We start from the raw sequence: 576,716 nt of genomic DNA, 5'->3' as shown, positions 1-576,716 counted from the left end.
AAAAAGAGAAGACCCATCAGTGTGCTGTATTCAAGAGACCCATCTCACATGCATAAACACACATAGGCTCAAAATAAAGGGATGGAGGAAAATTTACCAAGCAAATGGAAAGCAGAAAAAAGCAGGAGTTGCAGTCCTAGTTTCTGAGAAAATAGACTAAACAAACAAAGATCAAAAAAGACAAAGAAGGGCATTACATAATGGTAAAGTGTTCAATTCAACAAGAAGAGCCAACTATCCTGAATATATATGCACCCAATACATGGAACACCCAGTTTCACAAAACAAGTTCTTAGAGAACTACCACATCATAATAGTGGGAGAATTTCACACCCCATTGTCAGTATTTGACAGATCATTGAGACAAAAAGTTAACAAAAATATTTAGGACTTGAACTCAGCTCTGAATTAAGTGGACCTGATAGATATCTACAGAACTCTCCACCAAAGCACAACAGAATATACATTCTTATTGGCACCACATGGCACTTACTCTAAAATTGATCACATAATTGGAAGTAATACACTCCTCAGCAAATGCAAAAGAACTGAAATAATAAGAAACAGTCTCTCAGACCACAGTGTAATCGAATTTGAACTCAAGATTAAGAAACTCACTCAAAACCACATAACTACATGGAAATTGAAAAACCTGCTCCTGAATGACTCCTAGGGAAATAATGAAATAAGGGCAAAAATCAAGAAGTTCTTTGAAACCAGTGAGAACAAAGAGACAAAGTACCAGAATCTCTGTGATGCAGCTAAAGCAGTGTTCAGAGGGAAATTTATAGTACTAAGTACCCACATCAAAAAGATAGAAAGATCTCAAATTGACATCCTAACATCACAACTAAAAGAACTAGCGATCCAAGAGCAAACAAACCCCAAAGCTAGCAGAAGACAAGAAATAAGCAGGATCAGAGTGTAACTGAAGGAGATATAGACGCAAAAAAACCCTTCTAAAAATAAATGAATCCAGGGGCTGATTTTTTGAAAAAAAAATAACAGATGGACCACTAGCTAGACTAATAAGAGAGAAGAATAAAATAGAAACAATAAAAAATGATAAATGGGATATCACCACTGATCCCACAGAAATATAAATGACCATCAGAGAATACTATAACCACCTCTGTGCAAATAAACTAGAAAATCTAGAATAAATGGACAAATTTTTGGACACATACATCCTCCCAAGACTGAACCGAGAAGAAGTTGAATCACTGAATAGACCAATAATGCGTTCTGAAATTGAGGCAGTAATAAATAGCCAACCAACCAATAAAAGAAGCCCAGGGCCAGATGGATTTAAAGTTGAGTTCTACCAGAGGTACAAAGAGGAGCTGGTACCATTTATTCTGAAACTATTTCAAACAATTGAAAAGGAGGGACTCCTCCCTAAATCATTTTGGTATCATCCTGATACAAAAACCTGGCAGAGATATAACAAAAAATGAAAACTTCAAACCACTGATGAATATTGTAAAAATGAAAACTTCATCGCTGATGAATATTAATGCAAAAATCCTCAGTAAAATACTGGCAGATGAAATCCAGCAGCACATCAAAAAGCTTATCACTCACAATCAAGTTGGCTTCATCCCCAAGATGCAAGGTTAGTTCAACAAACCACAGATCGATAAATATAATTCATCACATATTGAGAACTAAGGACAAAAACCACATGATTATCTCAATAGACCCAGAAAAGGCCTTTGATAATATTCAACATCCCTTAATGTTAAAAACTCTCAATAAACTAGGTATTGAAGGAACATACGATAATATTCAACATCCCTTCGTGTTAAAAACTCTCAATAAACTAGGTATTGAAGGAAAATACCACAAAATAATAAGAGTCATCTATGACAAACCTACAGCAATATCATACTGAATGGGCAAAAACTGGAAGCATTTCACTTGGAAACTGGCACAAGACAAGAATGCCCTCCTTCATCACTCCTATTCAACATAGTAATGGAAGTTCTGGCCAGGGCAGTCAGGCAAGATAAATAAATAAAGGGTATCCAAATTGGAAGAGAGGAAGTCAAATTGTGTATGTTTCAGATGACATGATCCTGTATCTAGAAAACTCCATTATCTCAGTCCAAAAGCTTCTTAAGCTGATAAAAAACTTCCGCAAAGTCTCAGGATACAAAATCAATGTGCAAAAATTTCTAGCCTTCCTATACACCACCAATAGACTAGCAGAGAGCCAAATCATGAATGAACTCCCATTCACAATTGCTACAAAGAGAATAAAATACCTAGGAATACAGATAACAAGGGAGGTGAAGGACCTCTCTAAGGAAAATTACAAACCACTACTCAAAGAAGTCAGAGAGGACACAAACAAATCAAAAAACATTCCATGCTCATGGATAGGAAGATTCAATATCATGAAAATGGCCATACTGCCCAATGCAATTTATAGATTCAATTCTATTCCCCTTAAACTACCATTGACATTATTCACAGAATTAGAAAAAAACTATTCACATGGAACTAAAATTCACATGGAACTAAAAAGGAGCCCATATAGCCAAGACAATCCTAAGCAAAAAGAACAAAACTGGAGGAATCACTCTACCTGACTTTATACTGCAAGGCTACAGTAACCAAAGCAGCATGGTACTAGTACAAAAACAGACATATGACCAATGGAACAGAACAGAGAACTCAGATATAATACTACACATCTACAACCATCTGATCTTTGACAAATCTGACAAAAACAAGCAATGGGGAAAGGGCTCCCTATTTAATAAATGGTGCTGGGAGGACTGCCTAGTCATATGCAGAAAAGTGAATCTGGATTCCTTCATTACATCTTCTATAAAAATTAACTCAAGATGGATTACAGACTTAAACATAAGACCTAAAACCATAAAAACCCTAGACGAAAACCTAGGCAATACCATTCAGGACATAGGCATGGGCAGACTTCATGACTAAAACACCAAAAACAATTGCAACAAAAGCCAAAATTGACAGCTGGGATCTAAACTAAAGAGCTTAAATGTAAAATCCCAAACTATAAAAACTCTAGAAGAAAAATATAGGCAATACCATTCTGGACATAGGCATGGGCAAAGATTTCTTGACAAAAACAGCAAAGCAATTGCAATAAAAGCAAAAATTGACAAACTGGATCTAATTAAACTAAAGAGCTTCTGCACAGCAAAAGAAACTATCATTAGAACAAACAAACAACCTACAGAATAAGAGAAAATTTTTGCAATCTATCCATCTGACAAAGTTCTAATATCCAGAGTTTACAAGGAACTTAAAGTTACAAGAAAAAACAAACAATCTTATTAAAAAGTGGGCAAAGAACATGAACAAATACTCCTCAAAAGAAGACATTTATGCAGCCAACAAACATGAAAAACGGTATCACTGATCATTGGAGAAATGCAAATCAAAACCACAATGAGATACCATCTCATGCCAGTCAGAATGGAGATTATTTAAAAAGTCAAGAAACAACAGATACTCACAAGGCTGTAGAGAGATAGTAACACTTTTACACTGTTGGGAATGTAAATTAGTTCAACTATTGTGGAAGACAATGTGGCAATTCCTCAAAGACCTAGAACCAGAAATACCATTTGACCCAGCAGTCTCATTACTGGGTATATACACAACAGAGTAGAAATCATTCTATTATAAAGATACATGCACACATTTTTATTTCAGCACTATTCACAGTAGCAAAGACATGGAATCAACCCAAATGCCCATCAATGATAGACTGGATAAAGACAATGTGGTACATATACACCATGGAATACTATGCAGCCATAAAAAGGAATGAAATAATGTCCTTTCCAGGAACATGGATGGGACTGGACGCCATTATCCTCAGCAAACTAATGCAGGAACAGACAGCCAAACACTGCGTGTTCTCACTTATAAGTGGTAGCTGAACAAATGAGAACACATGGACACGGGGAGGGAAACAACACACACTGGAGCCTGTTGGGTGGTGGGGAGTGGGAGGAAAGCATCAGGAAGAATAGTTAATGCATGCTGGGCTTAATACTTAGGTGATGGGTTGATAGGTGCGGTAAACCATCATGGCACACGTTTTCCTATGTAACAAACCTTCACATCCTGCACATGTACCCTGGAACTTAAAATAAAATTAAATTTTTAAAAACCCCACACCTCTGGGTGGAGAATTAAAATGCTAATGAGACATGCAATGTACGTACTAGCATGTACAGCAGTAGCGCATGTGCATCCAGGAGACCACCCACAACATACTTAACAGCAATGCTCATTCCCATCCCTTCATGAATAATTATGTAAGACTCTCATAAAGAGAGTTTCCCCATGTCAGTGCTCTTTCACTTTTGAGAAGCCCGCTTAGATAAGCTGTCAGAGTGTACTTTCACTTTGTGATAAACTTCTTTACCTACTTTCACTTTGGACCCGCTCTCAAATACTTTTATGCAGCCGTCAAGAACCTGAACTGCCCCACTGACAACAAACTAAATTTGTTGTGAGGAATAATGAAAAAAATATATTCAAAGCATATAGCACAAGGCTTCATTCAAGGTAAGAACTCAACTGTTATTGGCCAGTCAGCCAAGAGAATTATAAATACTTTTAAAAATAGTAATTTGTCTAAGGTCTTAATATGTTTTTCAGATATACTTAAAATATTTAATTATTAATTTATAGATATTTTATTCTAAATTGATGCATTTGATAAATAAGCATTTGTATAGAAGTCCTTAATAGAAAAACACGAGTGAAGCACCAGGGTCTGAAGTAAGATATGTCAGAGAAACTAAATGTTTCAGATTTTAGGATATCAGAAACTTTATTATAAGTTTCAGTTGAAGTGCTATTAATTGGTCCAGCACAGTGGCTCACTTCTGTAATCACAGCACTTTGCAAGACTGAGGCAGGCAGATCACTTGAGAACAGTAGTTCAAGGCAAGCCTGGCAAACATGGCAAAACCCCATCTCTACTAAAAATATAAAAATTAGCCAGGTGTGGTGGCATGCACCTGCAGTCCCAGCTACTCAGGAAGCAGAGGCATGAGAATCGCTTGATCCTTGGAGGCGGAGGTTGCAGTGAGCTGAGATCACGTCACTGCCCTCCAGCCTGAGTGAGAGAGCTAGACCCTGTCTCAGAAAAAAAAAAAAAAAAGAGAAAAAAGAAAAAAAAAGAAAAGAAATGCTACTAATTAACATACTTAGAATACATTATAAGATAGAAAAAATTAAAAATAAATACAAGTAAAAGAGTATAACTTTCTTCTGTCACACAGATTCTTAAATATTTAACATAAATATACACTAAATTAACTACATTTCACATTATTTCAAATTCTAAGATGCATAAATACTACTCATAGAAGAAATCTCATGCACATGGAATATTATTTTTCTCAATTTTAGTTTTGAAAGATTTCTGTTAGTAAAGAGAGACCACTGAAGAATTGCCATGAACTCAATATAGATGCTTAGAAGACTGTTCTGACTCAAAATGTGTGTATCTTTCTTATTTTCAAAGGTGTAGCCTTTCCAGTACCAGTTTCACTGACTAAGGTCCAATGGAATATTTTTCTCAGAAAGAATTAGATATTTTAATGTCCTACAGATTGAGGTATCTTATGTACCAAATACTTTGGCCCCTATACTTTGTTTAGTCAATTTCTACTTCTGTGCTTTCACAATCCTGAGTAATAATTCTCTAAAATTATTTAGCTATGTTTAATGTTGATAGCAGTACGTTATTCTGTTAAACTAAATTTGGCCTGAGGATGCCTTCATATTGTGAGTTCTTATGTAAAAACTGCAACCTAACTTAGTACATAAACTAACTGAAAGCGTACTTTAGGACTACACTTTTGTAACAAATAGCTGAGCCTCAGCCAATCACAGTAGTTAAGCTTAGGTCAAGCACAGGTGGCCAACTGATCAGACCATGTTCAAATTAGGCAAACGTGGAGCTGTAACTAACCAAATTGTTTCTCTACCTCATGTTTTGTTTTCTGTTCATGAATGCTGCCAGCCCATGTTGTGGAGCAGAATTCTCTGAACCTCTTCCGGTTCTGAGGACTGCCTGATTGACAAATTGTTCTTTGCTCAATTAAACTCTTAAATTTAATTCATCTAAAGTTTTTCTTTTAATGATTTCCTATGTATTAACACAATAAAGATCAACTGGTTTGGGATTCAATATTTGTTATTTGGTTAAATAGGGTTTTAAATGATAAAGTAAAATAAGCATATGTAAGAACAATAAGGTATGAAAAGGAAAGTAAATCATTCTTTTCTTCCAGATTTCTAACTGCTTTCTCACGGAGGTAGCCATTAATGTCTACGTATCTTTTCAAAATAATTATAATTACTTAAGGTCTATAAATATTCTCTTCTCCACATAATTCAAATAGTGTTATTTATGTCATGATGCAGTCTTATGCATATATTAGACATTTAATTAAAAATGAAGATTGATTTTTGTCTCATAATCTTGCCTGATTTTTTCCAAAAACACATGGAATATATATTTTTTAACTTACTCTCCTTAGATAACATACACAGTCTGTCTTTGAGATTTTAGAGCAAAAGTAAATACACTTTTTTAAAGCTAAGAAAATAATGACAAATTACTTCACTACTTTGATTGATTTCCAGAGTTTTTATGTAACGTCTTGCTTGGACCATTTTTCTTAAAGCAATCACAGCTTTGTGTGCTGCTGTGCTTGCGACAATCCACCGCTGGCACATCTTTAAGGAAAACACTATCCATTACAGAGCCGAGATTAAATGTAAGAATGTGTAATTGGTTTTCTAGCAGACCAAGATCATTAATGTGAAACACACTTGAATAAGCATTACTGGAAAGGTTTCGGACTACTGGACATTGATCAAAAGCAAAATGATCACTGGAAATGGTAGAATGAGTGTGAAGGAAAGTGGAAAATGGCTAAAGTTGTTTGAGTATGCTAAGCGATTAACTTAAGAAACTTTTGTTATAAAGATGTCTTCACTATCAGCTATAGAATTGACTAACTTATCTTTGTGCCCTTTGGTTAAACAAACAAACAAAAATATTTTCATTACCCAGATATTTTACACCTCAGCACAAAAGTAACTATATAGCTAAAATCTACATGAACACATTTATTAACATTTTTATTTGCTAGAGATTATTGGCCAGGAGATGAAGGTAATGACCATGTAATTTCCATGAAATTCAAATATTAGAGTGAAAAATAATTTCAGTGAAATTATATTTGGAGTTCATAATGTGACAGTCATGTACAAATTTAGTTATTTTTAAATAAATTTACATGATTAAATACATTAATTGGCATTAAGAAAAGCTGGTACTATACAAAGAAGTGAAAGATTTCATAATGTTATTATATTGTGATTTTACCAAAAGCTATAATTAATAAAATGGTCACAATTTAAATGCAGATAGTGCTAGATGACATTCATGTCTTGCACTTCAGGTTAAGAAAAATTAGGACACAGAAAGAATAAAATAAAATTCATAGGAAAGCAAAACTTCTCATTACAATAGCCTTAAAATATATTTTAAAAAATGATTATTCCTGTCTTTCAAGGAAAAGCAGTTTATTATAGCATAGTCAATTTAGTATGGGATTACAACCAATTAAGGAAGATTCTTCCTGATGCTGATGGTAGTTCTATACTATAATTTTATAAAATGTTCCTAGTTATATAACTCTTCCGGATATAGTTTCTCATTTCATCTCCAATACATTGGTGTCCTAACATCCCAAGATGAAAGATTGATAAGAAACTGGGACACACTTCACTCAATTTTCTAAATTTTCAAAATAAATAATGTAATATTTTACTTACTTTTTAATCAAGCTAACTTAGATATTCTAACTTATCTACAATCTGAATTAAGTCTGCAAAAAAAATTGAAAACAAAATTAAATTTTCATGGCATGGACATTCTAAATATATTTGCAAATTCTTTGGCCCTTCACTTGTACATAATTGAAGTTTTAGTCCTCTTTCCTAGAATAAGAACTGATCTTATTGACTCACTACTGATGAATAGAATGTTATTAAACAATAGAGCTTCTAGGAATCATAAGGTGGTTGTCTCCCAGCAGTCTCACCATGAACCCAAGAGAATAGTCAGTATGGCTTTTGTTTAATGAAACAGATTAAAAATAGGTACATCAGAAGCCAATACTTTTGTTTTAAGCATTGATATCATTTTGTACTGAAAGAGTGAGCAAATACACAATGAAAACAGACAATTATACCAGCAAACGTCCATGGGTAGAGACAGGCTGGAAAGTCTACAGTATGGAAAACATGGCATATGTTTTATAGAACAGGAAGAATGACTCAGAAGGGGAAATCAATGCTCAACCAATATTTATTGAGCATCTATCATGGAAGTAGCCTCAAATTTGAGCATGAAAAGATTTATAGTTCATGCATTTTAAATCCTAACTATAGCAATCCTTTATATGTCTTATACTGTCTCATTTTATGTGTCCTAAGACTACTGTAATACAATTTCTGCATGATAAATTTCAAATTATTTTCTCTTTATGAGAAAGTCTAAGAAACAGAAGCCATTGCAATAAAATGTAGTTTATAAGATTACTTAGAAAACTGTTTCTGGAAATTCAGCTCCGAAATGCATTCATGTACATTGACCATAGAGTTCATTGATAATATATGTGTATTAATCTTCCAGAAAAACCCTTAGAATACAGTTGAAAAGCACTTTTAATTCAATGAGAATGAAAATGTTTTAGAAGATCTTCAAGAGGAGAAGCTGAGTAACTCTGGGTCCCTCAAAAGTGTTTTCCATTGCCCACAAGCTGTTAGAAAAACTTAATATGCAAAATAAATTCAAAGACCAAGAATGCAGCTTAGGAAGAAGCTCTGTGTAATAAGACTCCCTATTATTACATCCCAATGCTTAGTTCCACATTAAGAGTACTGAGACAAAAGAAGTAAATACATAAAAATCAAACCTCAATGGAAATAAGCCTAAATACTGATCCTTATGACTGTCAAATGACAGGAACGTTCTATACATACCAACTCACCCATACTCACCCTCCTACACTTCCTCCAAGATTAAATGCATAATAATAGGACAGCAAAGTAAGAGTTTCAGAAATATAAAGAGGACTTGACTGGACAAGGTCTCCTATTGCCCACAGTGTCTATTCTGGCACTACAAAAATAGTTGGGATCCATGACCAAAGGAACTTGCTCTCACAGGTACAAAATAGATGATATATTTTTTTTCACTAGCACACATTTTAAAAATAAATGTATATATTTGTGGAATACAATGTGATGTTTTGATATATTTGTATACAGGGTGGTATGATTAATCAAACAAATTAACATACCCATCACTTTGTATGCTTTTCATTTTTTTGTGGTGAGAACATTTAAAAGATATTCTTCTAGCAAAATACACAATACATTTTTATTAAGTATAATCACCATGCTGTGCAATAGACCTCAATAATTTATTTTTCCTGTCTATCTGAAATTTTGTACCATTTGGTCAATATTTCCCCAACCTTTGATAACTACTATTCTACTCTCCAGTTCTATAAGTTTGACTTTTTTCAATTACACACATAAGTGGGATAAACCATACAGTTGGTAAAGGGTTAATATCCAAACTAAGGAACTCATACAACTCAATAGCAAGGAAAATAATCCAATTAAGAAATTAGCAAAGGTTTAAATAGACATTCCTCAAAAGAAAACATACAGCTGGGTGCGGTGGCTCACACCTGTAATCCCAGCACTTTGGGAGGCCAAGGCGGGTGGTCAGGAGTTCGAGACCAGCCTCACCAACGTGGAGAAACTCTGTCCCTACTAAAAATAGAAAATTAGCCAGGCATGGTGGCACATGCCTGTAATCCCAGCTACTCAGGAGGCTGAGGCAGGAGAATCACCTGAACCAAGGAGGTGGAGGTTGCAGTGAGCCAAGATGGCACCATTGCACTCCAGCCTGGGCAATAAGAGCAAAACTCCATCTCCAAAAAAAAAAGGCAACATACAAGTGACCAAAGTTTATTAAAAAATGCTTACCATCACTAATCACCAGGGACAAGCAAATTAAAGTTGCAAAACAAGGTATCACTTCACACCTGTTAGAATGGCTCCTAGCAAAAAGATGAAAGTTAACAAGTGTTGGTGAGGATGTGAAGAAAAGGGAACCCTGATACACTGTTGGTGAGAATGCAACTGTAAAATTGTTATGGTGAACATTGTGCAGGTTTCTCAAAAAACTAAAAATACAATTAGCCAGTAATCTAGCAGTACCACTTCTGGATATTTATCTAAAAGAATTAAAATCAGTATGTCAAAGAGATACCTGCACTCCCATGTTCATTGTGGCATTATTCACATTAGCCAAGATACGGAAACAAACTAAGGGCTTATCAGTCAATGAATGCATAAAGAGAATGTGGTATGTGTATATAATTTACGATTCAGTCTTGATAAAGAAGGAAATTCTGTCACTTGCAACCACATGAATGAACTTGGAGAACACTATGCTAAGTGAAATAAGTCAGGCACAGATATACATGTACATTTTCTTGTCCTTTCTTATCATACTCATTATTCTTTTTTCTCTGGCAGGACCCGTTCTCTTGTCAGTTACCCACTTCTATTCCAAAGTTCCACACTTGCATACAATTGAGCACGTTAGTACACATCAGCGACAGTCTTTCTTACTATAAATGGTATTTTTCAGAAAGGCTTCCAACAATATGTAGGAAAAACCTGTGAGTTCCATACACTCCCAATTTAAAGCAATTTAAAGTGATTTAAAGGCATAGGAAGAGAACTGTAATTTCCTGTATGTTTTATTCTATTAGTCACAGAAGTCAAAAATCAGTAGGAAGAAGCTTGTAGAGTAAGTAGATTAAATGAATTTAATTTAATTGTCTCAACAAAATAACTTGATCCTGGAACTCCATACACCCAGTTAATATTTGTATGAATCACTTCAGAGAGAAAAAATTTTAGAATGAAATATAGAGAAAGAATATTTTCAAAACTGTTAAATATATGATGTTAAACACAAATGAGCGCTTCCCGTAGAAAGCTAGCTTCCACAAACAAAGCAAAACGGGGCTATGTCAAACATGTATAATCATTCCTCCTGAGATTACAAATGAGAAGTTTCTCCTGCTCTCTTGGAGAAAAGTGGTTCAGAAAGTTGAGAGAAGACATGGGTGTTGTCCTAATCAATGTTCTTCCATGTAAATATATGAATAGACAAGAAGGATGGTTTCCCCAGCTGTTTGCAATTAAGTGTGCCTTTATAGCATTAGTTGTGAAATTGTAAAGAAAAGAAAAGGAAATAAATTAAGAAGTGTTGTATGGCTACCTGGTTCAAGCAAGAAAATGATAAGAGTAGAGGTATGTTTTGGGAAGATGAATTTGTCACTGGTAAAAAAAAATGTAAAATTAATAGAATTTGAGAAGGTTAAGGATGATATGAGGATGAGAAACAATCAGTCAAGAGACTGCTTCACTGTCCATTCTAGTAGTATATCTCAGGTAACTGGTGACACTGTAGAAGCAGTGACTATAGTCAAAACAAAATCTGACTTCAGACTTCAAAAATTATCATTAAAAAGTCCAAATGTGGCAGGACTCTACTTGGGTCTGCCTAAGGGTAATATGTAAAATAATGAAACAAGATGCAGTAGTCAAAAATGAACATATATAAAATGTTATCATTGAGGAAATCAGAGTGAAGAACACATGAGAATTTGTGGCCTCTTGAGTATAAATTTACTTCAAAATAAAATATTTTAAAATGAGCACATTGAAATAAGAATATGTAGTAAAAAGAGATCCTACAAAACTTCTGTATCTGCAGTGGAAGGAAGGAGAAATACCCAAAAATGGAGACAGAGAACAGAGGATCAGAGAGGTAGCTGAAAGCTTAGCTGAAGCCATTACTTTGTGCCCATTGATATCTCTATAATACATTTAATATATTTACTCACGCTTATTTTCTTCACCCTGCTATTTCTTTCCCCTTTTTTGATACTAACCCTCATTCATGCATTTATGATCTTTGACCATTAATATTTGTTTCATAAAATTATGTCGGAACAGAAAGCATAGGGGAAAAATTGTTTCTGGGAAATAGTATTCCTATGTCTTATTTCTTGCTCTGAGACTAGACGGTGTGTGTCTCGATCCCTGACTGATTTGTGAGACCTTTTCTTGTCCTCTAGAAAGAACAGTGGAGAGATCGTAAGACCCCAAAGAAGAAAGGCAGAGAAGGTCTCAGCTCCTGGAATTTACCCCACACTACCATGTCAATTTACCCCACTCTACCATGTCCTGCCACATCACAGTGACGCTTGTGAGACTAAGAGTGAAGAGATATAGAAAAGAGAATTGTATGAACTAAAATAAATTTGCACAATGAACTGAAGTAACATTCTGCAAACATATGACAGCAGCATGTTACTCTCATGTGTTTGCAGCAAGTTACTTCAGTTCATTGAAGTTACACACACACACACACACACACATTCACTTACTGGCTCTTAAAATTTCCATGTGAAAGTGACCCATGCCAATTCATCTTATATGTCCTTGGCCAAAACAAGTCACCAGTGCATGTCCAAATTTAAAAGAGATATATAAGTGCAACCCTACTATTTACCTGAAAGGTAAAGAGCCAGAAATAAAGAATAAATACAAGTGAAAGGGGTGAGATGAGCTTAAAAGTCATGGATGTTTGATTACAGAATGAAGTACTCTTGTTTCTTTTATCACCATTTTTAGCCTTTTGGAGTTAACTTATTCTAAAAGTCATGGATGTTTGATTACAGAATGAAGTACTCTTGTTTCTTTTATCACCATTTTTAGCCTTTTGGAGTTAACTTATTCTAAAGAGAGTTACTAGAAATTGCAGGGAGAACCAAGTAATCTCACTTGTATTCAAACAAATTTTAAGAGTTAGCATGCAAATTTTTTAACTAAAGAAAGAAATACTTAATCTCAAGTCAATGCTCCCCTGTATCTTCACTCCTCAACTCTGTGCTCCCTCAGCACACCCTTGTGAAAACTTCTTATTCTCAGTCTTACATGTACTTAAGGGAGATAGGCTACAATTCTCATGAAAAATTTTAACGCGTCCTTCAGCGAGTTTCTTGGACTAGACGCCCACTACAACAGCATGTGCAAAACATCTGATCTAGTAAGAGTGCAAATCTCTCACAGACTATTCTCACTCGTATCTAACATGGTCTAAATTCATATTCAGGAAACAAATTTTACTGTTTAGAGGTGCTTGCTCTTACCTTTTAAGTAACATTTGTACTGTCTTAAATTTGATCCTTTATATTTTTGCCAAAGTTTCCAATATGGCATTAAAAAAGGAACTTAATTTAATTTAATGCTTTGTTTGTTCCACAGGAAATAGTTTTGGTCTTCAATAACTACTTTGAAAAGTTTTGGCTTTTAATGATGAGAGGTGGATTTTACAATGTATATAAAATGTAATATGCATTCAATGCTCCTCTCAAAGGTGCTTGTAATACAGCACATTTTGCAAAAATTATGTGAAAAAGTTATTTGTCACCTTCTATTGTGAGTGAATAAAATAATCTCTAAAATAAATTTCCTCTTCCTAGATATATTTCTTTTTTATCAATAAACACATTAAATTTTATATATATGAATATGCATTGTTTATGAAATATATACAGTCTACATTATATTTCAAATCCTTCTGTAATGTTCTATGTCAGGATAATGTCTTCAGAGCTGCCATTATACACATCCTAATTAAGAGACAGACATTTTATTTCAGAAGAGTATGCAATACAAGGCATTATTAGATGTATTTATAGAAGAATGAAGATTAGATTAAGAATATTAATGTGTTTTCTAAGCAATATTTATCTGTGTTTATCAAATTGTAGGTAATTGCAAAAATAAATCTATTCTGCTTATTCGATCTCAAGAAACAGCACACATTTTTTTTGCGATGTAAATAATCACCATTGTGATTGTCTGGAAGACTCCATTAGAAAATTTTCACTGCTTTTGACACCTTCTTATATGTTATTCACAGCAGAGGAAACTTAGGGGACTCTTCATTGGCAGGCATCTAACATCAGACCAAAAGAGAACAGTTTCTCTTATCCTGCATTTGCAACATGAGAGTTGATCATAACTTATGAAAATGTGTCTGACAAAGGTCTCTATATTTAGTACTGAAGAGTAGGGAAAAGGAAAAGAAAGAACCTTTTCATATTAAAATATATGTTTAAAAGCCTTAACCCAATGGATGCTGATATGGCTTATCCTTATGCAGATTAGAAAGATTGAGACCCTTTCATTTAGTGACTTGAATCTTGAAACTTGTCTGGGGCGTCTTTCTAAAATGGCCTTATTTATATTTTAACATTAATTTTGGCACACAAACATCTCATTAAAGTAATGTTGGAATGATTTAGACTGGGAATTACTCCAGGACTTAATTTTGATTTTCCCCTTACATGTGTTATTAACTGTATATTGGATGCTAACAGCCCCTGCATTGGCAATGTATAGTAGGCCCCCTTATCAATAAGGATATGTTCCAAGACCCTCAGTGGATGCCTGAAACTGCAGATAGTACCAAACACTATATGTACTATGTTTTCTCCTATACATACCTTCCTATGATGAAGTTACATTTATAAATTAGGCACAGTAAGAGATTAAGTACTATAAGCAATAATAAAACAATTATAACAATATATTGTAATAAAAGTTATGTAAATGTGGTCTCTCTCCCCTCTCAAAATATCTTATTGTACTGTACTCACTCTTCTTTTTGTGATAATGTAAGATGACACAAATGCCTACTTGGTGAAATGAAGTGAGGTGAATGATGTAGGCATTGTGGTGTCACATTAAGTTATTATTGACCTTCCGATGCTATTTCAGGAAGATCATCTGCTTTGGGTGATCCTGGATCATCAAGCCATGACAATGTTGATGGCTGGATATCAGCAGAAGACAATATCGATAATTAGGAATCCTGTTTAAGGGAATTTTTGCAGATAGCTTTAGGAGAAACGTTGTAATTTGACGTTGATGTCTGTTTCTTATCAATTCGTCGGAGTGTTGCTGCAGAGGTTGTAATCCTTCTCTGACCATATGGGTGAATTTAATGCCATGCTGCATCCAAGAATCATATTCCATAATTTTCCCTTTAATCTAGCAATTCAAGACAGTTGGACCAATTTTAGAAATGTCTGCATTCACGATTCTACTTTAGTTCTTTCTTTATCATTTTTCTCTTTCTCTGTAGATGACTCAACAAGCTCTTCCAATTTGTCCCCTGTTAATACTACTAGATGGTGTTCAATATGTTCTCCCACTTCTGCATCAAGCATGTTGGCAAATTCTTCTTACCAACTTTTATTGCCACATGAATGATTCTTCTAATTTTCGTCAACTCTGGGAAACTTTGTTTTGTTTTGTTTTGTTTGTTTGTTTCTGTTTTTGAGATGGAGTCTCGCTCTGTCGTCCAGGCTGGAGTGCAGTGGCGCGATCTTGGCTCACGGCAACCTCCACCTCCTGGCTTCAAGCTATTCTCCTGCCTCAGCCTCCTGAGTAGCTGGGATTACAGGTGCATGCCACCACGCCTGGCTAATTTTTGTATTTTTAGTAGAGACGGGGTTTCACCATACTGGCCAGGCTGGTCTCAAACTCCTGACATCGTGATCCCCCCGCCTCAGCCTCCCAAAGTGCTGGGATTACAGGCGTGAGCCACCGCGCCTGGCCGGGAAACTTTTAAAATTATTCATGACTTCACTCTGTAAGTGCATCCAGCAGGCATTTACAGTTTCTGGTTTAATTCATCCATTGCAGTTTTGATGAATGTTACTGCCTCAGCAGTAGTGAGTGATTTCCAGTACTGCACTATGTATAGATTAAGGTCTGTTTCAATTGCTGATCTAACGCAATCACATACCAGGCAGGTGTATATGTAGCCTTGGCAAACCAAATGACTCCTTGGTCAAGGGGCTGAATAAATGGGGTTGTATTTGAAGGTAAAAATGCAACTTCAACATTTTCATTTTGGTAGAAAACAGATTCAGGCTGGCCAGGTGCATTGTTTATTAGTAAAAGGATTTTAAATTCTAATTATCCTTCCTTCAAGTATTTTTTCACACCTGGAATGAAACATTGGTGAAATTATTCCATAAACTAGATGTCTGTTTCAGATTATGTTGCCAGAACATGCACAGATAATTTTTTACAGTGTGTAAATTTTTTGCTTTCTACACTATGCTTGTCATTATCATATGCCCTGCACTGTTGCCACATAGTTCATCTGTCCTTCCATGTTTTATGACCTGGTGCCTACTTTGCACCTTGATGAATTTAGGTTCTGTGGGCATCTTCTTCCAGAAGAGCGTAATTTTATCACAATTGAATATTTGCTTTGGTTGATATTGTTTCCCCTTAATCTTCGCCTCAGCCAGAAATGTGGCACAGCTTCTTCATTGGCAGACATAGCCTCTCCAGTAAATTTTATATTTTTCAGTCTAAACCTATTTCTGAATTTGTGGTACAATTCCATTACTTGCAGTAGATGGCATAGTGTCACTCCATTTCAGGGGATTCCTTGCTAGTCTTCACAAAGGCTCAAAGCTTTCTGATAGAACATGTTGCTGTAATGGATAGGAATAGGAACACATTTTCTGTTTTTATGTCTTCCACCCACAAATTTAATACCTTTTCCATTTTAACCAAGCTCTTGTCATGCATTGTGACTATAACTGTTGCAGTTTGAAGTGTGACAGCAAAACTAACATGAATTTCTTTTCCCCTTTTTCAAGATTTCATGGATAGAAGATTCATTCTTACCATAGATCTTAGCAACCTCAGCATATAATTTTTTCATTCTTTACTCAATAAAAAACTTTCATCTTTTCACTTAATGCAAGCACTTCATGGTGTCTCTTTAGCATCTCTTAATTGCCCACATAACTACTCTGGATTTGGGGACCATTATTAAATAAAATAAAGATTACTTGAACAAAAGTTTTCCTATAAGTCAACAGTTGATCTGATAGCTAAGAAACCTATGAAGTGACTAAAGGGCAGGTAGCTTATACAGCATGAACAATGCTGGAAAAAGGGACGATTCGTATCACAGGCTGGATGGAGCAGGATGGCATGAGATTTAATCATTTCTTCACACTACTCAGAACTCATGCAATTTAAAATATATTGTTTATTAGTGCAAATTTTCATTTAATATTTTCAGATGAAGATTGACATAGGTAACTGAAATTATGAAAAGTGAAACCTTCAATAATAGAGGACTAATGCATTGTCCCTAAAGAATTAGTGAACTTCATACAGTACCAGAAGGAACGTACCTGGCAAATGTTAACTGAGTAAAAAGTTTCTTGTTTGAATTTTTTAATGAAATATAGGTATTTTACTTCAAAATGGCCATATATCTCAGGTCATTTCTAAAAAATTTGTCTAAGGAACATGAGAATAATTGGGTTTCTGCAGCTAAAATGGTTGTAAACATATATATATATATTTTATATATATATACACATATATATATATATATATCTGTGTGTGTACGTGTATATACAATTGACCTATGAGCAATAGGGGTTTGAACTTCAGGGATCCACTTATATATGTATTTTTAAAATTATATTGAAAAAAAAGTTAGAGATTTGTGACAATTTGAAAAAAACCTCACAGATGAATGAAACATATAGCATAGAAATATCAGGAAAACAATTTTAAAGTTAGATATGTCATGAATGGATAAAATATATGTAGGTACTAGTCTATTTTATCATTTACTATATACTGTAATACTGTAATAATTTTGTAGCCACCTCCTGTTGCTATTGTGGTGAGCTTAAGTATTGCAAGTATCTCTTAAAATATAGCTTGCTTCTCCAGTAACTTGTGTTTTGCATTAAAAAGTGATCTCTTGCAGTTCTGGTATATTTTTCATTTTGTTTATTCAATATTGTAAACCTTGAAGAACACCATAGGACACATATGAAGTGCCACTAGTGATACTGGAGGTGCTCCCTGGATGCAGAGAAAAGTCATGACATACCAGAATATAGGTTAAATTGCTTGATATGTACCGTAAATCCAGGTATCTGTAGCTGTGCTTTCTTGTCATTTCAAAATAAATGAATCTAATGTAAGGACCATAGTTAAAAAAATAAAAAGAAATTTGTAAAAGTTGTTGCTGCAGCTATGCCAGCAGGAGTGAAAACCCTGGGTTTTTTTTTTTTTCTCCCAAAATAACCTAAAGCAGAAGGAAGGTGAAGGATATAACGATGGAATATTTAGTGCCAATAAAAGACAGTTTGATAATTTTAGAAAGAGGTTTGGCTTCTAAAATGTCAAGATAAAAAGAGAAGCAGCTTCTGCTGACCAATAGGCAGCAGACAAGTTCCCAGACATCATAAAGAAAATCATTGAGGAGAAAGGATATAGGTCTGAATAGGTTTTTAGTGCAAATGAAAGTGCCCTATTCTAAAAAAAAAAAAAAAATGCAGGGAATCAAGCACCAGGACTTAAGGCAGGAAGAGATAGGCTATTTCTGTTGTTTCATGCAAATGTAGTCAGGTTTTATTTTGATGACTGCCCTTATTTATAAAGCTGTTAACCCTCTAACCTTGAAGGGAAAAGATAATCACCAGCTGCCAATCTTCGGTTCTACAACAAGAAGGCCTGTACAAGGAGAACTCTTTTTCTGGATTGGATCCATCCATTTTTTGCCCCTAAAGTCAGGAACTGCCTTGCCAGTAAGGGACTGACTTGTAAAGTTCTTCTGATATTGGACAATGCCCCTGTCCACGAAGAACCCCAGGAGTTCAACACCAACGGTATCAAAGTGTCTACTTTCTCCCAAACACATCATCTCTAATTCAGCCTTTAGAAATCGGGAAATCATAGGAACCTTTAAGGCTCATTACACGCGGTACTCTACAGAAAGAATTGTCAATGGAAGAGAAATCTGATAGAGAAAACATCATGAGAATCTGCAAGGATTACACCATTGAAGATACCATTCTTGTTACAGAAAAAGTCATGAAAGCCATCAAACCTTCAAGAAGAAATTCCTGCTGGAGGAAACTGTGTCCAGATGTTGTGCATGGCTTCACAGGATTTACAACAGAGCTAACCAAGAAAGTCATGAAAGAGATTGTGGATATGGCAAAAAAATTTAAAAAAAAAAGGTGTTGTGGGGTAAAGGGTTTCAAGATATGGATATTAGAGAGATTCAAGAGTTAATGGACACCACACCAGAGGAATTAACAGAAGAGGGCCTGATGAAGATGAGTTCTGAACCAGTGCCAGATGATGAGGAAGAAGACAGAAGCGAAGCAGTGCCAGAAACAACAGCAACACTAGACAATCTGGCAGAAAGGCTTAGATTATTCAGGATTACATTTGATTTCTTTTATGACATAGACCCTTCTATGACATGGGCACTGAGATTAAAATGAATATTGGAAAAAGGATCAGTACTCTATAGAAATATTTTTGGAGAAATGAAAAAGGAAAGAAGTCAGAAATGATGATATATTTTCATAAAGTTACACCAATTGTGCCCGCCTTGTCTGCTTCTCCTTCTTCCTCTGCCTCTTCTGCCTCTGCCACTCCTAACACACAAGACCCACCATTACTCTTCCTCTTATTCTCAGTGTACTCAACATAAAGATGATGAGGAAGAAGACCTTTATGATGATCCAGTTCCACTGAAGGAATAGTAAATACATTTTTCCTTTCTTGTGATTTTCTTAATAATATTTTCTTTTCTCTAGCTTGCTTTATTGTAAGAATACAACATATAATACATATAACACAAAAAAGTTTTTGTTGAGGTTATCAGTTTAGATTATCAGTAAGGTTTCCACTCAACAGTATCCTATTAGTAGTTACGTTTTGGGGGAGTTCCCAGTTATATGTTGTTATACCTAGATTTTTGACTACACAGGAGTTTGGTACCTCTCAGCTCCATGTTGTTCAAAGGTTAACTGTGTGTCTGTGTGTGCATGTGTATAAATAAATATATATACAAAAATATAAGTGTATGTATGTGTATATAAGTATACATAATAAATATAAGTGTATGTATGTATATATGTATAGATGTGTGTATAAGAGAGAGAACGAAATATTGAAATATCACATGCTAACAGTTAATGTCTTGATGGGACTACAGTGAACTTTTTGTTTTGTTTTGATATTTATTTTTCCCTAACTTTTCTAAAATGAACACATATGCATGTGATAACTGTCAAAAGTAATATTACTCTAATTCTTAGAATTCAAGATGTCATGATTAGGAAGAAATAATAAAATCCATCAAGTAAGTTTTGACTGCAAAGAACTTTAACATGCATCCTATTTTGAAGATATTAAAATGTGAAAAACATGCATCTTTTAATTTGTGAAAAAGGTATTTAAAACTTTGAAATGTCTATATATCTTTATATTTTTATTAGGTATACTCTGTGTTATTTATTGTAGATATATGTGTCTATCATTATTTACATATTTAGTTTTATAATGGTCAGTATATTTTTGCAGTAAAAAGCTCATGTTTACATGAACCTCTCTTCTGCTTACTTCTATCTATAGAGATACTTTCTTCAACCATTAAATAAGCATGTACTAGTATGTAGGATAATTAATAGTTTTAATATAAGAAATATTACATAATACTTATGTAATTTTCATGTAGTTATTTTAATAAATAAAAAATTTTGTGGAGGAAACAAAACCTCTGCAATGGCAGACTGAAGACCTTGCTAAATGAATTTCATAAAAGCAGCCAAAATAGTAGCAACAATATAAAATTCAGAACTCTTGAAATTAACAAGAGGAACATAAGAAACTGAAAATCATTTATTTCAGAAAAGCTATGAACCTGGGTTGGTGTTTTCACCTGGGGCTGCTTTCTCCCCTCACCCCTGTACACATATCCAGCTGAGTAAAGCAGTAGCCATGAAAAGTCAGCAGCATTGTAGCCAACAAAGGAACCTTACTTCTTTTGGAATTCAATTAAAGCACATCCCCAGAGCAATCTAAATATTTTTTTATCAGTGCAGTAGAAGCTCAGTGAAAATTCACATTCCTAGAGTGTTGTCATTATTTTTTTTCTATCTGAATTCAACACTGTGGAGAAAGCCATGTCCTTGGGGCACTATCAAAAACAATAGTAATTAAATAAAATTGTTAGTTATTGTAGCTGCCTAAAACTGTGTTTTTATTTGGCAAAAATGAAAATAGCCTGCTTAATTAAAACTTGAAAGAAAGACCTGGTAAACAGATAATCATACTGGAGTTCCAGAAAGGTGTTTGCTTAAAGAGAGCTATGTGTATGCCCAGGCAAGATATAGAACATTTACTGACTTGAGGCCTTTAACAATTGATAACTGGCTAAGCACTGAACTATGGTGACACAGGGGATACTTATATAAAGTGACTTTTTTCAAAAGTTGAAAGAAAAAGAAAATGAATAGATGTGATCAGAGAACTCACTAGTTGTATGCTACAAGAAATACAGAATCTGAAGAGTTACCCAAGAAAGGCTGCTAAACAAATAAACAGATACACAGGAGCAAAAGAAACAAAAAAAAAATCTCTGGAGGGGGCAGATTTTGATTCCAGCATGGCTAAAATATATTATTTAAAATATCTAGTTTTCAACAACAAAAATATATAAGACATACAAACAAACAAAAAAGTATGGACCATACACAAAAAAGATGCAGCCAATGAAATTATTTCCTTATGGAGGCCAGATGTTGGACTTTAGAGAAAAAATTTAAATCATTTATTAAAATATCTTCAAAGTACTAAATGCTAGTATCTTTAAAGAAGTAAAGGAAAGTATGACAATTATGACTCACTAAATAATCAACAAAATCATATAAATAAAACATAAAACAATTCTGGATTTGAAAAGTAAAAAAGTACTGTGAAAAATTCATTAGATGGTATCAAAACCAGATTTAAGCTAAAAGAGGAAAGAATCAGGGAACTTGAAAATAAATCAATAGCGTTTATCCATTCAGGAATCACAAGAAGAATGAATGAGGATAAAATGAACAGAGCTTCAAAGACACGTGGAACACAAAGAAGCATACTCACAAACACGTAATGGGGGTCCCATAAGAACAGAAGATAAAGAGATGGAAAAACTATTTGCAAATATAGTAGCCAAAAACTTCCCAAATAAGTTGAAAAAGATTACGTATCAAAGAAGCTGAACTAATTTAGAAGTATGCACTCAAAGAGATTCACACCATAGTCAAACTGTTGAAAGCCAAACCAAAGAGAAAAGTTTAAAAGGAGAAAGAGGAAAATAACTCATCACATACCAGGAAATATAAAAAAGATTAGTAGCTGATTTTTTCATCAGAATCTATGGTGTCTGGAAGGCAGTGAGATGACATGTTCACTATATGTCAGACTTGCCAAACAAATATAAGATCCTAGGCCCCCAGCCAACTGAACAGAGCCCTTCTCTGCCAATGGGACTCCAGAGCTCATAAGACTCACACAAAAGACTTTGTGGCAATAAGATACCAAATTCCAACGTGACCCTGCATAGCATCACATGACAGATAGCTGATTTTTAAAGGAAATCAAAATATGTTAGCCCAAAATATATTTCTTTGAAATATTTTGAAATGGCCCTGCAAAGCTGTCTTTTGTAAAATAATTTTGCAGCTGTGGAGAATCTCCATTAATGCAGCCAGGCTTTTCCTTTCTAGGCTGTGTTAGGTTGTTCTTTCATTGCCATAAAGAAATATCTGAGACTGGGTGATTTATAGAGGAAAGAGGTTTACTTGGCTAACTGATCTTCTGGCTAAATAGGAAGCATGGTGACGGCATCTGCTCAGCTTCTGAGGAGGCCTCAGGGAGATTTACCTCATGGTGGAAGGTGAAGCAGAGCAGGCATGTCACATGATGAGACCAAGAGCAAAAGAGAGAATGGGAAAGAAGGTGTCATATATTTTTAAGTGACCAGATCTCACAAGAACTCACTCTCTATCATAAGGACAGCACCACGCCATGAGGAATCTGCTCCCACGACAAAAACACCTCCCACTAGGCTTTACCTCCAACACTGGGGATCAGGTTTCAACGTGAGATTTGAGTGAGGGCAAGTATCCAAACTATATCATAGTTCTTTCCCAAATCTAGAAGAGATTAAATGAGAGTCTGACACCTTTAAACTTTGAAAAGAGGTATTTACCATCTATTTTCTCTGAAGGCTGCTACCTAGGAGGCTTCATCTACATAATAAGAACCTTGGCCTCCATAATCCCCCTTATCTCCATTTAAGCATGTCTTTCTTTTACTGACTTCAAGCCTTTAGACAAAGTCTAACTCTTTCAACCAATTGCCAGTCAGAAAATGTTTGAATCCACCTATGATCTGTAAGCTCTGACTTCCAGATATCCTTGCTCTTTAGGCTGAATGAATGTACACCTTCCAAGTATTGATTAATGATTTGACTCAAGTTCATGTGTCTCTAAAATGTGTAACACCAAACTGTAACCCGACTCTTGGCACACTTTCTGAGGTCCTCTTGAGACTGTTCTCCTGACCATGAGACATATATTTCCTTGTATGTGATGAGTTATTTTCCTCTTTCTCCTTTTAAACTTTTCTCTTTGATTTGGCTTTCAACAGTTTGACTATGGTGTGAATCTCTTTGAGTGCATACTTCTAAATTAGTTGAGCTTCTTTGATATGTAGATATGAATGACCTGATCACTCATATTCGTTCAGAATAAACCTCTTTAAATATTTTACACTTTGGTTTTGTTTTCCATCAACATACTAAAAGAGTAAGACTATCAGACAAGAATTTGCTATCCAGGAAAACTATTATTTAAACATTAAAAAAATATATTTTTAGATAAACAAAATGGAGTTCAACAGCATCCCTGCCTACAACAAATAATAAAGTGAGTCTTTCAGTCTGAAAGATGATATCTTGGATCCACAAGATGAAATAAAAAGCACTAAGGAAGGCAATAAAGTAGGTAAATATAAAAAAACTTTACAAATAAATGTATATATATTTAAAACATTTCTTCATCTAAATGATTTAAAAGAGAACTGTAGAACACAAATTTTAAAAATTGTGTTATTTATATAATAGAGAGCCATAATTAGAAAGACAATAATAACACAAAGAAGGGGATGACAAGGAAACTATATTAGAATAAAGCTTCTATATATAACATGAATTAAGTTATTAATTTGAGGTAGATTGTTTTAAGATGCATATTGTAAACATTACAACAATCTCTAAAATGAAGCTAAATATATTGTGGAAATGAATGTACATAGTACACTGGAAAATATATATTCAGCTCAAAAGAAGGGAATAGGAATAAAAGAACGAAGAAAGATGACATATAGAAAAGAAATAGTTAAATAACAAATTTAAGTCCTACCATATCAATATGTTCATTAAATGCAAGTGGAATCAAAACACAGAGGCTGTCAGATTTGATTTAAAATAAAAACAGGATCCAACAAGTCTAAATAAATTAATAATAATTGAAACCATCTGAAGTATATTGTCCAATTCAAACAGAATTAAGTTGAAACTGAACAACAGAAGGAATTTTGGAAACTTCTCAAATGTTTCTATATTTAAATAACATTTATTTGTTTACTCACCAATCTGATAGAAAGCAATAAATATCATTTCTAAATAACAAGTGGATCAAGAAGAAATTACAAGGAAATTTAGAGATTATTTTGAACTAAACAAAAATGATGATACAAAATCTCAAAAAATATGGGATGAAGCTAAAGCAGTTCTTAGGGAGAAATATGAAGCTTCAAATGCTTATATTAGAACATAATAAAGATTTTTTTTTGAGATGGTATTTCACTCTTGTTGCCCAGACTGGAGTGCAGTGGTGTGGTCTCAGCTCACTGCAACCTCTGCCTCCCAGATTCAAGCGATTCTCCTGCCTCAGCCTCCCGAGTAGCTGGGACTGCAGATGCATGCCACCACGCCAGGCTAATTTTTGTATTTTTGGTAGAGACAGGGTTTCACCATGTTGGCCAGGCTGGTCTCAAACTCCTCACCCCAGGTGATCACCTACCTCAGCCTCCCAAAGTGCTGGGATTAAAGGCTTGAGCCACCACTGAGCCCGGCCCATAATAAAGATTCCAAATCAATAATATAAACTTTTGCCTCAAGAAACTTGAGAAGTAAGAGCAAATTATGCCCTAGGCACACAGAAGAAAGGAAATAATAAAGATTAGAGTAAAAAAATCAATGAAATAGAAAAGAGTTAAAAAATAGAAGAAAATAAGTAAAATAAAAGTTGTTTCTTTGAAAAGTTCAACTATAATATTGTCATATAATTAATTTATATTTTTTCTCTGACCCTGGTTCCTGATACACAATTTCTAAAATCTCTGGACTTTCTTAATCAATGAGTATATTTTTCTGTGCTAATGAGATGAATGATAGCTAGGGTTTATATATAGCCTCATGATGGTGGTCGATGAAGGGGTGGTGGAGACAGAGAACGGAGGTTTGGCTGGGGGGCACTTGTTGCCAGAAGAATGAACTATGTCATTAAAACTTTCAGTCCCACCCCACCTTCTGGGAGAAGTGAGGCTGAAGGTTGAGTTGATGCCTATACAATTAAGCCTCCGTAAAAATCTGAAAGGATAGGGTTTCAAGAGCTTTCTGGTTGCAAAATACATGGAGGTACCTGGAGGGTTGTGCACCGAGAAAAGAATGGAAATTTTGCACTTCTTTCCACATATCTTACCCTATTCATCTCTTCCATTTGGCTGTTCATTTGTATCATTTGTAATACATGAATAACCATAAGCATTTCCCTGAGCTCTGTGAGCTGTTCTAGCAAACTAATCAAACTTAAGAAGGGGGTCATAGGAACCCCAATGTATATCCAGTTAGTCAGAAGTATAGGTGACAAGCTAGCGCTTGCAACTGGTATCTGAAGTAGGGGGCAGTCTTGTGGGATGGAGCCCTTTATCTGCTGTATCTGACATTGTCTCCAGGTAGATAGAATTCAGCATTAAATTGAATTATAGAGCACCCAGTTGTTGCCTGCTAGAGAATTGCTAATGTGTAGGGAAACACTCACACACATTTTTGTGATCAGAGATAAGTACTGTGTATTGTAAGAGCACAAAAAATGTATCTTTTACATCAACAAAAGTGACAACTTTTGCCTCTATTGACCAAGAAATAAAGCACAAATCGCTAAAATTAGAAATAAAAGATATTACCAGTAACCCTTCAGTAATTAAATGAATTACAAGGAAATACTGTGAACCACTTTACGCCAACACATTTGACCCCTGAGATGAAATGGAAACATATCTATAAAACTACATATTTCTACAATACATTTGAGAAGAAATAGAAATTCTAAATATACCTATAACAAATAACAAAATCTAATTCATCTTGTGAAATCTTCCCACAAAGAAACTCCAGTCCTAGATGACTTCACTGGAGTGAAGTTAGAAAAGACTTATTCACGATGATCAAGTTGAATTTATCCCAACAATGCAATGTTGATTGAAAATCAATGTAATATACCATATCAATAGAATAAAGGGAAAAACACATGCTCATCTCAATAAACACAGAATAAGAATTGATAAAATCAAAGACCATTTTATAGTAAAATTTTGAAAGTACTTGGAATGAAAAGGATACTCCTCAACTTGATAAAAGCATCTACAAAAAAACCTATAAGAACACCATTCTTAATTGTGAAATGATGAAGGGCTTCCCCCTAAGAAAGTGAACAAGGTAAGATTGATGACTCTCGTTACTTCTTTAAATATTGTACAGGAGATTTTAGTCAGTGCATTCAGGCAAGAAAAACCAAGAGAGGAGCATTCAAATTGGAAAGGAAAATGTATAACTCTTTATTTGCAGAGGACACAATTTTGTATGTGGAAAATCTATGAAATTCTCAAAAAATTGTAACAAGAACAAATACATCAAACAAATATATCAGAACTATAGAAGTCAAGATCAATTGCATTTCTACATACAAGGAATAATTTAAAAAGAATCAAGAATGAAGTCTTTACATAGCAGTTTCAAAAGGAATAAAATACTTAGAAAAAAATTAGCAAAAGAAGTATAAGACTTGTGCACTGAAAAATTATAAAACTTTGCTGAAATTAAAGATCTAATTAAATAGAATGATGTCACATTTCATGCATTGAAAGACGGTATTTTTAAGATGATAGTTTCCCCAAAATTGATGTATAGATTCAGTATGCTCCCTACATGACAAGATCATTATAAAATTTATGTTGATTTTATAAAAGTCAAAACAATTTTGAAAGTGAGATGACTTTCACTTTCTCATTTCAAAATTTACTATAAAGCTACAGTTATCAAGATGGTATGCTACTTACATAGGATAGTTTTATAATCAATGAAATGGAATTATCAGTCTTGAAATAAACCCTTATATTTACAGCCAAATGATGATCAACCAAAGTGAAAAGGAAATACACTGAAGAAAGAATAACCTTTTTAAAAACCACTGCTGGGTGAATAAAAGTAGATCTACATATAAAGAGATTAACTTGGACCATTGCCTCACACTATGCACAGGAATTACATCAAAATATGTTGTCAATTTTTATATATGCATGAAAGTAGTAAAATTTTTAGAAGATAACATGAGAGAAAAACTTCAAGATTTTGATTGAGGCAAATATTTCACAGATAAAACACCAAAAGCGTGACACACACACACACAAACACACACACACACACGAGATAGATTGGATCTCATCAAAATGCAGAATTTTTGCCCTTCAAGATAACACATTTAAACAAATTTTAAAAAAATCATGCAACAGACTGGTAACAAAGTTTTGCAAAATATGTGTCCAACATTACAAAAGATCTCTTATACCTCAATAATAAGGCAAACAATCCAATTTTTTTTTTTTTTTTTTGAGACGGCATCTCATTCTGTTGCCCAGGCTGGAGTGCAGTGGCATGATCTCAGCTCACTGCAACCTCCGCCTCCCGGGTTAAAGCAATTGTCTGCCTCAGCCTCCCAAGTAGCTGGGATTACAGGCACACACCACCACACCCAGCTAATCTTTGTATTTTTAGTAGAGATGGGGTTTCACCATCTTGGCCAGGCTGATCTTGAACCCCTGATCTCGTGATCCCCCCATCTAGACCTCCCAAAGTGCTGGGATTACAGGCATGAGCCATCACGCCCGGCCTCCAATTTTAAAAAATAGGCAATGTTAAGGGTTGAATTTCCCCTCCAAAACTCATATTGAAATTTACTTGCCATTGTAACAGTTATTAAGGGGTGGGACCTTTAAGAAGAGATTAGGCCATTAGGGCTCCACCCTCATGGGTGGGATTAGTTCCCTTATAAAAGGACAAATTCATTCCCCTCCTGGTCTCTTCTCTTTAGCCTTTTGCCATGGGATGACACAGTAAAAAAGACCTGTACCATATATTATCCCCGCAATCTTGGACTTCCCAGCTCTAAAACTATGAGGAAATCAATTTCTGTTCTGTATAAGTTACCCATTCTGTGGAGCAGTATGCCGTCTGTATTCACTAGTTCCACATCAACAGGTTCAAATAACCATGGATGGACAATAACAGTGTTCATGGGATGTGGAGCCTGCAAATAAGGAGGGCAGACATTTTGTATCCACAGGTTCTTAAAAGTACAACTTTGGGACTTGAGTATCCTAGGATTTTGGTATCTGAGGGGATCCTGGAATAAATCCCCTGAAGTTACAGAGGGCTAACTGTATTCTGTGAAAACAGCACACAATGGACTAAGACAGGCAATATATTCAAATATTGCCCCACAGAAGTCGGATAGATGAGTAAGTTTAATACTCACACCATGAGATTTTCTGGTAAGAACAGTGTAGGATCCCAAGCTGTGTGAAAATGGCTTGAAAGAGTAGAGAAAAGAAACTTGCTTGACTTTCATGAAGATAAGGGTACAGGGGTCCTATGTAAAGACAAGGCTTGTGTGGTTTAGACTTCCCCAGGCAGGGATCAGTGAGCTCTTTCATCTATTTGTCCAGATGTGGGGCAGAAGAGGATCAGGATGATAGGGCTTGCATGAAAGCTATGAGCAGTGAAAAGCAGCCAAACATTAAAAATGGAGTCAGAGTCTTTATTTAATTTACCCTTGATATTTGCCTAATGAACAAAATACGGCATGTTTCACTTAATTGAATTTGACCTTATTTAATTAAGCCAATATGACCCTTTAAAGAAGGCATATAGCCTAAGGTCAGAAAGGGAGGTGAAAGTTCTATTGATTGCATTGTTCAAGAACTAGAATTGTGTAAATTGTATATTTTGAGAGGAGAAATAAGTATCTTGGTAACTATCAATAATAGTCTGGAACTTTAAGGGGAATAAGAAACATAGTAATGAGATCTAGTACTGTGGCTTTTGTGTCCTTGATTTATATTTCTGTATTTGTGAAGCAACAAATTTCTCTACAATTCTTTACCCTAAACGTGCAACTTTCGGTAAGGAATTGTTGCAGTCATCAATCAGGATAGAGCAACAGACCATAACCCAAGAATCTGTAAAATTGTATAGATGGGGACAACTATTGGCCAGGACACACAGTACTAAGATGACTGCTTAAAACTCACTAAATTGTACTAACCTGTAGATCCTATCTTTGATAAAAGATGTCCTGATTAAGGGCTGAAAAACAACCATTACATCTTTTTTGGATTCTGTAGGCAAGATATTCTGGATTTATTTAAGTTCAATTATACTGTTGCTCACAAACAGGCCCACCTTGAATGGTGCCACCTACAATAAAAGGCAAGCTCCATTATGTGTGATGGGGGTGGCACCATCTGTAAAGTATACAAACTCTCTTTTCTGTTCACTTGGTTGATCCCAAATGCCTTGCCAGGTAGCCAAGTGGTCTGGAGGTGGATAATCATCCCTATCACTCTTGCATCTGACAAGAGAATGAGGACAAGAGGGGGTTATGCCAGAAAACCCAAGTGTGGCTCTATCCTGAGAGTACCATTTGTCTTAAGCTTATGAGATTGGACAACTTATAGTCCTCATGAGTGGTCCAGAGACTCTAGGAAGCCTCAGCAGTAATGGATTCTCTGCAGGCCGCTAATGAGAGTGCCTGTTCTGTTGCAATTTGGACAGATTTCAGAGCCTTTTCTTGCAGGGGGAACCATTCAAGATGGGCCTATTTGTGAGTAACAGTATAACTGAACTTAAATAAATGCAGAATATGTTGCCTGCAGAATTCAAAAAGACCTAAAATTATTGAACTTATTTTAACTTACAGGTAATGAGAAGGCCAATAGAAGTTTCTGGACATTGCCAGAGATGAAATGACTCTCCGCTTATCAAATAACTTTCATCTATTTAAATGAGGTGGCAGGGTCTATGACTACATGTGGGGAAATGGCCCATTTCCTTTTCATGAGTTCTTTTTTGAATGTTTATATGTCTTGAATGAGTGAGTCCAGTGAATCTTCTCAGAGGAGAATATGAACAATGTAATGTTATACTTGTATTACTGGAGAAATTTGGATGTGGTTAAGATCTAGTCTGCCAAAATCATTAGCAAAGTAAGGCTGTTGAGGTACCCAGTGGATAAACAGATAAAGGGCTGTTGAAATAGGCACTGAACAGAACATATTAACCAATCTATGACTGCAAATAATTTACCAGTTGTTGATTTGATGGAATTAGTAATTTTAGTTATATTGTACATGGGGGCCTTAACAAATGAGACCACAGCATCAACATGGTAAAATCGACCACAAGACACCACTCATTCTTTCCAAATTAGGAACAGGTTAGCCAGAAGTCTCAGCTACTCAGGAGGCGGACACATGGGAATCCCTTGAGTCCAGGAGTTTGAGTCCAGCCTGGGCAACATAGCAAGACTTCATCTCTAAAACAAACAAATAAAAACAACAAAAACAGGCCAAATTAGTATGTTAAATTGAGCAGTATGGGATAATTACCAGTTCTCTAGTGAGTTATAGGTGATTTATTGTTCTCTGGTGATTTAGATCTTTTATAATAGGTTTCAGTCCTTTAAGGCACTGTTTTAATTCACATTGTGAAGAACTATTTTAGCCAAACAAGTATGCCATGGGGTCCCATTCTGCAAGCCAATTATATGTGCCAAAGATTTAATTTATTACTAATTAAGAATGTCCATGTTCACTATAAGATATTTTAGGACAATGGGTGATATGACTATGGAGAATTTAGGTGATGGATCTGACGGTTAACTTGAAGCTTAGTTGTTTGTTTTCTATTTTATACCCAGTATAAGTTATATATATAGGACACCTTGTTTAAGTTTATTTGCAACCCCCTGTAAAATATAATTGGATCCCTTCGATTAAGGTAATGAAAATTTGCCAGTTAGTGTATTTCAAAATGTGTTAAAGTTAATTCAGAACCTGTGCCACAGAGGCACAAATCCAATCAATTTACTTTTGTTGTATAGATTTTAAAGTAAATTTTGAAATTTTTTTTTCTAATTGTGGACCTCTGCTTTTGTTTTTTGTTTTTGTTTGTTTCCCTCCTTATATGTAGGTTTTGTTTTGTTTTTATTTTTAACTTTTAGTAGTTACTTGCTATACTTCAGAGAGGTGTTCTTCTCTGGCTCATAAATTTCTTCCTCCAGAAATTCTAAAATCAGTATCATCAGGGCCTTTCTAAATGACAGTCGTGTTTCATGGGGCTTAAGGACCCAATCTCAAGTAAGGTTTTAACTAAAGTAAGAAACAAATCCCTGATGGTGGTAGTGTTCGTCATCCTGCTGGCTGTGCCATTGTTGGAGTTACTCTAGAGTGGATAAACCCCAGATATTGTTTGGGTGTTGAGACTGATAAACGGCACATGCATCAAAAGGCTATCAAAAATATGTTACTCACATAATGAGACTTTCTTAGGGAGAACAATGTGACCTCCCAAGCTGATCTGAAAGTGGCTTGAGATAACAGGAAAGGAGAATGGCTTGGTTTTTATAGTGGTTGAGGTGGCGAGCATGGCAAGGATTCCCATACACAGGCAAAGAATTGTATGGTTTGAACTTCCCATTGGTACCAAAGAAGGGCTTTCTTATCAGCTTTCTCAGATGTGAGACAGAAAGGGAAGGGGTAGTGCTAGGACTTGAAAGCTGTTAGCAGGCAAACATCACACAAGGATCCAGACTCTAGTAGATGAAAAGGATTAAATTCTGTAAAATATTTGAAAAGATTTATTCTGAACCAAATATGAGTGACCATGGCCCATAAGGCAGCCCTCAGGAGATACTGACAACATGTGCCCAAGGTGGTCAGGGTGCAGCTTGGTTTTATACATTTTAGGCAGGCATGAGACTTTAATCAAATACGTTAAGGAAATACATTGGTTTGGTCCAGAAAGGTGGGACAACTCAAAGCAGGGGCTTCCAGCTTACAGATAGATTTTTAAATGTTCTGGTTGACAATTGGTTGAATTTATCTGAAGTCTAGGATCAATAGAAAGGAATGTCTGGGTTATGATAAAGGACTGTGAAGACCAAAGTTCTTATTTGCAGAGTAAGCCTTCAGGTAGTAGGCTTTAGAGAGAATAGGTTGTAAAATGTTATTTATCAGACTTAAAGTTTGTGTTGATGTTAATGCCCAAAATGTATAATGGGGCATGTCCAACCCCGACTTTCCGTCACGGCCTGAATCAGTCTTTCATGTTAAATTTTAGGAGTGCCCTGGATAAGGAGGAAGCCCATTCAGATGGCTGGGGATGGAGAGGGGGTGGGTTGCTTAGAATTTTATTTCTGGTTTACACTCTTTATTGCAACATTTCACCAAGGAAGATATTTAAACGGCTAGTAAGAATATGAACAATGTCCAACATTACTAATCATTAAGGAAATACAAATCAAAATAATTAGATACTTTTTTTACACATACTAGAATATCAATAACAATAAAAGGAACTCAATAACTAAGGTCAGTGAGGAAGTGAAGAAATGGGAATCCTTATACATTGCTATTGGAGATGTAAAATGGTACAGCCTCTTCGGAAAATAGTTTGGCAGTTTCTTCAATAGTTAAACATAAATTCACAATATGACCCAGTGGTATTAGACCGTTTTTCACGCTGTTAATAAAGACATACCCAAAACTGGGCAATTCATAAAAGAAAGAGGTTTATTGGACTTATAGTTCCACATGATTAGGGAGGCCTCACAAACATGGCGGATGGGAAAAAGATCAAGTCACATCTTACGTGGAGGGCAGCAGGCAAAGAGAGAGCTTGTGAAGAGAAACTTCCATTTTTAAAACCATCAGATCTTGTGAGACTCGTTCACTATCAGGAGAACAGCACGGGCTAAGCACGGGAAAGAACCGCCCCCAGGATTCAATCATCTCCCACAGGGTCTCTCCCACAACACATGGGAATTATGGGAGCTACAAGATGAGATTTGGGTGGGGACACAGAGCCATACCATAACTCCCAGCAATCCCACTCTTATGTGTCTACATAAGATAAATGAAAACCTATATCCATACAGACTTATATATGAATATTCTTATGAGCAGTATTCATAATAGCCAAAAATTAGAAACAATCCAGATGTGCATAACTAGTTAATAGTAGACAAAATATGATATATCCATACAATAGAATATTATCCAGCAAGAAAAAGGAATGGACTACTGACACATGCTAGAACAAGAATGAAACTCAAAAACGTGCTACATGAAAGAAGCCAGACATGAGAGTACTGTTATATGATTTTATGTATTTGAAATATCCAGAAAAGGCAAAGCTATAAAGACAGAAAATGAATTAGTGATTACCTGAGGTGAGGGGCAGAGGTAGAACCAGGATTCACAGCAAATGGACATGAAGGACATAATGGGTAATGCAAATATTCTAAAACTGATTTACAGTAGCTTCACAATTAGTAAAGTTTATTTTAAAACATCCTTGAATTGTACTAAATAGGTGAATTATATGATGTATAAATTATGTCTTAATAAAGTTATTTTTCAAATCTTTCATTTGTTTGAGTGTATATCCATATTACAGGCAGCATAGAACTCAGCTAAGTAAAAAGTTTAGGCATCACAAGAGACAGCCATTTTGAAAATTATATTAGCAGTAATGTTAGCTAGAGAAAGAGTTCAACTGGCTGCACAGAGAATACAAATAATTGCCTCTGGGCTGTTTTAACATGATTAATCTTTCATCTGATATAAAATTATATTGTAACCATTCTTTCTGATGAGACTGGGATGTTCTAAACTAACTTTTTATTTCTTTAGTTATCAAACACTTTATTTAATGTAAAATACACATGGAAGCCTAATATTTAAAACAGAAATAAACTCCTTGAAAGCATCTGGAACAGTATTAAGCCTCTTCTCTTTAGTCATGAATATTTTGTGGGGTTAGGTGGAAAAGTATTGAACTTTACCTATTCAGTTATGAATAGTGAAAAAATTAAATGTTCTACCAGTCATTATATATGCAGTTACTATTGGTAAAATTGAATTTTTATGAATGTCAGTGAAAATTATCCTTATGTTTAAGACATTTCCTAACTATTCGTACATCTGTTGCTTTTTGTGAAATGGAGATTTTGAAATTAAAATAAATAAAAATGTTTTATCTGATCAATTATGAATAACTAGAAAAACGTGAGTTACTGCTTATTTAATGTGTTACTGCTTATTAATGTGAATAGGGAAAGATAATTTTGAGGAAATCATTGACACATACACATTGTGTGGAAAAAACACAGCAATAATAATGATGGCCGTGAATAATCTCATTTTAATGGTTGGAATGGCAATTAGTACGCAAAAATACTGTGCACATGAGAGAAAGGAGAAAAAGCATTCCAAAGTTTAGTCAAAGTATAACAAGGAAAATTAATGTGAAATAAAGGACTAGTTTATTTGTATTTGTATTGGAAATGAGTCCTTTACTTCACATGAAACACATAATAAACCTATTTTTAATGAAGTCTTTAATATCAGACACCACTCTGCCTCGGATCAACATTACATTTGATCCTTGGGGCAAACTTTGAGGTAGTCACTAATATTATCTTCTTTGCATTTTAAAATAAAGACGCAAAGTAAAGTTGCCAATATCATACAGCTACGAAGGTCTCAGCTGGGATATGAATCCCACTCTATAATGCAAATCTTATCCTCCTCAAAAGTTATGTTCCGGTCGCCCTCTCTGTGCAGGGCCTAGGGTGTCCGTGGTGCGCCTGTTTTCAGTAATGGCGGTTCCGGCTCTGAGCTGAGGTAGAAAATTCTGAGGACTCTTAAGTTTGTGTTAATGCTTCCTCCAGCCTTTCTCGAATGGCAAGAGTTGTTCCTGGGCCCCCAGTAGGCTTAGATAATGTTGTGGTGGCCCTGGTGTGCCAAGGACTCCCTTCGTGGGTCTTCAGGCAAGCCCCCTAAGCTTCTGGGTCCTCAAGGGAACTTGTTCACGCCTTCCGAAGGGTCAGTCAGGCTGACCTGCGCTTCAGTTTTCACAGTAATAGTTCTAGGCTTTGAGCTGAGGTAGAAAATTGTGAAGACACTTGGACAGGCGGTAATGCTTTCTCCAATCTTTCCAGGACGGCAAGAGCGGTTCCAGGACTCTGGTTCGCTGAGTGGACTTAGAGTAATTTTAGGTACCGATGGAGGGCCGAGGACGCTCTCGTGAGCCTTACGGGCCAGCATGAGTTTGCTGGGCCTCCGAGGGAACTTGTGCATCTTTCTCAAGGCTCAGGCAGCCAATGGCGTTGTCCCCGGCTAGCCTTTCCTGTCACTGGAGGAGGCAGGCGGGACTTGGAATATTTCAGGAGGCTCACTGCAGGACGAGAAGGGACCCAGGGTACAGTGGGGGGACCTGGAGCCTCCCTGTGTATGTAAGTATTTTGGGGAACTCTGTATTGGTCTCCAAGAAGTTAAAAAATTGACTGAACAGGAAAAATCAATTTGATGTTGTATAGCAGCCATCACAAAAGTAATCCAGTAATAGGGTGCATAATACTGAAGATCATAATGAGTAACAAAAAGTTATACTGCATCGCCAGCTTATATTTAAACAAATTTGGGTGATCTTTGGACTTCACCACCTATGATAGACTGAAGAAATGCAATAGTATTCTTTTTTTAATCCTTCAGTCAAGAGATTGAATTCCTCCCCATCTGAACCTGAAATGAGCCTGACAGAAATGGTCTTGGTTATATTCTAGGGTCTAAACCTCAAGACGAATTTTAGCTTCCATTCTCATGTTCTTGCAATAGTCATGCCACCTTGCAATAGTCTTCCACCAAGAGTGCAGGAAGAATATTGAATGATGACAGACCAAGTGGAAAGTGAGGCCCAGGTGACAGCCAACACAAAGTTCTAAATATGTGAATGAGGTCAAGAATAGTGGTAAAACAAAGACAGTTTTCTTTTTTTTCAAAGAGTAAAAAAGTTGGAAACTACGAAAATTCTATAAAGGTAATTAGAAGGGTGTTTGTTCTTCAGATCATGAAAATAATCTTACATGGAAGCATCGAGATGCAGAAAGGATGAACAATAATAAGAATACATAAATGGGCAAAATCTAAATATTATTCTATTAAAAAATGAGAGGTAGTGCGTTGCATGAAACATTAATAAAATATGTTGAATATAAGTAGATAACCAAAGTAACGAGTTAATCATAATAAGCAAAAATGGAGGTAGTGTTTGAAGGCCATTGCGTTTTCTGTGAGAAAGGAAAGTAATTGTGTGTTGAGACATTAAGGGTTCAAGTGGAAATCATTTTCTTCATAGATAACATATTAGACTTGATAATGTAAAGATTCATGTTGTCATCTCTAGGATAGTCACATTTGGAAGAAGCTGTAAAAGGTCTGTAACATCCAACAGAAGGAAATATTCAATACTTAAAATTCCTAACTTCAAAACAGGATAAGGGAAAAGATTAGTGAGGAGTAGGGGTTGAAATAAGTAGAAAACTAACTATTAATTTGTTAGATTTAATCACATATACAATGGTGAACAAGTGAAAAGGATCTATAGGGTTCAATGAAACGTGAACATATCAGATTTACTATAAGTAAACCCAAATTTGTGCTACTTACAATAGTCATTCGAAATCTGGTAATACAAAAAAAAGCAAGTAAAATTTGAAGATGGCTCTACAATGCATATCTTAAAGCTGTTGTTTTTATTAATATCAGACAAGTATGCTATGAAGTAAAAAGCATTACTGGAAGTAAAGACGCAATAATAAAAAGTTAAAAAAGAACAGGAAGATATGACCATTGTAAGTATGCATGGAAAAGCGTAGACTCAAGATACATGAAGCAAACACTGCGAGAATTAAAAAGAAACATAATCCATAGTCCTGATGGGAAATTTTTTAAAAGCACGAATTTTTCTTTTTAACTTAGAAAACAAACAAAAATATAGTAGAGATATGTAAAATTGAATAATAAGATTTGCAAAATTAACCTATTTGAAGTATATAGAGTAAAGCATCCAATAACTACAGAATACATGGTCTTTTAAGGTGCTAGTGAAATTCTTTGAAATGACCCTATTTTTTTACCCCAAACTGATCCCATAAAATTTCAAGGGATTAAAACCGGATTGAATATATTCTCTGACTATGATTCCTAAGTTAAGAGATCAGTTACAAAAATAAATCTAGAAAATGTAATATTTGGAAATTATGAAAACTATTTAAAATAATCCATTGGATAAAAGCAAGATCACAATGGATGTTAGAAAATATTTTATCAATGTGAATATGCAATAAAATATAGAAGGCAACTAGAGCCATGCTTCAATGGTAATGTGTACCCTTAAATGCATGTATTTGAAAACAAGGAAACATATCAACAGATTTTTTTAATATTCAAATTAGGGCCGGGTGTGGTGGCTCACGCCCGTAATCCCAGCACTTTGGGAGGCCGAGTCAGGTGGATCACGAGGTCAGGAGATCAAGACTATCTTGGCTAATGCGATGAAACCCCATCTCTACTAAAAATACAAAAAATTAGCCTGGCATGGTGCTGGGCACCTGTAGTCCCAGTTACTCGAGAGGCTGAAGCAGGTTGAACCTGGGAGGTGGAGGTTGCAGTGAGCCAAGATTGTGCCACTGCATTCCAGCCTGGGCGACAGAGCGAGACTCCGTATCAAAAAAAAAAAAAAGTATTTTAATAAAACACAAGGAAAGAAAACTATGGGTCAATATCTCTGATAAACATTAATGCAAAAATCTTCAATAAAATATTTGCAAACCGAATTCAACAACATATGAAGAAAATTACACATCATGACCAAGTGGGATTGATCCCTGACATACAAGTCTGCTTTCATATATGCAAATCAATTAAAGTGATATATAACATTAACAGAATGAAAGATGAAAACCATATGATTATCTCAGTTGATGCAGAAGAAACATTTGACAAGGTTCAGCATACCTTCTTGATAAAAAATGCTTTTAATGGTTTAACTGTAGAGGGAAAGTTTCCCAGCATAATAAGAGCCATTTACAAAAATGACACAACTAACATTATGATCGATGGGAAACAACTAAAAACTTTTCTACTAAGGTCTGGTACAAGGCAAGGATGCCCACTCTCACTACTTATATTCAACATAGTACTGAAAGTGCTAGCAAGAGCAATCATAAAACAAATAAATAAAATAAGCATCCAAATTGGAAAGGAAGAAGTAAAATTATCTCTATTACAGATAGCACGATCCTATATGTAGAAAACCTCAAAGATTCTATTAAAAATTTTTTAGAACAAATGACCAGTAAAGTTGCAGAATACAAAATCAACATACACAAATCTGTAGCATTTTTATACAAAAATAACAATGGATCTGAAAAAGCAGTTAAGGGAGTGGTCCCATTTGTGATAGTATCAAAAAGTAATGTAGGAATAAATTTAACCAAAGAGGTGAGATATTTGTACACTGAAAACTATAAGGCAGTGATGAAAGGAATTGAAGAAGACACAAAAATGAAATGAAATTCCTTGTTCATAGACCAGTAGGATACATATTGTTAAAATGTCCATACTAAGGAAAGGAATATGCAGTTTTAATGCAGTTCCTACCAAACTTCCAATGGTATTCCTCACAGAAGCAGGAAAAACAATGCAGAGATTTATATGGAACCACTAAAAACCCTGAATAACAATAGCAATACTGAGAAAGAAAAGTTGGAGGCATCACAATTCCTGATTTAAAATTATATGCTATATTTCATTAATCAAAATACTATCATACTGGCCTAAAAACAAAAACACAAACCAATGAAACAAAATAGCCCAGAAATAAATCCAAGAGTATATCATCAGCTAATCTTCCACAAGGTCATCAAGAAGACACATGAAGAAAAGAATGTCTCTTCAATAAATGGTGCCAGGAAAACTGGATTTCCACATGCAAAAGAATTAAACTGGACCCTTATGTTATACAATACAAAAAAAAAACTCAATATAGATAAAAGATTTAAGATGTGTAACCATAAAACTCCTGGGGGAGAACACAGGGGAAAGCTCCCTCACATTGGCCTTGGCAATGATTTTTTTTTTAATTTCACAGCAAAAGCCTAGGCTACAAAAGCAAAATTAAATAAATGATTCCACATGAGACTGAAAAAATTCTGGACAGCAAAGGAAATGATCAGCAAATAAAAGGGTAAACTATGGACTGGAAAAAATTGTAAACTACATATCTGATATAGGGTTAATATCTAAAACTTATAAAGAACTCATACCACTTAATAGCAGAAAAAGAACCTGGTTTAAAAAAGAGCAAAGGCCCTGGATAGACATTTCTTCAATGAAAAATACAACAATGGCCAGCAAATGTATGAAAAGGTGCTCAACATCACTAATCAGCAGGAAAATGAAAATTAAAACTATTATGAGACATTATTTCACGCTTATTATGATGACTTTTATCTAATAGACAAGAGATAAATATTGGTGAGGTTATGGATAAAAGAGAACCTTAGCACACTGTTGGTGGGAATGCAGATAGGTACATCCATAATGTAAAACAGTATGGCAGTTCCTTAACAAATTAAAAATAGAATTACCACACAGCTCAGCAATTCCTCTTCTGGGTATATACCCAAAGGAGGTGTAATCACCACCTCCTAAAAATATGTTCATTGCAGCATTATTCATGGTAGCCAAACATGGAAAACAACCTAAATGTCTACACAGACAAATGAATAAAGTGTGAGATATAGATATATATAGTGGAATATTATTCAGTCATTAAAAAGAATAAAATCCTGCCATTTGCCACAACATGGATGAACCTGTAGGACATTACACTAAGCGAAATAAACCACAGAAAGAAAAACATTGCATTTTCTCACATATTTGTGGAATCCAAAACAAAGTCAATTAAACAAAGATGGAAAATAAAACCATGCTTACTATGGGCTAGAGGTGGAGAAGAAAATGGGAAGATGTAAGACAAAGAATAAAAGTGGCAAACGTAGGATGAACAAGTCTGTATATCTAATGTACAACATGAGGACTATAGTTAATAACATTGGTCTGTATTAGGGATTTGCTCTTGTTACAAAAAGGAACTATGTGAGTGAGATGATCTGCTTCAGTATAGTAACCATTTTAATATCTATATGTATCCCATAGCATCATGTGGTAAACTTCGAATCTATACAATAAAATTTATTTTTTAAAGTAAATTTTCAGGAAAAAATTCAAGAAATTGTTTGCAGGATTTTCTCTCTTTAAAATAAGAATTTTGTCCCCCTCAAAATGAGCTAGTACTTTTAACATTTATTATATGCTAAGGAGTTAATATAAATTAGCTTAATCAATCTTCAAAATAGTTGCAGTAAGTAGGAACTTTTGTACATTTGGAAATATGAAATTAAGTTTTTAAAGATAGCAAATTCTATTGTTATTAAAAGTTGTTAAGAGGGGCCTTGAATCAATGCTGTTGTCTCTAAAACCCACACACTTAGTGTTATTTTATGTTTTTCCATTTTCAACTATTTAACAGTAAAAGTATGTAGTTGTTTAATCATCTAATATCTGTACTGTACTGTATTACCAGCATTATGAGAGAAGAGCACATTTGTTTCTTGTTCACAAATATAATCCCAGTACCGAAAACACTGTGCCAAATACTTGAATTTAGATGAATATTGAATAACTTGGTCTTTGAAAGATTAAACATGTAAGAGCTGCTCAATGATTCCAGACAATATTACAAAAACCATGGGTTCACAAGTCACCAAATACTTGATATGTGTTCACCCAATTATATATTTTTCAAATTCTGTTTTTCTAATTAATCAAAATATATAGTGTATTATGATTGTATGACTTACTTAAAATTGATTATGACTCCATAATTTCAATGAGTGTATTATTACCTCTATTAATAATTACAGATTGTATCATGTTTATTGTGTAAGCCTAGGAAGAAAAGGGCAGAGCAGAATTAAATTATATAAATTCAACATTTGTTCAAAGTGAAAACTAAAGGTAAAAGTGCTTATACTGCAAAAGGAATTTTCACATTAATTGTAGTAGAGAAAAATGATGTAAAGTATTTAGCTACCATAAGGATCTCATAAGTTACATATTTTAAATTCAAAACTATTGGTACCACATTCATTCATATCAAATTCATATTTAATGTGCTCATTAGGAAAGAAACATCAATGGTAACATTAAAAAAGTGTTGTTAATTTTAATTGTATTAATTTCTTAGTTTACAATTTATTATAAACTACTGTCTCTATAATCTCTAAAGATATAAACAAAATTAGTTAAAATAACTTTATCCAGTAAATATTTTCCAGAGTCCACCTGTAACTTTTTAAGAAATACTTATCTAAAATGCAATAATTTGGAAGTCAAATGACATATTTGCCAAACAAAATTGATTTTTCACTTCAAACTTTCCCACCTTCCTCCCTTCAACCTCCAGAATCACCCAAAGCTCCTAGATTGTAATGACAGTCTGAGCTGTTGGAATCAGGAAGAGGAGCCCCGTGACACATCAGTCCTGCTGGACCATTTGTGAGGCTGGCTGTGGCCCTGGTGACCTATGCCTCCAGGGACAGTCCACATCCCAGTTGTCTCCAACACAGGCTGGACAGGGTTGAGGTAGCTTCCTTTTGCTTCCTGGGCAATCCTTCTTAATGCCAGTGCATTCCAGCCTGGGCTACAGAGGGAGACTGTCTCAAAACAACAAAAACCAACCAAACAAAAAAAACTTCAGATTAAACTCAATGAAAATATAGGAAAGAATTAAGAAAATAAGGAATTAATGTAGAGGACAAAAATACAAGAAACAAGATCAGCAAAGTTATGAGTTGATTCAAAAGAATCAAAAGTCTGATAAAATTGAAAAATTGCAAAATGAGAGACAGAGAGAATGCAGGTGTCCATACCTACAGTCAATACCAAGACTGAAAAAGAGGACATCATAGTGGAGACCCACAGAAATAAAAAAATTTGTGAAAGGCTATTATGAACCATGTTGTGACAAATAAACCTAAAAATCCAAAATTGATAATTTTGTATTTATATGTGTATTTGTCATAACATGGTAATTTGAATAACATTGTCATTTGAATTTTGATATTTTGAATTAATTTTAAATTTCCTGAAAAATAAACTTATCAAACTTGATTTAAAAATAAATAAAAAAATCTGAAGAATTTGTAATAAAGAAATTGATCACAACCTCAAACAAAAATTAACACCATTACTGAAATAAATAAAACATGGAAATAAATAATGGCATCACAATGGTTGTCATATAATCATTATTTAGGAACACCACTTGCTGTTTCTACTATCACTGGATCAGCAGAAAAAGGCCCCATTTCACAGAGGTATTGGGATAAGTATATATCGTTTGTGAATATCTGCAATCCAGATAGCCAAACTATTTCCAACATTAGTAGGCTATGTAAATCTTATTTGTGATCTAATTGAATTCTAGCTGTGATTCCTTACTGTAATGTATTGTTAACTTTGACAGAGAATATGCACAAATCAAAACTGGTAATTTTTTTTTACCTCTGATTTTCAAATTCGTATCTCTCTTCTGAGATAATAAACACCAAATGGCCAATTCTTTCCGAGGGGAGGAGAGAGAATGAATTACTAGCTAATGACAAAAGTATCCTCTCCTATAGGTAGGTTTTCAAGATGTAACTAAGAGAGGAAAACAAGTACCAAATAATGCTTGTGAATGGTAACAAAGAGAAGTCCTCTACGTTAGGGGTCCCCAGCCCCGGGGCCACAGACCGTACTGGTCTCTGACCCTTTAGGAAACAGGCCGCACAGCAGGACCCGTGGTGGGCAAGCGAGCAAAGCTTCGTCTGCCTTTACAGCCACTCCCATCACTTGCATTGCCGCCTCTTGTGAGATCAGATTCTCATAAGGGCACAAACCGCACATGCAAGGATCTAGATTGAGCTCCGTATGAGAATTTAATGCCTGATGATCTGTTACCGTCTTCCATCACCCCCAGATAGGACCATCTAGTTGAGGGAAAATAAGCTCAGGGATCCCACTGATTCTACGTTATGGTGAGTTGTAAAATTATTTCATTATATATTACAATGTAATAATAACAGAAATAACGTGCACATTAAGTGTAGACCATTCCCCTTCCCACCCCAGTCTGTGGAAAAATTGTCTTCCACGAAAATGGTCCCTGATGCCAATAAGTTTGGGAACCACTGATCTACGCTATTAAACCAAATAGAAGACATATGCCAAATTATTCATATTAAGAATTAGCAAAACCACAAACGACAATGAATCACACATAGTCTAGCATAATAAGAGAAAAATGAAACGAAGCATATAAGCTGCAAAATAACAGCCTGGAAATAAAATCTATGGAGGATAAATTCATTGCCTCACAATATAGAAAAGGTAATAAAAAACAAAAGTTCAATAAAATAATGGTTTAAATAGGTTATAACTGAGGAATTCAATAAAAATTGATGTGCATTGTAATATTGCAATGTTGTTATGTTAAGGAACCAATATTGGAACTAGTAAATAATGTAAGTTACAGAATTAATTATAAACAGTTAAAAATTGAATTATTGACATTAAAATAGATGTTGAGGTGAATTGCAATCCATTCAGAGAAAAATAGACATAAGATAAAAGATAATTACAGATTTCAGAAGTCAATATATAATGACTTATGAGAAAATTGGCACCCTCATATTCTCATATATTATTGGTGGACCATATTTTGGTACACTTTCTTTGGAGGGTAATTTGGTAATACTTATCAGATAAGAATTATTATATTCTTTGATAAAGACATTTACACTACTAAGACTTTAGCCAACCTATGCAAAAATATATTTATACAAATATATTTATTGTGACATAAAGAACTGGTTAAACAAAACGTAGAATCCCTATACAGTACTATAAAATACTACATAGTAATTTTAAAAAGGTATGTAGGCATACTTTTACTTACTGACATGGAATAATCAGATAAATATTAAGTGAAAACATATATTGCCATATATGTAAAAATAGGTATGTATATGTGTCTGTTGTTGTTTCATAAGTACAAAAATAGAAAATATTTGGAAATATACCAAAGAACTTGCTGTCATTTTTTTTTCTTTTTCGGAGAAAATCTGACGGTCAAAACAGTTTCAGAAGGAAAATGGCTTGTCACTGTAATCTTTTTGTTACTTTGGGGATATATTTTTCTTTTTCAAGTGAGGTTTTTTCCTACCTTATTACTAGTTTTGGAAGGTGTTTCAAATTATTTTAATGAAATTGAATATCCAATTAATAGAACTGAAAAAATATTTTGAAATATTTAACAGAAAAATATTTCTCTGAATTAAGGAAAACTTTAAGATGCAGATTAGCCTGACATTCTGTACTGGGGAAAACTTTATATTGAATGACTTATTTAACTTGGTTATATTACTGAATTCCAATATCATGGAGTGCTTCAGGCATCCAAGCAAAAAGTGGAAATTACAAACCGGAGGTCATAACCCAGCCTGCCATTAGATTTAATGATAAAATTCGAAGTCTAGCCAAATCAAATTCATTAAAGATTTAACTCAAAGCTGCCAGGCAAGAAAGCTTTATTTGTGATAACAAAATTAGAGCTCTAAAACTTCTTTAAATTCTCATAATATACCTATTTGGTAGAGCATTATTTCTATCTTACTTTCAGTACTTTAAAGCAGAGTTCATACTGGCTTCAGATTTGTATATTATGTGATTTGTAGCATCTAGTAGTCAAGTATATTTTAAATAAATTTATGAGCCATCTTAATTTCTTACAACTTTTTATTTGGAATTGCTAATCTAACAGCGAAAACCTTGTGGATTTAAATGTGATCTTCAGCTGTTTATTTTAGCAACAATTTTTAATGCAAAGTTGGATGCCCTAAGAAGAGATGAGGTCTTTTACTGATAGAAAACATTTTCTTTTTAAGAAATTCACACACTTGAATCTTCCTACTAATTTATAGTTCTGTGACTTGGAAAATTTTGGCTATATTTGTTAATTATACATATGGAAGAGAGCAATGAGTATACGTACAGTAGTTGCAAACAATAGAGGAAAATGAGATAATTATAGTTTGTTATGCAGCTTTCGAAATCTTTTTGTACTAATCAAGCCATAAAATTATTGCATCTTCTACAAAAGTCTGCTCAGGAAAGAAGCTACATTATATAAAATAGATTCCATTAGATGTACAAATAGGAGGAAAAAGCTAAAATTAAGACTTTGAGCTTTTAAAAATCCTAGTGTAATAATTCACAATATGTTAAAAAATATGAAATTTAGTATTTTGGCATGTGTTTAGTTTCATTCAAATGGACTGAAATACCATGACCACTTTATTTGCATATGCACATTGTACTTACCAAAAATATAGCCCTATAGTATCAAAAAGATTACAGTGACAAGTCATTTTCCTTCTGAAATTGTTTTGACTTTCAGATTTTCTCTGAAAAAGAAAAAAAAATGTGCCTTTTCCCCTCTATGGTGAAAAACAGCATAAATCCGAATCCATATTTAGTTCTGAATGACATACTTGAGGTTCTAAAGTCTAGTTGTGGTTCTCAACCTTTCCCTTTTTGTACTTTTCATAAAAGATTGTAAATTTCATAATTTTAGTGAAGTTTATCCTGTAATTTTCAGAAAAAAAAATGTCAGTCTTAATCAATGACTTAAGGAATAGCTTTAATAGTATTTTGGAATTGTATAATCCCCATATATGATTGGCTGTTTTTTCTAACCACTGGACATCTATTCACCAAGAATCTCAGGCTTTGTCAAATATTTTTTATTAGTATAAATAGACTTCAGGTTTTGAATCCTAAAAATTTTATCTTATGGAGCCAATATTGTAGAAGGTAGAGTTTTCTAAATATGTTCCAGAAAGGGAAACATTTTTATTTAGTAATTTGTATAGCCACATTTATTCAGTAGGAAATAGAAGGCTTTGCTTTCATTTATTACATTTCTGACTCATTATTGCTTTGTGCAGGTCCGAGGCTCTGACCTATGCTATCTTTGTACTGACCAAAGAGCTTCCTTTAACATTTCTTATAGGGTAACTGGGTTTGGCAATAAATTCCTTCTCAGTTATTGTTTGCCTGAGAAACTCTATATTTTTGTTGTTGTTGTTTTGAGACGGAGTTTCACCTGCTGGAATGCAAAGGCATGGTCTCGGCTCACTGAAACCTCCCCCTCCTCGGTTCAAGCAATTCTCCAGCCTCAGCCTCCCAGTAGCTGGGACTACAGGCACCTGCCACCACGCCTGGCTAATTTTTTTAATTTTTTTTTTATTTTTAGTAGAGATGGCGTTTTGCCATGTTGGCCAGGCTGGTCTCCAACTCCTGACCTTGGGTGATCCACCCACCTCAGCCTCCCAAAGTTCTGGGATTACAGGCGTGAGCCATCGCACCTGGCTTTTTTCCTCTTTTGAAGGATTTTTTTGCTGTGTCTAACATTCCAACTTTTTTTTCATTATCTTCATTATTTTATGGCTTATGTTGTTTCTGATGAAAAGTCTGCTGTAATTCTTATTATTTTGCCTCTGTCTGCACACTACCACCACGATCCCCGAGCTGCCTTCAAGATTTTTTCTTCGTTTTTGATTTTGCACATGCTGTTTTTAGAGACTGGGATTTGTTATTTTTCTTGTTTGATATTCTCTGAGATTCTTGGACTTGCCTGTACCATGTAGGCCTCAGTGTTCTTCTCCCTAGAGATTACACTCTTTATTCTACAAGGGAGATAGAGGATGTAAGCAGATTTCAGTAGTGGTTGATGTTTTCCTGAAGCCAGCACAATGTCTCTGATCCTCTCCAGGAAAACCTGATGGATTTCCCAGAGGAAAAGCCTGAAAATGAGTAGGAATCCAAATATCAATGTTCCTCTGTAGACATCCTACTTTCATGGTAGTCTACATTCATCCTCCAACAATGCATTAAAATTTCCAGTTTCATTTATCTGTTGGCTTCTATAAGTTCTGGTGGCATCTTCCCCAGGAAAATAAATGCTTGGAATCTGGTTTAATCTGCAGGTATGGGACTCTCTGTTTCACGTTTTCAGGTTGGTTGCTTGCCTTATGACCTCAATTCTTTTATGGAGTCAAGAAAATGTGTTACCTTGGAATATACTCACCAATTTTTTTGCTGGCTGGGAGATAATGTTAGCCAGATATCTGCGTTTCTAAGCTGAAATAAGTAGTTCAAAGATAAATACTTTAATAAGTGCAGAGATCAATCAACAATAAAAATGCTAACATTCATTGGAAAATAAAAATACAAACAAAAGCATAGTATAATGTAATCTAAGATAAGGTCCTCTAAATTCACGTGTATGTGCTGTGATTGGAGCTTGTCAAACCTGCGGTTCTGTGAATTGAATATTGTCACTGCAGTTTGTCAGGTGTATGTTCAGTAATAGAAGAGAAGAGGACAGTATCCTTTTTGAAGTGTAAGCTTGGGAAACAATGGCAAAGTGTGAAGAATGTAGTCATTAGGGTCAAGGTAGGAAGAAAGAACAATAACAAGATGCTTTGTAGAGGACAGTTTGACAGTTTGAAAGGGTTCGAGAAGCCTATCCATCTAGCAGAGAACCCTGAAGAAAAGGTGAGAGATTTCATACAGATTTTATACACTTCTCTCTCCTTACCATTTCACAAAATTGATTTTTTATTTAGAGAAAGCTTTCATCTGATCAGGAATATTTTGGTTGTAGTTGGTATGATATAGTATTACTATGTATTTCTCCTTATGATACTTCTTATTGGACTTGCTAATGTGATTAAATATGGCACTGCAAGGTTTTTATGTGCCAACCAGGCTATTGTGGCATTGAATGACATTGGATTAATAACCTTGGTTACCTTAAACATTTTTAGGTAGAAGTATTTCTACTTTCAGTCGTGTTTCCTTAGAGTAAAAAGAAGGGGAAAAAATAACATTTCCATCAGTTCCATCATGTCTTGGCCAGAATACTTCTTGGACTAGTCTTTGACCTACTGAAGAATCCTAACTATTCTGCTGGACACATGTCCATTTTAGGAAGTATTGATTAGCTGCAAAGATAGGAATTAAGAAATTAAGAATAAAACCATAATGACTTGAAATCTTGTGTGGGAAGGAAAGGAGTGCATTAGATGGTTATAAGTAAATTCTAGTTTTTTGTTTTTTTGTTTTTTTTTTTGCTTTTTGCTTTTTGAGATCATCTCACTCACTGTGTTACCCAGGCTGGAGCAAAGTTGTACTGCCATACCTGACTGCAGCCTTGTCCTCCTGGGCTCAAGCAATCCTCTGGCCTCAGCCTCCTTGGTAGCTAGCACTACAGGTGTGTCACCATGCCTGGCTAATTAAAAAAAAAATCGTAGCAACAGTGTCTCACTACGTTGCCAAGACTAGTCTCAAACTTCTGGCCCCAAGTAATCCTCCTGCCTCAGCCTTCCAAAGCTCTGGGATTACAGGGGTGAGCTACTGCCCCCAGTCTGTAGTTTCAGTGTTTAAGTAGACTAATCCTGCTGTTGTTACTAAATTAAAACTAAAACCCCAACCTATGCATTAAATCTGCAGAGGAGCTTTACTTTCTTCTCTGCCTTTGTGATACATCTGGGGTATCCATATAGTAGATCAATAGTTCTGGAAAGAACAAGATTTCAAATAAAAAGTTTCATCAGTTTCAGATAACATTGCTTGGGAAAAATAAGGGAGTGGGGAGAGGTTTATGTTCAGATAATTTCCAGCAACTCTATAATCATACTTAAGAAGTGTTTTTTCTTTGGGGATTATCAGGGCTTTTAAAATATGGATGGTCGTAGTCAAGGTTAAATGTAAGAAATATTAAACATTAAATATAAGAAGCTATATGTTTCGGCCAGGCGTTGTGGTTCACACCTGTAATCCCAGAACTTTGGGAGGCTAAGGTGGGTGGATCACTTGAGGTCAGGGGTTCAAGACCAGCCTGGCCAACATGGTGAAACCCCGTCTCTACTAAAAATACAAAAATTAGCTGGGTGTGGTGGCACAGACCTGTAGTCCCAGCTACTCGGGAGGCTGAGGCAGGAGAATCGCTTGAACCCAGGAAGCAAAGGTTGCAGTGAGCCAAGATTGAGTCATTGCACTCCAGCCTGGGTGTCGCAGCGAGACTCCATCTCAAAAAAAAAAAAAATAAATAAAATAAAAAGCTATATCTTTCATGAGCAAAATATGTTTTTCTCTTAACTACCTTTGGCTATTTAAAGGTCGTTTACAGATATAGAAATCAACGCTTTAATGCACCCGTAAAATACCTTGTTTCTCATTTCCTTCCTTATACTAATAATGACCTAAGGTAATGTGTTCTGCATAAATATAGAGAAAAAAAAAAGATGTGGATTTAATTCTGTACAACATACTGATAGTATATTTTGAGATATTGGCTATTGAAAATTATGGGATTTTTCTGCTTCATACTCCAGAATAATTGAGGATTTTATTATCTGGAGAAGATCTTCTTATTTAAATCTGGAGAAAATTGATTTTTTGCATTAGATGTCAAACTGTATTAGTGTTAAAAAAAAATACCCGATCATTTGTTACTACCCATTTCTAGAAGATAAAATTTTTATAAGGGATGATCTTTTGCTCCCTCTCTGTTTGTAGTTACGAGTAGTCCAGCATAGATTGTGGGCTGTGATTCTGGAAAGCAAAGGACACAATTTGAAGCATCTCAGGATAGTTCTCACAGTGTTGGAGTGATTGCGGCTGGTATAATAAGAGTCATGTGCCCTGACAAAAATTATCTCAGAGATGGAGAGGGGTCTAGTGTCATTACTGAGAGGTGGTCATCTTTGGTATCTGTCCCCCGTAATGGTTTAAGTAGAGAATATCAAATGGGGTGAAAGGGATACTCTTCGACAAAAGTGGAGTATGGGTGGCACTGGGCAAGGAAAATATTCATAATGTAATAAAGCAACTTTGATAAAACATGAAAACTTAATGAGAAAAACATAGAAAACATTTGGAAATTTTAATTGTACGTAATACCTGTTTGAACTTTTATCTATTTGATTCTTTTCTCTTGTGTTTTAAGAAATGTTTTCTGAGTGGAAGTTGAAAATTCAACAGACAGGATTTTAATGAGAAATCAAAATATACCTGTTGTTGCATTCCTCAGCAAATTATTAAATGAGTTAAATTCAATGTTAGTATCTTCCTTTCTTGAGGACCTCATTGCTTTACTTAGCATTGCTGAAAAAAACTCTAGCAATTTGATGTATTTTTCCTTGGAAATTTATAATATCAAAGTTATATCATAATTTAATATTACAATAAATTGTTATCTTCGCTTTTCCAAGTATATGCTACAATATTGGTACATCAAACTCAAATAACTTTGTAGATTCACTGTTGATAGATACTTAGAGAACAGCATCTAATAATTTTTACTGTTTTAACATACAAAATGCTAACAAGAAAGGGGCAAGAATATTCTGCCTGAAATATCTGCCTTTTTATACCTGAGCAATTACTATACACCAAATTTGAAAATAATTTTACCAATGTAGAGCTTATATTCAGAAAGTCAGATATTATACTTTTTAAAAATCTATTAAAGCTAATATATGCTTCACTGATATTCAACGTTAACTGGTTATATTTTGGATAAATAATTTTGACAAACATATTAATTGGTATTTAAGTTCAGTAGTTTGATTTTTTAATACTATTCCACAATTGAGTTATATGCATTCACAAATAATTAAGCTACATCTAAATTTCTTCCTCAATATTTTCCATTATGTTACTTTGTAGTCTGTAAATACTATGATAAATGTTGTAAAGAAAACAGTCAATAATGAAGTTGAGCATTAGAATGAACCTTGGCTCTTCCACATAATTACGTGTACTTTTCACATATTCACCTGGGTTCCTCGGATGTAGTTTTCTATTTAAAATTTAAGTAATATCTATCTCAAAATGACTTCAGAAGATTAACTTAAATAATGTATTTTAAGCACCAAAAAAAAGAGTTTGGTACATAGGCACAAAAAATTTTATTTTCTTTCCTTCAAATTTATTATTGAATATTAAACTATAATCCTAAGAGACATTGTCTATTTTTGCCTTCATATTCCCATTTACCTTTCACTCCTTCATTTATTTATTCCACAATTTTTTAACACTATATGAAGCTCTGGGCATAGAATAACGAATGATAAATACAAATGTAAGCCTTTGGCAGGTCAGCTTGTGATTAAAAAATAAGGACAAAACAACCCAGCTGTGAAGGGGATAGCTGGGGGAGAGAAGGAAGGCAGTAAACAAATGCCAAGGATTTGAGGCAGTAAAATCAATTGGAGATGCCAAGAGTGCTAGCATAGCTAGAGTGAATGAGTGGAAAGAGTGTCTAATAGGAAAGCAGGTATTTGGGGCTGTGTCATCTAAGGCCCATAATCATTTACTCAACAAATTCTTACTTGGTACATAATGCTGTATTTGTTAGACGTTGAATTAGGGGCTTTGAAAACATTTGTGTTCTCATTAGGTGTAAAATTATGACATGGAAACTCATAATTATAGAAAACATAAGTGTTTTGATAGAGGAATTAAAGAATTCAAGGGAAGTTATATATATATATATGAAGGAATTGGAAGAATATTTCATGAATCGAAAGAGCAAATTCAGTTGAGACTCAAAGAAACAATGGGTGTTCTGCTGGTGACTTGACTGAAAGAAGGGCTGTAGAAAGGGTCAAAGTTAGTAAAAAGGAACCCCATTTATGAAATCAAGCTCCTATTGAACTGAAAAAATTATTTCTACTTGAGCACAGAGGTCATTTTCAGGCACGTTTTTACTTAATGATGCAATCTACAATGCTTTCATAAATAAATATTTGGAAATCATTTGTTCCTACTATCCTTTTTACAGTATGAAGTTCTTTTCTTCAGAGATTCTGTCACCTTGATACTTAATGTCAGGTTTATTTCATGGTACTTTGATGAACTTACTGTCTGGTCATAAATGCTTAGATACGTAAGCTGCTGTCTGCCGAGTTTTGATACGGGAGATGTGTATATAATTTCAGGTTGCAGCCTTTTCCCTGAATATAAAACTGATTTATGTCTTAGAGGCAGGCTTTGATCAGGTTTGCTATCCTTACTGAAAGTCAGTCTTTAAGGACATTAGCAAGAAATGTTCTACTGCTCTATATGTCATATGGCCGGACACTTTTATGAAGGGATTTTTTCTCTGCACATCTCATATTCACATGATACCAAAACAATTATTTGACACTCCTAAATAACCCTAGAGGATGTATTCCCTCAGCACACAGATTATGACACCAGGATCCCTAAGCAGCCACCAAATGGGACAGATGACACAATAGAGAAATGTGTAAGATGTAATTTCTTTTGGCATGAACTTTGACCAGTGGGAAATAGAAGCCAGGAGGAAACTAGGAAGATTAATTTTTTCTCCTTCCTCTGTGCTTATTCCTTCTTCTTCCCTATTTATCCTTCTCTTTTATCTCAATCTGACCAGACTGGCTTACGGTTGCATTTGTCACCCATTATTGTATATCCAGAACTTCAAATATTGTTTAATAAACAAATGTTGAATAAATAAATGAGTGAAAGATGGATGGGAATATGCAGGCAAAAAGATAAGAGATTTATCTTATGAGTATACTTTAATATGTAGTAATATATTTGAGGAAAATAAAATATGTCTATGGGCCGGGCGCGGTGGCTCATGCCTGTAATCCCAGCATTTTGGGAGTCCAGGGTGGGCGGATCACCAGGTCAGGAGATCGAGACCATCCTGACTAGCATGGTGAAACCCCGTCTCTACTAAAAATAACAAAAAAAAAAATTAGCCAGTCATGGTGGCGGGTGCCTGTAGTCCCAGCTACTTGGGAGGCTGAGGCAGGAGAATGGCATGAACCCAGGAGGCGGAGCTTGCAGTGAGCCGAGATCGCGACACTGTACTCCAGCCTGGGCGACAGAGTGAGACTCCATCTCAAAAAAAAAAAAAAAAAAAAAAAAAAAAAAAAGTCTGCGTACATAGGATTTAGATGGAGAAATCATGGACCCTAGAATAGATTCTCCATGCAGTCTATTCCAAAATTTCCTTTATGGCTGAGTAGTTAAACCAGTCAAGCAACTTCCTGTGTTTTCTTGTGGCTCATTGTGAAACACAGTAATCTATCCCAGGTATTTTGTGAGGTATCATTTCCTGTCTTACGTGCTTATTCACTCACTCTCACTGCTCTCAGGTTGTACTTCTTATAATGAGAATCAACAATTAATTCTCATCTCAGGCTTTTTATTTTTGGTAACTCAGGCTATGAACATTTGTAGTACAGGTGGTCCTCAAAAGAAAACATTCAGGATATAATTTTTTACTTTTACTTTCCAGCTGTCTGAATATAATAGATGCCCCATCATTAGTATGCTATAGCATTACAAATTAAGCTTTCCCTTGTGGCTAATTTTGATGAGGTATATATGGAAGAAAGGGTATTAGGAGATTAAATAACTTCAGCAATGAAGTGTTATGAAAGCAGTATAACTTTAAGGAAGCTGTAAAAGAAAAGAATAGACTCAGAGCTTTTGGCTGACTCTCAAAACCAGAATACCTTTATTGTACATTTAGGGAAGAACTTTATTTTCCTCGCTATGAAGCTGTGCCTATGATCTAATTTCAAGGTGGCAGAGATATAAAGGACACTAACTTACCAACTTTGTCAACTCTCTCAAGTAAAAGTCAAGGACCGTGTCGCCTATATAAAAGTTAGGGATAAGTGGACCTTGGACCCACAGGAGAGGAGCATTGGCTAGAGCCTGAAAGTCTCGAACACTCTAATTCGCCTGCATCCTACTATCTGGTAGAAACATTATAGTAAGAGGATTCAATCTGTGGTGTTGGCCAATCATGGTGTTTTTAGGGTAAAGCAAGTAACCTCTTATTTGCTAAAAGAACCCCCCTCCCAATCTGTGGATACCATGTAATATCCTCATATGGGGAAGTACCTCACAAAGTGATGCTTGTTTTCCTCAAAAATCACCCACATAACACCAGCTTGATAACAGAATAGGCAAGTACAATGTGGAAGTACAAGTGCTGATCTGGAAAACAATAGTCTACATGTCAGAGAAACTGTAAGACTTGGCTAATATATACTGGTAAAATTTGGAAATACGCAGATTTATATATTTCAATGAATTAGGCTAAAGTGATGTAAGGCTGGAAGAGGAAAGTTGATAGACATGAAGTTATGTTCTTTATGACAAGATTCAATGTTTTGGCAAGTACTATTAAAGTTGGCCTTAATAATCTTTCAGTGTTAGAAAAAAAATTTATTGGAAGGCCGTTAAGGTGAGATGGCTCCTGGGTGTTACATTTCTACATAAGCAAACTGAAGCAAAATGTAAAGAGTAAGATGAACCTAGAGATTTTACCAATTAGAAACCAAAAACACTACTTTAACTAGGGCCTTTCTCCTGTAACCAATTGAATATATTTTCTTTTTATAAGGTGTTCCGCAAACACCTTATAAAAGTTTCTGTCTCACATGAACCCTTCACCCAAATGGAGCACTGAACTGGTATTGCCTAATTCATGAGTCACTGTCCGCTAAAATAAACTTTAAAAATGTTAATGTGACTAAGTTTATTTTTTAATACCACAATAGTTCCTTGACATCTAGATTCAGAGATGATGTACATAATGAAGCAAGTATCCTGGAACTTCCTTGGCATAGTCTTTTAAAGGTTGATGGAAATACTGGGGTGGATTTTTACTACCTGGCTATTTTTCTTAGAGGTGAGCCCAGAGGACACTTTCTATTTTAGGGCAATAAGAAATCCTGCATTGAGATTTGGATTGATTTTACGGGATGCTTCCATAGAAATGGATGCCAAATATCAATGTGAATAATATGGATTATTTGATCACAGAATAGTAGGAGAAATGTGGCAGAATTTTATTTTCAAAAGCATACTGGACATTATTACAATAGGCAGAAAAGCTGGATTGGCTTTCAAGATTCCATTATTTGCAGGAATTTTTGGTGTTGGCTAATCGTGGTGTTTTTAGGGTAAAGCAAGTAACCAGTCACCTAGGATATTTCTTAACTTTCTAAAATAAGAAAATATCAACATCAGTGAGAAAAGGCCTGATAGCAGCTTCCATTGTGCAGAATCATTGCCCCTCATCTAAATTTGCAAATCTAAACTAGTTTGCTAATCCAGAGTACATTGAAGAGGAAGCTGGGACACCTTAAGGAAAGATCTTGAAATGTCACCACACATATATGCAGTAAGTATTTTAAACTGTTCCCAAGGAGACACATAGTCCTTCAGATGGATAAATATGGACTTACAAGGAGAATTACATAGAACTGACACATTTTCCAGAACACAAAATGCTACTGTAGTTCTCTGTCTTATTCAGAATTTACAGAAGCCAGGTGGTAAATATAGTTTTTATTTGAGTTCATTTTATAGTGCATCCAGTGCATCTGGAGACTTTACCCTATGTTTTTTTTTTCTGTTTCCAAATGTACAATTAGGATAAATATCATTAGCAGTTGATATAAAACCACATTTATTCTTGACCTGAATAGAGCCATTATAGCAAGAGGATTCAAGTGCAGGCTCCTTAAACTGTGCCTCTGCCCCTATATAATCAAGCGAGCAAATAAGGAAAAATACCGACATCGTGAAAATAAATTCTGGGATTAACACCCTCAGTCAAAGTGTTTGAAAATTCAGGGATAATAGTGCTATCCACATTTCTATTCAGTTCAGCTCCCCAGCTTCTGCAAAAAAAAAATGTGGATCATAGTAGGAAATGGTGGACTACCATAAAATTATCAGGTGGTGATATCAGTCACAATTGCTTTACTAGATATACGGTTGACCTTTGAACAACACAGGTTTGAACTGTGCTTCACTTAAATATGGATTTTTGCAGTAAATATATTGGAAAAGTTTTGGAAATGTGAGGTAGCTCAAAAAATCTTGCAGATAATCCATGTAGCATAGACATATTGAAACAATTAAGAAAAAGTTATGTCATAAATATGTAAAATACATGTAGGTAATATTTTATCATTTACTATCATAAAACTTACATATCTTATTATAAAAAGTTACAGTTTATCAAAACTTTTGCACCCAAATGCCCTACATGGTGTCATTCACAACTGAGATAAATGTAAACAAATGTAAAGATACAGTATTAAATCATGACTGAATGTACCTACTGTAGTACATACTGTACTATAATCATTTTGTAGCCACATCCTGTAGCTATTGTGATGAGCTCCTGTTGGGAATATCTGCTTAAAACACCATGTGACTCTTAAGTATCTCCCTGTTAGCAGTTCATCTTTCCAGTAAATTGCTCATCATAGTAAAAAGTGATTTCTTGAGATTCTCAAGTATTTTTATCGTGTTTGGTGCAATACAGTAAAGCTTGCCGAACACGGTGGGACCTATATGAAATGCCACTAGGTGATGCTGGAAGTGCTCCCAAGAAACAGAGAAAAGTCATGACATTACAAGAAAAAATTGAATTGCTTGATATGTATCATAGATTGATGTGTCTGCAGCTGTAGTTGCCTGCCATTTCAGACAGATGATTCATCTTGAAACAGACAATGTAAACATATGGTATTGATAAATATAGTACAGTACTGTAAGTGTATTTTCACTTTCTTATAATTTTTATAATATCACTTTGTTTAGCTTAAAACGGTAGTTGATTTTCTGTTCATGTGTGAATTTACTTAGGATAATGGCCTCAGGCTGCATCCATGTTGTTGCAAAGGACATGATTTCATTCATTTTTATGTCTATGTAGTATTCTGTGGTGTGTATGTACCACATTTCTTTTATCCAGTCTGCTGTCAGTGGGCACCTAGGTTGATTCCATGTCATTACTATTGTGAATAGTGCTGAAGTGAACATATGAGTGCATGTGCCTTTTTGGCAGAATGATTTATTTTTCTTTGGGTATATAACAGTAATGGGATTGCTGGGTCAAATGATAGTTTTTTATTAAGTTCTTTTAGAAATCTCCAAACTGTTTTTCACAGTGGCTGAACTAATTTGTATTCCCACCACTGGTTTGTAAGCTTTCCCTTTTCTCTGCAGCCTTGACTTTTTAATAATAGCCATTCTGACTGGTGTGAAATTAGCATCTCATTGTGGTTTTGATTTTCATTTCCCTGATGATTAGTATGATGAACATTTTTTCATGTTTGCTGGCTGTTTATATGCCTTCTTTTGATAAGTGTCTGTTCATGTCCTTTGCCCATTTTTAATGGGGTTGTTTTTGCTTATTGATTTGTTTAAATTCCCTGTAGATTGTTTATCAGACCTTTATTGGATGCATCATTTGTGATTATTTCTCCCATTCTGTAGGTTGTCTGTTTACCCTATTGATGGTTTCTTTAGCTGTGCCAAAGCTCCTTAGTTTAATGAGATCTCACTTGTCAATTTTTTATTTTTGTTACATTTGCTTTTTGGGACTTAGCCAAAAATTTCTTGCAAAGGCTGATGTTGAGAAGGTTATATGCTATGTTTCTTTCTAGAATTTTTATAGTTTGATGTCTTACTTTTAAATCCTAAACCATCTTGAGTTAACATTTCTATATAGTGAAAGACAGGGGTCGAGCTTCAGTCTTCTGCACATGACTAGCCAGTTGTCCTAGCACCGTTTATTGAATAGGGAGTCCTTTTCTCATTGCTTATTTTCATCTGCTTTGTCAAAGATCAGATAGCTGTAGGTGTGCAGCTTTATTTCTGTGTTCTTTAATGTATTCTATTGGTCTATGTTTTTGTTTTTGTACCAGTACCATGCTGTTTTGGTTACTATAGCCTTGTAGTATACTTTAAAGACAGGTAGTGTGATGCCTCCACTGTTGTTCTTTTTGCTTAGGATTGCTTTGGTTATTTGGGCTCCTTTTTGGTTCCATATGAATTTTAGGAAAGTTTTTTTTCTAATTCTGTTTAGAATGATATAAGTATTTTGACAGGAATAGTGTTGAATATGCAAATTGCTTTGGGCAGTATGGCCATTTCAACAATATTGATTCTTTCAATCCATGAGCTTACAGTTTTTCACTTTATTTATGCCATCTCCGATTTCTTTTCGCAGTGCTTTGTAGTTTCCTTTGTCAATATTTTTCACATCCATGATTTGCTATATTCCTAGATATTTTATTTCACAAGGCTATTAAAAATGAGATTGTGTTATTCATTTGACTCTTAGCTTGAACATTATTGGTGTATAGAAGTGCAACTGGATTGTGTACATTTATTTTGTATCCTGATACTTTACTGAAGTCATTTGTCAATTCTAGAAGCCTTTTAGAAGAGTCTTTGGGGTTTTCTATGTACAGAATCATATTGCCAGTGAAGAGAGATAGTTTGACTTCTTCTTTTCCTGTTTTATTTATTTTTCTTAGCTGATTGATCTGGCTAGGACTTCCAGAACTATGTTGAATAGGACTGGTCAGAGTGGCAAACTTTGTTTTGTTCTAGTTCTTAAGGGGAATGGTTCGAACTTTTGCCCTTTCAGTATGATATTGGCTGTAGGTTTATCATAATGGCTTTTATTATTTTGATGTATGTTCCTTCAATGCCTAGTCTACTGAGGGTTTTTATCTTGAAAGGACGATGGATTTTAATGAAGGGTTTTTCTTCATCTATTTAGATGATCATCTGGTTTTTGCTTTTAATTCTGTTTATGTGATGAATCACAACTTACTGATTTGTGCATATTGAACCAGTCTTGCATCACAGGAATAAAGCCTACTTGATCATGATGTATTAACTTTTTGATATGATGACAAATTCATTTGGCTGAGGATTTTTGCATCTATGTTTGTCAGAGATATTGGCCTTAAGCTGTCTTTTCTCATTGTGTCTGTGCCAGATTTTGGTATCAGGCTGATGCTGGCTTGGCAGAATGAGTTAAGAAGAAGCACCTCTTCCTCAATTTTTTTCAATAGTTTTGGTAAGATTGGTACCACTTCTTCTTTATACTTCTGGTAGAGTTCAGCTGTGAATCGATTTGCTCATGGCTTTTTTTGGTTATTAGGTTTTTATTACTAATTCGTTTTCAGAGCTTGTTATTCATCTATCTGTTCAGGTTTTTACTTTCTTCCTGGTTCAATCTGGGAGGTTGTGGGTTTTCAGGAATTTATCCATTTCCTATAGACTTTCTAATTTGTGTACATAGTGTTCATAATAGTCTCTGAGGACCTTTTATATTTTTGTGAGATTAGTTGTAATGTCATTTTCGTCATTTGTGAATGTTGTTCTTTGTATCTTCTTTTTATTCCTTTGTTAATCTAGCCAGTGTTCTGTTTATCTTGTTTATTCTTTCAAATAAGCAGTTCTTGGTTTCATTCATTGTTGGTAGGGATCTTCATGTCTCAATAACATTCAGTTTTCAAATTTTAGTTATTTCTTTCCTTGGGTTTGGGTTGATTTGTTCCTTTTTTCTTTGTTCCTCTAGGTGCAATGTTCAACTGCTAATTTGTGATGTAACTTCTTGATGAAAGTGTGTAGGGCTATAAATATTCTTCTTAATGCTGCTTTAGCTGCATCCCAATGATTTTTGTTAAATTGTGTCCTTTCATTCACTTCAAAGAATCTGCCTTAATAGGTCCCTGTTCACCCAGGTGTTATTCAGGAACAAGTTGTTTAATTTTCATGTTTTGTGTAATTTTGAGAGATTTTCTGGATATCAATTTCTGTTTTTACACAGTATGGTCCAAGATCGTGCTTGGTATGATTTTGATTTTTTTATTTTATTGATACTTGCTTCATTACTGAGCATGTGGTCCATCATAGAATATGTTTGTATATTCTGTGAATATACAATGAATGAATATGCATGAATATGATGCATATTCTATGCATCGTAGAATCTATCTATTTGCAAATGAGAAGAATGTGTATTCAGTTTGGTGGGGTATTCTGTAGATGCCTATTAGGTCGAGTTAGTCAAGTGTGGAGTTTAAGTGCAGAGTTTCTTTGTTAGTTTTCTCCCTCAATGATCTGTCTAATGCTGTTAATGGGATACTCAAGTTTCCCACATTATTGTGTGGCCATCTAATTCTTTTGTAGGTCAAGGTGGATTTGTTTAGTGAATGTGGGTGCTCCAGTGTCAGATGTGCATATATTTAGCTGAGTCTTTGTGTTGAATTGAAGAGTTTATCAATGTAATGACCTTATTTGTCCTTTTACATTTTTGAAAGTCTGTTTTATCTAATAGAAAAATAGAGCCTTCTACTCTTTTTTTGTTTGCCATTTGCCTAATAGATCTTTATTCATTCATTTACTTTGAACCTGTGGGTGCTTGTACATGTCTAATGGTCTCCTGAAAATAGTAGACAATTGTGTCTTGTGTTGTTATTCAGCTTGCCACTGTATGCCTTTTAAGTTATGTGTTTAGGTCATTTATGTTTAGGGTTCTTATTGATATGTATGGTTTTGATCCTATTGTCTTGTTTTTGCCTGGTTGTTTTGTGGACATCATTGTGTAGTTGCTTTGCAGTGTCTGTGGGATATTTTAAAGTGGGTTTTTGTGGTTAGTAGGTATTGTTCTTTGGTTTTCTCGGTTAACATTCCCTTAAGGACCTCTTGTAAGGCTGGTCGAGTTGTAATGCATTCCCTCAGTGTTTGTTTGTCTGAGAAGGATTTTATTTCTCCTTCATTTATTAAGTTTAGTTTGGTGGGATATGAAGTAATTTGTTGAGGATTCATTATTTTAAGGGTACTGAAAGTAGGACCCAATTTTTCTGGGCTTGTCAAACTTCTGCTGAGAGGTCTGCTACTAGCCTGATATGGTTCCCATGTTTGTGACATGCCCTTCTGTCTAGCTGCCTTTTATGACTTTTGGTTTCAGTTGGACTTTGGTGAATCTGATGACTATGTGCCTTGGAGATGTTTGTTTTATATAGTAGCTCACTGGGGTTTCTAGTATTTCTTGAATTTTCATGTCAACCTCTCTAGCAAAATTGGGGAAATTTTTATGGGCTATATCCTTAAATGTGTTTACCACATTGCTTACACTGTCTTTCTCAGGGATGCCAATAAGTCATAAGTTTGATTGCTTAAAAAATCCCATATTTTTTGGAGGTTTTGTTCATTATTTTTCTCTTTTTGTATTACTGAGTTGATTCAAAATCTGGTCTTCAGACTTTGAGATTCTTTCCTCAGCTTGGTCTGTTCTTCTGTTAATACTTCTGGAAACTGAAATGCCAGGGGTTAGGTCTAGGTCCTGCTGCTCATCACACACAAAACCAATTACTGAGATAAGTATTGTCAAAGACGAAGACTTTAATCAGGTGATGCAGCCGAGGGTGATCAATCTCAAATCTGTCTCCCCAAATGAGTAAAATTAGGGTTTTACACAGCAGGGAAGAAATGTGACTGTGTGTGGGAAAACAAGAATTAGAGAGGGGTAAGGAAGAGGATTTAGTCAACAGTAAGCATATGGGTGGTTAGGTAGTCTTGACAGGTGAGAGATCTGGCATCTCATTGTCCAGATGCAGTGATACAGAAAGTTTCATTTCTTTGATTCTGTCTGAGAGGCCTGATGGTTTGTTTCCTGAGGAAAAAAACTCAGGTAAGACAAATGGGATTTTCTTAAATTTTAAGACTAGGAGAGTCCATTTCTACGTTTATTCAAAAGAAAGTAGAAAAATCAGTTCTAAAGGACAATTCAGCCACAATTAGTGCCCCTCTTTCTGTTTATTAATTCCTCAATCATAGAGAATCTGATCATCTTTCTGACTGCTTCATGTTGAGGAGGTGTGTTGTTGGCAGCTCTATATCATGGGTGACTCTGTGGCCATCCAGGAATCAAAGGCTAATCTAATATCATAGTTTTCTTCTGAAATACAATATTTCTCTCTCCAGTTCCCAACTTTTACCAAAAGCAAGTCATAGCAAGACAAATCTATCTGCAAAATACGCTCATTCCCACTATATTTGGCCTGATTACCCACACAAAGTTTAGCAAGAATCATTGTCCATATAGGCCCTCCTATATTGGCTTTGCTGGAACCTCTCACAAGGAATCTGTCTTTACCTTCAAAGGCCTCTCAAGCCCAGCCAAGGATTCACCTACGACTGCAGATACCTGCATGAAATGGGTAAACCCTTCTCTTCTTGAGGACCTCAAAAAAGTTGAGGTTCCTGGGCCTGTAAGAAAGTGACACTCTATCACCACAGGCCAGGCATCCTGAAGAGGAACTACAGGAACTTCATAGACAAGGCACAAGACCAGTTTTTATCAAGAGCTCTGCTGGGCTCTATAAAGTCAATCTCAAATTCTCAAAGCAGTCTGCTTATATGTGAAAACATGCCATTTTAGTCAAACCTCTGAGAAAATAACCAGCTACTCTAACTGTATCCCATTATAAAAGAAAACTGATTCTTATTGAACTTATGTAAACAATCACATTGCCATGAATTAAGAATACTCACAAAGAGTTTCTGAATTAAGTGGAAACCAGGCAGATACACACACACACACACACACACACACACACACACACACACAGAGGTGTGTCTCATATTCTGTTTTCAAGAGTATGCTCTACTTACTTGTTAAAGGCTATACATAGCTCAAAAGAAAATGTTCTCTATACCCTAAGAAACAGCAAAAAGAATCAGTAATGTTTCCAACATAAAATACCATAACAATTATTTCTGTCTTTGTATTAGTTCAGTCAATGTAGTCAACTCCTGCTCTGCTTCAATGGTATTCATTCACAAATATTGCTAACCCAATTAGCCCAATTTAATTAGATTTCTGGAAGTTTTCTTTCTCAGTCAATGGCACAATTTTCAAATTATAAGAAAACTGCATTCAAGAGTTCTTTTCCTGAACTTTCTCAAAGAAGCAGTCCCTAGACTATAGCAGATTATAGGGTATTTTTTTAGAAGAATCTAAGAAAACAACCATTGTGGATGATAAAAGTCTTAGGATACCCATAGTTAAAGACACAGTTGAAAAAGAAATTTGGTTATTTCTCTGGCGTAGAACAATTTAACATAATAATCACAACAATTACTGACAACACATTTTAAGACAAAGGAGAATTTCAAGATCTCATACAGTCTTAGAATACATAGTAATAACACATTTATATAAATATAATCTACAGAAAGTTAAACACCATCTTACATTTGACAATTGTTCTTGTATAATTTCAACATACCAAATAAGCCTAATATGTCTCTTTTGGACTTCAGAAACTAACCAAGTTAAAAAAAGCTTAGTTTGAGGTGAAAAAGACCAAACTTAGAACTTGAAATTTGCTTTTGGAAAGTTTGTCAAATATCAAAGTTTTAAGACAGTTGAGATCACAAAATAGGATCACAGGTCATTATAAAGTAGTGATTCATTTAGTCAAAACAATAATTGGGAGACTTCAAAAAAAGCAAAAAGCTTTACTCTTTGATACAGGAAACTCAGTTTCCCAGAAATAAGAAAACATGACATCAACTAAATCTGTCTCTCCCCTCCTTTTTTCCCTTGCAGTTTACTCAAAGGGTAAACAAAAATCTTTTATTTTCTCTTATTAATATTACACAAAATTTTTCTCAAAATAGAAAACCAAATTTTACCTTTGCATTTTGTATTGTTAATGTTAAAAGTAATTTTATGAAAACTTATAAATAAATCTAATTTAAATCATATTGATCATAGGGTAACATTTCCATAAACCTTTTATAGCCTTTTATGAGTTTATAGTAAAGAACAATTCAGTGCTCAAAAAATATCCTGTTATTCCAACACATGGACCCAGATTCTAGCCTTACATCATTATGCTTTTGATATTGTTTGATTTATAGAAAAACTGAATTAATTTTGTCCCCCAGAATCAATTCTGATTCTGATTGTAATCTCACATGCCCATCTCTTCTGCAATAATCTCTGGGCATAGAATAATTTAATAGTTTCATTTTCTTGCCCTATGTCTCACAAAAGCAGTTTGTTTGTTTTTTTCTTTCGAGCTTTTAGATTAAAGGGATACATGTGCAGATTTGTTACTTGGGTAAATTGCATGTCATGGGGGTTTGGTGTACAGATAATTTTGTCACCTATGTAATTTGCATAAGACTTGATAAGTAGTTTTTCAACGCTTGCCCTTCTGTCACCCTCTACCCTCAAGTATGCCCCAGTGTCTATTGTTCTCTTCATTGTGACCATGTGTACTCAATATTTTGTTCCCCTTTATAAGTGACCATATGGCATTTTGTTTTCTGTTCCTGTGGTAATTGGCTTAGGGCGATGGCCTTCACCGCTATTTGTGTTGCTGCAAAGTACATGATTTTATTATTTTTTATAGCTGCCTAGTATTCCATGGTGTATATGTACCACATTTTCTTCATCAAGTCCTCTATTAACAGACATCTAGGTTGATTCCATGTATTTTCTAGTGTGAATACTGCTGCAATGAACATATGTATGTATAGTCTTTATGGTAGAACAATTTATATTCCTTTGGATATATACCCAGTAATGGGATTGCTGGGTCAAATGGTAGCTTTATTTTAAGTTAAGAAATCTCCAGACTGCTTCCCACAGTGGCTGAACTCATTTACATTTCCACCAGCAGCATATAGCTTTCCCTTTAATCAACAACCTGGCAAACTTCAGTTATTTTTTTTACTTTTTAATAATAGCCACTCTTACTGGTATGAGATATCTCAATCATGATTAAATTTTTATTCTCTAACAATTAATGATATTGAGCATTTTTTATAAACTTAATGTTCATGTCATTTGCCCATTTTGGAAGGGTTGCTTGTTTTGTTGCTTGTTGGTTCGTTTCAGTTCCTTGTTGATTCTGGATATTAGACCTTTATCTGATGCAAAATATACAAATATTTTCTCCCAGTCTATAGGTTCTCCATTTACTCTGTCGATAGTTCCTTTTCCTGTGCAGAAGCTCCTTAGTTTACTTAGGTCCCACTTGTCTATTTGTTTTTGTTACAACTGCTTTTGGAGTCTTTGTCATGAAGTCTTTGCTGTGGATTATGTCAAAATGGTATATTCTAGGTTTTCTTCTAAGGTTTTCATAGTTTTAGGTTTTGCATGTATGTTTTTAATCCATCTTGAGTTGATTTTTATGTATGGTGAAAGGAGGGAATCCAGCTTTAGTCTTCCATATATGGCTAGGAAGTTAGCACCATTTTTTGAATAGAGAGCCCTTTTCTCATTACTTTTCAGTGCCAGATTTTAAAAAAATCAGGTGGTTGTAGTGTGGCCTTATCTTCTTATCTTCTGACCTGCTTCATTGGTCTCTGTGTCAGTTCTTGTACCAATACCATGCTGTTTTATTTACTGGAGCCTTATAGTATAGTTTAAAGTTAGGTAGTGTGATGCCTCCAGCTTTGTTCTTTTTGCTTAGGATTGCATTGGCTATTCAGGCTCTCGTTTGGTTCTAAATGAATTTTAGAAACTTTTTTTTTTCTAATGCTGTAAACAATGTAATTGGTACATTGATAGGCATAGCATACAATCTGTAAAATGCCTTGGGCAGTGTGGTCTTTTTAACCATCTTAATTTTTCCTATCCATGAGCACAGAATTTTTTTTATTTGATTATTCCATCTCTGATTTCTTTGAGCAGTGTTTTGTTAATCTTGTAGAGATCTTTCTCCTGGCTGGTTAGCTGTATCCCTAGGTATTTTATTCTTCATGTGGCTACTGTGAATGGGACTGGATTCTTGATTTGGCTCTTGCCTTGTAGGTTATTGATGTATAGGAATGCTACTAATTTTTGCACCATGATTTCATATCCTGAAACATTGCTGAAGTTGTTGATCAGATCAGTGAGCTTTTGGGCAGAGATGATGATATTTTCCAGGTATAGAATCATATCATCTGCAAGCAGGGATAGTTTGACGTCCTCTCTTTCTATTTGGATGTGTTTTGTTTCTTTCACTTGCCTGATTGCTCTGGCTAGGACTTCCAGTACTATGATGAATAGGAGTGGTGAGAGTGGGCATCCTTGTCTTGTTCCAATTCTCAAGGGGAATGCCTCCAGATTCTTCCCATGCAGCTGATGTTGGCTTTGATTTTGTCATAAATGGCTCTCATTATTTTGAGGTATATTCATTTGATGCCTAGTCTGTTGAGGGTTTTTAACATGAGAAGATGATGAATCTTATTGATAGCCTTTTACATGTCTATTGAGATGATTATGTGGTTTTTGTTTTTAGTTCTGTTTATGTGATGAAACACATTTATGGATTAGTATATGTTGAACCAACTTTACATGCCAGGGATAAAGCCTACTTCGTCATGGTGGATTAGCTTTTTGATGTCCTGCTAAACTTGGTTTACTGATATTTTGTTGAGGATTTTTGCATCTATGTTCAGGGGTTATTGCGTTCTAAGTAAACACTGTCATTTCTGATTGTGTTTATTGAAATCTTCTCTCCTTTTTTCTTTATTAGTCTAGCCAGTGGTCTATCTATGTTATTAATTATTTTGGTGAATCAGTTCCTGGATTCATTGATTTTTGTATGCTTTTTTGTGTGTCAATTTCCTTCAGTTCTGATTTTGGTTATTTTTTATCTTCTGCTTGCTTTCAGGTTAGTTTGCTCTTGTTTCTCTAACTCCTCTAATTGTGATGTTAGGTCATTAATTTGAGAACTTTCTAACTTTTTGATGTGGTGTTTAGTGCTGTAACTTCCCTCTTGACATTGCTTTAGCTGTGTCCCACAGATTCTGGTATGTTGTATCTTTGTTCTCAATAGTTTCAATTCTTGCTTTCTGCTGTAATTTCATTATTTAATCAAAAGTCCATCAGGAGCAAGTCTTAAAATTTCTGTGTAACTCTGTAGTTTTGTGCCATTTTTTAGTAGTGATTTCGATTTTTATTGTGCTGTTTCCCAAGAGTGTGGTTGCTATGATTTTGGGTTTTTTGAATATTTTGAGGATTGCTCTATGTCTGATTGTGTGGTTCGTTTTAGCACACGTGGCATGTGCAGGTGAGAAGAATGTATATTCTGTTATTTTGGGGTGTACTGTTCTGTAGATGTACTACAGATCCATTTGGTCAAAAGTTGAGTTCAGGTTCCTGAATATCTTTGTGAGTTTTCTGCCTCAATGATTTGTCTAATATTAATACTGTCTATGGAATGTTGAAGTCTCCTACTATTATGTGGTTATCTATGTCTCTTCATAAGTCTCTAAGAACTTACTTTATTAATCTCAGTGCTCCTATGTAGGGTGCATATATATTTAGGATAGTTACCTCTTGTTGAATTGAGCACTTTGCCATTATGTAATGCCTTCCTTTGTTTCTGTTTGTTCGTTTGTTTGTTTTTGTCTCGCTCTGTCACCCAGGCTGGAGTGCAGTGGCGCTATCTCAGCTCACTGCAAGCTCCACCTCCCAGGTTCATGCCATTCTCCTGCCTCAGCATCCTGAGTAGCCAGGACTACAGGCACCCGCCACCACGCCCAGCTAATTTTTTTTTTTTTGTATTTTTAGTAGAGATAGGGTTTCACCATGTTAGCCAGGATGGTCTCGACCTCCTGACCTCGTGATCTGCCTGTCTCGGCCTCCCAAAGTGCTGGGATTACAGGAATGAGCCACTGCACCCAGCTATGTGTGTGTTTTTTAATTTTTGTTGATTTAAAGTCTGTTTTGTCTGAAATTAGAATTGAAACCCCTGCTTTTTTCTGTTTTCTATTTGCTTGGTAGATTTTTCTCCACCCCTTTACTGTGAGCATATGGGTGTCATTGCATGTGAAATGGGTCTCTTGAAAAACAGTATACTATTAAATCTTGCTTCTTTATTCAACTCGCCACTCTGTGTCTTTTGATTGGGGCATTTAGTCCATTTACACTTCGGGTTAGTATTTCCATGTGTGGATTTGATCCTGTCATTGTGTTGTTAGCTCATTATTATGCAGACATGTTGACATGTTTGTGTGGTTGCCTTATAGTGTCAATGGTCTATGTACTTGTTTGTTATTGGTATATAGAAATGCTACTGGTTTTTTATGTTTTTTTTATCTAGACTTTATTGAATTTGTTTATCAATTTCAAGAGTTTTTGATTGGAGTCTTCAGGTTTTTCCATATATAAGATTATATCATCTTCAGAGAGGGACAGTTTGACTTACTCTTTTCTAATTAGGATGCCTGTCATTTCTTTCTCTTGTCTGATTGTTCTGGCTGGGATTTCTAATACTATGCTGAATAAGATTGGTGAAAGTGGACATCTTTGTCTTGCTCCAGTTATTGGAGGAAAGGTATTCAATTTTTCTGCTGTTCAGCATGTTGTTAAGTATGAGTTTGTCAAATGTGGCCTTTACTATGTTGAGTTATGTTCCTTCTATGCATAATTTGTTGAGAGGTTTTTTTTTTATCTTGAAGAGATGTGGAATTTTATAAAATGCTTTTTCTGTGTTTCCTGACATGAACTTTTTTTTTTCTTGATTCAGTTAATCTGATGTTTTGCATTTATTGATTTGTGTATGTTGAAGCATCTTTGCATCACTGGGATAAATCTAACTTGATTTTGGTGCATTATCTTTTAGATGTGATGTTGAATTTGATTTGCTAGTATTTTGTTGAATATTTCTACCTCTATGTCCATCATGGATATTGGCCTGTAGTTTTCTTGTTGTTGTGTCCCTGTCTAGTTTTGGTGTCAGGCTAATGATGGCCATATAAAATGAATTAGAAAGAATTTCATCCTCATTAATCTTTTTGAGTCATTTGAGAAAAATTGGTGATAGTTCTTTTTTATAAGCTTGTTAGAATTAAGTAGTAAAATCATCTGGCCCTCAGCTTTTCTTTATTGGAAGACTTTTATTACTAATTCAATCTTGTTACTCCTTATTGGTTTGTTCAAGATTTCTATTTTTTCCTCAGTCAGTCTTGGAAGATTTCATGCGTCCAGGAATTTATCTATTTCCCCTAGGTTTTCCAACTTTTAAGTACATAGTTGTTAATAATAGTTTCTGATGATCCTTTGCGTCTTGGCTTCCCCAGCTGTAGTATCTCCTTTTCCATTTCTGATTTTACTCATTTGGGCCCTCTCTTGTTTTTCTTGGTTAGTCTAGCTTAGCAGTTTTATCAATTTTGTTATCGAATCATAAAAGTCAGCTTTTTGCTTTGTTGATCATTTGTATTTTTTTAGTCTCTATTTCATTTACTTCTCTGATATTTATTATTTTTTTCTTTCTACTAATTTTGGCTTTGGTTTTCTCTTGCTTTTATACTTCCTTGAGTTGCATATTTAGGTTTTATTTGAAGTATTTCTACTTTTTTGATGTTGGTGTTTATTGCTATAAACAGCCCTCTCTGCACTAATTTTCTTCTATCTCATTGGTTTTGGTTCTCATGTCTCAAGAAATTTTTTAATTTCCTTCTTAATTTCTTCATTGACTCATAGTCATTTAGGAGCACGTTGTTTAAATTTCAGGTTACTTGTATAGTTTCTGAAGTCCTCTTGTTATTTATTTCTAGATTTATTCCACTGTGGGCTGAGAAGAGACTTGATATAATTTAGAATTTTTAAAATGTGTTGAGACTTTTTTTGTGGCCTAATGTATAGTTTATTTCCATGTGCTGATGACAAGTACTCTGCAGCTTTTAGATTAAATGTTCTGCAAATGTCTGCTAGGTCCATTTGGTCTGTACTTCAGGCTGTGTTTGTTGTTGTTTTGGTGATTTTCAGCCTAATCTGTTTAATGCTGAAAGTGGGCTGTTGAGGCCTTCAACTATTATTGTATTGGGGTCTATTATTTCTTTTTAGCTCTAATAGTATTTTATTTATGTATCTGGGTGTTCCAGTGTTGGGTACACATATATTTACCTTTGTTTTATTCTCTTGCTGAACCGATCCCTTTATCTTTATGTAATGATTTTGTCTCTTTTTATTTTTTGACTTAAAGTCTATTTTTTCTTGTACAAGTATAGATATTCCTGCACACTTTTTAATCATATCTTTATTTTCAGCCTATGTGTGCCTTTATAAGTGAAACAAATTTCTTATAGGAAGCATGTAATTGGGTCTTTTAAAAATTCATTCATCTCATCTATGCCTTTTAATTGGAAAATGTATTTATTTATTTATTGTTTAAAAACATTAAATTATTATTTTTTTAACTTTTATTTTAGGTTCAGGGGTACATGTGTAGGTAAATGGCATGTCACGGGGGCTTGGCGTACAGACCGTTTTATCACCCAGATAATAAGCATATTACCTAATAGGTAGTTTTTCAATTCTCATCCTCCTCTCAGCCTCTACCCTCAAGTAGGCCCTGGTGTCTTTTGTTCCCTTCTTTTTGTCCATGTGTACTCCGTGTTTAGTTCTCACTTATAGATGATAACATGCCATGCTTTATTTTATGTTTCTCTGTTAGTTGACTTAGGATTATGTTCTCTAGATCTTAACAGAAGAATTTAAACCACTTACATTCAAGGTTGTTATTGATAAATGACCTCTTACTCTTGTCATTTTGTGATTTATTTTCTGATTGTTTGTATATCCTTTGTTCCTTTCTTCTTTTCTATTGTTTACTTTTATAATTTGATGGTTTTTTAAATAGTGATGTCTTTTGACATCTCTTCTCATTTGTGTACCTACTCTACTAGTGAGTTGTATACTTTCATGTGTTTTCCTGATGGTAGATATCATCCTTTTACTTCCAGATATTCGAATCTCTTTGCATTTCTTGGACGGCTGATCTACTGGTGATGAATTCTCTCAGTTTTTGCTTGTATGGGAAATACTTTATTTCTCCTTCATTACTGAAGTTAGTTTTTCTGAGTGAAGTAGTTTTGAATGGCAGTTTTTTTTTTTCTCTCAGTACTTTGAAGACTTCAACACATTGTTTCATGGCCTATAAGGTTTCTGTAGAAATGCACTGTTAGTCTAATGGGGATTCCCTTATATGTGACTTAACATTTTTCACTTGATGTGTTTAAAGCTCTCTTTGTCTTTGGCTATAATGTGCCTTAGAGTAAACCCTTTTTGTTTGAATATTTTTGGGTTGACTGTATTTAATTATCTTGTATCTGTAAGTCTGTATCTCTTGCAAGACTTGGGAAGTTTTCAGCTATTATTTCATGACATATGTTTTTTATGCCTTCCCCTATCTCTTCATATATCTATAAATCCCAAAATTTGAATATTTTGAATATTTTGTCATCTTATGGTATCCTATTTGTCATGTAGGCTTTCTTTATTGCCTCTTATTCTTTGTTTTTGCCTGACTGGGTTGTTTTAAAAGGTCTGTCTTCACCTTTATAAATTCTTTCTTCTGCTTTATCTAGTTTATTGTTAAAGCTCTCAATTATATTTTTTATTTCATTCATTGAAATTTTCAGCTTCAGGACTTCTGTTTGCCTTTTTGTATGATATCAGTCTCTTCGTTGAACTTCTCATTCATATTGTGTATTGCTTTTCTGATTTTCTTGATTTTTTGTGTGTGTTCTCTTGTATCTCACTGAACTTCCTTTATAAGATTGTTTTGAATGATTTCCAGTCATTTTTATAGATTTCTTTTTCTTTAAAATCTGTTACTGGAGAATTATTGTTTTCGTTTGGTGGTGTCATGTTTTCTTGTTTTTTCATGTTTCTTGTGTCCTTACCTTGATAATCTGTGCATCTGATTTAACAGTGTCTTCTTTGAATTTTATAGATTTGCTTTCATAGAGAAAGACTTTCCCTATAAATGTAACTATGATGAAGATTTGGTAGCATGCTTTTGCTTTGATTCCAGGTGGGTAAAGTAGTATATTCTCTTCCTTATTTCTTTGGGTATAATCAGTATCAGTGGTGTCTGTGTTCAGTTACTTGGGCTGCGGTTGTTAGTAGAGGCTCTGGTGAGGGTTTTCTGGGGATGGGGATGCCAGGTAGTTTGGTCCTCAGGCACCAGTGGTGGCCAAAATGGGCCAAGTGTGCCTGTTTTGGGGCCTCTGGGTGACATACATGAGTCCAACATGGTGGACCCAGGCAGGCTGGTCCTCGGGCCACTAGGTGGCATCCTTGGCTTCAGTGGTGGCAGTAGGTGCTCGTGGGTACCAGTGATAGTGGTGGTGGCCTGGTTGGCACAGTCCCAAGGCCCTTGGGTGGCAAGCGTGGCTGGGCATTGCTGGCACTTTCTGCTATTGAAGAGCCTCAAGATCAACTGGAGGTGAGAAATTATGTCCTTCTCAGGTTTTTCTTGACCATGCCCTCAGCCCCACACGTGTGTGGTCTTTTACATTCCCAGGAGTTTTTTAGCTTTTCTAAGTTCTAATGGACATGTTCCTATATTTTTCTTTAAATATTTTGCTTCTGCTTTTGCTTTCTTCAGCTGTTATCCATTTTCTTAGGCAGCTGTGAAGTCAAGAAATTTCCTTCAAGTTGTTTTCAACCAACATTTCCAGGGAAGAGACTTTTTCAGCTTAGGAGACCCAAGTCAGGTCAAAATAAAGACAGCCTCATAAGAGGGATCTTCCAGGATCCACCAGGTAGTTCAAATAATGTCAGTTATTTAAGAATAAGGTGTAAGAGCACTGTTCCAACCACATTATGTCCCCTCTAATGGCTATCAGGCTGCTGGTTTTACCTTTTATTCTTTCTTTCTTTCTTTCTTTCTTTCTTAAGACTGCTGAAGAGTTAGAGAGGGGGAGATGGGAATTGGGCAAGTTAAAATAATGCAAAACTTGTTATTCTGGCCTGGATTCAGCCAGCATTATGGGAACAACTGTTCCAGGTTGCTGCAAGCCTTCAGTTAATATCTACATTTCTGAAACATTTATTTTGACAATATGTATCATTTTTGTCAGCTTATTGAGAAGCAGAGAATTTTCAGTTACCTTACCCTGCCATATTTGTGGATATCACTCCACTGTTCACTTTTGAAATCCTGAAAAATTTTGATATCTACTCTGCTGCTTATCTCTGAAGCTGTTTTTAGTTATGTAATTTATTAACAACATTTTAAATAAAATGATCTGGTCTCAGTCCTTACCTCCTTTTTTCTTCTCAGACAACATTTGACAAATAAATCATTACCTTTTCTTTGAAAAAAAATTTTTTTTACTAGAGTCCTAGGATACTCCTAATGCATTTTATTCTACCTGTTGACCAATTCATTCTAAATACTTTGCTTTTTATGCCTGCCTTAAAGATCTCATTCATAATCATGGATTCAAATACCACCTATCAGTGACAACTTTATATTCATCATATTTCTTCAAGTTTCTGTATATTTGATTTTTAGTGTCTCCCCTGCATACATATGCTAGATACATCTTGCTCTGGACAACCTGATAGTACCAGATTCATTTTAGCTTCCTGCCTCCTTCTTCATTCCTCCTACTTGAGAATAGTCCTTCTCCTGACGGTGAACTTTTCAAAAACAGACCAAGCAATCCAAGTCTACACTCCCACCTACTTCACTTATTGAGATTTCATGCTTCAGGTCACTAAAAATCTGCCCTAATCACCCCAGGCCCAAGTGCCAGACAACCAGGCACAGCCCCTATGCTCCAGAGCCTGTTGAAGTTTCTCAAAACACCCAATTATAAGACCGTTTACCCTGCTTCACCTGTTTCTTTCAGTGGAAACCAAAATAAAGGCTCTTGTCCACAGTTCTTTCTTCCCTCTCTGCCTCATGACTGACACCAGTGCTTTCCCGTGTAGTGCCTCACGGTGCGACGTGTTTTCTCTCTCGGGGACTTGGAGTATCATAAACTATCTTTTTAAGGGCAGTAATTTCCTGGTCTGCTAGCCTTATCATACCTAAGTAATAATAAAGCTGATTCAAACGGATGCTCAAATGTATACTGACAACCTGGGCCTTTTATCTGAGCTTCATATTTTTATGTATGCTGATTCAATATGCCCAATTTTAATCACCATTACTACTTAAGGATATCCATAAACAAATTCCTATTTCCCTCAAATCCACTATATTTCTTTGATTTTTTTACTCAAAAAATGGCAACTCCATTCTAGTTTCATAGGCCAAATACCTTGAATTTGTTATTGATTCTTGTTTCTTTCACTCTTCTGAGCCAATCACTCAGTAAATTCTGTTGGTAGTACCTTCAAATTATATTTAGAATTCAGGCAGGGCACAGTGGCTCATGCCTGTAATCCCAGCAATTTGGGAGGCCGAAGTGGACGGATCACCTGAGGTCAGGAGTTCAAGACCATCCTGGCCAACATGGTGAAACCCCGTCTCTACTAAAAATACAAAAATTAGCTGGGCTTGGTGGTGGGCGCCTGTAATCCCAGTTACTTGGGGCTGAAGCAGGAGAATTGCTTGAACCCAAAAGGTGGAGGCTGCAGTGAGCTGAGATCATGCCACTGCACTCCAGCCTGGGCAACAGAGCGAGACTCCATCTCAAAAACAAAAAATAATAATAATAATAATTCAAGCATTTTTTACCACTTACATTTCTACTAGCCTGGTCCAAACCCCTTTTATCTCTGAGTGGCTTATTGTCTATTATTTGTTATTTCTGTTTTTGTCCTTTTTCTCTATAGTTTACACTCAACTGATAAATTCAAGTGATTCTTGTGAGACGTGTCAAACTATGTCGCTATTTTGCTGTAAAACCTCCATTGAATTCCTATCTTATTCATAATTAGAACTAAGGACCTTATATGATTTGTGTCCCCCTCCTATATCTGCCTCCTTTCTCCTACATATTTACCTGTTCTTCATTTTTCTGTAACCAGTTACCTCTTTTCTGTTTTTCAGAAATAGAAGCCTACTCTCATCTCAGAGTATTGTACTTGCTCTTTCCTCATTCTAGAGTTCTTTTTCTGGGTAAAATTACTGGAAATTATCTTAACTCTTTCAGATTTTGCTCAAAACCTCTTTCTTAGGGAATCTTTCTCTGGTTACTCTAATGAAAATTGCAGCCCACATCCCAACTCAAAACTTTCTCTGGCTTATATATTTTTTCATTAGGATTTGTAACAATCCAACTTTTATATATTTTATTTTATTTTTGTGTTGTTTTTTGTTCTCTTTTCCTACTAGAATATAAGCCTCTTTAAGGCAAGTAATTTTGTCTGTTTATTCACTGTTTTGTCTAAGCTTTGATCAGTGTCTAGCATAAAAAAGCTGAAAGTAGTTGTTGAGTAAACAAAATTTTTGAGGCCCATAATGAAATGATTAGATAGTGATAATATGTCTCACTTGAAAAATTATTTCTATAGTTTTTAAATCTAGAAACTTCGGGTCAAATCTCTGTTTTTCCAACTACTATTGAATTGGATATCACTCCACTGTTCACTTTTGAAATCCTGAAAACAAACAAGTGTTTTCACCAGTAAAAGAAGTCAAGCATTCTCAGTAATGTTCAAATAATTATAAATAATCAGCATATGGTACCTATCATACTGTGTAAGAATAGATCTTAAATTCTTGGCAGCCAGTAATAATTTTACTTTTACTGTAATTTCTACAAAGTTTTTTTTCTTGTTTAATTTATGAAGTTTCTCCATTATTGATGAGTCTGTCATCCACCGGATTAGTATAATTTAACAATTACAAAAACTTGGCAGATAATGAAAGATGTGGTTAGTTTTATAATGATTTTGTTTGCAAATGATTTTATAACAGTTATTTTTATGATGAATCATTGCCTACCATAGCCTTATTTCTTCTAGACTGTCATGCAGCTGTCGCCAGTATATCATTATGTAAAACAGGCTTTGTTCTTTACTTGCTTAAAGATACACATTTTTAATTTTTCTCCTGAGAATGCACAAGTCAATATAAGCTTATCTCATTTATATCATAGATGAATAGTTATTACAAACATCTAAACTCATGAAATTTAAGTCATGTTTCAGAGCCCTGCCAATATAATTTCCTTTCTTTCCCCTTGAATTTTAAACATTGATGTAATCCTCTTTTCACTGTCAGAAATTTAAGATCAGATAATTAAATGAGTAGTCTCTTTTCAGGTTTTAATTTAATGACATGTTTGGGAGTGCCGTTTAATTTTATCCACTGACAGGTTTAAAATGTTACTGAAAACAAGATGTGTGATAGAAATATTTTTAAATGTCACACTATGCACATTGAGTACTTGACCTCATTTGTATTTGTTTTTCATCTAACAGAGATAAAGAACATCTGGCATTTGGTATTTTGCATATAAAAATCTTACATAATCTTGTCATAGCCAAGTATATCCATCAACCTCTGATGTTCAACCATAAAATCTCTTAATATTAGGAAAAGTTTAACAATTTAAGATATTTGTACTTAATTTCAACCCCCTTTGACATGTAAATACTAGAGGAATTTTTGAATGCATATAGAAAGAAAAAAGTATTATTTAAAAATTACTGAGCTAGAGTTATAATATCCAACATATTTGTTGTTCTTTACTTTCTTAATTAGAATTATACCTTGGTGTTTCCATATCAGGTGCAGTCCATAGAACTAAGTATGCATAGAGCAATATTTAATTGAAGAACTTATTGGGCATTTTGTTGTAGTAACTTTTTATAAAATATCACTATATGTAGGGGTCATACGATACATGTTTCATATAGAGTTTCAAATAACAAATAATATTATTAAGTAAAAAAATAGCTTTTTTGGTACTCATATTACTATTTCTCATCCAAAGGCTTCAAAATTCTATTGCTTTTTTTTCCCTTTGAAGTAGCAGCCCGGATTACTAAAGGAGACCCCGGGAAATGTACTCACAATTAATTGATGAGAGAGACATTTTTCTCATAAAATGTAAAAAAACTGGCTAAAAGCATGCTAATTTTCAGTGTAAATAGTCTCATTTTTTTGCAAATGTTCCACACATAAGTTCCAATATGATTACCTCACTCCCCCCTCTGTCCATCCCAACTATAACAATATGGAAATGAATAATTGAAATATATATGTAGCTTCATGAGAAGAAAAATAGTCTGAATTAAGAGACGATAACCCCCAAAGAACAGGGATATGATTTTTTAAATTATCATAGCCAAGTGAAGCTGCCTTGAATTTATTTTGGTAGAGAGGAGATTGTAAATTGCAAATTGAAAAGAGGTAACATGAATAAGGGATGGAAGGCACTAATGAACAATTAATTCCCTTTGAATTCTGTGAAAATTAGACTATAACTCTAACCTTAAGCAAACAACTATTTTGTATGCTGTTTTTGACACCACGTAACTGCATGTCTGCATAATATTGGAGATATTTATAATTAACTGCCTATATTAGAAAAGAAGAAAGATCTCATGTCAATAACCTAAGTGTCGACATTAAGAAACAAGAAAAGAATAACAAACTAAACCCAAAGCAAACAGAAATAAATAAAAATAATTACTAGAGGTGAAATCGATAAAACAGAAAAACTATAGAAAAACCCAAACAAAAAAAGCTTCTTTTAAAAGTTTACAAAAAGTGTGCATAAACAAATTATATATGAAATAGCTATATGAAATAGAAAAATTCTAAAAGGATATGAGTTGCTAAAATTGACTTAAGGAAAAATGGAAAATCTAACAAGAAATTGAATTAGTTTTTAAAAATGTTTCCACAAAGAAAATCCTAGTACCATAATTCTGTGAAACATTTAGAAAAATAATAAGACCAAATTTTCACAAGTATTTCTAGAAATGGTGAGGGGGGAATATCTTTTTTGAATAAGTGGATTTATGTGATATATGCCAGGAAGACTTAATATCCAAAAATGAATTAATGAAATACATCATAATATAAATTAAATGACAGAGCAATACATTATCATCTCAACAGACAGATGCAGAAAAATCATTTGACAAAATCCAACACCCATTAGTGATTAGAAAAAATATGCTCAACATTTTTGGAATAGAAGTGCATTTCCTCAGTGTGATAAAAGGTATTTAAATAAAACAATCCTATGAATAACTTAAAAGAGTGAATACTTCTTTAGATCAGAAACAGTGCAGAGATATCCATTTTCATCACATACATTCAATTTTGTATTAAAAGTTTTGTAGTGTAATCAGGCAAGAAAGTGAAATGCAGTTATTCAGATTCAAAAGGAATAAGTAAAACTCTATTGACTCATTAAATAATACTGAATGCAGAAAATCTGAAGAGAGTCACACACAAAAGCAACAACTACTAGAACTAATAAAGTCACACTTCATATAACTTGTGATTTCATTTTTGGATTGTTTATACTATACAGAGATACAACTAATTTTTGTACATCGGTCTTTTATTCTGCAAAGTTAACCAATGTACAAAAATTAGTTGTATCTCTGTATAGTAAAAACAATCCAAAAATGAAACTAAGACAGTTCCATTCACAGTAGCATCAAAAATAATGAAATATTTAAGGATGATTTTACAAAAGTCTCATAAAGTTTGCACATTGAAAACTTAAAAAAGAAGCTGAAACAAATGAAAGAGGGTTTAAATAAAAGAGATAATATATTTTTACAGATTGGAAAACTCCATATTATGATGAAGGTTATCATCCCCAAACTGATTGACAGATTCAATGAAAACCCTATCAAAACTGCAGCAGGTTTTTCTTCGCCATTGTTGCCACCTCCTCTCCCTTCTCATCGTCCTCCTTTTCTTCTTTCTTCTTTCTCCTTCTCCTTCTCTCCTTCCCCCTCCCCTCCCCCTCCCACTCCTCCCTTCTCCCTACTCATTTCTCCCTCCTCTTCCCTCCCCTCTCCCTTCTCCCTCCTCCCTCCCCTCTCCCTTCTCCCTCCTCCTCCCTCCCCTCTCCCTTCTCCCTCCTCCCTCCCCTCTCCCTTCTCCCTCCTCCTCCCTCCCCTCTCCCTTCTCCCTCCTCCTCCTCTTCTCCTCCTTCCTCTCCTCCTCCTTCTTCTTCTTCCGCTTCTTCTTCCTCTTTTCTTCTTCTATTTCTTCTTTCCCTTCCCCTTCCCCTTCTCCTTCTTTCTCTTTCTTCTCCCTCTTGCATAAATTGACCAACTATTTTTAAAATTTCTATGAAAATGTGAAATACTGCTAATAGCCAAGCAATCTTAACATTTAAAGAAAGTGGAAGACCTAAACTTTAAGAATTTAAATGCTACTACAAATCTGATTTATAGATTCAATGGAAACCCTATCAAAATTTCAGCAGGTTTTCTTCAACACTGTTGCCACTCAGTAATCAAGACATTGTGGTACTGGTACAAGTTATAGACATATAGACCAATGAGATAGAGTTGAAAATAAAAATAAAGAAATGAACCCTTTCATTTATGGCAGTTTGATTTTCAACAATAACACCAAGGCAATTTATTTGCAAAAGAAGAGTCCTACCAACAAATTGTTTAGAGACTATTTGATTCCACGTGCAAAAAGATGAATTTAGACTCAAAACTTCTCATCTTACATAAAAGTCAACTTGAAATGGATCATAGACCTACGTAGACATATAAGATTAAAACAAGCAATACATAGAAACTACGTAAAACAGATAAGTTAATATTTTACAGCAGACAACACATATACATCCAAGTAATTTAATATTAAAGGTCAATGAAATGAAAATAAATAATATAATGACATTCATTTAATTCCCATTTCAAGGTTAAAAATTAAAATTTTAATAGAGGAAGTGTAGAATAGAATGAGAATCAATGCGATATCATACAGAATCAATGGGTGGGAATATAATTTGATGTAACCACTCTGGAAAACAATTAGACATTGAAGTGTAAGACACAATATTCACATACAGTATGATATAATCATACTACTGCTAGGACTTGGTGATAGTTTGGATTAGTTTTCAAAATTTTCACTTTCCTGTCTCTCCAATTGTAGGCAGGATATCCTTCCTCATTCTAATGATGTCAACTTTAGGTTTGGGTAAACCTATGTTAATGGATATAACATGATTGAAGGATTGAAATGTACTTGCACAATGGAGCTTCCACTATCATCATAAAAATACAATCTGCATAACTTTCTTTCCTAGGATAATTAGACACAAGTGGTATGACACTACCCTTGTATGGTCCCCCTAAGGGGACCATAGAGAAAGAACTGTAATCCTGATAATGAAGGCCTAGTTTCCTGTGCCATTGAGTTTTGACATTCATTCATGACACAGCAGTGGGCTGATATCATAGATACCTAAGAGAAACTTAGCACATGCATACAAGGAGATAATACTTTTATAGTACCATAGGTCATAATAGCAACATCTGGAGGAAAATAATTGAAAATTCATGTGCAGGAGAAGGGATACAATAAAAGTTGATAATACTGAATTAAAAAGAAGCCCAGAATGTTATATAAAAGTTGTTGTTGTTGTTGTTGTTGTTGTTGTTGTTGTTGTTTTGAGATGTAGTCTCACTGTCACCAGACTGGAGTGTAGTGGCACAATCTCGGCTCACTGCAACCTCCGCCTCCCGCATTCAAGCGATTCTCCTGCCTCAGCCTCCCGAGTAGCTGGGACTACATTGCGTCCCACCACATCCAGCTAATTTTTTTATTTTTAATAGAGATGGGGTTTCACCATCTTGGCCAGGGTGGTTTCGATCTCCTGACCTCGTGATCCACCTGCCGCAGCCTCTCAAAGTGCTGGGATTACAGGTGTGAGCCACCACGCACGGCCACATACAAGTTTTAATGTTGCTTACCTTAATGAAAATAATCAATAATCTCATATATGTTTTTTAAAAGTTCAATAATAAAATACTAAACCAATTTATTGTTTAGAGATGAATGCATATGTTACTAAACTTTGAAAATGGGAAGAGAAATATTAAACACAAATTCTTTACAGGACAATTCCTGTGAGAGAATTGGAGTTGTAATATGAAAGAGACACAATGAAAGATGCCAGTCGTTTATGAAGTAATAGTTCTCAAATTGGGGATTAGATTAATTGTAACTTTAATAAATTAAGTGATATAAATAAAGATAATTCATGAGCCAGTGACATAGTATTTCATGTACCATGATTATGAGTTAAAAAATAAAGTAAACTGAATACAGCAGATAAATTCCTGCAATAAATGTAGGATCAGAATGATATTTTAACAGAGAAAGAAGAAAATACCCAGTGGTGCTTAAGGTCATAACGTCTTGCTGGTTAATGAATAGATTAATATTCCCTTGACAAATATATACACAATAATCAATAAATTCTGTTTAGTTTTTGTCACATTAATGCAATCAATTATGAAATGTAGGTAGAGAACTTACTGGTGTTGACATAATATTATAAGGGTCTGATTATTATGGAGTAATTTTTTTATATTAATGCACATACAAGGATTCATCTGTTTATTACAAAATGTATACAGTCTATGCATCAGAAACACACACATTTGATTACTATGTCAATAAAATGGTCATTTCATAAATACAAATATGAGTATTATATATTGAAATGGTTTGGATTTGTGTCCCCAACCAAATCTCATGTCTAATTGGAAGAGGGGCCTGGTGGGAGGTGATTTGGTCATGGATGGATTTCCCCTTCACTGTTCTCATGATAGTGAGTGAGTTCTAATGAGATCTGATCATTTAAAAGTGTGTGGCACTCCCTCAATCTCCCCATCCATTGGCTCCACCATGGTAAGACATGCTTGCTTCCCCTTCACCTTCCACCATGATTGTAAGTTTCCTGAGGCCTCACTGTCATGCTTCCTGTTAAGCCTGTGGAACTCTTTGTCAAACTTCTTTTCTTAATAAATTACCCAGTCTCAGGTAGTTCTTTGTAGCCGTGTGAGAACGACTAATACATATACATATATACATATGCATTCAAGATGTATAATGTTACTTATTCTCATTTTGTAGGCATGCATTTCTGTGTGTTTTAAAAATCCTATATTAGACAAACTGGGTGGAAAAAAAGGCTCACATTTATGATCAGTCAAAATTGTCACAGAAATTTAAAAATGAAGTGAAATTAATGTATGGAATATTGTATCTGATTTATTTTTAGAATGCATAGGTGAAAATGATGACATAAAAGTAATTCATTTTTCTTGAGTATATGAGAGATTTTAATGTAAATTACTTCCTTGGAATAATAGAACAGGGTGAAAAATTCTAAATCGAGTTTCATAAAATTTACGTTTATGACAAATCTGGATTAATCTAGTCAAATTCAGATGATCAAGTCAATAGTTCCTGTTTCCTACTCTTAGGGACAATAGTTCAAATAGATTCTGAGTCAGTTTCCTACAGATGTCAGATTTTTCCTATACATGAAACTCCCCAGTAATCTAGTCTCTGTAGAACCAGCTTACTGTCCCTGACGGTTATAACATTTAATTTGCTGATATAATTTCTTTTTTACAAAATAAATTTTATTTTGCATAGTTGAGGTTTACAACATGATGTTATGAGACACATATAGTAGTAAAATGATTAATGTAGTGAGGTAAATTATAATGTATCTCATCTCACATAGTTACCTTTATGAAAGAAGCAGCTAAAATCTTATTTAACAATAATCCTAATACAATCTGATTTTATTAACTCTAGTGTTCATGTGTGCATGAGAGTTCTAGACTTGTTCATTTTACATATTTACTACTTTGTTTTTTTTAAGAAAAATTGCGTGGGTACATAGTACGTGTATCATACCTGCTATTTTGTCTAATTTGACCTACATCTCACCATTTCCTTTCCCGTAACTCCGCCCTGGTAACCACTGTTTTATTCTCTATCTCTATGTGTGTGAACTTTTATTTTCTTTAGATTCTATATGCAAGTGAGATCATTCAATATTTTTCTCTCCGTGTCTGGCTTATTTCACTTTGTGTAATATCCTCCAGTTCCATCCGTGTAGTGGCAAATGGCAGGATCTCATTCTTTAATTAGGCTGAATAATATTCCTAATATTCCTTCTATACTTAAAACTGTTACTTTTTGTTAAGAAAGGAAATGCAACTTTGTCAAATGCCTTTTATGTGTCAATTGAGATGATCATGTGGATTTTATATTTCATTGTGTTAATGTGATGGATCACATTGATTAATTTGCCTGTCAAAACAGCTTTGCATGCCAGGGATAAATCCCATCTGGTCATGATGTACAATATTTTTAATGTTTTGTTGAATTTAGTTTGCCAATATTTTACTCAGGATTTTAAAATTGATGTTTATTAGAGATATTTGTCCTATAGTTTTCTTTTTTTTTCCAGCATCATTGTCAGACATAAACATCAAGGTGATGCTGGCCTTGTAAAAAGTGTTTGGAAATACTTCTCAGTCTGTTTTTTGGAAGAGATTGTGAAGTATTAGTAATAATTTCTCTTTGAATATTTGAAGAATTCAGCCATGAAGCTGTCTAATCCTTGGCTTTTCTTTGTTGGCAGGTTTTTAATTACTGCTTCAATCTCTTTGTTATTGGAATGTTTAAACTTTCTTTTTCTTCTTGATCCTATCATGGTAGGTTATTTTTCTCTATGATTTATCCATTTCCTCTAGGTTATTCAATTTGTTGGAATAAAATTGCTCATAACGTTCCCTTATAATCCTTTAATTTGGAAGACATCTGTTGTAATGTCTCCACTTTCATTTCTGATTTTATTTACTAAGTCTTCTTTTTTTCTAACTAGGGATTTGTCACTTTGCTTATTTTTTTCAAAGAGCCAATTTTGGTTTTATTGATTGTTTTTCAATGGCTGATTTGGTCACCATTTGATTTATTTCAGTTCTGATCTTTATCATTTCCTTTTTTGCTAACATTAGGTTTAATTTGTTCTTTAGCTCATTGAAGCATAAGGTTAAGCTGTTCGTTAGGAATTTTTCTTCTTTTTTAATGTAGGCACTTAAACTTCCCTCTTGGAACTTGTTCTGCATTCCATAGGTTTTGATATGTTGTGTCAAAACCTATATGATTGGCATTATTTTGAAGATATTTGGAAATTTCCCTTTGATTTCTGCTTTGACCCTTGGTCATTCAGGAGCATGTTGTTTAATATCCACATATTTGTGAATATTCCAAGATTCCTCCTGGTACTCATTTCTGGTTTTATACTATTGTGGTCAGTCAGTACTAAATATTATTTCAGTCTTCTTGAATTTGTTAAGATTAGCTTTGTGGCCTATCATATGGTCGATCCTGGAGAGTGTTCTATTAGGTTGGTGCAAAAGTAATTGTTACATTTGCCATTACTTTAAATGGCAAGAACCACAGTTACTTTTGCAACAGCCTAATATGTACGCTAGAGAAGAGTATAAATTCTGCTGCTGTTGGATGGAAAATTCTATATATGTTTGTTAGGTCCATTTGTTCTAAAGTGCAGATCAAGCCCAATATTTCCTTATTAAATTTTTGTGCAATATATTCATTCTTTCAAACAGGGTACTAACATCCTCTAATATTATTATATTGCTATCTCTTTCTCCTTTAATGTCCATTAATATTTGGTTTTTATATTTAGGTGCTCTGATGTTCGGTCCATATATATTAGCAATTGCTGTGTCCTTTTGATGAATTGACCCATTTGTCATTAAGTAATGACCTTTTTTGTCTCTTATGAGAGTGTTTGACTTGAATTCTATTTTATCTGATGTAAGTATAGCCACCATGCTCTCTTTTGGTTGCTATTTGCTCAGAATAGCGTTTCTTCCATTTCTTCACTTTCAGCCCATACGGGTCCTTAAAGCTTAAATAGGGTGTCTTGTAGGCAACATATTGTTGGATTCCATTTATTTTATCCATTAAGCCACTTTACATCTTTTGGAAAATTTAATCCATTATATGCAAGATTATTATTTATAGGTAAGGACTTACTCCTGACATTTTCTTAATTGTTTTCTGGCTGTTTACTAGATCCTTTGTTCCTTCCTCTCTTGTTGCCTACCTTTGTGGTTTGGTGTTTTTCTGTACTGCTAAGCTTTGATTCCTTTTTCTTTCTCGTTTGTGTATCCTCTGTAACTTTTTGCTTTGTGGTTTCCATGAGGCTTACGTAAAACATTTTATAGTTATAATTGACTATATTAAACTGACAAAAATTTAATATCAGTCACATAAATATACTTCAGACTTTTATCCTCTCTCCACAATTTATATTTTTATCATTGTCTCTTTTTATATAGCATGCTTCTTAACAACTTATTATAACTATATTTTTGACCATTTTAACTTTTAGTGGTCATACCAGAGATTTTAAAAGTTTACACACTGTCATTGCAGTAATACCATATTCTTAATTTGACTATGTATTTACCTCTGCCAGTGTGTTTTATACTTTCATGTGTTTTCATGATACTGATTATCATCTTTCTGTTTCTGGTTGAGCTGCTATAAGCATTTCTTTTAAGGCAGGTCTAGGGATGATGAATTCCCTCAGCTTCTGCTTGTATGGGATAAAATGGCTGGCAGTTTTTTTTTCTTTTAGGATTCTGAGTATGTTATCCCATTTTTCTCCTGACCTATAAGATTTCTTCTGAGGTTAGCGCTGACAATTTCATGAGGCTTCTCTTGTATATTATTTGATCCATTTTTCTTGCTTTTTAAAAAATTCCTTGTCTTTTTTTTTTAGATGGAATCTCACTCTGTCACCCAGGCTGGATTGCAGTGGCACAGTCTTGGCTCACTGCAACCTCCACCTCCTGGGTTCAACTGACTCTCTTGCCTCAGCCTCCTGAGTAGCTGGGACTACAGGCAAGCATCACCAAGCTCAGCTAATCTTTTGTATTTTTTTTAGTAGAGATGGGGGTGGTTCATAATGTTGGTTAGGCTGGTCTGGAACTCCTGACCTCAGATGATCCACCTGCCTCAGCCTCCCAAAGTGCTGGGATTACAGGCATGAGCCTGACTGTCTTTTGATATCTTCTTTAATTTCCACAGTGTGAATATATGTTCACTTAACAGTATCCCTTAAGTCCTGTATGCTTTCTTCACTCTTTTCATTATTTTCTTTTTTCCTCTGACTAGGCTATTTCAAAAGATACGTTTCCAATTTTATGGATTATGTCTTCTGCTGGATCCAGTGTGCTGCTAAAGGTCTCTATTGTCTTTTTTTACATTATTCATTGAATTATTCAGCTCCCATGATTTCTGTTTTGTTCTTTTTTATGATATCTATTTCTTTCTTGATTTTCTCACTAACATCATGAATTGTTTCTTGATTTTATTGAATTATCAATCTGTATTCTCCAGTATATCACTGAGTTTTCTGAATAACATTATTTTGGATTCATTTTCAGACAGTTCATAAATTTCTCTTTCTTTGGGATTAGTTACTGGAGAATTTCTGTCTTTTGTTTGTTTGCTTGTTTTTTTCTTCTGGTAATATCAAGTTTTCTTGCTTTTTCCTATTTCTTGTATCCTTTCACTGAAGCCTGCGCATCTGGTGGAACTGTTACTTTTTCCTAAATTTATAAAGTGCCTTTTGGAGGAAAAGACTTCCACATGCAGGTGGGTCTTAGAGTGTTGGTGGAGTGTTGGCTCTGGTTCTGAGTGGGTACAGTAGCATAGTCTCCATGTAGCTTCTTCAGCGGTGGTCAAATTTAGTGATAACTGCAGGAACTTTAGTGGCCTAGGCCATAAAAGTTTGTGGCAATGGTGGTGGCAGCATAAGTTGTTATGAGTCTTGGTGGAAAGGGCTTTAGGGTTCCTGTTCTCATTTCCCTCACAGCAGGGTCTTAGTTGGGGAGATTCCCTCTTGGTATTGGGTCTGACACAGCCCACATGCAGCCACAGAAGCCCTGTGTTCTAGGGCACAAGTGTTCAAAATGGCTGTGGAGCTGGGTCCTGGGCTCCCTTTTCTGGTAAACTGTGACTACTGTGATGTGGGTTCAGTTTCACTCTCAGAAATGAGTGGATACAGCTCTTCTACAAAGCTTAGGATTCTGACTCTGAGGCACAGGCCATGAGCTCAACCCTGAGAGGTGGAATGTAGCATGACTCTGATTTTGAGGGCACAGCATGGGCACCAGTCCAAGGAAGAAGTGGTGTTTCAGAAGCTCAGATGCAATTCAGGACCTGAGGCCAACAGGGCACAGAGACAATGTGGGCACCAGGAGAGGAGGTTCCATGTAGTGGATATTCTGGACCCTGAGGTAGTGGGACATAGCAGTGGTCCAGCCTCTGTGTCGTTGGGTACAGTGGCAGCTAGGACCCTAGTATTATGGGGCACAGCTATTGTTTTGGCACCAGGGGCCATGGTGCAGCACAATGATGACTCCACTCTTCAGAGAGATGGAACACCTTAGTAGCTGAAACCCTGGAGGATTAGTCTAGATCCATGAAAGCAGAGCACATTGGGATTGTTCAGCCTAGAGGATAGGGTGGCAGAGCTTATCTAAGGCTGTCTGTATCTGTGGGGCCAGACTGCATCAGCTTGAGCAACTGAGGGCAAAAGTGTTCTGTTGGACTTGATCCCCTTTTCCCCAGGGGGATGGGACACCAGTTAGCTCAAGCTTCAGGGGCTATGGCTGCTATTGTGTTTCAGGACTCTTGGACCCTGAATGATGGTGAACATGTAAGTTCAAAGTTGGATGGCACAGCTGCTTCTCTGGGATGGCACTCCTAGTCTCCCAAGAGGCAATGTGCAGATCTTCTCAGGATCCAAAGGGTACAGCTACACTTCTGGGCTGCTATGCCCTGGTCTACAGGGGTCAGGGCACTACATGGGCTTGGGTCCCAAATAGGCAGTTGCTCTGCTGGACTGGGGCTCTGATTTCGAGGGGGCTAGGCACTGAGCTGGTTCAGGCAGGAATGGGGAAGCAGAGTCCATGTTCCACTGGTACTAGGCTCTAAGCAGCTGGGGTTAGGGGACTGCCACAACTGCGTTAGTGGAGATGAAGTGCATGTAAGGCAGTTTAGCACCAGGACGTAGGAAGCTGTAGCTATTCTGCTGGGGAATAGCACACTCCAGTGTGTGAGCAAGGTGCAATGATAGCAGAACCTCAGGGATGAAGGGATGCAGTGGTTACTGGCTCCCAAAGCAGGATACATTGTAGCCGTGGCTCTGATTTCAAAATAACTTGTGCAGTAGCAGGTTGGGGTATGAGAAGTGGGGAACAATGTGGGCCCCACATTGCAGAGGTAATGGGAGCCCTTGGGAGACTCCTGCCTTTTTTTTTTTTTTTTTGACGGAGTTTCGCTCTGTCACCCAGGCTGGAGTGCAGTGGTGTGATCTCGGCTCACTGCAACCTCTGCCTCCCAGGTTCAAGTGATTCTTCTGCCTCAGCCGCCTGAGTGACTCCCGCTTACCTTCCCCTATAGGGAGTAGTCCCTCCTGGTTCAGAGATGACCCCAGCTGGGGGATATGGTGGAAAAGGCAAGGTGTTTCCCCGCCATCTCTGTGCAGCCATCTTGAGTGTGCTCCAGAAGGTCTCTGCTTCTCCCTTGCTGTCCTCCAGCATTTCATTTGGAGACAGGAAGGGTAATAGGTAGAGTAGATGTGTGTAGAAATAGAAATGAAAATGCCCTAGACATAGGGAAATGATATCAGATGATATTTGGATCCAGCCAATGGAATGAAGAGCCTTAGAAAAGTAAACATGACAGTAAATATTAAAGTCTTTTTAAAACGTTTTTAATTACTTTAAAAGACAAAGCAAAGTGGCACATTAAAACAAATTCAAGTGTACAATTTGATGAGTTTTGACAAATGTCTGCAATCACGTAACAACCATCCCTATTCAGATGTTGAGCATTTCTGTTGTCTCCAAAATTTTCTCTGTCCTCAACTTTACCTTCTTTGGTTCCAGTAAATCTCTGGTTTGCTTTTTTATCATTATGTCTCCAGAATTGGTGGGTTCTTGGTCTCACTGACTTCAAGAATGAAGCTGCGGACCCTCGTGGTGAGTGTTACAGTTCTTAAAGGTGGCGTGTCCAGAGTTTGTTCCTTCTGATGTTCGGGTGTGTTCAGAGTTTCTTCCTTCTGGTGGTTTTGTGGTCTTGCTGGCTTCAGGAGTGAAGCTGCAGACCTTCACGGTGAGTGTTACCATTCTTAAGGCGGCACATCTGGAGTTGTTCATTCCTCCGGGTGGTTTCGTGGTCTCGCTGGCCTCATGAGAGAAGCTGCAGACCTTTGCAGTGAGTGTTACAGCTCATAAAGACAGTGTGGACCCAAAGAGTGAGCAGCAGCAAGATTTATTGCAAAGAGTGAAAGAACAAACCTTCCACACTGTGGAAGGGGACCTGAGTGGGTTGCCACTGCTGGCTCACGCAGCCTGCTTTTATTCCCTTATCTGGCCCCACCCACATCCTGCTGATTGGTCCATTTTACAGAGAGCTGATTGGTCCGTTTTGACAGGGTGCTGATTGGTGCATTTACAATCCCTGAGCTAGACACAAAAGTTCTCCATGTCCCCACTAGATTAGCTAGACACAGAGCACTGATTGGTGCATTCACAAACCCTGAGCTAGACACAGGGTGCTGATTGGTACATTTACAAACCCTGAGCTAGACACAGAGTGCTGATTGGTGCATTCACAGTCCCTTAGCTAGACGTAAAGGTTCTCCAAGTCCCCACCAGATCAGCTAGACACAGAGCACTGATTGGTGCATTTACAAACCTTGAGCTAGACACAGGGTGCTGATTGGTGTGTTTATCAACCTTGAGCTAGACACAGAGTGCTGATTGGTGCATCCACAATCCCTTAGCTAGACATAAAGATTCTCCAAGTCCCCACTAGACTCAGGAGCCCAGCAGGCTTCACCTAATGGATCCCGCACCTGGGCTGCAGGCAGAGCTGCCCGCCAGTCCCACGCCCTACGCCTGCACTCCTCAGCCCTTGGGCGGTCAATGGGACAGGGCACCGCGGAGCAGGGGGCAGCACTCACTGGGGAGGCTCTGGCCATGAAGGAGCCCACAGTGGTGGAGGGGGAGGCTGAGGCATGGCAGGCTGCAGGTCCTGAGCCCTGCACCATGGGGAGGCAGCTGACGCCTGGTGAGAATTCCAGTGCAGTGCCAGCGGGCCGGCACTGCCGGAGGACCCGGTGCACCCTCCGCAGCTGCTGACCCTGGTGCTAAGCCCCTCACTGCCTGGGACCACTGGCGCCAGCCGGCTGCTCCAGGTGCGGGGCGCACCAAGCCCACGCCCACCTGGAACTCGCGCCAGCCCTCAAGCGCCACATGCAGCCCTGGTTCCCACCCGCACCTCTCCCTCCACACCTCCCCGCAAGCTGAGGGAGCTGGCTCCGGCCTCGGCCAGCCCAGAAAGGGGCTCCCACAGTGCAGCGGCAGGCTGAAGGGCTCCTCAAGCGTGGCCAGAGTGGGTGCCTAGGCTGAGGAGGCCCCGAGAGCTAGTGAGGGCTGCCAGCACGCTGTCACCTCTCAATTAGATGTTAGATTTTCATTTTTTAGTTTTCTTACAGGTGGAATAATTCAGAATAAAATCTGCAGAATCTGTTTTTCCATACTCAGCATAATTATTTCATGATTCATCCATGTTGTTATGTGCCGCTTTTTAGTTTTTGCTTATGAATAATTTACTTCATAAATATGTAAAACCTGTCTAACCAAACCATTCACTTGCTGATAGAAAGTGTTATTAGTAAGTCAGACTTTTTTTTTTAAATGAAGTTGTGGTTAATCAACATGCTTGGACATTTCTACTTCTGGCAAAGATAAAATAAAAGGAACAGGATTTACCCTCCCACCTGAATTAAGCAGAATTCAGCAAAATGTATCAAACAATGGTTTAAAAGACACTGTACATAAGGCTACAAAGGATAATGTTCTCCAAGAGGCAGGAAACAGGTGAGCTGAGCCCTCTGATTGCTTATGCTTCAGCATTTATCAGTTAGAAATCCAGGCTATTAATCCTGCAAAGAATTGGTTTTAAAAAGTTGATTTTTTTCCCAGTAGAAGTTCAAGGAGGCTTGCCAGGGCTGATAGGCAGCTTTATGAATTCATTGTGGATTTCACCTCTTTCTAGGTCATTTCTTTACTGTGTAGTCTTAGTCCCCCTGATCCAGGATGGCTCCTTGAGTTTCAGATACATTGTTTGCATTTCAGGCTGCATGAGGGACAAAATTTCAAAGAAAGCCAAGCCTCTTCTTTATAAATGATGTGATAAAATTGTCATATTACATTTTAAATCTCATCAGTTCCTGTTACATCCTAATTGTCAGAATTTATTTTTATGGCTACAATAGGATGCATGGGAATCTGGAAAAAAGGAATTTTTAGTCATGTAGCTATATTCATTGTAAAGATATGAGTGTTAATAATAAGAGATATAGCAGCCTTTTTGCCAAGACCCAATTGGCCTACTGTACAGAAACTGTTTATTAACTATGGTAATTAGTATGCTATGGGATAGCCTTACCTTTTGTGCTTATTATTTCTAATCTTAAAGCTTCAGTGGAGTAGGATTAGTTTCTAATGTTCTATGATTCTTTTTGCATTTTAGCATATCAACTAAGAGAATGACAACATAGAGGATTTGCTTTTGTATGCTCTTATAGTATTAAAACTAAAATATGAATAATGTGACTAGCAAATGAACATTCAAAGACAAATTTATATATCATTATGCAAATGTATTTACTTATCCTTTTTCAACCAAAGACATATTACAAGTAGTAGAGAAAAGCAATAGGATAAAATTGTTTAGATATAAAGGTAGGTTAAATGCATAAATTATATACTTTTAAAGAATTTATGTTAGAACAAACATCAATTTATTTATATATGTTATGTTATTAATGTATGTATCTGAATTCTCTGAGACATTTATTCTTATTTATAGCATAAACTTTTAAATTAATTTAAATTTGGTCTGAAGCTGACTCTGTATTTTGAATCTTTATAGAGCAAACAGCAACGTAACTTAAGAGAATCTTCTTGTAAATAAGTAGTTGAGTCCCAAACAATCCCAGCAGCCAAATTTCCACCAATCAAAGGCTGCCAAGTGATCATTCTATATTCGTATAAGGCAAATGCCTCATCACACCATGCCCAAATATGGCTAACACCTGGCTGTAATCAATCAAGCTGTTTACTTATGTCAGTTATTTTTTTCTGTATGTAAATACTTCCTGTTTACATTGCTGGTTGGAGCTCTCAACCTTTCCTGGCACTGAGTGCTACCCAATTCATAAATTTTTTTTTTGTTCAAATAAACTCTGTTAAATTTAATTTGTCTAAAGTTTTTAGTTTAAAAAATGGAATCCCAAGGATTCAGCCTATTTCAACAAATTGAAATTATTTTGTTAGATGTTAGCAATACTTTAACATATCTGAATTTTCTTTACTTGCATGTGTTGAAACTTTAGATTTTTGTAATATTGATACTATCTAATGAAATAATTCCAGTTGGTTAAAATAAGCTTAACGGGAAATGAGACATTAGCCAGATCATATATAGATGCAGATTCAAGAAAATTCTCTTTCATGTCTATTATATTGTAGAAGTTTGAATTGATTTTTTAAAGCAAAACACAAAATTCCTACCTAATACTGCATAAACAAATTGAGATATATTTTTCTCATACAAAAAATCTGGTTTGTTTTTAATCAAAACAAATGCAACATCAATATTCAGAGAATGTGAAGCAAACAACAAAGTAAAAATAAAAATATTTCTGAAAGACTAAGTGAAAGTCTTTTGCTTTTATTCCCTAGACTTTTTAAAAGAAAATTCAACCTTGAATTTATTTAAAACATGTGATATTGTGGTACCAAAAGTACTAGAAAAATTAGCTACTTTAAGAAATTATTTAGAAAAGTAATAGTTTCTGCATTTGTATGAAGTTTTCACTTTTCTTTGAGATCCTTTTTTTAACCTTTTCTCCCCTATTAAGAAGAATGGAAATTATATTATTTGTCTGAAATGTACAAAGAGTATAAACTTATTATTAAAAGTTACTAAAAATTAAAAGATACTAAAAATCAATGTGCTAATCTTTTAAATACATTTATTGAGAAACAATTCATGTATCACACAATTTAGCTACTTGAAGTATAAAAACCAATTATTTGAGGTATATACATAGAGCCGTGCAACTGTTACCACAGTCTAATTTTTAGAATATTTCTTCATCCTAAAAAGAAGACTTTCACACATTAAATTGTCATTCTCCATTGACCACCTCCTCATCCCCATCATGTTAGGTAATCACTAATCTACTTTTTGTCTCTATAAATTTGCCAATTTTATACATTACATTTGGATTCTTGTGGCTTCATTTACTTAGCTACTTGTTATAAGTCTATTCTGATTTTCTATTTCTTTTTGCATCAGTTTCAGTAGTTTATATCTAAGAATTTATTCATTTTGTCTAGATTAATAATGCTGTCATACATCTTTTCATATTTTTTGTAATTCTCTTTTTTTTCAGCAAGGTTGATAGTAGCATCCTCCCTTTCATTCTTGCTTTCTTTATGCTATTACTGTCAAATATGTTACACTGCCACATGTTATAGGCCTAACAATGCAATTATATACATAGCTTTATTCAAATGCTTTTTAAATTACATAATAGAAAAAGGGAGAAATATCTAATTATGCTGTCTATTGCAGTGTCTTAAATAAGTACTTTTCTAGTACTCATTTTTGTGTGCGTATTTGAATTATCCTCTGGTAACCCCTGATATCATCAAGAAGACCTTTCTTTCTTATTTTTTGTAAGGTGGTGTGATAGCAATATTTTTTTTTAGTTTGTGCTTTTTGGGTGATGTCTCCATTTTTTACTTCATTTTTGAAAGAATTTTGCTGAATCTAAGTTTCTTCTTTGACTACTTTTTTTTCTCTCAGAACTTTGAATATGTCATCTCTCTGCTTTCTGACCTCTATTATTTCTCATGAGAAGTCAGCTATTTATCTTATTGAACTTCCTTGTACTTTATGGATCATTTTTCTCTGGTTGCTTTCATGATTTTCTCTTTATTTTTCAATATGCTTTTCCTGATTTGTCTGGGCTTTAATTCTTTTCTTTTTCTATTTATTATACTTATGCTTTATTGAGTTTCTTAGATGTGTTAAATTAATATTTTTCATCAAATTTGAGAAGTATTTAACCCACTTTAAAAATATTTTTATCTGTTATTTTTTCTCCTGTCTTTTGGTACTCCCATTGTATGTGTGTTGGTGTGCTTAAAGGTATCCCATATTTCTTTGTGCCTGTGTTCATTTTTCTTCATTCTGTTTTCTCTCCCTACTTCATATTACATAATCTATCTTCTTATCTTCAAATTTCCTGATCTTATTTTTTTGCTCAAGTGTTTTACTGAGGCCCTCTCATGATTTTTAAAAAATTTTACTAATTATATGTTTCGTGTCCAAAATTTTTATTGATTTTGTATAAATTCTGTTTATTAATATTATTTTTACTTTTGAGCTCATCATCATACCTACCTTTAATTCTTAATTATTTCTTTTAGTTCTTTGAACATACTTATAATAGCTGCTTTGAGAAATGTGTCTGTTAAATCCAACCTTTGAGCCCTTTCAAGGACAGAGTCATTTGTGTATTTGTTCATTTTGTTTTGTTGTGGGTGGGTGTGTATGCTTCTGTGGGGGAGCTGTCATCCTTTCCAAAATTTTCATATCTCCTAAATTGTGTTAAAATTTGATATTTTAAGTAATATATTGTAGCAACTTGTTATAAATCTCCCACCCCAACTTAGAGTTGCTGCTGTGTGCTTGCTTATTTATTTGCTTAGTGACTCAGCTGGGCTAGTTCTGTGAAATTTATTTTCCCTACGTTGTGCACCCTCTAATGTCACCCCAAGAGTGCGCAGCTCTGAGCATATGCACAGTAACCTTGATCCTCCTCACCAAGGGATGGATGATGGGTTTAATTAAGGTCATTTTGACTCTTTCATTCTCTGTACTCCTTTTTGTTTCTAGCTGGTCTACCTGCATCAGAATTACACCCAGCTGCTAACCTTCACTAACTGCTGGCTGATTACTCCATTGTTTTGACATTTCCCTTGGGCATAAATTGCTCCACAGTATGATGTAATTAAAGTTAGACTCCTTTGAGAGGGTTGTCTTTGAAATCAATATTTCAGAGTTTTCCCAATCCCAGGAGTATTTTTATCTCTGTTTCCCTGTTTTTCTTTGTTAACTTTTAGCTGCTCTACACTTTTGCTTTTTCCTACATTGAAGCCATTAGCCCCTTCTTAATTGCTCACCACAAAAATATCCATTGTTTTAGACATTTTCCTTAGATTTGAACTTCCGCAATCTCTGTTCTAAACGAAACCAGTCACCTTAGAGAGATCCATGGAGCTCTCTGGTCTTATGGTCTGTTTCACCTGCTGGAATGATCCCTAGAGAAGTTATTTCTGGGTACCTGAGGCAAGGACAGCTGACCACTTATTTTGAAATGAGACTCCAGCTATGTAAGTAGGGAGCTGTGTGGAAGTGATAGCTTCTAGGTTTGCCTCGCTAAACATGGAACTACTGAACTGTGAGCAAGTTGGAGTGGAAGCAATCATGGCCCAATATTCTCAGCTTGCCCAGGGTTAGAGTTTCTGCCTTGGGAATGGCGGCCTGGGTGGAGAAAGAGAGGCCAGACCTTTTAGCCATACTTGCCTGGAGCTGATGCAAGACAGGTGGGAAGGATGAGAAATGCTGAAAGATGGCCCCTTCTGGAGAAAAAATCATTGCCTTAAACTGGGAGCTGATGGGTGAGAGAGCCTTGTAGTCCGGCCACACCTGCTTAGAGTGTTATAGCTTCCATCAGCCTGAGCTGAGGAGAGAAAGGGAAGGAACCAAGTTGCAACTCAAATACCATAGACCTCACTCTTCTTACTAGGACAGAGCAGATTTTTTTGAATAAATATTTCCCAATTTGCTGTATGTCCACTGACCTATTTCCAGGAAGAGTTAGTTTTCTTGTCATTTTCACTAGTTGTTATTTCAGCGCGGACAGACTGTACAAGGCTCCTCATACTACTGTTCTGGAAGTGCCTCTAATTCTGATTTATTTTTAAGTATAATCGAATCATGTAATGGTGTTTTAATATTACAGTTGAAACATCATGTACAAATATGCACATTCAATTATAAATAAATATGTAAATATAATTTGTAAAAGTATAAAATGGTCTATAAAAAAGGAGATAAACATTGTAGTAATATATTTCTCAACAGGAATACTATTCTACATTTTATTTCAGTAAAACTAATATTTATTTCTAATATCCCGAGGGGAGATTTTCTGATAGAATGATCAGAACCATCACCATAAACAAGTTTATTTTCTATTTCTTTTCTTTTTTTTTAGTCACTCTTAATTAGTTATCAATGCTAAGGAAGAAAGTGGACATTATAAACTATCAGTGAACCATCATAGATTTTTTATTTTTTTGAAACAGGGTCTCACTCTGTGGCCCAGACTGGAGTGCAGTGGCGCGATCTCAGCTAACTGCAACCTCCACCTCCCAGGCCCAAGCGATTCTCCTGCCTCATCCTCCCATGTAGCTGGGATTACAGGCATGCGCCACTACCACCTGGCTAATTTTTTTGTACTTTTAGTACAGACGGAGTTTCACCATGTTGTCCAGGCTGGTCTTGAACTCCTGACCTCAAATGATTCAATGCCTCAGCCTCCCGAAGTACTGAAATTACAGGTGGGAACCAGCATGCCCAGCCCATCATGGACATTTGAAATGAACTATTACCATTTTTCTTTTCATTATTATATTTTAGTTTTCTTATTGAGAAAAAAATACAATTTAATGTGAAGATATCTAGTTCAATAAAATTTACACGGATTAAAATATAAAATCAATCAATTACACGGATTAAAATATGAAATATAAAATCAGTGTATTGAAAACTAAATTAATTCCTTCTATTATGAAATTATGCACTGTGAACTCTTATTCTTTCCAGACTCTTATTTTAATGCTGTTTTAGCTATCTTTGAATGGGAATACAAATAAGTTATATAGTCATTTCAGATGTGGGTTTAAAAAGGCTATATGGCATTAAATAAAAATCAATTATTCTGAATTATTAATACACAAAACTGGCTGATATCAGTACATGTCAATTACTCTATAGTAGTCATTTGTGTTTAATTTGGAAATATGTCAAAAATTGGGTTTCAAAATAACACGATAACATAAAGAAAAAGGTGCAAATGTTTTCCTACGTAAATTTAAAGACAATAAGTTGCTGTGTTAGGATTTAGTAACTTACCGTTTTATTAAATGGGCTCAAAATTTCTGTTTGTGTGTGAAAAATATAACTTCAAATTCTTAGCCAAAACTTATGCAACACATTTTTTAGGTCAACAAGGTTAATAATGCAATAGAAAATAGTGTTTTGAGCCAGCAGGCAACTTCGCTATTGTTCTTTTTTAGCTTTTGCAAAATCCTTAGGTCCTATTTGATCTCATTGGCTGGAAAAGATAAAATGTTATCTATTCTGAATAGACAATGAATAGTATTTCTTTGTAACATTAAATCATGTATTTCATACAACACAATTCAACTAAATTAAAAACAGTGATACTATTAGGAAAATGGGAAAATAAAAGAACAATCTTAGGCATGCCTACTGCATAAATAAGCATAATATTTTGAAGATAAGCTGAGGGCTATTTAGTATGCTATCAAGTTATTGTTTTGGTATTTTTACATTAGTAGATTTCTTTAACTGAAATCCAAAACATCTTTCTAGGCACGCCTCTCACTGTTATCCAAAATGGAAAATCAGTACACTTGTAAATTCTACATGTGCATTAGACTGTCTCCTTTGTTTATACTTTTTGGAATATCTTAATTTTTCTATCTCATCCCTTCTCTCTTTCTCTTTTACAATTTATTTGCCAAATTAAAATAATTAATAATGAAAATACTTCATGCATTTATCACTAATATAATGAGAATACAAGTTATATACTAATAATCACATTAATAAATACCTAGATTTTAGCCAGGCTCCTTGGAAACTTTTTAAAAAGTAATAATGTTAAAAACCTATATTTTCCAGTTTCTCCATGAACCCTAGATATGGATGTGGCAATGTTACTATTTTTGGCAATCAATAGATAAATGTAACGACTAGGTATAGTCTGATTAAGAGGGCTCAAAAGGAGCTAAAATAAACAAGTAGGAGCTCCTCTTCATCAGTCTTCCTTACTATAGCCTACAGCTGGGACTAAACACTGAACACTAAACACTGAGGATGATGGGACAGGAAGTTAGGAGGACCTAGAGCATTCGATGACACCATGATGCTGCCATCCCTGGATCATATCACTGAACTATTTTTAAATGAGAGAAAATCAACATCTGTTTTTTTTTTTAAAACCGCAGTAATTTTTTAATTTTCTGTTATATGTAGCAGAACTTAATAAGTGCGAATTGCTGTCACTCAAAAATAACAGCATATAAAAGATAAAAAGTGGCTGAAAAAGCATTAATGCATGCATCAATACAAGCATCAATAGTTTGATAAAAAACTGTTAAGATGGATTTGCTTATACAAAAGAGATGTTTATCACAATGAGGAAGAAAGACAGAAGGGTTATAAAATATTATACAACTATCAAAGTACATTCTGATCACTTTTATTTTTAAAAGGTTACATGGAAACTTCAGATGATAAAGAACATACGTGAAAGATGCATACATCTATATGATTAGTATTATTAAGACTGACATTCCAGTAGCTGGAAATTCATAAAGGTGTAAAAGGAAATTTGCATTGCAGCAAGGATATAAGAGACATGTTAAAGCTGATGCTGTAACAGGAATGGGTGGCAAACTGAGAATTGAGTCATTCAAGTCTCATGGGTATTTTTTTCTGTCAAGGGAAATCAGTGCAAACCCGAAGAATAAAAATTAGAAACAAAGCCATCTTTGGATATGTAAATAAAATAAAAATAACATGTAAAACTGAAACATAATATATGAGGATGAACTTGTACGTGAGTGAAGTTCAGTTAGAATTTTAGGAAAATAGGCAGAAAAAGTTAATAAAATGCAATAATCTACTGAGAAAGTGCACTGCACTGAAGAATAATTCAAAATTTCTATTTAAGACTATAACCTCTACGCCAACCCACTCTAGAACACACATATAAACACACACACACAATTAACAGGTCACTGACTGGAGATTTTTAAAACATTTAAAAACAGAAAGCATGCAATAAATAATGACATGGAAAACGTACTGATATATTTGTTACACAAATACTTTAAGTGGATTAATTTCTGAGAAAAAGAATTTAAATCTTTTCTCAAGACCAATTCCATACTGTATATGAAACAAAAAAATCAAGAAAGTTATTCAGAAAAACTTGAATAGAAAGAGGTGAACAAATTATGCCAGTGAAACCATACAAGCAAAGAGAAGGCAGAGGTTGTAATCTTAAACTCAGATCAATTGGATTCCAGAAAAAAATGATCAAATCTAGGAAGAAGGAAACTTTCCAATGCTAAATAGTGCAATTCTCAACAAAAATATTACAGTTTAAAAAGTTAAAACAAGATGATGGGATAGAAGGCTCTACTGTTTGTCCCCCACACAGAGACACCAATTTAACAACTACCTCCACACACAAAAGCACCTTCATAAGAACTAAAAATCAGGTGAGCACTCGCAGTACCTGGTTTTAACTTCATTTCCCTAAAAGAGGCACTGCAGAGGTAGAAAAAATAGTCTTGAATCCCTGACACCACCCATTCCCCACTCCCCAGCGGTACTGGCATGGTGCGCAGAGTATTTCAGCATGCGGGAGGACGGAGAATGCAGCAATTGTGAGGCATTGAACTCAGTGCTGTCCTGTTATAGCAGAGAGGAAAACTGGATCAAACTCACCTGGTGCCTCCCACGGAGGGAACATTTAAACTGACCCTAGCCAGAGGGGAATTGTCTATCCAGGTGATTCAAACTTGAGTTCTTGCAAGCCTCACCACCATGGGCTAAGTGCTCTGGGGCTCTAAATAAATTTGAAAGGCAGTCTAGGCCACAAGGACTGCAACATCAAGGAAATGCCTAATGCTGACCTGGGCCCAGAGCTAGTGGACAGGGGTCATACAACCTACTGAGACACCAGCTGGGGTGGGTAAGGGAGTGCTGACATCACCCCTCCCCTGACCCCAGGCTACACAATTCACAGCTCCAAAAGACACCCCTTCCTTCTGCTTGAGGAGAGAAGAGGGAAGAGTGGGGAGGACTTTGTCTTGCATCTTGGATACCAGCTCAGCCACAGCAAGATGGGAAACTGGTCAGTGTCCTGAGGCCTCCTTTTCAGACCCTTGCTCCCAGAAAAACACTACTAGACACACCTTACACCAGAAGGGAACCCACTGCCTTGAAGGAAAGGACCCAGCCCTAGCAGCATTTATCACCCGCTAACTGAACAGCCCTCAGGCCTTGAATAACCAGCAGTGGTACACAGGTATTATGTCAAAGGCTTTGGGTGAACCTTTAAGACATGATAGCTTCAGGTGAGGCTCAGCACATTCCCAGCTGTGGTGTTTATGAGGCAAGTCTACTTACACTTGAGAAAAGCAGAAGGAAAAGTAAAGTGGACATAGACTTGCCCTTAGGTAACAGCTCAACACACTTCACTTATAAAGACACACTTAGACTGAATACACCAAAAATACAGGGATGTAAAAAGATAGTCCATGCCAATGGAAACCAAAAACACGCAGGAGTAGCTATATTTAGACAAAATATATTTCAAAACCAAAACTACAAGAAGAAACAAAGAAGATCACTATGTAAGGGGTCAATTCTACAAGATGATCTCTTCTATAACAATTGTAAATATATATGCACCCATGCTGGAGCACCCAGATACATAAAGCAAATATTATTAGAGCTAAAAAGAGAGATACACTTCAGTACAATAATAGCTGGACACTTTAACACCCCACTTTCAGCATTCAACAAATCTTTGAGACAGAAAATAAACAAAGAAACATTGGACTTAATCTGCACTATAGACCAAATGGATCTGATAGATATTTAGAGAAGATTTCATCCAACAGTTGTAGCATACACATTATTTTCCTCAGCACATGAATCATTCTCAAGGATAAATCATATATTCTGTTACAAAACAAGTCTTAAAACAATCAAAAAGGTTGAAAAAATATCAAGCATCTTCTCTGACCACAATGGAATAAAATTAGAATTGAGTAACAAAAGGAATTTGGGAAACTCTAAAAACACATGGAAATTAAGCAATATGCTCTTCACTGACAAGTAGGTCAAGGAAGAAATTAAGAAGGAAATTGAAAAATATCTTGAAGCAAATGATAATGAAAATTCAAAAATACCAAAACCTATGAGATATAGCAAAAGCAGTATGAAGAGGAAAGTTTATAGCTATAAAAACCTACATCAAAAAAGTAGACAAACTTCAAATAAAAACCTAATAATACATCTTAAAGAATTAGAAAAGCAAGAGCAAACCAAATCCAAAATTAATAGAAGAAAATAAATAATGGGTCAAGGCAGAAGTAAATGAAATTGAAATGAAGAAAACAATGAAAAGATCCATAAAATAAAATGTTGATTTTTTTGTAAAGTTAAACAAAATAGACAAATCTTTAGCCAGACTAAGGAAAAAAGAGAGTAGATGCAAATAAATAAAATCAGAGATGAAAAAGGAGACATTACAAGTGATACTGAAGAAATTCAAATGATCATTAGTGACTACTATGAGCAACTGTTTGCCAATAAATTGGAAAATATAGAAGAAATGGACACATTCCTAGATACATACAACCTACCAAGATTGCACCAGGAAAAAAATCTAAGGCCTGAACAGACCAATAACAAGCAGTGAGATCAAAGTTGTAATAAAAAGTCTCTCAGTTAGAAAAGCCTGGGAACTGATTGTTTTAGTGCTGAATCCTACCAAATATTTTTAAAAGAATTAATACCAATTCTACTCTAAATACTCCGAAAAATAGAGGAGAGACTATTTCCAAACTCAGTATACAAGCCCAGTATTACCTGATACCAAAACCAGATAAAGACACATCAAAAAAAAGAGAACTACAGGGCAGTATCTCTGATGAATATTGATGCAAAAATCCTCAACAAATACTAACAAATTGAATTCAACAATACATGAAAATATTATACTTCATGACAAATAGGATTTATCCCTGGGATGCAAGGATGGTTTACCATATGCAAATCAATCAATGTAATGCATCACATCAACAGAATGAAGGGCAAAAATTGTTATTTCAATTGATGCTGAAAAAGCATTTGATAAAGTTCAGCATCCACTCAAGATAGAAAAAACCCTCAAAAATTGAGTATAGAAGAAACCTACCTCAACATCATGAAAGCCATACATGAGAGACCCACAGCTAGTATCATACTGACTGGGGAAAAACTGACATTCTTTCCTCTAAAATCTGGTACACCACAAGGATGCCCACTTTTACCACTGTTATTTAACGTAGTACTAGAAATCCTAGCTAGAGCAATCAGACAGGAGAAATAAAGGACATCGAAATTGGAAAGGAAGAAATCAAATTATCTGTGTTTGCAGATGATAAGATTTTATATTTGGAAAAACCTAAAGACTCCACAAAAACAACAGTTACAACTGCTAAACAAATTCAGTAAAGTTGCAACATACAAAATCAACATACACAAATAAGTAGCATTTCTATATGCCAACAGTTAACAATCTGAAAAAGAAATTTAAAAGGTAATCTCATTTACATAGCCACACATAAAATTAAATACTCAGGAATTAATGGAAGAAATGAAGGATCTCTATAATAAAAACTATAAAATAATGATGAAAGAAATTGAAGACACCAAAAAATAGAAAGATATTTCATGTTTATTGATCGGAGTTAATATTGTTAAAATGCTTATATTATCCAAAATAAACTACAGATACAATGCAATCCCTATCAATATCCCAATGACATCCTTCACAGAATTTGAGAAAACGATCCTAAAATTTATATGGAACCAGAAGAGATCCAGAAAATCAAAGCTATCTGAAGCAAAAATAACAAAACTGGAGGGATCACATTACCTGACTTCAAATTATACTACAGAGTTATAGGAACCAAAACAGCATGATCCTGGCATAAAAACAGACATGTAGACCAATGGAACACAGTAGAGAACCCAGTAACAAACCCACACACCTTGAGTGAGCTCATTTTTGACAAAAGTGCCAAGAACATACACTGGGGAAGACAGTCTCTTTAATAAACGGTGCTGAGGAAACTGGATATCCATATGCAGAATCTCTCACCATACATAAAAATCAAATAAAAATAGACTAAAGACATAAATTTAAGACCTCAAACTATCAAACTGTTACAAGAAAACATTTAGGAAAATCTCCAGGACATTGGTCTGGGCAAAGATTTCTTGAATAATACCTTGCAAGAACAGGCAACCAATGCAAAAATAGACAAATGGGATCACATTTAGTTAAAAACTTCTGCACAGCAAAGGAAACAATCAATGAAGTGAAGAGACAACCCAAAGAATTGAAGAAAATATTTGCAACCTGCCCATCTGAGAAGGGATTAATAACCAGAATATTTAAGGAGCTCAGACACCTCTATGGGAAATAATCTAATAATCCTATTTAAAAATGGGCAAACATTTCAGTAGACATTTCTGAAAAGAAGACATACAAATGACAGGCATATGAAAAGATGTTTTCAACATCATTGATTATCAGAGAAATGCAAATCAAAACTATAATGGGATATCGAGTCACTTCAGTTAAAATGGCTTATATGCAAAGGACAGGCAATAACATTTAAATTCTGGAGAAGATGTGGAGGAAAGGTTTACCTTTATACATTGTTGGTGGGGATGTAAATTAGTACAACCACTATGGAGAACAGTTTGGAGATTCCTCAAAAAACTAACAGTAGAGCTACTATGTGATCCAGCAATCCCACTGCTGGGCATATACACAAAAGAAAGGAAATCAGTATATTGAAGACATATCTGAACTCCTGTGTTAGTTGCAGCACTGTTCATAATAGCTAAGATTTGGAAACAACCTATGTGTTCATCAACAGATGAATGGATAAAGAAAATGTGTTATGTATACACAATAGAGTACTATTCAGCCATAAAAAAGAACGAGATCTTGTCAATTGCAAAACATGGATAGAATTGGAGATCATTATGTTAAGTGAAATAAGCCTGGCAAGAAAGACAAAGATCACTTGTTCTCACTTGTTGTAGGATCTAAAAATGAAAACAATTTAACTCATGATGATAGTAGAAGGATGGTTACCAGAGGCTGGGAAGAATAGTTGGGGGTGGAGGGATGATTAATGGGTACCAAAAAATATTTAGAATGAATAAGACCTACTACTTGATAGCACAACAAGGAGACTATAGTCAATGGTAATTTAACTGCACATTTAAAATAGCTGAAACAGTATAATTGTGTTTTTTTGTAATGCAAAGGATACATGCTTAAGGGGAATGGATACCCCATTATTCCTGATGTGATTATTGTGCATTGCATGCCTCTACCAAAACTCTTGTGTACCCCATAAATATATAGTACTGTGTTCTCACAAAAATTAAAAATTTAAAAATTTAAAAAAAGTCCATGATTGCAATAACATATTCCCAAATTTGTTAAGCAGTAATTACCAAAAGAAAATAGATAATAGATGAAAAAATGAAGTGTCTTTTATTTACCTTTTCAATTATGATAGACTTAAATGAACAACAAATAGTCTAATTAATAAGGTCTATCTTAATAAATATTACAGCCTTAGAATGTATACCTTCTTTTCAACAGTCCATAGGACATACATGATAATTGAACCTATAAGTAACAATGAAAACTTAAATGGGTTATATAAAGCAACAATATACAATAAACCATGTTCTGATTACAGTGCCACAACTCTAGGACTCACAATTATTATTATTAAAATTCTTTCCATTGGAGTATTTAAGCTGTCACTTAGAAAATGCTTGTGCCCAAGAACATGTGAAATGAGGTTTGATTCTCCCTAAGCTTCTGCATATTTAAAACTTGTCATATACTTATCTTTTTTATGAGAGCATTTAAAATGTACTGTACATTGTCACCTATTAAGATCCCTATCAAGGCGTTCAGTCAATAAATAAGGAAATAGGCTCCTTCTTCCTGGCCCAAGAACAAATATAAACTAAAACCAATTAAAAAAACTAAAATTTTGCACAGTATAATATCTTGGTTGCATCTAAGGTGATCCTCAAAAGAAAATTTGTAGTTTTAATATATTTATAAATAGCAAAGTCTAAACTAAATAGATTAGGCATTTTATAAAAATTATAGAATAAAAATTATAAGGCAGAAAATGTAAATGATAATGAAACCAGTGATGCAGGAAGAAGGAGCCTATTTCCTTATTTATTGACTGAACCCCTTGATAGGGACCTTGATAGGTGACAATGTACAGTATGTTTTAAATGCTCTCATAAAAAAGGATAAGTATATGACAAGTTTTAAATATGCAGAAGCTTAGGGAGAATCAAGGCTCATTTCACGTGTAAAGCACTAGAAAAACAACAGGACTCCGTATATTCATTTATGTGTAGGCAGAAAAAGGCATAGATTTCCTTGCAGCTTTTCCCTGAGTGGCAGAGATCTTCCATACCTCAGAAGATAATATGTCTGAATTCCTACTTTGCTTTGTGAAAACAGAAACAAAACTTATAGGCACTTGCAAAACAATCTTATTGTAAAAATTCTTTATTGCAGCTTATGATTATTTTCCCAAAGTTTTATAGGTATTTCACCCACACTTGTTCAACAGCAGTTATTTGCCACAATGTAATCTTCCAATGCACTCTATTTCAGTATAATAAAAACAAATGTCCCCATCTTATTGTACTTATATTCCATGGATTTATGTGGCATTAAATTAAATATGTAATTACAATAAAATACAACTAGCCTAGAAACATCTGAGGACAATCACGATGGACTCTGAGTAGTCAGGCTTCATGGAGCAGAATGTGCAAAAGTATTAAGGAGTAAGATACTTCCTCTAGAGTTCAGATCATGAGCAGATATTTGTATGTCTAACAGAGCAAATGAAAAAAAAAAGCTTTTAATTTGGCAAGATGATAAATAGAAATTCACTTGAGAATTTAAATCATTATAATACAGTGTAGTAGCTTCCTACCCCTTTAAGAGGCTGCTGAATTAATTTAGATAAAATAAGTATTTTGTTACTAGGAGTTATAATCCATACGTTAGCTTTCAAGATCATTACATACAGACCAGTAGATACAAACCAGTACATTGAAAGCTAAAGTATGGATTATAACTCCTAGTAAGAAATACTTATTTTACTCCTAGTAAGAAATACTTATTTACTCCTAGTAGGAAATACTTATTTTATCCACATATAAGTATGTATCAGTAGATGACAAGGTTGGTCATCTGAACAACAGAGACAGAAAATGATGTCAGATTTCTTCAATTTATCCAAGAATAGTACATAAATAGTCCAATCAAGGGGAACAGAACAAAAGTTAGTTCAAATATAATGGATACTTTAGGACATTATGGCTTAATTTTCTAGTGAAACTTGGTAGAGAAAGGAACTATTTAAATATCATACTCTCAGCTACTTTTTATCAACTCTTGGTAACATGAAGCATTGGAAGACTGTTCCATTTAGTGTATTGTTTAAGACAATTTTGTGAAGAACTTATGCCCTTTAAAGTGGAGCATATTGAACTAAATTTCAACAAAGTTTTGAACAGTATTTCAAACTAATATATTTACAAGGAGTCAAAAGAGATTATCAAAAACGTTATTGGATTTCTGATACAAATTTACATATACACTTACCTTGCTTTATTGTGCTTTGCTTTATTCTGCTTTATAGATCTAGTATTTGTTAAAAATTGAAGGTTTATAGCACTCTGCATCTATCCAGTCTATTGGCACCATTTTTCCAACAGCATGTGCTCATTTTGTGTCTCTGTGTCACATTTTGGTTATTCTCAACAATATTTTAATTTTCTGTTCATTATTAAGGTGTCTGATTTGGAGACCTGTGATCAGTGATCTTTGATGTTACTAGTGTAATTCTTTTAGGGTGCTAGGCACTGGTGCCCATAGAAATGGCAGACTTAAGCAAGAAATGTGTGTGTTCTAACTGCTCCACTGACAGGCAGTTCCCCTGTACTTCATCCTTTCCTAGACCTCTCTATTCCCTGAGACACAACAATATCGAAATTAGGCCAGTCACCCTACAATGGCCTCTATGTGTTCAGTGAAAGGAAAATTAGCACATCTCTTATTTTAATTTAAAATCTAGAAATGTAATCATTAATATTAAATGTAATCACTAAGCTTAATAGCTTAGTGAGAAAAATCATGTCAAAAGCTGAGATAGGCCAGAACCTAAGCCTCTTGCACCAGTTAGTCAAGTTGTGAATACAAAGGAAAATTCTTGAAGGAGATCAAAATTGTTACTGCAGTGAACATATGAATGATAAGAAGGCTAAAATGCCTTACTGCCGACATGGAGGAAGTTTTAGTAGTCTAGATGGAAGATAAAGCCAGCTATAACATTCCCCTGAACCAAGGCCTAATCCAGAGCAAGGTCCTTTCTCTCTTCAATTCTGTGAAGGCTGAGAGAGGAGAGAAAGCTGCAGAAGAAATGCTTGATGCAAACCGAGATTCAGTCATGCGGTTTAAAGAAAAAAGCTGTCTTTTTAACATAAAAGGTCAAGGTGATGCAGCAAATGCTGATGCAGAAGCTGCAACAAGTAATCCAAAAGATCTGAATAAAATAATTGATGAGAGTGATTACACAAAACAAAAGATTTTCGGTGTAGACAAAACAGCCTTCTATTGGAAAAAAATATCATCTAGGACTTTAATGGCCAGAGAGAAGTCAATACCCAGCCTCAAAACTTCTTCAAAGGACAGATGGACTCTCATGTTAGAGGCTAATGCAGGTGGTGATTTTAACTTGAAGCCAATGCTCATTTATCATTCTAAAGATCTTATGGCCCTTAAGAATTATGCTAAATCAACTTTGCCTGTTTTCTATAAATGCAACAAAAAACCTTGGATGACAGCACATTTATTATATTTACAGAATGGTTTACTGGATATTTTAAGCCCCATGTTGAGACCTACTGCTCAGACAGATATTCCTTTCAAAATATTACTGCCCATTGACAATGCACTTGGTCACCCAATGACTCTGATAGAGATATACAAGGAATTTATGTTGTTTTCATGCATTTGTTCATTCTGTAGCCCATGGATCAATTTTGATTTTCATTTCTTACTGTTCAGGAAATACATTTTGTAAGGTTATAGCTGTCATAGGTAATGATTTCTCCAGTGAATCTGGGCAAAGTAAATTAAAAGTCTTCTGGAAAGCCTTCACCATTCTAGATATCATTAAGAACCCTTGTTTTTTTGCTTTTTTTTTTTTTGGAGGAGCACAAAATATCAACATTAACAGCAGTTTAATAACAGGAGTATAAAGGAAGTTGATTTCAACCCTCATAAATGACTTTGAGGGGCCCAAGACTTCAGTGGAGGAAGTTTCCACAGTTGTGGTGGAAATAATAAAAGAACAAGAATTAGAAGTAGAGCCTGAAGATGCTTTGTTGCAATCTCATGATAAAACTTGAATGTATGAGGAGTTGCTTACTGATGAGTAAAAAAATTGGTTTCTGCAGATGGGACCTACTCCTGGTAAAGATGCTGCGAGGATTGTTGAAATTAGAAAAGCATTTAAAATAGTATAGAAACATAGTTGATAAAGCAGTGGCAGAGTCTGAGAGGATAAACTCCAGTTTTTAAAAAAGTTCTAATATGATTAAAATGCTATCAAACAGCATCACATGCTACAGAGAAAACTTTTATAAGAGGAAGAGTCAATTGATAAGATAAATTTCATTGTTGTCTTATTTTAAGAAGTTGCCACAGCCACCTCAACCTTTAGCGACACTACCATCCTGATCTCAGCAGCCATCCACATCAAGGCAGGACCTTCCACCAGCACAAAGATTACAAATCACTAAAGGCTTAGATAACTGTTAGCATTTTTTAGCAATAAGGCAATTTTAAATTTTTTTAATTAAGGTGTGTACTATTGAACACTTAACAAACTATAGTATAATATAAACATATTTTTTATATGCACTGGGAATTCAGAAATTTGTGTGACTTGCTTTATTGCGGTATCCACTTTATCGAGGTGATCTGGAGCCAAGCTCAAAATTTCTTTGCTTTATCCCTGTATTGTTTATTTCTAGTAAAACTATGATTTGCAGACAAATTAAGACATAAAAAACGGGGAATCATGGCTCCCTGGTATTATATTTGTAGCATGCACCCACACCTACACACCCACACCAACACCCACACCCCCTCACACACTGTGAAATATGTAGAGCATCTCTAATCTGAAATCTAAAATTCAAAATACTCCAAATTCCTAAATGTTTTGAGCACTGACATGACACCAGAAATAAATGAAGGTGCACAACTGTTTATTTAGTGTCTGCAAGGGAAAAAAGACCCTTCCTGCCTCCATCAGCTGCCACATATCTTTTCCGAGCATGCTCAGATTCCCCTACCCAATCATGCCTACAAGGTTAATAAAATGGCACAAGGGCAGGCTGGATGCACCAGTGGCAACTTTATGCAAAAGTAGTTGTATAAAATTACCTTGAGGTTATGTGTATGAGCTGTATATGAAACATAAGTGAAATTTGTGTTGACTTGAGTCCCATCCCCACGATGGGATAGATATATGCAGATATTCTAAAATCTGAAAACCTCCAAAATCCAAGCAATTTGGTTTCAGCTATTTGAGATAAGGTGAACTAAACCTGTATGAGTTAACTTAGAAACTAAACTGAAATCATTATCTGGGCAGGTGGCTCAAGTTTTATTAAACAAGGGACTGGGGCAAGGATGGGGTATATATATATATATATATTTTATAAACTTACAAGGTGATACTGATACTGCCTTTCCCCATCTTTCTTGAGATATCTGGAGATACTTGAAGCTATGTATTATAGGCGCTTTGTTCTCTGTTACAAAATACAGAAGGAACTATTTCAATATTACCATTATTATTTTAGATTTGATTACAAGGAAATACTTATTTTCAGAAATCTTTGCAAAAATCATGACTTCTTGTCTTTAGTTCTAAAGAAACTGTCACATTTTAGAATGTATTGGGATGTTAATATCCCTATTTTTCTTTCAGATATGTAATCAAATAGGCTACAAAACCATTTCTACAATAACACCTTTCTTGATGACATTCAACCTTAGAGTAACAGTGCATTTTAAAATTGGTATTCAATGTTAAGATAGTATCAAGCACGGGGTTTTCTTGGCATTAGCAGCACATTAATATACCATTTCATAGATTCACCTTTTTTGTACATTCTTTGGACACAGAAAATGCTCAAATTGAGTTTTCTTTAAATGATCATTGACTTCTTTTAGATATATCTTATATATTAGCAAATTCTACTATTATTAAAAATGTGAAATAAAATGTATTATTTGTTTATATTCTGATGTAAATGTTCCTATATATCAAATAATTATTATATCTCTGTCCAGAGATTTATGTCATCATTACATAGTGAATATTTATTATCTTGATGCTATTATATCTGCAGCAGAGATTACTTATCTTTATACTTATGATCTTATAATTTAATTAAAAATTCCGGAATATGGTTGTATACAATTCTGTAAAAGCCTAGCCACATTTTCCCACAAAATGTTAAACACTAAAAGAATTATCTGTGTTAGATATTAACAAATGACATCAGAAAAGAAAGTGGAGAGTGGCAGAATATGCCACCCCATAATAGGCCACTGAGTCCTAAGTATTATTTTGAGCTAAAGGAACTTGAAAAACAGCAAATGCAAGAAAGGCATTCTAATCTTCTTTTCTCCCTGAAAACAAGAGATAAAAAGGCCTCCGTGAAAGATGTCTGAGCTGTACCAGCTGAAAAGACACATTCTTCAATGGAGAGTCATAGCTGAGAGAATTATGTAAAAACAGACATTGGTAAAATAACTGTTATTTTCCTTCAGCCTCCCCATATAATTTATTTACTTTTCCACAATTGCCTCTCTTCGTTCAACCTAACGCAAAAAAAGATGAGTCTTGCCACTTCTTTGAGTCTTCATTTTCTTATGCGGGCTCCTGTGTCATCTAAAATTTACATTAAATTTGTATGCTTTTCTTCTGTTAATCTGTTTTATGTCTATGTAATTCTCAGGCCCATACAGGACCCTAAAAGAGTAGAGGTAAAGTTTCATCTCCCTTACACAAGCTTAACTGCTAAATTAGTGTTGCAGACAAGTCACTTCAGACACTTTTTGAATTGAATAAACAAATGTTAAATTGAAAGAACCAGAACTCAGTAATGAAGTAAGCTGGAAAGGCCACACAGATTAAGTAAAATTGTACTTGGATATTCAAGTCAGTATGAAATTCAAATAATCAAGAAAGAGGAGAAAATCATTCAGGAACAGGAAGGAGCAAGAATGAATTGTTTTTTCTTTTTTTTTTTTTTTCTTTAGAGGAGAAGGATGACCCCTGAGGTGACTTGTTGGAATTGTTTGTAAAGCACATTTGGAGCCAGGTTATATAGGTCTTTGATTTCCAGGCTGAGGAATTTGAAATCAATCCAGGAAACAATAAAATAAGAGATCATGAGTCACAATACCTGAAATTTGTTGAGTGTTTACTCAGTTTCTAGTAGTAAGTGCTTAATGTATGTCTATAAGGTTCTGTAATGAGAATATGCAGAAAAATAAGCAACTTTTTCCATATACGCCGCTAGTGTCACACCTGAGAACTGAGCGCAGTCAGGTTGACTTTACAGCCTGACTTCATGATAAAAGGCATTTTTTGTTGGAGAATATGTTAATTCTTATTGCTATATATTATTCTTATTGGGTTGAATAACACAAATTTGTTTCCTTAGAGTTCTGGAATTTAGAAGTCAGAAATTGGTTGCATGGCTAGAATGGAGGTTTAAGCAGGGCTGTGTTCCCTGAAGACACTTTAGGAGAACTTCATTTTCCTTTGAATTTTTAGCTTCCAGAGGACTACTGCATTCCTTGATTCAGGGTCTCTTCCTCCATCTCCAACGCCAACAATGTAATATAGTCAAACAATTTTGCCCCTCTTCCTTGCCCCATCTCTGCTTGCATCCTCACATCTCTTTCTCTGACTCTGATACTTTTGCCTAAGTCTTACAAGAACCTTTGTGAATACATTCAGCCCATGTGGATAATTCAGAATAGCCTTCTCATATCAGGAGTCTTAATCATAACTGCAAGTTCCCTTTTGCCATAAAAGGTAATACATTCACAGTATTCACAGGTTTTGGGGATTAGGATGAAAACATCTTTGGGGAGCCATTATTACACTCTAGAAGGCTCTGAGCCTACCTAGAGAAAACAAATAGAAAAGAGTTGGGTTAGTCCATCTTGCGTTGCTATAATAGAATACCTGAGGCTGGGCAATTTATAAAGAAAAAAGGCTTATTTAGCTCACGGTTCTGCAGTCTGGGAAATTTAAAGGGCACGGGATTGGCACCTGCTTGCCTTCTGGTAAGGGTCACATGCTAGGTCAAAACACAGGGAAGAAGGTCAAAGGGAAGGTGGACACGTGTGAAAAGGAACCAAACATGAGGAGGGACTTCACTTTGTAACAATCTGCTTTTCTGAGAACTGATCCATTTCCTTGAGAGCAAGAACTCACTAACTACTGAGAGAAGGGCACCAAGAGGCCCATAAGGGAAAAGTTGATATGACCTGAACTCTTCCCAGTAGGCCTCCTCCCTTAAGGTTCCACCACTCAACATGGTTACATTGACAATTAAATTTCAACATGAGTTTTGGTAGGGGGTGGTGCAAACCACATCGGAACCATAGTAGTAGCATTGAGAATTTTTTCTTTAAACACTTACATGGAGAAATGGATTAATGAATTTATTAATGGTGACTCAATTTTGATTCTGGAAATGTTATAAATATATTTTGAAATTATCGTTTAAAATTATTATTTTTATAACCAACATTAATAAAAAGTGGCCATTGATTTTCTTTCTTGGTTTTAGTATGAAAATTTATAAAGATTATGCTTTGAAATAATCCAAGTAGTCATTCCTTTTTTCTTATTGTCTGAAAGAAATTGTTTAAAGCTAAAGTCAGTGTTCTTTGAAGTCTTGTCAAACTTACACATAAAATTGACAAAGTTTGATATTTTTGGAAGAATATTCTAACTTCTTAGGAAGGGAATGGTTAAGCAACATTTCTACCATTTATTCTGTTTATAACAATATTCCCTGGATAATTCCGTTGATGAAGGAAGGAGAAAGTGGATAAAAAGAAGGAAAGTAAGGACAGAAGACTGGAAAGAAAAAGGAAGATAATGAGAAAATCCTATTCTAAAATGACACTTTGCTTTTTGCCTGAAAAAAACAATAACCAGAATTTGCTCTTGCATTTTACAGAACTAATGAAGGCAGATCTTTGGTGCCAGTCTACACTTCTTCCATAGGGTTTATAAAGCAGGATTAGAAAACCGGGTAAGGGAATGGATAACATGATTTCTTGTCCTATTCCACACCCACCTATCCATGACTCTAAGTGCCCATAAATAATTCTACTGCACTCAGGAATTTCCTCAAGTTAAAAATAAAATATGAAAATATGTTCATGCAGATCTCACCACCAGATACATCAATCCATGTTCAACAGTTAGAGTCATTTGAGTGTCTTGCAACAGAAGGAAATACAAAATGCCTTACACAGTTAAAGTGAGGATGAGATCAGAAATTGGAAAATTTTTTACAGATAGCATGAGTTCTGGGAAAGAGTACTGCTCTATATGCATGATAATTTTAGTTTTGGAAGGAAGTCTTTTTGGCTTCCCCTTAAGCAAACAAAATGGTAACTGGATCAAAAAAATTTGAAACTATTTTTTCCTTAATGCTTTTCTAATTATTTTAACTTTTATTTGAAAATAAACCTAGTCTTTACCATCATATCAATACTATGTATATACTATATAATATTTAATATATATACTATATATACACACATATATGTATATATGGGAGTGATGACTAATATATATTAATTATAAATGTATGATACTAATGCATTGATAAAAAATTACATAGTTGTATTTATTTGAAACCAAAGCCCAAAAGCCTCTTGAAAAAAAAACTCTAGAACCACTTTGCAGTCATTATTTGTTTGTACAGCTGTGTGAATTTTAAAGCCCACAAGACAAAAGATTTTTTACCCAGTGAAATTCCCCATAGAATGGAAAATGTTTGAGCTGCTTGATGTGTAAGTTAATTTAGACTAACTTCTGAACACTAATTAGATCTTAAAGCTATAAAGTAATATTGTCTTGCTTCCTATAATTAAATTTGCTAATGAGAATATCTGATGAAACACCTCCTACAATTGCAGATAAATTAAACCTTTGTGTGTTTTCCAACCTCTTTTTGACATTTTGATGTGATTAAGAGTATATTTAAAGTTCAACTCTAAATTATAAGATTAAATAGCTGTTGTGTAAGCTGTTTTGTATGCATATTTCTTATTTTAGCAAACATCAATTCCAGCTCCAAAGTTTGTCATCCAAGTATAACAAACTGCCTAATAGACTTGGAACACACGTAGTCCAAATTAGACTTATAAATCATAGATATCTGAGAATAATATATTTCAGATAAATGCATTAATGCTAACAAAAATATAGTAATGGAAGTAGATGAGCTTAGTATAAATCCATATGCTGTCTTTGTCAACACATGAAATAAGTACACTTAGAAACTAGAGAAAATAAGAAGTGTACAGGAAAGATATGACTCAAATTTGAACTGTCAGTACTTACAGCATTTAAGAAAGTGTAAAAAAAATAAGAGAGTCAACTTGACCTTGAGTTTTAGAACAATTTAATTTTAGCAGAGAGATTGATTGAAAGAATTATATTTTTTTCACAATAAGCAAATTTGAAAAAAAAGATGATTTTGCAGGTCAGGGTCACAGCAGGAAACAGATGGCTTACTCAATTTAGGATAATTCAAGGAGGGTTAATTAAAGGGCTGTTAACAAATGTGCGTCATCATTTAAGAAAACCACAAGGTTTACTGCAGTACTCTTAGCTAGTAGGAACAGAGAAGAGGTATTTACCAAGCCCTAAGAAAATAGGAAGAGCATTTTCAGAAACTTAGAAGGAGAGAGTAATATAGAGAGGGCTGCTCAGAAGGACATTATGAGCTTCGATGAAGGGACAAAGCCAGTAAGAGCCAGTACTTCATGAAGGGAGCCAAGGGTGGGGAATAATAATAAGTAATAATAAAAGCTTCCCTTTTTCTCTCAGATTTCCTGTTTAGAGTCTCAGTTGGCCAAATACATCTGAAATCTAAAGAGAGAGGGGGCTTCATGCTGCTGTCAAGAGATGTCAGACTCTCAAGGTAGAAAGCAGAGTAGAAAAAGGTGTAAAATAGATCCTTACAACTCTATATAAATGGGTAGATAAAAGTTATAGAGCATGTCAGAAAATAAGGTTTATAAAAATAGAAACAGTTTAATGTCCCAATCTTAGAATTAGCCTATGGGCAAGCACAGAAGGTTAATTATATAATAAAAGAGATTACACATTTTATAAACTTTGGATAAAGGCAAAAGTTGTATGTAAGAAGAAGACAATGATGAATTAGAAAAGCAAAAAATAGATTGGATAGGGAGAATAAGGCAAAAAGGAGTCACCATATGAACACTGGAGGAATAACAAGCATTTTTGTGCATGTGAGTTTATTTTTAAGAAAACATGCAGATGTGAGTTGTATAATCAGTTTCTCACACATTCTGTTAGGATGCTTTAGGATATCCAATTGTGATATAGAGTAAGCAATTGAACATTGAAGCATGGACCTCAAAAAATGCCAGTGTTGAGATAAACATTTATGATTCTGCACTTATAAATGATTACTAAAATCATGGAAGAGGCAAAGATCACTGAAGAAAATAAATCAGAAGGTAAAAAAAAGCCTTAGTAATCAAGCCCTTTTATTTCCACCAGGTGTATCTTTCTAGCATATCCTTTCCACACTGCCCAGTCCTTCTCATCTGTGCCCCAACCTCTCACACAAGTTTGACTGTGATTTAAGATGGCATGCATATTTTAGAATTTATCTTTGTGAATTGAAATGCCTAAAATGTTTAAAGGCATATAGCAGGTGATCTAAATAAATATTTAACAAATGCATAAATTACTGGTTTATTGATGCTATTGTCTATTGGGGACTACTGTATTGGAGAATAAGGAACTTAATTAGAAATTTAAGAATTTATTATATGTCAAGGATTGTTAAGACAAGCTGTTTTATCATTAGGAAAAACTTGGATACCAGTTATTGCCTCCCCTGTCTACCTTTACATTTTTGGTGTTAGCTCTTAGAGAATGTAATCAAAGCAGTAGAATGCAATAGTTACAAGTAGACTAACCCATTGTCTCAAAGCTACCATACCAAGAAAAGAGCTCTATTTTTTCCCAGTGCTATTTTTTTCCATTCAGCAAAGAATTCCAGTTATTTCAAGTGAAGGAGATGAGCAGAATAAACATTTAATTTATTTGTATTGACTGGTCAAGTCTGAAGGAGGTTTAATAGTTCTGAAGAACCCAAACATCCAGGCTCAGTAAACAGTCTCTTATTGCAAACTCAAGATCTTCCTTAATGTATATCCTATCAGATTCCTCCTAAGCTACTCCCCAGCCATTCCTCCAATATTGCTTTTCTAATTTTAATTTTGAATATTGAAAGTGATTGCACAGCCATGTGTTTCTGAAGTCAAATATGCATAGTTCAGCTTTTTCTTCTTGCTCCAGGCTCCCAAAGCATTCTTTGATTTTACACAGTCATAGAGGCAGACATGTAGGCTTGTTTTCCTTAGTTTTGACAGACATTCAGACTTTTTTCCTTATTTTATTAATGAAAACATACACATTGCAATTTTTAAATCCTGAAAGTATTTATACCCACAAAATCAAGTAAATCCTCTTTATAAAACCTCTTACCAAACGTAAATGTAACTCATTAAGCCTGTATGCATTTCGTTCGTGTATTATTCTAATACAATGGATTTTTAAAAATGTATCTTCCATGATGAATATATAATAGAGAGAAGCTGTGCATTCATTCCCTAATCATTCATTCATGTATTTCATAAATATTAACTGAATGCTTCCTGTATTCCAAGCGCTTTTCTTGACACTGACGCTACATCAATGAATGAAACATTAAAAAATATGCTTGCCCTTAATGATCTTACATCATTCAATGAAGGGAGAGATGAAATACACAACAAACATAATAAATCAAGCAGTTCTACAGTATGCTATCAGGTAACTAGTGCATTGATTTAAAAAGTAGAGCAGTATAAAGAGGATTAAGATTCTAGGGGTAACTGGAAGAGATAGGGATCACATTGCAATTTTAAATACAGTAGTCAGAGATTGCCTCATTGAGAAGATGACACATAAAGACTTGGGGGAGATGATGAAAGTAACCAGGTGGATGGGCATCACAGGGAAAAATGTTACAGGCAGAGTAACTGTGAAACAGAATACTAGCATGAGATTGAGGTGTTTGACAGACAAGTAGAAAGCCAATGACAATGGCATGGAGTGGGGAAACATAAGAGAGAAAGTCAAAGAAACAGTGAGAGTCTACATGATTCCGTAAGAATTTACTCTAGCCCACTGCTCCTGCTGAGTAGCTTAGCAGCATCCTCCAAGGTACCTTGTAAAGATGATATCTGACTTAAATATAGCCTGGTGAAAACACTCAGAAAAGAAGTCTGTTGACTGTACTCAATCTACAGTTCAGTTAAAGGAACACCCACAACAGAGATGAGAAAGAAACAATGCAAGAACTCCAGTAGCTGAAATGGCCAGAGTTTGTATGTCCTCCAAATTACCACACCAGTTCTCTCCAGCAAGGGTTCCTGACCAGACTGAACTGGCATAAATGACAGAAATAGCATTCAGTATATGGATAGGAATGAAGATCATCGAGATTTAGCAGGATGGCAAAACCCAATCCAAGGAAAGGAAGAATCCCGATAAAGCGATATAGGAGCTGAAGGATGAAATAGCTGGTATAAACAAAGACCCTAATGGGTCTGCCAGAGCTGAATAATACAAGCTTTTCACAATGCAATCACAAGTGTCAACAGCAGAATAAACCAAACCGAGAAAAGAATCTTAGAACTTGAAGACTGGTTTTCTGAAATAAGACAGACAAAAATAAAGAAAAAAGAATGAAAAGGAATGAACAAAACCTTTGAGAAGTATGCAATTATGTAAAGAGATCAAATCAACAAGTCACTGGCATCCCTGCAAGGGACAAGGAGAAAGTAAACAACTTGGAAGACATATTTTAAGATATCATTCACTAAAACTTCCCCAGCCTTGCTAGAGACGGTAACAATCAAATTCAGGAAATACAGACAACTCCCACAACATTCTACTCAAGATCATCCCCAAGACAGGTATGTAATCATCAGATTTTCCAGGGAAATTTTTGTGGACGATATCCTCAAATATATTTACCAGTTTGCTTGTTGTCTCTCCTTTGCTCTCAGGAATGCCAATGTGTCATAGATTTGGTCTCTTTACATAATCCCATATTTCTTGCAGGCTTTGTTCATTTTTCTAATCATTACTTTTTAAAAATTTCTGTCTGACTGTGTTGATTGAAAGAACTAGTCTTTGAGCCCTGTGATTCTTTCCTCAGCTTGGTCTGTTCTGCTGTTGATACTTCCAATTTTACTGTGACATTCTTCTAGAGAATTTTACAGCTTAAGAAGTTCAGTTTGGGTCTTTTTAAAAATGGCTATTTCTTCTTTCAGCTCTTGAATCATTTTACTGGATTGCTTGGCTTCCTTGGATTGAGTTTCAACTTTCTGCCTGGTCTCGGTGATCTTCCTTGGCATCCACATTCTTAATTCTGTATCTGTCATTTCAGACATTACAGACTGGTTAAGAACTATTGCTGGGGATCTGTGGACTCCTTTGGAAGTCACAGGACACACTGACTTCTTTTATTGCCAGAGTTCTTGCCCTGATTCTTTCTCATCTGGGTGGGTTTGTGTCCTTTTCACTGTGGTATAAATTGAGCATAGTCCATTGGCTTAATTTCTGGAAGTTTTCAGAGGACTAAGTCTCTGTACAGGGTCTTTGTTTTTGAATTCTCACTCCTGGTTTCACGATGGGAAGAATTAACGGTGGTTTTTGGTGCTGTAGTTTGGGATGCAAACAAGTCAATGGTGCTTGAGGGCAATTGGTGGTATACTGGCTCCTACTCAGCCATGTGGCTCCTTTGTGTATCCTCGAATTTGCAGCTGTGCTCTGAAGTGCAAAGGGGAGAGAAGGAACCCCTCACTTGGTCTGCTCCTTGGCCTTGGGGGAGCCATTTCTGATCACTGGCACTGTGCCCATGATTTTGTTATTGTTTTTGTTAGGTGTTTCAGGGCACGGGGCTCCCACAGGCAGAAGGTCCAGCAGGGACAACCCTGTGGAAGAGGCACACCTAGGTCCCATAGTAACTGGCGAAACTAAGACTCTCCCCTTTCAGTTTTGAGAGTGTGGGCTCCTTCCCCACTTGAATGGTGGGCACAGATCCCAGCTCAGGACTCCTGAGCACAGGCTGTGGCCTTGGGGCATGAGGATCTGCTCGCAGCACCCTCTTCCAGACCATAATGTTTGGTTTCCAGTTGCACTGGGGTCACAAGGGCCCCCAGGCTGCAGGGGTGCACTCAGATGGAGCAAAGCACACAGGCTTGGCAGGAGAGGCTGCACTATGCCCACATTCCTGTGGGTGCAGCCAAGCAGGAGCCTTGGACAGGCAGGTCTGCAGGATGGACTGTGTCCCAGTCCCATTGGAAGCCAGCCCTAGTGTCTCCTGCCCTGGCAGTTAGCTGGGGCTGTAACCTCTCAGTGAGATACAGGGAGCCCTGGGCGACTGGCACTTACAAGCAGCCAGGCTCCACCAGAGCTGTCCTGCACACAAAGGCCCCAGTTTCGTGCCTGCTGCAGCACAGTCTCCATTAAATCTCTGGGAAGATCCTCCTGCCGGGTTAAATGTCCATGGGAGGCTTACTGCAAGCTCCGCCTCCCAGGTTCATACCATTCTCCTGCCTCAGCCTCCTGAGTAGCTGGGACTACAGGCCCCCGCCACCACGCCCGGCTAATTTTTTGTATTTTTAGTGGAGACGGGGTTTCATCGTGTTTGTTAGGATGGTCTCTATCTCCTGACCTCGTGATCTGCCCGCCTCAGCCTCCCAAGGTGCTGGGACTAGAGGCCTGAGCCACTGTGCCCAGCCTGTATGGTTCTTATTTTAAAATGTTAGTATTTTATAGTTAACCATTCAAAGGTTTTATATTTTTTCACAGAAACCATGTATATTTACTCATAGTTTAACAATATGACTATAATATTAATAGTATTTTATACAAATAATATTTAAAATGCATACTTTCATTTTTTTGAGGAAAATATCCCAGAAGTAAACTTAATTGATAGATACTGCTCATTGCCTTGTTTCCTATAAAATACTACATTTGACTCTGTTAAGTTACTATAGTGGAATGCTTCAAGAGAATGAGAATCTAAATGCCATATAAATTAATACTTAGATAACTATATCATAATTTTTAATCTAATCACTGCCAAATTGGAAATATGCCTATATAATATCCATTTCAATAATTCAGGCTTAATTATATTTTGGGAATAATTGCTTTCTTATGTATAGGATAAGACATTTATTTCTTGATAGTTCCTCTAAAATATTTTTATTCTAATATTCATATCTATTAGAAACAATTAAAATTGAAGCTAATTTTCTGCAAAATACTCAAATAGTTTGGGCTCTGATAAAATTGGTTCTGATAACTCTAAGTTGCCTGTTTAGTCATGAATTTGATATACATTACTCAGATGTGAGCTTAACTTTGATAATTTAAGCAGAGTAACATCAAAAATATATGTAAGTTCATATTATTGTATATTATAGAGGATTCAATATCTCTGGACAGTTAGAATGCAAAATTATAAGGTATTAAAGCTGGAAGCGATCAAATAATTTTTTGTCAATCTTTCCTTTTATGAAAGCTCAAGACGGAAACTAGAGAAGAGTGAAGGAACACAGGGGTGATGAGTGTAAGATTCATTAGTACTGCAGAATATTGCTTCAAATGCATAACTTTTTGGGGAGTTAAATGACTTTCATCACTCTGAACGCAGAAAATTATACAGTTAAATATTTTATCTACTATATCTGTGAAAGTCTAAAGAAATCCTTTAAAGAAATCTCATGTAATTATGTGCGATACATAGTTCACGAAACTTGGCTTTCTATTAGAATATACATCGTATTTGGTACAAGTCTCTCATCATATCTGGCAGAGATACCAATTCTTATGGGGAATTTTTATCCTTACATAAAGTAATTGCATATTTTTTACTCTCACAATCTAATATTAATATGATGTATTTCCTCTGCTCTCTTATCAGATGACAAAACAGGAAACTTTTCTAAACTTTATTTTTTAGTCACCAATTTTAGTAACTAAACCTTATTACCAAATTCTTTTTATCTTTTAAATGTAAAAAATAGCATAACACAGAAATAAATTATGTAAGTGATAAAGGTGGTAGCTATTGTAAGTCAGACATGGTTGTTAGAAGTATAATTAATAATGGACATTTCAGACATAAGCATTGGACCATTCCTTTATCTTAGTAAGACTTAAGCAATCTTCTGGTATGAAGTTTGCCTTTAGTTGATAGCATGATTTCCCAGGGCTATGCAACTATTTAACTTTGAAAGAGGACAAACATTAAAGTAAAACCAATGTGAACAGTGACCAGCTCCTTTTATTTTATTTATGAATTCCTTTATGTTCCATATAACATTACCAACATATTTAGAAGCAAAGTGTTTATCTAGAAATTTTACTTCCAACTTTATCACTTGATTGTCAACCTTTTCTCAAGTTTTAATGAAATTACAAAAGTCAGTATTTTCCAAAGTGGTTGTACTAGTTTACATTCCTACCAACAGTGTAAAAGTGTTCCATTTTCACCACATTCACCACAACATCTATTATTTTTTTATTTTTTTTATTATGGCCATTCTTGTGGAAGTAAGATGGTATCTCATTGTGGTTTTGATTTGCATTTCCCCGATCATCAGTGATGTGGATCATTTTTGCATATGTTTGTTGGCTATTTGTATATCTTCTTTTGAGAATTGTCTATTCACATCCTTTGTCCACTTTTTGATGGATTTTTTTCTTGCTGGTTTGTTTGAGTTCCTTGTAGATTGTGGATATTAGCCCTTTGTCAGATGTGTAGATTATGAGGATTTTCAAACACTCTGTGTGTTACCTGTTTGCACCACTGATTATTTCTTTTGCTGTGTAGAAGCGTTTTAGTTTAATTAAGTTCTATCTATTTATCTTTGTTTTTGTTGTGTTTGCTTTGGGGTTCTTGGTCATGAAGTCATTGCCTAAGCCAATGTCTACAAGGGTTTTTCCAATGTTATCTTCCAGAATTTTTATGGTTTCTGGCTTTAGATTTAAGTCTTTGATCCATCTTGAGTTGATTTTTGTATAAGGTGAGAGATGAGGATCCAGTTTCATTCTTCTACATGTGGCTTACCAATTATCCCAGTACCATTTGTTGAATAAGGTGTCCTTTCCCCACTTTATGTTTTTGTTTGCTATGTCAAAGATCAGTTGACTGTTAGTATTTGGCTTTATTTCTGGGTTCCCTATTATGTTCCATTGTTCTATATGCCTATTTTTATACCAGTATCATTCTGTTTTGGTGACTGTGGCCTTATAGTATAGTTTGAAGTCGGGTAATGTAATGCCTCCAGTTTGTTCTTTTTGCTTAGCCTTGCTTTGGGCATGCAGCCTCTTTTTTGGTTCCATATGAATTTTAAAATTGCTTTTTCTAGTTCTGTGAAGAATGATGGTGGTATTTTGGTGGAAATTGCATTGAATTTGTCTGATTGCTTTTGGCAGTATTGTGTCATCTATGATTTTTTTCAGCAGCGTTTTGTAGTTTTCCTTGTAGAGGTCTTTCACCTCCTTGGTTAAATATAGTCCTAAATATTTTATTTTATTTTATTTATTCTTGCAGTATTTGTAAAAGGGGTTGAGTTCTCGATTTTATTCTCATCTTTGTTGCTGTTGGTGTATAGCAGGGCTACTGATTTTTGTGCATTCATTTTGTATCCTGAAACTTTGCTGAATTCATTTACTAGTTCTAGGAGATTTTTTTGATGAGTCTTTAAGGGTTTTCTAGGTATATGATCATATCATCAGCAAACAGTGATAGTTTGACTTCCTCTTTACCAATTTAGATGCCTTTTATTTTTTTCTCTTGCCTGATTGCTCTGGCTAGGACTTCCAATACTACGTTGAATAGAAGTCATGAAAGTGGGCATCTCTTACTTGCTCCAGTTCTCAGGGGGAATACTTTCAACCTTTTCCCGTTCAGTATAATGTTGGCTGTGGGTTTGTCAGAGATGGTTTTTATTACCACAAAGTATGTCCCTTCTATGCTGATTTTGCTGAAGGTTTTAATCATAAAGCAATGCTGGCTTTTGTCAAGTGCTTTTTCTGCAGCTATTGAGATGATCGTGTAATTTTTGTTTTTAAGTCTGTTTATGTGGTGTATCATATTTATTGACATGCATATGTTAAACCATCCCTGCATCCCTGGTATGAAACCCACTTGATCACGGTGGATTATCTTTTTGATATGCTGTTGGATTTGGTTAGCTAGTATTTTGTTGAAGATTTTTGCATCTATGCTCATCAGGGATATTGGTCTGTAGTTTTATTTTTCTTATGTCCTTTCCTGGTTTTGGTACTAGGGTGACACTGGCTTCGTAGAATGATTTAGGGAAGATTCCCTCTCTCTCTATCTTTTGGAAAAGTGCCAGTAGGATTGGTTCAGTTCTTCTTTGAATATCTGATGGAATTCATATGTGAATCCATCTGGTCCTGGACTTTTTTGTTGTCGGTAACTATGTAGTTACCATTTCAATCTCGCTGCTTATTATTAGTCTACTCAGAGTTTCTATTTCTTCCTGGTTTAATCTGGGAGGGTTGTATGTTTTCTGGAATTTATTCATCTCCTCTGGGTTTTCTAGTTTATACACATAAAGGTGTTCATAGTATCCTTGAATGATCTTTTGTATTTCTGTGGTATTGATTGTAGTATCTCCCTTTTCATTTCTAATTGAGCTTATTTGGATCTTCTCTCTTCTTTTCTTGGTTAATCTCACTAATGGTCTATCAATTTTATTCATCTTTTAAGAGACCCAGCTTTTTGTTCATTTATTTTTTGTATTTTTTCTGTTTCAATTTCATTTAGTTCTGCTCTGATGTTGGTTCTTTTCTTCTGCTGGGTTTGGGTTTGGCTTGTTCTTGTTTCTCTAGCTCCTTGAAGTGTGACCTTAGATTGTCTGTTTGTGCACCTTTTAGACTTTTTGATGTAGGCATTTAATGCTGTGAACTTTCCTCTTAGCACCACTTTTGCTGTATCCCAGAGGTTTTGATAGGTGTGTCACTCTTATTGTTCAGTTCGAAGAATTTTTTAATCTCCCATCTTGATTTTATTGTTGACCTAACAATCATTTAGGAGCAAGTTATTTAATTTCCATGTATTTGTATGGTTTTGAGATTTCCTTTTGGAGTTGATTTCCAATTTTATTCCACTGTGGTCTAAGAGAGCACTTGCTATAATTTTGATTTTCTTAAATTTGTTGAGACTTGTTTTGTGGCCTATCATATGTTCTATCTTGGAGAATGTTCCATGTGCTGATGAATAGGATGTATATTCTGTAGTTGTTGAGTATAATGTTCTATAAGTATCTGTTAAGTCCATTTGTTCTGGGGTATAGTTCAGGTCCGTTGTTTCTTTGTTGACTTTCTGTCTTGATGACCCGTCTGGTGCTGTCAGTGGAGTATTGAAGTCCCCCACTATTACTATATTGCTGTCTATCTCATTTCTTAGGTCTATTAGTAATTGTTTTATAAATTTGGGAACTCTAGTGTTAGGTACATATATATTTAGGATTCTGATATTTTCCTGTTGGGTAAATATCATTATATCATTATATAAAGTCCCTCTTTGTCTTTTTTAACTGCTGTTACTTTAAAGTTCATTTGTTCTGAGATAGGAATAGCTACTCCTGCTCGCTTTTGGTGTCCATTTGCATGGGATATCTTTTTCCACTCCTTTACCTAAAGTTTATGTGAGTCCTTATGCATCAAGTCAGTCTCTTGAGGACAGCAGATACTTGGTTGGTGAATTCTTACCCATTCTGCCATTTTGTATCTTTTACCTGGAGCATGTAGGCCATTTACATTCAATGTTAGTATTGAGACGTGAAGTACTATTCTTTTCATCATGTTATTTGTTGCCTGAATACCTTGGGTTTTTTTCATTGTGTTGTTGTTTTATAGGTCCTGTGAAATGTATGCTTTAAAGAGATTCTATTAGTATTTTGGTGTATTTTGAAGATTTGTTTCAAGATTTAGACATCCTTTTAGTTATTATAGTCCTGGCTTGGTAGTGGTGAATACTCTCAGCATTTTTTGTGTGTGTGTCTGAGAGAGACTGTATTTTTCCTTCATTGATGAAATGTAGTTTCACTGGATATGAAATTCTTGGCTAATAATTGTTTTGTTTAAGGAGGCTAAAGATAGGCCCCCAATCCCTTCTCACTTGTAGGGTTTCTACTGAGAAATATGCTGTTAAACTGATAGCTTTTCCTTTATAGGTTATCTGATGCTTTTGCCTTCAGCCCTTAAGATTTCTTCCTTTGTCTTGACTTTAGATAACCTGATGACTATGTGCCTAGGTGATCTTTTTGTGATGAATTTCCCAGTTGTTCTTTGAGCTTCTTATATTTGGATGTCTAGATCTCTACCAAGGCCAGGGAAGTTTTCCTTCATTATTTCCTCAAATATGTTTTCCAAATTTTTATATCTCTCTTCTTTCTTGGGCACACCAACTATTCTTAGGTTTGGTCATTTAACATAATTGCAAATTTTTTGGAGACTTTGTACATTTTTTTTAATTCTCTTTTGTTCATTTTTTAAAAATGTAATTCTATTTGTTCTCTAATTTAATTATCTTTGTTTTAATTTAATTCTTTGTTCATTTTTTTAAAATTCTCTTTTGTCTTTTTTCAGATTGAATTAATTCAACACCCTTGTCTTTAAACTCTGACATTCTTTCTTCTGTTGTTTGATTCTACTGCTGAGAATTTCCAGTGCATTTTGCAATTCTCTAAGTGTGTCCTTCATTTCCAGAAGTTGTAGGTTTTTTTAATTTATGCAATCTATTTCACTGGAGATTTTTCTATCTATATCCTGTATTTTTTATTTATTTATTTATTTATTTATTTAAGTTGGACTTCACCTTTCTCTGGTGTCCCTTGATTAGCTTTACAGCTGTCATGAATTCTTTTCCTGGCAATTCGAGATTTTTGTCTTGGTTTGGATCCATTTTTGGTAAAATAGTGTGATCTTTTGGGGGTGTTAAAGAACCGTGTTTTGCCGTATTACCAGAATTGTTTTTCTGAGCCCTTCTCATTTGGGTAGATTATGTTGGAAGGACAATTTGGGACTCAAGGGCTGCTATTTAGATTCTTTTGTCCAACAGAGTGATCCCTTGATATGGTGTTTTCCCCTTTCCACTAGGGATGGGGCTTCCTGAGAGCCAAGCTGCAGTGATTGTTATTTCTCTTCTGGAACTAGCCGCCCAGCAGAACTACTGGGCTCCAGGCTGGTACTGGGGAGTATATGCAAAGAGTATGTGATGTGATCCATCTTTAGGTCTCTCAGCCCATGGATACCAGCACCTGCTCTGTGGAGGTAGCAGGGGGTGGACTCTGTGTGGGTCCTTGGCTGAATGTTTGTTAAGTGCACTGCTTTTGTGTTGACTGGCCTCTAGCCAGGAGGTGGCGCTTTCAAGAGCACCTCAGCTGCGGTTGTTTAGGGAGGATACAAATTTGCCCTAGGGTCACCTTTGGATAAGTATTAAGGTTTCTCAGGCGGTGGGCAGGGCCATAGAGCTCCCAAGGGATTATGTCCTTTGTCTTAGGAGTTCCCCTGCTGTTCTGCTGTCCCACAGAACCAGTAGCAGCAATCCACCTCCTTCAAAAGGGTCTGTGGACTCTCTTACTTTTTCTGGTATGTTCCTGTGGTAGTTCTTGGAGCAAAAGTTCATAATGTGGGTCTCCACACACTGCTCTGTCTGAGTGAGAGCTGCAAGTTATTTTTGCCTCCTACCCACCATTTTCCCCCCAATCCTGGCATAATTTTTTTTTTTTTTTCGCTCTGTCGCCCAGACTGGAGTGCAGTGGCGCGATCTTGGCTCACTGCTGCAAACTTCACCTCCTGGGTTCAATGCCTCAGCCTCTTGAGTAGCTGGGATTACACATGCGTGCCACCACAGCTAGCTAATTTTTGTATTATTTTAGTGGAGATGGCGTTTTAGTGTAATGGCCAGGCTGCTCTTAAACTCCTGACCTCACTAAGGTGATCCACCCGCCTCAGCCTTCCAAAGCGCTGGGATTACAGGCATGAGCCACCCGGCCCGGCCAACTTTCTAAAAGCAACTTTACAAAAATTCTTAAGATTTAAATTACAAATGCCAGAGAGACAGCATTTACTTGCTGGTTTACAATATTTGTTTGTATAGCTTATAGAACGAGACCTCTGTACAAATTCCTCACAAATAAGGCCATAAAATACTTAGGTCTACAAAATAAAAAGGAGTTCTTGAGCTCTCTTTTCAACAATTCCTAACAAATTCCCGTAAAATTTCATGATTAAAGTAATTATATTCAAATAACAATATCAATGTGTTGCCTTAAGAGATTATTCTGTTTTTTAAGAAACAATTTCCAAGGAATATATTTGACAAATCTTAAAGATAATTCTTTTGCTTAGAGTTATTCTTTAGGGTCTTACATAATTTAATTTTATTAAAGAGAAAACTAAAGAATAAGCTGAGTAACAAATATATTGTGGACTGTATGGTTTTTAGAGTTTATTAGACCTCCAGTAGAATAAGTTTTTTCCTTAAAACCAAATTACATTGTATGAGATTAGTTCAACAGCCTAGGGTAATTGAATCATTTTCTAAGTTCAAATAAATGTTTTATTCAATGCCAGATATAAAATGTTGTCATATTGTGTTTGCAAATTCCTTTTGTCATAGCAAAGGCAATTATAGAAGCTAAAACAAAAAAAAGCCCATATGTAGAGAGCTTGTCAAAGGTTGAAGCATCATTTCTATTGTGTAGAAGACACTGAGCTGGTGCTAGGGATGCATTTTTGGTTTATTTTGTATTCTTATTACCAAAATGCCTGGGACTCAGCCTACATCCTGCTGCTTACTGTTGTCTCTCTCAACCAACTAAAATTTGGGGTTTACACAGTGGAGGAGGAATGTAGCTCCATGTAAGGAAACTGGAATTTGGGAGGAGTAAGGAAGCAATTATGTTGGATGAGGGCTTTGGTATCCCATTGTTGGGGTGCAGTAGTTTGGTGAGTTTCGGTTTCTTGCCTGAGGGTCAATTTCCTAAGGAAGGAACTCAGATAAGACAAATATAAGTTAAAAACTGTAAACATCAGTTCTATGAAACAGTGGGGGTGGTTTCATTGCCTTTTATCCATATGGACAATGATGCCTGCCCGGAGATACACCAAATTTAGTATGGGAGTCTATTTCCACTTGAATTTTTTGTAATGTTACTTAAAGTCACAGTGGTAGACTGAAAATAATTTTAGTTCATCGGCTTCTTCTTGTCTTAAATAGACATGGAACCATTGTAAAATATGTGGCCTTGCTTTTTAAACTGAGGCTCAAGTTCAGTTGTTTCTCTTTATTTCTTGTATTATTTAATATAGCTTTCCAGTTATTGCTGTATATTTGATAGTATTCCTTACATTTGATTTTTACTTTTCATTTTCACCAATATTCTATGTGTTAGTCTATTTTAATTCTAAACCTTTTATTATATAAAAACATGATATATAAACTTTTATTATATAAATGTTCAAACATATACAACATATAAAATTATATAGTGCAATGAATTTCTGTGTACCCTTCAGTTACCTTTAGTAATTATCAATACATAAGTAATATTGTCTTACTCTTGCCTCTCACTCATGGTTATTTTAAACAAATTTTAGACATTATTTCATTTCATCTCTATTTTCTAGTAAGTTTCTCTAGAAGTAGAACATTTATGTACTTTTATTCATATAGTTAAATTGCCATCCCAGATACCAAGAATGTCTCATCATTCCTTGATTACCATTCATTTTTCTTTCCACATAGCAAGCTTCTTTCACCAGCATTATTTCACAGTATTCTCCCCTGAAGGAAGGTAATTCTTCTTAGAGACTCTTTCAGATAATGAATTTCATTCATTTTTGTGCCTTTACATTATCATCTCTCAAAGTAGGATAATTTTCCCTCTCATCCATCAATTTATGTGGGACTGATATTGAGTGTTGCCAAAATGTCTTTTCCAGGTAGCTTTCCTCTCTAAACAGTCTTATTCCAATTATTAGTACCTAATTTGCAAGCCAGAGCTTCAAAATGGAAACCCATGGGCCAAATTCAACCCTCATATATGGTCTAGGAAAGCAGTGCTTTCCCTCAGGTAACTTGATTCTGTACTGTTGACTTTTCTTGATATGTCTAAATTATTCATCGGGATTGACTTTCAGATTATCTAAATGGTCTTCCCTTAAGGAGAAACAATCACACAACAGAGGGCCTTTCTTTGCCTTTTGGTAACTAGCCTAAGGAAGATATTTTACATTTTATCATAATAATTCTTGTGTCATCATTATTAGGTCATGATTATTAGGTTTCTGATTGCTTAGGAAAACTGAGATTTCAAAGGTTTTTACATCCATGTGACTTTCTATATTGCTTTTAAAGTCCTTGTGCTGTTACATCACAGGGCTTTGACTCCCGGATCTGAAGAAAGCATTGACTCCTGCCAAGTCTTGAATGTTGACATTAGTCAACACCTCTTTTTCAGACCTTGGAGATAGCAGCAATCGAAATGAACTGCTTTGCTAAAACACAGGGTCAGAAATTAAAACTTCTCAATCCCTCTAGGCCCAAGGACTATTGCAGAAGAGGTGGTGCATGAGATTGTAAAGGCCTGTTTTGAGGGATAAGAATGGTTCAGAGTTTTTCTATAAATTAAACATTAATATCAAAGGCACAGTGATGCGAGACCAGTGTCTGGGTGCGCTGATCTTTTCTTTAATAGAAAATAGTAAAAGGTCATAAAAGGAAATCTTACATTATGGTCAAATATTAAAATTAGATTTACTTATAAGGTTTTATAGGCTTGAACATTAACAATATACTATGCAAAGGTAAATTCTGGTTTTACCTTTTGAACAAAATTTTCATGTAACATTAATAAGAGATATAAAGATTATTGTTTACCTTTTGAGTAAACTTCAGGGGCATAAAGGAGGGGAGGGAGAGAGATTTAGTTAGGCACATGCTGTCTTTATAAGGTCTTATTGTTTGGGAAACTGAGTCTCTATCAAAGAATAAAGGTTTTTGCTTTTAAAAAAATCTTGGAATTATCATTTTGGCTAAGTGAATGACTATTTTATAATGACCTATAATCCTATTTTGTGATAGTAAGTGTTTTAATCCTTTGATATTTGACAAACTTTCCAATATCAAAGTTTCAAGTTCTAAATTTAGTCTTTTGGATGTTAAAATAACTTTTTAGATATTACATCCCCTGAAGTCCAAGAGAGGCATAGTAAGCTTATATGGTATGTTAAAATTATAAAGGAAGCATTTTCAAACATGAAATGGTGTTTAACTTTCTTTGGGGTTATATTTATGTAAGTATGTTATGAACATGTGTTCCAAATTTGTATGAGATTCCTAAAATTCTGATATGTCTTAAGTATATGTTATCAGCAATACTTATGATTATTATTGTTGTATGCCAAAAAAATAAGTGAATTTCCTTATCAATTGTGTCTTTAATTATGGCTAACCTAAGGCTTGTCTTTAACCAGAACTGTCCTAAGACCTTTATCATTCAAAATTATTGTTTTACTTTGATGCTTGTCAAAAAAGTGGCTTACAGTTAGCTACAGTTCCAAACTTCTTTCTTTAGGGAAATTCATGAAAAAAACTGTTGAATGCAAGTGTTTGATAACTTTGCAATGGCACAAAGAGACTAGAGAGATAACTTTCTCTCTCTAGAAATGTGCCATTGGACTAGAGAAAGAACTTTCAGGACTCTAATTAAAAGACTGATGTGTTCAGAAAGATTGTTAACCCAATGTGAAGCAGGACAAGAGTTAATTGCATAGACTGAACTAATAAAGGACCAAACTAATTTTGTATGGCTTTTTTATAATGAAACATTGGTGTTTTGTTTTATTTTTGAGGGTTGATAAAAGATTTTTTCTTTATTTTTAGATATTTATAGCCTTTAACAATTGAATATATTCTTGTAAACCAATTTAATGCATATTTTTCTTTCTCTACCTGATTTCTCCAGATTTTGGAAATCATCTATGAATATTCTTAATTCATGGCAATATGTTTATTTGCATATGTTCAATAAGAATTTGTTTTCTTTTGTAATAGGACACATTTGGAAACACTGGTTATTTTCCCAAAGCTTTGACTGGAATGATATATTCTCAGATATGAGCAGAATGCCTTCAGAGATTGAGGTTGATTTATGGAGCCGATAAAAGTTCCTTGGAAAGACTGGTCTAGTATTTTGTCTAACTGGTCCCTTTATAAGTTTCCTGATCTGTGATGAGTAAAGAATGTCACTTTCTGACAGGACCAGGAACCTTAAGTTATTTTGGGACCTTGAGAAGAGAGGAATTCACCCAGTTCATACAGACACCTGCTGGCAGAGATAAATCCTTGCCTGGGCTTGAGAGGCCTTTAATAGTCAAATCTGAGATTCCTTATAAAAAGTCCAGCAAAGCCCCAATATAAAAGATCCTATATGGACAATAATTCTTGAGGCACATTATGCAAATAACCAGGCCAAGTATGATAGATGGAAACTTATATTGCAAATAAATTGGTTCTACCACAATTTGTCTTTGGTTGAAATTGTTGACTAAAGAGAGAAAAATTTATGTTTCAGAAGAAAACTATAGTATGCCCTCTATTAGATTAGCTTTTGATTCCTTGGTGGAAACCTGGTCACCTATTGTGTAGAGTTGCAGTTGTGCTGCGTTCAGTTATTTAAGATAAAAGCTACCATGGAATTTAGAGATAGATTCTACTCCCAGGGAATTAGTTCACAGGATGCATAAGGAAATGCAAACGAATAAAGAAAAAGCAAAACATGCAATCCCTTGGTTTGTTATCTATAATAGCTAAAATGAAAGTAAGAGAATGCTGAGTTGGGTGTTGGGGCTGGACCAACTCAGATGTGGAACTTTCTGAGCTCAAATAAGTAGCCTCAAGACTACCCACAAAAGGAAAAATTATGCCAGAGCACCAGAAAGTACCTCTGAGACCTGCCTTTTCCAGAAGGTAGGCAAAGTGGGGGAAGGAAGGGGAACATCACACACTGGGGCCTATTGTGGGGTGGTAGGAGGGGGGAGGGATAGCATTTGGAGATATACCTAATGTTAAATGACGAGTTACTGGGTGCAACACACCAACATGGCACATGTATACATATGTAACTAACCTGCACGTTGTGCACATGTACCCTAAAACTTAAAGTATAATAAAATAAATAAATAAATGGAAAAAAAACAGAGGGTACAATGTAAAGAAATTGTTTCATTTTGTAGATTGGTATCATCAGCTTTTCTAAAACAGATTATGAGATTAACGAACCTGGGAGCACTGACTTTGGTTTTAAATGGTGTAGAATGGAAATGCATGTTTTGGTTGATGCAGGACCTACAGCTCACTGTTGAACAATCACAGATGGGTATATGTAATTCAGACACACAGGAGGTTATTTCCGAGAGAACAGCCAGCCTGGTGGATTGGATAAATGCCACCGTAAGATCTGTTTACCCCGAGAGGGAGAATTGCCAAACTTCACATATCAATGCCAAGTGAAACACCCCAGATGAAGCAGCTGATATGCTTCATATCCAAGTCACGGGAGACTGGCTTTAAGATGAAATATATTTACTACTCATACTCAGTTAAAACCAAGCCCTTTTTGATCCCTCCAGGGGAAACAGGTCATGGGCTTATGAACCCTCAGAGGGCCAAAGTTAGTATTCAAAGCCCAGCCAAAGAGCCTGGATAAGAAATCATAAAGGGACCATGTGCTTTTCAGGTTGTTGCTCTTCCTGAAACCATAGCTTTATGCATGCAGGATGTAATGCATCAGGAAAAGTTTTTGGTAGCATTAGAGTTACACTCTGGGATTCCCCAGGGGATCAGCTCCATATTCTCTGGTATTTTAAAATTTGGTTTTATTTTAAAATTTGGTTTATCTATGTTACTAAGCATCCTAGGCAATGTGGCTTACTATGTTGTTCTAAACCAAGATAAAACTATCTAGGTCATGGTGCTCCAACAAGCCAGATGCTGGTCAGGTGCTCATGAGTGCTTTCAATTACAGGAGTAAGGTTTGCATTCCTCAGCATTATCCCATAATAGCTCTCCTCAGCAAGAAGCAGCCAGAAAGATTGACAACCAGATTCCCCATGATGGAGGAATTGATAAATAGAAAGGGGATACTGATACCAGCCAAATTGTCCCATACAAAAAATATCTATAGGTTTTTAAAAATAGACATAGAAATTGACCCTCCCTTGTCTTAAAACTTGCAACTTACATTTATCTCATCTGAGTTCCCTCCTCAGGAAACCAACCCTCAGGTGAGGGACTGAAACTCACTAGATTACCACATCCGGATCAGACAAAAAGATGCAATAAACTTCATTCCTCATGATTGCTTCCTTACCTCTCCCTAATTCCTGTTTTCCTGCCTTCCCTGCTATATAAACACCCCATTTTTGCTATGTTAGAGAAACAGATTTAGAGACTGTATTACCTGTTATTCTTGGGTGCAGCACCCAAAGTAAAGCCTGGTTCCCTCATGTATTAGTCTGCTCTCACACTGCTGATAAAGACATACCCGAGACTAATTTCCAAAGAAAAAGAGGTTTAACGGGCTCACGGTTCCACATGACTGGGGAGGCCTCAGAATCATGGCGGAAGGTGAAAGGCACCTCTTAAACGGCAGCAGACAAGAGAGAATGAGAACCAAGCCAAAAGGGTTTCCCCTTATAAAACCATCAGGTCTTGTGAGACTTCTTCAGTACCACTAGAACAGTATAGGGGAAACTGCCACCATGACTCAGTTATGTCCCACCGGGTCCCTTCCACAATACATGGCAATTATGGGAGATACAATTCAAGATGACATTTGGGTGTGAACACAACCAAATCATATCACCTGGCAATCCTTGTTAACTCAGTGATTGGCTTTCTGTGCAGTGAGCAACAGGACGTAGACCTGTGATGTTTCAGTAACAATCTTATTTAATAATTAAAATAATATTTTAGTTTTATAGCTGAAGACACTGAGGCTTAGGGTGATGAAAACATGCAGATAGCATGACTATTAAGAATGTGATATTTTTATAGCATGATATATAAACCACTAAAATTTATAGGGGAACTTCAGTGTCATAATTCAGGCCTGACTCTTATCATTATACCATGCTACCTGCCGAACAAATCTTTGTAGAAAGTAGAATGCTTCTACGGGAAGGAAGCAAATGAAACAGAAAAAGAAAAAAGAGAGAGAGAAAATGTTCAAATGTGGGCATGATTGAGTATTAAAATACAATGAATGTTCATCATTTTCCAAGCATAGAACTTAGAGATTTCCCTTCCATACTTGACTGATTGTCAGGCTCAGATACCCTGTCTTTTAGTCTTAATGCAACATACAATACATTTAAACCAACAATATGAAAGAAGCCATAAAGATATATATTATATATTCTAAATATTGGGCATATGGGAAATTATTTCCTTGAAAAAATAAACATTTATGTTATTTTGAAAAATAATCAAAGAGATGTTTTTGTGGCAATGGTTACTTCCTACTCTTTTTACATTGGATCATTTATTGTTTGTAGAAAGATGTTTTGATTCAACATCTCACTTGCAGCAGTGAAAAAACTCAGACACTGAGAGGGAAAAGTCCTGTGACGTGTTCAAAAATATTTCTGTTTACTAATTCAGCTCATAAATCTATTCTCTGATACATACAAAAATAATATATTTAACTCTAGACAATATTATTTGTTTAGTTTTATGTGTTTATGTCTTAACGTAGCGATGTGTAGCCAAAGATATGGACATTCCCAAAACATCCACTGCTCTGGAAACATGCACTCTTTCAACTTCATTTTTAAAGTTTTACTTAAAATTTGTCTTGTATTTATATAATCTTCCCCTTTGGTTGTGGCAGATTTATCTGAAAACAGAGTAACCTATGTCAAGCTTTGAACGTGGGGGTCTGAGAAAACACTAGGGCCAATCACATGAGTTCTAAAAGAGTATGCTTTGTATCATGTGGAGAAGTGCATAAAAATGATTTGCCACAATAATGAAAAGTGAGGGCAACTTGGCAGCAGGTGGAGGGAAGAAAAAAAATAATAGAAGCAATAAAAGGAGAAAGATCAACTTAATATTTATTTTCTGTTTATAGATTTTCTTGAGGCTATTTTGTGAAATACACCAATATATTTCTAATAAATTAACCTTTTACCTTATGATATTTTTACCTGTTATAAAGATATTATTTTATTATTTATACAGCTTAAAATATTTGCTTTTTATATTTTAGCCTAAAGCAATTGAATTTAGAATTTACATATAAAATTGATGAGATGTTACTACAGTAATGTGAAGATCTGTACTAATTAGCATAAACTTAATACAGGACCCTTCCTGGCATACATTCCATGGAGACTGCTTATCACATATGCTTTACAGCTAATCTCTTAAAGATTTTTGGAGAATGTATAAACCACCAGAATTATTTTCTTTGGTATCTGTCAAATATATGTTAGAATCATAAAATTACTCAGAACCTTGAAAATGATATTTCCCTGGGAGACCAATTGTTAATTAATCCTGTTTTTGTTTTAGTGGATCAATATTTTAAGTTGATAACAGGGTCTCTGTTTCTGCTTTGTATTTTTTTTTTTTTTGGTTTATCAAAAATAGCTCCTCTAAAGGGGACAAAAATGGACATCATTTTCTGTTTTAAAAATACTGAAAATTTTCTTCAAATTGTAATACTTTAATACTCCAAGAGAGAACTAATAAATCAAATGAGAACTCATTGTCAATGGGCATGTAAGAACAATTCCTAATTTGTAGGCAGTTAGAAGAACAGTCTGTACAAAAAAATTAAGATAGGCTGAATGTATTCTATTGGCATTCATTTGCTGACATCTACTTTAGGTAAAGATTTAATTTAGATCATTTATTAGTGATATTTGCATAATAACACTTTCTAGGTAAGGCAAAATATCTAAATCATATTATTTTGACCTTGTTTCTCATGTATAGACATTACGTTATGGTCATTAATTAATGGATTAGAGGATGTATAAATGATTTTGGATAATGTCAACATACAAGTTTATTTTTGCTCCTATAAAATTATAAAGTGGATATCCAATGTATGCTCATGGAATACCATAGCATGTAGTTTGGGGTTACTTGTCTTTTAGTTTTCTCTGTCAATTTTTAAGGAAACAGAAGTTGGATACTTTGGTTACTGGTTGTAATTCAAATATCTGGTTATACATTGTTGATACTATACTTGTACTATTGTTAGACATGAAAATATGTAAACTGGGTCGTAGTATATTCACCTGCTTTTTGAGACACTATGCACCTTTTAATGTTTTTGCTGCCATTGCAGTATTTTAAATCATTTTAATAGAAGTTACTTATTGCTACAGGGACTTACTTTTGTTGCTTTCTACTGTGTTAGCTTTAAGTAATCTCTCTCTAAAATAAAAAGTAGCAATTTCCTTGATTTTAATCAATTACAATATCCAGTATCTTAATCAATGTTCTCAAATCTTTTGCCTTTTTCAATTCAGCCTCCAAATCTGGAATTATAAAAAAAAAAAAAAAAAAAAAAAGCTGTTGCAATGTCTTCTACATGTTAACCCTCTGGGGTTTCCCAGATAGATACTGACAACCAAAGAAGTTGGTTCACTGATTGTATTAGTTGGTTCTCGAACTCCTATAAAGAGATAACTGAGACTGAGTAATTTATAAAGAAACGAATTTGTATTGGCTCACGGTTCCACAAACTGTAAAGGAAGCATGTCTGGGGAGGCCTCAGGAAACTTACAATCATGGTGTAAGGTGCAGGGGAAGCAGAAACATCTTCACATGGCCAGAGCAGGAGTAAGATAGAGAGGGGTTGATGCCACACACTTTTAAACAAACAAATCTTGTGAGCACTCACTGACTATCATGAGAGTAGCATGAGATTTGGGCATGGACACAAATCCAAACCACATCATTCTTCCCTGTGTCCCTCCCAAATCTCATGTTCTCACATTTCAAAATACAATCATGCCTTCCTCACGGTCCCCAAAACTCTTAACTAATTCCAGCATTAACTCAAAAGGCCAAAGTTTAGTCTTATCTGAGACAAGGCTAGTCCCTTCTGCCTATGAGACTGTAAAATCAAAAACAAGTTAGTTGATCCCAAGATACAATGGGAGTACAGGAATTGGTTAGATACTCCCGTTCCAAAAGGGAGAAATCAGCCAAACTAAAGGGGCTAGAAGCCCCATGCAAATCCAAAACCCAGCAGAACAGTTATTAAATCTCAAACTCCAAAATAATCTTTTTTGACTCCATGTCTCACATCCAGGCCACACTGATGCAAAGGGTTGTCTCCCAAAGCCTTGGCCAGACCTACCCCTGTGGCTCTATAGGGCTAGTCCCCACAGCTGCTCTCATGGGCTAACATTGAATGCTTGCCACTTTTCTAGGTGCACGGTGCAAACTGTTGGTGTATCATTCTGGGGTCTGGAAGGTGGTGGCCCTCTTCTCACAGCTCCACTAGACAATGCACCAGTGGGGACTCTGTGTGGGGGCTCTTAACCCACATATTGTCTCTGCAGTGCCCTAGTAGAGGTTCTCCATGAGGGCTCTGCCTCTGCAGGAGTCTTCTACCTGGACATCCAGGATTTTCCGTACATCTTCTGAAATCTAGGCAGAGGGTCCCAAGCCTCAACAATTGCACTCTGCATAGCCACATGGAAGCTACCAAGGCTTATGACTTGCACCTTCTGAAGCAGGAGTTTGAGTACCTGGACCCCTTTAAGGGACAGCTGGAGAGCTGGAACAGCCAAGATCCAAGAAGCAGTGTCCTGAGGCTGCACAGGGCAGGGGGGGCCCTGGGTCTGGCCCATGAAACCATTGTTCCCTCCTATGTCTCCAGGCCTAGGATGGGAGGGGCCACCACAAAGTTCTCTGATATATACTCAGGACCTTTTCCCCATTGTCTTGGATATTACTACTTGCTTTCCTTTTAATTTTGAAAAATTCTGCAGCTGGCTTGAATTCCTCCCCTGAAAATTGTTTTTTTTTTCTACCACATGGCCAGGCTGCAAATTTTCCTAACATCTACGCTCTCCTTCTTTTGTAAATTTAAGTTTCAGTTTTGCATCATTTCTTTGCACATGAATATGAACATAGAAGGCTAGAAGCATCCAGGCTATATCTTGAACACTTTGCTACTTAGAAATTTCTTCCACCAGATACCCTAAATCACCATTCTCAAGTTCAAAGTCCCACAGATCCTTAGGGCAGGGGCACAATGCTCCCTCAATTTGCTAGTGCATAACAAAAGTGACCTTCACTCCAGTTCCCAGTAAGTTCTTCATCTCCATCTGAGACCTCGTCAACGTGGCCTTTGCTGTCTATATCACTATCAGCGTTTTGGTCACAATCATTCAACAAATCTCTAGGAAGTTCTAAACTTTCTATCATCTTCCTGTCTTCTTCTGAGTCCTCCAAACTCTTCCAACCTCTGCACATTACCCAGTTTCAAAGTCACTTCCACATTTTCAGCTATCTTCATAGCAATACCTGACTCCTAGTACCAGGTTTCTATAGTAGTTTTTTCTCACACTGCTATAAAGGAATAACTGAGACTGGGTAATTTATAATGAAAAGATGTTTCATTGGCTTATAATTCTGCAGGCTGTACAGGAAACATGGCTGGGCAGGCCTAAGGAAACTTACAATCATGGCAGAAGACAAAGGGGAAGAAGGCACATCTTCACATGGCCAGAGCAGGCACTGCGGGGAGGAGATGGGTTCAGGTAGCACACAGTTTTAAACAACCAAATCTGGATTCCTCACTCATTATCATGAGAACAGCACCAAGAAGGAAATCCAGCCCCATGATCCAATTACCTCCCATCAGGCCCCACCTCCAACATTATGGATTACAATTTGAGATGATATTTGGGCAGAGACACAAATCCAAACCATATCACTTACTTTATAATGTGAGGGTTACTAAAATATTTAGATGTGTTTTGTATTCTCTAAATTTTATGTAGTTCAGCCACTCTACAAGCTGACTAAAATAAATGTCTTTTGAAGTCCAGTTAGTGAATGGGGTGTTTCCATTCTTAAACAGATATTGTAGTAAGAACTGAATTGAGATATTTGAACTTTGCTAAACCCTGTTAAACCTTTTATTATCTTAGTGTTTATAAAACAAGATTATATATCAGTAGTACTCTTTCAAATTTAGAAAGTCATCTAAAGTCAATTGTTTACCTTAATTTTTCTTTTACCAAAGCTAAAGATTATGTAACTTGTCATGTACTACACTCATCAGGCCAATAATACCCAGTACTTTTAGGCTGGCTACATTACTACCCATGATTATTTTATTGTCTGCTTTCTGCCTCAATGCTTATTTGTTGTCCCCTTTTTAATGCTGTACTCTTAATTAATAACTCCTGAAACAATTGTGATATTGGAATGTTTTGTCAGACAAAAATACAAAAATATATTTCTTATGAATATAGAACAGGTATTAATTTTCTGTTTGGTCAATCAGAATAGAGTAAATGGACTCATAAGATTTCACACAAACTTGGTCTCTTTAGCAGCCAGATACTTAATTCCCCTAAGATGCTATCAATAATAAAAAAAATTGCTTGTTGCCATGGATTTCTGCTCTCATTTTTTTTTCTTTTCTCTGCCTTGCCTTTTATAAGAGTTAAAGCCAGTACAGCTGAGAAACAAGTGAGTTATTTTTCGTTCTTTGACGAGTGCTTCATGAACTCCTTCCTTTCTTTGGCCCAAGGCCAACTAGACTATCGTGGAGATTTTGTAAAACAGTATTTGTTTTACAAGTCATGTTAAAATATATATAACATAAAATGTGCCATTTTAACCATTTTTAAGTGTGAAGTTCAGTGACATTAAGTATATTTACATCGTACAACCATTGCCACTATTTGTCCTCAGAACTCTTCTCATCATCACAAACTAAACCTCTGTACCTAATAAGCAATAACTCTCTATTTCCTCTTCCCCCAATCCAGGCAACTACCATTTTACTTTCTGTCTGTATGAATTGTACTACCCTAGGTAACTTAAATGAGTGCTATCATATAGTATTTGTCCTTTTATGACTGGCTTATCGCTTAGCATAATATCTTTAAGGTTCATCCATGTTGTAGCATATGTCAGAATTTCCTTCCTTTTTAAGGCTAAATTATATGCCACTGTATGTATGTACCACATTTTGTCTACTCATTCATGAATGGACATTTGGGTTGCTTCCAATTTTGGCAATTCTGGATAATGCTGCTACTAATGTGAGTGTACAAATATATGTCCACGTCTCCATTCTTAATTATTTTGCCTGTAAACTCAGAAGTGAACTGTTGGATAATATAGTGATTCTATTTTTAACTTTTGAGGAACAAAATAATATTTTCCATAACAGCTGCACCATTTTACCATCCCATCAGCAGTTCATGAAGTTTCCAATTTCTCCATATCCCCTTCAAAAATTAATATTTGATTCCTGGGATACTAGGCATCCTAATGAGGGTAAAGTTGTATCTCACTGTGGTTTTGATTTATATTTTCCAAATGATTAGCGATATTCAGCATCTTTTAATGAGTTTTTCAAGATACAGATGACCATGGGTATATTTTCTTTGAAAAAAATGTCTGTTTTATTTAGTCCTTTCCCCATTTTTGAATCGGGTTGTTTGTTTATTGTTGTTGTTGTTGCTGTTGTTGAGTTTTATACATTCTCTATATATTCTGGATATTAATCCATTATCAGAATATGTGATTTGCAAATATTTTCTCTCTGGGTTTTTTTTAACTGTATTGATAATATCCTTTGATGAACAAAAGTTTTTCATTCTAATGAATTCCTATTTGCTTATTTATTCTTTTGTTGCCTGTACCTTAAATGTCATATTCAAAAAATCAATGCAAATTCTAATGTTATGAAGCTTTTCTCCTGTGTTTTCTTCTGAGTGTTGTATAGTCCTAGCTCTTGCGTTTAGGTCTTTGATCCATGTTGTGTATTGTTAGGTAAAGGTCCAATTTGATTCGTTGCATGTGACTATGCCATTTTCCCAGCACCATTTACTGAGAAGACCACCCTTTCCGCTTGAATAATCTTGGTTCGCTTGTCTAAAATCATTTGAACATATCTGCTGTTAAATAGTTCTCCACACTAAATTCATTTATCTTATTTTCTCTTCCTAGTATGCATACATGTTAAGACTATCTTGAGTCATCTTAACTAAAAATAATGTTCTTAATCTTTAGGACATATACTCAGGTTTACATGCTTTACAGATTTAAAAAAATAGAATCTCTTAAATGGGCAAGCTGAAGAAGCCAGCCATCTGATGCTGAAATTTTTTTTGACAATGGTTTATATGGAGATTAATTTTTTGAGGGAAGAATAAATAAATGAACGATTAAACATATGTGGTTATAGTGTTTTCAGTGTTTTCCTCAAGGGAATTTTTTTAACTTTTATATCAAAAATATTCAACTAATGATAGTGAAAAAATGAAAAGCCTTATTTTTCCTTAACCTCTTGAGTTCAAACTATAATCTTACTCTATTTATAAATACGGAAAACTTTTACCAATAATTTTCATGGAGGATTTTATGAAATAACCAAAATCTATTAAAAATGCTTATGCTGAAAAATATAAAATATTCAGTTTTCTATTAAAAAATTTAACTATCTTATGATAAAACTTTCCTAAGTACTTAAGTAATTGGTAAATCAGATAATATCATTTGTAAAATCATTTTAAAAACTTTGATAGTAAATAGTGCAGTTCTATCTCAACTAAATAACTACACACTTGTGATTATAACCTCAAGTGTAATCAGAAAATAATTTAAAATGCCAATTACTTCAAATGTTACAATGTACTCAAAATGTCAAAAGTGCTAAATTATTTCTTAACAGAAATTATGGGATTGATTTGTTATAATATTTCAATCTAGAATTTCTTGGCAATAAATGTATTTACCCCTAAGAAATATATTATACTATCTAAAAATTTGGATGTTTCCCTGCCCAAATGATTTCTTTGGTTTTGTTTTCTTAATCAGATGGCTGAAAAATCTAGCAATTGGAGCACAGACAGGTCTAGAATCAAGACCAACTTTTTGTCCACAAAACTTATGAAAACCATTTAGTTTTATATATAGCTCTGATAATAAGAACTTTATAACTTGAAGGAATTGGAACCATAATCCTAATTTAAAGGTATGAGGAAGTAACACCTTTAGAAATGTATCCTCTACCACGTCTGCAAACAACATTAAATTTGTGGTTGATACTTTAATGCTTTGTTTCATTTTTGTTTTTGCATTTCTTAAGATATTTAAATGACAGATAATTAGATTCTATTTTTCTCCACTGGACTTTTCTGAATCTGCTTGCATAATTTTCAGGGACATTTGATGTCTATGGTATTTGTGATAAATTCTAAGGGCAAAAAACACAAGTGGATTCAGATTGACAGCAAGTGATATCTTAATAAAGTAGTTAGAAACAGATAATGTAATGCCTTGTAAGGCAGCCAGATGGTTATCTAGAAGAGAGTACAGGGCAGAAGGAATGTCAAATGCAAGGGCCCCTGGACAAGAATGAAATTACATTGGTAATTACTAGAGTGATTTTAAATGATCAATACTGTTTCCTGCAATCTCTAGTTCCCTTGGCCTCTGCAAATTCACAACTTCATCTCCTCCAAGTCAAGGAGATTGTCAAGCTCCAGTTGGACTCTTCTTATATGGGCTGTTGGTGAGCTATTCCCTCAGGCAGTATGTGGGGGCAATTGCAGGGCTCCCCTCACATTTCTCCTTTCTCTTTCTCAGGTGCCCTTTCCTGCATTGCCTGTTATGCTGTCAAACCTCCCATTTGGGCAGGCCTGAGGAGAGACAGCTCACTCAGTATCAGCTTGGGCAGCTTGAAGACCAGACTGAGGTCATCTGAAGGCTCTCTATTAAATTTTTTTAATAGAGATAAAAATGTGAGTATCCCAGAAGGAAGCTTTTATGACAGCATAGAAAGTCACATAGCATCAATTCTGTTTTAGTCACAGACCCTCATAGACCCAAGATCCTTCAAAGAAAGAATGAGTGTTACATAAAAGATGATAATATTGGATGGGGTTGCAGTTTGCTTAGTCCCTAGCTTAGTTAGGTCCAAGTTCTTGTCAAACAACCAATAAGAATAAGGGACATGGACACCAGAGAATGAGTAGAATAGGATTTATTAAGCAAATTGAAAGCTCTTAGCAAAAAGAGGGGGCCTGAAAGCAAGTTGCCAGAAATGGGGCTGAGTTCTGTGTTTTTGATATGGCAGAAGTCAGGATGTTTTCTGTGGGTTTGTGACTTCATGTTTGTTATTACCCATGAATACCTAAGCAAAACCGAGGGAGGGCTAACACAACAATACTAATGCCATGTTAATGACATTATAATGAGCTGGGTTAAGTTAAGTACATTTAGGTTGATTTATTGTGCCTGTGCCTAAGTTGGAACAGTCCCTTTGGGCAACATCCTGGCACAAGGGGAAATTCTTAACCACGTTTCTTCCCATTAGCTGCAGAGGCAGTGTAGGTGCTGTGTTGAGGTTGTTCCTGTGAACATTGCCTTTCTCTGTCCTTCTCCCGAGACCCTCCCTCTTTGTCTGCCTATCCAGCCCCTAACCACCTCCTCCCTCAATGGAATGTGTTAATACCACCACCATAATTGTAAAATAAAATATTCCAGTGAAATAGAAGGTAGTTTCTCTTTTCTCTCTCTCTCATTGCTATTATAGTTAATTCTTTGTTGATGAGGTAACAGTTACACTAAACATTTGGATAAATTAAGATTCACATATAATCAGTGTCTTTAAAAATCACTGGAATATTGAAATACAAAAATGTGTTTAATTTGAGGGATTGGTTAAATGCATTGTAGGGGAGAAGTGCTCCAAACCGGAAAGGTTTAAAAACATTTATATTTTCATTTAACAAACATGTACTTATTCTTACAGACTGTACAAGACCCTAAGGAGGTCTTTATATTACTGAAGAGCTACACATGCCTATTTTTAAAAAAATAATATTTTCTTTCAAAATATCCTTTCTGAATTTGAAGTGAGTGGTTTCAATTTAATGTGGCTTTATTTGTTTGTGTACTGGTATGTTCACTGCAATTTCAAATCCTTCAAGAGGTGCTTCTCAGAATCCCTAACAATGGTAATTAAAATAACCAAAGTTCATTTGACTTTTCTTTCTTTAACTTCTTTTCCTCTTATTCACCTGTACATATAGCAGTGATTGGCCATAAGTTGATTTTGTAGAAAAAAAAAAAACCTGAATAGGAAAAATTCTTCTAAAATAATTTTAAAAACTCCTCTAATTTGTGCTGGTTTCCATCTCGATAGGATTGCTTGCTGTGTCAAAGAGAAGGGAACATGCTAGGCAATGCACTACCACATTAAAACTTTTGTTTACATTTTATTAGCTAAACCTTTCAACTGTCATTTAAAAGTCTCATTGGGCAGGGTGTGGTGGCTCAAACATATAATCCCAGAACTTTGGGAGGCCAAGGCAGGCAGATCACTTAAGGCTGGGAGTTCAAGACCAGCCTGGCCAACATGGAGAAACCCATCTCTACTAAAAAATACACACACAAAAAATTAGCCAGGCTTGGTGGCATGTGCCTGCAATCCCAGCTGCTTGGGAGGCTGAGGTATGAGAATCACTTGGACCAGGGAGGTGGAGTTTGCAGTGAGCCAAAGATCATGCCACTGTACTCCAGCCTGGGTGACAGAGTGAGACTCCATCTCAAAATAAGAAATAAAAAAAATGAAAGTCTCATTGGCCAGTCTGATTTGAAGGAAGAACCCAGAGATACAAGTCCTAGATACATTGATTAATGATACTAATTACTACCAGAGGATATCTCTTAAATGATTCAATTGTGCTACAGTTGAGCTTGGTTACAATCTAAAGAAGACAGTACTGGCCAAAGTAGATATAAGCCTGAGATTTTAAATTCATAGTTATTTTCCATTCAAATGACACACTGTTACAGGTTGGGTTCCGGGGGAAGCAGACTCTGAGATCATAGTTGGAATTTAGTGTGCAGGATGTTGATTAAAAGATGTTCTATTGCTGGGCATGGTGTTGTGCAGCTGAAACCCCAGCTCTGGGGAGGCTGAGGTCGCTTGCGTTCGGGAGTTCAAGACTGCAGTGAACTGATTGTGCCACTGCACTCCAGCCATAGTGAGTGTGAGACCCCATCTCTTAAAAAGAACAGAATTGCTCTTGGGCTCAACACCTGAAGATGAAAAAAAAGGAATCATGCCTTAGAAGCAAATCAAGCAACAGCAGTGGCTCAATGACTAATAGAGAAAACCCTCTGCTGACCACACCACAGTACATAAAACTATCTGCTGACCACAGTGCAAGAAGTAAGAAACTAGGGCAAGACCTTCCCTGATGCTATTATACACCTCTTTCTCGTGTTTTGCCTTTGACTAAGAAGGAAACGTAAAACAGTATGACTGTTTTCAGAGGAATCTACATATTTTGTGTGCTTGCATATAAATGTGCATAGCTTAGACCATTCTATAACAAAGTGTGATGATTTGAAGTAAATAGATATGTATCTTAGACTTATAATTTGTAAAGGAATTTAGAAGCAATTAGAATCTTCATTTTTAATAGGTAGAATAGTAAAGATCTTCAGATCACGTCTTTTTTCTCATCTTTGCATAAAATAATATATTCAAGTCAATCTAATTTAATAATATGTATTCTGTGAATACGTGTAATCTACTGATTGTGTCAGAGGTAGTAGCTCTTCTGGCAGGTCAGTTCACTCAGCTCTATGGGACTTATTCCTTACAGCCAGTCTAGAACCAACAAGCTATCCCCTTGCAACAACTGAGACAGTAAAGATGGGGCTCTGCTTCAGCTCACCCCACTGGAGCATTCTTTCATGCATTTCCAGTGATGACAAAACCCACACCATACCACGCTGCTAATAGTCCTTTTAATTAAAAAATTCCAGGAACTGGCCTTAGAGATAACAAAAGTTGGAGAATGTCCCACCTCAGGAAGGAATGCTGAACAGTTCATTTACAGCTTTGTTGCCACTGGCCAGACCATCAGGTCACCAGTTATGGCCAGTCAAGATAACTACGGCAGCCTGATAATGCTGACCTGCATACCCTACCCATCACTTGCTTTGCCCACCCCAGCTTATATACATACTTGACCCCTGATGTCAGTTACCTTGCTTTGACTAATAAAAAAAAGCCCTACCAACTCTCTGTGGAGAGTTGGGGAATTCTCTTTCTTGTACAGCCTCCTTTATGCATGGGTGTAAGCTCCAATGAAGCTTTGTGTGGGAAAACTCTTTTGGCCTCATGTCAATTTCTGTTGCATTGAAAGCCCAAGAATCCATGGTCAGTAAAACAACCATTTTAAGCATTAATTCCTGGTCTTTCCCATAGGAAACTCTCAGTCTACTGAAATCTCTTTTCTCAAACCTCTGCTGACTAAATACTCTGTCAACTCTGTCCAGCTCTTTCTTGTTTTCATGATTTTTCTTTCTTTCTTTCTTTCTTTCTTTCTTTCTTTCTTTTTTTTTTTTTTTTTTTTTGAGTTGATATCTCAGTCTATCTCCCAGGCTGGAATGCAGTGGTGGGATCTCGGCTCACTGCAACCTCTGCCTCCCAGGTTCAAGCAATTCTCCTGCCTCAGCCTCCTGAGTAGCTGGGATTATTGGTGCCTGCCACTGTGCCTGCCTAATTTTTTTATTTTTAGTAGAAACGGGGTTTCACCATCTTGGCCAGGCTGGTCTTGATCTCCTAACCTCATGAACCACCTGCCTTGGCCTTCCAAAGTGCTGGGATTACAAGCGTGAGCCACTTTGCCCAGCCGTTTTCATGATTTTTCTGTGCCCCAAAACCATTTCTTGGGGGAAAAAAATGCAGCTGATTGGTCTTTCACTGCATCTTGAAAGGAAACAAAAGATGGGACAACGTCTCACTATAAGGCAAGATTAGAAGTATCTATGCTGTAATCAGCCATAAAAATGGTTGTTTTTTCTTCAGTATACTTCATTCACTCAGTATTTTTAGCTAAAGGATTCACGCTAGGTTGGAGAACTGCTCATCTAGCCAATTAGTCTCCAAAATAAGACTTTCTGGCATATGACCTATTTTCAGCTGGTCACTTTGACTGCTTTCTGCAAGAAAAACATACATCTATGAAGGAAATCTCTATTTGTAAGGGTGTCTTTATCTCTACAAGCAGAATATGATGAGTACTAAATATTAGCAATGCTCTCAATGGAGAGCACATTGGCTTAAATCTACATAACAAGTCTTACCTTTGTTTAAGGTGCTTTGCTGGCTTAAATCTACATAACAAGTCTTACCTTTGTTTAAGGTGCTTTTCTTGGCGATCTTGTCTTAACTGGGCTTTTTCCTATACTCCTCTTTTTTGCAATAGGCAAATTATGATATTTAGCCTTGAAGTTACAGCTCTGTGCCTTTGAGATGTACATTTTCTACATGATCTTACCTAAGGGCTATTCCCTTTGGAAATGCAAATTTCGAGGTGATGACATAGAAGAAGAGAAAAGAGAGAACAAAATAAAAAAGCACTATTTGGAAACTGATGAATGAAAAATTCTAAGTCATTTTTTTTTCCTTTTCCTTTTTCTTTCTTTCACAAATGTAAGTGAAGCATTTTGACCATCTGGGCAAGGGGTCTTAATTCATCAGCCAGAAAGAAAAAACAATCTGGATACAGGTATTCTTTAATAAACTAGCGAGCTTTGTATTTTTGTACCTGTCCATATGTTTATGAATGATACATATATGTGATATTGATAGCAGCAGGAGGCAGAAAAATTCTAAGCAGACAGGGGCAGTTCCTGGTGAAACCTGATCTTCAAACCAAAGACAGTTTAAAACCTGAAAGCCAAACTACAAGTCTTGGATAAATCCATGGACCCGATTGAGAACGTCTCTTCCTTTTTGGCATGTTATCCCCAATTGATCTCCACTCTTCACCTATTTTACACATAGCTACCCTTCCCTAATTGTTTTTTAACACAGTATTGTCCATCTTTCAGTGGTGTCTTTGTTTTAGGCTTTTTTGCATACTCACAAGCCAGTCAACAGACATTCCTTCATTCTGAGCCCATAAAAGCCCTGGACCCAGCCACAGTGGGAGACAAACTACCTGACTTCTGGTGGGGACCACCCTCTTTTCCCCTCTCCACTGAGAGCTGTTTCATTGCTCAAAAAACTCTTTTCTGCCCTCTTCGCCCTCCAGTTGTCAGCATGATTTCATTCTTCTTTGATATGGGACAAGAATTTCAGACCCTGCCAAACACAGGTAGGAAGCAGGCAGTAGCACTGTAGCCTGCTGCCCTACATCATGGGAAGTAGAAGTGGGAAGTAGCAGTGGGGCTAGGCCAGCCCAAGAGCTGCAGGCCAGAGTGGAGCAATGGGACTGACAGAGCTGTTAACAAACCCATTTGGGTTGCCAGTGGTGGGACTAGAAGAGCTGTTAGCACACTGTAACATGCCCTCTGGAGCTTCAGGGTCACGGGCATTCCTATTTGGGTATCACCACATTCCCCTCGTCTGGATGCTGGAGTCCACCGAGGGAGTCACTTGCAACATGCTTGGTCCAGCCCAAGCCTCATACAGAGCCCACTCCAGTGCTGGCACTTGGAGTGGCCAGCTGGACCCCACTCGCTTGCTTACACATCCACTCCTGCTGGGATCTGAATATGGATCCCACAGCAAACATGGAATCTGGACTGGAGTGCAAGTGAGGCACAGCCCAGCAGGGTGAGTGGGCACGGCACCTCCTGTAGTGAGCCTGGGACTGACTGAGGCCTGGACAGGGGCATTGCCTGGCACAGAGGTCTCTGGCTGGCAAAGCTCAGCCAAAAAGAAAAAAAAAGCATCAATATTTTTCTATCTTCTTATGATATTGGCAGAATTAAATTGTAGAAGAGATTTATTTAACTAGTGTAAAGAAAAACAAACACATTTATAAACTAAATATTCTCTCAGGAAAATGAAAACTGTCCCCCAAACTTTCAAGTTTATGTGTCTTGAGTAATCTTTGGTAAATAAAAATTTTCTTGGTTTGATTAAGACAAGCACATCCTCAGTGTCCTCAGCTTTAAATATAATACAGATGTACAATTTCTTTTACCTAGGTTTCCTGATAAAAAGCTCATCTTAACACCATATTACAAAATTTGTCACCAAGAAAAGATGATGGCAAGCTATTTAATGTCTCATCTTTATGAATAATGTAAGCATAATTGTTTTAATAAGTTGAGTTAAATAGATGTAAGCAAAATAAAATTCCCATATGAAATATGTCCTCCCTGTAACAGAAGGTTTTAACATTCTTACCACCAAGAATGGAAAGTTGAGGCTGAGGGATAGCTATACAAACAATTGATTCTCATGCCTAGCCAAAAAAACCTAACACAGGTACGTTTTGCCTCATCTACAGTTTCTTATCAAAGATACTAATGTTTTGTGCCACACTGACAAATTGTAGTTTGGGAAACACATATTTCTTGAAATTACAATTCTTAGATTTGCTGATCTACAAATTGCTAGCAAGAAAGATGGTTTGAAATTCTTTGCTTCCTAGTGTTTACTGGAAACTAAGGTCACTAAGGGTTAAGAATTCTAATACTATGTGTAAATAAAACTGTTAGAAATAATAAGGGAAATAACTCTCTATGCGAGTATACAAGGAAGGTAAGATGTGTCTTTATATGCAAAAACTATAAGGTATGAGGATGTTTTGTTAAGGGAAGAAGAAAGTAATTTTTTTTCTAAAGAATGACTAGTTCTAAAATGAGAAGAGGGAAAGTATATGATAAAAACTGAATGGATAAGGAAGTCAGAAGGTTTGTGGAAGATGAATCTTGTGAAAGGAATTTTATGTGTGATTAAGCTAGATAAACTTAGAAAGGAATTATTTATAAGTTTTTCTAAAAATGGAGTATTAACACCAAAAGTACACTGATATGAAACTAGAATTTTGAGCCTTGTGTTAAACAACAGTTTTCTTGGAATTTTGGTCTGTTCTTAAAAGAAACCGTGAAGGGATTTTCTTTATCTCTCTTTTTTTTTTTTTTTTTTTTTTTTTGATGGAATCTCGCTTTGTCGCCAGGCTGGAGTGCAGTGGTGTGATCTCTCACTGCAACCTCTGCCTCCTGGGTTCAAACGATTCTCCTACCTCACCCTCCCGAGTAGCTGAGACTACAGGCATGCACCACCACACCCAGCTAATTTTTGTATTTTTAGTAGAGACAGGGTTTCACCATGTTGGCCAGGATGATCTCAATCTCTTGACTGCATGATCCGGCTGCCTGGGCTTCCCAAAGTACTGGCATTACAGGCGTGAGCAACCATGCCCAGCCTTCTTTATCTTTTAGTTAAATGGCCTAGGCGATAGAAAACAATGATTCTGCGTTTTACTAAGATAACTTCTTGCACTTCAGTGTTTACTAGGTTTTTGTTGGCTTAAGAAAACTGCCTTCTTTATTGAAAGAACTAAAATTTTTCTACAACAAACTTTCTGTATTTGCCTTGGAAGTCTTTAAATTATTACTTTGATTAAATTAACAATGATCATACACAGTAGCCTGTGATCCTATTTTGATCCAGTGTTTCACATCCTTCATATTTTTGACATACTTTCAGAAACCAAATTTAAATTAAGTCTTTTTTTTTAATCTCAAATTAACCTTGAGATTTTTCATGGGTGCTATTGGAAAAATCAAACAGGTATCTATCTTTGTGAAAAGAGAGATATTAAGTTAATTTGGCTTATTTGATATATTAAATTATGTGAAAGCATTGCCAAATAAGTAAGTCCAAACCTTCTTTGAATTATATTTGTGTAGATGTGTTATTATGTATTCCAGAAATTACATGCCTGTCTTAGAAATCTGATCATACTATTGTACCAGGTAAGTATTCCCAAAAACTCTAATGAAGAGACTGACTGATTCATAAAACTGCTAACCAAAAATCAAGTAGAATAAGAGTTAATTAAATACCAAGGAAATGCGTAGTCAGATTTTTATGCTAAGTCAGTCAGTACTGAAATTGTTATTATATGCAATTTGAATGAATTTCATAAGATAAATCCAAGTCAAATTACCTATAATAACTATTTAATAAACAGTGCTACATGCCTTACTTGGAGGGAAAAAAATCTAGTATTTAAAAATATGTAGATCTAATGTTAAGTGGAGACTTATGGAGGCTTTGATAGCTGCCTGATCTTTCCTGACTTTTTAAAGTTTTCATTATTAAAGACAACACTCTGACTCATTATGGAATAGATGAGATGATACAAATCATGAAAAGAAATGATGGGGTGACTATTCTAAAACTGCTGAAGTGGTTTATAACCATTGTTGGGGTTGTCAAACCCATAATTCTAGTAAGAAAATGACCTCAGTTGATACATTTTTGCCACTTACTGGATCACTTGAATATTTACAGAGGGATTTTACTCAATTGCCAACTTTGATGACTCTTTTCTGTTTGTATAAAATCTTTCCCATGCGAGAAGGCTGAATCTATAACATAAGCAAAAAAAAAAAAATTATTAGAAAATGTGTTTTGTTTATGGGGCATTCTTGGAGAAATCTTCAGCAATGAAGGTATTCATTTCACTAGAAAAATTATAAAAGTGTCAAATAAGGAATTGCAAACACAAAGCCATTAAGCAAAGCTAACTGAATCGAATGGGTTGCTTTGATCAAAGTTACTACTGATTGATGATCCACTAGAAAGTACAGACTGACCGCTTATGAAATAATTACTAGAAGGACCATGCCCCTAATAATTGGACTTCATGTATCTCACACTCATGAACTCTGAAATGACTCGATATTGCAAGACCTTAATGGATTATGCCAAAGTATATTTTTTCCACCGAAAAGAAGCCCTTTGTGAACCACCAGCAGATATCTGCTACACCATTAATGATCTAGAGTCTGGATGTTGAGTCTTTTGGAATGAACACCAGAAAAAGACTGCCCTTGGAACCCCTTGGAAGTACAACTTCGGTGCCTTGATTCTTGGATTCATGTCTCAACTTAAGAGAGCCATTCCAGACTCCTGGGATTGTACAGTCATTGGAGACCTCATGGTCAAACTGGCCAGGGAGGTTTCTTCAGAGAAGCAGATGACATCCTAGGTGTAGACAACCTTCCCAAGATCACAGGTGAAGTTACCTGCATGAAACTTTTGTCCTCCTGACTTTTTTCTCTGTGTTTCTTTTCTTTCTATACATGACAAGATAATGCAGTAATTAAGATGTCATATTTGATAGCATCCTCAGGTGTTGCGGGAAGTCAGGGACCCTGAATGGAGGGACCAGCTGAAGCCATGGCAGAAGAACATAAATTGTGAAGATTTCATGAACATTTATTAGTTCCCCAAAATTAATACTTTTATAATTTCTTATGCCTGTCTTTATTGCAATCTCTGAACATAAATTGTGAAGATTTCATGGACACTTATCACTTCCCCAGTCAATACCCTTGTGATTTCCTATGCCTGTCTTTACTCTAATTTCTTAATCCTGTCCTCTTCATAAGCTGAGGAGGATGTATGCCACCTCAGGACCCTGTGATGATTGCATTAACTGCACAAATTGCTTGTAGAGCACATGTGTTTGAACAATATGTGGGCACCTTGAAAAAAGAACAGGATAACAGCAATGTTCAGGGAACAAGAGAGATAACCTCTAACTCTGACCGCCGGTGAGCCAGGCAGAACACAGCCATATTTCTCTTCTTTCAAAAGCAAATGGGAGAAATATCACTGAATTCTTTTTCTCAGCAAGGAACATCCCTGAGAAAGAGAATGCGTCCCTGAGGGTAGGTCTCTAAAATGGCCGCTTCGGAGGGCAGCCATCTTTTATGGTCAAAGCTGTAGGGATGAAATAAGCCCCAGTCTCCCATAGCACTCCCAGGCTTATTAGGATGAGGAAATTCCCACCTAATAAATTTTGGTCAGACTGGTTGTCTGCTCTGAAACCCTGCCTCCTGATAAGATGTTATCAATGACAATGTGTGCCTGAAACTTCATTAGCAATTTTAATTTTGCCCCAGTCCTGTGGTCCTGTGATCTCACCCTGCCTCAATTTGCCTTGTGATATTCTATTACCTTGTGAAACACGTGATCTCTGTGACCCACACCCTATTTGTACACTCCCTCCCCTTTTGAAAATCACTAATAAAAACTTGCTGGTTTTGCGGCTCAGGGGCCATCATGGAACCTGCCGTCATGTGATGTCTTCCCCCGGACACCCAGCTTTAAAATTTCTCTCTTTTGTACTCTGTCCCTTTATATCTCAGACCGGCTGACACTTAGGGAAAATAGAAAAGAACGTACGTGAAGTATCAGGGCTGAATTTCGGCCGATATCTGGCTGAATTTCCCCCGATACTCAGGGAACTTAACTGAATTTTGGATATGTCATGTGAAACGTAAGTCCTTATATAATCTTAGCTTCTGGTTCACTCTGTAACTGGTATTTCAAATATGATTTCTGATACTTTCTAGACTTATGTATTCAGTTTTCTTGTTTAAATGTAACAATAGACAAAACTAAAGTGATGGTTTTGCAGTTAAACTCTGCCATAAGTTGAATAAGAAGACGAAAGGAAAAATAATTCAACAATTTGTACACAAATGTGTAACCTATTCCTTTAATTTTTGGAAGCATCAAAGCATTCAGTGATTCAGTAATGGAGCCTGGCATAAATGCTGCTAGTGTTTCCCTACTGATGACTGCTCACACACAAGGCATCCCACAGAGAGCTGTTTGTTGTGCCTTTCCAGGATGTATATTTATCTGTGAAGGATTTAACAATATTGTCATCATTTAACCATGTGCATGGCAACCCTATGTTTCAGTAAGTGGCTAATGAAGGACCAATGTAGATGAGTGATTTTAATGCTACCACTGTCACTCTATAACCAATTGAAAACTGATCATTGGGCCACACTTCTTAATTTGCACTATAGAATAAAGAGGAATTTGCTAGCAGACATAAATCCTTCCAAATAGGCATCTTTTTGAAGGGTGATTTTCCCTGGCTTCGCATTAATGTCATTTAAGTTATGATTATAGAAACCTATCTCAAATATTAGGTACCATATATAGCTGACTCTACTGCAAAGGTTACAGTTGCCCAAGGAAATTTCTTGAAACTTTCTTACTAATGTTGTCCTTAGATAACATGATTGCTTTGGACTATCTATTGATGGCCTAACAAGGGGGAGCATGTGTGATAGCTAACACTTCTGATGCCCTTGGATAAATACATCTGGTATGGAAGAAATTCAGCTGCAAGAAATCAACAAACAAGCTGAATGGCTAAAACAAATAGATTTCTCTTGTGGTTCATATTTTATATATTTGATTTTGATCAGTTTGCTTATTTGGGGCTCCTGTTAGAGTGTATTTCATTTTCTTAGTATTATCCTCCTGATAGCCATCATAATGGTTTCTCTGGTGCACCAGATTCTCTCAAGAGTCTTAAATGTTCTTATGCAGCCATCTGTCATATGCCAAGTGATCTTACTACAGTTTGAATAGTGAAAACCTAAAAAGAACAGAAGAAACATTCAACTAACCCAATTGTGAATTATAAATTCCATACTGAGACCAAACAAGATCATTGTGATGGTGACAGAATGATGTCAGTGCCCAAGGTTTTGGTCAATCTTTCCAAATTGAGAAGCCGACCAAATGGGGACATTTTAAATTAAAATAAATATGGCCTAAAACTCCCTCCATACTTTGAATTCCTTCATAACAGAGTTCAACCTAATGTTGTATTTAAAAAAAAAAAACTGCTACCTAACTTAAAAGTATATTCCTGCAACAAATGGCTGAGTCCTAGCCAATCACGGCAGCTGAGCTTCAGTTAATCACAGGGTGCCAGCTGATCAGACCATGTCCACATAAGGCATATGCCTTATGACATCATGCCCAAATAAGGCCAATGCCCAGCTGTAAACAATCAATGTGCTTCTATACACCAGTTACTATTTTTGTCTACAAATACTGAATGGCCATGTTGCCTAGTGGAGGTCTCTGAATCTCTCCTGGTTCTGAGTGCTACTAATTCATGAATGATTCTTTCTTCAAGTAAACTCTGCTAAATTTTATTTGTCTGAAGTTTTTGATTTAACAATAAAAATCATGTACAGACTGAGAACTACTGCTGCTGCCAAGGTAAAAGCTTTTACTGAGCCAATGCTGACATGAACAGCTATGAAATGGTTATCTCAGGTTTCTAGTCTGCCTCTAGCCGCCCCATTGGAAGACACTAATAGAGAGAGGACTGGCAAAGAAAAGCTGTTATTGTATAGGCACCCATCCTTCTTGTGACAAAGCAGATTGGAAAAGGGAAGGAGTTTTGAAATTGAGAGACAGCACATTAAAATTAAAATGCACATATATCATCCATGAGCCCGGCCTTTGCTCAGGAAACATGTGACTAATTTCATGAAAAATAAACCACTAAAATTACTTAAAATAATGAAAAGTATTAATATTCTAGTACTAACTTTTTCATTTAATGGCTACTATTTGTGATTATTAAATATAATAGATCTCTGGGATTTTCTTTCAATGATCTCTGACATACACAATAACATTTCTACTGCCAGGTCATTAAAAATTAACAGACGAAAAATTTCATTAGGAATTGGGTTTATTTTCTGAAATAGTAAATTTTTACTATTTTTTTCTTTTTTTTTTTCTTTTATTATTATACTTTAAGTTTTAGGGTACATGTGCAAATTGTGCAGGTTAGTTACATATGTATACATGTGCCACGCTGGTGCGCTGCACCCACTAACTCGTCATCTAGCATTAGGTATATCTCCCAATGCTATCCCTCCCCCCTCCCCCCACCCCACAACAGTCCCCAGAGTGTGATGTTCCCCTTCCTGTGTCCATGTGATCTCATTGTTCAATTCCCACCTATGAGTGAGAATATGCGGTGTTTGGTTTTTTGTTCTTGCGATAGTTTACTGAGAATGATGATTTCCAATTTCATCCATGTCCCTACAAAGGACATGAACTCTTCATTTTTTATGGCTGCATAGTATTCCATGGTGTATATGTGCCACATTTTCTTAATCCAGTCTATCATTGTTGGACATTTGGGTTGGTTCCAAGTCTTTCTATTGTGAATAGTGCTGCAATAAACATATGTGTGCATGTATCTTTATAGCAGCATGATTTATAGTCCTTTGGGTATATACCCAGTAATGGGATGGCTGGGTCAAATGGTATTTCTAGGTCTAGATCCCTGAGGAATCGCCACACTGACTTCCACAAGGGTTGAACTAGTTTACAGTCCCACCAACAGTGTAAAAGTGTTCCTATTTCTCCACATCCTCTCCAGCACCTGTTGTTTCCTGACTTTTTAATGATTGCCATTCTAACTGGTGTGAGATGGTATCTCATTGTGGTTTTGATTTGCATTTCTCTGATGGCCAGTGATGATGAGCATTTTTTCATGTGTTTTTTGGCTGCATAAATGTCTTCTTTTGAGAAGTGTCTGTTCATGTCCTTTGCCCACTTTTTGATGGGGTTGTTTGTTTTTTTCTTGTAAATTTGTTTGAGTTCATTGTAGATTCTGGATATTAGCCCTTTGTCAGATGAGTAGGCTGCAAAAATTTTCTCCCATTTTGTAGGTTGCCTGTTCACTCTGATGGTAGTTTCTTTTGCTGTGCAGAAGCTCTTTAGTTTAATTAGATCCCATTTGTCAATTTTGGCTTTTGTTGCCATTGCTTTTGGTGTTTTAGACATGAAGTCCTTGCCCATAGCTACGTCCTGAATGGTAATGCCTAGGTTTTCTTCTAGAGTTTTTATGGTTTTAGGTCTAACGTTTAAGTCTTTAATCCATCTTGAATTGATTTTTGTATAAGGTGTAAGGAAGGGATCCAGTTTCAGCTTTCTACATATGGCTAGCCAGGTTTCCCAGCACCATTTATTAAATAGGGAATCCTTTCCCCATTGCTTGTTTTTCTCAGGTTTGTCAAAGATCCGATAGTTGTAGATATGCGGCATTATTTCTGAGGGCTCTGTTCTGTTCCATTGATCTATATCTCTGTTTTGGTACCAGTACCATGCTGTTTTGGTTACTGTAGCCTTGTAGTGTAGTGTGAAGTCAGGTAATGTGATGCCTCCAGCTTTGTCCTTTTGGCTTAGGATTGACTTGGCGATGCAGGCTCTTTTTTGGTTCCATATGAACTTTAAAGTAGTTTTTTCCAATTCTGTGAAGAAAGGCATTGGTAGCTTGATGGGGATGGCATTGAATCTGTAAATTACCTTGGGCAGTATGGCCATTTTCACGATATTGATTCTTCCTACCCATGAGCATGGAATGTTCTTCCATTTGTTTGTATCCTCTTTTATTTCCTTGAGCAGTGGTTTGTAGTTCTCCTTGAAGAGGTCCTTCACATCCCTTGTAAGTTGGATTCCTAGGTATTTTATTCTCTTTGAAGCAATTGTGAATGGGAGTTCACTCATGATTTGGCTCTCTGTTTGTCTGTAGTTGGTGTAGAAGAATGCTTGTGATTTTTGTACATTGATTTTGTATCCTGAGACTTTGCTGAAGTTGCTTATCAGCTTAAGGAGATTTTGGGCTGAGACAATGGGGTTTTCTAGATATACAATCATGTCGTCTGCAAACAGGGACAATTTGACTTCCTCTTTTCCTAATTGAATACACTTTATTTCCTTCTCCTGCCTAATTGCCCTGGCCAGAACTTCCAACACTATGTTGAATAGGAGTGGTGAGAGAGGGTATCCCTGTCTTGTGCCGGTTTTCAAAGGGAATGCTTCCAGTTTTGTCCATTCAGTATGATATTGGCTGTGGGTTTGTCATAGATAGCTCTTATTATTTTGAAATACGTCCCATCAATACCTGATTTATTGAGAGTTTTTAGCATGAAGCGTTGTTGAATTTTGTCAAAGGCCTTTTCTGCATCTATTGAGATAATCATGTGGTTTTTGTCTTTGGCTCTGTTTATATGCTGGATTACATTTATTGATTTGCATATATTGAACCAGCCTTGCATCCCAGGGATGAAGCCCACTTGATCATGGTGGATAAGCTTTTTGCTGTGCTGCTGGATTCGTTTTGCCAGTATTTTATTGAGGATTTTTGCATCAATGTTCATCAAGGATATTGGTCTAAAATTCTCTTTTTTGGTTGTGTCTCTGCCAGGCTTTGGTATCAGAATGATGCTGGCCTCATAAAATGAGTTAGGGAGGATTCCCTCTTTTTCTATTGATTGGAATAGTTTCAGAGGGAATGGTACCAGTTCCTCCTTGTACCTCTGGTAGAATTCAGCTGTGAATCCATCTGGTCCTGGACTCTTTTTGGTTGGTAAGCTATTGATTATTGCCACAGTTTCAGATCCTGTTATTGGTCTATTCAGAGATTCAACTTCTTCCTGGTTTAGTCTTGGGAGAGTGTATGTGTCGAGGAATTTATCCATTTCTTCTAGATTTTCTAGTTTATTTGCGTAGAGGTGTTTGTAGTATTCTCTGATGGTAGTTTGTATTTCTGTGGGATCGGTGGTGATATCCCCTTTATCATTTTTTATTGCGTCTATTTGATTCTTCTCTCTTTTTTTCTTTATTAGTCTTGCTAGTGGTCTATCTGTTTTGTTGATCTTTCAAAACATCAGCTCCTGGATTCATTAATTTTTTGAAGGGTTTTTCGTGTCTCTATTTCCTTCAGTTCTGCTCTGATTTTAGTTATTTCTTGCCTTCTGCTACCTTTTGAGTGTGTTTGCTCTTGCTTTTCTAGTTCTTTTAATTGTGATGTTAGGATGTCAATTTTGGATCTTTCCTGCTTTCTCTTGTGGGCATTTAGTGCTATAAATTTCCCTCTACACACTCCTTTGAATGCGTCCCAGAGATTCTGGTATGTTGTGTCTTTGTTCTTGTTGGTTTCAAAGAACATCTTTATTTCTGCCTTCATTTCGTTATGTACCCAGTAGTCATTCAGGAGCAGGTTGTTCAGTTTCCATGTAGTTGAGCAGTTTTGAGTGAGATTCTGAATCCTGAGTTCTAGTTTGATTGCACTGTGGTCTGAGAGATAGTTTGTTATAATTTCTGTTCTTTTACATTTGCTGAGGAGAGCTTTACTTCCCAGTATGTGGTCAATTTTGGAATAGGTGGGGTGTGGTGCTGAAAAAAATGTATATTCTGTTGATTTGGGGTGGAGAGTTCTATAGATGTCTATTAGGTCCACTTGGTGCAGAGCTGAGTTCAATTCCTGGGTATCCTTGTTGACTTTCTGTCTCGTTGATCTGTCTAATGTTGACAGTGGGGTGTTAAAGTCTCCCATTATTAATGTGTGGGAGTCTAAGTCTCTTTGTAGGTCACTCAGGACTTGCTTTATGAATGTGGGTGCTCCTGTATTGGGTGCATATATATTTAGGATAGTTAGCTCTTCTTGTTGAATTGATCCCTTTACCATTATGTAATGGCCTTCTTTGTCTCTTTTGATCTTTATTGGTTTAGTCTGTTTTATCAGAGACTAGGGTTGCAACCCCTGCCTTTTTTTGTTTGATAGATCTTCCTCCATCCTTTTATTTTGAGCCTATGTGTGTCTCTGCACATGAGATGGGTTTCCTGAATACAGCACACTGATGGGTCTTGACTCTTTATCCAATTTGCCAGTCTGTGTCTTTTAATTGGAGCATTTAGTCCATTTACATTTAAAGTTAATATTGTTATGTGTGAATTTGATCCTGTCATGATGATGTTAGCTGGTTCTTTTGCTCATTAGTTGATGCAGTTTCTTCCTAGTCTCGATGGTCTTTACATTTTGGCATGATTTGGCAGCGGCTGGTACCGGTTGTTCCTTTCCATGTTTAGTGCTTCCTTCAGGAGCCCTTTTAGGGCAGGCCTGGTGGTGACAAAATCTCTCAGCATTTGCTTGTCTGTAAAGTATTTTATTTCTCCTTCACTTATGAAGCTTAGTTTGGCTGGATATGAAATTCTGGGTTGAAAATTCTTTTCTTTAAGAATGTTGAATATTGGCCCCCACTCTCTTCTGGCTTGTAGGGTTTCTGCCGAGAGATCCGCTGTTAGTCTGATGGGCTTCCCTTTGAGGGTAACCCGACCTTTCTCTCTGGCTGCCCTTAACATTTTTTCCTTCATTTCAACTTTGGTGAATCTGACAATTATGTGTCTTGGAGTTGCTCTTCTCGAGGAGTATCTTTGTGGTGTTCTCTCTATTTCCTGAATCTGAACGTTGGCCTGCCTTACTAGATTGGGGAAGTTCTCCTGGATGATATCCTGCCGAGTGTTTTCCAACTTGGTTCCATTCTCCCCGTCACTTTCAGGTACACCAATCAGACATAGATTTGGTCTTTTCACATAGTCCCATATTTCTTGGAGGCTTTGCTCATTTCTTTTTATTCTTTTTTCTCTAAACTTCCCTTCTCGCTTCATTTCATTCATTTCATCTTCCATCGCTGATACCCTTTCTTCCAGTTGATCGCATCGGCTCCTGAGGCTTCTGCATTTTTCACGTAGTTCTCGAGCCTTGGTTTTCAGCTCCATCGGTTCCTTTAAGCACTTCTCTGTATTGGTTATTCTAGTTATACATTCTTCTAAATTTTTTTCAAAGTTTTCAACTTCTTTGCCTTTGGTTTGAATGTCCTCCCGTAGCTCAGAGTAATTTGATCGTCTGAAGCCTTCTTTTCTCAGCTCGTCAAAGTCGTTCTCCGTCCAGCTTTGTTCCATTGCTGGGGAGGAACTGCGTTCCTTTGGAGGAGGAGAGGCACTCTGCTTTTTAGAGTTTCCAGTTTTTCTGTTCTGTTTTTTCCCCATCTTTGTGGTTTTATCTACTTTTGGTCTTTGATCATGGTGATGTACAGATGGGTTTTTGGTGTGGATGTCCTTTCTGTTAGTTTTCCTTCTAACAGACAGGACCCTCAGCTGCAGGTCTGATGGAGTACCCTGCTGTGTGAGGTGTCAGTGTGCCCCTGCTGGGGGGTGTCTCCCAGTTAGGCTGCTCGGGGGTCAGGGGTCAGGGACCCACTTGAGGAGGCAGTCTGCCCGTTCTCAGATCTCCAGCTGCGTACTGGGAGAACCACTGCTCTCTTCAAAGCTATCAGACAGGGACATTTAAGTCTGCAGAGGTTACTGCTGTCTTTTTGTTTGTCTGTGCCCTGCCCCCAGAGGTGGAGCTTACAGAGGCAGGCAGGCCTCCTTGAGCTGTGGTGGGCTCCACCCAGTTCAAGCTTCCTGGCTGCTTTGTTTACCTAAGCAAGCCTGGGCAATGGAGGGCGCCCCTCCCCCAGCCTCGCTGCCGCCTTGCAGTTTGATCTCAGACTGCTGTGCTTGCAATCAGCGAGACTCCGTGGGGTAGGACCCTCTGAGCCAGGTGCGGGATATAATCTCGTGGTGCGCCGTTTTTTAAGCCTGTCGGAAAAGCGCAGTATTCGGGTGGGAGTGACCCGATTTTCCAGGTGCTGTCCGTCACCCCTTTCTTTGACTAGGAAAGGGAACTCCCTGATCCCTTGCGCTTCCCGAGTGAGGCAATGCCTCACCCTGCTTCGGCTCGCGCAGGGTGCGTGCACCCACTGACCTGCGCCCACTGTCTGGCACTCCCTAGTGAGATGAACCCGGTACCTCAGATGGAAATGCAGAAATCACCCGTCTTTTGCGTCGCTCACGCTGGGAGCTGTAGACCGGAGCTGTTCCTATTCGGCCATCTTGGCTCCTCCTCAACAAAGTTCTGGAGGGCGGACCGGGAGGTGGTGCCGGGTCTCGGTCCCAGTGCTCTCCTAGCGTGGACTGGCGCGAGGCACACGCGTACTCTCACTGCCTCCGCTCTTGGAGTGGCAGCCCGGGGTGCAGCCTCAAGTTGCTACTGCTAACTGCTGCTGCTGCTGCCGCTGCTGCAGGAGGAGGTGGAAAGACACTGGGGGCAGTACTCGGTCTAGAGCATCCCCACACTGCAGCTTCTCCAGGAATCCCCTACTATTTTTTTCTGAAATAAAGTTTAAAGATTTTGCTCTTTGTTCATAATTGAAAGTTGAACATTTTGCATTTCTTTATTAGGTGAAGTTTGAACAGTTTGCTTTTCTATCTCAGGTGAAGTTTGAACAATTTGCACTTCTTTCTTAGATGATGTTTTTCTCTCTTTCTTTCTTTCTTTTCTTTCTTTCTTTCCTTTCTTTCTTTCCTTTCTTTCTTTCTTTGTTTCTTTCTTTCTTTTTCTTTTGTTGTGTGTATCACTGAAAGCAAAATTAACAAACAGTAAAACAAAAGAGAAAAAGGAATTAAAAAATTACTATCAAGAAAATCCTTTTGAACAACTCTTTCATCTTTTTGGGGTGGGCAGGGTATAGGTCACTATCAACACTACCTCCAGTGCCCTGTATCAGGCAATAAGTATTTTCCACCTTTGGTTGCAGTGGCACTAATGTTTATGGTTGCAGATTCCTCTCATATTGCGGGTCTTAGAAGAAGAAGTACTTTTCCAAAATGATAATGAACACACTTCCTGTCAATGTACGCTTGTTTTGGACCATACTCTGTGCTATTTTTCACTACACCAATATCAGTTATTGTCATCCCCAAATGAAAGTCAGTACTGTAGCTGGTAACACCACTGATGTGAGTTCAGTGCTCAGTAGTGTGATCTCTCAAATGGGTAATTTCTTTCACATTCTCACATTGAACTCTCCCACAAAAGATATCTGAGATATTATATCTTACATGTCCAGCCTCAGATACCACAGTGACCAAAATGGTAACCACAGGTATTAATTTCTCTGTAGCAACTCTGATTTGCACTGTTTGCTTCTTTGCCAAAAATTTGCCTACACTGTTCGTAGTTAATACATCCCTTTTCATAGCAATAGACACTGCCCATGCAATGGATCCTGTTGTGCACATTCATATCTGCTGGACAATATGTGAATTTCTATTGAAACACTATGAGATAACGCATTCATTGTTCTCTTCTCTGCACATATTGCCTGACAGCATGAATTAGCAGGCTTTGCATCAAAGCCCAAAAGCACAAGCAGCCCCAGATTTCAGAGTGTAGTTTGCCAAACAACATGGATATTTTGCACACAATCGTAAGGATCCACAGTCACACTTCTCTCCTTCTTCAACCACACCATTGCCACAGCACTTCTCTGCAATGATGTTCTCTGGATTTCAGTATACAAATAGTGCTTAGATAAAAGGCTGACCAATATAGAATAATTTCTGTGTCTGAATAGATGACTTGTCTTTGATATATATATATATTTTTTTTTTAAGACAGGCTCTCACTCTGTCTCAGGCTGGAATACAGTGGCACAATCACAGCTCATTGCCAGCCTCAATTTTCCTGGCTCAGTGGCTCAATGGATCTGCCCATCTCAGCCTCCTGAGTTGCTGGGACCACCACATCTGGATAATTTTTTATTTTTTGTGGAGACGATGTTTCACCTTGTTGCCCTTTATATTCTTGAAGACATCGTGCATGTTTCATGACCACAAGAACAATCTTTACCATCATTCTGCATACCAAACCTATGACCTAACTCGTGTACCAACAGCAATGCAAATGATATAAATTCAGTACCTTGGAACTGTATAACTCTATAATTAAAACCAATATTACAGGTTGAACCAATAATGGTATAGGATAATAATCTACCATATTTATCCTTTACTGCAAGTTCTACACCATCATCAGATATGTAGAAATTATAGCTATTTATTTCCATTTGCCAAAGTTATATAAGAACACATAGGTCACCTGCTGTAACTTGGTTTTCTTCATTCCAGATCTCAAGTACAGTTAAAATCACATTAAGTCCTATGGCACTATTAAACAACATTTAATTTGTTGGCAACAACTATTATTTCCTCCTGCCCAAGGGAGGTATTACTTTCCAAATAATGAATAGTCTACCACTATTGCCAGTTCAAGAAAAAATGCGTGGGTTCTCCCTCCAGCCCTCATAGCCACTTTGCATCAGAGTGGAATTATCACATTCTTGAAACTTTAATTCTCTTACTATATCTTCTGTTAATCCACGTTTCATGGTTGGGAATTTTGTCTCCTGACTACCCAGCTTTTTATACCAGATGCTCAGATGTGGCAGAAGGCCTTTTGGGTGTCATTTCATAATCAATGTAATTTATCTGTAGCGTTCCTTGAAAACCCCCAAAACAGTTGCTAATAGCAACCAGGGATTCTGGATCCCTTTCCACAAAACTATGATAGCAGCAGTCATTCCAGACAATAGGGTGATCTTCCAGGAGAGCATGTTGGTCTTTGTAGGTGAACACTGGGAGGTGTTTGGAAATCAAAAGCTTCTGATGTGGACAATATGTCTCTTTTTCCCAAATTACAAGCTACAGGAGAGCCAGCTTAGAAGATTCATACCACTACCAGTGCAAGTTACCCTCAGGGTTATCACCACTTCTGGGGGGCTGTGGTCTTGTGCCCAATATGGGCTCATCAAAAAAGGAAGAGAAATATCCTCAGTGAGAGCAGCAGGTGTGTGATCCTCATATGCAGCAGGGCCTCACCCGCAGCCTTTATGGAGCCACCATGATGGAGCTATGAGTGAGAGCAAAAGAGGGGAAGGCAGGAGGCAAGATTCGTCTGTCTTTCTCCCTTGGGTTGATTTTATGCAATGCTGACCCTTAGTGGTCTGTTTTCTGACAGTCAATCTATCAGAGCAGCCAAATTAAAAGACAAAATAAAAAGAAGGGAAGACACACAGGTGGTGTTATGAATAGGCCAGGGTGAAGAAGAAACAGGAATATATGGGTGAAAATGGATTAGTGTTTGGCTCAACACATGACTCAATATATAATACTACATTGGATTGGCTTTTCAACATTGGTGACGCAAACTCAGACTGTATACTAAAAAATGACAATTGCCTGCCAGTTGATAAATCCCGAACCCAGATAAAGAACACATGGATTCATTATGCTGTTATCAAAATATATGTATATGTGTGCACATTTTCACAAATATTTAAAAGGAAAGGCTCTTAAAAGCTGAACGTATATCTTGTTTTGATAAGGGAATCTTGATTTATACATATTGAATTGGAATAAATATCAATATTCTTCCTTTCAGTTTCAAGTGATACATTATTTAGTTACATTACTCTGGAGATATATATATATATATGAAATACTTTCATATCTTTTTTCATCTTTCTTAATATATACTTCCATGCAACAAATCATTACTTGTCCTATCTTCACTTCTTCCTGTCAAATTACAAAGCATCAGTTGCTCTTCAAAAATAGTAGTATTTACTGTAGTGGATACCTTTGTGGAATAACACAATAAAAAAATAGTGGAATTAAATGAGGTAGTACCATGTGTCCATAGATAGATATTACTCAAAGATGTATATATTTAGTTATACCCTTAATAAAAATAACTCTTTTCAAAGCCTTTGGCTATGAAAAATGAAAAGGAAATAAAACAAGCCAGGAAAGTAACGGTCAGAGATGTGAAAATGCTGAAGACAAAACAAACTGCCTTCAGAAATGAAAAGGAAATTAATGAACCCCAAAAAGGGGGAGGAAGGCTTTGGGGAAGGTAATATTATGCTGGAACAAAGGCATCAATGTCCCTTGCAGTTTTAAGACGATAAAGTCACCAGCTCCTGAGATTGACCTCCAAAAGTATTTATGTCATATATGAAAAAACATTTACATAGCTTATATAAAAATACAATAAAAAGTTTTACCTAATAGTACAAATTTATTACCACGTATTTGTGCAAATGAGAAATCTAGTATGGCTGGCAACACTGATTTGTTGCTTTGCTCTTCAATAACACATTAATTAAACCATGTAATATGTAGACACTAAGCTGCATACTTAGAAACAAAAATGAATGATACAGGCCAAAATAAGTTAATGATACGTAGCATAAATTCAGGCAGAGTGTTTGGGGCAAAGATACACTTTAGGAATTTGTAAAATTCCATTCCATATTTTACATAGAAAATGCCTAGTTTTATTTAGCTAGTGAGAGTATTCACAGTGATTATCAGGCTATTAATGATGAGATTATCAAAGTAATGAGATTAAGAACTACTGGCTTAATTGAAAAAAATCACAGGAGAAAGTGAAATCTGCTATGAGGAATCTAAAACACACCGATTAAATACCACTTTCAATGGTAGGTAATACAAAAATCAAAAATGCTAGTTTCAGCACCTGTCATCTTCTATACCTGGATTCTTTTCTACTTAATTATGTTTTATCTTGATGTTTGACCTCTTTTCTCTGGAATCATTTTCCTGTCACTTACAGAACCTTTCTTTCATGAAAAGCCACAATAATCTCTTCTCCACTCGTATCTCTTTATGGAGAGCTCATTATTGCTACTGAAGTTTACAAAACTTATATCTCAACGATGGGAAGCCCAGCAGAGAGGGAGTTTTCTATTCTCAGCATTCTCATATTCCCTATAAACCAGATGTTTGGCCATAATTTGCTTTGATTGCCAAAGGCCCTTACAAACCACTTAACTGGCAGCCATCTCATTATATTATTATCTACTTTTCTTCCTTACTATTACACCAACTTCCCAAATCAGTCCTGCACAAACCACAAATAAATGGGTGTCTGATACTACTTTCTTCTCTGCCAATCATCTTATCCAATTATGCCAATAATATTTACTGTGTTTGCCAAGCATGGAAAACCCATACAGCACCCAGTTTTTTGTTTGTTTGTTTGTTTGTTTGTTTGTTGTTACCTGTACATCTCATCTTCAATAAGCTTTTGCTGTTGACCTATGGCCATCACCTCTATGGTGTTACCATCCTTGACCATCCTAATTTGGATATATTAGTTAACCACAACTTGTATTCTTAATTGAAACTTACACATCAAATTCATAGAGGATTAAAATCACTTTCTTTTCTTTTTTCCCTCTTTCCAAATTCCCCTCCTGTGCCTTCCATCCCCATAGCCTAGCTCTGGACTTCTTCAGTTCAACCACTGTTGACCACAATCCTCAAGTGAATCTAGATTAATCCTTTGTCTGCTTTGGCCACTCCTACAGCTCACTGCCAACACTTCTGGAATAATAAATCGCAGAATATATTTAGGGGTGCTTAAAAAGGGGAAACATAAAATTAAGATCAAATGGCCTGACATTTCACCCTTAAATGATGAAATCATGGACAGATATTTTAAACACTCCTATGCTCTTAATAATTTTTATTTTGTTCACATTTTTTCTTAACTAGCTGTTTTTCTAAGTTTCCTCATTAATGCATAGGACCCTAAGTGAAAATCAACCTTGTCTTCATTTTTATGAGTTACTATTGTTATTGCGTATCAGTGATTTTAAGTTATAAAACCAAAAATTTTTCATTTCATGTTTGTTTAATATAGGATTAGATATTTAGTATTTGGTTTGTCATTGTACGTATGTAGCAGCGGATTTTTTGCAGGCTGAATATGTTATCCTTCTCACTAAAGTGAAAAGAGTGGCTTGATTGCTTGGGTAAAGTAATCAAGTGATATAAAAGGGAGGTTTACTTCACAAAATGCCAAGAGGCCACAAGAAGAAAGCCACATCAGTAGAAGAAATCTTTGAGGACAACATCTATACATTGTGAGTAAAATTTTGTTACGCTGATTTTCTCTCCATATCTCTCTTGATATATATTTGTTAATTTTTATGGAGTGTGGATTTTTGTTGTGATGGAAAAGGATTATTTTTCATTAATGTAGCCCCATTGAGAGTGAACTTAACCAGTATACATCTTTCAGAATTTGTTTATAAGAACTTATCTTGCAAGCAGTAGGAAACAAATTGAAAAAAATATTTGAGCCAGACTGCCTTTGCACTTATTACATTATCTTATACAATGACTCCAGAGACTACACCTCCTGAGAAAATATAATATTTTCATTAATAATGTGGTATAGTGCTATAATAGTAGAGACTTCAAAGTAGTTGGTCATACATTACCCTTTACAAAGTTTGGGTTTTTTGTCTCCACACTCATTGAATTCATCATTCTCTGTACCCTAATTACCACATCCCTCTCGCTCTCATTTATAGCCTAATTCACTGTTTATAAACTATGAGTAAAATTTTAAAAAAATCCTTAAAAACATGTTAAAGATTCTGAAGCAAGTAAGTAGACTACCAAATAATTGAGTGTAAATCCTCCTGAATATCTGAACACTTGGTAAAGAATTACATTGTGCGTGTATGTGTATCTGTGTGTATTCATGCATGCATAAGTACTGGTGCTTCTCTCTTCTAGAGCTAAACTTTTGAATGACTTACCAACAGATGAATTGTCAGCTCCAATTGTCAGATCTTATCTAATTGTAGCCCTATTCGTGGACTGGGATTGTTTATACACTCATCTTTGTGAATATTTTTATTTGAGGCCTCACATGATGAAGAGAATCATAAATTCTCTCCTTCAATTGTCTCTCATTTAAGTTTTAGATTAATTGCCTAGCAACAGGAGTCTCTCAGTTCTATAGAATATAGCAGTTGGGTAAGATTTATCCCTACTCTAGCTGCATTATCTCTACCAAATTTTATAATTACTCTTTAACATTAATAAATATAGTTTCTTTGTTCTCATTCTGTGTGCTCCAGTAACTCTTCAGTATTAAGAAATCTGATTTCCTTCCTCCGTTTATATACCTGATAAATAATCTCTTTACCTTCTGTACTTTAGCTCATACTATTACCTGGTCACAGATTATTTCCTCAAAATTGAACCATATAATGGAATACTTCAGGTATTTTAAATTCTAGAAAAAAATTCAACCTCATTTAAAACAATTTTTAAGGAATTCAACTATCAGTAATCATCTATATCTTTTTGTCTAAGGTCAATGAATAACTGAGAGACATTTCACATCTATACATACATATGCTTCATTTCTTATGGAGGGCTGTTGTCAGTAAGAAAAGACAAAACAAAATTTGAAGAAGAGAGCGATGAATAAAGTAATAGTGTGGGAATATATTTGATTTGGTAAGTTGGTTAGCTGGTGGATTTTAAGTACCAGTCTGAGAAGACTGCATTCCGCATGTTGGCTTAGGGAAATCACGGAAACAAGTTCAGTCTCTATTATGCTTGAGAGTTTACTTGTAGGGCAGAGGGGCTGGTAATATCTACAAGTGTGATATCTGCTAGTGCGTTTCCATTGCCCCTTCATCTTAGTAAGTTAAGCTCTATACCTTTTCCTTCACTGACCTTTTTACTTTTACTCTATATTTTATTGCAGTTATTTTTTAAAGGACCACAGTTACACATGGTGATTTTAATGTCTGTGTTAGTTTGCTAAGGCTTCCATAACCATGTAACATAAGATGCATGGCTTAAACAATAGTCATCAATTGTCTGACAATTCTGAAGACTAGAATCACAATATCACGGCATTGTCAGGGTCATACTGCCTCAGAAGGTGCTAGGGAAAGATCTCTTTCAGGCTTTTCTCGTACCTTCCGTTAGTTTCTTGGTTTCTGGCAGCGTAACTCCAAATTCATCTGCTGATTTCCTTGTATCTGTAATTCTCCTCTTCTACAGCGACACATACTTACATCAGACAATAAAAACATTAAGCCGGCCGGGCGCGGTGGCTCACGCCTGTAATCCCAGCACTTTGGGAGGCCCAGGCGGGCGGATCATGAGGTCAGGAGACCGCGACCAGCCTGGCTAACACGGTGAAACCCCGTCTTTACTAAAAAAAATACAAAAAGAAATTAGCTGGGCGTGGTGGCGGGCGCCTGTAGTCCCAGCTACTCCGGAGGCTGAGGCAGGAGAATGGCATGAACCCGGGAGGCGGAGCTTGCAGTGAGTGGAGATCGAGCCACTGCACTCCAGCCTGGGCGACAGAGCGAGACTCTGTCAAAAAAAAATAAAATAAAATAAAATTAAGCCAAATACTGTTACAGGAGACAAAGAAGGTCATTGTGTAATGATAGACAGGGTCAGTTCATCAGGAAGATGTATAACAATGATAAATATATATGCACCCATCATCAGAGCACCTAAATATGTGAAACAAACATTGACATAACTTAAGGGAATAATATGCAGCAGCACATTACTAGTAGGAGGCTTCAATACCTCACTTTCAATGATGGATAGAAATCCAGATAGAAAATCAGTAAGTAAACAGCTTTGAGTAACACTGTAGAACAAGTGTATTTAACAGATGTACGAAGAACAAGCCACCCAACAGCAACTGAATACATCTTCTTCTCAAGCACACACAGAACATCTTTGAGTATAGATCATATGTCACATCAAAAAAGAAATTTTAAATTTAAAAAGATTGAAATCATGCCTAATGTCTTTTTCAATGTTAAAGGAAGGAAACTAGAAATCAATAACAAAAGATAACTAGAACAATGTATAAATATGTGCAAATTAAACAATACAGTGAACAACCAATGGGTCAAAAAAGAAATTAAAAGGAAAATTTAAAATATTTTGAGACAAAAGGGAAAACAGAACATCTCACAACTTATGGGTTGCATCAAAAGCATTACCAAGAGGAAAGTTTATAGTGACAAATACCTATTATAAAACAGAAGAAGAATCCCCCCAAAACAACTTAACTTAGTATACCCGAAGGAACTAGAAAAAGAAAAAACAACTATGTCATAACTGAGCAGAAAAAGAAAATGACAAAAATTAGAGCAGTCATAAGTAGAAGAAAAAATCAACAGGAAAATAATTACTAGAGTTTGACATTTTTAAAAAATAACAAAAATGGTAATCCCTTAATGAAACTAACAAATAAAGGGAAAACTCAAATAAATAAAACCAGAAGTGAAAGAAAAAACATTATAACTGACATCATAAAAATAAAAAGGGACTAATATGAACAATTAGATGCCAACAAAGTGGAAAAACTAGAAGGAATACATAAATTCCTAGACACATATCACCTATGTACTATAGCTGAATCATAAAGCAGAAAATAGGTTTTTGAACATACTAAAACAGATAAGGAGATTTAATAAGCAATCAAAATCTTCACAACAAAGAAATACCCAGGACCAGATGGTTTTTCTAGTGAATTCTATCAAACATTTAAAGAATTAACACTAGTCATTCTCCAGCTCTTCCAAAACATTGAAGAAAATACTTTCTAACTCATTTAATAAGGCCAACATTAACCTTATACCAAAGCTAAATGAAGGCACTACAAAAAAAATAACTATAGGTCAATATCCGTGATGAACCTAGATACAAAAATCCTCAACAAAATATTAGTAAACTCCTGGGTGCAGTGGCTCATGCCTGTAACCCCAGCATTTTGGGAGGCAGAGGAAGGAGGACAGCATGAGCTCAGGAGTTCAAGTCCTGCCTGGGCAACATAGTGAGACCCCAATCTTCATGAAAGGGAAAAAAAGACAAAATACTGTAAAACCAAGTTCAATAGCACACTAAAAGGATCATACATCACGAACCAGCAGGAATTACCTCTGGAATGTAAGAATGGTTCAGTATATGCAAATCAATCAATGTGGTACATCACATTCACGGACTGAAGGATAAAAAATACATGATCGCCTCAACCTATACGGAAAAAGCATTTGACAGAATTCAACATTCTTTCATGACAAAATCTCTCAAGAAAGTATATATGGAAGGAATTTACCTCAACATAATAAGAACCATCTATGAAAAGTCCAAAGCTAATATACTCAATGATGAAAAACTGAACCTTTTCCTTTAAGAACAGGTACTAGACAAGGATGTTCACTCTTGTCAATTTCATTCCACATAGTAGTATAAGTTCTAGTCAGAGCAGATAAACAAAAGAAATAAAAGGCATCCATATCAGACAGGGATAAATATCTCTTTTTGCAGATGGCATGATCATATATGTAGAAAATCTGAAGACTCAAAACAACCAAACATTTTTAAAACTAATACATAAATTCAGTGATGTTACAAGATGGAAAATTAATATTCACATATCACTGATATTTGTCTATATTAACAAATAACTATCTGAAAATAATTAAGAAACATCCCATTTACGATGGTATGAAAATGAGTAAAGTACTTAGGAATAAATTTAATGAAGGAGATAAAAGTCTTCCGTACTGCTAATAGAAAACCTTGATAAAAGATATTAAAGAAGACACATAAATGGAAAGACATCTTGTGTTCATGTATTAGAAGATGTAGTGTTGTTAAAATGGCCATAATACCCAAAGCAATCTAGTGATTTCATGTGATCCTCATCAAAATCCCAGTGGCATTTTTACAGAAATAGAAAAAAAATCCAAGAAATCATAGGGACCTACAAAAGATTCCAAATAGCCAAAGTAATCTTGAGCAAGAACAACAAAGCCAGAGGCATTACATTTTCTGATTTCAAAATATAACACAAATTACAGCAATTAAGTCAATTTGGTAGTGGCATAAGATAGACATATTCACCAATGAAATAGAGTGGAGAGTCCAGAAATAAGCCCATACATGTACAGTCAACCGATCTTTGACAAGGGCACCAATACTACACAATGAGGAAAGCATTGGGGTTTTTCAACAAATGGTGTTATGAAAACTATATTTATATGCAAAAAGATGAATTTGGATCCTTTTCTTACACTATACACAAAATCAACTCAGTACAGATGAAAGACAAATGCCTAAGACCAGAAACTGTAAAACTTTTAGAACAAAACAGAGGGAAACCTTCTTGAAAGTGCTTGTTACAATGATTTCTTGGATATGACACAAAAAGCACAGGAAACAAATGCAAAAATAGGAAGAGAGACTACATCAACCTAAAAAGCTTCTGCACAGCAAAGGAAACAACAGAGTTTAAAGGCAGCCTAAGGAATAGGAATAAATATTTGCAAGCCACAGACCTGATAAAGGGTTAATATTTAAACCATACAAAGAAATCACAAAACTCAATAGAAAAGCAACCCAATTAAAAAATGCACAAAGGGATTCCATAGACATTTCTTCAAAAAAGACATACAGAAGGTCAACAGACACATGAAAAGATTTTAAACATCACAATTCATCAGGGAAAAGCAAATCAAAACCATAATGAAGTATCACTGCACATGGGTTAGGATGGCTATTATAAAATAAGACTATAATGATATAAATGTTGCCAAGGGTGTGGAGAAACTGGAATGCTTGTATAATGTTGTTGCAAATGTAAAATGGTGCAGCAACTATGGAAAATAGTATGGAGGTTATTCAGAACATTAAACATGCAACTATCATATGATCCAGCAATCTCACTTCTGGGTATTTGTTCAGAAGAATTGAAATCACGGTCTCAAAGAGATGTTAGCACTCTGTCACTGCAGCACTATTCACAATAACCAAGAAGGGGAATCAACAACCTAAATGTCGATTAATACATGAATGAATAAGTAAAATGTGTCATATACCTACAATGGAATATTATTCAGCCTTAAATTGGACATTCCATAATATGTAACAACATGGACAAAACGTGTGAACATTATGCTAAGCAAAATTAGCCAGTCTCAGAATGACAAATATTGCATGATATTTCAGTTATTTAAATTAGTCAAACTCAGACACAGAGGGTAGATTGGTAGTTGTTAGGAGGTAGGGGGAGAAGGAAATGGAGACTCACTGTTCATTGTTTCGGTTATGCAAGGTGAATAAGTTCCAGAGATTAGGTATACAACATTATGCCTATGGTAAATACTGTATTGTGCCCTTAACTCGTGAAGAGCATAGGTTGATCTCAGATTAAGTATTATCACAATAAGGAAAAAAAGAAAAAAAAATCCTTATGTGAATAAGATAACTAAATTTATTAGATGTTAAAGTGAAGAGAAAAACAAAATTTGAATCAGCTAGAATATCATGTTAATTTTATTTCTATATGTAGATAAAATGAGAGAGAGAGTGAGTGAATATAGTTTTATAATCCAGCTATTTAACAGGTACAATTTTTCCATTTATTATCTTGATCAGGAAGGTTGCATTAACTCGTAAAGTAAAATTACCTCTGAAATATTTTATTTTATGTTACTTAGAATAAGTAAACTTCCCATTAGTTATTTGCTTCTTATTTTATAATTCAGTAACAAAGGCCAGTAGCATTATGAAAGCTTAAGCAGCTTTCTCTGCTGGAGTTATAGGAGTAGCATAAAATATAACTGGAAGACTTTTCCTAGAAATCCTTGAGTTTCCTTTATTTAAATCTATAAATATAGGGCTTATAGTTTCTATAAGCCAGGCAAAACAGTTATCTTCCTGAAATTACAGGAAATCACATAGTTAAATGTATTAATTTACTCCAGAAATAGAAAAGTTATGCAAATACGTTTTTCAAAAAAATTAGCTTGTACTCCCCAAACAAAATTTTTAATTAACCTTGGGCAAGTTGTTATAAAGTAGCAAGCCTTAAAAGTGGAACAAAAAATATTGTTTTTTATTTAGAATATTGACTAAAGAACAAAATAACAGTATAATTAACACTACTGGATCCTTCAGTGGAGTGTTAGGAGTGTTACTGGTAAAATATGAAAGTTTATAAAAGTCCTTATGAATCCAGCAAGGATAGTTATTTTTCCAGTTGGCAGAGAACACAGTGAGAGGCTCCCAGCCAACGGACAGTAATAAGCCAGGACTGTCAGACATAAAGTTGCAAGAAAATGAATTGTTCTAAGACTGAATGAGCTTGGAAATGGATTCAATCTCAGTTGAGCCTCCAGATGAGAACACAGTCTGGCCAACCTCTTCATTACAGACTTGTGAGATCCCTGAGTAAAAGATCTAACTAAGCTGTGGTCAGATGCCTGATTCACTGAAATTCTGAGATAAATATGTGTTATTTTAAGTCACTAGATTTGGGATAATTTTTTAATACATCAATAACTATTGTCCATTTTAGAAAATAGGTTCCCTTTCTCTGCTTTCTGTAGTATTATTTAAAGAGGTTTGAAGAGATAATAGTGCTACCCAATAGTTGCTTTGCATGTTAATTTTTAAAAAAGCTGAACACCTTCTGCTGGAATTTTGTTTCTTCTGACACACAATTCAAAAGAATATCATTATAAGAGATTCAAAATTTCACATATGGGGACATTTTTATACAAACATCATCTTTGGTGTAGGAATTCCAATTCTGTGGATGTTGTTAACTATCTGGTGCCATAATTATTAAAGACAAAATGGGTGGATTTGAGAGGTATAAAGAAAACAACCATTTTGGGGATTAAAAAAATCATAGTTTCATGTAACACCAGACAAAGACAGATGGCTCTATAATTGGAAAGTGAATAAACTAATCAATTCTAAAACTTTGGATATCATTAAACTTTGGAATCCAACTAATAAAGTAAATAAGAAAAATCCAAATTTGTAGTCCTCTGCCACTTGAAAGAAAATAGACTGTCACCTAACAGAAATCTTTAAATGAATATACCATGAAATTAAAAACCAGAACACATGCTGATTAAGGAAGACATAATTATCAGTGTGTAAATCAAAATCAGACCAAAAATATTATTTTATAAGAAACACTTAGCACTTTTAGAAGGAATTAAGGATAATGAGCTAAATGCTTAAATGTTCTAGGAGTGTCAAGTATTTGTTTCAACAGCACCTTTTATTTTAAGTATCTCAGTGAAACCTCCTGATACATGTCAAAAATAACTCAAAGACATATATAATTGTCTAGTCAGAAACCGAGAGTATATTTTGGTGGAGCGAATCTTAGGGATATTTTGGCCAACAATCAAGGGAGTATACCTCCATGCTTAGACACAAAATAGCTTACAGAGTTGGGGATTTTTTGTTTGTTTATTTTTGTAACAGGAAGGTTCCAATCCCTAAGACATCACTATGAAGCAGAAGCATTTTCAACAAAGCTCTTTTCATTTTTTGTTAATACTCAGATAAAATTCATATTGATTACCTCCAAGATACGCCACAGAGGCTCCTTTTCTTGAAATGTTTATATATTAAAGTAGAACTGGAGACTTCTCTGTCTCTGGGTGGGTAAACAAAGAGAAGTTTGCCCAGAGGAAAGATTACTGAACAAAATATGTTACAGGTTACTTATTTTCCTATAAAAAATTAGTCTAACTTAGTGACTTATAACAAAATTTATGTTATGATTTCTCACAAATTTATAGGCCAGGAATTCCGGCAGAGTTTGGCTGGGCAAGTTTTTCATATGTGATGTCAACCAATGTTCATCTGGTGGTATTCAGCTGGTAGTTTGGCTGATGTTGAGGGTCTGAGGTACTTTTATTCAGTCTATGACTTGAGCAAGATGGCCAGAAGTCTGGGTTTGGTTGGGCCTGTGTATTAGAGAGGCTACATAATACCTCTGTAGCAGTTTCTCCTTACATTACCGTGTTCCAGGAGCAAACATTCTGGTTGGTCTAGCCAGACACTTGAAAGTCTTCTTATGATTTAGCTTCAGAAGTACCAGAATGTCAAATTTGCCAAGTTATATTACTCAAGCAAGGAGGAAAGCCAGGTCAGATCCAAGTGTGGTTGAGAAGGTGATGAAGAGGAGGAAGATATACTATTTCACATGAGAAAGTGGCATGTATGTTTGTATAAGGAATATATAGATAACATATGTCATAAACACAAACTACTTAAGTCCATACTCTGGCTTCAACAATTCAAATTTGGTGTTGAATTTTTTTAATAGACTATAATATTTGGAGCAGTTTTAGGTTCTCAGCACAATTGAGGGGAAGGTAGAGAGATAATCCAAATAGCTCCTTCTCACATACATGCACACATCTTATCAACATTTCTCTCCAAAGTGGTATATTTGTTACAATTGATGAATCTATATTGACACATTATCACCCCAAAATCATCATTTATATTAGGGTTCACTCTTGATGTACATTCTATGGGTTTGGACAAATACATAATGACATATATCCAACATTGTAGTATTACAGAAAGTCCTTTCGCAGCTCTAAAAATCCTCTGTGCTGTTCTGTTTATTCCTCCTTCCCCACCAACACCTGAAAACCACTGACCCTTTCAATGTCTCCATAGTTTTTTTCAATTTTAGCTGTTGTATTTGCATTAAAACAGTATGTGATCTTTTCAAAATTGGTTCCTTTACTTAGCAAAGGATTATGCATTTAAGTTTCATAAAAATCTTATGCATTTAAATTTCCTTCACGTATTTTTGTGTAGCTTGATATTTCATTCTTTTTTTTTTTTTTTTTTTGAGACGGAGTCTCGCTCTGTCGCCCAGGCTGGAGTGCAGTGGCGCGATCTCGGCTTACTGCAAGCTCCGCCTCCCGGATTCACGCCATTCTCCTGCCTCAGCCTCCCGAGTAGCTGGGATTACAGGCGCCCGCCACCACGCCCGGCTAATTTTTTGTATTTTTAGTAGAGGCGGGGTTTCACTGTGTTAGCCAGGATGGTCTCGATCTCCTGACCTCATGATCCGCCCGCCTCTGCCTCCCAAAGTGCTGGGATTACAGGCATGAGCCACCGCGCCAGGCCATATTTCATTCTTTTAATAGCTGAATAATACTACATTGTCTGGATATGCTACACCTTATTTAGCTGTTCACCTACTTAGGGACATCTTCTAAGTTTTGGCAATTATGAATAAAACTGATATAATATCCACATGCAGATGTTTGTTTGGACATAAGCTTTCACCTCCTTTGAATAAATTCTAAGGAGTGCACTTGCTGATCATATGGAAGAATAAGCTTACATTTTTAAGAAACTGACAAATGTATTGCAATAGTTTTTTAATATTATGAATTTAACCAAAAATCAATGAGAGTCTATCATGCTCTACACCATCACTAACATTTGATGTCATCAGCATTTCAGATTTCGGCCATCGTAATATGTAATATGGTATGTTACTGTTGTATTAATTTACGTTTCACTGATGATATAGTATGTGGAACATCTTTTCATACATGTTTGTTTGCCATCTGTATATCTTCTTCATCAGTTGTCTGCTAAAGTCTTTGGCATATTTTTAATCAATTGTTTTCTTATTTTTGAGTTTTAAGAGTTATTTCTCTATTTTTTAATAACGATACTTTGTCAGAAACATCTTTTGAAAATATTTTATCCCATTCTGTCTTCTCTTTTCATTCTCTTGACAGTGCATTTATAAAAGAAGAAATTTTTACTTTTAATGAAGTCCAGCTATCAATTCTTTCTTTCAAGAATTGTGTCCTTGCTGTTATATCTAAAAAGTTATAATCAAGCTCAAATTTATCTAGATTTTCTCCTACCTTATGTATTAGTTGTATAATTTTTTATTTTACATTTAGCTATATGATCAATTTTGAGTTTATTTCTGTGAAAAGTGTGTGGTCTACATCTAGATTCATTTTTGGCATGTATATATTTTTTTTCAGCACCATTTGTTGGAAAGGCTATCTTTTCTTCATTTTGTTGCCTGTAAGCCATGGCCTGAGCTCTACTTTCACCCCTTTTAGCCATGGCTGGAGCAGATGGGAAGCAGAGCACCAAATGCTTATACTGCAAACAGCAGAGGGACTCTAGGCCCAACCAATGATGCCATTTTTTTCTCTTAGTCCTCTGGGCCTGTGATGGGAGGGGCTGCTGTGTAGGTCTCTAACATGCCCTGGAGACATTTTTCTTGTTGTTTTGGTGATTAAGATTCAGCTCCTTGTTATGCAAATTTCTGCAGTCAGCTTAAATTTTTCCTCAGAAAATGGGATTTCCTTTTTTATCACATTGTCAGGGTGCAAACTCTCCAAACTTTTATGCTCTGCTTCCCTTTTAAAACTGAATGCCTGTAACAGCACCCAAGTCAGCTCTTGAACACTTTGCTGCTAAGAAATTTCTTCTGCTGGATACCCTAAATGATCTTTTCCAAGTTCAAAGTTCCACAATTCTGAAGGGTAGGAATAAAATGCCACCAGTCTCTTTGCTAAAACATAAAAAGGGTCACCTTTGCTCCAGTTCCCAACAAGTTCTTCATCTCCGTCTGAGACTGTCTCCGACTAGATTCTGCTGGAGCCATGTGGAGCCTATGCCATAATACCTCCCTGTTTTCATAGCCCTGGGCCTTAACCCAACCCCGCCAACTGACATCTCTGTGCAACCCCTGGAAATAGCTCCCATGTTCTCCCACAGGACCAGCATTGTCATGCCCCTCTGCACCTGGAACCACCACAAAACCCATAAAGTTGTTGCCCTCAAGCCTTTTTACAGGTTAAGGCTTTTTTCTGCTAAAGCTAGTCTGTAAAGTCTGGAAGAGGAGCCACCTTCTTCAGATGATCAAACACTAAGACAAGGCTACAAGGAACACAAAAAAGTATTCATACAATACCAAAGGAACACAAATTTCTGCTAATAAACCATAAAGAAATGGAGATCTGAGTTGCCAAAAATAATTCAAAATTATTGCTTTAAAGAAGCTCAGCAAGCTATAACACAAAAAGACAAATCAGCAATTTCAACACAACAACACATAAACAAAATTAGAGGTTTAAAAAAGAGTTAAAAATCATAAAAGAGCCCGTTTTTGGAGTTCATACAGTTAATAGCCTGGGAAACATAGTGAGACTCTGTCTCTACCAAATTTTTTAAAAAATTAGGTGGGCATGGCAGTGCATACCTGTGTTTCCAGCTACTCAGGAGGCTGAGGTTGGAGGATCGCTTGAATCCAGGAGGTCATGGCTGCAATGAGCCATGATTATACCACTGCATTCCAGCCTGGGTAACAGAGCAAGACCCTTTCTCAACACACACACACACACACACACACACACACACACACACACACACGTGCTGTAATAGAAAGTGCAATAAAGAGTTTCAACAGTAGACTCAGTCAAGCAGAAGAAAAAAATAGTGAACTAAAAGCAACGTCATTTGACATTATATAGTCAGAAGAGAAAAGAGAAGAAAAGAATGAAAAATAGTGAAGAAAGCCTATGGGATATATGTGCCATTATCAAGTGAAGCAATATATGCATAATAGAAGTTTCCCCAGAGAATAGAAAGGAGAAGGAAGTGGAGTTATGTGACATTATTAAGTGATGCAATATATGCATAATAGAAGTTTACCCAGAGAATACAAAGGGGCAGGAAGTTTATTAAAATAAATAATGACTGAAAACTTACCTAATCTGGAGAAGAAAACGGACATCTTAGAAGATCAAAGATCCAAGAAGCCCAAATGATTCCACATATGTTGAACATAAAAATGTTTACACCAAGACACATTACAATTAAGTTGGCAAAAGTCAAAAGCAGACAGAATTTTGAAAGTAGCAAGAGAAAAGCAATTTGTAATATGCAAACCTCTGTGAGATTATCAACTGATTTCTCAGGAGAAATCTTGCAGTTCAAGAGAGAGTGGGATAATCTATACAAAGTACTTAATGAAAAGAAACAAACTGCCAATCATAAACACTATACCCAGCAAAACAATCTTTTAAAATGAAGGAGAGGTAAAATCTTCTGCCAAACAAACACCGACAGAATCGTTACCAGACCTTCCTTACGAGAAAAACTTGAGAGTTTTTAAAATGGGAACAAAATTATGCTAATGATTTTGCATATAAAAGGGTATTTTACCAGTAAATGTAATATATAGACACACAGTAGTGACACTAATGTTGGTGCATAAATTAATGTTAACTCTAATATAAAAGTTAGACAAAAATATTAACTATAACAAAAAATTTATTAATGATATATAATATTAAAATAAGTAATTCTGACTTCAGTAATACAAGTATGTTTGGTGGTTGTTTAGGTTTTTTATTTTCTGAGTACTCCTTAGGATCAGTTTGTATCTCTAGAAACCTTGATGTGATTTTTGGCTGAGAAAACAATGAATCTGTAGATCATGTTGGGAAGAACTGACATTTTAACAATAGTGAATCTTATGATCAATGAATATGAACTATATCTCTATGTGCTTAGATATTTGATTTCAGTAATCAACATTTGGTTTATTTCTGCATATAGATTCTGAATATATTTATATTTTTAAGATTTCTACCTAAGTACTTTGGGTTTGGGGTGCTTTTAAAAATAGTATTATTCCTATTAAACTACTATTGACATTCTTCACAGAACTAGAGAAAACTATTTTAAAATTCATATAGAGCCAAAAATAAAAAGAGCCCGAATAGTCAAGGCAATCCTAAGCAAAAAGAACAAACCTGGAGGCATCACACTACCTGACCACAAACTATACTACAGTAACCTAAACACCATGAACTAGTATAAAAACAGACACATAGACCAATGGAACAGAATAGAGAACTCAGTAGTAAGACCATGCACTTACAACTATTTGATCTTTGGCAGGATTCCCTATTCAATAAATGGTGCTGGGAGAAACTGGCTAGCCATATGCAGAAGGTTGAAACTGGATCCCTTCCTTACACCATATACAAAAATTAACTTCAGATGGATTAAGTACGTAAATGTAAGACCCAAAACTATAAAAACCTCGGAAGACAGCTTAATCAATACCATTCAGCACATAGACACAGGCAAAGATTTCATGATGAAGATGCCAAAAGCAACTGCAACAAAAGTAAAAATTGACAAATGGAATCTAATTAAACTAAAGAGCTTCTGCACAGCAAAAAGAAAGTATCAACAGAACAAACAGACAGCCTACAGAATGTGAGAAATGTTTTGCAAACTATGCACCTGATGAAGGTCTGCTATACAGCACCTATAAGGAACTTAAATAAATTTACAAGAAAAAAACATAAAAAAGTGTGCAAAGGACATGAACAGACACTTCAAAAGATGACATACATGTGGCCAACAAGCATATGAAAAAAAGCTCAACGTCACTGATCATTACAGAAATACAAGTTAAAACCACAATGAGTCACCATCTCATGCCAGTCAGAATGGCTATTATTTGAAAGGTCAGAAAATAACGGATACTGACAAGGTTATGGAGGAAAAGGAATGCTTATACACTGTTGGTGGGAGTGTAAGTTAGTTCAGCTATTGTGGAAGGCAGTGTGGCGATTCTTGAAAGACCTAAAGACAGAAATACCATTTGACCCAGCAGTCCCGTTACTGGGTATATTCCCAAAGGAATATAATTATCCTATTACAAAGATACATGCACATGTATCCTCATTGCAGCAATATTCACAATAGCAAGACATGGAATCAACCCAAATGCCCATCAATGATAGATTGGATAAAGAAAATGCAGTGCATATGCATTATGGAATACTATGAAGCCATTAAAAAAAATGAGATCATGTCCTTTGCAGGGCCATGGTTGGAGCTGGAGGCCATTACCCTTTGCAACTAACACAGGAACAGAAAACCAAATACTGCATGTTCTCATTTATAAGTAGGAGCAAAATGATGAAAACACATGGACACAAGGAGGGGAACAACAGACACTGGGGACGACTTGAGGATGAAGGGAGGGAAGAGAGAGAAGATCAGGAAAAACAACTAATAGGTACTAGGCTTAATACCTGGGTGATGAAATAATCTGTACAACAAACCCCCGTAACACAAGTTTACCTGTGTAACAAATCTGCATTTTTGCCCTGGACATTAAAATAAAAGTTTTTAAAAATGATGCACATTTCTTTATTTTTGGAAAAATTCACTTACCTGAGACTGGCTAATTCTTTGTAATGCTCATTCTTTAGTGTCTTTAACGTTTATTGTTAATGTCGGCTAGTATCTTGGTTTGTTCAATAAACTTCTTTATCAAAATTGTCAAATTTATTTGCTAAATGTTGTTCCTTCCAAAAATTGTATAGGCTGTGTTATGGTGTTCTCTTTTCATTTCTGCTATTGTTTTAGCTCATGTTTTCATAAGTTTTTAAACTTTTATGTTTCAAAGTGTATTTGATTAAATTTTGCTTTCATTTATTTTCAATATTTTGCATTTGTTTCATATTTTGTTGTTTCTTCTCCTAGTTTTATTATGGCTATATTTCTAATTTTCTCAGACTTAATATGTTATTTTCCTGACTTCTCGACAAGAAAAGTTAAATCATTGGTATTTTTTCAGTATTTTTTTAAAGTATATATATGGCTATACATTTTCCTTAAACCACTGCTTTAGTTTAATCCTATGGTGTTTCCATATGTTGTGCATACTTATACCTTAGTTAAAAAATTATGGTTTCCATTCTGATTTCTTCTTTACCTATACATTAATTAGAAATGGAATCTGTCATTTCCAAGGAATTGGAAGCATTATCTTTAATGCTGTTGACTTACCACTTAATCTTATTGTAGATAGAAAAAACATTGTTCATCATTTCAAACTTACAAAACTTATTGAGACATATTTTGGCTAAATACATTGTTTATTGCATTAAACAGACCATATGAAGTTGAACTAAAGTGAGTTTTGTCAGTTTGGGGCACACTGATATATTACATATAATCAAGTTCACAACTGTGAACACACACACATGTTAAGGGTCTTCAAAAAGTTCATTAAAATGTGTATTTTGAAAAAACTACACATGGATTTCAAGATTTTTTGCACCAAAATACACTCATATTAACTTGTTAGAACATGCCTTAAGAGGATCTAGTTTCAAGCACTAAGACATCGGTATGAAAAGAGCCTCTATCAGAGCAACATGAATTCTGATAAAATTAAAGCAAGAACAAACTTCCAATTTATTGTGAAGCTTGAGTGTAAAAACGGTGAAATAATTGATGCTTTGTGAAAAGTTTATGGGGATGATGTCTCAAATAAATCAGCAGTTTACAAGTGGACAAATGTATTTTAAGAAGGGAAAAGATGATATTGCAGATGAAGCCCACAGCAGCAGACCATCCACATCAGTTTGCATGGAAAAAAAAAAAAAAAAAAAAAACTCATCTTGTCCATGCCCTAATTGAAAAGTACCAATGATTAACAGCAGAAAAAATGACGAGCACTATAGATGTCTCGTTTGGTGCACCTTATGCAAATCTGACTCAAACATTAAAACTGAGGAAATTTTACACTCCAGTCAATGGCTGCCAAAACCATTGCACCCAGATGAGCTGCAGACAAGAGCAGAAATTCCAATGGAAATTTTAAACAAAAGGAATGAAGAACCTGAAGCATTTTTTTGAAGAATTGTAACAGAAGATGAACAGTTTTACCAGTGTGATCCTGAAGACAAAGCACAAATCACTGGCTACCAAGAAGTGGAAGTGATCCTGTCAAAGCAAAAGCAGATTGGTCAAGAGCAAAGGCCATGGCAACAGTTTTTTTGGGTTACTCAAGTCATTTTCCTTGTTGACCTTCTGTAGGGCCAAAGAACAATAACATCTGCTTATTATGAGAGTGTTAGCCAAGACTTTAGCAGAAAACAACATCCAGAAGAACTTCACCAGAGAGTCCTTCTCCACCATGACAGTGCTTTTACTCATCTTATCAAACAAGAGCAATTTTCTGACAGTTTCAGTAAGAAAGTTAGGCATCTACCTTATAGTCCTGATATGACTTCTTCTGACTTGTTTTTGTTTCCTAATCTTAACAAAATATTTAAAGGACACCTATTTTTCCTTCAGTTAATAATGTAAAAAAGATTGCCTTGACATGGTTAAAATCTCAGGACCTTCTGTTCTTCAGGGATGGACTACATGGCTGCTATCATCACTTACAAAACTGTCTTGACCTTGATAGAGCTTATGTTGAGAAATAAAGTTTATACTTTTTATCTTTTTATTCCATTTTCCGTGAACATTTTGAAGTCTTTTTGTACTATACATATAAGATGATCAAGTTTACAATTATATATTGAAGATCTTCTCTTCTTAAGAGATTTTTCTCTGCTTCTTCAACCACTGTTGAGGAAGTGGGTTAATCTCTATGATTGTGAATTTGTCTATTTTCAAATTTTCCCCATATATGTTAAAGTTATGTTTGCAGATAAATACAGTAGACCCAGTTTATCCACATGGGATATGTTCCAAAAGCCCCAGTGGGTGCCTGAATTGGGGAAAGTATGGACCCCTGTATATACTATGTTTTTTCCCTGTATGTATGATTGTTTTAATTTATAAGTTATCACACTGACAGATTAACAATAACAACTAATAATAAAATAGAACATTTTAACAATATGCTGCAATAAAAATTATGTGACTGTGGTCTCTTTCCCTCTCTCTCACAAAATATCTTCTTACAATGTACTCATCTTTCTTCACTTGGTTAACGGTGGGTAACTGAAATCACAGAAAGCAAAACCACAGAAAGTGAAACTGGATGAGGGGGAATGATATGTTGCAACATATTTTCTTATTTCTATTCTTGCTTCTTTCCATAAATCCTTAATTATCTAATATTAGTAGAATTCCATCTTCTTATGGTTAAAATTTGCAAGGCATAAAAATTTTCACACACTTTCATGCTCTGTGTTGTTATTTTAAAATTACATGTCTTATAAGCAGCAAAATGCTAGCACACTTATTTCATTGTGAAATATCTCAAAATTGTTTGCTTTATTTAGTCTATTTTACATAGGTCTTATATCTACCAGTTATGTTTGCTTATTTTTACAAATGTCTTGTTTGCTTCCCTTCTTTCTTGCCTGTATTTATAGTCATCAAATATTTATTATAATTTTTCTGTGTCTTATATTTATATTTTTTATTATTTTAATGGTCCCACTAGAAATTGAATCATGCATCCTCACATTAATATAATATAATATAATATATATCATTAATTCACCATTTCTTATTACTACTGGAAACTTAGAACCTTTTGTGTACTTACATGCCTCCCAACTTTTGTGGTATTTTGCATTTTTGTTTTGCATATGTTTTAGAATCTATAAGATATTATTAATATTGATTTTTGCAGTTAATTTTTATTATATATACCCACAAATTTACTCTACCTTGTGTACTTCATTGCCATCTTCACATTCACATTTCCTGATGATGTCTTGCTCTTAAATATAACTGCTGACCTAGTTACTTACTCTACCTGAAGAACAAGTAACTAGGTCAATAGTTTATATTTATGGCATACAATTTTTATTCCGTTGTCTTCTGCACTTCATTTTTTGAGGCCACCCATCAATCTTATCATGCTGTCTTTTAAAATATAGGCCTTCTTTCTATGGCTGTTTATAAGATTTCTCGGTGTCTCTGGTTTTCAACAGTCTTACTATGACCAGGTGTGTTTTCTTTGTGTTTATCCTGTTGGAATTCAGTGAGCTGCTTGAATGGGATGATATCATTCCATACTTTTAGAAAATTCTCAGGCATTGTATGTTTTTACATAACTTTTATTCAATTCTCTTTGTTTTCCACAAATTGGTCCCTATTTTATGGGTTTTAGGCTTTTTAATATGGTGTAATTATTACTTATACTATTTTTTAAATGTTTTGTTCTGTCAGTTGAGATGTTTTTCATTATCTCTTCTTCTAGTTAACTAATCCAGTATTTTTAACTATGAGGCCTATAATTCAAATGATTTACTGATTTCTTTACATATTTTGTTATCAAATATATACATAGCAAGTGAAATCTATAGAATCAGATTTTCTGGTGAAATGAATCTATCTTCCCTCATGTAATTTGTTCATTTTTCTTTCATTTTCTCTAACAGTGGGATTTTTGTGTGTGTGTTATCACCTTTTTGACTCTATAGATCATCTCTTAGCTTCTGGCTTCTTTTTTCTATCTTTGTTGTTTTTTCTTTGTGTTATTGTCCATAACTTTTTGCTTTTGCTATGTGCAGTTTTTATTGTATGCTTTATGTTCTATTTAATAAAGCAGTAGAAGCTTTAGGTGGTATTGCTTTCGACTTAGGAAGTTTCCATCTTCTGTTTTGAAAAAGGGCTGAGTAACTGACAACTTCAGCACATTTTAAATTAAATTAGGCAAAAAAGTGTAGTTTTAGTAAGACTCAGATACTCTACAGAATTTCTCTCAAGAGCCAGAATAACTCTATTTTCTCAGCTTTGAAATACAGTAAATGATTGATTTCTGGTACTCAGAGCTTCAAATCTCAGTCCTCTAGCCTATGTCCCAAGCTTATTCAAAACCAGGTAAATGTTTTAAAGGGGAGGCAGCACATGTGCTTGAGACAAGCCTTCTTTCCATTCGATCTTTGTTTCCCAAGTACAACAGGATTATAGAAATTTCTGCCTTAAGAGCTTCACCCTGCCTCCTCAGCCTCCCTCAAAGGATGTAAACTCAACAAATGTGGCATAAGAAAAACTGATACTGAGTTTGATATCCCTTAATTTAAAATTTATCAATCTAATCTTTTCTAGGCACTAAGGGGTCTTCAGGTTTCTCTTTTCTCAATAGAGGAACTCTAACTGGGTTGGCCAAGACTGATATTTAACTTGTATTCAGAAACATCATATGTTCCAAGGAAAGAAAGTGCTGACAGTTCAGAATTGTTTTCCCTTCTCTGCAATTATGGCGCCTTCTGCTTTTCATTTAAATCCTCCTTCATCCATTTAAAATAATTTTTTAATTGATTTGGCATGGTATAGTTTTTCCCCTAGAAGAATCACTTGCTTTTCTAGAGTTACTACAGTCTACCTAAAATATAAGTACCTTATTTATTTATTTATGTATATCTTTCATTTTAGATTCAAGGGGTACACGTGCAGGTTTATGACTTGGCTACATTGCATGATGCTGAGATTTGGGATATGACTGATCCTGTCACACAGGTAGTGAGTATAATACCCAATAGGTAGTTTTTCAACTCCTGCCTTTCTTCCTCACTCCTTCCCCTTCTAGTCCCATGTCTTGTTCTCCATTTGTGTCTGTGTGTACCCAGTGTTTAGCTCCCACTTATAAGTGATAACATGCAGTATTTGGTTTTCTTTTTTTGTAAAAATTCACATAGAATAATGGCCTTCAACTGCATCCATGTGGCTGCAAATGACATGACCTCGTTATTTTATGTGGCTGCATATTATTCCATGGGGCATATTCAAAACATTTTCTTTATCCATTTGTGATGGTTAATACCAAGTGTCAACTTGATTAGATTGAAGGATACAAAGTATTGATCCTGGGTGTGTCTGTAAGACTGTTGCCAAAGGAGATTAACATTTGAATCAGGTTGGGAAAGGCAGAACCACCCTTAATCTGGGTGGGCACAATCTAATCAGTTGGCAGCATGGCTGGAATATAAGCAAGCAGAAAAATGTGAAAAGAGAGACTGGTTTAGCCTCCTAGCCTACATCTTTCTCCCATGCTGAATGCTTTCTGCCCTTGAACACTGGACTCCCAAGTTCTTCAGTTTTGGAATTCAGACTGGCTCTCTTTGTTCCTCAACCTCCAGACTGCCTATTGTGGGACCTTGTGAATGTACGCTTTAATACTTAATAAACTCCCATATACATGGGTTACATATGTATGAGATATATATAGAAATGTACATATACATATAAAGTGGAATATATATTCCATTAGTTCTGTTCCTCTAGAGAACCCTGACTAATATAGATTTTGGTACCAGAAGTGGTTCTAGAAGAACATAATATTAAGGATGGAGTTCTTTCATTGGTTTGGAGGTTTCTGGACTTGGCTGCTTAACACGATTAGACCCAAAAATGCTAAGGACTTTACGTCTAATAGTAGGGAGAACACTGATAGTTCTTGACATGAACTGTTTAGAGCGTTATGCAAAATAAATGCATGTGGCACTCCTGATTCATCACTCGTGAGAGGCAAGGAATTTAGTGACACAATAACTTTGACCATATGTGGAGAACCAAGGAAATAATGATGTTAGTTGGTTGCTCCTAAGTTCAGTGGACAAAGTGATGAAAGAAAATGATGAACTCAGAGATTCTATCTCCCAGCTTCAGTAGGGAAAGAGCTGCAATTATGGAATAACAGACACAAGTTCTTATCATGCAAGTGGCTGACCTGCAATGAAGGGTGCATGCATAGCCTCACCAGGTGTCTACTGTTAAAGTGAGGGCATTGATTAGAAAAGAATGGGACCTTGCAACTTGGAATAAGAACGTGTAGGAGGACCCTGTTGAAGCTGTGAACACTGAGTGTAAACTCTGATGAACCCTTTTTGTCATAAGAAACAGCTTCCCCATCCTCAGTAGTGGCAACATCCCCTCTCCAACCCGTGCTGGCATCAGCTTTTTCACCTTTGTCTGAGGAGATAAACCCTGTGCTGACTGAGGCAACAGTGGTGGCCTCCTCTGAGGCAGTTGCCAAGCAAGATAATGTTGATTCTCCTCAGGAGCCACTTCCAACACTCCTGTTTGCTTCTAGACCTATAACTAGACTAAAGTCCTGAAGGACCCCTAGAGGTGAGGTTAGAGTGTGACCCATGAGGAGGTGTGCTATACTCAAAAAGACCCACTTGAGTTCTCTAATTTATATAAACAGAAACCTGGAGAACAGGCATGGGAATGGATATTAAGGGTGTGAAATAATGTTGGAAGGAACATAGAGTTGGATCAGGCTGCATTTATTAATTTGGGCCCACTAAGTTAGGACTCCACATTTAATGTTGCAGCTTGGGGAGTTAAAAAAATTCTAATAGTTTATTTGCTTGGTTAGCTGAAATACGGATTAAAAGATCACCCACTGTGAGCAAGCTGGAAATGCCTGATCTGCCTTGGTTTAATATGCAGGAAGGGATCCAAAGGCTTAGGGAGATTGAGATGGTGGAGTGGATTAGTCACTTTAGATCTACTCATCCCAGCTGGCAGGATCCAGGAGATATACCCTTGACTGATGCCTTGTGAAATAGATTTGTGAGGACAGCACCTGCATCTTTGAAGTGCCCTGTAATTGCTCTTTTCTGTATGTCAGATCTAACAGTGGGAACTGCAGTCACTCAACTACAAAATTTAAATACAATGGGAATAAATGGATCCCGAGGTGCCAGGGGCCAAAAGGCAGCACTCAACCATCATAGCCAATGTGGGCATAGCTACCATAATAGACAGCAGAGACAAAACAGCAATCAGAATAGTCTGACTTGTGTAGAGCTCTAGCATTGGCTAATTAACAATGGTGTTCCTAGAAGTGAAATTGATAGGAAGCTTACTGCATTCCTACTTAATTTATATAAGCAAAAAACTTCTAGGTGGAAGGGATGAAAGAGTAATTTGAATTATAAAAACAGAGAATCATGGCCTCAATCAATTTCCAGACTTGGGGTTCCTGTTTACAGACCCAGAACCCCTTGAATGAAGGGGAGTCTGGGTCCCCTTGAGGAAAGATCCCACTACATTACTGACAATTATTGCAGTGAATCTTTCTCCAATCATTTCCCAAGGAGACCTTCAGCCCTTTACCAGGGTAACTGTGCATTGTAGAATGGAAAGAGTTCAGACATTTTGAGGACTACTGGACACTGGCTCTGAGTTGACGTTGATTCTAAGGGGTCCACAAACTTCACTGTGGTCCTCCAGTTAAAGTAAGTGCTCATGGAAGCCAGGTAATTAATAGAGTTTTAGCTCAGGTCCAACTTACAGTGGGTCCAGTGGGTCACCAGACTCATCCTGTGGTCATTTCCCCAGTGCCAGAATGCACAATTGACATAGACATACTTAGCAGCTGGCAGAGCCCCCACATTGACTCCCTGACTGGTAGGGTAAGTTCTATTATAGTTGGAAAGGCCAAATGGAAGGCTTTAGAGCTTCTACCTGGAAAAATAGTAAAACAAAAACAGTAACGCATCGCTGTAGGGATTGTGGAGATTAGTGCCACCATCAAGGACTTGAAAGTCGCAGGGGTGGTGATTCCCAACACATCCCCATTCAACTCTCCTATTTGTCCTGTACAGAAGACAGATGGATCTTGGAGAATGAGAGTGGATTATGGTAAGCTTAACCAAGTGGTGATTCCAACTGCAGCTGCTGTACCAAATGTGGTTTCATTGCTTGAGAAAATTAAAACATCTCCTTGCTGGGAACAAGCCCTAAGCCTGTCATAAGCAGGCCTTAAAGAAACTGGCCATAAACAGGATTTCTGCAGCAATGTGACAAGCTCGTGGTGGCTATCACACATACTGCTAGAAGTTGTTGGTTTACTGCAGCAGGGCAAGGAACACCTGGCCCGCCCGGAGCGGAAAACTGCTCAAACTACAAATAATGGCAGGAGCAGCCTGTACCTTAACAATATATTTTTGCTGCAGATAATCAGCCAGAGCCTGTTTCTCTACTCCTCACTAAGAAAGCTTTGTTTCCTGTAAGGAATACTTTTAGTTAATCTATAATCTATAGAAGCAATGCTTATCACTGTCTTGCTGTCAATAAATATGTGGGTCAAACTCTGTTCGTGGCTGTCAGCTCTGAAGGCTGTTAGCCCCGATTCTCACTTTGCACTCTATTTCTGTGTCTTTGGCTTCAATTCCTCTAGCACCACTGGGTTGGGGTCTCCACAACCGAGCTTGTCTCGGTAAGTGGCGTCCAACGTAGGGGCCTGAACCCGGGTTGAAGCATCGCCAGAGTGATGGTTGGAGAACGTGGAACTATGCTGGAGGACACCCAAGTACTCTTAAGCAATCTCCGTGGTAAGTAAGAAGAGGAACTCAGAAGCACCAGGGTAACAATGGGACAAGGGTTGAGCAGGCACAAGGCTTATTTGAGTCTGCTTTGGAAGCTCCTCAGAAAAGGGGGAGTGAAAGTTATCACTAGCTGACTTACACAGCTTTTTAGTGCAGTAGAGAAATATTGCCCCTGGTTTCTGGACTGAGGAACTATGAATGTAGAGGTCTGGGAAAATGTAGGCAGCACACTGAAAAAGGCATATAAGGATGGTGCTGAGGATATTCCTATAACTGTCTGGTCAGTATGGGCTCTGATTCGTTCAGCCTTGGAGCCTTTCCACACAGATGATGAGGAGAAGGAATCAGAGGAAGAAGGAGAGTATAATGAAGTACCAGAGCAGGTTTGCTTGCCAACTAAAGCGGTAAAGGAGGGAGAGGTTTGTCCCTACTCCTCTGCACACCCTCATTATTTTGAAGAAAAGGAGTGGCCTGACCCTCCAGATCTTTCTTTTCCAGAGGACACTGGGCAACAAGTAGTTGCCCTAGTGACTGTTCGAGCAGCGCCTCAAGCGACCACTCTCAGTTCTATTCAGGCAGGAATCCAGCAAGCTAGACGAGAGGGTGATATAGATGCTTGACAGTTCCCTGTTAGAATACATAGACCTGATCAACAGGGGAATATTATAGCTACATTTGAGCCTTTTCCTTTTAAAATACTTAAATAATTTAAACAAGCTATTAATCAATATGGACCAGGTTCTCCTTTTGTAATGAGACTGTTAAAGAATGTTGCTGTCTTCAGTCAGATGACTCCTACTGACTGGGGTGCTCTTACTTGAGCTTGTCTAACTCCTGCTCAGTTCTTACAATTTAAAACTTGGTGGGCAGAGGAAGGTTCCACTCAGGCTGCTCACAATGTCCAGGCCCAACCTCAAATTAATATAACTGCAGACCAACTTTTGGGGGTCAGCGGCTGGGCTGGTTTAGATGCACAAGTGGTCATGCAGGATGATGCCATAGAGCAGCTTAGAGCAGTGTGCATTAGAGCTTGGGAAAAAAATCACTTCAGGAGGAGAACAATACCCTTCCTCTAGTGCTGTCAAACAGGGACCAAAAGAACCGTATGCGGATTTTATAGCTCAGTTACAGGAGTCTCTTAAAAAGGTGATTGCAGATTCAGCTGCTCAGCATATAGTGTTGCGGTTATTAGCTTTCGACAATGCCAATCCTGAGTGCCAAGCCACTCTGCGACCTATTACAGCAAAAGCACATTTAGTTGACTATATTAAAGCTTGTGATGGTTTTGGAGGTAATCTGCATTAAGGCTACTCTGCTAGCCCAGGCAATGGCAGGACTGAGGGTGGGTAAAGGAAATACCCCATTTCCTGGAGCTTGTTTTAACTGTGGGAAGCATGGTCATACCAAAAAAGAATGTAGAAAAAATCAGCAAGTCAGGCCGCCAGTTGGGGGAAAAAAGAAAACTGCTGAGTCTGAAATATGTCCAAAATGTAGAAAAGGAAAACACTAGGCTAATCAGTGTCACTGTAAGTTTGATAAAGATGGGAACCCAATTTCAGGAAATGCCATGAGGGGCCTGTCCCAGGCCCCGGTTCAAACTGGGGCATTCCCAGCTCAGGCCATTCCCTCACCCCTGTACAATGCCTGTCCCCCACCACAACTGGTAGTGCTGCAGTAGATTTATGCTGTACAAAAGCTGTGAGCCTTCTGCCTGGGGAACCTCCTCAAAAAGTGCCAACAGGAGTCTGTGGACCCTTGCCAGCAGGGACAGTAGGATTACTTCTAAGCAGGTCTAGTTTAAATTTAAAAGGGGTACAAGTGCAAACAGGAGTCATTGATTCAGATTACAATGGGGAAATTCAAATTGTTATATCTACTTCTGTTCCCTGGAAAGCAGGGCCAGGAGAGCGCATATCACAGCTCCTGATTGTGCCATATGTGGAAATGGGGAAAAGTGAAACTAAACAAACAGGAGGATTTGGAAGCACTAATAAACAAGGCAAAGCAGCTTATTGGGTGAATCAAATTACTGATAAACGTCCTACCTGTGAAATAACTATTCAGGGAAAAAAATTAAAGCATTGGTAGATACAGGAGCAGACATTTCAATCATTTCTCTACAGCACTGGCCATCCATGTGGCCAATTCCACCCGTTCGATTTAACATAGTTGGAGTTGGTAAAGCCCCTGAAGTATATCAAAGCAGTTATATTTTGCATTGTGAAGGGCCCGATGGACAACCTGGAACTATTCAACCAATTATAACTTCTGTACCTATAAATTTATGGGGAAGAGATTTATTACAGCAATGGGGAGCACAAGCGTTAATTCCAGAACAACTATATAGCCCTCAAAGTCAACATATGATGCATGAAATGGGGTATGTCCCTGGTATGGGATTAGGAAAAAATTTACAAGGGTTAAAGAAACCACTTCAAGCAGAAGGACAGAATCCTCATCAAGGTGTAGGATATCATTTTTGATGGCAGCCATTGTTAAGCCTCCAGAACCTATATCTTTAAAATGGTTAACAGATAAGCCAATTTGGACAGAACAATGGCCGCTGAGTAAAGAGAAACTGGAGGCTTTAGAGGACTTAGTTACTGAACAATTAGAAAAAGGACACATAGCTCCAACATTTTCCCCCTGGGATTCTCCAGTCTTTGTTATTTAAAAAAAAAAAAATCAGGTAAATGGAGAATGTTGACAGATCTTAGAGCCATTAATTCAGTTATACAATCTATGGGCGCTTTGCAGCCAGGATTGCCTTCTCCTGCTATGATTCCAAAAAATTGGCCTTTAATAGTCATGGATTTAAAAGACTGTTTCTTTACTATCCCTTAGCTGAGCAAGACTATGAACGGTTTGCATTTACAATTCCTGCGGTAAACAACCTGCAATCTGATAAGCATTTTCATTGGAAAATGTTGCCACAAGGCATGTTAAACAGTCCAACAATTTGTCAGACTTATGTAGGACAAGCAATTGAACCTACTCATAAAAAATTTTCAAATTGTTACATTATTCGTTATATAGATAATATTCTTTGTGCTGCCCCCACTCGGGAAATATTACTCTAATGTTATGATCACTTGCAAAACTCGATTTCTCATGCCAATTTAATTATAGCTCTTGACAAAATTCAGACTACTACCCCTTACTCCTACTTGGGGACCTTAGTAAATGGCACTACCATTGTGCCACAGAAAGTAACCATACATAGGGATCAACTGAAAACATTAAATGACTTTCAAAAATTACTAGGGGACATTAATTGGATACAATCTGCTCTAGGCATTCCTACCTATGCCATAAGTAATCTATTTTCTATCCTTATAGGAGATCCTAGTCTCACTAGCCCTCAGCAATTAAAGGAGGCTCAGGCAGAGTTACAGCTGATTGAGAAGCAAGTGCATAAAGCTCAAATAAATAGAATAGATCCAGAAAAGACTTTAGACTTATTGATTTTTCCAACTCAGCATTCACCTACTGGTGTTATTGTTCAAGAGCAGGACTTGGTAGAATGGCGTTTTCATCCACATACTAATTCACAGACTCTAACTCCTTATTTGGATCAAATTGCTACTCTGATAGGAAATGGGAGAACTCAAATTGTTAAATTACATGAATATGACCATGGAAAAATTATTGTCCCTCTTACGAAGGCACAAATACAACAGGCCTTTATAAATAGTCTTACTTGGCAAGCCCATTTAGCTGATTTCATAGGTGTTCTTGATAATCACTTTCTGAAAACAAAATTATTTCCATATTTGAAATTAACTCATTGGATTCTCCCTAGAATAACTAAATTTAAACCAATTGAAGGTGCTGAAAATGTTTTTACAGATGAATCTAGTAATGGTAAAGCTTCTTATTCTGGATCAAAAAGCAAAGTTTTCCAGACATCCTATACTTCAGCTCAAAAAGCGGAGCTGGTAGCTGTAATTGAGGTGCTGACTGCTTTTGAGATGTCTGTTGATGTAATTTCTGATTCTTCATATGTGGTTCATTCTACACAGTTAGTTGAAAATGCTCAGCTACGATTCTACACAGATGAGCAACTGATGACTTTACTTACCCAATTGCAAACAGCAGTTAGGAGTACAATGTACCCTATTTACATCACTCACATTAGGGCTCATATATCTCTTCCAGGACCTTTGACTGCAGCGACTCAAATGGCTGATTGTCTAGTTGCTACTGCATTATCTAATGCTAAACACTTTCACAATTTAACCCATGTTAACACCTCTGGTCTCAAACACAGATACAGCATAACCCAGAAATGAGCTAAAGCTATTATCCAGTGATGCCCAACTTGCCAAATGGTGCATTCCTCATCTTTTACAAGAGGAATTAATCCTCGAGGATTGGAACTTAATTCTCTTTGGCAAATGGATATCACTTATGTTCCTTCCTTTGGTAAATTGGCTTATGTACATATATGTATAGATACATTTTCTCAGTTTGTTTGGGCTCCTGCCAAATGGGAATCTTCTGCCTATGTTAAATGGCATCTTCTGAAATGCTTCACAGTCATGGGCATTCCAGATTCAGTTAAAACGGACAATGCCTCAGGCTATACTAGCCAAGCTCTAGCTACATTTTTCTCTGTAAGGAATATTAAACACATTACTGGCATCCCATATAATTCACAAGGACAAGCCATTGTGGAAAGAATGAATCTCTCCCTAAAACAGTAGTTACAAAAACAAAAAGGGGGAAACAGTGAATATGGGACTCCACATATGCAATTGAATCTAGCATTATTGACTTTAAATTTTTTGAGCCTATCTAAAGGCCAGATGCTATCAGCAACTGAACAGCATCTACAGAAACCAGCAGCAAAGACAGAAGCAGAACAACCGGTTTGGTGGAGAGATCCAATAACAAAAAGTTGGGAAATAGGTAAAATAATATGGGGTAGAGGTTATGCTTGTGTTTCTCCAGGCCAAAACTAGCAGCCAATTTGGATACCATCAAGACACCTGAAACCTTATCATGAGCCAGATGCTGAGGAAGAGATTTGGGAGGCACCCCGAAGACTCCCCAGTTGCAACCATGTCGAGACTGATAATGAGGCCTCTTTCCTGCTTGTAGTGGGTGATTTAAAACTTGATCTCACTAATCATCATGTGACTTGTTAATAATGTATATTGTCTTCTTGTGTGAATTCTTCCTTGTATAATACTGATCATTCTATTTTAGCGGTAAGAGCCTGAGAAGGAGTATGGATACCTGTAAGAATTTCCCATCCTTTGGAAGTCTCTCCTTCTGTGCATATTATTACTGAAATTCTTCAAAAGATTTTGAGGCGCTCTTGGTGTTTCATTGCTACTTTAATTTTAATCATTATGTGATTGATTGCTGTCACAGCTACTGCCATGGTAGCTGGAGTTTCTTAGCATTCCACAGTACAAACAGCAGACTATGTAAATAATTGGCAGAAAAATTCTACTCTTCTGTGGAATTCCCGTCTGGGAAGTGAGGAGCGCCTCTTCCCAGCCGCCCTGTCTGGGAGGTGAGGAGCGCCTCTGCCTGGCTGCTGTGCAATCTTCCAAGTGTGAAGTGACAGCATTTCTGGAGGTGTACCCAACTGCTCCAAAAAGACAGCAACCATCGAGAACGGGCCATGATGACGATGGCAGTTTTGTCGAAAAGAAAAGGGGGAAATGTGGGGAAAAGAAAGAAAGATCAGATTGTTACTGTGTCTGTGTAGAAAGAAGTAGACATAGGAGACTCCATTTTGTTCTGTACTAAGAAAAATTCTTCTGCCTTGGGATGCTGTTAATCTATAACCTTACCCCCAACCCCGTGCTCTCTGAAACATGTGCTGTGTCAACTCAGGGTTAAATGGATTAAGGGCGGTGCAAGATGTGCTTTGTTAAACAGATGCTTGAAGGCAGCATGCTCGTTAAGAGTCATCACCACTCCCTAATCTCAAGTACCCAGGGACACAAACACTGCAGAAGGCCGCAGGGACCTCTGCCTAGGAAAACCAGAGACCTTTGTTCATGTGTTTATCTGCTGACCTTCTCTCCACTATTATCCTATGACCCTGCCACATCCCCCTCTCCGAGAAACACCCAAGAATGATCAATAAATACAAAAAAAAAAAATTTTTTTTTTTAAATTCTACTCTGCTGTGGAATTCCCAAACTAATATAGACCTGAAACTAGCTAATCAAATCAATGATCTCCGATAAATTGTAATGTGGCTAGGAGATCGAGTAAGTAGTTTAGAATATAGAATACAGTTACAATGTGACTGGAATACTTCTGATTTTTGCATTACTCCTCATTTGTATAATGAAACAGAGCATGAGTGGGAAATAATTAAGAGACATTTAAAGGGTCATACTGGAAATTTATCTTTGGATATTGCAAAACTGAAGGAACAAGTATTTCAAGCCTCTCAGGCACATCTGACGCTAATGCCAGGAACTGAAGTGTTTGAAGGAGCTGCAGATGGATTAGCAGCTATTAACTGGTTAAAACGGACCAAGACACTCGGAGGCTCTGTGATTTCAATGATGATTGTGCTTTTAATTGGTGTTGTCTTTGTGTAGTCTGCAGATGCGGATCCTAAATTCTGCAAGAAGTAGCCCACTGTGAAAAAGCTGCCTTTGCCTTTATTGCTTTGCAAAAACAGAAAGGCAGACATGCTGGGAACAATCCCTAAGCCTGTCACAAACGGGCCTTAAAGAAACTGGCCAGAAACAGGATTTCTGCAGCAATGTGACATGCTCTTGATGGCTATCACACACACTGCTAGAAGTTGTTGGTTTACTGGAGCAGGGCAAGGAACACCTGGCCCACCCGGAGTGGAAAACTGCTCAAACCACAAACAACAGCAGGAGTGGCCTGTACTTTAACAATATATTTTTGCTGCAGATAATCAGCCAAAGCTTATTTCTCTTCTCCTCACTAAGAAAGCTTTGTTTCCCGTAAGGAATGCTTTCAGTTAATCTATAATCTATAGAAGCAATGCTTATCACTGCCTTGCTATCAATAAATATGTGGGTCAAACTCTGTTCATGGCTGTCAGCTCTGAAGGCTGTTAGCCCCCTGATTCTCACTTTGCACTCTATTTCTGTGTCTTTGTCTTCAATTCCTCTAGCGCTGCTGGGCTGGGGTCTCCTCGGCTGAGCTGGTCTTGGTATCTCCTGGTACCTGATACACAGCCATTGAATTGGCAAATTTGTTTTCTCCATTCCTGTCCAAAGCCCCACCAGAAGAAATTTGCCTTCAGTTGGCAAGGCTCACAATATACCTTTACTATTCTACCTAAGGGGTATGTCAATTCTACAGCTTTGTGTCATAATCTTATTCAGAGATACCTTGATCACTTTTCACTTCCACAAGATATCACACTGGTCCATCACATTGGTGACATTATGCTGATTGGAGCCAGTGAGCAAGAAGTAGCAAACACACTGGACTTATTGGTGAGATATTTGCATGCCAGAGGATGGGAAATTAATCTGACTAAAATTCAGGAACCTTCTACCTCAGTAAAATTTCTAGGGGTCCAATGATGTTGGGACTGTCGAGATAATCCTTCCAGGATGAAGGATAGGTTGCTGCATTTGGCCCCTCCTACAATCAAAAAAGAGGCACCACACCTAGTGGGCCTATTTGGATTTTGGAGGCATCACATTCCTCAGTTGGGTGTGTTACTCCAGGCCATTTATCAAGTGACCCGAAAAGCTGCAAGTTTTGAGTGGGATCCAGAACAGGAGAAGGTTCTGCAAGAGATCCAAGCTGCTGTTCAAGCTGTTCTGCCACTTGGGCCATATGACCCCACAGATCCAGTGGTGCTTGAGGTGTCAGTGGCTGATAGGGATGCTGTTCGCAGCCTTTGGCAGGCCCCCATAGGTGAATCAGAGCAGAGGCCCCTAGGATTTTGGAACAAGGCCCTGCCATCTTCTGCAGATAACTACTCTCCTTTTGAGAGACAGCTCTTGGCCTGCTACTGGGCTTTGGTGGAAATTGAATGTTTGACTATGGGTCATCAAGTCACCATGTGACCTGAACTGCCTTTCATGAACTGGGTGCTTTCTGACCCATTTAGCCATAAATTAGGTCATGCACAGCAGCATTCCATTATCAATGGAAGTGGTATGTATGTGATCGGGCTCAAGCAGGTCCTGAAGGCGCAAGTAAGTTACAAGAGGAAGTGGCTCAAATGCCCATGGTCTCCACTCCTGCCACCCTGCCTTCTCTTCCCCAGCCTGCACCAATGGCCTCATGGGGAGTTATCTATGATCAGTTGACAGAGGAAGAGAAGACTAGGGCCTGATTCACAGATGGTTCTTCATGATATGCAGGCATCACCCGAAAGTGGACAGCTCTAGCACTGCAGACCCTTTCTAGGACATCTCTGAAGCATAGACCTGAAGGGAAGTATTCCCAGTGCACAGAACTTCAAGCAATGCACCTGGTTGTGCAATCTGCATAGAAGGAGGAATGGCCAGATGTGCAATTATATACTAATTCACGGGCTGTAGCCAATGGTTTGGCTGGATGGTCTGGGACTTGGGAGAAGCATGATTGAAAAGTCGGTGACAAAGAAATTTGGGAAGAGGTATGTGGATGGAACTCACTGAGTGGTCAAAAACTGTGAAGATATTTGTATTCCATGTGAGTGCACCAACAGGTGACCTCAGCAGATGAGGATTTTAATGATCAAGTGGATAAGATGACTCTTTCTGTGGACACCACCCAGCCTCTTTCCCCAGCCACCCCATCATCACCCAATGGGCCCATGAACAAAACGGCCATGGTGGTAGGGACAGAGGTTATGCATGGGCTCAGCAACATGGACTTCCACTCACCAAGGCTGATTTGGCTAAGGCCACAGCTGGGTGCCCAATTTGCCAGCAGCAGAGACCAAAACTGAGCCCTCTATTTGGCACCATTCTTCAGGGTAATCAGCTAGCTCCCTGGTGGCATGTTGATTATATTGGACCTCTTCCATCATGGGAAGAGTAGAGGTTTGCCCTCACTGGAATAGACACTCCGGATATGGATTTGCCTATCCTGCATGCAATGCTTCTGCCAGACTACCATCTGTGGACTCACAGAATGCCTTATCCACCATCGTGGTATTCCACACAGCATTGCCTCAGACCAAGGCACTTACTTTACAACTAAAGAAGTGTAGCAGTGGGCTCATGCTTCTGGAATTCACTGGTCTTACCGTGTTCCCCATCATCCTGAAGCAGCTGGATTGATAGAATGGTAGAATGGCCTTTTGAAGTCACAATTACAATGCCAACTAGGTGACTATACTTTTCATGACTGGGACAAAGTTCTCCACAAGGCTGTATGTGCTCTGAATCAGCATCCGATATATGGTACTGTTTCTCCTGTAGGCAGGATTCATGGCTCAAGGAATCAAGGGGTGGAAGTGACACCACTCACCATTACCCATAGTGATCCACTAGCAAAATTTTTGCTTCCTGTTTCCATGACATTACGTTCTGCTGGCCCAGAGGTCTTCGTTCCAGAGGGAGGAATGCTGCCACCAGGATACACAACAACGATTCCATTAAACTGGAAATGAAGATCGCCACCTGGACACTTTGGGCTCCTCCTACTTTAAGTCAACAGGCTAAGAAGGGAGTTACAGTGTTGGCTGGGGTGATTTACCCAGACTATTAAGAGGAAATCAGTCTATTACTCCACAATGGAGGTAAGGAAGAGTATGCATGGAAAACAGGAGATCCATTAGGGCGTCTCTTAGTATTACCATGCTCTGTGATTAAGGTAAATGGGAAACTACAACAGCCCAATCCAGGCAAGACTACAAATGACCAGACCCCACAGGAATGAAGGTTTGGGTCACTCCACCAGGGAAATTAAAAAAAAATAAAAGGGCCTGCTGAGGTGCTTGCCAAAGGCAAAGGGAATACAGAATGGGTAGTAGAAGGTAGTCATCAATACCAGCCATGACCACGTGACCAGCTGCAGAAATGAGGACTGAAATTGTCATGAGTATTTCCTCTTTCTTTTGTTGAAAACGTTTTTGTGCATGTATACACTTGTACTAAGAAAATATCTTCATTTTATTTCTTTTCTCATTTATCATGTGACAAGATTTATTGACTTCATATCAGCATTTAAGTATTGTTAATTTTATGTAATAGTATTTGGATTGGAGATTGGTGCGTTTCCAGTTGTACAAAGGATAGTTGTATTATTTTAGGCATAATTATGACTGTATTATTGTCTTTATTTGAAGATTATGCATGATCTCAAGAGATGTGTATGGGTTCAAGTTGACAAGGGGTGGACTTGCAATGGTTATTACTGTCAATTTGATTGGATTGAAGGATACAAAGTATTGATCCTGGGTGTGTCTGTGTGGGTGTTGCCAAAAGAGATTAACATTTGAGTCAGTGGGCTGGGAAAGGCAGACCCACCCTTAATCTGGGTTGCCACAATCTAATCAGCTGCCAGCACAGCTAGAATATATGCAGGCAGAAAAATGTGAAAAGAGAGACTGGCCTAGCCTCCCAGCCTACATCTTTCTCCTATGCTGGATGCTTCCTGCGTTCAAACATCAGACTCCAACTCCTTCAGTTTTGGAACTCGGATGGGCTTTCTTTGCTCCACAACCTGTAGATGGCCTATTGCGGAACCTTGTTATTGTGTGAGTTAATACTTAATAAACTCCCCTTTCTCTCTCTCTCTCTCTCTCTCTCTCTCTCTCTCTCTCTCTGTGTGTGTGTGTGTGTGTGTGTGTGTGTGTGTGTATTCCATGAGTTCTGTCCCTCTAGAGAACCCTAATACACCATTTCACCATTGATGGGCACCTAGGTTGAGTCCATGTCTTTGCTGCTGTGGATAGTGCTGTGCTTCATGGCATTTTATAACCAGAGGAACCCAGAAGTTGAAAGAGAACTGTTATTATTATCCCACCTTATTTTGAGGTAAACTGTCTATAAGTTTAAGTAATTTTCCAGAGACAGTGAAGGGCAATGATAAAAAAAAACCCTGAAAATTAAAAGTAAATTTTAAAAAATAAAGCATAAGATGCCTTCTCACTCCTGCTTCATCCTTATATCAAGATTAGTACTATAAAGAGCTTAGTCAGAAAAAGGGAAACCACATGAGTGATTTTGGAGGGACATAATTAAATATAAGTAATTGGGTAAACAGCAATTGAAGAACAGAACAAGTTAAGGTAGACACCACGCTACTAATTGGCTACTAAATATGAACTACTAATTGCAAAAAAATGATTCCATTCATGAAGCTAAGTAGCAAATGGAAAAGACTGGAGTTAGCTGAACCTGGAAGATGGTAGGACTGGCCCCATGGATCTCACACTCAGAATTCTAACAATAGGTATTGCTCAGCCAGTGCTGGAAGTTTGAGACATTTGCATAGAGCTCAAAGAACTGGAATCCAGAACCCTGAGTGTAACACAGCAGACAGCAGACAATGAAGTTTTTCTGGAGTGAGTTTTAAAAAGTAGGGGGAGATTAAAATCAAGTATTGTTACCAGTGTAAAACCTATTATTCAGGAAATACTGATAAACGAAGAAAACAGATCTCCCAGATTTCTAATTTCCTATTCTTTCTCCCTGTTGCAAAACTCTATAGGATGAGGTCTGGTTTAGCAGAGATACGGTTCCTATAAAGTAGAGTGAAAAAGAAGAAAGGATTTGGAAGCTGAAAGACAACAAGTTAAAAATTGGTATGCCACACATATGCCATGGCTTTTTTAGGAAATACAAAGTGTCAAGTTTTTCAGAAAAAATAAACGTTCAAATTATTTAAAACAATGAAGAGTAAGTAGAAACATACTAGGAATTATTTTTTTAATGTACCTTTTCTGGATACAGTTTTTGGAATTGGTACTGATTGCTTTTGTTTACCACTTTTACTCCGGTAAGGTGTCACATGAGGTTGACTCTGGGAGGGTGTCACCCGAGGTTGGCTCTGGGAGGGCGTCACAGGAGGTTGACTCTGGGAAGGCATCAACTGAGGTTGGCTCTAGGAGGGCGTCACAGGAGGTTGACTCTGGGAAGGCATCAACTGAGGTTGCCTCTGGGAGGGTGTCACAGGAGGTTGACTCTGGGAAGGCGTCAACTGAGGATGACTCTGGGAAGGCATCACAGGAGGTTGACTCTGAGAAGGCATCACCCGAGGTTGACTCTGGGAGGGTGTCACAGGAGGTTGACTCTGGGAAGGCATCACCTGAGGATGACTCTGGGAAGGCGTCACAGGAGGTTGACTCTGGGAAGGCATCACCCAAGGTTGACTCTGGGGAGGTAACTCATGAGGTCGACGCTGAATTTTTTCCTCTTCTTTTGCAGATGGAGTTTGAACATCTTGCTGCTTTTTTATTGGTTTACTTTTTTTACAAAGTCGATAAAGACAACATAATAAAATAAACAAAACAATAAGCAACAATATACACAGATAACAGAACTTCTTTTTCTTCTTTCTCTTAGGGGGTGGGCCACTGTCAACACTACCTCCATAGCCTTTTATCAGGCAGTTGGGAGGGTCCCACAGATAATTGCAATGGCAGTGATGTTTATTGTTGCAGATGCCCCTCTTGTTACAAAATGCAGGTGAGCAATTACTATTCAAGATGGTTATATGGACACAGTGCCTGTGGATGCATATATGATCTATCCCACACTCTGTTCCATCTTTCACTTCACCAATATCAGGTCCCTTCATCCCCAAATGGTAATCAGTACTCCAGCACATTATGTCATTGAAGCGAGCCCAATGCACAGTAGTATGATCACTCATATTGGGAATTTCTGTCACATTCTCACACTGAATTCTTCCACACTGGACATCTGAGATATTACACTTTATATATGTAGCATTTTTGATACCACAGTGACCAACACGGTCACCTAAGGTGTTCAATTCTTTGTAGCAAGTCTCACTTGCAGTATTTGCGCCTGCACCAAAAATCCTCCTACACTGTTCATTGCGGTCATGACAGCTCTTTTCATAGCAGTAGCCCCTCTCCTTACAGGGAATTCCATCTTCCACATAAAAGTCATCTGGGCACTTATGGGAAGTACCATTGCACCACTCTGGAAGATCACATTCATTGACCTCCTTTCTACACACTTTCCCTGATGGTAGGAACTTGCAGTCTTTGCAACAAAGCCCAAAAGCACAAGTAGAACCATCAGTCAGAGTGCAATTTGACAGACAGCAGGGATCTTTTGCACAATGCTTTAAAGGTCCACAGTCACACTCTTCTCCTTCTTCAACAACACCATTCCCACAGCGCTTCACATTAAAGATGTCCTTTGTGTGTACTGTTTCAAGCAAACACTTTGTCCTCTCTACAGTATATTCCCAAAAATCACCATAACTACAATTGCTAAATTTAGTTATTGGTGGGTTGCCTTCATGCATTATGCATCTAGGTTGTGAACAACGACATGTATCCTCATCATGGTTCATGCCCAAATTATGACCTAGATGATGAGCCACTGCAATTGAAAAAGTGCCCAAAGTTTTGTTCATGAAAGTAACAATTGCACAACTACGGTGTGGTGTACACATTCCTCTAAAAGCTCCTATGCCACTTAACCCTCTTAATCCTAGAGTTGTGAAAAGATGTGAGGTGTCATGTTGCATCCGGGGCGTAATGTTCTCCGACTTCCACTTGCAATACAGGTGCACAGATTTCCTTACATCATCTACTACAATGAGGTTTTTATTGGTCCAGATCTCCAAACCAAATAATAACACCTTAACACCAATGACATCCAAAATGGAATCCACTATATTAACAATAACATATAGATCCTCCAGCAACTTTGAGTCGTTCCTTTCATAACGAATGTACAGATAATTATCAATGACGACTACAATTTCAACAATCCTAAAATGGATCCACCAGCCCACATAAGAACTTTGCTTCTGAGTGGAATTATCAATTTCTTCAAATTCCATTCGGCATGTTATTTCATTTTGCATAAATCCGGATCTCATGGTTGAAAATTGTTTCTCCTCACTGTCCATCTTGTATACCAGATGTTCAAACGTGGTAGAAAATGCTAGGGGCTTGATTTCATAAGCAAAGTCATTTATCTGTAATATTCCTTGAAAACCCCCAAAACAGGTACTGAGGGAAACCAGGGATTCTGGGTCCCCTTCCACATAACCATGATAGTAGCAGTTATTCTGGACAAATGGCTGGTCCTCAAGGATAGCACCCTGGTCTGTGTAGGTGAACACAGGGAGGTGTTTGGAAAACAAAAGCTTCTTGACCTTTATGTGGATAATGTGTTTCTGGCCTCCAAAGGGCAGGATATAGGAGAGCCAGCCTGGAGGTGTCATGCCTCTGGTGGTGCCAGTTATCCTCACAGGAATCACCACATCCGGAGGGCTGTGATATTGGGGGTGCTCATCCTGGATGTGTCCAGAACAGGACAGAAACACCCCAAGGCAATGCAGCAGGAGTAACATCTTCATGTTCAAAAAGGCTTCAAATCACAGTGATTTTGAAGTCCCTGTTATGGAAACACTGGTCCAGAGCAGAAGTCAGGGCTGGAGTCACAGGTGGTGTGGCTCCTTCTTCTGAGTTGGTCAGTGTGTAGTGCTAATCATTAAAGATCCATCTTTTGGCAGAGTTGAACCATCAGAGCTGCAGCACTATAAGTAAAACAAAAAGCAGCATGTGGATGAGTGTACAGAAATTCTTCTTATAAGAGAATCCAGTGGGGAAGAGGAGAAAGAGAAAAAAACATGAGATAAAAGTGATTAGTGCTTTCATCAAGGAATGACTCAAAAAATTGCCTAGAATTTGCTCTGAAATATTGATAGGGAAAAGGGAATAGGGAGTGTACAGAAAATAAAACTTGGCCATACACAGATAGTTATTGAATATAAACGGTGGGAAATTGATTCACTATACAGTTCTTTAAATATGTAATTATTTGCAAATATTTCCACAATAATTGAAACAAAATTTTTTAAGGGTAAGCTGAACTTATATCTTCAATTTCTGAGACAGTTTCAATTTACACGTGTTAAATTGTCATAAGCATTAATAGATTTTCTATTCCATTTCAGATGATAAATTAGTTGAAAACATTATCTAAGAGACATTTTTAAAAACCATTCTTATGTTATTTTAAATTTTTGGTTCTTATCATATACCTTTCTATGGCACAATATTTATTTAATTTTCTGTTTCTTCGCTAACTTCCTCTTCTCACTAGCCTTGTCAGCAGGAAGATCCTCAAGAGCATCATTTGCATCTTTCACAAATATTAGTGTCTCATATAATGCCTGGTTTAATTCTTTATGTAATAAATAATGGTTGACTTGAAGCTGATTGTTCTTGGAGTGAAATAAGTATTACTCAAAATATGTTTACACTTTATTATGTTTTTAAAGAAGAACATTATTCAACATCTATGATAAATGCATGCTCTGGAACAAAGTTTTGTAGTTTCAGTTTTTCCTTATCCTTCGTTCTAAATACAATTTAATACTCTGAAACAAGTCAATGGACAACAACAAAAAGACTCTGAAAACTCATGGACATAGAGAATAGAAGGATGGTTAATAAAAAGAAAAATTCTGACTAGTGACCTTTGGACTTGAGGAAGGTCAGTTATCTGAGTTTCTTCTTATCTTTCATGTATATCCCAAACTGGGTGCTAGACAGATCTTTAACCCCAAACCTCCAACAGGCATAGACAAAAATAATAACAATAATAGCTAAAGAAAAGCTTTCACTTTCTGGCCAAATGACTAAGAATGGAAAAGCTCGGCAAAGACATGGGGAGTTGCTCCAGCCCCTTCTTTAGAGTCAGGGAGTCAGGACACATGTGTGTGTTGATTCACCCACAGTGGCCATTTCAGACTTGGCAGGCCCACCAAACACAGTCCACATTCAGTGCACTGGTGGGCTGTCCATTCCACCCATATTGGCAACATCACAGCACTGGATGACTAACCTAACCGTCATTCGATAACCAGGTAACTAGCTAACTGATCTGCCTTCAGAGGCATCAGTGAAGGCCTACCTAGCTGATACAACCCTGCTGTAGAATAAGGCCAGTGAAATGCAGCCTGAATGAGCCACAGAAGTATTATCCATCAAACTTGATATTTCCTAGCCCTCTATCAAATGACATAGGAAGACCAAAGCCTCGTTGTTTTTGTTCCTTCCATCTTCAGGCGTCAAAGTGGCCCAATGACTTGAATGGCCTAGAAAGGGCCTTCTGCCCCAGATGGCACCAGCAATGATTGAGCTGAAACCCCTTCAGAATTAAAAAAGCAAAGTAAAGTATAATAATATTGAAAGAGCTATCAAAATTAAACATTTTTGGAACTCAGCCCACAAAAGCACACCAGAATATAAATACTCTAAACATAGAAAGGCAACTATCTTCTAAAATAGAAAGTTTAAATAGGATCAAGCATCTCCTACAGAGTGACATCAGCAAAACGGCAGAGTGGGAAGTTCTGCACCGTCCTACTCCCCAGAACATATTTCAACAACAATTTGAACAAATTATCTTTGTAAGAAATTCTGAAGCTAATTGAATGACTACCACATCCTGGGAAAATGAAAAATCAGAGTTACCAAAGTTGGTAGGGAGATTCAGAACATCCTCTCAGTGGAGTCCCTGTCCCCAGTGTACTGCCATACAATCAGAAAGAGAACCCCTAGTTCCCAGCTTCACCCAGTCATTGGAAGAGATTGATTTGTGTCCAGTACTCCAAAATTTTTAAAGGGGCTTTATACACGAATTACGTCTGTCAGTTGGAGCTCTGACTGGTCTACCACAATCTAGCTTTCTGCAGAGGATGGAGATGGTGGTTTCATCTGGTGGATGCCACAGACCCTGCCCCCCCATAACCCAACTTCTTGGCATACAGTAAGCAGATAAGAAATCTCAGCTTTCAGCTTCCTGCTGTGGAGGAAGAGTGCTGATCTGTGTATCTGACACTCCAACTTTTCAATGGCTGCCTGAAGATCTAGCATCTATCTAACTAGTTTTAGAGCTCGAATGGGTCTGGCACAGTCTAGACACCTGTGGGAGAATGGAGATGGGGCTTGAGCTGGTAGACAGCATAGATCTTCCCTACTTCTCAGTACATAGAGAGCAGACAAAAAATTCCAGCTCTCAGCTTTCTCCTGGGATTGGGAAGGGTGTGGAAGACTTGACTGGTGCATCCAACACCCAAATTTCTCCAGGGCTCTCCAAAGAACTGGCATCTTACTGACCAGTCTTAGAGCTCTGAGAGGCCTATCACAGTCTAGCCACCAGGGAAGAAAATAGATGGAAGCTAGTGCTGGTGGACACCATAGATACTCCCTCCTGCTCAGCACAGAGCAAGCAGAAAAAATATCCCAAGTGTCAGCTTTCTTCTAGAGAAGAAAAGAATTGATCATGAGCCCAGCACCCAACCTCTCCAGGACTACACAAAGAACTGGTAAGAGACTTGCCACTCTTGGATCTCTGATGGGTCTGGTACAGTCTAGACACCTGGGATAAAAGATTAATAGAAATGGTAGTTTGGACTGGTTGATACAATAGTTTCCCACCCCAGGTCAGCACAGAGGAGTAGACAAAAATCACACCTGCTTCTTTTCATGGAGAGAGAGAGTTATTAGAAGGACTAGAATCTCTGGCTTTGCTGGTTGGTGGAGGTTTCCTCCTATACAAGGCTAGTCTGTAAAGACTGAGAGATGACCTTCTGTGTCTAATGTGCAAATATCAACACAGATAACTAAGGAAAACGTAGAAACAGGCAAAGATGTTCCAAACAAAGAAAGAAGAGATAAATCTTCAGAAACCAACCCTAATGAAACATCATTATATGATTTACTTCATTTAGAATGCAAAATATGATATAAAGATGTTTATGGAGGTCAAGAGAAAAATGCAGGAAAAAAGTTAGAATTTCAACAAAGCCATAGAAAATATTTTTAAAGTACCAAAACAGAAATCTTGAAGCTGAGGAACGCAATAACTGAATTAAATTATTTAATAGAGAGCTTCAGCAATGGACTAGGCGAAGCAGAAGAAACAATCAGTGAACTTGAAAACATATCATTGGAAATGATTCAGTCAGTAGAGTAAAAAGAACAAAAATGAGTGGAGAAAACTTAAGAAACTGATAGGACCTCTTCAAGGACACCAATATAAGCATTAAGGAAGTATCAGAGGAGAAGAGAGAAGGGGCCAGAAAGCCTATTTAAAGAAATAATGGCTGAACACTTCCCAAATCTGAGGAAGGCAATAGACATTCAGATCCATGAAGCCCAAAAGTTCCCAAATAAGATGAACTCAAACAAATCAACATTGAGACACATTGTAATCACATTGTAAAAAGTCAAAAACAAAGTGTATTTTGAGATAAAGAGAAAAGTAACTTGTCATATAAAAGAAAATGTCCATGAAACTATCTGAATTTTCAGCAGAAACCTTGCAGGCCAGAGGGAGTGGGATGATACATTCAAAGTTCTAAAAGAAAAGAAACTGCCAACCAAGAACACTATACCTGGCCTTTAATAGTGGAGGAGAGATTAAAAACTACTTAAAATAAACAAAATCTGAGAGAGATCATCACCAATAGTATATTACCTGTCTTAGAAAAAATGCTAAAAGGAGTTCTTCAAGTTGAAATGATGGGATACTAAACAGCAACACCATAGCATAAGAAAGTATGAAACTTGACAATAAAGGTAAGTATAGGGACAGATACAGATATTGCATTACTGCAATAGTGGTGTATAAATGACTATTATTTTTTATTCATTACAAATATGTTATTGTACATATTTAAGGTATGCAACATGATGTTTTCATATACATATACATAGTGAAATGATTACTACAGTAATAATGACTTTTAATTCTAGTATAAAAGTCAAAAGACAAAAGTATTAAAAAAAGAAATAAAATATGTTAAAAGAGACACAATATGAATGGATGTAAATTGCAGCAACAATAAAATAAAGTGTGGGGTAGGGTGTTAGAGCTCCTGTGTGTGACTGCAGAGATTATTCTAGAGTTTCTGTGTGCTATTGAACTTATCAGCTTAAAATAGACTATTAAGCAGTTTTTAAAATAAAGACAAACAAAATTCATAAATGTTAGCTAGATAAAGAAAAAAAGAAGACTCAATATCAGAAATGAAAGAGGCAACATTACTACAGATGCCACAGAAATAAAATGGATCGTAAGATAACACTATGAAAGGGATTTTCATGGAATGTTTTGGCAACAATATAGATTTTAATACTACCATAGCATGTTTATTTTTCTTTTAGCTTTTCTATTAGTTTCCTATGGCTGCTGTAAAAAATTACCACAATCTCAGTGTCTTAAAGCAACACAAATGTATTACCTTATAGTTCTGTAGTTCTGGAGGCTAAAATGAGTTTCATTGGCCAAAACGAAAGTGTCAGCAGGACTGAGTTTCTTTTTGGAGGTTAAAAGGGAAAAACCTGTTTCTCATTCCTTTCCAGCTTCTAGAAGCCACCCACATTAATGGCTCATAGACTTATTCCTTCAATTTTCAAGGGTGGTTTGAGGTAGCAGGTCAAATCATTCTCATATCACTTCATTTTGACTCTGCCTCTTCTGTTTCCCTCCTTCGCTTATAAGAACCTTTGGAATTGCATTGGACTCACGGTATAATACAGGGAAATCTCCCTATTTTAGGGTCATCTGATTCACAACCTTGATTCCATCTGCAACCTTAATTCACTTTACCATGTAAATTGGAATCTTTGTCGGTTTCAGGGATTAGGACAGGAACATTTCTGGGAGACAATTATTCCACCCACTTCATCCTCTTTATTGTATTCATCTTCTTAATAACTAATCCTATTGTCTTTTAATCTGTGTATATTCTCTTTCTGTGAATTTTTCTTCCAGGAATGTAGGGTCCATATTTTTTTTTCTTGTACCTATCAAGGTGTTGTAATATAAACATGGTGTCACTTAACAGTCAGTGAGGATGTGGAGACAGGTGCCTTCTAATACAGAATATAGAATGATAAATCAAGCCCCACACTGCAGAGAAAATGTGGCAATATGGTCAAGATCCAGAGTTTCCTTTTAAGAAATTATTCCAGAGTAATATTAAGTAATTTAATCAAATATTTATGGGAAAAATATCATAGCATTATTTATAATAGTAAAAATATGTAAAGATTCTCAACTTTGGGTAAATAAATTAATGATATTTCATTTTTATATGGAAAAGTAATTAGTATAAATTATATTTTCAAAGGATATTAACTGACACATCAAAATACTTGGTGTTTATTTTGAAATGTAAAAGCATGATAAAAATAACTAACCTAATTTTAACTTTAAAAAATTATGTTGGTATAGCATTCTTTTATGTATGTACATTACTATAAATATTCCTATATTTTTATTCATTTATTTTATATAGTTTACTGTGAAGTACACACAAATATTAACATTGGTTTTCCCTGGAATTGTGAGTTTAATTGTTACTTGTATTTTCTTTCTAAGGCCTTCCTCTAAAAATTTTTTTCAAATACATATAAATTCAATTTATAATCAGAAAAAAAGATATTTTTTAAGTGAAGACATTGAAAATAGGTTCAATTTTAATTCATTTTAGTAGTTAGGATTCTGACATCCTATGTAGAAGTTTTTTTTAATTTTTACTTTGTTTTTGGTTCTGTAATTTTATTTAAAATATATAATGGTATAAAGAAGACAATGATGATGGTGATGAAGAAAAATGAAGAGGATGAATTGCCACACTGTCTTCAACAATGTGCACATGTACCCTAGAACTTAAAGTATAATAATAAAAAAAATTTTAATAAATAAATAAAAGAAAAATGAAGAAGAAGATGATGTTAATTTTTCCAATACTGGAAAATAAGAGACTAAGTTTTCTAATGACAGATCTGACTATGTGATGGAAAGTCTTTGTGAACGTTGAATTTTCTAGGGTGAAGATCCTCTCATCTTTCTTTTTTTTTCTAGAACCAATCCCCTTATGCAAAAACACGAATAGCAACAATGATGTAGAGAGGATTTATGTGAGTTTAAATGTAGGAAATGAATTTCATAAAATTCAAGGTACTAATACTTGAAGACAATCTATGATAGTGGCAATTTTGTTTTCCTAATTGACTTACAGATATAAGACAAACACGATCTAAATTACATTAAGCTGTGTGTGTGTGTGTGTGTGTGTGTGTGTGTGTGTGGGCGGAAAGTGGCAAACTGATTTTAAAGTTTATATGAATGTTCAAAGTACCTAGGAATATCCACAATAATCTTTATAAAGAAGTACAAAGTTGATTATTTATGCTACTTATTTCCCTATTCACTGGATAGTCAGAATGTGCTGCAGAATAGAACATGACATGAATGTGGCCAAAGTTAAAAGCAGATAATTGCCACCCAGAGAAGAAACCAGCACATGATTCAAGATTGCTGAAAACAAAAAACATGCACACTAAGGTCAAGTCTAAAGTGCTTACGTACAAAAAGTGGAGAGAGACACTGTACACAAGATCCAGTCCTTTGCAATGCATTGGACCCCACGGCCAGAAGATCTGATCCACAGTTGGCATGGGCAGTGTGACTGCAGACATTTAACTTCCTGCTGCAGTGCTAGAGCCTTAATCCTTCCCCGATGTAGTCTGAAACACAGTAAGCTAGAGCTGTTCCAGAGGGCCACTGATGCACTTGCTTAAGTCCTCCTGCTTGATAGGTCTTTGGATTATAAAGGTGTGTGCAATTGTCAAATGACAGTGAATGCACACTTTGTCTAGTGTAATTCATTGTATGTATATTTTAACTCAAAAGAAAAAGCTAAACAAAATTCAGATCTAGCTCATGGTGTTCATGACGAAGTATTTAAAGGCAAGTGTACTGACACCTGCAATGTACTTAGAAAGAAACACGAAGGAAAAATCATGGTTTTATAGAGGAATTGACAAATAAATAATAAAGCGAGTATAATGAACAAAATAATTCAGTTTCTGTTAAGATTTTAGGTATTTGATAGCAAAATTATTCTGGGAAGAAATAATTTGTGAGTATTAAATCAGAAGAAAAGGCCATGAAACGAAGACATTCCAAGTAGTGGGTGTCTGTATTGGAGAAACCATATCTATACTGGAGAAAGCATATCAGTTTGTGCGATTGTTTTTGTCTTAACCACCCAACAATTCAGTGTTTGTTTATGAAAATCAATAAGCATTAAATGAGTCCAAGCGGTTTCATGACAGGACTTAATTCTAGAGAACTGCAGTACCTTCTTGGATGAGCCAAACTGTTTTAATACATAGGGATTGCAAATAAATTGCACTAGTTATTACCAAACTCAGGAAATATCCAGTGCTTTTCCTTTCATACCATTTCTTGCTATGTGCAGTGTTTCCCCTTTCATCATCAAATCCATTAAGGTGGGTCAAAAGCTTTTGAAGGAAATTAGCACATTTTGAAATATTACAGATTTTTAAAGGATGTGAATTAAATGAAGCAATATATGAGAGCCACTTTGTGAGCAACTTAACAAATTTTGGAAAATAGCAAAAGAGGGTAGACAGGATATAAATGAAGTATTCAGACACATTTCTTAGAAACTCCAAGTACCAAAGCTAATTCAGGTAACCACCACTACTGCTTTTATAGTAATAATAATAATAAAATGAAGAGATAATAAAAGAAAAATCTTGTTACCTCAATGATTGAGATGAACAAGTTTACATATACATTTAATTAGAATGTTGAGAGAATAAAATAAGAAAAATAAATTAACAGTTTGAAGCCCCTTTGATTCACTATTTCAAAACTTCAGAGGTGGGCTTCTGATTTAAAACAAACTCAAAAATGTTAGAAGTTCCATGGCTTTCTATTGAATTATCTTAGAAAGAGGTGAAGCTGCAATAAGTTTTAATAAGGGAGGCACTAGCAAACTCATACAAATGAAAGCTAGCACAATTAAATTTTCTATACAAGTATGTACACAAAGTGCTTAGATGGGCGATATATGCAGGAAAACGTACACACAGGATTATATGAGCAGGCACACTACCAGTTTGAACTGAAAGGGAAAGTGATGGGATGAAATGAAGGAAAGCTCTTGGATTTCTATTTTTAGGACTGAATTATTTTGCCATTCTGCTACAAATATATGCTATTCTTCAAGAGAATGGAAGAATTATCCCAAAGGCAATTCAGAGATCATTGGGGATGCCTCTTTGGTCTCAAAGAGTGAGGGACATGATCTTGACTAACCCAGGCCAGCTACCAGGCCCCACAAATCCTTGGGGGTACGGCCCATGACCAGCAGAGCCATGGAGGCAGAAGTGCTGCCCCAGTGGTTCTGAAAGGCAGAGCATCAAACCAGACAGGATTAACATGTTAATATTTAATGATATTTGCCTTGCTAGGTTTTGGACTACCTTGAGATAAATTATCCATTTCTTTCTTCAGATTTTTACCTTTGGAATAGGATGTCTATCCTACTCCTGTCCCATATCTGTATTTTGAAATTGCATACCTTATCTAGTTTCACAGTTTCATAGCTGGAGGGATATTTAGTTTCAGCATGGATTTTTGCTTGGAGTCTCACCCATATCTGATTTTAAAAATGCTTAGAAGAAGCTTTGAATTTTAGACTTCAGAGTTGATGCTGAAATGAATTAAGGCTCATGCGGCTGTTAAAATGGAATGAATATATAGTCAGCCTTCTGTATCTGTGGGTTCCACATCCATAGATTCAACCAACTGTGAATCAAACACATTTGAAAAAAAATTGCATCTGTACTGAACATGTGCAGATTCAGTTTTCTTGTCATTTACCCCCTAAACAATAGAGTATAGCAAATATTTACACAGCACTTACATTGTGTTAGGTATTATAAGTAATCTAGAGATGATTTAAAGTATATGAAAGGACATGCACAAGTTATATGCAAATATTACACCATTTTAGAAACTTGAACATCTGGGTTTTGGTATCTGCGAGAGGTCCTGGGACCAATCCTCCTTGGATATCAAGGGATGACTGTATTTTGCTTTTGAGAAAGACATGAATTTGTTGTACCAGGGCCCAATGCTGTGGACCAAATTGTGTACCCACTAATTCACATGTTGAAGCCCTAATCTTCAGCATAATGTTATTTGGAAGTGGAGCCTGTGGATGTTAATTAGGTTTAAATGAGATCATGAGAGCAAGGCCCCCATGATGAGATTCATGCCTTTATAAGAGGATGAGGACACCACGTCTCTCCTCCTCTGAAATACAGACACAGAAAGAAGGCAGTGGTAGGCAAACCATTTTTTTAAGAGCAAAAGAGGGCTCTCATCAGACATCAAATCTGCTGCTGCCTCTATCTTCGTATTTCAAGGCTCCATAATCACATGAGCCAATTTCTTATAATTAACCTCATGTTTCTTATAATCATATATAAGTACATAGGTAAGTAAATAGATGATAGATGATAGATAGATAGATAGATAGATAGATAGATAGATAGATGATAGATAGAGCTTGATGTGGTTTCTCCCCATGAAAACTCATGTTAAAATTTGATCCCTGATGTAGTAGTATTGGAAGTGAGGCCTGGTATGTGATGTTCAGATCATGGGGGTAGACCTCTTATGAATACATTAATGCATTTATTTGGGGGAGTGAGTTCTCACTGTTAAGAGAATGGGTTATTTCTCATGAGAGCTGGTTGTTCAAAAAGGGTCTGGCTTCCTTGGTTTCTCTCTCTCTTGCTTCCTCCCTTACCCTCTGATCTTTTTGCACCCTTCTGCTTTCTGCCACGGAGGAAGCAGCATGAGGGAGTCCCTCACAAGACCTAAAATCATAAGCCAAATAAACCTCTTTTCTTTATAAATTATCCAGCCTCAAGTATTCTGTTATAGCAACACTAAAAAGACTAATATATAAATAGTCCTCTTTTTCTCTGTGAAATGATAACTAAAGATTTTGGTAGTGTGAGTCAGTAACTAATAATTGCTGGAGCTGGCTCTAGAATCCAGTTCTCTTTGACTTCCATAAACCACCATCTCCTGTTCATTGATTTTCTGTGTTTTTTATTTTTTATTTTTTTTGCCTACTCACCTGGCCAAACACTTATGAACATATACATAAAGAATTTTGCAAACACAAGAAAGATTTCATAAATCATCTTTTAAAAAATAAGGTACCCATAATCTTGTGGTTAAATTCAACTTTCTATGTTAAGAGTTTTACTCAAGTTTATATTTAATTTTTAATTAAATTTCTTAATTTATCCGGCCACTGCATTCCATTAACTCAGTTTTAACAAGGTGCAATACTGTATTAATGCATTTAAAATTTGTCCTTGAGAATGTAAGATCTAGTCCAAAAAATATTAGTTACATAGTAAAATATTTTTAGTAAAATAGATAGATTATGGTCTCCTAAGAATCTGTACTAATTTCCTTCATGTTTCATATTTTCTTAATTATTTTGGGGTTTCTTATCTTTACACTTCTGCATTCTCTGCAATGCTGTATTAGTTTAGTAGGGCTGCCAAAACAAAAGTATAGTATCACAGACTGAGTGGCCTAAACAATTTATTTTCTGTTATGGTATCTAGAAGTCTGAGATCAAAGTGTTGGCAGGTTTGGTTTCTCTTGAAACCTTCCCACTTGGCTTGTAGATGGCTGTCTTCTGACTGGGGCCTTACATGGTTTTTTTTTCTGTACATACAATCTTTGATGCCTCTTGTGTGTACTAATTTTCTCTTCTTATAAGGACACTGGTCAAATTGGATTCGAGCCCACCCTAATTACTTCAGTTAATCTTAATCACCTCTTTATAGAAGCTATCTCCAAATGCAGTCACATTCTCAAGTACTGGGGGTTGGGCCTTCAAACCATACATAATTTATAGAAAAAAAATTTTATTATCCTAGATAATACTGTATTTAATCAACAAATGACCCATTAATTGAGTCACAAAAGATAGCTTAAGAGGAAGTATAAATAAGATCAAACTATGTTTAAATTAACATTTGCTAGGCCAGGCACAGTGGCTCATGCCTGTAATCCCAGCACTTTGGGAGGTTGAGGCAGGCAGATCACGAGGTCAGGAGTTCGAGACCAGCCTGGAAACCCCGTCTCTACTAAAAATGCAAAACTTAGCTGGGCACAGTGGTGGGCACCTGTAATCCCAGCTACTCGAAGGCTGAGGCAGGAGAATCGCTTGAACCCAGGAGGCAGAGGTTGCAGTGAGCCGAGATCGTGCCACTGCACTCCAGCCTGGGTGACAGAGCAAGATTCCATCTCAGAAAAAAAATAAAAAAACCTTTACTATTTGTCCTTCAAGTTTTTCATTCTGTTTCTGTCAGTGAAAATATTATACTATACAAAATTTTAATAAAACTTAAAATATATATTTAAAGTAGTGAGGAAAGTACAGTGAATCTCTTTATTTCCCAACTTATCAGGATTTTGCTATATGTGGTTTATATGCATCCCTTCATTCTTTTTTTTGCTAAGGCCTTTAAAGCAAATTCCACATGTCATTTTACCACTGAATCTCTGAACAGAGGACACAGTCTTACTTAATGGTAAAGCCAGTATTTTTCAAGAAAAATTATCAAGTGTTTCCTTTATATAAATTTACACATAATCAATAATCAAATTTGTCTGATATCATAAAAATTACACCGTGTGTTTATGTGAATCAGGATCCATAAAGACCACCTATTGCATTTATATTTGATGTGTCTCTTAACTTTCTTACAGTCCAGATTTGTCCCCCTCACCCTGTTAGCCATCCATTTGAATGTACCATATCCTAATGTGTCTGTCTATTTTTTAGTTGCATTTATATTTTTTTTCCTTATTATGTGTTTTCCCATGTACATGGAAGTTAATCTTAGAATTTTGATTAGATTCAGGCCAAGTATTTTAATGAGACTACCTCATAGATTGTCCCATGTACTTCATACTGAATTTCATCAGGAAGCACAAAACACTAATTGTCTTATTTTCTGAGATGCTAAAGTTTTTCAGTGGATTTGGGTGGTAACAGCTTCATTTTTGCATTGGTAGAGCATTCTAATAATTTTTCATGTTATTTTATTGATAATTCGTGCTTGACTCAATTATCAACACTAAATTGCTCTTCACTATACTAGGAAATCATGATTAATTAATACAAACAAATGTTGAATCAAGTAATTCAAAGTTTTTTTTTCTTTCAAATTTATTTTTTTCATTGACATATAAAACTGTATGTATTTACTGTGTACAGCATGATGTTTTGAAGTACATATACGTTGTGGGATGGTTAAATCTAGCTATTTAACAAATGTATAACCTAACACAGTTATCATTTTTGTGGTGAAAACACTTAAAATCCACTCTAGCATTTTCCAAGAATACAATATATTGTCATCAGTTACAGTCACTCTGATGCACAATGTCTTGAAAGTACTCCTACTCTGTAAATCTTTTTTTTTTTTTTTTTGTGACGGAGTCTCGCTCTGTCGCCCAGGCTGGAGTGCAGTGGCGCGATCTCGGCTCACTGCAAGCTCTGCTTCCCGGGTTCACGCCATTCTCCTGCCTCAGCCTCCCGAGTAGCTGGGACTACAGGCGCCCCCCACCACGCCCAGCTAATTTTTTTGTATTTTTAGTAGAGACGGGGTTTCACCGTGTTAGCCAGGATGGTCTTGATTTCCTGACCTCATGATCTGCCCGCCCCGGCCTCCCAAAGTACTGGGATTACAGGCATGAGCCACTGCACCAGGCCTCTAACTGTAAATCTTTTTAACATGATAGCTATAGAAAACATGAATTGATAATTTCAGATGCAAACTTTACATATGAAGTTAATAATCAGTATTTACTTTAAAAGTTTATGCAAATTTTACATATGAAGTTAATCAGTATTTACTTTAAAAGTTTACATATCAAATTATTATTTTTATTTTCTTTCCTTGTCTTTCTATTACAACATACATACTACTTGCTATGAATGTTTCTATAAAAATGGCACCACTTAAAATATAATAATTAATAGAAAGAAAAAATACAGAACACTATATAATTCTTAATTGGAGAAGGTCACCATAATTCTTAAAGACAGAAAGTGTCTGAAGGAAAGATGAAGAAGCCAGTGAAATCTTTATGGAGTTGGTAAGGTTTAAGCAAAGTGTGTGCTCTGACTGGATAGGCTGTATGGTAATACAGTAATCCCAAATTCATCATGATAATTAAAACAAGAAAGAATTGCTGTTAGCATATAACTTATCTGAAAGCCAGTGATAAAAAATGTTTTTCTAATTCTTGTTTTATTTCTTATTATGAAATGGTTTAGATCTTTTTTTCTTAGGTATGTTTGTTTTAAATTTGGAATGTATCTAATGTAGTAATAACGAGAAATGATTTTTAAATATTTCTTTTAAACTAAAACTTAGTTTTTAAATTTTTAGCTTGGTATGGAATCTTTCTCATTTGTACTAATGAGCACGAAATGATTACTAAAAGCATTAGAATCACAAGATAGTCATTGTAACTATGTGGGTCATTATAATTTTAGACTTACTTCTTACTTCCTTATAATGAGTCATTAACTAAACCTGCAGCATAAAGTTTCACTGTCTAAAGGTGAAATATAAGAGAACTCTCATATTTAATATTATCAATAATATATCAACTATATAATGAATAATATCTATTATAGATAAATATATCATAATATCAAATAAGATGAGCTTCAGAGTAAAATGTATTACTGTATGTAAAAAGGGATATTTTCTAGCAATATAATGAGAAGTTTATAAAAAATAACCATCATAAATGTGTCAAAAGACAATATTACAACAAATTTAACATAAAGATATAATTATTTTTTATTTTTAATTCTGGAATCAGGAAACACCTCATTTTATAAAATAGAATGAATATTCCACAGGCCATGCCAGAATGGTTGGTTTTTGTAAGGGAGGAGCAAGAAGGCAGAACAATTTTAGAAAGCAGATCAGTTAACGTAAAGTTACTACAGGTCACTTTTCTTGTAAGGTTGAAGCAAAGGAGACAGTTCTTATCACACTGACTCAGGTAGACTGGGCTCTTTTTGATTGGTTGCTATGAATCTCCTGTCTTCAGGGAAAACTGGTCTATTTGGGGATCTACCTACTTCCTTGCACATAGTATAAGTTACACCATTTTGGTTTGGCCTGGTTTGATGAGACCTAGTTCAGGAAGTTAGTGCAAAACAATGCCCTCCTGTAAACCTTGTTTAACAAATATGTTTACACTTAATAACAGAGCTTCAAAATGCACGAGAAAGATAGTGATAGAATCAAAGAGGCGTCCAAAACAGCAAGCGTGGAAATTTTAGCATGTCTCACAAAGCATTTGATAGAGCAATTAGAGAAAAAACTACTAAAGATGTAAATATTCTTAGGTCCCTTCTCATCCAGAATGATTTAATTGAGAATTGTAGAACAATATACCTAAAAAATACAGAAAACTCCCTGCAGATGATACATACACAAAGTCCACATAAAAAATCAAACAAATCTAAATACTTTTTAAAAAACTGAAATTATACAGTGAATATACTTTGATAATAATTAAATTTGTCATAAGTAATAATAAGATATGATACTTAAAATTTGGAGATTAAACAACTTCTAAATAATCCATAATGATAGGAAGAATCACAAAGAAAATTAGTAAATATTTCATACTAAAAAGTGATGAAAAAAATTAACAGACCAAAGTTTATTATTTCCAACACCAGGAAAATTGATAGTAGCCTAGGTATATTATTCGAGAAAACACTAAGTGAGCAAAAAATTATCAATATCAAGGATAGAAAGATTATCACTATAAATCACATAGACACTTGAATGTTAATAAGAAAATATTATAAACAACTTCATAACACCTTTATGAATACTTAGGTGAAATGATAAGTTTATTTTTAAAAACACATCATCAAACTCACAAAAGAATAAACAGAAAATGTGAGTAGTCTTTTATTGGATTCATTGTAAAAATCATTGTTACAAAGAAAACGCAGCCCCAGGTAGTTTTCACACTGAATTCTATAAAATCTCATAAGAAATGTATAAACTGAATCTTACACCAACTACTTCAGGACACATTGACATGGCTACATTAAGAAAAAGTAAAAAATAAAATGCAGAAAACTTTCTTAAAGTAACAGAAATGAATGTGTTTAATGAACTTATCAGTAGACTCAACACTATTAAGAAAATAATAAACGAAGCTAGCGGCAATCTTGAAGATAGAAATTTACCAATTGAAGTACAAAGAGAAGAAAAAAGATTTTAAAAACAAAATATTCAGGAACTGTGGAGAAATATTAAAAATTTATAAGAAAACACTAGAGAAAAAAAGTAAATGAGAACTAAAATGGCCATGAACTTTACAAAATTAATAACAGCCACTAATCCACAAACCAAGAAACTCAGAAAACACCAAGCAGGGTAAATATTTCATTCAGACACACACAAACACACAAACACACACACACACACACACACACACAGTCTTTCTCATACACACAAACCACAGTAGGAATATTTTATTTCAATTGCAGTAAAACAAACAAAAAAAAAGGTCTTGAAGGAAGCTGGTAAGGGGCACCTTACTTACAGAAGAATTAAGTTTAGAATTATAGCTGACTTCGCCCCTAAAATAATGAAAACAAGAAGATTATCAAATCTCTAATGTATTGAGGGAGAAAAAAAATCCCTGCCAACCTAGAATTCTACATCCACAAAAATCATTCTTCAAAAATAAAGGAGAAGTAATATTCTCAAACCAAAACTAATGACATTGACAGCAGAACTGTCATACAGGAAATGTTAAAAAAAGTTTTTCCGGAAGAAGAAAAATGATATAAGTCAGAATCTTGAATCTACATTTTTAAAAGGGCATCAGAAAAGGAATAAAGTGAAATATTTTATTTGTCTTGTATTTAACTGATCTAACAGTTAGTTATCTAAAGCAATACTAATAATACATTTAGGTAATTCAAGAATATAAGTAAGTAAAATAATGATGACAGCAACATCAGAAGCGACAGAAGGGAGAATGTGGAACACTGTGTTACAAGGTACCTATGCTACAAATAAAATATAGTGTTATTTGAAGCTGAACTAACTTTATTTAACAATGCATATTATAAAACCTAGTTCACCTACAGATATGTAAAAATGAAGTGTAACTACTGTGCCAAATAAAATGGAATAATATAAAATAATTAAAACAAAAAAAGTAGAACAAGAGGTAGAGACTAGTAACAAAGAACAAACGTAATGAAAGAAAAGTTACAAATATATTGCATTTTAACATAAATATATGAGTAATCACTTTAAATATGTCTAATGACATCGGTAAAATAGCAATAATTATTAGCCTAGATAAATTACAAGCCCCAGCTATATGCTGTCTGCAAGAAATTCATTTTAAATGTGAAGATTATGACAAATTAAAAGGATGGAGGAAGATAGTATACTATCACTAATCAAGAGAAAGCCAAAGTATATTTCAGACAAGAAGACATCAGGAAAGGGGAAATTGTCAGGGATAAGAAGGGTAACTACATAATGATAAAAAAGGTCAATTCTCCAAGAAGAACACAACCTTAACTGGTATGTACCTAACAACACAGTATCAAAATATTTGAGGGAAAACCTGATAGAACTGAAAAGAGAAAGACACAAATTTGCTATTATAGTTGGATAATTCCCCACCCCCCCATCAGTAATTGACATGGAGCAGGCAAAAAATCAACAAGGATATGGTTGAAATGAAGAGCAGTATTGATCCATTTTATCAAATTGACGTTTATAGAACACTCTATTTAAAAACAGCAAAACACATATTTAAGCTTATATAGAATATTTACTAAGGTAGATCACATCCTGGATCTAGCTTAACAAATTTAAAAGAATCTAAATCATACAAAATATTTTCTCAGACTACAATACAATTAAACTATAACAGAAAGATGACTAGAAAATCTCCAAATACTCAGAATACTGGCAAAGCTGTGATCCATGAGCAGTGAATCTTGTAAGATCAAAAGCTCATAAAATCAGATCCAGGCATCATCACCAAATGCCTTTTCAAAATATTATACAGAAACAAATATCGCACATTTTAAACCTTGTCAATTTAAATTCAGGTCAATTTAAATTCATTCTGATCTAATTATATTTTTAGAAAGATAGATTCATATTAATTATAATACACAGACTGAAAAATTCCAAAAATAACTCATAAGGAGTGTAAGAAAATAAGTGTTGTGGGTACCCAAACAGCCCTCTATCTATTAAAAATATTAATTGGCTGCTTGAATCTTCAGTGTAGGTATTTTCTTTTCTCTGAGTTTTAGTTTAGATAAAGCAGAGAGCAGACCCAGAGTAGGAACTTACTAGGATTTCTTTATTTCTTACTCCTAGATACACAGAAACTGGTGCAACAACTAAGTTATAAACAGTTTGTCCCTGAAATGGTAAGTTTTAGGGCAGAGGAACACCATATCTTAAAGCAGAAGGAGGAATCAATTTGGCCATTAAAATTTGGGGGATATTTTATCCAACTGGGTACAGGTCAGTGGGTGAAGAGATAAAATCTAAGGTACCCAGATAAGAGTAACAGGAGGCAGTGAAATAAAACAATATCATTTGCAATAATATAATCCTTAGCATTAAGCTCATTACAGAGTGAGTACTCAATAAATGTTGATTAACCTATATTTTGAAGGTATTCATAACACAAAAGAATACACAGAACTGAACTGAGGAAAGTTCTTTCATTGAACTGTTTGTCCAGATGTTGAGAGGGTCCATGGTTTTCCTATCGCATAAATGCAATTAATCAGGTGCTAATTTAGCTGTCATATATGAAGCAATTGTTGCCTGTGTGTTTCATTGTTATTGATTTATAAAAGAAAATGGCTTAAGTATTATTTGCATGTTTGGATGCACGCAAAGAAAGGTAAAAATAACTTCAGCCAACACTGAAAAGTGGATCAGTCTTTCATATTTGACTATGCTGATTTACAAAGCATCATGTTACATGTATGGAACATGACTTTTAGGAATCATATGGTTTATTTCCTGGAAAATTTGCTTATAGAAGCTTAACTAAGTAATTAATAAAATCATCTATTTATGGAGAGTGCATAGTGTGATAAGTATGTAATCTACAGCCTGATATCCTAGGCTAATTACCTAGGACCTGTATGCAGCAGGGTTTCCATCTGTGTTTACAGAGACGGTAGGAGAATTCAGAGTTAACACATGAAGCATGCTTAGTACAATGGCCAGAAAAAACAAGTGTTTTCTGTTGCCAAACTACTAATATTACCACCACAATGATTATATGCAAAGCACTGACTATACTGAGCACAAAGCCATGGTATAAAGGGAGTGATTCTATAGCTCTTATTCATTATTCTCTCTCTTTTTTTTCTCTCTCTCTCACAAACACACACACACAGACACACACACACACACACCTTTTTTTAAAACAGGAATTTGAAGATATAGATATGGACATTTTTCATAGTTAGGGCTTATATGCCACAGCTGCAATGAATAAAATTATCTCTAGAAATTTTGAATGAATATTTACTAAAAAATTAAACTGAAACACAAGTATATATACATTAAAGAAATTAAATTGATTATTGAATGGAATTTGTATAGATGTTGAGGAAGGAACAATCACTGTAGCTGCAAAGAATTTCATGGAATGGGAAAGGTATGTGCTTAAGTTGACAGACGGAACACATTTTAAGGAATGAGATACCAAATATCGATGAGGAGGAGATGGAAGAAAGCGTCTCAGTAAGAGATATGACTTCAAGTACCAAAGGGATAATGAAGAGAATGGTAAAGCTATTTTAGAGATAACTGGCCATATAGCATGAGGCTAGATTATTATGTGTCTTAAGACCTCGTCTAAAACATATAGTCTGTCCTGAGCACAATAGGAAAGAACATAATGTTTCTAAGTAGAGGGTATCATAATCAAAATGCATCTTACTGAAGTTCAGCTAGGCAATCATATCTAATTTCAATTGCAGATTTGAAAATTGAAGCAAGGAAACCAATAAAGATTATGGTAGAATAAACAATTCCTGAAGTCAAAGCTTCCTCCTTTTGGTAATTTCCAAGGAAATTGTATATGGAAAGGTAGAAAATAAAGGGTTAGTAAAGGCTTATAATGAACTAAGTTTAACCTTTAGCTTTTGCAACTTTGTACTTAATATACATATTTGATCTTTTTTCAAAAAGTACATGCAGAATAAAATTGATCTGGGATCTTAAGTGTAATTACAAATAGGACAGTTTACAATGCATAACAAATTTTGAGATCTTATACAGCTGAAATTTTGAGTATTTATTTTTCTGTTTAGCTTTATGTTTGCTTGTCTTTATTGCCCCTAATAATTTAAGAATGCTTAAACATCTCGATAAAGCAGAACAATTGTTTGTTGATAGCAATAATAAGCTGATGAAAGCTACAATATTGATCTCTCAAAATCCTCTTTCCAGCTATATAATAACTGTGTGTCAGAGTACCCTCTTATATTCAAATATTAAAAGAGTCTAGTGGTTTTTGTTTTTGTTAATTCATGTCTTCTTCTTCTTTTTTAAATCTTCCTAATACCACAGGATATGAATTATTCTAGGTCAGGAGTAGGGGTTGTTTTCTTCTCCTTTCCTGATCAGACAATTCATGATTCAATGAGCCAGATATTTGATACATTCAGCTCAAAAATATGTCATACGATTTCATACCTTGTTCTTGGATTCATGTTTATAACAGCAGTTGCTTGCCAGATAAGCAAGACAACCTAGCTCTGTTATTTAAGATATCTCTGATATTACATTTTGAAAAAAAATGCATTTAATACTATTACTAACATACATTTTATTAGTTTTATTTGCTGCTGTTTATTTTTTCATTTAAAATCTTTATGATATAAATCTAAAACATACATGAATGAAATAGAAAATGCATCTCTACTGTCATATATTAAGTGATTATAAAAATGACTTATTTTTACTTTAAAAGTTTTCAAATAAGAGGAAAATTTCAGAATATACTAGAAATAGAGCATTTAAAAATAAACAGACATAGGAGCAAAATGATTACATTTAATCCAAGCCCATTCATTCATTCATAAATATAAATATGTAACCTACCTGAGATGGATGATCATCTCAGTTTTTACAGCCACTACAGATCCAATCTTAATTACTTACCCTTCTGACTGCCTGAGATTGGGGATACTAAGCCTGGAACAGAGATGTGTGTAAAAAAGGCTAATGCAGTGACTCAGGTGTTAAATGAAAGGCAGAACAAGCTTGATAAAATAAAGGGAACATGAATCCTTACAATTTCAATAACCGTTTCAATATGAAGGCAAAAGGAATTGTAAATATGTATAAGCCCATGTTTCTGGCTTATGGATAATTAAACAGATTCGGTGGTCATTTGCTGGAATAGACTATTGAAAGATTGGAGAAATATTGAGAAAAAAATAAGAACGAATTTTAGCCTTAACGAGAATAAAGTATACCTGGAAAACTTCAGTGGAGAGAGACCACAGTGTTAAACATAAAATTATTGGATTCAAACATGTGTCTGGTTTGAAGATAAAAATTATTTGGCATCTTCAAAATATAAATGACAAAGATATGGGATTTGAGACAATACAGGAAATGAGAGGCAAAGGGACTGATTATAAGAATTTAGGGAATGGCAAGATCTAATATGAAATGAAGAAGCAATGATCATCTTAAGATCAATACAGAGGTATTTCAAATAATGCATTTAAGGGTAAATTGGGGGCATATTTTGAAATCCATTGTGAGGATTTTTATTTTAAGGTGGATTTTGAAAATGAGGGAAAGTTATATAATGGCAGAATGGAAATGACAGCTGAAATGACATGATATAATAAAGATGGGGGCCAGGCATGGCGGCTCACACCTGTAATCCCAACACTTTGGGAGGCCGAGGCAGGAGGATCATTGGAGGTCAGAAGTTCAAGTCTGGCCTGAAAACCGTGGTGAAACCCCATCTCTACTAAAAATACAATAAAATTAGCTGGGCATGGTGGTGCATGCCTATAGTCCCAGCTACTCAGGAGGCTGAGGGAGGAGAATAGCTTGAACTTGGGAGTGGAGGTTGCAGTCAGCCGAGATGGCATCATGGCACTCCAGCCTGGGCAACAGAGCAAGACCCCATCTCAGAAAAAAATAATAATAAAAAAAAGCATGGGTCATAATGTACCAATTTTTCCTGCAGATAAACTTTATTAAAATAAATGTTTGTATTGTGGGTTTTAAAATATATTCTAAGTAATCTTCCAAAACAATAATGTAGTAGGGGATAGGTCTAAAGTATTCTCCTTTGAATGCTGTATATCTGGGCCAGTTTTGTGTCTTCATATTATGTGAGTTTCATGCTGTGTGTTGTTAGAAAATCTTTTGAAATCTGTAGGATGTGAAAATTGAACAAATATCTGCTATTTTTGCTTATTTTATTCCAGGCCCTTTTGTTCAATGAACCCAGTGAGTATTAAAGAAAATAGTATACTTTAGTAAAGAATAATTTATTGAAAAATAAGTAAGAGTAAACATCTATTCACTAAGATATCAATTAACATAATTAGCATTCTTTTTTTTTGTTTTTAGACAGAGTCTTGCTCTGTTGCCCAGGCTAGAGTGCAGTGGCTCAATCTCAGCTCACTGCAAGCTCCGCCTCCTGGGTTCATGCCATTCTCCTGCCTCAGCCTCCCAAGTAGCTGGGACTACAGGCACCGGCCACCACGCCCGGCTAATTTTTTGTATTTTTAATAGAGACGGGGTTTCATCGTGTTAGCCAGGATGGTCTCGATCTCCTGACCTTGTGATCCACCTGCCTTGGCCTCCCAAAGTGCTAGGATTACAGGCGTGAGCCATCGCGCCCAGCCTAGCATTCTTAATGATAAAATTGTTCAGTTATTTTCAATTACTGTTACAAATTTAGCACTGAAACTAGTTTTCCCTCTCTAAAATAGCATTCAAGTGAAGTTTTTGAATCATATGTTTAACAGAACCAGAAAATGTTTGGCTTGTCACTCAGATTATATTAAGATTATATTAATATTTTGCCCCCGGGTACTATGCCCAGGGTAGTTGTCCTGACTCCATCTGCAGACAGTCTTTGCACACTGCTCCTTAGTTCTAATCTGAAGCTTTTATTTCCCATTCACACTAGAGGTGAACGACAGAATACCAGAAACACATGTACGGATACTCAGTTTACATATTCTCATCATTTTCATCTCATCTCCCACTTTTTTTCTCTCTCAAATTTTCTGAATCTCTGAGTGAAGTTAGTTTCCATCGCCCATTTAGACTATTCCTGTGGAAGATCTGGTTGTAATATAATTCTAAAGGTGTTCTTTAAAAAATATATTAACTGGATATCTGAAATCTTCTGGTCCTGACTAACAGTGCTGTTTCAAACATATTCTCATGTGTTAGTATGCACTGATATTCCCTTTACTTTTGGGAAGATCTCAGTCACCCATTTTAAACTGCTGTAATTAAGGTGTGTGTGTGTGTGTGTGTGTGTGTGTGTGGTTATTGCACTGTAATACTAAATTTTGACCTTCATGAGGGGAGAGACATGTGTGACTTGTGGATCATAACAGCCATCATCGCAGCAGCTAGGAATAGAGATAAAGTTATCCAGGAAGAATCCGCGGAGAGCCCTCATGTCAAATGTTGATTCCCTTGACATTCCAAAAAAAAAGTCAATAAGGTTGTTTTCTTTTTAATTAATACATTAAAATGCATATATTTTTGTTATACAATATGATGTTTTGATACATGTATATATCATGGAATGGCTAAATCAAGCTAATTAGCATATGCATTACCTCACATACTTATCATATTTGTGTGGTAAAAACACTTAAAATCTACTCTCTTGGGAATTTTCAAGTATACAATATATTGTTATTAATTATAGTCACCGTGATGCACAATAGATTTCTTGAACTAATTGCTCTTATCTATCTGAAATTTTGCATCCTTTAACCAACATCTCCCCAATCCCCTTGAAATAAAGGGGGCAAATATGGGATGAAATGAAGAAAGACTGTCAGACTTCTGGGATTCTATAAGCAGGGAAAAGGCTACTCAAAAGGCATGAACACCACTGAAACCACTGCTGATGGTTGAGAGCGCAGGGCCACTCAACAATATGATACTGTCTGTTTCAGAACCCCTCAGCTAATCATCCATTTTCTCTGCTCATTCAAAGCTTACTGTGTGCCAGGCATTATCCTGCATTCTTGATATATAAAGTAAATGACATTAACACATACTATTGAAGATAGATTTGAAACATAACTGCAAATACAATTTCATACCTAAATAGGAATAATGTACAACTCACCTCAAGTTGTGAAACATCATTTCAAACAAATAAACCATTATACAAAAGGCTTCCTAAGAAAGAACATATTTATTCTTTGTTTTGAAAGATACATAGGAATTTCCTAGTTAAATAATCAGAGAAGTTTATTTCTAAGGGAGAGATAACAAAATGCTCAAATGGAAAGAAGTGTGAAGTAATAATAAGTACCTTTAAAGAATAATAATCAACGCTATTTAGAACTGGCATATGTTTTGAAGCAAGGAATGGTAGGAGATACTGTCTATGAAATAGATGGGAGTCAGGTCAGCCCACGTGTTCATACAAAATGACTTGAGTGGAGACATTGGCCAGTGGATAGAAACATTTTGGGTATCAGGTATTTTTCAAAACTCTAAAGAAATCTATAAAGCATTTACCACCACAGGTACATATGTTTGTGTGTGGAGTATTGTATTACTCCATTTTCACACTACTATAAAGAACTACCTGAGACTGTGTAAATTATGAAGAAAAGTAGTTTAATCAACTCACAGTTCTTCAGGCTATAGAGGAAGCATGGCTGGGAGGCCTCAGGAAACTTACTTACAATCATGGTGGAAGGCAAAGGGGAAGCAAGCATGTTTTACCATGGGGGAGCAGGAGAGAGAGACAAAGAGAGAAAGAGAGAAGGGGAAAGTGCCACACACTTTCCAACAATCAGATCTCGTGAGAACTCTATCACATGAACAGAAGGGGGACGTCTGCCCCCATGATGTAATTACTCACTTCCCACCAGGCCCTTCCTTCAACACTGAAGATTGCAATTCAGCATCAGATTTGGGTGGGAACAGAGATAAACCACATCAAGTATGTATATATACACATGCATGTGTGTATGATTTATAATTCTAGAAGGACTTTTTATAGCTTATGAAATCTATGTTTATAGTCTTTTAAGTTATACACTTTAAATCATTACTTGTAAGCAATGTGTGTGGAAGTTTTTTCAGAAATTCACATTAGAAGTTACATATAGCAATAGTTAGGAGAATGGAAAAGAGAAAGGATAGTCAATATAGGGTAAAAATGAATTTACTTATGTCCAGTAGAGAAGTCAGAGAATTCAAAAGTTCCTAGGCTTATACTGGGAGACCAGGTTGTTAGTTATGCCACTAACAATATATAGGATTCCAGGTCTGAAGGGAACCTTGCCAGGGAGATGAAAAGATTAGTGTTGAATGCTTTAGTTGGAAGTCCTATGGGTTTATCATACTGGAGACTTCCACTAAGTTGTGAAACATTCTATTCTGGTGCTTACCTATAAAGAATGGGATTGAGAGACATGAACATATAAATGATATTTAAATCATGGGCATGGAGTGGGGAAATCAATGGAGGGATATGTAAAGAAAAGAAGAGGTTTGAAAAGAGAATCCTGGTAAAATCAATACTTTTACTTATTTTATTTGTTTGCTTATTTGTTACTTATTAAAGGCTATGGTCACAGAATGAGATACTGAAGTTTTTAAATTTTGAAGTTGAATAGATCCAAGATAGGTTATTGGTTAAGTCATCCACAGTTATTCTGTGTTTTTTTAAACTCTCAAGAAAAATTTGGGGTTTATATGTAGGAAATGTTAATAATCCATAGACAAGGATTTTAACAAATATGGGGAGTGATATAAAGGACTATAATAAAGATGAGAAATTGAGGGAAAAGGACAGGAAAGTGAGGGGGAAAGGATTAATAGCTTTAATTCAATTATTTTAAATGCGGATGGATGCATTTTTACAGGAGGTGCAAGAATAATGGTGGTTCAGAAACAGAAATAGGACGGGATTCAGGATGGCTGACTAGCTGCAGCCAGGAGGAACATCTCCCACCAAGAGACTGTGATACGGGGCAGACTGGCATCCTACAAGTAGATCTTCAGAGGGAAGGAATTGAGAGTGGACACAGGGAAGACACAAATGCTGGGCTGAATGGGGAGAAAGCTGAGAACCCTGCACAGGGTAGATAAGCACCAGGACTCATTCCTGGCCCCCAGTGACTCCTGGCGAAGGGGTAATTCACACAGGTGAGGAGTGACCTACACTTATCATGGACCTCTGGAATCCTAGCAGAAGAAGACCTCCTGACCCCCACAGACACTTGAGCTGGCAGAAAGATCTGCTTAGAGAAATGACACGGCAGGGCTCTAGCCTGTGTAGTTCAGAAGATTTGGCATGGGAATGGCTTCAGCGGAGCATGGCCAGTGATGCTCATCCCTCAAAGCTTGCCATGCTCCTCTAGGAACTCTAGGAGACTTTAGCCTCAGGGTGACTGTAGGACCTGGACAGAGCAGAGCAGTCACGCCCATGGGATGAGGGCATGACTGAGTGCCCCTCCATCTACTGGCATCTCCTGGGGCCCCAGCCTGACCACATCCACTTGCAGTGCAGCCTCGGTTACCCAACCAGGGCAGTTCCTGGGGGCTCACGTTATAGCTCCTTTGCCAGAAGACCATGCCTGACTGTTGGAAAGCTCCAGCAGACTAATCCTTACCAATGCACACCAGCCCACCCAGTTTCCCCTCGCTGAAGACTCCCCGTGCAGCTTTTCCAGCATGCACTCACTCACGGCCCCCTTACCACTTTGCCAGCACAAGCTCACCCAGCCACCCCTTCCTTGTGATGCTGCTTTGCCACCGCCGATGTGAACTCATACACAGATGCCAGGAAACTCACCCCCACAGTGCCATCACCACTGCTGGTACAAACTTGTGCACAGGTGCCAACAACCTCAGCTCTGCCAGTGCCCCCATCACCACTGCCACTATCAGCACAAGTGCTAGCAGAGAGGCTGACAACCCTACCCCCTCTAGATGCCCTTGCCCAGCCAACATGCATGCACCCCACCATGCTGCTGCAGCTGCTGGCACATGTGAGCAAGCACAGATCCCACTGCCTCTGTCCCAACAAAGCACTTTGGTTGGCAGCCCCTGGAAATTGGAGTGTTGTGGCTAGTGTACCAGGAAAACCTCAGCCCTTCCAGTGCACCAGGTTCATAACCTCAAGGGGCCAAAAAACAAGCTGGGGGGCTCAGTACCAGCTGATCAGAGTTAGAGCACTCATCCCAGGAGTGCCGAGCTGAGCTTTGGACTCCTAAAATCCTCCGGAAGTGAAGTCAGTGGACTGAACCCACCTTCTGCCACAATCAGACTCCCAAGAGCAACAAAGAAGATAAAAGCAAAATACCCCATCCAAAGGCCAGCAACTTCAAAGATGGGAGGATCATCAGCCCAGACAGATAAGAAAGAACCAGCATGAGAACTCTGTCAACTCAAAAAGCCAGATTGTCTTCTTACCTTCAGATGATTGCAGTAGTTTCCCAGCAATGGTTCTTAACCAAGCTGAAATGGCTGAAATGACAGATACAGAATTCAGAAGGTAGATGGATCATCAAGATTTAGGAAAGTGCAAGCCCAAGACAAGGAATCTAAGGAATACAAACAAACTATACAGGAGGTAAAAGATGAAATGTCCATCTTAAGATATAACTAAACTGATCTGATACACCTGGAACACTCACTTAAAGAATGTCATAATATGGTCATATGTATTAATAGCAAGATAGATAAACTGAGGAAAGAATCCCAGAGTTCAAAGACTAGTTCTCCAAATTAGCTCTGTCAGACAAAAATATGAAGAGACTTAGACAACTACACAATAACAGTGGGAAACTTCACCTCCAATTGACAGTATTAGACAGACCATAGAGGCAGAAAACTAACAAAGTTATTCAGGACATGATCTTGGCACATGACCAAATGGACCTAACAGACATCTAGAGAACTCTCTACCCAAGTACAACACAGTGTACATTATTCTTATCTGCACATGGCACACACTCTAATATTGACCATACAATCAGCCATAAAATAATTCTCAGAAAATTAAACAACTAAATCATACCAACTATACTCTCCTATCACAACACAATAAAAATAGAAATCAATAGTAAGAAGATTGCTCAAAACCATACAATTACGAGGGATTTAAACAACCTGTTTCTGAATGGCTTTTGGGTAAACAATGAAATTAAGGCAGAACTTAAGAAATTACTTGAAACTAATGAAAACTATGATACAACATACCAGAATCTCTGGACACAGCTAAAGCAGTGTTAAGGGAAAAGTTTTTAGTGCTAGATGCCCACACCTAAAAGTTAGATCTCAAATTGACAACCAACATGTTATCTAGAGGAACTAGGAAAATAATAGCAAACCAACCCCAAAGCTAGCAGAAGACAAGAAATAATAAAAATCAGAGCTGAACTGAGTGAAACTGACACATTCATGAAACCATAAAAAGATCAACAAATCCAGCAGGAGTTGGCTTTTTGAAAAAATAAATATGATTAATAGACTGCTAGATAGACTAATAAAAGAGAGAGAGAGAGAGATCCAAATAAGCCCAATGAGAAATGATGAAAAGGAAATTACCATTGGCCCCATAGAAATACAAAAAAACCCTCAGAGACTATTAAAAACATCTCTATGAACACAAGCTAGAAAACCTAGAAGAAATGGATAAACTGCTGAAAACATTCAATGTCACAAGACTGAACCAGGAAGAAATGGAATCCCTGAACAGACCAATAATGAGTTCCAAAATTGAATCAGTAATAAAAAGCCTACCAACCAGAAAAAGCTCAGGACCAGAAAGAATTACAGACAAATTCTACCAGATGTGTAATGAAGAGCTGGTACCATTTCTAATGAAACTATTCCAAAAACTTGAGGAGAGACTCCACCCTAACTCATTCTATGAGGCCAGCATCTTCCTGATACCAAAACCTGGAAGATATACCACAAAAAAAGAAAACTTCAGGCCAATATCCTTGATGAACATAGATGCAAAAATCCTCAATAAAATACTAAAAGCCATCTTTAAAATCCCATAGCCAATATCACAGTGAATGGGAAAAACCTGGAAGCATCCCCCTTGAAAATGAGAAAAAGACAAGGATACCCTCTCTCACCAATTTCATTCAACAAGGTACTGGAAGTCCTAGCTAGAGCAATCAGGCAAGTGAAAGAAATAAAGGGCATCTAAATAGGAAAAAGGAAGTGAAATTATCTCACTTTACAGACAATATAATTCTATAACTACAAAGCCTCATAGTCTCTGCCCCAAAGCTCCTAGATCTAATACAGTACTTAAGCAAAGTTTCAGGATACAAAACAGAGTACAAAAATCTATAGCATTTCTATACAACAACAATGTCCTAGCTGAGAGCCAAATCAAGAACATAATCCCATTCATAATAGCCAAAAAAGTATAAAGTATAAAATACCTAGTAATACAGCTAATGAGGGAGGTAAAAGATTTTGTCCATGAGAATTACATAACACTGCTGAAAGAAGTCAAAAATGACACAAACAGATGGAAAAACTTTCTGTGCTCATGGAGAGAAAGAATCGATATTCTTAAAATGGTCATACTACCCAAAGCAATGTTCAGATTCAGTGCTATTCCAATCAAACTACCAATGACATTCTTTACATAATTAGAAAAAAAGTTTTGAAAAATTCATATGGAATCAAAAAAGGCTCAAATAGTCAAGGCAATTCTAAGCAAAAAGAACAAAGCTGAGGCATCATATTACCTGACTTCCAAATATACTACAAGACTACAGTAACCAAAATGGCATGGTACTGGTGCAAAAACAGACACATAGATTAAAGAAATGGAACAGAGCACTCAGAAATAAAGCCACACATGTAGAACCATCTGATCTTCAACAAAGCTGGCAAAAACAAGCAATGGGTAAATGACTCCCTATTCAATAAATGGTGCTGGAATTCTGGCTAGTCACATGCATAATATTGAAACTGGTCCCCTTCCTTACACCATATACAAAAATCAACTCGAGATAAACTAATTACTTAAATGTAAAACCTAAAACTGTAAAAACCCTGGAAGATAACCTAGAAAACACAATTCTAGACATAAGAATGGACAAAGACTTCATGATGAAGATGCCAAAAGCAATTGCAACAAAAATTGACAATTGGGACCTATGTAAACAAAAGACTTCTGCACAGCACAAGAAACTATCAACAAAGTAAATTTTTAAGACAACCTACAGAAGGGGAGAAAATATTTGCAAACTATGCATCTGACAAAGGTCTAATATCCAGAATCTATATGGAAATTAAGCAGATTAGCAAGTAAAAACAAACAACCCATTTAAAAGTGTTCAAATGACATAAGCAGACACCCTTTCAAAAGAAAACATACATGTGGATAAACAAGCATATGAAACAGTTCAACAATACTAATTAGATAAATGCAAATCAAAACCACAATGAGATACTATGTTCAGTATGGGTATTATTAAAAAGTAAAATAATAATAATAACAGATGCTGGCAAGGTTGTGAAGAAAAGGGAATGCTTATACAGGTCTAATGGGATTGTAAATTAATTCTGGCATTGTGGAAAGCAGTTTTGCAAAACTACCACTTAATCCAGCAATCCTATTGGGTATATACTCATAGGAATATAAATTGTTCCACCATAAAAACACATGTACATGTATATTCATCACAGCACTGTTCACAATAGCAAAGAATCAACTCAAGTACCCATCAATGACAGACTAGATAAAGAAAATGTGGTACATATACACCATGGAATACTATGCAGCCATTAAAAAGAATGAGATTATGACCTTTGAGAACACATAGGCAGAGCTGGAGGCTATTATCCTTAGCAAACTAACACAGAAACAGAAAACCAAATACTGCATGTTGTCACTTATAAGTGGGAGCTAAACATCGAGTACACATGGACACAAAGGATAGAACAACAGACATGAGGGCTTACTTGAGGGTGGAAGGTGGGAGAAGGATAAGGATTGAAAAACTACCTATAAGGTACTATGCGTACTACCTGGGTGACAAAATAATCAGTACATCAAACCCCCATAACACACAGTTTGCCTATGCAACAAACTTACATGTGGATCCCTGAAGCTAAAGAAAAGTTTAATTAAAAAAAAATACAAATAAGGAGACTAGAATGCTGACATTTCCTAACCATGTTTTGAATATGAAATGAAAATAAAACAAAGAGAAAAATATAATATTCCACCCATGCATGGAAAGAAATGAAAGGACATCAACAGCTTGGGGAGTGAGATGGCAGAGTGCTGATTTTATTAGTTTACAAAAACAATTTAATTTTTTTAAACTATCTTTCCTTTCTTCCTACTCGGATTTTTGTTCTTAGTTTTTATTTCTTGAAATGAATGTGTTTACTTCTTGAGATGGGTGATTTCTTTTTTTTCTAATGTAGGCCATTATACACATTTCATTCTAAGTTCAACTTTAGCTGTATCTCATGATTTCTATGTGGTATTTTATATTTCAAAATCTTTCAAAGTTTTGCTATTACTTTTTGATTCCACATTATTTATAACTGTTAATTATAATTTTATATTTAACAACATATAATTTATAATTGTATTTATAATTATTTATAGACAATAAAACATTACTATATAACAGTGTTTCAGTGGTATACCTTTCAGTATAAGTAAAAGCACCTTCGTGTTCTTGTACAAAGATGGGGGCAATTATGGACAATAAATTGACATGCTTACTTTTAATGTAACCATTGAATAATTTCTCATAAAATGAGTGTGTATTATTATAATAAAACTATTAGGTTTTATAATCACTGAACGACTTCCTTTTTTTTTTTTCCTGTACATTTGTGGTAAGGCTCATGCTACAAGTCAAAGATCAGAAGTTGACTCTTCTGGAAGAAATATCAAAAGAATAACAAACCAATTCAGGACGAAAGAAGGTCCTTAATATGGTTTGACTCTTGTGTCCCCACCCAAACCTCATCTTGAATTGTAATCCCCATGTGTCAGGGGAGGGACCTGGTGGGAGGTGGTTGGATCATGGGGGTGGATTTCCCCCATACTGTTCTCATGATAGTGGATTCTCAGAGACCTGATGGTTGATGGAAAGCGATGATCCTCCCTTGCTCTCTCTCTTTCCTGCTGCTATATAAGATGTTACTTGCTTCCCCTTTGCCTTCCACCATAGTTGTCATTTTCCTGAAGCCTCCAAAGCTATGTGGAACTATAAATCAATTAAGCTTCTTTTTAAAAATAAATTACTCAGTCTCAGGTAGTTCTTTATAGCAGTGTGAAAATGGACCAATACAGAGAATTGCTACTGGAAGTGAGGTGCTGATATAAAGATACTTGAAAATGTGAAAGTGACTTTGGAACTGACTAATGGGGAGAGGTTAGAAGAGTTTGGAGGGCTTAGAAAAAGACAGGAAGATGTGGGAAAGTTTGGAACTTCCAAAATACTTGCTGAATGCGTTTGATCAACATGCTAATAGTGGTATGGACAATGAAGTCTCAGCTGAGGTGGTTTCAGGTGGAGGTGAGGAATTGATTGGGAACTGGAGCAAAGGTCACTCTTGCTATACTTTAGCAAAGCGACTGGCAACATTTTTCTCCTGGCCTAGAGATCTGTGGAACTTTGAACTTGAGAGAGATGATTTAAAGTATCTGACAGAAGAAATTTCTAAGCAGCAAAGTACTCAAGATGTGACCTGGCTTTTTCTGAAAGTGTAAAGTCATGCACTCACAAAGAGATGGTCTGAAATTGGAACTTATTTTTAAAAGGGAAGCAGAGTGTAAAAGTTTGGAAAATTTGCAGCCTGACCATTTGGTAGAAAAGAAAAACCCATTTTCTGGGGAGAAATTCAAGCCACTCACTGCAGAAATTTGCATAAGCAAAGAGAAGCTGAATGTTAATAGCCAAGGCAATGGGGAAAATGTCTCCAGGGCATTTCAGAGATCCTCACAGCAGCCCCTCCCATCACAGTCCTGGAAGCCTAGGAGGGAAAAATGGTTTTGTGGGCCAGACTCAGGGCCCAACTGCTCTGTGAAGCCTCAGGAGATGGTGCTCTGCATCCCAGCCACTCCAGCTCCAGCTGTGGCTAAAAGGGGTCAAGATACAGCTCTGACCATTGCTTCAGAGGGGACAAGCCCTAAGCCTTGGCAGATTCCACATGGTATTGGGCCTGTGGGTGTGCAGAAGACAAGAGTTGAACTTTGGGAGCCTCTACGTAGATTTCAAATGATGTATGGAAATGTCCCGATGTCCAGGCAGAAGTCTGCTGCAGGAGTGAAGCCTGCATGGAGAACCTCTATTAAGGCAATGCAGAGGGGAAATGTGGGGTTGGAGCCCCCACAAAGAGTTCCCACTGGAGCAATGCCTAGTGAAGCAGTAAGAAGAGGGCCACCATCCTCCAGACCCCAGAATGGTAGATCCCCCAACAGCTTTCACCATGCGCTTGGAAAAGCTGCAGCACTCAATGCCAGCTCATGAAAGCCGTCATGGGGACTGTACCCTACAGAGCCACAAGGGTGGAGCTTCCCAAGGCCATGGGATCCCACCCCTCACATCAGCATGCCCTTGATGTGAGACATGAAGTCAAAGGAGATCATTTCAAAGGTTTAAGATTTAATGACTGCCCTTATGGGTTTTGGAATTGCGTGGGGCCTGTAGCCTCTTTGTTTTGGCCAATTTTTCCCTTTTGGAATGGAAAAATATACCCAATTCCTCTACCCCCTTTGTATCTTGAAAGTAACTAACTTTTTTACTTTGCAGGCTCATATGCAAAAGGGACTTTTTTTTATCACAGGTGAGTATTTGAACTTGGACTTTTGAGTTACGCTGGAATGAGTTAAGACTTTGAGGGACTATTGGGAAGGTATAATTGGTTTTAAAATGTAAGAAGGACATGAGATTTGTGAGGGGCCAGGGGTAGAGTGATATGGTTTGGCTCTGTGTCCCCCCAATCTCATCTCAAATTGCAATCCTCATTTGTCAGGAGAGGGACCTGGTGGTGATTTGATCATGGGGGTGAACTTCTCCCATGCTGTTCCCATGACAGTGAGTGAGTTCTCAGGAGATCTGATGGTTAAAAGTGTGGCACTGTCCCTGCTCCCTGCTGCCATGTGAGACATGCCTTGCTTCCCCTTCCACCATCATTGTAAGTTTCTTGAGGCCTCCCCAGCTATGTGAAGCTGTGAGTCAATTAAACCTGTTTCTTTATAAATTAGCCAGTCTCACATACTTCTTTATAGCAGTGTAAAAACAAATTAATACAGCATTTTTAAATTTGATATAGGGAACCAACCCATGGAGACAGGCTTCACTGTATTAGACAACATCACCACAATAACCTGACATTTATCAGACACATCAGGTGATTGCATCAGGATTTCCATGATTCATTTAATCCAGAAGCAGGTCCGTTTTTAAAAACACTGCTACCTTTACCCCAAGACCAAGATAACAAGAATTATTAGGTGGACCAGAATGAAATTAAATAATTTGAAATTTCTTCTTTTTTATACCATCTATAATCCTTAATTTAACAGGCTTATTTGTACAAATGGAAATCAAATTCATGGTAAATAGAATTTTATCTCAATTGACCCCCTGAATTTATAAATAATAACCATATAAAAGTTTGTTCTACAGATTAAAACATAGAAACTTAATCATAAAAACTTAATGATGATTTTCTAACTAATGGCATACATTTATTGTTCTTGAGTATGACACCACTTAAAACAATGGTTATGCACCATGCTAAAAGGCTTGACTGATTCCCTTTACTAGTTATGAATGCATAATCATTTTCATAGGTCAATAGATTTGTCTTTTTTTATTTGGCTTTACTTGGATAAATGGAATGTATAATCATGACCATGCTGAAAATGTCACATATAAAGTCAAATATTACTTAAATAGGTCTTATAAGCCCTGTTTTAAGCAAGAAGACCCCACTTCACATGTGAAGTGATGTCTATTAAGTGCTTCTAGAATACATAATTAATGTCACTAAATAATTAATATCACTTTTAAATAGGCAAGGAATGTTGGCAAAATAGAAGATCCTAGTATGAAAAAAAGTCAGAGAGGCTTCAAAGAAATCTGAGAAAAATACTTTGTGTGGCTCTTTTTTCTGATCTGTATAAAAAAGCAGATAAAGGCTGTAAAAATAATTCTGACTCACACAAGTAGTTTTAATTATAACATTAGGGACTTTATGGACCCTATAGGCATATGTTAACCCTCAAGTTTTAATATCATATGCCTGTCATCATGTTAACATTGCGGTTTTGTCTATTAATATCTCATGTTATATCTACATAAATAACTCTAAATAAGCAAACCTTCATGTTAATGATACCAAGTCTAAAAGTAGCTAAATAAGCTGATGTGAACAAATCTTTGACCAGAGGAGGTACTGAGAAAGCAAAACTAGTATCTTGTTTTGCCACCATGAGGTGTGATCATGCACTTACTTCACTTCCCACAGCCCTGGAAGAAAACTAACCACTTTACCCTGAGATATTAAAAACAATAGCAAAAACAGTGTGCCTTGAAATATACCCCTAACTATATAAAATCTACCCTTTATATATGTTTCTGACTCCTCAATAAAAGGGAAAGAAGGGGGGAAGGAAGAAAGAAAGGATGGAGAAAGGTAGGGAGGTAGGGAGGAAAGGAAGGAAGGAGAGAGGAAGGGAGGGAGGGTAGAAGGAAGAGAGGGAGAAAAAGGAAAGTTTGTATTCATAAAATTTGCAACACTGACTTGTGATCAGTCTTGTGTTTCTGATAATCATGTGAGAAAATGGCTATTTTTCCACCAGTTAACTATAAACTTGGTAGCCTCAGGCTTGTTTGTTTCTTTCCATCTAAAGGTGTATTGTGTCTTTTATTTGGATAATCCATCCTTGTGAAATCTGATCTGCCTTTTAAGCTTTTGTAGGTAAATTTTATTTTTTCCATGAGGTCCTGATTTTAGGAAATGTGAACAATTGATGAACGTAACTCAAAATGAAATATTATAAATTATTTTACATCTCTCAATTCTAATGAACAATTGCCAAAACCCATTTATTATTTACACTCAAAGGTATGTGATAAAATATTTTCTAAATTGTTTAAAAATAAAAATGGCATTTATTTGCAAATGCTGGCTTGGAGTGAAATCTATACTTGAAATATTAAAGGGGAAAATATCCAGTTGTTTGATGATTCATTTTTCTGTCCTATTTTCAGAATATTCGAACCAGAATAATAAAACTTTGACTATTCCTTATTCTAGATGATTTCTGGAGGAGGTAATTAAAGTCTCTTCTTAGCCGACATCAGTACTTCATGAATTAGACAGTGTTTTGATGTGGGCTCTTAGAAAAGGAAATGGAAAAGAAAGTATATCTTTATGAGTACTATGATCAAAAAAGAAGTGCTACTATCTGTGGTGGATTGGATGGTGGCTCCCAAAAAGATATGTCCCATGTCCTAACCCCAGGAACCTGTGAATGTACTCTTATTTGGAAGAAAGACTCTTTGCAGAAAGACTCTTTGCAGATAAGTAAGTTAAGGACCTTGATATGAGATCTTCCTGGATTATTGTGTGCCCTAAATCTAGTGACAAGTGCCTTTATCAGAAAGGAGAAGGTGAGAAGACATGGTCACATAATAGAGAAGGCCACGTGGAGACCCATATAATGATGGAGACAAAGACTGCAGTAATGCTGCCACAAGCCAAGGAATTCCTTGAGCCACCAAAAACTCAAAGATTCAAGGAAGAATTCTGCCCCAGAGTCTCTTCAGAGGGAGCTTTTCCCTGCCGACACCTGGATTTTGGACTCTTCAACTCCAACATTTTGGGAGAATGAAATTCTGTTGTTTTAAGCCACCAATTTGTGGAGATTGTAATGGCAGCCCTAATAAAACATTACACCAACAATCCCCTGTTTTCTTATCCTGAGCCCCAGTCAAGATATTCAGATGATCTCATGATCATCTTGTAATTCATATTTGGCACAAGCATCTCTTAAAACAAGGTCATCTGAGTAGTATAAGTTTATCTTTGTTTTGCTGTACATTTTATGAAAACATTATTTTATGAAACCTGAGCAAAGTCTGAATATTTAAAAAAGGAGAGAAACATAGAGCACTTTTGTATATACAGAAGTTTTTCCTCCTCCTTCATAAAAATGATATTACAAATAAAACCTTAAGAAATCCACCATGCATCCCTTCACTCTCAAGTCTTCTCAATTGCTCATCTACTTCTCTAATATTTTGGTTTAGGGTAGCATTACTGGACTTAGGAACAGAATTTTCACATTCCCATTCCATTTCTCTCTGTTCCATCCTTAGTTAACTTCCCCAAATTCTGTAGTTTTATATCTTCCACATAATTCATGCTACCTAGTAGACTTCTTGCCCCGCCCCAAGATTTCTTGGTTTTTTAATATTTAAATCTTCCTTCTTATTTGTTATCTCCACTTAGAATTTTCCTTGTGGCCATATCCACATGCTGAAATGTTCATTTGTATTTAGAGACCCTTCAAATAATCTATTGTCCCCAATGTCTTTTCAGATATAGCTAGTCGGAATATTTCCCCATATTCTTCAGCTGCAGTCATGAAAATCTTTCATCATCTCTAATATCTATTATTGTCACGAGACCATGCAGCTGCCAACACACTTTTGTTGGACTACAAACAATGAAATATCATTAATTTCTGAAAAACTTGCCCTAACCTGTATCACTTGCTTCTTTCACTCCTGGCTTTTAACATTGCAATTTGTCATAATGTTTTAATACCTTATTCAAGTGGTGTGGCAGGCACTAATTAATTGCTATTCTGAGATCCTTCTTATATGAAAAAGTATAAAATGTGATTTGGATAAGGAATAGCAACTGCTTCAATCCGAGGCTCAGAAAATGCTTTCTGAGAAAACAAAAAAATACTCTGAAATTTGAAATGCTTAGGAACTAGCCAGGCGAATAGGGTACGTAAAGAAATGAGGTAGCAGCATGTATGAAGACATTCAGAGGAAAGGAAATATGATCTGTTTGAGAACCTTAAAGAATACTGTAGTTTTTGGTATAGAAATTCTGGTTGAGAAATCACCTGATGAAATGGGAGAGATGGCCTGGTCTGACTACAGATGTTTAGGTTTATAAAAGGTTATTTTTCACAATATAAAAGTCAGATGTTTTTGAACTTTGACAACTGAAAAAGAGTAAAATAACTTAGGATTCAACAGTAAGAATCTTTAGAAATATATCAAAGTAATATGATTTTTAAAAATAGAATGGAAAATTGATGATAGCTGAGAAAATAGCTAGGAGTGTTTATAAATGAATACATCATCATTTGCGTAACTCTTTTTGGTGGCCTAGACGGCTAACAGCTTGACACAATTCATTCTAGCTTTAGGATGTGAAGTGAAGGAATTAGTGACCTCTTTCATTGAGAAAGAAAGCTCTATGGAAATTATTGGCAAATTGTGAGTAAAGATTTTACTGGTTCTCTACATAATGCAACAAGTAAGTGTCAATGTGTATAGCACGGCATCTATTTAAAATGTGTGTTTTATTGTGATAGAAATTAAAACCCCCTTGTACTAAGAAGTGAAAAAAGTGAAATTAATTTACCTGTAGTAACAAATTGATTATTTTTAGAGAAGAGAATCTGGCATTGATTCTTGCTCCTGTTGTTCAGGAAAGTCACATTCTCTGGAATAAGAGGAACTCATTATATTTAAAATATTATCACAGATGATAAATTCTCATTGTTCTATATTGGCATAAAAATGCTCTTTTAAACTGAACGAGATCACTCTCCAAATCATTTTTTCCTCCTAGGATAGCACTTAGTGATATGAGCTTAATTGAAAAAAATATATAAGGATATCATGCCCATGTCTTTTTGGTGACATGACATGAACTTTATGCTTCAATAGAAGGTAAATTTTAGTTGTAATGTGGAATAACAATGAAAAAAATAGTACCGTTTAGGAGGCTTTATTTTATCCTTGCCATTCAAATACAAGTGGGAGCAACTTAGAACAAATACATAGGTAGTTTTTAACTGCAATGTTTTATCAATAAAATAAAATAACTTTTTAAAGTTATAATGAGTTGCCAGGGCAGGGGAGGAGTGAGGGGGCAAGTTTACAGTGGTAATAGAACATAAAGGAAGTCAATTTAGGAAATGGTATATTCTGCTAAAGTAGTAAACTTCGTAAAATGTTGTTCCAAAAAATGTCAAATAAGTAACAAATTTATTTTCGTTCAGTAAAAATTAAGATAAATTAATAATAATAACTTTTGACCTTTCAAAATCTTAATTAGGCACTTTTCTTTGTTCTACATGGTAAAGAAAACTGCTCAAAAACTTCTTTCACTTTTTGCTTTTATTTGGGAATTCAAGTCGAAATTACATTGATATTATAGAGACAGAATTTCCGCAATGCAAGTTGATTGCTGGATTTAAACTATCTACTCTCAGAGGAATACAATGAAAGAGACTGAATTGCTGTTATTGAAGGTCTACAATGCCATTATTTATTAGATTGACCTGAATCCCAATTTTGCCCTGGGCTGTTGTGATTTGTAACTGTTGTCCCAGTGTACTTATTAATATTGACCTCCTTTTGTTCTCAAAAGTATCCAGATTGGACAGTAAATTATATGGTCACTCTATTTAGTTAATATCTGAGGCATACTTTTTATGTTTCTACCAGTGCAAACATAATTCTCGTAAGCAAACTTGTTGGAGAAGTGCCCATTTTTCAAATGAAGAAACTAAGCCTTCACATAAATAAGTAATTCATGTAATCCAGGAGCAAACCCCAAATTGCTGACTCAGAAGTCTACATCTTTCTATTTACAGAGACACACAGCCTTTTCAATAATTGCTGAATGAATAATGAAGTGAAATACTGTGTTAAGTATTTGAAGGAAAGAGTAAATGGTAGGACTGCAGCACTGGGAATCTATTGAATCAAAACTTCTAAATAGATTAAGTCAACCAGATTAACTTGCCTATTTCGTAAATATGGATAATTTTTATATTGCTTCCTAAATACCTAAGCCTCAACTGTATCAGAAAGCAGAAAAAGGCAAAACAAAAAACAAAATAAACAAGCAAAAAAATCTTACTAGACGTTCACTATGAATGGGGTAGTAGGTTTACTTTAAAATAGAACATTTTAACTTGATGAAGATCTCTGAGAATGGTTCCCTGTGGTCCCAAACCTCATAGTGTCCCAAAAGTGTCCTGTGTATACATGGGCTTATTGAGTTTATGTTGTTTTTCTTATTTACATATTTTAATCTAACAATAAATTCTGAATTCCACATGGGAAGGTACCTTGAAATTTGATAAGAATTCAATGCATTTCTAATGACATATCCTGTATTATATGTAGACCCTTCTATTGTTATATAACTTTATTTTATTTGAGAACTGACAACAGAGAGATCTTATCTAAGGAAGTTAACTGGTTTTCCAAACAAGGGCTCCTCAATTGTAAAACTAGGGTATTTCGGTAAAAAATTTATAACACTGGCAGCTCACGCTCTTCATAGCTTTGATGCCTATAATATATGAACACAGTTACAATAATATGTACTATGTCTTTATCTCTATTGATTATGTATCTATCTATCATCTGTGTATCCATTTTTCTTTCTATCCATTCAGGTAATATAATATGAACTAAAAGTATTAATTTTGCTTTAGTTCACAGCTTTCTAAGGGACTAGAGAATTGTTTATATCTCTTTTAACCTATCTTTTTGCATCTAATTATAATATCAGAAAAGTTAGCTGTGGGCCAAATTGAAGGTCCCATTTCAGATGAACAGACTCACTAGACAAAAGACTGACAGACCCTGAAAAGTTAACTACAACAGCGGTTTTCAATTCCATCCGTGCATCAGCATCTCCTGCGGAAGATGGGAAACCCCAGATCTGAGTCAGAATCTCTGGGGATGAAGCTCTGATATGTTACTTTTAAATATCACAACAGACATGTGGCTCATAGTGAAAAAATAATAAGATGAATTGAAAAAGAAGAGTTTTGGTTATAGAAAATTAAACTGCAATATCAGCGTTAAAATTTGTATCAGTTAAGATTATGATTGCAATTGACACTAGAAAAACCCAAGTGTTTTGAACAATAAGATTATACATTAAAAAATAGAAATAAAAATACAAAGAAAGAAAATGGTAAATATGGAGAAAATAGAGATTAAAATTAAAACTCTTTGAGATTTCTGATACTGAAATTATCAGCAAATGAGAAACTACAAACTTTATGATATATGCATTATATCATAATAATGCTGGTATATCAAAGAGAAATATAAGGTAATAAACTTCATAATTAGTTCACTAATGATACTTAAAAATAGACTTGTCATATGAAAAAAAGCTCAATATGACTGATCATTAGAGAAATGCAAATCAAAAACACAATGAGATACCATCTCACACCAGTCAGAATGGCTATTATTAAAAAGTCAAAAAATAACAGATGCTGGTGATGTTGCAGAGAAAAGGGAACACTGTTGGTGGGAATGTAAATTAGTTCAACTATTGTGGAAAGCAGTGTGGCAACTCCTCAAAGAGCTAAAAACAGAAGCACCGTTCAACCTAGCAATCATATTACTGGGTATACCCCAGAGGAATATAAATCATTCTCCTATAAAGACACAAGAACACCTATGTTCATTGCAGCGCTATTCACAATAGTAGAGACACAGAATTAACCTAAATGCCATCAATGGTAAACTGGATGAAGAAAATGAGGTACATGTGCACCATGGAATACTGTGCAGGCATAAAAAAGAAAGAGATAATGTCTTTTGCAGGAACATGGATGGAGCTGGAGGCCATCATCCTTAGCAAACTAACACAGAAACAGAAAACCAAATACTGCATGTTCTCAATTATAAGTTGGAGCTTAAGGATGAGAACATATGGACACAAAGAGGGAACAATAGACATTGGGGTCTCCTTGAGGATGGAGGAAAGGAGGAGGAAGAGGATTAGGAGAAATAACTATTGGGTACTAGGCTTAATACCTGGGCGAAGAAATATTCTGTACAACAAACTCCTGTGACATATGTTTACCTATATAGCAAACATGCTCGTGTACCCCTGAACCTAAAAGTTTTTTTTTTAAATAGAGCTTGGTAGGCATGTAACTTCTTGACTTTTCTATGATTTAACATATCACAAAAGCTCCTTTTCCACCTCATGTTAGATAGTCATAAACAATTCAAGTTAAACTCAATTATTTCAGTATTCTTTGTCACTTCAAATTTACACTTAGGGAGCTCGAGAAGTTTCTCTTTCACTTCTCTCTAGAATTTTCTTTTCTAAGAGGTTGTATGACCACTATATATAGTGAGGAAGGAGCAAAGCCCCTGCCCTGTGGATGTGCTCTGTCCTCTGCTGGGATCCTATTCTCCACACTTTCAGGCAGAGAGCTTTTTGTTATCCCAGACCCCATTCTGCTCACTAACTTTATGGTCCAATCTAATTTATTCTCTAGATTCTTCTAATCACAATTACAAAACATCCTCAGAGCCGTTTGCTTTCTGTTCCTTAACTTCCACTCTCTGCCAGTTAAGGAAATGTGAGATTGCTCCTCTTATCTGACCAAATCACATGGGACCTATCTGTGAGGACGTTCCAAATCCATGTTCCTGGCCCTAGGAGATTTGGGGAGATTTTTAGGTTTCCTAGATGATCAGGTATGAACACACAATAAGTCTTATCTATTCTTTGATTCCTGACATCCTTTCTTTTCATCGTTCCATACTGTGGCTAATTTTGAGACGAAAGAACTGCTTTCCCAGATCTCATTAGTGTCTAGCCCTTTGGTTTCCTCCTCAGACTTTCCCCTTTTTTCACTGCAAAATTTTCATTTAGTTTGGACAAAGGGGAAAAGAAGGATGGGAAAAAATAGTCCCACTTCCTAAAAGATCACTCAAAATCCTTACTTGGCTTATGCTATGGTCTGAATGTATGTGTCCCCCAAAATTCATATGTTGAAACTTAAACCCCAATGTGATAATATTAAGAGGTGTGGCCTTTGGGAGTGATTGGGTCCTATGGGCTGTGGCCCTATGAATGGGATTAATGTCTTTGTAAAAGAGGCCTGAGGGAGCTTGTGAGGCCTTCCTTGCTACCATGTGAGGATACAGACTTGGTTATAGCAGCCCAAATAGACTGAGGTAGCTTACCACTAGATCCTAATATTTGAAGTTATAAACTAAGAATTGTTACATCTTTACTCTCTGATTATACTTTCTCCCCATTCAGGAAAACTTCATATATTGTCATTCCTTTTTTTTTCTTCTTTTTTGAGACAGAGTTTCATTCTTGTCACCCAGGCTGGAATGCAATGGCATGATCTTGGCTCACTGCAACCTCCACCTCCCAGGTTCAAGTGATTCTCCTGCCTCAGCCTCTCGAGTAGCTGGGATTACGGGTATGTGCCACCACACCTAGCTAATTTTGTATTTTTAGTAGAGCTGGTTTTCACCATGTTAATCAGGCTGGTCTCGAAATCCTGACCTCAAGTGATCTACCTGCCTTGCCCTCCCAAAGTGCTGGTATTACAGGTGTTAGCCACCTTGCCTGGCCTCATGTATTGTCATTTCAATAAAAATAAATGTGGAAAAATATTTCATTTCAATGAAAGTAAATATGAAAATTTAAATAAAATACAAATGAGAAAAATACATTATAGTTAATTAACCAAAACATTCAAAACAGTCTCTCCCACTCTCCCTCTCACTGTGTGTATGTGTGCTTGTGTGTGTGTGTGTGTGTGACAGAGAGAGAGAGACTGGGTATAAATTATGGTAGGTACTAACGAGAGAGATTTTTTTTAAATGAAAATAGAGACAAACAGAATTAATTACAAAGTTTAAAATATTAGCTTTTAAGGTATTCTCAGTGTAAGATTGAATATATGTGTGATCTTGGTTATGTTTGGTTGGTGGAAATACAATGTAAGAAATTAGTAGATATGCATAAACAATTTTTGTTAATAGAAAGTTATGTTTCTATCAACAATATATATGGAGACTCTGGTCGGGAAAATATATAGATTCATGTGGCTACAAGAAAAAGGGAGAATCTGCTGCTGAGTTTGGGAGACAATTTATCTAAAGGATATATTCGATAGAAGAGTTTGAATTTTGAATCAAAAAGAAATTCAATGAATCTGAGAATTAAAATTCAGAACCTTATTTTGAAATTGAGATGTGCCTTTTGTTTTTAATTTGGATATGATAAGACCTAGTTCAATAAACCAAACATGTATTTATCCACATTTTTTCACCTCTCATGCTTGTTGGCATTGCTGTTTAGAAGTAAGTCCAGAATAGAAAATGTCTGCGCACATGCCAGTGTTGGCATTTCAGTGAGTCTGGTTTGGTGATGATTTTGTGCCTCTGCTTATTTGTTTTACCTGCTCCTTTCCACTGCAAAAGAGGTCTGATTCCACGCAAAGAGGACTGGATGGGGGCTCAATCAAATTTGTTTTCTTGCTGATGGTTATACGATCACAGGAGTATTGACGAGTTATGCACTATGAGTTTTCACTTCAGTTTTTGTTCACAGTTCGTGAGACTGCAGGGAGAATGTTTTGTACTCTAACCTGAAATGAGAAATGAAGACTGTGAACTGCTGAAGAATATTAATTAGACAGATAAAGCTTAAATTCAGCAGTTTGATGAGCTAAAACTTGATAACTACACACAAAAGTGGAAGGCTGAAAAAAAAATTCACAGCTTTCTGAAGTACATGGAAAAACAATCAAGAGAAATTTAAATGCATAAATATAAAATTTCCCAGAAGAAAATCATTCTTTTACATCAAAATTGTCAGTGTTAGTGGGCTATTTGAATTGTTAAATCTAGAGTATATTTTCAAAGTACAATTTCTGATTCTAGGAGAAAAGGAGTCATTTAAAAAAAAGAGTTGGCCATTTGTGAAAAACAAAATTAATAGTTGAAGGAAAAAAGACATAGTTACCTTTTAAACATAAAATCTGAGGCTTTTAATTCTTAAGTAAATTTAATTTTTAAGGACTTTAATATGACATTCCAAGTTTTGATACAAAATTGTTACTTTTCTGGAAAAATAATTTTGCTTTATAAATTATTATTACTCATCCATTTGTTCATTAAATAATCAGTAAGCAGCTGCCAGACAAGGTGCTAGGGCCTTTTTCACAAGATGAATGAACTCAAGTTACTCAGAGACAAGAATGAAGAGACATATTATTAAAATTTTAACACAATGTGAAAATTGCTTTAATTATTCAATTTAAAGTATTTTTGAGTGCTTACTTAGCTTCAAGCTTTACATCATGAGTGGGGATAGAGTTTCATATATAGATATATATGAGAGAGGCTGGGAGCGGTGGCTCACGCCTATAATCCCAGCACTTTGGGAGGCCGAAGTGGGCAGATTACTTGAGGTCAGGAGATCGAGACCATCCTGGCTAACATGGTGAAACCCCGTCTCTACTAAAAATACAAAAAATGAGCCGGGCATGGTGGCAGGCGCCTGTAGTCCCAGCTACTCGGGAGGCTGAGGCAGGAGAATGGAGTGAACCCGGGAGGCAGAGGTTGCAGTGAGCAGAGATCAGGCCACTGCACTCCAGCCTGGGCGACAGACTGAGGCTCTGTCCCAAAAACAAACTAACAAACAAAAATTAGCCAGGTGTCGTAGCATGCGCCTGTAATTGCAGTTCCTTGGGAGGGTGAGACAGAAGAATCGCTTGAACCCAGGAGACAGAGATTGCAGTGAGCTGAGATCGCGCCACTGCACTCCAGCCTGGGCAACAGAGTGAGAGTCTGTCTCAACTGAAAAAAAAAAAAAAGAGAGAGAGATGTGAGAGATAGAGTGAAGGAGAGATGTATAAACAATGAAATTATGTAAATCCTATACAAAAATGAGGCAGACAAGTGGGAAGGACTCCCCATAAAAACTCCAGCTGGCCTTGGGCACTGGGGTGGAAACTCAGGAAGTTCCTGTGGGTTTTGCAGCAGGGAGGAGCTTAGCCCCTCCTCTTCCTGTGTGGAACCTGGGATTCAAACTGCGAGGCGGGAAGCGCACCAGCAGGGACTCTGCCTTTGTGGAGAGTCTGTGTTTCCCCCCTTTTCCATTTTTTTCACTCCTCAAATCGTCCGCTAGCCTAAATTTTCGTAGCTGTGTGATAAGGACCTCATCTTGAGCTGAACTAATGAAAAGTCCTGTAACAAAAAGACATTTTATGTTTTACAAAGTGATCAAAAAGAGGTGGCTGGGTCTTTTTGAAAGCATCAGAATATGCTTTCTAAAGAAAGTCAACATTATGCTTCAAAAAGGTGGTACAAAATGTGCCTTATCAACTGATATGGAGTAACCAGGAGTGTACCTCACAGAAGAGGTAAAGATTGAACAGATTATTGAAACAAAATAAGGAAACTGTCAGGAAAACAAAGAGGAGAGGATATTTTACAGAGAAACCAACATGTGCAAAAACAAGAAAGTGCAAATTAGCAGATGGCATTCCGGAAATTTTAAGTCATCTGGCACTGACCAAGGCAGCCTTAGAAGTTCCCCTGAACCTGACTCAACTTCAGACAAGTTTCTTCCTGACTCTAGGCCCTTGATCTCTCTTTTCTTAGAGCAGTTACTTTAGAAAAGTTAAAATTGTAAATTCTTTCGCTGCAGCTTAGAGATGTAAATCTTCTCTTGCAAGTTTTACAGACTAGGAATGTCTTTCTCCAGGTCCTGAGAGTCATCCTTTTGAAAAGTATACACCAAGAAAGATGGAGTGCCTTCATCCAGTCTCTATAGAAATGTAGGAGCTTAACTTAGATAAGCACGTATTAGCAAACACAGATGGCCGAATCATGTTTACCAACCTCCCTGCAAAGTTCTCTAGTACTTTGTCATTAAAAACTGTCCCATCTTTTGTTTCAGGGGAGTTAAATTTAGTCTCTCTCCCCTATTGCAATAGTCTTGCCTCCCTCTGCAATTGTCTTTGCCTGTCAACTCTGGCTGGTGTCTTTTTTTTTTTTAAGCACATGACAGGGAATTTGTAGAGATAGGTAATGTTAGGGTCACCCCAACCAGACTGTTCCCCCTCCCTTCCCATGGGTCTTACAATGCAGTCGTTTGTGACATCCGCACAGCTCCCCCAGGGCTAAAGACAAACCCCCCTTCACTGACCCCTCCAGTAACTAACCAGTCAGTTACAGGATGCGGTTGACATGTCTGTTCACCTTGCATAACAAAGCTGGCAAAAAACATCTCCAGGATGCGGTCAAGACACCTGCACACCCATCTCAGCTCCCCCACCCTGACCCTGTTCCTCGCCTTGTAAAGCCATGCAATGGTCTGAAAGCAGGGCTGCCTCCTCTGCTTTTATCAGGAGGTAGCCCGGCAGGACTGATAATAAATCAGCTTGCCTGAACTCAGCTGTCCTTCCAATTATCCCTTACAGGTAAAATCCAGAAAATGAAGGTTTTTGTATACCCTTAGGGAAAACGTTTTAAGCAGGGAAGAGGAAGACAAACTGATTTGGAATCCTAGGACTGGAGGAAAGCCAAATTATAATGGCAGTTTGTCTTATATTCCCCCACCAAACAGAAGAAGGCCACACAGGCCAAGTGTTTCCCAGCCCATAATCTAGCAAAAGAAGGTGGCTCAGAAAGGATTAAGTCTCCCTTGGATCAAATGCATGTCCCTCCAATAATACCAAGCAAGATTCCACCAGCAAGAGGAATCAATCAGGACCCAGTAAACATAGAGGGGCCAGTAGAAGCACTCTCCCACCAGGCTTATCCTGAAACCCCACTCCCACATCCAGGAATACCCAGGTAGCTGTGCACCAACCAGCAAGAGGGACCTCGCCATAACAGGTGGTGTGTAGACTAGCCCTATAAATATATTATAAAATACTCCTAGAACCAATAAGTGAGTTCACCAAGGCTGCAGGTTACAAGATCAACAGACAAAACTTAATCACAATTTGTATGCAAACAAGGAATATTTAGAAATTGAAATTAAAACTCAACTACCATTTGCAATCATTCCAAAGAAAATTTACTACTTAGATAGTAATATAACAAAACATGTACAGAATTGACGTGGTGAAAACTACAAAATGTTAATAAGGGAAATTTTTTAAAATCAAATACAGATAGATTAGAACATTCAACATAGTAAAGGTGCCAGTTCTCCCCAAATTGTTTTATATTAGTTTGGTGCAAAAGTAATTGCAGTTTTTACCATTGAAAGTAATGCTGTTTAAAAAAAAACACAATTACTATTGCACCAACAGGTGTAAGCTACTATAAATATTGATATGCAGGTTTTTGCGTAAACATAAGTTTTTAGTTGGGCAAACACCTAAAAGTAGAGTGGCTGGTTTGATAGCGAGTGTATAATGAACTGTCAAATAGTTCAAATGGGCTGTACTATTTCCTAACACCTGTGTTTGAATGTTCCAGTTTGTCTGCATTCTTGCTAGCACTTGGTATTTTGAGTATTTCTTAGCCACTCTAAGAGATTTGTTGTGGTATCTAGTTGAGTTTAATTTGCATTTCACTAATGACTAATGATACTGAGTATCTTTGATAAGTATATTTGACATTTATGTATATTCTTCGGTGGAATGTCTGCTGAAATATTTTGCCTAGTTTGTATTGTTTTTTGTATATTTTACTGAATTTTAAGAGTTCTCAATATATGCCAAATGCAAGTCAGAGAGAGTTCATAAAGACAATAGAACTATTTAATGAAAAGGTGGTAGCCATATAGATAGCATTGTAAAACTGCAAATGAGGATTTTTATATAATAGAAATTGAAACTGGGGAAACAGTGTTATGTTTTGTTGTTATGTTTCATTTTTTTTTTTTTTTTTGGACATGGTCTTGCTCTGTCACCTAGGCTGGAGAGCAGTGGTGTGATCATGGCTCAGCCTCCTGAGTAGCAGGGATTATAGGCTTGCACCACGACACTCCCTAATGGTTTTTAATGTATTTATTAAGATGGAGTCTCATTATGCTGCCCAAGCTGGTCTCGAACTCCTAGCCTCAAGCAATCCTCCCCGGTCAGCTTGTTTTTAACATTGTTTTAGAGTGTCAATACTCTGAGTTTAAAAACTAGTATTTTAATGGAAAACATAACTCATCTGTCCTTATACTTTTGCCTTATTAAATCTTCATAGTTAAATATATCTTATTTTCAGAACTTGAGATAATTAAATAATATTTATATAATTTAATCATATTGACAACTAGGAGAAGTTTCTTTAGGCTAAGTAAACTTGTGTGCTTATGACCGGAAGGCAGGGAAGTGGTCTGAGCATCAATTTGAAGCGTTATCGATACGGTTTTTTCTTTTGTAAAATGGGAATGATAATAGTAATGTCTACCTCATACAGTGGTTTGGGAAGTTAAATACGATAAACCAGGTTAAATATTTAGGGCAGTGACTACCATTCTTATTCAATACATAATTGTTATTATGATTATTTTACAATCTTTAAAATACTTCAGTGGTTTTGCAAATCTCCACTTCACTCTATCTGTATAAAGATCCATACTCCTTTTTTTACACAAAATAGGAAATAAAGGATACAATTTTTTTTAAAATGATTTGAAAGAAAGCTGACTTTCATTAGAGTGTGTCTGAAGCAGTGTTGTTATTGTGTGATCCCATATCAGAAGCATCTGTACCTGATACTTTGTTTCTATTTGTCTTTCAGCAAGCAAGGAAAACAGAAAGTGCCCACTGTGATTTTCTATTTTTCTAAGCCTTCTCAAGCAATTATTATCATCAATTTTCATCTAGCATTTTATCTTCTGTCTGGTTCACTTCTTTGTTTCTCAGGAGCACAAGTCTTTACGAAACTACGTGGGTAGCCACTTCCTTTTCCCTTTGAAATGGATACTTCTCCTGGCATTTTAATTTTGGCTCAAGTATAAGAGTTATCAAGACTCTCAGAATTAATAATGTAAACAAATTCTGTCAGAGAACATTTGAATTGGACGGTTCTGAAAGGGAAAACTGCATAGTTTAAAGTGACTTCCTCTATCACATTGTAAGATATTTCCTTTCTTCCTTTCTTTAATAAAAGAACCATTTAATTACTCCTATATGTCTTAGCCATGGAGGCATGGCTATATGACAAGAGGCAGATGGTCATGACATTTTAAATATTTTTAATATAAACTTTGTTTTTTAAAACCGTTTTAATTTACAGAAAAAAAAAATGCAAAGATAGCACAGAGTTTCATGTATCTCCATACCCACTTTCTCCTATTAGAAACATCTTACATTATATAATACATGTTTCACAATGAAAGAACCAATATTAACACCTCGTTATTAAATCCATGCCTTTTGTCAGATTTCCTTAATTTTTTGCTAATGTCTGTTTGTGATTCCAAGGTCCCATCCAGGACACCACATCACAATTAGTCATGTCTTTTTCAGCTTCTTTGGCTATTGCAGTTTTGCCCTTTCCTTGTTTTTAATGACTTTGACAATCTTGAGGAGTACTGGGAAGGTATTTTGTTGAATGTCCCTCAATTAGTGTTTGATGGTTAGAATAATTTATACATATTTGGAAGGCCACAAAGGGAAAGTGCCTTTTATCATATCAAGGCAACTGCTATCGACATTCCTTGTCACAGTTAATGTTGGCCTTCATCATCGGGCTTAGGTAGATTTGTCCATTTCTCTAATGTAAAGTTACTTTTTCCATTGTCCACACTGTAGCCTTTGAAAGGGTGTCAACTTGCATAGCCCACATGGAAGAAGTGGAGAATTATGCTTCTCCAGACTCCTAACATACAATAGTCTTTTAATGGTCTTTTTACTGCCTTTCTAAAATCTCATATAACTGAAATGATATACCATGTAGCCTTTTCAGACTGGCTTTTTTCACCTACTATTATGCACTTCAGGTTCATCCATGTCTTTTCATTGCTTAATGGTTCATTTCTTTTTATCACTAAACAGTATCCATTGTATTGATATGTCGTAGTTTGTTTATTCATTAGCATACTGAAGGCTATCTTGTGACTTACACTTTCTGATGATTATGAATAAAGCTGCTATATACATTGACATGCAGGTTTTTGTGTAGACATAAGTTTTCAAGTCAGTTGCATTAATATTCAAGAGTATAATTTCTGGATGTTGAGGTAAGACTATCTCTAACTTTGTAAGAAACTCCCAAGCTGTCTTCCAAAACTAGCAGTGAATGAGAGTTCCTGTTGCACTGCATCCTTACCACATATTGGTATTGTCCAATTTTTTAAATTTTAACCTCTTTAACAAGTATGTAGCAGCATTTTGTCTTAATTTGCAATTTCCTAAAGACAAATGTTTTGATAAAATTTTCCTATGCTTATTTGCTATCTGTACATGTTCTTTGATGACATGTCTGTCAGATCTTTTGCTCATTTTTTAATTGAGTTGTCTGTACTATTATTGTTGAGTGTTAGGTATGATTTACAATAAAGTAATTTCTTTTGTATTTTTGCATATTTCCCTCAGTCTGTGACTACTCTGTTCATTCTCTTAACAGTGTCTTCTATCCTGAAAATGAAGACAACTGCCTTCTTCTCACAGAAGATTGAGCTCAAAGAATTCATGAAGACAGAGAAGCTGAGAAGAAGTGGCCTTGGGAAGAATGACTTCTTGCAGAGCTGCAGTTCTAGCCTGTTATCCCCTTAAAGAAGCACTTGTCAAGCAGAGTGTGAGAACTTAGACACAGCAACCAGTAGTAGTGAAACATCAAGTGACCATGCCTGGAGGTAGGCATATAAATACAGTTATATCCCACCCAGTGGACTAGGCTTGTGTGTTTAGGGAGTATACACAAGAAATGGTTCTTCTTTTCCCTTTCTTATGTTGTTGCTGAATACTTCATGCACAAGGAAAAAAATCATATCCCAAAGAGAAAGTGATCGGCTTGTTCAGATTTTGTTGTTGTTCTTCCCTGTTATCTGATTAATGAAAGGAAGTATGTGTGGTGGAAAATATTTTTTAAAGATATATATGTGTGTGTGTATATATATATATATATATATATATATATATATATACATATAATGCACAGTATATAGGGGATGATGCACAGGTAGGAGCTGGCAGTGCAGAGAGGAGACATTGATCTGAAGAAACAGCTCCTAACAGCTTATGGGGCACTCACCCTGTGCTCAAGCAATCATTGTCAATGACAAAGTGGCCATTTAAGTTATAATTGTATTAAATTAGGCCAAGCACGGTGGCTCATGACTGTAATCCCAGCACTTTGGGAGTCCGAGGTGGGTGGATCAGGATGTCAGGAGTTGGAGATCAGCCTGGCCAACATGGTGAAATCCCGTCTATACTAAAAATACAAAAATTAGCCAGGTGTGGTGGCGCAGACCTGTAATCCCAGTTACAAGGGGAGGCTGAGCCAGGAGAATCACCTGAACTCGGGAAGTGGAGGTTGCAGTGAGCCGAGATCGCACCACTGCACTCCAGCCTAGGCAACAGAGTGAGACTGCATCTCAAAAAAATAATAATAATTAATTAATGCTAATAATTTGTATGTTTTATTTGGAGAGCTTGAGTAACTTTAACTCCTAACTAAGCATATGTGTTTCCTTGGTTTTGGTTTCGTGTCTTTTTTCTTTTGGGTTGATGTGTAACATGTTTGAGTATAGGAAATAGTGGGTTATTCTTTTGGCTTTGCTATTCACGGTGAATTATAAAATATAAATTTTTGTGAGATTTCGAAGATTATATTTCAAAGATTATATTAAAAGATAACATTGCTTACAGATTTAAAAGATGTGATTATCACAAGAATGTGATAGTGGGGGGATAAAATAACTAACAGAATAAATATTTTTTAGGATAAAAATATTTATTTTATAAAAATAAAATAAAAATGGTTTCAAATATTTCAAATGGTAACTTTCTCTACCCACTGTCACAGCCGTGAGGGTCTCTCTCTTACCTCTTCACAATGATAAGTTGGTGGGGTTCCTAGAAGTAAAAACCCACCAAAGTATGGAAGCCTCCATAAATGGTACCTCTGAGTTTCTTATGCTCGTGCTGATTGAAACTCAGCCTCATCAAAAAGCTTCAGCAGTTCAGAAGAATTACCTTATAAATGTTACTACCAGTTTATGGCTTTGGAAACTTCTGCTCCAAATAAGCAGACTCCAGTTATGACCCTCTGTATTTGCCTGTCTCCAGATTTCAGGATGATGATTTGCTCTATGACTTCAGTTCTCTAATGGGTCCAATAAAATTCATTGATTTCAGTTTGCTCAGCTTTTTTCTCTTGTTGAAAGAGTGTATGTAACATTCAAGTTGATAAGCTATTGTCATCAACACAGTTTTTAAAAATTGTATTTTGTTTACAACTTGTTTATTAAGACTTTATAGTGACAGTTACATTATGCTTATTAATGTTCCTGGTGACAGACCTTTATTTGAATTTTATATATGATTTAAACTTGTCTTCATATTGGAAATATTTAAGGAATTTTGATACTTATATTCACTTCCATCAAACCAAGATCCCAAAGGTTAAAAAGAATCATTAACTAATTTAGTAGTTGGAGACTCAATAGAGTGATTTCAATTGAGTTTGAACTTTAAATTAATTGTTATAATACCTGATAAGTCTGGCTTCCTAAAGTATCATTTCTTTATCTTATCATTCCACATTTTGAACTACATACGAAAATAAAAGTCATTTGAAAATTTACCTATAGCTTGGAAGAAATTTTGAAATTTAACCACACATGTATGTGTGTATACATGTGCACACACACACAACTTATTCCCACAGGTATTTCCTGTAGCAGTTAATAATACACCTTCCATATATTACATATTTAGTAAAGCTTTTAAAAATGATTCAATTTATGTAAAACATACAAAGAAAGCATATTAATCTTTTACTGAGACGGGAAACTGATGGATCAAAATATATGTGAGTTGACATTGTTAGCCACTATCCTTAAGGTGGATATCAGTTTAACATGGTAACATATTCCTGTTCACTTTTTGGATAATAGGCAGTAGGCTTTTGTGCGTCCATCTGGAAATTGGTTGTTGGGGACCATTCAATGATCTGGTTTTGGCCAAAATGCCCATATGGGTTTGTCAGATAATATTATAATTCTTTGGCACCATGCATAAAGAGTAGTCCAGCAACAGGAAATGAAATTCATTTTCTCACTGATGTTGGTTGAGTACAGAGGCCAGTTTGTCCTACATGTGTGCGTAATGTCACATGCCTTTTTAAGAAGACTTCACTTGGGGCCACCAGAAGCCACTCTAAGTGGGCCAGAGGTGATTTTCATATTATAGCTTTTATTTCTCTTGTTGAAAAATTGTATGTAACATTTGAGTTGATTGACTGTTTTCATAAATACAGGTTTTTAAAAACGTGTTTGTTTACATCTTGTTTATAAATTTTGTTTATACTCATCTTGTTTATACTTTCTGGTGACAATTCCATTGTGCTTATTATTCTAGTTTTCTTACTGTAGAACCAAAGACTGGCATAGTATAATATTCTCTTTGAACTTCTTCAAAGATGTAGTCTCTGAGTGTTGTGGGTTAGAGATCTTGGTGAGAACTACCCATTGGTGTAATGATCAATCGACATTTTCTTTTGCTTTGATGATGTCCCTTTTTGAACTGATATCCACCTTGATAATAGTCAACTTCTTAGGAACCATTAGAGTTATTAAAATACTTTTAATCTGCTAACCATTCTAAATTATGGATAATGTAAGATAATTACATTATCTTACTGCAAAGATACTTACATTAAGCATCTTTATTTTCTCTGAAGCTTTTCGAAATCATGAACCATCCCAAAACATTTCTATTATTAGTGTATATAAACCTTCTTTCCTTTATTCATCCAGCAAGCTATGGGAATGGAAACAATTATGTTATCTAAGAATATTTTCATTTCTGGAAAGGGGTCAAAATGGTGAGTTAAAATTTGTTCCAGTGTTTTCTGCCTGATATTTTCTGGTTTCATTCTTAGGATATGACCTACAAACAAATCAAGATTAAATCTGGATTTCTGGGCATGCTTTAATTAATTTATTAGCGTGTTTTAATAAATTTACTAGATATTCAGGAAGCAGTGGTTAGGGGGCCATGAGCTTCCCTCTTCTAATGGAAGAAGATTAATAGTATTTAAAGTATTACAGTGATGAACAGAAACATGGAAAGAAGAAAGTAATTCAATTTTAGAAAGTAAGCCTACTTTCTTAGGAAATATTGCATACTTTTAATGGGCAGCAAAGACTGGCAAAATAGGGAACCATTAAGTTTAAGGTAGAAAGTAAAACTGTTAGTAGAAGCCTCCATCAAGTTTCAACTTCTGCTTTCAGCTTAGGAAAGTAGGATTTTGACATTGGGTTAGTAGAAAAATAGTTGCATGATACTGGTTTGTTGAGATGGAAGAGATATTTGACTTGTTCAGATCTTTTATGTATGAATAGGTAACATGATTCATGATGACGCAGGCTCATAATGAGAGGTTGTTGAAGGGCTAATTTTTAAAGCATGAAATGCCTATATATGCATAAATTCTCAGATAAGAGATTTGATTAACAAAGATTTGGTTAAGTGATACAGTATTGTGTCAATTTCTGAAAGTCAACGTGGCAGACAGAATAAGAAAATGACTCCTAAAATGCCCAGATGTGCATGTTCTTGTATAACCCTCTCCCTTGAATATAAGTAGGATCTTTGAATATGATAAATGTCACTTGAGTGATTGGATTATGTAACACAGAAAAGGTGAAAGGGTTTTGCCGCTGTAACTGAGATCTCTAATTAGTTGACTTTGACTCAAAAGGGACATTATTCTGGATGGGCACTGACTTAATCAGGTGAAAGCCATAAAAGCAAAAGAATCTCTAGCTAGCCTTAAAGAGAAACAGCTGTATTGAAAGCTGCCAGTAAAGAGGGGGAGCCTCTAAAAGGAGAGGACCTTGATGCTACAACCACAAGTAACTAAATTCTACCAACATTAATGAGCTTGGAAGAGAACTTTGAGCTCCAGAAGAGAACTGCAACGTGGCTAATGCCTTGATTTCGGCTTGTGAGACCCTGAACAAAGGACCTAGTTAAGCCTTACCCAAACTCCTCATCCACAGAAACTGTGGTGTGATAAATGTGTGTTGCTTTTTGCGCCTAACTCTGTGCTAATTTAATATCTAGCCACAGAAAATGAATACATTTGGAAACCCATTGTTGGCTATAGTGAATGAGACCCAAAGAATCATCTCTAAAATCTCCTGGTTACTAACTAGAAAAATTCTGAATGGTTATGATCTTTCAGAAAAGAGAAATTTACCTCCTTGGGATATATTATGCTTCAGATGATACACTTTACTTTGAGAAAAAATTTTAGTCCCCATCAGAAAGTTTATAGACTATTAGAGATAAAACAAGTAATTAGATGGATGGAGTCAGTCCTAGAGCTCAGCTAAACTTTAGAATGCCACAAAGTATGGTAGAATATAGGGAAATGTAAGTTCCTTGAGGCCCTGGTTAAAGACTTTTAAAAATTAAGACAATATCTCAATAAGCCCTAAGTCATAATTACCAGTGTACGTTATCGAATTTCTCAGAAGAAAGCAAACATATGACTCTGAATTAAACAGATTCTAAAGGAACAGAAAACAGATTTACAGCTGTAAAATATGCAATTTCATTATGCACCAAAGACAAAATAATATTTGAATTTGTTACTACAGAGAAGTGGGAGATCATTATTCAATTTATACTCCTGAGATTCTGAACAAATTTATATCACTGCCCTGTGTTTTTTTTTCTTTTTCTTTTTTTTAAATTTAGAGAAGTACTACAAGGAATAGTACAAAGTTTCATGATTCATTTCTCAATTAGGTTTTCATCTATTGATTTTAGTGCTTTGTTAGGCCTTGGTTTTAGAGGGTATGGGGCAAGTTTGGGCAGATATTTGGAGGGTTTAGTCTGAAACTGATAGGTTCAGCCTAAACAGTATTACAAAATCAGTTTAATCTATGCCCAGAAGTATGACTACTTCTTTGACCTTCAATTTGTGTAAAGAGTACAGGTAAGGCAAGGTTTAAATAGCTATAACCTGCTTGTGATCGAGGGCGTCCTCAGGAAATGTGCAGGAACAGGCCATCAGGAGAGCTTTTATTTTATAGGAGATACTCACACCACCCCATTTGGTTAGTGGATGTGATGTCACAAAGGAGGAAAGAATGTTTCTCAATTAAGAGTCTGAGGGCGACAGTTATGCACTGGGGCATGCAAAGTGTTTGAGGTTTATTAGCGGTACCCGGCACCTGATAGTTATTCAGTCCCAGGGAGAAGTTAGGTAACAATGTCAAGATGTATGACAGATGTCACAGGGCCTATCAATCAAAATGTTGAGGTTTTTTTCTTTAATAATTAGAGAACTTTGCCTTTATGCAATGAAGGGACATTGAGCGATTTATTCCCCCTTGCAGAAACTTCAATAATTATCCCATTTGTATTTGTTCCCTTTTGTTTCCTAGCTGTAAGAGTGAAATTATTTTTCCTATACTCTTTCAGTTTAAAGTGTACAAAACCGTCTTTTTCAAGAGTACTCTAGGGTTTAACAACTATAGTGTTTTTACTTGAATCCCAAAGTAAACAGCATCTTTTTGAAATTCTCAACGTATAGACCATTGTTGCAGCTGTTTTTTTCATTTATTTTTAATTTTTTAATGATTAAATCCTTAAAGAAGAGTTGCAAAGCTTGTAGAGTTTTCATATATGCTTCATCTAGCTTCCCCTAATGTTAACATCTTGAATAACCATGATACATTTATTAAAAGTAAAAAATTACCATTGGTATAATACTATTAACTAAGTTACAGACTTCATTAGGATTTGCCTGTATTTTCCCCTAATTTTTTTTTCATTTCCAGGATCCAGTCCAGGTTACCACATTACTAAGTCATCGTATCCCCTTAGTTTCCTCCAGTTTGTGACAGTTTGTCAGTTTTTCCTTGTTGTTCATTACCAATATACTTTGGAAGGTATTTTGTAGAATGGCCCTTGATATGGGTTTCTGTGGTTCTCACAGTGCAACTGAGGTATGGATTTTGTGAAGAATATCATTTAAAGCCTTTTTCTAATATGTCAGGGAAACTTGATATCAACATGATTTGTTATTGGAGATGGCTTACTTTGACACCATGGCTAAGTTAGCGACTGATAGATTTCTCCACTGGAAAGCTGCCTTTTGTCTCTTTTCCTGCTCTATTCATTAGAAGCTTCTTAACAAATCTAACCCACCCTCAAGCTCCACCATGGAGAGAGGAGTATCAGAGAATTTACAGGCATATGTTTCAACTACCATAGTACTTAATAAATATTTTGGGGAGATATTTTCAGACCTGTTGACTTGTTATTTCTGCCATTCTTCTACATTCACCATTTGTAAAGAAGCTTTTCCCTTTCTTCATCAATTAATTTATTTGATTATTTATAACAGTATGGGCACGTGTTTATTTGATCTAATGGATGTAATTCAATAATGACATTGTTTATTTTGTTACTCAAGTTGTTCTAGGGTTGTCTTGGGAGATTTTTTGAGGTTTCAGGATAACTCTTGGATCACTTTGACATGCCCTATGTATTTATCTGTATGTTTATGTATTTATCAGCCCTTGCTTGCTTTCTAGCACCAGAGGATGCTCCAGAATCATTTGTATTTTTCCTGCCCAAGCCCCATATTTTCTCCAAATATGACCAAAGAAATCAGTCATTTCTCTAAATATGATTGCAGAATCATATTTAGAATCCATGATATAAACAACAGTGGTGCTCATTGCTATAGAACTATCATTGCTTGTTTACTTTTTCTGGAAAGAGAGAGAAAGTTATATGTACATATGCACACGTTTATATGTATTTCTGTATTTACTTATATTTATGCATATTAAAAGAAACAAGAACTCAATCTTTTATTTCCAATTGTAACTCATGGCCACAGTGGTCATTCTAGCCTCTCCCACTTGCTCATTTGTAATTTCCTTTTTCGATATAAAGAATTTGGTTCCCATTCCATTCCATGTAGTGAACTGTCTACATTTTGTTTACTTACTTGTACAACTTTAGGAGTTGTAGTTCCAGAATGGCTAAATTTACCCTGTGAGATCAAAATTACCAGCTAAAATAAAGTGCTTATGTAAAGTTCTTTCTGCCTTTAATTTTATGGTCTAGTCAAAACATTGTTCCCAACGTTATTGTGAGCTCTTTCTTGTTTCTCTCACACACTTCAGTGAGATTAAACCCTGTACTTAGATTTATTTGGCACAGTCTTCATTTCATCCTTGGATTTCCAAAAGCTTAGTTTTTATTTTAATATGAGTACATTTAATGCACTATTTTGTATGGTTTCTGAAATTTTGAAAAATGCGTAGTGTCATTTGTACATCACTGCAGAACCATATAAAACAGTTGCCTCATTCTAAATTTCCATTGTGTGCTCTCCAGTGATCAAAACTAAATGTCCTGATCAACAACTGATTTTTTTTTCTCATTTAGCAAAATGTCATGTAAATGAAATTATACAGTATACAGCCCTTTGGGTCTTGCTGCTTTCATTTGGCAAAATGAAATCAAGATTTCTTCATATTGTTGTATGAATCAACAGTTTCTTTTTAGTGCTGAGTAATGTTTCTTTGTATAGGTACTTTGCAGCATGTTAATCTACTCATATGTTAAAGGGAATCCTGGTTATTTTTGCTTTGTGGTGATTATAAAGCTTTTAGAAAAATTTGCATACAGGTTTCAGGTTTTGTGCACACAGACTTTTACTAATTTACCTAGGTTAAAAACTAAACAATGGGGCCGGGCGCGGTGGCTCACACTTGTAATCCCAGCAATTTGGGAGGCCGAGGCAGGCAGATCACAAGGTCAGGAGATCGAGACCATCCTGGCTAACACGGTGAAACCCCGTCTCTACTAAAAATACAAAAAAGTAGCCGGGCGTGGTGGTGGGCGCCTGTAGTCCCAGCTACTCTGGAGGCTGAGGCAGGAGAATGGCGTGAACCCGGGAGGCGGAGCTTGCAGTGAGCCGAGATCGCACCACTGCACTCCAGCCTGGGCAACAGTGTGAGACTCCGTCTCAAAAACAAAAAACAAAAAACAAAAAGAAAAACCAAACATGGTATTGTTGGTTCACACGGTGAATATATATTTAACGTCGTAAGAAACTGTCAGTTTCCAAAGTGGCTGTACATACCATTTTGCAGTCCCAACAGCAATGAAGGAGAGTTTCTGTTTCCTGCATCCTCACAAGCATTTGCTATTATCAATTTTTGTATGTTTGTTTTGTTTTGTTTTCGCCATTCTGATATGTGTGTAGAGGTAACTCAATATGGTTTTGATTGTCATCTGTTTATTTTCTTTCTCAAAATGTTTGAGACCTTTCCCATCTTAGTTAGGTAGTTTGTTTTCTTGTGATTGTTAAATGTTCTCTACATTTCTAGATACAAGTTCTTTATCTCTAATGTAATTTGCAAATATTTTCTACCAGTCTGTTGTTTGTATTTTCACTTTCATTAGAATATATTTTGAAGAGCAAAATGTTTTAATTTTGATAAACTCTATTTATCAAACATAAATAGAAAAACTGTATTTATAAAACATATGGCTCATGCTTTTGCACTATACCTAAGAATTCATTGCTAAGGTCATGCAATCCTCCTTCTCCTAGAACTTTTATAGTTTATGTTTCTATTTGGGTCTATAATCCATTGTGAGTTTATTTTTATATTAGGCATGAAGTGTCTGCCGAGGTGTCATTTATTTATTTTGCATATGGAAGTTCAATTGCTTCAGTACCATTTGCTAAAAAGACTATGCCTTTTCTATTTCTATATTTGTGAAAAATCAGTTGGCTACATTTTGTGGGTCTATTTCTAAGATATTTATTCTGCTCCATTGATTTATGACTTGATCCTTTCATTAATATTGTAGTCTTGAATGCTGTAGCTTTATAACAGTACTATAATGTAGTAGTGTCAGATCCCCCTCACAATTTTTTTCTTTATAAAAATTGTTTGGTTAATCTGGTTCCTTTGCCTTTCCGTATACATTTTGAATCTGCTTGTCAATATTTACAGAAGTTAGTTGGGATTTTTGTTGGGATAAAAATCAGTTTGGTAAGAATTGACATCTCAAATATTAAGTGTTTCAAATACTTAACCCTGTGTAGCTTTCCATTTATTTAGATTGTCTTTTATTTTTTCCATCAGATTTATTTCCTTTTCAGCATACAGATTCTCCACACATTCTGTTATATTTAGTTACACCAAAGCATTTCATTTTAAGTACTATTATAAATTATATAACCCCCATACCAGCTACCTTAAGATTCTCTCTCTCTCTCTCTCTCTCGTGTGTGTGTGTGTGTGTGTGTGTGTGTGTGTGTGTGTGTGTTACTTTGGTTGCTCACTTGCTTGGCTTTCAACAGTTTGAATATGATATATGTAGATGTGTCTTTTTGGAATTTGTCCTGCTTGTTGTTCTCTCAGCTCTTTGGATCTGTGGATTGGTGTCTGTCACTAATTTCAGAAAATTCTTAGGCACATTTTTAAAAAATTTCTTCTGCTCATTATTTCTTCTCCCTTTGATATTCTAATTACACATGTGTTAGACCAGATGATATTGCCTCATAGCTTTTTGTTACTCTGCTCTCTTTTTTCCCACTCTTTTATCTCTTTACATTTTATTTGTGGCAATCTCTATTGACCAATCTAGAAATCCACTGATTATTTTCCTCAGGCTGGGTTGATTTTACAGGAATATCTCATTTTATTAGGCTTTGCTTTCTTAAACTTTGCCAATATTTCATTTTTTACAAATAGAAGATTTGTGATAACCATCTATTGAGCAAGTCTATCAGCATCATTTTTCCAAAAGTATGTGCTCAGTTCAAATCTCTGTGTCACATTTTTGTAATTCTTGCAATATTTCAAACCTTTTCATTATTATTATATCTGTTATGGCAACCTGTGATCAGTGATCTTTCATGTAACTGTTGTGATTGTTTTGGGGCACTACAAACCATATTAGATGGTAAACTTAACTGGTAAATGTGTGTTCTAACTACTCCACCAAGCAGCCATTTCCCTGTCTCTCTTCCTCTCTTCAAGCTTCCCTATTGCCTGAGACACAATATTGAAATGAGGCCAATTACTAACCCTATAATGGTCTCTGAGTGTGAGGGTAAAAGGAAGACCTACATGTCTCTCACTTTAAATCGAAAGCTAGAAATGATTAAGCTAAATAAGAAAGGCATGATGAAAGCCAAGATCAACCAAAAGCTAGGCCTTTTGCACCAAACACATAGCCAAATTGTGAATTCAAAGGAAAGGTTCTTGACGAAAATTAAAGTGCTGCTCCAAATAACACATAAGTAATAAGAAAACCAGCAGCATTATTGCTGACATGGAGAATATTTTTATCATCTGGATAGATCTAAACAGCCACAACATTCCCTTAAGCCAAAGCCAAATCCAGAAGAAGACCCTAACTCTTTTCAATTCTGTGAAGGCTGAGAGAGGTGAGGAAGATGGAGAAGAACAGTTTGAAGCTAGCAAAGGTTTATTCGTGAGATTCAAAGAAAGAAGCCATTTCCATAACATGAAAAGACAAGGTGAAGCATCAAGTACTGATGCAGAATCTACAGCAAGTTACCCAGAATATTTAGCTAAGATCACTGATGAAGGTGGCTACAGTAAACAACAGATTTTTAATGTAGACAAAATCCCTTGTATTAGAAAAGGATGCCATCTAAAACTTCAAAACACGAGAAGAGATGGCAATGCCTGGCTTAAACCTTTCAAGGATAGGATGAGTTACTTGATAGGAACTAACATACCTACTTATCTTAAGTTGAATCCAGTGCTCATTTACTATTCTGAAAATCCTAGGACCCTTATAGATACTAAATCTACTCTGTCTGTGCTCTATCAAAGGAACAAAACAACATGGATGACAGTACTTCTATTTATAGCATGTTTTACTTAATATTTCAAGCCCACTGTTGAAACCTACTGCTCAGAAAAAAAAATTCCATCAAAATATTAGTGTTCATTGACAACGCACTTAGTCCCCCAAGAGCTGTGATGGACATGTACAAGATTAATTTTGTTTTTTAGCCTGTTAACACAGTATCCACTCTGCAGCCCAAGGATCAATGAGGAATTTTGACTTTCAATTCCTGTTATGTAAGAAATACATTTCATAAGGCTACAGCCATCCATTGTGATTCCTCTGATCACAATGGATGGCTTTAGCCTTATGAAATGTATTTCTTTCAAAGTCAATTGAAAATCTTCTAGAAAAGATTCAGCATTTTAGATGTCATTAAGAACATTTGTCAAAATATCAATGCTAACCAGAGTTTAGAAGTTGATTCCAACCTTCATGGGTGACGTTAAAGAGTCTAAGACTTCAGTGGAAGAAGTAACTACAGATGTGGTGGAAATAGCAAGATAACAAGAATTAGAAGTGGAGCCTGAAGATGTGATTGAATTGATTAAATCTCATAATAAACCTTGAACGGATAAGGAATTTCTTCTTCTGGATGAACAAAGAAAGTGATTTCTTGAGATGAAATCTTTTCCCTGTGAAGATGCTGTGAACATTATTGAAATGACAAGGAATAATTTAGAATATTGCATAAACTTAATTGATAAAGCAGCAGCAGGATTTGAGATGATTGACTCCAGGTTGGAAAGAAGTTCTATTCTGGGTAAAATGTTATCAAACAGCATCATGCACTACAGAGAAATCTTTCATGAAATCAAGAGTAAATCAATGTGGCAAAGTTTATTGTTGTCTTGTTTTTTAACAAATTGCCACAGCCACCCCAACCTTCAGTAACTACCACCCTATTCTGTCAGCAGCCATCAACATTGAGGCAAGACCCTCCATTAGCAAAAAGATTATGACTTGCTTAAGACTCAAAAGATCAGTAGTATATTTTTAGCAATAAAGTATTTTCAAATTAAAGTATGTACAGTGTCCCTTTTAGACATATGCTATTGCATAATTAATACACTACAGTATAGTGTAAATATAACATTTATATGCACTGGGAAACAAAAAAAAGTTACTAACTTTATTGCAATATTCACTTTATTGTAGTGGTCTGGAACTGAACCTACAATATCTCCAAAGTTTGCCCATACTACCGAGACTGTCAAAGATGGGCTTCTTTATATCTGTTATGATATTTCCAATTTCTAGTAGTTCAATTTTTTTCTTATAGTTTCAATCTCTCTGCTAAATTTCTATCTAATCTTCCATATTTTCTACATTTTCCATTAGCCTTTAAAATATTAATTATAGTTATTTTTAATTATTGTAGTCTTAACATATGTATAATATTTGAGACTGGTTTTGATGATTATGTTTTCTCTGCAGGCTTTGTTTTTAAAAGGTAGTCCTGTTGTATAGGACAGTAGATACTACGGACTTATGCTTTTTTATGCTTGAAAATGAATATACCTTACCTGTTGCTAGGCCTTATTTTTTATGCTTAATCTAGTTGAGAGTTGAAATGGGTCGACACTTGTTGTTGGTGTTGTTACCTCAGCACACCAAAACCTTCAACTTCCTCTAGTGATAACCTATGTTCATAGCATTGACTAATTTACCAAAGGCTTTTTTCTGTATAAATGTTTCCTGACGGACTTTGTTCCCCCACTGACTTTAGATCTCCACTTTGTGCTGCTCACAAGAAAGGATTATTTCTCTCTTGCTGCTCTTCCAGCTATATCCCATTGTTATTTTCACAGGTATCTTGAAAGTATTTTGTTTGGGAGGAAATGAGGGGGAGTCATTCTCTGAAGTTTTCTTTGAGTTGTAGTCCTAGGCAGGTACTACAAAAATGAGTACCAGGTTAAAGCCTTCATAGATATCCCTGCCCCACCTCCAGACAAAATAATGGGCTAAATATTCTCCACTTCCCTAAGAAGTAATATTTTCTTCTTGTTTTCTTCCCAGAGTTGCTGGGGATTTCCATATGTGCCCTCAGGCCACAGGTTTTGATGACTTCTGCTTTGCCTGTGAGGGCTTGTTTTCATTAGCAGAGGTGGAGAAGATGAGACTAGGCCGAAGATGAGACTGACACTGGGCTGGGCAGTGTCACTCACTGCCCAGCCAGCACCATGAGGGAGGCTTTCTCAGTATTCTCAACAGTATTCCCTGTGAGTACCTGGTGTGGTTGCTAGAGGAAAATCTTGTAAGAGGGTGCAAACCTAACATTTGCCAGTGTCTTGTTGTGGCTTCCAATTTTCATGCTTAACTACACTCAGACATTAGTAATTAGTGAAAAACTTCTAATTGACTCCGCATATCAACTCAAATGACATTCAGCATCTTATGCCTCAGGTAAACAAATTCCTGGATCTTGTTCCTTCCTTAGAGCACATTTGTCACTCTGGATTTACTTTTTTTGCCCTACAACATTCATTGTCTTATGGTAAAAGTAATCAATTTTTAAGATGTTTTAAAAAACTGTTTTTTCTTATTGTGAAGGAGGGAGAAATACTATCCAGTTCTCTTTATCTCTTAAATGACATAAGAACCCAGAAGCTGCCTTTTATGTAAATGTCTAACCATTGTTGTTGAAATAAATATATTTTCCAATACTAGGTCTTAAATAAAGCCATTTTCTCTAGAAAGTCATCCTATTCACTAGCTGTGTGGAATAGTTAGGAGATTATAATAAATCATAGAGTAAATTAGGAAATAATGCTAAATTCTAAGCATCTGTTTCCATTTCTGCATGATTATTGTAATCAGCTTTAAGAATAGGATGCTTATAAATCAAAATAGTAACTCACCTTTTTATTAATTATATAACTCATAACAATAATTTCAAAAGAAATAAATTTGTTTAGATGGAACCAGCAATGGTAATTTTGCATATCAATTTTATTTTTCATATTTGGTATTGGGTTATTTGTCAACAGTGGTTCTCTGTATCATGATATTAGGCCATATAATAAATAAAGGTGTAAAATTAATAACACTATAATATTCACAGAGATTACCAACATAACCCAACCTGAATATTATATGTTCATACCAGAGGGGGAAATGTCATTGTAGGTTAAAATCATCAGCAAGACACTGAGAGATATTCCCACTGATTCCACCAGTGAATTAAATTTATATATATATACACAATAGATAGATAGATAGATAGATAGATAGATAGATAGATATAAATATCAGTTTATGTTTATCTGGGTCATTATATGGGTTATACTCAATGTGAACACATAGTAATCTAAATATGCTTATATTTCCCTTTTCTTACATAATTCAAAGTGCAAGAAATAGTCCTAAAACTACTAAACTTTGTCATTTCCATTCTCCAAGTTGACTAGCCCACAAGCTTATCTTAAAAGTCTAAGAGACACCACGGACACCATCAGGACTCGTTTGCCCCACCCAGAGGCCTGGAGACCCACTCACACATACCACTGCAGACACCACTGGTACCAGGCTATCCATGCCATGTGCCAATGAAATGGCACATCTGCCTCATTGTGAACACCTCTAGCATCCACGCACCCCATTTAGAGTTCTAGGAACTGGCCCATTCACCCCACTGTGAACACTGCTAATGCCATGTGCCCCATTCAGAGGCCTAGGGACTAGGATGCCTCCCCTACTGTGGACACAATTGGCACTCATGTGACCTTCTTAGGTGGCTGAAGACTGATCTGCCATTGCCACCACTGGTACCCATGGACCCCACTAGGACCTAAAGACTGGCCCATCCAGGGCAAGAAGTCACCAGTGCTGATGCCCCCTTCACATCACCTTGGTGCCTGAGGACTATCCTGCTACATTCCCCAATCCCCAGCAAACCCTCATTACAGCCTCCAAAAGCAGTCACAGCCTAAGCCACTTAGTAACTTGCAGACACCAATGACATTGATTATAGCAGAAGTAATCATATAGAGACTACACTGAAATGTTCATCTAGAATCGAAACCAAAGCACCCTACCCAACTAACAGAATGGATACAGGAACAACACTTTTCATATGGAAACTACTCCATAAAACTAGAAGAAGGGACAGCTACATCAGATGTACAGACATCAACATTAGAATACAAGAAACATGAAAAAACAAGGAAACAAGACAACTCCAAAGGATCACAATAGCTCTTTAGTAACAGGTCCCAAGAAAAGAAAATATGTAGGACACCTGAAAAGGAACTCAAAATAATAACCTTAAGGAAACTAGTGAGATACAGAAAATCACAGATAAATAATACAAATAAATAAGAAAAAAAATTCATCATCTGAGGAATAACTCAACAGAAATATAGATATCATTTAAAAGAACCAAACACACATTCTGGAACTAGAGAATTCAATGAATTATTTTTTAAAAAATCAAGACCTTTAATAATATACTAAACCAAGTAGAAGAAAGAATTCCTGAACTTGAATATATAAATATATTCTTTTGAAATAACACAGTCAGACAAAAAATAGGAAAAAAGAATAAGAAAGAAGGAAGAAAGCCTACATGTCATATGGAATAACATCAAACAAACAAATATATGATTTTTGGGAGCTCCAGAAGGAGAAAAGATGAAAAAGAGGCATAGAAAATCTATTCAATTAAATAATAACTAAAAACTTCCCAAGTTCTACAAAAAATATTGACATCCAGATAAAGAAAGCTCAAAGATCCCCAAATATTATAGATCCTACAACAAAAAGTATCCTCCCCAAGGCACATTTTAGTCAAACCATCCAAAGTCAAAGGCAAAGAAAGACTTCTAAAAATAGATAAAGTGTGAAGTCACATGGAATTCCCATAAGACTAACAGCAGATTTCTCAGCCAAAAACTCACAGGTCAGGAGAGAATGGAATGATATGTTCAAACTCTGAAACAACAAAACTATCAGTCAAGAATACTATTTCCAGCAAAGCTATACTTCAGAAATTTAAAAAAAAAAAAAAAATAAGTCTTTCCCAAACAAACAAAATGGAGATTTGTCAAAAAATGGACTGGCCTTAAAATAAATGCTTAAGGGAGTCCTATACCTGGATGCAGCAGGATAATATTAACCATCAGGAAAATACACTGAAGTGTGTAACTCACAAAAGAGCAGATGCACAAATGAGAAAGAGAAAGGAATCAAATGTTATCACTACAGAATGCCACCAAGCCACAAAGATAAGCAATAAGAGAAGAAAGGAAGAAAAGATATGCAAAATAATCAGAAAACAATTTACAAAATGACAGGAGTATCTTCTTATCTATCAGTAACAACCTAGAATGTAAACAGTTTAAATTTCTCAATTGAAAGATTTAGACTATTTAAATAAATTTTAAAAAGACAAGACTGAACTGTATGCTGCCTACAGAAACTCACTTCACTCTAAAGGCACACATAGCCTGAAAGTGAAGGGTGGGAAAAGATAATCCATGCAAATGGAAAACAAAAGCATACAGAAGTACCTATGCTTATATCATACAAAGTAGACTTTAAGTTAAAAATCATTTTTAAAAGATGCAAATAAGGTCATTATATAATGATAAAGGAATATATTCAGCAATTTCTAACAATTAGAAATATGTATGCACCAAACGGTAAAGTGCCCAGGTATCTAAAGCAAATATCATTAGAGATAAAGAGAGAGATAGATCACAAAAAAGTGGCAACTTTAACACCCCACTTTCAGCATTGGACATATTATTTAGACAAATTAAAAAAAAAAAAAAACTTAAACTACACTGTAGGCCAAATAGAACTAACAGACATTTGCAGAACATTTTATCCAAAAGCTGCAGAATACGCATTCTCATCAGCATATGAAACATTCTCCAGCATAGACCACATGTTGAGCCATACAACTAGTCTCAACAAATAAAAAAAGTAGAAATTATGTCAAGTACTTTTTCTGACCACAAGGGAATAACTAGAAATTGGTAATAAGAAGTACATTGGAAACTGTACTAATACATGGAAACTACATAACATGCTCCTGAATGAACACTGGGTCAATGAAAAAATTAAAAAGAAAATTTAAAAATTTCATGAAACAAATGAAAAATGGAAACAAAACATATTAAAATTTATGGGATGCAGCAAAAGCAGTACTAAGAGGTAAGTTTGGAACAATAAATGCCTACATCAAAACAGTAGAAAGACTCCAAATAAACAACTTAACTATGCACATCAAGGAACTAGAAAAGCAAGAAGAAACCAAACCTGAAATTAGCAGAAGAAAATAAATAATAAAGAGTGGAGAAGAACTAAATGAAATAGAGTCTCCAAAATAAAAAAAAGATCCACAAAATGAAAAGATGGGTTTTTGAAAAGAAAATGAAATTAACTATTAGCTAGATTAAGAAAAAAACAGATAATCCCCAAACAACTAAAATCAGAAACAAAAAAGACATTAGATCTAATACTACAGAGATACAAATGATCACTAGAGACTCTTATGAATATCTATACACAAATGAATTGGAAAACCTAGAGGAAATGGGCAAATTCCTGGAATATAACCTACTAATATTGAACCACCAAGAAATAGAAAACTTAAACAGACCAGTAGTAACTAGTAGGATTAAATCTGTAATAAAAAGCCTCTCAACAAAGAAAAGCCCAGCACTGAATGGCTTTGCTGCTGAATTCCACTAAACCTTTAAAGAAGAACTAATATCAGTTCTTCTCAAACTATTTAAAAAATTTCAAGAGGAAGGAATTCTTCCTGATTCATTCTATCATGCAAGTATTACCCACAAGCCAAAATCAGACAAAGATAAAACAAAAATTGAAAACACTATAGGCCAACATCCCTGATGACCATAAATGCAAACATCCTTTAAAATATACTAGCAAACCAAATCTAACAACAGATCAAAAAGATAATACACCATGATCAAGTGGGATTTATCTCAGGGATGCATGGTTGGTTCAACATAAGCAAAACAGTAAATATCATACACTGCATCGAAAGAGTAAAGGAAAAAACCTTATACTCATCTTAATAGATGCAGAAAAAGCATTTGGTAAAAGTCCCCATTGCTTCATAATTAAAAACTCTCAACAAACTCTGTATAGAAAGAACTTCACACAAAACAATAGAGAGCATTGTATTAGTCCATTCTCACACTGCTATAAAAAATAGCCAAGACTGGGTAATTTATAAAGGAAAGAGATTTAATTGACTCACAGTTTGGCATGGCTGGGAAGGCCTTAGGAAACTTACAATCATGGTAGAAGGAGAAGCAGGCATATCTTACATGGCGGCAGGCAAGAGAAGAGTGAGCAGAGGAACTTGCCAAACACTTATAAAAGCATCAGATCTCATGAGAACTCACTTTCATGAGAACAGCATGGGGGAACCACCCCCGTGATCCAATCACCTCCCACCAGGTTCTTCCCTCAACACCTAGGAATTACAATTCTAGATGAAATTTGGGTGGGGACACAAAGCCTAACCATACCAACCACGCATGACAAACCCACAGCGAACATCATACTACATGGGGAAGAACTGGAAGCCTTTCCTCTAAGATCTAGGAGAAGACAGGGATGCCCACTTTCATCACTTTTGTTTTACATATACTGGGAGTCAGCTAGAGCAATCAGGAAAAAGGAATAAATAAAGGACATGCACATGGGAAAGGAAGAAGTTAAGTTGTCCTTGTTTGGAGAAGAAATGATCTTACACTTAGAAAAACATAGACTTTACTTTAAAAAAAAAACTGTTAGAATAGATAAGCAAATTCAGTTTAGTTACAGGATACAAACTCAATGTACAAAAATCAGTAGCATTTCTATAAGTCAGTTTCGATTTACCTGAAAAAAAATCAAACAGTTCATTTTACAATAGTTACCAAATATCTAGAAATAAAAGTAACCAAAGAAATGAAATTTCTCTACAATAAAAAATATAAACCCCTGATGGGCTGGGCTTGATGGCTCACGCCTGTAATCCCAGCACTTTGGGAGGCTGAGGTGGGCAGATCATGAAGTCAGGAGATCGAGACATCCTGGCTAACACAGTGAAACCTGTCTCTACTAAAAATACAAAAAAAATTAGTCAGGTGTGGTGGCGGGTGCCTGTAGTCCCAGCTACCTGGGAGGCTGAGGCAGGAGAATGATGTGAACCCGGGAGGTGGAGCTTGCAGTGAGCTGAGATCATGCCACTGCACTCCAGTCTGGGTGAAAAAGCGAGTCTCTGTCTCAAAAAAAAAGCAAAAAACAAAAAACAAAAAAGCAAAAAAAAAACTATAAACCCCTGATGAAATAAATTGACAAGGACACAAAAAAGGGGGGGATAATTTATGTTCAAAGTCTAGCAGAATTAATATTGTTAAAATGTCAATATTCCTCAACGTGATCTACAGATTTAATGCAATCATTACCAAAATATCAATGAAATTCTTCCAGAAATAGGAAAAACTCTCCTGAAGTTTGTATGGAACCACAAAAGACTCCAAATAGCCAAAGCAATCCTGAGCATAAAGAACAAAGCTTGAGGCATCACACTACTTGACCTCAAAATATACTACAAAACTACAGTAACCAAAACAGCATGGCATAAAAATAGACACACAGACCAGTGGAACAGAATAGAGACCAATGGAACAGAAAAGATAACACAGAAATAAGTTTTTGTATTTAGAGCCGACTCATTTCAGACAAAGTTGCCAAGAACATACATTGGGGAAAAGACAGTCTCTTCAATAAATGGGACTGGAAAACTGGATATGCACATGCAGAAGAATGAAACTAGACCCCTGTCTCTCACCATATACAAAAGTCAACTCAAAATGGATTAAATACTTAAATGTAAGACACAAAACTATGAAACTACTAGAAGAAAACAGGGAGAATGCTTCAGGACATTGGTGTGGGCAAAGAATTTTTGGGGTAAGACCTAAAAAGCACAGGTCACAAAAGCAGAAATAGATAGATGGTATTACATCAAGCTAAAAAGTTTCTGCACAGCAAAGAAAACAATCAACAGAGGAGAAGACAACCTACAGAATGGGAAAAAAAATCCGCAAACTATCAATTCAACAAGGGCTTAACCAAGACATATAAGGAGCTCAACCAATTCAGAAGCAAAAAACAAACAAAAACAAAAACAAATAATACAATTTTAAAATGGGTAAATGATCCCCATAGACATTTCTCAAAAGAAGACATACAAATGAGAAGCAGGTATATAAAAAAATGATCAACATTACCAATAATCATAGAAATGCAAATCGAAACTGCAATAAGATATCATGTCACCCCAGTAACAATGGCCATTATCAAACAGACAAAAAGTGACAGAAGCTAGTAAGGATGTGGAAGGAGGGGAATTTTCATACACTATTTGTGGGAATGTAAAGAGTATGTAAAAACCTAAAAAAGAACTGCCATATGATTCAGTAATCCTACTGCTGGATATATACCAAAAAAGAACAGAAATCAGTATATCAAAGAGCTATCTACACTCCCATATTTATTACAGAGCTATTCACAGTACTCAAGATATGGAATCAACCTAAGTGTCCCTCAGTCAATGAAGAGATACAGAAAGTGTGGTATATATACACACAATAAAACATCATTCAGCCATAAAAAATAACGAAATCTTTTCATTTTGGCAACATATATGTGCCTGGATGACAATATGTTAAGTAAAATGAGCTAGGAACATAAACACATATATCATTCACACATATGTGAAGGCTTAGAAAAACACTGACTCATGGAGATAGAGAATAGAATGATGGTTACCACAGGCTGGGAACTATGGGGGAAGGGGGATAGAGAGAGATTGGTTAATGGACACAAAAATACACTTAGATAGAAGGAATAATTTCTAGTGTTCAATAGCACAGTAGTATGAATATAGTTCTTAATAATTTATTGTATATTTTTAAATAGCTAGAAGAGAAGATTTGGCATATTTTCAACACAAGTAAAGGATAAATGTTTGAGATGGTGGCTATCTGAATTACTCTGGTTTGATTATTACACAATGTATGTGTATCAAAATATCACGTGTGCCCCATAAATATGTACAATTATTATATAACAATAAGAAAATTCATATGTAATATTTGGAACTTGTAGCCAAAATAAGCCTAAGAGAAACAGAAGGAGTGTTTGTGTGTGTGTGTGTATGTGTGGGTGTGTGTGATATCACCTTCCTTAAATTATTGAAACACAAATATTATCTTTACATGCTTTACTGCAACCACGTCCTATATGATTCACTTTATATATCCATCATCCTCCATCCCTGCAACAATCTTATGTTATCCGTTGTCTTCATTTTTTCCTGTGAAGAAACTGAGGCTTAGGGCATTCTAATATGTAAGTCAAAATCAAACTGAGGGGCAGAGGCAGAGCTGAGTTTTGAATTAAAATGTGATTGAATAAAGAATTCTTTCTATGTCCAGTTTTTCACTCTATTCTACATAATTACCATCATGTAATGTGTTAATTGTATATAGAAGAAATTCAAACACATAAAACAATATACCTTTAAACAATAAGAGAGTTGGCCATATTTTCAAATGAGAACATAAAAACATAACAAGTAAATTAGTTTATATATGTGTGATGATTGTAGATAATTTAATAGTGGGTTGCTAGAGCTAGCCTTTGATCTTTAGTTAGGGTTTTAAGAAATCCTATAGCACTAAACTGTAACTAAAACTATGTAGACCACTAAAAGATACAGGAATAAAAACATTCTGATAATACAAAAAGCTACTAAGGCTTTTGATTCTAACATTGAATGAATTCTTATTACAAATATAATGAATCACGGGTATGATACTTGGTGAGTTAGAATTGGACCACTTTTATTAATATCTACCTTAAGGAAGAATTGTTGCTCACTTAGCTAGTTATTCCTATAATGTTTGCCACCCAGTACCAAGCATAGGTTATGGAACACAGTAGACTCCTAAAAATTATATCGATTTATGTAGCCGTTGAATGGTTTTGTTTTGCTTCTTAACAATTAAAATCAGGAAATTACATAATTTCAATCTATTTTTCAGTTATGAATGTAGCTAAATCTTAGTAGACTACAATATAACCAAGCTGTACTAACCTATTTTTCCTTGACTTCAGATTCTTTATGGGTTAATAAAACACTGTAAAATAAATTCATCTGTGGGAGATAAAAATATCAACTATACTTACAAAATGCTTCTTAATTAGTACCAAAATTCCAGAAAGAAGGTAACATCAAATAAATGATCTGCCTTTTTTGAAGAGCTTTTTCACTAAAACAAAAATAATATTAATAGTAGTTTGTGGAGTCAAAAACATGTAGAATTCAAAAAGCCTGACAAAATAACATAAAAATAAAACACAGTAGAAAAATATTTCTAGGTCAGAGCATTTCCAAGAAAATCACAAAGCTACAGAAATATTAGATTTTAATAAGTTAAAGAGTTTAAAATGGGTGTTGCAATTTCTAGAATAACTATGAAATGAAAGAATACAATTAAAAGTCAATTTATGGGTATGTAAGTTTTTATGGCTGCTATAACAAATTATGGCAAATTTGATGTCTTAAAACAGCAAAGATTTATTCTTTCACAGTCCTAAAGGCCAGAAGTCTGAAATCCAGGAGTTGAAAGGGCCATATCCTCTCTGGAAACTCTGAGGAAGAACCTGTTCCTTGTCTTGTTCATTTGCTGGCGGCTGTCAACGCTCCTTGTCTTGTGGCCACATCTCTCCTGCTCTGTCTTCACGTTACCTTCTCCTTTGTACGTGCTTGTTTAATCTCCCTGTGTCTCTCTTTTATAAGGACACTTGAGATGACATTCAGGACCTACCTGATAAGTAGGATAATCTCCTCATCTCAAGTTCCATACTTAATTAGATCTGCAAAAAACCTTTTCTAGATAAGGAACTATTCACAGTTTTCAGGGATTAGCAGGTAGACACATCTTTTTGGGGACCCACAGTAAGCCGTCTACAATGGGGGAAATACATTAATAAAAATAATTTATTAATACAGAATAAGGGAAGAAATGAGAGGATGTGGACCATAAAACATTTCAGACAAATAGAAAATACATAGTAAAATGACAGGTGCAAATAGATCAGTAATTCATCAAATGTTAGAGGAGCTAATAGTAAAATTAAACGTAAATGTGATGATGCTGGTTTAAAAATATTTCTAGTTGTGAAACCACTTTAATTAAAACAGAAGCTATAATGTTAGAAAAGTTATATAAATTCCACGACTTAAGAAAGATATCCTCCTTTAATCTATTAGGATATATGACTTCATTTTCTATCAAAGCACCAGCGGACCCCCAGTAATTGATGGAGTTACCTGGGACACTGTGGGCATTCAATAAATATTTTATATTGAAAAAAATGAATGATTAAGGAATGCCTGTTTCCTAAGAAACAGACATCACCAAGGAATGGATATATTCCATATACAGAGATCCTATTATATTGAATTATATCCAGAAATGCTTTATAAAGGTGAGATTTGAACCATCAGGATGAATGAATCAGAGATAAATTGGCAGAAGAGGACTGAGAGAAGAAAATGTGGTAGAAGATTAGTTTAAAACAAGTAAGAAAGTGTAAGGACTGCTTTGAAAAAAAGGTGATTGAAGAGTTTGCTGTCACAAAGGTTTACACTGGTGAGCATAGTGACATCATTTTGGGAAATGGTTTGTAGCCATGTTGTAAAGATTTTCAAGTGCAAGACTAGCATTAAATTTAATTCTCCAAGTAAGATTTCTGAACAATGCAATAGCACTAAATGATGAAGTAGTGCTTTGAAAAAAAATGGCCCTGGGTCTAGGGTTGTGCTGTGTAGCATATACTCAGGAGACTGCACTCCTATGGACCTCCTTCCTTCCTAAACCTACCCTGACACTCACTTAATACCCATTAAAATTGTAAAGCTGCAGAGGCATGTTAAATGGTGAAACCATTTATATAGTGGTGAAATTTATATAACCTTTCTAACATTTTAGCTTTCATTTTAATTAAAGTGGTTTCATAACTAGAAATATTTTTAAGCCAGCATCACCACATTTACCTTTAATGTGTTAGTTCTACATTAGTTCCACTAGCATTTGATGGATTACTGATCTCTTTGTATCTGTCATTTTACTATAATTTTCTATTTGTCTAAACTCTTTTATGTTCCACATCTTCTCATTTCTTCCCTTCTTTTGCATTAATAAATTATTTTTATTAATGAATTTCCCGCATCATAGAGGGCTTAATGGTGGTTCCCAAAAAGATATGTCTGCAGCTTTACACTTTTAATCTAAGGAATTTTTGAGCATTCTGGTTATTTGTGCTGCACTTTCCTGCACACTGGCTTTCACAATTCAGAATCTTTTTGCATTTGGTTCTTGGCCCTTTTTACTTGGACTGGTTCGCCTGACCCAGGACTCCAGTCCATGACTGACTCATAATTCCTCATTGGGAATTGAAGCTAGTTTGGGCCTCTATGCTACTTATTCTGAGGAACAGCATGAAGAGCTACATACACCCAGATCAAGCTCCTTGTAACATGTCACACTAGACCCTCACAACCTCTTCAAGTTTCAGAGGAATAATCAGATAAATGAGGCTGATATTGAAAGAACAGTAAACAGGCAATTTCAATTGCTAAATAAGTGGTTACAAAAACTGAAAAAAAAATGAATGAATATCAGCAGGTATTCTGTGGGGGAAATTGTAGGAGGGGATAAAAGCAACAGTGAGCCCTCAGAGAGGATACAGAAAACAAGGAGCTTCAGTGATGGCCTCAAATGTGACATATCAACAATAAAGACAGAGACACGAAAAACAGAGTTAGTTTCATCTGAGATTAAAGGAAACCTCATAAATTGAATGCCTAAATGCCTGATGAAGAATAATGATCAGAAATCAGAAGCACTTATAAACACATCTATTAATAAATTTTATTATTTAAATTATGATGTGAAAACATTTTATTTGATATTTGAGGTTTATTAAAAGATTTGTCTATAAAATATATTTGATGGCAGTGAAGAAAAAAATTGGTCTGTTATTTTATATAGACTAGGAAAAATACATAATGCTGTTTTTCACTTTCTTTAAACTTGATATTTGACCTCCACATTTAGGGACCTAAAAAGAATCAGAAAGAGATGTATGCTCCTTTATTCAGAAGAGAGATTAGTTGAAACAGTATGGTAATGAAATTTTTAATATGTTATCTCTTGCTATAGTTCATCCAATTACTTTTACCTCCCAAATGGCAAAATTGCAATTTCAAAAGCCTATAATCTAGCCTCTTAACATGATTCCAAGGGGAAAGCATGAGAAATGAAAATGCCTGGGCTTTGTAGCATTACAGTGATCCTATTATATTGAATTATATCGAGAAATGCTATAATTTTTGTGGTGTATCACAATATTAGTAAGATGACCTGGGAAGCGAAAAATCATTAAAGTGGGGAATTTGGCTAAAACCTCCCTATGAAGCCAACAGATGACATCCTAAAATAGGCTGCTTTAAAGTTGATGGCGAATACGTTTAGCTGACACAGAAAGCATTAATGAAGATGCACAGATTCTTGAATTCCACAAAGGTATCTTCTATCATTGCTGTAAGTGACAGCATTTGCTTTTACACACACACACACACACACACACACACACACACATACCCTTACACACCCCTGCTCTACTCTGCTTTCATTGCTACCAGCTGCTAATCAAAAATTAGAAACAAGGAGGGAGCTAATTTAGATCAATATGAAACATTGAAGTAATTTGCATCTCAAAAAATGAATAAGTTTGTTGTGAAGTCAGTATATGTAGGGAAAAGACTATTCATCTTTCTTAAAGGATACTGAAAGAACACTGAATGCCTGCAGCTTCTTCATGTATTACTGGGGCATTTTGCTTCAAATTATATAGTGAAGAAAAAAAAAAAAGCTCTGTTATTGGCTGGGCACAGTGGCTCACGCCTGTAATCCCGGCACTTTGGGAGGCCTGGGGGGGCAAATCACGAGGTTGGGAGTTCAAGACCAGCCTGACCAACATGGTGAAACCCTGTCTCTACTAAAAATAGAAAAATTAGCCAGGCATGGTGGCGCGTGCCTGTAATCCCAGCTACTCAGGAGGCTGAGGCGGGAGAATTGTTTGAACCCGGGAGGCAGAGGTTGCTATGAGCCGAGATCATGCCACTGCCCTCCAGCCTGGGCGACAGAGCAAGACTTCATCAAAAAAAAAAAAAAAAAAAAAAAAAAAAGCTCTGTTATAACTGTGAAAGACTAAATAATGCGTCCCCAAATATGTCCACATTCCAATCTCTAAAACCAGTCAATATGCTACTCTATATGGCAAAAGGGATTTGCTAATGCGATTATCTTAAAGATCTTGGAACTGGGAGATCATCTTGGCTTCCTGCATGGCTCCAATATAATCACAAGGTATTTATAAAACAAAGCAGTTGGTTAAAGAGAAAAAAAAATGCTACGTAGCTGGCTTGAAGATATAGGAAGGGGCCACAATCTGCCTCTAGAAGCTGGACAAGGTGAGGACAGGTGCTATCCTCTGGAGCCTCCAGAAGCAATCACTCCTGCTGAGATCTTGATTTTAGCCTTGTAACACTTACTTCAGACTTAACTCCGGAACTGTAGGAAAGTAAACATTTGTGTTGTTTTAAACTGCTCTGTGCTAACTTGTTACAGCAGAAATAGGAAACTAATATAATCATATTCTTAATTTTGCAACCCTGATTACAGTAAGTGTATATAATATCTCTTTTAGTGTGAAAAAACACCATTCCCAAAGCTTTTTCTCCCTTAAAGGAATTGTTACATTTCAATGTCAATCATTTCACCTCCAGATGTTTTGGGTCTGGGAAGCAAAAACATCTATGTGGAGACATTGGTTTTCTTTGCTGATGTGTGTTTGTCTGTGTGAGGGTGAATATATATCTCTCTGTTTTCTAAAGGGAAGGCAATTAACGTGTTTAAGTATTTATCCTATGCCAATCACTTTCATTTAGGATAATTTTAAGTTTACTGTAAGTCTACAAATAGTCCTAAATTCATATAGATCAGGAAGCTAATGCTATTGGAAGTAACATTTTAAATGTCTGTGTGTCTGTGATTCCAGTCAGACAGAATTACATATACTTTTATATTTAATGCTCATTTCTATTTACTTAAATCTACAGAATTTGATATATATGAAAGTTGAAAAATTTTAATATAGGACAGACATTTAAAAATCATTACATAGTTATTACTGAAGATTTGCTTATATATTCCATAAAACGTGTTTTTAAAATATCACACTATGTTATAGTCTGCTTGGGCTGCTATAACAAATTACCACAGACTGGGTGGCTTAAATAACAAATATTTGTTTCTCACAGTTCTGAAAGTTGGGACGTCTAAGACCAAGCAGCCCACAGATGCCATACTTGGGGAGGCCCCTCTTCCTGGTTTGCAGACAGTCCTCTTCTCCATATATCCTCACCTGGCCAAGAGCAGAAAGAGGAAGCAAGTTCTCTTCCCCTCTCTTCCTATCAGGTCACTAATCCCATCACGAGGACTCCACCCTAATGACATCATTACTTCCCCAAAGCTCCATCTCCAAATAACACCACATTGAAGATTAGGGTTTCAGCAAGATTAGGGTTTCAGCATGATTAGGGTTTCAGCATATGAATTTTGTGGTACAGGAACATTCAGTCCATCACACACTGATAAGAATGTGTGAATGCATTAGATTTTGGATGAAAACCAAAAAGACAGTGTCACAAATTTGTAGCATGTTTCTGAACATTAAATGGAGTATTTACTAAAGTTGCTAAGAAAATTTTAAAATATGGCCATATAATTATCTATTTACTGCCAATAAATATTGGTTTGTTGTATAAATTATTTCATTACGCAGGTATTAAACCTACTACTCCTTAGTTATTTATCCCGATCCCCCCTCCACCTTCTACCCTCCAATAAGCGTCAGTGTGTGTTGTTCCCCTCTATGTATCCATGTGTTCCCATTTAGTTCCCACTTTTTAGTGAGAACATATGGTATTTGGTCGTCTGTTCCTGTGTTAGTTTGCTAAGGATAATGGCCTCCAGCTCCATTCATGTCCCTGCAAAATACATGGTCCTATTCTTCTTTATGGCTGCATAGTATTCCATGTACACTGCAATAATTTAAAACAAAAATATATGAATACCTACTTACAGGGTATAAAGTAATATCCAAGAAATTCAGTTATTTTGGTACAAGCCTATAATGAATTCTATATTCTACCTGACTATTAAACAAAAAGAAGTTATTAGTTGTTGTAACACAATTAATATTATTAAAATTTGTGCACATTGATTCTGAGTAGAAATCATTTATTTAAAACAAACTCTCCTGATGAAACTAAAACATATTGGCTATCTCAAACTGTACTATGGTATTTCATGCTGCTCTAAATAACCTTGTGTAAAATTTATGCACTGAAAATACCCAAGTGATAGCATTTATTGGTTCAAACATTAGAAATATATGCTGGGGAAATCTACCAAAAAAGGGTTGCATTACCTAAACAAATTGTATCTCTGATTATGAATAACCCAGGTAAAAGCCAGTAGGGCAATGCCCTAAACTTTTAACTGGATCTTTTGCAAAATAAAGTATTCTTTTCTTTTTCTATTTTGAGGTGCAATTTATGAAAGTTTCTTTTAATTGATTACACTTTTAATGTTAAGTCTAAAAACTCTGCCCAATCCTAGATCCAAAAGATTTTCCCATTTTATCCTACATTTTTTATACTTTTAAATTTAACATTTAAGTGTTTGGTCCACTTTGAGATAATTTTAAGATAGAAGGTTTAAACCGAAGTTCATTTTATTTTCCTATCAGTGTTCAATTGTTTCAGTACCACTTATTAAAAATGCTATTCTTACTTCATTAAATAACTTTTGCTCCTTAGTCAAAATTTAACTGGGCATCTTGATGTCAGTATATTTTTAGATTCTGTAATTTGCTCCAATTTATCTGTGTTTATACCTATTCCAGTAACATACTCTCCTCATTAGGAAGAGTTATAAATAGCCAAAACAATTTGAAAAAGAACAAAACAAATGATTAACTCTTCCCAATGTTAAAGGGAATGTTATATAAAATTGGTATAATTTCCCATTAACACTGGGAAGAGTTAATCATTCATTTTGTTCTTTTTCAAACTGTTTTGGCTATTTATAGATCTTTCCTTTCCATATATATTTTAGAATAAGCTTCTCTACATCTATACAATTCTTGCTGAGATTTTGATAGGAATAGCATCAAATACATAGATCAATTTGTAGACAACTGGCATGATTAATATGTTGAGTTTTCTCTTTCATAAATGCTGTGTATTTCTATTTATTTAGGTCTTTTTCATTTCTTCCAACAGCATTCTGGAATTTTCAGCACAAAGTCCTGGGACATGTTTTGCCAAGTGTATACCTATATATTTCATTATCTTTGGAGTAGTTATAAATACTACTGTATTGTGTTTTTAATTTTAGAAATTAAAGAAATGTGATTCATTTCAGTTGTTGATTTGTATGTGTCCTGTGATTTGCTGAACTCAGTATTTATGAGATTTTTGGTAGATTTCTTAGGGTTTTTAGTGTTGATAATTTTGATATTTGCAAATAAAGACAAGTTTATTTCTGCCTTTTCAATCTGCATGTTTTTTATTATTATTATTCTACTTTAAGTTTTAGGGTACATGTGCACAATGTGCGGGTTTGTTACATATGTATACATGTGCCATGTTGGTAAACTAGTTCAACCATTGTAGAAGTCAGTGTGGCGATTCCTCAGGGATCTAGAACTAGAAATACCATTTGACCCAGCCATCCCATTACTGGGTATATACCCAAAGGATTATAAATCATGCTGCTGTAAAGACACATGCACACGTATGTTTATTGCGGCACTATTCACAATAGCAAAGTCTTGGAACCAACCCAAATGTCCAACAACAATAGACTAGATTAAGAAAATGTGGCACATATACACCATGGAATACTATGCAGCCATAAAAAATGAAGAGTTCATGTCCTTTGTAGGGACATGGATGAAACTGGAGACCATCATTCTCAGCAAACTATCGCAAGGACAAAAAACCAAACACCGCATGTTCTCACTCATAGGTGGGAATTGAACAATGAGAACACATGGACACAGGAAGGGGAACATCACACTCTGGGGACTGTTGTGGGGTGGGGGGAGGGGAGAGGGACAGCATTAGGAGATATACCTAATGCTAAATGACTAGTCAATCTGCGTGTTTTTAAATTATTTTCCTGCCTATTGGAGAGGCTAGAACTTTCAGTACTATGTTCAATAGGCATGCTGAGAGTAGGTATTTTTGCCTTATTCACAATCTTACAGGAAAATGTGCAGTTTTTCATCATTAGCTATGATGTCAGCTGTAGGGTTTTTGAAATTATGAGGTTTAAGAAATTCATCTCTTCCTTGTTTGTTGACTTTTTGCATGAATGGTTGTTGAATTTGTTAAAAATGGTTTTTCTGTGTCAATTTATGATCCTATGATTGTTCTTCTTTAGCATATTGATATGATAAATTACATTGATCCGTTTTCAAATGTTGATTCAGGCTTGAATAACTGCAATAATCTCATTTGATCATAATATATACTTTTAAGCATCCATTCTTGGATGTGATTTCTAATATTTTGTTGAGGATTGTTGTGTCTATGTTCCTGAGAGATATTGGCCTGTGGTTTTAGACTTTTGTGCTATCTTTACTTGCTTTTACTATCAGGATAGTATTGACCCCATAAAATAACTCGAGAAGTATTACCTCCTAATCTTTTTGCCTTTTAAGAGATTATGTAAAATTGGTGTAAATTCTTAAATGTTTGGTAAAATTCTCCAGAACGTCTGGGCCTGAATGTTGGGGGATGGAGATATTCTAATTATGAATTCAATTTATTTAATGGTTATAGGACTCTTTCTTTTATCTCTTTCACCTGGCTGATTTCTGCTAGTGTTTAGTTTTTGAATAATTTGTTCATTTCTTCTAAAGAGTTAAGTTGATGAGTGTAAAGTTGTTCATGGTATTCCTTTATCTCTGTTTTTTTTTTTTTTTTTTTTGAGACGGAGTCTCGCTCTGTCGCCCAGGCTGGAGTGCAGTGGCGGGATCTCGGCTCACTGCAAGCTCCGCCTCCAGGGTTCAGGCCATTCTCCTCCCTCAGCCTCCCAAGTAGCTGAGACTACAGGAGCCTGCAACCACGCTCGGCTAATTTTTTTGTATTTTTAGTAGAGACGGGGTTTCACTGTGTTAGCCAGGATGGTCTCGATCTCCTGACCTCGTGATCCGTCCACCTCGGCCTCCCAAAGTGCTGGGATTACAGGCGTGAGCCACCACACCCGGCCTCCCTTATCTCTTTAATAGTTGCCAGATATTTTATAATATCCCTGCTTAGTGCCTGATACTAATAATGTGTTTTCTCTCTTTTTATTTTTATCAGTCTTGCTGAAGATTTATCAGTTGTATTGATTGATTTTATTTGAAGAATGAGTTTTTTGTATCATCTTCTTTATTGTTTTTCTGTTTCAATGTCATTTATTTCTGCTTTTATCTTTATTATTTCCTTACTTTTGTCTGCTTGGGTTTATTTTGCTCTTTTTAACTCATTTCCTGAGGCAAAAATAGATTATAGTTATGAGATCTCTGTTCTAATGTAACTGTGTTACTTAGGGATTTCCAAAGAAACAGAATCAATACAAAAAGAGATTTACTGTGAGGTATTGGCTCACACAATTATGGAGGCTGAGAAGTCCCACTATCTTCTCTCTGCAAGGTGGAGGCCCAGGAAAACCAGTGTTGTCATTGCAACCCAAACCCATAGGCCTGAGAACCAGGAGGAGCCAATGGTATAAGATCCGATTGGAGTTGAAAGAGCTTAAAAACCACAAAGGCTGATGGTGTAGGTTCCTGTCCAAGTGCAAAGGCTTGAGAACCAAGAGCACCAGGAGTCCGAAGGCAGGAGAAGAAGATGATTTGAACAATTTGTCCCTGTGAATCAAATTCCTCAATTGTGGTGCATCAAATTAATCAATTGTGATCAACCCTTGTGGGTCAAATTCAAAACTTTTTAGTGTTTTTAATTTGTTATATGTGGCTCCTGAATGTTCTTTTTGTCACTAACCTTTATGGTACATGGTATGATATCAGTGCAAAGATGGCTATTTAGGAAATGTACTCTCTGAAATTGACAATTGTCGTGGGTCTCTCTTTGAAAGGAATCTTTTTCACAAAATTCAATGTCTCCCTGAAAATGTGGCTTCATCATCTATTCTTATGGTGAATGAAAGTCACACACAAAATGGCTATTGCTATTACTGGAATTTCAACCCATACTATAGTTGACATCTACAATTTCTATAGCAAAGTATGCAAGTATTATTTTGAACTACATCTGATACAGATTGGTGGTCCAGGTCCTTACTTACAAATTGACAAGTATTGTTTTAGCCACAAACTCAACTATTATCATGGTCATGTTCTGGAGAGGGAAATATGGGGTTTTGGTATCATAAATACTACCCGTCAGCTAGCTGTTGGTTATTTGACCATTCTGCCCAACTTTGCTGCTTATTTTGTGATGCATAGTTCAACCTGGCTCTCCCATTTAATCTGACTTATGGGTTTCCCATAGTAACATTCAGTCTCTCATTTGTTTCTAACATGATCAGTCTATACATAATGATCCCAGCTTCCATTTCATTTCACCTCTTGATGTGCATACCCCAAATATCAAGTCCTATTGGAAAAAATATAAAAGCAATTGCAAGACCATCAGAGTTCATCATAATATGATAGACTCATATTTGATCGAATTTATGTTGTGTGATTGATTTGAAAATAATGCTTTCCATTTCCTTTTACTGTATATATCAGAACAACTTCCTGTTAACTAATATGATGTATAGACTCTTGGTTTTAACAGGTTTTAGTACAAATATCCAGGGATAAATTATTCAATTGAATGCATCTGAGAGATAAATTTTTCAACTGATCAAGAGAAGATAGATGTTTTAGTTCAAGTGAAGAGAGTGAATTCACTCTTTCTCCACCTTGTTGTACTCTTCAGGCCCTCAATGGACTGCGTGATGACCATCCACATTAGTAAAGGTGGCATTCTCTTTCAATTTGCTGATAAAATTGGTAATCTCTTCTGGAAACACCCTCACAAACATGCCCAGAAATAATATTTTACGAGCTATCTGGCATCCCTTATCCTAGTCAAGTTGACACAAAAAATAAACCATCACAGTAAAAATTTAGTGTTTCAAATTTGTTTCTTAGCATTGCTCTAATTGTATCCTACAAATTTTGATATTTTGTACTTAATTTTATTTTAATACGTATAAAGACTTCTTTATCCATGAGATATTAAATATTGTGTTGTTTAATTTCCACGTTTATAAAGATTTTTCTGACGTCTCTCTAATATTGGTTTCTAATTGTTTCCACTATGGTAAGAGAACCTATCTCAAATATTTTAATTCTTTTAAATTGATTGAGGTTTTATGAACCAAGGTATGCTTACTTTGGGTAATGTGCTGTGGGCACTGGAGAAGAATAAACATTCAGCTGTTGCTATGTGGAGTGTTCTATAAATGTTAATTCATTGGTAGTGTTAGTTGGTAGTGGTAGTGTTCTTTTTTGTTCTTTTTTTTTTTTTTTTTGAGATGGAGTCTCACTGTCACCGAGGCTAGAGTACAGTGGCACCATGTCAGCTCATAGCAACCTCCATCCGGGTTCAAGCAATTCTCCTGCCTCAGCCTCCCGAGTAGCTGGGATTACAGGCACCCAGCACCACACCCAGCTAGTTTTTATATTTTTAGTTGAGACGGGGTTTCACCATGTTGGCCAGGCTGATCTTGAACTCCTGACCTCAGGTGATCCACCCACCTCGGCCCCCCAAAGTATTGGGATTACAGGCATGAGCCACCGCACCTGAATTCAGTTCTTAACTATAAGTAGGTTTGTCTAGTCCTCCTTTAACCTCTATTAGTTTTTGCTTCCTGTATTTTTAAGCCTCGTCTTTTTCTATTTTTCTTAGTCTGTTTGAACTGCTCTAACAAAATGTCATAGACTGTGTGACCAAAAAACATATGTATTTTCTCACAATTCTAGAGGCTTGTAAGTCCAAGATCAAGGTGCTAGCCAATTTGGTTTGTGATGAGGGCTCTCTTACTGGCTTGTAGATAGCAACCTTCTCACTATTTCTTCATATGGGAGAGAGAGAGAGAGAGAGCTCTCTGGTTTCTCCTCTTGTGAGGACACTCATCCTATCAAAGTGATTTCATTTAACTTTGTTTACTTACTTATTCCAAATACCACCACATTGAGGATGGGTCTTTAACACCACTGTTTCAGGCAACACAATTTGGTCAATAGCAGTATTGATACACTTGAGATTTCTATATGTATTTGGTGAATTGATCATTTTATCATCTTGTGATGTCTCTTTTTCCTAGTAATTTTCTTATGTCTGAAGTCTGATTTATCTGATGTTAATGTATTTATTCATTCCTTTTTAGTTAATATTTGCATTTGCATGATGAATCATTTTTCATCCCTTATTTTCTGCCTACATTTGTCAGTACGTTTGTAAGTGAGTTTTTTAAATAAAGTATGTAGTTGGGTCAAAAAATTTTTATCTGTTCTGCCAATTTCTGCTTTTGCTATATTTAAGTTCAAGTTAATATATTAACCAGTTAAATAAGTATTTATCAAGTAGTTATTAATAACTAGGGATTAAGTCTTTCATTTTATTATTTGTTTTCTTTTTGTTCCCTAGGGTTCTCATTCCTGTTTCTTCTGCTTCTGACCCTGATTGATTTCAGATCTAAATAGCAAAGATAAATCAATAAAACTCTTGGAGGAAAACATGGGAAACAATGTTAGGACCTTTGAGTAGGCAAATAATTTTGTTAAAAAAAATGAAAAACAGCTAAATTTGAAAGAAAAACTGAATAAACTGGACTACATTTAAACTGAAAGATTCTCTTCATCAAAGCAAAATCTTAAAATAATAAAAGCCACAAATGTGGACAAAATACTTACAAAACACATATATGAAGTACTAAGCAAACAAGCAATCAAAAGGGGGTATGGGGCATGCTAGTGTTGGAATATGCTTTCTTGTTGCTCTAATTCTGTGCCTCTGTGCATTAATATTTGGATGCATGCAATGCCAGCAAGGAAATTGGTCTTCACACATACTGCAATTTTCCAGAACACTCACAAACCCATAAATGTAACAGACTAAAAAAAAAAAAAAAAGAAAAGAAAAGAACTCACATCCAGAACAGACAGTTCTCCTTCAAATCAGTGAAAAAGACAATAGAAAATTGGGCTAAGTACTTGCACGGTCACTTCTCAAAAGAGAATATCCAATGGCCGTAAAACCAAGGAGTACTCGTATTTATTAGTTATTAGTTACACTTCATTAAGTCTTGTACCTTTTCACTTTCAGGAACAGATATTTCACTTACACATTTTGTCTTCAAGAATAGAAATCCTCAGACTCTCATATATTCTTTGAACATTATGTAACCTATACCTATTTGGCTTATGGCCAACAAAATAAAACCTAAATTATTAATTGACATTTAAGGACACCCTCCAACTCTCCATTATCTCCTTGATTATCTCCCTGTTTGTGTTTTCTTTTTTTTTTTTTTTTCTTTTTTGGAGACAGAGTCTTGCTCTGTCACTCAGGCTGGCACCCAGGCTGGAGTGCAGTGGTGTGATCTTGGCTTGCTGCAACCTCCAACTCCTGGGATCAAGCGATTCTCCTGCCTCAGCCTCCCAAGTGGTTGGGACTACAGGTGCCCGCCACCATGCCTGGCTAGTTTTTTGTATTTTTAGTAGAGATGGGTTTTCACCATGTTGGCCAGGCTGGTCTCGAATGCCTGACCTCAAGTGATCTGCCCGCCTCGGCCTCCCAAAGTGCTGGGATTACAGCTGTGAGCCACCATGCCCGGCCCCTGTTTGTATTCTTATCACTCAAATAGTATCTTCAAAAATACTAAATTACCTTTCAACAGCACTTCAATCTGTTTCTATGTTTCCCCAAATCCTTAACTTTTTTCTCACAATGTTTTCTTCTTTAGAATTCATTTCCATATCTCTTAAAACCCTTCCAGTCTTTCAAAACTCATCACAAAAAAAATTATTTAACACAGGAAGTTTATCCAAATTCCCAAATTAAGTGTCTATTTAATTCTTTAATGTTTCAGTAGCATCTATATATAATATATGATGTATCTGTTTCTGTATATAATTTTTTTCCGTATGCACACACACATACACACCCACACAAAGAGACTAATACAGTGCTCGATAGCTTTAAAATTGACTTTCTTTCAGAAGCTCGACCCAAGTGAATTGCAAAAGAAACTGCTCTCCCTTTCTAAAAATTTCTTCATAGCTCTTTTAGGTCCTCATTTTATTTTTTATTCCTTAATGTGTAATCACTCACAGTGTGCAGCACCCTAATATGAAGCAAGCAGAACCGAGTCTTTGACAACAGGTCACTCAGAAAAGATGTAGAAAAACAGTAGAGAAAATCAGTAAAATAAAAAGCTTGTTCTTTGAAAAAAAGTAATAAACCTCTAGCAAGACTGACATAAAAAAAGAAGAGATAGAAATAAGCAATATCAGGAATGAAATAAGGGATTATTACAGATCCTATGGCCTTTAAAAAGATAATTATCAAATACTGCAAACGAGCTTGTGCTCATGAATTTGACAACTTAGAAAAATGGATCAATTTCTCATAAACCACAAACCAAAAATCAACCACAATGAGATCATGTGAATAATTTCTATTACCATTCATGAAATTTAATTTGTAATTTGAAAGAGCCAGAAAAATAAATTTCCAGGTTTAAATAGTTTAACTGAATAATTGTATCAACTCTTTAAAGAATTAACAGCAATTTTATACATATCTTCCAGAAAAAATGAAAGAGGAAGGAACATTTTCAAACTAATTTGATGAGCCAGTATTATTCTGATACCAAAGCCAGAAAAAGGCAGTACAAAAAAAGAAAACTACATGCCAATACATTTCATGAGGTTAGATGGAAACATTCTCCACAAAATATTAGCAACAAAAATTCAACAGTGTAAAAATGAATTATACACCATGACTAAGTGGGATTTACCAGGTATGCAAGGCTGGTTCAGCATTTAAAAATCAATTATAATCCAAAAAGCTAAAGGAAAAAATTCCTATGCTCATCTCAACTGATGTAGAAAAAGCATTTGACAAAATCCAATACTCATTCATAATGAAAACTCTCAACAAGTTAGGTAACATATCTCAACTTGATAAAGAGAATGTATACAAATATCTATAGTGAATATAATAATTAAAACTGCATGCTTTTTCCCTAAGATAGAAACCAAGAAGTGATATTATCTCTCACTGCTCTTATTTGGCATAGATGTTGTAGTCACTGGAATAGGCAGGACGTAGAAATAAAAGGCATACTTATTGAAAAGAGAAAAAATAAAACTTTCTATTTGCAGATAACAAGATTATCTACATAGACTATCCCAAAGTATCTTCCAAATCTAAAAAAAAAAACCTTCTATAACTAATACATGAGTCTAGCAAGGTCACAAAATATAAGATCAACACACAAAGATCAATCATATCTCTCTATATTAACAATGAACATAGGCAAAAATGAAAACCACAATACTATTTACAACTGCTCTAAAAGTGAACTTGATAGATATATAATTAATAAAACATGTAGAAGATCTGTATGCCAAAAATTATAATACATTGATAAATTAATAAAGAAATTTAAACAAAGGGAGAGACATACCATGTTTATGGATTGAAAGACTCAACATAATAAGGATGTCAATTCTTCTCAAATTGATTTATAGGTATAATGCAATTCTTAACAAAGTCCCAGCAATATTTTCTTTTTTAAGACATAGAAAAGCTTATTCTAAAATTTATTTGGAAAGTCATAGGCCCTCAAATGCAATTTTGACAAAGAAGAATGAAATGGGAAGAATAACTCTCCCCAATATTAAAGCTTCCTATATAGCTACAGTAAGCAAGATAGTGTGGAGTGGGAAGAAAGAGACCTATTGAACAACAGAAGAGAAAAGAGAATGAAAAAAATAGACTCATACAAAAATGCCTAAGTGATTTGTCACAAAGGAGCAACAGCAATTCAGTGAAGAAAGAATAGCTCTTTTAATAAATAGTGCTGGAGAAATTTGACATACATAGGCAAAAATTTTTTTAAAAAGAAAATTTGACTTAAATCTCATCTATTATTCAAAACTAACAAAATGGATTACAGTCTTAAAAGTAAAACATAAAACGATAAGCTTTTTTTGAAAAAAATTAAAGAAAGTAATTGAGATCTAGAGCTAGGCAAAGAATTGTTACACTTGACACCAAAAGTATGATTCGTAAAATAAAAGCAAATAAATTGGACTTCATCAAACTTGAAGACTTTTGTTCTTGAAAGCCCATCTGAAGATGAAAAGAAAACAGCTACAGTCCAGGAGATAATATTTACAAATCACATATCGGACAGAAAACCTATTATTTAGAATATGGAAAGACCTCTCAAAACCCAATGGTGAAAACATGAACAATATACCTTAAAAAGACAATGGGCTTCAAATATGAGCAGATATTTCACTGAAGAGGACATACAGGTGGAAAATAAGCACATGAAAAGATGATCAGTGTTTTGACATTGTTTGCCATTAGAGAAATGCAAATGAAAACCACAAGTGAGATATTGCAACACACCTATCCGATTATCTATTTATCACTGAATGAATTAAAAAATAGTGATAACACAAGTTGGTAAGGCTGAGAAACTGTATTACTCACACACTGCTGGAAGAAATGTAAAATGATATAACCACTCTGGAAGACAGTTGGGCAGGGCTATAAAATAAAATTAAACAAGCAATTACCATATGATCCAGCAATTGTTCTCTTGGGCTTTTTCTCCAGAAATGAAAAATGTCTATTTACATGAAAACCTGTCCATACATTTAATAGCTGCTTTATCTGTAATAGCCAAACACTGAAATCAACTCAGATGTCCTTCAACAAGAGAATGGTTAAAAAACTCTGGTACATACATTCTAGGGAATACTACTCAGTCACAAAAAGTATACACACAACTTGCATGACTCTCCAGGGAATTATGCTGATTGAAAAAGCCAATCCACAATGCTAACAATAGACACTGGGGACTGCTTGAGAGGGGAGGTGTGGAGGGGCACAAGAGTTGAAAAAGTGTTGGGTATTATACTCCATAGCTGGTTAATGGGATCATTTGTGCTCCAAACCGCAGCATCATGCAGCAAACCCAAGTAACAAACTTGCACATGCGCCCCCTGATTCTAAAATAGAAGTTGAAAAAGAAAAAAAAAATGGAGGTTATGGGCACCAACCCTCCACACAGTCAAAAACCCACATATAACTTTTGGCTCCCCCAAAACTTAACTACTAATAATTGCCTTCTGTTTACCAGAAGTCTTACCAATAGAATAATCAATTAAGAACAACAAAAAAGAGCCAATCCACAACATTTACATATGGATGACTCCATTTATACAACGTTTTTGAAATGAATTGGGCAGCAGTGGGTGGAAGCAGAAGGCACGTGGCATGGTTATAAAAGGGCAAAACATAGCATCCTTGTAATGCTAGAACCGTTAAGTATCTTGACTACGGTAATCATATATGAAATGACTCATGAGAAAACTATATTGAATTAAATACATACACCCACAAATGACACAGTAAAATTTGAGAAATCTGAACCAGACAGGTGGATTAAATCAATGACAATATTCAGGTTGTGATATTATAGTGTAGTCTTGCAAAATATTATCATTGGGGATGGGGGAAGACTGAGACATTATTATTATTTTATTCTCTATTATTTTTCTACCATTGCATGTGAATCTACCATTATCTCAATAAAAAGTTAAACTACAAATATCTGTTGAAGTTATCCAAATAAGATTTAAGACATATCTGATAATATGAGCAATTTGGTAGACATCTATCTACTTTGAGGTAAAATTTCTACTTAAAGGAAAAATATGTTTTAGAAATGTAGACGCTGTCTCCAAAATCTTATGCTATTTTCAGCTGTAGCATCTCCCAAAGTATCAATGTTACAAATTTACACAAAGTTCACTTAAAACTTAATTATATATATTTATTTTTCACTTATTTGATTTTGTAAATTAAATTTTACCCTTATTTTTTCAGCCCTTTAAATCAAAGATGACAGTTGTTTGAAAATAAACATTATTATTTAAAGTTTACAAAATTGTTTATAAAATATAATTTTTAAAAAGTTTGAATTGTAGCATTCACATTTTTTAAGTTACTAAAGTTTAAAGCTTAACTTTTGGCAAACACAAATTTCACTACATAACTGTATAAGAATTATGTAAGCCGGGGTATGGTGGCAGGCACCTGTAATCCCAACTACTTGGGAGGCTGAGGCAGGAGAATCGCTCAAATCCAGGAGGTGGAGGTTGCAGTGAACCGAGACCGTGCCATTGCACTCCAGCCTGGGTGATGAGAGTGAAACTCTGTCTCAAAAAAAAAAAAAAAAAAAAAAAAGAATTTCGTAAGCTGAACAATTTGAGATGTCTATGGTGTCACCTATTGTTTCTGTTATTAATCATCAGTTCTTTTCAAGTAGGGCACACACAAGACGAATTTGTTTCCTCACAAATTGATATGGATGGTCTGCTGCTGCAGGCATCATCTTCAACATAATCTTGTCCCTTCTTAAAATGAGTTCTCTATTTATAAGCTGCTGATATCTTTGAGGCATTGTCCCCCTAAACTTTTCATAAAGCATCAGTAATTTTGCCCTTCTTCTACTCAAGCCTCACCATAAATTGGATGTCTGTTCTTGCTTCAATGCTAGCAGAATTCGTGTTGCTAAGATAGGAGCTCTAGGGGCTCTTTTCTCACTGATGCCTTATCCTTCTTAGTGTCTCAAATTAGATCCTACTCAGACATGTTATAACAAGTTAGTACAAGTTTATTTGGGTACAAAACATTTCTGAAATTTATGCATAGTTTTCTCCTCATATATATTTTTTTTTCATAAACTTTTTGCAGACACTTCATATAATGTCATTGCCTGTACCTTTATGTTACTTATTTTCATTAATATGTTAAAAAGGATGCACTACAATGCAGTAATTAGCGATTATAGACACAAAATAACAAATAACATTAACACAATTCAAAATTTTATTGAATTGTTATATGTTGAATTTGTGGAGTTTTGGCCTAATATCTTGTACCACAAAGTATTTTATTCATAAAACTCGCGATCACTATTTCATTAAAATGATTTACAATAGCAAGATTTAGAAAGATTTCTTTTTTAAACAAAGCCCTTTGAAAGACAGTGATTGTGATCAACTGATCTGACGTTAGCAAAAGTTCCTCACTTTGAAGAAATACCCAAGTTAACAAACTTCCAACTACAGTATTTAATACTGAATAGTGTTTGGTGTTTAATAATATTAATTCTGTGACGTATCTGTTTATTTCTCAATTTGTTTTTTATAGTCCTTCACAGGAACAAGGGAAGTGGTTCTTGAATGTGGTTGTTTCAGCTCTTCAATAAGGTTTTGTGGAAAAAAATGCATTGATATCCAAGGCATGTAACTAAGCGAAAGCACTGAAAGATTACCAACAAAAATATTTGTCAATCTTACCAAAGTAAAAAACAATTTTGAATACACAAAATAATATTTCAATTATGATATTTAATATTGTTTTTACAGAATTACATTATATAATTACAGCACTTGGTTTGTGTCTTTTCAAAATTAATAGAAATATGTTTGAATTAAAATTATGAAATATAAATAATATATAGCAGAAAAAAGTGACAGTTTAGAAAGAACACTAATCAAATAACCAGATTAAAAATCAATATTTTAGATGTTTTCAGGTTTTTAAAGATATAGTGTCAAAATGAAACCCATAAAATTCACAAGACAAACAGGAAACCAACCAACCATTAGATGTAATTTTAGAAAATTATATTTACCTGGTTTCTTAAATTTCAATGAATAGACAAAGCTGTTAGGAACAAAAATAAAATTCCTTTAATTTTTTATTACTATGTGTTAGGGCTGAGGAAAGATATTATAATGTATTCTGTGTTCTCGTGAGAAAAAAGTCATCAGAAATCTGCAGAATTAAACATACTGTGTTTTGCAAGGCTTTCAATACACAGTGAGTGCTCACTAAAGGGCACATAATAATCACTACAGTAACGATCATACTGATCATAACTCAGTCAGACACATGTTTATAGAACATATTTAAATGCTAATTTAAATTCACTTAAAATTGAAATTGGAACTTTCCCTTTTTTCAAAATGAAATATTGCCTTAGCGGTTCCTCATTAGTGGAATTTTAATGAATGTAATAGTCTTGGACTATGATTAAATCTTTGGTTTGTACTGAATATAGTTTAGTGTTGATGCTAAACAATTGTTACATAATAGGAAGACTTTCAGAATCTACCTTAACTCCCAAATGCTGTAAACTTGCAAAGCTTTCAATGTTTGTATACTTTGTCAAAAATGTGAGATAAATTTTAAATATATACACATGCAAAGATATTAATAGTATTTGCAGGCTTGGTAGAAGAACGAAGCACATAGCACCCTCATTTGTGTTTTTCAGGTTCTTAAAAAACACATAACTTAGTACAGTGTTTATAAATTATTCTGATGATGTGACTGAGGTCACTGTCTGTCTATGCATATAGGTGTCACTTTTAAGAGAAGATAAAATAATGAAAAACCTTATTAGCAGGACCAGATTAGGTGGTAATTGTCAGTTTCCTTGCTTTAAAGTATCTGAATGAAAACTTACTATTTTCTATATAGTAACTATGACATACCTTATATACTTCTTTGGATAATTTTATGCTGTACTATTTCAAATTATACTACCTTCCTAAAATTTTCATGTCTTTTCCTTTCTGGGAAGCTGATATGTTGATTGCTATACTATGGAACACATTAAACACAAAAGGAGAAAATCTCATTTGATCCCTATAATAGCCCTGTGAGGGATCCTATAATCCACATTTTATAGATGAAGAATGATAGGTTAAATAATTTTCCCAGGATCAGACATTAACAGGTACTTAAACAGAGATCAGAAGTGTGAGACTGGCTCTCGGGCCACACTCTGTAACAGCATGCTGTGCCGCTCTCAGAGCACCATGTGGGAGCTAGGGCAGCCCACAAAACCCACTCCCATCATCCAGGCCACATTTACCTTCGTTAGGCCTGAGCCATCCGGAAAAATCCAAAGCTGAGACGAGGACTTGGAATAAACGATGAGGGGAAATGTGTGATTTTTTTGGAAAGATTGCTTAGTAACTTAAAAAAATTCCCTCCTACATTCCCGTTTGCAGCTACATGTTTGAGAATTAGTGTTCATCTCCATCTTATTCATTTGGGGATTACTTTAAATGCCAAATGATTCAAGTCTCTCACTAAATATATTCCAATACACACTCTTAAAGGATTTTATCTCTTGTTTGTCCCCAGTTTGTCCTCTTTTTCACAGAAGTTAATAAGCTGTTTATTTTCTCTGAACTTTTAGTTATTAACCCATCTGTGCCTTCAAAAATGGCATCTTTTCCACTTTGAATGTCTTCTCTTTCAATACTTCCAGCTCAATTCTATTCCTTACCAACATGATATATATAAAAAATCTCAGTCACATGAATTCTTTCCTGAGACACAGCAACATACACACACACACACACACACACACACACACACCACACACATACACACATTTGCTTATATCTGTATTTCCATCTAAGTACATTTTGGAGAAGAAAGGACACCAATTCAGATGAAGTAAGAAATGTCTATATACAATGAATGAGCAGGATGATGAATTAGAGGCTATGAAGTATACTCCATATAATCAGTATTTAATATTACTGAGTTTCCAGAACACCTCAGATATTTCACATGATGTGGTCTGATTGATAGACTTTACTTGGAAACTCTAAATTTTGTTTTTGTGTTGTTTTGTTTTGCTATGTTTTACATCAGCATTGCAATTTCCAAAGGACGTTTTCTTTTATGTAGCATGTTAGCTTTCAAGAACAGATAAGTGAATTTTCTCTGGCATTCATTTGCTTTCTATAAATATCTACACATGTTTATAAATATCTGAAAAAATAGCTGCCAATGTGGTATAAAAATTAGTGAGCTATGTTTCAGACAACCTGGTTCTCCCACTTATTGTGCTACCTTGGTAGGTCACCTGCGTTAGTTATTACTCCTATCATCACCAGGCGGGAGATTAGGGGGTGAAGCCAACAATTGCAGTGGAAGCCTGTAAATTTCATATCAATTCTTGGCTAAAAATTTTTAAATAGGTAAGAAAAACAGTTTAAAAGTAAAGTTTTATGTAAAAGCAAGCAAAATAAAACAACAAATACATCTAAGTAGGGTATAGAATGAAAACTATATCTATAAATCGATATAAATAGGATATCATATATTTATTTATAAACTTAGAACCAATAAAATGATACCAGGTTTTCTTTGAACTATGCCTGTAACAGTTGAGAAGGAAAAATATTTTCCTTGAAGCCAGAAGTAAATAGACATTTTTATCTCAAAATCGTAATTGAGCATAAGTATAAAAGATTACACTCATTATGCAAGAAAATGCTGGTAATTAAAATACAAAATAGATCTTCAGACATTATTACTTCAGTAAATATGCATCAGAATGAAGTATATGAAAATAGAAAGCAGCTATTTCACATGCTCATAAAGACCACCACAAAGAAGTGCCATGATTGAATCGATTATGATAATCGTAATTAGATTTCTCATAAATAGAAAATAAATTAAAATGCTATACACACATTCTTAACCCCAAACAGACAAGCGAACTGTCTTCTAATTGATTTTGTCCACATAGAGTCATACACAAAATGTCAAATCTATTTTGGTTAATTTTAGTGGAACTTTTTATAATACTTTGTTTAGTTCATTCGCAGGAATATTATAAATACTTGCTAAATGTATAAATGTGTATTAGCTTTCTATTTCTGCAAAACAAACTACTACAAACTTAATATCTTAACACAAATTTCTAATCTCCCAGTTTCTATCTGTTAGGAGTCCAGGCATGGATTCCCTGGGCCCACTGCTCAGGGCCTCACCAGACCAAACTCAAGGTGTTTACTTAGACTCAATAGGATCTAGAGGTCCTCATCTAAACTCATGCAAGGTGTTGGCAGAATTTAGTTCCCTGTGATTGTAGGACTGACATTCTATTTTCTTGGCTGCTCAGTCAGGGGTTGCTCCTAGTTCACAAGGCTGCCCTCAGGACCCAGCTAACCTGGCCCCCTCCATAGGGCCTCCCACATTTCCAATCTCTTAGACTGCAGGAAGGTTCCAATCCCTCTTAAGGGGTCAGCGATAGATTAAGCCCACTCAGAGAATCTCCCTTTCGATTAATTCAAAGTTGACTGATTAGTAACCTATTCACAAGCGTGAAATCCTATCATATTTACAGGTTCTGCCCATATTAAAGAGGAGGGAAACATACAAAGGTATATACACCAGGGGGAAGGAATCTTGGGGGCCATCTTAGAATCCTGCCTCCCACAATGTACATAGTTAACAGTGTGTTCGGTATTACTCATATCTCCATAGAGAACTATCTTTCATGACAAAGCAGGTATATCTCCTTTTCAGAAATTTTATTAACAAAGATTGGAAGCTAAATCAGATTGTTATATTGAAGGATCCTGATGCCACCAGAAGTATACATAGGAGCAGTTCCTTCTATTGTTTTCATAATCCCTGCCTGTGCTAACATTGATATACTTAGCAGAACCCTCACATTGGTTCCCTGCTCTGTGGTATAAGAAACATTATTATAGAAAAAAATAAGCAGACCTCTCTGATACTGCCTCTTCAACCTATCCAGGATAGAAAATCAGAAACACTACTGCATTACATGCCAAATGGTAGAAATTGATGCCAAACTCAAAGACTTTTAAAAAATAAGTTTTGTGATCTGAATTCTTATCCTCATTTAATTCACCAATACTGGCCTATAACAAATTAGATACGTCATGGCAATTGAAAGTGAAGTTTCATATCTTTAACCAAGTGGCACACTCATTTTCACAGCTGCTTTAGCATATTTCCTACAAGAAGGCAACACAGACTCCATACTTGATATGTAGTTGTGGCAGACGCAGTAACAGCACTACAAAGATGTCTACGTCCTGCTCTCTGAAACCTGTGGATATGTTAGGTTACATGGCAAAGGAAAATTAACGATGTAGATGGAATTAAAGTTACTAAACATCAGACCTTAAAATAGGAAGATTATCTTGGATTATCTGTGTGTGCCTAATATAATCTCAAGGGTCCTTAAATGCAGAAGAGTGAATAGGGAGAGAGAACCAAAGAGACGGCATTGTGAGAACTGGCCAAACATTGCTGGCTTTAAGGATGGAGAAAGAGGCCATGTGCCAAGGAAAGTGGGTGGAAAAGGCATAGGAAAGGAGTCTTCCCTACAGACTCCAGAAAAGAATGCACTTTGCCAACTCTTTGATCTTAGCTCAGAGAGATCTATATCAGACTTCTGATCTATAGAATCACGAGATGAGAAATTTGTGTTGTTTTAAGCTACTGTTGCCATAGTCACAGCAGCCGCAGAAAATTCATATAGTAGCTATTAATTTAGTGAATGAATTTAATTTTATTCCCTGTCAGAAAAAGAATCAGAAGCATTCATTTGGATGGAAAGTAAATAGCACATGATCTCGCCTCAGGATGGTATTGACTCTGCTACATCGTCACACTGTAGTCTGAAAAGATCTTGATTATCTGGACATTCTATGGACAATCTCTCTGACTCTTTTTCAAGACTTTGGGAAGCAGGAAGTAACAGATACTCTGTATGCCTTTGTTTTTGTCATTGTTGTTGTTGTTGAAACAGCATTTCTCTCTGTCGCCCAGGCTGGAGCGCAGTGGCGCGATCTCGGCTCACTGCAACCTCGCCTCCCGAGTTCAAGCAATTCTCCTGCCTCAGCCTCCCGAGTAACTGGGATTACAGGCATCTGCCACCATGCCCAGCTACTTTTTGTATTTTTGGTAGAGATGAGTTTTCACCATGTTGGCCAGGCTGGTCTTGAACCCCTGACCTCAGGTGATCCAACACACCTCGGCCTTCCAAAGTGCTGGGATTACAGGTGTGAGCAACTGCGCCGGATCATGTATGCCTTTTTAAGTTGACTGCTTGCTAGAGCAAGGGACCTGCCATATTAATGAAACTTTTAAGGATCCAATGATATGGTGCATGCCAGGACATCAGAACTTCCTGCTACTGAAAGGTTGCAATGCTTGGCAGACATTTGCAGATTTTTGAAATAACACATACCATACTAGGGCGTACTGCTTTGATTCATTTATCAGGTGACTTAGAACACTGCCAATTTTGAGTGGGTCTAGAGCCGAAGTCAGCTTAGCAGCAGTTGTACGCTGTTGTAGAAACAGCCTTACCACTTGGGTGATATGATCTGGCAGATCCAACAAGTTATAGAGCAGGAGTCAGCAGAATGTTTCTGTAAATGGCCAGGTAGTAAATATTTTAGGCTTTGAAGGCCTTAGGGTCTTTGCTGCAATGACTACACTCTGCTGATGTAGTACAACTATTCAACGCTACCATTATCCCAAAATTATTCAACTCTGCCTTGGTAGTGCAAATGGAACCACAGACAATATGTAAACAAATAAGTGTGTCTATGTTCCAATAAAACCTTAACTACAAAACCAGGCCCTGAGTCAGATTTGTCCCGTAGGCTATAATATTCTGAGCTCTGCTGTAGAAAAGAACATTGTGTGGAGTCCTCAGAGTACTCTAATAAGAAAGTTACAGCACAGGCCACTAGGGTTTGGAATAAGACCTTCCTCTTCAGCAGGGAATTGTAAACCACTTGCAGTACAATTTCTGGATTGGGGGCCTTACTGGAAACTGAATATCTGATTGTAAGGCATCAAACGACCATATGACTAAAGCTGCCCATCATACACTAATCATTGTCAGACTCATCATGTCATAAATGTAGGCCACCTAGCAACAAACCAGTATAAATTGAAAGTGGTATATGTGGGATTAAGCCCAAGCAGATCTGGATGGCATAAGTAAATTACATAAACAAGTAGGAACCACCCCATCCACCACCTACTCTACATCAACATATCTATCTCCACCTACACCTGTGCCTTTGTGTGAAGCCCCAGTGACCAGCTAATAGAAGAATGAAAAAGGAAGAAGGAAACTAAAGCCTGGTTCACAGAAGGGTTGACTGAACACTACAACTTCACTGAGGGGTGGCCTTGAAAGACAGTGGAGAGGGGAAATCTTCTCCTTGGAAACACCTTCAGGTAGTACATGTGGTCACTAACTTTTGTAACATATTTATTAGTAAGTATTATCGTGGGCCTCTGGAAAACATCTTGAAAGTTCTGGATGAGAAGTTCAGGAGAAGGAAATCTGGGCAAGAAGCTACCAGATGGACCTGAAGTGGTGAGCATGAACTTGTTCAGCTTTAGTGAAATTTTATACTTAACATTTCTTTCACAGGTTAATGAGAAATTTCTCTAAAGTTTAGCAAAACCAAATATGAACTTTGAACTCTAGACAGCAAAAGAGGAAATGGAGTGAAAAGAAGGTTAATTTAAAAATAGTGGAATTGACCTGCTATTGATTCCTTTCTTTCTTGCTTGCTTGCTTTATTCATTAACTTATCATTTTTATGTCTGCTCTTCAGTATTAATTAGCAAGTATATTAATTCCAAGTATATATGGAGTGTCTTGTAGTGAGTGACGGGCATAAGAATAAGTACATATCAAAATAGTCAAATATATTATTAAAATTATCATAAGTGCTATGAAAGAAAACAGAATACTAAGAATAACAAGAGTAGATCACCTTAGAAACAGGTTTCTCTGAAAAGGTAACATTTAAGAAAATGTTAAGAAATATCACAAAAAATTAGAGGAAGTCAGCAGTACAAAGACTGAAATTAAAAGTTTTCAAGGAAAAGAGTAAACAAATAAAAAAGACCTTCAGGTTAGAAAGAGCTTTTCATGTTCAAGAAATAGAAAGAAGGTGAACATGATTAGTGTGCAGTGATAGATGGGAACCTTAAGAGAGGAAAGAGAGGTGGGCAGGAGAGGGAACACATCTTAGCATCATTCTGGGCACCTGTTCTCAATCAGGCAATTGCGCCCTCAAGGGGCAAAAAAAAAAATGATTCTGGTGTGGAGGGAGAATAGTTCTCTTCTTATATGTAATGCAAAGATACACATATAAAACATAAACAGACAGTAAAATTTAATAAGAGGTCATTATAAATAAAAAGTCTGAAAAGGCTCTTTAGGTGCTGAAAATGAATACTAATTTGAGAATTGCCAACTAAGGATAACACTAGTATTTTAAGAAAGAAACCTGCAAATTTCAGTGGCTTAACACAATAGAATTTTACACTATCATAACTTGTGGATATTACTTTCTCCTACTTGATGATTCAGGCACTCGGACTGTTTCTAAATTTTTGTGCAAATAGTTCCCAAGGATTCAGGGACTTCTGTTCCCAGCTCAAAATCTGGGATCTCACTCCCCGATTCTGTATTCTAGCAACTCCAACACAGATCCTACACTGTCATGATCCTGCGTTTCAGTAACTAGCAGACAACTATATGCCCTTATCTCCCCTCCCCATCCATTATATAGTTACAGCGCAGGGATAAGACATCCATGACAAAAAGCAAAACAAATATGCCACCTGAATATTCAGAGAAGGGAAGAATAAGAAAACACACCAACTCCAGTTCAAGGCAAAGGGGCAATCCTATAGGAGGGCGTCATGAAGCCCTGCTCTGGCAGGGGTGGAAGTTCCTGAGTAGACAGTAATTCTGCTCTCTGAAAGGATCATTGTTCTCTGTGAGCCTTCATTGCACTCTGCATAGATTTCCTAGTTCATGTTCCTGTTAGAGTCAGAGGTGAGGTGGATGTTGGCGTTATTCCCTCTGTGATGGCTGTGGGGCTTTACTAGCATGCTTTGTGCTTGTGTGTGTTTTGGGATCTGATAGCAGTTCAAGAACAAATATCAAAGGCTTTCTACTTCAGGGATTTTGATTTTTTTTTATTGCTACGGTTCTCCAGAGAAACAGAATTGTTAGGACATATATAGAGCGATATATACAAAAAGATTTTTTAATGAGGGATTGGCTCACATTCTTCTGGAGGCTGAGAAGTCACATGGTCTGTTGTCTGCAAGCTAGAGGCTTAGAAAAGCTGCTGGTATACTTGCAATCCAAGAACTGAATGGAGGGCCAATGATAAAAGTCCTGACTCAAGTCCTAAGGCCTGGGAATCAGGAGCACTGATGTCCAAGAGCAGAAGACAGATGTCCTGGCTGAAAAAGAGAGTGTGAATTCTTCCTTCCTTCACCTTTTTGTTCTGTTCAGGGTCTCTGTGGATTGAATGACGCCCACCTGCACTGGTGAAGGGTGATCTTTACTCAGTCTATCAAGTCAGGTTTTGATTTCCTCCTTAAATACTCTTGTAGACATCCACCTCACCTATGACTCTAACAGGAACATGAACTAGGAAATCTATGTAGAGTGCAATGAAGGCTCACAGAGAACAATGATCCTTTCAGAGAGCAGAATTACTGTCTACTCAGGAACTTCCACCCCTGCCAGAGCAGGGCTTCATGACGCCCTCCTATAGGATTGCCCCTTTGCCTTGAACTGGAGTTGGTGTGTTTTCTTATTCTTCCCTTCTCTGAATATTCAGGTGGCATATTTGTTTTGCTTTTTATCATGGATGTCTTGTCCCTGCACTGTAACTATAAAATGGATGGGAAAGGGGATAAGGGCATATAGTTGTCTGCTAGTTACTGAAACGCAGGATCATGACAGTGTAGGATCTGTGTTGGAGTTGCTAGAATACAGAATCAGGGAGTGAGATCCCAGATTTTGAGCTGGGAACAGAAGTCCCTGAATCCTTGGGAACTATTTGCACAAAAATTTAGAAACAGTCCGAGTGTCTGAATCATCAAGTAGGAGAAAGTAATATCCAGTCAAGTTGATACATACAACTAGTTATCAAATTTCCCCAGAAAAATTTCCTGTGACTTGGGGAGGCTTTTGCTTCTAATCAATGCTAAGTACCAGGAACTATATGAAAGTCCTTTGTTAGAAATAATTCTCAAGTCTGTCTTACCTCGTTTTCTCCCTTCCACACCTTTCACTCTCAACCTAATGGTGGCTATTTTGAGACCACCTAAAACACTTCACTTGAAAGGCAAAGTAAAACCTTATCTGATCTTTGCTTCTGGACTGAGTCACTTAGATTAACTGGGAAACTTTACTGGGTATTTGTTGCCCTTAACTTGTTCTCTGTCTTGTTTTACCCTTCTTGTCTGTAGATTTTCTCAATCTTGCTAAGCGGTAAATTTCTCTATTCTTTCCCATTTCAGCTATCAAAGCAGATAGTTATTGCATGAACTGTTATTTCTTAAAGTCCCATTTTACAGGGAGAGGGAGTAAAGCCAACATACACAAATGTTTTTAATTTTTAGAACAAAATTTCCCAAGAAATACAGGTACAGTAAAATCTTGGTCTGCTTTTCACATTATGGCACACAGCAATTTTATGAAATATTTGCCACATAATAAGTTATCCAACCTTCTGTCCTGAAGTGTTTACTGTTTCTTAGCCTGTTGCTCAACTACTGATAAAGTGCCACATTTGTTCATAACTAGTTGGAGTGGCATCCATCATCCAATACTATTTCTATGTTGATAGAGTAATTCTAGAAATGTGTGAAATAGTAAGTGAACAAAGGTGAATGCTCAGACAGCAGATATACTAGACCAATAGGAACAACATGTACTAGAAAAGACTCAAAACCAATGGTAGCTAGACAAGTCTTCCATTGGTCATCACATACCAGAGTAATGCTCAGAGACCTAGCAGAGCAAGACAAACTCAGAACACCTCCAATTATGGGGTTGTGAGGCTTTTAGGCCTTGAAGTTGAAGTTTATACACCATAGCAGATGAGTAAGGGAATCACCACCTGTGCTGCCTACCAAGACGTACTGGCCTATGTGTTCATCTGCAGTTGGTTCCACAGACATTTTCAGAAGGTGTGATGTGTGTGATTTCTGGCTACTCACATTTGTTAGTCTGTCATTCTTAGTCAAATTAATGCACAAACCTCCCACCATGGTAGCAAATAAACCCTACTTCAGTAAGTTAGCTTTCTAAAAAATGATTGCTGTCTTACCTAATAGAACAACCAGTTTTTCCTGTTATGCAGAGGGCTGTCAGAGAAACAACTCTTTTCATTGTGGGCTTCCATCCAATAGCAGTTTAAAAGGGGGATGGGAGGTGAGGGGAACCATACACATTTTTTCTCTGCCTTGGCCCAAATGTGGCATACATCACCTTATTAAGAATTGCGAAAGGTCTGAGGTTCTACCCTATTTGTAACTTAACAAGTTAGACTGACCCAACTTCAAGGTTGGTGGCAGAAGACATGAGACTCCTGAGTCACAGAAAAAGGGGAGTTTATTACTTTAAGCTAATTCCAGTAGCCAGTGTATCAGCATATATTTTGCACCTGTTCCCAGGTCCCCATTTCTATAAGGAGACACTAGGAGGGACAGATGATACATGCACATTTAGTGGGTTGTAGTCCACAGGAAAGAGACACTGAGCTTAAGAAACACGAATCTTTAGTAATGAGCAGGATGCATTTCTGCTTTTTGCTCTCAGAGAAACATTATCTGGGCAGTAAGCATGTGTGCTCTTTGCTCCCGTGAAGACACTATCTCTATGTAAATATGCCTTAAAAGATAGTCCAGGACAAACAGCAGTCAGTGCTTCTGCTTGTAAGACATGGAGACATCAGAGATCCATAGAGAATTGTTTCCCCAAAACAGCACTCCCTCTAATCAATATCATCTTGGTTTCTGGCAAATTTTCCCATTAGATTATGCCATGTCAACAGCTGCCCTGAATAATCTCAACAGCTACCCTGAATAATCTGACCATAAGGCTACTATCTCTAGTACTCTAAACAAGTAGATCTGGTCAATCTGCAATATTATGCTCATCCATGTCCTTCAAGGTATTTATAGAATAATTCCTATACATCAATAAGGTCTACTTTAGAAAACCAAGAAGTGTCTTTCACAAGTTTCTGCATTGAAATGGTCCATAGCATTAATCCAGCAGGATATATTTTCAATTACACAGACTAATCCTTGGCCCTCAAGGATAAAAATCTAAGGCAATCCTTACCAGTGAGTTGAGGCTGATCTGAATACCTTCCTTTTTTCTTTCTTTCTTTTCTTTTTTTTTTTTTAGACAGAGTTTTGCTCTTGTTGCCCAGGCTGGAGTACAATGGTACAATCTCGGCTCACTGCAACCTCCGCCTCCTGTGTTCAAGTGATTCTCCTGTCTCAGCTCCTGAGTAGCTGGGATTACAGGCGCATGCCACCATGCCTGGCTAACTTTTGTATTTTTAGTAGAGACTAAAAATTCATCATATCGGTCAGGCTGGTCTCAAACTCCTGACCTCAGGTGGTCTGCCCACCTCAGCCTCCCAAACTGCTGGGATTACGGGTGTGAGCCACCACACCCGGCCGACCTGAATACCTTTCAAGGGTCAGATGGCATCACTGATGACTTTAGATAAAGTTGGACACATATTTTTTACTACCCTTTCTAACTGGATGATTCCCATTTTAGGGAAACTGCCCACAGTTGTGACAATGTAATGAGTCAGTTACATTCCCAGGAAGTTCCCATGAGTAAACAAGGGTAGATACATTTGGGAGAGATCTCTACAGTTGTGTTTTGGATACATGATCTCTGGTAATGTGACCCAAATCACTCTGAACTTCCCTAATAACCACAATTAAAGTTTTTAAGCAAACATGTTTGAGTGGGAGGCAAATTAATAGCTAGCTTCTGTACAAGAAGCATAGTCTTAGGGCACAAATAGTGGCCCTAAAATGAAAGAGCTGTTTAAAATTCTTTGATCCCCTCCTCCAGGTGGGGACTATATCTTTTAGGAGCCTAGCTTGATAGGACCTCGAACATGACTTTCCAATTTGCTGATAAGCCTTAGGATTTCCTATTCATTTTGAACAACCGAGTCCAGCCATTGATTTGGAGGGACTACCTGAGAGCAGATAGTCTAACCTGTCCTGTTGACCAGGTACATCTTTGGCCACATGCAATTATCTGTCTTGCGAAGTGATTGAGTTACAACTGTACCAGTGGGTATTGGAAAGATCTTTGGAGGTGATGACAGGTGTTTCGAGTGGCAGGTTTAGGAGCTAGAGCCATCTCCTGCTGTTCCAACAGAATTATCAGTAGCATCAATGAGATTGATGATCGAACTGTGTTCAAAGCCATCTGGTGAGGAATTGTAAGACCCAGCAGTCAATAAAATTTGAGATGCTTGCAACAGTTTGTGAGAGCCTATGAGGGCATCTTTCTACATGAGACGGCTCCTTGAGTAATCTGAAAGACAAAAAAAAAAATCACTATCCTTCCTTCTTCCTACATCCTGGGTTTTGAGGTATTCCTTTCTCAGGTGATGAGGCTGTTCTCCCTTCATCATTCCTGCATTAGGTTTCCATGTTGTGTAACAAATTATTAAAAACTTAGCATCCTAAAAGAACTATCATTTATTATTTTGTTGTTACTATAGGTCAGGAATCTGTGCATGGCTTAACTGGGTCCTCTGCTAAGGGTTTCACCAGGCTACAATCCAGGTGTTACCAGGGTTGTGGTCTCATCAGAGGTTTGACAGGGGGAAAATATGCTCCCAAGGGTCCCTCGGGTTGTTGGCAGAATTTATTTCTTTATGGCTGAAAGACTGAGGCTTCAGTTTCTTATGAGAGACTATGTCAGGAACTAGACGCTCCATCCACAGTTATTGCAACTACTGTATCTCACCACATAGCATCTTGCTTTAAGGCCACCAACACAGAGAAGTTCTCTAAACTAAGTTTGCTGGAATGTTACACATCATAATGTAATCTCAGGAGTCACATCCCATCACCTTCACTGAATTATATTGGTTATAAGTCCAATGTCCAGCCCGTGATCAATGGAAAGAGATTATATGAGGGAGTATACACCAGGAGAGAGGAATCAGGGAGAACCATCCCATGATCTACCTACCATAGTCCGTAGTCTGCCCTCTGGCCCCCAATGACTCATGTCCCTTCTACCTGCAACACACATTCACTACCTTCCAAAGTTCTCAAGAGTGTCATTCATTATAGCATCAAGCTCAAAGTTCAAAATTTCATCATCTAAACCAGGTCCAGGCGCAGATGAGGCTTCTGGCTGAAATCTTTTAAGTACAGTTCCCAGGGGACAATTCCTCTCTAACTGTGGATCTGAAAAACTAAAGACAAGTTGTCAACCCCTAGAACACTAATATAAAGTGGTAAGACTAAAATAGAATAACAGCAGAAGACAGTCCCAGTCAAAAAGAAGGTAAAATGGAGGGCAGAAACAGTGGTTCAGTAGAACTTAAATACAAATAGGTAAATGTTTGTCATTTCTTAATTGCTTTTTAAGACCTGGAATTGCCCTCCATGGTATTAAGATCTACCCTATGGATTCTTCCTTTTTCATGGAAGGTAGAATTTTTGCTGCTAAGTGGTTTTATCAGCCTGCTTCCTGTAAGTACAATTTTAGAGATCTAACAACTTTCTTTCATTTTACACTCTCTCTGTCCTTTTCAGTCTATGGAGCAGTGTTTTTAATGAAATAAATTTTGCAAAAACTTTGTAGGTCTCCCATGGATTTTAAGTAGACTTTACTCGATTTGACAAAATCTACCTCCACAGATCTTTTCAAGTTAATCCATTCTCTCTTTTAACCTCCTGCTGAGATGGGTAAGGGTCAGTGCCCTTAAGCCTCCTGTAGGCCTTATGGTTTGATTAAGAGGAGCTACAATACACACCTTTAAACTCTTCAAAGGGTCTTTGTGGAACTGAAAACTTTAACTTTTTGTTTTTTTCTTAAGTTTTAGCAAGAATTAACACAGCCACATCTTTGGCTTTTTCTCTATATCAAGATTTCAGAAGTGATGTCTGAATTTTAGCATCTTTTGCCATTTTAATATGATGAGAATTTTCAAATTCATCAAGTCCTGGTTCCTCGTTCCTTTTTGCTTCACAGTTTTCTCCTCAAGTGTCTCTCTCTCTTTCTCTCTCTCTCTCTCTCTCACACACACACACACACACACACATTTTACTATAAGCAGGAGGAAGAAACCAGATGGTACCTTCAACACTTTGTTTGGAAATCTCTTTAGCTAAATAAATAAGTCTATCATTAGAAGTTCTGCTTCCCATAAACATTAGGAGACAATTTTTCCAGGCTTTCTAGCACTATATAATAAACAAGTGAGGGTCCCCAGGGACCACTCTATGGTCTGTCTGCTACAACCTTAAAGTCTCTTCCAGTAGCTATCACTGCATTTGTTTTTTTCAAATCATTCCCTACTCACATTCAGATCTTTGATCTGGAAAGCTCAAGTCTAAGAGAGACAAAGGAATTTTTATAAAACTTACAAAAACCTTCTACGGGACCCAATTTGGCTCACATGGGCCACTACTGTGGGACTTAACAAGCAGTAAACTCAACCAAGTGGTCATTTCAATATATGACCATGCATATCTAATAAGAGAATTCAAGTGTCTAAATCAGAATTAATTTTGAATCAGCTAGGTCCTGCTTTCAGTGGACTGCCACTAATAGGGTATAACATCAAGAACAGACTGGAGTTGTTGCTAGAGGAAAGAAAGAAACATCATACTTGGGAATGATTACAACAGTATCCCAAATTTTCAAAATCTGTCTACATAGCTCCCATTGCTTTTCTCCCAATCACTACCCAGGAAGCACGTGAAAGCAAATCCCTTTCTGGAGATAGCCACATTAATTTACTAGAATGCCCTTCTTTCTAAGGTACGTTGATCAGGGTGACACAAAGGATGTAGGGTTAGAAATATTTTTAAGTCAATTTTTGAAGAGGTCATTCCAATGTCCAGCAATGTTAGATGGTTATGAATAGTAGGGAGTGTGAAAAGTCTATCAAATACCTTTGTCTATGATTGAAGTGTTGATTCCAGTTGGTATCATCAGAAAACAGGCCCTTACCATGAATATCTACATAAACGAACCAGGCAGTTTGAACAGTAGCTGCAATTTGTTTCCATAGGCCACAGTTCCAAACAAGGATGTCTTTAATCTGATAGTCTGTAATGTTTAAAATGGCATTCCAAATAGCTATGTTATTTGCAACTGTTCATGAATCCATAAAATAAAATGTTTTACTAAGTGGGAGTATTGACCAGAAAGAGAGATGAGAAGAGGCTTTAGTTCTGCCTACTGGGTGGCATGACCACCTGTGCTTTTGGTTCTGTATAGTCAGTGCAGAGCTTGAACAGCCACAGAATCCCAATGAATACCCTTAGTGATCCAGGACCAGGCATTGAAGAAACTCTCTGTGCATTGTAGGCCCCATTGAGCTAGCAGTTTTGCTTTAAGCAGTGGAATGCTTCCCCCAAAAGAACAGCTGCCATTTTTTCATCTAAACAAAGATTCCAATGGGACAAGGCTGGCTGCATTCTTGAATATACCATTTATATTTAACAAGTGAGACTTGTTAGGTCATTCTCACATTGTTAGTCATTGAGTCCGAGTTGAACTACCCTAAAATGGAAGTATCAGGTTGTAGTCACAATGACTCCATAAATGAGGTGTCTAGTTTCCACAAGAGCCCAGTTGCAAGCTAATAGCTGCTTTTCCTGAGAGTCATGTCAGAGAAGTCATGAATATAAAACTCCAAGTGGCAATTGTATGTGGAAATCAGAGGCTCTGTCCCAATTTCATAGCCAAAACGACCAAGAATTCTGTATTAGTTCTCTAGGATTTCCATAACAAAGTACCAGAAACTGAGAGGCTTGCAACAACAGCAAGTTGTGTCCTCACAGCTCCGGATGGTCAAAGTCTGAAGTCAAAGTGGTGGCAGGGCCATGTTCCCTCTGAAGACTTAGGAAAGGATCCTTCCTTGCCTCTTCCTACTTTCTAGTAATTGCCAAAAAATACTTGGCTTTCCTTTGCTTGCAACTATATTACTCAAATCTCAGCCTCAGTCATCACAAGTCCTTTCTCCTTGTGTTCTCCATGTCTTCACATGGGGATCTCCCTATGTGTGTCCAAATTTCTTTCTTCCTATAAGGACACCAGATATTGGATTAAGGTCCACTCTAATTCTATGATTTCATCTTAACTTGAATACACCTGCAAAGATCCTATTTCCAAATAATGTCACATTTAAAAGTGGGGTGGCGGTCAGGCTTCAACGTACATTTTTTGGGGGGGAAACATTTCAACTCATGACAGGGCTCCAATCAGCAAAATTATCAGTCACTGAGATTTAACAATGTCATTAGGGTTTCCGTACCCCCAACGGCAGAAGGACTTCTCTACACCAGCTCCTGAAAGCATGCGCTCTGATATTATTGGGATGGGAGTTGCAAGTATTAACACATTAATTTTTACGCTATATTTAGTTGTAAAAGCAACCAAAAAAGTATATTGAGTTGGTCTAACAGGCTCACACACAAGGTCACATTAGCCTTGTTCTCCTACTGTGAACCTTATAAACCCTAGCCAAATTACATTGACTGTTTATAAGCATCTGCTCCCCTCATGGGAGTGGGTACATTGGTGACTTGTGTGCCTGATCCATCAGTCAAAAAGTTAGAATACCACTTTATTCCAAAGTTCAGTATGTATATGACCTTTGGTCCTCCTTGGAACTAAAGAAATCTTGGCTTTACCATTAATCTTGTTTATCCTTAAAGCATATTAAATTAGAATAGAGGATAAATAAGGAACTGTAGGTGAAGAGGAAGAGAGTGGTTCCATGTTCGTAAGCAAGGCACATTCAGTTTCAATTGTCAGTCACTCATGGCACAACCAAATGAACTTCTAATGCTTTCAGCATCACCAAGCTTTATACTGATAGCAAGGTATTCATTGCCAACACTGCTTCATCTTCAGAACTCTGACTCAGTAGCCACAACTACACGGCCTTTCAGATTGGGACTTGAGGTTTGCTGCCCCCTCTTTCTGATACTGCTGCTTCCTTTGCTTGCCCTAAGAAGAGTGAGAATGACCAAGACACCACTCACCCTCCAGACTTTCATTTACAGGCAGGAATTCACCATCAAATTCCAGGAAGTCTTCTCATATCACTGATCCAAGAACACTAGGCCTTTGTCTTTCTCTCCAAAATTTTGTATCTCTTTCAGCGTCCCAATTTCATAGCCCAAACCAACAAGAATTCTGAAGGATTAAAGATTCATGCCACTTACCAACTAACATACCAGAACCTCATGAGTGCTTGCAGAAGGCACCAGACTCCCAGGTCAGAGACAAAAAAATAATGAATTACTACAGCAATTCGAGTAGCTGGAGTATCAGCTTTTTTGTTTGTACCAGTTTTCCAAGTCACATTTCCTACAGTGCAATGTGAAGGAGGCCAGATGATACCTGAACACACAGTGAATTGCATTACATTAGAGGATCTTTGAGCTTACAGAACAAGAGTCTTTGGTATAAGGCAATAATCATCCATGCCTTCTGCTTCAGAGACAGCAATGGGAGTCAAGATCAAGAGGTTCAGGAAGGAAGTCTATTAAGTAGGAAGGGCACCTATTATATAGTTTAGGTACAACGACTAAAGCCCATTGCTTATATGAAAATATTTTGGTGCTAAATTTATCTCCAATACAGATTGTAGCAGCAGTGGTAGACTTTTATTACCAAGGGCTCATTAAAGGGAAGGAGACTCTTGTTGCCACCATGCAGTGTTCTAATTGGTTTGAGGGTTTGGTATGTTAAAAACTCCACTTCATCTAGGTACTCTCAAGCAGACAGTACTCTTATTATGGAAATATAATCTGTCCAAACTTCTAATGCCAGGGCAGGCAATACAGATCACGTTTGCCAATTTGTTTCCTTTATCTGTTCAGACTCATCACTCAGTTAATTGAGGGGGAAACATATAGCAGTCTTTCAGTTTGTTAAAGAAGTAGCTGTTACTGTAGATGGCAATATATGGCAGTCCTCAAGCTAAAACAACCTACGATTTAAACAGCATATGATCATTTATTTATACTTCAATTGTGACTATGTGTATTATACTAAAAAATATTGCTATGCATATAAATATTAATTCACTTATTTCTGTGACTTTTATGTGATGTCCTCATATTGTAATATTATGCTACTATATTTGACCTAAAAGCTGAAAACATTTATATAGGAAAATTTTATACCAAATAGTATGAGAAAAAGTTAAAGCAGCTTAAAGATTCCATAATATGAGTATAGCTGAAAGGAAAGATAATAAGTGCTTAAATATCTGCTATTTATATAATTTATTAGATATTTTTGAATAAGAAATATCAGTTTATGTATCATTCTTTCTAAGTTTAAAAAAGTCATTCTTATTTCTTAGATATAGTAGAACCTATTCCTGTAGGCAGTTTTACAAGAATATAAAATATACCATAAATTGGAGAGAATCTAATAACAACTCAAATATGCTCACACACATACACACACACACACACACACACACACACATGCCTAGAGCAACACCGAGGCAAAGAAAATGGCTAAAAAGTAAAGCATCATCTTTTTATTGACCTTCAAATTTGATATCTAATTTCAGAAATGCCCTTGAGCTATTTCTAAAGTGAATGTCCTCTTGAATAAATGTCAAGATTCAACAATGAATCTGATTTTTAATGTACATCTATAAACATAAATATAATTTTACTTGAAATTATTTCAAGGTTTTGTCAGTCTCTGAATGCTCTAAGGAAAGATTCCATTTTAATACAACTTAGGTACAGGTATAAGACTTGGATGAAAAATTTACACTCTGTGTCATGGGACCCTAAGCGTTAAAGGTAGTACATAAATTTCTAGTACTGTTGAAGTAATTATCTGTAGAAAAAAGTAGTAGAGCATACTACCATTGAAGTCATTGTGAGGTGGAATGTCTTCTATATGCTACAAGTTAGAGAAAGACATAGGAAAATTCCTCATATTATTAGTCACCTGATATTGTTTGGCTGTATCCCCACTCAAAATCTCATCTTGAATTGTAATCCCCATAATTCCCTTAATCCCCACCTTTCAAACGACACACCAGGTGGAGATAATTGAATCATGGGGATGGTTTCCGCCGTGCTATTCTTGTGATCGTGAGTTCTCACAAGATTTGATGTTTTTATAAGTGCCTGGCATTTCGTCTGCCGGCTCCATTCTCTTCTGCCACCCTGTGAAGAAGGTCCTTGCTTCCCCTTTGCCTTCTGCCATTATCGTAAGTTTCCTGAGGCCTCCCCAGCCATGCTGAACTGTGAGTCAATTAAACCTCTTTCCTTTATAAATTACCCAGTCTTGGGCAGTTCTTTATAGTGATGTGAAAATGGACTAATACATCACCACAGGGGTTTACAAAAGCATGGAACAGAAAACAGATCAATGGCCAAGACGGACATTCTCAGCATTTATTTTTGTAAGACTTTGACCAGGCTGGGACCTTTCTCTCACAAGTATGGGAAAGTGGTGTAGAGAACATAAGTGACCACCACCAGTCCTTTGTCTAAAAGAAGAGACTGCAAGGACACTACCAACATTCATTCAGCCAAGAGTGAGTCTGAATTGTCATAAATTTCCCTTCATTCAGCAAAAAATAATTAAAACACTCAAGTCAAGTGTGGCCTATATTGGTAAAAAACTCATATATCATAATTAAGATATGAGAATATATGGAAGTGTGTGGGAATAATAATTTTCACGATTTTTTGCTACCTTAAAACCCAGAGAACTTTGCTTTGAACACAAGGAACATGGGAAAAGAATTTAATTATCCTAAATGTCTATATTCTTCTTCTTAATTTATATGGCTAGAAGAAAGAAACATTTACTTGTTTTAGACATTTGTAACATTTTGGGTACAGAAAATGTTTGGAGGTACTTGAGGGATTTTTGGCTTGTTTTTTTTGTTGTTGTTTGTTTGTTTGTTTTGTCTTGTGATTTCTCTATCAAAGGGGCGAAGAAAGAAGATAATTATTTTTAGAAGCAAACCTTTGTTTCTTAGGCCTCAGCAATCTGGCAATAAGAAAAGATTAAAAACAAGTTCACAATGTAAAACTTGTCTGGTACTGCATGTTCCTATTAATTTTTCAACAAAGCCAACCTCCCTTAATCTCTTCCTAGATAATCTTGAGAGGTTCCTACAAGTGTCATGCCCAATGCTCCATGAAGCTGCTGGTCTCCATGGCTACTGCATTATGTTTTATCACTTTCTCTTTCTTCTTTTTCTTAGTAAATATCCTTCCTCCAAATGTCAACCATGCTATTGACACTCACTAGAGACACAACTGCATCTGCAGCTGCCGCAGATTCAAATGTCTGACCCTGAGGCTGACCTTGGTGCTAAGTCTACACCAATTATTGTTGACTATCAATGTTAAGGACCCCACAGACTAAGCCAGGAATGGTGCCAAATTTTCCAGCCTGACTCCATCAATCAGTGCAAATGTTCTTCCTGGTCTGTGTTCTCAAATTTTCAATATTGCACATTGTATAAAAAACATCTATTTTTCTCTCTCTCCCACCACCTTGTGTTTTTCACTCTCACATTTTTTCTTTTATCCTAAGATAAAAGAATGCAAGTGGGTAAGGGGAAGAGAAGACTGATCTCAATTATAAATGCCATTTTACATCCTGAAACTTCTCCTCTCTGAAGCTCATTTGTAGTCCTTTCATTATTTGAATTCAAATATTATTTAAGGATCTATCCTGTGCCAGTGATCATTCTAAGTAATGAAAATATAAAGAAAAAAGTCTAAGGGGGTACTTACCTCATGAAGCATACCTTACAAGACAAGAGTCAAAATAAATAAGTAAATCCATAAAATAGATTATCATGACCTGGTAATTAAACAAAGTAGATGATGTGATAGAGTAACAGGTATGGTGCTGCTTTACACAAGATGGAAGAAGCTTTCTCTGGGAAGTATTCAAGCTGAGACATGGAGGACTAGAGAAGTTAACCATGCAGAGAGTTGAACATCCCAGTTAGAGGCAAGAGTAAATATAAACGCTTTAGAGAAGAGAGAGGGAAGTATTTTGAGGAACTGAAATAAAGCTTATTTATCATTTAACCTGTGTGACTTGACTCTATTTTAGAATAAGATTTTTTCCCTAGTATTCATTTGTACATCATCTACATCTACCACATTGTCTTCTAGGAATGCTTTAAACATGCCTAATTTTTAAAATGAATGTGTTTCACGCTCTAGCAAAGTTCCCTTTACAAGACAAAATATGCAGAAGTTTAAACAGAGCCCTCAGAAATAACGCCGCATATCTACAACTATCTGATCTTTGACAAACCTGAGAAAAACAAGCAATGGGGAAAGGATTCCCTATTTAATAAATGGTGCTGGGAAAACTGGCTAGCCATATGTAGAAAGCTGAAACTGGATCCCTTCCTTACACCTTATACAAAAATCAATTCAAGATGGATTAAAGACTTAAACCTTAGACCTAAAACCATAAAAACCCTAGAAGAAAACCTAGGCATTACCATTCAGGACATAGGCATGGGCAAGGACTTCATGTCCAAAACACCAAAAGCAATGGCAACAAAAGACAAAATTGACAAATGGGATCTAATTAAACTCAAGAGCTTCTGCACAGCAAAAGAAACTACCATCAGAGTGAACAGGCAACCTACAAAATGGGAGAAAATTTTCGCAACCTACTCATCTGACAAAGGGCTAATATCCAGAATCTACAATGAACTCAAACAAATTTACAAGGAAAAAACAAACAACCCTATCAAAAAGTGGGCGAAGGACATGAACAGACACTTCTCAAAAGAAGACATTTATGCAGCCAAAAAACACATGAAAAAATGCTCATCATCACTGGCCATCAGAGAAATGCAAATCAAAACCACAGTGAGATACCATCTCACACCAGTTAGAATGGCAATCATTAAAAAGTCAGGAAACAACAGGTGCTGGAGAGGATGTGGAGAAATAGGAACACTTTTACACTGTTGGTGGGACTGTAAACTAGTTCAACCATTGTGGAAGTCAGTGTGGCGATTCCTCAGGGATCTAGAACTAGAAATACCATTTGACCCAGCCATCCCATTACTGGGTATATACCCAAAGGACCATAAATCATGCTGCTATAAAGACACATGCACACGTATGTTTATTGTGGCATTATTCACAATAGCAAAGACTTGAAACCAACCCAAATGTCCAACAATGATAGACTGGATTAAGAAAATGTGGCACATATACACCATGGAATACTATGCAGCCATAAAAAATGATGAGTTCATGTCCTTTGTAGGGACATGGATGAAACTGGAAATCATCATTCTCAGTAAACTATCGCAACAACAAAAAACCAAACACCGCATATTCTCACTCATAGGTGGGAATTGAACAATGAGATCACATGGACACAGGAAGGGGAAAATCACACTCTGGGGACTGTTGTGGGGTGGGGGGAGTGGGGGAGGGATAGCATTGGGAGATATACCTAATGCTAGATGACGAGTTAGTGGGTGCAGCGCACCAGCATGGCACATGTATACATATGTAACTAACCTGCACAATGTGCACATGTACCCTAAAACTTAAAGTATAATAAAAAATAAATAAAAAATAAAAAAAGGCCAAATATTCACCAAAGCTACAAACAAACAAACAATGACAAAAAACCCCCCAAATCTAATATCAGTTAAAGTTTTTAAAATAGTTTAAAAGAGAACCATAAGAAACTTCCAGTTTCTGGCCTACCATGTAAGAAGCTTATAAATCACCACTTCAGTCTAACAATAAGAAAAATCCTGAACAAACTGAAAATTCTTCTTTTTTTTTGTTTAATTTTATTATTATTATACTTTAAGTTTTAGGCTACATGTGCACAATGTGCAGGTTTGTTACATATGTATACATGTGCCATGTTGGTGTGCTGCACCCATTAACTCGTCATTTAGCATTAGGTTTATCTCCTAATGCTATCCCTCCCCCCTCCCCCCACCCCACAACAGTCCCCAGAGTGTGATGTTCCCCTTTCTGTGTCCATGTGTTCTCATTGTTCACATTGATGCAAAAATCCTCAGTAAAATACTGGCAAACCAAATCCAGCAGCACATCAAAAAGCTTATCCACCATGATCAAGTGGGCTTCATCCCTGGGATGCAAGGCTGGTTCAACATATGCAAATCAATAAATGTAATCCAGCATATAAACAGAACCAAAGACAAAAACCACATGATTATCTCAATAGATGCAGAAAAGGCCTTTGACAAAATTCAACAACCCTTCATGCTAAAAACTCTCAATAAATTAGGTATTGATGGGACGTATCTCAAAATAATAAGAGCTATTTATGACAAACCCACAGCCAATATCATACTGAATGGGCAAAAACTGGAAGCATTCCCTTTGAAAACTGGCACAAGACAGGGATGCCCTCTCTCACCACTACTATTCAACACAGTGTTGGAAGTTCTGGCCAGGGCAATCAGGCAGGAGAAGGAAATAAAGGGTATTCAATTAGGAAAAGAGGAAGTCAAATTGAAAATTCTTCTTAGTACCTTAACAGACAAACCAATGCCCCCCAAATTGGAGAGACAAACAGGTGAATACAGGCAGTTAGGGCATATTGGAACAGAGAGTTGTGAGTTTAAACCACCATTGGAACCAGTGCGAGGATAGGAAAACCAAAAGTGTAACTGTGAGTCAGTGGAGGCTCAGTGAGGACAATTCTTGAGAGTTAAAAACGGGAACCCAGTTACGGTGCAACCCCCCCCCCACCCCCAACACACTTGCATGCATGTTACCTCCTGGAGCTCTCCAGGCCCTCACAATAAGTAATAGATAAAAAATCCCATCATGTTTTGGCCAGGTCAGAGGAAAATAACCCATTTGAATGTGCCTGAGAGTTCATTTATTCTTAACAAGGTCTGCCCTCAGAGGAGATTATTTAATCAAAGCCTAACTTCTTGGTTTTATCAGAGCCTCACAGACCTGGGGGAAGTGAAATATCCAACCACAGCTGGCTCTAGCATCCCCTGTGGAGGAAAGGAAATACCCAATTTCAGATCCCTCTAGTCATCCTGTCACATCTAAGTGGAGAAAACTGAGAAGCACTTGAGAAGTTCACAGTCCAGAACACAAGCTCACTAAAAGACTGAGACCTAATCATAGGACTATAGAACATTTCCCCTCCCCCAACACTGTACCAGCTCATTACTAAAAGCCTGTTTACATCAGTTCATTTTATCCAGTACATAATGTCCACCTGGCAGGAAAAAAATGACAAGACATACAAATAGGTAAAACACAGTGTGAAGAGACAGAAAATGCATTAAAATCAGACTCAGCGATGGCAGGGTGTTGGAAGTAACAGACGGGGAATTTAAAATAACTATGATTAATATGCTAAGGGCTCTAGTGGATAAAGTAGACAACATGTAAGAACAGGTGGTCAATGTGAACAAAGAGGTGGAAATTATAAGAAAGACTTCCCTCCAAATGCTAGAGATCAAAAAACTATAACAAAAGTGAAGAGTACCTTTGATGGGCCTCTCAGTAGACTGGACACAGCTGAGAATAGAATCTCTGAGATTGAGTCCATCTCAATAGAAATCACTGAAATTTAAAAGCAAAGAGAAAAGAGAATGAAAACTAAAAAGTCAGAACACAATATTTAAGAACTGTGAGAAACCACAAAAGCTGTAATGTATGTGTAAGGGCACTATCAGAAGGAGAAGAGATAAAGGAACAGAAGAACATTTGAAATAATAATAACCAAGATTTTCCCCAAATCAAGTCAGACACCAAACCACATGATGATGGAGAAAAAACATCTGCCAAAATATACGAATAGATGTTAATCTGAGCTAATATGAGTAACCGCAGCCCAGGTTACACAATCTCAACAAGTCCTGAGAGAAAGTGTACCCAAGGTGATTGGGTTACACATTGGTTTTATACATTTCAGGGAGACAGACATTGCAGGTAAAATCATAAATCAATATGCAGAAGGTATACATGGGTTTGTCCTGAAAATGTGGGACATCCCAAAATGAGGGCTTACAAGTCATAGGTGAGTTTTAGGGATTCTTTAGTTCACAATTGGTTGAGAGAATTAAGAAACTATCTAAAGACTTAAAGCCAGTACAAAAGAATGACTGAGTTAAGATTAATGGGATTGTGGAGACCAGGCTTCTTATTGTGTAAATAGACCCTCAAAGGTGGAAACTGTCAGAGGGAATAGATGGTAAATGTGTGTCTTCTCACTTTCAAAGGTGTCAGACTCTCAATTTCTCCTAGATCCAGGACAGGGATAGAAAGGGGAAATGTGGCTGCATTAATCTCCATTCTCTACAGATACAAATTTCTCCTACTTCAGTCTGCTGGCTTGTGACAGCCATTTCAAAATATATCAAAGAAGTACATTTAGGGGTAAAATATTTTTATTTCCTTCAGTCTGCTATATGTCATGTGGTGCTATACTATAGTCAGGTTGGAAAGTAAGCAACTTATATAGGGTTAATAAAAACCCATCTAAAGATATTTCATGGTGTATAAGGCATGACTTGCCAGGGCTCTTAGATAAGAATGTGGGCAGGAAGGGGGAAAAAGGTCAGAGTTTAGTTCTTACACAGTCCTTACACAGAGTTTAGTCCTTACACGTACAAAGACAGAGGGAGGGGGGCTCCAAAGCTGAAAGAGGAGACCCCACATTTGGAGGATACCAGCCAGTTTTATGCCATGGCTGGAGGAGGCGGTGTTTGATTTGCACAGGGCTCAGGGAATTGGTTTGACCAGGTATGTTATTCACTTAGCCAGCAAGAAAACTGGCCTTTCCACCCCAGCCCTTTAATATGCAAATGCAGGGCACCATGATGTTCTACACACATGGGGATATATGGGGGTGGCCATGTTGTCAGGCACCTGTTGGGGCAAGGGCAAGAGGACAACAGTGGGAATTGCCATGTTGGGTGGAACCAGTTTCTAAAGGCTGGCATTTGCATATTAAAGGTTGCCGTCCCAGGTTTAAGAGCCAGGGCTTTCATGCTATACAAGAAACGTTTTTTTGGAGCTGCGAAAAACCTTCCAAGGACCTCTTTTCCTCTCTATCTGCCTAAAATAATTTCTTAATAACTCCTACCACACTTGTAGAGGAACAGAGATAATAGTTACATCTGACTTCCCTTCAGAAACCATGCAAGCCAAGAAGAGAGTGGAGTGAAATATTTAAAGTGTTGAGAGAGGAAAAAAAAAAAAACAACACCTAGAGTTCTGTACCCTGAGAAATTACTCTTCAAATGTAAAGGAATTTTTTTTTTAGGTAAATAAAAATTTAATAAATTTGTTACCAGTAGACCTGACTTGCAAGAAATTTTAAAAGAAGTTCTTTAAAGAAAAACAAAATGATATAGTTCAGAAACACACATCTACATAAAGAAAGGAAAGCATTACTTAAGAAATAAGTGAAAGTAAAATAAAAACTTGTATTTTCCTTATTCTTAATTGATCTGATAGATGTTTGTTAACAATAGCAATAATATATTCAATTATGTATGCTTACGTACATACATAGACTTTTCTATGCTTATGCATGAATGAAATGAATGACAATAAGGGTGAGAGAGAAAAATATGAATTATTTTGTTATTATAAGATACACATGAAGTGGCATAGTGTTATTTGAAAGGGGACTTGGATTCACTGTAAATTTATATTGTAAACTCTGTGCAAACATTAAAAAGTCTCTAAGAATGGAGAGCAAATGAAATCATATAAAATGCTCAATTAAAACCACAAACGACAGAAAAATAGTGTAAGACAAAAATAGGAATAAAGAACAAGGTGAACAAACAGAAACTAACAAATATGTTAGGTATTAACCCAACTATATCACTAATCACTTTGAATCAGTGATTTAAATGCACCAATTAAGCAACAGATTTTAAAAAATACCCCATTATATGTTGTCTAAAAAAATCCCACTTTAAATATAAGGACACATATAGATTACAGGTAAATGGATGAGGAAAGATATACAGTAGGCCCCCCTTACCTTTGTTTTTGCTTTTGTTTTTGTTTTTAGTTCCTGTAGTTTTCATTAACAGCAGCCACAAACAGTCCGAAAATATTAAATGGAAAGTTCCAGAAGTAAACAATTCATAAATTTTAAATTGTGCATCATTCTTGGTAGCATGATAAACTCTCACACCATCAATCCTGCATTATCTTGTGTGGGATGTGAATAAACCTTTTGTCCAGCATACCCACACTGTATATGCTACTTGCCCATTAGTTGCTTAGTAACCGTCTCAGTTATCAGATTGACTATCATGATATCTCAGTGCTTGTGTTCAGGTTAATTCGTATTTTACATAATAATGGTTCCAAAATGCAATAATAGTCATGCTGAAAATTCAAACATGCCAAAGAAAGGACATAAAGTGATTCTTTTAGGTGAAGAGGTAAAAATCCTCAACTTAATAAAGGGAAAAAAAGCATATATTGATGTTGTTAAGATCTACAGTAAGAATGAATATTCTATCCATAAACTTATGAAGAAGCAAAAGAAATTTATGGTAGTTTTCTGTCACACCTTAAACTGCAAAAGCTCTAGCCACATTGTATGATAAGTACTTAGTTAAGTAGAAAAAGCACATAATTCATGGATGGAAGACATGAACTGAAAACATGTTCAATTATAGCAACGTGTTGTGCCAAAAAGTGTTGAACCTATGCAAAGACTCTATCAAGAAATCTCCTGATATGAATGACACCAAGTCATTAATGGAAAGTTAAAAGATGGTTACACAGATTTAAGAATACAAAAGGTCATCATTAGCCTACTGCTACATCACAAGGCTTATGTGATTCATGTCACTTTGTCTTATCACGTAGGCATTGTATCATTTCACAACATCACAAGAAGGGTGAATACTGTACAATAAAATATTTTTAGAGAGGCAGAGAAATCACATTCATATAACTTTTATTACAGTATATTGTCATGATTGTTATATTTTATTATTAGTTATTGTTGGTAATCTCTTACTGTGTCCAATGTATAAATTAAACTTTATCGTAGATATGTATACATAGGAAGAAACACAGCATATATAAGGTTTGATGCTATCCACTGTTTCAGGTGTCCACTGGGAGTCTTGGAACATATTCCTTGTGGATAAGGGGGATTACTGTACCATGCTAACACTAATCGAAAGAAAGTGGGAGTAGCGAGATTAATTGCAGACAGAGCAGATTTCAGAGCAAGGAAATTATCAGGGATAACAAGGGGCACTGCGCAATGATAATGAGGTCAATTCTCCAAGAAGACATAATAATTATTAATATATAAGAGCCTAACAATAGGGCATCAAAATATATGAGGCTAAAACTGATAGAACTGCAAGAAAAAGTAGATGAATCCACTATTACAATTAAAGACTTCAGCTCCCCTCTCTCACAAATGGAAAATTCCAGCAGCTAGAATTCATTAAGGCATAACTGAACACACCAGTGACATCATCAACTGGATATAATGAACATCTGTAGACTAATTCTTTCAACAATAACATTCTTCTCAAGATTGTATGGAAGCTTCACAAAGAGAGACCACATTCTGAGCCATAAAACACAGTTACCAAATTTAAAAGAATAGAAATTATACAGTGGCTGCTATTAGACCAGAATGGAGTTTAACTAGAAATCAATTTTAAAAAGGTAGTTTTAAAATCCCAAATTACTTGGAGATTAAAAAACATACTTGTAAATAACACATGGGCCAAAAAAAGAAATCTTAGGAGAAATTTAAAAGTATTTCAAAGTAAATAAAAATGAAAAAAACAACTTATCAAAATTTGTGGATGCAGAAAAAGCAGTTCTCAAAGGGAAATTTATGGCATTGAATGCTTTTATTAGAACAGAAGGAATATCTAAAATCAACAATCTAAAATTTTACCTTCCGAAACTAGGAAAAGAAGAGCAAATAAATCCAAAGTAAACAGGAGAAAAGAAATAAAAATCAGAGCAGAAATCAATGAAACTGAAAATAGAAATTCACTAAAGAAAATCAATGAAACCAAAGCCTGGTTCTTTAAAAAGATGAATAAAATCTATAATTTTCTAGATCAGCTAAGAAAAAAAGAGAGATAATACAAAATATTAATATCACAAATGAAAGAAGAGATATTACTACAGATCCATAGTCACTAAAAGAATAAAATAAAATATTATAAACAACTCTATGCACACAAATTTGATGACCTAGATGAGATACACCAATTCTTTAAAGGTACATCTTCCAAAACTCATACAAGAAGAAATAGAAAATCTGAATAGGCCCATAACTATTAAAAACTTAATCAATATTGATAACTGGATAACTGAAAGTGTCAGGCCCAGATGGGTTCACTGGTGTATTCTACCAAACATTTAAGGAAGAAATAATATCAATGATCTAGAAACTCTTTCAGAAGATAAAATCAAATAGAATACTTCCTCACTCATAAGAGGCCAGCATTATACTGATATCAAACCACAGGCATTACAAGAAAAGAAAACTACTGACCAATATCACTCATGAACATAGATTATAAAATCTTTAAAAACATTAGCAAATCAAATCAAACAATGTATAAAAGAATTATACGCCATGACCCAAATGGATTCATCCCAGTTATGTAAGGCTGGTTCAACATTTAAAAATCAATTAGCATTTGACAAAATCTAAGCCCCACTTATTATACAAACTGTCAGTAAACTAGAACTAGAGGAAAACTTCCTCAACTTAATAAAGATTATCTACAAATAGCCTACAGCTAACATGATACTCAACAGTAGGAAACTTCAAGCTTTCCCATTAAAACACAAGTCAAAGATGTTCTCTTAACCACTGTTTTTCAACATCATACTGGATGTCACAGCTAATTGAATAAGACAGAAAAAGGAAATAATAGGTTTATAGATTAGGAAGATAAAAATAAAAAAAACTATCTTTGTTTGTCGATGACATGATTGTCCATGTAGAAAATCCAAAATAATCAATGAAAAAGGTCCTGGAGCTAGTAAGATTATAGCAAGATTGTAGTATGCAAAGTTGATATATAAAAATTCATCACTTTCCTATATACCAATAATGAACAAGTGGAGTTTGAAATTAAAAACACAGTATCATTTACATTAGCATCACCCAAAAGTGAAATACTTAAAAGGTAGAAATCTAATAATACTTATATAAGATTTATATGAAGGAAATCACAAAATGCTGATGAAAGAAATTAAAGAACTAAATAAATGGAGAGATATTCCATGTTCATGAATAGGAAGATTCAATATTGTCAAGATGTCAGCTGTATAGATTCAACATAATCTCAATGAAAATCCCAGTAAGTTATTTTGTGTATATTGATAAAATGATTCTAAAGTTTATATGTAGTATCAAAAGACCCAGAGTAGCCAATACAATACTGAAGAAATAAAAGTCAAATGTCTAATACTACCCAAATTCAAAACTACTGTAAAACTACAGTAATCAAGAGAGAGGTATTAAAAAAATAGATAAATAGATTAATGGAACAGTATTCAGAGCCCACAACCCACAAATATGGTAAAATTATCTTTGACAATGGAGCAAAAGCAATAAAAAATGTAGAAAATACAGTCCTATCAACAAATGTTGCTGGAACAACTGGATATCCATATACAAAAAAAAATGTTGAAACTAGACACAGACCTTACATCCTTCACAAAAGTTGACTCAAAATAAATCACAGACCTAAATGTAAAATATAAATCTATAAAACTCCTAGAGGATAGCCTAGAAGAAAATATAAATGATTTCAGGTTTGGTGGTAACTTTTTAGTTACAACACCAAAGGAACAATATATGAAAGAAAGAATTAATAAGCTGGACTTTATTAAAACTTTTAAAAGCCTGCTATGCAAAAGACATTCTAAAGGGAATAAAAAGACAAGCCAGAGGCTGGGAGAAATTATTTGCAAAACACCTATCTGATAAAGTACCGGTATCCAAAATATACAAAGAACTCTTAAAACTCAACAGTAAGAAAACAACCTAATTTTAAAATGAGCCAAAGGTCTTCATGGACACCTCACCAAAGATATACAGATAAAAAGTGAACATATGAAAAGATGCTGCACATCACATGTCATCAGGGAAATGGGAATTAAAATGACAATAGGGTAACACTACACACCCATGAGAAAAGCCAAAATCCAGAATACTGACAACACCAAAGTTGGGAGGATGTAGAGCAACAGAAACTCTCATTCATTGCTGGTGGGAATGTGAAATGGGACAGACACTTTAGAAGGCAGTTTCTTTAAAAACTAAATATATTCTTACCATATGATTTAGCAACCATGCTCATTCATATTTACTTAAAGGAAAATTTATGTCCACAAAATGACCTACACAAATATGTTTATGGAAGCATTATTCATAATTTCCAATATTTGGAAATAATCAAGATTTGCAGAAGTAGGCAAATGGATAGAGTGTGCTCTACACAGAATAGTAGAACATTGTTCAGCACTAATAAGAAATGAACTATGAAGTCATAAAAAGAATGGAGGAAACTTAAATGCTTATTACTAAGTAAAAGAAACCTATCTGAAAAGGCTACATGCTTTATGGTTCCAACTGTATGACATCTGGAAAAGGCAAACCTGTGGAGAATATAACAAGATCAGTGGATAACAGGGGTGGAGGGAGGGAAGGCTGAATAGGCAGAACACAAGGAATTTTTAGGGCAGTGAAACTACTCTGTATGGTACTACAATGGTTGATAAATCCCACTGTATATTTGTCTAAACCTATAGAATGTACAACACTAAGAATGAACCTTAATGTAAGCTACGGACTTTGGGTGACAGTGATCTATCAATGTAGGTTCATCATTTGTAAAAATTTAAAAAGTACCACTGTGATAAGGGATGCTGATTATGACATAGGCTATAGATTTGTGGGAGTTGGGGTATTTATGTGGTAGGGGATGTTGATTATGACACAGGCTATACTTTTGTGGAAGTAGGGGTCTATAATTTCATACAGTTGGAAAACCTCTATACATTCCACCCAATTTTGCTGTGAACTTAAAACTGCTCTAGAAAAATAAAGTCCACTGAATTAAAAATAGAACCATAAACGCATATATTTGCTAGACGTAAAACTAATTCTAAACATAAGGGTATTACCACAAATCTGAGAAACATTAAGCTATGTGAAAGAAACTTGTCACAAAAGCCCACATATATGTGATTTGACTTACATGAAATGTTCAGAATAGGTCAGTCCATGGAGAGAAAGTAGATTAGTGTGGTTGCCAAGAACTAGAGGCAGAGGGAAATGAGTAGTGACTGTTAATGGTGTGGGGTCTATTTTTGGAGTGGTTATATGTTCTAAAATCAGAGAGTGGTAATGGTTGCATAATTATATGAATATACTTAAAAACTACTGAATTGCATACTTTCAAAGAGTGAATTTTATGGTATGAATGTAAATTATATCTCAATAAAGCTGTTATTTCAAAGTTATATTAATAATAAAATAAAAATATTACCTTTAACCTTTAAATTGTTGGGATTTTCTGTGGAAAAAATAAAATGGTATTACAGTTAAGAAATGTTCCCATAAATAACATTGGAACTTTCAAAAGGAATTCTAAAAAAATCAAACGTTTTGGAAGGAATTGAGAGCAAAGAAAAACGTATGAAATGAAATATGAATATGAAACAGATTGCAACTTTTATTTTATAGATAACAAACTAAAGCTTAGTTAGAATGACTTTGTGCAAGGTAATGAGAGAGTAGGTGCCAATGCTGGGAGTTGAATTCAGGCCAGTTAAGCCAATGTTAAAAATATTTTTATTGGTCTTGAGGTTTCCTTAAACATTTTGCTATCTCAGCAAATAGAGATCTTTCTCACACTCAACCATATTTCTAGAACACAAAAGTTCTACAAGGTTTTAAAAATTCATCCTCTTAAAACATTTACAGGGCATTAAAAAAAGAAAATGCATATTAAATATTCCAGATAATTAAAATTTCAAAATGTCTAGAAAATGACTAATCAAATCCTTTGTAACAAGTAGAACACTAATCATTGTGACCACAAATTTGAAACTGCCATTGTGAATCACTTGTTTTTGTATGTGTGGAATCAAAGCCATGCTTCATTTGTTTTGAGAACCTAATGCAGGAACATCTGTTTCAATGGTATCTGTTTAATATGAAAAAAGGCTGAATTGTTATGTTGGCCATTTATCAGTTCTGTTAACTATTACATGAAGGCAAATCGATCACACTGGAGAGAAATTCCAACTTACCAAAAAAGACACCCCACCGATTGTTAATGGAAACATACATTTTATTTATTCATTGACTCTAAATATTAATTTTATCCTATATCTGTGTCAGGCACTTCAGTAAGTTTTAAGGTTGTGATGTAAACTAAAACAAGACATTGCCCTTAAAAAAATGTGTTCTCAGTCTAATGAAGAAACAAGAATGTAAATAAAAATTTCAATACTTAGACAAACTCTGTAGTTGAAATAATCACACAGTATAGAAAAGGGCTGCCTAAATTTGTTAAGGGTGTTAATAAATGGAGGTGTTAAAATAAAGTTTCTCAATTGAGAAGTTAAAACTTTCTTTTACAAAGTAAAAAATTTGTGACAGTTATTGAGAGTATAACAATTCCAGACTTCAAGTAGCAAGCAGCTCCCAGCTACAACCAAACTATTGTACTTACAAAAAAGAATTCAGTGTATAGTTTCAGACAAGTATAAACACAAAATTAGGCATAAGTTTAATGAAACATTATCCCCCCAACAGATAATGTATCATCTATAAAACGAAACACTTAAGAGTTTGGGTATCATTTGAAGATCTGTAATATAAATTATCACAATTCTTCTGATATTACAGTACTTTTCAACTAATACACTTGTAAATGTTCTTAAAGTAGTATATAGGAAAATTACGTTATAATAAAGAAAGAAAGGATAAATAATTAGCAGGAAAATCATTGTAATAATCTGAGGGGAGAAAATTTTTGCAATGAAAATGTATCAAATGTTTACCTAAAAGGAAAAACATTAAAAATATGCAATGACTGCAGCATTATTCACAATAGCAAAGACATGGAATCAACCCAAATGCCCATCAATGATAGACTGGATAAAGAAAAAGTGGTATATATACACCATGGAATACTATGCAGCCATGAAAAGGAATCATGTCCTTTGCAGAGACATGGATTAGCTGGAAGTCATTATCCCCAGCAAACTGATGCAGGAACAGAACACCAAACACCACATGTTCTCATTTATAAGTGGGCACTGAACAATGAGAATACATGGACACAGGGAGGGGAACAAAACACACTGGGGCCTGTCAGGGAAGGGCAATAGGGGAGAGCATTAGGTAAAAGAGCTAATGCATACTGGGCTTAATATCTAGGTGATGGTTGACAGGTGCAGCATACCACCATGGCACATGTTTACCTGTGCAACAAACCTGCACATCCTGCACATGTAACCTGGAAGTTTAAAAAAAATCTAATTTAATTTTAAAAAATACAGTGTCAAAATAAGGCATAAATAACATCATCACAGAAAAAATCAATTAAAAAAAGAAATACTATATATATATATTTTTAAGGTAAGCATTTTGTAACCTATTCAAATAAAATTATCTGTATGTTTTAAATTCATGTTATAAAGGCAAAAAGCATAATATTCTGAGTACAATTCAAATGTTTTGAAAAAAAGGAATGAGCTGTGTAACATATTTTTTAACTTCAAAAATGTAAAGGAGGCCGGGCGCGGTGGCTCACGCCTGTAATCCCAGCACTTTGGGAGGCCGAGGCGGGCGGATCACGAGGTCAGGAGATCGAGACCATCCCGGCTAAAACGGTGAAACCCCGTCTCTACTAAAAATACAAAAAATTAGCCGGGCGTAGTGGCGGGCGCCTGTAGTCCCAGCTACTTGGGAGGCTGAGGCAGGAGAATGGCGTGAACCCGGGAGGTGGAGCTCGCAGTGAGCTGAGATCCCGCCACTGCACTCCAGCCTGGGCGACAGAGCGAGACTCCGTCTCAAAAAAAAAAAAAAAAAAAAAAAAAAAATGTAAAGGATACAAGCCAGGAAATAATGTTTTGTAAAAAAATTAAACTCTCATTTATTTTCTTTAACACTACATAGAATGAGGCTCAGTCAGTATTTGTGAATGGAATTTTTTTTAGTAATGCATAAAATAAATACAAAGTCAAGTTGTGCTTATTAGCCATGGGATTCCTATCATGAATATTATCTACGGTAAATAATACAGTAAGTGTTAAACTTTTGAACACCAATAATCATGAGAGAAAAAGCTCTGGCAAAACTGCATGTGACAAATCGAATTCGAATGGCTGGCTTCCACATTTCTTACATAATTTGAAGAATATAAGTAAAACAATCTGTTAATACCAAATAAGAACATTTGTCTAAAAATGTTTCTTCAGTTATAGCTCCTGAAGAGTGGGTAATAAGGTTTGCTAATCTTAGTAGTTATTGAAAAATTTGCCAATTTCTTTTCTTTGTATGTATACACACCATATATCATTTTCTAAAAATGCAAAAGTATATTAGACATGATATTGAGGGATTCTATGCATTTTTGTCCATTTGTACACGGTTTTCCATTCCCTCTATCTATCTACACCTAAAAATTTTATCTTATATTCATTGGCTATGTGAGTTTTGTTTTATATGTCATTACTTCACTACATTCACTGAATCTCCAGGGCGTCATAGAATAATAATTGGTTTGATTGAAATGGTTTAGTGCCTTAACTTTTAACATTATAGTCTACACACCTTTTTGGGAGGTGGGGGGAAAGATAGGGTCTCACTTTGTCACCCAGACTGGGGTGAGGTTGTGCTAGCGTAGGCTCACTGCAGCATCAAAGTCCTGGGCACAAGGAATTAGCCCCCCTTAGCCTGCAAATAGCTGGAACTAAAGGCATGCACCACCATGCTTGGTTGTTTTATTGTTTTCTTTTTTTTTTTTTTCTTTTTGTAGAGACAGGGTCTCCACTCTGTTGCCCAGGCTGGCCTCCAACTCCTGACCTAAAGTCATCCTCCCACCTGGGACTCTCAAAGCACTGGGATTATAGGCATGAGCCACCATGCCCAGCCTATGCAGCATTTTTGACAATATTTACTAAATTCAAGTATCTTACAAACATACCTGTTTTATTTGGAAATTTAAACATTTTACCCACTGCTTGTCAAAATTCATAAATGATCATATGCTTTATTTCTTAAATTTGTTGGTAATTATGTTGGCAGTTTTTTTATATTGAGAGAGTCTCGTCTTCTTGCTATCAACCCTCCTTGGCTGTAGAGTACATTTTTTCTTTGATAAATTGGCTAGGTTCTTTTTTACTAATTGTTTGTTTAGATTTTTCTGTTAGAATCTCTGTGTGAAATATTATAACCTTTTTTTTCTTTTTAAAAAGCTTAATTATAGCAGGGATGGCTAGCTTTGCTTATTTCACTTTAAAATTGCCTAAAACTTAGTAAGACTCATTCTTCTGATAATTTTGTCTCAATTCATGGTATCTCTTCTTGTATTTGTTTACTTAAGCTTCTGTCATGTTTTTTCTTACGTAAGTCCAACTTTTGCCGGTTATTTTTATTTCATCTACTCTCCAAATGGCTAGTTGTTTGTTTGTTTATTATAACTTGCACTTCTGTGCTTTGACACATTTATTCTATAAGATCTTCTATACCTCTGTTATAGCATCCTTCAGTTTACCTACTGAAACATTTAATTGGAAAATCATGTGATTTTCCAGAAAGTATGTGTGATTGGGGTGCACTTGAATTTTCCTAAGAGTTCTTATTATTTGTTTGTTCAAGTATGTTCTGTCTCCTGCAGCAACTCTATTTTGCTGTCATGAGATCTGTTTGTGCTGACTGATCCTCTCTCTGGCTGTTAGAACCCCTGTTTGTTATTTTCTTTATTAGCCCTTAGATCTGGTGGTGGGGGTAAACAACTGCAAGCAGGCAGACTACTCTCTACAACACTGAGCCAGTGGTGCACGAGCAGAAGGGCTGCCAGCACCCACTGCGGAGGAGCAGGATGAAGCCTTCCTGTTCCCAGGTCTCCAGGCATATACTCAACCTCAGGAGCAGAGGACCTAATTAGGAGCTGAATTAGGTCCCTAAGGTCATACTGACTGGAGAAATTTTTACCAATGTCAAATTTCCTTCTAAGAATCTAAGAGTCTCTGTGTGATAGGTTCTTCCAAGAATCTGGAAACTCTCCTTCAGCCCAAGGAGGAAAGAGTCCTTATCTGTTCTTTCCATAAAGATCTTCAAGCCTATTCTCTCACTGATTCCAGTGGCAATTTGATTTAGAAAAGACAGACAGATTGTCAGGAATTTGAATAGAAGGTGTAGAGAGCCGAATTTATTAGTTTTCTAGAGCTGCTGTGACAAAGTATGACAGACTGGGTGGCTTAAACAACAGAAATTTACTGCCTCACATTTCCGGAGGTTAAAAGTCCAAAGTCAAGGCAATGGCAGAGTTGGTTACCTCTGAGGACTGTGAAGGGAGTGTCTGTTCCAGTCCTCTTGCCTTGGCTTGCAGATGGCCATCGTCTACTCTCTTTTTATCACCTTCCCTTTATGCTTGTCTATCTCTGTGTCCAAATTTCCTCTTTATATAAGGACATCAGTCATAATGGATTAGGGCGCACCATAATGACCTCGTTTTAACTTGATTACATCTATAGAGAACCTATCTCCAAATAAGGTCACATGACATACCCCTGGTTAGGGCTCCAGCACATCTCTTTTGGGAGGACAAAATTCAACCTATAATGGCCATATTTAGGTAAACTGTCTACCCTGAATACTCTATTGTATGTATTAAATAAGTTCTAGATTGTTTGGTCATGGTCGTATATGCTATAAAAGTGGGTAAATTGCAGAACAACATTCTGGAGGTAGATGAAATAATAAAGGGACTCTAGCCTGAAGGGCTATGCAGGAGGAACTGCTGGGGTCATGGAAACAAACAGAACATTGTCACAAGCAACTCTAGAATTTCACACATACATCGTATTGACACATTACCAGCTGAGAAACAAATGAGGATTTTCATAAAACACTAAAAGGTATTATACCTACAACAAAAGTATCTCCTCTATAAACCACCTCTTGGGTAATTTATTTGCATTTTCACTTCAGTGAAAAATAATCACATAATATTCCCATTTTAAAATTTAAAATAATAATAAAGCAAAAAAAGTGGCTTAATGGCTAGTCATTGTCTAATCACTCAAGAATCACGTGGGACGCTCTCCAGGAAAACAACACATAGCATTCCAAATACATTTAGCCATAGAAAAAAGGAACTACAGAGAGAATAATAATATGTTTTAGTTTGAAGACTTATATGATTTAGTAAATCATTTTAAACAATGCCATTTTTCATTTCATGAACAAAAATAATTTCTCAGTGTTTGTGAATATGTGTGTATGAGACAGTTAAACAGACTTTTAAAAAGGAATATTCTGAAATATACCCCTCAAAAAGATTTTTAAATGTTTTCAATTTAAAAGAAAATAGATAATTTTTGAGGACTAAGCTCTGATTTTTTTATTTTACACAAATTCCTCCCTAAGGGGTCTAAGGAGTCATGCCCTACAAACAATTTTCATCAGATGGGTTTTTTTGACCCTATATATTATGACTTACTTCTCAATCTGACTCTGGCATAACATTATGAGACAAAGAAAAAATATTTAACCCCAAAATATATTTCCTTACCCTACCTTCATTGTCCTTCAAGGTCTCTTGCAGGAAAATCCACATTCTATAGAGAATCCCCTTTCCCCTTCGTTTTCCTTCCTTTCCTCCTATCCAGGAGATAATCAACTAAGAGCCAGGCACCCTTTTAAGTCCCATTAAGAAACAATTTACAACCTGCTCTCTCTGAAGTCCGCTATCTGGGAGCTTCCTCTGCACAATAAAACTTGGTCTCCAAAATCCTTTATCTTTAACCTGAACATTCCTTTATATCGATCCCAGGTCTTTAGACAAACTCAACCAATTGTCAACCAGAAAATGTTTAAATTTACCTATAGCCTGGAAGCCCCCGCTTTGATTTGTCCCACCTTTCTGAACCAAACCAATGTATTTCTTAAATGTGTTTGATTGATGTCTCATGCCTTCTTAAAATTTATAAAACCAAGCTGTTCCCCAACCACCTTGCGCACATGTTCTCAGGACCTCCCGAGGGCTGTGTCACAGGCTGTGGTCACTCATATTTGGCTCAGAATAAACCTCTTAAAATATTTCACAGAATTTGATTCTTTTTGTCAACATTTTCTATTGTCAGCAAAATACAGAATAATGGTCTCACCACTATTAGATTAATTGGTCTTATATCATACATATTATACATATTTGGCCTAATAGAATGGCTGAGTACCCCATTGAAGGTTCAGCAAATATCCTGGCTTTAGGACAACAGCCTGTGGCTGTGCAGTAGTGTTCTCCATGATGCAGTACATTCCCGAAATCAACTGCCAATGTATGGGGCTGAATTGTGTTTCCCCAAACATTCATATGCTGAAGCCTTAACCTTCAGGACCTCAGAATGCTACTGTATTTGGAGGTAGGGTTTTTAAAGAGGTAATAAAGTTAAAATGAAGCCCTTAGGATGGGCCCTTATCCAATCTGATTGGCGTCCTTATAAGAAGAGGAGATTAGGACCCACAGGGAGAAAGCAGAGATGTGGATGCACAGAGGAAAGACCACAGTGAGGCGAGGTGAGAAGGTGGCCATCTGCAAGCCAAGGAGAAAGGCCTCAGAAGAAATCAAACCTGCTGGCACCTTGATCTTGGACTTCTAACCTCCAGAACTTAGGAAAATAAATTTCAGTTGTTGAAGCCACCCAGTCTGTGGTATTTTGTTTTGGCAGTCCTAGCAAATGAATACAGACACCAATGCTGGGAACATATGAGTTCAGGAACCTAGGAGTACAAGTAGGATCAAACTTTCTCATTTCGACCTCCACTTATTTAGAGAGTTTGTGCTTCCTCACTTCATAACCTTTGTCTCTAATAGGCAATAGTTTCTGGTGTCAAGGGAAAACTCATCTGTTAGAGATACAGGAAGAGTTCCATTGAACTAGAAACTACATGTACCATCTGGCCAACTACCATGCCTTTATCATGCCAGTGGATCTGCAGACAAAAAAAAAAAGTCATTTCACTTCAGCAGCCATGTAGCCATGGTAATCAGCATTGATTAAAATCGGAAGCTAAGATTTCTGCTATACAATACAATTTACAGTATCTATTTGGGAATCCAGGAGATCCAATGCATTGTCTCTTGGTTGTTTCATGCCTAGAGATTAGAGATAAGTTGGCAAATTCACCAAACATGACTGAACAAAGACAAAGTAACCAAGGTTTCACATCCTTCAGGATTAAAAGTTTACATCACTCCAACAGGGGAGCAATTTACTAGCTGAAGTACTGGGGCAGAATCTCAAATTGTACGGCACATAAACCGGGTCTGGTGTCTTTGATATGCCTTCCAACAACTTACCTAAATTTTACACTGTATTATCACTTACCTCCTCATAGAGTGCACTCTATTATTCTGGCTTCACATTTTTCTAAATTCCTAAAATCCATACTATCTGAACCAAGCATATTAGCTGTTGGTTAGATATTGCCTCGAATGTTTTTGTTTGTTTTGTTTTGGTCTTTACTATTTGGGTATATAAGTATGATTTCTCCAATAATATTTTAAACTCTAGAAACAATATTTTTAAAGTTTGGAATCTCGAGTCAACAGATAATATAGGGGTTATTATACAGTAAAGTATTCAATACAGCTACTTATCAATCAATTGACACAAACAATGACACTTTCTTTATGTGGAATTCTCTGTTTTCTACAGTGTATTTCATTGTGTAGTTATGATTCACTCATGTTGAAATAAGTAGCTGAATTATATCCATTTTAATGGTTGTATAATATTCTTCTACATCGACATACTTCACTCATTTACTTACTTATTGTTTCTTTGTTTATTGGTAGACATTTCATTTATTTCAAGCCAACTTTCCATTAAAAACTATGAACATTCTTGTACATTCTTCCTGTTGTACCAATGCCAGATTATTTTCTAGGATATATAATTAAGATTAGCATTCTTGATTATAGTTAATGTAGAGAAAACTTGTTTTTTAAAATGGGTGTACATTTTCATTAGCCCTATATAAGTTTTTGTTGATCCACACTCATGCAACAATTGGTATTACAATTACACACTTGTCAATATGTCGGCTCTAAAATTGTGCCCATAATTTAATTTGTATTCCTTAATTACAAATAAAGTTTAACATCTTTATTTTTTTATTTTTCTGAGACAAAGTCTCACTCTGTCACCCACGCTGGAGTTCAGTGGTGCAATCTGAGCTCAATTCAACCTCCACCTCCTGGGTTCAAGCAATTCTTGTGCCTCAGCCTTTGGAGTAGCTGGAGTTACAGGTGCACACTACCACACCCAGCTAATTTTTATTTTTGTATTTTTAGTAGAGACAGGGTTTCACTATGTTGGCCAAGCTGGTATCAAACTCCTGACCTCAAGTGATCTGCCTGCCTCAGCCTCCCAAAGTACTGGGATTACAGGCGTGAGCCACCATGCCCGGCCAAAGTCTAACATCTTTAATTATACAAACACCTATTTTGTATTTTTAAATTCCTGTTAATGCAATATTTCCACATTTGTCTTTTATTAGATTGTCACTCTTCTTTTTTCATTTTTTAGGAAATGCCCTGGCTATCAATATTTGACTATCATATTATTTTCCAAACTTGAGTATTCAATACTATTTATTTGCTGCTTCTCTTTTTTCTGCTTTTTTATTATTGTGAGAAATTTTGCTAATTTAAACCCTGTTGAAAAACATTTCGCTTTTATAATGATCTATTTTATCTTTGTTTTCTACTTTATTAATTACTTATTCTCTTATGTGTATTTACTTCCTTGTATATTTATGAGATTTATTGAGCTGTTCATGACCGCATCTTAATTTCTATGTGTGCATCATTAATTTTCCGACTTTAAGACAATTTAGGGATACCCGTTTGTTTTTAATCACAGTTTTAGAGGCCTTCGGTATGTAGTATTCTTATTACCTTAAGTTATAAATATTTCCTAATTTGCATTATATAATTATTCATTTTAACTTTATTCAATTTCAATTTTAAATTCATTCTCTGAGATGATAGCACATTTTAAAATTAGCTGAAATTTGTTTATCGTCTATATGTTCAAATTCTATAATTTGAGCATCTATATGCTTAATGTATGCTTAAAAAGAATGCTTATTATGGGCTGGGTCCGGTGGCCCAGGCCTGTAATCCCAACACTTTGGGAGGCCAAGGTGGATAGCTTGAGGCCAGGAGTTCAAGATCAGCCTGTGCAACATAGCAAGAGACCCATCTCTACAAAAAATAAAACAAAAAACATTAATCCGGCATGGTGGCACATGTCTGTAGTCCTAGCTACTCAGGAGTCTGAGGTGGGAGGATCTCTTGAGCCCAGAAGTTCAAGGCTGCTGCAAACTATTGTCATGCCACTGCACTCAAGCCTGGGTGACACAGAGACCCTTGTCTCAAAAAAAAAAAATGCTTATTACAAAATTGTGGTTGTATTGTTGTTTAACTATTCTCATTAATCAAATTTGTTAATCATATATATTTTTCAAAATTAATGTCCTAATTCATATCATAAAAGCTATGGAATAGCATATGAAAATGCCCTGCTATAGTGCTAGATTTATCCTTTTGATTTTTTGGCTTTACATGTTTCGAGGCTATATTATTAGATGTATGCAAATTTAGAAATTTCCTATCCATTTGGTAAAACTTTATTCATTATATAAAGATGCTTTTTGTGGGTTCGTGTGTAAATACGTTAATTTCTTTACTTTGCTTAATATTTTATTTTACTTTTGCAGGGTTCAGCATTTACCTGATGTGTTTTCCTCTCTTTTTACTTTTATGCTTCTAAATATCCTTTGGTTTATACTTGACTCTTATAAACTGTATATAGCTGTTATTCATTATTTTTATTCTTTTAAAATAATAAAAGCTGCTCTCCTCTGTAGCAGCTTTTGAGATGTCTTTGTCATTAGCATTATGCAGTCTAGCCTAGTCAGTCTGTAAGCTTTGACTGTTAATTTCTAACATTAAAAACTATCACATATATAAGTATTTTACAAGAAATACTATCAGTCTAGGCTAGACTGCATACGCGGTTTAGTATTACGCAGTCTAGCTGTAGTTTTTCTCCATTGTCCTGCTGGAATAATTTTCACTTCCATAATATGAAAATTCATATCTAATCGTTTTGATAAAACTTTCAGTTATTGTCTCTTCATATTTTACGTATCACCATTTAATTTATATTTTTTCTTAATATGCATCTAATTTTTGCTAGAAATCATGAATCTCTTCTCCATGTCTTTAAACGTCTTCTCCATGTCTTTAAGCCTGTTTTTGTAAATATCTTTGACTCTGTATGGTTAATATTGTATAATTTTCAGATGTATCTTTTTCTTTTTTCTTTTTCTTTCTTTTTTTTTTTTTTTTTTGAGATGGAGTCTCGCTCTGTCACCCAAGCTGGAGTGCAGTGGCACTATCTCGGCTCACTGCAACCTCTGCCTCCCTGGTTCAAGCGATTCTCCTGCCTCAGCCTCCTGAGTAGCTGGGACTAAAGGTGTCTGCCACCAAGCCTGGCTAATTTTTTTTTTTGTATTTTTAGTAGAGATGAGGTTTCACCATATTGGCCAGGCTGGTCTTGAACTCCTGACCTTGTGATCCGCCCACCTTCGCCTCCCAAAGTGCTGGAATTACAGGCTTGAGCCACCGCACCCAGCCCCAGATGTATCTTTTAACCCACTTATTATCTTCCAGCATGCTTAATCTGCTGTTAAAAATATCCATAATTTTTAAATTCTAGCTACAATAATTTTCATTTCTACATAGTTTCCTGGTTATTTAAAAAATCTAACTGACCAATTTTATAGTGCCAGCCATATTTTTATTCTTCTAACAAACACACTTACTTTATATTCTCTAGCCACTTATTCCAACATCTACAATCTTTATACTTCAAACTCTGTTTTACCTGCTTTGTTGACTCAAATTCATAGCTTGTTTCTTCATGTGTTCTGTTTTTGATACTGAGCATATGTTCTTTGGAACTTTCTCTGTGGGAATTCTTCCCTTCAGACTTGAACTTAAGATATAGTCCTCCAGGGAGAATTATGGTTGTTTCTACCAGATTTCTGGGACATTAAAATCACAGCACCAGTTAAATACATATTTGTAACCTGGTGTTTCTGTGGCCATAGGTGGTGTTAATTCTGGCTCAAAAACTGTATATGTTTTTGGTAAATGACATTTTAGCGAGATTTTGCTGGCCTCATTCAGAGCTAAAGCTGAGACAGACAAGTTTCCTTCTTTCCTTTGGGATATAAATAGTTTTTCTAGATTGTGTCCTGTGGTTATTCACTCCAGGGATTGCTGGTTTTAAAAGACATAGTGTTTAGGGCTTTGTTTGGGCTGTAGTCATTGCTCCAATTCTGCGGGCCTCGAGTTAAAATGGAAGCTCTAGTCGAAGAGAGATCAGTTGTTTCCCCTTGGGCACCCTTCAGCTTCAGTCCTCACTTCTTTTTTTGCTTCATTCCTTTTCAATAGTTTGGTCCTGTGGGTATTTTTTATTATTTATCTGTGAAATCTCAGCTAGGTATTTAGTTTTTTTTTTAAATAATATATTTCCAGTACTTTAGACATTTTGATTATGGGCACCTTTTTTAGGATATATACTCTGGCAAAAATACTATAAACATTAGTTAAGAAAATGAGATTTTGGAAGAAGCTGGAAGTGATAATGGTCTTATAAAACACTTACATATGTGATAGTTGTTATGTTAGAAATTAATAGTCAAAACTCAGAAAATGTATTAACTGTACAAATTAACTGATTATAATTTTTTTCTATAGAGGTAAATTATTAATTCTGTAGCATATCATTAGATACTGTGATGATACCATATGCAGCCTACTTGTTATCCAGTTAAAATGCTATAATAGGTAAGTTCTTAACGTTTCTTTTTAGTGTGGTTCTGACCAAAGCTGTGGACATCAATAGATGCATTATTAACATGTTATCTTCCAATGTAATGGAATTGCCATATTTAGACTTCAAAAAAGTCTAAGCTATTGCCCAAGCCTGAGTCAGACTCCTCTGAGTCTTCTTTCTGACTAGGCCCTGACCTTGGGCTTTGTCCTTAGTTCCAGTGGCTCTGCCTGTTTAGAGCACTTTTAGCAAGAATCTTGCTGGGCTAGTCTAGTGAAAATCCCCTGCCCTTACATAAACACCCTTGATATCTGATCAAATTCCTTATTCCTTACCCTCAATATCTTGTCATGCTGGTTTACCTTCAATAAAAATCCTGTCAAGTCAGTGTAAGAAGAATCCCCTTATCCCTGATGTTTTCTCTTAGTAACTTTTCATTCACCAGCCCCTACTCCTTGACCATAGATTCGCACTTGTTCCTCTTGTAATCAGAGTCAAGACCAATGTCTCTACCACACTATAAGACCCATTGCAACAATCCCTATACCTATTGCAATATTCTCCCTTGAATAAGCTCTTCCATATTGTCTCTAAAGAGTGTCTTGAATATTTTTTAACATGTTACAATTGTAAAAATTCTAGTATAATGGATAATATTAACTTATTTTTCATAAACAAGGCACTCTCCTGAGGCAGGAGAATCATCTGAACCTGGGAGGCACATGTCTCAGTGAGCTGAGATCGCACCACTGCACTCCAGCCTGGGCAACACAGTAATACTCTGTATCAAAAATAAATAAATAAATAAAGTGCTCTTAGAGTGAACTGAGGGCACACATAAAAACTCCAAAGTTGCTTTTCGATCGCCAAAGAAAACACACTACAACCTAGAGATCTTAAATAATTTTATGAAGAGAGAATGGGTTAAAAAGCTTAGTAAGCATGGAATTTAAAAAAGGGTTAACCAAAGAACAAAGAATATTTATGCACTCAATCATTGATTTAAAGTATATTTACCGACCACTTACCACATGCCAGACACTGTTAGACACAAACATGTATTTTCCTCATCTTCATGGAGTATTCAAACAAGGGCAAACATCAAATTATATTTCATCTGTGAAGAAAAAAACACCATGAATTAAAAGTAAAGGGGAAATTTTGTTATATATTGTGCTCAAGAAAGAAACTGATAGCCGTACTGTGAGTTAAAGGCTGAAAGGTAACCAAAGATAGAAAGCCCAAGAGGACAGGTGTTTAAAGTAGACAAATTCTGAGAAAAGAAACAGCTCATGTGACTGATACATAGTGGGGAAAAGGGAAACCAGTAAAGAAAAAAAAAGTCTAAGCAATTTTGAGCAAGAAGAACAAAGCTGACGGTATCACACTCCCTGATTTGAACATGTATTACAAAACTAGTTATTGAAACAAGGCACTGGCATAAAAACACACATACAGACCAGTTGAGTAGAACAGAGAGCCCATAAATAAACCGATGCATATAAGGTCAACTGATCTTCCACAAAGGTGCCAAGAATACACAATGAGGGAAAGATAGTCTGTTCAATGAATGGTTTTGGAAAAATCAAAATTCAACACACAAAAAAATGAAATTGGACTTGATCTCCCGCTATATGCAAAAATCAACTCAATATGGATTAAAGGCTTAACTGTAAAACATAAAACAATACAAGTCCTGGAAGAAAACATTGGAGAAAATCTTCTACAAATTAGACTGGGCAATGATTTCTTGGATATGACACTAAAGCACAGGAAAAAAAAAGCAGGGATAAACAAGTGGGATTACATCTAATGAAAAAGCTTCTGCACAGCAAAGGAAGCAGTTAGCAAAATGAAAAAGTAAATTATAGAATGAGAGTAAATATTTGCAGACCACGTATCTGAAAAGTGGTTAATATCTAAAATGTATAATAAACTCAAACAACTCAATAGCAATAAAACAACCCAAACAAAAAATGGACAAGGGAACTGAATAGACATTTCTCAAAAGAAGACATAAAACAGCCAATAAGTATATGAAAAATGGCTTTTACCAGTCATCAGGAAAATACAAATTAAAACCACAATGAGATATCAGCTCATATTTGTTAAGTTGGCTATTATCAAAAAACAAAGGGCATGTGTTGGCTAGGATGTAGAGAAAAGAGAACACTTTACACTGTTGATGGGAATGTAAATTGGTAAAGCCACTATGGAAAACAAGATGAAGATTACTCAAACATTAAAACTAAAATTACCATTTGATCCAGAAATCCTACTTCTGAGTGCATATCTAAAGGAATTGAAATTAGTTTGTTGAAGAGATATCTGCACTTCCATGTTCACTGCAACATTATTCACAGTAGTCAAGATATGGAAACAACCTCTGTGTCCATTGGTGGATGAATGGATAAAGAAATCAGTTGTGACACCATGACTCATGGTAATATATATACACGCAGGAAAGTTATTTAGCCTTAAAAAAAGAAGAAAACCTGAACATTTGTGACATCATGAATGGACCTGAAGGACATTATGTTAAGAGAAATAAGCCAGTCAACAGAAGGATAAATACTATATGATCTCACGTATATGTGGAGTCTAAAACAGTCAAACTCACAGAAACAGAGTAAAGGGTTGGTTATCAGAGGATAGGGGAGGAGTAAACTGGGGAAGGATTGGACAAAAGGTCTAAAGTTTCAGTTATACAAGACAAAAAATTTTTGAATATCTCCTGCACAGCAAAGGGCCTATGATTAACAATGCTGTATTGTATACTTTAAAATTTGTTAAGAAGATAAATCTTACGTTAAATGCTCTTACCACAGAAAGAAAAAACAAAACAATCAAAAGAGTGGGAGAAAACTTTGGGAGGTCATGGATAGGATTATAGCATTGATTGTGTTGACGGTTTCAAAGGTGTATTCTTATCTCCGAACACATTAAGATGTATACGTTAAATATCTACAGCTTTTTGAACATCGATCATCTCTTAATAAATATTTTTTTAAATAAATAAGCAAAATAAATTTTCTGTGGATTTTACAATAAATTACTCATTTAAATATTCTGAAAAGTTAAAACTGTCTACAAAATGTACAAAAAATAAATACAATTTCACATTTAAAAAAATGAGGCTCAGGAGATTACCAACGGGATAGTATTCAGAGTCTCGTGAGTTATAAAAGGGAGTATGAATTCAATTTGTTGCATTGGAAATAAAGGGCTTTGGGAATAGAAGTAGCATCGTTTGATTTACTTTAAAAAACTTAATATTTACAATGGAACTTTAATTAGATTAGCAGGAGAAACAATTAGGAAGCTGTTGCTGAGATTCATGTACAAAATTGTGTAGCCTAGACAAGCAAATGTAAATAAATTATTGGATATTCTCCCTCTATTCAAAATAGAGGGTCACCAAATCAACTAATAACATTTCATGATTATTCTAGTGTTCTCAGTAGGTCAATCCTTATGCAGAAGGTAAGTTCACTAGGCTCATATTCAGTGACAATATGTAAGCCTGCCATAGGGCTAATTATTCTCTACTAGATTTATATTAAATAAGCAACTTTCTGATTGATTCCTAAATTAAAACTTTATTTCAACCTTAGGGAGTGTTAATTCAAAGATGTCAATATTCTAATTATTTCAAAAGTAACATTACTTTTGGTAAGTGTTTAAACTGGCATTTTGATCTGTATATCAACTTTTGATGAGATGGTTAGAATGATTCAATGCTACTGAATCCAATCAACTCTCAGTAAACTAGCACTAATTCTATACTACATTGACTTAAAGAGTATATGGGGCTTTTATTAAATAGCAAAGCATCTCAACAATATGTGTAAAATATCCCAGGTTTTAGATCATTGGTAGTAACAACTGAGGAAATGTAAAAAAGCTAACTAAATAAAAGAGGCACCTTTATCATTATACTGAAATTGATCTTTCTGTTGCTTAGGCAATGTACACATATTTTGAAAAAATAGAATAAATGTGCCTTAAAAATAGCTCCATGGTAGTGAACAAAAGAAAACTAGACAATGAACCAAAAGCCCCAGATTGAAATTTGATACCTTCTGCTTACTGGATATGAGGGCTTGTAACCGTCACTTAACCACACTGGTCTACAATTGCTTTCTCTTGAAAAGTAAGTATTAAGCATGATGAAGATCGATATCCCATTAAGCTCCGAAGTCCCATGTCCTATATAATGTGAAGTAGAATCCATTAGTGCAAGAAAGCAATAATAAAGGCCACGAAAGGTAAAGCTGAGATGTGGCCATGTCACAATCCAGCACAGTTGTATATGAATGGGCTGATCATCTAATCGTCAGCCACAGAAGGTTCCCCCTACCCCAAAAACACATTCACTCGCCTACCCATTCAATCAGTACTATTACTCTGAAAAGAGTACGATTTACAAGACAGCTACCAAAAATATGTAGATGCATAATATTCTGTTTGACCTTATAGAAATTAAAACAAACAATATAAATATCCCTCAACAAAAATACACTAGAAAATTAAACATCAAACGTTAACTGAAAGAAACAGAGCACCACAATCACTCAATTTTAAATATACCTAATTAGTCTAGTTCCCAATGCACTGTAACAACTTCCTTCATTTACTAATAGAGAAAATACATATTGTGTTTCCAATGTGATAATTAATGCACCCAACGAATACTGAGTATCTATTATATGCTAAGTGTTGTGCTAAATAGTGGCCATTGTCCTCACTCTAGTGAAAAAGTCAAACAAATAAATGAGGAGGATGATAACAAAGAGTGACAAGTAATTTGAAGACAATAATTATGGTGTTATGAAAAATGAGTATTACGAGGATTCCAGCCATTCTTTCATATGAACTTTATATTTAAAAAGGATTAGATCCATACTAATTTCATATCCGTACTAATTTTATAAAGTATATTTCTATGTTTTATGTTAACTACAAGTTGAAATAGTTAAAATTATCCTGGCTTTTAAGCCATTGTGTAATTTAATTTTCCAGATTACTCTAAAGAGAGTTTTAATATTATCTATTAATTTACTGACTTAAACATACATTGTCTCCATCAAGCCAGAGAATAAATCTGCAAGATCATTTAATCTAATTTTCTCAATAAATATACTTTAAATATATATATATATATAAAGATATTTTTTAAAGAGGATACCTTTTCTCAAAGTACCCAGTCAGTGGTTAAGCAGAGCAAGGAATCCACGTATTCTTGAAATAAAGTTTTGAAGTTTTTTAATGCGTACGTTTTTAAACAATTATTACTGCTATTCAAAGAATCGCCAACTAAAAAGCTTTTGTGCTTAGTGAGATTTCAAAAGATTCATCGTGAATAATTAAGTTGATAAAAATGGTATGAATCTTCTCCAGGTACAAATATTCCTGGGCAGAATCAATGGTGTCCCTTATGAAACTTCTGGCAGTTTATGATTTAAATCAGAAAACCACTATGTGAAAAGAGACAAGTATAATAAAAACATCTAGAAATAAATCCAGGAAACTCTTTATTGTCACTGAATGTAAATAAAACTTTTTTACTAAAGTGTAGAGAGAGAGATTTTTCATATGAGAGGGTTGGAAGGTGGTGACTTATGCTTTCCAGTTAAACAGAGAATTTCAGGAATAACCAACGTGTCAAGATGAGGAATCATTTTTGACATGTCATTAGACTAAGTTAAGAGATGAAAGTAGGGATTTCAGAATAAATATCTGAGGAAGTTTTGGGGAAAATCTAAGATTCAAGGAATGAACATTTGATCATGGCTGATAGTAAATAAGAGCCACTATAAAGATCAAAGAAGTTTTAATTTTTAAAAAACTTCTATTACTTTGAAATACATAAACAACACAACACACACACACACACACACACACACACACACACACTTTTCTTTTCCAGTCTTCCATCCAAAACCCAAAGTAAATAAATGTGGGAGGGGAGGAAAACAGGGACAGAGAAGGAGAGGGGGAAAAGAATAGAGAAAGAGAAGGACAGAAAGCTGACATGACGGAGAAAAGATGGACCTTATAGTACCATGTGATCTAGCTGTTCTTCTCACTTAAACTTACTGTGAAGATGTAAAACGGGAAAGACCAAAAAAAAAAAAAATGGTGGGAAGCCTTGCGTCTCTAGCAGCCATCTCTTTAGACTTCACACCTTCATCTTTTTAGAACCCTTACTATTACTTAAGGAAACCCAACTTAAATCCAGTCAACAACGCTTCCTGGCCAGAAGCTGGCCAGGCTTGAGAGGATTCTAGAAGCAGCTGGTTCTTCCGTTCCACGGGCGTTCACGCACCACATTGTCTTCTCTTCCCCAGCCCTCCGCCAGGGTCTGGGTTTACTGCTGACTCTTGTATTTCGGTGTAGAGTGTAACAGACAGTGTCACATCCGAGAAGACCTAAAGTGTGCCTTTTCCCGGAAGGGAATACTAAAGGGTCCCTCCTGCGGGGTTACACTACCTAATCCACAAAACCGCTGACTTTCCCAGGTGGCTTTTTCCGCCCACCTCGCTCCAGTCGCCGTTTGGTTTGTTTGGGTTTTGTTAAAGGGTGAAGCGCTAAGCCCCGCCTACCGTCGTAAGTGGCCTGTCACTCCGTCCCGCTGTGCGGTCGTGATTGGTCGACAGGACCGGGTTGTCCGGCCCCACCCCCGCTTCCCTTTGCCGCGCTCCGGGTCTCGGGTTTTAACCCAAGGTGGAGAGCTGGATTCCGGCGGGCGGCGCTTGGAGCAGGTGGAGAGGCGTCCTCTTTCCGGCTGTTGCTGCTCTTCTTCCTCCAATCCTGGGTCTCAGTCAGGGAAGAACGAACATTCTTCCTTTGCTGCTGGAGCTTTAGAGAACTGTTGCCCAGCACCTAGGCACTTCAGACATTTCATCTCACTCATTTTTGTAATTTCACTGTAAAAATCACCTGCACATTTATAACACTGTGACTCTCCACTTCTGCTCAATGCTGAGAAGGGGTCCGCATACTGCGGGGAGCTGTCTAAGGTGCTGAAGCTTCCCAAGCATCAGTCTACACCAACACCATGCGGGGTTAGATTGTACATTTTCATTCTGTCTTTCTGGTTCCCCATGCCTTGGATAAGACTATTTTCAGGATCGTGAATATCTCTCCGTATCATGGCCCACGTGAGACACTTTCGGACATTAGTTTCGGGATTTTACTTCTGGGAAGCAGCACTGTTACTCAGGTGAGTTCGCTTGGATTTAACAGTCGGAGAACTCATTAAGCCTGTGCATTACGTTGCAACCACTTGTTATTGATGAGACCGGGAAATTTGCAATTCTATATTGACTTGTTGAAACAATCAATTTAATCGTATTGTTTTCTGTCTAAATTATTTAGCAGTCTATCTACTGAGACCTACTCATTTGCTTTTTCATTGATTAGTGCATTTTAGTAACTGGCATCTTGCGTTATTTGCAGCTGAGAAAAAAAAATTATTTTAAAAGCCTACGTTTTCCTTCTCAAATTGCTTTTAAAGTTCCCGTTTTCTAAGTGAATTATATAATTTGGGTGTTACTCTTTTTTTGAAAGTTACAAAACATTTAGTATTTAGAAACGAGACATTACTTTTTTTAATGCAGAAATACAGACCATAGTCATTTACTGATGAGAGAAACTCCAAATGTTGTTGCTATATTCAGAGGTTAAGTTAAATGAATCAAAATAAGGGCCTTGCAAGTACTATTTTCTAATGACCTAGCTCAGGTAATACATGAAGGCAAAATCATAAATAGATTATTAGATATGTTCTATGTCAGGAATAATCTTCTTGAGTAAAGTAATATTATAACAAAGCCATTAAACTATGAAATTGTTCTATGACATGTCATTTTCTTATCATGATCCTGTCATATTTGGTAGGCTTAAAAAAATAATTTAAAGAGTATAAGAGAGCTAGACAAAGGATCAGATAATTTTACCCCGTTCTTAATGAATGTGTAAAAATAAGGTACTGCTCATATAGAATTTTGACCCACCAATATAAATTTAATTTTACTGTTACAATTAATTACCATAGGATTTCCATTTTTATGGCTTGCAAGGTTTTCAAAGGAGGATTGAAGTCCAATAACTAGAGTAACTAAGTTATATGCATACTGATTTCTACTTGAAGTATTTAAATATTCTTTATTGCTATGTCGATTTTTCATCTTTGGGCTACCTTATAAAAACCAATAGTGTATCTCAAACTACCTTATAGAAAGTTATATTATTTTCATTTGCCTATATATAATAGAAACTGTGATGGTTATTATTTCTGAAATTATTGATTTTTTCCCAAAATAAGAAGTTGAACTATTTTTAACCAAAGTATTTTCAATAAAAATCATCTTGATATGATCTAGTAATTTTTGTGACTTTATTATTGTCAGAAATTTGATTTGTAATAATTAAAGCCAAGTATATGGAGCTTTTATATTTCTGAAATTATTATGTAAAGGAGTACAAACTTAATGTTAAAATATAAATTGATTATTTCTCTATATTTCTTAATGGCTTAGATGGTAAAATACATTTTTTTCAAAGAAATCAGATTAGCTTAGTTGATAGATACTTAGATTTAGGAAGCTAAAGTCAGAAACTAAAATGTTTTGGTCAATGAGGTTAAATTTGTATAATGGCAATCACTATGATATTTGTTAAAACATGTTCTGAGATAAATAATCTTCATCACTAGATTCTCTGACTTTTGTCCAATTTTGTTAAAAGTTATGAAAAAGTATTTCAAATGGATAATTGTGATTATAAGAATTTATCTTTTTTAATGTTAAATAATTTTAATTAGAAATAAATTTTATGAGAAGCCCAAAAATGTACTTCTTTGAAAAGACATACAACATACAAAAGTTTACTTCATAACTTATATTCTTCATCAAGTTTTTCTTTCTCCATTCATAAATCAAATAAATTTTTCTCTATCCATGACTAGTCTTAGATGAGAGTAGGTTATCACTCTATGAAGAACTTTAATTATATGTAAAAAATTAAGCATTTTCACTTTTAGTGATGACCCCCAAAAGAGGATTTCCTATAGAAAAAAAAAAAAAAAGGAAGCTCCCTCTACTGGAAATATTTTGTAAAATAAATGTCTTCCTGGAAATGATTCTTTATTCTCTAATTCTAGCCCTGATGTATTGAGCACAAAGGAAACAAGAAAAAAGATGAAAACAAAAGAAAGTATTGGCATTAATTCTTAACATATTTTTAAATTTCAAAACAGCTTACCAGGGCAATTTGGAGGCAACAACAACAACCAGAAACCACAGATATTTATAAGTAAATAATTCACTAGTACAGACTTTTTATGTCATAGGCTTTGAAGATTTTTTTAAAATTTTTATTGAGATACAACATACACAAAGAAAAGTGCACAAATAATACATTTCCCTCTAGATAAAGTTTTACAAAGGGAACACACCCAAGTGAAGAGACTACAGTTCAGCAAGTAGAAGTGTGACTGTCACAGAAGCACTCACCCCACCCTCTTCCTCCACCATAATCCTTTCCAAGGCACTACCTTGGCCAAAGGTAATCACTCTCCTGACTTATATAATAAGTATATCTTTTCCATTTTAGAACTTTATATAATTACTCTGAGTCTGCTTTATTTTTATAAGCATTATGTTTATATGATTTATCCATCTTGTTGCATGTAGCAATAGCTTATTCATTCTCATTGTTGTATCATATGCCATTATATGAATACATCAAAATTAACTTATCTATTGTCCTGTTGATGGGTATTTGGGTATTTCTTAGGGTTTGTTACTACTGTTATGAATATCATTGAACATCTTTTGTGGTGAATACATGTATTCATTTTGGGATCATGATGTTGAGGTCCAAGACTTTCTCTAGAAGGGGAATTGCTAAGCATAGCACAGGCATGGGTGTGTTTAACTTTAGTAGATACTGCCAGTATTCCTATGTAGTTTTATGTTTTTACACTTATATCAGTAATGTATAAGAGTTTCTGTTGCTTACTAGTACACAATTTGATCAGTGTAATGTTATCGTACTATACAAATTTTTAGTATTTCTAGTATATTTTTACAAACCTACAGATGAAACTTTAGTGCTTTCAAAAACATAAAAGCACTAAAGTATCATCTATACTTTAGTAAATAAGCATTATTAAGGCAAAAGCAGCAGAAAAAAATTTACAAAATATTTACAAAAAAGTTTTTAAAACTTTCATACTTGTTTTGGATATTGCTATTTTATGTAATAATTTTTCTATGGCTTTTGGATTTTAGTTATCATATTAATAAAATAAAGAACAAAACATCAGTGTTCAGCTTTCTTTGAAATGCAGATAAGTGATGATTATGAAGAGCTTGCAGAACAACTTCCAAAAGCAGGGAAGCAACAGAAAATATTTCATTTAAGTTGATTACTTTCTTGCCATATCATTTAATTTTTCATCTTTACAAGTTGATATCAACACAGTATTGCTACTTGAATAAATTAGGGCACATCGTGTCAAAACTTGAATGTGTGAATTTCAGATGTCATAATAATAAAAAATGTAATATTTTCTTGGTTTACTTCAAAGCCTTAGTAAAATATCTTAGCACAGAGCTTACTGGTTTTGCTTTTGGTATGTTTTGGAGGATGAGAGGAATCCTTTTTAATGTTGTCTCTATTTTTCTATGTAAGATATTGAAGAAAACTATATTTCTAGGAATACAATTTTACTATTATTATGATTTACTACATGGAGGTGTAGCAAGATTCTGTATAGTTTTAAAAAAATCTTTGCTATATATAACATTATCCTTCCCTTTTTCCCTGAAAATAGCAATAAATTGTCCCAGGTATAGAAGAATCATAGTCCAGTCAATGCCTCAAGCAATTTGCCCTGCCAATTGAAAGAACATCTTGAAAAATATTTCCTCTTCTATATAGTTTTTCTTCCCTTAAACACACAACTGTGTACTGAGGCAAGTCAATCAGCAATTATGTGTTTACTATGTAAGATTAAGCAATTTAACAAGATTTATTCACGAAATTCTGTGCACAAATTGTGCTAAGCACAATTTAGCTTTGGATGATTGAACAAATGTCACCTTTTCCATTTAGCAACTTAGAGTCTAGAATAAACGGAAAAGGGTCAAACATCAAAAGAAAAAAGTACAGATAGCAATATTTTAGGGAATATAAGGAAGCGCAACTATCAAGAAACCTTGGTACTTGTGGTGGGCCTTGTAAGATATTTGTTCAAGGGGCAAAATGATATATAAAGAGAATATTCTATGCAAAACGAATGATACAGATATATAGTATGTGATTGGGAAAAGGTGACTGTCAAATTCAGTTGAAGAATTTACAGTTCATGATTTAAAATTATATTCTACTAACAACAACTATTGAGCTAGTTACATTAATAAAACTACAAGAATATGGAGGAGTCACAGCATTGCTTCACGATGGAATATGGCTAAAATTTAGAAAGAAGTAATTTAATTATAACTGAGTAGTCATCATTACAGGAATAGTTTTATAACTTGACTCAAAATATCCCTATCGGTTCTTCTTCAGAGGTAGTGTTTACCTCAAAATTACTATTAGTCATAGGATTGGTGATAGCAATTATTTAAGAGCTATGTAAAGAAACAATGACACACTACTAGAATAAAAGTTTAATCTGATTGTTTTAGAAGTTGGAAACCATGTGAGAATTTTTCTTCAAAATATAGTTTCTTAAAAGAAATACTGAAATATAGTAGAGGATTTGGATAGTTGGAGGAAAAGAGGACATTGAATTTGGTTCGGGGTATTTTGAGGTTAAGATGCTTGCAGAAGAGCTAGGTTTCCTGGCCTCAGCTAGGAATTCAGGTATTTGCATAGATTTAATTGCCAGACAACAGATTTACAAAAGGTTATAAAGGTGAGTATACTGTGGTGCAAAGAAAGAATAGAAAATACATTTGTCAACGATGAGGATAGAACACTTGGAACAGAACATGGAAAAGTACTCAGAGATCTCTGAGCTCAGCTGTAGAGATGAGGCTTATTAGAACCAAGTGATGAAGTTGCAGATTTATCACAGTTTTATGCTATTTATCTCAAGGACCAGTTATTATTAATAGCATATATTAATATCTTTCTATCACTTATCAAGAGGACCTTAACATTAGCATTTCTCTAATTTCAGCTAATCTAATAAACTAGTCCATATTTACAGATGACATACTTTACTCAAGTTTTCTCAGGACATTTTCAGGGAATTATTTTGGAGAAGGTAGATCATCTACTTTTCCTTATATCATGAAACATATCTAGCAAAGCCTCCTTAATTTGCCCACCAAACTTGTCTCCTACCCTTTTCCACAGGATTATTTATATACTTGCATTAATAGTACTTATAGAAAATAAATTCTTTTTTTTTCTTTTTTTGAGACAGAGTCTCGCTCTGTTGCCCAGGCTGGAGTGCAGTGGTGCAATCTCGGCTCACTGCAACTTCTGCCTCCCAGGTTCAAGCAATTCTTCTGCCTCAGCCTCCTGAGTAGCTGGGACTACAGGAACATGCCACCACGCCCAGCTAAATTTTTTGTATTTTTGGTAGAGAGAGGTTTTCACTATGTTAGCCAGGATGGTCTCTATCTCCTGACCTCGCGGTCCACCCGCCTCAAATTCATATGTATGTACATGTATATGTGGAAATACATTTTTTTTTTGAGTTTTAGTTTTTTGTTTTTTTATTAGGTGGATGGTACAGCCTGTGGCTTTATTTTGCTTGGGGAAATGGCCAAAAGAGACAAGTAACTCCAGAGAACTGGTTCTGGAGTGCAGGCAGAAATTCAAAGACAGAACCAACTGTTTAGCAACAAACAGTGTATATATGGAATGAGCTGTTCAGTAACAGTAAATGAAGCTATTCTAACAACTGCATGGCAACAACACACATTTTCAATAAATGGAGTTTTAAATCCTGAGATGTTATCAGAAGAGGAAACAGTGGTAAAACAATGCAGCTCCATCATAATGTATTTCTGAAATTTTTTCAGAATCTCCTTACTAGAGATGCTTTTAGGAGGAAGTATTACTAGTACCTCGTAGGCAACGTGATGCACAGAAGCAATCACCTCAATGGTACAATTAGGAATAGCATACAATTTAAAGGTCTCTGGAAAAAGCTTACTGAATGGAAGCATTTCCGATGTAAGCGATGAAGAATTCTCCATGAGTACATACAAACATTTGCCATAACCAATCAGGAATTATGGCCAAACCCTGATATATTTCTGATAATATTATACAACCATTGCCAACATAGAATGATTGGGCTTACAATGGAGGTAACTGGTCCATCCAGTATCCTACCTAAATTTTAGAATCTCTGAACATCTTCAACAGGTGGTCATCCCTTAATCTTTAAAATTCCTAGTGATAAGGACTTGTTTACTCAGAAGGAAAATATTTATTGTTTTTAATTAGTAAAAAATAAAATGTCCTCTGTTTTCTCCTAGACAAAATGAACTATTTTTTCCTATATGTGCTTCCATAAATGTTTGTTTCTGTGTTCTTTGGGGATTTTCTCCACTTATGATGACCTTCCTGTTCATAAAAATTGGGCCTATATTTGAGCCATGATTTTAAATGATAATGTCCATGGAGGTGCTCCATGCATGAAGTTTGGATTCTCTAGTTTCAGAGAGCCCATGGCATTCTACCTGAATATCTCTATAACTTCTATAATAATGTATGGAGCAATGGCTACATCCAAAGCAGTGTGTTAAGTACTGGGGAAGCAAAACCCCAACTTTTAACACTGTATCACTGTGGAGAGGAGAACCTGTGATATCCATTTCCAATTTGTGTTTTAGATTTTCATGCAAGTTGTCTCTGTGTATCTAAATTTTAACTCCCATGGGGATAGAATCATTTCTGGTCTTTGTTTTACCTCCATAATGTTTAATTCAATGTCATGCATGCTCAACAAATAATATATAAGCACTGAGATGACATCTGCCTGTCTGTCACATCTTTCTAAGATTTTAGATTTGAATTCTATTTAGTTGTGTTATCAAGTGGAGAAAAAGGAAGTATTGTGTTCAAGAGATCATAAAGTTTATAGGATCAAACAATCTCCTTAGAAGATATTAACTACTTCAAGAAGAGGCTGTAAAACAGATACAAATTGGCAGCATCTAGTGGAAAAGAGAAGGGTTTGGTTCTTTGCCCCATGAAAAACCGAATTTGTATTGTGTAATGCATTTGTATTGTGTAATGTAATGTATATTTCTCAACTTTTTTCATTATTGCCTCTTAAAGCACCTTTTGTAGACATTTTTTGTAACTGACTTCCAAGAAATTGTAATACCACAGATACATCATGTATTTTCTTATGTACTCTCTCTATATATTTATTTTAAAAATAAAAATAAAAAGGCTTTTTATCCCCCTGAGAAAAAACTTCTGCCCACCCACCTTGGGATGATACCACTCCTTGTTATAATGGTTGCTATGCTTTTATGATGCTACTTTGACTAGGGTCATATAATTTACAATTTTGGGTCATGACATAGAAATAAAACCATAAAAAAGTATTTATTTATTTTGAATTTTACTAGGGCTTTGCAGCTTTTTACAATAAACAATTAAAACACTCTGTAAAATAAGTTAGCCTTAAAAGCATTAGAGAACTTTAGCAGTATATTTTTCCATAAATGCATATAGTTCCAAGAAGCCACTGGACTTTCTCCATGACACTGCTGCTCTTACTAACGTCATATCATAATTTTATTCAAATAACTTTAAAAATAATATTGGAAATATTTTCATTTCTATGTCATTTGTTTTTCTATACACTGTTGACTAGGTTTAGACTCTGTTGACTTTGTTTTTAATGTCAAATACATGTAAAAAGTTTACATTCCTTCTTAAAGTTAACTTTTAGTTATAAAGCAAGATTTCAACAGTTGGTCCTGATATTAGCTCTGGATGTTCTCCTTTTCAGAAGTTAGGAAATATGTACAAAAATCTGACAGTAATGTTACTATGAAATTTAAAAAAAAAATGATTGTCAGCTAACTGTGGCAACAAGTAAAATACTACTAATGAAAATAAAATAGATGTAATTACTATAGCAGTAGGGTGTGAGGAAATCACTAGCAAATAATGTTTGCCTTTTCTGTGGGTGGTGGAGGGAGTGTGTCGGATTGGTCATCTAATACTTTAGGTGGAAGCCTGAAGAAGATAAGTTATTTGAGACTCAGTGAAATGACTACCCAAATGTCCTGCATCAAATGACTGGGAAAAAAATGTGAATCCCATCTCTTTGCCTGGCTAATTCCTGTTTAACTCATTTCACATTCTCTAAGAAGCCTCTGGTCTCCCTAAAGTCTAGGTGAGGATGCTTCCTCTGTGTGCCAGTGCCACATATCCCAGCGCTGTTGCCACTGTCTGAGTTCTCTGTCTAGCTCAAACTGTGAAGTTTTTGAGGGCAGGGACCAAAATACATTCCCAGTTCTCTCTGCTGGGCTTAAAAGAGTGTCTAGCATGCTGAAAGAGCTCACTAATTTCTGTCATGAAGCACTATTTCTTCTTTTCTAAAGCACATTAACAATTTCAGATAAATAACTCCAGGCATAACCAAAACTACTATGTTATCATTCTGCGCTTCTAACATTCAGGGGAACATTTGACGAGGAATTTGGTGCAGCTTATTTTTCTTTATTCCTAATTTTATGTGTCTGTGGTAATATATTTTCCACTTGCCCCTTATCTCTCCTTTTCAGGGAAAAATGTCTAGAAAAAAATATCTAAAAATGTTCATTTTCTTACTCAGTTATGCCTTACTTGTTCTTATTTGGAAACAATTCCCAACTCTACTCTTTTCAGCAGTAATCAGCTTTCATGTGTGATGGTTTCTCTTTTAAATATTTTTCACTAAAATAACGCTTCATACCATAATAGTTGTAGAAAATTGCTATTTCATATATGAGGTGTATCTTTAAATCAATGTATGATGTAATCATCTAGTTTAAAAAAGATATTTGCACTGAAAAGAGAAAGCATAACTAAATGACAATGCTAAATATTAATCAAATAAATGATGCATATTCTCAAGGTATCATACTTGAATTTCTGCTATTGCACCTATCAGAGTTCTGGGATCAGAATCTCTAATAAGTTTCCAATTCTCTAGATAGATGTAGAACCATTGGTACCACAGAACATTTGTCTCTTTGTTTACATACATTTATGTATTAATCCTGTGAGTCTCTATAAAAGGTAGATGAGTGATGATTCTTTGCTGAAAATAACTGAAAATGTAATTATGAATAACTACCCGAAATAGTAATAATGATAAATATTGAGAAAAAACATTTTTTTCTGGAATGGAAAGGAGTATAAATTCTTTATAAAGAAGGAGGAAATATTAAGTGAATCTTGAGCAGGTGATAGAATTTGGGCAGAAAAGAGGATGGAATTTGAATGGTCAGGAAAAGCACTGTTGGCACAGGCCACAGTTTCCATGTGGAATAGAGAATATGGCAAACTTCATGGAGATATTTCCACATGGGCCCTCAAGTTTTCTTTTCAAATAAATCCACGCTGTATTGTTGTGTTAGGACTAGCTGCTGGGGAAAATCTGTATGACTCTTCAAGAGAGTTATAAAATATCAGCAAATGTTTATTCAAATAATAATTTTCTCTGTTACAAAATTTTTCATTGTCAGCACTTGACTGTTAGGGAAGAACATATTCTAATAAGCTACTCTATATTCACTTGTCCAGTTGGTGTCAACATAGGCATGTTTTTGTTAATTTCCATCATTTAAAATCAGTTTGTTCTACTTATCAGAAGTTTAAAGGGAAACTTAATTATTAGTAGGTTAAACAAGACAAACATCCAATAAAAAAGAGACGTACAAGTTTTCTTGATTTTATAAACAAGTGATTACATTTCTGATAAGTGATAAAGATGGAAGTGTGTAATGAAATCCTAACCCAAAGAACTTAGAGACAATCTGCCTTTGTAAATTACTTTCTTATTAATAACAAAACAATCTAATATGCATTAACTATTTTCCACATTATTAAATCATTCCTTTATAAGAAGTGACTTACATTTAGTCTATTAAGATACCAAGAGACTTTTCTTTTTTTCTGTATCCTACTGTCTAGCACAAATAAATGGACCTCTGAGTCCTTAACTTGCCTCCTGGTTTATTTATTGGTAAGAATAGAAGCAGCAGAGGATTATAAAGATAGAACTATTAGAAATCTTCCTTCTGCTTTATGTTGTTTCTTTGTAAAGACCTTAAAACAGTTGAAAAGATTCTAAAATATTTTTCCCCTTAAATCTCTGAAATTTAGGGTATCTCTTCCTGCAAATCTTAAATAGAGTGAGAATCATCAAAGTCATTGACTCTGCTGCAGACCTTTGCTGGTGCCTCCTGAGACTATAGTGGAGAATTAGGTTTTATGTGTAGCCTAAATATTTCCCCCTAAGTGATAACTGTGAATCTAAAATTTTGCTCTATTTCAAAAGGGCAAAGTACATATCATTCCCTGTGGGTATATGTATAGTTATCATAAATATAATCTCACATCAAATATTACACTGGAAAAGCTTGATATGAAAAAAATTCAAATTCCTAGAGAAAAATCAGAATTAAATTTCAAAAACATAGTAGTAAAAAGCCAAGATATATGCCTCTATAAGAAATAGCTCATTTATTTTAAATATTTTCTAAATTAACTGTCCTTGAATTCTATTGCCTCTCCTCATTCACTTGTATGCCATGTGAAAATAAGAATAAATTTGGAGAAATAAGACTCAGGATTAGATCTTGATTCTTTCTTTGAAGAACTGAGTGACTTTTCTATAGACTGAGTGATTATATTTAATATGCTACTTTTAAAATGTAAAGTGTAGAGCTGTTCTAGCCAACTACAATTTTTAAAAACTAACATGGTCAAAATCTGATAATCTCTCTTTAGCAGAAAATATATACTTAGCATTATAGCTATAATTTCATATTTAATTAAATATTGGTAACCTTGGTCAGGCGCACTGGCTCACACCTGTAATCCCAGCACTTTGGGAGGCTGAGGTGGGTGGATCATTAGAGGTCAGGCGTTCAAGACCAGACTGGCCAACATGACGAAACCCCATCTCTACTAAAAATACAAAAATTAGCTGGGTGTTGTGGTGCACACCTTTAATCCCAGCTACTAGGGAGGCTGAGGCAGGAGAATTGCTTGAACCAGGAGGTGGATGTTGCAGTGAGCCGAGATAGTGACACTGCACTCCAGCCTGGGCAACAGAGCAAGACTCCATCTCAAAAAAGTATATATATTAGTAACCTTAATGCCAGATTATCTATCTTTGTTTCTAAAATTCATTGTATAGTAGAAGTGAGGGCTGTTGAACGGCAAGAAAGTAAATAAGGGATGAACAGACCAGCCTCTTATTGTTGTTTTAGTACAGATTAGTTTCATTTGTGAGTGACAAAAAGTGCACAATAGCATTGGTTTAAGAAAGATTTTTCTCCCTTTCAAGAGTAAAAGAAAGAAAGGAAAAGAAAAACTATGCAAGTGAACAGCTCAAGGCTGGAATGGAGGTTGCCAATCCTTCTCTCTTGTTTTGCCACCCTTAACGCGGGATTGCTTCTTTGAGATCGAAGATAGATGCTCTGCTTTCATTCATTCTGGCTTCTTTTTAGCCATCAGAACGAAGAGGCTTCTCTTTAAAGACACTTCCAAGATGTTAAAGATTTTGCAGTTTTCCTGGCAGGCTTGTGTGCCTCTGTGGCCAAGTTCTGGCCAAGAAGTTGTAAATAGAAGTGGCATGCTGAACTTCTTGGAAGCATCTCTAAAGGATGTCCAGAGGCTCCAGATGCATTCTGCCTTGTGGAGCTCAGACCTTCACTGAAGCAAAAAGAACTGTGACAGGTAGGAAAGGAGCATGGTCAGATCGTCTCAGAAATATCACTAAAGAAGTAATATGGAAATAGTTGAGGGGTGGATACCCCATTTTACATGATATTATTACATATCACATGCCTGTATCAAAAAATCTCATGCACACCATAAATATATATACCTGCTATGTACCCACAAGAATTAAAATTAAAAATTAAAATATAAAGCATGCCAAGAATTTGGGAACACAAATTAAAAAAAGAGAGAAATAATATGGATAACTGTGAAGAAAATGTGTTGATCAGTGAAGAGGGGCAAAACTGGCTTCAGAGAGCATAGTATGTGATCAATGCTATAGCACATTTCAAAAACAGAGAGAAGGAAACACAATTAGAAATGACCAAGAAAAAAAAAAAACCACTTGTCCATTGATTGGATGTGAGAAAAAGAGAGAATAATGTAAGATAATCATATTTATTCTTTTAGTAACTTGGAGAATTATAGTGCCAGGACAAAAATAGAATATACAAGAAAAGGAACAGTCCTATGGACAAGTATCGTGAGTTAAGTTCTAGATATGTATAGTGAACGTGATGCCTATGAGATATCCATTTAATAAATATACAGAACTGGAAATAGGTGAGATTTGATGGCTAGAATTCTGGGGCAGGGCTTTCCAATATTTTTTATTGTTGAGAAGCACACTTGGACGTTTCATCCAGTTGGGGTAAATAAACCTGGTGACTCACAGAGATCCCTGACCTTTGGGATCCGGCTGTGCCAGTCCCCAGCTCACACACTGAAGACTGAGCTATGGAAAACACAGCAAACCTATAACCCACTGGGGCATGCAGATGAGGAGAAGTCCTCCCCCATCATGGACCTAGCTATTCAATGTGTGGACCTTTAGGAAGCTTATTAGAACTACAAACACTGTCTTCCACCACATACTCACTGAATCAGAATGTGCATTTTATCAAGGGATATGGTTTGGCTGTGTCCCTACCCAAATCTCATCTTGAATTCCCACGTGCACTCATTTTTAAAAGGGAGACAACATAAAAGTTCAGAAAATTTGTAGCCTGATGATGCCACGGAAAAGAAACTCCCATTTTCTGAGGAGAAATTCAAGCTGGCTGCAGAAATTTACATAAGTAATGGGAAGCCAAATGTTAGTCACCAAGATAATGGGGAAAATGTCTCCAGGGCAAGTCAGAGAACTTTGTGGCAGACCCTCCCATCACAGGTCTGGAGGTTTAGGAGGAAACAATGTTTTTGTGGTTCAGCCCAGGATCCCTTTTCTGTGTGCAGCCTAGGGACTTGGTGCCCTGCATCCCAACAATTCCAGCCATTACTAAAATGGGCCAAGGTACAGCTTGGGCTGTTGTTTCAGAGGGTGGAAGCCACCAGCCTTGGCAACTTCCATGTGGTGTTGAGCATGTGGGTGCACGCAAGTCAAGAACTGATGTTTGGGAACCTCCACCCAGATTTCAGAGGATGTATGGAAATGCCTGGATGATGAGGCAGAAGTTTGCTGCAGGTGCGGAGCCCTCATGGGGAACTTCTGCTAGGGCAGTGCAGAAGGGAAATGTGAAGTGGGAGCCCCCACGCAGAGTCCCTACTGAGACATCACCTAGTGGAGCTATGAGAAGAGGGCCACCATCTTCCAGACCTCAGAATAGCAGATCCACTGACAGCTTGCTCTGAGCACCTGGAAAAGCTAGAGACACTCAATGCCAGCCCATGAAAACAGCCAGGAGTGGGGCTATACCCACAAAGCCACAATGTGGAGCTGCTCAAGGCCATGGGAGCCCACCTCTTGCATAAGCATGACATGGATGTGAGACATGGAGTCAAAGGAGATCATCTTGGAGCTTTGAGGTTTGATTGCCCTGCTGCATTTGGACTTGTATGGGGCCTCTAGCCTTTTTGTTTTGCTCAATTTCTTCCATTTGGAATGGCTGTATTTACCCAGTGCCTATAACCCCATTGCATCTAGGAAGTAACTAGCTTGCTTTTGATTTTACAGGCTCCTGGGCAGAAGGGACATGCCTTGTCACTTATGAGACTTTAGACTGTGGACTTCTGAGCTAATGCTGAAATGAGTTAAGACTTTGGGGGGACTCTTGGGAAGGCATGATTGGTTTTGAAATCTGAGGACATGAGATTTGGATGAGGTTGGGGATGGAATCATATGGTTTGTCTCTGTCCCCACCCAAATCACATCTTGAATTCCCACATGTTGTGGGAGGGACATGGTGGGAGGTAATTGAATCATGGGGGCAGGTCTTTCCCATGCTGTTCTTGTGACAGTGAATAAATCTCATCAGATCTGATGGTTTTAAAAGGGGAATTTCCCTGCACAAGCTCTCTCTCTTTGTCTGCTGCAATCTATGTAAGACATGACTTGCTCCTTTGCCATGATTGTGAGGACTCCTCAGCCACATGCAACTGTAAGCCTATTAAAACTCTTTCTTTTGTAAATTGCCCAGTCTCAGTTATGTCTTTATGATCAGCATGAAAATGAACTAATACATCAAGCTTTCCAAGCTCCACTGGCAGAGTGGCAGAGTGGCAGAAAAAGAGAGAGGAGAAGAAGCAGCTGGACATCAGAGAGAAGCAGCTTGACTTCAGAGGGACTGCTTGGACAGTGGAACTTTGAAGAAAATTTCGCTCAGGGATGGCCAAACTCCAGGGGAAGACTGCCTTCCCACTTCATCCCCTTTCCAGCTCCGCATCCTGCTGAGAGCCATTTCCACTAATCAATATAATCCTCTACATTCACCACCCTTCAATTCATTCATGCAACCTGATTCTTCCTGGATGCCATCAAGAACTCAGGTACTAAGAAGGCAAGTGCAAAAGGCTGTCACCCTGACCCCCTATTGAGCTGTTAAACACTTAAGCCAGCCATGGACAGCAAAGCTAAAAGAGCACACTGTAATACATGCTCTTTGGAGCTCTGGGGTCATGGATACCCCCCCTTGATGCTGCTGCAGAGCCACACAGAGTTCTACTCCTGCCAGCGCCCAGAAGCCTTTGTCCTGATTCCTGCAGACTCTCACCTGTGTGCTCCCCTTCCCGTGAGGGTTTGAGAGCTGTGGGCTGAGTAAACGAGCTAACCCCTTTGTGAGTCCCGCCAAGGCATCTGTTTCAGAAGATGTGAGCTTGTTTATAGTCTGGAGAAAAGACATCAACGGATTTGGAAATACTTAGAAAGAGACAAGAGGGATACAGAAGAGATAGGGCAAAGTCATTAAATAAAGATGACAAAGAAAAGTTTTAATAGCAATAGTTGAAGGATAGATTTTAAATCAGAAAAGGGCTAAGTCTTTGGAACTAAATAGAAAGAGGTTAGAATAGAGGCAGAATATATTAGGCTATAGATTTGGAGGTTGTAATTTCATAATTCAGCATAATTCATCAGTTGAATGCACAATTATATCTTTGAAGTGGGAAGTCTCAAGTATGATAAAGATGAACAATGAAACAGACCAGTGTAGGCTGATGCAACTGGTTACGAGGCAACACAGAATAGAGCCAAGTCTGTGTTATTTCTGGTACTGTGGTGTGGCTACGCTGTAGTTTTCATAGAGGATTCAGTCCAGCCTCATTGCAGCAGACATTTCTATTGCTCTGAAGAGGAAGTGAATGAAGCCAAGGAATGATCTTTATTTATTAAGGCTGCACTAATTTTGGTGGCAAAGTCAGAGATAGGACCCACATCACCTAATTAAAATTCTCTGTTTATTTTTCCAAAGGAGCACTGTATTAGACTTTTCTAGAGAAAAAATAATCATCTCATCACTCTGTAAAAGGTAAAATATGACTCATTTAATTAGAATTATAGGACAATATTTAATCTTTTCATTGGAAAATATGAGACTGAAACAAATTCAGACATTTGACTCTTTTAAAAAATTCTTCTATATATGAGCATGAAGGTTGGCAGTGTTGGCTTATATTTTTCACTTATATTTCTGAACCATTTTCTTTACATGTTGAAAATAGCTAGCCTTTTTGTACAAAGCACAGTCTCTAGGGGTTTTGTTATGCTTGATTAAAGGAACGCGTGTGCTCTTATTGCCACAGGAAATAACTTCTATAATTTAGAGGCTGTCTGAACCCTTTTGTTTCCTGGGGAACTGTTAATGTTTTGCCTATAATAGTTTAGGCATATAGATAGAAGAAAGGTAGGAAAAAAAGACGGAGGAAGGGTGAGAAAAGGAGAGAAAGGTGAGAGAGTGGGTAACCTAGAATATTAGCTTTAAGTATAAACTGAGTATTAGTCTTAAGAATAATGTTAACATCAGTGATGGCATCTTGCTAAACTTTGCTCTCTCTTACTTTTTAAAAAGAATATAATTCTATAAAAACCTTGAGGTATAGCGTAATATTCAGTAGAGTGAAATTGAATGACACCATTCCTAGTGCTATATTTACCTGTCCTTACCACTTTTAATTATAGACTCTTTTTTTCTGCTTTATTGTTTAATTTTCTCCTTTGTTCTATGCCATTTTCTCTCTCCAGGCAGAGGTAGGGCTTCTTGCACTACAGGAATAAAAAGGCCCAATCTGTCTTGAATATACTTAAGATAGAATGCCTTCCATTTAAAGGGGATATTAACATAAACATCTGTAGTTATACAAGCATGAATATCTACCATAATCTGAATGAGTCCCTACTCTGCTGGTTCAATACTATTTATAAAAATAAATTTAGAATGATTTCACTGCAATATCTGTGTACATCTGTTTTTAAGTCTGGAGACTCTAGAGATTGGTGCTTCAAAATATCATGCTTTTATGTCCTGAATCTTATTGATTTGAAGATTTATAAAAATGCATTTCATTAGTACTATTGCTGTATCTTTTCCTTTGTAAATCTATAACTTAAAATATCCCAAGTAAAATGGTAATTTCTGTCAGTATTGCTTATTTCTGATTGGTGAAATAACTTTTTCCCAGTATTTTTGTAGTATTTTTCTGATAATACACATAGATTAAAATAAAATGTATATAGTGTTTTTATTTTAAACATGCTTTGTGCTTATTTTAAAGTTCTAGGAAGTATTTTACCAAATAAGATTTAGAAGATAATCTCAATTCTTGATCAACTTTTTTCACATTGATTTTATGTAATCATTTTGAAATTATGACTAGAAAAATGTACCTGAAATCATGCTCAGTGACCTTTTGGTAAGTTAAACTGCTCGAGGTATATTTAGAATATAAGGAAGAAAATGTTCTTGAATTGAGTTTCAAATGATCCACCCGTTATCAAACTGAGTTCTAGAGGACTATAGAAATTACAGCAAAGCAACATAGTTGTGTTATTTGTTTTTCTAATTCACCATATGTGTCATATGACATGATTGCTGCCCTTAGCCTTTAAGTTTCCAGGCTAGTAAAGAGAATTATGACTTGTAAGTATTACATATCAACATTGAAAACCAGTGAATGAGAACCACATTTGTGATATAACCTATGGCCTATAAGAATTTAGTGGAGGAGGGATCATTTCTGGCTCAGCTAAGCCAAGAAAGGCAATGTGGAGGACATGACATTTAAGCAAAAGAATTGATAAAATTCCCTTTGGCAAAAATGCACAGTCAAATTAACAGAGATCAGGCCACATCCTGGATTTTGAATAATTACTCTTGTGACTCTGGGGGTGCCCTGACCTTTTTCTGACTAAAGAAAAGGTAACATCTGCTATTCCAAGAAAATTTTACCTTCCAAATTTTGATTTTATTGGTAGCTGAACGTTTTTATTAAGTTTGTTATCCAACAGCACACTCTAGGCTAGAGTCAGAGCAAATTCCCTGTTTATTTTTCATTAAAAAAAAAAAAAAAAAACAGGCGGGGAAGTACCTTGTGCATGCTGTCTGTGTGTGTGTCTGTGTCTGTGTGAGTGCATGCATCTCTCTGTGTGTGTGTGTGTGTTATGTGTGTGGTGAATGAACACAACTAGAATAAAACAGTTTCAAAAACAAACTGTAAAGATGAATTGTCTAGAATCAGGCTTAGGGAGGAAGTCTTTTTGCATATGAAAAGAATGAGAGAGAAAAGAAAGACTATCCCTTCCCAGAAGGAAGCTAGGAGCAACAATACCTATGAGAAACATTTTATAGCTTGAGATTTATTTTAAGAAATCAACTGCTATTTCACGGATTTGACAAAGGAAAGTAATATTGACAAACTATTTCCCTGAAATGCTGCTACAGGGATTTAGAATGTAACTGGCATTTTTTTAAAGCTTGTGTATGAAGCTGCTACTGTGGTAATTGATATATAACCACAAACTTGCATTTATAATTTTGACTCTAATCATTATAGCCATTTAATTAAAATGGATTTCAAAGTCTTTATGTGGATTTAATTTCACTTACAATTACTTAGGTAATACATAATTATGTCTTCAATATAAAAATCCAAATATTTTGGATAAATGAAAAGTTTCCCTTGGTTGCCAACACTGTCTTAGTTCCCTTCTTGGAGATAATGACTGAAATCATTTAATATGTTTCTTTCCAGATTATATTTTATATATTTCTACAAATATATGTGACCACAAATAAATACATATGTATATAATATATATATATTTAAGAAAAATGTTCCAATTAGGGGATTAATACTACTTATCCATTCCATGTGTTTCCTTTACTTTGAAGGGGAGAGAGTTGCCTTGAGAATTTGTTCTTGCCTCTCCCCACCGCTAATCCATTCTGCCACAGAATAGAGAAGTGAATATTCTGTTGAGGAGGTTTCTAGTCCAGCATCTTTTGTTTCCTTTCCTCTCACTTCTGATTGTCCTTTGCTCTGTTCTTCTCTAACTGCTCCTTTCTTCCAAAATAGCATGTAATTTACCAATTTCTCATATTTCTGGTTTATAATGTTCCATTCTGCTAGAATGTAAACTCCATGAGACCAAAGATTCTGTTCCATTTTATTTATTGCAGAATCCAGAGTCCTCAGACAGTGCTCGACACATTGTACATTTTCAAAACCTATTTGAAGATGAAAATGAGTAAGTGTGGGTACTAAATAAATCAGCCTTTTCTTTAAGGCTTTTTATTTTGTCTTATTTATAAAATTCTCTTCTATAAAAGTCTTAATTTCTTCTATATCTCTAATCCTTTACTTTGAATTATTTTTTAAAGTAAAATTTGCATATGGATTAAAAAATCAAATGGTGAGGATAGCACTCTAATGCTGTTCATAGCATTCTTTAGTCCTACCTCCCTTATACTGAGTTATGCTTCCTAAAAGCAATCATTTTTATTTTATTTTTTAATTAATTAATTTTGAGACACAGTGTCACTCTGTCACCCAGGCTGGAGTGCAGCGGCACAATCTTGGTTCATTGCAACCTCTGCCTCCTGGGTTCAAACGATTATCTTACCTCAGCCTCCCAAGTAGCTGGGATTAGAGGCATGTGCCACCATACCTGGCTCATTTTTGTATTTTTAGTAGAGATGGGGTTTCGCCATGTTGTCCAGGCTGGTCTCAAACTCCTGACCTTCAGTGATCCACCTGCTTTGGCTTCCCAAAGTGCTGAGATTACAGGTGTGAGTCACAGCACCCAGCTAAGCAATCATTTTTAAATGTTCACATTTTTCTTACTATTATGACTACAGCCGTTTGTTGCTTAACAGCAGGGAAAAGTTTTGAGAAATACATTGTTAGGTGATACAGTTATTGTATGAACATCATAGAGTGTACTTACACAAACCTAGATGGAATAGCCTACTGCACACCAAGGCTATGTGGTACAGCCTATGGCTCCCAGGCTGCAAACCTGTACAGCATGTACAGTATTAAATACTGTAGGCAATTGTAACACAATTGTATACATATGTCTAAACATATCTAAACATAGAAATGATACAGTAAAACTACGTTTGCTAAAGGTAAAAGCAAATGATTTGCCTGTATAGAGCACTTACGATGAATGGCGCTTGCAGTATTAAGTGAGTCAGTGAGTGAGTGGTGAGTGAATGTGAAGGCCTAGGACATTACTGTACACTAGTGTCGAATTTTTAAACACTGTGCCCTTAGGCTACACTAAATTAAAAAATATTTTCTTTCTTACGGTAACTCTTACTTTATAAACTTTCAATTTTTTTAAATTTTTGACTCTTTGATAACAATGCTTAGCTTAAAGGACATTTTACAGCTTATAAAATGTATTCTTTATATCTTTATTCTATAAGCTTTTGTCTAGGTTTAAATTTTTTTCACATTTAAATTTTTTTTTTGTTAAAAACTAAGACACAAGCACACACATTAGCCTGTGCCTACAGAGAATCAGGATTATCACTATCACCATCTTCCACCTCCACATCTTGTCCCATGGAAAGTCTTCAGGGATAACATGTGTGGAACTGTTATCTCCTGCAATAGCAACGCCTTCTTCTGGAATACCTCCTGAAGGACCTGCCTGAGGATATTTTACAGCTAACTTTGAAAAATCTAACTAGAACGCATGCAGTCTAAAATAAAGATTAAAAGTATAGTAGGGTAAATATATAAACCAGTAACATTTATTATCATTATCCAAGTATTATGTACTGTACATAATTGTATGTGGTATACTTTTATATGACTGGCAATGCTGTAGGTTTGTTTATACCAGCATCACAACAAGCACATGAGTAATCTATTGCCCTATGATATTACCATGGGTATGACATCACTAGGCAATAGGAATTTTTCAGCTTCATTATAATCCTCTGGGATCACAATTCTGCATGCAGTCTGACATTGGCCAAAATGTCGTTACGTGGTGCATGACTGTATATCCATACATCTGAATAATACCCTTATATTATTTTTGGTTCACCTTTTGTTTTTCCTTAATTCCATACTTGTTTTCTTCTGGCTTTAAGTGCTTTTTCAAATATTTATTTTCTTCCTCCCACTCTCAAACCTATGATGTCCTCTTTGCAATACATTCCATACTTCACTGCACTCCACAGCACAGCGACCATCCTAGAGTTCTCTCTTCTTCTGATCAAAACTGTATCTGTGTTTTCTAAGATCTTCTGCATGGATTTCATTTGAGGAAATCACATCACTACTTTCTAAGTTGGATCAGCTCCTAGGATTCTTGGTCTATTTCTTGTCTATTTCCTCATTTTGCTATGGTATTTTCTCAAAGATTTTTCCAGGAGAGCATTTATGCAGGTAGAGTATTTGATTCCATGTATTATGGCTGCTTAGTTACTTCTGATTCATAGATTGGCTGGAAAACTGGATTGAAAACACTGAATGAAAATAATGCTCACCCAGAATTTTCAAAGGCTTTATCTTTTTATCTTGTAGGCTCCATAAATGAAAATTTAAAAGTGGTCTCACTGTTTTGTGTTTTACTTTTTCTTTCAAAATATTCATTCAGGAAATCTTTCAGAATCTTCTCTTCATAATTTTTGGCAGGTTTACAAAAATAGGTCTAGACAATTCTCTATTTAAGCTTAACCTCCTTTGATCTCAAATAGGCTCATTTAACTTTGACAATACCTGTTTTTATCATTTCTGAAAATTTTCTGGATAGATACATATAAATCTCTTTATAGATTATTTCTTTTTCATCTCCCAGAAACTTGTAAAACTTGTAGGAATTTCTCGTTTGCTGTTATCTCCTTCCTGTTGTCTTTGAAAGTGAATCTGTGTTTAGTCATTTAGTAGTCCTTTAATGAACACTGCAAGGGAAAGAAAATAGAAATGTGCTTACTCTTGAACTATTTTTGAATGTTTTATTTAAAAATTTACATATATTTAGAGATTTAATTTATCTGTAAGTTATTTTCATGGTATAAGAGACCAAGTTTATGTTATTATTTTCCAGTAGATTGATTATTGCTACAACACCGTAAGTTTGAAGTAGTTGTTCTCTGTATCTTCTTTTGTCTGCTTCACACTCAGCTCAGTAAAGACTTTCTAAGTCTATTCAAGCATCCTATTCAAGATAGACTGTCTTTTCTATTTCATCATACTGGCTATTTTCTTCTGAGAACATAGAGCAGTCTCTAACTGTCTTGATTATGTATATGTTTATTTTGTTTATTTTCTGTTTCTTCCAACAGAAGGTATATTCCTTAGTTACAGAGACTTTATTGGTATTTCATCTATTGCATATACAGTCTTCCATAACTTTATTTTACCACATATATACAACTAAATGAATATAAGAATATGTGTTTTGTATGTATATGGGTGTCTATAGAAATATATACAGATACATATACAGTCATCCCTTTGTATCCACAAGGGATTGATTCCAGGACTCCCGAGGATACCAAAATTCACTGATGTTCAAATCCCTTATATAAAATAAAGTCGTATTTCCACATAACCTACCCATATCTTCTCACATACCTTAAATCATCTCTAGATTACTGATAATACCTAACACAAGGTAAATGCCATTTAAATAGTTGTTATACTCTATTGTTTAGGAAATAACGACAAGGAAATAAAGCCTTTACATATTCAGTACAGACACAACCATCCTCTTTTTCTGAATATTTTCAATGTCTGGTTTTTTGAATCCACAGATGCAGAACTTGACACAGATACAGAGGGCTAACTTTTATGTATATGAAATACAATATGGGGGAACAAATATTCTGCTTTGTCTTATCTTAACAATCTGCACAAATATTCTGCAATGTCTTATAGAACATTCTGCTTCTATAAGAATGTTGAAATTTTGTTGTTTGGTTTCCTCTTAGATTTTCAAAACCTGCTTTTTAGTTGTTTTGGGGAATTACACCTTGTTTTTTTGAAAGTCTTACGCATGCAGCGATTAGTATAATGAGATGTGTGTGTAAAGCTGCAGATTTAAGTTTATAATTTTAAGCTTAATTATTTTAAATGCTAATTAACAATATTGAACATCCCAGATTTAAAAAAGTGATTTATCAAAAATGTTTACAAGGAACAAGAACAGGAGTTATAAGCTTCAGGAAAAGTCTTTGCTATACCTTTCACCTGATCTTTTCAAGGAAGACCTCTTTTCTCTGAGAGGACATTGAAGTAATATCCGGACAAAGGCTCCACATGATCCCTTCCCAAAGAGACAGTGATACTCTAAATCAAATCAAGGGTGTTTTTATTGCTCTCTGGAATTACACAAAAGTTTGAAGAGTTGAAGAATCACTGCCTTTGTCAAATAGCATCACTGAAACATTTCCTCATTTAAACTATCCTCTTGAAGACCCAACTTCTATAATATCCATAAAAATAATAAATGTTATGGTTTATTGAAAATTTACTGAGTTCTATATCAACCTGTTTTATTATTATGCAGAAACTTCTTGGTAAAAAATACTTTTTATTACCCTGATATTTAAGTGGCTTAAAACAACAATAAATACCTGTAAGCCTCAAAGTTTCTGTGAGTCAGGAATTCAGGAGCTGCTTAAGTAGGTGTCCTAGCTCTGAATCTTTCATGAGGTTTATGTCAAGATCTCAGTCAAGTCAGAGGAAGTCTTGACTGAAATAGAGAAGCTGATTCCAAGATGGCTCAGTGAAATGGGCAGGAAGTCAATGAAGCCTACTGGTAGAAGCCCTTGGTTTCTCCCTTGTAGCTTCTTGAGTGTTCTCACAACATGATGATTAGCTTCCCAGAGTCAGTGATCCAAAAGAGTGCAAGATGGAAGTTACAATGCATTTTATGACCTAACCACAAAATTCATGCACAATCAAGTCACTTTACCCAGCCAAATTTCAAGAGGAGGGAAATTGAACAGCACTCTTTGAAGAGAGGAGTGCAAAAAAATTTGAGAAAAAATTTTAAAGCCACCACACTCATCCTAATACAGGAGCTAGAAAGAAATTATTTAGGCAAATAGAGAGGGTAAAGGAGTCCTCAGCACGGCTTCCCTTTTAGCAAAAAGCAGCTCCCAAATCATTTCTTTTTTAACAAAAAGCAGCCTGAAAAATCGAACTGCAAACATAGATAAGCAAGCTGGAAGCTTGCACAGGGGAATGCCGACAGCTGTGCCAATAGAAAAGGCTATCTGGAAGCCAGGTATGTTCAACACGAAGGCTCCATCTTCACTTTTCTTTGTCGCTACGTGTACAGTAAAGAACCAGGCAACATGGCACTAGCCAAGTAGAGAAGCCATCTGCATAATAAAGATTAGGGTGGGGTGGCCAGCTTCTTCGCACCCTATGCAAATGGCACACCTGGTCTGACCAATCTTTCATGCCCTATGTAAAGCAGACACCACCCCATCAAGCTCATTTATATAACCTTCTGAATTTCACTGTAGAAGCAGTAACACATTTTCTCCAGGACCGCGCGTTCTGTGCAGAGAGCTATTCTCTTGCTTTCGCCTATTAAATTTCCACTCTTAACCTCATTCTGGTGTATCCATGTCCTAGTTTTCTGTGGACATGGGACAACAAACCTTGGGTGTTATCCCAGATGAATGACACTACTTCAATCTTGAGGACATTCTTCTCCTTCACATCCAGTACCAAACCACCACCAAATTCTGTGGATTTTATTAATTATATGTCTCTTAGGTTGTTCCACTCTTCTCCACCCCTACTGCTATTAAAATTACCAAGACTACCCTCAACTCTCTTCCTGACCACTAGAATTGTCTCTTAATGGGGCTATGAAGATACATGTCCATAATATGATCTGTAAGGCACTACATGATCAGGTACTTGTAGTGCTCTCCAGCCTCATTTGTTATTAGGTTGGTGCTCTCTTTCTCTCTTCCAGCCATGCTGACATTCTTCTAGTCTCTTGTATTTTCCGTACTCTTTCCCATCACAGGTTCTAGGAAACTTTCTCTTTTTACCTGTCTGTTCAACATTTTCCTGCCTGAAACTCTGGAGCACTATTTCAGAAGTCCTTCATCCTATAAATTTTCACTGAGTTTTATATAAACTGATATATTTCTTTTGAATTATTCAAAATCTTGCTTAGTATACCAAAACCAAAACCAAACTGTTAAATACAAAACAATATAAACCCCAGACTACTTTAAATATCCATTCAGCAGTTGGGCTATAAAAAACCAAATGTCATGAATGAGAAATTATTTAAGGAAAACTAGTAGACAAGTCTGTCAGTCAAGGCCCCTACAACTACAAGTTTGCAAAGTGATTTTGAACCTCTTTTGCTAAAGCAATTTCAACCAGGAGTTGAATTCATGAACTGGGATGAATCAATCAGATTCTTAATTTTATGGTGCTCAGTCTTTGCTGAAGTTTGTCTGTTTTTTCTACATTTGAGTCTCATAAGATACTACTATCACCATTCAGCGCTCTTTTACATAAACAAGGTTGAGTGGATTTCTCTTCATTTCAATTAAAAATATCCCTGACCGAAAGAGTCATGGTATTCAATGAAAAAGCCAAATTTCAGCATAAGATTTTGGCAGTTTTCTAAACATATGTGTATGTCACATCATTTGTTTTACTAAACTTATCTGTGAAAAATATGTATTGGTAAAATGTCTGGCTTGCCCAAGGCAAAACAACTAGTTAATGACAGAAAAGAACAAAATACAAGCTTCCTGGCTAGCCATCTGGAGCCTCATCCATTGTATCATGGTACCTTACATTTTATTATCTTGAGCATGACACAGTAGGAGCTAATAAGTCTTTCCTAAGTAATTTTCAGTGTATTCTGAAACACTTAATTAGTTTCCTTTAAAATAAATAAGTCATTAAGAAGCTACAAATCAGTGAGTTAATTAGCTGCATTATGGTCTTTTAGCTCTTTCAGTTGAAATAAGCTGATGCCAAATCTATAAAGAAATAAACTATTACCCACGAGAAGAGACAATTTTTAGGAAGTTATAACAATTACCATGAATTTCAAGTTTAGCATTTTCAAAGCTTAGTCAAAATGAATGAGTGCATGATGAAAATAAATCTTATAGATAAAACCAATAAATTGTATAAAGATTAGATTTAAGAAATCTCAAATAATTACACTAATTTTTGTCATATATTTCACTATTGAATGGAGTCCTCCTTCCCCACCCCAACCCCACCATAACCCAATATTAAGTCTTCACACTCAAATATGCTATGTTCATGTACAAACGATATATAATTTATCACTGGCAACTGGCAAGCACTGAATATAGATACCCCTAATAAGCACTAATTTATGTAAGTCCTGAATGTAACACTACTGCAATATCAAGCCTGGTTAAAAAGATACTGACAGCATTTCAATTCACAACTCTGGTTTCATCTTTAAATGACAATTTTCAGACTATGATTTTGATGACTCAAGTTTCTCTTTTAAATTTCTACATCTTGATTTTTATCTACTTCTAAATCTTTGTTCTATAATACCATTACCAAACACCAGGGGTTCAGTTTAGATCCCATTGCTCACCTCACAGAAAGCCAATCACTGAGACAACGAGTATTGCCAGGAAAGAAAGTCTTTATTTGGGTGATGTTAGCCAGGAGACAGGAGATTAGTTTCACCTCCTCTCCAGTTGACTAAAATTGGAGGTCTATATAATAGGGAAGGAATGTAACTATGCACAAAAAAACAAGAATTAGGGAGGGGTAAAGAAGAGGAGTTGATCAACAGAAAGCGTGTAGTCAGTTGGACAATCATGATAGATGAGGATTTTGTTGTTCATTATCTGGATGTAGTGATCTGGTACATTTCAGTTCCTTGATACTATCTGGGAGAACTGATGGCAGGTTTTCTGAGAAAGGAACGTAGATGAGACAAATGTAAGTCTCAAGTTTTAAGACCAGGAGGAGCAATTTCTATGCTTATTCAAAAAAATGTAAACATCAGCTCTATGGGAAAATTGGGCCAATTTCAATATTATTTTTATTATTCATCAGCATCACTCCTAACTTGGGCACAAGGATGAGAAATGAGAAAGGTTAGACCTTCTCTAGTGTCAAACATGTACTCAAAGCATGACTACTGGTTGGTTTGGAGGATCAAATTCTGAGGCTTGACTTCTCCCTCATTATATTCAGTTAATTCATTTCAAAAATATTTATTTTTGAAATATTTATTTCAAAAATATTTATCTAGATACTTTGGATTACTTTTAGGGCTATTTAAACAAATGAAACAGTGACAATTTTTGCTTAAATAGTAGACCCTACAAAGGAGGCAGATAGACATATACCAATCCTGTAAAAATTGACAGTTACAATTGCAACAAGTGCTACCAAGGAAAGACAGACTTGAGACACATTTTAGCAGTATTTTCTAAAATCAGAGAGAATACTTAAGGCTTCCTGGGGGAATTATGCTTAAATCTGGATCATAATGAAAGTAAGAGTTAATGAGATGAATAGAGGACCATGAGCACTTTAGGCAAAGGCAATCACTAGTAGTAAGTTGGAATAGACCAGTCAAAGAGAACATGGTAAGGTGTGGTTGAATTATGGATAAAATTAGATGGTAAGGCCAACAGGATGGATATGATATGTAAAAGTTAGAAGTGGAGTCAGTAATTAGCAAAGATTTTCATCTTGAGAATTGGAAGAATAGAGCTGCTATTAACCAAGTTTGAAAGGAATGCAGAAAGAGCAAACTTGTGTGGAAATGACAAGAGTTTGATTTAGATGTAATGTCAGATATCCAAGTGGAGATGACAAGTAGGCAGTTGGACCCAATAGTCTGTAGTGCAGGGGAATTCATAGCTCGAGATATAAACTGAAATTGCTCAATGTAATCTATACTATGTCTGAAACTATTAGACTGGATAATATCACCAAGGGACGTGTCATTAGAGAAAAAAGTCTCAATATGAATTAATTGGATTTAGCTCTGTGGAGGATATTAGGACCTTGACAAGAGCATTTTACTGATGGAGTGGTGAAAGAGGCTGGTGTGGATTCAAGAGTAAATACAGATGTTGCTCAACTTATGATGAGGTTACATCTTGATAAACTCATCATAAGTTGAAAATATCCTGAGTTGAAAATATATTCAGTATACCTAAGCTACTGCACATCATAGTTTAGCCGACTCTACCTTAAACATGCTGAGTACACTTACATTATTAGCCTACAGTTGGACAAAATCATCTAATACAAAGTCTATTTTATAATGAAGTGTTGAATATCTCATGTAATGTACTGAAAACTGTACTGAGAGAAAAAACAGATGTAATCTGTATTATTTTAAGCCAGCCATTGTCAGTTTTTTAACAACAACAACAACAAACAAATGGCAGCCCAAACCATCAGAAAGTCAAAAAATAGTAAGTTGAATCATCATAAGGCAGGCATAAGCATCAGATTCCACAACAGAAAGTCAAAAAATAGTAAGTCAAATCATCATAAGCTAGGCACTGTCTATATACAGAGAGGAATTAGACATTGTGCGTATGTGTAATTAAAGTTTTGCTTTTAAGAGAAAGGGGCAGGTGGCTGAGACAAGTGATAGAGTAAAGAAAGTTTTTTTGGCGGGGGGGGTTTGGTTTTAACAATACAAATAAAAGCATGGTTTGAATGCTTATAGGAATGACCCTGTAGAGAGGGTGTTGTTTATTGGAAAATAAATGAAATCAGGAGATGCAGTGTGACTGAAAGGAAGTGCTAAAATCCATTTGAGAGTATGCTACACAAACTGAAAAGGAGACAGAATGTCTGATGTAGAAATCAGCAAAACCTCACTTTCCTGAATTAATTAGCCAGTGCACCACATTAAGTTATGTCTATTAATTACAAAAATTAATTATCAGAAAGTAGTTAAAATTAATCTTCTTAAAGTCCATATAAAATCTATGAAAAATTTTAAATTACTTTACTATCAACTGCCCTTATAATTTTTCTTTTTGCATTTATTTTTGCATGTTTACTATGATGTATCAAGTCTATTCTCTATCTTTCATTTTATCAACTTTCCATACTGCCTTCTATACATTTTCTTCTGGTTTGCTTTCCGAACAAGTAATTCTCTTTTTAGCTATGCCTAATCTGCTGTTAAGATAATTGAGTTCTTAATTTTATTTCATTCTTAAATTATGGAATTGCCATTTAGTTATTAATTATAATAGATTTCCATGTTGAAATTCTCAGTTTTTTTATTTTTTATCTACTTAAACATATAAAGCTTAATCACTGTAACAAATTCATCATCTGAATCTTTGGTTTATCTATTTCTATTTCACATTTGTCTTGAGTTGAAGATCTTAAAGTTAATTCTCTTTTACTTTTTTTCCTGCTTATTTATATTACATCCCAGGTGTTGTACATATGAATCAGATAAAATTTGAGGTTTAGAGTGATATATTCTTCCTCCCAAAATGATGTATTTAATATGTTTGCATTTATTTAGAGAGGTAAGTTGCTAGCAACCTGGGGTTAGTATTGCATTCCAGCTTTGGAAATTGAGAGGATTTCAAGTAATACTTATCTTCTTTCTAAGGTTCTGTATTTCTGGGTCATTCTTACTAAAGTTGAATTCTTAAAAGTTGTAATTCTTTGAGATCTCTAACTCATGTGAGTTCGCCATTTTGGTGAATCCTAGAATGCAATTTTTGTCTTACTAAATCCATAAAGTTTTCAAAACTGGTGTTCAGGTTGTTAGCCTCTCAGTTACGACTTACGGAATTTATTGCCACCCCAAAGGGACATGCATCTCCAAATATAGGGATTGCCTTCGAATTTCTTTTTATCTAGGTCTCAATCATGTCATTTTTCACTGGTGTTTTTAGCACTGCCATGGCACTTTTTAAAGAACCTTTTCTAGTTGCTTTAAGCGGAAGCTTTGGTTTGTTTTAAAGTGTAGGCTTCTACTTTCAATATTTGAGTGGCCTAGAAAAATTACTAACTTTTCTATATACCTTTGTTTCTTCATCTGTAATCCATAGGTAATTATGACTAATAACATTATTATGGTAATTAAATGATATGTATATTAATCCTGTGCCTAAGATATCAGGAAGCAGCTATCATTTATCTGCGAAAAATTAAAATTCCTAAGTCCTTATTCAACTGCAGGTAGAAATTAGATCACTTCAAAATAATAATCATATTTCACTGGCACATTGCTGACAGTGACAAGAATCAAGATCCTAGTAGCCCATCAAGTTTTAGCTATTTCTCTGTCTCCAGAGGTGTTTTAAAAATCTTTTTTTTTTTTTCCTTTTTTCAGGCAGAGTCTCCCTCTGTCGCCCAGGCTGGAGTGCAGTGGTGCTATCTCGGCTCACTGCAAGCTCCGCCTCCCGGGTTCACGGCATTCTGCCTCAGCCTCCCGAGTAGCTGGGACTACAGGCGCTCACCACCACACCCAGCTAATTTTTTGTATTTTTAGTAGAGACGGGGTTTCACCGTGTTAGCCAGGATGGTCTCCGTCTACTGACCTCGTGATCCGCCCGCCTTGGCCTCCCAAAGTGCTGGGATTACAGGCATGAGCCACCGCGCCCAGCCTTAAAAGTCTTTTAAATATTCTTCCATGGTGGCCTTCTTTTTTTAATTATTAATGTCCAAAAATTAACTTAAGGCCTACTTCACTGGTAGTGTCTTCACTGCAATGATTCTTTTTCTTAGCCACTTTGATTTAGTTTGAAATACTCGAAACATCACATATTCCCAGATGACCAAGTTTCTCTTTAGTTCTCCCTACATTGAAGCATAGGGAGATGGGTAAAAGGCTCATATCTTTCATTCTGTATCTTATTTTTCAAACTGTGGCTAGAAATATCAATTGCTTATGTTACTTACAAATTAGAAAAGCCCAAATACTAAATTTTTTTTCACAAGGGCCCATAACTCTACAGGACTGGCCCACGGAGGTAGTGAATACATAGTAAACTCTCTTTCTCCATCATACCCTAAACCTTCCCTGCTTCAGGAGCCTGGGCACTGATTTGTTCCCCAAGAGTCATTCTTCCCTCTGTGCAAATAACTTTTGAAAAGAGATACATGGAACATTGTGGCCCCATGTCTCAAGGTCTGTCTCAAACCCACGTTATGTTTCTCACCTTCAACTTTCGTATTTTCTCTGAAAATTTTAAGGTGTATTTAGCAGAGATACTTATTGGCAATTATATTAAAAGTCATCATAAAAGCATCTGTATTTATTGGCTATTTTCATCCTCCAAAAGTGAGTGAATATATTTTACTCCCCTATCATTTTTTTTTTTTTTGAGATAGGGTCTCACTCTGTTGCCCAAGATGGAGTGCAGTGACACAGTCATGGCTCTCTGCAGCTTTGACCACCAGGGATCAGGTGATTCTCCTGCCTCAGAGTAGCTGGGACTAGAGGCGTTTGCTATCTCTTCAGCTAATTTTTGATTTTTTTGTAGAGAAGAGGTCTTGCTATGTTGCTCAGGCTGGTCTCAAACTCCTGGACTCAGTCATCCTCCCACCTTGGCCGCCCGGTGCTGGGATTACAGGTGTGAGCCAATGCACCCAGCTATTACTCTCTTATCTTATTGGATATTATTGTTAGATTTTGATGTTCTGTTTCAATACTTGAATGAATTGGTTTCTGCCAACATTTATGAAATTAAAGTTTCTGAACTTTCAAGTAGCATGTCTTTATATAAATAAGAATATATAAAATACCTAAGTTAAAAAAAATTCATTGATGGGAATGTGTATGAGCCCACACAGAGTTCCCAAGAAAAGTTAATAGTAAATGAAATACTTGGTGCAGCACAGAAAAGAAGAGTGAAGTGTGGGAGGCAAGCTAATTACCACAGATTTTGAGGAGATTCATAAATAAAAGACTATTCGAAAAAGTCAAAGCTGCTTCCTTCCAAAGTACCGATCATAGCTAATTTGCTAACAATCTTAGTAACTTGCTATAAATACGTCAGCTCTGTTGAAACTAGGAGGTTTAGACAAAATAGAAATGGCTTTGATGGTAAAGTTTCTTATCCAAAATTCATTCTAAATTAATATTGGGTTTCTTTTCACTGCCTCTTCCTACCCTGAGTTTTAAAAAACTTAAAAAAAGTTTTTGAATATGTGTGTACAAATGATGTGGGCTATTTCAAATTTAGAGTAGGCTGCCAAATTGGTTATATGGAGCCTCATACTATGTATTTATTACTGTGAGTTCCCTTAAATGACTAGTTTTCTAAGGGCTGTCTGCTAATGTTCACATGGTACAAGGCTCAGATATTACTGTAATAAGAAGAAAGTTTTAGGAGAAATATATTAAAGTAAGAGTTTAGCTGATAGGAAGTCTTTCTGTAAGCAAAGCCTCCACCCCTTTCAGAAGAGGAAGGGGCCAGGCGCGGTGGCTTATGCTTGTAATCCCAGCAATTTGGGAGGCTGAGAAGGGTGGATCACGAAATCAAGAGATCCAGACCATCTTGGCCAACATGGAGAAACCCTGTCTCTGCTGAAAGTACAAAAATTAGCTGGGCGTGGTGGCATATGCCTGTAGTCCCAGCTACTCGGGGGGCTGAGGCAGGAGAATCGCTTGAACCCAGGAGGCGGAGGTTTCAGTCAGCCAAGATCGCGCCTCTGCACTCCAGCCTGGTGACAGAGCGAGACTCCGTCTAAAAAAAAAAAAGAAAGAAAGAAAGGGATAGACTATGTAAAAATGCTTTTTAGCCAATAACTCAATGTAAATTTGCCAACAATAAATTCTTTTGTGTAAAAAATGTGAATCTTTAAAAGTAAAATCAATTGCCCATAAGCAATTGAATGAGTCTGTATCATTGAAGGAAACATCAGTAGTACTTGAGTCCTTTCAGGCTGCAAAAACAAAATACTATAAACTGGATGGCTTATACACAACACAATTTATTTCTCCTGGTTCTTGAGGCTGGGAAGTCTAAGATCAGAGCACCAGCAAATTGTCTGGTTTTGGGCCTGCTTCCTGGTACATTGACCACTCTCTTTTCACTGTAACCTCACATGGTGGAAGGGGCAAGGAAAATCTCTGGGGCCTCTTTCATAAAGGCACTAATCTCATTTGGAGCCCTTATGACCGAATCTCCTCCCAAAGGTCCCCACTCCTATTACCATCAACTTAGGGTTTAGAATTTTAACATATGACTTTTGGGGAGTCCAAAATTCATGGCATTGAGACCATATGACATTGAGACCATAGCAAGTCATAAAGAAAATTTAAATATTAATCTTTTCAGAATTTTCTCATTTTATAGGCATCAATCTGTAGAGTTTGGTTTTGATTCCTGTTACAAAACATAAGGATTTTGCTCACACCGTATTAAGAAGGGAACCAACGGATCATTTACTTCATTATCTTCTCATTTTTCAGCTCCTGCTCACTTCATAAGGAGACCACACAGAGTAATCGACTGAACTGTGAACACTTTAAAGATTCAGATTTGTGTTTTATATACTTTACTGTTTGTAGCACAGTGCTTTGCATCGAACAAATTACATAAGAACTCAAAAATCATTTTTGCAATATATACCATATATTTGATTACATTATGGTATAAGAAAGGATACTTTTACATAATAAATAAATGCACTTTAATTTTATTAGTAGTAAACTTTTCTCCATTTATAAAAGGCTTATAAAAGTTTGTGTATTGTACTTTAAAAACAGTTTATCACCTCTTACATATTCCTCCTCCATCCCAGACCAATGTATATTTCATGTATAGCTCTCAATACATTTATCAAATTATATTTGTGCATTTATTAATTTTAAGTGCCATGTCAAAAGAACCATAATTTTGTGTTTAATTCACATTTATGGTAAAATATATTTTTAATTTCCAGTATTAAAGAATAGAAAAAAATAATGGGACATTTGACTATAAAATATATAACTGTTTTCAGAGAAAGCAGATAATTTTAGTAGATTTTCTGCTACCAGATGAAATACTTCACATCTTTCTAAAGGTATTTACCAAAGATATATCTTCCGTCTTGGTCTATGTTAGTGATAAAAGGTAGTATGTTTTTCTTCCTCCAGTTTAATTTAATTATTAATTGCATAAACAAGGAAAATTTATATATTAGCAGAAGCTATTTTAACAACATGTTGATCTTTAAAAAGGTTAAGCACTGAGGTTATATATATATACAATATAAATATATATAATTATTTATTTATTTCTAACTTTTTTCTCTTTGAGACTATTCTAGGCATGATGCCAGGCTCTTTGGAACATGTCAATAACGGCTGTTAAATAAATAAATGAATGAGCCACTACTCATAAAACTCTTGTCCTCTATTAAATGGATTTTTATATATTCCCACCCCTGGTGAATTAGTCATGATTTTTACGTAATATACTTGGAAGCAAATATTTTTGGCAATGAAAGTATATTTCAAATAGAATTTTTACAGAACCAATATCAGATCAAATTTCAGGAAAGCAGTTATTGCAGTAGCTCAATTATTGTTTTTTGAATACATCAAAAGAAATGAGATAAGACTTAAAATATTAATAACAATTTTTAACCTTCAAAAAGATTAAGAATGAGTTTGTCATATTTAAACAATAACTATCTTGCTTTTTAAATTTAGTTATTCGAAAGGGATAATTGGGTGCTGAGAGTGCTTGTTAATAGGGTTTGAAATATTCAACCAGGAATTTGGGACAATACAATTATAGTGAGCATAGTGTGTGGTGTGTATGTGTGTGTGTGCGTGTGTGCATAAAATTGTGTTGTATTTTGATTGTTTAACGCTGTTGCCTTCCTATAAATGTCCAGAATTCTAGGAGTTCTTAAGCAACATGATCATATACTACAGAAAATGCAAGCATCACGTGGCACTTAACATGCCAGTCCCTACCACTACTTGTATTTGGAGTAATATTTTTTTAAAAAGTGCACAGAGATGACATCTCTACATCCACTACTGGAGAATTTTTAATACCTTATTTCTCATATTGGTTCAAATATCAAACTATTATAATAGGTGGGTTTCAATGGATAAGTGATTGCTTAGTATGAGATGAGAAAAATGTGATTTTTTTATTTTCTTATTCTATTTTAAGATTAATGTTCAATTGTAACATTTGGAAAAATATTTTAGAAATGAGTTAATGAAAACTAGAAAAAGACAGACTTTTGCAAGATATGATTTGCATGAATGAAAGGGATTATTATCATTAAAATTTAGCATTGGTCTGCCTAGATAAATAAAATTACTTTTTTGTCAAAGTTGTTGGTAGATAGTGAAAATCTTAAATCTAAAATTAATTAAGATTTAATCTTAATTAATCTTAGTCTTTTATTTTTTCTTTATTGTGCTGACTAATACTTGCCATATCTGAAAATATATATGAAAAGATAGATGATAGATAGAATTATTCCTTTATTATTGCCACAAGAATAACAGTCACTTAGAATATTTACTCTACAGTTTTTGGACATATATTATAGGAAAATCCTAAAAACAGACTTTGCATCCTTTCTTTTAAAAGCAAATCGTGGCCAGGTGCAGTGGCTCATGCCTCTAATTCCAGTGCTTTGGCAGGCCAAGGTAGGAGGATTGTTTGAGTCCAGGAGCTGGAGACCAGCCTGTACAACATAGTGAGACCCCATTAGGCGGCTGACACAGGAGGATCGCTTAAGCCCAGAAGTTCAACGTTGCGGGGAGCTGTGATTGTGCTGCTGCACTCCAGCCTAGGCAACAGAGCAAGACCCTGTCTCTAAATATAAATAAATAAATAAATAAATAAATAAATAAATAAATAAATGAATGTAAATTTTGACATTACTTAAGAAAACAGGTATTTTTTTGAAAGGCCTGCAAAATGGTATCATGGTATGCAGTTGATACCATGGGAGTAAATAAAATTACTCACAAAGAGAGCAATGGAAGAGCTCCAGAATGGAGCTGTGAGGGACATGGTTATTTAAAGCAAAGATATAGTAAAACAAATATAAAAAGAAGTCTAGGAAGGCATTATTAGAGAGTGACATCAGCAAAAATAATACAGTAAGAAACACATAGTAGAGTAAGGACCTCCATAAATTCTCTTCTTTATGAAAGCAACAAGAAAACTGGCAAAAAAATAATTGTGAGAATCAACTTTTTCAAAAGTCTGACAATTAATCAGAGGCTTGTAGTGATTCCTGAAGTTGTATATTGAAGAAAAACATTTTTCTCTTAGTAAAAACAGTGGGATTTGTGGCATTATAATTTGCTCAACTTCCCACCCCCTCTCTTCAGCTCCGTGGTGACAACGTAAACCAATAGCCCCAAATTACAGGAAAAGTCCACAACCTGGCAGCCACCAGAGGGGACAGCATGGAGTCTGAACTCCTTTAAGGCCTTATTCTTTAAGAATGATCATTATTTAACTTGTCTGCAGGTTTTCTGGAAGACCCCATTTGCAAATCTATTTTTCTGTGACCTAACTTGGAGTTCACCCACCGCCAAAAGCCTTTTTCCTGAAGAAGTTTGTTTAAAACATTTAGAGTCATTTTTTTAACTTCACAGGTGCCTAAGGCAATCAGTAATAGTGTGGGCACACAATATACTTAACAAAAATGTTAAACGGAAAGCATTGGAATGATATGTCCATATGGGTTTGGAAAAACTGCATATATTCCTGGTTATCTGGAAGGCCACACGTATGGGCTGAATTTTTTTCTCCCAACACTCCTATGTTGAAGTCCTACCTGCCAGTACCTCCAGACATGACTTTATTTGGAGGTAAGGTCTGTTACCTTACCAAGAGGTAATTGATGTAAAACAATATGCCCTAATCCAATATGCCTTGTGTGCTTATAAGAAGAAGTTAGAACAGACACACGTGAAGAAAAGATCATTAAAAAAAAACAGAAAATGGACATCTACAAGCCAACAAGGGAGGGCCTCGGAGGAAACCAACCCTGCTGACAACTTGATCTTGGACTTTTAGAATTGTGGGAAAGTTAATTTCTGTTGCATTAGCCACCTGTTCTTGATACTATGTCATGGCAGCACTAGCAAAGTAGTACACCCAGGGTTGTGTGCATGCTCAGGAAAGACCTGAAAACACCCTTAGTGCTCAACTCTGGCTGACTTTTAGGCCTCACACAAGTGAAAGTAAAGTCCAGAGTAATCAACTGCCTGACATAGTGTTGAAGGTATGACCCCATGACACAGAACCCCCAGCAAATACTGAGTCACTTATTGGTTCTAGAAATTAATAAAATCCATGTTCAATTAGTAGCTGACCTCTAAGCTAACCAAGTAGATATTCTAATTGTCACATATTATAAAGAAAGTAGACTTTACAGAATTAGTTCAAAAAAGTCCATTTAAAAAAGAGCAACAACACCAAACTCTGGGGAGAAAAGACAATATGATTTCCATAGTCGCCACAGTATATTACTTAAAATGTCCAGTTTTCAATAAAAGTTACAAGTTTCTCAAAGAAACGAAAATATATGGACCAAACACAGGAAAAATGCAATCAATAGAAGCATGCTTAGGGAGGCAAAGACATTGCAATTACAAGACAAAGACTTCAAATCAACTATTTTAAGCACATTTTAAAAATTAAAGGAAACCATGTACAAAGAGCTAAAAAGAAAGTATGATAGTGTCCCACCAAAAAGGAAATAATGAGATAGAGATTATAAAAAAAGAACCAAAGAGTAATTCTGGGGTTGAAAAGCAGCATGACAGACATGAAAAATTCAATAGAAGGTTGGTATTCGTTTCCAATGGCAACTGTAGCAAATTACCACAAAGAACAGAAATCTATTCTCTAACAGTTCTGCAGGCCAGAAGTCTGGAATCAGTTCACTGGGTCAAAATCAAGGTGTGAGTAGGTCCGTGCTACCTCCAGAAACTCTGGGGAAGAATCCATTCCTTTTCTCTTCCAGCTTCTGGTGGCTGCCAGCATTCCTTTGCTGTGGCCGCGTCACCCCAATTCCTGTCTCCATGGTCACATTGCCTTCCCTCTTCTGTCTGTCATCAAATATAATTCTGCCTCCTTTTTATAAGGATAAATATCCTTATAAGGATACTGTTTCATGTATCTTTATACATACATATATCCTTACATGTTGTTGCATATAGAACTGCCCTTGATAATCTAGGATAACGTTCCCACATTCTGTGCACAATGTGAAGGATTGTGGTTCAGTATACATAGTCATCTAGTATTTTTTTTTTTTTTTTGAGATGGAGTCTCGCTGTGTGGTCCAGGCTGCAGTGCCGTCGCGTGATCTCGGCTCACTGCAAGCCCCACCTCCCAGGTTCACGCCATTCTCCTGCCTCAGCCTTCCCAGTAGCTGGGACTACAGGAGCCCGCCACTACGCCCGGCTAATTTCTTTCTTTTTTTTTTTTTTTTTTTTTGTATTTTTTAGTAGAGACCCGGTTTCACCATGTTAGCCAGAATGGTCTCGATCTCCTTACCTCGTGATCCACCCGCTTCGGCCTCCCAAAGTGCTGGGATTACAGGCGTGAGCCACCGCACCCGGCCATCGTCTAGTATTTTTAAAAGAGAAGGAGGCAGAGTATTATTGGTTCAGGTCAAGATAAATTGGTATATTTGTTGGTAGGAGGAGGTAGAAGTTTATTTTCTGATAATTGAAAGGAGAGATTTTGCAAGGGAAATAAAGAGAATGGTTTAAAAGCAGCAGCATGTAGCTACAAAATCCAACGATGCTTTTCCACACTATTCTTGAACCATGGAATATAAACAAATGCTTCTTGATAGGAGAGGAAAAAGTTACTTAAAACCAGATGGTAGAATAAAGCTCTAGAGTCATTGAGAAGATAGGTTTTTTTAAAAAAATATATTTATTATTATAATGATTTTTGTATTAGAATAAACTTCCCAATGATCACAATGACAGTTTGGTTGAGCAATAATAATCAGAGATAAAGGATCACGAAGTCACATGGAGCCAACAGAATAGGGAGAAAAAACGCTTCCATTCTGGAAGAAAGCGAGAATGACAGAATGAGAGTCACTGGGGAAACAAGTGACTCAGAGTGCCCAGAACCAGACAGAACCTCTAGAACAGGGCAACAGCTAATAGATAGTGTTATTTGTGATTCTGTGCTTACAGAAATCTCATTCTCATATTATCACCAAGATTGATGAGATTTTAAAACTGTGCCCATGAATCACTGCATATATCCCTGTGGTAAACAACTTAATGATGATGGCTCTAAGCCCCAGTTGTACTTCTCACTAAAATTCTGGCAGGAGAAATCTAAGGAATTTAATAACTGATCTTGTTATGATCATGTGGTGACCCAAATGGTTTGATTTGGCAATGTCCTGAGTTGAATGACAGAGCTGGGAGCATGTGATGATTGATGATCTTCAGGAAGTGACATCAGCTTGAACACATCAGTTCCAGAAAGTCAGTGTCACTTTCCTGAGCAAAACTCTGTGGATAAAAAGAATCATTTGATCTTAACAAGCAGGCCCCAGCTTCTGTTGGAGAAGGCTATGTAAGTGAAGAGCTGGACAGGAGAAGCAGCCTACACTATGGGTTTCTAGGATAAGTGGCTGGACACAAAGGAAAAAATTGAATGAAAAGAATATAGGAACACACTACCTTTCCTGGACACAGGTTCTACTAATATAATATCCAGGTGCACATGGTACATTTATGGCAATTTCTCAATCTTGACACACAAATTTTAGATCTGAACGAAAGGTATTGTAGACTAATGACATGTAGGTAAAAGCAGAATGAATTTAACTTTGTGTGTTGCTAATTCAGGAAGCACTCTAATTGAAGAAAAAAACATTGTTTAATTTATTAGACAGAAGTTTTTTACTGCTAAGAATAATTCACAAAACCTGAAAAGAGATGTTTTCCCTCAATAAAAGCAATAAGATTGTAGTTCACAGTTGAATTTTAATGTTTTCTTACACCTAAAGCAATAAGGATACATTTGGTTAAAAATTGCTATCAGAAATAAGGCTTTTGTAAACACAGATTTGAAAGCTTAATATTTTGGAAGTGGCCTTTGTTTTCAGGTCTAATACAAAAGAATGCCACCTCTGACAATTGGACTGAATAGATATGAAACCTTACAAGTATTGACTATAAATCTATAAATGTCTATCTTATTATAATCTTCACTGTATGATATCTAAAGGTTTATGTTTTGTTGCCAAAGATATTTAGCTCAGCATTTCTATTTTATATTTGTAGGTAACAATTATTAGAAATACTTCTTTTTGTAAAGTCTATATTTTTGTTCTTATTTGTAGTTTGGTTGCCACAAAGGAAACAGACAGTGCAAGATCTCGAAGTGCTCCAATGTCACCTTCTGATTTTCTGGATAAATTAATGGGCAGGACATCAGGATATGATGCAAGAATCAGACCCAATTTTAAAGGTAATTGTTCTGTTTGCTACTTTATATGTGTGTTTTAAATATACTTCAACAAGGTACAGTTTTAAATTAATTCCACCAGAAATTCTAATGCTTATTTTCAACAATCTTCCAAATATTGCATTAGTCACCAAGGTGTCTTGAAAAAGAAATCCATTCCCATGTTCTCAATTATCATAATTTGCCTTCTTTGGCCCAGCTATGTCTTTTTTTTTTTTTTTTTTTTTTACTTCTCTAACTGTTATAATACTTCTTGTCTTGACCATTGATTTTAGGAATATACATATATGTACGTATCCTTTATTTAATTATTCTATCAGTTATCTAACTGGAATGGAAGCTTCTTTAATTGCTAGTGATAAACTTTCCCATCTTTTTAATCAGCCACTTTACTACTGTCTATATTGTGGGGAATCTAACCGTTGTTGAATTTACCTATTGGGAAACAGTCTGGATTGCTAACTGACAGCCTTTGAAATGTATAAGACATTATTGCACCTACCAAATGTTTTACCCAAATTTCTAGGAAAGAGTGTAATTGTCAATTATTTAAGAGTACCACTTTTTATTCTTCTGTTTAATATAGTTGTAAGTAACATGTTTATATAAGGATATGTAACTTATCCAGAACCACAATATATCCTGTAATTTCACTTTAATGGTAAAATATTAGAAAGCTGCTTCCAGATCCCAACTTATTTAACATGTTCTTGAATATTACTTTACCCAATAAAGAAAATAAACAAAGTTAAAGAACATACACTTTTTTCATGGGATTCAGTTAAGCTGTTTCATTGCTAAAGTTTAAAAAAGTGTTGTCTATAACTACCATTTTTCCTTGAATTTGTCCTTATGGAAGAAAAAAAGAAATGCTTAGCAGTGGGTGAAATAACTAGAATGGAGTAAAAAAATATCAAGATTGGGTAGCAGGAACAAAAGAAGTAAAACTCACTGATAATGTCTGAGTGGAAAATTATGAATGGCTTCAATTTTAAAATGAGTTTAATATTTAAATTGTGGATCACATGTCTTGATTTGTTTTTAAGCTTTCAACCATAAATATTTTCAACTTCAGGAGGAAAGCACTGAGTACAAGTTGTGCAAAAATAGCACAGCTTACAGGGTACAATATACAAATGAAAATGAGAAACAAAAATAGTACAGCTTACAGGGTACAATATACAAATGAAAATGAGAAACAAAAATAGTACAGCTTACAGGGTACAATATACAAATGAAAATGAGAAACAAAAATAGTACAGCTTACAGGGTACAATATACAAATGAAAATGAGAAACAAAAATAGTACAGCTTACAGGGTACAATATACAAATGAAAATGAGAAATTTCAGTATTATAATGATCTTTTCCAAATTGAGGGAAAGCAGTATTCCTGTGAATCCGCTGAGAACTAATTAGTAGTTGATCTTCAAAAATATGCAGTTGTCATTTAACTAAACCACAAGACACATAATCGGGAATTAGCAGATTCATTATGGTGAGTCCATATTCAGTGATTCAGAAGTATTTCTTTCTTTTAACTGAAAATTAAAGAAGAAAATGCATTCTATTTTTAAATGTCTGTGAATATTTAAAAAGCATATAAACAGTCTCAGCAGTTATTTTAATAAAACTGCAGATAAGTTACCAACCACACAAGAGTGGCCTCAGTGCTTTTGCCATTCTCTTGGAAAGTTTAGTGTTAGTTTATTTTTTTAATAGTTTAAAAGATAACAGAAACATTAAACTATTTAAAAATGTGATTATTACTATTTATATGTAAGATCAGGAAAGGACCCCCAAGGATTTGGTGTTGCTTAAAACAAATACTGATTCTTTTCTAAGTAAAAATGTATTCCTAAAAACAAGCTGATCACCAAGCCAGTTCAGAGGTGATTAGATTTTGGGGGAGACTAAAATTCATTCTTACACCCCAGTGTCACTAAAGGAAGAAAAAGAAAAAGGAAGATTTTCTCTCATTGTTTTTCAAAATATCTTGTGCTCTGAACATTAGAAAAAAAATTCAGGCTGCATTTGATAGCCAAAAATAATATCAATTATAAAAAGTAATAATTTAATGGATTAGTTTTTAGCTAACACTTTTGCTTTGTCATCTTTTGCAAAGGTCAAACATTATTGACTTCAGCAAACATACTTATAACTCTACTCCCTAATTAAGTATATTCAACACCGTGTCATTTCATTGGATAAAATAACATCATCATCTTTTGACCATCATTTCATTACCCAATATTGAAATATAAATAAAATAGTATTTACATGCTATTTCTTCCTTACGGCTATCAGGAGGATATTTAGGTGCTAACAAACTGAATCCAATACCTAACAGAAGACATTTACACAAAAGGAGGTGAGAATGATCAGCCCTTGTGTCGTCATGTACCTAGGGGCCCACCTCACCTCAGGCAAAAATAAGCTCATCAAACATAGATGTAGAAAATGAAGAACCTGTTCTCCTGATAATATTGCACTCATTTTTTCTCTGTGGTAGTTCACATGACTAAAAATACAATCCCTTGCCTTGTTGATTTTGTGCCTTTCCCCACATCAATGTTTTTGGAAGGAATCTAGTTAGCTCATCAAATGAACTAATTTAAAATTGGTGTTATGTATGCTTTCCTATCCAATTGTCAAAGACAATGAATTAATAGTAAGCAAGTTTAGAGACATGAATATCAGTAATATATATTAAAATTTTAAAAATGAGCATAATTAGCTAAAATAATTTTAAAAGAAGAATGGGTCTCATGCCTCTAATCCCAGCACTTTGGGAGGCTGAGGCAGGAGGATTGATTGAGGCTAGGAGTTTGAGACCAGCTCTGAGACACCCATCTATCCAAAAAAAAAAAAAAAAAAAAAAACTAGCCAGGCATGGTGGCACACACCTTTAGTCCTGGCTTCTTGGGAGGCTGAGGCAGGAGGATTACTTGAGCCCAGTTGTTTGAGGTTACAGTGAGCTATGGTTGTGCCACTGCACTCCAGCCTGGGCAACACAGTAAGACTCTATCTCTTAAAAAAGAAGAAGAATGGGAATTGTGATATATGTAAAAATATATTACTATAACCTAAATGATTTGATCCTCACTTCTTCCTAAACACACAGAAACATAACTTACCTAGATAAGTAATCAGCTGATAGAAAGGTGCTTATAAAATATGAAAGCATTGGAAAATACCTATCTGTTTGCCCTCTCTGGACTTCAAAGTTTTGTAAAAGGCAAACATAAAATTTCAGTATGGACATTATCAGACAATTAACAGAAACGAAATGGAAATGTTTAATCTCATTAGCCAAAAGCAAAGTGTATAACAGTAATATAACATTTTTGCCTTTCAAATATTTAAAAATAAGAAATGTTCCAGCATTATATACATAATTATGAATTTATTTCTGGAGTAATAGTATAAAATTTGTGATTGTTTTCACAAGTATCTTTATATTGAAAGAAAATTTATTTTGAAGGCCATAGTGGGAAAACAACTATTAAAAAATACAAACGACTTTGTAAAAATGCAACTTTGATTTTGCTGCTTTCTACTTCTAACATTTACAAAAATTTAGAAGTAGATTTTTTTACTTAACCAAAATTATGGTGTTTGTTTTTATTGTTTTGTCATTTCTCTTTAAAAAGTACACTTTAAAAAAATCTCACCTCTTGAAGACTAAGTAGTTTAATGTTATTAAAATGTACCACAGAAAAGTATAAATAAATAATTCTCTTAAAGCAATTTAAATTGGTATTGACCATGGATAAGACAGCCTCTTCCATCGAACATTATTTAAATCAATACTGAAATAAGTTAAAATAATTAGGTGCTTAACTCATTAACATTATCTTTCCTTTTCACTGATTAATCTGTTCTCTTCCCCTCCAGAATAGTATTAATTTATCTGAAACATTTTTGAGAATCAGATTTCTCCACTAATGATCCTGTGCCTTTAGGATAATTTGACATAAGTATAAAAACTACTTCAAATTTCTATTATATCTTAGTCCTATTAAATATAATGATTTTAAAAACTATTATTTAAAAGGCATTTAATAATGATATATGGGTTTAGAAATGTTCTGAGAGCTGCTAAAAAGAATTAGAAAGTAAAGCTGAAAATATCACTCAACCAGTTGATCATGCAATAGAAATTAGAATTTTGTCCAAGTCATTATTTCAAAAATTTGGTCTTAAGGAAGAGAAATGTTATGTATAGAAATGGTTGATTTTATGTTCACTTAGGCACAGGTCATTGGTAAGAATAGTGAATTTGCATCTAAGTTTTGATGTTATTAGGGGTTCTTTGTGTTTTTGGTTTTTTTTTTGTATTTTTTTTTTAATTATACTTTAAGTTTTAGGGTACATGTGCACATTGTGCAGGTTAGTTACATATGTATACATGTGCCATGCTGGTGTGCTGCACCCACTAACTCGTCATCTAGCATTAGGTATATCTCCCAATGCTATCCCTCCCCCCTCCCCGCACCCCACAACAGTCCCCAGAGTGTGATATTCCCCTTCCTGTGTCCATGTGATCTCATTGTTCAATTCCCACCTATGAGTGAGAATATGCGGTGTTTGGTTTTGTTCTTGTGATAGTTTACTGAGAATGATGATTTCCAATTTCATCCATGTCCCTACAAAGGACATGAACTCATCATTTTTTATGGCTGCATAGTATTCCATGGTGTATATGTGCCACATTTTCTTAATCCAGTCTATCATTGTTGGACATTTGGGTTGGTTCCAAGTCTTTGCTATGTGAATAATGCCGCAATAAACATACGTGTGCATGTGTCTTTATAGCAGCATGATTTATAGTCCTTTGGGTATATACCCAGTAATGGGATGGCTGGATCAAATGGTATTTCTAGTTCTAGATCCCTGAGGAATCGCCACACTGACTTCCACAATGGTTGAACTAGTTTACAGTACCACCAACAGTGTAAAAGTGTTCCTATTCCTCCACATCCTCTCCAGCACCTGTTGATTCCTGACTTTTTAATGATTGCCACTCTAACTGGTGTGAGATGGTATCTCATTGTGGTTTTGATTTGCATTTCTCTGATGGCCAGTGATGATGAGCATTTTTTCATGTGTCTTTTGGCTGCATAAATGTCTTCTTTTGAGAAGTGTCTGTTCATGTCCTTCGCCCACTTTTTGATGGGGTTGTTTGTTTTTTTCTTGTAAATTTGTTTGAGTTCATTGTAGATTCTGGATATTAGCCCTTTGTCAGATGAGTAGGTTGCAAAAATTTTCTCCCATTTTGTAGGTTGCCTGTTCACTCTGATGGTAGTTTCTTTTGCTGTGCAGAAGCTCTTTAGTTTAATTAGGTCCCATTTGTCAATTTTGGCTTTTGTTGCCGTTGCTTTTGGTGTTTTAGACATGAAGTCCTTGCCCATGCCTATGTCCTGAATGGTAATGCCTAGGTTTTCTTCTAGGGTTTTTATGGTTTTAGGTCTAACATGTAAGTCTTTAATCCATCCTGAATTGATTTTTGTATAAGGTGTAAGGAAGGGTTCCAGTTTCAGCTTTCTACATATGGCTAGCCAGTTTTCCCAGCACCACTTATTAAATAGGGAATCCTTTCCCCATTGTTTGTTTTTCTCAGGTTTGTCAAAGATCAGATAGTTGTAGATACGCGGCGTTATTTCTGAGGGCTCTGTTCTGTTCCATTGATCTATATCTCTGTTTTGGTACCAGTACCATGCTGTTTTGTTTACTGTAGCCTTGTAGTATAGTTGGAAGTCAGGTCGTGTGATGCTTCCAGCTTTGTTCTTTTGGCTTAGGATTGAGTTGGTGATGCAGGCTCTTTTTTGGTTCCATGTGAACTTTAAAGTAGTTTTTTCCAATTCTGTGAAGAAAGTCATTGGTAGCTTGATGGGGATGGCATTGAATCTGTAAATTACCTTGGGCAGTATGGCCATTTTCAGGATATTGATTCTTCCTACCCATGAGCATGGAATGTTCTTCCATTTGTTTGTATCCTCTTTTATTTCCTTGAGCAGTGGTTTGTAGTTCTCCTTGAAGAGGTCCTTCACATCCCTTGTAAGTTGGATTCCTAGGTATTTTATTCTCTTTGAAACAATTGTGAATGGGATTTCACTCATGATTTGGCTCTCTTTTTGTCTGTTGTTGGTGTATAAGAATGCTTGTGATTTTTGTACATTGATATTGTATCCTGAGACTTTGCTGAAGTTGCTTATCAGCTTAAGGAGATTTTGGGCTGAGACAATGGGGTTTTCTAGATATACAATCATGTCGCCTGCAAACAGGGACAATTTGACTTCCTCTTTTCCTAATTGAATACCCTTTATTTCCTTCTCCTGCCTAATTTCCCTGGCCAGAACTTCCAACACTATGTTGAATAGGAGTGGTGAGAGAGGGCATCCCTGTCTTGTGCCAGTTTTCAAAGGGAATGCTTCCAGTTTTTCCCCATTCAGTATGATATTGGCTGTGGGTTTGTCATAGATAGCTCTTATTATTTTGAAATACGTCCCATGAATACCTAATTTATAGAGAGTTTTTAGCATGAAGGGTTGTTGAATTTTGTCAAAGGCTTTTTCTGCATCTATTGAGATAATCATGTGGTTTTTGTCTTTGGCTCTGTTTATATGCTGGATTACATTTATTGATTTGCATATATTGAACCAGCCTTGCATCCCAGGGATGAAGCCCACTTGATCATGGTGGATAAGCTTTTTGATGTGCTGCTGGATTCGGTTTGCCAGTATTTTATTGAGGATTTTTGCATCAATGTTCATCAAGGATATTGGTCTAAAATTCTCTTTTTTGGTTGTGTCTCTGCCCGGCTTTGGTATCAGAATGATGCTGGCCTCATAAAATGAGTTAGGAAGGATTCCCTCTTTTTCTATTGATTGGAATAGTTTCAGAAGGAATGGTACCAGCTCCTCCTTATACCTCTGGTAGAATTCGGCTGTGAATCCATTTTTGGTCCTGGACTCTTTTTGGTTGGTAAGCTATTGATTATTGCCACAATTGCAGAGCATGTTATTGGTCTATTCAGAGATTCAACTTCTTCCTGGTTTAGTCTTGGGAGAGTGTATGTGTCGAGGAATTTATCCATTTCTTCTAGATTTTCTAGTTTATTTGCGTAGAGGTGTTTGTAGTATTCTCTGATGGTAGTTTGTATTTCTGTGGGATCGGTGGTGATATCCCCTTTCTCATTTTTTATTGCGTCTATTTGATTCTTCTCTCTTTTTTTCTTTATTAGTCTTGCTAGCGGTCTATCAATTTTGTTGATCCTTTCAAAAAACCAGCTCCTGGATTCATTAATTTTTTGAAGGGTTTTTTGTGTCTCTATTTCCTTCAGTTCTGCTCTGATTTTAGTTATTTCTTGCCTTCTGCTAGCTTTTGAATGTGTTTGCTCTTGCTTTTCTAGTTCTTTTAATAGTGATGTTAGGGTGTCAATTTTGGATCTTTCCTGCTTTCTCTTGTGGGCATTTAGTGCTATAAATTTCCCTCTACACACTGCTTTGAATGCATCCCAGAGATTCTGGTATGTTGTGTCTTTGTTCTCATTGGTTTCAAAGAACATCTTTATTTCTGCCTTCATTTCGTTATGTACCCAGTAGTCATTCAGGAGCAGGTTGTTCAGTTTCTATGTAGTTGAGCGGTTTTGAGTGAGATTCTTAATCCTGAGTTCTAGTTTGATTGCACTGTGGTCTGAGAGATAGTTTGTTATAATCTCTGTTCTTTTACATTTGCTGAGGAGAGCTTTACTTCCAAGTATGTGGTCAATTTTGGAATAGGTGTGGTACGGTGCTGAAAAAAATGTATATTCTGTTGATTTGGGGTGGAGAGTTCTATAGATGTCTATTAGGTCCACTTGGTGCAGAGCTGAGTTCAATTCCTGGGTATCCTTTTTGACTTTCTGTCTCGTTGATCCGTCTAATGTTGACAGTGGGGTGTTAAAGTCTCCCATCATTATTGTGTGGGTGTCTACGTCTCTTTGTAGGTCACTCAGGACTTGCTTTATGAATGTGGGTGCTCCTGTATTGGGTGCATATATATTTAGGATAGTTAGCTCTTCTTGTTGAATTGATCCCTTTACCATTATGTAATGGCCTTCTTTGTCTCTTTTGATCTTTGTTGGTTTAAAGTCTGTTTTATCAGAGACTAGGATTGCAACCCCTGACTTTTTTTGTTTTCCATTTGCTTGGTAGATCTTCCTCCATCCTTTTATTTTGAGCCTATGTGTGTCTCTGCATGTGAGATGGGTTTCCTGAATACAGCACACTGATGGGTCTTGACTCTTTATCCAATTTGCCAGTCTGTGTCTTTTAATTGGAGCATTTAGTCCATTTACATTTAAAGTTAATATTGTTATGTGTGAATTTGATCCTGTCATTATGATGTTAGCTGGTTCTTTTGCTGGTTAGTTGATGCAGTTTCTTCCTAGTCTCGATGGTCTTTACATTTTGGCATGATTTTGCAGCAGCTGGTACCGGTTGTTCCTTTCCATGTTTAGTGCTTCCTTCAGGAGCTCTTTTAGGGCAGGCCTGGTGGTGACAAAATCTCTCAGCATTTGCTTGTCTGTAAAGTATTTTATTTCTCCTTCACTTATGAAGCTTAGTTTGGCTGGATATGAAATTCTGGGTTGAAAATTCTTTTCTTTAAGAATGTTGAATATTGGCCCCCACTCTCTTCTGGCTTGTAGGGTTTCTGCTGAGAGATCCACTGTTAGTCTGATGGGCTTCCCTTTGAGGGTAACCCGACCTTTCTCTCTGGCTGCCCTTAACATTTTTTCCTTCATTTCAACTTTGGTGAATCTGACAATTATGTGTCTTGGAGTTGCTCTTCTCGAGGAGTATCTTTGTGGCATTCTCTGTATTTCCTGAATCTGAACGTTGGCCTGCCTTGCTAGATTGGGGAAGTTCTCCTGGATGATATCTTGCAGAGTGTTTTCCAACTTGGTTCCATTCTCCCCATCACTTTCAGGTACACCAATCAGACGTAGATTTGGTCTTTTCACATAGTCCCATATTTCTTGGAGGCTTTGCTCATTTCTTTTTATTCTTTTTTCTCTAAACTTCCCTTCTTGCTTCATTTCATTCATTTCATCTTCCATCTCTGATACCCTTTCTTCCAGTTGATCGCATCGGCTCCTGAGGCTTCTGCATTCTTCATGTAGTTCTCGAGCCTTGGTTTTCAGCTCCGTCAGCTCCTTTAAGCACTTCTCTGTATTGGTTATTCTAGTTATACATTCTTCTAAATTTTTTTCAAAGTTTTCAACTTCTTTGCCTTTGGTTTGAATGTCCTCCCTTAGCTCAGAGTAATTTGATCATCTGAAGCCGCCTTCTCTCAGCTCGTCAAAGTCATTCTCCGTCCAGCTTTGTTCCGTTGCTGGTAGGAACTGTGTTCCTTTGGAAGAGGAGAGTCACTCTGCTTTTTAGAGTTTCGAGTTTTTCTGTTCTGTTTTTTCCCCATCTTTGTGGTTTTATCTACTTTTGGTCTTTGATGATGGTGATGTACAGATGGGTTTTTGGTGTGGATGTTCTTTCTGTTTGTTAGTTTTCCTTCTAACAGACAGGACCCTCAGCTGCAGGTCTGTTGGAGTACCCTGCCGTGTGAGGTGTCAGTGTGCCCCTGCTGGGGGGTGCCTCCCAGTTAGGCTGCTTGGGGGTCAGGGACCCACTTGAGGAAGCAGTCTGCCCGTTCTCAGATCTCCAGCTGCGTGCTGGGAGAACCACTGCTCTCTTCAAAGCTGTCAGACAGGGACATTTAAGTCTGCAGAAGTTACTGCTGTCTTTTTGTTTGTCTGTGCCCTGCCCCCAGAGGTGGAGCCTACAGAGGCAGGCAGGCCTCCTTGAGCTGTGGTGGGCTCCACCCAGTTGGAGCTTCCCGGCTGCTTTGTTTACCTAAGCAAGCCTGGGCAATGGCGGGCGCCCCTCCCCCAGCCTCACTGCCGCCTTGCAGTTTGATCTCAGACTGCTGTGCTAGCAATCAGCGAGACTCCGTGGGGTAGGACCCTCCAAGCCAGGTGCGGGGTATAACCTCGTGGTGCGCCGTTTTTTAAGCCTGTCGGAAAAGCGCAGTATTCGGGTGGGAGTGACCCGATTTTCCAGGTGCGTCACCCCTTTCTTTGACTCGGAAAGGGAACTCCCTGACCCCTTGCACTTCCCAAGTGAGGCAATGCCTCGCCCTGCTTCGGCTCGCGCACGGTGCGTGCACCCACTGACCTGCGCCCACTGTCTGGCACTCCCCAGTGAGATGAACCCGGTACCTCAGGTGGAAATGCAGAAATCACCCGTCTTCTGCATCGGTCACGCTGGGAGCTGTAGACAGGAGCTGTTCCTATTCGGCCATCTTGGCTCATCCCCCCTGTGTTTTTTTTCTTTTACCAACCTCACATCAGATCTGGTTAGCTTGTTATTGTTTTATCCCATGATGTGGCTGAGAAAAATATATGAGACATGGTAAAAGCAAAAAAAGAAAAAAAAAGAAAAGAAAAGAAATAGTTATTTTTATTTTGAAAATGAAAATAATAGGTAGATTCCACCATTTCTTTCTCAGAATTGGAAATCTTTTCTCTTTAGAAGCCTTTCTGGTTAGGGAAAAGAGCAGAAACAGAACCGGCCCAGTGAGAGAAAGCACCACATCCCCAGGCGCAGACCACAGGCCTTGGCGCTCACTGGGAGGCACTGCCTAACGATGTTACAGAGTTGGAGGGCCAGGTTAAGAATTAAGGGAAGACTTAATAATCCTTGAAACTGGTAGTTTCTTTATATATATATATACATACATACACACACATATAAATTATAACTTGAAGACTAAACAGTAGGATATTCTAGCTTTGTCTCCATTTGCTGAAAAACAAAATAAAATAAAATAAAATAGGTTTTCATTTTCAAGACAGGAGTAATGCTTATATATTTTCTGAGTTCTGGTTTTTCTGACTTTTTTAAATTAATAGACTTGTTTTAAAGAGCAGTTTTAGGTTTACAGAATAATTGATTGGAAAGTGCATATCTGCCCTCTCCTCCCCAACAGTGTACCCTGTTATTGGCATCTTCATATTCATGTGGTATATTTATTATTATTGATGAACCAAGATTAGTACGTTATGAACTGAAATCCATAATTTACATTAGAGTTCATTTTTGTGCTGTACATTTTTTATGGGTTTTGACAAATTCATAACAACGTGTGTTTGTCATTACTGTATCATACAGAATAATTTCACTGCCCTAAAATCTCCTGTGCTTGTGGTATGAGTATATCTCTCTCCCACTTCCCCTCATCTACCCCCAGTCTCTGGCAATCAATGATCTTTTCACTGTCTCTAGAGTTTTGCCTTTTCCAGGATGTCATATAATTAGAATCATAGAGTATGTAGACTTTTTCAAATTGGCTTCTTTCAGGTAGCAATATGCTTTTCAGGTTCCTCTGTGTCTTTTCGTGGCTTGATAGCTCATTTCTTTTCATCATTGAATAATATTCCAGGATAATCTGTTTTGTATGCATTTGACATTAAAGAAACTTTATACAATTATCGAGCTCCAGAATTCTAGCTCAGAAGTTTGCAGATGTTGATTCATTGCCTACTGACATTTAATATCATAAAGAAGTCAAATCTCATTTTGATTTCTGCTCCTTTATATATAGGCTATTTTTTTCTGCCTATCTCTGGACATTTTTCAGTAGGAGGATTTTTGCTTATGCTGGCACTGTTTTGTGTCATTTCTGTAAAACAATATTCTTTATTTTTAAAAAATCTGCTATCTTCCCCAGTCATCTGTGTCTAACACATTGCCCTCATCCCCTTCTCTCCTTTCTCCTTTCCCTCTACATTATAAACAGAATTGTTCAGATTTGTCCTCAGTTACATGGTGCCATTTATCCAATTTGTGAATGTTTAGGGAGATTTTAACTCTGTAATTGTGTTTTGGTCTCTTCACAATCCTCTTTATCTTAAACCATTTTCCTTGAATGCGAAGTTGTGGACGTTGTGTTACAAGCTGCTACGCAGGTGCTATTTTGTATGTTTATTTGCTTGTCAGTTTTATTTATGACAATAGTAACAATCATGTCCCTGAAGCTGCTAAAAAAATGTCTACAAGTGTCAATGATGAAAAGCAGCGGTTCACCCTCAACACTAACGATGCACAGTTCTACTTCTTTGAGGCAAACACTCCAAAAAAATTGGTTATTTCTGTTGATTGTCTGTTCTAATTTGTTTGATTGCTTTCTAGGCCTTTCACAACACAGGCATTACGAGATTCCTTTGCACTAAGTAGACTGCTAATTTAATGCGTCTTTTATTGCATTCTGCCCCTTTTGTTTTTCTTCTCTGCCCAATGATTTGTTGCTTCTTCCTGCAGGATAAATTATGTTTATTTATATTGTTCATTCTCTTTAAACCACTAGTTTTCTTATGTGTGATAGAATGTCTGTGATTCAGGAAGAATTGAGGGGTGATTAGCTTGGGTGCTATAGGAGGGCCATTTTTCTGTTATTTCTCTACTTCGAAAGGGAACTCTGACACAGGCTGCATTGCCCTGGCCAGAGCTTTGCTTTAGGTGAGTGTTGAGCTTCGACTAGGCATTATTCTTGGGTCCTGCAGATGGTGAAATAGAGCAGGCTTAAGGTTTGAGGTATTTTCAGGTACTGTGTTTGCCCTAATCATCAAAGAAGTTATTTCCATTTCCTCAAAAATTCCATAGGGCTAAATACCAGGCAACCGTTGCTCAACAGAAATACAGAGGGGAAGCAGAAAGCTCTCAAGACAGATGCCAGGCCCTATCCCTGGGGTCCCCTTCTCACTCTCCACCTCCTTCCCCTCTCCATGCAGTCCCTGCTTGCTTTTATTTTAGGCTTACCTCTGTTTCATTTGTCAACCATTTTTATCTGGCTCTATATTTTATGTCATTAAACTAATTATTATTTTTTTTCCATTATTTTTGGTATGATACATTTATTCTCACTAAAATTTTATTATGTAATGTCATTTTTATGTCTTCAGAAAGAAAGAAAATGACGTTCAATTCTCTGTCTTGAAATAGAAGCTTCAAGGTGTCATCTGAAACTAGAAGCATGTTTAACATAAAACAATTGAATTGCAAGTAAAAGTATGTTTATAAGACAACAAAACATTATTTCACTAGAATATTTTACCCACCACTGCTGGATTTTACTTCTTTCTTTTGATCCTAATCTTGGGGTCCCTCTTATGACTCATAAGTGCAACTTCAGAAAGTATTCCTTCAGTAATCACCCAATTCTGTCTTCCTCCCAAGTATTTATTGCATTTTTGTTTTCTTATGTTATCTCCAATGGCCACTCTCTTTGTATGTAGATATAACTTTTGTTTGCCCTCACGATGTATTTGTGGTTTCTGTCTTTTACCCTTAAATATTTCACTAATCCTTTTCTCCCTTCATCACAAATTGACTCTTTCTAGTACTCTATTCTACAACAACATCCATGCCAAGGGTGGCATGTGTACCCAAACTCATTTTCTACATGCATTTTTATTAGGGTAAATGTTAGCATTTTAAAGGTCTCCTTTACCCATTTTTACTATTCCTATCCACCAAGACACTATTGTTCTTGAATAACATTTACAATTATTTTTGAAAATGGTACATTTCTGTTTGCATTTTTACTTAGTACGAGGTCACTTTAACAAGAAGTATCTCTTGAATAATAAGCTCTTCTAAAACTATACATGTTCATTTGAAATGTTGATGGGGTTAGATTCTAAACCCTGTATTTTTTGTTTGTATTTGCTTTTTGTTTTTAATTAATTATTTCTGTAGTAATTATTTCTCTTTTTTGTATTTTACAATAATCTCAAACTAACAGAAGTGTTACAAGTGCAAAAGCTTTTTTTCTGAACCACTTCAATGTAAGTTGTTGACCTGATGCCCCAATACTTGAGTATTTACTACAAATAAAAACATTCTCCTTGATAATCACAATCTAACCATTATAACAAGAAAAGTAGTTGAATAGATTGCTACCTTCTAATTTGCTGATCTTTATTCAAATTTCATCCACTCTCTGATAATTTATTATAAAAGTATTCAGTTTAGAATCACATCATATTTTATTTGTCATTTCTCATTGTCTTTTTCAGTCTGAACCAGCACTTTATTCTTTCTGTGACTGTCATGATGTTGACATTTAAAAATATTCTTATTCAGTTATTTAGAAGAATATACTTCACTTTGCATTTGTCTGATTCTTCCTCATGATTCAAATTAGGTAGTGCATTTAGCAGGGATATTACAGGAATGATGATGTGTTTTGACTGCATTCTATTTGATGGTGGACCATGTCAGATTTTGCCATTACAGGTTATGATTACCTGATTAAGTTGGTGCCTGCCAGGATATATCTATATATACCCACACATATAAGCATAAATAAACACACACATATGCATGCACACACACACATACACACACACACACATACACACACACATACATTTACACATCGATTTTCTTCTATACTTCTGTATCTATTGAAAACCATGAATTCACACTGTCAATACCATATGTTTAGTCTAGTTTCTAAGTTTCCATATTTTAACTTCCTCTTCCAACAGCAAGAAACCAGGCTCCCATTATCCTCAATATAATTACTTATTTAATCAATATGTAATGAATCTCCCTTGTTTGCTGCTACTTCTTCTTTTACACAAGTACCTTCCTTGGCCTGGTGGGACTCTGAAGCCTTCCTCAGGTTCATCTCCTTGTGTAGATGCCTGTTCAGACTCCAACTCTGCAAGCCAGGATGGCCCCATGGAGACACACACCTTGCCCATCTATGGTTCTAACACCCAACAACAGGCTTCCCTATTGTGGGTGTACATTTTCCTCTCTCACCGGACCTCCAACATTTCCTGCATGTGGAGCTTTTCCACAATGTCCTTCTCTCCTGCCTTAGGTTACTACGACCCCCTCAGCCATCCCAGCACTTAAGCCTATTTTGCACTGCCCAAACAAATGACTTTAGTGCAGCATTTGGGGGAAGGGAAGAGAAGGGAAGGGAAAGAGAAAGGGGAAGAACAAACAGGATTCTGCTTCTATGCCATAATTTACAAACCTTTTTAAAGCACCTAACAGATAATTTAAAATCTGGATTTTAAGTCATCAAATATGCTTTGTGAATAAAAAATAAAATAACGTCTCTCCTTGTGACATGTGTGTGCATTTATCTAAAATAAAACAAGTCTCTAGTTGGAATTATTTTGAAATTTAATCTTTTAGTTGCATTCTGTGTCTTTAAAAAGATAAAACTTTAATACAACACTCCCTGAAAACTTCCTTAGTCATTTTTATGAACATATGAGTTGTTTGTTTGTTTTCTTACTTGCTCTAGGTCTGCCTAGTGAACAATTTTTCCCCAATATGAATAACAATAATATCGTTGCCAAGATTTTGCATTGTACTTTGCTATTCTGCCATCACTTCATTTCTTAAACTTAAGGGCCATCTTCTATTTCTTTAAAAAAAAAAAACATCTAAACGAAAACTTACTGCTGAAAACATCTGCAACTACTGTCATTTGCTTTTAAGGACTATGCCTAAAGTCGTGAACAATTTAAAAGCACAATTTGCCATATGGATGCTATAGCAGTTATTTGCTCTGTTGCTTAACATAGGAGTGTATTGGATAGATATAACAGCTTTTGCATTGGCACAGAGAAGTAGCAGATTGGCCAAGAGCTACTAAACAGGTGCTCTCTGTAATGGCAATAGAAGATTCATAATCTTCTCTGAGCTTCGTTCTCTACACAATTTTTGAATGTCTATTTCAAAGCTAGGATAGAAAGACTACTCCAAGATTGCTGCACTAATCTCATGTGCACCAGAAACCGAAGGGGTAGAACGTGATACCTTTAAAATATTATGATGCTGTATCCATTTCATTCTTTGTAATCTATCTCCAAGGACTGTCATTGTCCTTCGGGGTCAGGTCCATTCTGTCCCCATCCCAGACTATTATCATAAATTTCTGTTTTTTCTGTCTCTATGCTTTTGCCTGTTCATGCAAACATTCACGAGTCATGTTAGTTCCTACACTTCCAAGGTTAAGAATCTGTTATGGCTCCAAAGCTTTCCTAAAGTAAATCCCAAATACCTTGTTATTACATTGAGGAGACTCTATGATCTGAAATGATTTTTATTTCCAAACTGTTTTTTATTTGAATATTTTAAAATTTTAAGTTATTCTTATTTATGCATATGTGTCTATCTATCTGCCTTTCAAGTAAGTGTCTACCATAGTTTTGAAATTTGGAATTAGGATTTGATGTCCAAATTCATTCACCCTTCTTTCTGCTGAAGAAGAAAATATATACACAAGTAAATAGTCAAATGGGAACCAAATCACACTTTTTTATGTTCTAACATCCAATCAAGGAACATGTTATAACCAGGTGGAGAATAAAGTTTAGGCCTGAGACCATTGTGAGTTACTTTACTTGCACGTGAAATTTAGGTTTTGAAGCCAGGCAACTTTTCACCTTTAGGAAGAGCTTTCTGCTTCTTATTGGAGGAATGTTATGGAGGCTGAGGCTGAAGTCTGTTTCAAATACAATGAGGCATTATGATCCCACCTATTAGTGAAAGCCTAAATTAGTCAATTCTTTGACCATTATTCTTCTGTGGAAATGATGTTATTTTCTGTATTTCATCCATCGGCCTTACTATTTGAGCCTCTGGTCAACCAGGGATGTCAGCACCATATTTTAGAAAGAAAACAAATATATCAGAAGTTTGCTCCTCCAAAGACGGTACCTAACACTGCTCCTTTCAGAACCTTAATGGACTCATTAGGATGTGCCACATAACACTTGCTCCCAAGGGACACTGAAATGTGCCAGCACAGATTTCACTAACTTCAGAACCTTGAAGCCTATGCTGAATTTTTGCCTCCATTTTGCCTCTTTCACCACAATTGTCCATAAATATATAGAAACTAATTAAATTTAAAAGACGAGACAAAATGTATTATAGAGAATGCCTCATCCTTTATTCAATGCCTGTGACAAACTAAAATCCAAGAAATAAAGACCCCTTCCCTTTCTAAACTAAAATAAGAAAAATTATCTCCCCACTCTTTTATTTATTTCCGTTTCAGCCAAAAAGATCCCAATCAGGTGCAGCTAGCAGTGGTCTAATAGTAGCTTCCTCCTGGGCCATGTTCCCCCAACATGGCTGTACCCCATCAGCATTTTATTTACAGGTGAATTAACCCAATACTGATGTTCTTATGTTTTCCTTTTTCCAGAGGATATGAGTCAATAGAGCATGACAGAATTTATCTCAAGCCAAATAATGTTTCTCAGATTCATATTGCTATTCCAAGAAAAAAAAAAAGAAAATAGTAGGAGTCTAGTATTATCTGGTGGAAAAAGAGAATAACCTAGAAAATATGAAAGATTGGTTTTAGCTTTTCAAGGATGCCAGTCAGCCTACAGATACTTTTCAGAGTTCATATTAGACTCACATTAAGAAAAAATTATCTTCTGACAGTTGTAACCTCATCCTTTTTTAGGACGGAAATTTCATTTATTTATTTTTTTATTTTATCATTATTATACTTTAAGTTTTAAGTTACATGTGCACAATGTGCAGGTTTGTTACATATGTATACATGTGCCATGTTGGTGTGCTGCACCCATTAACTCGTCATTTAGCATTAGGTATATCTCCTAATGCTATCCATCCCCCCTCCCCCCACCCCACAACAGTTCCCAGAGTGTAATGTTCTCTTTCCTGTGTCCATGTGTTCTCATTGTTCAGTTCCCACCTATGAGTGAGAACATGTGGTTTTTGGTTTTTTGTCCTTGCGATAGTTTGCTGAGAATGATGGTTTCCAGTTTCATCCATGTCCCTACAAAGGACATGAACTCTTTCATTTTTTATGGCTGCATAGTATTCCATGGTGTATATATGGAATTTTGTTTTAATCATGGAGTAAACTAAGTTTACTCCTCTCCCACATAGTGGCACATAACACACTGCTCTCATCTTACAAATTTTAGAAATTTGTAAATGTTCAGAAATAAGCAATGAAGATATTTTAAAATGTTCATTAGTAACTAAATACAGCGCCCCTAGGATGCAGGTCTTTTATAAGGTTCTTATTATTACATGTTCATCCTTCATATTTAAAACAATTTAACTTCTATACATGTTTGAATTATGTGTTCTAGACATTCCTATGTTTAGTAAACTTTAGGCCCTTTCAAAGTACATAGCATCTACTCTGTTTTATTAACAGTGTTCACCGAATTTATAATAGGCAACGCTTTTAATGAAATTAATAGCCTGGAATTTTCAATGCTCCCAAGCCCTGACTCCTCTCTCTGTATTTTTCTATTTCTAAGAAAATCTCTGATAACCCTGTAGTATAATGGCCCCAGATATTTTCTAGTCTGTAATTCCTTAGGATAGTGGTTTCCAAGCATTCTTGCACATTATAATGACCTAGGAAGCTTTTAAAAATACTGATGCCTTGGTTGCATGCCATACCAAGTAACATAGGTGAGAATTAAGCATCTATGGTTTGTAAAGATTGCCAGGTGATTTCAATGTGTAGTATAGGATTTAAAGGCCTTTGAAACCTAAACTTTATTTTTAAATAATTTTATTGATTTTTCCTCTACCTTAATTCAGCAAGATAAATAGCCATCTAGAGAATAGGTTGAAAAGCAAATTAAGATGAAAATCATGAACCAGTAATCAAATAAATGTAAATTGCAACTTCAAATGATATTTTAGACCATTCTAACTAATGAAATAGTTTTTAAAAAATATTGGAACAAATGAAACATCCTATTTATTTTCAGAAAGAAAAACAGGTCATCTACAAAATGGCTTTGGGCTTTTCAATGGCAATGCTGAAAAATAGAAAATAGTGAAAAAGTATCTTCAAAATTCATAAGAAGAAAACATTTCCAGCCTAAAAGTTTCTACCAACTCTAGCTATACATTAAGTGTGAATGCAAAAAAACAGACATTGATGAACAAGGACTCTCTCAAAAGCTTCATAGCCTTATGCAGCATTTGTCAAAACATTACTGGAGCATATGTTCCACTAAAATGAAGAAATAAACCAAGAAAGAAGTATGGGACCATGAACGAGGATCCCACAACAGAAAGCTATGGAAGTAATTCCTAGCATGATTGGGAGGTCATAGAACGATTGCTTTGAACCAGAGCAAAACATTCTCATTACATTCCTCTGTAAATCCAGAGGAAGGTAAAGTTCATAGAGAACCTGATGGATCTGTACATATTGAATCAAAACTTAGACATTTCAGGGCTTGTGGATAAGTTAACGATTCATGTGGAGAAAGCTATGTGAAATATTATATATGAAGCAATTGCCAATATCAGGAAAATGTTCTGCAGGAAAGGAAAAAGTAAGCATAACATATTCTATTGTTTGGCTGGGGTAAATATCTACCTTGTCATATTAATGTAAAAAGTGAATATTGATCTAACAAAAAAGACCAAGCCTTTTTTCATACAAAAATATTGGATAACAGGAAGACAGAAAAAAGGCTTATGTTAGTAGAGATAGGGATGATGTATGAAAAAAGGCTAAATCTTTATCTTCTTTGTGGGCATCAGAAGATGTGTCTAAAAGAAAAAACATATTATGTAGAGAAATTGAGGTAAATATCCGAAGAATTGATGATTAAATGAATTGAAGTAATTATCTCTGAAAAAGAGGGAAACAGAAATAAGTCAAGGGGCTACTAGGCATTTTTGTAGCAAACCTTGTAAGATCAATTTACTCAAAAATTACGCTCAGTTTAAAAAAAAACAAAGAAATTAGTCTTAGATATTAGTTTCTGTATGTGGTGTTCTCCGACTAACTTACATAGAGTGTAACTCAGAGCTATTTTAGCCCCTAGCACAAAATATTTTTACGTTTCTATTTATACAGGTATCTGCCTAATAACAAAGTTTGTGGCCAGATAATGAAATGTTTTGAAGGTCATATAAACAAGGTGGTGGGAAAAGAATGATTTCTAGAATCAGAGCAATGGTTCACGTTCTAAATGTGCTACCTACTGGCATCTTACGTAGGGTCACTGTGCTTTAATTCCCTAAAATGTTAATGATGGAATATTTCCCTCTTTCAGAGTTACTATGGATTAAATATCTATGAATCAGCTAAGGTAGTGCCTGGCAGCAAGAAACTTACAACAATTTACCAATTTCTGCTCCTCCTTCTCTGCTAGATGATAATCTTTTTGTGTCTTCTTCAGTTTTGTGTGCAAAGGCTTTGGATATTTAGTAAAGGAATGAATAAATGGGCCTTATAAAAATAAAAATCCTTGGATTTATGATGAATACTAAGTCGGGCATTAATAAGAAATTTCCAGAATGGAGGAGTGAGAAACTCAATAAGTTCACTTCTCCAAAAAAGCAACAAAAACATTGGCAAAATTGTCAAGATTAACCGTTAGAACTTTTAAAATTGATAAAAAGCTTACAACAACCTGAAGAGTGTTTATTCAAGAAAAACTGATGAATTTCTGTAAGAACAGAAGGGATATTAATTTCACCGACCTTCCCAGTTCCACAGCAGCCTTGCAATCCAGCCACCCCTAAACAATAGAAGTTGTAAAACCACCAGAGCTGGCTGACCAAGTTTGGAATTCCTCAGAAGGTCCATCCCCAGAGCTTTGTCAGTATTCTGCCTGTCTGGTAGCTCCCTGGAAGAGCCTCACTCAAAGAGCTTTCCATTATTTGACTTCACTAAGAACTCACTTGGTGGGAAAAATTTCTATCTCTAGGGCATTTGTGGAAAATAATTAGAAGATTGTTTAACATTGTAGCTGCCTAAGGCTGTGACACTAGTTGGGACAAGTAAGAGCCTGAACAAAAATTATAAAGGACCTGGAAAATTCTATGTTCTTAGGCAGCTCTGAAAAGCTCTAACATATCCTTGCAATCTGGAGTTTACATATGCACATAGGGCTGTGTGCCTGTCCAGGGAAGTCCTCAGAGAGTCCCAGTATCTCACTTCTGGTGGACATCAGGCTCTGTGCAAGCAGGAAGTGAAGGGTAAGGTAGAGTTGTAAACTGCCTGAGCACTGAAGACATGTCCCCAAACCCATGGAAGACCCTTGGCAAGAGTGGAAGATTTATTGGCTCAAGGCTTTAAAGAAATCTCTAATCAAATATTAGTTTACCACTAAGCTCACTAAATGGAGATTTCACTGGCTGTGCACTCTAGGGAAATGAAAACTTTACCATATTGGTCCAGGTAAGTCACTAAAGAACAAACAACAACTGCAAGAAAAACCAGCAACAACAAACTTTGGATTGGAGGTGGGAAGGCCTGGTTTCCAGAGTTGCCACTTTATGTTACCTAAAGTATTCAATTTTCAACAAAAAAAAATATAAGACATGCAAAGAAATAGAAAAGTATAGCCCATGCAGCGGGGAAAAGATCAATAGAAACTATCCCTGAATGAGCTTAGAAACTGGACTTACAGCATCAGGCATTACAGAGCCATTAGAGACATCTAGATTTTAAAAACTAAGACCAAGAGAGGTAAAAAAATGATCAGCATCAGTGTTCCTTGTGAACCTTGTGATTCTCAGTACATATTGTTGTGTGGAATTATTGCTTCAATTTTAAGCATCTGTGTGTGTGTGTGTGTGTGTGTGTGTGTGTGTAAAATGGAATAATAATAATGGAATGCAAGGAATTATTTGAAAATGTTTTAGATAAGTCTCTAAACAGCCCTTATGTTTTCATCTCTTTTTCAGGCCCTCCAGTTAATGTCACATGCAACATATTCATCAACAGCTTTGGCTCTATCGCAGAGACGACCATGGTAGGCATTTTACTTTGCAACAAGTTTCACACTAGAGTAATCTGTAATTACATTAATGGCAACATTTTATGTAATTTAAAACCCAAATTAGTATAACAAGATTTTAAAATGTAAAATTAATAGTATAATTAAATTACAGTCACCTGCAGGTAATAACATTTCAGTTAGAGATGGTATATTAGAGTATATAAATATAAGTGAAAACAACATTGATTTTCTCCATTCAACAATCTAATATTAAACTTCAAATTAAAAGCTAAAATGTCACCATAGCAATTATTTTTTTCCAATAATCTTTAATATCCAGACATAAGCAGAGTAGTAAATACTTACATGTTTACTCTGTACCCCACTTACAAATTTGTTTATAATGTTATTTTAAATATTCAATTCGATTACTTTTTCAAATGAATATGGTATTTGCCAAAACATTATACTTATAGATTTTATCAACTGTATTTGAAAACATTTTATATAATCAAGTTATTAAAGCCAGAAAAACATAAAAATTGTCATTACAGACCAAATTTCTTCTGTCTTAAATTTTATAGCTTTTTCTAAAGAGCACATGGTATCTCTGCTTTGCCCTTTAGCTTTTATTGGGCAATTTAACTGTAATAAAATGCAGAAATAGACACATGAACCACTGAACATCTATAAAATTGTCTAGCAGCCAATTTTATTTTTTTTGAAACTGTATAGATGATGATTCTTAAATTAGCTAGAATTGTCTTTGTAAATTTAGTAAGTATGGTTTGTGATACTTCTCAAAGTTAATATTAACTAAAAGATGATATAAAATACTTAAGGATTTATTAGTTTAAAAAACCAATATTAGAGAATTATGTTCTATTTACTTAGAATAGTAAATAGGTAGTAAATTTTCTAGGAAAAACAATCTAATATGCAAATTTTTACATATATGAGGGTGTAAGTGTGTGTAGAGGTGTGTGTGAGTGTGTGTTGGAATCTATCTCAACAGGAAGAGGCTTTATACAGGCATCATTTAAAAAAAAAAAGCTGTTTCCCTCATGTATGCAATATAAGTCATTTACCAGCATCTCTGTGATTCTATTCAAAGTTAGTATAGCTTAACTACAATAAGCATTTGTGGAAAAGAACTGAATTTAAATTTGGAGGCATTATATAGAATTATCTTCAATATGATACAATCTAAGTTAACATGAATGTGTGTATATGAATGTAAACGCAGAGAAGACGTATGTCATTTGGTTAGAAACAGTCTGGTTCTGGTGCAATTTCTTCTCTAAAGTGGCTATAATCCTGTTTTAGACTTTGATATATTCTAGATTCTTGTGGAAAAATTGGCCCTGATTTATACCCAACATTTGTACATATTCAGTCCATAAAATCCACAGTTGAAGGAATCACTATTGGCTTTGTTCTATTTAGGCTTCTCAAATTGTATTTCCAGCCCTGGCAATTTTCTCATTTTGTTTCTATACATGTGTAATCCTAAAAACCTGGAAATATACTTCTCTATATTTTTCTTTTACATGATTGCGTCCATGAAATACTTCCCACAGCAATAGCTGGAAAGATTTAAAGTCTTACCCATCTTTATGGGGTAGGGAGGGAAGGGACTTGGAAAAAAGAGAGGGCATAGGCAGATTTCCTTCCCATTAAGACTTAAAGATTGCCAGTTTTCTGAAAGTGCCTTTTTTATGACATAATTCATCAGTCTACCACTAAAACTGTTATAACACAATCTATAAGATGGCTACACCAGTTAAATTTCTTACCTTAACAATTTAGCCAGACTTTATAGAATAGCATTCTGCAAAAGCTTGCAGGATATTGCAAACACACTCTCACCATAAGTTTTATTTCTCTCCTTCAGCATGCAAGCCTTTCCTTACCTACATACTCCATCATTATGTATTCCTTTTGAAATCACTTTGAGCATCTATCACTCACTTCTTCACAGTCTCAAGCAGTGTCAATGAACATTGTTCAAATATCCCAGAAGTTAAGTATTACAAACCTAATCATGTCCACCTTGGTATTTTTCTTTTTATTCTTCCAAATTTCTAAACATATATCATTTCCATTAAAATGATCAGATTCAATATTTATTAATTTTTAATGGTATCAGCTAAAATAGCTGTGATTTTGATGTTCATCTATATAGGCACAAAGAAAATTAGAACTTGTTAGTATATTTCTATCATAAGAATCATAAAATGTTTTGCTCCCACTTGGTTAAGTTGTTGTATTTTATTCACAGGGTCCACTATCACGACTCTACAACAAAACTTTATCTCATTATTCTATTGCTGTATTTTTTTAATTCAGTAAAAATGCTAATATATGTGTTAATGTATTTTTTAAACTTATTCACACTTCTTACGCTGAATATAGTTTACTTCTGTTCTTTTTTTTTTTGAGACGGAGTCTGTCGCACAGGCTGACTTCTGTTCTTATAATACGAATAATTGAATTCAACTAAGGCAGTCAATTAAAATTGAGAGGATGGAATCTCAAATTATCTGTAATCATTAATGAATATATTTATGTCTGAGAATTCATATTTAAAATAAAACTACGTAATTATCCTCTTCCATATGTGTCTGCTTAACAAGAATCTTAACTGTCTTCAATGTCTTTACTGGCTAAATATATTGAGCTCCCTCTGCTGGTCTAGTCTATAACTGGTATGTCTCACTTTTAAATACAGCTCTCCCATTTGAGGTTATTCTTTAATCCTTGGGAAAATTTCTCTATTAGTCTACTTTTTAGGCCACTTTTTGTTAATTAAGTTAATTCAAACAATGTATTTTTCATATTTTTCTTGCACAAATTTAAAAAAATGCGTGTGCAGTTTAACAATATAAACTCAAATCTCTTTTTAGCTGTTAAACTCCTTTCCCAATATTGTTAATCTGATTAATTTCATGTAGTACCAACCATTCTCACTTGAGTACAGTTTCATTATTTTACACATAGTCACCAAACTTTTTTCTACAAATATTATGAGCATTTTAACTTCCTTATTACCCTCATATATGAGTCATAATGAGATTCTTTAAGGACTTGTTCCACCTCAATTATTTCAAGTTCACATTCTTCTTAAACAGATAATGATTTAACAACTACTGGAAATTCCCGTTCTTAAAAATATTAAATTAAAAATAAAACTAGTTTACCATCATTACTGTTTGGGAACATGGTCTTGGCGAGAGAGGCACATCTGTCCTGCCTTTTAAACTGTGATGATAAAAGAAGCACGTGATTATTTCAATGAGGGGAAGCTTAAGATCTCCACATTAAGTGGCTTTTATATGAAGTGTGCTCCTGCAAACCTATGATGAGTTGTGGATAAGGCTTATGTGCCAGGATGAAAGCATTTGTTAAGTTGGGTCTAACAATGCAAAGAAATGCAAATGCAAAGAAAGGTTTTCTTTGGAAATATACGCAAAAACCAAATTGTAATTTGGTGCATACACACAGACCTGGCTGGTCTTCAGGGTGTCCACAGAACAAAAGAAAAGATTGGGGTTTTATTGGTTAAGAGAAAAGTTTTGTAAAATGTTTTGAAAGAAAGTTCATTGGCCTAGACAAGTTCTTCCAGCTTTGGCAAGCTGTAATTGTTGAGTGATGGTGGTAGGTAAAACTAATCTTGGTGGAAGGTAAACTAATCTTTGAGGCATGGAAGGTAGCAGTTACATGGAAGCAGTTACTAGGTAAAATGGGTTTTAAGATATAGCAAGTTATTTCTGCAGCCTGGCTTGCCAGACAGTTCCTGGAGCAGGAGCTTTGTGACCTGAGTGCTTTTTCCCCATGGTCCTTAACTCCCATCTAGTTGGGTATGACTGTAATAACCCCAAGTCACATCATTAATTTTCACAATTGAGACAATGGAATATTACATAGCAACAACATGGATATTTCTCATAAACATAATTATGAGCTAAAGAAAACAAACACAATAGAACATGTACCAATTACTTCCGTTTGTATGAAGTTCAATAACATGAAAAAATCAATTCTGATGATAAAAGACTTCTGAATTCTGATAGACTATCTTTGGTCAGGGGTGGGAGGTGGTTGGTAACTGATTGTGAGGAGGTACCACGGAGCCTTCTGGGTACCAAAATTGTTCTATTTTTTGATCTGGGTAGTAGTAACACAGGTATATGCATATGTCAGAATCTTTTAATGGACACTGCAGACTTGTGTATGTTATGAATGGCTGTTATATCTTAATTCAAAAGATTATTTAAAAGTAAACAAAAACCTTCACAAATTTAAAATTTAACACGCCAAGTGTGTCAGGCAGAGCATATCTATTTGGTGATCACAGGTGAGAACGTTAGAAGTTAGACAAAAAGCTTTAAATGAAAGCTTTTATTTTTCATCAGAAAAAGTCTGCAGGACTATGAATGTCTACAGCATTAATATGTGATTTCTCTAACCCTATGCCTTCCAGTACTTAAAATACCTAGTTATAAGAACCAAAAATGAATAATCTTGAAGAAAAAAATCACTGAGATGATAAGCAGCTTCCATGATATAGGTAAAAGGGAATTCCATTTGATCTGATCTGGGGATGGGGGCTGGCTATAGGTGGTCCAGATGTTCTCAGCTAACTGTCAAACTTTTAAGAAAAACTCCAAAATAGAAATATGTATATATATACACACACTATGAAGCATAACTATGACAGAAGCAAGAAAGAAATTTCCATCATAGAAGCACCTTATGGGACTGGCTACACCCACGATGACATTAAAAGTCCATTATTTATTTTAAAATTTGAAAAAGAGAGAAAACAACCACCCATAACGCCCCCACACAAACCCAGCACTATTAGCAGTTAGCTACATTTATATTTACTTCTAAATGTTTTGACTGCACATATTTTTTACATGGTTTATGCATTCATTCATTCAGTGAATCTTTTTGTGGGAGCATATAATGAACCAAACATTTTGCTAAGCACAAAGGATGATGTAATCATTTTATTCTGACAAATCACTTCTTTACTTATTACTGAATCATAAACTTTTTTCCATTATAAAGATAAAATAATGAGCCTCCTTTTCCTAACTTTTTATTCAATACATATGCAAAAAAGTGCACAAATTATAGGAGTGAAGTACAGTGAATTAATACAAAGTGCACACATTCATGTAACCACACTCAAGTCAAAAGTAGCATCCCAGAGCCTGCTTATACCCCTTTTAAATCCTACCCCTCACAGTCTCCATAGTAGTTTGGGCATGTATATACAGTAGTACAGTATTTTTAAATGAACATATTGGTTTTATCTATCTTCAAAAAACAGATGACTCTCCATCTTGTTACACATATGTTAGAAAGTTAGAGAATTGTGCTGCTATGTGATTTAAATCAATATTTATACATTGAACCATTACTTTTCACCAGTGCCCATAAAATAAACCATTTTTATAAAATGAGAACAAAAAAGATGAGACATTTTGGGTTAATAGTTTTTCAGGTGTCGGTGTACATAGATGCATGGCACATTGGAAGGAAGGATCTGAGGGTCCAGTGTGATCTCACAGAAGTGTCCAAACCTACAGTTTTTCAATTTTCATACAAATGATAGGCTCACATTTTACTTGCAACAGTAAGCACTTATATATAAATGCTACTTTAAATTATTGAGTCGTTAGATTCTCGAGAGATACCTAAGCCAATACAGCATAAAAAATGATATTATCTATCTATCTCTCCATATATCTATATATATGTTAAGGGAATCTTTAAACTACTAGACATTCTTTTTGAAGTATTTTTTATTAAAAAAAAGTTACAGGCATACCAAGATGCATGGATTATAAGTAACACTAAAAAAAACTATCACCATCTTAAGAAATTAAACAGTACAAATACATGAAACTTCCTTTCTTAAGGTAAGCTTTATTCCTGAGTTTGATATTAAGATATAAATGTTCATTCTGTATGTATGAAAATATAATCAAAATGACCATATTGAAGTATACACATGTAGCTTAGTTTGGCTTCATTTTTCAGGTATAAATTTATGTTTTTTTTGAGATACTCCATGCTTGTATATGTAGACAAGGTTTTTTTCATTTTCATTTCAGTATTTCATAATATATTTATCCATTCTACTTTGCTAGACATGTAGGTTGTTTCTAATGTTTTCAATACTACAGATCATCTCTGCATTGAAAATCATTGCATAGGGCGGATCACCTGAGGTCAGGAGTTCAAGACCAGCCTGGCCAACATGGTGAAACCCCATCTCTACTAAAAAAACAAGAATTAGCCGGCAGGGTGGCAGGAGCCGGTAATTCCGGCTACTCGGGAGGCTGAGGCAGGAGAATTGCTTGAACCCAGGAGGCGGAGTTTGCAGCCAGCTGAAATGGTGCCACTGCACTCCAGCCTAGGCTACAGAGCCAGACTCCCTCTCAAAAAAAAAAAATCATTGTGTATTACCTTCTAATATAGTATATATATGCAAGCTATTCTACAGGGTATATTCCTAGGAGTGAGATAACTTGGTAATTACTTGGAAATTACTAAATTGCTCCCCATTCAAATTACTAAATTGCTCTCCAATGTGGTCATTCTGTTTGAAGCACCTATTAGCAATTTTATGAGATTTCCTATTGTTTTACATGTTCTCCAACACTTAGTATTTACCCACTTCTAATTTTTTAACTTACATAATGGTTGTAAAGTTGGACTTAATTCCTGCTTATCATGTACTTCCTTGATAAACAGTGAGGTTAAGCATTTTAATAAATGATTCAGATGTTCTTTATGCAAAATGCTTCTTAATATATTTTCTCCATTTAAGGTTGCTTGTTTTTATTATACACACACAATTAACACATACACACACAATATTCTGAAGATGAATACTTTGTCAGCTATATGCATTTTAAACATTTATTCTACTCTTCAAGGCATTCTTTTTGATGTATAAATAATTTTAATTCACAAAATTTAACCTTGTTTGCTTAATACTCTATGCTTCTTTGCCATAAGAAATTCTTCTCTCACCCAAGTGCATAAAGATATTTTCTTATACTATCTGATAAAAGAGTTTTGCTTTCTTGTTTAGGTTTTAGTCCCCTTGGAGTTTTGTACAGTTGTATATGTATACGTACATGTAATTTGTAAGGTAGGCATTTATTTTCATTTCACAATTGAATAATTACTTCCAATAATTTGTAATGAAATTTAATGGGTCGGTTTCAAGTTCTATGCTAATGATCTATTTGTCTATGCCTGCACTGATATCACGTTGTCTTGTTTAGTACAGTTTATATTAGACTTGATATTTAATAGGACAACTTACCAAACACACAGTTTAAAAATTCTGTTTAAAGTATTAATTAGTATTCTTGGGAATTGGCTTTTCATAAAGTTTAGAATTATCTTGTCAAATTCCACAAAATAAACTTGAGTTGAATATAAAGATGAGCACTGGGGAAACTGTCATCTCAAACTACTGAGTCTTTCTGTCCATGAATACGATGCATCACTCTCTTTATTTAAATATTATTAATATCATTTAACAAAGGCATATGCCTCATAAATTCTTGCATATCTTTTAGATTTAATTATTTATACTTCATTATTAAAATAGGCTTTTAAAATTATAACCTTTTAGTTATTTTTTAACACTTCATTGTCAATACATAAGAACATGATTATTTTTTACATTGCCCAAAATACTCTCATTTTAGTCCTCATGCTTTATAATTTCTTCATATAATTACACCACCTAGGAATAGTAACATGTTAATTTCTTCCTGTCAGTACTTACACACTCTGCCACTTTTTCTTGTCTTGATGTTTCAACAAAAGCAATGTTAAATGAAATTGAGTTTATTCCTGGCTTTAAAGAGAATATTTCTAATGTTTCCAAAATAAATATGGTGTTTGCTTGAGTTTGCTATAAATATCCTTTATCAAAATTCAAAGTTCTCTCTACCATACTTTCTGAAGAATATGAAAAGCATTAAATACAAAACAAACATAAAATAGGTATTAAGTGCTCTAATCCATGAACATAGTATATCAATTTATTTGCCTTCTTCAGTTACTCAGTTACTCAGAACTATGTTTTTCAGGGGTTGTCATATCTCTTAGTTTATTCCTAAGTATGGATGCATGCTTGTACATGTTATATTTTAAAAATAACCTTTTTATTTTAGAATAGTTTAGGTCTACAAGAAATTTGCAAAGGCAGTACAGAGAATTTTCCTAGATCCCATGCCCAGTTTCCTCTATTATTACCATGTTACATTAGTTAGGATGATATATTTGTTAACATTTGTGAACAAATATTGATGCATTATTATTAATTAAGGTCTGTGCTTTTTGGATTTCTTTAGTTTTTACTAATGTTATTTTTCTGTCCCGTTATCCTATCCAGGATACTACATTATATTTAGTTGCCATGTTTCCACAGGATCCTCTAGATTGTGAAAATTTTTTACATTATTTTTATAACCTCAACCTGAGTATTAGTCAGGTATTTTGTAGAATGTCTCTCAATTGGGTTCATAGATATTTTTCTTATGAATAGATTAGATTATGAGATTTTTGGAAGGAAGCCCACAGAAGTAAAGTACCACTCTCATTACTTTTTATCAAGAGTATATACTATCAATATGACTTATTATTGAATATGTTAAGCTTGATTACAGCCCTGAGGTGGTATCTGTCTGATTTTTCCATTGTAAAGTAACTCCTTTTTTTAACCTTCACTGTGCTGTTCTTGTCATAGTCTGTTTTGCATTGCTATAAAGGAATACCTCAGGCTGGGTAATTTATAAAGAAAACAGTTTTTTGGCCCATAGTTCTGTAGGCTGTTCAAGAAGCATGGCACCAGCATCTACTTCCACTCATGGCAGAAGTAGGAAGGGAACAGGAGCCAGCATGAGGAGATTACAGGACGAGAGTACAGGAAAAGAGAGAGGGAAAGGTGCCAGACTCTTTTTAACAAGCAGTTCTTGCGGGAACTTATATAGTGACAACTCATTGGTTACCATGGGGACAGCACAAAGCCATTCATGAGGGATCCACCCCCGTGACCCAAACATCTCCCACCAGGCCCCACCTGCAACACTGGGGATCAAATTTCAACACGAGATTTGGAAGGGGCAAATATCCAAACTGTATCAGCACTCTTTGAAAGTAAGTCACTGCATGTAGCCCAACTTAAGGGGATAAAGAGATTATGTTCCACCTACCTGAGGGAACCATTTCTGCATATTATTTGAGATTCTTTGATAGAGATTTATTCCTTCCCATTTTTTATTTATACAATAATTTATTCATATCAATATAGACTCTTGCACATTTATTTTATGCTTTGAGTTAAAATTCTAAGCTATGTTATTTAATTTGCTGCTCAAATTGTTCAGTTTGGCCACTGGGAGTTTATTCCCTTAGCTTCTGTGTCTCTGACACATTCCTACCACTTTGGTTTTTGAGCATTTGTGTTCTGTAAATATAAGATGTTCCAGACTCATCTTGTATTTTTCCCACCCCAACCATAGATCAGTCATTTCTGCAAGAATTCTTTTTCTTTTAATTGGAGAATGGTAGTAGAAACCCAGATCTGATCACCAGATGTGTTCATTGCTACAGAGGTTTCATTGCGTCTAGGCTTCACAGCAGACAGAGCTTGGAAGTGTGTGTGTGTGTGTGTGTGTGTGTAAATGTTGTATTTTAAATTTTATTTACCAATTGTTTCTAATTAATATATGGGCAAACAATAAATTTTGCAATATTGACATATTCTCAACTTGATAACTTAATTCAATAGTTCTAGTACTTTTCCAATTTTTTGTATTTTCTATGAATATGTTAATGCAAACTGTTAAGACAGTTGTACTTTTTCCTTTCCAATCCCTCTTACCTTATTGCACTGGTTCAGAACTCCTGTACAATGCTAAATAACAATGGAGAATGGCTACCTTTGTCTTTTTGTTGTTTGACATCAGTTGAAAAGCGCACAGCATTTCACAATTAAGAATGGCATTTGGCCGGGCGCGGGGGCTCACGCCTGTAATCCCGGCACTTTGGGAGGCCGTGGCGGGTGGATCACGAGGTCAGGAGACGAGACCATCCTGGCTAACATGGGGAAACCCCGTCTCTACTAAAAAAAATACAAAATATTAGCCAGGGGAGGTGACGGGTGCCTGTAGTTCCAGCTACTCGGGAGGCTGAGGCAGGAGAATGGCGTGAACCCGGGAGGCGGAGCTTGCAGTGAGCTGAGATCGCGCCACTGCACTCCAGCCTGGGCAAAAGAGCGAGACTCTGTCTCAAAAAAAAAAAAAGAAAAAAAAGAATGGCATTAACTGTAGGTTTCCCATAAATCCTCCTTATTAGATTGAGTTTACTTCCACTGTTGTTTGCTGAGATGTTTTATTATGAAAAGGAATTCAATTTTATTCAATGCTGTCTGAACATTCATTTAAATGATTATGTTTTTCTCCTTCACTCTGTTAATATTATTAATTATATTGATTTATTTCCAAGTAGTAAATCCTTCTTGCGTTCCTTGTATAAATCTCATTTGACCATAATTTATTATTCTTTTTATATATTGCTAGATTTAAATTTCTAATATTTGGTTTAGGATATTTGCTACTGTGTTAACTTTGGATGTTGAACTATTATTTTCTTACAATGTCAAGAGTGGCGTGTGGTATCAGTATTATGCTGGTTTCCTAAAACTATGTTGAAAGTGTTCCTTTTTCTTCTACTCTTTAAAATGGTTCATGTAAAATTGATGAACTGTTATTTCTTCCATGAGTGTTTATTAAAATTCACCAGTAATGCCATCCAAGCCAGTCATTTTATTTGTGTAAAGGTTTTAAGTTCCAAGTTCCATTCCTTAGATATAAAACTATTCGGTTTTTCATAGCATCAGTTTTGTAATAGTTTTGTTTTTCAATGAATTTTTCCTTTCCTTGTCAAATTATTTACATACACTTACCACATCTTATCTTGCAAGATGAGAAGTCTTTGTAATGTTTCCAATTTTATTATTCTTACGGGTAATTTGGTTTTCACTCATTTTTTAAATTAGTTTATATATGGGTGTATTTTTATTCGTTCTGATAGATATTTTTGCTGCTTTCTGAATTTATAATTAATGTTTATCTTCTATGAATAATAATAGTTCGTTTTTGTCTCTTCATTTGTTCTTTCTGCAGAAATTACTATACTGTATATTCTGATTGCTTTCTCTATATCTTAATCTCTCTGTCAGAGTTTCTATAATATCTCTTTATATTTCTGTGTTTCTATCTCTTATACTTCTATATTTAAGAATTGCCTCTGGTAAATAACTTATTGGAAATTCATAAACATCCCAAATAACTTATAATTCATATCAATCCATTTTAGATTCCTTCACTGAAAACAATTTAATGACTTACATAAAGGCAATTTATTCACAGTCTATGATGATATTTTCCTGTGCTACTTTATTTGGCTTTGTTGGAATTGCCTTTTCTCCTTATGCTAATTTGTCATACTTCAATGACATACTATTATTTCATCCAATTTACTTTTAAGTATCCTTTTTCTTTTTTTAATATTTTGTTTAAAGCCATGAATATTTATTTAAAATTTTGTAATGCAGTGTCCATAGGGCAGCAGTTCTCTGTGATTTGCTCATCATTGTATCATTAACAGCTAGCGACATGCTCAGCATAAAGTAGCTCTTAAGTTTATATTGTCAAATATATGTAAGCATGTATTTATTCTGGCCAAAAAAGACTATTTTTTTCCAAAAAGAGAACTTCATTATGTGTTCTTGACACAAGTGGATAAACTGCTATTTTTACTGCTTTGCAATATGATCTGTTTCTGAATTCTGAGTCCTGATCATTGTCATAAATCAATGCTACAGTCTCTAAAATATGAATTAAGCAGCTAATTGTACAATCAAGTTAATGTTGGATAATATAGCCTTAATGAACTTGGCTTTTTTATTCAAATCTTTCAGTGTAATTCTATAATCTTTCTTCTAAAAGCATTTGCTCTTTCACGCATGTTTATAGAAAGATAATTTTGTGAAAAATGCTGAAATTTTTATGGAGAGTTCTCCATGATAAGAAATTAGAGCTCCTATTTATATAGTGATCCAAGAATAATTTTCAAAAATCAAAAATATTAGGGTGCAACTATTTCATAAACAGGCTAGGTTTTACAGTAATTTTTATCACAACTGAAATAAAATGTGTGTAATTTGAAGAAAAGTCCATTTTTTTCTGTTCTTTTGTAAACTTCCCCTAAAATGTGCCATTGGTCCTTTTTATCTAATGCCAATGGGTTAAATTCTTACAAAGGTACATTTATTCACTATTTGTAAGTACCATAATAGCATTCAGTGGCTATTCCGATGTCATTCATATTTATAAATTCAACAATGTTCATGTAGGATATTATTAGATTGATGCTATTTCAGTTCTTTTGGAACAGCCTGAAAGTATCCTGCTATCCTTTTAATGTTAAAATTATATCTGTTTACATCTTATCCTCCTTCTCTTTTTTTTCTTACTTTGAGTAATAGGTAAAGCCAAACCAAATATAGAAATGGCATGGATCTGGAAGATTTTTAATTCCATGCATGAGTAACCAGTGATTGGCAGAATGATTGTGCTCTGATCTATCACATATAAGCATCAATCAGAAATGGGCTTATTTATGGGGATGCTTGCAAAAGATAAGTATGCATGAATGTTATACACTTTGGTGACCCCATGAGGCATATGAATAAATCTCTGCTTAATGAATTCATCCACCAAGTCATCCTTATAATCATCATGCTCAGAAAGGGACTGTCTACAGATCCTGTTCACAAAGGTAAAAATCTCATACAGAATATCATAGAGAATACAATTGTTTATTAGTGCTATAATGTTGTTAAAACAATGTTAAAAGGCACATTTCCAGTTCTGTGGAGGGAAATGTCAAGGAGAAACTGGTGCTAATGACAACGGAAAAAAAAAATCTGTATCCTGAGAGAGAGTCGTCAGGCACAGACCTCTATAAGCTATCTCCTTTATCAGACTGTATATCATTGTAGAGTTTCCTTTCGACAAGTAAATTTAAAAATTGCATTTTTAAGGCATTTGAAATATTTGGGCTGGGAAAGAGAAATAAAGATTGTAGAGTTAAATGTAATGGCAAAGATATGTGTCAAATTCAACTCTTCTCTTTTCTGCCTCCTCTTAATTTGCAATGGAAAATGACCATTACCTGGTCAAGGATCTCTCTAGAGGAAGGTATCGTAGAGATCAATTAAACACTTCTCTTGGCCACCTCTCATAACATAGAAATGATCAGATTATCATGAACAGATCACAGCAATGCTATTCCTCTTCATTATATTCATCATCATCACATTTTTCTAAGAGAATTTGATTTTCTGAAAGAATCCTCTCCAAAATGTCATTTCAGCCTCTAAAGATAAAATGGGCAGCAAGATTGGGAATTGTGTTCTCTAAGATGACTGGCACTAGTCATAATGTGTTACTTAGTTATGAATCTAGCATGTCAATTAGTGTTAAGTTCTTGGCAATCAATTTAAATTGCAGATAGCTCTTCAGCTCTTAGGCTGAATCTCTGACAGATGTGTGAGTTAATATTAACACTGTAGCTCTCTGGACCGTTCAAACGGCATATTTCTGTTGCTGCGATGAGACTTCCAGGTTACCCACAAAACAACAAGCCAACTAAATGCTTCAGAAGGATTCAAACATGCCAGACTGACAAGAACCTGGGGCTGTGCCACAAGTGTCCTGTCAAGTAGAACAGATGCACGCAAGAGTTAAGCCTTCCTTGTTACTTAGGAAGTCAATGAGAAACTGAAAGATTCCTTCTCAACAATGACATATGTATATCAAAATGAATTTAGTTCTTAAAAATTTGGTTTTAAAACAAAAGGGAAGTTATTCTCAATCTCATCAAGGAGGCTTGATAACATAAGCCATTTGTTCTATGGAGAACATGAAGAAACATGGATTTACTGTCACAAAGGTAGTACTATAATCTGCAGCATCTTTTCAAAAATTTTAGTAGTTTCTTGGAATATTGCCAACACTCCAGAGGCTAGATAAAGCATAAGACAAATAATCTTGTCACAAGATTATATTAAGAGGTATAATTAACAAAAATGAGCTTATAACATATATTAACATTAAGAAGATAAACTGAAAATATTCACTGATAAATCCTGGGCAACCTTCACCCGCAAAACCCATTCACTTTACTATGGATATTAATGAAGTATTAATTTCCTCCTACGGTAAGGAAGACATTTGGGAGTGCTTCCTTCTCCATTAAGTCTTCCAGCGCTTCTGGGACTCTTTTCTATCGTCAAACTTTCGGAATAGTGAAGAATTACTCTCTACCTTTTCCTATAAGGACTCATACCCACCCCTTTCTCTCATTCTCTCTCTCTCCAATGGAGTTGCCTCCACTCCTTAATGATGCTAAGCTGTGACATTGTTTCACTTCCAGTCTCTCAGGAAGCCTCGGAACTGGCACAAGACTTTCTACCAGAGGTAATAAGAGAATAGCCAGGTGCCTCTTTGAGCTTATGAGATGAAATTTAACCTCTTTCCCTGATGGAAGTCACTTTGTTTGCTTCAGGTTGTTATTTCACTGTTTCTCCCTATGAGCATCATTTCATACATTGCATCAGCTTCTCTTGTGTTTTTCTGCTCACTCCGTCTTTCAATGATCACTCACTGTGCTAATATACCCTACATCGTATGCTTGTTATATATGCATCTCAAGAAGCAGCTACTAAAAAGGCTAAAAATTCTGATTCTAAATATACTTTACTTCTTTTCATATTATAACTAGCTATAAAGATAATTGCTATTCCTCATCCATGCACTATAAGATTAAGATGATTAATCAAAATTTGACAGCAGACATAAAAAGAAATGACTATGCTTTGCATCCCTTTTCTGTTTAGTTTCTCCTAAAGCAGTGTTTCTCAACACTTTTTTTCATTATGCCTCCCTAAAGACACTTTTTAGACATCTTTTCCCTAATTGCCCTCCCCGTGAAATTTTAGTACTTCAGATGAACTGTAAATTTATTTATATGCTCTGTACATATCTCTGAATTATACATAAAAAGGGTAAGCATTCTTTCACCCACCAAGAACCAATTTTTGCTCCCTCAGGAACCATACTGTCCTCTTTGAAAATAATGTGTGCTCTAAAGTGTATATTTATAAGGATACTAATGAGTAAACTTGCCCAAGAGTAATATTTCTGTACTCATTACTCAGTGGGCTACGTAACAGCAATGCTGTCATATAATGGGAAGAGCACTGGGTATTCTGACGAGGAAGGGATTCATGATTATGCCCCTACCTATTTGCAAAATTAGTAATACTTATAAACTGGAGATCAAACTATATTCTCTTTTATTTTTGTATGAATTTATTCTTTGATGTTATTTTTTAAACTTTCTTTGTGTGCCTGCACACAAACACGTGTACTAATTATAAATACATTCAGACTTGTTTCACATTTATCTTCCACATCTGATGCAAGGGCCATATTACTTTCTTTTTCTGCTGTGATTATATTTATCTATTTATTTCACTCATAAAATGATTGTTGCATCCTGTCTTTCATTATTTGATAAAATTGTTCTCAAAATATTTACATGGAGTTCATTCTTGATGTCTCCTTCGATGGCAACAAATTCTTTGTGAAATTTACACCACACTTATGATGTTTCTATCATGCTTTAACCAGAAAAAGCTTCTATAAAGGTGTGACTTACTAAAAAATGTAGATAGATAGGTAGGTAGCAGGAAGGTAGGTAGGTAGATAGATGATTGATAGATAGATAGATAGATAGATAGATAGATAGATAGATAGATAGACAGACAGACAGGCTTCTCTTTTTTCTGGGTTAGCTGATATAAGGGTAAACTTTGTTTTGAAACTGTCCTAGATAGATCCCTATGTAAAAGTTCTTCATGAGACATTCTTAAGTTTTGTCTGAAAACTTCCCCTAAGAATTTGAAGATCATTAATTCATCTATCAGTAAAGCTTCCAGCCTAGAGATGTCCTGGGCCCTTTATTTCCCAGTGTTATTTTGATTATTCAAAACAAGTGGGATCTTCCTTAATGAGCTACCCATTTATTTCAAGTCTATTAACCTCCTGAGCAACCATCTGCAGTCAAAGATCACTAAGGTTTACATGTTATGAATACCACTCCAAAGCTGCTCCATTTATGATAACAGGATCCATTTTGCTACTTGGATTAAGTACTGCTAAGTTTTTATCTGTCACCTTGGCAATTATCACTATTGAAATCTGGGAGCTCATTTCAGGAGCAATATGTTCAGCTTACAGAGGACAGCCATCACAATGCATTTTTTTTTAAAGATGCTGGCCTTTCATTTACTAATATAATCTTAATCCCTTGGTAAATGGGCCCTCTTAGGGTACATAGCTGGGAAAAGAGAATTAAATGAGGATACATATTAAATCCGTTTCTATGTCTCTTATTTTCTATGTCTTTGGATGTCTCATATATGACAGACTAAGAAATTTGTAATATATAAACATCATTCAGCATAGTCCCCTGCTAGGCCCAGCTTTCAGTCAGCCAAATAACCCATAGGAGCCATTCCTGGCTATCTGAGCTAATACACAGCATCTAGAATCTCTGTAAACACACCTATAGCAATCAGTTTAGCCAATTCTAAAATTTTGTTTCATAATCCATGGTCTAGCACTCTCAGAATCTATTCCACATATAACAATTTATGCACAAAAAATGGTAAAATCTAGCACTTCCTTAGGATACAAAACTTCTCTTCCTTGGATTGAGTATAATTGGCTTTCTAGCTGCTTTCAGAGATCTACTCCATGAGGGCAGTGATGGAAGGTTGAGGTGGGATATAAGAAAAATAGGTATACCCCTCCTTCATCATACATGGGAGGAGGAGCTGCTTCTGCTAACACAAGAGCCTTAGATTTTGTTAGAATTTTCTAAATCTTCCCAATTTTATTTTTCTAATATTTGAACTTTTACTCTTTCCCAACCAAGGAGCTAACACTCATATATGTCACTCTGCAAGAGAGTGAATATAATGTACCTTTTAGTTTAGTAGTCCACAGATTAATCCTTTGTGTTTAGTTTTCAGCCCTACCATCTTCATCCATGAAGGTACAAGAGATAAGATACACATTCAGGAGAGTCATGAAAAATCCCTGGTTCTCTGACCATGCCTTAATATGAGAATTTAATTTTCTGCACCAGATTTTATTTTTTCTTTTAGCTCCCCAATGCAATCAGAAGCAGGCAACCCATTTCTCAGTCCCTGACTCCCTCATGCCTGTGACATTATTCTTTGCTATGGCTTTCAATACTTGGTTTGCAAAATCATGTACTTCAATTCAGGTGGCCATAGGTAAAAAATTTAACTGATTTTGCCACTGGTTTCTGTGTACTTCTAGTATCCTATCATTTAATGGATTCAGATATGCCTGGCCTTCAAACACAAATAGGCCAACTGAACAGTACAAAGTGCCTATTCCCACAACTCCTCTGATGGCAAAGATTGCTCCAGTTGCATTCAGTGGTTGTAACAGAAACCATGCCAGCCACCTCACAGAAAGGAATTTATTTCTGGGAATCAGATGTTTATAAAAGTACTGGAAAGCTGGGGGAGGAGGATTATACCACAGATTTGGCTTGTAAGCAAAGCTGCTACCCTTGCCTGAATCAGGAAGTGGGAAGGCTGCTACTGGAACAGTTGGCTCCAGGAACACACTGCTGAAATCTACGAATCGAGAAACAATAGCAGTCACTGAGCCGCAATTATAATTATTACTAGATAATTTACATTTATTTGTTCTTTCAACAATCATGAAACTAGTGACATGACAGGGAATCTCCATTGACACTACTGTGGAAAAACTCAATGATACTATAATCCCATAAATCCACTTGCAAGTAGAAACTCAGAATGAGCAGATCATGGCTTTGTCTCAATCTCCCACAAGTGCATGTAATTGACTAAACAGAAATCACATCAAGGTCCCTAGCTTTAATATCTTTCTATCTTTCTAATTTCTGCAATACTAGCTGACAGGTTACAAGACAGGTCAAATGGAGGGTGAGTGCTAGTCTTTCACACAAACCTACCCTTAACCTCCAAACCTGTCTTCTGATTCTCAACAGATGACCTTACCTTTGTCTTCACAGAAAACGTAGAGACCGGAACACAAGAAACCTTTTAGCAACCTGCCACCAAACCTAAAATTTAACCTGGGTATAATGTTCCTGCTGATACATTGAGGCATATTTCCCTCCTTTTATATAAGATTAGTTCCCAATTTTTTCTACATCAAATCCTGAAGTCCTTTTTACTCCAGGACCACACTCAATGTATTTCAACTCTTCTTTATGTGTCTTCTCCCTTTAATGTTTTGATTTGCTAACTGCCCTCCTAAAATGAAAGCTTTCCCTGGATTTGTTTATTTCTAGTTATTCCCATATTTCTCTTTCTATTCACAGCCAAATTACTTTAAATGGTTGTACCTGATGCTATTCCTCAATTCCTGGTTTTTCACCAATCGCTTCACTAAAATTGCTATTTCCAAAGTATTCAATAACAACAATGAACCACTTAAGCTTAAACTTTCTTGACATCTTTGCAGAATCTGCCACTGTTGATTATGCTCTTGAAAACTGTCTTACTTTGGCTTTTCTAATTCAACCATCTCTGGTTTTCTGACTCTCTGGCCACTCCTTCCCAAATCTATTTGCACTATTATCTTCTTTCTATTTCTTGAATGCCAGCCATTATTAAGGTTCAATCAGAGGCACTGCCTTTGCTACACATATGCTCTGTATGTACATTTATCCTTGTCCTTGGCTTTATGGCCATCCACATGTATAGTGGTAATTGTCCAGTCAATAGCTATAGCCCAAGTGTCTCCATGTGAAAGGCATGGGGAAGTATAAAACAAACCAAAATAACATTAAAACATAGTATTTGGAACAGCATATATATATGCTATAATGTTATTGGAACAGCATATATATATGCTATAATGTTAAAGGCAAGATTAACTGTACACTGACACAGTAGTCTAATCAGTAAGTTGGTTTCTCAAATATCTGAACTGATTATCTCCCTCAATTGTACAAATTCCTGGAGCTCATCATATCCAAATCTGCTTCACCTGTTTGCTATCTCATTGAGTCAGCCAGAAAATTGAGGACCTATTTCTTCCTGCCTTAAGCTCAATATCTAATGAATCACAAAGGCACAGCAATTCTACCCCGCAAATATTTCCCAGATATGTCACTTTTTCACCACTTTGGGGATCACCTCTCACTGTTGTGACAGGAACCGTCACAGAATCTAACTCTGCTCCTCCCTTACTACCCACCCAATCACTACCCTGGATCTTTCTAAAACTCAAATAAGATCTTGTCATTTTTCTGCTCTTTCATTGGCTCTCAAATAATTCCTGTTGGAGCAAAATTCAAATTTCCATGGCTTATACTAGCCCTGTATAATCTGTCTCACCTTAAGTCATCAGACTGAATTCTCGCCCCACCCCATCTCCTAACCCACTGTGCATTTCAGAATGCCCTTTGAACTCTTACTTTTTAGAGTAGCAATATTTTATCTCACATCTGTTCCTTGCATTTGCTGTTCCTTCATCGACTACTCTTTCCACCACTGCCCTTATGTCCTCGTTGTCTAACTCTTTGATATTCACCTCTTAGGTCACATGGCCACTCCTGAGTACAGCAAAGCAGGGATATATAATTCTTCTTCAAGGAAAGAGCCACAAAGGCAGAAGCCAGAATAATTGGTGACCAATAATAGAAGGATCCATAATATATGTAGTTTGATTATAATTATGTAAACAAACAAATTCTGAGTGTAACACAGACAAGCCCATATTCTTTAATTGTAAGACTTCATTCTTCCTGTGAGTACATGTCAATCTAAGATTCTGTCACTATTTTTCCCTCTTTTGTTGATATATTAGGTTGGTGCAAAAATAATTGCGGTTTTCACCATTAAAAGTAATGACAATTACTTTTGCACCAACCTAATATAATGATTTACATATTTATTGGGTACATGTGAGTATTTGTTTCATGCATAGAATGTGTAGTGTTCAAGTCAGCGTACCTGGGGCATACATCATTTTCACATGGGTTTACCATTTTTATGTATTGGTATCAGAAATATTGGTGGCAGATATTGGTATTGGTGACTCAGGAATTGTGTTGGTAACTGGTAACTATATTGGTAACTCTTCCAGTTACTGTGAAATATACATGATATTGTTGCTAAGTATAGCCATTCTCGTCCTCTATCAAACTCTAGAATTTATTTCTTCTATCTAATTGTATATTTATAACCATAACCAACCTCTCTTAATCCCTCTCTTCCCACTACCCGGTCTCCCCAGTCCCTGGTATCTATCATTCTATTCTCTATGTCCGTGAAGTGATGAGTTTTTTTAGCTCCCACATATGAGTGTGAAGGTGCAATATTTGTCTTTCCATACCTGACTTATTTCACTTAAAAGAATGACCTGCAGCTCTTTCCATGTTGCTGAGAATGAAATTATTTCAAACTTTTTTTAGGCTGAACAGTATCCCATGGTGTATATATGACACATTTTCTTTACTCATTCACCTGTTAATAGACAGTTAGGTTTATTCCATATCTTTGCTACTGCGAATAGTGCTGTGATAAACGTACAAGTGCAGGTATCCCCTTGATATACTGAATTATTTTCCTTTGGATAGATACCCAGTAGTAAGATTGCTGGATTGTGTGGTAGTTCTACTTTTAGTTTTCTGAGAAATCTCCATTCTGTTTCCCATAGTGGTTGTACTAATTTACATTCCTGCCAAGAGTGTATGAGTTCTCTTTTCTCTGCGTCCTCACCAGCATCTGTTATTTTTTCTTATTAATAATAGCCATTCTAACTGGCATAAGATAATATCTAATTGTGTTTTTTATTTGAATTTCCTTAATGATAGTGATGTTGAGCACTTTTTAAGATATGTGTTGGCCACTTCTGTGTCTTCTTTCGAGAAATGTATACTCATGTTTTTTGCCCATCTTTTAATGGGATTATTTGGAACTTTTTTTTTTTTTCCTATTGAGTTGTTCAAGTTCCTTATATGGTCCAAATATTAGTCACCTGTCAGATGAGTAACTTGCAAATATTTTCTCCCATTCTGCAGCTTATCTCCTCATTTTGTTGACTGTTTATTTTGCTTTGTAGGGGCTTTTTAGTTTAATATGGTCTCATTTGTCTATTTTTATTTTTGTGCCTATGCTTTTGAGGTTTTAGCCATAAAATCTTTGCCAAGACCAATGTCCTTTTTATAGGGAAAAGTCAGCACTTAAATGGGTCTTAAGTGTTAGACCCAAAACTATGAAAATACATAGTAAGTATACTTAAATGTACGACCTAAAACTGTGAAAATACATAGTAAGTGCTTACTGTTAGTCTGACGGTAACTACTTTAGGGGTGACTAGATGCTTTTCTCTTGCTGTTTTTAGAATTCTCCTTTGCCATTGACTTCAGACAGTGTGCCTATAAAGTGTCACGGAGACCATTTTGCATTGTATCTCTTTGGGGGACACTGGGCCTCCTGTATATGGATGTCTAAATATCCTGCTAGACTTGGGAAGTATTCATCTATTATTTCATTAAATAGGCTTTCAAACCCTTTTAACATTTCTTCACCTTCAGGAATACCAATAATTTGTATGTTTGGTTGCTTTATGCTATCCCACATATCATAAAGATTTTGTTCATTCTTTTTTCTTTATTTTTCCCTGAGTTATTTCAAAAGACCTGTCTTCAAGTTCTGTGGTTCTTTCTTCTGTTAGATTCAGTCTATTGTTGAAGCTTTTGAGTGTATTTTGCATTTTATTCGGGGAGTTCTTCAGTTACAGAATTTGTGTTTGGTTCTTCACTAAGATAGCTATCCCTTTTGTAAATTTCTCATTCATATCCTGAATTGTTTTTCTGATTTCTGTGTATTGTATTTTCAAAGTCTCTTTATCTCACTAAGCTTTTTTAATATCATAATTTTGAATTCCTTTTTCATAATTTTGTTAATTTCTTTGCAGTTGGGATCTGTTGCTAAGGAATTATTGTGTTCCCTTGAAGGCGTCATATTTCTTTGCTTTATCATGTTTCTGGTGTCCTTATGTTGATATATATGTAACTGGTGTAATAGTCATTTCTTACAATTCTTTGAATTCACAAGGAATGACTTTTTCCTGAATATGTATCAATGGTTTCAATTGGTTAGAACCCTTTGGCTTTGATTCTGGGTGCATGCAGTCGTGCAATCTTTGTATGATTTACTTGACTATAAACAGCATTGGTGGTATTTGTGATTTCCTCAGTGGTTTAGGGTACAGGAACTAGTGGAGGGTATGGTTAAATTTTGCTGGGGGCAGGGACGCCAGGTGGGCCAGTCTTTAGGTCCTGGTCCCAGTGGGGGTAGCAGGGTTTCGAATGTGCCTGTTCTTCGGCTCCCAGGGCAGCATACACCAGCACCTGTGTCAGTAGGACCAGGCAGGCCTCTTCTTGGTCCTCCAAGTGGCTTGCTCTGATGCCAGTAATGGCAGTCACAGGCCACGTAGGTGATTGCGTTCTTAGGTCCCTGAGCAGCCAGTGTGGTGTGGGCAATGGCAGTGGCAGTGGCACTACAACCCTCTGGGTCCCAAGCACCGCACGGTGGTGTTGCCAGTGGCTGCAATGCTGGGTTGCCAACCATAGCCCCAGACACATAGCTCTCAGGCCTAACTACTTTTGATGGCTGCAGCACCACAGCACCATACAGAGTAGGGGAAGAACCCTCTCCTTCCCTTGTGAGCCCAAGCACAAAGGCCATGCTACTAGTGGGGACATAGTCACCACTCACAGCCACAGACCGGCAGCCCTCTGGCTTGCCTGTCCCAGCCTACAATGGCAGCAGCAACAGCTGCAGCTGCAGTGGTGTATGGATCAAGAGAGGGGGTCCTGTTCTGTACTCATAAACCCAGGCACAGAGCTGTCACTTCTAAGATACATTATTTGTGTTTTTTTTCAATTTGAACACCTATTGTATGTAATATCTCAACTTTAGAAATTACAAAATGTTTCAAAAATGCACTAAATATCTATAAGAATTGTTGAAATCCACCAAGATGCAAGGGTTATAAGGAAACCTAAAATATCATGCAAATAGTACCAAATAAGCTTCACTATATCTTTACCATGAATCATCCTGGCAGGTACTTCTTTAATCAAGTGACCAAGCTAAACATCACCCATGAAACAGGTCTACATCATGTGCTATTGGAATGATGCAATGAGAAGGGCACAGTATCCTTTCTGCAGCATTTTTGTTAAAAAGGACTAATACCAATCTAATTATGAGAAAACATCAGACAAACCCAAACTGAGGGACATTCAACAAAATAACTGGCTGGTATATCTCAAAAAGTGTTAAGGATATGAAAGACAGAAAAAAATGAAAAAAGAAAAAAAAGACTATGGGGCTGTCACAGATTAGAAGAGACTAAGTTAAAAGCTAAATGCAATGTGGGATCCTAGATTAGATCCTACACGAGAAAAAAAGGGATATTAGAGGATATTAGATTCTTTAATTTTATAATCTTGAATTCTTTTTTCATAATCTCGTGAAATTCAAAATAGGTCTGCAGGTAAGTTAATGGTATTGTATCAATGTTAATTTTTAGGTTTCAAAAACTACTATGAATATGTAAAATATTAACATTAGCAGAAGCTGTATAAAAGGTTTACAGAAACTCTTATTTTCTGCAACTTTTCTGTAAGACTAAATTTAAAAGAGAGGAAATAGCTTAATTCTGAATTTCCTTTTGAAATAATTTTTATCCCACAACAGCTATGGATATTCCACAACAGATACAGAGTTTTATATAATCAAATAGGTTGTCCTTTCTTGATTCTTTTAAATGGGGAGGGTAAAGTAAAACAAAACAAGCCAACAGAATGGATCTTCAATAATTTTGCCTCTCTCTTCTATGGTATCATCCTTCTCCACCAACTCTGCTCCTAGGGACATAGATTGAGTTTCACAAGGACCAGGGAATCTCAAGAAAAAGAATGATGTATTCATAGCAATTATCTTCCAGTAATTTATATCCTTCTGGGAAAGGTGATGAAGCACCAGGGAACAGGCTTTAAAAGCTATCATTTTTCTGCTGAGATCATAAGGGCTTTGTAATTTTCTAATGGCACATATTGCAAGTCTGAATTTCCATCTATCTTCTTTTTACTCTCAAAACACTGAAGAAAAAGCAAACATCAGAAACAAAGGAGAGAGAGATTTTTCCTCCTTAAATTTCCCCATGAGTTTAGCAGTGTCTTGCCCTGTAAAAGCCCAGTGGCTATTTGATTCAGAATGCAACATATTTTTGCAATTCTCTTTCCTTTCTGGAGTTTCTCTTTCTTATTACTTATATTAAGACTAAATTGCTTGCTCTTGACAATTTTAGTACCAGAGTTATTGCAGAATATGTTATACAACTATTTCATTCTGAACAATACTCAAAGCAAGCTTTAGTGTTCCTACTCTTCAAATTATGTTTCTTAAAATAGCTTATTAAAAACCTCGAATAATATATTTTCTTACCCTCAACTTAATTAGGTGAGTCCTTGGTCAATATCCATTCACACAGCTTCTACTGATGTTAAATATTGAACTACAGATTCAATTTTAGCTTGTCAGCTTTCTAACAAATAAGATTTCTTAAAATTTTAACTATTATTTTTAAAATTACTTTCTTTTAACAACAAAATTGCTGTGATATATTGTGTTTTGTCATACCTGACTTTTTTGTTGTTTTTTAATCATTACTCTCACAAAAACCATGCTAGGGAATTTCTAGCTAATGCCAATTATTCTGTGTGTCTGAGCAAAAGAAAAAACATTTTATATATTTGGATTCAAAGATGAGCAAAACTCAGGTGTGAACAAATAACCTCTTGCCTCACACAGTTTTAAATCTGCTCTTCCTAGGTTCTGCACCATAAGAAAATAGCATTCTAATCTTTTCAACAAATAGTGTTGGAATAATTTGTCAACTATGCAGAAGAAAAAAATAAGCTGCAATACGTACTCATACCTCATACAAAAATTAACTCGTAGTTGACCGCAAACCTAAATATGAAATTTAAAATTATAAAATGATTAGAAGAAAACAAAAACATAGAAAATCTTTGTGACTTTGGGTTAGGTAACGAGCTCTTAGATATAACACCAAAAGCACAATTTAAAAAATATAAATAATGGATAAAGGGATCTTTATCATAATTAAACACCTTTATTTCTGTGAAAAATGCTGTTAATAGAAGGAAAAAAAAGCTACATGCTGTGAAAAAACAAGTTTGCCAATCTCATGTCTGGCAAAGGATATGTATCCAGAATAGTTATAAAGAACTCTAGAAACTTAATAGTAAAATAAAAACAATACTTTTAATGAGCAATTTAAATGTTTGTTACACTTCACTAAAAAGATATACGCATTGCAAATAGGTAGAAAACACTACTTGACATCATTAGCCATTAGCAAAATGCAAATTAAAACCACAATGAGAACAACTACACACATATTAGAAAAGGTGAAATTAATTTTTTAAACAAATCTGAATTTACTAATTACTGATAAGAGTGCAAAGAAACTGTAACTCTCATATATAATTGACGGAAGTGCAAATAGTACAGCCATTCTAGAAAACAGTTTAGCACTTTTTTTCTAAATGTAAACATGCACTTAATATGACCCAGTAATCTCACTCGTAGATATTTACTTACGAGAAACAAACACGTATGCTTACATAAAATCCCATACACAAGTGTATACATCAGCATTATCCATAATCACAAAATACTGGAAAAACACCAGAAGTCCATCAATGGGTGAATAAGCCCTGTGGCACGCCCGTACAATTGAATGCAACTCAGCAATTAGGAGGAATAAACTGATACACACAATAACTTAAGTCAAGAAAGAGCCAGACTCAAAATGTTAAATATTGTGTGATTCCATTTATACAACATTCTAGAAAAGGCAAAACAATGAGGATGAAGAAGGCATCACTGGCTTTGAGGGAATAGGTGTAGGGATGGTTTCAAGACAAAAGGGCAACACAGGGAATATCTGTGGGTGAGAGCTCTATTCTGTAACCTGCCTGTGATGGTGATTACACATCTCTATGCATTTGGTACAGATCTGTATGTAAGCTCTATCTGAATTTTAAAACAAATTAAAGCAGGAACATCAACAATAAAATGGCTTAAAACAACACCAATTTTATTAGGTCTCACATGTATGTGGATCAGGAATATAGGCAGGGATTTGCTGGGTAACTTTTCTGCTCCTCTTGTCATTGATATAAAATCTCTGGTTTCAGCTGGAGGATCAGCATTCAAAATGGTTTCATTCATATGCCTAGTGTCTTGGTGAGGAAGCCTGGAAATCTGGACCCAGCTGGGACTGTTGACCAGAGTTCTTACATGTGGCTCCTTCAGTGTAGTTTCTCTGGGGTTTCTAACTTCTGACATGGCAGCCAGCTGTGTCTCAGAGCGCTTCAAGAGACAGGGTAAAAGCTTTGAGGATTCTTACAACCCATAGGACATCTTTAATCTGACACAGTCGGCCTTCTAGTGACATTGTTTACATTCTTCCAATATGCAAAACATAAACACCCCTTCCTAAAGACCCCAGCTTTTTTGTCCCACTATAGCATTGTTTTGAAGTCTGGAATTGTGTCAACTAAATTAGATGCGAGTGCAAATGAGGTTCCCAAAAGGTGGATCTTATGATTCCTCTCGATCAAAAGACCTGTGAATTTAAGAACAGGTTTTCTATCCCACACAAAGTCAGCCTACAGAGGCGATACAGAATAGGAAAACTGCAATAGGGATAAGGTGTTCCCATTCAATAGGGAAAGGGTGATGGGAAGTACATTGTAGTCACTGGTTCATAGCAATTCTGGAGCCTGGGAAAGCATATCCTTCCAGTTACATTATTAAGGCCCAGTCCTGCTCCCAGAAAATGTGGATCTTGACTTTACCGTGTTGGCTCTTGTTTCTGCCTTCTGAGTCATCTTTCCTTTTCGGTAAAAATGAGCCATGTTTGCTACAAAGTAGCCTTTTCATACCGCTTCCTGCTCATAGAAATGTGGGAACCTTGCAAGCTCTTTGCATTTTGAACTGTCCCTGCCCATTTCAAATGAAGCCAATGGTGCTTCTACTAGTCTAATTCTCTTAACATTTTTGTGGGCTTCCTATGATTCTCTACCTTGGGTTGGGAATCAAGATTCTTTGAGATAATGCTCTTATGATTCTTAGAAACTTTTTAATCTAATTGAGAACATTTATGAGGCACATTTTTAATATTTCTGAAGTATAGGCAAGGGGTCGTAGTCACATCCTTGAGAAGATCTTTACCCAGAGCCCACAAAAAAGTGAAGTGGAATTTTTCAGGAATTTACCAGAAAATATTCTTGGCCAAATGCAACAGTTCATTAGTTGCATATTCTGTTTTCTACATTACTGAAATGAGTTGTCAAGCTTTCTGCCCCACAATGTAGGGGTGGATTTTCTTTTCTCTCCTCTAATAAGAATTTCCTTCTCATTCCTTTAACCATCACAACAATCTCTTCAAATCCTTGCAACCTACTTCTTGCTACCTGCTCCCAGAGTCAAGGGAACATGTTTTAAGTTTTCTTCTTAGAGCAGCACCCACTTCTAGTTTCCTAGTTCTATTCCAGTTGTTGCTGCATAGCAAACTATCCCAAAACTTTGTGGTTTATACAAAACAAACATTTCATTACATGCCATGATTTTGTAAGCCAGAGATCTGAGCAGGGCTTTACTGAGCCTTTTCTACATGGTTTGAACAGAAGTTGCTCAGTGGAATTCAGCTGGTATATGGGCATAGTCCCTGAGAGAAAATAATCTGCCACCATAAAAGAGACCTTGCCTATGAGATGGTGTCACTTGTGGTAAGCAGTATATTATGTGGCATGCTGAGTTATTTTGATAGCAAAAGGCCTGAATGAAAAGCAGTGAGATCTCAGTTGTTGTTCTTGTCCTACAATACACCACTGGTAAAGATGCTTAATTTAGTACATGTGTTCTCATCACTTCAAATAATTTTTTTGTCATGAAAGTATTCGAGTATAAATAGCAAGCTAATTTTACAGAGAAAAGAAATATCAATCGATTCCGAACAGATCAAAACTATAATGTGGAAATGAAATAATCATACTTAAGTATTTCTAAAAGTTTCAGCTGCAACATTATGCTAAACCTACACTAGGATTTACATTCAACAAAATATGAATTTCCTCAAGTTTACATGCTCAAATAGAAGGTAATACTCACAGGTTGCCAAATATTTGTATGCAATGCAAGAACACACCAAAATTTTGCAACCTATCTTTTGCCTGTGATACCCTACATTCAAATACCTTTATATATGTATGCATAAACCCAAATACCTGTAAATGTAGAAATATTAAAATGAGTGGTGTTCTCTACCCAAGTAGAAAATATCTAATGATTGATTACATTTTTCTTTTAATTCTGATTTTAATAGGTTATATATGTCTTATTCAGTTAAGAGTGAATTGTGGACTTTAAAATTTTATTTGTTGCAGAAGAAGCAAACATTTCATCTGTTACTGTCAAGAGCTGTCCTAAATGAGGCAGCAATATTCAATGATAGTTTCTAAAAGAAGTTAATTCCTCTCCAGCTTTACAGTACACTTAACCTCCACAGAGTTCCTTGGCCAATCTCCAAATCAATAAACAACTATGTAAGAATTATCTGAATTGCTCAGAAAGAAAACAAATGCAATTTATTTTTTTTCTTTGACATAATATTTCATTAACTAAAATTCTTCCAAAGTGGAACATTTTTCCTTTAATTTTTAACCTCTCACATTTCATAGTTAGTTGTATGCCATAAAAGTCCTCATGAATTAAAAAAATTCCCAAAGAAAATAAGTGGTTTAAATTTCTGAAAATTTAAATATCAGTTAAAATGTAAAACTGTGATAACAAGCATGAGCATTGGCTGGGCACCGTGGCTCACGCCTGTAATCCCAGCACTTTGGGAGATCGAGGCGTGCGGATCTGATGAGGTCAGGAGTTCGAGACCAGTCTGGCCAACTTGGAGAAACCCCGTCTCTACTAAAAATACAAAATTTCTCCAGACATGGTGGTGGGCACCTATAATCCTGGCTTCTTAGAGCTGAGGCACCAAAATTGCTTGAACCCAGGTGGCAGAGGTCACAGTGAGCTAAGATTGTGCCACTGCACTCCAGCCTGGGCGACAGAGAGAGACTGTCTCAACAACAACAACAACAAAAAACCACAAAAAAAAGCCTTAGCATTCAGAAAAATTTGAAAATAATTATTGGAATAATTATATTTATGTTCAGTTTTCTTACTGAGGACAAATGTCAAATACAACAAAGTTTTTGCCAATAATGTCTATTCCTTTGTTCTTATTTACTAAACCATATCTTTTATCAAATGCCAAGCTACTACGTGTTAATAGTTTAATAAAACTGTGAAGGGAAGTGTGAACCTTTAAATAGATGAAATTTTTAAATATGTGTGTGTATAACTAAAAATCTAGATATCTTTAAACTGGAAACACTTGAGGTAAACAAACTTGGTTCACATTATTTATTTTGGTAAAATTTGATCTTACACAGGCCCAAAATAAATCTTTTTTTCTTTGTTAGTTCTATAACATTAGTCCCAAATTACATATGATATTTTAAAAAAAACACTGATTAGTGTGAAGTAAATAGATAAACCCTGACAGTGTCAGATGTCGCTATCATGAAAAGTACTTGTATGCAAGATGAAGCTGTTAGGCCTTTACAAGCATCAGTATGATCCTGAAACTTTATATACAGGGCAATTTTACTTATTATTTCTTCAATTCCAAATTATTTTTAAAGCATCTAGTTTTATGCCTGAAAGTTAGTATCATTTTATTAATAGTAGCTATTGTTTTCATATTTTATGATGATTGTGGATTCCCATGGGTTTTATGTATAATACATATATACAGGCATTGTGATGGCTTATACATGTACATATACATCATTGTGTATAGAACACTCACTTCCAAAAATATATCTCTGAAACTATTACATATTACATATCACCTTACATACATAATTCTCTCAAAAAGGCCCTTCACACTTCTATAAACAAATGACCTCTGTGTTCTTAAATGTACCATAAAACCTTGTAAAAACTTATGCTAAGTGGAAGAAGCCAGATGCAAAAGGTCACGTATAGTGTGATTCTATTTATTTAAAATATCCAGAGTAGGTAAATCTATGGGGACGGGAAGCAGATGAGTGCTTGCCAGAGACTAGAGGAGGAGGAAAGGAGATCACTAACTGGATACAGGATTTCCTTGTGGGGTGAAAAAAATGTTGTGAAACTAGGTGGTGGTGGTGATGGCTGCGTAATACTGTAATACTGCATAATACTGTTAATGTATAAAATGTCTCTGATGATAAATGTTACGTATATTTGATCACGATTTTTTAAATTTTTAAATTTTTAAAATTTTAAATTTAAATTTATCATCTTTGATGATAAATGTTATGTATATTTGACCACAATTTTTTAAATTTTAAAAACACACATTAATAAAATAGAATACAGTTTATATCAGACATTTAAGGAAACACAGTAGTTAGAATGTCTTCAAAATCATTATGATTCTATGACACTCTTATCCACCTCAAAATTTTGAAGTATCTCCAACTTTTCTCAAAAAATTTTCTTCCCATTACTGGGAAGAAATTCTTAGAAATCTGATTTGAAGATCATTTGTAGTGTTGATTGATAATAGAATGTTCCAAAGACCAAATGATACTTCATTTCCCCAGAGATTTTCACTGTTTTAGGAGCCACGTCATATGTTCCAGTAGTAGAACAATTGTTTAGTGAAGGTCCAAAAATAATAGTAAGCAGATGCCCACATATTAAATATACAAAATGAGGCCAGGCGTGGTGGAATCCCAACACTTTGGGAGGCTGACGTGGGCATATCACCTGAGGTCAGGAGTTCCAGACCAGCCTGGCGAACATGACGGAACCCCATCTCTGCTAAAAAATCCAAAAATTACATGGACGCAGTGGCAGGTGCCTGTAACCCCAGCTACTTGGGAGGCTGAGGCAGGAGAATCGCTTGAACCAGAGAGGTGGAGGTTGCCATGAGCAGAGTTGGCACCACTGCATTCCAGCCTGGGAGACAGAGCCATGCTCCATCTCAAAAAATAAATAAATAAATATACAAAATACAAACTAATGTCTTATGTGTAAACGATTATGTTTATTTTAACATGTAAATTGTGTAATTAACATCAAGCAGCAATAAAATCAATCCAGAGACAATATTCTGTTGGAATGAGTGGATTTGTGATGCAAATTTCAGGTCATGAGCAAAAGTATTAGTAGACTTCCATGTCCATGTTGTCTAAACCAGGAGAAGTAGATGAGCTTCCTCTTCCTAGTGGGTTTGACACAAAATGGAGTAAATTGGAGTTTAGGAGCTGAGAAGTGGGCAGAAAAATGATGTAGAAACTTCTGCCATTTTTTTCTCCTACCCACAGGCTTGTTGACACAACTTGCTGTGAAGGACAGAGTGAAGTCCACCTGGTTATCTAGCCTTTTTTTTTTAAGGCTGAAAATTAGTCATACAATTAGCAGACAAAGGAGAATTGAATAGAAATATTAAGTGAGCATCAAAGACAGAAGGGGCTGGTGGATGAATGGGGGCTTGTGGAGCACAGCTGTGCAGCACCTTAGCGGGAGATTAATTTGTTACCTTGCAATCCAAGAGCAACAAAAATTACTATTTTTCATTGACAGCAAGCAGCTACTAGGAGTACTGGCCCTTTGTAGGTGTTTACACCTAAATCGAGGTGCCCACAAACTGAATGAGCTATATTAATTGAAATCAATTTATTTCAACTTCTGAAAGAGTGTTCCCATGAACTAAGTTTACCTCTCCAGAAATTATTGCATTCGAGTGTACAGAATGGGTAGTATTCTTAATGGAATACAGCTTTGTATTGTTTTTGCTAGTATTTTAATTTTCAATCTTATATTTACGCAGAGGTTACTAAATGAGATATGAAGAGTGTTATTTAATTGATTCAGCACATTTTATGTTCTAATCAATCCCTCTTAATTGCATGTTTCCAGAACTGGTACACAATTAGATTGCTTTTTAAAAAAATTTTGGAATTTTAAAATCTTCTTTTTTCTAGGAGAATAATTGTACATATGGATAATGGAGAAGTCAGAGGGAGATTTAAGATAACCTTTTAAGCCTCTAAATAGTTCTTATAAAATGACTTTCTTCCCTGTTGCTTTAGTAACTGAGAATTGAAAGGCACTTTCCCAATGGGCCATTACTGCAGAATCAGTGGCCCCAGACGACAACTCTCCCTGTGGCGGGGTTCTTAGAGCAGATGGTATAGGCAACATGGGGGATATTACAGAGATGATGTTAGAAGCAATTATTGCACCATTGGGTGTCGGTATTCTGTGCTTCCTGACGCATGGGAACCTATATTGTACAGCACTTCAGAACTGTAAAAGCTTATGCAGCTAAACCAGTGAGACATTGGTAAGAAGTCTGAGCTTCATTCTTGATTATTTGACAAAGGTGAATTATTTTCTGATCATTTTGAAATTTGCCAAGATCTCTGATTAGGATTTTTTAAAACAGAAAGAATTCTGGATTATTTTTTCCATCTGGCTATGAATCCAGTGGTATTTGCCTTAAGTTTTCTACCATCTCCAATTACCGGCCAAAAAAAAAAGAAAGTCTATTGTTTTAGAGATGTCTTCGAAAACTGGTAATAATATTGTATGCAAATCAGTTCAAAAAGATATAATAGTTTCCTATTGCTACTGTAACACATTGCCACAAATTGAGTGGTGTTTTTATTCTTTTATGAGATGGTCAGTCTGATGTGGCCACAGAAGAAACAGGGAGACTCAGGAAAAAACACAGTTTATTATACTCACGGGTCCTAGAGACAAGAGGCACAGCATCCCATGCAGGGCCATGTGGGAAAGACATCATGGTGGTCAGGAAGCAGAAGGTAGGAGCATGAAAGTTTAAGCCACAGCCTTTATTGAGGTTTCTTCTGCAAAGGCAGGCAGGGCAAGGTGAACTGTTTATTTAAGGTTGCCTCGTTTGAATAATTTTGCCAGGCTTTGGGCTATAGAGATGGTTTCTAGTTGCCTGGTACCTAGCCCTGAGATGACTAAGGCACAGGAACACTGTCTTCTGGGTGCACTGGCTGATAGAGGGGGGAAGGTTCTGAGGTTATGAGTTTGTTTACTCAAGACATGCTCCAGGCTGGGCCCTTTGCTATCTTTGAAATTTGACTGGCACTGGGGAGAGGTAGTCTCTTCACAGCCAGAAGGATTTTTTAAGATGTCAAAAAAACACAACATACAGAAAACTTTAAAAATATTTATTCTGCAAGTGGCTTAAACAACACAAATGTATTACCTTACACTTCTTGAGGTCAGAGGTCCAGTGTGTTTTGCCAGACTAAATTCAAGGTGTCTACAGGGCTGTGTTCCTTCTGGAGGCTCTAGGAGAAAATCCATTCCTTTGCTTTTACAGCTTCTAGAGGCTGCCCACATTCTTTGGCTCTTTCTTGGCCTTTTTCCTCTACCAGAGACCCAGTCAGTTTCACATCACCTCATTTTGGCACTGACTCTCTTCCTCCTCTTTCAGCTATAAGGATTCTTATGATAACACAATTTCTTTTGGTATATAATTACATACATAATATATATGTGATGATGTATAATTTAATAACATAAACACTATTGAATCCTTTACCTAGACTTAGAGCTAAAACATTACCAATATTAAAGATACCTGTATAATTCACTATCTCATTCCCCAGCATTTCCCTAGCTAATCACTATCATAAAGTTGGTAGTTATAATTCTATATTGATGAATATGTATATGTATGTATATACACACACATACACATACATACACACATACATACATACACATAAATATATATATATATAGAGAGAGAGAGAGAGAGAAATTGCTTGGTTTTGAATTTTACAAAAATGGTGCCATACATTATATCTCCAGCATTTGCTTTTTTTGTTTTTACTGTTTTACATTTGTAAGATTCATCCTCATCATTGGAAATGGTGGTAATTTATTTTCACTACTAGGTATTTGATTTTATTGACGTGGCACAGTTTATTACGCATTTTTCTGCCAATGGATATTTGAATTGGTTCCAGGTTTTGGTTTGGTTTGTCTTGGTTTTTCCTTAGAGCTAACAGTGTTGCTATAAATACTTTTGTATATGTCTTCTGTTGCACAAGCATAAGGATTTAAGTTTTGTATTTTGAACTAAAATGTTTGTATCCTGAGTGTGCATATATCAAATTTATGTTACAATGTTAATTTTTCCTTTTTTTTTTTTTTTTAATTTTTGAGTCGGAGTCTCGCTCTGTCGCCAGGCTGGAGTGCAGAGGCGTGATCTCGGCTCACTGCAAGCTCCGCCTCCTGGGTTCAAGCGTCTCTCCTGCTTCAGCCTCCCAAGTAGCTGGGACTACAGGCGCACGCCACCACACCCAGCTAATTTTTGTGTTTTTAGTAGAGATGGGGTTTCACCATGTTGGCCAGGATGGTCTCTGTCTCTTGACCTCGTGATCCGCCCACCTCGGCCTCCCGAAGTGCTGGGATTAAAGGCATAAGCCACTGCACCTGGCCAATTTTTTCCATCTTTTTATACTTTTCGCGGCGATGTATAAAGGATCATTTTGCCCTGTATTTTTGACAAATTCTGATATCATCAAAAGTCTCATTTTTAACAGCCCAGTAAATATAAAATGGTATCTCATTAGTATCTTAATTTGCACTTCTTTGTTTACTTATGTGGTTGAACATTTTTTCAGATACTTCTTGGGTATTTGCAATGCCTGCCTAGTAAAATGTTGTGATTGTTTTGGCCATTTTTCTACTCAGTTGTTTCTCTTTTTCTCAATTATTGGTATGAAATATTTTAAAGCATGTTAATAATCAACTGTCAGTTGTATATGTGGCAAATACCTTCTTGCAGTATAATTTATGTTTTCATTAACCTTAAGTGACCTTTGGATGAACAGAATTTCTTAATTCTGACATCGTAGAATTTATTAACCTTTATTTTATGATCAATATTATTGTGCTTTTTAAATAATTTGTCCTACCTCAAGGCCACATACTCTGCTAAATTTTCTTTTAAAAAATTTTACCCATCATATTTGAACTTTTAATTCACTCCAAGTTGCCTTCTTGAGTAGCGTCATGTAGAGATGTAATTTAACCTTTTGCCATATACAAAATGTGTTGTACAAGGCCCTTTTTCTTCTTCACTCCAGGGAATTTTATTACAGGCAAGTTATTTCAAGTCTAGTTATTAGGACTTCTCTTAGGGTGGTACTATTTTGACTGTCCGTTTACTTGCCCCTTTCTTTACACATTTTCACAAATGGCCAAAATTCAAAAATAATTAATATAATTGGTTGCTGGGTATAATGGGATACTGTGGCTATGAAGAATCAGCCTTAAAAAAACATTTTTGAAATGCTGAATTTGGTTATTTAATAGCTTTCCATCTCAATGTTCATTTGCAGGCAAAGCAAAACCAAAACTGTAAGGAGCAGTAAAATCTTAGTTTCTAAGGTTTTCAGGACATGGTTATTTTTGTTTTGCTTTGAACCCTGGCCCTGAACCAAAGCATAGAAAGATTTAATCAAGCTAATTAACATATTCATCATCTCACTAACTTAATATAGTTTAGGAGTGAGAATGTCAAAAATTTATTCTTTTAGCGATTTTGAAATATACATTATTATTAACTGTACTTACCATGCAGTACAATAGACCACAAAATCATATTTTCCATGCTGTCATGAATGACAGGATTATTGTCATCCAGGGGCCTCATGTGGTTCTTACTTCCCTAAACTAAATGTATTAAGAGATAGAGATATTTCAGAAAGAGCATTACAATGGGTATATGATAACATTTGGCCTTGGTGACAGGTGACTGTTGCTTTTTCCTTGTATTACTTAGAAGCTGAAAGATACTAAACATCTTTTCTAGCACATATTTGGAGCAAAAAGTGTTCCCGGAAGAAATGAAAATGTATCTGTAAAGTTTATCACTAGTACTAATAACATAAGGATAAAGAGATTCTACCAAATTTTATTACATATACTGCAACTTAAAGAGTACTTTTATTTTAGCCTAAGTGTGGTGAACAGCTACAGAGAGTTCTAAATCAAGAAATGTTACAGCAAAAGTGCTTCAAACAACTTGATTATGTATCTTATAAATCAGTACAAATGTACATTCTTTACTAGTCAGTTATCTTTCCTGGCAGGTATGATTATAACTTGACCTTGTTCAGTCTTCTCCTGGCTATAAAGCAGAGAGAAACTGATTTGGTCAATCACTGATTCCTTTAGTGGTATTGAGGGCACACACTGGAGAATGGCGAAGGAAACAAGAACTGGCCACCAACCATGGAGCTGTGCTTCCTGGTGCCCTGGACTACAGGCTAAGAGAAGATGACCTATTCTAGGCTGGTAGAAGCTTGTTCACATATCCCCATTTACAGGTTCTGTAGATCCTTGTGGCGAGTGAGATTTCCACAATATCGTGAGCTTTCTGGCAAAAAGCTGAAGTGAATTCTGCTCCATTGTCACTTTGGAAGATACATGGGGCAGCTAGCAAGCAGAAAAAATATTTTCTGGTGTGTAACCTTAGTTGCAGTTAGAATATAGTCTCAGGGCACAAATATTGATCAAGAGGATGTACAGATTTGTAACATTCAGTACAAACTCTGACTTTGACCTACCAATAACATAAGCAATCTACCTGTTCTGATATTATTAAAGCATCCGTTGTGATTGGTTGGTTACTATATTCTGATGTCTCATAATTTGGTATTCAAGAAATAGAAAAATAGATGAAAAATGGTTTTCAGTTCTTGTGAGTATCTTCAGCCTTGGCTATTTTGCATGCAAATGAAGTGGTCTTATAATGTTTGCTTTAATCATGCTTACAATGAGGTCTATATTTAATTTATTGGCTCATTTCAAAAATCTAGAAAAAAATATTTATAAAGACATATATGGTACTTATTTTCATATACTGTGTATATACAAACACTACACATATACTCAGCTGTCAACATTTGTCATTCTACGCGTTAGTCCAAAATTGTGAGCAATAATTTAGTTGAAATCATTGACTCCTTTTAAAATTAACTATGAAAGATCTAATTGGGAAATCTCTTTAGCCAAATCTTCTTGAAGTATTATGGACAATAATCGTCCTTTATTATTCTTTCATTATTATAAAATCAGCTTTTATTTTTCTCAAATTACTTATTTCATAGAACTTACATGCTATATTAAACATGAGAAAATGGGCTTTCATTGTGAAAAAGTGTATATGGTCATTTTTGTAACACAGAGAGCTTTTAAGAAAAGTTCACTAAATATATTCTGGATGTTATTGGATATCTACTAAAATAAATTATTCTAAAAATAAATGCAAAGAAGAAAATATCTTTCTCTAAGTGTCTAACAGCATTCCAACATTTTATTCTGACAAAGCAAGAAAGTAAAATTTGAATGGAACAGCAAGTTTTAAACATGATAAATTGTGGTCTTTTCTTTGGAGGCATATAGGTCACTGAAGACATGGCCAAAACCTCAGAACTAGGATGACTGTTTTACGTGGTAATCAGTGAGGATCCTGGGGGATGGGAGTACCCGAGGATGCCATTGGTTCCTGTTATAATTCAGAAAAACCCAAAGAACAGTATATAAGATCCAAAACTCTTTTTTATAAGACTTTATTTTTTAGAGGAGTTTTAGGTTTACAGCAAAATTGAGAAGAAGGTACAGAGATTTCCATCCTCCCTCTGTCCCAACACTTGTATAGCCTCCTCCATTAACTATACACCCCGTCCCCAAGAGGGGTATATTTTCTACAGTTGATGAGCCTGCCTTGGCACCACACTGACACTATGGATTTTAAACTTTTTAAAGCAGGGTTTTTTTTTTTCTTTCTTTCATTATTTTATCATAGGATTACAGAGTGAATATCTTTCTTCGTCAGAAATGGAATGATCCCCGCCTCGCGTACAGTGAATATCCTGACGACTCTTTAGACCTCGACCCCTCCATGTTGGACTCCATTTGGAAACCTGATTTGTTCTTTGCCAATGAAAAGGGTGCCAACTTTCATGAAGTCACTACAGACAACAAATTGCTAAGAATTTTCAAAAATGGAAATGTTCTTTATTCAATAAGGTGAGTCGTGGACTTAAATTGCCGATTTCAGTGAAATAGAATATCATGGTGTATTGTTGGTTGGTTTGTTTGGTGAAAGTTTTGACATTTTTGAACAAGTGCTATCATTGTTGCACTTCAGTTCCTCTAATAGACTGTTTCCCAAATATGTCTGATCAATAATAACAGACCCAAGTTCCAGATTCAGGAACTATATAAGTAATTCTTGGAAATCCACTTTTTAAACAAATGTCCCTGGTGATTCTTAATATCAGCCAGGTTGTCAGGAATCTTAAAGGCAAAGTGAAAGGCAGCTGAATCATGCATTGTGATAATACTTTTATGTATATATGTCTTCTTTAAATATTTACAGGTTAAGAAATGTTTAGGTTTCTCATCTGAGATACATTCTACATAGATTATTTTTCAGGTATATGTGTTGTTTTTTAAAAATATCCTTGAGCTTCTCTGGTCATTCTTTTGCATTTTTGCCCTAACTGTTCAAGTTTCATCCTTTCTAACATGCTGCAAAGTGATGATTTGTTAATAAACTTTGAACAAGGCAGGGAAGAAAAAAAATCACTGTATTATGTGAAAATGGATGACAAAACCTTAATCACAATCCCTGGAAAAGACCTTATTTACATTTATGTTCCTAATTATTGACTTATCAGAAAAGTGTATAGCATTAAAAAAAACCCAATATTGAATAATAATTAATACCAAACAATAAACACTAATAAAAATTTTTGACAGTTGAACTCTAGGATTCACTTAACTTTGGCAGTTCATTAAATATGAAACAAATGTAGAGTCAGTAAATAGCTACTTACATGATATATTTGATGATCTTTGTCACATCTGAAAAAATCTTCTAAAATAGTGATTATTTAAAAATTTTCCATAATTGTTTTTCTAATTTAGTTTAGTTGTGAAGAACAGGACGTAAGAACAGAATTCATGTCATGTCTCTTAGAAGAGGGAGAATATGTTATACTTCTAGCAAGAGCCAAATATTTAAATACTTTTTTCACCAGTATCATGTTTTAAAAGGTATCAAGGTAGGCTTAATATTGAGGTCTTAGGCTTAAAATTAATTCATTCTGTTTTATCTCTCTCTTATCTTCTCTTTTGTAAACTTTCCTTCTCATCAGGAATGGGGGTATTTGATTTGGAGTTCATATGCCCAATATCAGGGATAAAATAGTAGGATTCTAAAATGTAATCTTAATAGCTTAGTGATTTTGAAAATGTTTTTTTCTGCAAAGTGGTTTTATAAATAATGCTTTATCCCATGTCTGCTCTTCATCTCTGCATCCCAATACATTATGTCTGCTTTTCACATTTACCTAGTTCATGAGAACAGATTTCTTTTCCATAGATTTATTGATTTCTAAAAGTGACAGGGTGACATCACTCTATTGTGAATTGACCCTTTCATCAGAATTCTGAGAAACAACTAATATGTACTAATATAATCTTAAGTGATTAACTGCTACATATGGCACAAAGGAAGATTTCAGGTTCCACCACTAATAAGCCCTATACTCCCATATGGATGAGTAAATTAATGGTGAATTCCAGGTCTATGCAAGATAATTTTGCACCTTTTAAAAAAATTACCAAAAGTCCACCCCTCCCCCAACCCCGCCCCACCACTAAATATCAAAAGATAGCAAGAATCTCACTTCGGGGAAGATGGAACAGACATACTTTTTTCTATTCTACCTGCTAAGTACAACTAAAAAACCTGGACACAGTATGTATAACAAACTTAGGGAGATGCCCAGTGGTGGATATAAGCACAGGCTGGCTGTGTACCTTGGAACCTGAGGAACAACGTGGAGGTGAATTCCCAGAATTTTCCTTTTGCTTCGTACATCCTAGACTTGAAGATGAAGAAACTGGCAACATGGCAACATCAGCAGGTACAGACAAAAATCAAAGTCCCAACAAAAGCCTAATTTCTCTAGCAAATCTAATATTCCCTAGAGGTTAGGAAAGGGGAAGCCTAGCAAGACAGAAAAGCTTTAGACAACTGCTCTACTCCAGCCCAACACCACAGGAAGAAATGCAATCCCCCTTAAGACAGCAAAGCCCAAATGGGGAGCCCAGACTTCCAGTCTTACCAGGTGGTATTGAGGTACCATCACACCTAACTCAAGATAGTGTCAGGAAAGGACAAATAATGAACTGGATTTTCATGCCCCACCATCCTATAGTGAGCTTCATACCTCACAGAGCCAGGAAGACCACATAGAAAGCCAGGAATTCCTCCCTTTCCCTGCAGAAACAAGGCATACCTTCCCTCTCTGCTGAGGTGGTTTTAGAGAAGACTTAGTGGACAGTCAATATTTTCAACATCACCTAGCAGTTCTGAGGCCACTCTCACCATAGTGTCAGTGGACATCATGCTTACACCTGGGACATCCAGCAATAAGGCGGAGCCTCTCCCCTCACAGGCCTGTATAGAGAGTGGTTAGGAAACAGACACAAGATAACACCTTCCCTTGCCTAAGCAGAGCAATGTCAGAGAAAACCAAAAAAGTTTAAATAAGAGCCAGAGTCTAATAAAATAGTATTTATATGTCTAGGCTTCAACCAAGAAACATTCATCATACAAAGAACCAGAAATCATACAAAGAACCATAAATGTTCAATAATTCTGGAAAAAGACAATCAACTGATAGCAACATCCAAATGACAAAGATGAGGCCAGGAGTGGTGGCTCACACCCTGTAATCTCAGCACTTTGGGAGGCTGAGGCAGGCAAATTGCTTGAGCCCAGGAGTTTGAGACCAGCCCAGGCAACGTGATAAAACCCTGTCTCTACAAAAAAACACAAAAATTAGCTGGGCAAGGTGGCGTTCACCTGTGTTCCCAGTGACTAGGAAGACTAAGGTGGGAGGATCTCTTGAGCCTAAGAGGCAGCGGTTGCAGTGAGCCCAGATCGCACCACTGCACTCCAGCCTGGGTAAAAAAGCAAGTCCCTGTCTCAAAAGAAAAGACAAAAATGTTAGATATCTGGCAAAGACTTTAAAGTAGCCATGATAAATTTGCTTCAGTGAGCAATTACAAATATGCTTGAAACAAATGAGAAAAATAGCCTCAGCAAAGAAATAGAAGCTACAAAGTGAAACCAAATCAAAATTTTAGACCTAAAAATACAATAATCAAAATGAAAGCTCAGTGTATGGGTGGACCAAAAAAAATGGAGAAGATGGAAAAGAGAATCAGTGAACCATAAAACAGAATAACAAAAATTACCCAATCTGAGCAACAGAGATGAATAGATTGGCCGTGGGGCCTGGGAAACAGCCTCAGGGATCTGTGAGATTACAACAAATGATCTAACATTCATGTCATCAGAGTGTCAGATAGAGGGGGAAAGGGTATGAAGCTAAAAAAAACTAGAGAAAACAATGGCTGAAATGTTAATACATTTTGCAAATGGCGTGAGCCTGCAGATTCAAGAAGTTGAGTTCCCAAACAAGATAAATCCAAAGATGTCCATATGAAGACACATAATGCATAAACTTCTGAAAACTAAATACAAATCCTGAAAGCATCCAGAAAATAGTGATATCTTATGCAGGAAAAACAATGAGAATGAGAGTAGATTTTTCTAGACGTCACTGAAGCCAGAAAGAAGCTACAAATATTTTTTTAGGTGCTGAAAGGAAGGAACTCTCATCTGAGAATCTTGTACCCAGGGAATATATCCTTCGGGAATAAAGGGGAAATCAAAACATTCTTGGATAAAGGAAAATAGAGAATTAATCACAAGTAAATCTGCCTGGAAAGTATGGTCAAAGAAGCTTTCTAAAAAAAAGAAAATGATAAAAGAAGAAGCATACGAATATCAAGAAGGAAAAAAGGACACAGGAAGCAAAAATATGAGTGAATACAATAGACTTTCCTTCTCATTTTGAGTTTCCTAAATTATATTTGACAGTTCAAGCAAAAATTATAAGACAGATGTAAGGGGAAAATGAAAGAAACAAATGAGATAACTTTTTTTATAAATGCATTGACAGAAGTTAATGAGACCGGTAAGATTTCGAGCTGTCTAATAGCCCTTCTGTGGTCACATGACTTGATGTTAACTGGGAAGAGGATTTGTCAAGATATATAAAAATATGAAACTCATTTATCCTTCAATTCAGCATTTCTATTTCTAGGAATCTAAATTACATATGTATGTGTACATAAGATATCTTTTACAAAGAGACCCACTGAAACACTGAAATAGCAACAAAAAAGGGCCTATATATGTTCACTAATAAGAACATGACTGAACACAGTAATAACCCCATATTATGAAATAACTTGCATGAGATAGACCTGAGTGTAAGCCTACATGATATATTTCAGTTCAAGAAAAATGTTTTGTATATTTTTAAGGCATATATATATATATACATATATATATACACACACACACACAAATATATATATGCATAGCTATGTATGTAAAAATATACATATATATGTCTATAGAAGAAGTTTAGACGAACCCCAAACAATTTAGAAATGAATAGGAATAGTGGAATTTGGGCAGGAATAAAGGGGAACTGTACATTTTGCTATATGTAATTTTATATTGTTTGAATTTTTCATAACAAGTTATGTATCACTTATGAATTAAACACATATATTTTAAGTTATAAAGTCTCTTAACATGAGGTCATGATTCTTCACTCCTCTGTGCTGTGGGCTCAAGAATATTATCAGGGGACCCATGACAGGGTATAAATAAAATAAATTTCATTCTTTCCTGCTAAGTTAAAAATTATTTTTGTAAAAGGTGTCATTTTATTTTTAATTATATTTTGAAGTACTGTTTCACTTCAGACAGATTTGGGGTTGCATAGGTTGCAAAAATATATCACCAGGTAGCATGGAATAGTCATTTTGCAAAGATAGAATATCTAGATTATTTATTGTAGTTGTGTGTGTTTGTATGTAACATATCTTACATGATTATCAACATGTATTTGTTTATTTTAAGTCTTATTGGAGTTGGAGAAAGTCAACACAAAGAACACACTACTGAGCTTTTAGTATTTCCCTGATCATTGAACAAAATAGAATATAAAACCTAGACTACTTTTTGTTTGAGAGGCTTCTTACTAACAATATGTCATCAAAGACAAAAGCGCTTAATTCCGTCCATCCTAAAAATTTGTCAAATAGGATAGATCTTGTTATTAAGAAGATTTCAAGATGACAGTTGTACTAAAACCCTTAACTGTGCCCATTCAAATGCATTATATTAAAGAATACTAAATTTATTATATTGAACACTTAAATAATTTAAATACAATTAATGAGATCTTGCTACTATGTCCCCTGGAAATGCTCAAGTATTTTCTGTCATAAAGTATTGGAATAAAACTGGAATTTTGTCTCTTATAAATGACATCATCCATTATGAATTGCTCACATTTCTTCTAATATTTTGAAGAAAGGTATGAAATAATTTAGAAATGCATCTTTTGTCTTTCAGTATGAATTCAAATGAAACAGATGGTCTCTCGGCTCCTAGATTTTGTTTGCTATATCCTGGCTTGCACAATCCAAAACTTAATTTTTTCTGAGTTGTTTTTGAAAATCTCACAGGACTTTGAAATCTTCAAATGCTTCATATCTTCAGTTTCTTTGTTAACAAAAATTGTGCTAGAAAAAGAAAAAATCTTGTTGAATTTACAAATGGAGCATCTGTTATGTTTCATGAGAGATCTGGCTTTCCTGCTTTTTTAAAGAAAGAAGAAGAAGGTCCTTGCAAAGACGACTAATTGAACTTACATATTTATCTGTATTTCCTCTGAAACCCCATTAAAAAAAGGAAATAAACGGAATAAAGAATAAAAATGTCGTTAACACACAGGAGGATGAAAGTAATGGGGAAAAAACAGCAACAGATGAGTGATAACATGTTTAGGAAACTTAAAAATGAATGCACTTCTGAAAACTGACTTAGACAGAGATAGTGGAAACCTACGTCAACATAGGGGAATTCAAAAGGAAGAGAATAATTAATATTTTCAAATTTTTAGAAATGTAAAGCACCTGGGACTTCAGAAAGTAGAGGCCAGAAGAGATCTAAGAGGAGTATAATTTATTTAAGCTTTGTAGGACAAGTGGACCCTCTATTCCTGATTTCCTTCCCATGCACTCAGGTTAGGGACTGCCCTTTTTACCTTTTGAACTAAGCAGGAAGCAAGAGGACAGAAAATGCTGGAGAGGCTCTTTCAAAAGCTTTAGGCATAGGGGTTTCAGGCACAACTGCTACCTGTCATGAGGCATCATACCAACAAAATAAGAATGACAGGACCCCTTGCTGGCCCTAAAATGCTGAAAGGCAGACTTAAACTTCTTCCACTGAGCAGTAGACAAGAATACAGATGATACATATAGATACAGATATAGATATAGATATAGATAGATATACAGATAGATTATACCTTATAGATACAGGTATAGGCAATATGGCTGTCCAGAGTTTCTCCAAATGCCAGAATCTGTAGATCTTTTCTCTTAGGCAAGTTAGTTTCCCTATTTGTTATATATATACACATATATACACATACACACATACACACACATATATATATACACACACATATACACACACATATGTATACACACATATACACACACATATATATACACACACATATTTTTTCATATACATCTATATGTATATATACACACACACACACATATATATACACACATATTTTTTTCCTCTTAGTTATATGGCATTTATATCTGTCTTAGATATATAGATATATATGTATCTGGAAAACTAATTTGCCTAAGAGAAAAGATCTACACATTCTGGCATTTGGAGAACCTCTGAGCAGCCATATTACTATCCTACAGTCAAGACCATTACTCAATGAGCCATCTGCTACTAACTGAGCTCCAGATAGTTTTTAGTGCCTCATTCTTAAATATATTTAAAATTTTATGAAATTTGTAACATAATTATTACTTGTTTATATATGTTATATATGTTATATATATGTGTGTATATATATGTTATATATAACAAAAAGTTATACAAGTGCTATAACAAACTACCAAGCTTAATCAGGAGCAAGAATTACATATTTATAACATGTAAACACTGAATATTAATTTAACCACAAATCTTTATATAATTCATGAATGTCACTTAAAAGTTCACACAGTTTTCACTTTGGGAAGCTGAGGTGGGAAGATCATGAGGTCAGGAGATGGAGACCATCCTAGCCAACACGGTGAAACCCCGTCTCTACTAAAAATACAAAAATTAGCTAGGCGTGGTGGCGCATGCCTGTAATCTCAGCTACTCGGGAGGCTGAGGCAGGAGAATCTCTTGAACCAGGGAGGTGGAGGTTCCAGTGTGCCAAGATCACACCACCGCACTCCAGCCCTGATGACAGAGCAAGACTCCATCTCAAAAACACACACACACACACACACACACACACACACACAAAGTTCACACAGTTCTATAAAACATATAAAAAACAGTTGTACTTTTGCCCTGCCCATCCTTACACCCAGTTCTGGCTTGTCAGAGAGGTAGCCTTTGTTTAGCTATTTGTCTACCACTCACATTCATATACTTAAGTTGCTGTAATATCATGCTTGATTTTTAAAATATTTGAAATTGTCTATTAATTCTTATAAAGGAAAACTAGAGTTTGTTTCCCTGATATGATACTCCATGTACATTTAACTCTCTACCACTGACTTTGGGAATCCACTACTTTTATAGCAAGCTGTAAGCAAGCCTTCTCTTTGAAAGATGTTCTCATCTCTCAAAATTATCAGCTGCATAAACAACCCTGGAAAATGGCTCAGATGAAAGAATGATTAGAGCTTTGCAGTCTTGGCATACAAGCTAGAGGAGGTATAGGAGCACAAGAGGATCAAGGAGAAATATATCTCCCAGCCCAGATCGAGGCTCTGCTATTGACTAGCTGTGATTTGGGTTAAGTCTCTTTACTTCTAAAAGGCTCATTTTTTCTTAGATACATGGCAGTGACAATACTAATTACCTTGAGCCTGAAATAATGTATTAAAATACATTAAATAAAGCACCCAGCATAGTGCCAGACATACAATAGGCACTAAAGTTGTTATTTTTACCTTTAAAGAAAAGTATACGTTCTGTTTTTTTACAGAATCCATAAACCTGTACTGCATGGACTCTTGAGTTATTAAGATGTCTCAGCCTCAGTTTTGTCACTTGTAAAAAGAGGATAGTAATATCTTTACCACAGAATAATGGAATCCCATCATAGGCAGTTAAATATGATATACTTTCTTACTTTACTAATATTACTAAGAAACCCAACTTTTCTACTCGTAGTACAGAGGCATTCTTGCATTAAAAATCAGATCACGGGAAGAAATTTTATGTTAAAGATGCTATGCATAGCAACTTGACAAAGATCATGATATAATTTTAATTTTTATTTAAGCTAAATATAATCACTCTGTGAAATTTGTGAAAATAACTAAAGTTTACTTGTATGAGAATATGTATTTTTAACATTGATAGCCATTAATTTTTAAATAAGAAAGCAAACTTATTTTGACAGTTGCTTTTTTAAGTGCTGTTTATTCAAGGGTAATCAATTTACAATGCTATAAAATGCATGTCGTAAGAAGAATTTGGCATACATTTAATTGTGTATGTTTTTCTTAAGCGGTCCATAGCTTCATAAAGAAACCATCAACAATAATGAGATTGCTTTGGTAATGGGTTGCTGAGTTAATGATTGTCTCTATGATCAGATGACAATTAAGCTCCAGAAGTAGGTTACAGAAGCTCATTCTAATCTCCCTTCTAGTGCTCCAGCAATCTAATCTCTCCTAAGAGTGATTTACCCCTTAGAAAATCATTCATAATCATATACCAAATCATTCAAATATATCAAATCTCTGGGGAAATTCCTTATATTTTCTACAGTTTAACTACATTTCTCTGATTTCTTTTGGAAGAATTATTTATGTAGGTTTTTATAAAAATTATTTATGCATGTTTTACTTTAAATTTCACTATAATATAACTATAATTTCACTATAAATAACTGATATGTGCATGCAATATATCATTTCTTGTATTATAAGAAATACATAATTTAAAATGTCATATTAATTACAGAACCCATTTTCATGAAAAATGCTTCAATGCTTTTGAGAGGCAGTATACTTAAAGGTTAAAAGCACGAGGCCGGGCGCGGTGGCTCACGCCTGTAATCCCAGCACTTTGGGAGGCCGAGGCGGGCGGATCACGAGGTCAGGAGATCGAGACCATCCTGGCTAACACGGTGAAACCCCGTCTCTACTAAAAATACAAAAAATTAGCCGGGCGAGGTGGCGGGCGCCTGTAGTCCCAGCTACTCGGGAGGCTGAGGCAGGAGAATGGGGTGAACCCCAGGGGGCGGAGCCTGCAGTGAGCCGAGATTGCGCCACTGCACTCCAGCCTGGGCGACAGCGAGACTCCGTCTCAAAAAAAAAAAAAAAAAAAAAAAGCACGAAATCTAGAACTAGAACCCCAGGGCTGCAAATTCAGCTGTAGCAATTTTTGCTGTGTAATGTCAGGTGAGTTACTTAACCTCTAAGTTTCCTCATCTCTAAAACAGGGTGATATCATTTACCTATTCTTGTAAATTTGTAGTACGGAGTAAATGAGTTAACATACACAAAGTGTTTAAAATACTGCCTACTGCACAGTAAACATTGTCTAATAGATGTGTTAGCTAATATGATATTACAGATAATATAGATTAAAACTGATTAAATTGCTAATTGAAGCCATTGTTTTTAAGACACCAAATAGAGAAATATTAGGATCTAATAAAAATACTCATTTATATACAAAGTCTATAATAGAGTCAGCAAACATTTTTTAATTCAACTAGTGGTTGAGATAGACACATGAAACAATGCTTGTACAAAAGTGGTCAATAATTGAATTTTAATGAGGTCAATTGTTTGTCACAAATTATTATCAGCTTTTTAAACATTACTGTTTCACTAAGTACTAATGTTAAAAGTCTTTCCCAAGACTTCTTAAAGGAAAAGAAGAAACGCCATATCCTGTTTATGTATCTTGTCTCAGAAAGAGAACTTAGTGTCTCTCTTACACAAGTAAACATTTATTTCCAAAACAGTAGAATGTGATTAATTGCCTCTTGATTTAATTTTCTTTTGATGTGGTCAAGACATGTCTTTAATTTATATGTAGTGTTTTGACAAAGAAATTCAGTATCAAACCCACCAAGTTGACACGTATTTTTCAGTATGCTGTGAAAGGAGCAATTGTATTGTACCTTAAACAAAAAGAAAGAAAAGTCGATGAATAGATTTTTTCAGGATATGATTTATGACCGAAGTCCTACAAACTGTGTTTTTCTTTGCCAAATAATTCCTTTCAAGTGCTATTTTTTTAGAATTATGTAATGTCTCTTTTTTTATGCCAGAAAAATAGCCAGGATATGAATTTGACATCACATGCATGGTGAGAGCATGGAAAAGATTCTGAGAATGCTATTTACTTCCAAACAAAAGGTCACAGAATTAATTCTGCAAGTCAACATTTGAAACTGGCTGTCTGAGAGCCTTGGATATTTGGAAAATTAATGTGTGTACATTCAAAATATATGTGTGCATACACTTCTAATAAGCCCTTTCACAAGGCAAAAAACATTGTGTCTACCTAATTTTAAAATTGCCTTTTTAAGAGAGAACTTTGTAAAATTACACAATCATACTTAACCTAGCTGAGCCAGGAGAAAAATTCCTTTTGAATGTTGAACTCCATGAATTATTCTAGTGTGTTATGGACTCTGACTCGAATGAATTACCAGATTATCCTCCTAAGACTCTTAAAATTCAGCAGCTTCACTGTCTCTCCATTTATGTGTCCCAAATTATGTTAATTGGACCTAACTCACCAAGCATACTCTCTGTAGACTATACATCATTCTAACTTTATGTCTATGGTCTACATAAAAATGTCAGCTTGACGAATGTGGTTATATTTAGTAGAGCTGCAGACTATTTTTTGTTAAAGCTTAAATAGTTCTTTTTTATTCCTTTCTTCTTTCTTTTTCCTTCCTTCCTTTCCTTCTTTCTTTCCTCCCTCCTTTCTTTGTTTCTTTGTTTCTTCTTTCTTTCCTTCTTTCTTTTTCTTTCTTTCTCTCTCTTTCTCTCTCTCTCTCTCCCTCCCTCCCTCCCTTCCTTCCTGCATGCCTTCCTTTCTTTTTTTTTTTTTTAAGAGACAAGATCTTGCTCTGTCACCCAGGCTATAGTTCAGCAGTGTGAGCCTAGCTCACTGCAGTCTCGACCTCCTGGGCTCAAGCCATACTCTCACCTCAGCTTCCTGAGTAGCCAGGATTACAGGTGCACAAGCCATACCTGGCTAATTTAAAATATATATATATATATATTTGTAGAGATAGAGTATTTTTATGTTGCCCAGGATGATCACAAACTACTGGGCTCAAGCGATCCTCTCTTCTTAGCCTCCCAAAGCGCTGGAATTACAGGCGTAAGACACCACGCCTGGCTAAATAGTTCTTAATATGTAATTTAATTTAGTCATCTTTGTGCCCACACTATAGAATTTGGCAGATGAGTAAATGAAGGAGTCTAGGAGTGGCTGAATATACTAATAATCACTAACAACCACTGTTTGTTGAGTGTTTGCTATGGCTTAAGCACTTGTCTAAGCACTTATGTGTGTTAACGCATGTACTGCTCATAGCAACTCTCTGGAGTAGGTACTATTGTTATCTTCATTTTAAAGATGAGAAAACTGCAATATAGGGGATTTGAAGTAATCTGCCTAGGGTCACGAAGTTTAAGTAAACTAATCCACCTAGGGTGCTCATGAAGACACTGAATTTCAATGGGAATATTCTCAGTGCAAGAGGCTTGCTAAAGAGTTCTCAGAAAAGAACTTCATTTGAATAAACTTGAGTGGATCTCACCATCTCTTCCTCAGGTGTAGGAACCAGAAAAACTACCCTGAAGAGATCTGGGTAGAATGCTTTTCCAGCAAAAAGTATTCAAAGGTGATGAATTTTCTGGAATGTCAACATACTAATTCTCTCTGGAAGTTGGAGGAGAGCCTTTCCAATGAGCGGAATACTGGTATACAGCATCTAGGTTATCCTTTGTGTGAAGCCAAATCAGAAGTTTGTTTGATGAGCATAGAATCAGATCATGAATATTCTAGAGGGCTATTTCCTGACCCTGATGATTCCCTTATCCCACACCGGGGAACATGAGGCCGAACTTTTCAAGTCCTCCAGATTCACTTTACTAAATACACTGCTGAATGTTCACTGACAACATCAGGGTCGTTAGAATGATGACTGAACGTTACATATGATTGCTCCTCTCCACCCTGCTTTTCCACGTTTAGAACTCTAATGCCTCTGGAATATAGCATGTGATTTGCAAGGAAAGATACCTTTTGACGTTTGGCATTAATTTTATAGGATCCACTCTTGAATTTCTCTTTTGAGGATGTCGTCTTGGAATACAGACATTTTCTAGACATCCACAGCCCTTTCTAATTGAATAAATAAACATATAGATATATAAATATGACGGGATGCTTATATTTAGGTTAGTGCAAAAGTAATTGCTGTTTTGCCAGCACTTTTAATGGCAAAACCCACGATTACTTTAGCACCAGCCTAAGATATGCAATTATCCAACCCCCAGCCCACCAAAGCCAGATTTGTATATAAGGGCATAGCTATTTTATAGTAAGTAGGATACATAAGCTGGAGAAATTTTTACTTAAATCTGAGTTAGTCACCAGCAAAGCAACATTGTTTCTCCTGTACAATAGAATATTAATATAATGTCATAAATTTCCTTTAAAAATAATTACTTTGACTTTCAGATTAACATTAACACTTTCCTGTCCAATGGATCTCAAGAATTTTCCCATGGATGTACAAACATGTATAATGCAACTGGAAAGCTGTAAGTATGAACCACTTACTTTTTAAAATACTTTTACATTATAGTAGATACAAGCTTTTAATGCCTAATATGGATAATTTATTTTGTAATCATTTTGGTCACATATTTACTGAATAGGCATGTAACCTTTCACCAGGTACTGAAAATAATGATACCTATCAACACATGCACTCCACACTATGAGAAAGAAACAAATTGAGGATCTAAAAATAACAGATTTTCAAAGCTTGATATTTAGATATGTGTTTCCATACACATCATCAGAAGTGAAAAGGATGGTAATCATTAAAAACAAACTATCACTTATTTATTGGGAGCCTCTTCTCAACGAAGTGTCTATATATATTTTTTCTTATACTGACAACAAAGATATTGTTATCCCTACGTTTTCAAATGTGAAAGTGGTCATGTTGAATGGTTGAGTATTCGGCTCCAACTCACAAAGGTGACAGTGACAAACTGCCTCCAAACCTATGCTGCTTCAGATAAGCAATGTTTATTATTTTAATATCACTCTGCTGGGTATGTTATGTATGTTAGCTCAGAAGAAAAAATGTCTCACACTTTCTCACAGATTTATTCAAGCTTTCAGGTATTCCTCTACATTTCTTCTTTCAAAGTAGACCCATATGCCTCACTGATCAACGTTAACACAGATGAACATTTCACATCCTACCCTTTCTCTGATCTATATAATTAGTCCTAAATTAATTGTTTACAGTGTTTAATCTCATATAAAAATTAAGCAATATGCAATATTTTACCTTATGACAGTATGTTATCCGAGGGGGAATAAAAGGACTGTTTGACACATTCCTTGAGGAAAATTTGAAGGCCGAGCCTCAGACTCCAGGTGTCAAAGACAAGGCTTGTAGTGTGATGGAGCTGTCACTAGATGGCAGACCAACTTTGTGGGGCAACGTGACTATACCCCTCCCTCTCCTGTTTGGTTTTTCTTAAGAAGTGGAAATATCAATTTCTCTGATAACTCCTCCTTGGAAAATTTAAATTGATTACTTTTATAAGTAGTTCTTAAATAATTAGCATACATATGGATAAAGTACTAACGTAAATGAGAGGAAATAAAATAAATTAAAATTTGGGGGGCTACTTAGCAATCAATCTACATGGGGAGAAGCAGCAGACCTGATTTTGAAATTGAAGAAGGGCAATTTGAGGACAGGCTGATTGTATATCTTGGTTGAAAAATTAAGTACATTTAGGGCAAAGAGTTTAAAATGTGCGGGACCCTCTAAGTGGCACCCTAAAATGGTTCAACATATAAGGGGCAAGAAAATTGTTTGGTCCTTGCTGTACCTCTTAAAGATTATTTTAGTTAAATGAACCAAGATTGTTTAAGAAGTTTTCATAATTTTCCAGAAAAAGAACAGAAAGTAGGACAAAGAGCAATTATGTGGAAGGTAGAAACAGGAGAGGCTGATTCGCAGTGGTTGTGAAGTCACTGAATGCCTGTGTGTCAGAGAGAAATAGCTTAGATAAACGGATCAGATTAGAAGCATTGATGAAGAAAGGGAACAGGGGATGAGAAGCAAATGTTGATGGGACAATTGATAAAATCCATCTTAATATGTTTGAGGTCTGGGAAATTTAGGTCTAAAGCCAAAGAGGGAGTGAAAAGTGAAGATCAACTATTAAAAGCCATATACAGAGTGGTTCAAGAATCAGATGAAATAGCTGAAGAGGCGAATGTAGAGAGGAAATAAAACACAAACAAGAACAGACGCTTAAGAAATGCCTACATTTAGAAGTTGTTGGAAAAAATTCCAGACAAAGGCAAAGATGGCAAATTAAAATCAACACGATTCAACCTCGAAAGAGAAAGGACTGTGAAGGAGTTCTGTGTAACAAAATCAAATGCTGCAAAGAAAGTTTTGTAAGGTACTTGAAAAAAGCAATTGTTATTGTTAACGAAGACAAATGTGATTAGAATAATGATGGTCAAAGCTGGAATCTAAAAAGGTTTTTTGTTTTTAGGTGAGTGATGAGGAAGTGGGAGCAGCAAGTGAAATCGTTTATTCCAAGAATGTTAGTTATTAAAGAAAGATGAGAAAAAGTACAGTGCCTGAGGGTTGGTTAGATCACTGGGCTTATGTTTTGAATAAGGAAAGCTTACTGGGGCTATTTTGCAGGACACAAAAGCTGACATAGTAAGACCTCCCATGTGTCTGCCTTTCTCAGAACATTTCTCAACATGAGAAAAGAGAGCCTCTTTTCTTTCCCCTTTGTTTCTTAATTCCTCTATAAGAAATATGAGTGGATTGTTCAAGGGGTTCTTTAATATTTCAGTCATTAAGCACTTCCTGCTCTCTTATTAGGAATTAATTTTAATTTAGCTAACCATAGAGACTTTGTTTATTAAACCTCTGTGGCAGATGCTAATGTCAGTCAAAGTAGAAGCTTCTGAAGTCAAGTTCTTCAAGGCGTTTTTTTCTTAAAACTTTTTTAGGACAATTACATATACATACACACACTCACATGTAATATACTATATAATATATACATATATTAAGAAATGCCTACATTTCTGTGTATATATACATATGTGTGTATATATATGCATATATGTGTGTGTATATATATACTCATACATACAAATCTACATATATATGTGTGTATATATGCATGTTTTAAGAACAATTTGTATCTATTTTTTTCTTTTCTCCTTAAATAGTGGTTTAAAATGACAAGATAAAAGATTGTAAATCGGTGGAACCCACTGGAAAGTAGGCAAAAAGAGTTTAACCTACTGGAAAGCAAGAGCTGTCAGAATCCCAGGGTCCACTTTTGAATGAAATCTGACTGCAGAAAGGAAGAAAAGAAAATGTTCAATAATATTAAGACGTGGGAAGTAGGCAAAAAGGAAACATAATTTAAAAGCAAACACTTTAATGGCTTGCAATGGTACAACTTCCTTAAATTCAGTAAAAGTTCAATAAATATATGTCAATGGTCAAAACTGTTCCAAGTGGCCTGAGAAATATTCTTTCATTTAGGCATCAATTGAAAAATATTTATCAAATACCTAATATATTCCACATATTATGTTGGGTGGTATAACAATAAATAAAGCAAAAAAGTCTCTGTTTCAAGAATTTCAGAGGCTACCTGAAATATAATGATAAAAATTATATTTATGCCAATATAATAATTCAATTAAAGATGATAAGCAAATCTTAATGGTATACTGTTAAAACAAAGGAGAAAGTGAATAAGAGAAGAACAAAATTAACAATGAATAACTAACTTAGAAAAGACTACTTTGTCTAAACTATCAATGATCCTATGCCCTCAAAAGTGTACATTTATGACTTATAATTGAAACCATGGATGATACAAAATTCCTAGTTAGAGGAAAAGAAATTATTGGGGAAGAGGCTTATGCAAGGAAAATCCAGGGTAAGAGAAGACTTGCATTAGAAATTGATGAGAAAAAAAAAGTATGAGTTAAGGATAATATCAAAGAATAAAAATAGAATAAAAGGGTTAAATTCATGTAGAAAAAAAGAGATTCTCAAACTAGATGTTAACAAATATTAAGACCCAACAATATGTTGACAACTAGACACTTTCTAAGAATACCACACAAAAAAATTTGGTAAAGAAAAATGAAAAAATGTATATCTGAGAAATGTACCTTGAAAAAGTCCAGAATAATTTTAACCAGAAAAAAATTAATGGCAGAAAAAAATTATGAGGCACAAACACTTGAGTGGCATGCTGGTAAAAAATCAATATGCCGTGGCTCACGCCTTTAATCCCAGCATTTTAGGAGGCTGAGGCAGGTGGATCACTTGAGGTCAGGTGTTTGAGACCAGCCTAGCCAATATAGTGAAACCCCATCTCTACTAAAAATACAAAAATTAGCCAGGCGTGGTGGCACTTGCCTGTAGTCCCAGCTGCTCGGGTGGCTGAGGCTGGAGAATCGCTTGAACCCGGGAGGTGGGGGTTGCAGTGAGCCAAGATGGTGCCACTGCACTCAGCATGGGCGACAGAGTGAGACTCTCTCTAAAAAAAAAAAAAATATATATATATATATAATTAGGAAAATCTAAGTATGTAACCATATAACTTCTAAATATAATAAGCAAAAGCAGGATGAACTGCATAAAAAACAGATAAATCAACAATTTACTGGATTGTACAAGCACAGTATATTTGAACAAAACAAATCATAGAGAGAGAGAATTTTTATTCTTTGTTAAATTTTGTTTTCAGCATATGGAAACATTTATTTATGTTATACACCACCAAGGAAGTTTCAGTAACCTCTTATGAATCAACATGTTATAAAATGTGATTTCTAACTAAAATGCAATAAAATTAGAAACCAATAACAATATAGAATTACTGTAAGTTGCTACAAATTCCCATACATTATTATATATTAATATACACTTGTATAACTGGAATGAAAAACAAATACTAAATGACTATTTGATTAAAGTGAAAATTAAGAAAAACTTGATGTTAAGTTACAATGAAAGCACAATATATCAAAATTTCTAGATACAAATAAGCCAGGTTTTTTTAATAAAAATGATTTCACTAAGCATTCTATTCAAAAAGACCAAAAAGACACAATAGAGTGTCCAAAGAATCACAAAAACCCCTAAACCTGGTGCTTTGAAAAATCTCAGAACCTAGACACATCCCTGGAGAAATTATTTAAAGAAAAAAAAATTAGGTTGATTGAATATCAAAAATACAGAATGAAGAAATAGAAATAATCGTAGTATGCCAGCTTAAAAGCAATGAAAGAAAATCCTGAGCAATTCTATCTTTTTCAGTCATAGTTATGGAAAGGAAACTCAGCCAAAACCTTTATTTGAAAACAAGAAGGAAGACTGGGGGAAAAACGTCCGCGTAAAGAGCTAACTTTGTTATAAATTAATGAGAATTTCCAAGAGCGGAGACAATAATGATAGGAACAACAACAAACATTTTGAAAACCTGTTCAAATATTTGCTATATAAAAAGAAGAATTATGCATAAAGATGATTTCCTCAAGTTTCCTCTCAATCGGGAGAACTGGATATTTAGCTTTGTTTACATTAATCTGAAAAAAGAAGGTGATTCATGGAAAAAGTAGATCAGAGCTGATGTCTGCTTAACTGTGCTGTGTTTTTTGTGAAAATTTTTGTTCAACTAAAAATTTACTTTGAGTTATGGGAAATTTTAGGATAGAGCTTGAATTAGGAATGTTTGTACAAATATAGAGACACAACCTTAGAAGTACTGCTTATTGAGACATGGATAAGCATGCAGACATGAAAATCAATGAAATTTCTGGAGATAGCATAGAAAACGACCACCAAAAGAGAGCCAGAGAAAGACAGCATCATCAAGTTTTAGAAAAACTGGAAGAAGTGAAACAGAGAAAGACAATAAGGAACTCTTTGTGATATTTTAACAATATGTTTCCTAGAGGCTATTTGGAAAATATGATTAATCTAGTTTATTCATGGAGGGTAGACTCATTAAAGGTAAAAAAAAAAAAAAGAAAATCAACATTATGTTTTCTTCAATATTTAGGTATAAAAATGTATTAGCTGCAACACAAGTGGTATTTATCATAGTGTTTCACTCTGCTGCCATTTAAAAATCAAAATAAAATAACTGCACTAAAGTTGAATCTTTACTGTTACAGTAATTTAGAATGCTAACTCATCACTGAGAATTCCACTGAAGTCAAAGGAAAAAATGTGGCCCCGTTTATATGTTCCAAGTTCGGATGTTTCCCTTATCAAATTATAAAGGCCTCTCTGGGAATGTGCTTATTCCTCAAATCTCAACAGAGTTTCATGTAACTGCTTGTATAAAAGCCAGAAGTTCAACATACTGTTTATTCCTCTGATCTAGAACATACTTAATTCAACTTCATTCTGGGATAAATACTATAAATGTTTGCTTTTAGGTATGAAGAAAACGTGTTGCTTTCATTTATTTTCTCTCTTTTTAATACTCATTTTTCACTCTCAAAGTCGGTAAGAAGACACAGGCCAGTTCCCATGACAATATGCATATCCAAAATTCACACTTTATTCTCAAAATTCATATTTTATTAGGAGAAACCTAAGAAAGTAACAATAAAAATATCAAACCATACATACCACACAGAGAATTCTGCAATGAAGACTTGTTTTTCACTAACTGTTTTAAATTTGAGCCCCAATTTTTATGTGCAGTTCTTGATTGTAATAAATGAAACTGAGGAAAGTTCCTAGTGAAGACAAACTACTAAAGTGATCACTGGCCTTCCTTCTCAGGATTAGATTGCATTAGTTTACTGATTACTTATCAGATGCCATTACCTGAATTTTTTAAAGCTGTTTGAAGCGCTAGCAACATGAGGTAATTTTCAACGGATACGTTTTCATTTATATCACAATTTATAAATACATTTTTACATAAATGCAATTATAATTATTTTATTTGACGCAAAAGAAATAACTAATATAGAATGATATAGAAGAGAAAGAGGTACAACTACCTATATTAAGATCTAGACTATGCCCCTAAGGAATGCTTGATGGAAGTTGATGTACAGGGCTAGAGGCAGGAAAAAAACTCAAAACTGAATTTTCAGTTTTTTATTTACATTAAAAGGAAAATTCCTAACTGTTTTTTTTTTTAATTTGCTAGTTGAAAAAAAAAAGCCAGGAAGGATTTTTTTAATCATGGAAAAACATTGGATAATAATTTCTTAGAATCAGAATAATAGTTAACAGGCATTGATGACACATGGTGCATAAACTATTACTACTTCCATAAAGGGTCTAATTCTGTAGTTCATATCTAAAGAGGAATGTATTGCACTGCAGCCCGGGCAACAAGAGCGAAACTCCATCTCAAAAAAAAAAAAAAAGAGTAAAAGTTAAAATATTATTTAGATTTGAAAAGACAATATAAGAAAATGACTCAGTGAAGAAGTATTGTCTGCCAAAAAGAACAGCCTAAATCTCGAAAATTACAGGGTAATTGTTAAGGGCCAACTTGAAAAAAAAAATTAACAAAAGCTTTAAGAAACTTGATATATACTTTAGTAGTATTGTTGGATAGAAATATATAAAGATAGAATACACTTTAATGGGGTTTTGGGATAGAAATTTCTAAAGAGAGATGAGAGGATTTTATGATTTAATTTCTCAGATTCATTTAAAAACCAGGTTTGACATTACTCAGACCGCTTACTCTGGAATTTATGCTAAATTAGCTAAGGCAAAAGATAAGATTTGGTGATGATTTTTTGCAATTATTTTATAATAGTCTCTACTCTTATCCAAGCTCTTTCATAATTTAAAAGTTTGGATACTGTTCAAAATAATATTATGTTTTTTGTTTGCCTAGTGAGAAATACAGATGGTTCTTGTTTGCTGAGTATTTGTTGCTTAAACCTCTGCAGTTACAGTGTTAGCTAGAAAACAGAAGTCCTCCCAAGACAAAACTATACAGTAATGAACTCGCTACTTATAAAATAAATCTCCACTTAAACATTAAGTATTCCATCCTATGCAACACCAATGGCCATTCTCTTCTAGTCTGTCCACATCTTTCTAGGTTGAATTTTTACTGATCATCAGGTATTCTAAGCATATTGACTACAGTCAGTCATATGGTCAAATTATGCTTCGAGAAGTGAAGTGACTTTCCCAAGGTCACACAACTGTGAAGTGGACAGAGAAAACGATATGATTTAATAGCTCACAAACTTTTCATACAACCATTGGTCATTTTAAAATCTATGTGATGATTTCCAAATATTTATAAATTGTAATTGTGGTATCCTTAAATTATCTCTGCAAGTTAAACACACCCAGTAATTTCATTCGTTTTCTCATATGAAAAGACTTAGAGTTCCCTCCTTTGCCTATTTCCCTTCCCCTAGACGTCTTTCCATGTATTAAAATTGGCCTAAACCGAGACTGCAGAGTAGGGCTTCCCCCCCGTGACAGTGCCAATCATTCTGTTACTATTGCAGTTTCAGATGACACATACATTAGAGATAGCTGCAAAACAGTCTTGACTCAGAACACATCTACAGTCATCTGAGTACTACAACTAAGTTCTATGTCCCCCATCCATGTTTACTAAATTGGTTCACTGGAATAAATACAAAGTACTTTACCTTTTTTCTAGTTAAAGATCATCTTACTAGTTTTAGTCCATAATTCTACTTTGATGATCCATGTCTCTGCTGGTTAATCATCCAGAGAATTGAACAATATATCATTATACACTCCCAGAAGGACAGGACTGAAAACCTTGCAACAGTGCACTACAGGTATTTGTCTTGATTTATTACTACTGAAAAAAATCAACAATTGCTTTTTCAATCAGCTATAAATTACTTAAATGGATATCCATTTCAAAATTTTGAAATCCTTGCTTATAAGAATAACATTAGAATTCATCAGATATCTTGCTGAGAACACTATAGTATCCCTTAATATTCTAGCATAGTTGGTAATAAGATTATAATATGATATCAATGTAGCATGGCTTTTCCTTTATGACCCTAATTCTGGCTCCTACTGACCACAGCTTCCTGCTCTACCTGTTCACAGATATAATCTTAACTATTCTGGAATTGTATGGATTTGGTGTTACGCTCCTTTAAAATTCACAGAATCTACCTGTTAATAAACTTGAAAATATTCTCAACATTAGTCTCTTAGCAGCTTTGTAAAATTCTTTATCACCCCTTTGAGATTCCATATAGCATCAGCAATCTCATCTGCAAACATCTTCATGCTCTGGAATTTTATTTTCCTTCGGAGAAAAGATACAGATAAAAAGTTTATCTTTCTCTTGTCCTGCTCAAGCAGGGTTCCTATTTCTTTCTATTCTTATAGAACCCGAGGATCCCTTTTTTGTTTGCATTTTCAACTTCAATATGGATGAAATTAAATGTATAGCCTGAATACATCAAGAAAATATTTATTGTTACTTTTGGTTTCAATGTTGTGTTTGGCTTATCATTTACCTCCTTTACTTCACTTTTGTATACTTTTTCAGTTGTTACAAAGATGTTTGATGTCAAATGAAATGCTTATCTATTTATTTCAACATTGTGCTTTTGTGGTTATTAATGATGGGGTTACCATAATCCTTATGTCAGATAAAACTGTGCTCTTCTCTCTGCCTAAAATGTGTTTCCTGAAGATTTATCGATAGCTTGACCCATCGGATCATTCCGCCAGGCCATTTCTGAACATTTTTTTTTTCTTTTTTTTTTCTGAGACGGAGTCTCGCCCTTTCGCCCAGGCTGGAGTGCAGTGGCGTGAACTCGGCTCACTGCAAGCTCTGCCTCCCGGGTTCACGCCATTCTCCTGTCTCAGCCTCCCGAGTAGCTGGGACTACAGGTGCCCGCCACCACGCCCGGCTAATTTTTTGTATTTTTTAGTAGAGACGGGGTTTCACCATGTTACACAGGATGGTCTGGATTCCTGACCTTGTGATCCACCCACCTTGGCCTCCCAAAGTGTGATAATCTTTTCTTAAGTTAGCTCTCTTCTCCCCAGTTGCTTCCTATCCCATTAAATTATAAATTTATTTCAAAATACATATCACCATCTGAAATGATTATTTTATTTCTGATAACGTTTGTATTGCCCTCCCCACCCCCACCCCACTACATGCAAGTTCCATGTAGACGGGGAAAATGTCTCTCATTTCTCACTTGTTATCACTAGAAATTCTAGCAAAAATTAAGACAGTGATCTCTTTGTTTCTCTTAACGACAGTCAATAATTTGGTCATATTTTTTACAGTGCAGTTAATATAGCCCACTTGTAGCCATATTTCACCCAAAGATCCATTAAAGAAAACATCAAGTTGGTTGTCCGGAATGACTCCCCTCTTCTCTTACATAACTGAAAAGACTATTGGAGGCTAATTCATTGTATTTACCCAGGTTCTACTTTCAACTCATGTCATGATACCACAAGGTCTTCTGCACACTGTGCATCCCTCTTTTATTTCCTCCCCCAGAAATTCATCAGTCTTTTCTTCTTTTATTTTTTAATTGTGGTAAAATCCATGTCTTAGTCTGTATTGTGCTGCTATGACACAATACCACAGATTAGGTCATTTTTAATGGATAGAAATGTATTGGCTCACAGTTCTGGAGGCTGGAAAATCCAAAATGAAGCTGCCAGCATCTGCTAGGGCGTTTTCATTGCATCACCCCACAGAAGACAGAAGGGCCCGGCACAAAAAGGGGCTGAAACCACCCTTTTATAATGGCAGTAATTCCACCTATGAGGGTAGAGACCTCATGACCCAATCTCCTGTTAAAGGTCTCGCCTCTTAACTCTGCTACAATTGCAACCGAATTTAAACATGAGTTATGAAGGGACAAACATTCAAAGTATAACAATATACAAACAAAATGTACCATCTTAACCATTTTCAAGCATTCGGTTCAGTAGTATTTGGTATCTTCACAATGTTGTACAAGCAATCTCCCAAACTATTTCATCTTGCAAAACTGAACTCTACATTCATTAAACAACTCTCCATTTCCCCCTTCCTCTTGCCACTGAGAACCACCATTCCACATTTTGCTTATATGAGTTTAGCTACTCTAAATTCATATATAAGTAGATTCATACAGTATTTGTCTTTGTGTGACTGGCTTATTTCACTTAACAAAGTTCTCAAAGTTTATCTATGTTATAGTATATGTCAGGATTTTCTTCCTTTTTAAGTTTGAATAATGTTCCATTGTATGTATATAATATTTTATTTCTCCATTCATCCATTGATGGAAATGGGTTACTTTCATATTTTGGCTATAGTGAGTAATGCTGCTATGAACACGAATGTCAAATACCTTTTTGAGACCCTGCTTTGAATTCTTTTGGACATATATCCAGAGGTAAAATTGCTAGATAATATGGTCATTCATTTTTAATTATTTAAAAAGCAGCCATATTTTTTATAGCAGCTGCACCATCTTATACTCCACCAGCAGTACACTAGAGTTCCAATTTCTTTACACCCTTGCCAACACTTGTTAGGATGTGTGATTCAGATAGTAGCCATCTTCTTTGTGTGAGAATCAGTAGACTTTTTAGAACACCCTAGATCACCTGTAATTTAAAGCATTTTATTTCTGTGATCCTGCCATTTGCTGCTATTCTTTACTACTCAGAGCTGTCACCATTTTTTGTATATAGGGTCTGACTCTGTTGCCCGCGCTGGAGTGCAGTGGTGTGACCTCAGCTCACTGCAACCTCCACCTCCAGGCTCAAGCGATCCTCCCACCTCAGCTTCCCAAGTAGCTGGGACTACAGACATACACCACTACATCTGGCTAATTTTTGTATTTTTGATAGAGATGGGGTTTTGCCATGTTGCCCAGGTTGGTCTCGAACACTTGATCTCAAGTGATCCAACCACCTCAGCACCCCCAAAAAATGGGATTACATGCCTGTGCCACCGTGCCCAGCCTCTTTCATCCTTAATTAATTCTCAAAATAATCTGTTCCTTCAACCCTCATATCCCTTCAATTCCCCTAAATCAAATGGCCTTTCCAGATAATGCTTTTTCAAAACTTTGGTAGCATATCCCCAAACAGGACCCTGGTGTTCAATCTCAACAATCCCTTAAATTATGCAGTGCATTGGCTGCTACCTGCATAAAAGGAGGAATTCAGAAAACATACCCTTCAGTCTTTCACTGAGAAACTATATAAGTTATATAAATCCGCTCATTTTCAGAGGCTCAGTTTTCTATTTTATAAGATAAGTGAGCGGCATTAGATGACAGCAAAAGTCATCTCAACTCTAGGATTCCATAAATTCTTTAAACATAGAAGACCACAAATCTGTGAATTAGGAACATAGCATTGGAAAACCATGGAATATCTGTAAAAAGGATCAAGAGGAAAACAAAACCTAATAAGTAAACAAAAACAGTGTGAATTATATGTAGTGAGGATCAAGAGGGAAGCCAGCCAAACTAGAAAACAGGAAAATGGAAATAATAAATAATAGTTTGTCAATAAAAATTTAGAGAAAATAATCTATTTTTTGAAAAGGTACACAGAGTGTGATTCAAGCATTTACATTAATAAATGAGTGAGGTGGACTTTAGGAGTGTTTTGATACCATACTGAGATCAAAGCCCAGGAGCTGTGAATCATGAAGGCAATGGCTCCACTGCTTCCTTTATACTTTTACCTCTAGGGCAGCCAAGTTCATAGATCCTCACCAGTGGATTCTTCATTGTTTGTATGACAAATGTTCCACTCTCAATCCAGAGGATTTGAAGTTTCTAAGGCATTTGAAGAATGCCAAATCAAATTTCTGAGCTCTCAGAAGTTCCAAGTAGCCTGTTTCTTCACAACATAGCCCACTTATAGTCCCCAGTTCCTGGCAATTTGTTGATTTCTCTGAGTTCTGCTATCAGGAAAATCTACATGCAGATTTGCAAAAAGCAAAACCTTGCCCAAGTGTTAGCACTGGGCGTGAGTAAGGGAGATTCATACCACTTCCAGTCACCAGGCCTGCTAAAGAACTGTTGATTAGAAATTGTAATTATAATGTGTAACTCATTAAATGTGAGGGTTCACTATAGTATGTCCTTTATATATGAATATGATTCAAATATACCATCAATAGAATTTAAAATATTTTCTAAAGAAGCATGAGGCTCACTTGAGGCCAGGAGTTTGAGACTAGTCTGGGAAACATAGTGAGACCATGTATCTACAAAAAATTAAAAAATTATCCAGGTGTGATGATGCATGCCTGCAGTCCTAGCTATTCAGGAGGCTGAGGTGAAAGGACCACTTGAGCCCAGGACTTCAAGGTTGCAGTGAGCTATGATCACGGCACTGCACCCCAGCCTGGGCAACAGAGCAAGACTCTGTCTCAAAAAATAAAAATATTTCTAGGAATGGTGATTTTTTTTTTCTAACTCACCAATAGTATCACAAATTTTCCCAACACAGCTGTTTTAAAACTGAGGGAATATATTTGAATATAGGGATACCTTAGAGCTATTGCTGGTTCAGTTCCAGACTATGACAGTAAAGCAGTTACATTAATTTTTTGGTTTCCCAGTGTATATAAAAGTTATATTTATACTGTACTGTAGCCTATAAGTGTGCAATAGCATTTTATGTCTAAAAATAATGTACATATCTTAATTTTTAAATACTTTATTGCTAAAAATGCTGATAATCTGAGCCTTCAGTGAGTCATAATCATTTTCCTGGTGGAGGGTCTTGCCTCAGTGTTGATGGTTGCTGATTGATGGGATGCTGGTTGCTGAAGGTTGGCATGGCTGTGGAAATTACTTAAAATTAGACAAGAATGTAGTTTGCTTCATTGAGTGACTCTTCCTTTCATTAAACATTTGTCTGTAGTATGTGATTCTGTTTGATAGCATTTTACCAACAGTAGAACTTTCCTAATTGGAATCAATCCTCTGAAACTCTGCCACCGCTTTATCAACTAAGTGCATGTAATATTCTAAATCCTTTGTTGTCATTTCAACAATGTTCACGGTGTCTTCACCAGTAGATTTCATCTCAAGAAACCACTTTCTTTGCTCATGCTTAAGAAGCAACTCCTTATCTGTTCAAGTTTGATCATGAGATTGTAGCAATTTGGTGACATCTTGAGGCTCCTCTTCTAATTTTAGTTCTCTTGCTGTTTCTGCCACATCTGCAATTACTTCCTCCACTGAAGTCTTAAACCCCTCAGAGTCATCCATGAGGGTTGAAATCAACTTCTTCCAAATTCCTGTTAATGTTGATATTACAACTTCCTCCCCGAATCATGAATGTTTTTAGTGGCGTCATTATAGAATAGTGAATTGTTACATGTAGGTTTTCAGTTTACTTTGCCCAGATCCATAAGAGGAATCACTATCTATGGCAGCTATAGCCTTACAGAATGGACAAAATGTTTTTCTTAAGTTATAAGACTAAAAGTCAAAATTACTCCTTGATCTAGGGGCCACAGAATGGATGCTATGTTAGAAGGCTTGAAAACAACAATCTCCCTGTACATCTCCATCAGAGCTCTTGGTTGACTGGGTTAATTGGCATCAGCAGTGATATTTTGAAAGGAATCTTTTATTCTGAGCAATAGGTCTCAACTGTGGGCTTAAAGTATTCAGTTAACTATGCGGTAAACAGGTGGGCTGTCATCCAGGCTTGTTCCATTTATAGACAACAGGCAGAGTAGATTTAGCATAATAATTGTTAAGGGCCCTAGGATCTTTGAGCGGTGAATGAGTACTGGCTTCAACTTAGAGTCATCAGCTTCATTAGCCCCTAGGAAGAGAGTCAGCCTGTTCTTTGAAGCTTTGAAGCCAGGCATTGACTTCTCCTCTCTAGCTATGAAAGTCCCAGATGGCATCTTTTTCCAATAGAAGATTGTTTCATCTACATTGAAAATCTGTTGTTTAATGTGTCCACCTTCATCAATTATCTTAGCTAGGTCTTCTGGATATCTTGCTGCAGCTTCTACATCAGCACTTTCTGCTTCACCTTGCACTTTTATGTGGAGAGGGCTTCTTTGCTTAATCCTCATAAACTAACCTCTGCTAGCTTCCAATTTTAATTCTGCAGCTTCTTCACCTCTCTCAGATTTCATAATATGGATGAGTTAGGATCTTGCTGTAGATTTGGTTTAGGCTTAAGGAAATGTTGTTGCTGGTTTGATCTATGCAGACCACTCAAACTTTCTCCATATCTTCAATAAGGTTGTTTTGCTTTCTTATTGTCCATGTGTTCAGTGCAGTAGCACTGTTAATTTCCTTCAATAACTTTTCCTTTACCATCATAACTTGGTTAACTCTTAGGTGCCAGACGCCTAGCTTTCATCCTATCTAAGCTTCCAACATACCTTCCTCACTAAGCTTAACCATTTCTAGCTTTTGATTTAAAGTGAGAGATGTGTTGCTTTTCCTTTCAGCGACTACTTAAAGGTCTTCGTAGTTATTAATTGGCTAATAATTTGCCATCATATAGGGAGGTAGTTTGTAGCACCCAAAAACAATTATAATGGTAACATCAAATATCACTGACCACAGATTATTATTACAGATATCGTAATAATGACAAAGTTTGAAATATTATGACAAGTACTGAAATATGACACAGAGACATGAGGTGATGACAGGTTGCTGGAAAAATGGAGCTGATAGACTTGCTTAATATAGGGTTGCCACAAATCTTCAATTTGTAAAATATTCAATATCTACAAAGCACAATAAAGAAAAGCTCAATAAAACAAGCTATGCCTGCAGTAAAGACACAGAAAATGGTGAAAATTTCTCTGGCTATAGTTAACTTGCTCATTTGTGATTAAAACTTCATCTTCTACCTAATTACAATCACTGTTTCTGTCATCTCCATTAGAAAATAGCCTTAATATATCCTTGGGCTATACAAACTCTGTACCTTGAGTTAGTTTTTCATTTTTATGATAGAAATCAGCATATACTTAACAATTTATAAATTAGGACACAGAAAACATATCCTGGGAGTGTGGATTACAACACAATTGAATCATTTAACAAATAATTTTGTTAAGTTTAACAAATTATTAATTAAATAATTAACAAATTAAGTATTAATTAAATAATTAATGCATTAATTATTAATTAATAATTAACAAATAAATTATTAATTATTAATTAAATAATTAACAAATAATGTTAAATATTTAACAAATATTAATTCTCTAAAATAAGGATAATTTAAACAGTACAAATTTGAAGTTCTGGTTCCTTTGTGATGAGCAACTTAAGACCTGCAGAACTTCAACTAATATGCCTTAAATACTTCTTAAGTGATCCTTCCATCCAAAAGATATACCACATTTGAAAACATACTAACTTAGATAGAATTTTATTATTACAGTAGTCCTCATAACAATATATTAGGAATTAGTGCTTTCCTGCATAATTCTATTACACAGCTATGATTTTGCTATATAATTATATTTTTAAGGTGCAACAGAATACTGTGGAGTTGCTCACTTCCAATTACTTGAACATCTTTCTGTGCCAATGTCATTTTCATTGTAGGTATACTTGATATTGTAGGCTTTGATTGCATGTAAAACATCAGCTATCTTTTGCCTTGTCTGGCAGTATTATTTTCTGTTTAAATTTTAAAAAGTAAGTTTAAAAAGTAATTATGGCCAGACATGGTGGCTCATGCTTGTAATCCCAGCACTTTGGGAGGCTGAGACGGGTTGATGACCTAAGGTCAGGAGTTCGAGACCAGCCTGACCAATATGGTGAAACCCTGTCTCTACTAAAAAATACAAAAAAAATTAGCCAGGCGTGGTGACATACGCCTGTAGTCCCAGTTGCTCAGGTGGCCGAGACAGGAGAATCACTTGAACCTGGGAAGTGGAGGTTGCAGTAAGCTGAGATCACACCACTGCACTCCAGCCCGGGCAACAAAGCAAGACCCCGTCTCCAAAAAAAAAAAAAAAGTAATTATAAGCTTCTGAGACCTGAGAGGAACAATGTGGCTTTATATATATGGCAAATTATATAATAATAAATGATTTACAGTAATGTCTGGGTCTCTGTCCAGAATAGCTTGCATCAGTTTTTATTATACTGTGTATTAAATGCGAATTTTAGTGTTTGAAATCTGTCCATACCATGCTAATTACCTCTCTCAAGTACTTCAATAAATATATTGCAATAATAGACATTTTTTATCTCACCTTAAGGAGAAGTTGCACACAAAATATATAATTTTATTCTCTGATGTTTAAGCTATCCAATCATGTTAAAATTTTAATTTTATAGTATTACAAAGACTTTTTCATAATAATACTCTTCAAATGCTTCCAGCAATATGAATTTGAAGTGGATCATCTTGCTAATATTATGCAGAACTTTCTTCCCTTGTTTTGGTTTTGGTTTTGTATAGGTTTTGGTTCTTACAAATAAATAGTGGTACTGAAAAATCAGGCTTCAAAAATCCCAAGATCAGGCACAGCATGGTGGCTCACACTTGTAATCCCAACAATTTGGGAGGCTGAAGTGGGAGGATTTCTTGAGCCCAGGAGTTTGAGATCACCCTGGGGAACATAAGAAGACCCCCATCTCTACAAAAAAATTAAAAACCCAAAAAAGTAGCTGGGCATGGTGACACCTGCCTGTAGTCCCAGCTACTTGGGAGGATCACTTTTGTCCCGGAGTTTGATGCTACAGTGAGCTGTGATTGCTTCACTGCACTCCAGCCTGGGCAACAGAGTGAGACCCTATCTCTAAAAAATATATAAATATATCAAAAATAAAAAAACCCAAGACCAGTCAAAGCATTATTGCCTTACTATTCTCTATTCAAAACATTACACAACTTTCAGATATTGCTAAAGTGGTTTGGCTCACAGTGTCGGTTATGATTTGGGGCCTATTTAGTGAATTGATTATTTCACAAATTTGAGCAGATCTGAACCTCCAACATCCTGGGAGGCAGACACAGAATGTTTTCTCACAACCTGAAGTTTATTCCAAAAAGGTAGTCGGGCAAGACCCTCTTATAACCTCTCCTACAGTGAAATCCAACCAACCACGATGCCTTTCCTCATTAAAATGGGCTCAGGGTCAGGTCATTTTCTGATTTTCACTGAAATTTCTCACAAAAACTTTAAACTTTGTGTGTTCAAAGTGTGGCAATTTTGTGAAGTTTTGAGAAATATGAACAAAGTTATTGTTGTGTTTGTCATTTAAGAAGAGCAGTTAGGGGTCACAAATTATATATCCACACTTTTCCCAAGAGAAAGGGGGAAACTTTAAGTCTGTGATATACGTTAAAATGTCTCATAAGATAATGGTGATAGGTCAGCTATACCAGAAGTTTTAGAGAAAATGTAATTGCTAAGAAGATGCTTAATTTACCAGACCAATAATTTAAATGAAACCACATGTAATGGCCTGATTTATGGTAAGAGTATTCAAATGAAATGCACAAATTATAAATAAAAATGTTTTAGTTAAATGCGTTTTGACATAGCAGTTGTTCCTTGTCAGGTCAATGAAATTTACTTGAGCAATATTTCTCCTAGCAATAGTCAGCATGTGCCAAGAGTGAGCATTTTCTTCCTTCTGCTTTTTGAATTCCAGCTGCTAATTAAGAACATAAGCATTTGCAAACTGGGTCAAACTAGAAATCTCTCTCTGTCTCCACCCTAACCCTGCCTAACTTTTGAGATAGCTGGACCAAATATGATTCTGGTTTACTTTTAAAACAAAATGTGAATCTATAATTTATTAGTAAATCTTTAAACTCGTTTTCAACTTAAGTGTATTCACAGCCCACATTCTCCCTTTGAATAAGTGCTTCTTTTATATATTTACCCGTTGTGTAAAGTTTTATATAACCTCTTTTCTCATGTGTAGTCTTTTAAGCTATTTTTAAACCACCAAAGATTTTATGATTTTTAAAAAGTGATAATGTAATAAATTTGAATGTATTCTTCAAAACTGGTATGTTTGTGCTAGGAAATTTGAATAGAAACTGAGAAACAAACAAAAATGAATGCATTAGTAGCCTCTACTCATAATCCTCCTTTCTAGCCTTAGCTACTTTGTTTGCCTCATTACCAGTTCCCTTTTACTTTCTCTTCCTTACTTTCTCTCCCTCTCTCTCTCTGTCATACATATGCATTTGTGTTTGTTTCTATGAATACATATGTGTATGTACCTATACTATATGAATGATTATAAATCCAAAAGATATTTCAAACAAAAATACAGTAAATTTAAAAACATTTTTGTACCAAGCTCATATTAACATTGCCACTTAATGTCAGATTTAAGGTTTTTTATCTAATCTCATGGATATAAATTTGTATTTTGTTGTATTTTCATTTCCTTTAGTTTGAGCTTTTCTTCCTGCATACTTAGTAACCATTGCTGTTTCTTCTGTAAGTTGCCTGTTTAAACCTTTAATATAGAATTATCTTTTCATTTTTATAATATTATTATATTATATTAAATTATATTGTATTGTATTATATTTGTTACATATGTTGTTTTCCATATGTTATTCACGTTTCAACTTTACAATATCTTTCATAGTAAAGTTTTAAATATACATATAATAAAATTTGTTTTTCTTTAAAAATTATGCTTTATACATGCCAATATTACAAAATATTATCATTTACTTTAATCCAGAACTTGTATAGCACAAATTATGTTTATATTTTAAATACAATTAGATTTTCTTTTTGCGTCACTCCTTTTTCTAAGTGGATAGAATTTTTTCTCATCATCATTTATTAAAATTTTGCCACATTAATTTAAAGCATCATTTTTTTAATGATATTGATTCTTCCTATCCATTAGCATGGGATATTTTTCCATTTGTTTGTGTCTTCTCTAATTTTTTTAAGGAGTGTTTTGTAATTGTCATTGTAGAGATCTTTCTTTCATCTCCCTGGTTATTCCTAGGTATTTTATTATTTTATTATTTTGTGCCAATTGTAAATTGAATTGCCTTTCTGATTTGGCTCTCAGTGTGGCTGTTGTTGGTGTATAGGAATGATAGTGATTTTTGTACATTGATTTTGTATCCTGAAACTTTGCTGAAGTTGTTTATCAGCTGGAGGAACTTTTGAGCCAAGACTATGGGGTTTTCTAGACATAAAATAATGTCATCTACAAACAGAGGTAGTTTGACATCCCCTCTTCCTATTTGGATATCCTTTATTTCTTTGTCTTGCCTGATAGCTCTGCCTAGTACTTTCAATACTATGTTGAATAAAAGTGGTGAGAGAGGACATTCTCGTCTTGTGCCAGTTTTCAAGGGGAATGCTTCCAGCTTTTGACCATTCAGTATAATGTTGGCTGCAGGTTTGTCAGAGATGGGTCCTATTACTTTGAGGTATTTTCCTTCAATACCTAGTTTATTGAGAGTTTTTAACATGAAAGGGTGTTGAATTTTATCAAAAGCTTTCTCTGAGTCTATTGAGATAATCATGTGATTTTTGTCTTTTGTTCTGTTTACATGATGAATCACATTTATCGATTTGCATATGTTGAACCAATCTTGCATCCTGGGAATGAAGCCTACTTGATCATGGTGGATTAGCTTTTGATGTGCTGCTGGTTTCAGTTTGAAATTATTTTGTAGAGAATTTTTGCACCGATGTTCTTCAAGGATATTGGCCTGAAGTTTTCTTTTTTTGTTGCGTCTTTGCCAGGTTTTAGTATCAAGATGATTCTGGCCTCATATAATAAGTTGAGGAGGAGTCCCTCCTCCTCAATTTTTCGGAATAGCTTCTGTAAAAATGGTACCAGCTCTTCTTTGTACAAATCTGGTAAAATTCAGAACTACCATTCTGTGAATCTTTCAGCTCCCAGGCATTTTTTTTGGTTGGTAGGCTATTTATTACTGATTCAATTTTGGAGGTTGTTATTGATCTGTTTAGGAAATCAATTTCTTCTTGGCTTATTCTTGGGAAACTGTATGTGTCCAGGAATTTAAGCACCCCTTCTAGGTTTTCTAGTTTGTGTGCATAGAGGTGTTCATGGTAGTCTCTGATGGTTGTTTTCATTTCTGTGGAGTCAGTAGTAACATTCTCTTCATCATTTCTAATTATATTTATCTGGACGTTCTCTCTTTTCTGCTTTATTAGTCTAGCTAGTGGCCTATGTTTTATTAATGTTTTCAAAAAAACAACTCCTGGCTTTCGAATGGCTTTTTTGTGGCTTGATTTCCTTCTGTGCCACTCTGATTTTTGTTATTTCTTGTCTTCTGCTAGCTTTGGGGTTGATTTGTTTTTGCTTCTCTAATTCTTTCAGTTGTGAAGTTAAGCTGTTAATTTGAGATCTTTCCAACTTTTTGATGTGGACATTTACTGCTATCAATGTCCTTCTTAACACTGCCTTAGCTGTGTCCCAGAGATTCTGGTATGTTGTATCTTTGTTCTCATTGTTTTCAAATAACTTTATTTCTGCCTTAATTTTATTATTTACCCCAAAGTTGTTCAGGAGCATGTTGTTTAACTGTCATGTGTTTGCATGCTTTTGAGTAATTTTCATAGTGCGGACTTCTGTTTTGATTGCACTGTGGTTCAAGAGTGTGTTTGGTATGATTTCATTAGTTTTAAATTTGTTGATGATTGTTTTTTGTCCACTTACATGGTCAATTTTAGGGTATGTGCCTTGTAGTGAAGAGAAGAAAGTATATTCTGTTGGTTTTGGGTGGAAAGTGCTGTAAAGGTCTATCAGATCCTTTTGGTCCAATGTCGAGTTTACATTCTGAATATGTTTTTTACTTTTCTGACTTGATGATCTGACTAATACTGTCAGTGGAGTGTTTAAGTCTCGCGCTATTATTGTGTGGGAGTCTGTTTCTCTTTGTAGGTCTCTAAGAACTTGCTTTATGAATCTCAATGCCCCCTGTGGTAGGTGCATATATATTTAGGACAGTTAGGTCTTCTTGTTGAATTGAACCCGTTACCATTATGTAATGCCCTTCTTTGTCATGTTTTATCTTTTTTGGTTTTAAATCTGTTTGGTCTAAAACCAGGATTGCAACCCTTGCTTTTTCTGTTTTCCGTTTGCTTGGTAGATTTTCCTCCATATCTGTACTTTGAGCAGTGGGTGTCATTACCTGTGAGATTGGTCTCTTGAGGACAGTATACTATTAGGTCTTTTTTTTAAATCCAGCTTGCCACTCTGTGCCTTTTAAGTGGGGCATTTATCCCATTTACATTTAAGGTTAGCCCAAAGCGATTTACAGATTAAATGCTATTTCTATAAAATTAACAATGACATTCTTCACAGAACTAGAAAAAAACTATTTTAAAATTCATATGGAACCAAGGAGGAGCCTGAATAGCCAAGGCAATCCTAAGCAAAATATAGAGGCATCATGCTACCCAACTTTAAACTATACTACAAGGCTAGAGTAACCAAAAGAGCAGGGTACTGGTACAAAAACAGACATATAGACCAACTGAACAGAATAGAGAGCCCAGAAAGAAGATGAAACATCTACAACCATCTGATCTTTGAAAAAGCTGACAAAAAAAATCAATGGGGAAGAGATTCCCTATTCAATAAATGGTGCTGGGATAACTGGCTAGTGATATGCAAAAGATTGAAGCTGGACCCCTTCCTTACACCATATACAAAAATCAACTCAAGATGGATTAAATATTTAAAGGTAAATCCCAATACTGTAAAAACTCTAGAAGATAACTTAAGAAATACAATCCTGGACATAAAAATGGACAAAGATTTCATGATAAAGACACCAAAAGCAATTGCAACAAAAACAAAAATCAACAAGTGGGATCTAATTATATTTAAGAGTTTCTGCACAGTAAAAGAGACTATCAACAGTGTAAACAGACAACCCACAGAATGGGAGAAAATATTTGAAAACTATGCATCTGACAAAGGCTAAAACCCAACATCTATAAAGAATTTGAACAAATTTACAATAAGAGAACACACAACCCCATTAAGAAGTGGGCAAATGACATAAACAGACACTTTTCTTTTTTTTTTTTTATTTTTTTTTTATTGATCATTTTTGGGTGTTTCTCGCAGAGGGGAATTTGGCAGGGTCACAGGACAATAGTGGAGGGAAGGTCAGCAGATAAACAAGTGAACAAAGGTCTCTGGTTTTCCTAGGCAGAGGACCCCGCGGCCTTCTGCAGTGTTTGTGTCCCTGGGTACTTGAGATTAGGGAGTGGTGATGACTCTTAACGAGCATGCTGCCTTCAAGCATCTGTTTAACAAAGCACATCTTGCACCGCCCTTAATCCATTTAACCCTGAGTGGACACAGCACATGTTTCAGAGAGCACAGGGTTGGGGGTAAGGTCACAGATCAACAGGATCACAAGGCAGAAGAATTTTTCTTAGTACAGAACAAAATGAAAGGTCTCCCATGTCTACCTCTTTCTACACAGACACGGCAACCATCCGATTTCTCAATCTTTTCCCCACCTTTCCCCCCTTTCTATTCCACAAAACCGCCATTGTCATCATGGCCCGTTCTCAGTGAGCTGTTGGGTACACCTCCCAGATGGGGTGGTGGCCGGGAAGAGGGGCTCCTCACTTCCCAGTAGGGGCGGCCAGGCAGAGGCGCCCCTCATCTCCCGGACGTGGCGGCTGGCCGAGCGGGGGGCTGACCCCCCCACCTCCCTCCCAGACGGGGCGGCTGGCCGGGTGGGGTGCTGACCCCCCCACCTCCCTCGCGGATGGGGCGGCTGGCCTGGCGGGGGCTGACCCCCACCTCCCTCCCGGACGGGGTGGCTGCTGGGTGGAGACGCTCCTCACTTCCCAGACAGGGTGGCTGCTGGGCGGAGGGGCTCCTCACTTCTCAGACGGGGCAGTTGCCAGGCGGAGGGTCTCCTCACTTCTCAGACAGGGCGGCCCAGCAGAGACGCTCCTCACCTCCCAGACGGGGTGGTGGCCGGGTAGAGGCGCTCCTCACATCCCAGACGGGGCGGCGGGGCAGAGGCGCTCCCCTTATCTCAGACGATGGGCGGCCGGGCAGAGACACTCCTCACTTCCTAGATGGGATGGCGGCCGGGCAGAGAAGCTCCTCACTTTCCAGACTGGGCAGCCAGGCAGAGGGGCTCCTCACATCCCAGACGATGGGCGGCCAGGCAGAGACGCTCCTCACTTCCCAGATGGGGTGGCGGCCGGGCAGAGGCTGCAATCTTGGCACTTTGGGAGGCCAAGGCAGGCAGCTGGGAGGTGGAGGTTGTAGCGAGCCGAGATCACGCCACTGCACTCCAGCCTGGGCACCATTGAGCACTGAGTGAACCAGACTCCGTCTGCAATCCCGGCACCTCGGGAGGCCGAGGCTGGCGGATCACTCGCGGTTACGAGCTGGAGACCAGCCCAGCCAACACAGCGAAACCCCGTCTCCACCAAAAAAATACGAAAACCAGTCAGGCGTGGCGGCGCGCGCGCCTGCAATCGCAGGCACTCGGCAGGCTGAGGCAGGAGAATCAGGCAGGGAGGTTGCAGTGAGCCGAGATGGCAGCAGTACAGTCCAGCTTTGGCTGGGCATCAGAGGGAGACCGTGGAAAGAGAGGGAGAGGGAGACCGTGGGGAGAGAGAGGGGAGAGGGGAGAGGGGACAAACAGACACTTTTCAAAAGAAGACAAGTGGCCAGCACATTTTTTCTTATGAAAAAAAGTTCAACATCACTGACCATTAGAGAAATCCAAGTCAAAACCACAATGAGATACCATCTTACACTAGTCAAAATGGCTATTACTAAAAAGTCAAAATGGCTATTACTAAAAAGTCAAAAAAATGACAGATGCTGCTGAGGTTGCAGAGATAAAAGAACACTTATTCACTGTTAGTGAGAGTGTAAATAAGTTCAACCATTGTGGAAAGCAGTATGGCCATTCCTGAAGGAGCTAAAAGCAGAACTACCATTCAACCCAGCAATTCTATTACTGGATATATACCCAGAAGAATATAAATCACTGTACCATAAAGACACATGCACACGAATGTTTACAGCAGCACTATTCACAATTGCAAAGACTTGAAATCAACCTAAATACCCATCCATGACAAGCTGGATAAAGGGATAAAGAAAATGTGGTACATATAGAAAAGGGAATACTATGCAGCCATAAAAAAGAACAAGGTCATGTATTTTGTGGGAACATTGATGGAGCTGGAGGCTATTATCCTTGGCAAACTAATTGCAGGAAGCAAAAAACAAATACCTCATGTTCTCACTTATAAGTGGGAACCAAATGATAAGAACCTATGAACACAAAGAAGGGAACAACAGACACTGGCATCTACTTGAGGTGGGAGAGGAAGAGAAGGGAGAGGCCCAGAAAAGACAACTATTGGATACTGGACTTAATACCTAGGTGATGAAATAATATGTACAGCAAAGCCCTGTGACATGTGTTTACGTATGTAACAAACTTTCAAATGTACCCTCAAACCTAAAATTTAAAACTGAATAAATAAATACAATAATAACAAACAAAAACTACACAACAAAAAGTGTCATTTTTACCTTAAATTTCCACACATAGGTCTGATTTTGGACTCTGTTTTGAACCATTCATCTAAATTGTCCATTCCTGAGGTTATTTAAATACATTATTGTGAAAATGTTATTCTCTCAGAATTGAGCCATAATTTCAATGCAATGTAAATGAAAATACTAACATGATTTTCAATTGGATATTAATCTGAAATATAAAAGTCTATGCATGGTAAAGGTAGTTTTGAAAATAATAAAGAAGTAGGCCCTTCTAACAGAAAACAAATATACAAATAAAGTTATAGTGTTTAAATAACTTCTAAGTCCATGTGTACACATTATTTTTTTCCCACTTACAAGTGAGAACATGCGGTATTTGTCTTCTGCATCTGACTTGTTTTATTTAGGATAATGGCCGCCAGTTACATCTATGTTGATGCAAAAGACATAGTTTCATTCTTTTTATGGCTGAATAGTATTCCGTTGTGCATATATTCCACATTTTCTTTATCTAGTCATCCACTGATGGACATCAATGGTTTGAAATCTGTTTTGTCTGAAACTAGGATTGCAACTCCTGAATTTTTCTGTTTTTCATTTGCTTGGCAAATTTTTCTCCATCCCTTTACTTTGAGCCTATGAATATTATTACTTGTGAGATAGGTCTCTTGAAGACAGCATACCATTAGGTCTTGCTTTTTTTTTTTTTTTTTTTTTTTTTTTTTAATGCGACTTACCACTCTGTGCCTTTTAAGTGGGGCATTTAGCCTGTTTACATTCAAGGTTAGCCTAGAGCATTTTGTAGATTCATAAATAATCCATATCTTTGCTACGGTGGATAGTGCTGCAGAACATATGGACGGAGTGTAGAATGATAGACAGAGGAAACTCAGAAGGCTGACAGGGTGGGAAGAGGGGGAGGTTGAGAAGTTACTTAATGGATATAATGTACATTATTTGGGTAATGGATACTCTAAAAGCCGTGACTTCAATGCTATGCAATCTATGCATGTAACAAAATTATACTTGTACTCCATAAATTTATGCAAAATATAAAGAAGTCAGGCTTCAGAGGCTTTTTCCGCATCTCTCAAGATTATATCTACATCTTACTTTGCTGCTACACAGATATTCATATTGCTATGGTCCATTTGATATTCCACTATTCTTACTGCAATACTTGCAAATAGTACAATTATTAGATGTGTATACATACTTAGATTTCTTTCTAAATTTTATCTTTGATTCCTTTGATGAGTCTTCCTATTTCAATAACAGAACCAAATGCTTCTTATTGTTTTATTTTATAGTGCATTTTAATTAGACAGGTTTGTAAAGCTATATTTAATTGTTTTATAAAACCAAAGAGTTGGAAAGCCTTAGAGTTCATCTACTTTAAATAAACCAGTTAGTTTTAACTAAAACATTGAATGTCTCTTATACCTGAAAAATGATTTCCCAGCCTCTGCTTGTGGGAAACTTATCACCTTAAAATCCTATGATCAGACAATTCCATTAGATACTCTCATTTCTATTTAGCTGAAATGTACCTCTTTGGATTTTCTGTTTTGATTATTACTTTCCTGTCATCACTTTTCTCTTCCTAAGCGTTCTCTAAGATTCTTTATAGCTCTTCCTCTTCATTTACATATTCCCTCTCTGATGTTTTCAAATAATCAATAATTTTAATTAGTATATGTAGATAGTGATTCTTAACTTAAATCTCCAATCCTAAACTCATTTCCAATATCTAGTTCCATGATTTCAACTACCTTCAACATATAAGTCAATGTTGAGACTTCTTAGGCTCAACACCTGCATCTTCTGCTACCATCTCAAATTCAAGGCAACCCAAAATAACGTCACACACACACACACACACACACACACACACACACACACTTCCTCCTTCCCCTTTATCCCTTCTCTATTTCTAATTCAAATATTCAAGCACCTGCTATATGCTGGCCACATACTATTTTAGGTAATAGAAAATATGCCACTGACTAAAACAGAATAAGTCTCTGCTTCTATAAAGAATAAATTCTAGGGGACAAAGTAGGAAAACAAAATAAAAAATCTGATGAATATATATAATGTCAAAACCTGATGAATATATATATATATATATATATATATATATATATATATATATATATATATGATGTCAGGTAAGGATAAGTACTATGGAAAAAATAAACAGAAAATAGGTAAGGTAGAGCAACTGGAGGAAAGGTGTTTTATTAGATGGTCAAAGAAAGCTACTGTAATGTCATGAGGTATGAAATACAAGCAAATATTGTTGCATAGCTACTTGTCAGTGACTTAGACTGAAAACTTTGAAATTTTCCTTTTTTTTCTGTAAACACATAGTTAATTATGTGCCAATTTTGGTTAAATTATCTACTGAAGTGTTACCTCTGACTTATAATCCTTGTGGACCACTGCAGAAGAATGAGAGGGTTTTCGTTTTGTTTTGTTTTGTTTTGCCTTCTTCTGAAGGCAAAAAACTTTTAGTCTCTTAAAGATTAATTGCAATGTGGAATTGGAAACCATATCAATGAACTCTTCCTACTCTTTTAAATTAAAACTAACTTGTCTACCTTGCACTTTGAATGGGTCTTTCATGTATGCTTTTTAAACATGTTTTGGTCATTTTGAAAATATCAGATTGATGAGTTATTTAGATCTTCCAAACAGCTGACACACTTCATCGTACATATCAAAGTATCACATTTGTGGATGTCACCATCAAGCCCATCAAAAAATCTCTTAAGTATTGGGAAGCTATGAAGCTCATGGTGTAACAACAATTTCTCCAAAATTCCAATTTTGACTTCAAAGTTCAAAATTTATCATTGACAGCAAATACTGTCTGTTGTTCCCTTAACATGACAAGTTCAGATAAGTTCACTTCCTTCATCTTTGAGAAAATGGTCTGCCAAATACCTAGGCACAGTAACCAGTTTCCACCCATTTTTTTCACATAAAAAATAGTATTTCACGAAAACCCCAAGCTAGTTCAGCTTGCAACTCAAACACACCAGTGATTTTCCTTGAAAGAATCATATTACAGCCTGCAGCTGAGTATTTTGTGCAGACTTCCCATTTTGACACACAGAATATTAAAAGGTACTTACATAGGGTCCAAATTTACTAAAATTAATAATTGTTAATGCTTCATCAAAGATCAAGAACATTCCGAAATAAAAGTGGCATTGTTTTTACTGTAAGATATTTACTGTTTCATGAAGGATCAAAGACATTCATAAATAAAAATGGGATTGTTTTTGCTGCAAGATATGGCAGTAAAAATACAGTAACTCCTAGCACAGTTTGGTGCCAGCCCCTTTATTTGTGTTAAAGCACTAGAAGTTTTACCCACCATTGTTTTTTCAACATCAGGGCAAATGTTGACTCAATGAAAAAGGCAAATGTCTTATTATGGTTATGAAAGCAGTTTTGACCTTGTGAATTCCATGAAAGGATCCTGGTAGAGTAATGCTACTCAAGCACAAATTTTGTGGTTCACCCCTTGCTCAAAAGATTCCAATGATCAAAATTTTAAACTGGAAATTTGAACTTTACATCATCTTACATTATTTGACACTTTATATGCTTCTTCATGCAAACTGGCTCTAGACAAATGAAGCTGTTCCCATTGCTATTATAAACCTTGGGAGTTCGCAGTTTCTTTCAAATGATTTTGCTGCTTCTTGAGCCTGAAGTGCCTCACCTTCTTTTGCATACTTTATATGAAGCCCCTGCCTTGTTTTCAAGATCCAGCTCAAATGAGGCCTAGGTAGATATCACAGAACCCCGCGCTAAATGCACACAGCAGTTTCTGCCTGTCTCGTGCCACTTACTCTTTACTCGGCAATAATATCTCACATTGCCTGAAGCCTAGCAGGACATCTTCCTTACAGTTGGTACTCAATAAGTAACTATTTGGTAAAACAAGCGTTTGGTTGCCCTGAGCCATTGGTTTACATGTTTTATTGTAGCTACCATATGAGATTGTTGACTGAAGTTAGGGTTAATGTCTGTTCCCTGAATAAATTAGTTTTCATTGGGAAGCTTATTGTGGTATCAGGTAATTCAGCTCACAAGCTTGATCTCATTAACCAGTCTGTTCTCTTTAGCATTCTCAGACTTGTATAAAGATCTGCCAACCAAAAGCATAAGGATCTTAAAACATTTTGAATTGTGTAAAAAAGTATTGATTTTTTAAAATTATGTTTGAGAGTTTATTAAGACAATATTACCACTTAGTTGTTATCATTAACAACCAGTAAGTTACTCAAATAAAGGAATTGCCCCCAACCATGGCCTCTTACTATTTTCCTTCTGGTTTCAAACTTAAGTATTTTTTGAACCATAGTGAAGTAGAATAGTATGACTATGAAATACACATACCTAAACTAATGTGGATGACTGTTTTAAACAAAAGCAAGATACATATACTGTCTATAAATTGTATTAGCCACTAAATAAAGCTTGTCTTTGAAGGAATTTCATAAAGCTAGTTTCATTTCACAGAATATCTTGAGAAAAATTTAGAATATAAAAATGAATTGAAGTTTCAGGTCATTTTTCCATTCATCTGTCTAAATTGGGACACAATCTCATATATTTTGTCTTCAGTGATTATAGGTGTGGAAGAATGAGAAACATGTCTTATCTGGCAGAAGGTAGAATTGGTGCCTATTTTGCTATCCTTAAATCATTGAGAAATGTGCATCTACTTTCTCGGTAAAATGGTATTTATAATGGACATATTAAAGGATTTATGAATGAAAGTGAAAGCTTTCTATTATTACCAATCAAATCATTATTAATTGCAGGGGTCAATGAAATGTATTCTAGTATAAGCAGGTATTAAGTCCCTGCTGTGTTAAATCCATCAGCCTAGGGGACAGTCCTTCAGGTTCCCACATCTGTTCTGGAGTCAAAATTCAGATGTAGATGCGTGCTTCCTTCAATCTCAATGACTTTCACAAACTCTACCGAATAGCACTTGCTCCATAATGAGCCGTCACACTGATGATACTTCTGCTGAAAACTTCAGAAGCAGAATCCCATACAGTCTAAAGAGATCTGGTTACTGATGCTCTTGCTACTACCATCTCCACTGCCTGTAGAGTGGACGGTGTGAGATATACCTAGGGGTCAAGTGTGGTAGGGCATCTGGCTCCAGTCACTACCACCACAGCTGGAGCAGATTTCACTGTGTCTGGGAGAGTTTTTCCCAGGTATTGGGGAGGGTGGAAGGTGATCAGTTCCTTTCCCTACTCAATGTTCTATTCAGCTTAACCAGCTCCATGCCAGTTGTTTCCAGTCACTCACATAGCCTCTTCTCTACAATACAAGCTTGTTTCCAGGAGAATTTGTTTGGGACCATTTCCCTTCTGTGCTGCCTCACAGACCTGGAGCTTCTGTTTTTGTTTTTTTTGCTTTGTTTTGTTTTGTTTTTTGAGACAGGGTCTTACTCTGTTGCCCAGGCTGGAGTGCAATGGTCGATCTCAGCTCACTACAACCTCCGCCTCCCAGGTTCAAATGATTCTCCTGCCTCAGCCTCCCAAGTAGCTGGGATTAGAGGTGCCCACCACCACGCCCGGCTAATTTTTGTGTTTTTTAGTAGAAACGGGCTTTCACCATGTTGGCCAGGCTGGTCTCAAACTCCTGACTTCAGCTGATCGGCCCGCCTCGGCCTTCCAAAGTGCTGGTATTACAGATGTGAGACACTGCGCCCAAGCGCTTTTAACATACCGACCATTTGACTTGGTTCAGAGGCCACACCGTGCCTCCTCTCTCTACCTCCATGGTAATTGTGCATCAAGAAACTCATTGATCAAAGTAACAACAATTCTGCCTCACAGGTCTCATTCACTTTTGACTCATTTTGTGCAGTAGTCTTTAAACATACATTTCAATAGCTTCTCACTCAGAGGGAAGGAGAAGATAAAAATCTGCAGTTCTTAGATACCTCCCATATAGAAATATGAAATTTTAGTTTACTAAAGGCTGCTGACCTATTACAAAATCCATTAATCAATTCTATCCTGAATTCCCTGATATTATGTGCAAAGGTTTCCACTTCCACAAACTGTCCCATGTTTAATGATTAAATCAAGGAGGCATTATGTGGTAGTACTTTTCCCCCACAAATGTTATAGTTTAAGTCATTTTCTTTTTCTTTTTTTTTTAACCCCAAGTTGTTATTTATTTTCATGAGGGGGAAAAAGAGAATCCTTTATGGTAGTGAAAATATACTTTTTTTTAAAATACAATAGCTGCCAGCAATATACTGGTGTAGATGTTCCAAAGAGAAAAGAAAATACATGAGTTCTATAATAAGCTTTCATTTGCCTGTTCAAGAAATTCTAAAGAAAATACTCCAATTCTATTCAACATTATGGCTTAAGGAGTTGAAATTTTTCCATGATAAAAATATAATGTGTCTGGCCCAAACCTTGACTATTTATAAAGGATGGAAATTTTAAAAGCCCATATATATCAATAATGAATGCTACCCTCTCTTTGAATTAAGTACTTAATTCAAATTAATCTAAGAAATTGGTGAATCATTAAATGATGAAATGTGTATCAAAATCTTCACGAAAAAATCAATTTCTATTTCCTCTCCATTTTTGCTTTGTAGATATTTTCTAAATGGGTTTAAGTGCACAGAAATAAATGCTATCTACATGCAACTCTGGAGAGATTCAAAACACAGCAGAAGTAAAATTAACATGCCTAAATCCTTGAGCAATCTGTATATAATTAAGAGATTTCTGACATTTATTCTTACACTAAGTTTAAGTCATTTTTCTGTCTGGGCGCGGTGGCTGACGCCTGTAATCCCAGCACTTTGGGAGGCCAAGGCAGGCAGATCATGAGGTCAGGAGTTTGAGACCAGCCTGGCCAATATGGTAAAACCCCGTCTCTACTAAAAATACAAAAATTAGCAGGGCATGGTGGCATGTGCCTGTAGTCCCAGCTACTCGGGAGGCTGAGGCACAAGAATCACTTGAACCCAGGAGGCTGAGGTTGCGGTGAGCTGAGATCACACCACTGCACTCCAGCCTGGGTGACAGAGTGAGACTCCGTCTCAAAAAAAAAAAAAGTCATTTTCTAACGAGTGACAATTTCAGTTTTTATTGAGAAAGTCCTGAATAATTTGAAAGAAAGTAAGGAGAAACCAGATGGAATGAAATCAAAATGAAAATTACAAAATTAATCTAGTAGCTACCCATCCCAAGGAAAGAATGTATATGCATGCCCCTTCAAGTTTTGACATGCCATGGTATACTTTTAATGAGTCCATTTTGTTTTCTCATATTATTTGGTGGGAGTTCCACGTGAATAGACTTCAACAGACATTTATGAAACGGAATTGGGCAATGAATAGCTCCATCCACAGAGTTACTATAAGATGACACTGTTTGGTCTTCTCATCCTATGTGACTATAAAGTAATTTGCATTTCTTTTCTTTGAATGCCCTTTTTAGACTATTCATATTTTTATTATGTTTTGCCTAGTTGGGTACACAATGAATGATCTCATTTTTGAATGGCAAGATGAGGCACCCGTACAAGTGGCAGAAGGACTCACTTTGCCCCAGTTTCTGTTGAAAGAAGAAAAAGATTTACGATACTGCACTAAACATTACAATACAGGTAGGGGTTGAGTAGTGTTCTTTACACTTACTACTTGTGGTTTTATGATATCCAGATGTTTCTTCATTATAATGCTAAGTTATTTAACTGTTCATAGATCAATGTTTTTCTTATATAGCAGAAAATGGATGCATTTGAAACCTATGAATACTTTGATTCATTGCATATTGTTAAATAATTGGTCTGTATGAGACGAAAGTAATGCTTGGTGTTCAATTATCTTTAAATAATTTTTAATGAAAAGCTCATAATTACATAGTAATAATGTTTCCAAAACTATTCCTTTAATTTCTGTGAACAATAAAATGTGTTTTTAACCATTCTTGGGCAGTAAACACTGTATCTGTTAAGAACATTTTTTTTTAAATTGCATTTTTTAAAAAAGAAAAAAGCTTTGTTGCCTAATTTTTCCCTTTGTCATATTTTCGTGCATTTCAGTGTATTTTTACCTAAGCATCTACTATTCACACTAAGACACTTGAGATAAATATCAGATATAGTTCTCAACACTAAGAATTGAGAGACTCAATGTGATATTTGTACATCGGCAAATTCTGTTCAGTTGCTTTAACTAACATGGGCTATTTCCATAAGACGTATTCTAACTATACAGTTAGAATGTATACATACAGTTAGAAAGTAATGGAATTCTCTGAATGCCATTAAACAGCCCATGATTGAGGCATCACTCCATTGTGGTGAGTACATGACCTCCCACTAGCATCAGCTTCTGTTCTTATCATTTCATTACAGTAACTATGATTCATCGTGGACTCAGCATTTTCCAGAACTGTGCTGTGACCTTTCACTATTCAAAGTCCCTAGTCTCTCTTATCTCCTTAGCAAATTCACAATATCGGATCAAAAAGTCACTACCATTTTCCTTTTAACTCAGAGATGAAGCTGATATCTAACTTATTAGGGAGTTCAAGTTTAACATCTCAACACAAAGATAAAGAGCAGGCAAGTCAATAGCACTGTCCTTGCTCAGTTCCCTTAGACAGATGCTAAAAATCCCCTAGAGTTGGCTTAGGGAGGTATATTAGTTTTCTAGGGCTGCCATAATAACCTATCACAAACGGTGTCTTAAAACAACAGAAATGTGTTCTCTCGCAGTTCTGGAGGGTAGGAGTCCAAAATTCAAGGTGTCAGCAGGGCCGTGCTTTCCCTCAAAGCTTTAGGGAAGAGTTGTTCCCTGTCTCTTCCTGACTACCTATTTCTGGAAAACCTTGTTTCTCAGCTTGCAGATGCATCATTTCAGTCTCTGCCTCCAGAGTCACATGGGATTCCCCTGTGTGTCTGTGTTTCCATGTCCAAATTTCCCTCTTTCTATAAGGACATAAGTAATGTTGGATTTGGGACCCCCTCTTATCCAGGACAATTTCATTTTAACTTGATTGTATCTGCAAATACTTTATTTTCAAGTCAGTTCACATTCACACATTCTGGGTGGACATGAATCTTAGGGAGATATCATTTAATCCAGAACAAGAGGTGAAGTTATAAACATCAATTAGGGATGAATTTTTATGATAGAGGGTCTCAAGACACTTCCTTAGTGTAAAGTAAGTTTGCATACTTCCTTGAGTTATCAAATGAGCTATTACAGCTTAAAGGAAAAGAACTTACATTTATGAATGCCTACTATAAGCAAGGAATGGGACATCTTGGGTGGTATCGTAGAGATCTTACAACTTTACATTCTAGAAGCACTGTACTGTCCAGAAGCAAAATAACGTGCCCAAATTATGTAGAGAATAAAAGCATCTCATAGAGTCCTCATTCAAGTATGTGGTTAATTTGCTTCAGATCCCAGACTCCATTTCATATTTGCTTTTACATTACACAAGAATCTTTTGTTTTCCAATAATAGGCCTAGATACCACATATACCTTTTATGTTGCTTGTGAAAATACAACAAACAACAATAGTAGGTTACCTAAGAACCACATTTATAAAATACCCTTTCCCCCCAGAAAATGAAATATACTTAAGTTAAAAATGTTTTCATACACAAATTAATTGCACAAAATTAGAGGATTTATTCAGTTTTATTTTCACTATCCTGAAGTATTTATTAGTTATGTGCTACAGCATCCTATGATCTGTCTCCTTCTAATAATTTCTCCAAAATCTTTTACCTCTCTTCCCCTTGCTCCGTAATACCCTGCCACAATGACTTGCTTGCTTATATACACCAAACTCATCTCTGTCTGTCTCAGGGCCTTTGCTCTTGCTCTTCCTTCTGCATGTAAAGTTCTTCCTGAAATTGTTCCAAGCCTAATACTCCCACTTTCTTCAGGGTTATTCAAATGCCAACTCTTGAAACATCCATATGTAACAATATGTGTTAAACGCCCAAATTCTGCTTTCACCATCTGAAATTATATCATTCAATTTTATGTTTACTTATTTTTTGCATGTTTCTTTCATTGCCCTAAGTTTGTATTATATTTATTCTGTTGATCACTGTATTTCTGGGGTCTGCTGCCATGCATAAGTGATGGATTTTTTTGTCCAACTTGTTCTTTTATCTCATCAGATCCACATATACTGAGTATATTTATTTATGTACAAGCAATGGTGTATATTTGTGTTCATGTGTGTATCCCTTTATTTTCTTTCCCAGCAATATTATAAAAACATTTTTTAATTTTTATAGATACATAATAGCTGTACATGTTTTTGGAGGTACATGTGATATTTTGATACAAACATAAAATCTGTAATGATCAAATCTGGGTAATTGGGACATCTATCACCTCATAGATTTATCAATTCTTTGTGTTGGGAACATTCCAAATCTTTTCTTCTTTCTACTTTGAAATGTACGATAAAGTATTGTTAACTGTAATTGTCCCCATTATGCTATTGAACACTAGAATTTATTCATTCTAAGTGTATTTTTAAACCCACTCACCAACCTCTTCACCTGCCTTCTTCTCAGCCTCTCGAAACCACTATTTGCTTTACTACAACCATGAAGTCAATTATTTTAGCTCCCACATGTGAATAATAATATGTGATATTGTCTTTCTATGCCTGGCTTATTTCATCTAGTTCTATCCATGTTGCTACAAATGATAGAATTGCATTCTTTTTTGTTTGAATAATATTCCATTGTGTATATACACTACATTTTCTTTATCCATTCTTCCACTGAGGGACACTTGGGTTGGTTCCTTATCTTAGCTATTGTGAATAGGGCTTCAACAAACATGTATCTCTTCAATACACTGATTTTCTTTCTTTTGGATATATACCCCGTAGTCCATATGGTACCTTTATTTTTACTTTTTAAAGGAACTCCTATACTCTTTTCTCCGGTAGCTGGACTAATCTATATTCCCACCAATGGTGTACAAGTGTTCCCCTTTCTCTGCTTCCTCATCAGCATTTGTTATTTTCTGCCTTTTTGATAATAGTTATTTCATTGGGGTGAGATAATATCTTATTTTGCTTTGTTTTGTTTTGTTTTTTTGAGTTGGAGTCTCGCTCTGTCACCCAGGCTGGAATGTAGTGGCAAGATCTCCGCTTACTGCAAGCAGGTTCACACCATTCTCCTGCCTCAGCCCCCTGAGTAGCTGGGACTACAGGCGCCCACCACCACGACTGGCTAATTTTTTGTATTTTTAGTAGAGACGGGGTTGCACCGGGTTAGCCAGGTTGGTCTCCATCTCCTGACCTCATGATTCTCCCGCCTCGGCCTCCCAAAGTGCTGGGATTGCACTTATTGTGGTTTTGATTTGCATTTTTCTGATGATTAGTGATTTTGAACTTTGAAAAACACTCTTTTTAAATAAAAACACAGTGGAGCTTATTTTTTTCCTTGAGAATCACCTGAAATTTAGAGAATTTATACAAAGTATCTGAATGGTTAGTATTTGTTACTAATTATGCTATGGGATTACTTAGTGAGTTATTTAACTGATATTATAAATATGTTTCAGTTATTCTTGTTTTATTCCATTTCATTATTTCTCATAGCAAAATTTAAATCTTTATATTTAATAGCACTTTAAAATCTAAAGTATTTTCATATATTTCAGGAATCTTTAGGCATTTTGTATATATTTGATAAATCAATAAAAGGATCATGTATGGTTTGCACATATGTTTCTGATTGCTATTCACTTAAGAGTGGAATCCACGTTTTCTGGACTTTATGAACTTTTGTTGAGACTTAAGCTCTGGAAACACATGCATGGGTTCATCCAGATATAGTGCCTGTGCATCACCTGTGCAATCACGCACGGCCCAAGTCACATGAATAGAAGCTTTGCACTGAGCCCTACCTAGCAATAGGACAGCAATTGCTCTTTAACATCTTTCTTTCATCATAAGTAACAGAATGTTACTTAAAGAGCAGAATGTTAACTTTCTGACCTCATCCTTCTTGAAATAACTCAAATAAAAACAATTAAACCAAGAACTGGGTGATTTAGAAGAACAATTTTTATAAAGGAGAGATAACATAGAGTAGTATAAATCAATATCAATAGAGTAGGGAGTAGAACCAGGACACAAGCAAAAAATATCGACTTAATGTTTATTAAACCATCATTTACTCCTCTATGTATTGCTTACCAAAATAGAGGTAAATAATAGAGACATAAAAGCATAAGTGTATAGTACAAATGGATCCCTTTGTTTTTAGTGTGTTTTTAAGTTATTTTCAAATTTATTAATGGGAAATAACACATATTTTCCTATTTGTTTGCTTTATTATTCAAGGAATAATTCGTGTTCAATTGTGTTTATCCTCTAGCACTTACTTTAAAGAAAATGGAAAGGCTTCTGCAACAAATAGCACCTGGCTCTAAAGAAGCACTCAAAACACCAGAAACAGTCTATGAGTAAAGAAGATCTTTATATAATAAGTATATATTTCTCCTGTCTGCCTCAGAAGCAATTGTCGTAATCAAGTGAAATAATAAATCTTTGGATATCTTGACAAGTGTAAAGCACTTTTCAAGTCGGAAGTAATAAAGTTTCCTACTATTTCCTAAAAGAGTACGCTCTCTTTACTACATTGCTTCTTGATGCTAACAGTGAAAAATATTTTTTCAAGAATCAATACGAGACTCTTTTCATTGTCATGGAAAGTTTTATAACAGAATCCTTATCAAAATGAAATTGTGAGGCCGGGAGCAGTGGCTCCCACCTGTAATCCCAACACTTTGGGAGGCTGAGGTGGGCAGATTACCTGAGGTCAGGAATTCGACACCAGCCTGGCCAACATGGTGAAACCACATCTCTACAAAAAAAAAAAAAATTAGCCGGGCTTGGTGGTGCATGCCTGTAATCCCAGCTACTTGGGAGGCTGAGGCAGGAGAAACTCTTGAATCCAGGAGGCGCAGGCTACAGTGAGCTGAGATCATGCCACTTCACTCCAGCCTGGGGGACAGAGTGAGACCCTGTCTCAAAAAAAAAAGAGAAATTGTGATATTTGATGCCGTAACAAAGACCTATTTGTACTAATTGCTGTATTTACCTTACCACCAATTAGGAAAGTTTACGTGTATAGAAGTGCGATTCCATCTGGAGCGACAAATGGGATACTATCTGATCCAGATGTACATTCCCAGTCTCCTGATTGTTATTCTATCCTGGGTTTCATTCTGGATCAACATGGATGCAGCACCGGCCAGGGTAGCTCTGGGGATAACCACTGTGCTAACGATGACTACACAGAGTTCAGGATCACGAGCTTCCTTGCCAAAAGTAAGTGCACTGAATGAGCATGCACATCTTTGCACACACACTTATAAATCTTGCAAAGATATCATTGTCAGCTTTGGTCAGATATTTTTCAATGGCATTTCAATGGCATTACTGGTTTTTAAAGTAATATATAACCAAAGCAGAAAACATGTAAAACAGAAATAAATGAAAAAAATTCTGCAAACCAGTGATATCCGCTATTCACATTTTGTGTTATTATTCCCAATTATTTAAATATCAATAATACTCTTATACACTATGGAATTATTTGTATCAATAGGTTTTAAAATATTTAGAAATATATTAAACATTTAAGTTGAATCTACATGGTAATTTTAAATGGTGGCATAGTACTCCATTGTATGGATATGCCATAATTTACTTAGTCACTCTTAGGACTGATACTATAATAAATGTTATATATATGAATATATATGTATATGTGTGTGTGCCTGTGTCTATACATATCACACATATCATCTATATTTATAAACACACATATTTTATGGAAACACACATATATATCCATATATAGACACAAACACATACACACACATAGCTTTACACATATTTTGTATTATGTTCTTAGCATATATTCTTATAAACAGAATTGCTGCAGTGATAGCCATATGCATTGATATGTATTGCCAAATTTATTTCCAGAAGAAATATACCAATTATACTACAAGTATTTTATCAGAGTGCCCATAGTGCTGCACCCTGAGCCCAATATGGTATATATTATTTTTGTGTTTTTTTCTCCCTTTTGCTTTTAAGTAACCATAAGTCAATAGGAAGGAGACCTTATCTAATTCCACGATTTTCATCCATGCTGAGCTGCCAGAATTAAAATAAAATTGTTCCCTCTGTGAGGTTTGTAAAAGACCCAATATTGCTTTGCATAAGATATAGTGAAATAAAACTCTTTTCATTTATTTAGCTGCATAGAAATAGAAAATTATTTTCTTCCCCTAAAATGACGTCTAAGAAGAAGTTTCTGTCATCTAAATTAAGTAATTCTGCATAGCTTCCAAGAAGCTTTACTATTACTTTCATTGAAATGAAGTACTTCAATGCAATAAAATCATATTAACTTTTTTTGTGTGCATTTGATGCTATCTTCTTGCTACACCAAGTAAATTATAAATCTATTGTCATGGCTCCCTTAGTCCTTTCTATTAGTTCATTCTATGATTCAATTTATTAGATTGAAATGCCCATATAAATAAAAATTGAAAATAGGAATTTTATCATTAAAATATGATATTAACATGCTCTGCCTCACTAAAAGTTAATGGTTGTCTTTCCTAATAATGTCTACTTTTATTAACAATTAATTGTATTTTCAAAATTGTTCGCATCAACTAGTGTTTTCTAAAATATTTTTCATGTGAAAATTATAAATCTGTTTATAAATGTAAACTAATAATACTCAATGCTTATTTACGTAAGGATAAACGTTGCAAGAGCTCTGGGTAATAGTGGAAATTTCATAGTTAATTTGTAAAGGAAATCGTCAGTTTACTCACTGATCTTCATGAGCTAAACAGAAATGAAAGCTCATTTGTCTGTATGCTGTCAGTCAGAAAAAGGAGAATCTATGGCTTCTACAAGGCACAACAGAAAGACGTTTAGATACAGAGAGTAAGGTAGAATTGGGGGAGCATGGAAATGTGAGTAGAGGATGCAGAAATAAAGCAAGCAATAAATTAAAAACACAGAATGGAGGCACAACTTAAAAAAAAGAAGAATGTCTAGGACTGCTTTGTATTTTTTTCTCAAGAAATAGGAGACATTTTTAAAAGGCTTTAATTTCCACAAGAACTTACAGAAGAAATAAATTTTCAGCCATGAGTTCAGCTATACACATACATGTGTACAAAGTCTATCTCTCTGATCATAGAGACAATGACATCTAAAAATGTGATGACAGGTGTGACTCTGACCCACAAAAGGAATTGATTGAGAAAGTGATACCTTAAAAGAAGTTGACTGTATCATCTTAGAATTCAAGATAAGTCAGGAATAGGAGGTTTGGCATAATTAATTACTTACATTCAATTTTAGTAGGGCAGACCCCAAGGACCCAGGATAAACAAAAGAATTAATCTATTGGATGAGACCATTCAAAAGAGTAGAAAATCTCTTTAAAAGTACAATTCTGATTCTGCAACTATTTTGGGCCAGAGAGACAGGAGGTGAGGGCTTTATAACTTGCATTTAGAAACAGATGTGTGAGACCGTGCACCTTAAGATCTTCTGTTCTCAATCTCACAAAAGAACCCTCAGAAGTCTGAGAGTCTTGCCACTAAAACACCCAGAATTTACCTACTGACAATTTCTAGGAAGTAGGAAAACAAAGTTACATTCAGGAAAATTGACTATAAAACATAGGACAGTGAAACAATAAATCATAATTTTGTGATCTTTGCCTAGTGTTTGGTCTAGGCTCTGTGTCAATACATCTCCTGTAAGATAAGAAAGAGCTCAGAAATTGCTTAAGTAAGACTCAGAGAATGAAATCTCAAAGAATGTACTTTAGCCAGCTTCTAGAGAACTACAGAGCTGATATTCCTCTCTGATATTTTCTATTGCATCAGCCTCTACAATGTCATGATAACTCAAGCATGTAGTCTCTCAAAGCAAGAACACTCCTGTGATTGATTCCTTGAAACTTGAACTCTTTTACATTTTTGCAGTGTCTGTATCAGGTGGCCATAAGAAGGTGATATATGCATTCTATTCCCAGCAAATTTTCAAGGTTGTGTAACTTTAGGAGCACTTTCTTACACCATGTGCTTGGGGCAGAGTGAGAAAAGATGGTAATGATCATGGGGCCTATCAAGGAAGACTTCATAGGCCTTGGTAATGATTGGGTTTAATTTGGGTGCAGCAATGGGCCACTGATGAATTTTAATAAGGGGAGCAATTACACTGACTTCTGTTTGAAGACCAGATAGAAGAGGCAGAGTGGGAGCAAGGAGTCTACCAAGCAAGCTATTGTAGTCCACAGCAGATGATGATCTGGCAAGATTGGTAGCAACAGAGCTAGAGAGTAGCAGATGGCTTTAGAAAGAAGTAAATGTTTCTGAAAAAATATATTTGGAAGTAAAACAGACAGGATTTGCTTATGAATTGAACATGGAAAATTCAGGGAAATGCAGGAGTCAAGGGTAGCATTCAAGTAAGTAACTAGGCAAGTAGAGATGATAGTTACTAATAGGGAAGGTTAGGGGAAAGGTTAATTGTGGGTTCTTTTCTAAAACATGTTAACTTGGAGACATTTACAAGACAATCACATGGAATTGTCAAAAACTAAGAACTTCCAAAGTTCTGACCAAAGACATCCAGCCCTCAGACTTTAGGGTGTAAACTACAAATGAATTGGGAAGTGGAATAGAGGTGATTTTTCTAGTGGAAGAAAGCCTGGAAAGACAGGGAAAGAAGATATATTTGTGCTTGGCTCTCTTCCTCCAGCTGAAAATCTTCTCTCTCTGTTCCCCTCCCGGGGCTATCCCTACCCATAAACAGAATATATTAGACAGTTTGGTTAAAGGCAAGACCCACTCACCCCAAAACTTTACTCCCAAACTCTTTGAGATCTCAGCATTCTGTAATCTTTTTTTTAGATATGGAAAATCCTCCTTCTTAGGAGGATTCATTTCATCAGGGTTGAAAGAGGAGATAGTAATAATAATTCAATTATTTTTAGTATAAATTTGATTTCAATATTCAGTTAAGACCTTGGCACTGAAGGAATTAAGTATGGGGATGGGTAAGAATAGAGAAAATCAGTAGAAGAGACAAAATATAATTTTAATTTGTAAACTCTGAGTACTAGAAGGAATCCACATTAGGGAACTCTGGAGAAATCTTGAAATATACAGCAATATTATATACACCTTACCCTTTATTTTATGATTTCAACAATCAATTAATTCCTATTAGAGACCTACCCTCATCATTTTTTTTCATCCTGTTTCATAGAGACTGGCTAAGGACCAGGTCTGTTGTGTGTTTTATGTTTCATATCATCTGCAGAAGTACACAAGTGTCACTATGCATACCTTATTTTAGTCTTTTAAACTTATTATCATATCAGAGACTTTTGAACATAGCATATCAAACAGATGCACACACACACATGCACACACACTATACACAACGCACACATTCACATACACAGATAGAAACTTGGCAGGGTGGGGGAATCTCTAGATTCAAGTTTATCCAAACCCTAGCTCTTAACACAATATATTAATATTATGAGATTCTTGGCACTTGGGGCTGATAATCCAGTTACATCGCAATTATCCTGCATAACAACTTCTGAATCTCAATGGTTTACAACATTTCTTCTTGCTCACAGGACTGTGAGGTGCCTGTATCTCTTCTGCGCTTGCCCTGAGATTGGCTGTTCGAGTGGGCTTGGATCTAGGCTGTGGAGTGGGTTTCAGATCTGCTCCCTCTGTGTCCTCATTCTGGGGCTGCAGGGACCTGTAACATGGTCTTTCCATGGAGGAGTGCTGGAGATCAAGAAGGCAAGCAGAAACATGCAAGGCTTGTGCTCAGAATTGGCACACAGTCACTTCTGTTCTCATTCCACAAATTATACAAGTCTCATGGCCAAACCGAAAGTCAATAGGGTGGAAGAGTGCACTCCACCCACAGGGAAGACTTGGAGAGGAAGAAAGAAAAAGGGAATTGTAAATAATCTTATCTACCTTGGGAAAATTATTTGTTTAAGTTTTCGGTCTCCTTTCTTAGACCACGCTCTGGCTTGTCAGTAAATGTTCAGAAAAACAAGAGGGGTGGAAGGGATAGGAAAGAAATAGGGAAGTATCCTAGGGAGATTCTATGTGGACTTCTCTGCTCCCATCACTATGGCCATCTCATTGAAAACAGCTACTAAACATTAAAAAATAATGAGTCCTTGAAATTTCAAATATGGCTTTTTGATAAAATATTTTACAGAAGCTCAGAAGCTGGTAGCCTGTGGAGATTGCAAATTCTGCACCAAAAACTGTTTATGGTCAATGATTACTTAGAACCTTTTACCTTTCTCAATTCCACTCATTTTTTCCCTTTCAATTTCTCTGTGAAACTGTCCTCATTTTCAGAGATAGCGTCTGGGCACGGTGGCTCACATCTGTAATCCCAGCACTTTGGGAGGCAGAAGCGGGTGGATCACTTGAGGCTAGGAGTTTCAGAACAGCCTAGCCAACATGGCAAAACCCCGTCTCTACTAAAAAATACAAAAATTAGCTGGGCGTGGTGGCGGGCATCTGTAATCCCAGCTACTCTAGAGGCTGAGGCACCAGAATCACTTAAACCCGGGAGGCAGAGGTTGCAGTGAGCTGAGATTGCACCACTGCACTCCAGCCTGGGTGACAGAATGAGACTCTGTCTCAAAAAAATAATAAAAAATAAGAAAAATAATGAGGATAGCTTTTATATTATATTAAGTTTTCATTCTTCATAACACCAATTTTAAAAATGATTATAACTATTAGAAAATATAAATTGAACTGATACATTTTTTGAACACCACAATTGTGTTGGCACACAGATATCTATGTGTGGTTGATTACAATAAAAGGATAGGAAATGGGAAGAAAAATGAAGGATTTATATTCACTGTTGTGTTCATAGCTAATTAGCAAATACGCAGTCTTATTCTTCTAAAAAAAAACCCTTAAATTTTAAAGGAGAGTACATTGTGTTAGTGATAATGTAATGGGGTCAGGAGAGCTACATAGTAATCAGGTTTTCCTATTAATATAGCAATTAATAGTTATTATTGTCAGTAATATTTTGGTCCAAACCATTTAAACATAACATTTTAATATTTACTGAAAATGTAGTTAACTAATGTTACTTCAATCAAGTTCAGTACAAACATGATCCAAGTGAGTTCATTTTAAGTTTATTACTGTGACAGAATGTGTAATAAATTTAACTTTATGATACAGTGTTTGATATAAGCAACATATTCAACTAAATTTTTTAAATGTTCATGGATCATACTAGCTAATATGATTCCATATACATTAATTTAGAAAAAAGGGGAAAAAGAAAAAAGGCCCAGAAAATGAAATAATTATTTATTCATACCCTTATCACAAGATATAATGTATATGAATACCATCCAATTTTATTACTGATAAAAAAAATTATCTGTTTTGTAAATAAAAAAGTCCTAAAAATGGGTGGATTCTATGATAAGAAGGATAGAAATTGATGGATATCTCTAGTTCTACATTTCATCTTAGGACCTCCTTTACTAGACTTACTAGATTTCATCAAGGACCTACTTAGGACCTACTTTACTAGAAATATTAGATTCCATCAAGCTGAAAAATTAATGATTATCAAGCATTTTCTCTGTACTTGAGATAGAGACAGGGCTGCTACATAAATTCTTAAATCTGATAGAACTAGGGAAAGTATATGGCCGAATCATAAACTTTAAAACTGTTTTAAAATGGCATGATACCACAGCTTTGACATCAAACTAAGTTTAAAAACAAAGATATGTTTGCAATTTGGAGACTACGTAAACAATGTCATCCACCACGTTCATATATATCCTAGAATCGTACCCTGAGTCCCCAAAAGATAAAAGTGAATGTAAAACTACCACTTCGCCAGTGAAAGAAAGCACTTTGCCCCAAAATCAGAGTAAAACAAACACCTTTACAGGCTTTATCTGTCTCCATGATTCCTATTTGAAGTTTTAAATGAAGCTCTTGAACTCCAGAGGAAAAGGGAATAGGAACTTATATGATTACAATAAAAATGATGCTATAGAAGCACAAAACCTTCACTACAAAAATGAAGAAAAGAGAGGTCACAATTATAATTTAGCCTGAGTAGATCAAAAAAAGGTAATATATTAAGAAATGCCAGGAAGTCTAACGGCATGCACCTAAGAAGCATTTTCAGTGACATCTAGATTTGACAATTTCATATCAGTGTTAAATATAAGAAAAAGAGCTACATCCTACAGAAAAAATGATGGTAAAACTCCAGTTACTGAAGTGGGAGTCAGAGATAACTGTGTCTTTTCAAAATTCTTTAGTCTTTTTGGTTGTACTTTCCTTGTCTGGTGACGAAAGTATTGGTTAAATTCACCTCTTTGGAAACAATGAAGTTTTGTTATTATGTGATTCTCTGTTGTATTTTATCTCATGAAGTAAAAACCATTACGTGAGTGGCTCACACCTGTAATCCCAGCACTTTGGGAGGCTGAGGTGGGAGGATCGCTTGAGGCCAGGAGTTCAAGGCTAGCCTGAGCAACATAGTGAGACTCTTGTCTCCACATTTCTTTTTTAATTAGCAAAGTGTGGTAACACACACCCATAGTCCTAGCTGCTTGGGAGGCTGAGGCAGGAGAATTGCTTGAGCCCAGGAACTTGAGGCTGCAGTGAGTTATGATTACACCACTGCACTTCAGCCTGGGTGACAGAGAAAAACCCTTTCACAAAAACAAAACAAAACAAAAATCCCTTATGTGAAAAATAAATATTGTGTTAGAAGCATCATTCATTTACTGAGGGTTATGACTATGATAATCAGCATGAACATTCCACCAGCAAGACTGTTGTGAGTCACCCTCCAGGATAATAAATGTCAGAATGTCGAAACTCACAATATCCTGGGCCGTAAGTTTCATTGCCTAGTTATTCATGCTCCGAGAAAGTAGTCCTTGAGTTACCTCCTTTTGCCTTTTCAGTATCAGCTTCATTCCACTTCAACACCTGTCTTTAAAACATTATTTATTATTTTCTTTTGTCCAGATTCCTTGCTCGCTGGCTTTAGGTCTTAATGAAGTTTGAAATGCTTTTGAGATTAATATTATTTTTTCCTGTTACAAAATGTAAAATTCTTATACAGGTTCTTGCACTAAGGAGAAATGTAGGATTAAGGGTACTACAAATTTGTATTTTAAAAATGAATGATTAAATGAATAGTCAATGAGATCTGAAATTAAAACCTCACAAAACAAGGCATAACACAAGCAGAGACATTTTCGGCATATCTCAGAGAAAAAGCAGTTATCTGTAGGCTTCAATCACTTGCCCATCGCACAGCCAAAAGTACTCATCACAGTTTACTTGACATTTCTGAGGAACTAGGGCAATCCACCAGGATTGAATGTTATTAAAGGAAGAACCAATTACCCTATTCAAAGGGCTATTTTAGCTCATCAAAAGCATACACTGTGATGTTTTATTACACTTTTTTCTCAAATAAAAAGCAAGTTTGGATTGAGAAAAGAATTGACAAACTATCTCTCTTAAGGGATCCCTGGAAATTTACCTTATAGAGTTCCTACACGTAGGTGTAGATGAGATTTTGTGATTCAAACTCCAGGTTCTGGTTTAATCAATTTCTTTTTCTTAAGTTTAAACTATGCTGTTTATAAATACATTTAAATTTCTATTTCTAGAATCCATTGATTAATGGTCATCTGGGTTATAATTTAGCTAGCCACATCAAATATATCTTTGCCCATTAATATATTGTTGTCTATAAGCTGTAACAGGAATTTATTGGTCACAGGAAAATCCTTTTGACCACCTCCATGTGGACTGAAGTAAAGGCATACATCTCGGCAGGTCTCTCAACCATAGCATATACTGCCGTAGTTATAATACAGCTCACTCAATGTACTTGTTAAGGAATATGATCCAAAATTACTGCTATTCAATAATCCTATCAAAAGTTCGTGCAAAAGTAAACGTAGTTATGAAGGATTACCTGAGATATATGCAAACCATCTATTTCTCTGGACTTGTTTTAGTCCATTTTTCACATTGCTATAAAGAACTACCTGAGACTGGGTAATTTATAAAGAAAAGAGGATTAATTGGCTCATGATTCTATGGGCTATCCAGGCTTCTGTTTCTGGGGGGCCTCAGGAAACTTACAATCATAGTGGAAGGTGAAGGGGAAGTAAGCACTTCTTACATGGCTGGAGCAGGAGGAAGAAGATTGAAAGGGAAGGTGCCACACACTTTTAAACAACCAGATCTCACGAGAACTCTGTCACAAGACAGCACTAGAGGGATGGTGCCAAACCATTAGAAACCAACCCCACGATGGAACTACCTCCCACCAAGCCCCACCTCCAACACCAGGTATTACAATTCAACAGGAGTTTTGGGTGGGGGCACAGATCCAAACCATATCAGGATCAAAGAGCACAAAGTCAAATGACTTCAGGGGTCAGTTGCACAAATAAATGAACAAAGTGGTCTGGTATAATTAATGAAGGGAAGAGGGATGAGCAGTATGGTTAACTGATGATGAGCATTCCGTGCTTAGAAGCATATTCTTTTTCTTTTTTAAGATATTGTGCAGTCCAAACAAACTTATTCTCATACATAAATTTGGCTTGCAGACTGCCTGTCTTTACTCTCTGCAACTAGAGAATTGATTATCTGTCTTAGGTTAAGTTAGTGCTTCAAAGCACTACCTGGACTCTACTTTTTTGTACCTCCTTACAATTCATATTACTGAATTTGGACCTGACACTATCGTTTTATGAAATTTTTGGCAGAAAATCAGGGGACATTTCTTATTCTTTGTCATACCCTAATTAATTGACAGCTTCTTTCCATAAAGCAGTGAGTTTTTCTCTTTAACAAAGCTGCCTTTATGTGCTATTCAAGATATCACAGTGATCAGATCATAATCCACAGGTTCCTCAATTCTGTGCTTATGAGGATTCTTGTTTCAGAAGGACAAATAGAAATCGCCCTCCTGACTTTCTCTGGAGTTATCATAATGCTCTGTGCCACGAAGGCCACTTTCCCCTCTAGGCATGTGGTAGGATTACATCTCCTAGTGCTCTTGTGATCAGGGTTGACTGTGAGTAGTTCTGGCTAATGAACTTTGAGCAGAAACAACCTGTGCCACTACCAGTCTGGAACATTTATGACCAAATGTGAGAACCACCAGCGACTTGGTTTTCCTCTGCTGCTGTGTTACAAGTGAGGATAGCAATGACAACACCATTTCAGGGTCAGCATTCGACTCAAAGTAGACATGCAGTATGAGAGCAAAATATACCTTTGTTTCTTCAAGCCAGTGAAATTTTGTGGTTGTTTGCTACTTGCATTGTATCCTAGCTTGAATCCTCCCTATGACAAACCCCTCATGTCACTGGAGGGGTAGATACGGAGAAATCTCATGGTTAGGCAAGCTCCCTGAACATGACTGCTTCTCAGAGCCAAAGTGACTTGATTCTGTGTTTAATAACCAAGATGACTGACAGCAATAAAATCCAATTATATATATATATATATATATAATATATATATATATATATATTCTTATTTGAGATGCAAGAGGCAGGCTTTCTCTATTTCTAATGATAATTTTGCAAAAAAGAAAAACTGCATAATTTCTTGGGGAAAAAAGTGTAAGAAATCTACAGACCATATGGTGCTTATATTCCTTTTCCTAAATTATAAAACTTTTTTTAGAATGAAAAAGACTAGTCCTTGCAATAACCTAGCTTGTGTACTCTATTGATCATTTATCAAGCTGATCTCTTCCTGGATTGTTACATGGCAAGTAAACAATAGCCTCCTGTCTCCTGGCTCATAAACAACTTTAGTATATTTACTACTGCTGGGGGACATACATGGTATTTTGTAGGATAAAATATTTCTCTTATCTTAATAGTTTTGCTTCACCTGGGCAACTAGTTTGTTTTCATCTAGTAAATATAATGACCATTTCTTTTCATACGTTGTCTACTAGGAAGTTGACTGTCAGATTTTAGGATCAAAGCTAGCAAATATGGAGGATCTTACAGTATGTATTTTGTGCACTGACATTACTCTTAAATATCAGATGAAATTTATAGAGCCTGGAATTTTAAGATACAGAGAGGAATTCCAATTTACATTGTTTACAGTTGTTGATTTGCAGTAGTATCTTAAATGGAAGCAGCCTAATAACTAGGTGATATAGAATAGTAGTTAAGTTCATAAGCTCTGGAACCATATGAGTTATATTCAAATCCTAGTTTTGCAACTTGGTAGCCATGTGGCCTTAAGCAAGTTATTTCACTGCAACTGTTTCCTCATCTTTAAAATAAGGATGATTCCCTCTATTGTTGTGGGGATTAAGTGTTACCATATGAACACTACTGTATGAAGAGCATTTCCTGGCATATTAGTTAATATAATTATTTCTCTAATAATAAATGGCCAGTGATTACAAGTCAATACACAGGAGTCAACCCAACTGAGAGCCTTTACCATAAAGAACCTTGTGCTGCATCCTAGAGATACAAAAATGCATAAGGTCTGGCCTTTGTCTTAGCTCATGGAATGTAACAGCCTAAAAGCAGAAGATACATAAGTGGATAATGTCAGTACAGTGAGACGAAATCAATGATACAATGGAGTTATTTGGTATTTGCTATCAATACATATTTTGTTAACATATTAGGATAGACATCTCATCTTCAAATCTTCATGGACATACTAATTTTTGCATCCTTCTAATCAAAGTTTTTGGAAAGTGGAAAGCACTTAAAACTTGCAGGATAGAGTAATTAACTGATGGTGGGGCATTCAAGTGGTGCTAGCCAGCAGACATCTTACAGGATCTACCACAAAAATAAATATAATTATTGTTGTAATGAGTGACCTTTGAAAAAAGTGGAAGTGGGATGCTGAGATGCGTTATTCTGGCCTGGGCATTTGAAGATAGTTTCCCTGAAGAAGTAGCTTACAAGCTGAGACCTACAGGATGAACAGTAGTTACCCAAAGAAGGAGGGTTCCAGTCCAAAGTAATAGCAAAAAAAAAAAAAAAAAAAGTAAATACAAAGCAGCTGAGGCAGAGTGGAGCTTGTCAATTGCTTTCAGGTTTCAAAAACTAAAAGAAGGGAAATATAGCTACTACATAATAAGCAATTAAGAAACTGGCATAAGGTGGTAATTATCCCTTCCACAGGGAGGTCTTCCCTGGCCACTGCCATCTAACATAGCCTCCTTCTCCCAGTCTTTCATATCGTTACCCTCCCAAATTTTCTTTACAACACTTCTTTTAAATTATCTTATGTATGTGTTTGCTTTTATTGTATGTTTTTCTAACTTGAGTATAAGCTCCATTAATAATAGAGCTTGTCTGTCTTTCTCATCTCTATACCTGTAACACCTAACAACAGAACTTGGGTTCATCATCGGCATTCAGTAAATGTTGAATAAAAAACAAAAATGAAAGCTAGTCTTTATGTGAAGGGTTAATATGAATTATTATGAAGGGCTAATTTTGAAGGGCTTTATACCCCATAAAACAGATTTTGAACATTAAATTAACAGAAAGCAAATGAAGAACTGTAAGCCTAAAGCAATGCAATCAGATTTGCATTTAAGATTCACTAACTGTTGTGTCAAGGATATCGCTGAGGGACTAGGACACACTGTGGCTTCAATCAGTGTGATGACAGTATAAGGAAGAACAGAAATTGATAAACTTGAGAAATGGAAAGAAAACATAATTAACAGGGCTGAATCTTTGAAAAGAGAGAGTGAGAAGCCTCCTAGATTTGGGGGTGAACAACTGCAGAGTGGAGTCTCTTAATGAGAAGAGAGGGGAGCTGTGCATATTTGCTGTTGTTGTTTTTTTGTTTGTTTGTTTTGGTGGGGGAGGTGGTAGTCTGGTAGAGATTCTTGACTCCTTTTTAGTCAAATTCAGTTTGAGGCGTGGGAGACAGTCAGAGTGCCGTGAAGGAAGAACCTGGATAAAGGGGGCTTTAGTCAGGAAATAGAGATTTGGGGATCATGAGCACAGAAGAGGAACTGAATCCATAGGGATAGATACGATGGATTAGTGAGTCGTGTCCCAGTGAGAATAGAAAAGGGCCCAGGCCATCTCCCTAAGCAGCTCAGGAAAAGAAAGAGAATCCACAAAGCCGATGGGGTGGAGTGGAGGGAGGGAAACCCAGAAAACACAGGTCACAGAAGCCATGGAAAGAGCACCCCCTGAGAAGGAAGCTTTCTTCTGCAGGATGGCTTGGGAGTGGTTTCTGGGACAAAGGTCCCCTGACCAGTGCACCTCATTAGTAAACCTTTAGATTTTATTTCCATAGACACTGGTATTCACAGAGTTATACCGAGGAGGCATTCTTCCAGAATATAGAACTAGGATTCCAGTGGACAATGGGTCTTTTGGGAAGGTGGTCAAGATTGGAATGATACTGCCCAAAAGGGAGACATACAGGAGGGGGAGCAAAGAAGGTAATGACTCTGAATCCATGGGGAGTGCGCTGTGTGTCATGAGTGTGTTGTGAATGCATTGAAGTAAGAACTGCTGTCTTTATTTTAAAGTTACTAGCCCCAAAGTTCCAAACTTCCCACGTCCTGTGTTTGCTGTACTTGGCGGAGAAGCTAGAATGGAGGAGGAGAAACAGACTTGAAATTGGTGAAGGGGTTCGAAGAGATGATGAGGAAAGTAGGCCTTTAGGCTCAATGCTTTTAAGCTGTTAACAATTAGCAGAACCCTGACAGGCACAAATGATGTTTCCACATATTTGTTGTCACTGAAAACACTCATTGAATTAATTTGGAAATTATATTTCTGATGTAATTTCTGTGGTTCATGTCATTATGGATTCAGGATGCTCAAGAATGCACAAATACTTTATGAGTCATATTCGTTCAGGAATAATGTGGCTTGAGACAGCATCTTTGAAAGCCATATTACTTGTTCCAGGACTGTATATATTTGGAAGCAGCCAGAAATTTCTGGCCGAATTACAGAATTTATGAGATTTAAATCTATACTTGCAAACAGATGGACATTTGATACAGCACTGGAATAAAGTGAGATGCACTGCTCTTTGCCCAGTGGAGATGATTCTGATCAGTAGAAGTCACACTTAAAATGCAGGAGGAGATGCAGTGTGCTTCCCTGTTGAAATACTTCATATGTAAGTTGACACCCTTCCGAGTGTCAAGAAATAAACTCTTTCAAAAAGAAAATCAACCCAATTGAAGGTATTAAGAAAGCATTGCTCCAGAAAGTGAATCTCCATATGTCATCTATGATTCAGTTTCTCCCCCGACGCCTGTAGTTTACCATTTAATGCCTTCATTTATCTGTCCATTCACTCAGCAGATATGTACATGTGACAAACGCTGATGTGATGGTGACCAAAACAGAGATGTCATCTGCCCTCAAAGAGTTCACATTACAAACAGGAAAAAAAAAAAAAGAAAAAAAAAAAAACAAGGAATAACAATTCCAATGCAATGTGTTAGGGTAACACAGCAAGTCAGCACAGGTACCATGAGATTCTGAACCAGATTTGGGCAAAGTCTAGCCTGAGACCTGAAGAACCTGCTGGGAAAGATAGGAAAGAGCTTTTTCCTTACTTTATTTACCACTCCTGCCACCCTAACTTTCCCCCAAATGTTGAGCCACTTATCCTTTAAAACTACTATCTAAATCTGTTCAAAATTCCCACAGGCTAACGTTTCATAAAAATAGCTGCACTAAATATTGAAGATGAAAGAGGAAAGAATACAGAAGATATAAACAGCACAAAGACAGGCAAGTTCTTAAAATGTAGGGTGTTGATCCTTAAGATAATTATGCATTGGGTCCAAAGAAGTAGGGCAAATTAGTTTGAACCCAGCCTGACATTCTGTTCTCCCAGATCCACATCTTCTTGGAAGTAAGGATATTTATTTTTATAGCAAGGAAACAGACTTGTAGCTAATTGTCCATTTCCAATGAAAGATGGAAAAACATCTTACCTTTCATAAATATAAGTATCTCTCATTTTTATTTCTAATACTTGGCAAATGACAGCATTTTACACATCTAATTGGCTATATAAAGTATGAAACAAAATGAATTATCTCATGCTCACTCCACAAAAGGTATGTTTTTGCTGGCATTGCTTGCAAGATATGCTTCCTTAACTCTGGAATATATGCACATGTATACAATAAGAGCGGAAACTAATACTCAAGCAAATTTTCAACCTTGAGCAATGGACATATACACAGATATGAGTTCAGCTACAACCTCAAATCACTGCCCAATTAAACTGAGTATGAAAACAGTTGCTTAAAGGTTACTGAATTACTTTTTCTAAGGGACTTAGGTCTGTATAAGTCTATTTCTAGAAAATACGGACGTAGCTTTTCTTTTTACTCTTCTCTTCCTGTCTCTTCCCTTTGTGTTCATTTTTAAAGTTGTCTGTTTTTTCCATTCTTTTTCTTGTTCTTCCCTTCCCTTTTCTACCTTTGAGGTGACAAGACACAGTGAGACCTGTAGGGCCATAGCTGAGCAGGTGTCAGAATCAAGGAGGCTGGCTGGGTCTGGTGGAACCAGAGTCAAGGATGCTGCCAGATTGCCAGATCCTATGGAGCAGGATAAATAGTTAGTTAGGACCAAGGCCAGTGGGGCCATTGGGGGATGGGACCAGGAGCAAGGAGCCAAATGGGGCCAATGGTGGCCAAATAGAAGCCTCCAGCCATAATCCTCCCAACAGGAAGGCCAAATGCAACAACAATCTGCACACAAAAAGCACCTTCATAAGAACCAAAAATGAGGTGAATGATCACAGTATCTGGTTCTACCATTATATTAAGGTGCTGAGGCTGAAAATATGGTTGGCAGAATTGAGATGTTAGTCACATACACGGTGAATGATCAAGTACATGTTGAGGATAATGGGAGTCAAGTTTTCCACTTTTAGAGAAAAATTTTGCATATATAGAAAGGGTATAGGCTAAAGGGAACCCTGTGGTGTTGAGTTAGATATAGAGATGTAATGTAAGCTCATGTTTGATGGATAGATGGATAGATAGAGATGATACAGAAATTTACACAGGTGCTACATTTTATGTGTGTGTGTGAATATGTGTGTGTGTGTGTGATTGCTAGCTCTGTCCACTATGAGAGCCTAGAAACGATACCACTTAGGGAGATGTGAATACACCCAGTGCCCAGATCTTGGTTTCTAAAAACCACTCTTCACTACAGAAGAGTTCCTGAGAGAAAGGGCTGACTCAAAAACAAGAACAGGAAAAGTACAAGATGAATCTGGAGTATCTTGTGCCAGAAAGTGAGGAAATGCTCAAATAATGAGGGCGACTTGTCAAACGGATATATGTGCTAACATCTAGGGGCTTCTAATGGCCCAATCCAGAATAATGTGAGCATCAAAATAAATAATGATGTTAATGTATTACATCACTTGGAAGAAAACAGTTATCCATAAGTTTATACACATATAAATAAACAAATGAATAAACAGATAAATGTAGAAGACAGGAATTTTTCTTACAGTAGAATGCTAATTGATAAATATAGATGAATAAAGAAATTAGAAAATCACCACTGAGTAACCATCATTGTAATAATTGCTTCAGGCAAAAATCATCAACGAATGTTAAAACTAGTGTGTGAAGATTTAAAGAGTAACAGAATACTTATATAGCTTCAAAATATTCCATGCATGGGAAGATTAGCAATTTTATAATAGAGCAACCTAGCAGACATTACCTTCATCAATTGATCAACATTGTGTGCCTCCTGATATGATGCACTGTGGAGAACAGGGAATCACTGGTTGGGAATTCCTACTAAAAATCCATCATCTGAATGTAAATGAGGAAATATCAGGCAAACTTTAGAAAATAACTGGCCTGTACTCATCAAAAGTAACAATGCCACAAAAAAGCAAGGAGAGACAGATAATGTCCCACACTGAAAACTAAAGAGATATGGCAACAAAATGCAGCACATGATCATGGATTAAATCCTGGGCTGGAAAACAAATAACAAAAAAAGTCTGTTTTTTAAATTAAAAAGGGCATTCTTGAGACAATTGGTGAAATGGGAGGGATTTAAGGATTAGGTGGTAGGATTTTATCAATGTTATAAATGTCAAATTTTTGATTTTGTTGAGTGTATGGTGTTGTGTCTACAAATTACACTCAAATAGTTTGAGGGAATATATATATGTGTATATATATATACACACACATACACACACAACAATAAATGTAGTTAAATATTAACGACTGAAGAAGCTGATAGTCCTTATTACTATTTTTTTTTTTTTTGAGACAGAATTCTACTCTTTTGCCCTGGCTGGAGTGAAGTGGCGTGATCTCGGCTCACTGCAACCTCTGCCCCCTGGGTTCAAGCGATTCTCCTGCCTCAGCCTCCCAAGTAGCTGGGATTATAGGCGCCCGCCACCACACCCGGCTAATTTTTGTATTTTTAAAACAGATGGAGTTTCACAATGTTGGCTAGGCTGGTCTCGAACTCTTGACCTCAGGTGATCCACCCGCCTTGGCATACCAAAGTTCTAGGATTACAGGCGTGAGCCACTGAGCCTGACCTCTTTGCACTATTCTTATAACATGTCTTTATAAAAGTCAAAAAATATTTCAAAATAGATAGCAAATAACCATATATTATTTATAAATGCAATGAAAGAAAAATATCTTAACAGAATTAATAAATACAATTTTAATTTTTTTAAAAAAATTGATGAAAATATGGAACTAAAAAGCCAACAGCATTATCTATATTTCAATGTTCATACTTTTCAAGCAGTATACTGTTCTGAAGGTAAAATTATATTTCATCTTATGTTTTCTTTCATCGTGTTTGGGCTATTGCCTAAATTTGAAAAAAATTAACAAAATGCTCATAATACATAAAATTTACAAAAATAACTAAGGAAACTTCAAGAAAAAATTGTCATTTTCTTTATTTTTTAAAACTTATGTATAAATGACATAATTCAGAATCAGAAAAACTCAGTTTTGTTCTCAAAGGAAGTAACAATATAAGTGAATTTGCTTGCTTTCTCTTTCTCTCTTGGCTAGGTTTCATATGTCAAAGCTATTGATATTTGGATGGCAGTATGCCTCCTTTTTGTGTTTTCAGCACTTCTGGAGTATGCAGCTGTAAATTTTGTATCAAGACAACACAAAGAACTTCTGAGATTTCGACGAAAGAGAAAGAATAAGGTAAGTGATTAAACGTATTGGGTTTGGCAGAATCCAGTTTTCACTCGAAAGTGAATTTGTTGTATTTAATAGAGATGAAAAGAGAAGCAATTGGGACTGGGGATGAAATGATATAATATTCCTTTCATTTTTTTCCAATCCAAACTAAAAGTGTCAAAAATAGCTTTAGGGAGAAAATGATGACACCTAGCTCTACTTTAAACAGCATATCCGATGACATGGGACCTATATCAAGTTCTTTTTAATGCGCTTCCTGGAACAACACTTTTTAAATTTTAATTAATGAATTATGTCATTTCTTACTTGCAATGTTAGAGCATTTCTAATAGTTTCACTTGATATAAGTCATCAAATGTAATTATTCATGTTCCTTTGTCAGAGCTAATTCATTTCATTATTTCCATCAAATATTACTTATTTACTAATACCATGATGATAAATACATGCAAATCTCTGTGGTCTCTTCTTGATGCATATTGTCATGAGCTAAAGACATTTCTTTTGAAACCCTGTGGGAAACACAATAAAGTGCTTTTGTTGCCTGGCTACTATCTGATAAGTGATGAAACCAGGAGGAAACTTAGAACATCATGAAGACACCGTAGGAAGTTGCAGAAGTAAACCCCTAATTGGATTTGGATGCCCTAAATGAAGTTCTTCCTCTATGCAGAACTGTAATGGCATCTTCCTTGACATGCATGTGGTTTTGACCAATCCCCTTTCTTTTTCTATAAGAGAGAGCCTCTATCAACCGCAGATCCACGCATTTACTTCTAATGTGAATGTGCCAACAGACATTTTAAAAGCAAATGGTCTTTTAAAGCAATGGACAATAATGTCAAAATTTTGTGTAATTGTGGCAAGGATCCAATATCCTGGCATATTTGTCAAAAGATAAACCTTAATGGTAACAGTCTAGTTCACATAGTGTGCATTTTTAAGTATTTAAAGGTTTCAATTTTTTAAGGTTTCTTTATAAATTATACTGCAATTTATGTATTGATTAAACTTCTTTAAAAAGCACTAAGCTTTGACCTCTCAGTGCTTGAATCTACTTAGTATTAAACATATTCTAAAGCAGTAACTTTACTTATCATTTCTAATTGGCCTTCCCAAAAGCATCACTGCTCCAATAAACACACAATTAACAGCTACGTGGAAAGAACATCAGCATTCAGCATCGGGAGATTTAGTAATACATGAACAAAAAACAGGCTAAGACTTGCATTTAATTAAATTTTTATGAAAACAGACGCATATCTTTTGTACACTGAAACATATTGTGATGGGGAGATTAACTTTATCTTCTTCCCTCACCTCACCCTGGTCTACTGGTCTGTTACATTTCTCATTTCTCCTCATTCTGCCTTTATCTCTTTTTCTTCCTCTTCTCTCTCCCTCTCCACCGCCTACTTTCTCATCTTTTCTTTCATGATAACTGGCACCGGTTGAACAACGACAGTACAAATGCTGTATCACAGGGATGACACTCTGGTCTTTCTTCGTTACTAGTAACTGATAAAGACCACTTTCCCTTCTAGTATCATTAATTAGAAGTAAAGCAATACGCATGTTCCCTATCATTATGATTTGCTTTTTGTCATTTTGGTTTTCCATTTCTTTACCTTTTTCCTTCTCCTTATACAATTTAGAATGTATCAAGCATGTCCTGTAAATTCTAGAAAAGAGAAGTATTGTGCATCCGGTGTCCAAATGGGTAAACTGTGAAAGCTCAGACATATCCTACATCCACCACACATCCAGTAATCATAATATCCAGTAGAAAAAGTATTAGACAACAAGTTTAGATGCTCAATTCTGGTTCCTTCTTTTAAAAAATTATTTTTACCAAAGTGCCTCTTTATTCAGTTTTACCACATGTAAAAGTGAAATTAAAATATTTGATGCTCCTTCCTCTTTAGCTCATAGAAAGAGGGAAACATTCATTTTCTCCAGTGATTGGTACCCTGGGAAAATGCAGAAATGCAAAAACAATCATATCTTATTATTTTCTGATAACTACTTGATATATTCAGGGAGCAAATGTAATTAAACATAATTATGATTTAATGAAGAAAAAAGGTTTTTTAAGTTCAGTTTTGTATGTTGGGGTAGATACTTTGCATATGTGAAAATCTATTAATTGCTACATATGTCTGTTCAAATGGTATATACAATTACAACCAATTGTGTAATTATATTTAATCATATATGAATTGATTCTCTGGTTTCTCAATTCCTCTTGGTCCACTTTACCTTCCCACAGACAGAAGCTTTTGCACTGGAGAAGTTTTACCGTTTCTCAGATATGGTAAATTGACTTTCTTAACTCTAAATAGAGGAATGTGGTCATCAGTAAAAAGCAGACAGCATATTCTGCACTACCAAGGCAGTGTTTGGTGGGGAAACACAGCCCCTTTTGTATTGAAAGCTGAGCAAATATCATCCCCCTTCAGCTAAGAAGGGTATTTTCTTTTTCTAAAAACTTTATTCTTGTCTTCTCTCATCAATAAAAGGATATTTAAATATTACCCTTCATTTTATTAACAGAGCTATTTGATTGGTCAAAATGATTTAAAAATATATGTTAAAGAGAAATATCACATATATCTTGTAATAATCACCAGAGAAGAAACACTCAGATGCTTGCATAAAATTAGTTGAAAATAAATGGAAAATTTATTTATACAAACAAATTCTAAAAGCAACTGCACAAGAGACCTCAAAATAAGGCAACAAAATGCTTCGTGCCTTCTGTGTATCTTTAGAATCCATTCTAAATGTTAAAATATGTTGAGGTTACTTATAGCAAGTGAACAATTTAGTTTTGATAGCAGCATCCTTTGAAATTATCAAATAAAAAGAGGTCACAAAGACACATGTCCAAGTATAATGACTAAATATTAGGAAAGCAATCTAAAATAGATAGTTTGGGTCTGTACGTGGTTTAACTTGGGGGTTCATAATATAGTATGCAATAATTAAACAGAAATCTACTGAAGCCAAGAATTTAGCCTGAGAAGTCACACACAAATAGTTCTGTCTACTAAACTTAATTTCTGGGGTAAACTATATTTATAAGTAGTTCTCCAGATGATTCTATTGTACACTGCAGGTAAGCATCTCTGCAAGAGACTTAATGTTAAATAATTCTTGCAGTAATCTCAACCTCATAACAGATTGTCTAGACCTGGTATTATTTTAAAGTACTTGCTACGTTCTCTTATAATATATAATCACTCAGCGATTGTCCTTTGCAACTAAAGTTTACATCTTATTTCCCAGCATCCATTTCTCCCTTTGTTTTTCATCCCTGAAAGATAATTTCACATGATCCACTTGCTTTTATTTGATTATCTTAACTGTAAATTTTTCATTGCATGGAAATTACATAATTAGATATAGTGTTTGCAATATATATTTATAGATACAAGTAGGTATTAGACTATACAGCAGACTCTCTAATCTTTCTCTGGGAGACCAACATAATTATATCTCCAGTAGCTAAACAGTTAATGTTTATAGAAACTATAGAGTGAAAGGTACCTATTTAATTAAATATTACTTTATGAAAACTCTAATGAAAAAACAGGCTTATCTTATGGGAAGTCAATACATTCTTATTTTTATAGAAGAAACAATAATATAACACAGATATATTCATAAGAAAGTTTATACATCCCATTTGTTTTTAAAATATTTCAAGCATTGGGCAAATTTGGGGGTGGTTGTTTTCTTTGACTTGTTGAAAACTATTTCCCTAAACTAACAATGCTCTGGGCTGATCAAATTTGTCATTTAAAACTATGTATTTTGCTTAGAAACAGTCTGAGTAATCTAAATTTTGAAATAAATAGAATCAAAATGAGTCTCAATGTTGGTACTATGCCCTTTATTGTCATGAGTACTGGTTTACATGAATTTTCTTCAGTACTCTAATTTGGCAGAACAGGCAAAGTAAATAAAATAGTCTCACTGTAGAAAGTTTGTCACAACAGGGGACCTTACATTAATGCAATTATTATTCCTAGGAAAGTTTTAACTAGGCTCAGCATTGGCTTAGTTATTGTATACCGCTTTTTTAAACTTACTTTTCCCTCTGTGAAGGTACCAGAGAATCCTGCATCTATTGTGAAAGAACACAAGTTTGCTCTTGTATCCAAATTTCCCCACCCCACACTGTCCCAGCCTGCTGTGTGCTGATTACGCACTGCACCATGTCATGGATGCTATCTCCAGTGCTGTGTGTGTGTGCTTGTGTGTGTCTGTATGCATGATATGGAAGCATTTTGGTTAGAGTCGCTATTCCCATGTATGATATCATTACTTTAGTCCTGGAGGCTTAAAAAGACATGCCAAGGTATTTCCGAACATGTTATTTGTTGAGAGATATGAATGAAATGAGATTGCTTTAATGCATTTCATGTAGCTTCCTCCACAATGCAATGTAATAGTGCAATGGTTTGCTGCAAGAAAACATAGGCACACAGTATTCTAGTGCCTGTTTCCCTACTGATGATTATTTATTAATTATTATTTATATATGCAAATGAAATAGGAATGGATCATTAGTTCTAGATTTAAGAAATCCTAGCCAAGTTTATGTTTTGCTAGGCACAATGGTTATCTTTTGAAAAAATAAAGATATCATTGACTGCATTTTGACCATCTGTACACAAACTTTATTTTATTTGCTTATGTTTTTATATGCTGTCTTACTTTAAAAATAATTCATGATAGCTTCTAAGGATAATAAATAATTGATTTTCTGCCCTGTGCATTTGTCAAGTCTATAGTCTAAGGATAAACACAAACGTACGTATATACTATTCTGATGAACGTGAGAAGGATTCACGGTTGAAAGCCATATGGCATCCATATACACTAATTATTCAATAATCTTTCCATTCCAGGTCAGCTTATGCTATTCTAGAGCTAAGATGTTCTTTAAATAGATAAAGTGTTTCCTACAAATGTCTTTCATGCATACCCGAAGAAAACTTATTTCCCAATAACTTAGATTCAAACAAAATTCTGTTTGAATGACTCTACTATCAGGAGTTGAAATCGCATCCTCTCAAATAAGACAAAAATTGCAAGACTTCAGTTATTCCCTGTAAACAAATATTTAGATATTTAGTTTATGTTAAACGCAGCTATTTCTTATAGCTATATTCTCTGAAAATCTGTTCAGGAAAATAATACTTAATAAAATAATATAATCTCTGTTCAAATTTACATGCATTTTAGTGACTTCCATCTCAATGTTAATTAAAATAGAAATGCTGCTTTTTAACATATGATGTCTATTGTAATACCCTATGTCACTCCGTAATTATAAGTTGGCAGTAAGTGAATCTAACATATTATGCTAGATATAGATATATAGATTTTTAAATAAATCATTCCATTGATTTCTTATCCGTCCTCTATAATATTTCATCTAAAACATTCATCTTTTTAAATTTAAATTTTACCATTTATCAATGTCCAAACTATTTCTGAATCTAAGTTTAATATGCCAAGTGTATACTTGGCTAATTAATAGCTAATTCAGATGTCATCTATAATAAATGCAGGGTTCTCTTGGAGTGAACTTTCAAATAATTTTATATTAACGATTGACTTACAACAGCAAAGTATTTTTTAAACCTCATCTATAATTGCATTATTTTAGACCTTCCATTTATAAATGATATAAAAATGTGTGTAGATATATGAAACTGAATATTTTATTTTAGACAGATATTTTAGAAAAACAATTTTAATTCATTCACATTTTTCATCTGTTCTTCATATTCTCAAAGGACAATGATTTTTCCCAACAAAATAAGTCATTGCTGTTTATTAGCAATTTAAAATAATCTACACATTTTGAAACCATATAAATAGAGATTAATAACAATTTAATTTTCCTTTGTTTTTTACATTCCTATTTGGTAATAAAGTTACAAAAAAGTATTTGGCAAAAAGACATTTGGAATAATCTATTTAATACTTTAATTGTATAAGCATTGCCCCAAAGGTACCTACTAAGGGAGAAACTTTAAGATGCAAATAATGTGTTTAATGCTGTTATATCTTACAGCAATTCACATAATCAATACTTCATGCTGTTCTAGATGCTTAATGTTTTGTTCACACTCAATAGCAATATTCATGCCTTCATCACTCTCACATCCACATAAGTTTTCTTTTTTCTGGTCAATTTTGAGGACTAAGAAGAAGATACAAAATTAGTCCTTGCCTCACACATGTGTTAATATACAGTATCATGTTTGGTGACAGAGATGAAGCAATTTTATTCAATGACTGTATGCACCCTTCTATTTTCTGTCTGTCTCTAATATTTCTAGCTATAACTTGCATTTTATATGAATCAGTGCTTGGCATAATAATTGAAATAAAATGAAAAGAGACATACAAAGTCTCACAGTATGATATAGAAGCATAATGACTGAAATTTTTTTTTGTCAGTTTTAAATTTACAGAAAAAAGATACTCCTGTAAAAAGAATTGTGCAGTAGCTAAATGGTTATCTCCATTCTTCGTTGCCTACCATTCTAACTTGCTTGAAACATAGTAAGAAGGTTTACTTGTGGGTAAACTAAACTACTTCTTTAACTTTTTAATCAGCGATTTTGCCCACTTTCTATATTTTATGTTGTCAAGGGCCTTAATTTTATAACCACTAAATATTGGCTAACACATAATGTCTCTGAGTCAAAAGTTCTAGACTTATTTTTTATTCCTTGCTTTTTTGACATGTAATCCATGAGAATGTAAGCTGAAGCTATTTCCAGAAAATTAAATTATCTCAAAAAAAATTTGAGTGCTAATTATAATAAGGAATATCACTGCACACGTAAGCATACATAAACACAGGATAATTTATGACTGGGTAATGCAAAGCAGAAAAATTAGTAATAAAATATTTCAGTGCTTCTTCTAATTTAGTAATCTAATAATAATAATAAGCTGATAGAAAAGCTTCATCCATGCTTAAAATTATTGTTTAGGTCATTAAAAAAAAAACTTGATGTTTTTAAGGTCCAGGGGCTCATGGTCTCTCTCATCCCCTGTCTTACTGCGAGAGCAGACAGGACCCTGTACAGGAGTCTGTTCCTTTCCTTCCCACAGAGTTGAGATCCTGTTTCTGAAAGGGGTCTGATATGACTCCACATGCCTCATCTCATGGGCACATTCAAAATGATCTGCACTCTTTCATGGAACACATTTAAAACACAAAGACTCTTTGGTTCCATAAATTAGATTTGCAAGGAATTCTAGCAGTCACATGGCAAAACCCATGTATTGTAATAATAAGACAGTGAGGACTTGAGGGGTGAATGATGTTTTTACTTTTATGCTGTTGGTTAACCTTTTAGTGTAATAGTGCTCAAATGCAAGGCCACCTGGAGAACAGGTGACTGGGTAGGCCTATTTTACATAGTATTTTAGTGCTAGTTTGGTTACTCTGAGTTTAAAACATCTAATAGTAAAATGATTCAAGTTGTTATTTGTATTCTTTCCTATTGTGCTTTGTGCAATTTCTAGAATAATGTAATATTACACTCAAAATATGAATAATATAATAGCAGCAATTTGAGTGCTTTGTCCGGTGGTTTATATATTTTCTCTCACCCTAAAAGAACTGATAGGTAGTATAATAAATATTTTCCTGGAATAAGAAACCAATAATCATAAAGTTAAGTAGCTAAATTAAGGCTATGCAGACTTTCCATGTCCTTGTCATCTCATCTTTAATAATTAAATGTTTTAATTGGCCATTCCAATATCCGTTTAAGCCTTTGCTCTCTGGGCAGATGGGATATGAGGTACTCTTCCTATGCTGTGCCCTTGGGCCATGTTGTGCATTTTGGGCTAAAATGTGTTCCTTTGTTCAGTGAGATCTATCTGAGAAGCCCAAGCTAATATAAAGATGCCTTGTTCCAAGCCCTTAATAGTATATTCAGCTATGGCTTTTGTTACAACGTAAACAAAACCCAAGATGGAATATCTGTCAATTTCAGGCAAAAGCCACTGAATCCTCCAGAAGCCAAGGGCAAGAACCCTAGGTATTTCATCTACAGCTATGTGTTAGCACTTGTCCATGGAAGATTCAAGCCAAAAGCAATTTTCATACAAGTTTTCTCTTGTTGATACTCAGGACAAGCTCTCACCACATATGGGACTTTCCACTGGTAAACTAGATGGTCTGTTTTGCCTCTGTTGAAAGAGAGTCATGAGGTTCAGACCATTCTGGGTACTCAGCTGCAGGGTCCATCATTGGCCCATTGTCACACAGAATTTTTTTACATGGACATGATACACTTCAGCAGAGTCACTTCCCTTGAGTTGGTCTTGAATACACTATTTTAATTTTGCCAGGGCACTTAGACTGGAATGCCTTTTTGACATCACCCATGATGGGGTAGGTATTTCAGGCCTAGATATGGACTGATGCCTTTCAGATTCCTTTGGTCTGGGCGGCTGTTTCTAATCAGAACTCAAGAGAATGTCAGTAGCTGTCATTCATGTAGCTTATACCTGCTGACAGTGTCAGAGGATTTTCTAGTCTAGAATCCTAGCAGCCACCTTAGAGTGCCACTATTGAGCTTTTTCCAGAAACTCCAGTCTATGTGTGTTTTAGCAGCAGATACTTGCACAATCAGTGAATGTTAAGACCTCAGAGGGACCAGCTTGGCTACTGCGTGCTTTAGATCTCTCACAGTCTGCTTTAGTTTCCCTTTGAAATTCAGTCTGGTTACTTTATACAGTGGGGCCAACAGAAATCCAAAATGTACCTGCCAAATTTTAACAGTGCCACAAGTTTTTTCTCTTTTTTTTAATAATAGAAAGCAGAAGAAATAGCAGTTTGTCCCTTAATGTTTGTGACTTGTAGCTAATGTCCTCAGACAAGGTTATGCCTTGTAAGTGGACTCATGGGGCTGGACCTTGCACCTTATCTGGATTAATTAGCCACCCGTACCTAGTCACAGGTGCCACTAGTTTCCAAACTCTTCCCTGACTTTCTGCTTGGTCAGGGAAAGTATCACTTATTAAAAAACTTACTTTTGACAATGATCTGGACCAAATTGTTTCTTATCCGGTTGTGACAACATACTGGAGAATTTAGGCTCCTTTAGGGATGGACAGTAAGATTATAATTGTGTCCACCTCACATGAAGACATGCTGTGTTTGACTTTTTTTTTTACCAATGAGACTAAAAACAAAGCATCAGTCAAGTCTATCAAATCCAACCAGCCATCTCTGTCCTGAACTCTTGGATAGAGTTTTGCGTCCAAAACTCTTGAATAGTTTTCACCACATCCAGCCAGCATGGTGGAGGCTGTTGGGAAACTTCTTTACTGAACCCAAATAGTCAGCAGTCAGCCTGTAGGATCCATCTAGCTTTATCGTAGGCCAGACAGGCTATTCTAGAGAGAATTAATGAAAACTACCACCCCTGCGCCATTCCCTTAATCAGAGCTGAGAGTTCCTGTAATCTTCCTAAAAAGGACGAGTTAGGCAATTCTAAGGGCTCCCATTTTATTACATCCAATTAAAACTGGGCTAAGGAATGACTTGCCCAGGACTAGGCTCAAGCCAGAGATGCCAAGATCCTTCATTTATGTATCACATCCTTTCCAATCATACATTTGGTTAAAGGCAGTGCCACCTACTGAGTATATCTTACTCTCTTTTTTCCTACCTACAGTTTTTAGTGTGACCATGATACCTGCTACTATAGCTGATCCTTTGCCTCCTTCCCTGCTCAAGCAGCTTCTGTTTGACTCTTTATATTGCTTTCCTGTTCCCCAGCATATTACCACATATTTTGCTTTGGCATCAGGTAATTGCAAGAAGCTGTGTTCACTACCCCCATGACAATTCATCTTTAACCATAGCACAGCCATAGAGCCCCATTAAGAATTGGGCATGGAAATCCTGGCCTTCGAGTCAGTCTGTTTCTTTCAGCTGCCTTAACTGATGGAGTAAATTTAGCAACCTATGTCAGTGCCTTTTGTTTCCATTCCCCATTGGCACCGTGGGATTTAACTTCTGAGCTGAAAAGAACAGATCGAACAGGGTTCCTTAGTGGAGTCCGCTGCCAAAATTGGAACAGATTTCCGTCCTCCCAGCAGGCAATAATCTGCTGGGAAATAGTTCACAGAAATCCTGTCAATTTTTGCTGTGTTCTTTTTGTGTCTTAACAGCCACCTAAAGAGAGCTTATAGATGTACCTCTGGCCATGATCTTTCTTCTGAACAGCCTAGATTTTCTTCTCATCAGTAAAACCCAGTGTAGTAGCTCCAAGAGTTAATATACCCATGAATCAAAACACCCTCCTGCCTTCCCAGAATGAGGGCCACATGCCTAAGGACTCTCCTAACCCAGTGCTTACCCAAGTTTTGGTTGGGGGATATGGTTTGGGTAGGCTTCTTTCTCATTGTCATATGGCCACCCCAGATTTGCTGCTATACTTAACATATCTACTCTTCTGTAGAGGTGTTACATTTCACAGCAGTGAGAGCATCAGTCAGTCCTTCTCAGCAGAGATTGATTGATTGATTGATTGATTCTGAGATGGAGTTTTCACTCTTGTCATCCAGGCTGGAGTGCAATGGCATGATCTTGGCTCACTGCAACCTCTACGTCCTGGGTTCAAGTGATTCTCCTGCTTCAGCCTCTCGAGTAGCTGGGATTATAGGCATGTACCACCACGCCTGGCTAATTTTTTTTGTATTTTTAGTAGAGACAGGGTTTCGCCATCTTGGCCAGGCTGGTCTCGAATTCCTGACCTCAGGTGATCTGCCTGCCTTGGCCTCTCAAAGTGCTAGGATTAGAGGCGTAAGCTGCCACACTCAGTCCTCAACATAGATTTATACCACCCCAGGCTTCACCTACTCCAAAAGAGTCATTGACATTACACCTGCCAGTAATTCCTGAATGGTAACACTGCAGCAGATTGGGGGTTAGCATTCACACCAAACATTACTTTTCACACTACTGCATCCAAAAATATGTTATCAGCTCCTTAGTCAATTAAATTAAAGATGTAGGAAAGCATGGATTCCCTAGAGAACTGCTACCACTTCTTAGCAAAGTGACCCAGCTTCTTTATGCTTTGTCCAATTTGGTAGCTACTAGCCTCATGTGGTTATTGAGCACTAGAAATTTAGAGTCTGAATTGAGATGTGCTGTGAATGTAAAACACATGCCAGGTTTCAAGGACTTTGTATGAAATAAAGAATGAAAACTATCTCAATTTTTCCTTCAATAAGTGTTGAAAAGATATTGGGAACATACTGAGTTATTTTTTTTTTCAAACTGAAGTTATTTTGACCTGTTGCCTTTAACTTGTTAAATGTAGTTAATGTAAAAATTAAAATCACACACATGGCTTTTATTTGTGGCTCACATTATGTTTTTATGGAACAGGGCTGCACTATAGTCACTAGTTTGCAGTGTCACTTGCCTGGAGTTGCAGAAGGGAAGATTAAAATTAAGGGCAGTGTCCTTCCAAGTACCAACTGGGCTTTTGTTTTCATCTTGAGCTCAGGTCATGAAGCTGCTTGCTTTACTGGCTGTGTCTCTTTCCCTTGAGTAGTTTTTTCCATGAGTTTTTTTTTTTTTTCTTGAGATGGGATCTCTCACTCTGTCACCCAGGTTGGAGTGCAGTGGCGCGATCTTAGCTTACTGCAGCCTCTGCTTCCCGGTTCAAGCAATCCTCCCACCTCAGCCTCCAGAGTAGCTGGGCCCACAGGCGCCCACCACCACACCTGGCTAATTTTTCATAATTTTGGTAGAGATGGGGTTTCACCATGTTGGCCAGGCTGGTCCCCAACTCCTGCGCTCAAGCAATCCACCTGCCTTGGCCTCCCAAAGTTCTGCGATTATGGGCGTGAGCCTCCGCCCCCAGCCCCCGAAATTATTAATAGGAAACAAGGAATTAACTGTCTCTTGAGCCACTTTCCTCTCAATTTTATCTCACAGATCATCCATCTGCCAATTCAACAGGGGATAAACCTGTGCGATCCATGTTCCAATAATAAGATTCAGCATGTTATTTTCTGTAGCACTTTGGCTACCTCAAAACCGGATTGGATCAGCATCAGATTCTCCTCAGAACTCCCTCCTGGAACATTTGGCCATATTGAGTCTCAAAGGATCTGAAAGCCTGGTCAGCTTCTGTCCACCACTGCTGAGATTTGAGGTTCCAATTGTCATACAGACTCTCAGAACACCCATAGGCTTTAATCTAACCTTATGTTCACTCAGCCCCCTAGGAGGATGTGAGGCAGGAAACCCATCAGACCTCCAGCATCTGCCTCACACAGGAGACTCAGCAGGTTCTCAAGAGCTTCCTTTGCCCCTCATCACACAGGACACATAGGTACAGCTGCCATGGACAAAAGTCAGGGTGTTTATGATTGCCTTCACACAGGGAATCACAGCCTTTGTTCCAAACCACACTTGCATACCATCTAGTCACATGGGCCAAAGGTCTTCAGGCCAATACACAGCTCCCCCAGTGCAGGTGCAGCCCCTCACAGTAAAAAAGGCCGACTCCAATTCCCCCTGTAGCTTATCTCCATTGTTTTCAAGGAAATGATGCTTTAGGAATCAGGGGTCATTCTCAGCACTACTGTAACAGCCCAGGCTGGGTATTAACTCTTTACTCACCCTCAGCTATATGGAAAGATACAATTGAGAAAAATTCGGTTGCTCACTAATATGTTAATTTTAAATAGATTATGTTTGTTTTGAGATGAGCAGCTAAGGTCTCTAAAGATTTTAAAATAAGTTATTCAGAACAGATCATTAGAAAGGTAGTCAATGAATTCTGCTTTACTAAGCACATCAGCTAGAATCCTGATATCTGAGCATTTTGATAATGAATTTCTCAACTGCTTCAATTAACATGTCAACACCTCATTGGAAATGCTCACTGAGAAGTCATATTTTGTCTTACTTTGAGATAGATGTCTTTTAACACATAGGTTGCTATAGTTTAAAAGCCTATTTTATACTTCAACATTCAGGTGATTTTTACACAAAATAGTGCAAATTACCTGGGTAACCTACATTTTCCTTTAGAAATGCAAACACCAGCATGATTTTCTAAGTTATAAGGATGCTATTTTAGCATTTACATAAGAACAATTTAATTCTAATTTGTAGGATATGGAAAACTTTAAGGCAAATAATAAATTTGCCTTAAAAATTTCATGGACGCCAAAGAAATGGTAGTCTAAATGAACATGCTTGTTAAAGAGTAGTGGAAAATCGATTTTCAATTTTTGCGAGCTTACAACAGTAGTCTCAGGTAGTTTGGACTGTCAGTTTTTCTTTCAAACTTGTGTCCTCAAAATTCAATGGCTTATACATCTTACAGTTGAAATATTTTCCAATAATCATATACTTTTGTTTTGCAGGTGGAATCACGTTACTTTCATAATTCCCAAAATAACTATTTTATACCTTACTGCATCAATTTTGGTCATCTTCTCATTTTTAGAATCCATAATAATTTCTATTTTTTCACTTTCATATTTTATAATATATTATTCATTGAGGAGCTACTTTCACAGAACCAACATCATTTTCTTTTTTTTTTTTTTTTTTGGAGACGGAGTCTCACTCTGTCGCTCAGGCTGGAGGGCTGGAGTGCAGTGGTGCGATCTCAGCTCACTACAATCTCCACCTCCAGGGATCAAGCGATTCTCCTGCCTCAGCCTCCCGAGTAGCTGGGACTACAGGCGTGTGCCACCACACCCAGCTAATTTTTGTATTTTTAGTAGAGATGGTGTTTCAGCATACTGTCCAAGATGGTCTCGATCTCCTGACCTTGTGATCCACCTGCCTCAGCCTCCCAAAGTGCTGGGGTTACAGGCATGAGCCACTATGCCCAGCCCATAATTTTCAAGAGTTCAAGCCAATTATTTGATCTTTTATATTATTATGAAAAAGCATTATCATAGGAGAGATATAACAACTTTATTAAATGTCTTCTCATCTTTTAGACCTTCAATTTAGTAGCCAAATAAACCATTACTCATTGGTAGCCAGCTACCATTACACTCTAAATAAATGTGTTAAAGTAAATTATTAATAATTTGCATTGTTATTAAATATTATATTTCTCTCAAGTATATTTCATCATATATTATTAAATAATTTTTTATTTAAATTTTTCTTTATTCCCTTCATTTACAAACATGGAAAATTCTCTTCAGTTTGCCACATTTAAAAGAAATGATACTTTTTAGAAGAACATAGTAATAAATTTATGAAAAGTTTATGTTCTTAACATGAAATAAACTTCTGCCAGATATAATTCACAATTTCAACCAAACCAATGTGCCTGGAACATAGTCATATATAAACTAGAATACATGGCCATCTTCTAAGTATTCCAAAAAGGTTAGTGTAAAACAGAAAAGTAGCATAAAGGGAGAATAACATAAACCAAACAGTATTATTGAACTAGACTGTATTTTCTGAGGAATTGACTTCGAATTGAAAGAAAAACTTTAAAAGGTTTGTCTCCATGAGAAAGAAAAATTCAGTCAATGATCCTGGTATGTTCCCCTTCGACATCACACATTTATCCATTTAAAAAAAAATGCAAAAAAAAAAATCTAGTTTATGAACATATATAACACAATAGATTTTATCTTGTTTTTTTTTTAATTTAGATATTCAAGCAATATGTAGAAAATATCAGAATTTAGTTTTCCCATTAAAACATACCCTTTGGGATTTCACATTTATTAATGGGCACAGCTATACAATGCAGCAAGATAAATTAATAAAACTTCAATAGGGAATAAAAACCAATTCATCTTTATATGCTTCGGTTATCTTTTCCTTATATTAATGTAAATATTAACCATGATAAAATTGGTTATGATTCTGAGATGCCTGTTATACATGCTCTATTGTATTATTAAAGGGCCTTGTCACATTTTTCTTTGACAGGATGATGAGGTAAGGGAAAGCCGATTCAGCTTCACAGCCTATGGAATGGGACCATGTCTACAAGCAAAGGATGGCATGACTCCAAAGGGCCCCAACCACCCTGTCCAGGTAATGCCAAAAAGTCCTGATGAAATGAGGAAGGTCTTTATCGACCGGGCCAAGAAGATTGATACCATCTCCCGAGCCTGCTTCCCATTAGCTTTTTTGATTTTTAATATTTTCTACTGGGTTATCTATAAAATTCTTAGGCATGAGGATATTCATCAGCAGCAAGATTAAGTCTCTGGGGGCATGCAAATGCAAATGGTCAATTCAGAAGAAAGTGTCTCTGCCATAGGTGTGTATGTGTATATGTGTGCGTGTGGTATACAAATGATGACCATTGTATTAAAATGGCATATGGAAAAGCTTTGTATTTTGGTTAGCTATGCAAAGTCATGAGAAAGATGAGATTCTTTTAATGAATATAAAATATTTATTAGGGGATTCTATTTCATATTAATTCCAGGTGATTTGTTTTTTCACAGTAAACCATGTAAGTGGAAGCTTTACTGCCAATGTGTTTATATGTTATATAATATCTCATAATAGTAGACATGAAAACTACTTTGAAATTCCTTGATTTGTAATTCAATGCTATTAAATCATACAAAAGCAAATTTTGCACAGTAAACCAATAGTTTGAGATTTAAAACTATTTTCTTATAGTATAGTTACAAAATGGGAAAATAATTAGTTACAGTGGGAAATTCACTCATATTAATGGAGGATTGTACATATAAATACTATTTAAACAACATATGTAATTTTGAAAATTTTTAAATAAGAGCATTAAAAGACTTTAATGATTTGGAATACTAAATTTAATTGTTTAGAATATTAAGTTTTCCTCTGTGCAAATTTAAAACAAATAACAAGAGATCGTGTTACAGTCACAATCTACTTTTCTTAAACTTTGTATCTCTAGGAACGAAGGTGGAAATACGGGAAACAACTTTGTTTTTAAATAAGTATTATAGCTATGTATTTTTAGTTATTGCCAAACATTGAACAATTCAAGCCAGCACCCTTGTTTTTGTTAGACTTTTAATAGCTACTTAACTGTATGTGATTGTGTTTAATAATTTGATATAACAGGACAAAATTCAGTAAGACTTTTATATTTTAGTTTAGAATGTGACTTTAAAATTCAATGGGATTAAAGTATTTACATTTTGATAAAAATGAATACAATGAAAACAAAATGGATTCATGGAAGATTTTTTAATAAAAACCATTTTCCCATCAATGTTTTATGGGTCTCAACTCCTATCTCCAAATATAAGTAGGGAAAGTTTTAATTTTAAATGATATAAGTAAGTCATTTCTATAAAGTGAGGACTCTTTTTCTATTTCTGAATTAATGATTTCAAAATCTAAGCCATTCGCAAGATGTGAATAATTTTAAATGAAATTTTTACATAAAATTTTTCAATGACCCCATGGGATTACTTCAACAAAAACAGAGCATTAGTAACTTGTTTTTTGCAGTGTAATTGGGTGCAAATGTATGATAGAGTTCTTGGTAAACAGAACCAGACTCTGACTCTTTTTCAGTTTTGCTATTTTTTTAACTATTTTTACCATAAATTTATTTGGAAAAGCTTTGGAATGCTTTTTAGGTATTTTAATTATTGGTCAGATGCACAAACTCAGTCCACCAAATTATTCACAGAGAAAACTTTAAAGATTAAGAAAACAATGAACTCAGATGTACAATAGAAAAGCCAGTTCTTTAACAAGATGCTATTTTCTACCCTTCAACCACTTTCAAATTAAAAGCAAAAACTACCATTTAAAACTAAAACCTTTACAATGTTATTGTACATCAGCTTATACAATTGTAATTTTTTAAAATAACATTTTAAAAAATAGTAAATGTTAAGCAGTTTTTGCTAGTAAAAGACCAAGTTCCCCTCCTTTATAAGTAACTTAAAACAACACTATAAGGAAATAATATCATGTTTGGCATTATGTGCAAATGACACAACCAAAAGAATTTGTTACTCTGTAAGTACCCACGTTGAGGACTGTGCACCTGAAAATTAAACATATGCTTCTTCATTTGGTGTGTATTTAACAAAACCATGGAAACATATTCTTGTTCTAAAGATTAGAGCAAGATATGTCATTTGTATTCCTTGAGAATTAGCAGGAGAGTTTGAGGTAATTATAAACTACATCATCTCGATGTGTCTCTGAAATACCTGAATACGTTTTTCTATACTTTCCACATCTTATTTCAAAAGTTTCCCAACATTGCTTAAGTGAATTCTGCCAGGAGCAAACAGAAATATAATGAATGCAAACATGCTTACTTCCAAAAGAAATTCACAGACATCACTTCTTTCCATATTTGAGAATATTATAAATGTGTCTTTGTTAAATCAGAAACTTAGAAAGTGAAAATACCAAACATGAGACAATATTGTCAACAAGGACGTTGGTACATTAGAAATCTATCTCAAAAGTATTACACTTTCCTTAGGCATAGTTTTCCTTTCCTATTATATTTGTCACTGTCTTACTGCACTAAGAAAATACTTTAACAGCTTTCACTCACAAGGCAACAGTGACAAGGTGCATGTGGCTGAATCCAATATGTTTAAAGGAATGTGTCTCCTCCTTCGAACTCTTATAGACCTTTTAAAACTGAAAAATTACATTGCAGTTAGCATCCTGAGATAATATTTGCCTCAATAAGCCCTGTGTCCAACCAGAATATTTTAAATTAAACCAACCACAAAATTATTAATGGCAAGAAATTAAAAATGTGTGCATATACATTAACTACTAAACACACAAATTGGAATTCCAATGTGCATATTCTGAAGTATTTTAAAATAGCCACATTAGAAAATATGGGATTTTCATGTATGCAGTTTATATCATTTTCTTAAAAAGAATTATTTGTATGTCAATCATTGAAATATTTGATTCCATAGCATATGAATTTATAGGCTATCTTATACATTAGCATATATGTGCCCAACCTTTTCTTTCTTTCCCAACCATTAGAATTGAACTTAAACCATAATGAGGCTCTAGAACTTACTTTACAACTTTAAATAGATTCAAGAGTCACTGTATTTTCAAGAAAGCTGAGGGTGTTTAAAACTTCTCCAACCCTTCCAAAAGTTTCTCCATGGCGCTGGAGACCCCATCCAACTCTCAGTGGCTATATTAGGGAATCATCCGGACTGCTCATCTTATTCTAAAATTAATTCTTATTCTGTTGATATATTCTAATAACTTTTATCTTAATTTGGAATTTAATTGCTTGTATATTTATATATCCCTAAGACATGAATTCATGTATTAGTTTATGAATACCCAGGATCTCATGGAAGGTAAGGGAAATTTTAGAAAAAAAAATGAATAATCTAAATGTTTAACTAACAGAAGAGAGCAAGCTGTTCACTACTTTAGTACTCAGTGCAACTTAAGTAGTTATAATATTTGAAAAAAGATTTAGATGTATCTTCCATACTATACATCCCTTTTTCTGAACATTTTTTATTCCACTTTTTAAAATATGCTTTTCTATTTTTCTCAACACAACATACTTCAACCTGCTGGTTACTTGGGAGGACTGAATATTATACTGGCAGCTAAATTTTTATTTCATCTATAAAGTACACATTCCAGGAAATGGACATGAGAGAATACAAGAGACTTGCCAAAATTGAAATGGAAAATACTTGCAGTATTTTGTAAATGGAAAAGAAGGAAACTGACAGCATTGTTTTTCACAGGTGTCCCCTAAAAATTTAGAACACTCTAAGAACAAAACTCTGAGAACAAAAATGTATCTAATGATCCTTAGACAGATATCATTAACAATCCTTGAGGTCATGATATCTTCTACTCCAAAAGTGATTCCACACTCTTTGCAACATAGATAATAGCATAAACTCCCAAAATTTATCAGCATATACGACCTATATTTTTCATCTAGTTAATATTGAACTAGCAAAGAAAAGCAAGCCATTCCAAATATAAGACAATCTGGTGTTAATACAATATATTAGAAGAAATAGTGTAAATGTTCACACAGATTCCCTCTTGCAAATAAAGTACCCATAATACCCATTGCATCTTGTACCTGTATAAGAGACATCTTCCTCAGCAGATGCATTGGTTTTTATTTCCTTATTTGTGTGCTACAGTGGTAAATATAGCCTCACTGCATTTTTTTTATTGTTATATAAACCTTTCATGGATAAATAAGCAGTGTACACTGTAAATTGCATTAATTTAATTAACTTTAAAATTAAACTTTTATCTCAGCCCCCATTCCTCTTTACAAACATAGTGATATTAAAAAGTGAACTTCCATAGGGAGACACCTGGTACTCCAATTACTTCAAAAGTAAAGTGATGCATATTCTTCCATAACAAAGATACTTATAGGCCATGTGTAAAATATAACTCTCTACAATTTAAACGGAACTAGGGCAGGGAAAAATATCCTGGGGAAGCTTCTTCCAGATATGAGGACAAGAGATATAATCCCAAGTTAGTAGCTAGGACCCACTTACCTGTTTTTTTGGTCTACATTTTACATCTTAATAATGCCTTCATCTCTTCCCTTTCCCTCTCTCTCTCTCTCTTTCACACACACACACACACACACACACACACACACACACATACACATATTGGTAATGAGATGAATTCCTTTAGATTAAAAATACAAAGACAGTCAATTTTTCTAGACAAAGGTTCATAATCCTGTGATATGTTTTGCAATATTAAGTGATTCCTGGTGGAAAATATGAACCATGCAGTCATTCGATTTGGCCAGCTCTTAATCATGCAACAATCTTTTGCCTCAAAAACACATAAACAAAGCTAACTGGATCAAGTCTTTAACCCTTAACAATCGAATTCTAAAACACTATTTGAACCGTTTTTGAAGAACAGCTAAATAACTGTCAAAAACCTTTTTCAAAAGACAGCTAGTAATATTGGATGACTTTGTAGTGTCTGAACAGGTGGTTTTCTCAGTAGTTTTTGTGGTTAACACATAAACAAAGAGGAGACATTTAAGGTGATGGAGTATTATTTTTAAAAAGTGATTTTGAACCCTGGCTATGTGTTGGAATTCCTTACACATTTTAAAAATACATACATATGCTTGGTGTCCAACATAGAAGATTATGATTTAATCATTGATTAAACAAATATTCATTGAGTACCTTATGTGTGCCTGGCACTGTCCCAAGTGCTAAATTTAGTATTTTTGGAATAAGATCTGAAATTCTGGATGATTGAAAAAATTCCAGAAGTGAGAGAATTCGTGTGAACTTACACAAGCTTATTCTCTTAATAAGGATCAATTTAACACTTTTTAAGTTTTATCATTTTTTCTTTCTTCAAGCAACTAATTTTAGTTGTCTCTCATTTATATTCTTAGAATTAAAAATAGGCCCGGCCAGGTGGCTCACGCCTGTAATCCCAGCACTTTGGGAGGCCGAGGCAGTCAAATCACTTGAGGTCAGGAGTTAAGACACCAGCCTGGCCAATATGATAAAACCCTGTCTCTACTAAAAATACAAAAATTAGCCAGGCATGATGGCAGGTGCCTGTAATCCCAGTTACTCAAGGGAGGCTGAGGTGGAAGAATGGCTTGAGCCCAGGAGATGGAGGTTGCAGTGAGCCAAGATCGCACCACTGCACTCCAAACTGGGTGACAGAGTGAGACTCTGTCTCACAAACAAACAGACAGACAAAAAAAGAATTTAAAATAAATCTTTGATGCGTTTCAATTCAGCTTTCCTCCCAATGTCAGAATCTTCACCATTACATTATCCACATTCTTCGAGCACCCAGATAGCAACAGGTAGCTCATTACTCTGAGGGCAGTCTTCTGTTCCATTGTGACATAACTCTAGATGATAAAAATGTTAATCTTCATCAAGAAATGACTTTTACTTCCTAAAATACCAAGTAAGTTTATTCCCCTCCTATAAGACAACTAGCATATATTTTCACATTTCTGCTGTCTGTGTTTAAGTTCAATCAACCCCTTATCACTAGCTTTATTCTTATTTAAACCATTCATGAGAGCATTGTAAGTGTTAAACAATGATGAGATATTTTCAGGCTTATAAAATAATGAAATATAAAATTAATTATCTACATAGATAAATAGAAATTGATGAAAATTTCTATGTATATTATTTTCAGTAACTGTTAATGTCTTCCTATAACAGCAATAAATTTAAATTAAATATTTTTAAATTTATTTCAGATATGAAGATATTATATAAAACTCTACAAAGTAATATGAATTTAAAAAAACTAGCAGCAAACCATATTAACCATATTGTGTGTTTTTAGAGTAAAGCTATAACAAAAGTACAGGGGATTAAGTTGTTTTATTTTAATAGCTGCTTTTACTCTGGGGTGGTTTTAGCAATGGCGCCTTTGGGCAACCCCGCTCACATACACAGTATCCAGCCTGGGTGGTTAATACTAGGGAGCTGTGACTTAAATGGCAGGAAAGGATTCAGATGTAAAATTGTACTTGAATATGCTTGAATAATTTTGCACTTCTTCACTTTTTTCTCTATGAATTATTCAATGGTCATTACTTAAATTTGTATTTTAATGTATGATAAATGATAATATGGGGGGGGAAATAGAGTGAAGTACCCTGACATTCTACAGATATAATATGATATGCTATGAAAAACAAAACAAAAAGAAAATGTGCCATATATTTTCCATGTACCATCTTTATATGATATACAGTGACTTCATTATTAGTGAGTCAAGTTGTTTAAAGGACTACCAAAAGAAGTATTGCTATTTTATGGTTTTTATGGTGTAAATTATTTTTCTGTCTTCTTGAGTCTTATGTCTAAGTCTGTCTTCCTTGTCCAGATGCTGTCATATTTTTCCAGGAAATTATACTGAAAACATATTTAAAAATTTATGCACGATTTCATCAACTTGTTTTTCATTATATTATATTTAGTTCAATTTTGCAACTAACAGACTCTCTATCAGAGTCATTAACCTGTGAACAGTATAAAGTATTTAACATGTAACTATAGATAATTTGATCCGAAACAATAAAAATGAACACTTTTCAAGAATATGGATACCTCTTTTGTCTAATTTTTTTAAAGACCAGATTTTACCAAAGAATCATGTTGTCTTCCTGACAAAAGTCATGCTACATTCCTGTTCTCATGGAAACTATTACATCTAGGATTACAAAGTCAGTGATATATCATTCAGAGAAGTCTTAATATATGCATTTCATTATAGGAAAAGCACAATGAGAAGGATGGTGAATGGAACTTTTCTACTAAGGATAGAATGAGAGAAGAAGTATTACTAACTAGAAAAATGATTTGGCATTAGTGTATTTGTAGTTTTTGTTTGTTTGAAAGACTTCTTAAAATCTGTTTATTGAATAAACCACTTTCACTTGACTTACCCATAGAGACTATTTCAAAATGGAATACTGATGTTTTTTTAAACCTATAATTTCATCTTTCTTTTTTCCTCCACAGAGTTAGACTGGAGTTTAGTGATAGAATAGTAGTAAACAAATAGGAATTGTTTTTTTTTTTGAGACGGAGTCTCGCTCTGTCACCCAGGCTGGAGTGTAGTAGTGCGATCTCAGCTCACTGCAACCTCCGCTTCCCGGGTTCAAGCAATTCTCCTGCCTCAGCCTCCCAAGTAGCTGGGGCTACAAGTGCCCGCCACCATGCCCGGCTAATTTTTTGTATTTTTGGTAGAGATGGGGTTTCACCGTGTTAGCCAGGATGGTCTCGATCTCCTGACCTCATGATCCGCCCCCCCTCGGCCTCCAAAAATACTTGGCCTCCAAAAATACGCCCGGCCAAGAAATTTAAGAAAATATTACTATTTGGTGTGTGATAATTAGTCTATCATTTTTAAAGTACCTATAATTTATATGTAATAGTGTTTGACACTTTTATATATTGACTGGCACAAAGTTCAGGAAAAAAACTTAGATTGAAAATTCCTTGCTAAATCAGCATGATGATTTTCTTCAGTAAGCTGGCCTTCACTAATTGCTTATGTGGTTCATATCATGACATCAGCAAAAACTCTGTACTGAAATACTGCCATAGAATCAGTCCAGGTCATCTGTAAGTACAAGTGTTAGCGATATCTATAGGTAATGGATCCCTAAACAAAATGTATAGGAATAAATGTAATGTGACCACACTAAGAATGGAAAGAAGCTTATTGGTAAACTGTGATTAATTAAGTCAATTTATACTACTATGGTTTAAAATACTTTCATTACTCTCATGATATTCATCATTTTCCATATCACTACATTGGTTATTTTTCTTTACATAGTTTATTTCAATATACTCTTGCTGACAGTTGCTTTCTGCCTTGATAAACTGATTTTCTAAATATATTCCTTCTTTGTAATTTTGTGTAATTTGCATTTTTAAATACGCATTCATTGGAATCCTAAATTGAATTAGACCATATTTACTGAACTATACTATAAATATTTAGTTTGTTTTTATGTTTCTTTATATTTGTATATTTGACCCCATGTGTTGTCTTATCAGGTTATCTCTGTTGATGCTCTTTATCCAACATTGTACTGCTCTGACAGTATTTAAAAATTCACTTGGGCAAACTGTTAACTGGAAGCTGGGTTGTGAACAGAAGCTGGCACTGTGAAAGAAAAGCAGAGCTGGACATAAGTTAAAGCAGTGAAGGCAAATTTTATTCAGGAACTATTGCACTGGGGACAGAGAGACCTCAGTATAGAACGGGGCTGCATTCTGAATACCAGGATAAGTGGGGATTTTGGATAAGTGATGGTCAGTGGGTGGAAAATTACTAGAGAGGAAACCTCGAAGGGATTCTGGCTAAACTGACTTAGCAAAATTCTTGCTGAATGCAGCCAGGGTGATAAGATACTGAATGTGGGGGGGATAAGAAATTTGATTAGATATCAAAGATAAGGGATTTTCGTTAAACTGAACCAGCAGAATTCTTGCCTAATTGAACTAACTAGGCCAAGAACAGAACCCAAGTTGGGGCCTAATCAAAAAGGGATCTCAGAGGAGTATGACCAGAGCGTGGTCCAGGAGAGAATCCTATCATCATCTATAGCCCATTCTGTGACATGAGGAATGAATTGTCTGAACACTTGTTCTTCAAACAATGAAGGAATACTAGTTAAAATGCATGTGACATTCACTCACAGTTCTGTAACCTAATGGCTCTTGATCTTCCAAACTGGTCTCTGTTCTTAAGCCGTTACAAAATCTCTATTTTGATGTCAGGTTCCTTTTCTTTCTGGGGGAAAAAAATAACTCTTCTAAATGATCTGTTACAGAAATAAGTATGTTTATAGAGTCTTATTTAAATGACTTCTCCCTCCCCAAAAAGCAAATTCCTACAGATTGACCTTGTTTGAAATACTTATTCTGTGGAAGATCAAGCTTACAGGTATAACATTGAATTTCCTAAGTGGCTAATCAAAGAAAATTGGAATGAAATATAAATCAAAAACAATAAATTTATTAAAATTGCCAAATTATTTGACAGATAATAGAAAATCCAAAAGCACAAATTTATTTTTAATTGCCAGAAAGTTAAAGAAGATTGATAATAAATTATTAGATCCTTTCTAAGAAACACTGCTTTACTCTATCACATTTTATTTGATAAATACCAGAATTGAAGCTGGGTGCTTCCTTTGTTCTCCTCTTTATCATCAGCAAATTTTTTGAGTCGCCACATTATTAGGCCATGAAAACTTCAATGGGTAACAAACAGAAAAGCTTCCTCCACTTTCAGGAGCAAAGCAAAACAGGAAATAATCTGCAGGAACCGTGTGTCATAGACAAGAGTTTTCTTTTATTTTCACTTTAGGTTAGTAATTCTCCTGGGTAATCAATAATCTCTAAGCAAGAATCAGTCTTTTCTAAAGTGATGGAACTTATATTGATGCATTGCATATAGTGGATTGAAATATCCTTCCAACTTAGGTGATTAATTTGTGTTTTTTCCTTCTTGAATGAAAAAGAATATGAGAAACAAATGAACATGTTATGTTATTTGCAATTTACTTTAAATCAAATATATTAGAATCCATTTACTGTTGCGAATTGGTTATATTTGAAATATCTTTTTATATTATCTGTGAACATTAATGAAAATGCTGGGGTAAATGAAAAAAGATGAAATTTCAAGTCACCAAATATACAACTAGGGAAATTATGTTCATATGCCTTATTCACCTAATGGATAATATAATTTCATTTCTGAAAAGAAACTTTAAAAAGTAATATTAATGTGCTAGTATAAGTCATGAGTTGCTTAATGACAGGAATATGTTCTAAGAAATGTGTCATTAGATGATTTGTCATTGTGTAAACACCATAGGGTGTATTTCTATATACCTACATGGGATAGACCACTACATCTAGGCTAGAGTATATGGGATAGTCTGTTGCTTCTAGGCTACAAACCTGTACAGCATGTTACTATACTGAATAGTGCAGACAACTGTAATACGATGGTAAGTATTTGTGTTTCTAAACATATGTAAGCATAGAAAAGGTACAATAAAAATATAGAATAAAAGGTAAAATGCAGTACACCTATATAGGGCATTTAACTTGAAAGGAGCCTGCAGACTGGAAGTTGCCCTGAGTAAGTGGTGAGTGAGTATGAAGTCCTAGGATATTATTACACTACTGTTGACCTTTTTTTTTTTTTTTTTTTTTTTGAGATGGAGTCTCGCTTTGTAGCCCAGGCTAGAGTACAGTGGCGTGATCTCAGATCACTGCAACCTCTGCCTCCCGGGTTCAAGCAATTCTCCTTGCCTCAGCCTCCTGAGTACCTGAGATTACAGGCGCCCACGACCATGCCCAGCTAACTTTTGTATTTTTTAGTAGAGATGGGATTTCACCACATTGGGCAGGCTGGTCTTGAACTCCTGACCTCAGGTGATCCATCTGCTTTGGCCTCCTAACATGCTAGGATTACAGGCATGAGCCACCATGCCCAGCCACACTACTGTAGAGTTTTTAAAGGCTGTACACTTAGGCTACAGTAAGTTTAATTTTTGAAATTTCTTTAATAATAATTAACCTTAGCTTCATAAATTTTTTACTTAATTTTTTACCTTTTAATATGTGTTATATATTGTATTCTTAAGCAACAAAATATAGCAAGTTCACCTGCTGTTATAAGCATGGTAAATCCCTAAGTGATCAAAATGTTTGATGCTTATCACTCAGAAATACAGTTAAAGAGTATAAAAGGTATTTAATGTGCAGTTATCTATTTTAATGTCATTATTTTGTCCTCTACTTCCTAAGTGAGGTGACCTGAACCACTTTGGTGTCTTTACTGATCATTATAACTACTAACCAAGTATATACTGAAAGGTTTTTACTAAATAAGAATATAATTACAGACAGCAACATACTATGTGCTGCATACTTTTAGTTTCAAAAACTCCCCTGAATTATTTAAAGAACAAGTATACATATCCAAAATTGTAATTTTTAAATTTCCTATAAATTTTAGATCATATTCAGTAGGTATCTAAGGTTGTTACATTTTTCAAAGATTATACATTCTTGTATCTTATAAATGCAGCTAGAACATAAGCCACTCTATGCCTAAACCACAAGAGGGCTCCCTCTCATTGGTTTCGGAATTGTAGATGTCATTCAAAAAAAACCATGAGGCTAATTTCATTAATGATTGGGGGCAAGATTTTGGCATAAAAGGGTGTTTTAAATCTTTTTAATACAACAAGTCAATATAAACCTTATACTTTAACAGCTTCATTAAACAGTTTTGTGGCAGAACTTTCTCAAAACCCTTATTTACAAGCAATGAAATGGAGCCTAAGGATATAAGGCAATTTTGTTCGAGGCTACTGATGCTAGTCACTGTTGAAGCCAGAACTATACTCTCCATCAGTCTCTGTTCTTGATCTTCAAATTGTAGTAAGAGGGTTTAGCAACTGTGAGATAAATGCTAATATCTTCCTGTGGAGACAATTTTACTATAAAGTTTGAAAGAAATACATACTAAAAATGTAAAATTAGAATGAGTATAAAATCTGAAACAGAAACAGAAAAAAAATTCAGTGTTACAGAAGAGAATATGCCATAGATACCTGTTTTGTCTTCCAATTACTTTCCAATTTCACTAAGGCTTCTTGGTGGAAATGTTTAACCATCGCTGGAAACCATGCTGCTCTCTTGAGCTAATTTAAGAAATAGAAAGACAGGGTACTGATGAGTATGTATATTAATTTCGAAGTCAAGAAAGCATGTGCAAGGGTCTCATTAGCATTTAGATCCCTAACATGAAGTTCCTGTTCCACTTCTCTGTGCTTCATTTGAAGTCAATGTACTCTTCCACACAGTTGACTGAATGCCAAAATGTTGGATATGCTAAATGTAGACACAACTTTACATGCAAAAAGAAGATGAAGAGACAAAGAGAATTCTCGCTTAGTTCTCCATTATTATAGCATATAAGAAACCTCTACCTTAAAATACTAAAACAACTGGTTTATTTGATTGAGTTAACCAGCCATTAATAGTATAAAGATTTAGCACCATGGTATCACATATATAAGAGATAGAATCTATGGAATATCAAAATATGTTGTCAAGATGGCCACGTTTTAGTTACAATTATATGTCATGTTCTTTGCCTTATTTCAACGTGTGACTTAAAATCTATACCTTCAAAGTAACAATAGTGTCTTAATTGCAATGTTTAAACCACAAAGCAAATATTTGTTAATTTAGGTGTGTTCTTTGACTGTTACTTTCTGGCTTTCAACATATGGCTAAATTTCATTCTTAATATCAATTTCTACTTAATAGTGAAAATATAAATATTTCAATTAGACATTAAAAACTTTTATCTCATGCATGAAACTAATTTTGAAAAGCATTTGGATAAGATTCCTTGATTCATCTCTCCTTTATGTCTTTCTGAAGAAAAATAAAATATACTGTAAATCAACATCTTAGGCACATGGTAAAATTATAATTTAGGAATACAAAATATAAATAATATGACCCTCCAATTTCAGAATAATCTAAAAACATAGGAATTGGCATCCCTAAAAACCATGCTAATCTTCTAGAATTGTAATACAGAAAAGCACATTTTGGAAAAAGAAAGGGAACATGAAATTATTTGAACTAGGCTAACCTTTAAAAGTTAATTTGGCCAGCACAGTGGCTCACGCCTGTAATCTTAACACTTAGAAAGGCTGAGGCAGGCGGATGGAGTGAGCCCTGGAGTTCAAGAGCACCTTGGGCAACATGGCAAAACCCCGTCTCTAATTAAATAAATATAATACATAAATAAATACGTAACAATTTTTAAAAAGTTAATTTGGGTGCCTCTTTGTTCTTCATTATTCTCCTTTGTTTTTTCCTAAGTACATGTTTATTGTTTAATAAATTTATGATATTTTTATTGCTTACTGGAGGTTTGGTATAAAGGTTGAAGCCATGAGTTTACTTTCAATTTCTGTGTATTCATTAATAATAAAATTTACTTAAAATGTTGCAGCTTATAAACTTTTTGGCAGTCATTTTCAAAACCTGAAAAACAAACACATAAATCAAATGATAGTCATGGTTGAAACAATCAGAAGGGTTTTCAATGAATAAAATAATTTTTGTGTCACTCTTTCTGACAAGTTAGAAACTATTGCAATAGACCAGGCACAGTGACTCACACCTGTAATCCCAGCACTTTGAGAGGCAGAAGCGGGTGGACCACTTGAGGTCAGAAGCTCAAGACCAGCCTGGCCAACATGGTGAAACCTTGTCTCTACAAAAAATACAAAAATTAGCTGGGTGTGGTGGCACAGTCCTGTAGTCCCAGCTACTTGGGAGCCTGAGGCACAAGAATCACTTGAACCCTTGAACCCAGGAGGCGGAGGTTGCAGTGAGCCAAGATTGCACCACCACACTCCAGCCTGGGAGATGAAGTGAGACTCTGTCTCAAAAAAATAAATAAATAAAAACAAACTCTTACAATAAAGTCAACAAGTCAGAAGTTTAATTGAAATATTTCAAGATAAATATATTGTCTTTGCTTCTTCCAAATTTATGCTTGCCCTAGGTCATCACAGGTTTTAAAATTTAGGAGATTAATTAGGTTCAAGGTCCCTGCTCAGTATGTTCAGTAGAGCCAGAGGGACACCTGTGAGGGGAAGAACAATACCACATTAAATTACACAATCGGGGCATTGAAAAGCATTCTAAACCTTGGGGGTGGATTCATAGTAGTCCAGTTACCTAGAAGTCATGTTAGTTTTCTATAGTCATCTCTAGTGAGGAATAAACAAAAACAAAAACAAAAAACAGAGTGCTTGAGGCCAAAATGGTATGCATTTTCCTTTCTTAGAAATGCTGGAAGTCATAGCCTCTCGCCTAGTATTAACCTGATTTAGTCACCGAGACCTTTACCCAGTCATAGTGAATGTGACTCCATGCTTGAAACCATGAGTAAGCTGTTCCTCATACAACAAGATGGATAGTTTTTACAGTCTTTCCATTAATGGGGTGAGTTAAAGTTTAGTAATGAGGATCAAGATCAACAGAAGACTTACACACATTCTAATTCATGTCTCTAATACCACATGACTGTAATTGCTGTATATACATGCCACCACTAAAACTGCAATCCCTAGAGTAAGGACCATTTATTATTTATTTTTGAAACCTCAAGCACTTGTCTAGTAAGTAATCAGTAGTATGTGGTCGTCTAATAAATGAATCAATGAAATATAGCCAGTTATCAAATGTTGGTTATAGTGGAAATTGAGACATACAATGGATTGTCAGGGTGACTGTAGCCTAGATTATTTAATCATTTTCTTAAGAAAATTAAATATAACTATTCTGACTGGATATAAGTATCAATTCTATTTATGGCTTATTTGTCTTGTGCCTGTGTCCTTCCACATTACAGGGAGTTATATTACCTTTCAAAACAGATACAATAATGCATTGCAGTGCACCACACCTCTCACATTGAGAATTTATGGACTTACACATGCCTTGAAGTCGGAAAGTTGAGAGTAAAAAAGAATCTGAATGACAATATAACCACAATTTTTTTATAGTACATTTCATGTGGTTAAAAAGATTATTTAAAAATACAAAATGGTCTTTTATTTGTCCCAGAAAGTGTTATTATTACAAGGCAAATTTTTACTCTGATCTCTAATACGTTAATCACATGTTCCCAAAATTATCACCACTCAAATTTGCAATTATCCAGATGATTTATTATGATTTAGTCTAAATATTATTATCAATCCAGATGATGTATTATGATTTAGTCTAAATATTATTGTCATGACAATTGCTGAGTTTGTTTTACTGTTTGGTGTTCCCCCAAATTCCCTCCAACTCTATCACGCCAGATTTTTTAACCTGGCGAAGCCATTTCGAATCAATGTGATCCTCTGATTTTTTGCTCTCTCACTCCAAAGAAAACCAGAAGAATTTTCTCCAAGCAATTCTGCCTAGTTTTTTTGTGAGGCTCGGATGTATTTATAAACATAACAGGAATGGAAGCTGCCAGCAGCACTGTGCTAAATGGGCTCAGCATACACGCCAACCATGGGGACGTGTAAAAAGCAAGTCAGTGAAAGATTTACTAACATTTGCAATGTGTTTCCTTGGTAACGAGTTCACACTTCAGGGGATAACTTTGAAAGCCACCTGAAACATTTTGAACATTTTAATCCTTTTACACCAATGAATTACAATAGAATATGTGCAACTTTGAATTTTAACAATCATTGTCCCAGTGGGGCTAGTGGGTAAATATCAAAAACATCTGCGGTAGATTCTGGGATCTTGGCAAATTACATCAAGATTCAATCATTGAAACAAAAATGGGAAGGTAAATCATATTCAAAATATGCTTGTCAGTAATGAGTGTGAATATAATACTTTGTATATGGTGTTTATCACACTTTTATACATTGAGGAGGCAGAATGAGGTCAACCAGATGTTGCATACGGGTTTCAAGTATCCACGTTTTCAACCTTTTCACACAATTTTACGTAGTAAAACAACCTAAAGAAAATGAAAAAAAAAAAAGTGTATCCAAACCAATAGAGATTTACACATAGCAAAGGTGAGAATGACATTGAAAACTTTCTCAGTGATATTATATAACAACGTAAGTCATCTTGCAGAAGAATTACTGTAGTATCTGGAGGCTAACTGTATTATGTCAATTCACCCCTATGATTCAGAACTTATGGCATATAAAAGATATGTTAATATTGCACATATCCCTTTGGAAATCACTGCGATTCATGATGATGTCACTGTATACAATAATATGTGCTTCTACAGTGATTGATGGTTCTAGAAAGATTTCAAAGAACAGTTAGTACCTGTTGATGTAACTGGTGACAAGGTAACCAATAATATTGTCACCTCATCATCCTATAGTATTTGTAGTCCTCTAGCTGTAGATAGTTGTGATGATGTGTATTCAAGACTGAATAGGACACCTATCCTCAAGAAAAATGAAATTAGGAGACAAAAGATGAGTATTGGATTATAAAATCATATCCATATAAATGTAATTACTGAGAACACAAAGGGAATTCTACCAAAATTGTTTTAAAAGGTAGCATAGAAAAGTGATTAAGAGACTGTTGGAGCCAAACTACCTAAATTAAAAAGCTGTTTGCACCATCTGCTAGTAATAGGTGGTACTACTAGCAGCATCTACTTTAGGCAATTTTTAAACCTCTTTTTGCCTTTATTTCCCCTTATTAAAATGTGGATACTTTTAAAAATTGTCATGAAACTTCAATGAATCAATATTTGTAAAAGACACACATATAAGACTGCCTGTTAAAATGAAATAAACAAATCACATTTTTATTTGTTAAACTCAGACTACAAGGAACAAATGCTCACTTGGATTAATTCAGGTAATACAAGTTAATTATTAAGATACAGAAAAAATGATGAAAATAATCTTGGCCATTGGGATATAAACTCCAGGAAGGTGAGTGCACTACTGTTCATTAATGTATCCTGATTTGGAATATGCACTTGGCCTGTAGGCACTTGATAAGTATTTGTGTAAATAATAGTGATTGAAGCATGGGAAAGCCAGTATTTCTAGATACTGGAAAGTCATTTAAAATATACACCAAAACACTAGCAATAATTAACTACCTGATTAGACCCTGAGAGCAAGCATACACTACTTCCTACTCTACAACTACTGAGAGGAGTAGGAGAAAGTCTTCACCTGACTTGTAGTTTCTCTACAATCACTTTCAGCTTCTTCTCTCACCACCAAATGCTAACCTCCTCAGTAGATCCCCTAGTCAGACCCTCCAAAAACAAGAATTTAATTGCTTTGGCCACATTCCAATATAGCCTCCCTCTATTGGGCAGAGTTTTGCATCTGGGCTACCTCTCAATCTTTTAGCCACTTTATAAGTTGACTTAGTTTGGTTTACATAACCACTCCTGGTTTCATTAGCTGTGGCCAAGATAAGAGAAATCTCATACAGAAATAGTATAAAGATAGCATGCAATCTGTGTGTAAGAAAACTTTAAGAAGACTGTAAGAATGGCATTCGTTTGGAAGCTACCTAGAAAGGAACTGTATAAAATAGGAAAAAGTTTACTTCTCCTATCTAAGACAAATTGATTGAAAAATGGTTTCATTTGGGAAAGGGGGAAAACCCTAAAGTACACTAAATAATAAACAACATAATTATTAATAGTAAGATGCAACCACTTGCATGTAAAGGAATAGTTTATAAATAGTTCAACCACGAGGGTAGCTGTAAGAGGGATAAAATGTCCATTTAGGAGGACTTTATTTATCAGTTGTGTCACCAAAATAAAATGGAATTGGTTTAAAACTTATGGAACTAGCAGCAAATGTCAGGGGTTGCCCGTTCTCTGTGCTAATCTATTCTTGTAATTATGAGTATTCTTCAATAGACCCAGTTGCAGAGTGTAAAGTTGGTATTCCCGAAGACAGGAAACACAAACTAAGTTCCGCCATGGCATACATTGGCCTATTAAAACTCTTTACATGTTGAGAAAATTTTGGCAATCTATCCATCTGACAGTGGGCTAATATCCAGAATCTACGAGGAACTTAAACAAATTTCCAAGAAATAAACAACCCCTTCAAAAAGTGGGCAATGGATATGAACAGACATTTCTCAAAGGAAGACATTTATGCAGCCAACAAACATATGAAAAAAAGCTCATCATTGGTCATTAGAGAAATGCAAATCAAAACCACAATGAGATACCATTTCATGCCAGTTAGAATGGTGATCATTAAAAAGTTAGGAAACAACAGATGCTGGAGAGGATGTGGAGAAATAGGAATGCTTTTACACTGTTGGTGGGAGTGTAAATTAGTTCAACCATTGTGGAAGAAAGTGGGGCAATTCCTCAAGGATCTAGAACCAGAAATACCATTTGACATAGCCATCCCATCACTGGTTATATACCCAAAGGATTATAAATCATTCTACTATAAAGACACATGCACACATATGTTTATTGCAGCACTGTTCACAATAGCAAAGACTTGGAACCAACCTAAATGCCCGTCGATGATAGACTGGATAAAGAAAATGTGGCACATATACACCATGGAATACTATGCAGCCATAGAAAGGATGAGTTAATGTCCATTACAGGGACATGGATGAAGCTGGAAACCATCATTCTCAGCAAACTAACACAGGAACAGAAAACCAAACACGGCATGTTCTCACTCATAGGTGGGAGTTTAACAATGAGAACACATGGACACAGGGAGGGGAACATCACACACCGGGGCCTGTCAGGGGGTAGGGGGCCGGGGGAGGGATAGCATTAGGAGAAATACCTAATGTAGATGACAGGTTGATGGGTGCAGCAAACCATCATGGCACTTGTATACCTATGTAACAAACCTGCACGTTCTGCACGTGTATCCCAGAACTTAAAGTATAATAATAGTAAAAAAACTCTTCCTATGTTTACTTAAGTATAGCGCTTCTATTTTATTTTGCTCATTCACATAAATAAATTATTTGCCATACATCACATCTTCAATAACATTTATTGAAACAGATTATCTTAACTCAAAACTGTCACCAGCATTATTCCTAGAGTACTATTTCAATTATAGCCTGATTAAAGGGTTTCCAATTCAAACAACTTTAATACTATGATTGTCACAAAAAAATACATTATTAATAAATTGCAAAAAAGAGACACATATTGAATCAATCAATGCTTAATAGTCAAGAAATGAAAACATAGCTCTAAGTAACTTTTATAACACTTTTATTGAGGTATAATGCAGATGCCACATTTTTTTAATGTACAATTCATTGGGTCTTTGTATATTCACAGAGTTACATAAACATCACGACTATCTAAGTCCAAAATATGTCATCACCCTAAAAAGAAACCTCATATGCATTTCCAGTCATTCCCCATTCCCTCCCATCCTTCCCTTACCCATTGGTAACCACTGATCTATCTATTTCTGAACATTTCATTTGAATGAACTCATGTAATACATGGCCTTTTGTGTATGGCTTGTTTCACTTAGCATAATGTTTTTAAAGTTCATCCTTGTTGCAGCATGTATCACTATTTTATTTCTTTTTTATGGTAGGATAATACTCTATTGCATGAACATAACAGCTCTTGTTCATTCTTGTCACAGCATTTAGAAATACAATGATTAGAAGCATTGTTGGGACCACATGGTGCAGAGCACTCTTCTGGGCAAGAATAAATAGGTAAAAACGCCATCTACAAGCAATCATGGTTCAACTGTTTGGGCTAAAATGGTCAATCAATTCTGTTAACAAGACTCTAAAAATGACGACTCAAAACTTGATGTAACTCGACAGTCATCTCAGAAAATAAATTTTTAAAAAATTGAATATAGATATAAAGTGTTCAAAAGAAACAATCCTCAATGATATTTGAGTCTCAGTTTCTTTTTTTTTTTTTCTTTTGGAGACAGGGTCTCACTTTGTTGCCCAGGCTGGAGCACAGTGGCCATTCCCAGGCTCACAGGCACGGTCACAGTGCACTGCAGCCTCAAACTCCTGGGCTGAAGTGATTCTTCCACCTCAGCTTTCAGAGTAGCTGAGATCATAGGCACATGCAACTGCAGCCAGCTCTCCTCATATTTTTGAGAATTATATTCTCTCCTGTTTTTCCTATTATACAGGGCCATTTAGCTGATAAGAGGACAATCTGAGATACTGTGTATCTCATGTGTTTTTCCTTCTGTAATATGAAAATAACCCAGTCATTATACTCCTCAGATGCTTTTTGATTGAGTCATAACTGTATGATTGGTCAAAATATTATAGCATATTCAACTATTTTAAAATATATGTATTGGATCCAGGGAATGTACTAGACATTGTCCATGATGTAAATATATCCATTGTTACTTGGTATGGACATTTTAAGGCAGTAGCATATAATTGTCTTGTATTAAAATTATTATGTAATTTACTAAGCAAGTACTCTATAAACATAACATAGTTAAAATTCTATCAACCTATATGCTTGGAGAATGGGTATTTTTACTTGATTTTTAAAAATTCAGTATTATATAAGAACCTATTTTTGTAAAAAAATAAAATGGTGTCTGTTAAAATGAAATAAAACCAGATTGCATTTTTATTAGTTAGATTTGGACTGTAAGAAACAAAGCCACACTTGGATTAATTTGGGTGATAAAGGTTTATTATAAAGATACAGAGAAAATTATTAAAATAATCTCAGCCATTGGAATATAAATTCCTACTATTGGACATTTTTAAGAACTTGGTAAAATTGTATGTTTTGAAAAATGAGAATTTAAATGACAAAAGACAATATAAGCACAATTTTTATTGTGTGATTATGGATATACAGGAGTATACAAGTAGTAAATATAAATGCTTAATTTACTTTTCCTATCAAATATTAAATCCAAGAAAGCAAATCTAATAAAAATCCTATTAATTAAGCTTCCTTATTACTTAGTTACAGGTTAATTTTCAGTTTTATGTATTTATGGAGTTTACAATCTAAGTTTTTTAAACTTTAATTTGTTCCTAATCTCCTTGACCTTTCTTGCTATGTAACCCATGATATGGTTAATACCAAGAATTCTGTGAGTGATATGTTTCATGTATCTGCTTAGAAATAATGTCCAGAATCAGAAGGGACAGAACAAGGAAATGATGGAAAATACTAAGTGCATAGGACATTGAATGAGAAAATAAAAGCTTACATGAAAACAACATGCTACAGTCAACTAAAGACGACATGCTTGGCACAAAGGGACTAAACTTTCAGAAAAAAAAATAATGAATGGCATAAATTAATTTAAAGCTTTCAACAAAATTGTTGCTCTCAGATGGATGTTTCATGAAAAGAAACATTAAGTCTCATTGTGTTGTCATTAAGACATGGCCAATGGGGTGTAAGGCTGTAAGCCTTCAGAAGCTCATTACTTTAAGCATTCCGACACATGATTATAAAATTAAGTGTGATCCTGGTTGAAATTTGAATTAGGAACATTTCATACCAATCTGAATAAGTCTCATGTAAACAATAGCTGGTGTATACCTCAAAAAAACTTACAAAATATTCTTGTTTCCAATACTTAAAATTAAATGTGCATGTTTGGTATTATAACATCTTATGCTACTTTTGGGAATTTTTTTTTTGCCTTGTTTTTTGAAGTAGGGCACCTTTTCTTTCATAGAAGTCATAACACATCAATGAACAATAGGCCATTTCAGTTTTAACATATATATGTGATAAAAATAACAACAAAAATAAACAAACAATAAACTTCACTCCTTTTATTATTCCTTACACATGTAGAAATGCATACACATGCTTGGTGTCCAACATAGAAGATTATGATTTAATCATTGATTAAAAGATAGTCATCGAATACCTTGTGTGTTCCTAGCACTGTTCCAAGTGCCACTGTACTCCAGCCTAGGTGACAAAGCAAGCCCCATCTCTAAATTTTAAAAATTTAATTTTTTTATCATGGTGGATAAGCTTTTTGATGTGCTGCTGGATTCAGTTTGCCAGTATTTTATTGAGGATTTTCTCATCGATGTTCATCAGGGATATTGGCTTGAAGTTTTCTTTTTTTTGCTGTGTCTCTGCCAGGTTTTGGTATCAGGATGATGCTGGCCTCATAAAATTAGTTAGGGAGGATTCCTTCTTGTTCTATTTTTTGGAATAGTTTCAGAAGGAATGGTACCAGCTCCTCTTTGTACCTCTGGTAGAATTCAGCTGTGAATCCATCTGGTCCTGGACTTTTTTTGGTTGGTAGGCTATTAATTACTGCCTCAATCTCAAAACTTGTTATTGGTTTATTCAGGGATTCTACTTCTTCCTGGCTTAGACTTGGGAGGGTGTATGTGTCCAGGAATTTATTCATTTCTTCTAGATTTTCTAGTTCATTTGCATAGAGGTGTTTATAGTATTCTCTAATGGAAGTTTGTATTTCTGTGGGATCCGTGGTGATATCACCTATATCATTTTTTATTGCATCTATTTGATTCTTCTCTCTTTTCTTCTTTATTAGTCTCACTAGCAGTCTATTTTGTTGATCTTTTAAGAAAACCAGCTCCTGGATTCATTGATTTTTTGAAGGGTTTTTCATGTCTCTATCTCCTTCAGTTCTGTTCTGACCTTATTTCTTGTCTTCTGCTGGATTTTGAATTTGTTTGCTGTTGCTTCTGTAGTTCTTTTAATTTTGATGTTAGGGTGTCCATTTTAGATCTTTCTTGCTTTCTCCTGTGGGCTTTTATTGCTATAAATTTCCCTCCACACACTGTTTTAAATGTGTCCCAGAGATTCTGGTACGTTGTGTCTTCGTTCTCATTGGTTTCAAAGAACATCTTTATTTCTGCCTTCATTTCTTTACTTACCCAGTAGTCACTCAGGAGCAGGTTGTTCAGTTTCCATGTAGTTGTGCAGTTTTGAGTGAGTTTCTTAATCCTGAGTTCTACTTTGATTGCACTGTGGTCTGAGAGACTGTTATGATTTCTGTTCTTTTGCATTTGCTGAGGAGTGTTTCACTTCCAATTATGTAGTCAATTTTAGAATAAGTGCGATGTGGTGCCGAGAAGAATGTATATTCTGTTAATTTGGGGTGGAGCGTTCTGTAGATGTCTATTAGGTCTGCTTGGTCCAGAGCTGAGTTCAAGTCCTGAATATCCGTGTTGATTTTCTGTCTTGATCTGTCTAATATTGACAGTGGGATGTTAAAGTCACCCACTATTATTGTATGGGAGTCTAAGTCTCTTTGTAGGTCTCTATGAACTTAATTTATGAATCTGGGTGCTCCTGTATTGGGTGCATATATATTTGGGATAGCTAGCTCTTCTTGCTGTATTGATCCCTTTACCACTATGTAATGCCCTTCTTTGTCTCTTTTGATCTTTGTTGGTTTAAAGTCTGTTTCATCAGAGATTAGGATTGCAACTCCTGCTTTTTTTTACTTTCCATTTGCTTGTAAATATTCCTCCATCTCTTTATTTTGAGCCTATGTGTGTTTTTGCATGTGAGATGGGTCTCCTGAATATAGTACACTGATGGGTCTTGACTCTTTATCCAATTTGCCAGTCTGTGTCTTTTAATTGGGGCACTTAACCAGTTTACATTTAAGGTTAATATTGTTATGTGTGAATCTGATCCTGTCATTATGATACCAGCTGGTTGTTTTGCCTGTTAGTTGATGCAGTTTCTTCGTAGAGTCGATGTCCTTTACAATTTGGTATGTTTTTTGAGTGGCTAGTACCGGTTGTTCCTTTCCATGTTTAGTGCTTCCTTCAAGAGCTCTTGTAAAGCAGGCCTGGTGGTGACAAAAATCTCTCAGCATTTGCTTGTCTGTAAAGGATTTTATTTCTCCTTCGCTTATGAAGGAGAAGCTTATTTTGGCTGGATATGAAATTCTGGGTTGAAATTCTTTTAAGAATGTTGAATATTGGTCCCCAATCTCTTCTGGCTTGTAGAGTTTCTGCCGAGAGATCCGCTGTTAGTCTGATGGGTTCCTCTTTGTGGGTAACCTGACCTTTCTCTGTGGCTGCCCTTAACATTTTTTCCTTCATTTCAACCTTGGTGAATCTGATGATTATGTGTTTTGGGGTTGCTCTTCTCGAGGAGTATCTTTGTGGTGCTCCTGTATTTCCTGAAGTTGAATGTTGGCCTGTCTTGCTAGGTTGGGGAAGTTCTCCTGGATAATATCCTGAGGAGTGTTTTCCAACTTGATTGCATTCTCCTCGTCACTTTCAGGTACACCAATCAAATGTTGATTTGGTCTTTTCACATAGTCCCATATTTCTTGGAGGCTTTGTTCATTCCTTTTTAGTCTTTTTTCTCTAATCTTGTCTTCTCTCTTTATTTCATTAAGTTGATCTTCAATCACTGATATCCTTTCTTCCACTTGATCGATTCGGCTATTGAAACTTGTGCGTGCTTCATGAAGTGAAGTTTTTCAGCTCCGTCAGGTCATTTATGTTCTTCTCTACACTGGTTATTCTAGCTAGCAGTTCATCTAACGTTTTTTCAAGGTTCTTAGCTTCCTTGCATTGGGTTAGAACCTGTTCCTTTAGCTCGGAGGAGTTTGTTATTACCCACCTTCTGAAGCCGAGTTCTGTCAATTCATCAAACTCATTTTTCTTCCAGCTTTGTTCCCTTGCTGGCAAGGAGTTGTTATCCTGTGGAAGAGAAAAGGCATTCTGTCTTTTGGAATTTTCAGCCTTTTTGTGCTGGCTTCTCCCCATCTTTGTGGATTTATCTACCTTTGGTCTTTGATGTTGGTGACCTTCAGATGGGGTCTTTGAGTGGACGTGCTATTCCTTTCTGTTTGTTTGTTTTCATTCTGACAATCTGACAATCAGGCCCCTCTGCTGCCCGTCTGCTGGAGTTTGCTGGAGGTCCATTCCCAACCCTGTTTGCCTGCTATCAGCAGCGAAGGCTGCAGAACAGCAAAGATTGCTGCCTGATCTTTCCTCTGGAAGCTTCATCCCAGAGTGCACCTGCCAGATGCCAGCCAGAGCTCTCCTGTATGAAGTGTCTCCTTTGTCCTGCAATTCTCTGTCTCTAAATGCAGGCTTTCAGCAATATTTGCCTCCCTCTAGCCCTTTAGTTCTAGCTACCTTTCACTTTACTGGGCTTTGACATCTCATGAAGTTCTCCCTACAAAAGTGGGGTCCTGCATTCCCCTACTATTTGAGCTCCCCTCACACTGTACTTTGAATATTTTCACATAGAAAGTTCTAGAAGGACAAATCAAGGGCATGACACTGGGAGCAAGAATGTAAGAGAGCATGTGGCTTAGGTGAAGGAGTGGACCTGCCTAAAGGAAAGTTTCAGTCACAAAGATCTGGATAGCTCAGACCGTGCCTGCTGCTCAGACACCTGCGTTTATTTCTACCTTTTTTTTTTTTTTTGCTTGGCATATTTTATACTACTTCAAAGGTAAACTACCATCTTTCATGATAAACCTATATAATATATTGGTATATAATAACCCTAGAAATTATTTTACAAGCCAGTTTGTCATAGGTGAGTGGTGACTATCTGGGCCAATGGTGCAGGTGATAAGAAGTTACCAAAACAGTAATAGGTAAAGGAGGGCAGATTTATTAGAGAAGATAAGAAAATATATTACAAGGGAGCAACAGGCAGACTAGCAAGAGAGGAGCTGACTGCAAGGAGATAAAGGCTGGCTGGGGAATAGGGTGCTTGTGCTGTGTGCTAATGAGGGTTTTGTGCAGTATTGATAATGCCAAGGTTGCAGTGAGCTAACATGTATTTTTTATCAGCCGAGGATCTGGTGATAACTGGGTGCAGGAAGATTGTTAGTTATTTGCACAGGAGAGCTATGTGCCCTGGACCATGAAAAAAAGGCAGACTTATAGCTTATCTGCTTCCTTCTTTTTGCTTTCTCTTGGAAAGGAGCCAGCCTGACTCTTTTTCTCAATTAGGACTCCATACAATTAGAAGGATTGACTTTAGGATAGTTAGTGGAAAACATGAAGTTCAACTCCTAGCATGCCTTCCTTCTGCTACTTTACTAACAATGTGAACATAGGTGAGTTCAAGAAGCCTGGGTGCCTGCCATTGGCACTATCACCTTTTGAGAAAATGGTCCTAACCTGTTTTTTCCTTTTCTCCTTAGTCACTGTTGCTTCTACCATATGATCTTTAGGGAACTGCAAAATACTGCTAACTTAAAGGCACAGGAAGGTACTATATTTACTCTGCACATGTCAAAGGTAACTTTATATGAAGGGCAGGTAAGGAAATCCAGCCACCTTTATTGTGGTTGGCATGCATTCTGCCCAAAACAGATATTCTATATCAAAAAGCTAGAAACAAATAAAATCATAATGATCATTTTTAATTGTTACTATTGAAAAGTATTGTACTGGTTTTTCAAAATACATTATTTCATTTAATCTTTATGATACAATGTGAGTAGAGGTTAAGACTCCATTTTTACAGACAAGAAAATGAAAGCTTTTAGAGAAGTTGAGTAAAATGCCAGAAATAGTCAACCCCACTGGAAATGAGGGAAAAAAATGCCTGAGATAACATAGCAGGTAAGTGGCAGAGATAGAATTTGTTTGTTTGTCTCTTTGTTTATTTATTTATTTATTTATTGAGACAGAGTCTTGCTTTGTTACCCAGGCTAGAGTGTAGTGGCACAATCTCAGCTCACTGTAACCTCCACCTCCCGGGTTCAAATGCTTCTCCTGCCTCCGTCTCCTGTGTAGCTGGGATTACAGGCGTGCACCACCATGCCTAGCTATTTTTTTTATTTTTAGTATAGTCACAATTTCACCATGTTGGCAAGGCTGGTCTCAAACTCCTGACCTCAAGTGATGGGCCCACCTCAGCCTCCCAAATGGCAGAGATAGAATTTAAACCAAATAAACAACATGTATGAAAATGTATTAATAATTAATACTTATAAAAGGCAAGGTGTAGCTACGACCAGAAAAAGAGAACTTTGACATTATGTGTAAAAATCAGCCTAAAGACTTCATTCATTCAAGTTCACGGTGAGTCATAGCTCTTCCAGGCTGCAAGTAGATCTAATTGGCAACTGACTTCTTAAAAAAGAGAAGCAAAAAGACAATTTTCAACTTTTTCTTGTCAACTCATTTCAAAAGGAAGTTAAGGTTATCATATTCAATATCACCGTCTCTTAGTACAAACTGGAATGTTATTTTTCCCTGTTATGGATTCCTGATATTTTCAGTTAAGTTTATTTATTTAATTCCTCCCATACAGCATACATCACTCTCTATCCTGGAGATGCAACAGTAAACAAGGAAAGCAGTGTCCCTTCTGTCATGGAGTTTATATTCTAGTACAGGAAGCATAAATTAATAAATTACAAATCAGGATTCATGACATAATAGTTTATAAGAGCTTAGATACAGAATTTAAAAATGGGCTTGTCAGGAAAGATGTCTTTAAGCAAATTTAGTGGATTTCGTATGCTTTGCTCTATCCAGCTGCATCTCATGGATCCGTGAACTATTTGTTCTCAGTGCTTAGAAAATTTTGGTAAGACTTGGTCAAGGGGCCTACTCTGCCTACCACAGAGAGAGAATTATGAGTCCTTTCTCCTCAACAGTGATTAGTTTGAGGATGAGCACATAGCCAAGCAAGGCCAACCAGGGAGGAAGCTTAACTTTAAGTAGGAAGAAGTTCCCATCCTAATAGAGTTGCTTAGCTTGTAAGAAGTGGGCTGCTATCAAATTTGCAACTTAGAGGGAATTTGTTCAAGAATTTAGAAAGAAATGGAGCCATCAATACCAAATACAATTGTGATGACAGCAAGAATCTACTTCTGCACATTTTAGTTTGAGGCTAATAAATTTCCCTTAAATTGTTTTAGCTAGTTTGTGTTTGGTTCTTTTATCACTATACTGAAAGAATCAACAATTTTTCACGGTTGGCACGGAATCTTTGGTATGATTAATGTGAAGGAAACAGTTCTATGAGGACTATGGACAAAATAACATTCCTGGCAGAGAAATGGGCATCAGAAAATTTCTCAAGGTGGAAAATAATATTATATGTTCTAGAAACAACTGCATAATCCATTAAGAGAAGGCAACAAACAATGGTCACTACCACTATTAAAAAATCAACATTGCGCTGAAATTTCCTTGCCAATAAAAGAAAAAAGTAAAAGAAATTAAGGATAGCAGGGTAAAAAAAGAAGAGACATAACTGTTATATGTAAACATTTGTCTACATAAACAAATTCAAAAATATGTATAGACAACCTGTTAGAGTTTAGCAGGAGCTCTGCAGAGAGATCAATATAGTCAATGATGCTTTTGCACAACATCAATAACCTATTAGAGAATATAATAATATAAAAGATTCTATTTGTGATACCAGCAATAAACATAGAGTTCCTAGGAACAAAACATGCAAAATGATGTACAAAACTGCTATTCAGAAAATTACAGAATCTAACAGATGGACATAAAACAAAGTGAATATATCTTGAGAAAGGCATAATTAATAAGTAGGAAGATTCACTGTTGTAAATATTTCTATTTCCTCTCAAATTTACCTAGAAGTTGAACGTGATTCCAATGAGAATATTCAGAAAACTTTTCACGATGCTACATAAGTGAATTAGAAAAATAGAAGTCCAAGAACACCCCAGAAAATTTGGAAACCCAGCCAGGCCATTCAAGTCAAATAGCTCTTCTTCAGTATCCTGCTCAAAGGGTGCTCTACCACTAAGAGCACTACAGTGTCCCAAGGGCTCCTGAGTCATACAGAATCCAAGGCTTCACCCAGGCTTACGGAATTAGATATATTAACAAAAATCCCCAAGTAAGCTACGTTTGCAAGAAAGTTTTCAAAGCAATCACCTAGTGTTCATCATTGTACCTTCTCTTTATAGATCTGACCTTTTTGACCTTTGATTATAAATTAAGGCACAGGCTTTTAGGCTCAAAATCCCAAGATTTAGATAACATGGTTTGTGTTAATTCTATAAGATTTGTTTAATATGGTCAAGAACTGATCTAAATGTTCCAGATGCATTTTCTTTATATAAAAAGGTGAGAAGAGTGAAAATCTGTCTCAAAAACAAAAAAGAAACACACACACACACACGAAGAGGCAGGCAGATCACAAGGTCAGGAGTTTGAGGCCAGCCTGGCCAACATAGTGAAACCCCATCTCTACTAAAAATACGAAAACAATTAGCTGGGCGTGGTGGCAGGCACCTGTAATCCCAGCTACTTGGGAGGCTGAGGCAGGAGAATCACTTGAACCTGGGAGGCAGAGGTTGCAGTGAGCTGAGATTGTGCCACTGCACTCCAGCCTGGGCGACAGTGCGAGACTCTATCAAACACACACACACACACACACACACACACACACAAGAAATATTATCCCAAATTAGTCATGTATACGTTGCATCCTACCATATTTAATTAAGGAATGCTATTTTATCTATTCTCTCTCCATAAGTCACTTCTCAAATGACATACAGAGAAATAAATGAGTAACGTCATAGGTTATACATGCAGGTAAAATAGGGAAGTAGTGAGTGCTCTCTAATACTTCAGTAGTAATATTGCCTTTTCTTTCTTTGCTCAATTTAGTGTTTAATTTTTGTGGTTGGCTTTCTTGTTCTTTTTTATGGTAGCAACACGCAAGCCTTTACTGGTTTTGAAGTTTACCCTGCTAAAATTCTTCCTGTAAATACAGGAACTTCCCTCTCTATTACAGTTCCTGTAAATACAGGAACTGTTAACTTCCCTCTCTATTATCAGAAGATCAAGATCCTGAGACATTTATTTGTTCCTTCCATCATCATAGCATTACCAGTGTATCAGAGTAATAGTCATAGAACAGAACAAATGTACTTTTTCTCCTTTGTATTTCCTTTTACCAACTTCATCTGTATTCCATGGAAGTCATTCCTTTGCCTTAAGGTGGCTTCAGATTCCTAGTAAAGAATGTGAAGGTAAATAGAATGAATATTCGGGCTTCAGATACAGGAGACTTTCGAGACTACAATAAGATTATAGACTTAAATAAAAAGCTTTGTCAAAAGAAGGATGTTCTAAATGCTTTAGGAGCCCAATAATATAACAAGGACAGAAATGGTCTAATTGTTAAGATTTCAGTAAGCCACGGATATTTATAAACCAATGGAGGGTGGAAGAATATGCTTCCCCTACCCCCAATATACCTCTTTGATATAAGGATTTTTTTCATATAAAGGCACTTGATAAACAGCAGAAGCAAAAGGACATTCTAATCTTCTCTTTTCTTCCTAAAAACAGGAGATAAAAACTGCCATGTAAAAAATGCCCTCTCTGTACCAGGAGAAAAAAATATTTGACAGAGAATCATAGCCAAGAGAATTCTGTACAAACAGACTTTGTTAAAATAATTCTTATCTTTCATTAGCCTCCCCACATAATTTAGTTACTTTTCCAGAATTGCTGCTCTTTGTTAAACCTGATAATATGGTTTAGATGTTTTTTTCCACTCCAAGTCTCATGATGTAATGTGATCCTCAGTGTGGGAGGTGGGGTTTGGTGGGAGGTGTTTGAGTGGATCCCTCATGAATGGTGATATGGGTTGGCTGTGTCTACCCCCAGATCTCATCTTGAATTGTAGCTCCCATAATTCCCTTGTGTTGTGGAAGGGACCAAGTGGGAGATATTTGAATCATGGGGGCAGTTTCTCCCATACTGTTCTCATGGTATTGAATAAGTCTCACAAGATCTGATGGTTTTATAAGGGGAAACTCCTTTCTCTTGGCTCTCATTCTCTTCTGCTGTCTGCCACCATGTGAGATGTGCCTTTCACCTTCTGTCATGATAGTAAGGCCTCACCAGCCATGTGGAACTGTGAGTCCATTAAACCTCTTTCTTTTGTAAAATGCCCAGTCTTGGGTATGTCTTTATCAGCAGTGTGAAAACGGACTGGTAATAGACTGGTAATGTACAGTAATGGACTGGTACCAGTAGAGTGGGGCACTGCTGAAAAGATACCAAAAAATGTGGAATTGACTTTGAAACGGGGTAATAGGCAGGGGTTGGAACAGTCTGGAGGGCTCATAAGAAGATAGGAAAATGTGGGAAAGTTTGGAATTTCCTAGAGACATGTTGAATAGCTTCACCCAAAATGCTGATAATGATATGGACAATAAAGACCAGGCTGAGGTGGTCTCAGATGGAAATGAGGAAATGTTGGGAACTGGAGCAAAAGTGACTCTTGTTATGTTTTAGCAAAGGTACTGGCAGCATTTTACCCCTGCCCTAGAGATTTGTGGAACTTTGAACTTGAGAGAGATGATTTAGGGTACCTGGTGGAAGAAATTTCTAAGCAGCAAAGCATTCAAGAGATGACTTGGATGCTGTTAAAGGCATTCAGTTTTAAAAGGGAAACAGAGCATAAAAGTTCAGAAAATTTGCAGCCTGAAAATGCGATAGAAAAGAAAATCCCATTTTCTGAGGAGAAATTCAAGCCAGCTGCAGAAATTCGCTAAAGTAGTGAGGAGCCAAATGTTAATCCCCATGACAACGGGGAAAATGTCTCCAGGGCATGTCAGAGGTTTTCACTACAGCCCCTCTCATCCCAGGCCCTGAGGCCCCAAGATAACTTGGGGCTCCTGGGCCTGTCAGAAAGTGGCATTCTTTACTTACCACTGGTCAGGAACCCTGTACAGGAACTGTGTAGACAAGGTATGAGGCCAGTTTTCCCAAGGGATTTTTATTTGCTCTATAAGTCCAGTTTGATTCCTTAAAGGAAAGCACACCATTTCAGTCAAAACCTTGGTAAAATAACCAGTTTCTATAATTGTGTCCTGTTACAATTGAAAACAGATTTTTCTTGCACTTATGCAAATAACTATATTGCCATAAATAAAGAATACTCACAAGTAGTTTCCAAATTCTGGAGAAATCAGGTAGAGAGAAACAAATATGTTCCAAATTTTGTTCATAGGAGTATAGTAACTTGTTAAAAGATGTCAATAGCTCAAAAAAATTTCCTTGGCTCTGAAAAACAAAACGAAGGATCAAGAACATTTTAAGAAAAAAGTCAAAAAGATTAGTTCAGTCTTCTGTTAGTTCAGTTCATGCAGGTAATTCCTGTTCTGCATGATATTCATGAACATTTCAGCTCTCTGTGAGACCTGAAAGTTTTTCCTCTATTCTGATGTCACAATCTCCATAGTTATCAGAAACCTGCATTCGAGAGAACCTGTTAGGGCTTTATAGGTGATTATAAAACCAGCTTCTAATGAGGACCAAAGGCTGGGTGTAGTGGCTCACACCTGTAATCCTAGCCCTTTGGGAGGCCAAGGTGGGTAGAGCACCTGACGTCAGGAGTTCGAGACCAGCCTGGCCAACATGGTGAAACCCCATCTCTACAATAAATACAAAAATTAGCCAAGCATGATGGCAAGTGCCTATAATCTCAGCTACTCAGGAGGCTGAGGCAAAAGAATCACTTGAACCCAGGAAGTGGAGGTTGCAGTGAGCCAAGATTGCACCATTGCACTCCAGCCTCGGCAACAAGAGCAAAATTCCATCTTAAAAAAAAAAAAAAAAAGCAATTGTCCATTGTGATGGTTAATACTGAATGCTCACTTGATTGAATTGAAGGATACAAAGTATTGATCCTAGGAATATCTCCTTGCTCCTTAGCCTGCAGATGGCCTATTGTGGGACCTTGTGATGGTGTGAGTTAAGACTTACCATAAGTTAGTTAAGTATTAACATACATGCATATATATATTCCATTAGTTCTGTCCCTCTAGAGAACCTTGACTAATACATCTATGGATGACAAAATGTTTTAGAGAAAACATAGTCAAAGACACAATTGACAAGGACATTTGTTTCCTCTGTGGTATACAATAATTTAATATAACAATTATAATTATTACTGGTAATGTACACTAAGTCATATCAGAATTAAAGAGTTTCTCATAATTTTGGAACATATACCAATAACATATTTATACAAATATAGCCCAAAGAAAACCAAACACCATTTCACATTTTACAATGCTTCCTGTATAATTTTTACACCAAATAAGACAAATATGTCATTTTTTGGACTTTAGGGAACCTAATATCTTAAAGGATTAATTAGGTCAGAAAAATACATAATTTATAATTTGATTTTGGAAAGTTTGTCAAATATCAAAGGTTTAAAACACTTGATATCACAAAATAGGATCACAAGTCAATGTAAAATAAATCATTCATTTAACCAAAATGGTAATTGAAGGATTTCAAAAAATGGCAAAAACCTTCATTCTTTGAAAGAGGAGACTTAATTTTTCAGCCAATAAGCCCCAATAAAAACAGCATGAATTCAATTATATTTGTTTTCCAATATTTTATAAACAATCTATAAAATTTTCATCTTGACCCATAAGATACAACTTCCCTTTTATAGCCTTTATAGCTTTTATTAAGGAGTTAATTCATGCTTCAAGAAAACCTTGTTACTCTGACACAGGGGCCTATATGCTGGTCTTTCATCAGTGTGCATTTGATGTTAATAGTTAATTTATAGAGAAAATGAATTTACTTTATCTCTCAAAATTGGCCTTTACATTCTCGCCTGCCCACCTCTTCCATGATAATCCCTTGGCCTTGAGGAGTTGAATAGCTTTAATTTCTGCCCCTGTGTCTCAGGAACACAGTTTATTTTGATTGGCATCTTCTACAGGGCCTGCAGATGAGGCTTTAATTGCTGTCAGAGTTTGAGATTTGGCAGTACTTGGTGTCCTTTTGAGACTCAGGAGTCAAATCCTTGTAGCTCAATGTCACAAGAACCTTAAAGGCACATACAGAAAGATACAAGGATATAACAACTTTAATTTTTAAAAAAATTTCATCTGTTTTTTTTTTTAGGCAAACCAAAACTTAATAATAATGGCATAGGAATTACTTTGATTAAACATAAAATCTATTAGGCCAGTTATCAAAAGACAGAGGAAAAGACCTGCAGTGCACAGAATATTATGTTGAAAGAAAACGTTTCCTTTAGGCCTTTAACAAAACATTGTTAGGCCAGGCATAGTGGCTGATGCCTGTAATCCCAGCACTTTAGGAGACAGAGGCGGGCAGATCATCTAAGGTAAGAGTTTGAAACCAGGCATGTCAATATGACAAAACCCTGTCTCTACTAAAAATACAAAAATTAGCTGGGCGTGGTGGAAAATGCCTGTAATCCCTGCTACTCAGGAGGCTGAGGCAGTAGAATTGCTTGAATCTGGGAGGTGGAGATTTCAGTGAATCTAGATCTCACCACTGCACTCCATCCAGCCTGGGCTACAGAGCAAGACACAGTCTCAAAAAAAAAAAAAAAAAAGAGAAAGAAAACGTTGCTAGCATCAGCCCACAGCGAATAGAACTTGAAGGAATAAAAACTTTTATGATCTGAAAATAAGTTGAAGAAGAGCATTACTATTTCGCACTTTCTAAAAGAGAAGAGAAAACAGAAAACATCAAGAAACAATACAAGTTGAACTTTGGGTTTAAAACAAATTAAAATCTCTTATAATTCATTAAGAGTAAATCAATCCTTTAAGAAAATTTTATTGTTCTAATCAATTCTTTTGTGTATAAGTGTTTTTATCATCAAATTTAATCTCTAGAAAGACCACTATAAATCCCTTTAATTATAGACAACTTGATCATATTAACTTTTTTTGGGTTTTGTTTGTTTGTTTGTTTTTTAGACAGAATGTTTTCCTACAATATATTTTTATTGGAAAATACCCAAATAATGAAATATATATTATTTAATTTAATATAAATTTTGATTCTAAATTATGACAAGTTTGTTTACAAGTGTTTATCCCATTACATTTACCTAATTATTTTATTTTAATCATTTACCAAGATTATGAAAACTGTGATAGGCATCATTTAAAGTTATGAAACTCCCCATTGCAAAATTATAACTGAGACATTAAAAAAGATATGACCTCACTGACTCCATCTTGCTGCTAACCTCCAAGCTGTCCTTGTTCATTCTTGGGCATAGGCTGAACTAACTTTGGAAGGAACTTAGTTTATAGTTTAGCTTTGAAAAAAGATGGTAACAGTCCTCTTACAAACAAACCTCCTTATTGCCTGTGGTCTGGACTGCCTAAAGCCAGAAGATTATGGGTTGTGGTAATTTTATTAAATAATTTGAGATGTAGCTATTTTCATTAAACCAATATCAATATCTTATCTATTAAAAATTACACAAGAAAGATCATTCCATTTTGGGCTGTGTTTATAGTTTTATAAACCCTATGCCAAATTTTGACACCTTATAGTATTTGGCAGGGATAAGTATGCAATTGCTTGATAATAATTTTTAAGACATTTCTAATACTACTTTACTAATAATTTTAAGCTACCTTATTTATTAAAGATTTTACTTAAGTCACATAAAATTGAAAAAGCATTTGACTAGTCTTTCCTTTTTCTCCGATGAAGTATTTGATTTAAGGACTTTTATTTTTCTTGAAGCCAATTAATAAGAGCTCTTTTATATATTTTAGTAGTGAAATATTGTGTAGAGAACACACAAATACATAGATGTGTTAGGCATAATGATAAAAATACACTTTATGAATTCCTACGACCTCCTTTTTTTTTCCGTATCTTAGACTTGCAAACTCTTGATAAACTGATTCATTATCCTGGCAGTTGTCAGGTAAACAGCCCTAAATTTGCATATTGAAGGAAACAACTCTTAGATTAAAAATCAGATTAGCAAAATTTACATCTCAAGGTACAGAGAAAAAAGGTCTGGTGATGCTACAGGGAGATTAAAGATAGATGCTAAATCAAACATAAAATTGTAGAAATCTATCACAGGATTGCATGAGGAGAACAATTTTATTTAGATAGGGACTATCTATCTTCTAACTGGATCTCTGAACTCTGGGCAGAGTCCACACTGAATCCTGGATCTCTAAAAAGGGAGAATTATTATGAAGCTAGACCTCGTGATGCTTTTACAGTGCACTTTAAAAAAATTTTTTTAAACAAAAACATTTGTTTAAACTTCACTTTCTTAAAAACCCAAGTATAGCCTATGTTGCAATAACTATTTTAGTCAAAAAATCAGGTAACACAAGTATCTAAACTTTACTTCCTTAAAAACCCAAGAGTAACCTCTATTGCAATAATTATTTTAGTCAAAAAATCCGGTAACATAATACAAAAGCAAGCAGTTTAAGAGCTGAGATGAACTTGTCTGTTTGGAAAACACTCTTGGAGTTCCATAAGTAAAAACAGTGGTTTTTCCCCAAAAGAGAGTCTGGCACCTTCTCCATTTTCCTTAAGGAACCCCAGGCTATTATAAACTATTTTAGGTCCCTCATGCAGCACAGGGTGCAAGAGAAAGGAGAGACAGCAGAAGTAAATGAAGGAAACATAATTCAGTCAAATGAGATGAAAAAGACAAAGTCCTAAGAGAAAAAAAAAAAAACAAAACACACACGCACACAAAATAAAAAAGGTGAAGGCCTTTTAAATACAAAAACACACACATGCAGACATACGCACACACATTTTGGATGTTAGTTTTTAATTAAGCTGACTTTTAACCACTGAGCTCCTTCAAAAAAAATGTTTTAATCTATTTACCATATTTCAGCTCGGACAAATTGCTGCTGTTTCAGAAGTGCCAAGTATCCAAACAGAAAGGGCTTGATTTAGGCACCAAACCCAGGCTGTCATGGTGGAAAAATAGAAGGCAGAACTCTTAGCTATGGAACTGCAGCATGGGGCAACAGCCATTGCTCTTTCAGTTTGGCCTGGCTAGCAAAAAGGTGGTATTGCTATGTAAATAAAGCCCCTCGAGTAATCAAAAGCAGAATCTCTCCTTTCTGTTTTCCTTTTGCTGTATGTTTTTCTCCCCCCGCCCCCGACCACACCACCTTGTTGTTGTCATTGTTTTCTTATGGGAATTTAGCCACTTCAGAGGCCTTGTTCCTCATAATTTGGAACTTTCCTTTGTATTTGATCAAGTCAGAGTTGATCAAACCCAATGGAGAAAATATGGAAATAACAACAAAAACAGAAACAAGCAAACAACAACAACAAAAATTAAGCAAAACAAACAATGGCGCAACTTGTAAGATTACGGAGTGTGTTAATGGTAAGGTGAAATTAAGATCAGCTGGTTTGTCTTGGCTAAAATCTTAACTTTAGCCAAGACAAACACCAATTCAGTTACTCACCCAGGGATAGGTCTCAGACTTAAGACTGCTCTCTACCATCCTAGAAGCAGGAAAATCTCAAATTTGTCTTTCCTCTTGGAAGTGAGTTCAAACTCCATACAGGAGTTACCTGCCTTCCATTGTCATGGAAGCAGGAAAAACTTGCCTTCCTTGTTTTGGAAACAAGTAAAACTCCAAGAAAAAAAAAAAAGAGTTGTACAGCAATAAACTTTAGATCTTGACCAAATATTGGAAGATCAGGGATGCTCTGGAGGGAGCACTTCCAGGCCTCAGCAAATTGTCCTATTGGTTAGACCCACAAAGATAGCTCAAGCTGGTACCAAGCACCAATAGGAGATTTGTCAAAGGTCAGGGGCACCTTCACTCAGAATCCCTTCGTGGTTACCAAAATGTGAACTGCAAATATCTGAGACAGGTCTCAGTTAATTTAGAAAGTTTATTTTGCCAAGGTTGAGGATGCATGCCCATGACACAGACTCAGGAGGTCCTGATGACTTGTGCCCAAGGTGGTCAGGGCACAGCTTGGTTTTATACATTTTAGGGAGACATGA

At 35.8% G+C, this 576,716-nt stretch overlaps 2 protein-coding genes, 5 long non-coding RNA genes and 1 pseudogene across 26 annotated transcripts, besides 6 other annotated features; 2 read left to right on the top strand and 6 right to left on the bottom strand.

Moving 5' to 3' along the window:
• Positions 1–148,787: 148,787 nt before the first annotated feature.
• LOC105377552 (uncharacterized) lies at positions 148,788–169,820 on the bottom strand. Its single transcript, XR_939495.3, has 3 exons — positions 169,680–169,820; positions 152,799–152,897; positions 148,788–148,854 (listed from the first exon to the last, which is right to left on the bottom strand). It is a non-coding gene; the product is annotated as an uncharacterized LOC105377552 (long non-coding RNA).
• Positions 149,131–149,673: an enhancer, noted in NCBI's record as "OCT4-NANOG hESC enhancer chr4:175954327-175954869 (GRCh37/hg19 assembly coordinates)". NCBI's record gives its function as "activates a minimal SCP1, AML or CMV promoter by ChIP-STARR-seq in primed H9 embryonic stem cells {active_cell/tissue: H9 hESC(primed)}" and the evidence as "EXISTENCE:reporter gene assay evidence [ECO:0000049][PMID:30033119]".
• Positions 163,713–165,913, bottom strand: LOC100131553 (disintegrin and metalloproteinase domain-containing protein 21-like; annotated as a pseudogene).
• Positions 169,821–198,833: 29,013 nt separating the features above from the next.
• LOC124900871 (uncharacterized) lies at positions 198,834–204,567 on the top strand. The gene is made up of 3 exons (XR_007058495.1): positions 198,834–203,511; positions 203,679–203,791; positions 204,468–204,567. It is a non-coding gene; the product is annotated as an uncharacterized LOC124900871 (long non-coding RNA).
• Positions 204,568–204,668: 101 nt separating this feature from the next.
• On the bottom strand, positions 204,669–264,491 carry ADAM29 (ADAM metallopeptidase domain 29). Of its 12 annotated transcripts, XM_011531557.2 has the most exons (7): positions 264,378–264,491; positions 262,057–262,162; positions 251,675–251,863; positions 245,836–245,916; positions 216,384–216,540; positions 214,358–214,515; positions 204,669–207,503 (listed from the first exon to the last, which is right to left on the bottom strand). In XM_011531557.2, exon 7 carries the CDS (start codon positions 207,321–207,323, stop codon positions 204,861–204,863), a length of 2,463 nt encoding a protein of 820 aa, XP_011529859.1. In that variant the 5' UTR covers positions 207,324–207,503; positions 214,358–214,515; positions 216,384–216,540; positions 245,836–245,916; positions 251,675–251,863; positions 262,057–262,162; positions 264,378–264,491; the 3' UTR covers positions 204,669–204,860. The 12 variants fall into 12 exon arrangements, with proteins under 12 accessions (XP_011529859.1, NP_001265054.1, NP_001265055.1 ...); NM_001278125.1 differs by lacking the exons at positions 214,358–214,515; positions 216,384–216,540 and adding an exon at positions 263,859–263,919; NM_001278126.1 differs by lacking the exons at positions 214,358–214,515; positions 216,384–216,540 and adding an exon at positions 234,628–234,681.
• A 42,393-nt stretch (positions 264,492–306,884) lies between these two features.
• Positions 306,885–351,121, bottom strand: LOC101928551 (uncharacterized). Its single transcript, NR_125900.1, has 5 exons — positions 350,963–351,121; positions 347,912–348,000; positions 326,242–326,318; positions 312,814–314,043; positions 306,885–307,054 (listed from the first exon to the last, which is right to left on the bottom strand). It is a non-coding gene; the product is annotated as an uncharacterized LOC101928551 (long non-coding RNA).
• A 2,480-nt stretch (positions 351,122–353,601) lies between these two features.
• GLRA3 (glycine receptor alpha 3) lies at positions 353,602–545,929 on the top strand. Of its 9 annotated transcripts, XM_017008630.2 has the most exons (11): positions 353,602–354,108; positions 372,770–372,837; positions 393,906–394,033; positions 415,819–415,886; positions 454,151–454,374; positions 467,279–467,361; positions 499,910–500,047; positions 505,557–505,771; positions 523,652–523,795; positions 526,062–526,106; positions 538,785–545,929. In XM_017008630.2, the coding sequence occupies exons 3-11, from the start codon at positions 393,955–393,957 to the stop codon at positions 539,061–539,063; spliced, it is 1,275 nt and encodes a 424-aa protein (XP_016864119.1). In that variant the 5' UTR covers positions 353,602–354,108; positions 372,770–372,837; positions 393,906–393,954; the 3' UTR covers positions 539,064–545,929. The 9 variants fall into 9 exon arrangements, 8 of the variants coding, with proteins under 8 accessions (XP_016864119.1, XP_047272151.1, NP_006520.2 ...); XM_047416195.1 differs by lacking the exon at positions 372,770–372,837 and having other exon boundaries at positions 454,181–454,374; NM_006529.4 differs by lacking the exon at positions 372,770–372,837.
• Positions 403,489–404,069: an enhancer, noted in NCBI's record as "H3K27ac-H3K4me1 hESC enhancer chr4:175699931-175700511 (GRCh37/hg19 assembly coordinates)". NCBI's record gives its function as "activates a minimal SCP1, AML or CMV promoter by ChIP-STARR-seq in naive and primed H9 embryonic stem cells {active_cell/tissue: H9 hESC(naive and primed)}" and the evidence as "EXISTENCE:reporter gene assay evidence [ECO:0000049][PMID:30033119]".
• Positions 438,092–438,673: an enhancer, noted in NCBI's record as "H3K27ac-H3K4me1 hESC enhancer chr4:175665327-175665908 (GRCh37/hg19 assembly coordinates)". NCBI's record gives its function as "activates a minimal SCP1, AML or CMV promoter by ChIP-STARR-seq in primed H9 embryonic stem cells {active_cell/tissue: H9 hESC(primed)}" and the evidence as "EXISTENCE:reporter gene assay evidence [ECO:0000049][PMID:30033119]".
• Positions 490,535–491,249: an enhancer, noted in NCBI's record as "H3K27ac hESC enhancer chr4:175612751-175613465 (GRCh37/hg19 assembly coordinates)". NCBI's record gives its function as "activates a minimal SCP1, AML or CMV promoter by ChIP-STARR-seq in primed H9 embryonic stem cells {active_cell/tissue: H9 hESC(primed)}" and the evidence as "EXISTENCE:reporter gene assay evidence [ECO:0000049][PMID:30033119]".
• Positions 536,137–536,431: a silencer, noted in NCBI's record as "tiled region #9800; K562 Repressive non-DNase unmatched - State 23:Low". NCBI's record gives its function as "represses a minimal TATA promoter and a strong SV40 promoter by Sharpr-MPRA in K562 cells {active_cell/tissue: K562}" and the evidence as "EXISTENCE:reporter gene assay evidence [ECO:0000049][PMID:27701403]".
• Positions 545,930–547,547: 1,618 nt separating the features above from the next.
• LOC105377551 (uncharacterized) lies at positions 547,548–560,222 on the bottom strand. Its single transcript, XR_939494.3, has 4 exons — positions 555,260–560,222; positions 552,317–552,436; positions 550,984–551,073; positions 547,548–548,138 (listed from the first exon to the last, which is right to left on the bottom strand). It is a non-coding gene; the product is annotated as an uncharacterized LOC105377551 (long non-coding RNA).
• Positions 560,223–568,351: 8,129 nt separating this feature from the next.
• Positions 568,352–572,752, bottom strand: LOC105377549 (uncharacterized). Its single transcript, XR_939492.3, has 4 exons — positions 572,546–572,752; positions 570,839–570,958; positions 570,605–570,700; positions 568,352–568,893 (listed from the first exon to the last, which is right to left on the bottom strand). It is a non-coding gene; the product is annotated as an uncharacterized LOC105377549 (long non-coding RNA).
• Positions 568,825–569,025: a silencer, noted in NCBI's record as "peak5150 fragment used in MPRA reporter construct". NCBI's record gives its function as "represses an SCP1 promoter by STARR-seq MPRAs in K562 erythroleukemia cells {active_cell/tissue: K562}" and the evidence as "EXISTENCE:reporter gene assay evidence [ECO:0000049][PMID:32103011]".
• Positions 572,753–576,716: the final 3,964 nt, after the last annotated feature.

The sequence above is a fragment of the Homo sapiens genome, chromosome 4, assembly GCF_000001405.40.
Source record: "Homo sapiens chromosome 4, GRCh38.p14 Primary Assembly".
NCBI classification, from domain to species: domain Eukaryota; kingdom Metazoa; phylum Chordata; class Mammalia; order Primates; family Hominidae; genus Homo; species Homo sapiens.
Note: the sequence above shows the minus strand (reverse complement) of the source record. Positions and strands in the feature narration are given on the sequence as shown.

Bases quoted from the DNA above. Each gene is read 5' to 3' on its own strand.
- ADAM29 (NM_001278125.1), bottom strand. From the start codon at position 207,323: ATGAAGATGTTACTCCTGCTGCATTGCCTTGGGGTGTTTCTGTCCTGT.
- GLRA3 (NM_006529.4), top strand. From the start codon at position 354,038: ATGGCCCACGTGAGACACTTTCGGACATTAGTTTCGGGATTTTACTTC. The intron at 394,034-415,818 runs GTAATTGTTCTG...TCTCTTTTTCAG, and splicing joins AATCAGACCCAATTTTAAAG to GCCCTCCAGTTAATGTCACA. The intron at 505,772-523,651 runs GTAAGTGCACTG...TCTCTTGGCTAG, and splicing joins CACGAGCTTCCTTGCCAAAA to GTTTCATATGTCAAAGCTAT.